The 576,716-nt window shown below is 43.8% G+C and overlaps 2 protein-coding genes across 4 annotated transcripts; one reads left to right on the top strand and one right to left on the bottom strand.

Annotated features, from left to right (window-relative positions):
* Nucleotides 1-12,128: 12,128 nt before the first annotated feature.
* On the top strand, nucleotides 12,129-276,439 carry LAMA1 (laminin subunit alpha 1). Its single transcript, XM_073679061.1, has 63 exons — nucleotides 12,129-12,454; nucleotides 76,978-77,148; nucleotides 80,715-80,827; nucleotides 102,489-102,731; nucleotides 105,501-105,680; nucleotides 105,899-105,988; nucleotides 109,949-110,066; nucleotides 110,183-110,361; nucleotides 127,339-127,438; nucleotides 128,652-128,812; nucleotides 129,842-129,982; nucleotides 131,592-131,765; nucleotides 132,491-132,592; nucleotides 133,846-134,057; nucleotides 135,487-135,598; nucleotides 136,836-136,946; nucleotides 137,174-137,301; nucleotides 137,535-137,621; nucleotides 139,231-139,442; nucleotides 154,890-154,996; nucleotides 155,135-155,315; nucleotides 156,709-156,845; nucleotides 162,350-162,586; nucleotides 164,614-164,757; nucleotides 165,651-165,830; nucleotides 166,023-166,208; nucleotides 181,921-182,048; nucleotides 184,855-184,975; nucleotides 185,068-185,205; nucleotides 194,637-194,758; nucleotides 195,116-195,202; nucleotides 195,690-195,883; nucleotides 199,587-199,729; nucleotides 204,086-204,184; nucleotides 204,941-205,052; nucleotides 206,147-206,309; nucleotides 207,370-207,580; nucleotides 208,162-208,278; nucleotides 208,705-208,868; nucleotides 209,855-209,993; nucleotides 218,173-218,275; nucleotides 226,921-227,037; nucleotides 229,050-229,232; nucleotides 229,570-229,724; nucleotides 233,438-233,581; nucleotides 235,465-235,598; nucleotides 236,375-236,525; nucleotides 237,298-237,422; nucleotides 242,040-242,190; nucleotides 243,624-243,768; nucleotides 247,662-247,803; nucleotides 248,013-248,127; nucleotides 251,694-251,864; nucleotides 254,797-254,948; nucleotides 256,002-256,190; nucleotides 256,275-256,464; nucleotides 257,830-257,945; nucleotides 258,317-258,506; nucleotides 261,018-261,176; nucleotides 262,814-262,967; nucleotides 266,232-266,365; nucleotides 268,076-268,298; nucleotides 274,892-276,439. Exons 1-63 carry the CDS (start codon nucleotides 12,394-12,396, stop codon nucleotides 275,050-275,052), a joined length of 9,309 nt encoding a protein of 3,102 aa, XP_073535162.1. The 5' UTR covers nucleotides 12,129-12,393; the 3' UTR covers nucleotides 275,053-276,439.
* Nucleotides 276,440-301,388: 24,949 nt separating this feature from the next.
* Nucleotides 301,389-505,139, bottom strand: ARHGAP28 (Rho GTPase activating protein 28). Of its 3 annotated transcripts, none has more exons than XM_073679062.1 (15): nucleotides 504,798-505,139; nucleotides 362,333-362,529; nucleotides 360,472-360,689; nucleotides 355,101-355,188; nucleotides 354,786-354,928; nucleotides 351,859-352,024; nucleotides 351,690-351,781; nucleotides 350,678-350,755; nucleotides 337,377-337,539; nucleotides 333,859-333,941; nucleotides 330,326-330,523; nucleotides 328,003-328,146; nucleotides 319,354-319,481; nucleotides 312,852-312,910; nucleotides 301,389-303,520 (listed from the first exon to the last, which is right to left on the bottom strand). In XM_073679062.1, the coding sequence occupies exons 1-15, from the start codon at nucleotides 504,926-504,928 to the stop codon at nucleotides 303,429-303,431; spliced, it is 1,980 nt and encodes a 659-aa protein (XP_073535163.1). In that variant the 5' UTR covers nucleotides 504,929-505,139; the 3' UTR covers nucleotides 301,389-303,428. The 3 variants fall into 3 exon arrangements, with proteins under 3 accessions (XP_073535163.1, XP_073535164.1, XP_073535165.1); XM_073679063.1 differs by lacking the exon at nucleotides 504,798-505,139 and adding an exon at nucleotides 390,294-390,443; XM_073679064.1 differs by lacking the exon at nucleotides 504,798-505,139 and adding an exon at nucleotides 385,326-385,383.
* Nucleotides 505,140-576,716: the final 71,577 nt, after the last annotated feature.

The raw sequence follows: 576,716 nt of genomic DNA on the forward strand, positions 1-576,716 counted from the left end.
TCTTGAATGCCTCTTTTTTGCTATTTAACGCCCCTTTTACGTTCTTGTTCAACCATATTGGTTTCCTCTTATTTCTGGCCCTTTTATTCCCATACGGTATATACCTCTCGCACTGAGTATTCAGAATTCTTTTGAAGGTTTCCCATTTACTATTCGTATTCCTTTGATTAAGAACTTTGTCCCAGTCAATAAGTTGAAGGCTTTCTTTCAGCTGATCAAACTTCGCCCTCCTAAAGTTTAATGTTTTTGTTGTTCCCTTATTGATAACCCTACTGAAGGGCATTTTGAAGTCGATAATATTATGGTCGCTATTACCTAGGTGCCCCCCTATCTGTACCTCAGTTATTCTATCAGGCCTATTAGTCAATATTAAGTCCAACACGGCCTTCCCTCTCGTTGGTTCCTGCACTAGTTGGGAGAGATAATTATCCTTAATATTTGTCAAGAACCTTTTTCCTTTCTGAGATCTACAGGTTTCTGTTTCCCAGTCAATATCCGGGTAGTTGAAATCCCCCATTACAATCACTTCATTATGTTTTGCTACTTTGTCTATTTGTCCTAATAGCAGATTCTCATTCTCCACTGTTATGTTTGGTGGCTTATAGCAGACCCCCAGTAATATTTTATTATTATTTTTAGTTCCCTCTATCTCTACCCACATGGACTCGACCCCCTCTTCTCCCTCTCCTATATCTTCCCTTAGTCTGGGTTTTAGACATGACTTTACATATAAGCAGACTCCTCCGCCTTTCCCCTGTTTCCGGTCCCTTCTAAATAAACTATAATCTAATAAATTTACCGCCCAGTCGTAGCTATCGTCTAGCCAAGTCTTTGTTATACCTACGATGTCATACCTCTCCTCCGATATAAGCGCCTGCAGCTCATCCGCCTTATTGGTCAGGCTTCTTGCGTTGGTCAGCATGCAAGATAAAACTTTGGGGTTATTTAGCATCCTATTCTTCTCTAACGATCTAACTGTACTATCCCCACCCCCCTCTCCACCCTCATTATATTCACTTCTCCCCTTCCCCCTTGCTTGCCTCACATCCCACCTATTTCCTTGGTTCCCCCCCCCCCCCGTCTCTAGTTTAAAAACTCCTCCAACCTATTAGCCATCTTCTTCCCCAGCACCGCTGCACCCTCCCCATTGAGGTGTTTTTTCACGCTGCGGAAACTGACTAAAAGGCCCAATATGTGTGAGCCAGATGTCAGTCTCTCTAGGTATCATATACAGGGATCACTATTTGATGCTTTTGCAAACATAGAACTAAAGACTAAAATGTGTATTTCTGTGTGGCATACTTCACATGTTTTGGACTGGAAATGCACAAGATTTCAGTGCCTGTCAAAATGGTGGCACTGAACTCTGAGTATGCTAAGATATATGGGAACACTGAATAAGTGAAGTTTAAATTGCAATACTGCTATATAGACCATACCTATCAATGTGAGGTTCTTAGTGGACATTTTGATCAAATTGTGTGAGCCCATCTGCCATCTGAACCTACATTAACAATCCTCCCAGCCTGTCCAAGAATGTTAGCGTTGGATCACACCTTCCCTTTAAATTTATAGACTTTAACAGATAGTTTTACACAGTTTTATCAAAACTTCAAATTTATAAATATAGTTTATATAACAGTAATATAATTCACACATTCAATATTCACATATACCGTAGCTTATTGTGTGATTGCATTTGTTTGGATGCTGTTGCAATGTAGTCACAGCAGCCGGAATCTATTTATTTCATTTTTTTAGAATAGTGTAACTGTTAATCAAGGCCAAAGTAAGGTATTAGTTAGAATTCCCACAATGTCTGTCCGCCATCTCATCTGTCTTCTCTGCCAGATTTCTAAAACTTAACATGGTAAAACAGAGTTCATCATCTTTCCTCTCATTCATATCCCCCATCTGACCTATCCATCAACGTCAATGGCTGTTCATTCTCCCCAGTCCCACAAGCTCGCTGCCTTGGGGTAACCCTGGACTCTGATCTCTCCTTTAAACCACAAGCCCTTTCCACTTCCTGCCGACTCCAACTCAAAAATATCTCCCAGATCCGTGCATTCCTCAGCAAAGACTCTGCAAAAACCCTAGTGCACGCCCTCATCATCTCCCGCCTTGACTACTGCAACCTCCTGCTCTGTGGCCTCCCTTCCATCACTCTCGCGCCCCTCCAATCTATCCTAAACTCTGCTGCTTGACTAATCCACCTGTCCCCCCGCTATTCCCTGGCCTCTCCCCTCTGTCAATCCCTTCACTGGCTCCCCATGGCCCAGAGACTCAAGTTAAAAAACCCTAACACTGGCATATAAAGCCATCCACAACCTGTCTCCTCCATACATCTGTGACCTAGTCTCCCGGTACTTACCTGCACGCAACCTCCGATCCTCACAAGATCTCCTTCTCTACTCCCCTCTTATCTCCTCTTCCCACAATCTCATACAAGATTTCTCCCGCGCATCCCCCCTACTCTGGAACTCTCTACCCCAACACATTAGACTTTCGCCTACCGTGGAAGCCTTCAAAAGAAACCTGAAGACCCACCTCTTCCGACAAGCCTACAACCTGCAGTAACCACCGCCCCACCACATTACTGCATGAACTCCTCTACCCTCACCTACTGTATCCTCACCTATCCCTTGTAGACTGTGAGCCCTTGCGGGCAGGGTTCGCTCTCCTCCTGTATCCGTCGCTGACTCGTTTTGTTAAGATTATGTAAATGTTTTTGCTATGTACATCCCTATCACATGTAAAGCGCCATGGAATAAATGGCGCTATAATAATAAATAATAATAATAATTCACAGAGGAGTGCAGAAGAATTTGCCGGACCTGAGATTGTCTGGTGTACTTCCAGCTCATTTGCAAAATGGAACAAAGATAATTTCCTCTACCATGATAAATTTATCTGCAGTCACAGAGATATGTTTGACCATGTCTAAAAGTCTTCTAGCATTGTTATTGGCTTGCTAGTCATACTCCTAAACCTACTGACAGACTCCCTTTAAAGAGCTTATATTCTACTTTCTCATGCATATAAACCCACACAGTCCCACAGATCCCTTTGTCCATTGTATAAATAAGTAAAAATTATAAAATAATATTCAAATTAGTATCAACAAGAAAAATGTATTATGCTATATACATTATGTTTGTGGGTAGGCATATTTTATTACTTTGTGTGGGAAGGAATTTCTGGCATTCATTTACAAAAATCCATCCTGTAAGATGGTTTCCGTGATACATTCTTATATGTAATTAAATAAAAGGGCATATGGGAATCCTGGGTACTCTTGCCAAGAATAAAGTGCTTTCGTCTATTGACTCTGGGTATTGTGTCTCATATAAGACAAATCCAAAGACAAAGACACCAGTGAGATCGTCCCTTGTAAATTCAACACTTTGGTAACAAAGGAGTATTGAACTTGTGTTTTATCTTTGAAGAAAATGAAGAGAGGAAATAATGTCTCAATAGTCATTAACTGCACTTCAACATCTGGTTTTGAAGCTGTTAAGCCCTTTGTTGGCTATGACCCTACAATATAATGAAGTAGACTGCTGAAATGGAAAATGTTTTAGCAGGATGTTTTCTGACCCACTAGTCTCAACAAAACCCAATGCAGATAAACAAGGAATGCAGACATCTAGCGGTAGCATGTACTGCAATGTAAAAAGAAAAGGAATCCAACAGATCAAGTCTGCAGATGTCAGACAGATATAAAATCATATCATCAGATATAAATCATATTAGATGAAACTCATTGTCATATGTAACACGGAAAAGTCACAAAGTGGGATCCTCATGTTTGACTATTACAATTGGCTCTAGTTTGTAACCTTTCAGGGGGAATTCGAGTAAAATGATTTTCTAATACAGATACGTGAGGAGATCATATTGACTAAGTCTGCGATTTTCAACCATAAATCATTTCCAGATGTACTAAGGGATCCACTGTTAGATAGCTCATTGAATCTGGAAACCAGTGTTTTTTTGGAGATCACAAACTTTACCAATATGATTTTTTTCACTTGTTTATAAGATAGTGATAACGACAACGATACCACCAAATTACTTCATTGTAAAGATGATTGCGCTCATGTGAAAAATACAGCCGTTTGAGGTGAAGAATATGAAAATGCCCTTTAAACCCTTTAAAATAAAGTGATCCTGTCAGGTTGGAAAAGCTGTGCAATCTATGTGTATCATCTTTTAGAGAAGGAGGTTAGTGTGAAAAGATTCTGTGTTACTAGAATGTTATTCACTGAAATTCTTGCTCATTGTGGGCTTAGCAGTGGATGAGGTGGTCTTAATCAGTAATTGTCAGCATTCCCAATCTAAGTGTGCATATGGATATCTGTCAATTACTGATTAGTACAACCCTTTTGACTGCAAATGAGCAAAGATTTAATTCACTAAAATACAATTTATACTGAATCTTTTCTTACAAATTATAACCTACTGTCCACAGATAAGACACAATGTTCAATTTGATAGGTTCCCTTTAATGCAATGTTCCGGTACGTAAAATGACTTTTCTAAATATCTATGCCTTAACCACTTTTGTGATTATCTATATTATAAAAATCATACACTTCTCCCTATCTAGCTAATCCCTAAATGTGTTTTTTTACTGCACTTTCTGTGACGTTTCATTTGAGATGAGTCTCAAACATAATGTCACAGGAGGGACTGCATTCACTTCCTTGCAGCATCTATCACCTTTCCAGGAACAGGACGTCATAAGAGGGTAGCCCTGCAGTACAGTGTCCATTTTAGGACATGATCAGATATCAAAATCAAACATCAGAATGATGTCAGTTTGAGGCTAAATACCCTGTCTGATTCTGAGTGATTCTGACAAGTGACTCTGACAAGTGATTTTGGTGATTCTGATAAGTGACTTTGATAAGTGATTTTACAACTGTAATAATAATAAAAAAGTCACTGTTCACTGATGGGACTTGAACCCAAAATTGTTTGTCCAAAAGCTAGTGCACTAACCACTAAGCTATAAACTCAGTTGATGAAACCTAGGAGTTCTATTTGGTTATATGATTTTCAGTGCAAACCTGTCTGAAACTGTTTGGGCTTTTAGAAATACCTCCCCCAAGCCAAATTCAAATGATGTTTGATTTTGATGTATGAGTCTGATGTGTGACTTTCTTCAAACATCAGAATCAAAATGACTTTTAGTCATCCTGAGTGTTTTCATGGTGAATCTCATAAGACAAGAAAAGCTGGCAGCTAGTATCACTTGACTGGATAGCTCAATGGTAAGGCATCAGCCTCTGAAGCTACATTGTCAGGGCCATCAGAAGGTAAGTATAATCGTTATTTTTTATTTTTTACCATTCTTATTCTTTTTTTTAAACTATTACTTGGTCACACTATATAAATCGATGCCGGTTGCATGGATTTATATTGTGTGACCAAGTTGTCAAGCACTTTACAAGTGATGCTAAAATCGCTTGGAAAAGTGCTTGATAAACCGCATGCAAAAATGCTTGACAAACGCTTCTACCTGACGGGAAAAATGCATGTAAAATCCGCATGTGTTTTTCCTGCCAGGGAGAAGTGGAAAAAATATGCAGCATTTCTGCATCGTGGGCACTTAACTTAACACTTTATACCTGCAGATTTGATGCGTTTCAATTAAAGCCAATGGCCGCAAATTCGCCGCAGAAACGTGGTGTGGGTGGTACACGGGTCAGAAGAGGAGGACTACTACTCCTCTCATCCGACCACCGCTCCCGCTGATAAAAGCAAGAGTGGTGCGGCTGGGGGGAGCAATAGTATAACCAGCCAAGCCGGCGTGTCCGCGGTACAAAAAAGTAAAAATGAAAAAAAACTCTATACTCACCTGTCCGGCGCCCCCTGATGTCCTCCTGGTCCTCGGCGGTACATTGCGGGGAGCGCGTTCGCTCCCAGCAGTATACTGTGCTTCCAGGACCTGCAGTCATGTGAGAGATCAGATGATCGCTCACATAACCTCACCATGGGAACACTCTGAAGAATGTTCCCATGGTGGTAAGCTCACCGGGGCTGATCAGCTGATCTTCAGCTGATGAACCCCAGTGACCTCCCGCAGCAAGTATACTGACAGGAGTGATTTTACACTCCTGTCAGTATACATTGCTGGCTTATACAGCAGTGACATCAGTGATTGCTGATGTCACTGCTGTAGAAGTGACACGGATCGCCGAGGGACAATCATGACGGAATCGTGGACTGCGTCATTGACGGAGAACAGGTAAGGGATATGGTTGTTTGTTTTTTTACTTTTTTTTTCAGAAGATCAAGGGTTTTGCTAGCATTTACTGCTACAATAAAAATAAAAAAACGTGTGTTTTTTATTTCATTAAAATACTTTATTCTAGCCTTGTCTTTTCTTGAAAAAGCGGCGACCATTTTACTATGCAGTTAGTAATGGGGGCGTCTTATAGACGCCCTCCATTGCTAACCTGGGCTTCACGTCAGCTGTCAATACAAGGCTGACGTGAACCCCAACCCCATTACCCCACTCGCCACCGCTACAGTGAAGTGGGAAGAGCGGAGGCTAAGCACCAGATTTGGCGCATCTTATGGATGTGCCATTTCTGGGACTGCTGACGGGTGATATTAATAGCCACTGAGGGGGCTAGTATTCATGGCCCCTTCCCTCGCTATTATTATCAGCCCGCAGCTGTCTGTTTAGCCTTTTCTGGTTAGATTTTATAGGGGGACCCCACGTCAATTTTTTCTGTGGTCCCCCTGTAATCTAGCCAGTAAAGGCTAAACAAACAGCTGTGGGCTGATATTAATAGTCAGGTAACATTGTTGGCTAATGGCCCCTTCCCAGGCTACTAATATCAGCCCCCAGTGGTCGGCTTTCCCTCTGCTGGTTATAAAAATGAAGCGGGAGCCCATGCCATTTTTTTTTTTAAATTTTAGGCTCTGTGCCCACGATCTGGACATAGCAGCGCTTTGTATGCAAATTTTTTGCTGCGTCAAAAATGCTACGTTCTATTGATCGCAGGTAAATCCATATGTGTTCACTGAACCATGCGGATTTACCGCATTCTATACTTTCTAGTGGTCAAATTTCTGTTGCGGAGACTAGCGACTCCACAAGAGAATTTGACATGCTGCGGTCATGAAAGACGCGCTGCATGTCAGTGTTCACGGGTGATCCGCAGCTTCTGATGCAAGCATAGTGGACATGGGATTTCTAGAGATTTCATCCATTATTCTGTAACATCCAGATGCCGCGGGTTTGACTCTGTATAAATACGCAGCTTCAAACCTGCAGCGGCTCCTGACCATGGCCACGTACCCAAACTCACCCACAGCATGTTAATTTCTGTAGCGGACACGCTAGTCTCCACTGCAGATTTTGACCGATTGAAGTGTCATTATATGCGGTGGATTCACATGTACCGATAGCAAAAGTGCGGCATTAGAACACCGCGTTTTGGAGAAAGCAAAAATACACTGCATCCCAAGCACTGCTGAGTGCTGCTCGGGGGATGTAGCGACTAATGAAACAGCTGTGAGCTGTTAATAATGGCCAGGGACCATGTTTGCAAATGGCACCTAGGCTTAAAATAGCAGCTCACAGCTGCCGCATAAATTACATGAATAGAAATGCTAATGAAGATTGGGTGTATGGGATTAGCTGACACCTAGCTCTTTTGTTTGGTGATGACAAGGTGTCAATCAGACCTTTTCATGACCAAACCTAATTAAAGTAGAGGGTTAAATAAACACGCAAACACAGAGCAAACATTTTATTTGAAATACAACAGACACATTCTTTAATCATTTAAATTAAAGAATATACTCACCCCAATTCTGAAGGTAATCCAAGGGTTTAAGCAATGTCCCACCAAATAACTTTATTTAACTCCAAAAAGCATTCATTGATGTACAAAAACGCATCAAAAAACGCATAAAAAAACACATAAAAAACGTGTCAAAACCGCACAGAATTTCGGCGCCATGTCTTTCCTGCCAAGGAGATGCAGAAACGCTCAGGAAAATTCAGCTTCAAATCCTGACTGGGCGCACATAGCCTTAGGAAAATAAACTTTTCTCACGACATGGAACATGTTTAAATTTGCTAATTTTTTAAAGAAATATGCCTTCTTGAAGAAGGTGGTAACTATGGCAAGGAGAATATATAGGCTTGTTAACCATTCTTACATGGCAAATCATATCCTCCAGCTTTGAAAAAACAGAATTGTGTTCCAGACCACTGCCTGGTTTTTGACATTGCAACATGATGGAGTTCAACACTGCATATGTTGTATAGTCTCTATAAGCAATATAAAGTGATTACTGTTTATATCATGCAGCAGGCAAACTGTAACTTTGATTACTTTGAAAGCTGTCTATTGAGGTTTTTTAAAGAGGCTACTACATTTGTATAAACAATTGAGGCATCAACTATGCCATCCACCTGATTATTATGTAGGAGAAAGGATGCATCAAGGGAATCAGGAAGAACAGCAACTTCTACACATTCATCGGTCAAAAAGGCATGGCTGACCTCTGTATACACCACATGTGTATAAGAACTATGCACTAGCACAGTAAGCATTGTCCTCCAAAAAGGGATACTTTTTGGAACATTCTTTTTATTTAAAAAGTATTCAAAAGTCCGTGAATGTAGTGTGTTGTCAAACAGGCTGTTGGTTACTACTATTTACAATTGGTATCTATTTCCATATATAGTGTATATAGGTCACTTTGACATTACTAAGCCTGAACTTGAGTTAAAAAACCTGAAAGGCGTTGGAAACAGTCCTAAGAGACCTCAGGGTGTTACACATGTCTTTTCAGGGCAATTCAAGGTTTTGCAGTACTTTCAGTTTGCATTTGATTGATTCACAGAAAATAATTTATTTAGAAAAGTTGGGCAAAGCTGGTGATTTTGAATTTAAAACAATTCTCTCATCTGTAGTAAGTATACCATTTTTTAAATATATGAAACACCTAGGATCATTAATAAGAGATTATTATGTATTGTACAACCCCTTTAACTCATGGGTTCCTATCTTTAGACCAACATTGTTTGTTGGCACATAAAAATGACACCATATTATATGTGTAACTTAAATTTCCTCCAAGTTATACCAATTATTGTAGCTTGATGATCCAGATGAAGATCATTGCCAAATGCCTCATATTAGGAGAACATTATTTTTTCTGGAGTTCAAATATGGCAAGCCTAATAAAATTAATTGCCTATCTCTTTCAATTTTCAATATTACCTGCTACAGAGTCAGCCCAAAAGGTGTCAGCAAAAGTGCCATATAGAAGTATAAATTCTTTATAACAGCTTCCTTATAACAGTATCATCCTCTATTCTCATTGTCACTTTCAGTCAAATTACTTTTCCCCCAGGGAATGCCATCCCAAGCACCCCACCAGTCATTCCTAAAAGCAATGTCCCTTATGCCTCATGTACACACCAATTCTGGGCACAGAAAACCTGTAATGTGATGCATAGCGTCCCTGTCCATATGTATTCAGAATTAGTGGGCAGCATGGTGGCTCAGAAATTAGTACTGCAGCCTTGTAGCACTGGGGTCCTGGGTTCAAATCCCATCAAGGACAACATCTGCAAGGAGTTTGTATGTTCTCCCCATGTTGGCATGGGTTTACTCCCACACTCCAAAGACATACTGCTTGGGAATGTAGATTGTGAGCCCCAATGGGGACAGTGCCCATAATGTCTGTAAATTGTCTGAATTGAAAAGCACTGCAAAATATTTTGGCGCTATATAAATAAAAAGATTATTATTATTATTATTAATCAGTGATTTACTTGTTACCTCTGTATGGTACTATAATATCTCCAGAAAGATTATTCCTAGTGGGGATAGAATACCTACATCATACTAGAATTTGATGGCACATGACCCTTTTTGGTGTATTTTGGTCAAATCAGACACATTAATGAAGAACAGGCCTACAATTCAAATGTGTATGATAGTGTTGTAGGAAAAGAGATGGGGTAGATTACACGTTCTCATGTGCTGATCAATGACTTCAAATGGATAAATGATTATACTTTCTCATAATCTGTGTATTCTAGCAGAAAGCGGTCTAATATTTTCACCCCATATAAACAAAAAAAATGAATATAGCCACTGTCCTTGCACCTCAAGATACAGCATACTGTATATAGACAGCAGAGGTTTCGTAAAGAACTCAAAGAGCAGAATGTAAGAAATGTTATACAGATATGCAGTGAGGGAGGACACTGACCTTCACATTACTGCAGCACTGCTGATACATCTGATGGGAGAATTACCAGCCTGTGTGATAAGACACAGATGAAACAGTTTATTGTTGGACACTTCTTGTATGTATCTAAACACAGAGTTCGTTTACTAACGCCCTTTGGTGCAGATAATGCAGAGAATGTGTAGATGCTGAACAGTTCAATAGCTATCTATGCGTATCACTAGGCAGGAATAGCTTAGAATACTGTAAAGTAATATATTGGCAATATGCAAGCAAGCATGGAAAATACACTTCTAAAATATAAAATTATTGGAAGATTTTCTAGTTTCATATTAAGTTCCTTGATCTGAAGGTTACTGTACATAGTATATGAAGAGTCACCAATTTGTGGATCCAAAGCTGTGGCAAAATTACAATTCCCAGTATGGTGGATGTTACTGGTCCACAAAAGATAGATATTATTAGGACTCAATTATTGCAATAAAATAAGACAGTGCTCTATAATGACAGTGCTCTCCATTTTTATTATTAGCAGGAATGCTTCAATTGTGTAGTTATTTCTACAAAGATGGAGGTGGACCTGCCTAAGGCAATTATGTAGATATTTAGGCTAGGTGCAGAAGAGCGTAGATTCTCTTATCCGAAAGAATCGGGTCTATAATGTAAATCACACTCTGATCAAACTCTGATCAGTGTGTGAGCACAGTATGAGAAGAGGATGTAGAAAAAAATGAATGTCTCTATGTTCTCCATTCTGTCAGTCAGTGGAAATCAGACTGTACTCAGATGTCATCCGAGTGCAGTCCAATGATTTCCATGGAATCATTGACTTGCATTGCAAAGTGTGATCCAAATATCGGCTCAAACTCGACATGCAGCAATTTTTTCCTTGAACCAGCTCAGACCGAGAAAAAAAATCTGACATGCGGACGGCCCCATAGCATAACATTGGTCCGAGTGCGATCCAATGCAGGGGCGGACATAAAATTGGTGCAACCGCACAGGGGCCCAATATGTAAGGGGGCCCACTTAAGTCTCCAAAGCAGCAAGCAGCTTCTATCATAGCAGAACTATAGGACTGCAAAGGGCCCATATACCGTTCTTGCACAGGGGCCCTCTTCGGTCTTTGTCCGCCAGTGATCCAATAGTTTGTCAGATCGCACTCGGATGGAAAATACAGCCATGTGCACAAGTCCTTAGACACTACATGGTTGCTGATTAGTGATCTGCCAGCTAAACGCCTTGTTGAACAACCATTTGAAATGGATAAAAATGTCATTAATCAGCATACTATATTAAACACTGAACTAAACCTGACAAATAATGTCCATTATATTCAATATGTTGTATTGTGAGCTAGCAACCAATAAAACATGAGCGATAGATACAATAATAATAACCTTTGGTTAGCACTGTTGCTTGGGGGTCCTGAGTTCAAATCCCACCAAGGACAACATCTGCAAGGAGTTTGTATGTTCTCCCTGTGTTTGCGTGGGTTTCCTCCAAGTTCTTAGATTTCTTCCCACATAGTAAAGACATACTGATAGGGAATGTAGATTGTGAGCCCCAATGAGGACAATGATAATAATGTCTGTAAAGTGCTGCAGAATATGATGGCGCTATATAAGTAGAGCATAATAAATAAATAATTACGGCCATGTAAAATTAAAATGTAGTGCTGTGCAAATATATTATGGAATTGCTATGTAACCTCATAGCAATTGAAACCCAAAATAATGATCCAACAAATGGGGTCTCCTCTGGGTGCTGGAGACTGTTGGATCACACCAAATCTCCCTGGAGGGAGGAGGGGATGAATATTTCTGCTAATACTTCATTCTCCATCTCAGGACACCACAGCTCACAGCCTGCCTTCCTCAGATCCTTACTATATAACAGGCTCCAGGTCACACAATGAGAATACACACAGATGGAGACACTGAGGCTGCTTGTTTGCTCTGCACACCCCCTTCTGTAACTACATGGTTCATCCCACTGCCCTCTTCCCCCCACTCAGGAGGACTTTGGATGGGAGAAGGTTGTGAATGAGAAGTAGTGATTTGCAGAGCTGCTGCCAGGGAGTGCACAGGACCCTGACCACGGATGACAGATAGATAAGTGGCTCCCTCCCCTGTCCTGCATCCAACTCCAGGAGCCATGTCCTGCCAGCTGCTGCTGGTTCTGATGCTGTGTGCTGGGGTCCAGTGCCAGCTGAGAGGTGAGCGCTGCCAATCGCTTCATGTACCTGTACTTCAATGCCTTGGACTTTTAACCCCCTCCTATGCCTGAGATGTAGGGACACCTATGGTAGGGAGTGCATGACTGGAATGAATGAATGAGGAAAGTTTACTCCATAGTGACTGCTCCTCCTGAATGAGCTGCTTCCCAGCCCCTCCATGGGGCACAATGCTGCTCACTTGTACTGCAGATCTCCAGGCATTGTCACCTCCACATCCTGCTGCACCAGGCTGCTGGCAGAGGGGACATGGACTTCTCCAGATGTTACTTATTGTCACCAACCATCACATTGCCGAATGGTCAGTGCCTGGAAAAGGACAAGTAATCAGGAAAGTCCATACACTGCAGTGGTCCATTGTGTGTAGTGCTGTATGCCTGCAGTATGTGATGGAGAGTACCCATAGGATGTATGAGTATTGTATCCTATAGTTATAGCATTCATTTTATGCATAAATATTTTATGACTTAAAAGAAAACAAGACAATCTAATTTGTATAATGTGTATCAATTCTCTCTCTCCCTCTCCCAATCTTTATATTTCCCTATCTATCTATCTATCTATCTATCTATCTATCTATCTATCTATCTATCTATCTATCATCCATCTATCTATCTATCATCCATCTATCTAGTATATGTCCAGACACTGGAAGCTTTAGCAGGAAGTTAGATCAGACCTGTTAGTGACAAACTTCTTTCCCAGTTGTATCACTCCATGTATATCTTTCATTGATCTACTTCTGGTGATCTAAAACCATATTAGTCTCTATCTCTATCTATATTTATCTATCTATAAAGAAAAGCAAGCAGTACTATACTTAAAGGGATTTTCCAGTGAAGATATGTTATCATCACCTATCCACTGGATAGGTGATAACGTATAGGTTGCTGGTGGTCTAACCTCTAGGACTTGCACCAGTTAGTAGAACAAGACACTGTTATCCCCATTAGAAAGGAGCAGTGGTGTGCATGCCCAACCGCCACCAGGGGGCTGCCAGAAAAAGCCGCTTAGGGAATGAATGGAGCATGTGCCCCACCGATCCATTCTACAAGGGGATAATGGGAAAAAAGTCCAATGTTCTGGCCATTGGTTTAGGTCCCAGCAGTCAGATGATCCCAACTAATCTATAAATTACCACCTATCCCATGGATTGTACAGCCACTTTTATGGAAAACCTCTTTAAAGTGTGAACAGGATGCAAGCGTTTGCTTAAGAAAAGCTCAGACATATTTGAGAGCCGAAACTAGATTCTATCTATCTATCTATCTATCTATCTATTTATCTATCTATCCATCTATATCTACCTGTCTTTCAATCTATCAATCTTGTCTTGTCTATCTATTCATACATTTATAAGTATATGTCATTAAATGATATAATACTAGAGACTTTAGCAGCAAATTAGACCTCTTTTAGAAATAACCTTTTTCAGTGATGTGGTGATAAAACTTTCATCAACTTAGAAAACTTCCCATAAAAAGTTAGATGCCATTGAAAGAGATTTCTAGGTGGATTCATTACTCAGTAGAATGCTTCCAGCCCTTATAAAGCTATAAAAATCTGGTAACTAATTGACACTTAATACAAATTATATGCTCCGCACGAAAGAAAATAGAAAACACATTACATACAGCTGGAATTAATATACTATGTACAGCTGTTTTATTTTTCCTTTTTAACTTCATTATTAAAGAAAAATCTTTCCGTGTTACTCAGTAGACACATCAGGCTTGCAAAAGTTTGCTAACTTTCTACTTAAAGGGGTTGTCCGGTCTTAGGCTACCAATATGCAGCTATTCTATGTGACTGCAGACTTGTGAATCCTCATATTGCGTGCACTGTGAGGATTCTCCGGTGCTGACTCCGTGAGTGGGCAGTCATGTGACTGCAAGTATGTGATCTGCATACTGCCAGCCACATTCCAACTAGACTGTATCCGGCCTCGCTCAGTACACTTGCATTGCACAAACACGCAGACTTGTAGCTTAAGACCGGACAACCCCCTTAATTGTCAACATGAGCATATGCATTGAAATTGGCGAATGATATGTAGGTCTAATGAGGCTATATAGAGATGTGTTAATAATGCCTGTGGCTGAGCGCACAAAAATCTGCAGCTTTTGTCAATTGTATGTTATTAGTCTCATTCACATGTCCGATTTTCTCGTATCAGTATCTGAAAACCATGAAAGCACTTGTACGAGAAAATTGGACATGTGCACAACCCCATAGAATATCTCTATCTGAAAACCACGGAGGGTAGAGATACTCCATGTGGTTGTGCACATATCCAAATTTTTCCTCGGACTGAGTGGTCCTCCGAAAATATGAGAGACATGTTCGATTTTTTTCCTTGGACCAAGTGGTCCGCCGAAAATATAGGAGATGTCCGATTTTGATCCAAGCATTCAATCAAAATCGGCAGTGCAAGTTGAGACTCCGTGAAAAAAATCGGACCTCTATCAGACAACATTTCAGTGTGGTCCAATTTTCACAGAACATCAGAAGGTGGAGAAACTTTTTTTTCTCCACTTACAAGAAAAACTGATTGTACTTGGACCACACTCTAATCAAACTCTGTTCGGTCCGTTTTTCTTATACGTGAGAGAAATAGCCATGTAAATAAACAATGAGCCCTTATAAGGGGTCATAATGGCTAATTCTTCATCAGTCATTGTACATATTACAATTGTAGATAATCAAATCTACTTTTCAATTGCCTGCTTCACAATCACACTAGCATGGTATGGAATTATTGCCGTAGAATAAATGGAAAAGTCAAGACCTCATTTTAAGCCTTCTTGCATATAGCTTCCAAATGCGATTCCAGGTTTGAGATGTTATCTCCCCCCTGCTGAGGAATGTATCTGAGAATGATAACGGATTATCTCGGCATTCCAGCATATGTTGCATAGAGTCTAGTGTTGTAGTATTGTAGGGCTTTTAGATATCATTTAAGTAACAATAATTCTAATTCTAAAAATAGATTATCTATACTTAAGCTATACCAGTAAAAAATTCATCATTTCTTCCTCTCACTGCCTACACAGTGAAAAAGTCTATGAAAACATGTAGCGAGGAAATTGAAACCCAATACTCCATGTTGTATATATTATGATATAATTAACATTTGTGGTTCAACATAATTTCATTCATTCCACAGTTCTCTATATTAAATAGACTCCATATGGTTTATATTATAAATCTATGTGAACGTCCCTTCAAAACAACAAAACTTCCTGATAATGGAAATTAAATCTTTATTTCTCGTTTGTATTCTTTTATTCTTAGTTTTAAAATATTGAAAATACTAACTCATATATTATTTATATGTATACACAGACATAGCAAGAAAATCATCACTACATATTGTGTTATCAGTAATGTAAACCAGCTGTGGATTAGCTGGTCTTTGTTCTCTATAGGAGATGACTCTTTAAAGAATAGCCTTGGGCTACATGTTTGGGGGAGGTGTGCACATTTTGTGAATGTCTCTGAACCTATTGGCCTCAGCTCATCCTTCCTGGTAGATTGCGGATAGTTAATGGCCCAGTAGCACTTAAGTTTTAGAGTTTGAAGCGCTCAAGCATTCAACACCTTGAGATACTTTGATGCAAGCTTTATGGGATCCTACAGGTTTCGCCGACATCTTCTCATGTAGAGGTGAAATATTCATTTTGTAATATATGTAACTAAACTCTCATTATGAAGACTACAAACAATCCCTTTCGCACTTCATTACATACTGTGGAATTAGTTCCCCCCCACCCTGAAGGCCATCAAGGCCTTGAGAGTGAGAGTAAATGACATGTAAATATTTCTAAGTTTAAACATTAATTCCACAAGTCAGCTTGGATCTGCTATAGACACTTAGGCCACGTGCACACGTTGAGTATTTGGTGAGTTTTTTACCTCAGTATTTGTGAGCCAATATAATAGAAACACGTCACCATTTGTGCATTATTCGCCCACTCCTCGTTTTGGCTTACAAATACTTAAGTAAAAAAACTCACCAAATACCCAACGTTGCCTTAGATTGTCTGAAGACCTAACTTTATTCTAGGATCACATAGGGTTGTTTAGGAGGACTTTGAAACGGATCTGCTCCAAATTCCTCTTTAATAACCCCTCCAAATACTCTATGAATACTCTTCCTATTCATTTCAAAGGAAAATCCATATTGATGTTCATATGAGGCAGGTTTTTAAACATTGTTACCAATGAGATTTTGAAAATATCACCTGTCTCGTTAAGACAGATTCCTTATGGAATCCACTCCAAACTTAAACACTTTTAAGTCAAAAGGTTTAAAAAAAAACAGTGTGGAATAATGCTTGAATGACCTGTTCAATTCAGCTTTAGGAAACACTTTAGAAAAAAAAAATATTCAAAAACAATTAAAAAAACGAGTTTCTTGAAGTGAATTCCTCTTGAAAAACCTGTTGGATTTTTTTGCCTTCAAAAACTTCTGTGTGAACTTAGCCTAAGGATATTTGTTATTTCGAAAAATTATTTACCAGGAAAATGTACAAAACTGCGATCCTAGAAGAATACCGAGCAAATTACTTATTACTTTAATGGTTTTCTGTGTTCTAGCGAAAGTAACAATGTGCTTTTAGAGGTGTAATCTTGGGAACATGGGATGATGATGTGGATCATTACAAACTCTGAAAGAAGATCTATGTATGACTGAATGAAACAAGCCTGTTCATAGCGGAGTCTGTAGTCAAGGTCAACCAAGCAGCCATGAGATATCTAGCCATCATTTCATGAAACACTGCTATGCTTGATCCTAGCTATATGCATGTCTGCATGTGAAGCATCACTTTTCTCCAAATTTCTACCAGAAAATGGACGTTCAGCGTCATTTCATCATAGTTCTTTTTACTTGTCTTCTTTTTACCCATCTAACTACTGAGAAAAGTTCCACATGTCGGCAACCATAGCAAACAGCTGACTTTGCTGAGTAAGGTAGCAGCCCGGGAGAGATTTCCTCAGCAGATGAATGAATATCCATATAATTCAAAAGCAGTAGATTCCACCAGAACTCTGGCACAAATGTTTTTGGTTGCACAACTTTTCAGAGAATTGCTGTTACACCATAAAGTCTCAGCCTAATAGTGTATGGACACCATATGTATGTAAATGTTAATATATCTGTTGTGTTCATGGGCTGCAATGTGAACTGAAGTTAAAGGAGTCACTCTGTATGACTGCAGACTTATGAATCCCCCCAGCGCAGGCACTGTGCACTGAGGGGATTCGCTGGACTCAGACCCGGCAATATCTATAACTCATACATACCCTGGGTCCTGGGTCTGAAACCAGCGAATCCCTGCAGCGCATAGTGCGTGCGCTGGGGGGATTCATAAGCAGGGCTGTGGAGTCGGAGTCGGTGTCCATTTTGGTAGAGTCTGAGTCAGAGTTGGAGTGGGTATAAAATGGACAGACTCTGACTCCTAAACTATATAATAAATTGGGTACAGTAATACAATGCAGGATGTGCTGTAAATGTTTTCAGAAGAATTTGGGAAAGTTACGAAATGTCCTATAAATGTCTGTTCTGTTCCTGATCTAAGGATTTGGGCTTTTAGTTGAGATAAATCTGTGCTGCACTTTATGTACACGCTCAGTAGTGAGGTCGGGCTGTTGAGTCGGAGTCGTGGAGTCGGAAGTCAGCGAAATTGAGAAGTTGTAGTTGGAGTCGGTGGTTTGGCTTACTGACACCACAAGTCTCCAGTCAAACAGAGTCACTGCAGACTTATCGGTTTGGACCGGACAACCCCTGTAGGCAAGTAACAGCAGACTCGCCATGCCACATTTTCATGGACCACCAATGTCAGTTTTCCCTTCCAATACATTGATACAATTTCTCATAATATATTACAAAGCTGATGCTGTCGGTTACATTACTATAGAGGTCATAAAGCCCCCGTCTCACATAGCGATATCGCTGCTGAGTCACGGTTTTGGTGACTCACCAGCGACCTCACCAGCGATGTCGCTGTGTGTGACACTTTGCAACGATCAGGCCCCTGCTGTGAGGTCGCTGATCGTTGCAAAGTGTCCTGGACCATTTTTTGGTCGTTGGCCTCCCGCTGGCCAGCACACATCGCTGTGTGTGACCAGCGGGACCAACGATCTGGCTGGTTACTATGGTAAACATCGGGTTACTAGGGGCACGCGCGCACTTAGTAACCCGCTGTTTACCATGGATACCACTCTGCTACGGTGCGCGGAGGCTCCCGCGCACCGTAGCAGAGTGGTATCCATGGTAAACAGCGGGTTACTAGGGGCACACGCGCACTTAGTAACCCGATGTTTACCATAGTTACCAGCCTGCTCCTGCTTGCAGCAGGCTGGTAACGGGAGCAGGACATCGTGGAACGATTCTTTCCACGATATCGCTGCTCCCCTGATCGCTGGTGAGCCTGCCTGTTTGACAGCTCACCAGCGATGTATTAGCGATGCAGCAACGATCCCTGACAGGTCGTATCGTTGTCGGGATCGCTGCTGCATCGCTTAGTGTGACGGGGCCCTTAGTCATGAATTGTTCTCAATTCTCCAGTTAATTGATCTGCTTATTAATGAGATACAGCGATAGTGACTTCAGATGATTATTTCTGGGCCACAGTGTTTGCTCAGTATGGTCACAGCTGTGACATCATTCTCTTTCTAATGGCCAGTGAAAGTGGATGGAGATAAGCCATGAGTTTGTTGACTGCTTGTTGCTGTTTGCTTTCACACTTGGGAAGCATCTTTGTTCCTGTCCACACGTATTATTTACCATACTAAACAGCTGCTCCTCTGTAGCATTCCTACAGCCATGCTGAGACGCTGTCAGCAACAGGACAATTCTCCATAGATCTAACAAGAATGGACAGTCCTGGAAACTGTTGCTTTCATCCGTTCCTAAACTTTGAGTAATACTGGGCTTTTATGTATTTTTCCACAGCCACTCATACATGACCCCCTCAGCTATTATCCTGCTTACAAATGAACCTATATGCTTTGATTATGGTTTAAAGGGCCAACAACATATTTTAAATGAAGGACCTTGAATATATTAGAGTTTTGTTAGTATTTAAAAACGGTGTGTGCAAACGTTCCCTGTACATTCATTGAGTCCACATTTATGATATAAATACATACATGATATTTTTGCTTTCCTCGTTACCTAGTGGGGAAGGTAAGGCGAAGGTCGCGTGTCACTAAAATTGCAGTATCGCATCTCATGGTTTCCTATGATGTTGCATTACGATCTGCAACACAGTGTTGCTAATGTTTCGATATGTGTTGGATTTTCTGTCTCAAATTGCACACAAGTCAGCAAGTCATATGCGAATATGAAGTTGCCCAAATGTTTTTGTTGTGCAACTTTTCTGGGGCGTACTGTTGTACGACACGTCATCACATAGTCTTTCCTTTAATCCTACAATATTATTTCCAGTTAGGTAATAATTTCCCTAATATTCCCTGCATTTTAAATATTCTAACCTTTAAATATGATTCTTAAGGTGCCCATACACATTAGATGAATGTTGGCTGAACCATAGATTTCAGTGAGACCAGCCAACCGTCTAATGTTTATGGTATGGTCCAGACTAGAGATGAGCGGTGTTCGACTGGAACTGTTCGCCAATCTCAAATTCGAGCTGTTTGGACGGTGTTCGAGTCTTTCGATGAATGCAAACGATTTGCAAAAAATTCGGCTGTTCGAGGTTATGTTCGATAACTGTTCGTGCACCAAAAGCGTAACTGGATTTTTTCACATCATGCAGGGATTGTCTGCCACTCACTGTAATGCCACAGCCATGGTGGTTGTGGCATTACAGTGGTTGCCCAATTCACTCAGCTCACCTCATGCACGTCACTGACAGCGTGGGAAAATTCTCCTGCGCTTGCCGTGAGCGCAGGAGAATTCTCTCACGCTCACCGCATGCGCAGGAGAATTCTCCCACGCTGTCAGTGACGTGCATGAGGTGAACCGAGTTCATTGGACATGAACTTGACTCATCTGGATGCCGTCACAGCCAGACACTGAGGAGCGCAAGCATGCCTGCGCTTCTCAGTGTCTGCGGCATGGCAAGCAGGATGGCAGCTTTCGGCTGCGACCCAGCCTGTCATGTGAATGTAGCAGAGCTGGAGCCATCCTGGGAACCATGGAAAGGTAAGGATGATGTTGGTTTATTATTTTATTTTTATTGCAGGAGATCGTTGGCTTCAGCTGGAATGGGCGTGATTGTAAGTATGGTTTAATTTAGAACAATAAAGAATTGTGTATTTATTTCAATTAAAGGACTTTATTCTGGGTGTTTGTGTTTTTTTTTGTAACTTTGACTATGGGGTTAGTAATGGGGGTGTCTTATAGACGCCTCTCCATTACTAACCTCGGCTTGATGTCAGCTGGCATTATAAGCTGACATCAACCCCAGCCCTATTACCCCACTGCCACCGCTACAGGGCAGTGGGAAGAGCGAGGCTAAGTGCCAGAATTGGCGCATCCTATGGATGTGCCATTTCTGGGGCGGCTGACGGCTGGTGTTTCTAGCCTGGGAGGGGGCCAATATTCATGGCACCCTTCCTGGGCTATTCATATCAGCCCCCAGCTGTCTGCCTAGCCTTTGCTAGCTATTAAAATAGGGGGGACCCCACGTCATTTTTTTTGGGGGGGTCCCCCATTTTAATAGCTAGTAAAGGCTAGGTATTCAGCTGGGGGCTGATATTAGTAGCCTGGGAAGCTCCGTGGGTATTACCCCCTTCCCAGGCTTAAAACATCTGCCCCAGCCGTCTGCTTAACCTCCGCTAGAGACTAAAATTACGGGGAACCCCACGCCAATTTTTTTTTTTATAAATACTTTATTTTAACACTAAATGACAAGTACAGTAATCAACACTATCACTGTACTTATTATATATGTGACTGACATGTTTCTATCTATCTAATCTATGTGTGATGCTCTATTCTTTCTATTCTAAATTGTCGGGTACCGATGCTGAATTGCCGGCCGGCTTTTTTATAGAGACGGTGCATGAAAACATCATTATTTTTTTAAATAAATCCTTTAACACTATATGACAAGTACAGTAACCAACACTGTCACTGTACTTCTTATATATGTGACTGACATGTTTCTATCTATCTAATCGATGTGTGATGCTCTATTCTTTCTGTTCTAAATTGTCAGGTACCGCTGCTGAATTGCCGGCCGGCTTTTTTAAAGAGAGTGTCTTCTGAGCAGTTTGTCAGCTTTTGGACACCTTTGAAGGTGTTTTCTATGTGTTTTTATTTGCCTGCCATTGGTTTTAACGGTGTTCGACAGTGTTCTAAGGTGTTTGACGAACAGTTCCACGAACATCCCGGTGTTCGACGAACCGAACCCGAACACTACGGGAGTGGCTCAACACTAGTCCAGACATTTAAATGCAGATGTCAGGAAAGAAATGTCAGGCATATTGAATTTCAACATGCCTGATCCTTTTATTCCTAAAAACAATAAACCTTTCCCAGAAGTACGAGCAGTGGTTTATTCTCCTCTCCCTATTGAGAACACGTGTGCTTGAATAAGCTGAATATGTATGTGTATGGGGGGCCTGGAGGAACAGCGGTATATCTCAAGCATATGACCAGCTTTATATGATGTGCTTGAAAGCGTAATCGGGTTTAGACAATCCTTTTTTTTTCTTTAGATCCCTTAATCAGAAGCCAGTAACTGAGTGTTCTGGTATTTGGCCCCCATCAGCTGCAAATTGTGACAGAAAGTGTTCAGTTTTCTTGAGGTGCCACTACTAAAAAATTCAGTCTTTACCCAGTGCTCCTTAACAGAAGTGAATCTAGGTTTTCTGCAAAAATTCAGTTTGGCGCCCCTTCTATACAAAACTTAAAGAGATATTCCCATCTCCAAGATCGTATCCCAATATGTAATAGGTATAATAATAATAATATTAGCAAATACCTACAATTATAAATAAAGTATAGTTCTTATGATTCATTATGTTGCTTTGCAATAGCTTAGGTATCCCCCTAGGTACACCTTTAAGCTTTAGTCAAGTTGGAACACTCATGTTAGAGTCTCTGTGCAGCCGTAAAACATTTTTTAATTGATTCATAGGCATGTGTGGCGGCCATGTTGCCATTTATTTACCACAGTATAGCCAGTGTGTTTTTTGCTGCAATTTTGAAAAAAAAATCATGCTAACAAAACCACCTATATCTGCAAGATTGACAATATCAGCAATAGAGACGGTACTGATAATACCATCTAAAACGACAAGACTGACAATATCCGCAATACACACAGTACTGACAATACTAGCTATACCGACAAGACTGACAATATCAGCAATACACACAGTACTGACAATACCAGCTATACCGACAAGACTGACAATATCAGCAATACACACAGTACTGACAATACTAGCTACACCGACAAGACTTACAATATCAGCAATACAGACAGTACTGACAATACTAGCTACACCGACAAGACTTACAATATCAGCAATACTGACAATACTGACAATACCAGCTATACCGGCAAGACTGACAATACCAGCTATACCGGCAAGACTGACAATATCAGCAATACACACAGTACTGACAATACCAGCTATACCGACAAGACTTACAATATCAGCAATACACACAGTACTGACAATACCAGCTATACCGACAAGACTTACAATATCAGCAATACACACAGTACTGACAATACCAGCTATACCGACAAGACTTACAATATCAGCAATACACACAGTACTGACAATACCAGCTATACCGACAAGACTTACAATATCAGCAATACACACAGTACTGACAATACCAGCTATACCGACAAGACTGACAATATCCGCAATACACACAGTACTGACAATACCAGCTATACCGACAAGACTTACAATATCCGCAATACACACAGTACTGACAATACCAGCTATATCGACAAGACTTACAATATCCGCAATACACACAGTACTGACAATACCAGCCATACCAACAAGACTGACAATATCAGCAATACACACAGTACTGACAATACCATCTATAGCAACAAGACTGACAATATCAGCAATACACACAGTACTGACAATACCAGCTATAGCAACAAGACTGACAATATCAGCAATACACACAGTACTGACAATACCAGCTATACCAATAAGACTGACAATATCAGCAATAGACACAGTACAGACAATACCAGCCATACCAACAAGACTGACAATATCAGCAATACACACAGTACTGACAATACCAGCTATACCAACAAGACTGACAATATCAGCAATACACACAGTACTGACAATGCCAGCTATACCGACAAGACTGACAATATCAGCAATACAGACAGTACTGACAATACTAGCTACACCGACAAGACTGACAATATCCGCAATACACACAGTACTGACAATCCAGCTATACCGACAAGACTGACAATATCCGCAATACAGACAGTACTGACAATACCTGCTATACCGACAAGACTGACAATATCAGCAATACAGACAGTACTGACAATACCAGCTATACCGACAAGACTGACAATATCCGCAATACACACAGTACTGACAATACCAGCTATACCGACAAGACTGACAATATTAGCAATACAGACAGTACTGACAATACCAGCTCTACTGACAAGACTGACAATATCCGCAATGCACACAGTACTGACAATACCAGCTATACCGACAAGACTGACAATATCCGCAATGCACACAGTACTGAAAATACCAGCTATACCAACAAGACTGACAATATCCGCAATGCACACAGTACTGATGTATCATCCCTGGCGGCGTGCTGGCATGGCTTACCACCTCCCACCATGTAAGACCGCCATCTTACCTATCAATCCAGGCTGCACACTTTGCTCCAGTACCTGTTGTGTCTCTTGTCTGATTGCTTAGGGCAGCGGCACGGTTACTGCCTGATTCTTGTAGTTACTGTGTGCGCACTCCTAATGCCTCCCCAGCCTATTGCTGTGAGTCACTGGATACTTAAACCCCCTCCACCCAGTAGGAGGTGCCTGAGCAACACTTTCTTACAGTGTGTTCTGTGCAACTGAGTTGCCAGGTCCTGTCCTGTATCTTGTCTGTTTCTGCCACCCTGGGGGCTGTATACCCAGGCCTGTTACCTGTATCTGTGACTTCTAGTCTGTTTCCGCCTCCCTGGGGGCTTAGTTCCCAGGCTCGTTTCTGTATCTTGTTCCTGTCTGAACTGTGTCCTAGCCCGTTACCTGTTTGTCTCTATGTCCGAACCTTCCCTTTTCCTGCAGTGTCTGAACCAGCACCTAAGTCCAACTCGTTGCCTCTGTACTTCTGTTTGTGAGTTTTGTGTCCACTCGCTACTTCATAGTAAGTACCTTGTGTGTATCTGGTTCTGCTTGTCCCGTTTCCTTGCCTCCGTATCTACCTCCTGTGTTCTAACTATCTTCCTGTATTTTCCAGTCTGTTCCATGTGAATTGAGCCCCGTCCTGTCTGCCTGCACCATCTGCTCTGTTCTGCTCTGCTTGTCCACTGCACCTGCGGTTTCGCTCTGCTCTGCTTGTTCACCGCATCTGCAGTTTCGCTCTGCTCTGCTTGTCCACCGCACCTGCGGTTTCGCTCTGCTCTGCCCCGCTTGTCCTCCGCACCTGCAGTTCTGCTCTGCTAGTCCACCGCACCCGCGGCTCTGTTCCTGTATCCCAGTCTGTACTGGTCCCTATCCAGCCTGCGTTCATACCTGCCAGTATCTGCCTGTCTGCATACCATCCAAGTCTGCCAGTACCCGCCTGTCTGCATACAAGCCGTGCCTGCCAGTACCCACTTGTCTGCATACCAGCCGTGCCTGCCAGTACCCATCTGTCTGCATACCAGCTGTGCCTGCCCGTTCCTGCATTCCCTGGTGTGAGTCAACAGCTGTGTCCAGGGTCTGACCTGGAGTAGCACCTGGTCCCTCTGCTCGGTTCCTCCCTGGTTCACGGAGTCGACTGAGCCGCCGTGCGACCTTGGTCGGACAGAGTTGATACTTAGTCACGCCCCTCCAGGCACTCCTCGGTTCATGGTCCAGTGGGATCACTAACCACACTCTCACGCCAGTCAGTCCTGGCGTGAGCGTAACTACTGACAATACCATCTATACCAAGAAGACTGTCAATATCCGCAATACACACAGTACTGACAATACCAGCTATACCAACAAGACTGATAATATCAGCAATACACACAGTACTGACAATACCAGCTATACCAATAAGACTGACAATATCAGCAATACACACAGTACTGACAATACCAGCTATACCAACAAGACTGACAATATCAGCAATACACACAGTACTGACAATACTAGCTACACCGACAAGACTGACAATATCCGCAATACACACAGTACTGACAATCCAGCTATACCGACAAGACTGACAATATCCGCAATACACACAGTACTGACAATTCCTGCTATACCGACAAAACTGACAATATCAGCAATACAGACAGTACTGACAATACCAGCTATACCGACAAGACTGACAATATCCGCAATACACACAGTACTGACAATACCAGCTATACCGACAAGACTGACAATATCCGCAATACAGACAGTACTGACAATACTAGCTACACCGACAAGACTTACAATATCAGCAATACAGACAGTACTGACAATACCAGCTATACTGACAAGACTTACAATATCAGCAATACAGACAGTACTGACAATACCAGCTATACCGACAAGACTGACAATATCCGCAAAACACACAGTACTGACAATACCAGCTATACCGACAAGACTGACAATATCCGCAATACAGACAGTACTGACAATACCAGCTATACCGACAAGACTGACAATATCCGCAATACAGACAGTACTGACAATACTAGCTACACCGACAAGACTTACAATATCAGCAATACAGACAGTACTGACAATACCAGCTATACTGACAAGACTTACAATATCAGCAACACAGACAGTACTCACAATACCAGCTATACCGGCAAGACTGACAATAGCCGCAAAACACACAGTACTGACAATACCAGCTATACCGACAAGACTGACAATATCAGCAATATCGACAGTACTGACATTACCAGCTATACCGGCAAGACTGACAATATCCGCAATACACACAGTACTGACAATACCAGCTATACCGACAAGACTGACAATATCCGCAATACAGACAGTACTGACAATACCAGCTATACCGACAAGACTGACAATATCAGCAATACTCACAGTACTGACAATACTAGCTACACCGACAAGACTTACAATATCAGCAATGCAGACAGTACTGACAATACTAGCTACACCGACAAGACTTACAATATCAGCAATACAGACACTACAGACTATACCAGCTATATCGACAAGACTGACAATATCCGCAATACAGACACTACTGACAATACGATACACCGATGCCTCTTCCCTTTGCCAGTCATTTCACTGGTTGCCTATCCGATACAGAGTTCAATATAAACTTATCGCTCTTACCCACAAAGCTCTCCATGATTCAGCACCACTGTACATTTCCTCCCTCGTCGCAATCTACCACCCTACCCGTGCCCTCCATTCTGCTAATGACTTAAAACTAAAATCCTCCATAATCCAAACCTCCCACTCCCGTCTTCAAAATTTCTCGCGTGCTGCGCCAATTCTTTGGAATGCACTACCCAGGACAATTCGATAAATTCCCAATACCCACAGTTTTAAGCGTGCCCTAAAAACCTATTTCTTTAGACTGGCCTATCGCCTTAACTGGACTGGACTGTACACATATTAGCTGGCGACCAGTTCATATAGTGTTAAGTACTTACCCTATTTAGCATATTATGGCTGTATTATACAATATATGTACATTTTACCTTTTGTGTCTCCCCTATTTCCTTATAGACTGTAAGCATGCGAGCAGGGCCCTCACCCCTTTTAATATCTGAGTTATGCTTATTCTGTAACGTTTTTTTGTCTGTACAAGCCCCCCTAAAATTGTAAAGTGCTGTTGAATACGTTGGCGCTATAAAAATAAAAATTATTATTATAATTTATTACTACCAGTTACACCAACAAGACTGACAATATCAGCAATACAGACAGTATTGACAATACCAGCTATACCGACAAGACTGACAATATCCGCAATACAATTAACAAAGTAGCACTCTGCAACGCTAAGTATGTAAATATGAAGTATGAAATATGAATAGCATTACTGCTGTAGAAAATAGAAATAAATGAGAAATCTTAGCGCATAAATTGGCCAATTCTTGTGTACCTGACTGCCGCGATAAGGTGTTTCTCGATGTCAGGACCCTACCAATGTGAATACCTCTCTAAGGGACATCCATCTGCTTATGTGTGGGAAAGTTAGATCCTACTGCAATTAAAAACACCTGCGGCATCAGGGTGGAGTACTCAGTCAAAGCTTAAACATAGAAACAGAAAAAACTGACGGCACTTCCAATACAAGAAATAGGTGTGAACAGGTGCTTACTAGGAGCTGCTATCTCCATATACAATTAACAAACAAAGTAGCACTCTGCAATGCTAAGTAGGTAAATATGAATAGCATTACTGTTGTAGAAAATAGAAATAAATGAGAAATTTTAGCGCATGTAAATATGAAGTATGACATATGACTAGCATTACTGCTGTAGAAAATAGAAATACATGAGAAATCTTAGCGCATAAATTGGCCAATACAGACAGTACTGACAATACCAGCTACACCGTCAAGACTGACATTACTGATAAAACCAAGTATCCCGACAGTACTGACAATTTCACCAATACAGACAGTACCGAGAATACCGACTATACGGACAATACCAGTAATACTAGCAAAACCAACGATACTAACATTTCCCACAAAACCAGACAATAATACAGAATATACTAACAGCAGACAGTATCAACAATTCAGACGTTTTTTTTTACAGGAGACAGGACTCCCAGCAGCATTAGTGATGCAGTGCCCTTTATAACAGTTTTCTGGAAGTTTTAAAGAGTAGCATAACTACAAGAGATGTGAAAAAAGCAGTACTCACCCATTAAATCCGCTGCTACTCCAGTGTCAATGCGCTGGTGGCCCCTTAGGTCTTTGTAAGGCACAAAACAGCTGAGGCCAGTGAATGTCAGCGGCAATCATGATGGAATTATCCAGAGACAAAGATTGTTGAGGAGTCGAAAACTACTGGAGCATTAGTGCTGGAGGAGGGATTCTAACAGGAGAGTAATGGTAATATTTTTCAGTTATCACATTTTCTATTGTTATGCTAGCTTGGTAAGCACTTATAAAGGAGTAGTTGCCATCCAAAAATATTTCTGCCCACAGTCTTAGTTACTTCTAGAAAACAAAGTAGGCTTTAATCAACAGCACTGCAGCCAATCAATGTCCTCCCATGCTTTTATACTGTCCCATGTTGTGTCAACCTGCCTGCACTCCCCCGCCCCATATTACTTCTTTGTATCTTCGGCTCCAAGGAGCACTAACCCTCCTATTGTCTTTGTACAGCAGTGATGTCAGCAGCGTGATCATGTGACCTCACACTGATGACATCACACTGGTGCACATCGCCCTGATCCTGAAAGTTCCAATGCTAAGCGCTTCAATTGTAACAATTGAATGCAGACAGCAGAGAGCCAGCCTTTTACTGGTTCCTGAGCCGGCTGTCAGTTTAACAACCAGTTTGGAGAATGGCTGAATCCCACTCCCGGCGAGTGTCAAAATGCTGTCCTCTGGAAGAGATCTTAGACCTATCTCGCCTAATGGCACAAGCATTAAGTCCTTCAGAGTGAAAGTCATTCTTTATAGCCGTTCTCCACTCTGCATAATACAATAGATAAGGACCTTTCTATAAAATCATATTTTCCTTATATGGTATTTGAAAATCTCATACCGGACTACCCCCCATTGGGTTAGCTACCTGTGCTTCTTAGTTTAAATGATTTTATACATTTTAAAAGCTATAATTTATAATCAAAACTAATGTTTTACCCCTTCCCTTGGTATATTACTTAAAAAATGCATAAGTAGCTGTCAGAAACAGGTTTGGAATTTTATGATCATGTATGATCTTGGATAACATTGCCCAACAATGGAATTTTGACTACTTTTTGAATGAGTGAGCTTTAATAGTTTTGTGGAGACATTTTAATCAGTCTTTCAAACTTCTTACATCTATTACCTTCTGTACTGTTGTGAATTGACCTTCTTTAGTGAATCAGGTTCCAGGAAGTCCATATGTGATTCACTACAGGAGAGGGCCGTTCCATGTTTTCTTAGAAATGTAAGGCTTCAAAATGAAAAACATGTCAGAGATAGTCTTCACCAAATGTAGTAAGTGCTCACATATGCTGCAAAGAAGTATGCTATTAAAAATAGTTGTGTTAAAAGTTTATTTTCATCAATTAAAATGCAAAGTGAATGAAGAAAAGAGAAATCTAAATCAGATCAATTTGATGTGACCTCCCTTTGCCTTCGAAACATCATCAACTCTTCAAGATACAGTTGCACACAGTTTGTTGGGTTTACATTATGATCACCTGCACACTATTTTATACATTTCTTTACAAAATGTGCGATGGAGGGTGTGGCGCCCCTGGGGGTTCGGTCGCCACAGGGATGCTGCACCTCTTCAATGGGGTGTGGTATCCCTCCTTCGAGGTAAGAACGGTGCAATGGTCAGGACCCCACCTCCACATCCAACACCACACTTCTCCCACCAGAGGGGGCTAATAGGCACTAGTGTGCTGCCCCTCCCGGAAAATGGGAGACTGGGGAACCAAAAGATAGGGGGAACCATGTAGAGGGTGAGGGTGGAGGACGCACATTTAGTTTACACTTAATATTTCTTATTTAATAAACAGCCATCTTGGGCTCATGGTCTTTTGATTGTGATCTTCATCCCTGAACGTGGCTTCTGGGTGAACCTGCAGTGGATGGAGACACGGTCCTCATACTCTGGCCTTGAGTCAAAGGGGCGGGTTGGAGTTAACTGATGTCTCAACCCGGTCAAGGTCCATACCCAAGAAGGCCTGGAGCTTGGGAATGTAGCTCCATCGCAAAAGGATCCCAGGGGGATGCAGACGGAGCGGTATACGCCACCTGTCCTCGCTTTCTGGCCTAGTCAGAGGGATTCCGGCTGCAAGAGGGGTACCGGCCCCCGACACCTGACTTTGCTACTTCATGTCCTAGTCAGGGAAGCACGGCAGGCCCAGAGGATCCCACCAGGTGACGGAAGGAGCGGAGTCGCCACCCGAACTCTTATTCTCAGCGTAGTCCAGAGGGAGACCCGGCCTATCTAAACACACACAGACAGGAGTGGACTCAGTCTGAAGTGTAGGAACACTCTGGTGCGGGGTCCTGATTTAAGCACTGGAATTACTCTGAGGTTGTCGGACTCCCGTCCCTGGTGACCGCAGAACTCCATGAGGAGCAGGGAGAAGCCTTGCAGCTGCACGTTCCACCGTGAGTAAAAAAAATTTTTAGAATATTATTGAAGCACAAGCTGTTTGTCCAGTTTAAGAGTTATACATACTAATACGTCCAGTTTTCATTTACATTATATCTTCATTATTCATATCACAAGACAGTGCTGCTGACAGTTACCAAACCTTTTTCTCTCACCTCAGAAACTATAGGAAAGATTCATGAAATACTCAGTGGAGTTTACGGAAGCTTTAGTGCCTTCAGATGTTCCTACAGTTAGTGGTACACAAAGCATTTTCGGGGATTTGCAGCTGTTAGCAGTCAGTGGTTCTCCTTTGTTTGAAGCTGTCTAGACAATTCATGAATAAGCCTAGTGTTATCCGAAACATCAAATGATGTGATCACTCTGCCTTACAGCCTACTTGCTTTTGGTTATTAACCTGAAAATTGTCAACTCGGGTTTCAACCTATAGGATATCTGTTAAAACTATAGTTAATAAGTTGTGTAGTTACTCTTTGTTCTTGTGATGAACTCTGTAAAATGCGGTTACATATGGGATATTGGATGCTTTCCAGAGGACAATATTGGATTTCTAAGTAGGATCCAAATTTCTTTACAAGCTGATGCACATGTTCTTCATAATGATGCTGATGATTATCACTACTATTACTGTCAATGATTTCAGGACTCTTATTTTCTACATATGTTACTCTTGAATAGATATCATTTATCTAGATACTAATTTGGGCTGAGTGATAACCCCACACATGGTATTATAGAGAAAATTGATTGGAAAAATAGCGGACAATATCCAATGTGTAAATCTGGGTAGCAACAAAGGCTATTACCTACAGGAGATAATTGTCACTGCTCCATGTTCAATTTTCACTTCACAGGTCTGAACTGCTTAAAGAAGCATTCCCATCTATATATTTTTTCCTATTAAATGTGTGTATATGTAACACTGGTACTTTAGATGCAGCAACACAGAAACACAGAGCAGCCAGTACAGGGGGGATTTATTGTAACAGGGTCAATCTCCACGCAGGGAGTAACAGGGGATATATGGGGACAACAAGGAGAGTAGCAGGTAACAGAATATAAATGACAATTCACAATTTGGCTAGATGTAGCACAGTCGACACGGTTGTAATCGGCAGTTTTACACTTAGCTGACTCTTGTTCCCCACAAGGCAGTTGCCGGCTGATGCCGGTGTTGTTTTCTTCTGGCTTCCCCGCCTAAACAATGCTTCATCTTCTGGCGGTAGCGGGTGGTCTCCGGTTTGACTTGCTGAGCCCCTAGTCCATAACACTGCTCCTCACTTGGTTGGCTCCACATCTTCTGGCGGCAGCGGGCAGTCTCTGGTTTGACCCACTGAGCCCCTAGTCCATAACACTGCACCTCACTTGCTTGGCTCCACGGACCCTGCGTCTCTTCTCCCTCTAGTGGGGCTTGACCCCAACTGTCAACTCCCTGCTTTCCCGCGCAAAACTCCTTTTTCTCCCTCTTCCTAGACATGCTTCCTGATCCCCGGCCACCTGACCCCTGAGCTCAGGCTCTGGACACTCCCCCAGCTTCCCGGTCACCTGACTCCTGTGCTTGCAGTCTCTTCCCCCTGCAACCAGAGGCACAGTCCCGGCAGTTCCGGATCCCTTGTTCTGAAAGTACTTACACCTTGGTCTTCCCCCCTTCCCCCTTACACCACTCCTGCTCTCCTTTAACTCGCCATTCCACGGGCAAAAGTTCCTTCACCAAACGTTCACATTCTTGGACTTCCTGGACAATACGTTGCCATATAAACTGATCTTGTTCGTAACGGTGATGAGGCACTCCTGCTGTTGTCCGTTCTGACCGGCGTAACTCAGTTTGACCGATGGGGGGTGCAGGGACCCTTGGATTCCAAATCTCCGCCTGCCCGGTGGCTTCAACCGATGGTGTTCCCTCACCGCCTGCACTGGGGACTGCAGGTAATCGAGTGCTGGGGCTCGGAGGTAGAATCAACAATTTTTCTTCATTCACATCATGGCTTGGGCAACTGTGACAGGACCCTCTCTAGAAGCAGGGGATCCTTCTTCATCTTCGTCATCTTTAGACAGCCAGGGCCGCAGCCTACTACGGTGAACCACTCTGGTAGGGGCTCCTTCAGCCCCCTCGGGTTGAACTTCATACACAGGTCCTTCAGCGCCAACCCTGCGCTTCACTCAGTGTGGGGTCCTTTCCTACCGCCTACTCAATTTGCCTCGGGGTCGCCTGTCTCGAACCAATACCTGCTCCCCGGGCTTCAGAGCTGTCCCTCGAAGAGGCAATGTCTCATGATGTTTGAGCTCCCGAAACTTTTGTTGCACCAACCGTCGGAGGGTCTGCAGTCGATGCTGGTGTTCCCGGACCCAGGAAGACATCCCCGTCCGTGGGTAGTCCTCCTCGGGGTCCAGCTCTAACTCTGTAATCTTTCGCCCCTTTCGCCCGAACAGTAAGGTATAAGGAGTGAACCCCGTCGTACTATTCACTCGGTTGTTGTAGACCCACACCAGCTCGGCCACAAACTCAGGCCATCGTACCTTCCGATTTTCCTCCAACGTGCGGAGCATTTGGATCAGTGTCCGATTAAAGCGTTCACAGGCCCCATTTTCTTGAGGGTGGTAAGGAGTAGTCCATGACTTCTCAGTCCTGTACAACTGGTGCAGCTCTTCCATCACCCGGCCCTGGAAGCAGGCACCTTGATCGGAATGGATCCTCTTTGGACAGCCATACACCTGAATGAAGTCTCGGCAGTTGGCCTGCGCAGCAGATTCAGGGGTCTGGTCGGGGTCACCACCGCAAACTTTGTGAAGGGGTCTGTCATCACTAGGCAATGTTCATACCCGAGATGCACCGGTCCAACAGTCAAATAGTCGATCATCAGCACCTCCAAGGGGGCAGAAGCCACAATGGTTTGTATGGGGACACGCTGCTCCGGGGGCTTAACCAGCTCACAGCTCCGACATCTTCGACAAGTGTCTTCTATTGTTGCTCGCAGTTGGGGGTGATACACCAGCCTCTGTAACCACTGAAATGTCTTCTCTGGTCCGAAGTGAGACCCTCGTTTATAAGCCTCCTTAGCCACTACTCTGACCAACTTCTCTGGGATCACCACTTGCCAATTGATCCCGAACTCTCGCAGTAGCTGTACCGTTCGGTACAGCAGCCCATCTCGCAAACAAAGTCTCTCCCATTGTCCCAGCATTTTCAGGGTCCCTGGGGACAGGGTACTCCTCTCCTTTCGACTTGGGACCTGTCTCAAAGCCACCCATTGACGTAATTGGGCGACTTCTTTGTCAGTCTGTTGAAGTCGGACCCAGTCGTCTCTTGCCTGCCCTAGCACTTGTTCTTCTGACGTCTCTCCGATCTGTCCTTGCGCTGTGACCAGTGGTCCCACGAAACTTCGGAAGCTAGGGACCTCATCCGCCTCCAAATCTTCACGGTCATGATCAGGCCGTTCATATGTCACTCTGGAGAGGGCGTCGGCGTGAGTATTCTCTGCCTTAGACCGGTAGGCGATCTTATACCGGTACCTGGCCATGCGGGCCACCGATCGCTGCTCCAGGGCCCCCAATTTTGCATTCTCCAGGTGAGCCAGCGGGTTGTTATCTGTTCTCACCAGTACTTCGGACCCGGACAAATACTCTGCGAACTTTTCGGTCATTGCCCAAACCAGAGCCAGCAACTCTAATTTGAAAGAGCTATAATTATCTGGGTTCCTCTCAGAGTCGTGAAGGGAGCGACTGGCATACACAATCATGCGCTCTTTCTCCTCCTGTACTTGGGATAACACGGCTCCCAGACCAAGTAGGCTCCCATCAGTGTGGAGTATGAAGTGTTGGGAGAAGTCTGCATAGGCAAGTATTGGGGCCTCGGTCAGGGCCATTTTTAGGGCACGGAAGGCCTCTTCCTGACTGCTTCCCCACCGAATCGCCTGATTCTTGGAGCCCCCCGGCACTCCATTAAGTAGCTCCAGCAATGCGGGTGAAGTTCTTCACGAATCTTCGGTAGTACCCAGCAAGTCCCAGGAAGTCCCGAACATCCTTCACTGTCTTGGGGGTAGGCCACTCCTGTACGGCGGCCACCTTTTCCCGGGTGGGCCTGACTCCTTCACCGGACACAGTCTGACCGAGATATTCTATCTGTTTGCGGAACAGGTGGCACTTCTGCGGCTTCACCTTTAGGCCATGACTCTGTAGGCGACTCAGTACTTGCTCCAGTCGCTGGAGGTGCTCCTCGAAGGTGGCGGCATAGACAATTATGTCGTAAAGATAAATCAGTGTCACCCAGGCACCTCTCCGTCAGACGCTGGAATGTCCCGGGGCATTAGTCAGGCCGAAGGGCATCCGATTGAACTCGAACAGTCCCATGGGTAATATGAATGCCGTCTTCGCACGGTCATGTTCAGCCACGGGCACTTGCCAATACCCGCTGGCCAGATCCAAGGAGGAGAAGTATCTTGCCTTCCCTAAGGCCGACAGGGACTCTTCGATTCGGGATAGTGGGTAAGAGTCTCGTACTGTACAGGCATTAAGTCGTCTATAGTCCACACAGAACCGCAGGGTCCTATCTTTCTTCCTGACCAGGACAATCGGGCTGCCCACGGACTCTGACTCTCCCGTATCACTCCATTCTGTAACATATGGGCTAGCATTTCCTTAACCTCTTTATACATCTGGGGAGGTATCTGCCGTTATCTCTCCCGCATTGGGGCAGCGCTCCTCGTGGGAATCTTGTGGGTAATGGCTTTGGTGCAACCAAAATCATCGTCATGGTGAGCAAAGACTTCCTGGTACCCCTCCAGTACCTCCTCAACCTGCTGCACCTGTTGAGGTGAAAGTCCCTTCAATTCAGCCCACATTTGTTCTAGGATTCTTCGTCCCCCCTTCGCACTAGCACGGTGGGATTCCGGCGGCACGGTGACCGCCAGAGTCCAGGGGTCTCCTCGTACAGAGGACATCTGTACCACATCAGGTCGCACCAACTTCTCTGGCATTCCTAGAATCTGGGCTATTTCCGCCCTGGGAGGGAGTGTGAGATCACCTTCGCCCAGATTAACGCACCGCGCTATAACATTGCCACCCTGGACAGTGGCCAGTGTCCAAGCCACCATGAGTCCAGGGGGTACTTTGTCCATCGATATTGGTTCTATCTGAACTTCGACCCCCTCAAGAGGTGTGCAGGCCCGTGTGGGTAACGTGAGTACAGTTTGTCCTGGGGGTAAGGTGAGCGCTGTAGCTGCTGGTACTATTATTTTCCCCAGGACCTTCCCTTCACTTAACGTCTCCTGAGCCTGGGCGGCTCGGATTAATTGTTGAAAAACCCTCCTTTGGGGGTTCGTGGGCCCCACCGGTCTAGAGGCATCTCCTTTGGCTCCCTAATCAGGATTTGCCCGATCTCTTTCAGCACATTCATTCCGGGGGTCCACTTCCGGTTTCCCCTGCGACCAAGACGACCCCTTTTTTTCCCACATCTTTTCCATACACTCGGATCTTCATCCATACAACCCCTGTGACCGGGATGGGTAATTGATTAGCTGCCGTGAGTCTAATCACTGGTCCCCATTCAGGCTGCGCTATCTCTGGAAATCGCTGTTGAAAGTAGGCTTCTGTCCTCGTAGTCACCTGGGATCCCGTGTCAATCAGGCAGTGAACAATCTGACCACTTATTTCGGCCCAGACAGTCGGGCTGGTGGAAACTAGGTCCTTGGGATTTCCTGTTTTTCTTTCCCCTTCCTTAGGCTCCGGGCTCTGTCCCCCAATCACGGAGCCCGTTAGTTTAACTACTGCTGTGACAGGGGCCGCCCTCGGCTTGCACAGCACCTGGTGTAATGTCCTGCGCCTCCGCACTTCCAGCAGGTTGTGTCTCTGTCTGTGTAGGGCTGCCTCACTTCTCTACGGAACTCTTCTGCAGGGCGGGGCCTGAATTAAATTTTTTTTCCTAACTGGGGCATTCGATCCGGGTATCTCTGGTGTCGGTGCAGGGGTCTTCTTGAGGCTGAACCATTCACCCCGCATCTCCTGTATCTCCTTTCGCATCTCTTGAGCCCATTCCGGTTCAGCTGCAGGCTGGGTGGGTACCTCATTACTCCGGACCATCCCTGCCAGGGCCGTCACCCACATCTCCTGCTCTCTCACACGTGCCTCCGCCCCCACTACTAGAAAAGTCATAGCAAGCAAGGAAGGCCTGCTTCAGCTGCACATCCCTGAGGCCTGCCACAAATTGGTCCCTTAAGATCACGTCAGGGGGGGCCCATTCCCAAATTCCCCATGTCGTCTTTCCTAGTGATATAGGCATGCACCATGCACCCTCAGTAATGCATTAACATACTGCGTCACAGTCTCTCCCTCCTGCTGCACTTGGTAAAACAGCCGTATCCTCAGCTCTCCTACATTGGTGGGTTCCCCATGCATCTCCTCCAATATCCGCACCACTTTTTGTATCCCGGTCATGAGGAGGGCGGTACATCACGGAGTTCCGGGCCTCTCCGTCCTGGGCCAGTAGGGCTATTTCGGCTTGTATAGCTGGGGTCATCGGATGCATACGTAACATACTCCTAACTCTCTTAACCCAGTCCCACAGCATCATATTGTCCCCGGTGAACTTTGGGAGATTACTGAGCATAGCCCCCAGCAGCAAGCTAGATCTAGGGGCTCCCAGGATGGACTGATCTGCAGTGTCTGTGTCTAAAGACTGCATCCTGCCGACTACGCCAAATGTAACACAGGTACTTTAGATGCAGTGACACAGAAACACAGAGCATTCAGTACAGGGTTAATAAACACTGGGGATTTATTGTAACAGGGTCAATCTCCACGCAGGGAGTAACAGGGGAAATATGCGGACAACAAGGGGAGTAGCAGGTAACAGAATATAAATGACAATTCACAATTTGGCTAGATGTAGCACAGTCGACACGGTTGTAATCGGCAGTTTTACACTTAGCTGACTCTTGTTCCCCACAAGGCAGTTGCCGGCTGATGCCGGTGTTGTTTTCTTCTGGCTTCCCCGCCTAAACAATGCTTCGTCTTCTGGCGGTAGCGGGCGGTCTCCGGTTTGACCCGCTGAGCCCCTAGTCCATAACACTGCACCTCACTTGCTCTGCTCCACGGATTCTGCGTCGCTTCTCCCTCTAGCGGGGCTTGACCCCAACTGTCAACTCCCTGCTTTCCCGCGCAAAACTCTTCCTAGACACGCTTCCAGCTCCCCGGTCACCTGACTCCTGTGCTCGCAGTCTGTCTTTCCCCTGCAAACAGAGGCACGGCCCCGGCAGATCCGGATCCCTTGTTCTGAAAGTACTTACACCCTGGTCTTCCCCCTTACATATACATACATGTAATGTACTGTGAGTGTATTAATATACTCTCCTATCGCTACTTTCTCCGCGATCCAGCACTCATCTGCTCCTCTTCTCAGTGACGTCACCACACTTTAGACTATGCGTGAGCCGGAAGTCTCTTTTACTATGTAAGTCAATGGGGTCTTGTTCTGAGCCTTTGTCTTAAACTCTATAGGCTTACATTATAAAAGCCACTTCTGGTCACACAGAGTGGAAGGTGACCCTGAGAATCTGTAGAGTGGTGACGTCACTGAGAAGAGGAGCAGAACAGGGCTGTATTCGGGAGAAGATAGCAGAAGGTAAATATATTAACACACTCATACTATACTACATCCACATATACATAGATTTAATGAAAAAAATATGCATGAGAGGGCTTCTTTAAACATTCTCAACTTAAATTGTCTTATTATCACATTCACACCATTTTAAAGCAGAGGAGATTTGAGACCAGGTCTGATGGAAATGTAAAATCTTAACAATTTACCTTATTATTAAAGTCAGCTGGTTGTGGCAGTCTGTATTCTCAATAAATTGTAGACACAAATTTTGAAAAATCTGTGTTCGAGTTCATATCCATTGAAGAAGTTGTCCCATCTGGACCAGTGGCATAACTTTAGATGCCATATTGAGCCCTTCGGGCACAAGCTTCTGACACTGGCCAGCGGTAGGACCTTATATGCAATGCTGCACGCAAGGTGTAGACCTCACTCTCCAGCAGCATGGAGCCCCTTCTCTGCTCCCCTATTACTGTGTCCTGTGCTGTCTTTGCACTAGGGATCTTACTTGTTTTACTCCAGCTGAGCAGCACCTGTAGTCGCCGATGTCTAGATGATTGCTTCTAATGGTGGAGAACATACCCTGTGTGTCATACCAGACTACTATACTGTCAGTCTGTTTTGACAGAAAGGGAGAAGGTAGGTAGTAAGGGTTAAAATTAAGGTTCATTGGTTTATTTAAAATGTTTAATAATTGCATTAAGCAACTTTCTAATATATTTTCCCTTGTAAGTGTAATGGTTCCCTTGCTATTTTGTAAAAACTTTGTTTCCTTTTTTCATGGCTTGGGGACACTTGGTATGGGGCCCTGCATTTTTAAATTATGCCCCTAAAATATCATCGCCTGTGCCGTTTCTCTCACCATGGCAATCACCATTAATCTCTGGCCAATCGTGATTGTGTTGGGTTCTCCAGAGACTGAGACACTTATAGGCATCTTCTTTTTGTACTCATAGAAGTCCCAAATGTGTAATCCCCTTTACACTTTCTAATAGGACATATGGATAGGACAGGAGCGGACACAGACAGATGAGGGCCCCTATGCAAGAACAATATATGGGCCCTTTGGAGTCCAATAGCTCATTATAATACACAATTTGAGGTTGCACCAATAGTATGTCCGCCCCTGAAACAGAAGTTGATGAAATAGGACAACACCTGGAACATTCTGATTTATATGAGTAATAGATAATACTGTGGGGTTTGCTGCTACTCCTACCAATTTCAACAATATGGATGAAATTATCACCAAAATCTATGTGAAACTGACAATAGATCTTGATATCCTGTGAGCGTCAAAATTCGGACAGATTTTTAGATTTTTCTCAATTGCATATAATTGGGACTATGGAAAACTTTTATTTCCACTTGCTCTTCACTTTATGTGGATGTTTTAGTGCAGATCAAAGGACCCACACCAAATACACTATATGTGAACATAGAGATATTGGTCTTTTATAATCTGAATAGCAATTTTGATCATTGTACTATGCTATGCGATTACTATCTAAGTAAAGAATAGTTTAGGTTTGCATATTAGGTGGTCACAATAACTTGTACCTGTTCACACTTTGCTTTTGTTAGTTTTTTAGCCAATTACTACTTATTTCAATTTTTAATACTCATTCAAAGGAGATTTATGATTAGATTTCACAATATCAACTTATAACAGTATTAAAGGCACTACTTTTTATGATTGCCCCAATCGATGTACCCTGTGCCCCTAAGTGTTTTTCTAATTACCTCCTGTTGTCCTTCTTGCTTGTGAGCGGCACTACCGCTAGCCATTCACAGGCATCACGTGACCCGCCGCTGATGTCATGTCAAGTGAGGCGTGACATTAGTGATGCAGTCCTCGTGGTGGACGCCAGGTGGAGCATCCACAGCACACTTTCTCAATGAATGGTGAGAGGGAGAGCGCGTGGCCCATAGCCCAGCATCCACCGTGGAATGCAGAAGTAAGTCACCCTCGGCTGCAGCCGGAACTTGATTTGACGTCAGTAGATGTCAGAGCCGGCTGCAGCCGGGGGTTACGTGATGCCTGTGAGCGGCCAGCGATAGCGCCGCTCGCAGGCAAGAAGGACAGCAGGAGGTAATTAGAAAAACACAGGGTGGCACAGGGTCCATCGATTGGGGCAATCATAAAAAGTAGTGGCCAACTTCTTTAACTCGATGTCTTAGGCATGATGAGTCTGAAGTACTTACTCTCCAATCTATCCTGAACTCAGCAGCTAGAGACATAAAGTATTTCTGTCCAACTGTTACATTGATGCCTCCACTCTGTGCCAGTCATTGCACTGGTTGCCCATCCATAATATACAGTTATATGAAAAAGTTTGGGCACCCCTATTAATCTTAAGCTTAATGTTTTATAAAAATTGGTGTTTTTGCAACAGCTATTTCAGTTTGATATATGTAATAACTGTTGGACACAGTAATGTTTCTGCCTTGAAATGAGGTTTATTGTACTAACAGAAAATGTGCAATCTGCATTCAAACAAAATTTGACAGGTGCATAAGTATGGGCACCCTTATCATTTTCTTGTTTTAAATACTCCTACCTACTTTTTACTGACTTACTAAAGCACTTTTTTTGGTTTTGTAACCTCATTGAGCTTTGAACTTCAGAGCCAGGTGTATGCAATCATGAGAAAAGCTACTTAAAGTGGCCACTTGCAAGTTGTTCTCCTGTTTGAATCTCCTCTGAAGAGTGGCATCATGGGCTCCTCAAAACAACTGTCAAATGATCTGAAAACAAAGATTATTCAACATAGTTGTTCAGGGGAAGGATACAAAAAGCTGTCTCAGAGATTTAACCTGTCAGTTTCCACTGTGAGGAACATAGTAAGGAAATGGAAGAACACAGGGACAGTTCTTGTTAAGGCTAGAAGTGGCAGGCCAAGAAAAACATCAGAAAGGCAGAGAAGAAGAATGGTGAGATAGGTCAAGGACAATCCTCAGCCCACCTCCAGAGAGCTGCAGCATCAACTTGCTGCAGATGGTGTCACTGTGCATTGGTCAACTATACAACGCACTTTGCACAAGGAGAAGCTGTATGGGAGAGTGATGCGAAAGAAGCCGTTTCTGCAAGCACGCCACAAACAGAGTCGACTGAGGTATACAAAAGCACATTTGGAGAAGCCAATTTCTTTTTGGAAGAAGGTCCTGTGGACTGATGAAACCAAGATTGAGTTGTTTGGTCATACAAAAAGGCGTTATGCATGGCGGCAAATAACACAGCATTCCAAGAAAAACACTTGCTACCCACAGTAAAATTTGGTGGAGGTTCCATCATGCTTTGGGGCTGTGTGGCCAATGCCGCCACCGGGAATCTTGTTAAAGTTGAGGGACGCATGGATTCCACTCAGTATCAGCAGATTCTTGACAATAATGTTCAAGAATCAGTGATAAAGTTGAAGTTACGCAGGGGATGGATCTTTCAGCAAGACAATGATCCAAAACACCGCTCCAAATCTACTCAGGCATTCATGCAGAGGAACAATTACAATATTCTGGAATGGCCATCCCAGTCCCCAGACCTGAATATCATTGAACATCTGTGGGATCATTTGAAGAGGGCTGTCCATGCTCGGCGACCATCAAACTTAACTGAACTGGAATTGTTTTGTAAAGAGAAATGGTGAAAAATACGTTCATCCAGGATCCAGGAACTCATTAAAAGCTACAGGAAGCGACTAGAGGCTGTTATTTTTGCAAAAGGAGGATCTACTAAATATTAATGTCACTTTTCTGGTGAGGTGCCCATACTTATGCACCTGTCAAATTTTGTTTGAATGCAGATTGCACATTTTCTGTTAGTACAATAAACCTCATTTCAAGGCAGAAACATTACTGTGTCCAACAGTTATTACATATATCAAACTGAAATAGCTGTTGCAAAAACACCAATTTTTATAAAACAATAAGCTTAAGATTAATAGGGGTGCCCAAACTTTTTCATATAACTGTATACTTAGTCTCACTCACAAAGCTCTCCACAGTTCTGCACCACCCTACCCACTTCTGCTCTCTCATCTCTATCTTCAACATTCTCTGTAATCCAAACCTCACACTCCCATCTCCAAGACTTCTCTTGTGCTGTACCAGTTCTCTAGAATGCAGTACCCCAGAAAATCTGGTTAATATCTAGTATCCACAGTTTTCAGTGTTTCTTTAGCCAAGCCTATCAACTCACCTCATTAATCTAAGTGTTCCCTGCTGTCCCTTCCTAACTTTTGCTTAAAATCTGGTCCCTTCTACCATGTAGTCCCATACCCACCATGCACTTAGTAGCACTTTGAATCTATATAACACGGTGGCTCAGTGGTTAGCACTGCAGCCTTGCACCGCTGGAGTACTGGGTTCAAATCCAATCAAGGACAGCATCTGCAAGGAGTTTGTATGTTCTCCCCATGTTTGCGTGGGTTTCTCCGGTTTCCTCCCACACTCTGAAGACATACTGATAGGGAATGTATATTGTGAGCCCCAATGGGGACAGTGCCCATAATGTCTGTAAAGTGCTGTGGAATTAATGGCGCAATATAAGTGAGTAAAATAAATAAATAGATATTTATGCAGATAATGACTGGTTCATTGGCGCGTTGAGGCCCCTGGTGGATGTCCTTTCTCTGCCCCTCTGTGCCCTACCTGTTTGCGTGAGCTACCAGTCAGTTCGGTGAGTGCCCCGACTTATTCTTTACTCCGACATTGCGGAACTATATGTAAGGGGCACCTTATCCCTTGTATCTGATTGTGACTGCATGCGCTCTTTGCGATTCCACCATCTTTTACATTTTCTTTTCTTATTTTTTTCCCCTGTTCTCTTCTCTCCCGCTTGACTCCTCCTTGTGTGGAATTTATTTGCACTTATGCAATTTGTAATACATTTTTATGGGAGACTTTGAGGCTCTCATGGGGGCTATTTTTTCCTTCTTTCCTTTTCCCTTTGGTTATCCAATACTCACCTAGTGTCTGTATAATTATATTTGTGTATATATTGACTAATAAACTTCAATGTTTTTATGCCATTTGTACTCAATCTCGCTGTTTTTCATACCATTCCTTGAGTAGGCAATGCTTTGCTCATGACTATGAGTGGTGAACTGGTTTGTGTCGTCACCACTGATTCGTGAGCTCTTTGATATGTTGGCCCAAGTGTTTTTTAATGACTGGTTCATGCAGCATTATTTATATACCCCTCTTTATTATAATGATGGCTTGACTATACATGACAAGCACTTTTTAAAATTTGTGTTCCCCCTATTTCCTCATACATTGTAAGCTTGCGAGCAGGGCCCTCATATATAGTTCATACATTTCCCCTCTGATTTGTTAAGTGCTGCGGAATATATTGGTGCTACAGAATTAAAATTATTAATATAATTATTATTATTTTTATTACTGGGAAAATCCACTTTGTGAATGCTTCCCTCCTGAGCTGGAATCACGAGATGCTTATTTTAATTCAAGGACAATGCAGCCATTTTGACTTGATTTTTTCATAGTAAGTACACCAGCCTCATCAAATGTAAGAGATCTATTTAAAGGAGCACTCCCTACATTTTTTTATTGCTCTGTCTGTTAACCAGCACTAGTATGTGTGTAGACAGTGTATTAAAATACTTACTTGTCGCCATCTCCATAAGCAGCACAGTGGCTCAGTGGTTACCACTGTCGCTTTGAAGCACTGAGGTCCTGGGTACAAATCCCATCAAGGGCAACATCTGTAAGGAGTTTGTATGTTCTCCCTGTGTTTGCGTGGGTTTCCTCCCACACTCCAGTTGGGACAGTGATGATGATGTCTGTACACGCTGTGGAATATACTAGTGCTATATTAGCAATGCATAATAATCTCTTGCTGTTTCAGTCTTGGCTTTGGTCCTCTCCTGGATCACGTGACTATATTTGTGACACTTGTCGGCTCTCACGGCATATTCTGTGTAGACCAGAAGTCATTTCTCAATGTAAGGCCACGGTCCCACTACCAGTATTCGGTCAGTATTATTTCTCAGGAGTGGGAGACAAAACCAGGAGTGGGTGATAAATGCAGAATTGGTGACTTGTTTCTATTATACCTTTTCTCTGATTGTTCCTCACCTGGTTTTGGCTCCCACTCCTGAGAAAAAATACTGACCAAATACTGATAGTGGAGCCATGGCCTAAGTCTATGAAACGCAGAATGAGGCTCTCATAGCTCCCTTCTGATTCTCAATGAGTCTCATAGACTTATATTGAAAAAGTGACCTCTGCTCCACACAGAAGATGCGGTGAGAGCTGCCAGGTCAAACATGTGGTCACAAGTTGCCAGAGGAGAGTGACATTTGTAATGGAAAAAAAGTAAATATTTTCATTCACTCTACACCCTCTATGCACATATTAATGATTGTTAATAGAGCAAAAAGAAATACCGGAGTTCTCCTTTAATAGTGTGTGTAGGTAGTTTGGTAGTTTGTGGGAAGTGATTAGGTAAATTGTATTGTGAATTCTGGTGCCAGATGTATTTAAATCGATGCCTACAGAAAAACTCAGGAAGGAAGGTATAAGAATAAATATGTTTAGATATGAAAAGTAAGGAATGTTTTAGGGAAATCTATAGGTAAACGAGCCATTGGCAGATTGTAATGTCACTATGATATACAGTATGTTTTATAACATATGACCTGCGTGAAGTCTGAGAAAATATTTGCCGTCTTGATGTTCAGGACCACTCGAAATGTTTAGTCTTTTTGCAGATATTTTAGCGATGATATCCAGTGTTGAGTCTTACAACCTGAATGTATTCTAGACTGTTCCAAAGAGATAAAGATGCAGACACAAAAAAATCTGAAATATTTGCTTTATATGTAGATATTTACATAAGGATAAGAAAGTTGTATTCACTGTCTAAGTATGATAGCATAGATTGTTCTTGATGTTTGGGAAATATATATATTAACCTTTCCTTATTTCCCTTATGCATTTCTACATATGTTATAATAATACCACAGTTATGCTTTCTTGTGATGGCTTCATTATAAATAAATAACCATATAAGATCAGACCAAGGTTAGTAGGTGTTACCATTAGTTTAATTCCGTATCAACTATATTGTTACGTTAGTTTTTGGCACATATAATTTTAAAGCAGTTTTCCTACTCTTTGCATTTATGACATGGTGAACATGTTGAATAATTGGGCGTTTTCTGATCATTTAGCTGAGGCAGCAAGCAGTGTCTTCATAAAGAAGTAGTTACATATCTCTAAGGTCTTGTGCAGACGACCATATATTTGGTCCGAGTGCGATCTGACAAAACATCAGATTGCACTCGGACCAATATAATTCTATGGGGCCGTGCGCATGTCTGATTTTTTCCTCGAACAGAGTCAGTCCAAAGAAGACATCGCAGCATGCACGATTTACATCCGATATTCAGAACGCACTCGGCCATGCAAGTCAGTGAGTACAGTCATGGCAAAAAGTTTTGAGAATGACACCAAAATTATATTTTCACATGATCTGCTGGCCTCTGGTTTTTATTAGTGTTTGTCTGATGTTTATATCACATACAGAAATATAATTGCAATCATATTATGAGTACCAATAGGTTATATTGACAGTTAGAATGAGTTAATGCATCAAGTCAATATTTGCAGTGTTGCCCCTTCTTCTTCAAGACCTCTGTAATTCTCCCTGGCATGCTCTCAATCAACTTTTGGACCAAATCCTGACTGATAGCAGTCCATTCTTGCATAATCAATGCTTGCATTTTGCCAGAATTTGTTGGTTTTTGTTTGTCCACCCGTCTCTTGATGATTGACCACAAGTTCTCAATGGGATTAAGATCTGGGGAGTTTCCAGGCCATGGACTCAAAATCTCTATGTTTTGTTCCATGAGCCATTTAGTTATCACCTTTGCTTTATGGCAAGGTGCTCCATCATGCTGGAAAAAGGCATTGTTGGGCGCCAAACTGCTCTTGGACGGTTGGGAAAAGTTGCTCTTGGAGGACATTCTGGTACCATTCTTTATTCATGGCTGTGTTTTTAGGCAAGACTGTGAGTGAGCCGATTCCCTTGGCTGAGAAGCAACCCCACACATGAATGGTTTCAGGATGCTTTACAGTTGGCATGAGACAAGACTGGTGGTAGCGCTCACCTCTTCTTCTCCGAATAAGCTGTTTTCCAGATGTCCCAAACAATCGAAAAGGGGATTCATCAGAGAAAATGACTTTGCCCCAGTCCTCAGCAGTCCACTCCCTGTACCTTTTGCAGAATATCAGTCGGTCCCTGATGTTTTTTCTGGAGAGAAGTGGCTTCTTTGCTGCCCTCCTTGAAACCAGCCCTTGCTCAAAGAGTCTCCGCCTCACAGTGCGTGAAGAAGCACTCACACCAGCCTGCTGCCATTCCTGAGCAAGCTCGGCACTGCTGGTAGTCCGATCCCGCAGCTGAAACAGTTTTAAGATACGGTCCTGGCGCTTGCTGGTCTTTCTTGGGCGCCCTGGAGCCTTTTTGACAACAATGGAAGCTCTCTCCTTGAAGTTCTTGATGATGCGATAGATTGTTGACTGAGGTGCAATTGACTCGCCCCCTGGGCCATGGGGCACTCGGATCCGGGCAATAGGGAGACGATGGGGGTAGTAGTGGCGACCCGGTTCCGTGGCTCAGGGTGGTCAGGCCAATAGTAGTCTGCTACGTTCTGCTGATAATGTCCGACTACGCCAGCCGTGGATTGCGGTTATTAGGAACCGCTGCTGCATGCAGACCGCTGGGGTTGATGAGGTGTGCAGCTAGGGTAGTATGACTCCCCACGGGAAGAGTGCGGCCCCAGGGCAGTATAATAGATGGTGGGAGTGATGGTAGTGAGAGTCCCGGTGCTGATAGTGCTGGAGGAGCAAGGAGCACACAGACAACAAGTTGCAGTCCAGGGTCTTTACTGAAACAGGTAAACTGACCCATAAACAGTCCCAGCTAGGAGGGGACCTGGATGTCTGAGAGCAACGGGGAAATTGGCCCTGGTCAGGGTGAGGGTGTAGGCCTACCGTGCTTTCTGCGCTCCTTCTGGCTATCTCCTCGTTATAGGGTAACAGCCCACATTTCCGAGCTTTCCGTGTATTCTCGCCTGTATGGCCTGCAACGTGGGTTCCTTTCTGCTCCCAGCCTTGTACGGCTTTACTGGTCCCTTCGGTTGTGGCAGGGCCTCCAGGCTTCTTAGGCCAAGGAATATACAGTCCCTTGCGAACTGGTTATCTGCTGGGGGATGTGGAATCCTCACAGCCTCAGACACCAAAGTCTGGTAAAGTAAGTCTTTTCTCTGCCAAGACAGGCTCACTGCGCCTCTTGTCTCTGGCTTGTGGCTCTCCTCCTGCCACACTTCCTCTTAGGTGCATTGCAACTTTCTGTCCCTGCTCTGGGACACCTCTCAGTGCTGAGGCAGGTCGTCCAGCTCTCCCTAACCCTGCCCTCAGTACCAGCTTTTATAGGGGCAGCCAGCTCCCCCTACTGGCCTGAGACAGGAGGCATTGCATGCTAATGTTCCCCTGACTAGAGAACCTCCCCCTTGCTCTCAGACACAGCTTTATTACACTTTGTGGCATCCAGGCCAGGGTGACACATTCCCCCCTAGTGAAATTTAGTACTCCGGGACTAAACAATAAACAAAGACAATATGCATAACAATAAAACATTAATAGACAGACGAAGCACAAATTGAGTTCTTAAGGTCACAGTGTGGCCTGTGACCGGGTGTCCATATCACCAATACAACGGGGAGCCTTAACCAGGTGGGGGTCTGTCCTACCCCAAGTCCTTCACAGTCTTAGTTCATTCCTTGGTTAGGCTCCGAACACAGTCCATACAAGGTCCCGGTTATAAAAAAGTCCATAACCTTTGAGTCCTTACGGTAGCTGCAAGAAACTGAAACAGAGTATTACCAAACATGCATGTAACTTTGGCAAACAATTCAACATTTGGCAACAGGGTTATTTACACTTTTAGTACACTCTATATTCTCCAGCGAGCGGGTATCTGCCCCTTTGTGCTCCTGGTTGACCTCCTTAACCCACTGTCTGGTGGTGGACCAGCCTGGCTTTCCCCACTAGCGTTAGGGGTACAGCTACCAGCTGGGTGTACAGGTAGGGCAGGCAGCTGTCTGTGGGTCCTTTGGCTTACCGCAGGCATGGCAGGCTCACTGTCAGCAGAGGGTTGACTCTCCTGGGCTGCTGGTACAGGCTCTTCTGCCTCTGGAACTGCTTGCTCCTCTTCACCTTCCGGCTCTGGTGTTGGTTGTTGCTGTGCCGGTTGCAGGAAATGCAGGACGGGTACCACTATGGCATCATTTATGCGAGTCCAGGACTGAGGGAACTCTCCGAGAACGGTGCTGATCATTTCTTCCTTGTCCTCTGTGGGATCAAGGTCACTCTGATCCTCTTCTGCACTACGGAGTTGCTCGGGGCACCTTTTGAGGTGGTCTCTGGAGACGACACTAGTGGTTTCTCCTCCGTCCTTGGTGATCACGCACACCTTCGGGTTGTCATGATCAGACTGCAGTACGGTGTAGGGTTCCCTTTCCCATTGGTCGTCCAACTTATGTAGCCTTCTTTTTCGCTTTAGGACTTGCTCACCAGGTTCTAGGGGACCAGCAGGGGCGTGTTGATTGAAGAGTTTTTCTTGCCTCTCTCTCACCTGGGCCAGGCTCTTCTCCACACTCTCCTGTACCTTCTTGTACTGCAGTTGCCTTTCCGTATCCCAGTCCGCATCCGGGGAGGTGTCCTCAGGTATTAGGACTCCCATCTCCAGGTCTACGGGCAGCTTACCTGGTCTAGCTCGCATCAGGTAAGCCGGGGTGCAGTTTGTAGAATTCACCGGGATATTGTTGTATAGGTCTATCAGGTCCGGCAGTTTTTCTGGCCACAGGCTGCGTTCCTCCAGGGGCAACGTCTTCAGGAGATCAATGACTATATTGTTCATCTTCTCACACATCCCGTTGGTTTGGGGGTGGTAAGGCGTTGTACGAATCTTCTTACAGCCATAGAGGTTGTAGAACTCCTGGAAGATTTCAGCCTCGAACGCTGGACCCTGGTCTGTCAGGACCTGTTCTGGATACCCGTGTGGACGGCAGAAGAATTGCTGGAAGGCTCTGGCCGCTGTTTGGGCTGTCAAGTCCTTTACCGGGACCACCACTAGAAAACGGGAATAGTGGTCCACGATTGTCAGGGCATAGATGTATCAGACCGGCTGGGAGCCAATTTGACGTGGTCCAGAGCTACCAGCTCAAGAGGCTGCGTGGTGACGATGGGCCTCAAGGGTGTCTTCTGGCTGGTGCGGTCCTTCCTCCTCAGGTGACAAGGGCCACAGTCTCTGCACCACTTTTCTACTGCTCCTCTCATGCCGACCCAAAAGAACCTTCCTCTTAGTAGGAACTCCAGTTTCTTCCAACCGAAGTGTCCCTCTCTGTCATGGTAAGCCCCCAGGACCATAGCTGCATCCCGCCTTGGGACCACGACTTGCCAGGTCAGCTCGTGCGTCCGGTGGTTGACAATCCTTCTGCACAACTTGCCTTCGTAGAGGAACAGCTTGCTCTTCTCCTTCCATAGCTGCTTGGCTTCCTCTGGGGCATCTGGATCTAGGCGGGCGTCTTCCTGGGTCAGCAGATCTTTCACCAGGCGGACTGCAGGGTCACTATCTTGGGTTTCGGCCCAGCTGTGGTGAGGTAGGGGATTCATCATCACAGTTGTTAGATCCTCCTCCTTCACGCGGTGAGAGTGTTGAGCGGCTCCATACCGGTGAAACGCGGGGAGTTCTACCTCCTCCAGCTCTTCTGGGTCTTCGTCACCTTCAGGTAAGTGAGGCATCCTCGATAGGGCGTCAGCGTTGGCATTGGTTTTGCATGCCCGGTACTTGATCACGAAGTCATAGTTGGAGAGACGGGCCATCCACCGCTGTTCTAGGGCACCCAGTCTTGCATTGTCCAGGTGTGTCAACGGGTTGTTGTCCGTGTACACGGTGAACTTTGCGGAGGCCAGGTAATGCTTGAAGCGTTCCGTCACGGCCCACACCACCGCCAAGAATTCTAGCTTGAAGGAGCTGTAATTCTCCGGGTTCCTCTCGGTGGGCCTCAGCTTCCGGCTGGCGTATGCGATCACCCTTTCTCTGCCCTGTAGGTTTTGGGACAGTACGGCTCCCAGTCCCACATTACTGGCGTCTGTGTGAAGGATAAAAGGCTGGCCATAATCAGGGTAGGCCAGGATCTCATCCCCCGTGAGGGCCATCTTCAACTGGCGGAAGGACTCCTCTTCCGGTTTATCCCACTTGAAGGGTGGCTTTTGACTCCTGGACTTAGACTGTCCGATCAGGAGGTCCTGCATAGGAGCTGCCATCTTAGTGAACCCGGGGATAAACCTTCGGTAGTAGCCTACCAACCCGAGAAACTGTCTCACCTCTTTGATGTTCGAGGGGCTTGGCCAGCTCTTGATTGCCGTGACCTTGTCAGGGTCGGGTGCCACTCCTTCCGCGCTTACCACGTGCCCTAGGTACTGGACCTTTGGTTTCAGCAGGTGACACTTCGATGGTTTTACCTTCAGGCCATAGCCTGCCAGGGCTTCGAACACCTCGGCCAGGTGCTTTAGATGGTCCTCGTAGGTTTTTGAATAGACGATCACGTCGTCCAGGTAAAGGAGGACCGTCTCGAAGTTTCGGTGCCCTAGACAGCATTCCATCAGCCGCTGGAAGGTCCCTGGTGCGTTGCAGAGCCCGAAAGGCATACAGTTGACCTCACTCAGTCCCATCGGGGTGGTGAAGGCGGTCTTCTCCTTGTCAGCCTCTGCCACAGGAACCTGCCAGTACCCGCTAGTAAGGTCCAAAGTAGAAAAGAAGTTAGCTGATTTTAGTGCGGCTAAAGACTCCTCTATTCTAGGCAGCGGATATGCGTCTTTATGAGTGATACGGTTGATTTGTCTATAGTCGACGCACATTCTCATGGTGCCGTCTTTCTTTTTGACCAGAACCAAGGGGGCTGCCCAGGGGCTACAGCTGTCTCTAATAACCCCAGCTTCTTTCATCTCTCTTAGCATGCCCTTTGCGTTCTGATAATGTGCAGGGGGTACAGGTCTGTGCCTCTCTTTTATTGGTGGGTGGCTCCCTGTGGGGATGTGGTGTTCTATCCCTTTTACTCTGCCGAAGTCTAGCGGGTGCTTACTAAAGACTCTCTCGTACTCCTGTACCACCCGGTAGACTCCTTGTTTTTGGTGCAGGGGAGTGGAGTCAGCACTCACATGGAGTTTCTGGCACCAGTCCTCCTTTTGTTTCTGGGAGCCATTACCCTCCGCCTGTGGAGATGGAGGCAAGGGTTCCACGGCCCTGATAGCTTTGTGTTCGACGACAAACAGTTTGGCGAGTGTAGCGTACCTGGGTAAGTGTACTTCCCTCTCCCCAATGTTGAGGATGCGGACGGGCACCCTCCCATGACGGACATCAACCACCCCCCGGGCTGTCAAAATGGTGGGCCTGCTGTCTGAGTACACGGGTTCTACCATGGCTTGGTAGTCTCTACCTCTCAACCCGATTGCAGTCCGACACCAGATCATCATTTCACTTTTGGGAGGCATGGAAATGGGGAATGGGTAACTCAGTCTTACGCTACCGATCTCACCACCAGACAGTTCTACCTGCTGCCGTCTCATCAGGGCTTTTATCTCCTTGTTGAGGACTCTCTGTTGGCTGGAACTAGCATTCACCGCCACCTGTTGTAAAATTGCAATTACCTCTGAAAGACAATTTTCAATTACATTAGTACCCACAGTTATTTTAGGGTGACTTTCACGACGGTCAATGTCCACAATAATTACTCCCCGTGCCGGCAATTCAACTTTACCAATTTTAATGGTCATCTCCTTGAACCCCATCTGCGGCACGGGTAAGCCATTACTGGCGATGATGCTCAAGTTACTGTCTGGATACCATGTGATATCAGCATCAGTCCAATACTGCTTAAAAAGTACATAAGGGATAGTGGTTACTTGCGACCCAGTATCCAGCAAGGCGCTCATGGGGATACCGTCCAGCACCACGGGTAAAACCGGGCGCCCCCCAACGTACTTATTACGCCAATTGTAAGGGCCTGGTGATCTTATGCCTGGGGGTTGGCCCTCTGCCCCAGGTTGGACCCGTTTAAATTACAGTACCTGGAAATGTGTCCGGGCTGGTTGCATCGACGGCAAATGGGCTGTCCATCCTCTGTGTAGCGGTCTGTGGGCCTCCCTCGGAACGACGGGATCCTCCTCTGTCGACGCCACGGGACATCCTCCGGACTTGAAGCCAGCTCGATGGGTCTTGACGGGTCCACTTGCAACGCCTGGACGGTCCTGGTCAACGCCGCGACGCTCCTGGTCAGCTCCTGGACTTGGTGGTGCAGGTCTTTCGACGGGGCTTGGTTCAGGGCCTGTGCATCAGCCCCCACGGGGTCCATAGAGGAGGGCGCCGCCTCCAGGTGGTAGGTGAGAGCAGGGTGCCGGGGGTTTATAGCGCCACTGGTTGCAGATTCACGGAGCACCCTTATGGCCCTGTCCTTAAATTGGGCAAAGGTCAGGTCGGGGTTCTGAAAGAACATGAGGCGCAGTTGGGCCCTGTGGGCGCTAGACAGCAGACCTTCTATGAATTGTTCTGTTAGCAGTTTATCCGTTTCCTGCACACTGCCAGGGTCAGTTTGTTGAATAGCCCTCAAGGCTTCCTGCAGATTTAGGGCATAGTCTCTGATGCTGTCCTGTGCCCGCTGCTTACATCCATAGAACCTCATTTTAATCTCAGCGGAGGTACGTGTGTCAAAGGTACCCCGCAGCCGGGCCAGAATACCCTTCACAGTCCTTTTCTCCTCAGTGGGCCATGATTTTACCTCCCTTTGGGCTGCGCCAGTTAACTGCCCTGTCAATATGCTGACCTTCTGCTCCTCTGTCAGGGGGTAAACCTGGAACAAACTGTACAGCCTTTCTTTAAAGTCAGTTAGGGCATGGGGCTCCCCTGAGTATTTGGGCAGCCAGGCCGCTCCAGGGATGTAGGGCAAGGAAAAGGGCATTACCGCTGCTGCAGCTGCGTTGGTGGTAGTGGGCGCCTCTGTGTCCGACATCTTCCTCCCCCCTAGTTAAGCGTGGCCTACCTTCCGACGATCCTCTTCTGTAGGCCGCGGCTCCGCTGCTGCTGCTATGGATGAGGACCTGGCGTCGCGTCCTGATGACGTCAGCGTCGCTCTCTCTCCCTTCCAGGACCTTGCGCAGCGTCGGTGCGTGGGGCGGAGCTTCGGATCTCGCGCGGTTTGGACGTCCACGCCCCTCTTCTTCCCGCGCGGCGTCCTGAAGATGGCGTCCGATGGCGGGAAACAGCTGCGGATGGCGGGAAGACGGCAGAAGACGGCGGGAAACGGTCCAAGATGGCGTCTGATGGCGGGAATCGGCTCCGGATGGCGGGAAACTTCGCCACAGGTAAGTTACAAAAGTCTATTTTCAGGCACGCAGTACCCGGTGGTTGCGGGCACGAAATCCTGCCGACTACTCCAAAGCTGACTCGCCCCCTGGGCCGTGGGGCACTCGGATCCGGGCAATAGGGAGACGATGGGGGTAGTAGTGGCGACCCGGTTCCGTGGCTCAGGGTGGTCAGGCCAATGGTAGTCTGCTACGTTCTGCTGATAATGTCCGACTACGCCACCCGTGGATTGCGGTTATTAGGAACCGCCGCTGCATGCAGACCGCTAGGGCTGATGAGGTGTGCAGCTAGGGTAGTATGACTCCCCACGGGAAGAGTGCGGCCCCAGGGCAGTATAATAGATGGTGGGAGTGATGGTAGTGAGAGTCCTGGTGCTGATAGTGCTGGAGGAGCAAGGAGCACACAGACAACAAGTTGCAGTCCAGGGTCTTTACTGAAACGGGTAAACTGACCCATAAACAGTCCCAGCTAGGAGGGGACCTGGATGTCTGAGAGCAACGGGGAAATTGGCCCTGGTCAGGGTGAGGGTGTAGGCCTACCGTGCTTTCTGCGCTCCTTCTGGCTATCTCCTCGTTATAGGGTAACAGCCCACGTTTCCGAGCTTTCCGTGTATTCTCGCCTGTATGGCCTGCGACGTGGGTTCCTTTCTGCTCCCAGCCTTGTACGGCTTTACTGGTCCCTTCGGTTGTGGCAGGGCTTCCAGGCTTCTTAGGCCAAGGAATATACAGTCCCTTGCGAACTGGTTATCTGCTGGGGGATGTGGAATCCTCACAGCCTCAGACACCAAAGTCTGGTAAAGTAAGTCTTTTCTCTGCCAAGACAGGCTCACTGCGCCTCTTGTCTCTGGCTTGTGGCTCTCCTCCTGCCACACTTCCTCTTAGGTGCAGTGCAACTTTCTGTCCCTGCTCTGGGACATCTCTCAGTGCTGAGGCAGGTCGTCCAGCTCTCCCTAACCCTGCCCTCAGTACCAGCTTTTATAGGGGCAGCCAGCTCCCCCTACTGGCCTGAGACAGGAGGCATTGCATGCTAATGTTCCCCTGACTAGAGAACCTCCCCCTTGCTCTCAGACACAGCTTTATTACACTTTGTGGCATCCAGGCCAGGGTGACACACAATCTTTGTAGCTGCGATACTCTTCCCTGTTAGGCCATTTTTGTGCAGTGCAATGATGGCTGCACGTGTTTCTTTAGAGATAACCATGGTTAACTGAAGAGAAACAATGATACCAAGAACCAGCCTCCTTTTAAAGTGTCCAGTGATGTCATTCTTACTTAATCATGACTGATTGATCGCCAGCCCTGTCCTCATCAACGCCCACACCTGTGTTAATGGATCAATCACTAAAACGATGTTAGCTGCTCCTTTTAAGGCAGGACTGCAATGATGTTGAAATGTGTTTTGGGGGTTAAAGTTCATTTTCTGGGCAAATATTGACTTTGCAAGTACAGTAATTGCTGTTAAGCTGATCACTCTTTGACATTCAGGAGTATATGCAAATTGCCATTACAAAAAATGAAGCAGTAAACTTTGGAAAAATTACTATTTGTCTCATTCTCAATTCTTTTGGTCATGACTGTACATAGATAAAATCAGACCGCACTCGGATGACATCCAAGTGTATGTAGTCTGATTTTCATGGACTGATATCCCAGAAAATCTGATCACGCTATGCTCACATTCTGATCAAACTCTGATCAGAGAATGACTAGTATAATTGGACCGATTTTCTCAGATGAGAGAAAATATGGTCTTGTGCCCCTAGCCTAAGTTAAAATAGTAAAGGCCCCCATACACATTAGATAAATGTCAGAGGAATGATCATTGTAAAGACAGCTATCTCCTCCAACTTTCACATACACAGCAGCTCTCGGCTAGACTTTATTTTAAAGGATATAGGGAGTTTAGAAAGTAAAAGATTTTCATAATTCTTTTCCACTGAAAAAAAAAAACATTCGTATTTAGTAGTGTATTGAATATAAAAATTTAAATATGGCTTCTTTTACATTAGAAAAGAGCAAAAAAAGCACTTGTATCTGTCAGGATAGAATATACTTCATATTTAAACGTGTTGAGTAACACACATGCATTTTCAGTTATATAACAGAGAAGTGTAATTCTGCTACTTTGTGCCAGATACTGTGAATACCAGACAAACATAGTGCAGACACTCTCTACATGTGTGGCCGAAAAGTAGAAGGAATATGTACATAATAGACCTAAAACAAATGCCTCTATGTTTATATGTCTACAGTCCCACTCGCTTTAGGATGACACACTATCTGAGACATGAATTGACTAAATAACATTTTATTCAGAGAAGATCATGTACAAAAGTTTCCTGAATTCTCCACATCCCTAAGTAAGGATCCATAAACTAGTTATAAACTAATTAATAATTGCACTATTATTTCAGTAGTGTCTATTGCACTGCAGTGGATCTGTCCCTGTATGCCTCCAAGTACTGTGTCTATAATTATCCCTGCCACTTCAATGTAGTTATTATCATAATAGCCAAGAAATATGCACTTAATATCTGTACTCCGGCGTCCATAGCTAAGAATTAGCTGTTTACCCAAGCCATAATGCACGGTTTGTTTCTGATTTACTTTCTCTCACATAACTTCAGAACTTAGTTCTATAATTCTTTCTGTATAGTTCATTGTATTACAGCATGATAGCTCCCGATCCCACATGCCAGTCCCAGTCTCGTCTGCAGCATACTAATGATTGACCCCTGGAGTCCTGAATAATCTGACCGCATATTGCATACTGTAGTGTAGTGATCGGCTCTGAGGCATAACCAGCTAACCCCTCTGGTATTCTGTACATTCTGGGAGAACAATGTTACTGTTCATTAACTTTTTATGTAAAGCATCATGATTCTGAATACTTTAGTTTGCTCTTTTTGTTTCTTTACTTTGTTGCTTAATTAATGTAGAGAGCAGGCATATGGGGAAGGACTTTGTGATATACCACAAGCTTATTTATTCACAAAGCCCTTATTTTAAAAAAGCCCTCCCATCAATATTTTTTTAATAAATCTGTGTATATGTGTATGTAAAGTAGTGTGAATGTGTTAATTTACTGGACGACAGCCGTCTTCTCCGGGATCCAGCTCTGTTCTGCTCTTCTTCTGAAGGACATTACCATTCTTAAGGCTTACTCTATAACTATTTGTGTTAGCTGGAAGTCTCTTTTACAGTTTAAGTCTATGGTACCTTGTTGTGACACTCCATAGGTGTCACGGGTATGTCAAATGTGACAGACAGTCGCCCTGCAGTTGGTTGCAGGAGATCTCTTCGTTTGGCATTACAGACACCTTCTTAGATCTGTGTCACTCTAGGATCCAGTGGCTTCCTTCCTGATTAATTAATTAACACTCTGGCCTGGGTGTATAAATACCTTCACTTTGCAATAGGGAGGAACCGGTGATATTCACATGACCCCTCGTGAAGGCTTGAAGCAAGTGCAGTTCTTACTTCCTCTCTGGTGCTAAGAGGACATGTGTGCAATCTCTCTGAAGTCGACTCAAGCTAAGCTACTTCCCCCCGTGTCTGTCTTCCCTTGCTATCTTTAATGTTAGTGGGGACTGACTAGCACTCATCTCCCTGTTCCCTTGCCAGACCCTAGCTCTAGGGAGAGACAAGGTTTTAGGTTCCTGCTCGGCGGTTGGTGAGCAACCAATATAGGGACAGTAGGGAAGACAGGGTGATATCAGATTAGCCTATGAGGTCTCCACCCCCTCTGTCCTTAATGTCTGGGCTCCCTTCCCCTCATACCTTCGTGTTGCACTTTGTCTTTCCTACACTGTGCGTGACAATAGGCTTACATGGCCCAGGCCACACAGAGTGCAGTGTGACCCGGAAAGTCTGAGGTGCAGTGATGTAACTGAGAAAAGGAGCAGAACGGCCCTGGATGCCAGAGAATATGGTGGTAGGTGAATATGGTGGTTTTGTGAATTAACACAAAAATACTAGACTACATGCACATATGCACAGCTTTATTAAAAAAAATCTTCATGGGAGTTCTTCTTTAATTCTGTAATATAATTAATAAAGATATCGTTATCCTCTTACTAATGTGCTCCATTGTGATGATCAGAAAAAGACAATACCGTATCATCTCCTGAAGCAGTGCCGCTCTTCTGCACACAGCGCTCTTCTGGTCTACTACGATAAATATCCGGTGGAGGTGTCACATGAGCTTTGCTGCCAATCAACAGTATTCACATTTCGTCTGTGCTGGAAGAAAACTATTTCTTCCTCTTGGATAAAATGTGAGTGCTGCAATTGATGAATGGCCACTGATTGGCTGCAGGGCACACGAGTCACAGCAGAGCGGCAGGGGACACAGCTCTAAGTACGCAGGAGCGGGGCCAGTTTGGTAGGTGAGTAGTGTTTTTTTTATTTTGTTTTTTACCTCTTGGCCGATTAAAGTCTAGTAGTGGACAACCCTTTTAATCACTGCTTGGTGGCAACCCCTTTCCATATGCCGTTTTGGACTATTTGGATGTCATAGAGGTCAATTCTCACGGGCTAATGTGTCGGCCTTTTTTAAAAAATGGGTTGTCAGGATGAGAATCTTGAAAAAGAGGTTTTCTAAGTTCAGTAGGTGAAATAGGAATGATAAAAAATGTTAAAAAACCTTTTACTCACCTAACAGTATTTGTTTACTATACTGCACCTATAATATCTCAGGCTATCCATGTGACCACTGCAGGCAATCATAGATCTCAGCTTTACTGTGAAAACATTGGTAAGCCCCTTTAAGAAGACACACGTATCAAATATAGCACATGGCAATTGGTGGCCACTAATACACATTGTGCATGGGGGTCCAGAACCGTAAAGTTACTGCTATAAGATTTTAGCTCATCGGATTTTTGCCAGAAGTTTTTTGATGCAACCAAAAATGCAAACACTTAAATCTTTATTTTCAATTTGTATCTGTTTTACTACAGATATCTAAGTAGCAAACTGATTGAGAAAAATTAATGCAAGACTCTATTCAAAAGATATGTAATTAATACTGCATATGTTAAAACTTAACGCAAATACCTGATTACGAGCAAAAGTACTTGTTTGAGCACTAGATTTAAAGGGCATTTACACTGGCCGATAATTCATCAGATTCTAACGATAGAGACTTATCATTCACAATAATCACATAATGTGAATTGATTGAGTGACTGAAATATGTGTCCAAAAACACTCATGCATTGTGCATGAAATCGTTCAGGTGAATGAAAAAATTCTCATTCAACTTCTAAAATTTGGGTAATGTAAAAGGAGATTGTATTCTTGCTCAATGATTAGATCTCAAAAATGTGGAGTTGAAATTAAATTCTTAAATAGGTATGCCTTTGGGCAGGGGCAAACGGCTGTATTTTCAGTCCGACTGCAATCCCACAAAACATCGGATCGCACTCGGCCATGCAAGTCAATGAGTTCATGGAAAACGTTGGACTGCACTCGAATTACATCTGAGTGCAGTCCGATTTCCACGGTCCGATTTGCCTACGGCCCAGACGCTGCAGAAGAGCCGCCGCCGGCTTCCGCTCGTCTATGCAAATGAGCGGCGGACATTTTTTTTTTCACGTGTGGAGTTTCCTCATAGAGGTTAGGTCTATGGGGAAAGCCCGCATGCGGACCCGCCAGAGAAATTGACATGCTGCAGTCTGGAAAGTTGCGCTGCATGTCAGTTTCTGTGGGTGAGCGGCAGACGCATAGTGGACATGGGATTTCTACAAATCCCATCCACTATGCTGTAACAACTGGCCGCTGCGGGTTTGACGATACATAAGTACGCAGCGTCAAATCCGCAGCGGCTCCTGACCGTGGGCACAAAGCCTTACTGTCCTTACTACTGAATGCCACCTGTCTGGTCCCCGCCACATCTTCTGATCCCTGCTGCTCATTCTGGAATCACCAGTTCTTTCATAATTAGCCAGGCCAGAATGATTCTACATATTCTGATGGAAGGTCATGGTGTACGTCGTGATGTCATGATACCATGACCTTCAACTCACTTTCGCATAACCCCCTCGGGGCTCATGAAAAGTGAGCAGCGGGGATCAAAAGATGTGGCTAGGACTGGATGGGTGGCGGTGAGTAGCAGAGGGGTAAGGTGAGTAACATTATAACTATATTGTATTACATATTATGTTTATCTGCTCTGAGGTCTTATAGAAATTAAATTCATGGAGTAAGCTTCTCCATGAATTGAATTTCTCAGGAAAAAATGCACAAACAGGCAAATTTGAATTTTGCCTAATCACTCATGCCTACTATTCAACAATTACATTCACAATTCTCACCCTCTATAAACACTTGTCTGACCTTGTTTGCCAGTCGTGAGTTACGATCCTTAAACTCTCCTTACCACTCATCTCTGCGGCCGCTTAGCTACTAAACAACACCCCGCTGCATCTTCTAATCTCGGTCTCTCGCGCTGGAGTTCCTGGGCCTCTCACGCTGATCCAGACTTTTTGGCTTTCATAAGGCCTGGAAGGTTCTGCGCAAGTGTGTGGAAGGTTACGGCACACGTCGTGACATCATGATGCCGTGCCCTTCCATTCAGCTAGGTCTTATGAAAGCTGGAAGTCCTAGCTGAATGTGAGAGGCCCGAAGATTCCAGTGCGAGCGATGGAAATCAGAACATGCGGCAAGGAACTGACGAGTGGAGGCGAGTGGGGCCGGACTGGTGAGCCGTGAGGTGAGTTTAAGGATTTATCCAATATTTTTTACATATTACGTTTATTCTGCTTTGGGGTCTTCTAGACATTCAATTAGTGGAGAAAGCCTCTCGGTGAATCCAATTTGCAAGGAAAAAACGTGCAAACAGGTCAATTCTAATTTTGTCTAATCCGCTCATCTCTACTATTTAACTATTTCAATCACAATTCTTGTCTTGTATAAACAAGTATTTGAACTACCCCAGACCTCTGACCAATCATACAGTATATTGAATAGAAGTTATTACCACCAACTGGGTTGGTGAGTTACCTCGAAATTTTAAATACCACAGTTGTTTGCATTATGTGTTAAGATGTGATGTTCCTTTATAGAGTAGTAATTAAGGTCAATGGATCCTCATCATACCAAGGGAATACAGGAAGAGGGTTGTTTGAAATGTAACTTTATTATTCCTCTGTCTGGTTGTATATGTTAGGACAGATAGTTAAGCTAATTTAGTAAATAATTATGCTGTAGCCTTTTTACCACTAACGACTAAGGGAACACTCCAGAAAAAAGCTGGCATGCTATGGCCCTAATTCATTAAAACTGGTATGCCAGTCTTAACTGAAGGTATGCTGGCTTAAAATTCATTAAGAGACTAGTGTACATTTCTAGTGCAATTTAAAGCCTAGCCGCTGCTGTGGCACAAATTGCAATGAATTTGATAGGTGGGCTTTGCCTATCAATGCCCCACCCCAGTCCCATCACTCCACCTCAGTTCCATCACTGTTTCAAAGCTGGTTATTATTATTATTTATTGTTATAGCGCCATATTCTATGGCGCTTTACATGAAGAAAGGGGGCCTTTATGTGTATGGCTACACACAGAGGAAAGTACATATAACATGCAGTTCAATATCTGCATTTACATACCTATTCACGTAGAATTAGTAGCATGCTACTTATGCCCATGGATTCTACAAAGAAAAGCCAATGGATATCAGGAAACCTTGTGCAGTAGGAATTTGAGTTGTCAGCCTTAGGCTATGTGCCCACGTAGCAGATTTGATGCAGAGCGTTTTTGCCTCTCTCTGCCAGAAAAAAACACATGCTGATTTACATGCGTTTTTTCTGCCAGAGAGAAGAGTTTTTTCAGCGTTTTTACATGCGTTTTCGCATGTGTTTTTTCAAGCAGTTTTCCAAGCGATTTTGAGCATCACTTGGAAAAGTGCTTGACAAGTTGGTCACACAATATAAATCCATGCAACCAGCATGGATTTATAATGTGTGAACAACTGATGCTTTAAATGCAGCATCTATAGTAAAAAAAAGAATTAAAATGTTAAAAATAAAAAAAAAACCTGTATACTCACCTCTCCGGTCTGCTCCCGGACCGCGTCCTCTCTCTTTGGCGTCCCGCGATGTACTGTCAGGACCTGTGGTGACTCCATTTAGTCAGCTGATGGTCATGCGACCATCACATGACCGCTGACGTCAGGTGACTAAATGACGTCACCACAGGTCCTGACAGTACATCGCGGGACGCCAAGGAGAGTGGGCCGCCGGAGAGGTGAATATACAGGTTTTGTTTATTTTTAACTTTTTTATTTCTTTTTTTCACCGTGTGGTAGCCGGGATGAAGAGGAGTTGTAGTCTCCTCTTCATCCCGGGTACCACACGCACCACGATTACGCTGCAAATTTGCGGCCATTGAATTTAATTGAAACGCAGCAAATCCACATATACCTGCGGGTTTGCTGCTTTTCAATGTTCCTCAATGGCCGCAAATTTACAGCGTAATCGCGGTAGAAATGGTCATGCTGCGTTTTGCAACGCAATGCGAATTCGGCGCGCAAATTAGCGCATCATGTGCACAGCACATCCGAATTCACATTGCTTTGCATGGCAGACTGTTTTACAAGCGTTTTCGCAGCCGCAAAAACGCTACGTGGGCACTTAACCTTAGATTTCTGTCTCAGATCCTGCAGTTAATTATGTGTCACATTTGCCATATGCAAGTCCAACAGGTGTGAACTTAGACTAAGTCTAGCACAGGGAAGGTACACAATTTCTCCCTCTGGTGTTCTTTAAATTTCTAAGGGTGGTTTCACATTGCATTCAGGCACCGGTTCTGTGGCCTCGTCGGGGCCTATGTCAGAACTCCGTGCAAAACGGGATTTGGACTTATGCTCCAACGGGGCCATAGACTATAATGGTGGCGGCAGAGCGAAAATGCGCTCTGCCGTGCATCATTTTTAAGCATTTATGCTTACTGGAGGCGGACACCTAGACCCAGTCTACAATGTCTGAGTGTCCACCTCCAGTAGGCATATACACTCGAAAATTATGCACGTCAGGTCGCACTTTCGCTCTGCCGCCACTATTATAGTCTATGGTTACGTTGGCATATAGGTCCAAATCCCGTTTTGCAGGGGGTTCTGGCATAAGCTTTGACGGAGCCAGCAAACGGGTGCCTGAACACAATGTGAAAGCACCCACACTAGGCATAACACATATCCTTTTTACTTAGTGTATTTAAATTGCTAAATGCCTATAACATTATCACTATCCATTGAAATTAACAATAGTTTGCCTTATTTCATAATTTATTTCATAATAGTTTATATCATTATGTCAGGATGTCACAGTTAAATACCTTCATTGCTTATACTCGAGTTGTCTCCTCTGCATATTATTCCTTCTCTTTGTTCTGTGCTATAATTGCTATGACGTTTACTTCAGTAGATGACCTTTTTAGATTAGGATTGAGGTCAGCCCTGTGATTTATAACAAAATAAGGCTGTTCTTTGAAATTTCAGAACATTCTACTTCTTCTCAGTGTTTTGCGCATCTTTGAAAGCTTTGAACTGAAGTCTTCAGACTGATGTGCTGAAAGAAAGCTATAAACACTAAATTAAAACATAGGAAGTCTTTTATTCCCAACAACCTCCTGTATACGCTAGATTTGGATCAAGTACAGGCTTATGTTTAATGTAGAAATCCTGTTTTTTTTGTTCTAGAAGTATTGAATAAAATGTTATTACCACAAATGGAATGATTCATAATACATGAATATTTGTAATATTATGGCCAAAAATTTCTATTTGTCATATTATGGTCACTATGCTTAAAATTGGTTGTCCCACGCACAACCACTTTCTAAAAATCCTATTGTGAAACTTGTAAGGGAGATCTTGTTTCTGTGCCTCCCTTTCCATGAGCAAGAATAGAAAGCCCCAGCTAAAAGTTGTTCCTCCTCTAATAGAGTCAATAAAACCTGATATGACACAGTTACTAATTTAATAGTGAATAAAATGTAAAACATTTTTTATATATTTTAGCCTTCTTTCAGTAGTATTAATTGGTACAGTCTGGGTTTTGAAGGCCCCCTACTTCCCGACTGCTCAGATCAAGAGGCAGAACTACTTTTCTTAGTCTAAAATAGTATAAGGACCCATAAACTTTCTATTGAGCCCATATACCAGTCTGCTTGTGTCCATAGATAATGTAAGTGCTTCTACTGCTTGGTTTGAGCAATAGATTAATGTGGCGATTCATCAAAAACTCTTTGAAAAGTCACAAGTTTTTTGCGCAACACAAGCATGTGAAAAATTTTTTGACTTCTGGTGTTTTCATGTCATTCTCATCCCAGCTCCGTGTCTCAGAGAGGCGGCGGGACAAGGACGTTGCGACCACCATTCGTCAAATCAAAGGGGTTGTCCACTACTTTGACATTGATGCCCTATCCTTTGGATAGGACATCAATGTATGATCGGCCCGGATCCCGCACGCGGCACCCCCGCCGATCAGCTGTTATCGGCCAGGCACCACAGGTAAGGACTTCTGGCCGGCGACCACTGCCGCCGGCACCGATAAAAGCTGATTGGCAGGGGTGCCAAGTGCGGGACCCCGGCCGATCATACATTGATGCCCTATCCTACGGATAGGGTATCAATGTCAAAGTAGTGGACAGCTTCTTTAATGACAAGCAGTGGTGTTCGCTAAAACACAAATCTTACTCCAGCAAAGGCTGGAGTAAGATTTGTGGTGAGGTGAACATAGCTGCACACTCACTATGCACCTCTTGATGAATCAGTAATGTCTGCTCCAAGTGCCTCTTCATCAAAACCGGTGAGAGAATCGCGGGTCTTGATGAATTATCCCCAGAGACTATAGGGATAGACTGGATGGACTTCCATCTATCAGATTCTAATAGTAATGACCCATTGTTCATGAAAATTGTATAATGTAGATGGGTTGAGTTGCTGAAAAATGTGTCCAAAAACACTTTCATCGTGCATGAAATCATTTAGGCAAGCAAAATGTTTGTCCAAAATGATGTAATGTAAATGGAGATTGTTCGCTCATTCTAAGATTTGACTGACAAAAAGGAAAGTATCACTTATGGGATTTGAACGTTGAACTCTCCTGCACTCCAGATTATCTATCTGTGTGAACACTGCACGATGCTCGATGTTACGATGTTGGGATCACTGTTCAACCATTTCATTCATGATTCTCATCCTGTATAGATACTTATCTGGCATTGTTTGCTTGTCATGAGTTACCATTGCTTAATCGATTATCTGCTTGCGTGAACGAACCCTTAGAAACATTATTATGGATTACCATTTTTGGCTTATTTGCACGGAAGAACTAGCCCAGTGGTTACCCTGCTTTTCTGTAAAATAATACAGAAAGGCAAACAGTATTATTTTTTTTTCATGTGGCTTATGTGACCAGTGCACAAATAGAAATAACTAATATAAGTCCCTGTGTCCAATGGAGCATGGTTCAATTTTTCTATTCAACAAAACATTTCACTAGCAATTTCATGGGAAACCAGTGTACCTGGTTTTCAGAGTGTGGGGGGATTAGGATTACAATTTGTTCATGTCAGAAAGCATTATTGTGAAAGTACTGAAGATTGCCCCATTGGCTAGCATTATATTTCTTTTTAGATAGTTAATTTAGAAAATTGTTAATTATTGCTCCCATTAGGCTGAATTCACTGATAGCTGCCAAGGTGAGTGCCGCTGTGGTCTGTGCACAGATTCCCTGCACAATCACTTAATCTTGCAGGGTAACAGCTATTTCACCCAGAAACCTGTGCAGTCGATCATAATTATTTTGCAGGTGAAACAGCTCTTTCCCTACATGATTAAGTGATTGCGCAGGGAAACAGTGGAAAAACTGCAGCGGCTCATGAGTGCTGTGGTTTAAAATCGTATGTGTGAATGCAGCCTTATTTTTTGTTGAATCCATCATTTGTTTTTGACCCTAATACTTAACTTTTCTGACTTGCCATAAATTAGAAGAGACACCTCATTCTTTTATTGTGGTTGCTCGGGTTTTCACAAATACCTTCTAATTAAGACAAATGTTTTTAGCCCTGAGCTGATTATTGATTTAACAGATAATTGGTAATACTTAAAGTTATTAGAACATTCCTTTAAACCAGCGGAGTGCTGCTAATATATTCCAGGACACATACACTTCTGTAAAGTTAACTGGAGATGATTCTCTTTCCTTCTTCCTTCCTTTCCTTCTTTCTTTCCTTTTTTCTTTCTTTTCTTTCTTTCCTTCTTTCTTTCCTCCTTTCTTTCCTTCCTTCTTACCCTCCTTTCTTTCCTTCCTTCTTTCCTTCTTTATTTCCTTTTTCCTTTCTTCCTTTCCTTCTTTCTTATACAGTGCATTAAAAAAATAATGGCAACAAATCTATCTATCTATATAGATATCTATATATACATATGTAAACAGTATATATATATATATATATATATATATATATATATATATATATATATATATAATGTGTGTGTGTGTGTTTTGCATAACACATTAGATGAATGGATTGGCTGACCAGTTATTTTGGTATTGGTTTTCATACAGCTGAGTTCTAAATGGCAGGGATAAATGAATGGATTCGGGCATGTTACATGGGACATTTGATACTAGGGAGGCCTATTGTGCTGTGATCTAAGAATGTTTACAGATTTCATGCATGAAGCTGAATGCAAACATTATAAAAGAAGTTAACTACTTGACATAACTTTCTAAGTCAAATTAAAACATCTTACAGGAAGACATAAATATAGAGACATGAAAAGTAAACATCCTCTGCCATTTTTCTTGGCAACCGAGCCATGGATGCCTCAAGGAGGTTCTCCCAGCTGTCTGCTGTGTGCTGTCTAATAGTGTCTCTGAATCCCACTCATTTCCTGTTCGGTAGGAGCTTCTTTTTCTTGGCCAGGTGTTTGCAGACATTGAGGCCACTATTTTAACACAACGCTTTAAACAAAAGAGGAGTCACCATTCTGAGCTTGTTGTTACAGTTGTTTTCTAATTGCTAATCTCTTACAAACACACAGGACAGATAATGACTGTTGGTTTTACTAGTTGGATCCCATATTGTGGGAAAGTGCAGAAAGTCTAAATACCAAAGAATCAAGCAGATGTCAATATATTTACATTGGAAGGCAAGTTGTGATGGGGGAAAAAAATCTACAATTGGGTTAATTGCCTTTCAGCGTCCACCACAGTCATTTGTAGATTATACTACTTGCAAGAGCTAAGGCACATGGCTATATTACAAGTCTATGAAGCCCATGATGTAGCTCATTATATAAGCTTCAGATTTCATACGGAGGCTGTGAAGACCCGGGATGTGTATTTCTAGTGGCTTAACAAATCTAATCGTCTGGCTGACTAAGATTATAAACTGTATCGTCACAGAAGCATCCTGATTTTTTTTTACTTATCTTTTTTAACAGAATTTAATGGAAACAAAAAATAGGCATGTCCTATCAAATTCCATATTATAGAAATAATCTCCACTAACTGCATTGATTGTAGGTGAAACCATCTCTGCAATAAAGAGCCATATGAGTGTACACCGGTTCCTTTCTGGCCCTGTGCACACGTTGAGTATTTGGTGAGTTTTTTATCTCAGTTTAAAACCAGGAATGGAGCAATCAGAGGAAAAGTATAATAGAAATGTAGCACCCTGAGGATTCGGCTGCTACAGGGGTATTGCACCTCAACCCAGAGGTGTGATATTCCACTCCCGGGTAAGGATGGAGTGTGGAACTGAGCTCAGTTAGCTGCATGCACTACACACATCCCATTTCCGAGGAACAGACCAACGGTACTCCCACTTAGAAATGTGCAGGTACGATCGAGTCTGTTCCTGGCTGGAGTGGGAGGGGGGTGGTACATCCCAGTAGTGTAGGGGCAGATAGGGGGAGCAGCCTGGGTAAAGTTAGGAGCTCATTGGGTGCTGGTCACCTGAGCTCACACATAGAGGGAGTATTTAAGGTGGGCACCATCTAAGATCAGGGTCAGTCAGTCTGTGAGAGGTCAGTCTGAGAGAAGTCAGCCTTTTGCAGAGAAGCCAGAGGAAGAGGAGCAGAGCAGCCCCAGGCCCAGAGAGAGTGAGAGAGGAGAGAAAGAAAGACCCAGAGGGGGAGACAGAAAGGAACTCTGAGAACCCAAGTACAACCCCAGGGTGAAGAGTTGACAATAGGGTACCGGATCCCAAACTGGTGGGGGCTAAAGCATACCTCAGCCAGAGACCGGAGGCCGTGGGCAGGATCTGCCACGGCCACCCACCACATCCACCCTGAAGGCAAACCACGTGTAGGGTCAGGGAACCCAAGGCCAAGGGTCTCCCAACAGAAGGCCCGAGGGAGCTGGACCTAGGTGGATCCCTGGTGGGGACGGCCAGAAGAAAGGACAAGAAGGAGGGCTCAGGGACACGCTCCGGACTTGCTTGGGGGTTGGCTGAATCCAGGACCTGGTGGACGCAGCACGGCTCGGGTGGTCACTGAAGGCCGGAGTGACCGGAATATCTGCAGTAAGTAAACACCCTGAACTGCACAACCCGACTCTGTCTTTAATTATCATCTACGCTGCACCACCACAACCCCCATCCTCTGCACCTGACCCCCTGAGGCCATACCCCTCCCGTTGGGGGTTATACTATCTAAAGCTGCACCAACACCATCAGCCTCAGCGGACCCTGCTGCAGCGGCGGCCGTAGTGACCGCAATCCAACGGGTGGCGTAGTCGACATAACGAACTTTGTAACATCTGTAGGACTGCCACATACTCTGAGCTTGACACCCTGGGCACGGACCGGGTCACAGCCACTCGGAGACTACAACCCCCATCTGATCCGGCTCCGGGTATTCCCCTAAAGAATATGGCCCAGGGGGCGCGTCAACTTTGGCGTAGTCGGCAGGATCTCGTGCCCGCAACACCCGGGTACTGCGTGCCTGAAGAAAAGAACAAGTTTACCTCAAAAAGAAGTCTCCTGCCGGTTCCGGAGGGTCCCCGCCATCGGACTCCATCACAGATCGTTTCCCGCCGGTTGTCCGCCATTAACAGCTTTTTCCCGCCATCTGCAGAGTTTCCCGCCACTGGGAGACGATTCCCGCCATTTCCGAAGATTTCCCGCCTTGGAAGAGCGGACGCCATTATGGGCGTGCCAGAGGGTGGCAAGAGGCCGCCTCCCATCGTGGGCCAGGACCGAAAATGGCGCCAAAAGTGGAAACCGCCCCCACCAACAGAGACTGTGATGCTAGAGGTGTCTGTCAGCGTGAAAGAACTGCCCCTGGAGCTGACAATCACCAAGTGGCCCCGGGACCGCCCTCGAAGTGGGAGGACTGAGAAGAAGAGAGCAAAGATGGGTGTCGCTTGGAGCAGTCTGGAGAGAGCGCACCCGGAGACAAGACGTCTGGAGGGAGAGTCAGGCAGCACCGACCCAGTGTTCAGGAGCCTGATGCGGGCCGCCACTCCAGGCAGCACCGACCCAGTGGTCAGGAGCCTGTTGCCGGTCGCCACTCCAGAAGGCCTGCTGGAGACAACGGAAGGAGAGCAGAGCAGCATCGACCCGTTGGTCAGGAGCCTGCTAGAAGCAACGACCCCACTAGGCTTAGTGGAGGTCTTGGCACAGCTCCCCCGAGATCGGGAGTGTGCACAGACCGCGCTGGAGGGCCTCGCACGGAGGATGGCCCGGGTGCAGCGAGAGACGTTGGCGGAGTGGAGCCGAGAGATGGCCCAGCAGACAAGAACTCGTCAGCGGAGCACGCCACCCGAAACGAGGAGACAGACCGCCTCTGAGGATGGCGCAGGAGGACTGAAGGCCGGAGACGGCGCCGAGAAGGGAGCCGAACGAATGGAGGCAGGTAAAGGGGACGTCTATACCCCAAACCGGGAAACCGCGCACCTGCCCCAGCTCCCCGTCGCAGAGCCCGAAGTACCCCCTGCCGTGCCCGTAACCGCAACGTCACCGCCACAGACTAGGCCTCAACCGGAAGCCGCAGCCGCGACCCCTGTGACGTCACACGCCTCGACCCCGAGCGTGACCAAGCAGGAAGTACCACCAGCCTGGTCGCAAGGCCTAGTACCCCCGGGCGCCGCAATACCAACAGCGCCCCCTACCTCCGCGGAGCCACCGGCCTGGTCGCAGGGCCAAGTAGCCCAGGGCGCCGCCGTCCTTACGGTGCCCTTCACTTTCCAGGTGCCCCAGGCCTGGCCGCAAGGCCTGGGCAACCCGGGCGCCACCACCACCGCGCCCATAAAACCAAGAGTGCCGCATCTGGGAGAAGATCTGTTCGCCCAACATACGTGCCCGGATGGGCAGCCCTTTATATGGCCACCGGAGTTTCACCATCCCCGACTCCGGAAAGAGAGACCCCTAGACGAACCCCTGATTCCGGTTCCAAAGCCCGTAAAAAGGACCTCGCCCCCGCTAGAGGAGGCACAGTTTGAGTGGGACCCCACCGGAGAAGATCTCATGGGGTTCACTCAGGAGACCCGGGCAGCTGCAGCGGAGCGTGCAGAGTGCTGCCGCCAGCAACTCGAGGTCTTCGAGAGGGAGCGGAGAGAGAGGCGGGTCCGGGAACAACAAGCCCAAATAAAGAGCGCGGAGCAGAAGAGCCGGGCCAGGAGGAGTCCCCGTGCAGCTCATGGTCCCCCTTCCACCGGGACTGTGATCAAGTTTAATATGCAGCACGGGTGGGGCTTCATCCGAGATCACCGCACCCCAGGCGACGTCTTCGTGACAAGAAGAGACGTTGAGTCCCACCTACCGGAGGGACACAGAGGACGTGACCTGTATATAGGGGACGAGGTCACCTTCACCCGGCACAAGTGTGCCAAAGGACCCTACGCCCTCCATGTGCATCGCCTGACGGAGGAGGAGTTGCGGTGTGAGGAGGAGCAAGAGGACCCGGACGGGTCTGAAGTTAAAGTGAATCACAAAGAAAGAGCAGGAGGACGTCGTCGTTGAGTACAGCGGAGTAGAAGCTGTATATAGTTGCCCGTCGGGGCACAGTGAACTGGTGTTGCTATTATAGTCCCCGTTGGGACCAGCAAATTGAACTGTTACCCGTATTTCCCTTAATCCCTCTGACCGAGGACTGAGAGCGGTCATCCCTTTCCTAATACCTGGCCGAGGACTGAGAGCGGCCATATCCCCTTGTAAATAGTTGCGCTTCCTAAAGCGCCCCCTACCGGTTTTATAGGAAGACCATTTTTCTAGAGAAACTGTTGCACTTTTCCCGGGCACACGTTGCACAGTGTCCGGAGGAGGAGCTAGAAGCAAGAAACGACTACGAGAAAGTTTTATATGAAAAGTTTTATGATGCTGCTAATATATGTTGTTTTATATGTTTTATTATGTTGTTTATGCAAAAGTTGTATGTTTTGGTGTTGTTTTATATCTTACAGCCCGAGGACGTGCTGTGATTTACCAGGGGGGAATGTAGCACCCTGAGGATTCGGCTGCTACAGGGGTATTGCACCTCAACCCAGAGGTGTGATATTCCACTCCCGGGTAAGGATGGAGTGTGGAACTGAGCTCAGTTAGCTGCATGCACTACACACATCCCATTTCCGAGGAACAGACCAACGGTACTCCCACTTAGAAATGTGCAGGTACGACCGAGTCTGTTCCTGGCTGGAGTGGGAGGGGGGTGGTACATCCCAGTAGTGTAGGGGCAGATAGGGGGAGCAGCCTGGGTAAAGTTAGGAGCTCATTGGGTGCTGGTCACCTGAGCTCACACATAGAGGGAGTATTTAAGGTGGGCACCATCTAAGATCAGGGTCAGTCAGTCTGTGAGAGGTCAGTCTGAGAGAAGTCAGCCTTTTGCAGAGAAGCCAGAGGAAGAGGAGCAGAGCAGCCCCAGGCCCAGAGAGAGTGAGAGAGGAGAGAAAGAAAGACCCAGAGGGGGAGACAGAAAGGAACTCTGAGAACCCAAGTACAACCCCAGGGTGAAGAGTTGGCAATAGGGTACCGGATCCCAAACTGGTGGGGGCTAAAGCATACCTCAGCCAGAGACCGGAGGCCGTGGGCAGGATCTGCCACGGCCACCCACCACATCCACCCTGAAGGCAAACCACGTGTAGGGTCAGGGAACCCAAGGCCAAGGGTCTCCCAACAGAAGGCCCGAGGGAGCTGGACCTAGGTGGATCCCTGGTGGGGACGGCCAGAAGAAAGGACAAGAAGGAGGGCTCAGGGACACGCTCCAGACTTGCTTGGGGGTTGGCTGAATCCAGGACCTGGTGGACGCAGCACGGCTCGGGTGGTCACTGAAGGCCGGAGTGACCGGAATATCTGCAGTAAGTAAACACCCTGAACTGCACAACCCGACTCTGTCTTTAATTATCATCTACGCTGCACCACCACAACCCCCATCCTCTGCACCTGACCCCCTGAGGCCATACCCCTCCCGTTGGGGGTTATACTATCTAAAGCTGCACCAACACCATCAGCCTCAGCGGACCCTGCTGCAGCGGCGGCCGTAGTGACCGCAATCCAACGGGTGGCGTAGTCGACATAACGAACTTTGTAACATCTGTAGGACTGCCACATACTCTGAGCTTGACACCCTGGGCACGGACCGGGTCACAGCCACTCGGAGACTACAACCCCCATCTGATCCGGCTCCGGGTATTCCCCTAAAGAATATGGCCCAGGGGGCGCGTCAGAAACACGTTACCACTTCTGCATTTTTCGCTCACTGTTCATTTTCTCGTTTTGGCTTACAAATATAGAGATGTAAAAAAATCACCAAATAATCAACGTGTGTACATGGCCTTACTCTTTCATAGTTACTGTGTTTATGGAATCCTCGTTCCTAAACACTGTACATACAGGTCCTTGGGTGTGTGCATGCAGTTGTGATACTGTTACTCACACCTTAAGGATATGTTCTGGCACGAATTGTGCAACACAGGGACCCTTTAGCTCCAAAATGAAGAAGACACACACGTTTATGAAAATAAAGTCTTGTTTACTGGGTTTAGAACATATGTACAAGGGGTAGCAGGAACATTGCTTAACTTTCTCTTCTGCACATTATGAAAGAGGTTCACACTTGATGGTTGTGGATTGCGGCACATTACTTGTGAAGAACGCTGCATAAGAATAACAGGCTATGCTGAAGGCCTCCATCTTCCCGGTACAGGGCCCCCCCAAGTCAATATGTTGCGCTGTCACTGCACTCAAACTGCACTCTTTGAAGCATGTTAGGGAGCTCTCAACAGCTACCACCTTACTGACATGCCCCAGCCTGGCTGATCCCGTATTTATTCACAAAGACCTTCAGGTCTGGCTAATGCTGAGACTTGCTTAATTATCCACTTCCAGTGGGTGCCCCAACTTGTCTGCTATGAAGAAAACCTTTGCCACTGTTGCTTGCATAACGTGCTACCTTGCAGATCTGCTTTTCACACACACCCAACGATAAACAGAACTTACTGAGGGTGTTCCTTCTCTCTTGCTCTCTCCAGCTTAACTATAAAAACAGGAACTTGTCACTAGTGCCCATCTACTCCTTGACAACTATGGGCTGGCCCTACAGTTAACCCTGTCAACCCCAACTAACAGGAAACTTGAGCCTACATAAGGATAAAACACAATAAAATGCAGTTCATACAAGATATAATGACAGGGGTCTTCACAGAAGGTGTTACGCCATCTTCTCCCCCTTTACAGTTATAGACTTCTGCAGCTTCAGTGGCCATGTGCTTTGCTCTTGGCATCATGTCTCCCATCAATGTAACTGACTTCTGAGACCATTGACTGGCTGCAGCAGTCACATGATGATGTTGTAATGTGTAGAATTCAGTGTATATGGAGTCTTGGCATGAGTGCAAAGGAAGTACAAGAAACACAGCTCTTGATAAAGTAATATTCTTGTATTACGTCATACAAGCAGATGCACAGTAATATACAGGTCTCTGCGCAAAAGAGAACACCTCCTGGTGTAACTGGATTAACCCCGGATTCCCCGGAGTTGCAAAAGTCACAACAACAAAAGACAGTCTTTAAGCAATAAGCAGAGTCTCTCTTACGGGTGCTGAGAAGTCCTTTGAGTAGAGCAGTAGTCCAGTGATCCAGCAGGTAAGAAGACTCAGATCCATAAAGGGGAACTTCAGACAGGCAGGTAAACAATGAGGATTCCTCAGAGAGTGAAGCTGACTTGAAGTGCAAATGGCAGAAAAACAGGGTGGAGACGTAGAGGCTGAAGACTCCATTACAACTGAGGGCAAAATGGATGCACAAAACAGAAAGCAAGATGGCTGCAGGGAAAAAACAAGATCTAAGCACAACATGAAAAAAACATGATAGAAAGTCTCAGAACCTCACAGATGTCTTGTAAACAAAGACATGGGAAGGATGCTGGTGTATCCTGCTATTAATCGTTGATAGAAAGAAGCTAGTTAGATTTATTTTGTTATTTATAAAAATTGTAGCTGTTGAATATTTTTTTTAAAATTGTTTAACACATTCTACATAGTAATGTAGTTTTAATAAAGACCTAGGTTCATAAAGTTCAACCTTCCTCCTGTTTCAGCTTTTTTGACACTGTGTACACTTGGATCCTTGGAAGGTGCAAACATCTGATTGTGTAGGGTATGGTTGTTAGACCTGCACCAATCTGATATTGATGACCTATCCTAAGGACAGGTTATCTATATCTAAGTCCTGAAAATTCTTTCTAAATTTAGGCTGTGTGCCCACTATGCGTTTTTTAAGCGTTTCTGCTGCGGCAATTCCGCTGCAGAAATGCTTACAAACGCTTTGTAGAAGGTCTGCCATGTTCCCCAATGATGATCTGTGCACATGCTGCGGAAATTTCCGCTGAGGATTATCATTGTGGAAAAATCCGCAGCACTACCAATTATTTTGGGCATCGCTGCGTTTTCGCCGCCATTGACTTGCATTGAACCACTTAATATCCGCATGACTACATGTGCACATGCGGATATTAAGCGATTCAGTGTGTGGATGGTACCCAGGTCTGGAGAAGAGGAGACTCTCATCCAGACCCGGGTACCATAGTACCTGTAATAAAAAAGAATTAAAATAAAAAAATACATTATACTTACCTTCTGATGGCCCCCGGTCATTTCTCCGCTGCGTTCCGTCTCTTGTATGGCTCGTGATGGTCTAAAAGGACCTGCCATGACGTCATTTAGTCCTGTGACGGGTCACGCGACCGCTGACGTCATGGAAGGTCCTTTCACACCACCGCGAGCCGTACAAGAGACCTGACGCAGCAGAGAAAAGACCGGGGGCCATCAGAAGGTAAGTATAATGGTTTTTTTTTATTATTTTTTACCATTTTTAATCTTTTTTTCAACTATTAACTTGGTCACACTATATAAATCCATGCCAGTTGCATGGATTTATATAGTGTGACCAAGTTGTCAAGCACTTTCCAAGTGATGCTAAAATCACTTGGAAAGTGCTTGACAACCCGCATGCGGAAATGCATGAACAAAACGCTTCACTTACGCTTGTCGCTGGCAGGAAAAACGCATGTACAATCCGCATGCGTTTTTTCTGCCAGGGAGATGCAGAAACGCTCAGGAAAAATCTGGAGCATTTCTGCATCTTGGGCACTTAGGCTTAGGTTTACTAAACGTGTATTCCTCTTGGGTGTGGTGAAAACCAGGTTCACTCAGGCGATCGGTAAGGTTGCCAAGTGCCAGACCTCTACTGATCTGATATTGATGACCTATCCTAAGTAGAGGGTATCAAAATCTAACTAATGGACTAATGGAAAACCCTTTTAACTGTAGACGTCCTAAACTTGTATTTTGCTTTGCAGTGGTAAAGACATACATAAAATAGGTTCACACAGGGAATATTTATGCAACACTGTATTTTTTTTTTTTGCCAGAGGAATAAATCCTAAACAAAGTTCTATAAAAGTATATGTAGTGCCAGCACATGAGAAAAAAAGAATTGCACAGTTAGCATTAAAATCAATGTAATATATAAGCAATGGGTGAAATACTCTTTGTAGAAATATTCTATTCTTGTTAATACATTCAAAGGAATTTCTCATGTTTGGAAATGCTATTTACCTGCAGATATAAGAGTAATCTGCAGTAAATAGGATTTATTTCCTATCTAAACGGCTTACTGGAGAAAGAGAGAAAATGAAGTTTTATTCTCCCTGCAGCTGCTCGCTTCCGGTCATTGGGGCGATGTAGCGAGCTGTTATACTATATATTGAGCGCGCTGTAATCACTCCCGAGAACTTTGACAGCCAGCTCTGCATACATAGGCTGCAGGGCAGTCTGTCAATTAATGGGAAGTGATAACAGCATACTCACTGTGTAGTGAGCAGTGACTATAACCGCTCCCTGACAAACCCCAATGACTGGAACTGAGCGGCTGCAGAGAGAATACAACTTAATTTTCTCCCTCTATTTTCTATTATAACCAGTGCTGATGATGGCAGTAGTGATGACTAATCACTAATTTGCTATTCTTATCTATACTACAGTCATGTCTCTGTACAGTGTATCTGTCTGTGTATCTCTTATCTCCATCTTTCCATGTATATACCAGTGTACTCCATTGTTTATTTTGCTCACACTGTCTGACCCCCGCCTGTCTGGTCTGTACTCTAGGTAAGGAGGCAATCATGCAGTTCAATTGCCAAAAAAAGCTTTTGGATTCTTCTATCTGTGTTCATGTTTCAAGAGGCCAGAAATTGCTAATCTTGCAAATTCCTTGTATTATTTTAGCTGCTGTGTCTACTGGGCAATGTCTGTTCTGTCCTGATAACTTATCTCTATGGTTTGTATTCATACTAAACAAATCCATTGTTGAGTTTGTGCAATGACCTTAACATATAATTCCCGAGGACCAATTTATTTTGTATTAATTTATCTATTTTGACTTCAGTGCACATTATGAAACTTAAAGGATATAGAATATACTGAATCACTAGCAAAATCTTTTGTTTCACAATACTGTTTTCTTCTTCTTTATTTTAGGCTTATTCCCTGCTATCTTAAACCTTGCTAGTAATGCAGACATCAACACCAATGCTACCTGTGGTGAAAACGGACCTGAGATGTTTTGCAAATTGGTTGAGCACGTGCCAGGAAGGATAGTGCGGAATCCACAATGTCGTATATGTGACCAGAACAGTGTTCATGCCAAAGGTGCTTTTTCCTATTTTATTGTATATCCTATAATTTTGGATATCACTTTGGGTTCACTTTATATTTAAATGGTATACTCATTGATTTATTTTTTTTACCAATTTGCTTACAATTATACCACTATCCTTTTAAAATTTAGAATTATTGGTTTGGCTAGATTGAGATATTATATAGTATTCTGAACTGTTTGGATTAGAATAGGAAATATGAAAATTAAGACAGACTTAACTTTTCAGGGAAATCTCAGACTCATAACTAGAGATGAATAGATCAATTTGCGCATCCAGGTCAGTGGTACTTGGCGGTAGATTGGAGGCCCTTAAATCTCTTACCTTCAGGCATCCTCAGGTCAGCTTTTGACTATCCAGGGCTGGTGAGGCATCATCTGTGAATCAATTCATACAGATGACATTGTGCCAGCACTGAGAAATCAAATTCTGTGCCAGAGACTAGGGATGAGCGGATCCATGGATATTCGGGTTCGTCGAGTTCCGCCGAACTCTAGAAAAAAGTTTGGTTCGGGTGCCAGAAGGGTATCCGAACTTGAAACCGAACCGCATTCAAGTCAATGCAGTCTCGAACAGCTGGCGGCTCCCACGCGGTCTCTGTGTGACTGCGTGGGAAGCATTGGCTCTGACCGGCACTTTTTTTATTTATTTATTTCTTAGTATTTTTCATTTATTTATTAGGAATAAAAAAATAGGCGTGGGGTACCCCTCTATTTTTAATAACCAGCGAAGGGAAGGCAGACAGCTGCGGGCTTATTTTAATAGGCTGGGAATGCCTAAGGGTTATAGGACAATTAACAACCTACAAATATCAGCCTGTAGCCGTCCCAGAAGTGGTGCATCATGTTTGATGCGTCAATTCTGGCATTTAGCCACAGCTCATCCTGATTGCCCTGGTGCGGTGGCAATCAGGGTAATTTTTGGGGGGTTGATGTAAGCAGCTGGCTGACACCAAACCCAGGGGTTAGTAATTGGGAGGTGTCAGTCAGGCACCCCCATTACTAACTCAGCAGTAAAAAGAAATCAAAACACACATACACACTCACACAGAAAAGTCTTTTATTTGTTAAAAACGCTCCCCAACAATTAGCCTTTTTCACCAATTAAAGATTAAAACTCCCATGCCGGTCTGCTGTAGTCCACATTGAGCTCCCACGACAAGCCCCTTCCAAAATTCCAGTGTATGGAGCCCCGTTCAGAGAATGGAGCTTCATAGGCACTAACTGCAGCAGACATTGCCGGATCTCACTGCGGTCCTCTATATCCGGCAGTGTCTGTGACCAGCGGAGACGTCAGTAAGGTTATCGCCGGTCAGAGCTGCTGTGTGACAGCGTGGGAAACGGTGGCTTTGACCGGCAGTAACCTTACTTACGTCACCACCGGCTACAGTCGCTAGTTCCCACGCTGTCCTCTGTGTGAAAGCATGGGAACCCGCAGAAAGGTTACCGCTGTTTTTCACGCTGTCACACAGCGCCTCTGACTGGCGGTGATGTCAGTCAGGTTACCTCTGGTCAGAGCTGATGTGTGATACCGTGCTGCAGCCTTTCAACAAGATTTATTTGGGTGCCAAACCCAAACAGTAACATGGACTTCGGTTTAGAAGTCCATGTTCGAGGTTCGGTGCCGGACACTAGGTGTCCTGTATGAACCCTGAACTTTACCGTTCGAGTTTGCTCATCGCGACCAGAGAGGTCGGAATAAGAGATATGAGGGTCTCCTGTCTCACCACCAGGCACCACTGACCTGGATGCAGGACAGGAGTCCCACAAATTGATCCTCAATTCTTTACTCAGAATTTGTTTTATTCAGGTTCTCTGATCATGAAAGTCTGTATAGATTTAAAAACGACTGAAGGCGTTGTCTACGTCATTAACTCATTACATCCTATCACTCTCTCATGTTCTTTATGGGCACAGTAAGCCACAGTAAGCAGCTTCTAATCGAGCTGTAGAACAAATGGATTCAGACTTCCAGATTCTCTGCTCCCCTATGTTATGTGTTATATGCATTTGATGCTTAGCTGAGCTCTCTGAAATTGCCAGATATGGACAACTATAATGGGCATGTAGACTTTTATATTTATTTTTTCCTCACATCGGATTTATTACTGGTACCTTCATTGAAAAATATTTTGTGCATTCATTAGGACTTTGTCATTTTCACCAAGAATTCTGTAATGCACTACTAACACGCATTGCACTAAACAAATTATATCACATAGTAGTATACCAATTCTTTTACCCACTCATGCTCTTTGTTAAGCCAATAAATTACTCATCTTTCCTCATTCCACATACTGGGATGCAGTACCTATGCCATCATGAACAAGAAAAAAATAAAACCAATACCAACACAATCTACAGCAATCAAAATGGTCCCAACAAAAATTACAGCACATTCCGTAAAAAAATTTACTTATACCACACAAAAAATGGCAAAAAAATCTATAAAGCAATGAAAGAATTGCTGTTTTTTGATGATTAAACCTCCCAAAAGTAAAATAAAAAGTGATTAAATTGTCATATGTATCTTCTAATGGTGCCAATAAAAATATAGGCAAGCCTGCAAAAATGAAGGTCTAATACAGCTATGTCTGCAGAATAATAAATTAGTTATGGCTCTCTTAAAGGTAATGGCTAAACCAGCTCCCCTCTCTGTACATTGTCTACATTGGCCATGACAAATAGGGGAGGGCTGTTTTAGTTGTTTAAATGAGCCACGCAGCCAGCCCCTCCATACACTGTACATTGTAAGCTCTCTTCTGTGCTTAACACAAGCCAAAAGTGGAGCTGCCGGGACCCAGGATCGGCACTGATATTTGGAGAACAGGACACCTTTTTCATATAAGCTAAACCCAAAATAGGTACTTGAGGACTTTAAGGGGTATTCCCATCTCCAAAATCCTATCCCAATATGCAGTAGGTGTAATAATAATAATATTAGAAAATACCTTTAGACAATACAATTAGAAATGTAGTATACTTCTCCCGATAACCTATGTTGGTTACCCCATGTGCAGGGCATTGCAGTAGCTCAGGTATCCATGTTTATGACCACTAGCAATTAACTAATTAGCAGTGTTGCTCGAGCATGCTCGGTTAACCGTTTCACCGAGCACGATCGGGTGCTGTTAGACAGCTGTGACACATGCCAGGGATTGCCTAACAAACAAGCAATCCCTGCATGTGTCACAGCATAGATGCCGAGCACGCCGAAAATACTCAGGCAGCACCCAAGCATGCTTGGTGAAAGAGTTAACCGAGCACGCTCATGCAACACTACTAACTAACTGTTACTATATGAGTGGTCATAACTATGGATACCTAAGCTACTGCAATGCCCTGCACATGGGGTAAGCAAAATAGGTTATCAGGAGAACTATACTACATTTCTAATTGGAAGTATTGCTAATATTTTTATTACACTTACTACATATTCAGGTAGGATCTTGGAGATAGGAATACCCCTTTAAGTATGCTGATGATCAGTATGTTACTATTTTGTTAATTTTTGTACCTATTATTTATTACATTTATCTTTGACTATTTTTCTTTACAGAACGGCATCCAATTACCAATGCAATTGATGGCACAAATGACTGGTGGCAGAGTCCCAGTATTCAGAATGGGCGAGAATATCATTGGGTCACCATAACATTGGATTTAAAACAAGTAATAATATCAATTATTTGTGGCTTCTGTTACTTTCCTGGGTATTGGGCTCATATAAAAGCTATATGAAAGACTATAATTTATGTAAAAGGGGAGCACAAGACAATGATATGTGCAGCTCCAACTTCAGTCTGCTGTAAGTCAGGCTAGTTGATAATATTTTTGGCTTTGAAACAAAACCAAGATCATGGCTCTAACCTGCAATGTAATGTGAACCAGGGCCTTTAGTAGCATGGATGTAACACAGACATCTTTGGCTACTGAAACGCTTCCTTGCTAGGACAGGTGAGTTTCTGTAAGGTTCTCACATGGACAACCCCATTTCATATGCCAGTGAGAATATCTGCTCTTAAGAAGTAGAACTGATAATATGTAGCTAGCTATTCTTCTGAATGGCCCATTTCAAATGGTCATTTTCAGTGCATCCTTCTTCAGTGATAATACTGTAGCGAATAACAGGGTGTTTCTAACAGCCAAATTTGAGATAATCATTTGATCCCCAGGCTTCATTCATTATAAATATGTGTTACCATCATGAGACAGTCCCAATGGTGGTCACTTGTAGGGGCTATTAAAAAAGCACTCCTCCCATCAACATTTTTATCCTCTTAATATAATGCAGTCATTATATTATATAGCACTGTGTACTTACAATTGCTCATTTTGCCTTTCTACCCAGCTAATTCTTCTCTTTTTCATTAGGTTTATGAAATCAAGTGATTAAAAATTGACTAGCTGAATCCTTCTAAGCTCTATGTAGAAACAGGTGGTCAATTTTCTCTGCAAAAGTCATGAGTCACTGCCTTCTGTCGGACTGGGATGCCAAGGGTCCACCAGTAACCAACTACAGGGCCCCACTTTTCAGCTACATGCAAATGTGACATTATCCTCAATCACAAATTGATATAACAATGAACTGGGTAGATTGTTACATGAATAAGATGCTGCCGTGTCTGTACATAGTGATTCAAGTATATACTGCCAAGTACTGCTCATATAAGAGGGTGCTGGCCCACTCCAGCACAGGGGCTCACCGGAGGATTCTCATATTCTCATGTGGGCCATTCCAAGCCTGATCATTGGTCACTAAAAAAGTCCCTGGCAGGGGGAGAAGGAGCAGCTGAATGGGAAGTTGAAGAGGAGAATGATAAAAATCAGGGACAAGATATTTCATGTTTCTACATATAGCAGAGAAAAGAGAATAATTAACTGGGTAGAGAAACAAAATTACCCATTGTAAGTACACAGTGTTAAATATTATGATGATGCCTTCTAAGTTTTGAGGGCATTATAAGAGATGACCTGCAGAGATATATTGCAGAGAATAATATAATAAATTACTCATGAAGAGTAAATCCTATCTAACATATTGGGTGTCTATGAGGAAGTAAGTGCAAATCTGGATGGTGGTAATGCGACTGATGTGATTTATCTGGACTTTGTAAAGGCATTTGATACTATACCACATAACAGCCTTATACTGAAGCTACAGAAGCAAGGTCTTGGGGGAACCATATGCAGATGGGTAAGGAATTGGCTAAAAGACAGGAAACAAAGAGTTGTCATAAATGGTACATTCTCTGAACGGGGATATAGTCAGCAGTGGGGTACCGCAGAGATCTGTGCTAGGACCAATTCTTTTTAACCTCTTTATTAAGGACCTAGAGAATGGGATTGAGAGTAAAGTGTCAGTCTTTGCTGACGACACCAAAATATGTAGGATATTATAATCTGATCTTGACATTACAATATTACAGAATGATCTGGATAAGATGACTGAATGGGCAAACTCTTGGCAGATGAGATTTAATGTAGATAAATGCAGAGTACTGCACCTAGGACGAAGTAATCCTATTGCTGCATATACGTTAAATGGGAGTATACTTGGGACTACAGAACAGGAGAAGGACTTGGGTATTCTGGTTACAAGTAAGCTGAGCAGCAGTACTCAATGTCAAGCAGCAGCCGCAGAAGCAAACAAGATTTTAGGGTCTATAAAAAGAGAAATAAAATCCTGTGATCCCAACATATTGATTGTTACCACTTTATAAATCACTTGTGAGGCCACATCTGGAATATGGGATCCAGTTTTGGGCTTCACATTTTAAAAGGATATTCAGAAGTTAGAGTCAGTTCAAAGGCGGGCAACTAGATTATTACAAGGGATACAAGACCTCTCATATGATGAGGGGTTGAAAAAGTTGGGCTTGTTTAGTTTTAAAAAAAGACATCTCAGAGGAAATATTTCAATGTTGTAGTAGATCGGCTCACTCAGCGGTACATGGAGGTAGACCCCATGTTTCTTTAAATTCCTGGTTGGTTTATTATTATGCGGCATAAACCAACATAGAGCCCATTAAAGTAAACACGGCCCTTTGGGCAAAACAGGAAAAACAAACAAAACAAAGTGGTCATGCAAAACACAGTCCTTGTGGTAGCGGGGATCCGCCTGCTCAGAGTTTAGCAACTCCACATGGTTCAGGATAGCTCAACACAAACATATCTGGAGATTGCCTCTCCAGATTTACTGAACGCTGAATATCTCAGAAGGCCGAGTATTTATATCTTAGACCACACCCCGGATTGGAGATATGGAGAACAACATCCTACCCGCTCTACAGCTGTTCACATAAAAACTGGCCCATTAAATGGCTGATTAACCCTCTCCGCACATAACATGCAGGAGAAGACTTCCAGGTTTCACATCACTGAAGCTAATAGCCTCAGTGAAACATATCTCCCCTCCAGCACTCTGCCAGTGAGTATATGTATAAACATATGTGTGGTCAATACAAAGGACTGGCACACGATCTACTCCTTCCAAAGACTGTACTAAAGACCAGTGGGCACTCATTACGGGTGGAAGAAAGGCGAAACACCGGCAGCTAAATAGGAAAGGGTTCTTTACAGTCAGAGCAGTTGGACTGTGGAATGCCGGACTACAAGAGGTAGTAATGGCAGACACTATAACAGCTTTCAAAAAACGGCTGGATGATTTCCTCAGTACAAATAACATTGTGGGTTACAGTTAAATTAGTGACAATATTGGGGGAGGAAGGTTGAACTTTATGGACCTAGGTCTTTTTTCAACCTATGTAACTATGTATTGCAATATATCAAGAGGATAAAAGCTTTGATGGGAGTGCTTCTTTAATGAGCCAATATGATGTGCACTAAAACAAATGTTGATCCTGTGGGAATCAGTGATTTGTCTAAAGGTCATTATTATACAAGTAAATGGCAGGTTGATAGAGGGCTGCAGTTTATGGGATGGATATATTAACAGTGAGATCATCTTGAAAAGAGATTTAAAAAAAAGATTTTGTTAAATAAATCACTGTAAGAAAAAGCATTGCAAGCGCTGAGTGACCTCAGATACTCTGGTTAGGACAACTTTGTATGGAGTCTGGATGGCTTCCTGCCAGAATTAGAGGCATTTGCCAGGTTTCAGGGAATTCATCTACCTTTGTTAGATCACATGTATATATTTTTTTAGGTGGATTGGATGGAAAAATGGGAAACAACTTTCCAGTCCAGGCAACTAACTTTTAAAAGAAGTTGGAATATACCGTAGTTACGAGATATCCATTAATGGAAACAGTAAATTACAGTACATTCATTCTCACTGGCATTCTAAAGTCAATGATTCCAGTAGGAGCCATCATTTTAGTTTGTTTCCACTCTTATCAACCTTATCAAATGCAGTATAATCTGATGGCTGCATGTTAAAGGGAACCTGTCACCAAAAAAAACGCTATTAACCTGCACATATGGGGTTAATCTGCAGGTTAATAGCGTTACTAACCTGCCCGGCGCCTGCACACATCCAAATGCTGCAGGGAGAAAATTAGCTTTATTCCCCCAGCAGCGTTCGTATTTCAGTTAAGGGGGCGGTGCCGGCACGGATTCAGTCACCGCTCTTAGTATGCAGAGCGGCAGCTGTAACTGCGCCCCCGGTACTGACTGACAGCCGGCCGCTATGCAGAGTGAGTGTGATTGACAGCCTTCCTTGTATGTGCACATATAGAGATAGCTGTCAATCACTGATTAGGACTGTTCTTGATGTCTAAGGCGAAAATGTGTAGGCATATCAATAAATAAAATGCAAGTTATTCCGAATCCTTTCCCACAAAACTATACATGTATATACATCTGCTCAGTTCCCCTTGCTCTATAACGTAATACCTGCAGATTGTATTTCATTTTCAATGTGTGATGTTCTAATTAACTTTTCAGTATGGACAGTTTATTAGTTTTGCTGTAATAATCTGGTAATATCATTTGTCAAACATTTCCTATTAATCTATCAGTTGTACATTTGTAAATAAACCTAGGAACGTCTGTGACTATTAGGGGATAAGAGCACTGTAGTCAGTAAGCAGGATCAGCAATGTGTTGTTGGAGCAGAAATACATTCTAATGGGTTTTTGGAGTGAAGCTATGAAACAGCTGAAATATGTGAAGACAGAACATACCTGATGGACATTTTATAGACCGGTAGCTATTGAGTATCTACTAGGAGCTTTGATCTACTATAATTACAGGCTGATGATTCACCTTTGAATGACTTCCGCATAGCTGAGGCACAGTATAGTGTAACATCCTTTAGCTGCAATGAAGGAAAATTAAATTCAAATAGTTAAAAAATAGGTTCATTTAATGTTAGGTTATTTCTAGGCATTATAAGGTTTAACAATCAGCAGGATGATAAACTGTATTCACATTTTATTGTGCAACATAATTAATCATAGGCCACAGCCCCACTAGCAGAATTTGGTCAGTATTTTTTCTCAGGAGTGGGAGCCAAAACCAGGAGTGGAACAATCAGAGAAAAGGTATAATAGAAACAAGTCACCAATTCTGCATTTATCACCCACTCCTGGTTTTGGCTCCCACTCCTGAGAAAAAATACTGACCAAATACTGATAGTGGGGCCGTGGCCTTAGTATCAGTATTTATTATTATAACCTGCATTTCTTTTTTAATTGTACCATACAGCCAGACAATGGACTTGGGTAATTTATATTTCGATCCACTGAGAATTTTTTGAGTCTCTGTCTTTATGAGAGCCTAACAGCGTAAATAACAAAAGTATATACAGTTGTGCTTAAAAGTTTACATACCCCGGCAGAATTTTTCCTTTCTTGGCCTTGTTTCAGAGAGTATGAATGATAACAAAAAAACTTTTTCTCGACTCATGGTTATTGGTTGGGTGAAGCCATTTATTGCCAAATTTCTGTGTTTTCTCTTTTTAAATCTTAATGACAATCAAAAACATCCAAATGACCCTGATCAAAAGGTCACATACCCCAGTTTTTAATGTTTGTATTGTCCCCTCTAACATCAATGACAGCGTGAAGTCTTTTGTTGTAGATGTGGATGAGGCTTTTCTTGGCAAAAAGCCTCCAGTTCCTGTAAATTCCTGGGCTGTCTAGCATGAACTGCGCGCTTCAGATCATCCCAGAATGGCTCAATGATATTGAGGTCAGGAGACTGAGATGACCACTCCAGAACCTTCACTTTGTTCTGCTGCAGCCAATGACAAGTCGACTTGGCCTTGTGTTTTGGATTGTTGTCTTATTGGAACGTCCAAGTAGGTCCCATTCGCAGCTTCCGGGCTGATGAGTGCAAATTTGCCTCCAGTATTTGCTGATAACGTGCTGCATTCATCTTTACTTCAACTTTTACCAAGTTTCCTGTGCATTTGTAGCTCACACATCCCCAAACTATCAGTGATCCACCTCCGTGGTTTACTGTAGGAATGGTGTTCCTTTCATCATAGGCCATGTTGACCTCTCTCCAAATGTAACATTTATGGTTGTGGCCAAAAAGTTCAATTTTGGTCTCATCACTCCAAATTACCTTGTCCCAGAAGTGTTGAGGCTTGCCCCTGTGCTGTTTGGCATATTGTAGGTGAGATACTTTGTGACATTTGCGCAGTAATGGCTTTCTTCTGGCGACTCGACCATGCAGCCCAATTTTCTTCAAGTGCCTCCTTATTGTGTATCTTGAAACAGCCACACCGCTAGTTTTCAGAGAGTCCTGAATTTCAGCTCATGTATTTGAATATTTTTTTGTATCCCTTTCCTGTATTATACAGTTCAACTACCTTTTCCCATAGATCCGTTGACAATTCTTTTTCTCTCCCCATGACTCACGTCAGTGGCTGGATGAAAGATGCAAGAGTCTGTCTTTATCCCAGAAACTCTCTCAGCTTTTATGCACACACACTGATTACAAGCAAACAGGTCACAGGTGAGGATATTATCTTTAGTAGCCATTTAAACCCATTTGTGTAAAATTTTGTGCATGTTATCAGGCCAAAATCACCAGGGTATGCGAACTTTTGATCAGAGTCATTTGGATGTTTTTGGTTGTCATTAAGATTTAAAATGAGAAAACACAGTCGTATGACAATAAATGGCTTCACCCAACCAATAACCATGAGTGGAGAAAAAGTTTTTTTGTTATCATTCATATTCTCTGAAACAAGGCCAAGAAAGGAAAAATTCTGCTGGAGTATGTAAACTTTTGAGCACAACTGTAACAAAAATGTGAATTTCTCAGGAAAAAGACATCAGATTGCAGATATCAAGGTATAATTTTATTCAGCTTCCTATCACCTACATGTCCTTATAGACGGCTTAGGTGGGTTGATCCTACTGTCAGATTCCCTTTAATACATATTCTTTTGTCTATCTTCTAACACTTTCTAAAAGTGTATGTATAGAAAGTCAACTTCACGAGAAATTTAGTAGTTTCATAAATACATTTTGAGTTGTAGAAGGTTATAACCTACATATAAATTCAATATTCTGCAAAGCTGAATTATCCCAGCATTCCTTTCTGGAGAAATTTCACAGCAGATGCTGTTCAGCAATCTGATCTACAGTAACAGCCAAACTGCTAGGCATGTATCGGTTGACAGGCTTGTTTCCAGTTTCTACTTAAAGCTAACACCAATGTAATGCTATGCATTACAAAGTTTTGAAGTAAAAATACATTTTTAAAAGGACTGATATATAAAAATAAAAAATGTAATACTCACCCTCATTGTTGCTCTTGATTAAAGGTTTACCCAATGCCAATTGTTTTTACTTCCTAGTCCCATTTTAAAGAGGTTATCAGGCATTTTAACATTGATGGCTTATCCTTAGGATAGGTCATTAATATCTGATCAGTGGTGGTGCAACACCCGGCACCCCCGCCAAACCGATATGGCCAATGACTATAATAACGCCTGCTCTATCATACAACATTTTCAGGCTTGTACACCTACTGGAGACGGACACTACATCTGAGTGCCTGCCTCCAGTAGGCATGCAAGCCTGAAAATGATGCACAACAGAGCACACGTTTACTCTGCCGGCACCATTTTAGTCTATGGCCACATCGGCGCATTTGCCTGAATCCCGTTTTGTGGGGAGGTTCGGATGTAAGCCCCTAACAAAAGGGTGCCAAAACGCAGTGTGACAATAAATAACTGCTGTTACCAGCAGAGTGGTATTTCTGGTGAGTTGAGATGGGACCTAGAAGTAGAGACCAGTGGGTAAGTCTCAGGACCGGAGCAGAGGGAAACACTAAGGGTATTACTTGTTATATTTATTCATTTTTTTATATCAGTCTGAGCACATTTTAAGTCCTTCCCGAGATCTGTTGTACATGGAGCGGGCAGACAGACTTAAATGCCGCTGTTAAAACCAAAAATAGAGAAAAATTCTAAATATCAAAATTGCAGATTTTTTTTTTTACCAAATAATGCAGTAAGAAACATTTTAAATGTCATACTTGTATAAATAAAAATGTTGACTTATCGTCCAAAAAAATAAGCCCTCATACATCTGCATCGACTAGAAATTGAAAATGTTAAGGATCTCGGAAAATGGTGACACAATAATTTTTTTTTTAATATATATATATTTCCGATTTTATTTTACCATTAAAGGGAATGTGTCACCCCTCTGGGCGATATCAGACCTCTACTATGGGCATACAGATGATAGAAAAGTAAATCTATACTTACCTGCATGGCCCATAGCAGAGGTCTGATTGCAGAGAAATCTGGTTTTATAAAGTCTGTTTTCCAGAGGCTTGGTGTCACCCGGACGCCAAGCAAACCCCTCCTATCTGCTTATTATTCCCCTAAATCGCCGCTTCTGTGCTAAATTACCATATCCCCCCCCTCCCCTGCACGTCACAGGGCCCTGTGACCGCCCTGCTCTGCCTCCCCTCCCTCGAATGCGCAGAGTGCCTCTCCCATGGAGCGCGCTTTGTTTCCCTCCGGCCCCGTTTGGCTGCGCACTGCCAGCGGAGCGGAAGTCTCAGTGACTCACCGTCGCTTGCACAATACAAGGCTGCGACACAGTACGCAGCCAAACGGGGCCGGAGGAAAACAAAGCGCGCTCCATGGGAGAGGCACTCTGCGCATTCGAGGGAGGGGAGGCAGAGCAGGGCGGTCACAGGGCCCTGTGACGTGCAGGGGAGGGGGGGGATATGGTAATTTAGCACAGAAGCGGCGATTTAGGGGAATAGTAAGCAGATAGGAGGGGTTTGCTTGGCGTCCCCCGGACGCCAAACCTCTGGAAAACAGACTTTATAAAACCAGATTTCTCTGCAATCAGACCTCTGCTATGGGCCATACAGGTAAGTATAGATTTACTTTTCTATCACCTGTATGGCCCATAGTAGAGGTCTGATATCGCCCAGGGGGGAGACTCATTCCCTTTAAAGTATTAAAAATCTGACCAAGTTTGGCATTGTTGTAATGGCAAGGTAAAATCATGATGCCAGGTCATTTTTACCTCACAATGTACATCGTAAAAACAATTCCCAAAAACAATGTCAGAATTGCATTTTTTTCCCCTGCAATTTAACGGAACTTGGAGTTTTCTCCTGTTTTCCAGTGCATGTTATATAGTAACATGGCTGAGATTATTCAAAAGTACAACTTGTTCCACAAAAAAGCAAACCCTCATACATCTACGTGCATGGAAAATTAAAAAAAAAAAGCTGTGGCCTTTAGAAAAATGGGATGAAAAATGAAAACGCAAAAGCGAAAATTGGCTATTTCGGGGAAGGGGATAAAATATTCATCTGTTGAAGACCCCCTTTAATTATAAACTGTAAAATTATCTTTAAAAGTAAACTTACACTTTCTTTGCGTGCAATCTCTTCTTATCATTTTTAGGGTTTCTAACAGTTGTCCTATGTTAAACAGATACTGTCTCCTAGACAGTCTTCATAAAGGTTGCATGTATTCCAATGCTCTACTGCTTATAAATAATTCATGCCTCACTTACAGGCCAAACATGCTTTTCTCTTAAACTTTAAATGTTAACCATACTTTTAATTATTTATCAAGTGCAGTAATAGTGTAGTGAATTATTTATCCACCTGGGGATTAATTACCTCTACTAATTTAAAGGTTAGTTAATATTTTACTGACCTCTACAAATTTACATTTTAATCCCAAAGGGACAATTTCCCTAACACAAATATTATCTTTGACCTGCAGTAAAGTGACATGACCTTGGAAAGTGGCCAGCTAGAACAACTATGCATCACATGTACAGGCACATATATAGCACAGTCACTGTATATACTGGTATGAGGTTGTATGATGTAATACTGTGTGATAAATAGAGAAAAAAATCTATTCTTCTACCTTCTTTCACTTACAAATTTTCAGTTTATTTAGGAAGTACCACAATTAATATTAGCAGTAGGTTTTTCAAGTAATTTTCTCTATGTACAGAAATGCTCCCAGACATTTAACATGGCAAACTTTTTTTATGGCGCTTCAGATGGAGTCTTAATGTGTAATGGAATTTTTGCATGCGTAGTACTCATAGTCAGGAAATGGGCCGAGATCAAAACAAGAATAACACAGGCAAAATGAGCAGGACAAAAGATGTAAGCTCCCAGCAGTAAGCTGGGAGTATTAGTAGGATTTAATGCTATCCATTTGGCCAAAGCAAGGATATGATTACTCAAGCTGGATAGCACACACACCCACACTGCCATCTGGATTGTGCAACAGGTCCCAACCATCCAAGTCTTAGTGGCTGGATAGAGCCAAGAGATTCTGGTCCCAATGTTTCCTTCAGCGCCGCCCACAGAATGAATATGGTGGTGGCGCCTGATACCAGAATCACACATAGACCAAACAGGAAAAGGAGTGGTGACTCCCGGTAGCTACCCAGAAGTACTGACAATGCATGTGCTTACCTTGGCTCTTTATTAATACAACGCATTTCTAGGTTGGGTTGACCTCGAAATGCGTTGCATGAATAAAGAGCCAAGGTACCCACATCCATTATCAGTACTTCTTGGCAGTGCCTGGGAACCACCGCTCTTTTTCCTGTTTCGTCTTTGTACGTCTCTTCCCACCTATAGGTCAGTGGCCGGAGCATCAGCCTTTCTATTTTCACGAGTACAGTGTTGTACGGAGTCACAGCCCAGGCAGGTGAGCGAATAATTTTTCTTTGCTCTCTGTGCCTATTGCTGGGGATAACACACTTGGAGCGCCTCTTTTCTCTCTCTTTTTTTCCACACGATTACAGAATCAGACATTGGAGGAGATGTGACAACTTGCATGTAGCATACAGCAGAGATGCAGACCTGCACTTTGCTAGTGTCCTGTTGAATTTCCTTCATATTCTTCTTATCTTCCTATTATCAGAAGTAAGTTTTTAAAATCCCAACATTTTGTATTCTTCTCTTTCAGTTTGCAATTTTTTTTTATCGTTGGTATACAGTTTGTTTTTCTTTACAGATCGCTCATTTCCAACCTTTTAGCGTTGACATGATTAATCAGCCTATACATATTATATTCTACATGGGAAATGAAATAGCCCAGGCAGAGCTTTCTTAGTGATTTCTTACACTTTCACTCTAGGATATAGAACAATTTGCGCATTTGCTTGTACAAACACATTTCACGGGATTTAGTTTACTGCGGACGTAAGCAACTTAAGTGTTTTATGCTCTTGGTGTAAAGAATGCTTATACTTCTCAGCTCAAGCATGACTCATTTCCAAATGCTTATGACACAGGCCTAAGAGGCTGAAATGCAGAGGATTGCAGAGCTTTGTTCTGAGAAAATTAGCAAGCGCATGGCTCATCCATTACATTGAATGGAGACATTTTTACTACAGGCGGCCCAGTCTCTCATTATGTGCTTTCACAGACATTCCTGCAGATCTCATCTCCTCGGTCACATGACTGTTTGTGCGGTGTCCACGGTTACTTTCGGGGCCTTTATTCTTCTTACTTTGCTTTCTCAATTGAGATGTGCAAGTCTTGGACAGTCAGGATGAATACACATTATTACTGAGCGGCAGAACACATTGCATTAGCCATCAGCCATTAGTACTAGATTTGAAGGAACATTCATGCAAGAAATTGCTTCTTTTTTACATTCACAAATACTGCATGGCTCATGGCATTATAGCAACTAAATAAATATGGGAAAAAATAGGGATCTAAAAGAGAATATTTCTCCTATTCACTTTGTGATCTGTCAGTGGTAAGAGCTATGAAGACCACTAAATCTAACATATTAGTGATCTTAAGCCCCCATAACTTTAGGTAGATGACTGCCAAATGATGATTCAGCCCATCGGTTGTCCTGCAGCCATCTCACCGACTCTTCCCAGCTGGTGCCTCATCTCTAAGGAAACAAAACAATTGGCACTCCGAAATTGGACATGTCGGATCCTTAATTTCAGACGAAGATGTCGGAGAACGTTGGTCGATTGTGTTCTTTACTCTTTTAAATCTATCTGGGTAACTTCATTAATATTAACCCAATCCACTCAAGATTACTGATACTGACTGCATTTAATAGTGTAATTTAAAATCATAGGTATGGATGACCCTGATATTTCTCATAATCAGTACTGCTCCCTAATCATAGGTACAATTAGTTCTAATGGTGAGGTCGAATATTGCCACTTTATAACAGGTTTATATGGTAGCAAGTAGGGATGAACAGACCCGTGGAAGTTTGAGTTTGTCAGGTTCAGTCGAACTTCGGTTTGGGTACCAGAACTTCATCCGAACTTGACCCCGAACTCCATCGAAGCCAATGGGGATCCGAACTTTGGTGCTGCAAAATGGTCGTAATAAGGGCTAGGGGATTGCAAAAGGAGGGGAAATGGGGGTAAGAGCAGGACAATTGCCCTGCAAACAAATGTGGATAGGGAAATTACTTAAAATATCATAGAATAAAAAAATATATAAAAAAAAATAATCTTGAACCAGGAGGCCGAGGTCCAAGTGGAGGAGTGGAGCAGTGCCTTGCATATATAGTTTACTGTATTTGTTAATAAATAAATAAATGAAGAAAACGACGTGGGGTCCCCCCTATTTTTAATAACCAGCCAAGGGAAAGCAGACAGCTGTAAGCTGGTCTTATTATGCTGGGAAAGGGCCAATATCCATTGACCTTCCCAGCCTATTAATATCAGCCCCCAGCTGTCTGCTTTGCCTTTGCTGGTTATTAAAAATGGGGGGACCCTTAAAAAAGGGACATGGGGCCCCACCTGTTTTTAATAACTAGCTTAGGCAAACCAGACAGTTGGGAGCTGATATTGATATCCTTGGATGGTCCATGGATGTTGTCCTCTTCACAGACTAATAAGACCAGCCCTCAGCCGCCCCAAAAATGGCACATCCATTTGCATCCATTCTGGTGCATATCCTCAGCTTTTCCTGATTGCCTTGGTGCAGTGGCAATCGGGGTAATAGTTTTTGAGGTTGATGTCAGTTGTGAAATGTCACCTGGCATCAAGCCCAGGAGTTAGTAATGGAGAGGCATCTATCAGACACCCCCATTACTAACCCCGTATTTAAAAATAAAAAGACACACACACAAAGTAAAAAAAAAGTTTATTTGAATAAAGACTCCCCCTCACATTCCCTGGCTTACCCATTTATTATTAAAAAAATAATCTCGGCAGCTCCGACGTAATCCATTGCGGTTCCTACAACGTCCAGCGATTTTCTCCTGCAAAATCTGAGAACGATAACCTGCTTCATAGGTTACTCGCGGTCATGTCTCATGAGCAATGACGTCCATAATGCCATCGCCCTTGAGACATGACCGCAAGTGACCTATGGATACCTTTACAGTTTGGGTTTGCCCATTCCTAGTAGTAAGAGACAAAGTGAGTTCACATCTTAGAGGTGGTCAGGTCATATTAAATATCTATTATGTAATAAACTGTGTTTAATATAAATGTTAAAACATAATATCAAGAAGGCCAAAAGCGTACAGGAGAAACACAGACCCCAAAGGGGAAATGTCGGAAGCTGTGTAGAAAACGACAACTCATACAATGATGTAGAACAAGAGAAACAGAGGTCAACTGGCGTAAAAATCACATTTTATTAGCAATATCCCATGACATATAGTGTCAAAATAAGAAATAAAAATATACAAAAGACAACAAAGTGCAGAGTGCCAGCAGTGTCAGGGGAATCAGAACAATCTGCCATTAATCAATGATATAAGTTGTCAGTAACCATGGGAAAGCAGCAGTGAGCGCCATAAATAGTGTTTAAACAAACATACCATAAGGTACTAGTACCTCCTCATATGAGGTTAATCCAGAGTAAAGGCGCACACAGGCTTCCCCAAAATGTCTGGCAGCGTCTGAGAAGAACCCTGTGAAGAAGGGAGTGACTCCTGAGTGACATCACCGCAATTGTGACTGGCCGGCTCACTCTATGCTTTATGCATGATCCGGAAGTCTCTTTTAAAATGAAAGCCTATGGAACTTCATTCTGACGCTCTATAGACTTACATTGTAAAGCCAGTTCCTGGTCACACAGAGCGCAGCATGACCTGGAGAGTCTGCAGAGTGGAGATATCACTGAGAAGAGGAGCAGAACGGCACTGAACACAAGAGAGAGCACTATATTACATGCACATATACACAGATTTTATAAAAAAAATACATGGGATGGCTTCCTTAAAGTGAGAATAATAACCAACATTTCAAAAAAAATACCAGTGACCAATATATCCACCGTTTTTTTCAATAACAGTCATAAACCTTCCATTCATGGAGTCTGTCAGTTTCTTAATCTCTTGACGATCATCTTTTTGGGCAGCACCAACCACAGCCTCCCAGACACTGTTCAGAGAGGTGTACTGATTTCCTTCGCTGTTATTCTCCAGTTTAAGAAGGGCCCTCAAGTTCTCAATAGGGATTAGGTCAGATGGCAATGCCATTATTCTTTAATCTTCAAGGCCTTTACTGGCTAGAATTTAGTGCATGCAATGGAGCATTGTCCTTCATAAATATCATCAATTTTCTTGAAAAATGCAGTCTTTTTTGTGTACCACAGTTTGAAGAAAGTGTCTTATTAAAACTGGCAGTAGGTTGGGGAGTTGATTTTGAGTCCATCTTCAACTCGAAAAGGTCCAACTAGCTCATCTTTATTAATACCAGCCCATAGCAGTACTCCACCTGCACCTTTTTGGCATCTGAGTCGAAATTGAGGTCTATGACACTTACTGATCCAGCCATGGGCCCATCTATCTGGTCCATCAAGAGTCAGTATCATTTCATCAGTCCATGAAACACTTGAAAAATCTGTCTTCAGATATTTTTTGGCCCAGTCTTGGCGTTTCAACCTATATATCTTGGACTGGAGAATATTGATTTCCTGGTCGCTTCATGTTTGATTCTTCTCAAACATTTGGTAGTTAATGTGCATCTTTATCATCAACACATTTTTTGCTACCCTGTTGACTATTTGCAGCAAAACCTTTGATGGTTCTGTGATCACACAATGATATTTGAGCAATTTCAAGTGTTCCGGGAATGTTGCTCACCATACTACTGTCATCTGGAAGAAGACATGACGTGCCCAGGGGATGGGGATGACTCGGTACCCGGGCCTTTGCCTGGTTTTGGGGATGTCGTGGTGGTCGGCTCCCGGGCCCGTACCCTGGGGTCACTCTTGAAAAAGGGGATTGGAACTTGGATAGAAAATAAAAATAAAGTAAATAGTTCGTGACGCCACCTGTGGTACCTGGTAAGGATTACCAGCGCTGCTTCAGACCTCCGGGGGTGTTGGGATGGCAGCTGAGGTGTTTCTGCTCCCCACAGGTGGAGCGGGCCCCCGGGGCAGGGATGGTGTGAAGGGATGCAGGAGAGAGGGGACCCAGCCGGGTCAGAGGAAGAACAGACACACACACCGGGGCTAGTTTCAGTACCTTTACTGCAGATGGTAGTCAAATACGGTCCGGGGTACTTGTAGGCGGTGTGCACTTCTGGTCTTGCTCCCCAGTGAGCGGGTGTAAGGCCTCCTTTCTGTATCTTCCTGTCTCTCTCCCTGGAGCTTCTGACCTGCCTGGAACAGGGTCTAGCTCCCTTGATGTTTCTCTCACCCGTCTTGCTTGGCGGCGAGGGCTTTCCCACTGGGGCCTTCGTGGTACCTAGTCCTCTGAATGTGCGGTATTCACGGGTGGACTGAGGGATATGAAATCGTCCTCAGTATGCTGGATTCCCTACTGGGCATAGAGATACCAATAGGCTCGGGCCCGGTGCCCGGCTTGCATCAGGGGACGAACCCTCTGTGGTTCCTCTGTCCCTCATGGCTCTTCTCTTCTCCTTGCCTTCTAGTCCCCTCTAGGCTCTCCACTAGCCAGACTAGCCCGCAGCTTGGGCCTAGCCTGGCTTTCAGCTACTCAGACTTCAGCTTGTCTGGTGCTGCAGCATCGTGTCACACTCACTGCTTCCCACTGACTGGCTTCCTGAACTCCACCCCCCAGTATATATATACCTGACAGGGCTCCATCTAGTGGACTTGGGTGGAGGTGTCTGCATGTATTGAGGCCACTGGGGAGAATCCATCTGTGCAACACCCAGGAGTTCTGTGACAGCCTGCAGCCGCAGGGCGTCACAGACACATCTACTTAAATCCTCTGTGTTCTTTCTGGTGTCTAGTGTACTAGCTCTCTTGCTAGCACTGCTATGCGTTACATGTACTATATGTATGAAGTTACACAAATTCTAATTTATATGAAGCCATACATATTTGAACAATGTTTGCCAAACCCACCAATTTCAGAGAGAGTAACTGGCTGTCTAATACACATTAGTTGTGCATTAGATGTTTGTTGGGCAGAGTTTATGGGAATAGAGGATTAGGTATAGGAGATGTCTGACAGAGGCATACATGTGCATGGTGAACCAGGCTTCCTTGAAGATGAATAGGCCAAAAGTAGAAGATGTTAGCTGACATCTTTTGAAGGTGCATGGCCACTATTTCAATAATGTTTGTTTTAAGTAGAAGTCTGGTTAGAAAGTTAGCATGAGAGGTAACATTATTGCATGCAACTTATTGCATATGTTAGAGACAGATGTAGACAATCCTTATGCAAGAATAGTATCATTGCCCATTCACTGCGGTGAAATAGCTCTTCATAGAATAACCACCTTTGGTCCAGGTTCATCCGACTGCACTAAAATGGATGGGTGTGTGAGCGAATATATTCCATTTTCTGTCTGTGGTATCCATCTTGCTTTATAAATCCGGTTTCGTGTAGATCAAATAACATTGCTGGGCAGATAGGCTTCACATTTCTGTTCACGCCCTTAAAATTCCTATTGGTTTCATCTGTCAGTGGGAAGTTTCCAGTCCAGACTATCACTTTGGCTTCTTTCCATATTGTCTGCTTTGCTCTTCTCTGTCTGCTTAGGGCAACGCCCGCTGAACTTCCTGTTTCTTGTAGCTGCTGCAGACACACCCCTGATGCTTCCTCAGCCTATTGCTGTCTGTCACCTGGTATTTAACCCAGCTCCTCCCTGGAATCCTTGCCTGAGCATCTTGTTCTGTCAGTTGGCTTCCGGTCACTGATGTGCCAGGTCCTGTCTGTTTCCTGCCTTGCGGTATCAGTTCCCGTGTCTGAACTGAGTCCTGTCTTTGTACTCTAGCCAGCTGCCTTTCCTGGAGGCTGTATTTCCAGGCCCATGTGAACACGCTCTTAGCCTATTCCTTCTGCCCTCTAGGGGCCGCATACCTAGATCTGTTGTCTGTGTCTTTTCCCAGTGTCTGTTCCTGCCCTAACTATCTTCCAGCCTGTTTCCCGTTTCTCTCTACGCCCATATCTCCCCTTTTTCTGCAGAGTCTGAACTCGTACCTACTCCTGCTCGTTGTCTCTGTACTTCCGTTTGTGAGTTTGTGGTCCACTCGCTACTTCACTGCAAGTACCCTGTGGGTATCTGGTTCTGCCTTTCCCTTCCTGTCTGTTCCGTGTGAACAGAGCCATGTCCCCTCTGACCTGCCTTGCTCGCCGCTCCAGCGGTTTCTACCTGCTCAGCCTTGCTCACCGCTCCAGCGGTTCTTGCCTGCTCTGCCTTGCTCACCGCTCCGGCGGTTCTTGCCTGCTCTGCCTTGCTCACCGCTCCGGCGGTTCTTGCCTGCTCTTCCTTTGCTCACCGCTCCAGGCTTTCTCGCTCTGCTCTGACCCTTTGCTCGCTGCTTCGGCAGTCTCGCTCTGCTCTGACCCTTTGCTCGCTGCTCCGGCAGTCTTGCTCTGCTCTGACCCTTTGCTCACCGCTCCACGCGGTCTCGCTCTGCTCTGACCCTTTGCTCGTTGCTTCGGCAGTCTCGCTCTGCTCTGACCCTTTGCTCGCAGCTCCGGCAGTCTCGCTCTGCTCTGCCCCTTTGCTCGCAGCTCCGGCAGTCTCGCTCTGCTCTGACCCTTTGCTCGCTGCTCCGGCAGTCTCGCTCTGCTCTGACCCTTTGCTCGCTGCTCCGGCAGTCTCGCTCTGCTCTGACCCTTTGCTCGCTGCTCCGGCAGTCTCGCTCTGCTCTGACCCTTTGCTCGCTGCTCCGGCAGTCTCCCTCTGCTCTGACCCTTTGCTCGCTGCTCCGGCAGTCTCGCTCAGCTCTGACCCTTTGCTCGCTGCTCCAGAAGTCTCGCTCTGCTCTGACCCTTTGCTCGCTGCTCCGGCAGTCTCGCTCTGCTCTGACCCTTTGCTCGCTGCTCCGGCAGTCTCGCTCTGCTCTGACCCTTTGCTCGTGGCTCCGGCAGTCTCGCTCTGCTCTGACCCTTTGCTCGCTGCTCCGGTAGTCTCACTCTGCTCTGACCCTTTGCTCGCTGCTCCGGCAGTCTTGTCCTGCTCTACTCTCGCTCACCTCTCCAGGCGGCCTCGTCTCGCTCTGCTCTTGCTCGCCGCTCCGGGCGGCCTCACTCTGCTGTGTTTGTCCACCGCATCTGCGGTTCTGTTCCTGAGTCCCTGTCTGTACTGGGACCTATCCACTCTGTGCTCCAACCTGTCGTACCTGCCAGTACCTCCCTGCCTGCATACCAGTCGTGCTTACCAACATCCACCTGCCTGCATACCGGCCGTACCTGCCAGTACCTCCCTGTTTGCATACCAGTCGTGCTTGCCAGCATCCACCTGTCTGCATACCAGCCGTGTCTGCCTGTACCCACCAGTCTGTGTGCCAGCCTAACCTGCCTGTTCCTGTATTCCCCGGTGTGGATCAACAGCCGTGTCCGGGGTCTGACCTGGAGTAGCACCTGGTCCCTCTGCTCGGTTCCTCCTTGGTGCACTGGCGTCGTATGCCGTCGTGCGACCTTGGTCGGATCGGGTGGATACTTAGTTACGCCCCTCCAGGCATTCACTCTCCGGTACGGTCCAGTGGAATCACTACATATACACGCACACGCCAGTCAGTCCGGGCGTGTGCGTTTCAGTGCCATTTGATTTCCCTAGTGATCGTAAACCATATCTTATTATTTGGAGGTCAAAAGGCATAGAAGAGAGTGGAGTTTGCTGACAAGTGCTAGAGTCGTGCATCCATAAAGTAGAACATAGAGCATGCTACTTTTTTTATTCATATGGCCAATTTTTGGGGATTGAATATGCTATCTATTGACCACATGGACAGCACACTGATGAGTTTTATGTCTAACAAACAGGGGGAAGTTGCTCTGAATTGAATAATATCTGGCATGTCTACTGCAACCTTGTTTGACATTACAGAGAGTATAAGACTCTGCCCACCAGTAAAAACAATGGCAGACACATTGATAAAGGTTCAATACAAGTGCCATATTGTACATTAACCTCAGGTGTATGAAGTACTGTAGATTAGCTGGAACAGATTGAAATATGGATTTGTATGCACAGATCCTGCTTTCTTTACATGTATTACATTAGCTGTACAATAGTACTCTATTTGTACTGTATTAAGCCCATCTATGAGTGGATTAACACTTTGCTGTATCAGCTTTAGCATTGTCTCCACTGGTAACTCCAGAGCCATTAAATAAAACCACATAATGAAAACTGCTTTATTCTTCAGCCACCCAGACAAAGATGGATCTCAAAAATGAAGTATCAGTGGGATCTCAAAAATATTTGTTTAATATCCAGAGTACTCATACAATAACTTGACCTGTGCACACATAATAGAGATGTCTACAGCAAACTTAATAAAACAGAAAGCATTGTTCACCTAGTGTAGAATCGTGACCTTGAATTGAAACTATATCAAATTAAATATCCTGATGCTTTAACAATATGAGAACTGTTAGGGCTCGCTCTATTTCGGACGAACGCTATCCGATGTTTCATCAGATAGCACTTGCTACAATGTTATGCTATGGAGCAAGTCTATGGGTGCGTTGAAGACATCGTGCATTGTGCAAAACATCAGACTGCACTCAGATGTTATCCAAATACAGTCCGATATATGCCGACTCACATAATAGAGAAGATGGAGAAATTAAGTTCTCCATCTTCTCTGCACCTATGATCCAATTCTCGCATGCCAGAGAATCGGATCACAGTAAAATGATACCCGGCTCACGCTCACAGCAGAGTTTGAACCGAGGGTCATTTGCATGTAGCATCCCATTCTCTCGCAAGTGTAAGCGAGCCCTTAGAGTAATATTCTGAGTAGCATATGAGTAGTATGAGTATTATAAGTAGTTGTAGCTTGTATCTGCTTTCCACTTTGTCACTTTAAGTTCCAGCAGTCATAGGGGTCACCGAGGCCATTTAAATCAAATAAGCTAGTCATGTCAAAGACATTTGTATTCTCGTGCAATCATGCAAAAACTTCTAACATTTTAGAGGTTACTCAAATCTAAGGTTTCTTCTTTTTTTTTTTAAATGAAAATGTGACCAGAATTCCATTGTTGAGTAATAAAACCATTTTATAAATAGCAAATGAAATTGGCTGGAGATGTGAATAAGTTTTGAGTGAGGTTATTGTTGTGAGGGGATGGAATGCATATATTGGTTATAGAATGGAATGCTTAAAGACTCCTCTGCTCAGGGACTATGTTCACATGTTGCATTTTTGCAGCATTTTTTGCAAGTGTTTTTTATGCAAATTAAAAGCTGCTTTTTACACCACCTTCAAAAGCTATGAGATTTCAGAAATCTCATGCACACATATGTTTTCTCTTCCTGACTGAATTGGAAAACTGTTGCATTTTTTTAAAATCTGCAGCATGTCAATTCTTTCAGCGTTTTTGCTGTGTTTTTCACCCATAGAAAGCAATGTGTAAGGCTATGTTCCCACCATGACTTATTGATGATTTTTTTTGCTTTGCGTATTTTGGAAGAAATGCAAGTAACCTATTTAACCTAATGGGTGCAGAAATGGTGCAGAAATTGTGGGAACATAGCCTAAGTGCAAAAATGTAGCAAAAAAAACAGTAAAAAAACAGCAAAAAAACACAGCAAAACCTGTGTTTTGGCTGCAGTCTTTTTTACTGCCAAGAGATGAGGTTTTGGCTGCAGAGAAAAATTCAGCAAAAATGCAACGTGTGAGCATAACCTAAGTGCCCATTTTGAGACACATTGTACAAGGACTCCCACTTTTAGATCTATTTCAAGTAGCCCAAAAAAGGACAACTGGGAATGCCATTAAATATTAGTTCATAACTTCAATCTCAAGAAAAATTAATTTATCATAATTTTCAGATTGCTGTTTGTCGTTTATTAATTTCATTCTATTCACTAATACAATATTGTATGCAAATTTCTTGATCTTTAGCTTAGTGAACTTAGTAAATTATTCTGTACAGCTTGTTAATCAATTGTCTAACTAATGATACAATGTTCATACTTTTGTGCAAATATATATATATATTTACAGTACAATAATTGGAGAATAATTGGATATATTTACTATAGATATATTTCATATTTTATTCATTGTATCATATACATGTTTTCAGACATATTGGGCTGTGTTTACATGTTGCAGAAAATCTCTGCTGTGGATTTGATTAAAAATCTGTGACGAATCCATAACTCTGTAACACATGTGGATTTTATTGCGGACTTGGCAGCAGATTTTTCCCTGCTATATTTGCTAATCATCGAATAGGGTGAAAAATGCATTGAAAATCCACAAAATAATGAGCATGCTGCGGATTTGAAGTCCGCACCATGTTTTCACTTTCGTGCAGATTTTTTTCCGTAATATATGACTCGGATTTTGAAGAACCCATTTACTGTACTTGTGTTGCTGCAAATTTGCGGAGAGGAATCTGCACTGCAAATCATCAACGTGTGAACTTGACCTAACTGTACAAAAATGTAACAATATTGAAAATGTATAAATGAACATATCATGTAAGACAATTAAGAAAATTAAAATGTATTTTCTTTAGGTCTTTCAAGTTGCTTATGTAATCATCAAAGCTGCAAATTCTCCAAGGCCTGGGAACTGGATCCTAGAGCGCTCCCTAGATGGAATTGAATTTATGCCCTGGCAATATTATGCAATTAGTGACACAGAGTGTCTGACTCGTTACAATGTGACGCCAAGACTTGGGCCACCAACATACAAGAGAGATAATGAAGTGATCTGCACGTCATATTATTCAAGACTCGTGCCACTGGAGCATGGAGAGGTAGGTTTTTAATGTATTTGTTATGGTGTATTTTTTTGTTTATTCCCAGAAATTCTGAAATTAGATTGTGTATGTGGTCAGTATTTTACATCAGTATTTGTAAGCCAAAATCAGGAGTAGAACAATCAGAGGAAAAGTATAATAGAAATATCTGCATTTTCACCCACTCCTGGTTTTGGCTTACAAATACTGAACAAATACTGAACGTGTGAAGGTGGCCTTCTTATAGTTGATTACTTGTTTCCCTGGAGAACCTCTTTAAGTGCATATTTGCTACTGTGTAATAGTCACAGGACAGGGAGGAGTTATATCACCACCACATTGTGACTGAATTAAAACACATACAAGGGACAAATACTGCCACATAATGACCAAACCACATATTACCACCACATAGTGACTGGATAATACTACAATAATAATAATGATCAATGATCATAATGAATAATGATCATAAATAAAAACCACAAAACTAATAACATTAATATTACCAAGGGAGACATTATACACAGGAGCTCTGTATATAAGGTCCTTGTACAGGTAATGCAGTAATCACCAGTGACATTTCATTATGTACAGAGCTCCTATGTATACTGTCACTGGTGATCACTACGTTACCTGTACACTAGAGATCATATTCAGAGCTCCTGTGTATAATGTCACCAGTGATCATTGTATTACCTGTACACTGACACCATATACAGAGCTTCTGTGTATATAGGTAACATAGTGATCACCAGTGACATTATACAAAGGAGCTCTGTATATAGTGACAGTGTACAGATAATACAGTGATCACCAGTGACATTATATAAAGGAGCTCTGTATGTAGTGTCAGTGTACAGGTAATACAGGGATCACAAGGGACATTACACACAGGAGCCAAGTATATAGTATCGGTGTACAGTTAACAGTGATCACCAGTGACATACACAGGAGCTCTGTATATAGTGTCAGTGTGCAGGTAATACAGGAATCACCTGTGATTTTATACACAGGAATTCTGTATATAGTGAAAATTCCATTTTGTTGAAATTCCGTCGGCCTAGCAAAGGCTCGTCCGGCACATATCAGTGACGTTCAATGACCGCCGCATGCTGGCACCACTGCAATGCGCCACGCAATTGCGAGGGCTCTGATAGGCCCGTGATCATTCTAACAAATGCGGTTACCAGTGGGCCTCTCCTATATCTAACACAGGGGCTTACCGAGGATTCGGGGCCCACCGGAGGATCGTCCAGTGCCCACCCGGTCCGGTCCGATGCTGGCCGTAAGTATCTCGTAAGATGCACCGAATCTATCACAAAGCTTGCACCCACCACTGCAGCAAATTAAGCACATTTTATGGCCATCTCTAAATTTATGCTGTCTTTTTATTAGAGACTTTTTATTAGAGATTAGTAAATTTTCCTCACTGTGTTGAAAGATTCCTGCTGAGGGGAAAGCAGAGAGCAATTATGGTGATAGTCATCGAGGTCATGTGTAGGTGTTATGGTATCCTTTCAAAATGTGAATGCTTGGCACTGATGCTCTCACAATTGTTCTTTATTTGTAATTGGCAACAACTCTGATTTTTATTTTGGAGGTGTAAGAATTGTCAAGGAATATTCTAAGTTTGCAGATTTGTTGCATTTGTTTTGCTGTGGATTTTAATTCAGAATCTTTGTAACAGGATTCTTAAGGATCTTAATCGTATGTCCTGGGTCTTGTCTATTTTCTTTAGCATGTTGTGTTCATTTAATCCTACAATTCTGAAAATACTATGCTACATCTTAAAATTATAACTGATGAATGCAAAAAAAAACTTGTATGCATTTTTATGCTTAAAGCATGGGTGGGCAATTTATTTCCTGAAGGGGTCACATGCGATACCATGACTGTTGTGGAGGGTCAAATCAATAGGCTAAAATTGTCTGCTCAATATTAATACCAATATATTAATTATAATTATTTTATATTAATATTAATTGTATAATTTAATATTGAGCAGAATTAGTCCCCTATATACTGAATGAGCCTCCACACACAACCCCCTATATACAGTATGAACTCCCACATAGCCTCCCTATATACAGAATGTGCCCCCACATATTCTCCCTATATACAATATGAGCCCCCACATAGCCTCTCCCAATATACAGTATGAGCCCAAACATAGACCCCCATATACAGTTTGAACCCCTACACAGTCCCTCCTTATACAGTGTGAGACCCCCACGGTCCCTTATGTACAGTGAGCCCTCACACAGATTCCCCCTATATACAGTATGAGCCCCCACACAAACCCCCTATATATAGGATGAGCCCCCACACCGTCTCCTTATATACAGTATGGTTCCCCATACAATTCCCCTATATACAGTATGAGACCCCCCCCACAACCCCCTATATACAGTATGAACCCCCACATAGTCCTCCTATATATGCATGGTGCAGCCCATGGGCCACTGTTTTCAGACTTTCAGCTGTCTTGGTCTGCTGGCCGAACTGGAACAGCTAGAGGGCCTGATGTGGCCTGCGGACCGCAGCTTGCCCAGGTCTGGCTTAAAGGGTCTCTATTTCTAGAATATGATCATTATTCTCCACGTAGCTCTTTTAGAGGAAGCACTGGCTTCCTATGTGGGGTATTATTGGTATGAGCTCCAATTCTAGACAGAGGCCATGGGGGTTTTGGGGTTAAAAAAGACTTCTCTCATCTCATAGAATCCACATCTAAACACTATTTGTCTTCACACTATAACCATAATGCTGTATTTTCCATCAACCTAGATCCACACTTCATTGATCAATGGAAGACCAAGTTCTGATGATCCTTCTCCGACTTTGCTGGACTTTACCTCTGCCAGATATATCCGTCTTCGCCTGCAACGTATTAGAACCCTAAATGCAGATCTTATGACCCTCAGCCATGGGAACTTGAGAGATGTGGATCCTATAGTAACCAGAAGAGTAAGCTTGTTGTTTGGTATTCACACATGTTCACATTTTCTGAAAGTGTAGATAAAACATGGAGTCTGGGGATAAATCACAGGGCTGCAAATAAATAAATATACTATGCAAAATTCAATAAAATACTTTTGTGGCCCATGTTTGTCTCTTACTGATCCAGGGCTTTTTTATCTTTTTATTTCTATAAATGATACATTTTGCTTTCTTTTTTCTTTCAGTACTATTACTCTGTCAAAGACATTTCGGTTGGAGGAATGTGTATTTGTTATGGGCACGCTCGTAGCTGCCCTTGGGATGAAGTTACAAAAGTAAGTTGTTGTTTGGAAGTGTGATATTATATATTAATATTCATTTTAAAGGGGTTGTCCACTATCTTAATATTGATAACATATATATATATATATATATATATATATATATATATATATATACATATACACTAGCTATTACACCCGTTCTACGCCCGGGTGGCGAGCATTTTTATTGGTATATGGTCTCCCAAGCTGGTATGTGCTGCCCCCCTCCTTGTATTTGTGCTGCCCCCATCCTGTCCCCACCATCCAATCCTGGTATGCGTGGTACCCCTCACCCCCAATCCTGGTATGCGTGACACCCCTCACCCCCAATCCTGGTTATGCGTGGCACCCCTCACCCCCAATCCTGGTATGCGTGGCACCCCTCACCCCCAATCCTGGTATAAGTGGCACCCCTCACCCCCAATCCTGGTTATGCGTGGCACCCCTCACCCCCAATCCTGGTATGCGTGGCACCCCTCACCCCCAATCCTGGTATAAGTGGCACCCCTCATCCCTATCCTGGTATGCGTGGCACCCCTCATCCCTATCCTGGTATGTATGGCACCCCTCATCACTATCCTGGTGTGTATGGTATCCCTCATCCTGGTATACATGGTACCCCATCCCTCATCCCGGTATGCGTGGCACCCCTCATCCCCAATCCCGGTATGCGTGGCACCCCTCACCCTCAATCCTGGTATGCATGGTCCCCTCACCCCCCAATCCCGGTACGCGTGGCACCCCTCACCCCCCAATCCTGGTATGCGTGGCACCCCTCACCCCCCAATCCTGGTATGCGTGGCACCCCTCATCCCCCAATCCTGGTATGCTTGGCACCCCTCATCCCCCAATCCTGGTATGCGTGTTACCCCTCACCCCCAATCCCGGTATGCGTGTTACCCCTCAGTCCTGGTATACGTGGCACCCCTCACCCCCCAATCCTGGTATGCGTGGCACCCCTCACCCCCTAATCCTGGTATGCGTGGCACCCCTCACCCCCCAATCCCGGTATGCATGGCACCCCTCACCCCCCAATCCCGGTATGCGTGGCACCCCTCATCCCCAATCCCGGTATGCGTGGCACCCCTCATCCCCAATCCCGGTATGCGTGGCACCCCTCATCCCCAATCCCGGTATGCGTGTTACCCCTCACCCCTCAATCCTGGTATACGTGGCACCCCTCACCCCCAATCCTGGTATGTATGGCACCCCTCATCACTATCCTGGTGTGTATGGTATCCCTCATCCTGGTATACATGGCACCCCATCCCTCATCCCGGTATGCGTGGCACCCCTCATCCCCAATCCCGGTATGCGTGGCACCCCTCACCCTCAATCCTGGTATGCATGGTCCCCTCACCCCCCAATACTGGTATGCGTGGCACCCCTCACCCCCCAATCCTGGTATGCGTGGCACCCCTCACCCCCCAATCCTGGTATGCGTGGCACCCCTCATCCCCCAATCCTGGTATGCTTGGCACCCCTCATCCCCCAATCCTGGTATGCTTGGCACCCCTCATCCCCCAATCCTGATATGCGTGGCACCCCTCATCCCCAATCCCGGTATGTGTGGTACCCCTCACCCTCAATCCTGGTATGCATGGTCCCCTCACCCCCCAATCCTGGTATGCGTGGCACCTCTCACCCCCCAATCCTGGTATGCATGGCACCACTCACCCCCCAATCCTGGTATGCGTGGCACCCCTCATCCCTCAATCCTGGTATGCGTGGCACCCCTCATCCCGCAATCCTGGTATGCGTGGCACCTCTCATCCCCCAATCCTGGTATGCGTGGCACCCCTTATCCCCCAATCCCGGTATGCGTGGCACCCCTCACCCCCCAATCCCGGTATGCGTGGCACCCCTCACCCCCCAATCCCGGTATGCGTGGCACCCCTCACCCCCCAATCCCGGTATGCGTGGCACCCCTCATCCCCAATCCCGGTATGCGTGGCACCCCTCACCCCCAATCCCGGTATGCGTGTTACCCCTCACCCCCAATCCCGGTATGCGTGTTACCCCTCAATCCTGGTATACGTGGCACCCCTCACCCCCCAATCCTGGTATGCGTGGTACCCCTCACCCCCAATCCTGGTATGCGTGGCACCCCTCACCCCCCAATCCTGGTATGTGTGGCACCCCTCACTGCCCAATCCTGGCATGCGTGGTACCCCTCACCCCCAATCGTGGTATGTGTGGTACCCCTCACCCCCCAATCCTGGTATGCTTGGTACCCCTCACCCCCAATCCTGGTATGCGTTGTACCCCTCACCCCCAATCCTGGTATGTGTGGTACCCCTCACCCCCAATCCTTGTATGTGTGGTACCCCTCACCCCCCAATCCTGGTATGTGTGGTACCCCTCACCCCCCAATCCTGATATATGCATGGTCCCCTCACCCCACAATCCTGTTATGTGTGGCCCCCTCATCCCTTTCACACTGTACACACATACAAAAAAAAAAAACAGTTATACTCACCTTTCTTCTCTGTACTCCAGCGCTGCTGCGTCCTCTTCTGCTGGAGGCCGGGGGAAGAGTGCGGCGCTGGAGCACCGCGCTGTCCAGTGCCATTTTGCTGAAGACACACTGTAAATGTGTCTTCAGTAAAATGGCGCCGGATAGCGCAATGCGCACTCGCCGGTCCGACGCCTTCACTCCGCCCCCGGTCTCCAGCGAAGAGAGGCGCCGCGGCAACGCTCCTCCTGGTCAGGTAAGTATGGCGCCGGAGATCGCGGGATGCGTTCAGTGTCTACGCATACCACGATCTCTGGCGCCATAACACTCCTCTTACCTGTAACGGCTGGATGCCTACTTCTGTCTGGAGCCAGACTGCGCGTCACGCATGTGCAGTCTATCGAGGCTTCAGACAGAGACACGCATGCCGCCTTATATTATAGATATTAATCAAAGGATTGTCAGGACCATTAGTATAGAAATTAGTCATGGAGAGGACTCCACAATGCATAAATCTCTTATATATTAGAAGAAGTCAACCAAACTTCAGAAGTTCAATAAAATACATATATTCTATTAATCACAAAAGTACACAAGTAAAAAAGAGTCAAAAAGCCATATATCAGGCATAAAGTTTCCAATACAATAATTAATGAGGTTTGTCGTAAAGCTCAAAGAGAGGAACAACACCCAGAATACAAGGAAAGTCATCCCAAAGAACTTATACATACATATACAGAGTTTTTTCAATGTGTCTCTATATGTGTGATACCTTGTAAACGATGCATCTATCAAATAATGTAAGTCAAGCGTGTAGTATAAAGTATAGGATGCAATTATAGCACAGAACCACTAGAGGCAGATTTTATAAAGTTCAGCTTGCAGTCATGTATCCTTGTACTTTATGGATAGTATATGACCAATGTCACAAGCATATGTATATAAATGTTTTTTGGATTACTTAATCCCTGTATTCTGGGTGTTGTTACTCTTTTTGAGTTTTGCTACGAACCTCATGGATTATTGTATTGGAAACTTTATGCCTGATATATTTAATTATTTTTATTTTACTCACTTCTATAGAGCCATTAATTCCACAGCACTTTACAGACATTATGGGCACTGTCCTCATCGGGGCTCATAATCTACATTCCCTATGATGTCAGTTTTTTACTTTTTTGTGTATTTTTGCGATTTATAAAATCTATGTATTTTTATTGAACTTTTGGAGTTTGGTTGACTTCTCCCTTGATAAGATATATATATACATACACACACACACACACACAAATGTTTGTATGTATATATAGTACACAGTGTATGGCAGTATTGTGGACCTGACATCATGGTGTTACGTGTCGCGCCTGTCACATTACATTCCTTCCCTGGTGACATGAGAAAGTTATTTCAATCTCAATAGAATTTAGCTAAAAAAAACTAGATTTCGTTTGCCGTGTGTGGAATGTGGGTCAGTATATAAAAGAGGCTTCATTTTTTAATTCCTTTTTTTTATGCAGAAACTCCAGTGTCAGTGTGAACGTAACACTTGTGGAGAGAGCTGTAACGAGTGTTGCCCTGGTTACCACCAGAATCCTTGGCGACCTGGCACCATTTCCATTGGCAATAAATGTGAGAGTAAGTTGAGTTTCTCTTCTACTGTACTCCCAGAGTTTGACCCTTATAACCACTGCCTTCATTGGAGATACCATAATGAGGTATGTACTTACGTTATATTTTACTCTTTTGTACAGAGTGTAACTGCCATAATAAAGCAGAAGATTGTTACTATGACCAGACTGTGGCTGATCGCAATATGAGCTTGAACGTTCATGACCAATATATTGGAGGAGGAGTTTGTATGAACTGTACTCAGTTTACAGCCGGAATCAATTGTGAAACTTGTATTGAAGGCTACTTTAGGCCTCACAAGGTAAGATCGCAACATAGACAATGTTTGACCTGCATTTACTTTAAATGTACTATCATTTGACCAACACTATACATAAAAGCATCAAATATGGTCAAGTGGTTCACTTCCTGTACTGATCAGCCACCTACAAGGATGTGACCCAAGTGACTTTTTCTTAACTCATCTGACTGCAGCATAATGTTGGAAAAGAGACCCCGATTCCAACGCTGTATCACTTAGTTTACTGGGTGCAGCAGTAGTGACACAATCAGAGTTTTTACATACAGCAGAGCTCAGAAAACTAACCCCACCCACACCATGCTCTCTATGTGCATTATCTATTGACAGTGAGCTGCTTATCAGAGGGGGTGTGGTCAGACCGGGGCTCACGTGCACTGTGGTCCTTAGATTACATAGCAAAAACCTGCTGATGGATTCTCTTTAAGGCCAGGGTCACATTAGCATATAGCATCAGATGCGAAAAACTCTGTTGCGAGTGTGAGCCGAGTCTCATGCTATTGTGATCCGATCCTCTCGCATGCGAGAATCGAATTACAGGTGAGGAGAAGAAAGAGATTAATTTCTCCATCTTCTCCATTGCCTGTCTTGGCGTATATCGGACTGCATTCGGATGACATCCGAGTGAAGTCCGGTGTTTTGCACGCACCCATTGACTTGAGTCGGTGCGCGGCGTGTGAGATAGGCTGCCAATTGCAGCATGCTACCATTTTTTTTCTCATGCCGAACCAACATTAGAAAAAATTTGCAGATCTGCTCTGCCTCATTAAATGACATTGGTCAGAGTGCAATGTGAGATTTCCTCGCATTGCACTCCTCCTTATTAAGCTCCAGTGTGAGCGAACCCTAACGGGTAGCACAGGATTAGAAAAAGAATGGCTGTTTTCTTCCATTGTGAAATAGGGGAGGCAGCCATTAGTAAATTTAAGGACTGTTCACAAAAAAACTTTTTTCTTCTCCCAAGTTGTGTCCAGTAGAAAGAAAAACGGCACCATGCTTTTTTGTTTATAAAGTTTGCATTGATTTGTGCCACATGTTCAGTGCAAATAAAGGACCATGGAGGGAAGGGAGGGAATCAATGCACAAAGCCAAAAACAAAGTGAGTGGGTGGTGATTCCAATTACCGCCTTCTTGTAAGTTTTCACACAGCTCAGGCCCACACATCACACAGATGCATTAGACTACAGCCAGGAGATGAATAGAACTTTGGATCTGCCACTTCCCTTTTCGTCACCATGAAGTACAGAAGTGGACATCAATTCATCTATCTGCAAATTTCCTCTGACTATGTCCACCATTATATAGCATCAGTGAACTTACCTTGTCGGTCAGCTGGTTTATAAGGTCATAACCATGGGCAGCATAAAGTAGGACCAAGCTCCTCCAAAAAAATCATTATATTTTACTTTAAAAACATTGAAATTTTTCAGACAATACAAATGGGGCCCGATTAGTGATGAGCGAGCGTGTTCTGTTAACCCTTTCGGCGAGCATGCTCGGGTGCTTGCCGAGTATTTGCGGCGTGCTCCAATGTTATGTTTGAGTCACTCCGTGTGCATGATTTGCGACTGTTTGACAGCTTTAATACATGTGAGGAAGGTCTAACAAACAGGCATTCCTCACATGTATTAAAGCTGTCAAACAGTCGCAAATCATGCACACGGAGTGACTCAAACATAACATTCAAGCACACCGAAGATACATGGAAACCACCCGAGCATGCTCGCAAATCTTGAGTAACGAGTATGCTCGCTGTTACGCTCACACCCGGACTGTTTGGCATGAGCGTGGTAAGTGGTTCCACTGGGCCACTAACCGAGGAGTGCCTGGAGGGGCGTGACTAGGGGCCTCGCCATATCCGACCATGGACGCACGGCGGCTTAGTCAACTCCGTGGTCTGAGGAGGGACGAGGGAGGTGGCCCAGGTGCTACTCTAGGTCAGACCCTGGTCACACAGCTGTTGACCTACACTGGAGAATGCAGGAATTGGCAGGCACGGCTGGTATACAGACAGGCGGGTATTGGCAGGTAGGTAAACAGGCTGGATAGGGACCAGTACAGACTGGGATACAGGAACAGAGCCACAGGTGCAGAGGGGAAGCGGAGCAGGGCGGGGCAGAGCAGAGCCGCAGGTGCGGACAGGAAGCGGAGCAGGGCGGGGCAGAGCAGAGCCGCAGGTGCGGACAGGAAGCGGAGCAGGGTGGGGCAGAGCAGAGCCGCAGGTGCGGATGGGAAGTGGAGCGGAGCAGAGCCGCAGGTGCGGACGGGAAGCGGGACGGAGCAGAGCAGAGCCGCAGGTGCGGACGGGAAGCGGGACGGAGCAGAGCAGAGCCGCAGGTGCGGACGGGAAGCGGGATGGAGCAGAGCAGAGCCGCAGGTGCGGACGGGAAGCGGGACGGAGCAGAGCAGAGCCGCAGGTGCAGACGGGAAGCGGGGCGGAGCAGAGCAGAGCCGCAGGTGCGGACGGGAAGCGGAACGGAGCAGAGCCGCAGGTGCGGACGGGAAGCGGAGCTGGGCAGAGCCGCAGGTGTGGATGGGAAGCGGAGCTGGGCAGAGCCGCAGGTGTGGACGGGAAGCGGAGCTGGGCAGAGCAGAGCCGCAGGTGTAGACGGGAAGCGGAGCGGGGCAGAGCAAAGCCGCAGGTGTGGATGGGAAGCGGAACAGGGCAGAGCAAAATGGAGCAGGGCAGAGCAGAGCCGCAGGTGTGGATGGGAAGCGGAGCAGGGCGGGGCAGAGCAGAGCCGCAGGTGTGAGCAGGAAACAGAGCAGAGCCGCGGGTGCAGACGGGAAGCGGGACAAGCAGAGCAGAGCCGCAGGTGTGAACGGGAAGTGGGGCGGGGCAAAGCAGAGCCGCAGGTGCGGACAAGAAGCGGGGAGGAGCAGAACAGAGCCGCAGGTGCGGACAGGAAGCGTGGCTGAGCAGAGCAGAGCCGCAGGTGCGGACAGGAAGCGGGGCGGAGCAGGGCGGGGCACAGCAGAGCCGCAGGTGCGGACAGGAAGCGGAGCAGGGCGGGGCAGAGCAGAGCCGCAGGTGCAGACAGGAAGCGGAGCGAAGCAGAGCAGAGCTGCAGGTGCGGACGGAAAGTGGAGTGGAGCAGAGCAGAGCTGCAGGTGCGGACGAGAAGCAGGGTGGAGCAGAGCAGAGCCACGGGTGCGGACGAGAAGCAGGGTGGAGCAGAGCAGAGCCACGGGTGCGGATGGGAAGCGGGGCAGAGCAGAGCTGCAGGTGCAGACGGTAAGCGGAGCAGGGCAGAGCCGCAGGTGTGGCCAGGCGGGAATGCCGCAGGAGCGGCCAGACAGGACAGGGCTCTGTTCACATGGAACAGACAGGGACGGGAAAACACAGGAAGATAGCTAGAACACAGGAGGTAGATACGGAGGCAGGGAAAGGGGAAAGCAGAGCCAGATACACACAAGGTACTTGCTATTAAGTAATTAGTGGACACAGAACTCACAAACAGAAGTACAGAGACAATGAGTAGGAGTTAGGTACTGGTTCAGACACTGCAGGAAAAGGGAAGGATCAGACATAGAGACCAACAGGTAACAGGCTAGGACAGCTCAGACAGGAACTGACACAGGAACGAGATACAGGAACGAGCCTGGGCATTCAGCCCCCAGGGTGGTGGAAATAGACTAGAAATCACAGATACAGTTAACGGGCCTGGGTACTCAGCCCCCAGGGTGGCAGAAATAGACAAGATTCAGGACAGGACCTGGCAACTCACAGTTGCACAGAACACACTGTAAGAAAGTGTTGCTCAGGCACCTCCCACTTGGTGAAGGAGGTTTAAGTATCCAGTGACTCACAGCAATAGGCTGGGGACGCATTAGGACTGCGCACACTGTAACTTTAAGAATCAGGAAGTTCCAGCGCCGCCGCCCTAAGCATCAGACAAGAGACATGCACACAGCATAGTGCACAGCCTGGACTGGTAGGTAAGTTGGCGGTCTTGCATGGTGGGAGATAGTAAGCCATGCCAGCACGCCGCCAGGGATGTTACACTCGCTCATCCCTAGGCCCATTATTGCATTTTGAGCATATTTGCAGATTTTTTATCTTGTTCGTGGTGCTATTTCTCCTGTTTTTCATTTGTGCCTAATTGTTCTTTTAACTTTGCTCCTTTTTTAAAGTCTACTTTATGTGTTCTCTTGTTTTGTTTTTTTTTACGTTCACTGTTGTGGGATTTCCAAATCGGTTGATTTATCAATTGTGACTTTTTTAAAAAGTCTCACAATTTTGAGCAATAGTATTCCAGTACCAGCCCCCCTCCTGGAGTGAATTTATGTACCCCAGATATTTTTGTTGCATTTTCTGCACCTTTTTGTGAAACATGCGACTTTTTGCACTAAAAAGCCGGAAAACAAGTCAAAGACAAAAATAAAGACCATATTTTTTTTAATTTGGACAAGATTCACGAATCACGTGCGCAAATTGGTAGAATTTGAAGCAAAAAACATCAACGAACGCCACCAGACAAAAAAGAAGAATGAGTTTAAAAACCCACAAATAATGAATCAGCGCCATAGTTTTAAAATACTATTGGGCTAGGTTAGAAGAGTCAACTGGGAAGCTGCTCTAAACTTTTGCCTATGGACAAGTAGGAACAGTTCTGCTAATAATGCTTAGCTGGGTGGAGTAAAGCTAGAGTGGAGCCACCCAGGGGACATCTTTGCATTCCTAGCTCTTTTTAGGGCTCACTCACATTGGCAAGTAGCATTTGGATCACAGGTGCGGAGAAGATGGAGGACTTAATTTCTCCATTTTCTCCAGTTTGCGAGTCGGTGTATATCGAACTGCACTCTGATGACATCTGAGTGCAGTCTGATGTTTTGTACGCACCCATAGACTTGTATGGAAGCTTCCTGTTTGATATACTCTGCCAATCGCAGCATGCAGCAATTATTTTTCTCATGCCGGCTTGGTATGAGTAAATAAACGCTAGTCGGTACTGTCCCATAGTATAACGTGAAACATTGGATAGGACTTGTCCAAGTTATACGCTGGATACTCGCCAGTGTGAGTGAGCTCTTAAAACTATAAGGGCATTTCATCAAGATTGGGGATTCTCTTGCCGGTCTTGATGAGGGGGCGTTTTGGAGCTGTGTAGTGGCATGCGACACTATATGCGCCTTGCCATAAATCTTACTCCAGCCTCTGCTGGAGTAAGATTTATTTTGTAGCGAACGCCGTCAATCATGAATTTCACGACTGGGGGTCACCATACCCTGTCACGCCCCAGTCCTAACCCATCTCCACACACTTTGTCGGAGCTGGGGCGAGAATGGTATGAATTCTTGGCAAAAATCAATGGATCACCCCCAATGTTCTCTCTGAAACTCTACAACAACTAAAACGTAACACACTGGGGACAGTATTTACATTACATGCTGCCCTAGACCCTAAAATTAACCCACTCCACTATAAGCCCATTTACATTATTTGGTCATTTTTGGGTGTCCTTCACAATAATTTTTCAGTGTTAATGAAAAGAAATGGGGAATTAGTAATAAAAATGTTCACCATAATTTATTTAGTGATCATCATCAATGAATGTTGTAAAAATAACTGTTTTTGGAAGCACTATCATAATGGCACCTTATAATAACTGAATAATACTACCATGCAACTAAATACTACAATACACTGAGTAAATATCACCACAGTAAAGTACTTGATTAACACCACCATACCATTACTGAACAGTGCCACTTTACAATGACAAGAACACAATAAAGTGACCAGATAACATAGCATGAATGAACAATACCATAAAACAGCAGAATAAAAAGACCAATTTTACCACCAGAGAAGCATCACAATGACAGCTGGCCAAATGGTTACATGCTGATTACATGGAGTCAGGCTGGAGTCCCCTGTAGCAGTTGGAATGCAACGATATGAGGCTGCAAAACCGCTGCTTCAGAAAAGTTTTAGTAACTTTCCACTGTTTTATTAGAAATTGCAAATGGCTGCATGGTTTTGTGGAAACTGCATGTCCATTAAAGGTATTTTTCACTTTTAGGCCTCATTCAAATGTAAGTTTTTCACGTACGTGTGCTGGTTTTCATGGATAGAACATGTATCCATGATAATCTATGAAGCTATTCACATGTTCGTGTTTGTTTGCGGACCGTGTGTCCTCAAAAGAATTATGGAGACATGTCCACATCACAGATCGAAATTACCAATACTGTGGGTCCATAAAAATCACAGACAGCAGATGGATGCCATCAGTGTGAAATCTGGGTGCTGTCTGTGATTAACACTGCAAAGGACAGCATAAGCTTTGTACAGGAAAATCACACATGAAATACTGATGGTAAAAACTGACGCACGGACCAAACAATGATGAACCTCAGATGCAAAACACTGATAACACTGGGCTCTGTAATTGTCTGCTGTAGTGACATCACCAATGTAGAAAGCGTGCCACTGGGCTCTGTAATTGGCTGCTGTGGTGACATCACCAATGTAGAAGGCGTGCCACTGGGCTCTGTAATTGGCTGCTGTGGTGACATCACCGATGTAGAAGGCGTGCCACTGGGCTCTGTAATTGGCTGCTGTGGTGACATCACCAATGTAGAAGGCGTGCCACTGGGCTCTGTAATTGGCTGCTGTGGTGACATCACCGATGTAGAAGGCGTGCCACTGGGCTCTGTAATTGGCTGCTGTGGTGACATCACGAATGTAGAAGGCATGCCACTTGGCTCTGTAATTGGCTGCTGTGGTGACATCATCGATGTAGAAGGCGTGCCGCTGAGCGCTGTAATTGGCTGCTGTGGTGACATCATGAATGTAGAAGGCGTGCCACTGGACTCTGTAATTGGCTGCTGTGGTGACATCACCGATGTAGAAAGCGTGCCACTTGGCTCTGTAATTGTCTGCTGTAGTGATATCACCGATGTAGAATGCGTGCTGATGGGCTCTGTAAATGTCTGCTGTGGTGACATCACTGATGTAGAAGGTGTGCCGCTGGGCTCTGTAATTGACTGCTGTGGTGACATCACCGATGTAGAAGGCGTGCCTCTGTTCTCTGTAATTGTCTGCTGTAGTGACATCACCGATGTATTATCGTGCCGCTGAGCTCTGCAATTGGCTGCTGTGGTGACATCACTGATGTAGAAGGCATGCCTCTGTGCTCTGTAATTGTCTGCTGTAGCAACATCACCGATGTAGAAGTAGAAGGCGTGCTGCTGAGCTCTGTAATTGGCTGTTGTAGTGACATCACCAATGTAGATAGAAGGCGTGCCGCTGGGCTCTGTAATTAGCTGCTATGCTGACATCACCGATGTAGAAAGTGTGCCGCTGAGCTCTGTAATTGGCTGCTGTAGTGACATCACCGATGTAGAAGGCGTGCCTCTCGGCTCTGTAATTGGCTGCTATGGTGACATCACCGATGTAGAAGGCGTGCCACTGGGCTCTGTAATTGGCTGATATGGTGACATCACCGATGTAGAAGGCGTGACGCTGAGCTTTGTAATTGGCTGCTGTAGTGACATCACCGATGTAGAAGGCGTGCCACTGAGCTCTGTAATTGGCTGCTGTAGTGACATCACCGATGTAGAAGGCGTGCCGCTGAGCTGTGTAATTGGCTTCTGTAGTGACATCACAGATGTAGAAGGCGTGCCGCTGGGCTCTGTAATTGGCTTCTGTATTGACATCACTGATGTAGAAGGCGTGCCACTGAGCTCTGTAATTGGCTGTTATGGTGACATCACTGATGTAGAAGGCGTGATGCTGAGCTCTGTAATTGGCTGTTATGGTGACATCACTGATGTAGAAGGCGTGCCTCTGGGCTCTGTAATTGGCTGCTGTAGTGACATCATCGATGTAGAAGGCGTGCCGCTGAGCTCTGTAATTGGCTGCTGTAGTGACATCACCGATGTAGAAGGCATGCCACTGGACTCTGTAATTTGCTGTTATGGTGACATCACTGATGTAGGAGGCGTGCCGCTGGGCTCTGTAATTGGCTGCTATGGTGACATCACCGATGTAGAAGGCGTGCCTCTGTGCTCTGCAATTGTCTGCTGTAGCAGCATCACCGATGTAGAAGTAGAAGGCGTGCCGCTGAGCTCTGTAATTGGCTGCTGTAGTGACATCACCGATGTAGAAGGCGTGCCGCTGGGCTCTGTAATTAGCTGATATGGTGACATCACTGATGTAGAAAGTGTGCCGCTGAGCTCTGTAATTGGCTGCTGTAGTGACATCACCGATGTAGAAGGCGTGCCTCTGGACTCAGTAATTGGCTGCTATGGTGACATCACCGATGTAGAAGGCGTGACACTGAGCTCTGTGATTGGCTGCTGTAGTGACATCACCGATGTAGAAGGCGTGCCACTGAGATTTGTAATTGGCTGCTGTAGTGACATCACCGATGTAGAAGGCGTGCCGCTGAGCTCTGTAATTGGCTTCTGTAGTGACATCACCGATGTAGAAGGAGTGCCGCTGGGCTCTGTAATTGGCTTCTGTAGTGACATCACTGATGTAGAAGGCGTGACGCTGAGCTCTGTAATTGGCTGTTACGGTGACTTCACTGATGTAGAAGGCATGCCACTGAGCTCTGTAATTGGCTGCTGTAGTGACATCACTGATGTAGAAAGAGTGCCACTGGGCTCTGTAATTGGCTGTTATGGTGACATCACTGATGTAGAAGGCGTGCCTCTGGGCTCTGTAATTGGCTTCTGTAGTGACATCGCTGATGTAGAAGGCGTGCCTCTGAGCTCTGTAATTGGCTTCTGTAGTGACATCACTGATGTAGAAGGCATGCCACTGAGCTCTGTAATTGGCTGCTGTAGTGACATCACTGATGTAGAAGGCGTGCCACTGGGCTCTGTAATTGGCTGTTATGGTGACATCACTGATGTAGAAGGCGTGCCTCTGGGCTCTGTAATTGGCTTCTGTAGTGACATCGCTGATGTAGAAGGCGTGCCTCTGAGCTCTGTAATTGGCTTCTGTAGTGACATCACTGATGTAGAAGGCATGCCACTGAGCTCTGTAATTGGCTGCTGTAGTGACATCACTGATGTAGAAGGCATGCCACTGGGCTCTGTAATTGGCTTCTGTAGTGACATCACTGATGTAGAAGGCGTGCCACTGGGCTCTGTAATTGGCTGTTATGGTGACATCACTAATGTAGAAGGCGTGCCACTGGGCTCTGTAATTGGCTGCTGTAGTGACATCACTGATGTAGAAGGCGTGCCTTTGGGCTCTGTAATTGGCTGTTATGGTGACATCACTGATGTAGAAGACGTGCCGCTGAGCTCTGTAATTGGCTGCTATGGTGACATCACCGATGTAGAAGGCGTGCCGCTGAGCTCTGTAATTGGCTGCTATGGTGACATCACCGATGTAGAAGGCATGCCGCTGGGCTCTGTAATTGGCTGCTGTGATGACCTCACCAATGTAGAATACGTGCCGCTGAGCTCTGTAATTGGCTGCTGTAGTGACATCACTGATGGAGAAGACGTGCCACTAGGCTCTGTAATTGTCTTCTGTAGTAACATCACTGATGTAGAAGGCGTGCCACTGGGCTCTGTAATTGGCTTCTGTAGTGACATCACTGATGTAGAAGGCGCGCCACTGGGCTCTGTAATTGGCTTCTGTAGTGACATCACTGATGTAGAAGGCGTGCCACTGGGCTCTGTAATTGGCTGTTATGGTGACATCACTGATGTAGAAGGCATGCCACTGGGCTCTGTAATTGGCTGCTGTAGTGACATCACTGATGTAGAAGGCGTGCCTCTGGGCTCTGTAATTGGCTGTTATGGTGACATCACTGATGTAGAAGGCGTGCCTCTGGGCTCTGTAATTGGCTGTTATGGTGACATCACCGATGTAGAAGGCGTGCCACTGGGCTCTGTAATTGGCTGCTGTGATGACATCACTGATGTAGAAGGCGTGCCGCTGGGCTCTGTAATTGGCTGTTATGGTGACATCACTGATGTAGAAGGCGTGCCTCTGGGCTCTGTAATTGGCTTCTGTAGTGACATCACTTATGCAGAAGGCGTGCCTCTGAGCTCTGTAATTGGCTTCTGTAGTGACATCACTGATGTAGAAGGCATGCCACTGAGCTCTGTAATTGGCTTCTGTAGTGACATCACTGATGTAGAAGGCGTGCCACTGGGCTCTGTAATTGGCTTCTGTAGTGACATCACTGATGTAGAAGGTGTGCCACTGGGCTCTGTAATTGGCTGTTATGGTGACATCACTAATGTAGAAGGCGTGCCACTGGGCTCTGTAATTGGCTGTTATGGTGACATCACTGATGTAGAAGGCGTGCCGCTGAGCTCTGTAATTGGCTGCTATGGTGACATCACCGATGTAGAAGGCGTGCCGCTGAGCTCTATAATTGGCTGCTATGGTGACATCACCGATGTAGAAGGCGTGCCGCTGGGCTCTGTAATTGGATGCTGTGATGACATCACCAATGTAGAAGGCGTGCCGCTGAGCTCTGTAATTGGCTGCTGTAGTGACATCATTGATGGAGAAGGCGCGCCACTAGGCTCTGTAATTGGCTTCTGTAGTGACATCACTGATGTAGAAGGCGTGCCGCTGGGCTCTGTAATTGGCTTCTGTAGTGACATCACTGATGTAGAAGGCGTGCCACTGGGCTCTGTAATTGGCTTCTGTAGTGACATCACTGATGTAGAAGGCGTGCCACTGGGCTCGGTAATTGGCTGTTATGGTGACATCACTGATGTAGAAGGCATGCCATTGGGCTCTGTAACTGGCTGCTGTAGTGACATCACTGATGTAGAAGGCGTGCCTCTGGGCTCTGTAATTGGCTGTTATGGTGACATCACTGATGTAGAAGGCGTGCCTCTGGGCTCTGTAATTAGCTGTTATGGTGACATCACCGATGTAGAAGGCGTGCCACTGGGCTCTGTAATTGGCTGCTGTGATGACATCACCGATGTAGAAGGCGTGCCACTGGGCTCTGTAATTGGCTGCTGTGATGACATCACTGATGTAGAAGGCATGCCACTGGGCTCTGTAATTGGCTTCTGTAGTGACATCTCTGATGTAGAAGGCGTGCCACTGGGCTCTGTAATTGGCTGTGATGGTGACATCACTGATGTAGAAGGCGTGCCGCTGGGCTCTGTAATTGGCTGCTGTATTGACATCACTGCTGTAGAAGGCGTGCCGCTGGGCTCTGTAATTGGCTGCTGTGATGACATCACCAATGTAGAAGGCGTGCCGCTGAGCTCTGTAATTGGCTTCTGTAGTGACATCACCGATGTAGAAGGCGTGCCTCTGGGCTCTGTAATTGGCTTCTGTAGTGACATCACTGATGTAGAAGGCATGCCACTGGGCTCTGTAATTGGCTTCTGTAGTGACATCACTGATGTAGAAGGCGTGCCACTGGGCTCTGTAATTGGCTGTTATGGTGACATCACTGATGTAGAAGGCGTGCCACTGGGCTCTGTAATTGGCTGCTGTAGTGACATCACTGATGTAGAAGGCGTGCCACTGGGCTCTGTAATTGGCTGTTATGGTGACATCACTGATATAGAAGGCGTGCCACTGGGCTCTGTAATTGGCTGTTATGGTGACATCACTGATGTAGAAGGCATGCCACTGGGCTCTGTAATTGGCTGCTGTAGTGACATCACTGATGTAGAAGGCGTGCCTCTGGGCTCTGTAATTGGCTGTTATGGTGACATCACTGATGTAGAAGGCGTGCCTCTGGGCTCTGTAATTGGCTGTTATGGTGACATCACCGATGTAGAAAGCGTGCCACTGGGCTCTGTAATTGGCTGCTGTGATGACATCACCAATGTAGAAGGCGTGCCGCTGAGCTCTGTAATTGGCTTCTGTAGTGACATCACTGATGTAGAAGGCGTGCCACTGGGCTCTGTAATTGGCTTCTGTAGTGACATCACTGATGTAGAAGGCGTGCCGCTGGGCTCTGTAGTTGGCTGTTATGGTGACATCACTAATGTAGAAGGCGTGCCACTGGGCTCTGTAATTGGCTGCTGTAGTGACATCACTGATGTAGAAGGCGTGCCGCTGGGCTCTGTAATTGGCTGTTATGGTGACATCACTGATGTAGAAGGCGTGCCACTGGGCTCTGTAATTGGCTGTTATGGTGACATCACTGATGTAGAAGGCGTGCCACTGGGCTCTGTAATTGGCTTCTGTAGTGACATCACTGATGTAGAAGGCGTGCCGCTGGGCTCTGTAATTGGCTGTTATGGTGACATCACTAATGTAGAAGGCGTGCCACTGGGCTCTGTAATTGGCTGCTGTAGTGACATCACTGATGTAGAAGGCGTGCCGCTGGGCTCTGTAATTGGCTGTTATGGTGACATCACTGATGTAGAAGGCGTGCCACTGGGCTCTGTAATTGGCTGTTATGGTGACATCACTGATGTAGAAGGCGTGCCGCTGGGCTCTGTAATTGGCTGCTGTGATGATATGCACTATAGTTGTGACAACAATGATGTAGAAGGCGTGCCACTGGGCTCTGTAATTGGCTGCTGTAGTGACATCACTAATGTAGAAGGCGTGCCACTGGGCTCTGTAATTGGCTGTTATGGTGACATCACTGATGTAGAAGGCGTGCCGCTGAGCTCTGTAATTGGCTGCTATGGTGACATCACCGATGTAGAAGGCGTGCTGCTGAGCTCTGTAATTGGCTGCTATGGTGACATCACCGATGTAGAAGGCGTGCCGCTGGGCTCTGTAATTGGATGCTGTGATGACATCACCAATGTAGAAGGCGTGCCGCTGAGCTCTGTAATTGGCTGCTGTAGTGACATCATTGATGGAGAAGGCGCGCCACTAGGCTCTGTAATTGGCTTCTGTAGTGACATCACTGATGTAGAAGGCGTGCCGCTGGGCTCTGTAATTGGCTTCTGTAGTGACATCACTGATGTAGAAGGCGTGCCACTGGGCTCTGTAATTGGCTTCTGTAGTGACATCACTGATGTAGAAGGCGTGCCACTGGGCTCGGTAATTGGCTGTTATGGTGACATCACTGATGTAGAAGGCATGCCATTGGGCTCTGTAACTGGCTGCTGTAGTGACATCACTGATGTAGAAGGCGTGCCTCTGGGCTCTGTAATTGGCTGTTATGGTGACATCACCGATGTAGAAGGCGTGCCACTGGGCTCTGTAATTGGCTGCTGTGATGACATCACCGATGTAGAAGGCGTGCCACTGGGCTCTGTAATTGGCTGCTGTGATGACATCACTGATGTAGAAGGCGTGCCACTGGGCTCTGTAATTGGCTTCTGTAGTGACATCTCTGATGTAGAAGGCGTGCCACTGGGCTCTGTAATTGGCTGTGATGGTGACATCACTGATGTAGAAGGCGTGCCACTGGGCTCTGTAATTGGCTGCTGTGATGATATGCACTATAGTTGTGACAACACTGCTGCTGCCAATACACAGAGAACACAGCAGCAACAAAGCTAGTACTGAACTAAAGGAAAACAGGTACTATCTGATTCTATTATTTTATCACAGGCCAATAGAGGCCAAAACCCTAAAACGGGAAAATCCCTTTATCAATAACTGAGTAATTTGTAATGAATTTGTGATTAGACAGCATGAGGCTGCTGTAACTTTTATGATGCATTTGTGTCAAGTAAACCCAACTTGTAAGAGCAAATAATCAACAGATAAATTCAGGAACTGGTAACATCTTCTCTGACTGGAGTTGTTCACTTTTCTTATCTTCTTTATTTGGCTGAGACTGCCATGGTGATTTCTTCCAGTTTGGGCCTGCCTATACTAAGTAAAGCTGTATGAAAAATAACTACAATGCCCTCAAATAATAGTGTAATACACTCAACGTTCCCTAAGTAAGTGGCACATACCTTACTTCTAAATATAGTGCACACATCTATCAGCACACCGTAAACCCAACAGTAAATACCCCATACAAATAGTGATGCATAATAAAACCACCATATAAATAGTGATCCATCGCCTATGCACATGATATACCCCAATTATCTGCAAGTTATTATCTATCTGCTCTGACTCCCATAAATGTCCCATTAGAATAAAGTTATAGCCATGAATGTGCCGCCACAACCTCATTCACTGTCTATAGGACTGACTGTCTATAGGACTGCCTGTGATAGATGTAAAGAGAGGAGAGAACAAGGCGCAATGGGTGACTCAGTATTGCAATTGTTAGAGGGGTGTGAGGATGGCTACTAACCTTATGAAGTTGTGCACCTCTGCACAACCCCAGTGTAAAGCTCCACAAGCTCCGCTCTGTTGGTGGCTGTCATCTATTTCCAGCGGCGTTCCCAGATCCTGATCTCTCGGTGGTGGATCACGTGGTCAGGTTAGTTGCATGTAACGCCGAGATGGACGCCCAGCTTCACCAACACCCCCGGCAGCGCTCCGGAGGGGTTAGGGCAGCACAGCTTGGAAAACCAGGGTAGTAATTCTAATTAAATTCCTCCCACAGGTGAAAGAACAATAAATTAAAGGCAGCTCTACCGCACCCCAACAGGGGGAAAGGGACAATCAGTGAATATGGATAGCGGTACCAGAGCGCCAATAACAGGGCAAAAATATTAAAAGGACTGATTTATTAATATACACACAACGCGTTTCGGTGGACACAGCCACCTTCATCAGGTGTGACAAGCAGCAAACAATTGATCCTTATATACATTTGACTAGGTATACAATTACTTCAAAGGGGCGGGGCCAGATACAGAGTAATACCTCTATATTAACCCCTTGAGTTCATATATGCTCAATAGAGTAAAAAGGATTGTTATAAATTAATACCCAATGAAGCATATAGGGTTCTTATAAAAAGGATTCGCAGTATAAAAACTTGTGAATCCTATAATCATAATACTTAATATGATATATTGTTATCTACCACCCTATATTTTATATTCTAAAAAAAAAATAATAATAATTTTTTACATAAAACATAAAACAATGTATAAATATAAAGTTATAAAATTACAATCAGTTTCTATCATTATAATTAGGGAAATATAGTAGACGAAGAAAGGAAAGAGAAGAAAAAAAAAATTAAAAACATTTTTTTTTTCTTCTCTTTCCTTTCTTCGTCTACTATATTTCCCTAATTATAATGATAGAAACTGATTGTAATTTTATAACTTTATATTTATACATTGTTTTATGTTGTATGTAAAAATTATTATTATTATTTTTTTTATAATATAAAATATAGGGTGGTAGATAACAATATATCCTATTAAATATTATGATTATAGGATTCACAAGTTTTTATACTGCGAATCCTTTTTATAAGAACCCTATATGCTTCATTGGGTATTAATTTATAACAATCCTTTTACTCTATTGAACATATATGAACTCAAGGGGTTAATATAGAGGTATTACTCTGTATCTGGGCCCGCCCCTTTGAAGTAATTGTATACCTAGTCAAATGTATATAAGGATCAATTGTTTGCTGCTTGTCACACCTGATGAAGGTGGCTGTGTCCACCGAAACGCGTTGTGTGTATTAATAAATCAGTCCTTTTAATATTTTTGCCCTGTTATTGGCACTCTGGTACCGCTATTCATATTCACTGATTGCCTGTGATAGATGAGCACAGGGCTCATTTATCTCCAGCAGTCCCATAGTCAATGAATGGTGCTCCATTTTAACAGGAATTTGACAATGCCTTTGGAGAATAAACATTGTTTCAATTTTTATTTAATAAATCAATAGTACAAATAGGAATAAGCAACTTTGTAATATGTCTTAATTAGATACATTTGCTTCCTTCTCCTCCTGGATTGATATTTTATTCTCCATTCATTGTTAAAATGCGTGAAATCTGTAATCCGTGAAGGCAGATTTTCAAAAATCTGGGATAAGAGATGACATTTCATTCTTCTAAAACTATGGAGGGGGCAGAGGCCGACAAAAAAATATTCTGCGGCAAGTTCTCCTGAAGCAAAAGTTCCAGTTATCCATAGAACTTTATAAGCACTAGCCGTCATCTATCTGAGTAAGGGAAAAATATGGTTCATTGCAGACAAATTTTACCCATGAATTGAGAATTTTGAGAGAGAATGATCAGTTCAGGAGAAGAAAAAAAAAAGATTTCTCTAATAAGGTATATTACACAGTTTTTTATTTTCACATATACTATTGATTTATGAAAAAAAAATAAATGATGGTTATTCTTTAAGTTATCTCATAGCTAAAATATAGTGTTACCCCCTAAGTGCATTATATAAATGTATGCCTGGATAGTGATCTTTATAGTTAGTGGCCCACAAAGTTCCCAAGATCAAATAATCTCATATACGTTGTAAAAGGTCCCATATACGAGTGTGCACATCCCCCAAGGATTGTGCATGACAGCCTGTACCCTCCACTCCCTCCTTCATAAATCTAATATCTCCTACTCACATTTCTGAAGGTTGTGCATGGTGGCCTGCACCTCCACACCCACTTTACCCCAACCACTATTCAAGTTGAGCATATAGTAATCATCACCTCTGCCTCCGGTACATCTCATATGGACCTCCAGTTGATTTCTGATGTTGAGTGTTGTCTCTTGTGCTCTCAGCAGGGAGTCGGGGGCTTCTCTTGATAAGAAGAGCTCATGCAATTGGCTAAGCCCCTCCTTAGCTTCTCCCACTGGCGCTTGCTGGTTATTCTAATTGGAGGAGCAACATGAAGAATCTACGAATCAGAGTTTTCTTGACTTTTTTTTTTACCTCCCTCCCTCTTTCTGCCATGCGGCCTTTGCATTCACCCCTCCCTCTTCCGGTCAGATGTCTTTCTTACTTGGATGTCCAGCAGCAGAGAATGGCTTATGGAAACAAAATCATAACCATATATAACCAGAAATATGTAGGCACCGAACCCAGTAGGGCTAAGTAAAGCAATTATGTAAATGATCATCAGAATACCATGTCAAAAAATCCAGACTTCAAAAAATTCCAGTCGGCAAGAAGACTTCAACGTCTATTTACACATATTCCTTTACGTTGTCAAATTGCCCCAACAGGTCTCACCTTACACAGATGATCCTTGCCATCCTTGCGAATGTGATCCCTTTGGATCAGTTAGTCCTAACTGTGTGGTTGATGATAAGCATGCCAAACCAGGTATGATATTACTATATGCCCATTTTTATATGTTCTTGTGCTGCAAACAAATGGACTTTGCCATATTTCATTAATTGGCCTGTGTCTTAATGTGTCATGTGAAATCCCCATACGTTGACTGTATTCACAATTTATCTTTGCTTTCTTAGAGAATTTATAGAGGTTCAGAAATATTTCAGTGTTAATCATAAGTGGGAACTTGATATTTTCATGGGAAAACATTAAGAAAGCCACTTCAAGTATGACAGACGGTGCAGAGCTGCGCCGAATATTAAGAGTGAAAGAGATGGTTAAATTCTCCAAGCTTGTGCTTCATCCGTATTGTGATTTGACGGTGATAGTAATAGTATTAGATCCCTGGTGCATCTAGTGCATATTAGTTAGCACCTGTAGCTGCTATCAGCTGGGGAACCATATACAGGGAACATTACGCTCCACTTAGGGGCTTTTTTTTTGCCCTGTGTAACCACGTTCAGCAAGAGAACGATCAGCGAAATTTTGCCATTTTATGAGGATTTAAAAATCGTCTTTGGTTGGGGATGTTCAGCCAGCAGTAACATAAGGCGAAGTTCCCACGATGAGTATTTGGTGCATTTTTAATGTTGCAGGTTTTCTGCAGCAATTCTGCACCAATAAGCGAAAATTTGGTTTCTTGTATTGTTGCATTGCGCTTTTGAGCGCGTTTTCTTAGCTTTGTTTCCTTTTGATATGTCGTGTTTTAAATAAAACTGTTTTGTTTTGGATACTCCCTGTTAACTAGCTTTGAAAATCTTTATTGATAAAGTCGTGTGTGGATTACATGCCTTCTTATTTTCTCAGATGAGGAGAAGATGGAAAAAAAATGTCTAAATCTTCTTCATTCTGTCAGTCCTTGGAAATCAAACTGCACTCAGATGTCATCTGAGTGAAGTCAAACTTTTTTCCACAGACTCATTGACTTGCATGGCTGAGTGCAAACTGAATATTGGATGCAAATTGTGCATGCTGCAATTTAGCAACAGAATCTATCCAAGGAAAAAAATTGCACATGTGCACGGCCCAATGCACTAACATTTGTTCGAGTGGGATCCGATGTTTTGTCAGATCGCAGGATCGCACTCGGACTGAAAATACGGTTGTCTGCACGAGCTATTAAAAAATAACGTTAATTTTATTCTTTAGATTAGTTAGTTACTGTCATGGTACTGTAATCCATGTGTTTTCCATTACAAAGGTGTTCTTCCAGGAAAGTGCCAGTGCAAAGTGGGATACACAGGCACAAAATGTGATTTGTGTGAGTTTGGATACAAGGGATACCCACACTGTGTGCGCTGCAACTGCAGTCTAATAGGAAGCGTGAATGATGATCCTTGTGCAGAACAGTGTATATGTAAGGTGAGTGTAAATGACAGACCCCTGCTTTTATAACAGGCCGTTTTCTACAATTCTGCTTATTCTCAGTTGGATTCTTTGGTCTATCTCTTAAGCTGTCATCAGTGACGTAACTAGAGTCCGATGGGCCCCTTTGTAAAATTTGGATGTGGCCCACTTCCCCCTCCCTGCATGATGGTCAGATGTATGGGCCCATTTAGCATTCTTAATCCCATAAGGACATACAAGTTGCACCCCCTCCTCCATTATATAGTAATATCCCCCATTTGAGCTCCTTCCTAGTATATATTTTCCCCATCCTGGGCCCAGCCTAGTATATATACCCTGGAATATATGTCCCTCATCCTGGCCTCATGCTGGTATATATGCCCTTCATCCGGGTATATATGTTCCCCGTCCTGGTATACATATCCCCCATCCTGGTATATATGTTTCCCATCCTGGTATATATGTTTCCCATCCTGGTATATATGTTCCCCATCCTGATATACATATACCCCATCCTGGTATATGTATCCCCCATCCTGGTACATAGGTCTCTTATCCTGGTATATATATCCGGCATATCCCCCATCCTGGTATATATGTCCCCCATGCTGCTGCTGTTCTTTAATGCATAGAAAAAAAAATGATTTACTCACCTTCCCTCTTCTCCCCTGCCGTGCAGCGTCCTTTTCTGAAGCTGGCCGCTGACTTCAGCGTGCAAGTGACAGGAGTGCATGACGTCATTGCTATGCGCCCCCAGTCATGTGCACGCCAGCGTCAGCTGCTGGCCTCTGATTGGCCGGCAGCGTGTATTGCAGCTCACAGACCTGGCGAGTCTTTGTGCTGTAATACACTTCAGCTTAATGTGTGTCCGAGGATGCACATCCAGTTGAAGTTTGTGCTGGTGTGAGCAAGGCACTTACCCGGACAGGCCCGGTCGCGAACTCTGTGTAGATATTTTCTTAAATGAATGAGACCTGATGTAATTATGCAGATTAGGATGAGCAGTAGTATTCATATTAATTATTATTGGGTCTCATATTTCAGGAACACGTGGAAGGGGAAAACTGTGATCGGTGTAAAGCCGGTTACTACAACTTACAGGCGCAGAATCCAGAAGGATGTACTGAATGCTTCTGCTTTGGTGTTTCCGGTGTCTGCGATGAACTCTTTTGGCACACTACCCAGGTATAGGAGCAGCTTACATTTATTTCCTGCCATGGTAGAGTATTCATCTATATGACTTCAATATAAACTTTTTTTGGAACAACCCAAAATGACTTTTCTAATTTAGGTAATAGATAACTGGTCTCATTAACTTGAAGTTTGCTTCTGGGAGTATTGGCTGCCTATGAAATTTATCATCATATTTTCATGCACTTTTGAAGTGAAATATCATTAGATTAATTCTGCCTGAAGCACGAATCGGAGCCTGGCTGCGTGATTGCAGCAAGATATATCTTAGGCTATGTTCACACTAGGCTTTTTTTCAGTGTTTTTTTATGCATTTTTATGCAAATTTTCAGCTGCGTTTTACAGTACCAGCAAAGTCTATTAGATTTCAGAAATCTCATGCACACACATTGGTTTTTGTGTCATCAGTATTTGTGCTTTGCATGTTTTTTTGCACAATAAAGTATGTCACTATTTTCAGCATTTTTTTCTGCATTTTTTCAGCGTTTTTCACCCATTGAAAGTAATGGGTGCTGAAAAAATGCCTAGTGTAAACATAGCTATCAGGTTTTGCTACCTTTTTAGTGAAAAAAAAAGTACAGCAGTACGTGAAACGCATTTATTTTTGTGATTTTACCATCTTATCTTGGTCATCTGAGATGGCAGTTTGGATTAGAACAGTTTAATTAAATTAGTTATGTGTACAGTTTTAAACATTGGCTGAGCCAGGTGTGAAAATGAACAATACCTGTGGCCCATGGACATGTGAAATTGAACAATCTCTGAGCAACTCAATGGCAGACCCTATAGTGTGAAAATAAATAGTGTCCTATAAACTCAATGTACTGCCAATGTCTTAGAAAAACTATTCCTGAACAATTCACCTTCCCCCACTGTTACATTTATAATTCTGGTTAATATGGTTTCACATATGTCTTGCATTGGTGACCTGTGTTCATGATTCTGTGGTGGAAGCAAAGCTGAACTTTGTGATCCTGAAAATCGCACCAAAACCTGTGTTTTTGATGCAGCTTCTTTCCTGCAGAAAAAAATGCTGAAAAAACGCCAAGTGTGAACATAGCCTTAGGGTACATGCACACTTTTAGGATTTTATCTAAGTGTTAGCCGCAGAAATTTCTGCACCATTTCTGCATCTCTTGGCAGGAAAAACGCAGAGTAAAATATTCTTGTTTTTGCCATGTTTTTTATGCGATTTTTACATGCGTTTTTGTTGCAAGTTTTAACCCACTCAATATGGGTGAAATCTGCAGCAATAACTCTGAAAGAATTGTCATGCTGCAGATTTAAATTTGCAAGTCAAAAATAAGCAATGTCTCAAAAATGAGACTTCAGGATTCGCATTCAGTTTGCCGGTATTAGGAAATCCTTCAGGTTTTGTGACAAATCTACACAGAAAAAAAGCATGACAAAACTGCAACATGTGCACACAGCCTAAATCTGAAATAAGGAGAGACAAGACTAGTCCAAGGCTGACTTCTCCCCACCGCGCTCGTTGTCCAGTTGATTCAGAGGTCTTTCTCTATGAAGCCTTTTAAACTATGTTTTCTCTGAAATGTGGCAGCATTTGTGTCCTTGCTGTAATACTTCTGTTTTCTTACTGTAGCTCTCTGATATAAGGGGTTGGCATGTCAGTGATTTACATGGGTCAGAAAGGATTCAGCCTCAGCAAGACCATTTTGATGGCCCACATCAAATAAGCATCAACAATACAGAAGCTCGGAAGACATTACAATCCGTGTATTATTGGGAGGCGCCACATATTTATCTCGGAAATAAGGTATGTTCCTCTTTAGATGAAGAAAAGCTCTTCATTCTTTCCAAATCTAGCCAGTGATCATCTGCAGCCCTAAAACAACTCTTGTCCGATCAGACTATGCTACCCTGAGCTTATTTCACTTAGGAGGACACTTCCTTTTGATGCGCAGTTATTCTCCTACAGTTCACAAATCAGACAGGACCCTTGAGCTTCAAGGGAATGTACTTTAAAAAATGACATATTGGTTAAATCAAATTTTTAATGTTAAACATATATTTTGCTATTTCCATTTTTCCATTTATGTAGAAAAAAAATCTTGAAACCTTCAATTTTCTCCTGACCGCTGAGACTCATAATTGACTGAATTCCTGTTCTCTATTACACTTCAATAGTCATCCCATTATCCTCCTATTACCATGCAAGGTGTCACCTATACACAGATTACACATGATTGCAGAATTCACAGTAGGTGATGGTCGCAACTTATTCCCTATCCCTCCCTGCACGGCAACCTCTGCACATATCACAGAGCATGCCTAGAACATTATCTCATAAAAGACAGTGAACATCCCCAACCTACAGGTTGCTATAGTAGTGTAGTTGCTGAATGCAGTTAAGAGCATCTCTGGCAGGATTGTAAACCCCATAATCATGTACAGAAAATAGAATTAAAAAGGATAAATCTGGTTTAAAATAGGTAAATATCTTTTATTCTGGTTTTACGGTTCGGTATTTTATGATTACAGTTGACATCTTATGGGGGATCCATGAGGTACACCGTATCTTATGATGTTCCAGTTGAGAGTTCAGATGGAGAGATCATCTCTAATGTGGATGCTGTTATTCAGGTAATCTATACAGCTGTTTTTAACTCCTTGCTTTCAATCCGATCACCCTGTAGAATTCTACATGAATACATTTTTTTAGGTTTTATACATAAGATCCACTGTCTCCCACTAAAATGTATTATTTAGCTACTTACCGACCACCCATAGGTATTAAATTATAGTGCACTGTGCTGCCATTGTTTATCATGGTGGGCTCTGCTGGCGCAGTTTACGATGGTGTACTCTGCTGGAATGTTAATCATGTTGCACTGCGCTATCACTGATTATGATGGTGTACTGTTTTGGCACTGTATATGGTGGTACTGTTCATGATGGTGCACTAGGCTGGCATTGTTTATGACCGTTCACTCTGCTGGCGCTGTTTATGGTGCACACTTTTGTTTTTGTAGGACACTTGGCCATTACTTTTTTTGTTGGTGCCAATCTTCTGGTACTATTAATGGAGCTTTTGATATGTGAAAGTGGCTCTTCAAAAAAAACAAGTATGACCTAAGGTGTCTGACAATGGAGCTCCTCTCAGGCCCTTGAGTTGGGGAGGCCTGGTGTCAAACATCTATCCTCTTCTTTGGACATTCGCTGTATATGTATGGCAGAAGTCGTGAGGAGCTAGACATTATTCACATGAATGTATAGCAGATATACTTCTTGTTAATAGTATTGGGGAACAGAGGACCATGGTTATACGTCCTGCCACTAGAAAACCTGACAATAGGTGAAAAAAGTGTTTGCTCCCCCTGGTGTGGTATACCCTCTCCTAAGACACTTCTAAGACTATAGGCAGCAGACCTGACCTCTATCAGGTCTTCCACATTTTTTTTCTTAATTTTTTTTCTCTTAGATGGCATAGATGTCCCCCACATTTTTCTTTTACCTCAGGGTGTATGCACTGTGCACTCCACAGTAGTGTACTTCCCTGTGGACGACACATCTCCCACACCTCCCTGTGGATGTCAAATCTCAGCCACTCACCCATTTCCCGAGGTTGTTGCCGCAGTAAATTGCCAGTGGCCCTCAATCATAAGAGGTCACCGAAGGGCTGAGAGGAAGCCATCCAAAGATATCTGAAGGGTAAATATAATTCTCTCCCTCCCTCGTCCCAGACTTATCTCTTGGTCCCTCCTCAGAGGGTCTAGTTCTGTGGCCCTCACTGAAGCAACGTGTAGCCATAACAAAGCCATATAAAAGCAACCGTAGGAATTGTACAATGTATAACTATTTACCAGTTTAATGATGTATATTATACTTTCATACAGGGCAATGGAATTACCATAGGTACAATGTCTGATGGATTATTGCTGCAGCCATATGAGGAATACACAGCTGAGCTCAAACTAATTCCGGAGACTTTCGTAGATTTCTATACAAAGAGGCCTGTGGACAAGGACAGGCTTATGACTATTCTCGCTGATGTAAATAGGATCTGGATAAGAGCGAGTTACCACACTGCCAAGAATTCAGTCAGCAGGTAATATACGGCATGTTAGGGGTAATTTGAAACAATGTTTTATTACAAAGTGTGTACATGAACTGTTAAGAACTACGGGCGGACCCTGATCTGCATGAAAATCTGCCTCCAGAGCTTATTTTGAATGACAGAGAGACATTACCAGCATGAGACATGTAATAACTGACAGTCTACTCTCCTGATCTACATGTCTCACATTGGTAACGTCCCTTTAATTTAAAATAAGGCAGATACTTTGTGAGATCTGTGTCTGGCTCATAGATCTTAACAGCTCATTTACATATTAAGAAAAACATGGATTTCTCGGGAATAAGACGTTGGATTGCAGATATTAAGGTTTCATTGTATTCAAATTTTATTATCAATTTTTAAACCTTTATAGATGGCTTAGAAGGGTTGATCCTACTGTCAGATTGCCTTTAAAGTCTGAAAGTTACCGCAAATTACATTGAAAATTTGTCATGGGGCTTTTATAAACATCGCAAATGTTATTAACTTATTAAAAGTACTGAAGTTTAAAAAAAATCTTACTATTTGTTCCCCTCTCTGAATGTATGACTTTTAGGGTATGTTCACACTAGGTGTTTTTTCAGTGTTTTTTTATGCATTTTTTATGAAAATTTTAAGCTGTGTTTTACAGTACCAGCAAAGTCTGAGATTTCAGAAATCTCATGCACACACATTGGTTTTTGTGTCATCAGTATTTTGTGCTTTGCATATTTTTTGCACAATAGAGCATGTCACTTCTTTCAGCATTTTTTCTGTGTCTTTTCAGCGTTTTTCACCCATTGAAAGTAAGGGCTAGTGTGAACATAGCTATCAGGTTTTGCTGTGTTTTTAGTGAAAAAAGCAAGTAGAGCAGTATGTGAAACTCATTTATGTTTGCTATTTTACCATCTTGGCTGGGTCACCTGAGATGGCAGTTTGGATTAAGACAGTTTAATTAAATTAGTGATGTGTACAATGTAAACATTGGCTGAGCTAAGTGTGAGATTGGACAATACCTGAGCAACTCAATGGCAGACCATAGTGTGAAAATAAATAGTGTCCTACAAATTCAATGCACTGCCAGTGTCTTAGGTAAACTATTCCTGAACAAATCACCCTGCACCCCCACTATTACAGTTGAAATTCTGGTTAATATGGTTTCACATATGTCTTGAATTGATGACCTGTGTTCATGCTTCTGTGGTGAAAGCGAAGCTGAACTTTGGGAACCTGAAAAACACACCAAAAATGCGCCAAAACCTGCATTTTTTTTGACTCAACTTCTTTCCTGCCAAGAGATTAGGTTTTGCTACAGAAAAAAACGCTGAAAAAACGGCTAGTGTGGACATACCCTTACACTTTCAGACTGTATAATATTTTCTAATCATCATCTGCCTTGCTGTAGTGCCCAAGTTTTACCATTCTCTCTTTCTATTTGTAGAATAAGCTCAGTAACTTTGGACACAGCTACCCCTAATGTAATAGACCTTTTGCCGGCCATACAAGTGGAAAATTGTGAATGTCCTCCTGGTTATGCAGGCACATCGTGTGAGGTAATGGAGACAATTGAAAAATATGGGGGTGCTTTATTGTTATTATTTAAATTGAAGGGTTTACATTTGTTATGCAAAACATTATATTTTACATCCAGCCTAAACTGAAAAAAAGGCCTAATGTGAATTTGCTGTAATTACATAATCCTAGATAACTATCTACATAGATTTCTACAATGTATTAGTGTGGGTAAAATGTAGCAGTTTAGAGTCTATGATGTATAGTTTACTTAAAAACCTAGGCATTAACTTTAGGGAATCTGTCACCAGGTTTTTGCCACCTAATCTGAGAGCAGCATAATGTAGAGACAGAGACCTTGATTCCAGTGATGTGTCACTTACTGGGCTGCTTAGTGTAATTTTTATAAAATCACTGTTTTATCAGCAGGAGATTATCACTAGAGGACTAGTAAACCTGCTGTCATATAGTCCAACCATGCCCCCACAACTGATTGGCGGCTTCCTGCCTATGCACAGTGTACCCAGAAATCTGTCAATCAGTGATATGGGCGTGGTAATACTCAGCATTCAGGAAACTGGTTGATCTGCAACAGATTAAAAAAAAACATTTTTTCAAAACTACAGTAAGCAACCCAGTATGTGATACATCACTGGAATAGGGTCTCTGCCCTTATATCAAGCTGCTCTCACATACAGTAGCAAAAACCCGGTGATAGATTCTAACCTCCAATAATAACATGTGATATTAAATACATGAGATTTATTTATTTGTAAATTTGTGTGCAGTCTGGCTTCCATTATGGTAATTGGATAGATGTTTAGTAAAGGAGAATATAAACACTCATCTTTAGTTATTGCTTTATTTCATGAAGGCCAAATTCCTTGGTAGTCCTTAAAAATAGAACCCTTTTATCACTTGTCTGTAAAATAAATTTGATGCGTTCGTGAATTTTTTTTAAGCTGTCAAAAAATTGTACAACTGTAATTATCATCATTTCACAGATCACAGTTTATGAAGAGAATGTTTTCAAATCCAAATTTTCTGCTGTAGACATAAATCACTCATAATCTGAATGATTTACTGTGGTTTTCCATTGTCGGTAAACAGATATTGACCGTCTGTGATTTTTTATAAATTTTCCAGAAAAAAATAAAAAATCAACTTGGCAACCCGCCATCATTCTTCTATGGTCCACCTCTTTTACATTAGCATAGTCTAGTAAAGTGTAATATGGTGTTCCAGAAATAACAATTTTATGGTGAATCTGTTTCCTAGTCTTGCATCCCGGGATACTACAGAGTCGGAGGGACCCTTTTTGGTGGCATTTGTCAGCCTTGTGAGTGTAACGGCCATGCAGCTGAATGCGACGTCCATGGCGCATGTTATGTAAGTAAGATATAAACACTCCATTGCTTGTGTCCAGACAATATGACCTCTACAAAGTGAGCGAGTCAGCAGATAACTACACCAGACACTGCACAGATTGCATAGAATGTGATGTTCTGATGTATTTCTTACGTATCTGTGCACATTCTAAATGTAATGACCTGTTTTCATGAGAAAGCTTGTTTTACTACACGTTTTAATACTATCTCATAATTTATATTCTTCAGGGCTGTAGGCACAACACTACAGGTCCTCACTGTGACCAGTGTCTGCCAGGCTTCTATGGCGCCCCCACTGATGGCACGCCCAATGACTGTCAGCCATGTGCCTGTCCTTTGACCATCTCATCCAATAAGTGAGAAATATAATTTTATTTTTATTACCAGATTTTATTTACCTTAGTCTTTTCATAAAGTTATAGATTTGTCTCATATGTTAGTATGGTCTTAGACACACTGAGGCCACCAATAGCGACAGACATTGCTGAACATCTGTGATTATGTATTATTGCTTAGAATGGAGAGAAAACTATGCTTCGCTTTTTCTTCTATTTTTTTTTTAATAATCAATATTTCCCATCATTTTCAGTTTCAGCCCAACTTGTTTTCTGTCCAATGGCGAAGAAATTATTTGTGACCAATGTGCACCTGGCTATACAGGGACCCGATGCGAGAAGTATGTATTTTCAGTTGTTCGAAATTTGTCTTTGTAACAATGTCAATGTTTTGTTTTTTTCGTAATAATTTAAGTGAAACCTGCCTGCCATGTTGATGTCATGGCCCTCTGATTGCTACTCTAATGTCATCGCTAATGTTTTTTTATTGTACATGCATTGTTGGTTTTGACTGATGTGACGTCACATTGCTGGGCTGGTGGGGTGATTGACTTCCCGCTCTTACAGCTCAGGAGTTAGCATTTGAAGTCTGTTTCTCAATCCAGGATAATTATTTTCTGATCATGTTCATGCTCATCCAGCTATATGTAGTATGTTTTTAGATTTGTTTGTAATCACTTTTCTGTGATTGGCTATCCATGCATTAAACTGCTGCCCATCATTTCCTCCAACCACCCATGATGAAGCATTTGTAAAACGTACATCGGGTGTGTTTGGTGAGTGAGCCATTTTAACATTGCGGCTAATATTGCTTGTACCTTACTTCACATTTTCTCAGGGCACTATGATTGTTTTTGGCGCTCCAGTCTTAATTGACTCACTTATAGGGATGAGCGAACCCGAACTGTAAAGTTCGGGGTTCGTACCGAACACCTAGTGTTCGGTGCTGAACTCTAAACATGGACTTCTCCTGGAAGTCCGTGAGAAGTCTGTGTTACTGTTCGGAGTTTGGCAGTGCAGCCAATCAACAAGCTTTTAGGCTGTGGGCACTTCCGCAGCCATCACAGCCACGTCAAGTATTGCTTCCTTTTGCAGCCCTGTAGCCCTTACTGCCACCATTTTACAGCCATTTTACAGCACCAAAGTTCGGTTTCCCAATGACATATATGGGTTTCGGGGTGAAGTTTGGATCAAGTTCAGGTACCGGAACCGAACTTTGGACTAAAGTTCGGCTGAACCTGAACTTCCCCGGGTCTGCTCATCCCTGCTCACTTGCTATGCGTACCTGACTTTACACACTGCAGTTTATCCTATGGATATTTGCATATAATTGATGTGTCTCTTCTATTTCTGTGCCAATCCCAATGTAGGAGTTATCCTGTCGGGAAAGTTTTTTGTATCCATTTGTAATTGCCTTGGGCTTGCACATTTTTGCTTCATCATATCATACTTTTTGCTCTTCAGTAAGTAGCAGACTTTTTTACATTATGTATTTAATACCTATAGGATACAAGCTGCATTAAACAAGTTAATCAGAAATGATAGAAAGCCATACAATATTCTAACACACCCTAATGCATCTTTCATACACTGTGCAGTAGACTACTGTCTTTATACTGTCAAATGGTATAATCCACCATTGTTTCCCAGGCTGACTGAAAGAGTGCTGACCCCATGCCCCCTATGTCATCTGACTCCGGACATTTATCAATGGAGTTAAATGATACATCATGGGCTGACCAAATCATGAGAACAATGCTTATTTCTAATCAGTGCTATGAATTCACGTGTGCTATGTCATATGTTTTTAATATTTTAGCTGCTTTGACAGATGAATGATGCTGCCATAAACAGGCGATATTGATCACCTGGACATTGGGAGATTTAGTATATTTTTGCAGGATCACTTGTCAATCTGATCAGGTCTGATGAACGCTGTATTTATTCTAGGTGTGCAAATGGCTACTTTGGAAGCCCATTAGTGCCTGGAGGATCCTGTGTCCCTTGTGACTGTAACGGCAATATTGACCCATTTGTAGATGGACATTGCGATTCATTGACCGGAGAATGTCTTAGATGCATTGGTAATACAGCAGGGCGCCATTGTGAGCGATGTGAAGATGGTTTTTATGGTGATGCCATCTTGGCAAAGAATTGCACTGGTAGGTATTTGTAGAACCATCTGTAAACATACTGTATGACTGAAAATAAGCTGAGTATTCATGGCCAGAAGCTTTTGGGTCAAAAAACTATGTTCATATTAATCAGGGGCAGACAATGACAACTTGGGGCTCCTGTTCAAGAAATGTGTTTGAGCCCCTATATCTTTTATGGCACTACATAGCCACATAGGGGCCACTCTCTTATTTATGGAACCAGAAATGCCACATTCAGTAGATGCCAGTCACACACTAGACATATGTCACATAGCCACAGTCACACAATAGACACATGCCACATAAAAGCAAGTCACACACTAGATACATGTTCTGAACTAGATAAATGCTTCCTAATTGCCAGTCGTGCACTAAACACAAGCCACATAAACTCAAGTCAAGTCACACACCACACACATACCACATAGACACCGTCATGCACTAGACACATACCACATAGACACCGTCACTCACTAGACACATACCACATAGACACCGTCACACACTAGACACATACCACATAGACACCGTCACTCACTAGACACATACCACATAGACACCGTCACACACTAGACACATACCACATAGACCGTCACGCACTAGACACATGCCACATAGACACCGTCATGCACTAGACACATACCACATAGACACCGTCACTCACTAGACACATACCACATAGACACCGTCACACACTAGACACATACCACATAGACCGTCACGCACTAGACACATGCCACATAGACACCGTCACGCACTGGATACATGCTACATAGACACCGTCACGCACTAGACACATACCACATAGACACCGTCACGCACTAGACACATACCACATAGACACCGTCACGCACTAGACACATACCACATAGACACCGTCACGCACTAGACACATACCACATAGAACGTCATGCACTAGACACATGCCACATAGACACCGTCACGCACTGGATACATGCTACATAGACACCGTCACGTACTAGACACATGCCACATAACACCATCACACACTAGACACATGCCACATAGACACAGTCACGCACTAGACACATGCCACATAGACACATTCACGCACTGGACTCATGCCACATAGACGCTAGTCCTAGTCATGCACTAGATGCATACCATATAGTTATGAGACACGCATTAGACCCATTCCACATACATGTCAGTCATGCACTAAACACATGCCGCAAACACAAGTCAAACACTAGTCAAATGCCACATAGACTTAGTCATGCACTAAACACATGCCACATAGACCTAGTCACGCAAGACAGACAGCACATAAAAGAGAAGCAGTCATGCATTAGACACGTGCCATTTAGACCCTATTCATGCGCTAGACACAAGCCACTTACATGCCAGTCATGCACTAGACACAAGCCACTTACATGCCAGTTACACACTAGACACAAGCCACTTACATGCCAGTCACGCACTAGACACAAGCCACTTACATGCCAGTTATACACTAGACACAAGCCACTTACATGCCAGTCACACACTAGACCCATGCCGCAAATATGCCAGTCACATTATAGACATATGCCACAAACATGCCAGTCACACACTAGACACATGCCACAAACATATCAGTCACACACTAGACACATGCCACAAATATGCCAGTCACACACTCGACACATGCCACAAACATGCCAGTCACACATTAGACACATGCCACTTACATGCCAATCACACACTAGACACATGCAACAAATATGCCAGTCACACACTAGACACTTGCCACAAACATGTCAGTCACACACTAGACACATTAGACATGCCAGTCACACACTCGACACGTGCCAAAAACATGCCAGTCACACACTCAACACAAATCACAAACATGCCAGTCACACACTCGACACATGCCCCAGACATGCCAGTCACACATTAGACACATGCCACAAACATGCCAGTCACACATTAGACACATGCCACAAACATGCCAGTCACACACTCTACATATGCCACAAATATGCCAGTCACACACTCGACACATGCCACAAACATGCCAGTCACACATTAGACACATGCCACTTACGTTCCAGTCACACACTAGACACATGGCACAAATATGCCAGTCACACAGTAGACACATGCCACAAATATGCCAGTCACACACTAGACACATGTCACTTACATGCCAATCACACACTAGACACATGCCACATGCATGCTAGCCAAACATTAGACACACATCACAAACATGCCAGTCAGGCATCAAGCACATGGCAAATACATGCCAATCACACACTACACAGATGTCACTTTTATACAAGTTACTCTCCACTCGCATATTTCAGTCACTCATACACTGGATATGTTAACACTAGCTAACTAGAGGACATAAATTCAAAAAACATCACAGAGGAAAAAAACAGCCTTACCAACACCAGGTCAGATTACCTATGCACTAGCAGGACGCCGCAGACCCCATGATAAAGGCGGGGGCCGCACAGGTGCAAAATACTGATGCAAACAGCCACTCACTGACCTACCAATTCATGACGGGGGTGGCTGTGTAGTATTAAACATGCACACAGATAAAGCTTGCATAGTACATCAGTCACACAGGTATGTGTGATGTACAGTGACTGGCTTTCAGCCTATTGATGACGCCTATACTATTAGATCAGGCGAGCTGTCCAGTACTATATAAGTGCAACCCACAAGACAGATGCCCCAATTTACCCAACCAACACTAAAGGGACTGGCTGCATCTTGCAAAATGGAAAAAAAAATTTAATAAAAAGATGAAAAATAATGTATAAGATAAATACATTACATGAGGTATTGGTGAATATTTTGGCCAAAATACGCAAGCTTGCAATCCAAGCCGAGGGTCCTCATACTTGCGAGTCCTAACACTAAAATTAAAAACGGCTAACGGACATGAATTCAAAAACATCACAGAAGAGAAAAACAGCTTTACCAATACCAGATCAGATTACCTATGCACTAGCAGGATGCAGCAGACCCTCATGATAAAGGCGGGGGCAGCACAGGTGCAAAAATACTGATGCAAACAGCCACTCACAGACCTACAAATTCATGGAAGGGGTGGCTGTGTAGTATTAAACATGCACACAGATGGAGCTTGCATAGGATGTCAGTCACACAGGTACGTGTGATGTACAGGGTCTGGCTTACAGCCTACTGATGACGTCTATACTATTAGATCAGGCGAGCTATCCAGTACTATATAAGTGCAACCCACAAGACAGATGCCCCAATTTACACAACCAAAACTAAAGGGTCAGGCTGCATCTTGCATAATGGAAAAAATATGTAAAAAAAAGATGAAAAACAACGGCAGCCCTGGCACACGATGCAAACACGCTTTCTTCAGCGTTGCTCAAGGTGTGCTGAGCGTCAGTGGAGAAAATCACTTTTAGCAGAGGATTTCATCCACTATAAATTCATGCTCAAAACCTATAACTCTGCCCTTCATGTAGCCAAACAATTTTATTTCGCCACCCTCATCACTTCACTGTCCAACAATCCAAAGCGACTTTTTGAAACCTTAAACTCCCTCCTGAAACCTAAAGCACAGGCCCCCATCACCAACCTCAGCAGTGAGGATCTGGCCACTTATTTCCTAGAAAAAAATCAACCACATCCATCAGGACATCTCAGTCCAATCTCCTCAGTGTCTGGATCCCCTTCCCTGCCGCACTTCAAGCTCACTAACCATCTTTGAGCCTGTGTAATGCAGGTGCCGGAATGCAACGCACAGAGACACAAGGCGAGAACAGTCAGAAATGTTTGTAAACAGTTTTATACAACAGGTATACTGAAACAAGGGATTAGCAACAAGGGTAATGAACAGTGGTTTGAAATATCAGGAAAATACGAAATTTCTCAAAATAAGGCGCAGTCTCTTAAAATAAGGCGCAGTCTCTTAAAATAAGGCGCAGTCTCTTAAAGTAAGGTGATGCCCTCAAGCATGAGAAGCACCACACAAGTTCTTTAACCGTGAATTTGGCCCTAGCGGGGGTCACCGGTTATTCCCGCTAGGCCGTGAGTCTCTTTCCAGATGAATTCAATTAAATCACGTTGTGCTACTTTAGCCCCAACCGTCCCCCTCCCAACCTGAGTACTTAAACCCAATTGTCCCCGGTACCGTGGGTGAGCAGTGGAAGTGACGGCCCTGCTCACGTATGCAGCTCCTCTCTGCTTGGCTGTTGGGGGCAGTCTCTCGAGCCTTGGATAGGGGGGTCCAGGCCTCGTCTGTCGGCGGCCGACGTCGGGTTCCGCGAACTCACTCAGCACAGCGATCAGGTTCCTAGTATCCTCAGCAGGCACAGCACTCGAGTCACAACTGTGAGGGATCCGGAGCTCTTTTACCGGTGCCCGGCTGGAGCACCTCTCAGGCCTCTGGATTTGGCCTCTCACACGGGGTTTCTCAGGACGCAGGGAGCACGTCTGCTCCTCTCTGCTGCTTGGCGCCAAAGACCCCTCAGGTTTGGCGCGCTGGCCTCTTATCTCTCTGAACTCCTTCCTGGAAGTCACCTGATCGGGTCCAGCCTCTGAATCTCCCCTGCCTGGAACTTCCTTTGTGTATTTTGGTTCCGCTTGACTGTCTCTGGCCAGTAGATGGCAGTCTCGCTCCATCCTTGAAACGTCATGTTGAAGTTCTGTTACAAGCTTTTTAGCTCGTTCTACATTCCTCCCTCCTTTTTGCTCGCCAGTCCTCGGGCGAGTGGACTCCTCGCAGAATTGATGTCTCCTTCCAGGCAGTGCAAGCTCAGACAGGAGTTGGGCACACTCCTGCGTTTTCTGTTGGATTCGAGACCAGATAAACTCTTCCTGAGCATACCGGTTAGGAGGAATTCCGGCATTAGCCCGCTCAGTTCTGCGGGGCTCTTCTTGCGGAGGAGACTCCGGGAGATCCGAGGAATCAACTACTGGGGATTGCAAATCATTTCCTGACTCATTCTGACTTCCACTCGGGAGTGGCACCAACGGTTCTGATGGGCCCAACTGCATTGTGGCCCACCCTTCTTCATCCCCCAAGGTTCCTGTATGTGGCACTTCAGCCAACACGTCTGAGGGCCCAGCCCTGTTACAGACTTCTGCTTCAGAGGAGCAAGGTCGCAACATATTACGGTGCAACACCCTGGATGTCGCGGTGTCATCCCCTTCGGGCCTAACCTCGTAGACGGGGTTGTCTGGGTGAACCTTCTTCACCACCCGATATGGTATTGCCTCCCAACGATGGTCCAGCTTACTCCCAAATCGTTTAGCCCTCACCAGCACTCGGTCTCCTGGCTGAAGCGATCCACCTGTGGTCGGGGGCCGAACTGCATGCTCTACTTCCTGAAACTTCTGAGCAACCAGTCTTCTCACGGTATGGAGTCGACGCTGGTGTTCTCGAATCCAGGTACTTGGGCTACTGCCCGGACCGGGGTCTTCTGAGTCTAGCTCCAGTTCGGTGATTTCTCGGCCACTTCTTCCAAACAGCAACATGTAGGGGGTGTAGCCGGTGGTTGCATGAACTCGATTATTATACACCCACACCAGCTCGGACACGAATTCGGGCCACTTCATCTTTTTGTCCGCTTCCAGTGTTCGCAACATTTGCAACAGGGTTCGGTTAAAGCGCTCGCAAGCCCCGTTCCCTTGCGGGTGGTAGGGTGTTGTCCGGGAACGGTCGATCCCATAGATGCGGTATAGCTCATCCATCACTCGTCCTTGGAAGCAGGCCCCCTGGTCAGAATGTATTCACTTCGGGCACCCATAAATCCGGATGAAATCTTGACAGATGGCCTTGGCTGCGGCTTCTGCCGTCTGATCTTTAGTGGGCGTCACTACTGCAAACTTGGTGAAGTGATCAGTCATGACTAAACAGTGTCCATAACCGTTGTATGAAGTTCCTACCATCAAGTAGTCAATCATCAAGACTTCCAAGGGGGCAGAAGTTCGGATGGTCTGAATGGGAGCTCTTTGCTCCGGGGACTTGTTCAACTCACACTGGCGACATGTTCGGCAGACCCCCTCGACTTCTTGTCGCAGTTGAGGCCAATACACCAGCCGTTGCAACCACCGGAAGGTCTTTTCTACTCCGAAGTGAGCACCTCTTCTATGAGCTTCTTGGGCTAGCTGTGTTACTAGTGCTCCTGGAACTACCACTTGCCAGGTAACATCAAACTCTCGAGGCAGCTGGATTCTTCGGCATAGCAAGCCATCCTTCAGGAGGAGCCTCTCCCACTGGCCTAGGATTTGTAGGGTAGTTGGAAGTGAAGCGGCTCTGGTTTCCTGGTCGGGTCTCTGATTAAGGGCGACCCATTCTCTCAACTTTGCTAGCTCCGGGTCGGATTGCTGCAGATGTATCCATTCGTCTCTTGAACGTCCCAGAATCTGAGTGGGCCTCGGCTCCCCTCTGGTCTCTTGGGCGTCGACCACAGCAGCGGCGAACTGGCTGAAATCCGGGATCTCGTCGCCTTCGAGCTCCTCATCTCTGTCCTTCTTCGGCCCCACCTGAGTGACCCGGGACAGGGCATCTGCATGTGTGTTCAGGGCCTTGGACCGATAGGCGATTTTATACTGGAATTTGGACATCCTTGCGACCCACCGCTGTTCTAACGCGCCCAGTTTGGCATTCTCCAAGTGGGCCAAAGGGTTGTTATCTGTCCGCACTTGCACTTCTGACCCTGACAGGTACTCAGCAAACTTCTCGGTCATGACCCACACCAGTGCTAGTAGCTCCAGCTTAAACGAACTGTAGTTGTCCGAATTCTTCTCCGTATCTCGGAGTGACCTGCTGGCATACGCGATCACTCGCTCTTTCCCTCCTTGTACTTGAGCCAGCACTGCTCCCAGCCCATGCAAGCTTCCATCAGTGTACAACATGAACGGCTGCGAAAAGTCAGCGTAGGCCAGAATCGGGGCATCTGTTAGCGCCATTTTCAATGCTCGGAATGCCTCTTCTTGTCGTGGGCCCCACTGAATGGGCTGCCGCTTGGCTCCCCCGGCTGTTCCTCTCAGCAATTCATTGAGCGGGTTCGCAATCTTAGCGAAGTCTTTAATGAATCTGCGGTAGTATCCAGCGAGCCCCAGGAATGCCCTTAGTTCCCTTAGATTGGCGGGCGTGGGCCACTTCTGCACGGCAGCTACTTTCTCCGCAGTGGGGTGCACCCCTGCACTGGACACAGTGTGCCCCAGATATTCAATTTCTCGTTTGAAGAGACGACACTTACGAGGCTTAATTTTCAGGCCGTGCCTTTGTAGCCGTTCTAACACTTGTTCCAATCGGCGGAGATGATCCTCAAACGTTGCGGAATAGATAATTATATCGTCCAGATATATTAAAGTGGCTTCAAAGTTGAGGTCCCCCAAGCATCTCTCCATCAGCCGTTGGAAGGTTCCTGGCACATTTGTTAGTCCGAACGGCATTCGATTGAACTCAAACAGGCCCATAGGGAGAACAAAAGCTGTCTTCGGACGATCCTTCTCAGCTACTGGGACCTGCCAATAGCCACTGGCCAGGTCGAGGGAGGAGAAGAATTTGGCGCTCCCTAGTGCAGATAGAGACTCTTCGATTCGGGGGAGTGGATAGGAGTCCCGTACTGTACAGGCATTCAGCTTCCGATAGTCTACGCAGAATCTCAGGGTACCGTCCTTCTTTCGGACCAGCACGATCGGAGCCGCCCAGGGGCTCTGGCTTTCACGGATCACACCGTTCCGCAACATGTGGGCCAATAGCTCTTTCACCTCCTGGTACATTTGAGGCGGGATCTGCCGATATCTCTCTCGGATGGGAGCAGTATTTCCGGTGGGTATTTCGTGCTGAATGTCCCGAGTGCACCCGAAATCATCTTCATGCTGTGCAAACACTCCCTGATATCGCTGTAGAAGTTGTTTGATCTGCCTCACTTGTCCAGCAGAAAACTCAGTCAGGTTAGCTTCCATTTCTTCCAGGAGGTGGCGTCCAGCCAACGGTTCTCTTCCATGTTCCTGGCTATTGAGGGACACCTCTAGGGTCCATGGTTTTCCTTCCACAGGTGCCAGCCCTATAGCGTCAGCTCTAGTAAGGGCCTCCGGCATTACGCACACTCGCGCCACCTCTTGTCGGGGCAACAACTGTAAACTGGTGCCACTTAAATTGATGCAGCGCACGGGTACTCGACCGTGCCGCACGGTGGCCAGAGTTCGAGCAATCAGGAGTCCAGAGGGCGCTTCTTCTCCCTCCATTGGTTCAACTTGAATGTCCACGCCCTCTAAGGACACATGTGCCAGCACCGGCAAAGTGAGTACAGTCTGTCCCACCGGCAGTGTTATTGTGGCTTCGGGCGGTATCGATACCTTACCAAGGTACTGGGAGGTAGTGGGCAACTTTTGAATCTGACTGACCCGCACGAGGTGCTGGAACACTCTCTTGTTAGCTGGGTCTCGAGTGGCGCGGGTCCAGTTGTTTTTGCTACAGCCCTCAGCCAGGAACTGTCCGACTTCTTTCAGCACATTCATGCCCAGGGTTACAATGGGCCCATCGCCTCCGGGCCCGGTGGTCAGTACAATCCCTTTTCGACCGAGGTCCTTTCCACATGCCCACACAGACATCCATACTACTCCTGCTACTGGGATAGGTAGTTGATTAGCCGCCACCAGTTTGACAGTGGGTTCCCGGCAGGAACGAGCGACTTCAGGAAAGTGACTTTGGAAGTACGTCTCAGGCATAGTGGTCACTTGAGACCCGGTGTCCATCAAACAACGGATCCGCTGCCCATTGAATTCAGCCCAGATAATGGGCCTCTCGGAGACAATGTCTTCAGAGCTCCCTCTTCTACTCTCTGAAGCTCGAGACCCCACGGTATGCTCCACAACCGTGGGGCATTTTAGTTTAACGGCTGTCCCCTCCTCCTCCTTTCTCAGTTGGGACAGTCTTTGGAGATATGCCCCCTACCTCCGCAGGTCCAGCACTCCGGTCCTCGTTCTGCCGATAGGTCGGGTACATGTCGTGCTGGGGCCGGATAGGAACGTCTTTCTCGTTCTGGTCTCCATCCGCGTTGAGCAGTACGGTCCGTCGGCAAGGGGGCAGTAGGAGTCTTCCTAATAGAATTCAGCTCACCCCGAATGTCTCGAATTTCCTGACGTATTTCCCGTACCCAATCAGGCTCTTGGTTGGTGAATCCAGGAGCAATTGCCTCATGACTTCTAACTGTGGCTTTGAGAACAGGAACTTCTCTCTCCAGGACTCTAGCTTCAGCCCCTACCTCCAGGAAGCCCATATCAGGGCTCAGTCGCAGCCGCTCCTTCAGGATCTGCCTCAGGGAAGGGTCTTTCAAGCCAGCAATCAGTTGGTCACGCAACACCTCATCCAATGGTCCCAGTCCTCGGTTACCATCTCGAGTTTTCTTAGTGATATGGGCCGTCACTTCCTGTAATGCATTAACATACTGATTTACTGTCTCATTTTCCCCTTGGACCCGCTGAAACAACCGTAAGCGCAAGTGTCCCAAATCTTTAGTGTCACCGTGCATGTCCTCTAGAATTTTTATCACTTTATCCACGGTGTCACGGTCCCCAGGTGGGCGGTACATCACAGTCTGTCGGGCCTCTCCATCAAGGGTTAGGAGGGCCAACTCCGCCTGGGCTAGAGGGTCAAGGGGATACATACGTAGCATACTTCTCAGTCTTTCTGCCCAGTCCCAAAGTGACATGCCATCCCCTGTAAACTTGGGAAGATGGCTGAGCATAGCCCCCAGGGGTATATGGCTCCGGCCGGACCCAGCCATAGACTGATCCGCCATCTCTGCGTCTGAATGTTGCATCCTGCCGACTACGCCAAATGTAATGCAGGTGCCGGAATGCAACGCACAGAGACACAAGGCGAGAACAGTCAGAAATGTTTGTAAACAGTTTTATACAACAGGTATACTGAAACAAGGGATTAGCAACAAGGGTAATGAACAGTGGTTTGAAATATCAGAAAAATACGAAATTTCTCAAAATAAGGCGCAGTCTCTTAAAATAAGGCGCAGTCTCTTAAAGTAAGGTGATGCCCTCAAGCATGAGAAGCACCACACAAGTTCTTTAACTGTGAATTTGGCCCTAGCGGGGGTCACCGGTTATTCCCGCTAGGCCGTGAGTCTCTTTCCGGATGAATTCAATTAAATCACGTTGTGCTACTTTAGCCCCAACCGTCCCCCTCCCAACCTGAGTACTTAAACCCAATTGTCCCCGGTACCGTGGGTGAGCAGTGGAAGTGACGGCCCTGCTCACGTATGCAGCTCCTCTCTGCTTGGCTGTTGGGGGCAGTCTCTCGAGCCTTGGATAGGGGGGTCCAGGCCTCGCCTGATCGCTGTGCTGAGTGAGTTCGCGGAACCCGACGTCGGCCGCCGTCGGGTTCCGCGAACTCACTCAGCACAGCGATCAGGTTCCTAGTATCCTCAGCAGGCACAGCACTCGAGTCACAACTGTGAGGGATCCGGAGCTCTTTTACCGGTGCCCGGCTGGAGCACCTCTCAGGCCTCTGGATTTGGCCTGTCACACGGGGTTTCTCAGGACGCAGGGAGCACGTCTGCTCCTCTCTGCTGCTTGGCGCCAAAGACCCCTTAGGTTTGGCGCGCTGGCCTCTTATCTCTCTGAACTCCTTCCTGGAAGTCACCTGATCGGGTCCAGCCTCTGAATCTCCCCTGCCTGGAACTTCCTTTGTGTATTTTGGTTCCGCTTGACTGTCTCTGGCCAGTAGATGGCAGTCTCACTCCATCCTTGAAACGTCATGTTGAAGTTCTGTTACAAGCTTTTTAGCTCGTTCTACACCTGTTACAGAAGAAGTTACCCAGCTCCTCACCTCTTCTCGGCCTACAACGTGCAACAGTGACCCCATTCCCTCACACCTTGTGCAGTCTCTCTCACCGGTGGTCACCACTCACCTGACTAAAATATTTAACCTTTCTCTTTCTTCAGGTATCTTTCCCTCCTCATTTAAACATGACATCATAACCCCTTTACTTAAAAAGCCATCCCTGGACCAGAACTGCACTGCTAACTACAGACCTGTCTCTAACCTTCCTTTCATCTCTAAACTCCTGGAACGCTTGGTCCACTCCCGTATGATCCGCTCTCTCTCAGATAACTCTCTCCTCGACCCTCTACAATCTGGTTTCCACTCTTCACACTCCACTGAAACTAATGAAAGTCTCTAATGATCTACTAACAGCTAAATCCAAAGGTCACTGCTCCCTGCTGATTCTCCTGGATCTCTCTTCAGCATTTGACACTGTGGATCACCAGCTCCTCCTCACTATGCTCCACTCTATAGGCCTCAAGGAAACCGTTCTCTCCTGGTTCTCCTCCTACCTCTCTGACCGCTCCTTCACTGTATCTTTTGCCGGCTCTTCTTCCTCTCCTCGTCCCCTTACTATCGGAGTTCTGCAGGGCTCAGTCCTAGGCCCCCTCCTCTTCTCTCTATACACTGCCCCTATTGGAAAAACAATCAGCAGATTTGGGTTCCAGTATCATCTCTATGCTGATGACACCCAATTATACACTTCTTCCCCTGGTATCACCCCTACCCTAATATAGAATACCAAGGATTGTTTGTCTGCTGTCTCTAACATCATGTCCTCCCTCTATCTTAAACTGAATCTCTCCAAAACTGAACTTCTTGTGTTTCTCCCCTCTATTAACCTAACTCTACCTAACATTGAAATTACCTTGGAGGGTTCAACCATAACCCCCAAGCTGCATGCCCGCTGCCTTGGGGTCATATTCGACACTAACCTTTCCTTTACTCCCTATATCCGATCACTCACTCGCTCTTGTCACCTGCATCTTAAAAACATCTCCAGAATCCGACCTTTTCTCACCTTTGAAACTGCTAAAACTCTTACTGTTGCTCTTATTCACTCTCTTCTGGACTACTGGAATAGCAAAAGAGGAAACAGAGAGACTAATTGCCAAGGAAAGTAAAACGAATCCCAAACTGTTCTTTAACTATATAAACAGTAAAAGGATTAAAACTGATGGAGTTGGCCCATTGAAAAATAACCTGGGTAAAATCATAGAGGGCGATGAGGGTAAAGCAAACCTACTCAATAGCTTCTTCTCCACTGTTTTCACAAAAGAAAACTATTTATCGGAGGAAATGCAGAGTGATAAAGTAAACCCTCCGCTAAATATCACCCACCTAACCCAGGAGGAAGTTCAGAAATGCCTAAATAATATCAAAATAGACAAGTCACCAGGCCCAGATGACATACACCCCCGGGTACTAAAAGAATTAAGTAATGTGATAGACAGACCGCTGTATCTTATATTCAAGCACTCTTTATGGACAGGGACTGTCCCACTAGACTGGCGCCAAGCAAATGTGGTACCAATATTCAAAAAGGGGTCTAAAAGTGACCCTGGGAACTATAGACCAGTCAGCTTAACGTCTGTTGTGGGTAAATTGTTTGAAGGATTTCTTAGAGATGCTATTGTAGAATATCTTAATGATAATAACTGTGTAACTCCATATCAACATGGATTCATGAGGGATCGCTCCTGCCAAACAAACCTGATCGCCTTCTACGAGGAGGTGAGCTCACAGCTGGACCGGGGAGAGTCAGTGGATGTTGTATACCTTGACTTCTCCAAAGCGTTTGATACCGTGCCACACAAAAGGTTGGTATATAAAATGAGAATGCTTGGTCTGGGGGATAATGTGTGCAAGTGGGTAAATAGCTGGCTGAGTGATAGAAAGCAGAGGGTGGTTATCAATGGAGTAAGCTCAGGGTGTGTCAGGGTTACTAGCGGGGTGCCTCAAGGGTCTGTCTTGGGCCCTATATTATTTAATATATTTATTAATGATCTAGTGGAAGGGTTGCATAGTAAAATAGCAATATTTGCAGATGATACTAAACTTTGTAAAGTAGTTAATACAGATGAGGATAGGGCACAGCTACAGGAGGATTTAGATAAATTGGGGAGTTGGGCCAAAAAATGGCAAATGGGGTTCAATGCCGATAAATGTAAGGTCATGCACATGGGAAAGAAAAACAGCAGTCACCCATACATATTAAATGGGAAACCGTTGGGGAAATCTGACATGGAGAAGGACCTGGGCGTCTTGGTTAATAGCAAATTAAATTGGAGTGCCCAGTGTCAGGCAGCAGCTGCGAAGGCAAATAGAATCATGGCATGCATCAGAAGAGGAATAGGGGCATATGATGAGAACATTGTTCTTCCTCTGTATAAAGCGCTGGTAAGGCCGCACTTAGAATATTGTGCACAGTTCTGGGCTCCGGTGCTCAGGAAAGACATATTGGAGCTAGAGATGGTACAAAGGAGGGTGACTAAGGTAATAAAGGGAATGGAGGGACTAGAATACCCAGAGAGGTTGTCAAAATTAGGCCTATTTACGTTGGAAAAGAGAAGGCTTAGGGGAGACCTCATAAACATGTACAAATACATCAGGGGGCAGTACAGAGATCTCTCCCATGACCTGTTTATACCAAGGATGGTGACAAAGACGAGGGAGCACACTATGCGTCTGGAGGAAAGGAGGTTCCTGCACCAGCATAGAAGGGGATTCTTTACGGTCAGAGCTGTGAGACTCTGGAACTCTCTGGAAGAAGTGGTGATGTCCAACTCACTTAATGAGTTCAAGAGAGGCCTGGACGCCTTTCTTGAGAACAATAAAATTACATCTTATGCTTAGTGATAGTTAATTAATCCAGGGATTTAATCTGACTGTCAGATTGGTGTCGGGAAGTGAATTTTTCCTCAATGATGTAAATTGGCCTATACCGCATGTTTTTTTTTTTTTTGCCTTCCCCTGGATCAACGCTGCGGAATAGCTGCAGTGCACAAGAAATAGGCTGAACTGGATGGACGCTTGTCTTTTTTCGGCCTTATAAACTATGTAACTATGTAACTCTCTTCTGATCGGTCTCCCTCTTACCAAACTTTCTCCTCTCCAATCTGTCCAGAATGTAGCAGCCAGGGTCGTATTTCTGTCCAACCACTTCACCGATGCCTCTGTCTTGTGCCAGTAATTACACTGGTTACCCATTTGCAACAGGGTCCAATATAAACTCATCGCTCTCACCCACAAAGCTCTCCACAGTTCTGCACCACCTTATATCTCCTCTCTCATCTCTGTCTATCGTCCTACACGTGCCCTCCGTTCCACTAATGACCTAACACTAACATCCCCCATAATCCGAACCTCGCACCTCCGTCTCCAAGACTTCTCTCGTGCTGCATCAGCTCTCTGGAATGTTCTACCCCAGAGAATCCGATTGATGCCTAGCCCCCACGTCTTCAAGTGTGCTTTAAAAACCCATCTCTTTAAACAAGCCTACCACCTCAACTTTCCCCTGTTCCCTCCTAAATATTATTCAGAATCTGCTCCCTACTGTTCATCTGTCTCTACATCCTCCATGCACACGATAACTGCACTTGATACTTGATTATTGCACTTAAACATACAGGCTGATGACCGGATCATGCAGCCTTATATGAAAATCCCTATTTATTATAATTGCCTGACCTCAAAGAACAAGCACTTTTCACCTTTTGTGTCCTCCCATTTCCTTGTAAAATGTAAGCTTGCGAGCAGGGACCTCACTCCTAATGTAACTGTTTAAACTTTCCTTAAATTGTATTGAATTTATTGTCTGTACATGTCCCCGCTTAATTGTAAAGTGCTGCGGAATATGTTGGCGCTATATAAATAAAAATGATTATTATTATTATAAGTGCACCCCACAAGACAGACGCCCCAATTTACCCAACCAACACTAAAGGGCCTGGCTGCATCTTGCAAAATGGAAAAAATGTGCAATAAAAAGATGAAAAATAATTTGTATAAGATAAATACATTACATGAGGTATCGGTTGATATTTTGGCCAAAATATGCAAGCTCACATCCCACGCCAAGGGTCCTCAGACTTGCGAGTCCTAACACTAAAATTAAAAATGGCTAACTAGATGACATGAATTCAAAAACATCACAGAAGAAAAAAACAGCCTTACCAACACTAGGTCACTAGTGCATGGATAATCTGACCTGGTGTTGGTAATGCAGTTTTTTTCCTCTGTGATGTTTTTTATATGTTAACACTAACATCATTTATTACAAGTATCACTCACAATGTTATAATTACCTTCTTCTGCAGGTAGGACAGAGGCAACTTCTTTTAGTTAATATCGCTCTTGGCTAAGCCCTGCCCATTTCCAAGTTAGCCCCGCCCATCAATACTTCTAAGCCACACCCACTCATAGTTTGACTATTTTACATAAATTGCCTATTCTTTCAGTCATCTGTACTACCCGCCTCTGAATGCCAGGCAGCACTGTACAGCTGTGTTGGGTGTCCGCCATCTCCCCCACTGTACAGGCGGTATGTTTGCCCCTCGTCATTTGTTAGATCACGGTTGGTGTGTAAAAATCACGTATATGAAGTCTATTTTACATATTTTGCATTCTGTAATGATTATATGTTTTATTTCAAGCATGTGGCTGCCACCCAAATAGCTCCGTCTCTGCAGTTTGCCACCATGAGACTGGCTTGTGTGCGTGCAAACCAAATGTATTTGGGAAGCAATGTGATCAGTGTGAGGTAAGAGACTAATTTTTGCATAGATATTAGCATTTTTTCTGTTCATTTTAAAATCAAATTTTATTGGACTTTCACCATTAATTTGTATGTATTGTCTGTCTCTGTGTTAATGGTTGTCTTGGTTTTCTGTCTCCCCAGCCTGGATTCTACAGATTGACATCTGGCCTCGGCTGTCTACCATGTAACTGTAGCCAATCAGGTTCAATCTCTGAAGTATGCAATGATGCTGGGCAGTGCCCGTGTGTCGCTGGCGTGGCAGGGGATAAATGTGACATCTGTGCTCATGGGTATTATGGATACAAGGATGGTGGCTGCACACGTACGTTATATTAGACATGTTTCCCCATGTGTCTATTAATTGGAATGTAGTAGTCATGATTGTATATTGCTAATCTGACCATTTCTATGTGTTAAAGGGGTTTGTTAGATCTGTGGGGGAGGTGGGGCTGACTCTCGGCATCCCTGCCATTTACCAGTTTCAAGGGGGTACAGAGCTTTTGGCGAGCACCACGTTCTCTTTACTCTTTACTCATTGTGTAATTGTGCAGTACAGAGCACTGAAGAAGCCCCAGTCTTGGCCACAGCGCTGCAGTGATTTGCAGGGATTCCGGCAGTTGGACTTCCATCAGTCCAAGGGCAAATTCACACATCTGTATAAATCAGTCTGAGATTGTATTGCAATGCACAGACTGGCCGCAGGTCTCCCAATACAAGTGTGACCACTGTATATAGTTCTATGAAGCTGTCACGCTCAGGTCAGGAGACCCGCGGCTAGTCCGTGCATTGCGGTCTGATCGTGGACCGATGTCTAAATGCGCCCTAATAGTGATGACTTATCTTAAGGATATGTAGAGAAGAGGTTAGAACAGCACAACATGTGAATCCAGGGTATCCAGGTGCATGTCTCATGGCGGCTCATGGGCCACTTGAGCCACCATTAAAAGTTCAGAAAACAAAAAAGGAAGAGGAGACAGCACTTCCACCTTGATCAAATGTATTGGCAATTCAATATGCAATGTTTCAGCTTACATCTCATCGTTTGTCAAGAATACATGAAAAAGGCTGTGATGTAAACCGTAACGTTGTATATTGGGCATATTAGACTGCAAATAAATTTGATCAAGGTGGAAGTTCTGTCTACTCCTCCTATTTTTTATCTTAAAGATAGGCTATCACTTTCAAAAGCCAGGATAACAATGTAATTTTATTCTGTGTATTTATTTAGTGTGCAGGGTTCGTTATAAGCTTTTTGTTTTATTACATGGTACTATACGTTATTCCGTCAAGGTAGCGGTGCCCGAGTAGGAATCCAGTCCATAAGGTATATAGAGAAAAACTCAGCATATACAACTATGGTCGCATTACCTTTGCGCTCCTCTTCCTGAACTGCTGCATCCACGACAATCCGTTACATTCTGATGAAGGTTCGGAACTTGGGACCGAAACGTCAATGTATTTTGTAATTAGATCTCTAAAATAAAACTGTCACTATTCTACTGCATACCTCCCGAGTTTTTCTCTATAGACACTTGTAGTTTTTGGTGCAGTTTCTTTAGCCAAAGCTATCCAAATCTTTACCCAAACGATTTGTCTGACCAGTTTAAAGGAATTATGTCACAGAGGGAAATTGGTCTTGTTTATTTCAATTTCAGATGGATACACCGGCATACTCCGTCTGATGCTTTGTGTAAACTATTTGTGTTTTTCTCCAGCTTGCAACTGTGCTCACACACAGAATAACTGCAACCCAAGAACTGGTGAATGCATTTGCCCCCCAAACACCCATGGACCCAAATGTGAATACTGTGATGCCAACTACTGGGGCCATGATCCTGAGCTTGGATGTTTGGTATGAAATCATTATGCTGATGTTTGGAGATGTGTTTTGAGATATAAAAATCCAAATCCATCAAATGGTAGAACCCAAACTGCTTAGTTACAAAGTCACATCTTTTATTGGTTAATTACCTGGGGTATGCTTTTGTTTTCTGTTGTTTATTATACCAAATGTAGGCTACTTGAAGCAAACAGCGGTTTTCTATTCCTTCGGTTATTGGATAAGTAAAGAGGTTGTCCCTCACTTTACGAAGTATTCTTAGGGTTCAGGGTCGTATAAGTGAATCCTAGTTATCCAGGGTCGTATAAGTGAAAAAAAAACTATATTCACCTCCTGGACCATCGCTGCTCCTCTACAGTCGCTTTTATGTCCTCTGTCGGTCTGCTGCTACCAACATCCAGCAGGGGACATTATGTGGCCACTGCAGTCAATCAAGGCCACTGATGGGCAGCAACCTTCTCATTCCATGGTGGGGGATACAGTACCCAGGAGTGGCGCTGGTTTGAGAAAGGAGAGCAGGTTTTTTTTTTAACTACATTGGGTTCATTAAGTACACTACAGACCAAAAGTTTGGACACACCTTCTCATTTAAAGATTTTTCTGTATTTTCATGACTATGAAAATTGTACATTCTCACTGAAGGCATCAAAACTATGAATTAACACATGTGGAATTATATACTTAACAAAAAAGTGTGAAACAACTGAAAATATGTCTTATATTCTAGGTTCTTCAAAGTAGCCACCTTTTGCTTTGATGACTGCTTTGCACACTCTTGGCATTCTCTTGATGAGCTTCAAGAGGTAGTCACTTGAAATGGTTTTCACTTCACAGGTGTGCCCTGTCAGGTTTAATAAGTGGGATTTCTTGCCTAGTAAATGGGGTTGTGACCATCAGTTGTGTTGTGCAGAAGTCTGGTGGATACACAGCTGATAGGACTGTTAGAATTTGTATTATGGCAAGAAAAAAGCAGCTAAGTAAAGAAAAACGAGTGGCCATCATTACTTTAAGAAATGAAGGTCAGTCAGTCCGAAAAATTGGGCAAACTTTGAAAGTGTCCCAAGTGCAGTTGCAAAAACCATCAAGCGCTACAAAGAAACTGGCTCACATGAGGACCGCCCCAGGAAAGGAAGACCAAGAATCACCTCTGCTTCTGAGGATAAGTTTATCCGAGTCACCAGCCTCAGAAATCACAGGTTAACAGCAGCTCATATTAGAGACCAGGTCAATGCCACACAGAGTTCTAGCAGCTGATACATCTCTACAACAACTGTTAAGAGGAGACTTTGTGCAGCAGGCCTTCATGGTAAAATAGCTGCTAGGAAACCACTGCTAAGGACAGGCAACAAGCAGAAGAGACTTATTTGGGCTAAAGAACACAAGGAATGGACATTAGACCAGTGGAAATCTGTGCTTTGGTCTGATGAGTCCAAATTTGAGATCTTTGGTTCCAACCACCGTGTCTTTGTGCGACGCAGAAAAGGTGAACGGATGGACTCTACATGCCTGGTTCCCACCATGAAGCATGGAGGAGGAGGTGTGATGGTGTGGGGGTGCTTTGCTGGTGACACTGTTGGGGATTTATTCAAAATTGAAGACATACTGAACCAGCATGGCATCTTGCAGCGGCATGCTATTCCATCCGGTTTGCGTTTAGTTGGACCATCATTTTTTTTTCAACAGGACAATGACCCCAAACACACCTCCAGGCTGTGTAAGGGCTATTTGACCAAGAAGGAGGTGATGGGGTGCTACGCCAGATGACTTGGCCTCCACAGTCACCAGACCTGAACCCAATCGAGATGGTTTGGGGTGAGCTGGACCGCAGAGTGAAGGCAAAAGGGCCAACAAGTGCTAAGCATCTCTGGGAACTCCTTCAAGATTGTTGGAAGACCATTTCCGGTGACTACCTCTTGAAGCTCATCAAGAGAATGCCAAGAGTGTGCAAAGCAGTCATCAAAGCAAAAGGTGGCTACTTGGAAGAACCTAGAATATAAGACATATTTTCAGTTGTTTCACACTTTTTTGTTAAGTATATAATTCCACATGTGTTAATTCATAGTTTTGATGCCTTCAGTGTGAATGTACAATTTACATAGTCATGAAAATACAGAAAAATCTTTAAATGAGAAGGTGTGTCCAAACTTTTGGTCTGTACTGTATATCTTGTAAAGTAATGGACAATTTACAAGAAAAAATAAACACTTGTGGGGTAGCTACCGTATATATTATAGGTATATATATTTCTTACTGTAGGGACTGTATAGTAAGAAATATATGTGTCTTATACTGCGACCACCTGTATAGATAATGTGGTTCTTTCATTTGACCTAATGGATGGATGGATAATGTATGAATTTTTTTACTCCCATAATTCAAACAGACTGCAATTTATAAAGTAACACAACTTTTTATTTGTTTCTTACTAACTTGACTCCTTGTATGAAATCTTCCCCTATAGACACCATCTTGCACACTACATATATGCAGGGCTGGACACAAATAGAGGAGGACTCCTATACAAAAACAATATATGGGCCCATTTCATTCAAAATAATGTGTTTGTGACCAAAGCTTTTAGCTGCTTTGGAGGTTGAAGTGGCCCCCTTACCTCTTGTAACTGCTCAGGTTACACTAATGTTATGTCTGCCTCTTCCTATATATTACTTTTAAATATTGAGCTAAGTAAATGTGTAGCGCCCCGAGGGTTCGGTCACTACAGAGGTATTGCATCTCACCCAGAGGTGTGATCTCTCACTTCCAGGTAAGGATGGAGTGTGGCTCAGGACCCTAACACCCACATGCACTACACCACATTTCCGGGGGGCAGGGTCACAATGCTACAATGCTCCCAAGAGTGAGCACAACTGCCCCTGTCCCTGGCTGGAGTGGGGGGAGGGAACACCTAGAAAGGGGGAACCCGGTAGTGTGTGGGTGGGGAGAGCAGATCCAGGGTGCACTGGAAAGGGGAGTATATAAGTTGGGCACCATCTTGGAGAAGGGGGGAAAAAAGAGAGAGAAGAAGACTGGGAGCAGGGGCTCTGTACGGGCTCTGCTCCGCAGGGCGGCCAAGTCTCTAGGCTTGAGCCTAGAGAAGAGAAGAGCTGCTGAGTTCAGTCAGAGAGGAGAGGAACGGAGGAGGCTCCAGGATTGGAGTAAAGGGACCCCAGGGGTGCGGACCGGCCAGTCGCCACCGTACGCCCGCCACTACCAGAGTAGGGGGGTCAGGCCAAGAAAGGGAACCGGATCCCTCATCTAGTGGAGGAGAGCAACTACCCTCAGCTAGTAACTGGAGGCCGTGGCATTGCACGTGTTACGGCCCCTCACTACACCCGTTAGGAAGGCACCATATAGGGCCCAGGGAAATGGAACATACGTTTGCCCGCCAAGGCCTGAGGCAGCTTGGTGAATTGTGGGGTACGACGGGCCAGAGAAAGGACACACGAAGGGGGTCCTGAAAAGCATTCCAAAGGTACCTGAGAGTTGGCCGAGCCCCTCACCTGCTGAGCACAGTACGACGTGGGCAGCCATTACCTGCAGAAGTGGCTTGGAGTGTAAAACTGTGAGTAAAGACCCTGGACTGCATCACTGGACTCTGAGTCATTACTGTTGCTCCCGCGCACCATCACCCCCACCATCTGCACTCACTGCCCTGAGGCTATACTCCTCCCGTGGGGAGTTATACTACCCTCTGCTGCGCACACAACATCAGCCTCAGCGGTCTGCCCGCAGCGACGGTTCTCAGTGACCGCAATCCACGGGTGGCGTAGTCGGACATTTCAACATTAAAAACCAAGTAAACAGATCCACCACTGGTTTGACCACCCTGAGCCATGGGACCGGGTCGCCGCCACGGAGACTACAACCCCTGACATTACCCAGAGACCCGGCTCCGGGTATTCCCCCACACACGGCCCAGGGGGCGTGTCAAATGCATTGAATTTCAGATCTTTAAAGAGGACCTTTCATCAAAATTTTCACATTGAGCTGGACACAGGATTTCACAGTAGCTGCAGAGTGGGATAAAACATTTTTTTTGTTAAATTTCACCTCTCTGTTGCAGAGATTTTTGCAATCAAAGTATTTGGCACCTAACGAGTTAACTTTTTTAAATCCAAGTGGGTGTTATCAGACAGTTTTCACTGGGGGCGTGTACTTCTTCTCCCTGTATGATGCTGACCAATCATAAGCAGACAGAAACACTCAAAGTAAAGAAGAACACTCCCCCACCACAGCTTAGAGCAGATTTCTTAGTGTGTTAGATGTACAGCAATGATACAGTCCTGATCTCCTGGTCTAACCTCCTGCATGATTATCGCATTCAGCGTGGCAGAACAGTCCTCAAACAACCATTAAAAACCTCATTGATAGCAGCCAAGGCATCTAAGTACGTGTATTTCTGCGCCTGACAAACGTACTAGATACTGAATAAATTGAGACGTAAGTTTTATTTCCATTTTTCATAATTTACATATCATGAACATATCTTTCGTCCCTGTGATTTCTGTAATTCGACAAGTTTTCCTTCTTGTTGCTGCAATTTCAGTGTTGAGTATTGTGAATTCTAAGAGATCTAATATTAAAAGTAGTTCATAAATTAATCATAAATTCAATAGGGATCAATGAAAGGCTCCAGCATCCTTGGTATCATTGAATACTGTATCCCTTATATTCCCTAATAGTGTGAGAGCTGAAATAGGTAGCGGTCTGGTTTAGTTCATTAGCTAAGCCAGGACCCTCATCTGTGGCTAATGTAGGGAGAGAAGGGGGTTGTCTTAGCTAATGACCAGAGCTGACAGCCATCCCCTTTCAAACACATGACAGTTGACATGCTGACGCAGGGAGGGGAGACGGCTCTTATTGTACTGTATCCCTTTCATTCTGTGATAGTGTGTGATGTTATAAAGGGGTGGGCTGTCAGGGTCAGTTCAGTAGCTAAGCCAGCCTCCTTTTTTCCTCCATATCTAACGTAGAGGCAGAGAACGACCCTGAGTGAGTTTTAATATATTGAACACAACCCATACATCCCCTTCAGTTACTATTTGCATGCTTTAATGTATACATAGTATAATAAATGTTAAGTTATAGTAAATTATTACTGAACAGACCTATTCAAATTACTATTGCTATTTGTTTAAAGGGATAGTACAGCCATGGAAGATGTTTTTGAAAACAGCTTTGAATGTTATAAAATAAAAGAAGTCTTGTTCACATTTCTGATGCTCCATTTTTCTGCTTCCTGATCCTCTACGGTCTCTGTAATTCCTGATCCGGCTATGATGTACCGATTAGGATGTAGGACCGCTGCAGCCAATCACTGGTTGTAGATGTTCACAACTACATCGGTCATATTTCTGAGTTGTGACATTACCGATGGTGCAGGAAGTACACAGACCAGCAGAGCACTGGAAAACATCCCACCTGAGCAGTGGAGGATCTTTATATAGTTTATAAGTAGGAAACTGTTACCATATGCACAGACACAAGGTTACTTATACTACTGTGAATAATTGCAGGATTGCAACTGCAGCAGGGAAGGGTCGAGCCGGCTCCAGTGTGACCTTACAACTGGTCAGTGCCCATGCAGAGAGGAGTTTGGTGGGCAGACCTGCAATGCTTGTCTATTTGGATACAGAAAATACCCCAGTTGTATTTCTTGTGACTGTGATGCCAAAGGAACCCAGTCTGCTTGGTGCGATGATAAGCAGAAAGTATGCAGCTGCGAAGAAGAATCTGGTGCCTGTGCTTGCAAGGTTAGAAACACAGTAATAAGTGTGGACCAGCCATCTCACTGGTCCTATGTGAGCAGCTGCTGCAATGACAGGCATAAAGAGAAATGCCTTGTCAAACACTGCCATCTACTGGACAAGTTCTGTAAACACTCATTTCTTCTGTATTTTATTATAGAAACAGTTGCTAACATCACTCACCATGAAAGTGTAAGATTAGGAGAACTTACTATAATGCCTAATGTGGATTGGTCTTCAAAATTTCACAATCCAAACGGCATCCATCATTATTTTGAAAATACATTTAGGAATGACTGTATAATTCTTTGTTAAAGTTTCCCTGCCTAATATTAAAATAACAATACACACAAATCCCTCAGACCTTGGTCATGGGGATAAAAGACCGCTGCACATTACCATGCCACTGTTAATAAAATAACTTATTATTTAGACATTTCTAAAACCAGAAATAACATACGGTACATAGATAAGGAGCAAGGTGACCTCAAGGATAAGCACTGGGTAATGAACCTATTTTTACAAGGATTGTAAGATCTATATATCATTTGGTAGCTAAATACAAAAAAAAAACAACAAATTAAACCAAACAATATATGAACGGAATTAATGATATTATTTTAACACAATTTAAAAATAATTCAAAGTATGTAAAATATGTTCCGCCAAAGAGACATTGGTATAATAACACATAGACGGGGTTTCTAATGTTATAAATTCATGAAATATAGAGTAATTCAGAGTGTGTCAGTGATAATTCCCCCAGATACGTGTTATCATAACTATGAATCTCATGCTAACCCCTATGCATACCAAAGCTGGCTACAATGGAATTGCTAATATACGTCCACATGGTATAAAATAAGCATTTAGGAGTCTAGTTCCAGTTGGACTCACTATATGGATTATATTAATTTGAGGATTATACCACCATTCTGAAAAGGATAATCAAAGTAAGTACACCAGTCTCCTTAGGACCCTAATGTATGCAGTTTGTATTGTGAAATCTGGGGACAGATCAGCTTTAGGGATGGGGGATTTACACACCGTCACTTAAGATAACAGCCCGTTCAATGATTTTGTATCATGGCACAGAAATTTTAATTTTACACCTCCTGGATAGTTCTCTGGGCTTCCTGACTCACGAAAGTAAGATTATATGATTACAATTAAACATCCTTGTTTTACATGACCAAACTGATCTGATTCTTTATACTCTTATCATTATATATTGATCTATGTACTAATAAGCCAGAGATGGTTAGGCTGTGTGCACACGTTGTGTTTTTGCTGCGTTTTTTCAGTGCAGATTTGTCACAAAACCTGAAGGGTTTCCTGATGGCAGCAAAGTGAATGAGAATCCTGAGGTCTCGTGCACACGCCGCTTATTTGTGACTTGCAGATTTAAATCTACATCATTTCTTTCAGCGTTTTTGCTGCAGATTTCACCCATAGTAATGAGCGAGGAAAAATCTGCAATAAAAACACATGTAAAAAAACACGACAAAAATACAGCATAAATGCACATTTTTGCCACTGAGTTTTTCCTTCCAAGAGATGCAAAAATTTCAGCACCAAATACTTAACGTGTTCACATACCCTAAGGGTTTTACAACATCTCATCTCCTGTGACCATTAAGGCAACACTCATTGTCAATATCTATACTTTCTCAGTCCTTGGCTCAATCTTCAGGGTTTATCAGTATATGGTTAAGGCCACGTTCGCACGTTCAGTATTTGCTCAGTATTTTACATCAGTATTTTTAAACCAAGACCAGGAGTGGGTGATAAATACAGAAGTGGTGACGTGTTTCTATTACACTTTCCCTCTGATTGTTCCTCTCTTGGTTTTGGCTTACAAATACTGATGTAAAATACTGACCAAATACTGATAGTGTGAATGCTGCCTTAGATTAGCTTTTTGGAGTTTTTATGACACCAAAGTTGACGTTGATTTATATCCAAATCTGCTATACATGTGCGATTCATATGTAATATGTATTTACTGTATGTAAAAATCTCTTCTGTTACAGGAAAATGTCTTTGGAAGCTATTGTAATGAATGTAAAAGCGGGACCTTTGCCCTCCGCACTGATAACCCTCTGGGCTGCTCTCCGTGCTTCTGCTCTGGGGTCTCCCAGCTGTGTGCAGAGATTGAGGACTATGTGCACATCCCAGTAAGTCTTTTATATATTATTTATTCAGAGTACAGAGATACAGTATTGATTAATAAATTAGTATATCAAATAGTCTCTAAATACATTCATAAAGGTAGTCGGACACTGGCATACTGTACACAACTTTTCAGGGCATTTTTTTTAAGGCTAAAAATCATCTTTACAGTTGGGCTTCATTACATTTTTTTGCAGCATTTGCTTTCTATTGCCTCTGGGCTGTACTGTCTATTGCTGGCTGCAGAATGAGTTAACTGAAAATCTGTCATTGGGCGGTGATAGTCTGAAGGGGAGTTTGATCTCTTTTATCCATCTTTTTCTGAGCTCCTCTTAGCTGATTTATGACCACAGACCTCATCAAAGCTGAATACTAAGAGCCTGTAAAAAACAAATAGCGCAAATTTTTTTAATGAAACCCAGTTGTAAAAATTATTTTAGCCCCATGTATTTAAATGGGTATTCCTATCTCCAAGATCTTATCCCAATATGCAGTAGGTGTAATAATAATATTAGCGAATACTGCCAATTAGAAATATAGTTTAGTTCTCCTGATGGCCTTTGTCACTTACCCCATGTGCAGGGCATTACAGTAGCGTAGGTATCCATGGTTAAAACCACTAGCAATTAACTAATTGTCACCAGTGAATGGTCTTAACCATAGATTCCTAAGCTACTGCAATGCCCTGCACATGGGCTAAGCACCATAGGTTATCAGGAGAACTATACTATATTTTTAATTGGAGGTATTTGCTAATTATTATTACTACTCCTACTACATATGGAATAGGACATTGGAGTTGGGTGTACCCCTTTAAGTAAATAGGAAAATCGTCCTCAAAGGTGAACAACCCTTTTAAGCCTTACATAATTGTAAGATGTTATTAAATGTGTTTTAGATCTCCCTGGTCCCGGCTCAGTCCGTTCTCCGTGTGGTATCTCTGGGTAACATGACTGGCACTACAGATGGAGTGTTTTCGGAGGAGGTTGATATGCTGCTCGATGCATCGGTCATACGACAGACCCTCTTATCAGATACGTTTTATTGGCGGTTACCAGAGCAGTTCCTTGGCGATAAGGTTAGTAAGATGCCTCATTAGGTGAATCCTCAAAAATGTGTCTTACTTCTATATTAAAATATATCATTTTAAGATTTTCTTTTTATTTTTGCATTATATGTTGATTTTCTCCTTTCTTTCTGATCTTGTAGTTGTGAAGGTTAGACATTTTATATAGATGTATTATTTCCATTCTGTTTTGCCTTGTGACAGCTGACGGCCTATGGAGGGTCAATGACGTATGTTATCACGTATTATGCCCTTGCTGACTCCGGTCCTTCAGATTTGGAGCCTCACATTATAATGAGCGGCGGACACCTCAGAAAGCTGACTATCTCTATGAATAAACCGAGTCCTCATATTGGTATTAGGAGTGAGATGACAATCCACATGCGGGAGGTAAGAGCTATGTACAATGTGAGTGCCGTCATTTATCAGGAGTATTTAAAGAAGCGTCACAGACACCTGATGTTAGACAGCACAGGCCGGTGACATGGCGTAGCTAGAAATCCCGAAATGTGATCTATATAGTGAAGCGTTATCATACAGTGCAGGTATTGAAGGGCTAGAATTATTTTTCAAGTTACATAGTGGTCATAGTTCATCAAGCTCAAAGCATAAACCCTTTTTATATAATATTGTTGCAAATCACCAAACAGTAGAAAATAATATTCCTTGCTTGCCTCATCCTTTCATTAAAGGGAACCTGCAAGCTGATTTATTCAGCCCAAACCACGGGCATCATGAATCAGAGCTGCACAATTTCTGCCAGGTGTATATCTTCTCTGAAACACTCCAGGATCTTAAAGAAAATATACTTTAAAGACCTGACCGGAGACGAGATTAGTCCAGCTTCATCCCCGGCCAAATTTTTCCAGCACGGCTGCAGGTGATTGACAGGTCTCTTTCACAGTCATCTTCTGTAGATTGGTGCTGGGAGAAGCTTGTCAGGGGCAAAACCAGACTAATCTTGTCTCCGGCTATGGTGGATTTTTAAACTATATTTTCTCTACAACACCGGAGCATTTCAGAGGAAACATACCTATCTGCAATTGTGCAGCCAGGCTCTGATTCTGGCTTCCCATAGTTGAGTAATATGATTCAGCTGACATGTTCCCTTTAAAACTTTACATTAATTCTAGTAATCAGTATATTGTGTTTTACAAAGAAGATGTCTAACCCTTTCATAAAGGGATATTCTAGCCTCAACAAGTTATTAAGTCTGCAGTGGATAGGTGATTACTAGTAAATCTGTAGGGGGTTGGCGGGTGAAGAAGACGCCGAGGCAACAAGGAGTTATTAAGTGTTTTATATTTGTTAGGTGCTTATGTTATTTATGATAAAGAAATGTTTGCTGTGTGTAATCGCTATGGCCGTTATTGTATGCCTAAGGCCGTCCATGGGATGCGGGAGGTCTGCCCAGAGGGGAAACCATACAATAGGTAGAGATTTAGTTATACTACACTGCTTAGACACTAGAGAGTTAATTAAGGGGTTGCATCATTAACTGGGAGGGGTTTAGAATACTTTTTACAGAAATCAATTCTGGGTTACAGACAGTCGATTGGAGAGTTAGTCAGAAAGACTTAGACAGTAAGGCTGCCAATAAAGGGGGTCTGTGGCAAGCCCACCCCAGTTCTGGGTTCATGACCTGAATGCACAGGACCGGTGTAGGTCCTGTTCCATAACAGAGGGAGAAAGAGTGGAGTTTTGGAGGAAGACTGAGCAGACAGGAAAACACTCAGATAGCAGATACAGCAGTAAAGAAAGTGTTTTAATGGTACAAGTTGTCAGAACAGAATGACGGCACATTTAATACTGAATTTGGATGCCAGCACAGTGTGAGGCTCACAGCCTGCTAGAGGTGCCCAAGGCGAGGCCTCCATATCCATAGAGGGGAGATTTTCAGCTGGGTCGCAGAAGAAGTGGATGATGTTGGGTCTCAGGACAGGACAAGAATAAACACTGGAAAGGCACATAACCAAGGGTACTTCACTAACTAAAGAACTTGTCTTCATGTGTATACTGCAGCCGTGTATGAAAGAATTGCACAGTAAAAGTGAGTCTCTTAACCCGGATCTATGATCTCCTGTCTTGTTTGAAGTCAGGTGCAGTATACAGATCAAGACAAGTTCTTTAGCTAGTGAAGTACCCTTAGTTATGTGCTATTCCAGTGTTTGTTCTCATCCTGTCCTGAGACCCAACATCGAGCAACGAGCCCAATGTAAGTCTATGGGAAACTCGAGCATTTTTCTGGCGGTCCCCCCCGGCGGTCTGCAGAAGGTCAAAAATTGCCCAAATTGATGGGAACAGTGCTCAATTAAACGTCAGGCAGGCAGAATATATTGGCAGACAGGCAGGCAGGGTATATAGGAGGGTACATCAAAAACATAGCAGGGCACTTGGAACACACTAGTGCCCTCCGATTTTCATGCACCCATCTCTTTAAAAAAGCCGACCGGCAATTCATCAGCGGCATACACCAGTACCCGACAATTTAGAACAGAAAGAATAGAGCATCATACATAGATTAGAGAGATAGAAACATGTCAGTCACATATATAATAAGTACAGTGACACTGTTGGTTACTGTACTTGTTATTTAGTGTTAAAATAAAGGATCTATTAAAAAAAAAATAATAGTGTTTTTGTCTCTTTAAAAAAGATGTCCGGCAACTCATCAGCGGCATAGATCGGTACCCAACAATTTAGAACAGAAAGAACATAAAGAATAGAGCATCACACATAGATTAGATAGATAGAAACATGTCAGTCACATATATAATAAGTACAGTGACAGTGTTGGTTACTGTATTTGTCATTTAGTGTTAAAATAAAGGATTTATTAAAAAAAAAAAATTGGCGTGGGGTTCCCCGTAATTTTAGTCTCTAGCGGAGGTTAAGCAGACGGCTGGGGCAGATGTTTGAAGCCTGGGAAGGGGGTAATACCCACGGAGCTTCCCAGGCTACTAATATCAGCCCCCAGCTGAATACCTAGCCTTTAATAGCTATTAAAATGGGGGGCCCAAAAAAAAATGACGTGGGGTCCCCCCTATTTTAATAGCTAGCAAAGGCTAGGCATACAGCTGGGGGCTGATATTAATAGCCCAGGAAGGGAGCCATGAATATTGGCCCCCTCCCAGGCTAGAAACACCAGCCGTCAGCCGCCCCAGAAATGGCGCATCCATAGGATGCGCCAATTCTGGCACTTAGCCTCACTCTTCCCACTGCCCTGTAGCGGTGGCAGTGGGGTAATAGGGCTGGGGTTGATGTCAGCTTATAATGCCAGCTGACATCAAGCCCAGGTTAGTAATGGAGAGGCGTCTATAAGACACCCCCATTACTAACCCCATAGTGAAAGTTAAAAAAAACACAAACACCCACACATTCCTTTAATTGAAATAAAGACACAATTCTTTAATGTTCTAAATTAAACTCTACTTACCGTCACGCCCATTCCAGCTGAAGCCAACGATCTCCTGCAATAAAAATAAATTAATAAACCAAGATCATCCTTACCTTTCCATGGTTCCCAGGACGGCTTCAGCTCTGCTACATTGACATGACAGGCTGGATCGCAGCAGAACACTGCCATCCAGCTTGCCATGCCGCAGACACCGAGAAGCGCAGGCTTTGCTTGCGCTCCTCAGTGTCTGGCTGTAATGGCATCCAGATGAGCCGAGTTCATGTCCAATGAACTCAGCTCACCTCATGCACGTCACTGACAGCGTGGGAGAATTCTCCTGCGTATGCGGTGCCGGAAAATGACGTCACCACTAGAGATGAGCGTTGTTCTACTCGAACTGTTCGCCAATCTCAAATTCGAGCTGTTTTGGGCGGTGTTCGAGCCGTTCGGCGAACACGAACGATTTGAGAAAAATTCGGCTGTTCGAGGTTATGTTCGATAACTGTTCGTGCACCAAAATCATAACTGGATTTTTTCTCAGTAATGATAAAAATTAATGTTAATACGCAGTTTGAGTGTACAGCGGGGTGGGGGGAGGGGCAGGGGATGGATCTCTGCAGGAATAATGAAGATCTCCATTTTTTTTTCTCTTTCCCGCATTTGCAGTGGGGAGGTGCAATCTGTCAGCCTATCAGCAGCGCACACACGGAGCGAACTGCTGTTTTTCACACAAGCAAGGGCATGTGTCATTGGCAGTGTATGTCACATGTCCTTGCCCTATAAGACCAAGTCATTTTCCCCGTCGCCACCATTTTCTCACTGCTGCAGCTGCGTGTTAGACGGCACCGCTGTTGCTGTGTGCGCTATACCTTGTTAATTTCAAGCCAATTTTCGCACAAATCTACAGATAGCTTGGGAGTAGGGAATAGTTGTGATTGCAGTCCTTTTAAGGACTAGGTTACTGCATTTCCTACGACTTTTATCAGGCAGGTCTGTGCTCTTAAATAGATAGATTGTGGGAGTAAAGACTAATTGTAATTGCAGTCCTTTTCAGGACTAAGTTACATCAGTTCCTATCAGTTTTTGCCAGGCAGGTCTGTGCCAGTGCTGTGCAAGTTTTTTTCACAGCATTTGGCTTAATCTAGCAAAGCTAATCCTTTTTGGCCTATTGCAGAGTGTGTTAGTCAGTGGAGTAGCCTATCTGTGTTGCAAGATATACCACCTGTGTATAGAATACCAATTTTTTTACTGCACCTAGTGAAGTAAAATCTTTTGGGCATAGCATCATTCTATTAGTCCATCTATACTGACCTCCATCAGGTTGCAAATTGAATATAATTTTTTTCTGCATCTAGCTCTGAAAAAATATTTGGGCTTCTAGCAGTGTGTGGGACTTGTTCTATTAGTCCATCTATACTGACCTCCATCAGGTTGCAAACTGAATATAATTTTTTTCTGCATCTAGCTCTGAAAAAATATTTGGCCTTCTAGCAGTGTGTGGGACTTTCTCTATTAGTCCATCTATACTGACCTCCATCAGGTTGCAAATTAAAAATAATTTTTATCTGCATCTAGATCTGAAAAAATATTTGGCCTTCTAGCAGTGTGTGGGACTTTCTCTATTAGTCCATCTATACTGACCTCCATCAGGTTGCAAATTAAAAATAATTTTTATCTGCATCTACCTCTGAAAAAATATTTAGGCTTCTAGCTGTGTGTGGGACTTGTTCTATTAGTCCATCTATACTGACCTCCATCAGGTTGCAAACTGAATATAATTTTTTTCTGCATCTAGCTCTGAAAAAATATTTGGCCTTCTAGCAGTGTGTGGGACTTTCTCTATTAGTCCATCTATACTGACCTCCATCAGGTTGCAAATTAAAAATAATTTTTATCTGCATCTAGATCTGAAAAAATATTTGGCCTTCTAGCAGTGTGTGGGACTTTCTCTATTAGTCCATCTATACTGACCTCCATCAGGTTGCAAATTAAAAATAATTTTTATCTGCATCTACCTCTGAAAAAATATTTGGGCTTCTAGCTGTGTGTGGGACTTGTTCTATTAGTCCATCTATACTGACCTCCATCAGGTTGCAAACTGAATATAATTTTTTTCTGCATCTAGCTCTGAAAAAATATTTGGCCTTCTAGCAGTGTGTGGGACTTTCTCTATTAGTCCATCTATACTGACCTCCATCAGGTTGCAAACTGAATATATATTTTTTCTGCATCTACCTCTGAAAAAATATTGGGCTTCTAGCTGTGTGCGGGACTTGTTCTATTAATCCATCTATACAGACCTCCATCAGGTTGCAAACTGAATATATTTTTTTTCTGCATCTACCTCTGAAAAAATATTGGGCTTCTAGCTGTGTGTGGGACTTGTTCTATTAATCCATCTATACAGACCTCCATCAGGTTGCAAACTGAATATAATTTTTTTCTGCATCTAGCTCTGAAAAAATATTTGGCCTTCTAGCAGTGTGTGGGACTTTCTCTATTAGTCCATCTATACTGACCTCCATCAGGTTGCAAATCGAATATAATTTTTTTCTCCATCTAACCCAGCCAATAGTTTTGGCCTAATACCACAGTTTGGCCACTCAGCTCTGCTCGGTTCCCATCCATTGTTTTTTTGTGCAAACAACTCCAGAGTTGTGAATTAGTTGACCACCAAAATGAGTGGAAAAAGGCCTGCTGCTGGTGGAAAGGGGAATAGGCGTGTTGGGAAGGGGAAAAAAGGTTGTGTCCGTGGGGTAGGTGTTAAAGCAACAGTAACATCTGTAGAAGAAAGACCATCTTCCAGCCAAACTAAAATGTCTACTTCTTTTAGCGGACAATGTGATAAGATCCCTTTCTTACGGCCACGCCAATCGCTGCAAATTCCAGATGAGGCACAAAAACAGCAGGTGCTTCAACGGATATCAAGTGCTCCTTTAAGTGGGCTCTCCTCCACATCAACTTCAACATCACAAATACTCCAGTCCTCAAAGGTGTCACCCCAATCGCACTTGCTTCCTCACAGCTCCCAAATCTCCAGCTGCCCGTCTGAGTATGAGGTAGAACAGATGGTTGAGTCTGCAGAGCGGTTTACTCATACTATAGCCTGGGAATCAGAGGTCGACTCCAGCGCTTCTGTGAATCCAGACGAGAAAATGATCTGCACTGATGCCCAGAATCTTTATGAGTCGGATCCAGGACCAGACGCAGAAGGTTCTGACCATAATGTAGACCCTCATTCCCAAACTGTAACTCCTGTTGGTGGAGACAATGAGGAAGACGATGATGAGACTCAAATACCTGATTGGAGCGACAACTTTAGTTTTTTGTCAGGGCAGGAACAGGTTGGCTCTGAGGACGACGGGTGTGATAACGCACAGGGTGATGATGATGAGGTTGGAGATCCCACTTACTGTCAACCCACAGTCAGCCAAGAGATGAGGTCAGCAGAGGAGGTGGAGGAAGATGCTAGTGACGACGAGGTCAGGTTGCGCCTTCCTGGACAGAGACGTAGTACTGGAAGCACGTCAGCAACTGCATCCTCAAACACAACTCTGCCTCTCACCACAAGTCGTGGTGGCTCTTCAGGTCGCATGGGTGCTAAGCCTTGCATAGCCTGGGCATTTTTTCAGATCGATAAAGATGACCCAACTCGTGTTATCTGTAACATTTGTCAGCAAAAGCTAAGTAGAGGCCAAAAAATACATAGTTTGAGTACTTCATGCATGAACCGGCACATGGACATGAAGCATAAGTTGCAGTGGGAAGCTCAGTGTGCTACAATGCGGCCTAGCCGGCCGGGCCAACCACCGTCTGCCATATCTTGTGCATCCGCGGCCTCTTCATCCTCTGTGACTGGGGGGACAGCAGTCACACCTGTTTTGGGGCGCAGACCTGCCACCTCTTTACCCGCAACAGCCAGCGTGATTGGCAGGTCATCATTTTCTTTGGAGGTGGTAACACCAGCTGGTGTTGAGCGCTGTCCGACATCGATAGCACCACCTTTGGATCAAGGCAACCTAACATGTCCGCCTGCATCTTCCTCACAGACCGGCAGTTTGCCGTGGACACCCTTATCAACCCCGTCTAAGCACAGTAGCCAGCCCTCGGTCCCTCAGATGTGGACAAGTAAAAGACCATTTCCTCCTAGCCATGAGAAAGCTAAGAGGTTGAATTTCACCATCTGCAAGCTTTTGGCTACAGAAATGCTGCCTTTCCGCCTGGTGGACACAGAGGATTTTCGAGACCTTATGTCCGTCGCAGTGCCCCAGTACCAGATGCCCAGTCGGCACTACTTCTCAAAGAAAGGTGTGCCTGCGCTCCACCAGCATGTCGCACACAACATCACCGCTTCTTTGAGAAACTCTGTGTGTGACAGGGTGCATTTCACCACAGACACTTGGACGAGTAGGCATGGACAGGGGCGTTACATGTCGCTGACTGGGAACTGGGTAACTATGGTGACAGCAGGACAAGGGGCTGCTGTCCAAGTCTTGCCGTCCCCACGAGTTGTGCGTCAATCCTCTTTATGTCAAAGTTCCTCCACTGCTTCTGCCTCCTCAACCTCCTCTCGGTCTTCCACCTGCACCCAAAGCCTGTCTGGTCATGCCACAAGCTTTCTAACTGCGCAGAAGGGATCCTGCACACCTCCTTACTATGCTGGCAGTAGGGCTCAACGTCATCAGGCGGTTTTTACTTTGAAATGTCTGGGAAATGTGAGTCACACAGCTGAGGAGTTGTGGTCAGCTCTGGAGAACCAATTTCATGAATGGTTGTCTCCACTGGACCTGAAACCAGGGAAGGCCGTGTGCGACAATGCTGCAAACCTGGGTGCGGCCCTTCGCCGGGGCAATGTCACACACGTGCCTTGTATGGCTCACGTGTTGAACCTGGTTGTCCAGCAATTTTTAGCCCACTATCCCAGACTAGATGGCCTTCTGCAGAGGGCACGGTCGCTGTGTGCTCACTTCCGCCGTTCGCATCCCGCAGCTCAGCGACTTACATCTCTACAGAAGTCGTTGGGCCTGCCACTTCACCGGCTAAAATGCGATGTGCCTACCCGGTGGAATTCAACTCTGCACATGTTGCAGCGACTGTGGCAGCACCGACAAGCCCTGGTGCATTACGTTCTGACGTATAGCCTGGGCCAACGAGATCCAGAGGTGGGGAAAATCACGCTGGAGGAGTGGTCTCAGATCAGGGACCTATGCACCCTTCTGCACAGTTTTGAAATGGCGACGAAGATGTTTAGTGCTGACGATGCCATTATCAGCATGACTATTCCGGTGATTTACATGCTGGAGCACATGTTAAACAGAATTCGGAGTCAGGTGGTGGCACAAGAGGAGGTGGAGGAAGTAGAGGAGGAGGAGTTGTATGCGGAAGGGCTAACATCTGCAAGGTCCAGACGGTCGGCAGCACCAAGGCGGCAGGCATGTGAGGGTGGGGGAGATGGTTTTACCAGGGCACATGGTAGCAGCCAAACTAGTGAGGAAGGTGCAGGAGCCCAGGAAGAAGTGGAGGACGAACTGATGGAAGACTCATCAGATGAGGGAGACCTTGATCACATTTCTGTTGTGCGAGGTTGGGGGGAGAGGACAGAGGAAGGAAGCATGATTGTTACCTCGCCACCAACACAACAGGGATTTGGTGCTCCTGGATGCGCAACACACATGAGTGCCTTCTTGCTGCACTACCTGCAACATGACCCTCGAATTGTGAGAATTAGAAATAATCCTGACTACTGGGTTGCCACACTGTTAGATCCCCGGTACAAAAGTAAATTTGCCGAAATTATTCCTGCCATAGAAAGGGATGCACGCATGCAGGAGTATCAGCAGAGACTGTTGCAGAATCTTACATGTGCTTTTCCACAAAACACCAGTGGTGCACGTAGTGAATCTCACAGTTCCAACTTGCCAACCGTGGGACCGTCAAGTGTTCAGCACTCAAACCGTAACAGAACCACAGTATCTGCTGGTAACATCAATTTTGCGGAATCATTTCACCACTTTTTTAGCCCATCCTTTGCAAGGCCACAGGAGACAAGAAGTCTGACACATAGTCAACGCCTAGAGACGATGGTACAGGAGTATCTCCAAGTAAACATTGAAGCCATGACTGTGTCACTGGACCCTTGCTCTTTTTGGGCTTCTAATCTGGATAAATGGCCGGAGCTAGCCACTTACGCCTTGGAGATCTTGTCATGCCCCGCAGCCAGCGTTCTGTCTGAACGTGTGTTCAGCGCTGCTGGTGGTGTGCTGACAGATAAGCGCACGCGGCTCTCCACTGATAATGTACACAGACTCACGTTCATAAAGATGAACAAATCATGGATCCGAAATGACTTTTCTACCCCTGTGTCATCCTGGGGAGAGTAAAAGCTTGATGATTGGTTAAAATCACCCTACCAACCGTTTTAAGCTTTCAAATTACTAATCATGTTTATCTGTATCTTGGCTGGAAAATAATTTGGGCTTTGCAGCAGTGTGCAGCACTGATTCTATTAGGCCATCTATAATAAGCTCCACCAGATTTAAAATTACTAATCATGTTTATCTGTATCTTGGCTGGAAAATAATTTGGGCTTTGTAGCAGTGTGCAGCACTGATCCTATTAGGCCATCTATACTAAGCTCCACCAGATTTAAAATTAATAATAATTTTTAGCTGCATCTAGCCCGGAAAATAATTTTGGGGCTCCGAGATGCGCAAGACACATAAGTGCCTTCTTGCTGCACTACCTGCAACATGACCCTCATATTGTCAGAATTCGAAGTAATCATGACTACTGGGTTGCCACACTCTTAGATCCCCCAAACTTTTCGATCAACCTTTTCATTTTAATAAAGACCAAAAAAATGGTCATTTTTGAAATCATAAGCATTAGCAGGTTATTAGAAACTGAAATCAAACAGTTTTCAACTCAAAACTTTATTCTAGGTGATGTTACATTTTCACATAGGACCCCTTGTTCGAAAGGAGCTTCTGAACTCTCTCGTCCATTGAATTTGTCAGGTTTTGGATGGTTTCTGCTTCAATTGTTTTGCATGAGGACAGAATACCCTCCCAGAGCTGTTGCTTAGATGTGAACTGCCTCCCGCCATCATAGACACTCCTTTTGATGATGCTCCAGAGGTTCTGAATGGGGTAGAGGTCAGGGGAGCATGGGGATCACACCATAAGTTTGTCCCCTTTTATGCCCATATCAGCCAGAGATGCAGATGTTTTATGTGCAGCATGAGATGGTGCATTATCATGCAAAAAAATGATCTTGCTGTGAAATACACGGTTCTTCTTCTTGAACCATGGCAGGAAGTGCTGTTTGAGAAAATCCACATACATTATGGAGTTCATCTTTAGCGCCTTCAGGGATCCTAAAGGGGCCGACAATCTCTCTCCCCATGATTCCAGCCCAAAACATTACTCCACCTCCTCCTTGTTGGCGCTGTAGCCGTGTTTGCGTGGGGTGTCCATCAACCAGCCATCCTCCACTCCATCCATCTGGACCATCGAGTGCTGCACGGCACTCATCCGTGAACAAAACAGTTTTGAAATCAGTCTTCATGTAATGTTTGGCCCACTGGAGCCGTTTCTCCTTGTGTGAAGTGGATAGAGGAGGTCGACAGGATGGCGTATGCACAGCTGCAAACCTCTGAAGGACCCTGCATCTTGTTGTTCGGGGGACGTTGGAGGCACCAGCAGCTTCAAAAACTTGTCTGCTGCTATGACAAGGCTTTTTTGCCGCTGCTCTTTTAACCTGACGTAATTGCCTGTAGGAAAGAGTCCTCAATTTGCCCTTATCAGCACGCACACGTGTGTACTGTGAATCAGCTACATACTTCTTGATTGCCAAGACACTTCATCCTGATCATCGCACAATGTTGATTGTAGTCATGCCTTGACCTAAACACTCCACAATTTGTTGCTTCTCAGCAGCCGACACATCCTTTTTCTTTCCCATTTTGGCAGAAAATGTAGGCTGCTTAATAATTTGAGACAGCCTTCTTAAGTAGTCTTGCCTTTCATTGGACACACCTGCCAAACTAATTAGCACAGGTGTCTGCAATTGCTTACAGTGATATAAAGAGCCCTGACACACATCACCATCAATGAGTTTAACTGACAAACAAACAAATTCTTCCCTTATCACTCCTAAACACTTTTTGCATAATAATTTGGAACACAGTGTACATGTGCTTTTCCACAAAACACCAGTGGTTCACGTAGTGAATCTTACAGTTCTAACTTGCCAACCGTGGTCTGTATGGAGTTGTTCAATAAAGGGCCAAAAATTAAGATAACATAGATGGGAGAGGTCTCTATGAATAGGAATTCCTAAGTATTTGATACCCTGTGAGGGCCAGGCAAAGGGAAAGTTGGACTGGATGGAATCCTATATGGATTTGGGGAGGGAGACATCGAGGGCCTCAGACTTCGCTGCATTGATTTTAAAATTTGACCATGTAACAAAGTGATCTATTTCAGCCATAAGAGCATGGATGGATATATGTGATTGAGTGATATATACTAGGACATCATCAGCAAATAGAGAGCACTTGTACTCGGTGCCTCCCACCTCAATCCACCTAATATTGGGGTTATGGCGAATTGATGAGAGCAGGTGCTCCGTCACTAGGATGTATAAGAGAGGGGACAGAGGACATCCCTGCCTTGTCCCATTGGTGATTGTGAAAGGTGATGAAAATGTTCTGATGCACCCCCTGGGCCTTGGGACACCGGGAGCCGGACCCTTTTTGGTGGATGCTGGTGGTTGTAGTCTTCGTGGCGGCGACCCGGTTCCGTGGCTCAGGGTGGTCAAACCAGTGGCGGAACTATTTATGTGGTTTTGATGTTTAAATGTCCGACTACGCCACCCGTGGATTGCGGTCAGAGTGAACCGCCGCTGCAGGGCAGACCGCTGAGGCTGGTGTTGTGGGAGGAGTATAGCCTCAGGGCAGTGTATGCGGAGGATGGGGGTGATGGTGCAGGGCAGCAGCAGTAACGACACGGAGTCAGTGATGCAGTCCAGGGCCTTTACTCACAGTTCTTATTATCCAGACCACGTCTGCAGGTAACGGCTGCCCACGTCGTACTGTGCTCACCAGGTGAGGGGCTCAGACAACTCCCAGATAACTTTGGAGCGCTTCACAGGACCCCCTTTGTGTGTCCTTTGTCTGGCCTTTCTTAGCAACCCTTCTGTCCGGCTGCCTCGGGCCTCCTCTTGGTAAACTTGGCGCCAGTTTCCCTGACCCTATGTGGTGCCTTCCTAGCGGGTGTAGCGAGGGGCTGCGCCACATAAAATGTCAAAGCCTCCGGTTTCTAGCTGAGGGTCGTTTCCTGCCTCCACTAGTTTCGGGGACCGGTCTCCCCCTTTGGCCTGACCCCTCCACGCAGGTGGATTCGGGCGTGCGGTGGCGACTCGCCCGTCCGCACCCCTGGGATCCCTTCATTCCTCGTTCCTGGAGCCTTCTCCGCTCCTCTTCCTTCCTTCTCCCTCTTCCAGGCCTGGGCCTCTGTTACTAGGCCCGCCTCCGGAGCAGAGCTCATGCAGAGCCCCTGCTCCCTGCCACTTCTGCTCAGACTTCTCTGCACTGAACTAAGATGGTGCCCACCTTTTATACTCCCTTATCAATGCACCCAGGAACTGCTTCCTCCCTGCTCCTGCACTACAGGGTTCCCCTTCCTCAGTGTTCCCTCCTCCCACTCCAGCCAGGGACAGGGACTGTCGTGCCCATCTCAGAGGCATATTGGTCGCCCTGCCCCACGGCAATGTGGTGTAATGCATGCAGGTGTCGGGTCCTGATCCACACTCCATCCTTACCTGAGAGTGAGATATCACACCTCTGGGTGAGGTGCAATACCTCTGTAGCAACCGAGCCCTCAGGCTGCTACAGTTCCATTTATCTTCAGCCTAGGTGACGTATTGTGATACAGGGCCGTGATTTTGGCTATAAAAGGGTCCCCTAGACCCCTACCCCAAGCTTTTTAAGAGAATCATATATGGCGTGCCAGGAGACTCTATGGAATGCTTTCTCAGCATCCAACGAGAGTATCTAATTACAAATTTTTAACTGCATCTAGCCCAGGAAATACTTTGTGCCTAGTAGCAGTGTCTGCTAGTCAGCGGATTATCCCGGCTGTTAAGCAAGCTACACCACCTGTAGTTTGGACACTTAATTTTTTCAAAGGAAATGCTTCGGGACCACGGGATACTCAGTGAAGAGCATCAGGAGGCACCCCAAGGCATAGGGGCTGGGACTGGCAGTAGGATGCCTTGCGGTGGACAGCCGAGCTCGATCCTTATAAAAGCTTTTTAACTGCAGCAGCTTTAGTGGACGCTACTGGAGCTGGAATTACGCGGCTGCTGGCATGAGACTTGCCCTCCAATAGATCCTTGTAAATGGATTTAAAGTGTATTCATTCAAATTAGAGAGACAATTTAAATTAAAAAGCTTAGAGCTGCCTCCACCACAGGGGGGCTCGCTCGACCCACCAGCGGACAGGCACCAGTATTGGGAGAGGGGGGCTGGCCGTCAGGGTTCACCGCGGCTCTGGCACAAACCCGGCGACACGGAGGTGGCAAGGGCAGGAGCGGACTGAACGTGTCGGCTTCTCACTTTTTGGATTTTAGAAGGGCATGACATGCCTATATCTGTGTCTCCCCCTCCTTTTACTCCTCCACCTCTTTTCTTTTCGCATGACTATATGTACTTGTCACTTTTCCATGTGTTAGTTGTGTCTTCTGAGCAGTTTGTCAGCTTTTGGACACCTTTGAAGGTGTTTTCTATGTGTTTCTATGTGTTTTTGTTTGCCTGCCATTGGTTTTAACGGTGTTCGAAGGTCGACGAACAGTTCGGCGAACACACGGGTGTTCGACGAACCGAACCGAACTCGAACACTACGGGGGTGGCTCAACACTAGTCACCACTTGAGCATGAGAATTCTCCCACGCTGGGACGGCATTGAGATGGCAGGCTGGATGGTAGCAGAACGCTGCCATCCAGCATGCCATCCTTCAGAGACACTGAGGAGCGCAAGCATCTTGAAAGTACTCGGTGAGCTCCGAGCATCTCGAGTACTGAGATGTTCGGGCGAGTACCGATCAGTGGCGAGCATGCTCGCTCATCACTAGTAAAGATATAATTCCCCCTGCAGCCTCCTCTCTTCTAGAATAAATTCATTTTGTTTTGATGACCTGTCTTCCACATCTCATATTAATTTACATGTCCTTCTTTGAACTCTCTCTAGCTCTCTACTCAAGATGCAGTTGAACTAGTGATTTTTTTTAAGGGGTAAAATCAAATTTTCTTCTTTAGAAGCCATGTCTTTCATAATACAGGACAGTATGTTGTTGACATTTGCATGTTATTCTATTAGTGAATACAGTATGCACCTGATATTATGTATTGGACATACAATATAAGGCTATATTCACACTAGGTGTTTTTTCAGTGTGTTTTTAATGCATTTTTTATGCAAATTTTCAGCTGCGTTATGCAAATTTTCAGCTGCGTTTTATAGTACCAGTAAAGTCTACGAGATTACATGCACAAACATTGTTTTTTCTGTCATCAGTATTTTGTGCTTTGCATGGCTTTATGCACAATAGAGCATGTCACTTCTGTCAGCGTTTTTCACCCATTGAAAGTAAAGGGTGGTGAAAAAATGCTGAGAAAACGCATAGTGTGAACATAGCTATCAGGTTTAGCTGCATTCTTAGTGAAAAAAAAACAAATACAGCCATATGTGAAACTCATTTATTTTTGTGATTTTATCATCTTGTCTTTGTCACCTGAGATGGCAGTTTAGCTAGTATGGTTTAATTAAATTAGAGATGCATATAAGTAAACATTGGCTGACCAAGGTGTGAGATTGAGCAATACCTGTGGCCCACGGAGGTGTGAAATTGAACAATCCCTGAGAAACTCAATGGCAGACCATAGTGTGAAAATAAATAGTGTCCTCAATGTACTGCCAATGACTTGGAAAAACTATTACAATTCACCTCCCCCCCACTGTTACATTTGTAATTCTGGTTAATATGGTTTCACATATGTCTTGCATTGGTGACCTGTGTTCATGATTCTGTGGTGGAAGAAAAGCTGAATTTTGGGATCTTGAAAAACACAACAAAACCTGCGTTTTTGACGCTGCTTCTTTCCTGCCAAGAGATCAGGCTTTGCTGCAGAAAAAAATGCTGAATAAATGCCTAGTGTGAACAGAGCCTAAGGCTAAAATAAGAAATTTTTGCGCCATTTCTGCATCTCTTGGCAGGATAAACGCAGCAGCAAAAATACTATTTTTTTTGCTGCATTTTTTACTTGCGTTTTTGGTGCAGATTTTTCCTCACTCTTTGGTGTGGGTGAAATCTGCAGCAAAAACGCTGAAAGAATTGACATGTTGCAGATTTAAATCTGCACCAAATCTGCAAGTCACAAATAAGCAACGTGTGCATGACACTTCAGGATTCTCATTCACTTTGTTGGCATCAGGAAATACTTGAGGTTTTGTAACAAATCTGCACTGAAAAAACGCAGCAGAAATGCAGCAAAAATGCGACGTGTGTACACAGCCTAAAACATCATAGCTGATGTTTGCTTTATTTCATCCCTGTAATAGTCTGGTGCTGCCTCTTTATTTTCAATTATGATCATCATAGAAGTCATAGATCATAACTGTTTCATTCTCACATACTTTACTGCAGGATAATTGGAAATATCATAACTCTGTGTCTGAAAATTCAGTTTCAAGAAAGGATTTCATGTCTGTTCTAAGCAACATTGATTATATTCTTATTAAGGCATCATATGGCTATGGAATACAACAGAGCAGGTAAGTCAGTGATACAGTATAGTGATAAACTGCTCTATATGCTGTCAGGCTTCATATAACCTTAGCACTACATGTGTGGCAAAATCTCCACGTTTTGAAAATTGTATTCCTGATGGTGTATTCTGTAGCTAATCCCAATGATTTGTGATACGTGTCAAGGATGAAAGCCATTTTTTCCTTACGTGGGTATTCTCACATTATTAAATAGTTTTAGTTAGTTAACCAGCGTGAAAATCAGCAAGTTTGTTATTGACTGACTTTCTCTATATGTTTTCATTCTCTTGAAATAATAGCTTTTATCTTACATGGTGTACAACTTGTTGCCAGGGAGCTAAGCCACCAGACCAGGGTGCACAGTAGTTATATTCCAGGAGAGAAGTGACTCCTGATATCCCAGTCAGCTCTCTCCAGCCCATTGATTTCTATACAGCCATTAGCACATATCTCCCCACCCCTCTTAGGTCCTGAAAAAGGTGTATTTATCAGGCTTGTAGATTTCAGTCTCCCAGCACCCACCATGGGCAGCTTCCAAGGCAGCTCTTCTAATCACAGCTCTCACTTTCCTCCGTTATATGTTTGTTCAAACACCCTGTTATCTTTATATGCAAATATAATGATAAAAGACTTCAGAACAATTTAGGCTTCAGAACAAACCACTGATAGACTATTAATGTGTTGTAGCAAAATGAAGCTCCTGACTAGAGTTGTCACTTAAGGAAAAGTTCTTTCCCCCCCAAGCAACAAGGTAGTGGGGATACTGGATTGCTCTGAGCTGCTCAAGAGACAACTTGAGTATATCCCCATAATGTGCTATTAATAGAAAATAATGCATTTAATGCAAATATAAGGTTATTAAAAATCTGGAGTTATTAGCACCTTCTATAAGTATGCATGTAAGTATCGCAGCCATGGGGCAAAACATACAATGCTAACCCTGTGCTTTATGGCTACTGGGTTTTAGGGTGTACCCACACATAGCAGATTTTCAGCAATTAACAATCTGTTCCATACAGTTGAACAGAGTAGTTTATGCAGCAAGATCATCTATTACTGATCCATTCAAATAAATAGGATAGTCAAAGAAGTTTCTACAAATCTGCTCCATGTGAATATACTGTTTTAGAATATTTATTTAAAAAATAGATAAAAATCATTTTAATCACATACTTAAAAGGGTTTTCCCTCGAACGAAAGTTGATTTTAATCAATAGATCTTGGAATAATAATAAGTTCCACAATTGGATGTGTTTAAATAAAATGTTCCTGTGCTGAGATAATCTTATACATGTGCCCCTGCTGAGTACTGTGTAATGGCTGTGTCTGACCATACAGGACATGGTCTGATCATACCACATCTCCTGGACAGGGGAAGAATCAAAAGAGTATACAGACATTACAGCAGTGGATCACGGCTGATTATTTCTGTGGGGTAAAGCATTTCTCTCCCTGTTTTTAAACAATGTTTTACTTCATTGAAATAATCATCTGTGATCCCATGCTGTAATGTCTGTATACTCTTTTTCTCCACCTCTGCCCAGGAGCTGTGGTATGATCAGACTATGTTCCTGCACGGTCAGACACAGCCATTACACAGCACACAGCAGGGGCACATTTATAAGATTATCTCAGCGCAGGAACATTTTATTTAAACACATCCAATTATGGAACTTATTATTATTCAAAGATCTATTGATTAAAATGAACTTTTGTTCATGGGAAAACCCCTTTAAAGATGATCTGTAACGTGACATAAATACATTTTTTTGTTGTTTTTTTTTTACCTGGAGGAAAGGCGCTGTCTTTATTTTACTCCTGCACCTCTCTATTCCTAAAATTTCATCACCTCTTCCTTGTTCCTTCCTAGTCTAGTCTTTTTATCCAAGTAGGCATGGTCCTTACTTTTTTATGGGAATCTTCTTGAGGACCATGCCCTGTTGGAAAACAAGTCTAGATTTACATATAGGGAAGAGATGGCCACATCTCAGGAGTGGTCAGGAAAACAGCATAATCTATAACAGATAAAAAAATTACATATCCATGGCAAGTGACAGGTCCTCATAAAGATTATGCTCACCTTCAAAAACAGTTCAAACATCTGCTATAGAGTTATAATCTACATATAATAAGCTAATTTTATACATTAGTGACATGGCTGAGCCTCTGTAGTACACATAGACATTATCTGTTTTATTTTTAATTAATGTACAATGTATAATGTAAATACTCCAATTTACAGAATAAGAATTTTCAGAACAAGCCGTTAAATCAAGTAATGTTAGATTTCAGCACTGAAATCGGAGCTATTGTTAATTTATCTCATAATGATAATAATAAATTATTAATAAAACACATTCTGCCATATATGATTTACAAAATATAAATAGTGTATTTGCAAATTTTCTATATTATTTTTGTGAACAGTAAGGCTATATTCGTACAGCAGCTTGAAATCTGAAGTGTATTTTCAGAGCGGAAATCCTACACTGTGTGTTTGCTGTGTGTGCAACAAATGCCCAGAAGGATTAGACTCATTATCATTTAGTGGGTTAATCCGAAAAAAGGAACATTCTAGTTATTTATATGGCATTTTTTATGCCGCACAAATAAAAATACTTGCGGAAATATTCTCATGTTTGCATGGGATGTAGATTGTCATTGGATTTGATATCGATTTCAAAACTAAATTCGTGTTGAAATCTATGTCAAGGTTAACATTTATGGAAAGGACCCGAAATGGTTGACTCTAATTTCAATTGCAAACAAGATTTATATAGTTACAAACTTTATTGTACTTCATTATTAATAGGATATCAAATATCTCCATGAACATTGCAGTAGAAGCAACAGAAATGCATTCTGACCGGGAAGCAGCTCAACTTATTGAGATCTGTGAATGTCCTCCTGGATATACCGGACTCTCGTGTCAGGTGACTTGAACAACATCCTTCATCACTTCTGGGTTCCCGTTGTGAGGAATGGATCTGCTCCATATAAGAACTTTTATCTCTTTAATCTTCAGGAGTGTGCGCCTGGCTACTACAGAGAGATAGTGACGGAAGTGAATGTGCTCAGCTCCCAGCCATATATTGCCCCCTGCGTACCCTGTCAGTGCAGTAACCACAGCGAGCTTTGTGATCCACATACTGGAGAGTGCATGGTAAGTTTCTTGTACTTACAGTAGTCCTGTATTTTAATGACCTGATATACTATAATCTGTTTAACATTACTTCACTGTTGTCTGCATTGAATCAGTCAGGATTAGGGATGAGTGGACCCATGGAAGTTCTGGTTCTGGTACCTGAACTTTATTCAAAACTTTGGTTCGGGTACGGGTACCAGAACCCGAACCCCATTGAAAAAAATGGGAGACATGGACTTCTGAATCGGAAACTCTCTCTATCTCTCTCTCACTCTCTTTCTCCAACAGACTTCCCCCGGAACTCCAGACATTGCAACGGACTTCCAAGGAAAGTCCGTGTTCATCGGTTAGCACTTGTGACTGTCCACTACGAACACCGAACTTTAAAATTCGGGTCCGCTCGTCCCTAGTATCTTGGACAAGGAGGTTTTTTATGCTCTGAGATTTTCACGGTGAAATGGATTGTAAACTTCTCACAATGCAAACCCATAAATCTCACCAGACATCAGTGATGGGGTTGATCCATCTAAAAGTGTTCAAAGATAGGCTAAAGTTAAAGGGGTAGTGCCACAATCACAAGTTATCACTAGTGTTGAGCGATACCTTCCGATATCGGGAAATATCGGATCGGATTGGATCGGACCGATACCGAAAAAGTATCGGATATCGCCGATTCCGATACCGGAAACCAATGCAAGTCAATGGGACAGAAATATCGGAATGAAAATAAACCCTTTCTTTCCTTGTAGGTTAATTCTACATGAAGGAAAACAACTAAGAATAATGTAGAATGTATTGGGGGAGGTGGGGGAGACAATAAAGGCATAGAGGTTTAGCCCAATCAAATGGAATAGGAGGAATTAATATTTTTTTTTAAGACGTTCTGAGTTACGGAAATATTGACTATGTTAAGTATTTTTATATTTTGTCAGATATTTATGTTTCACTACTTCCATGCTCTTCACCTTCTTTTTTACTTCTCCCACACTTTCTCCTTCATCATCCTCAGCATCTTTTTCATCCACTTCTTCTTCACCTTCTTCATCTTCTTCTTCTTCACCTTCTTCGTATTATTCTTTTTTTTTACATTCTTCATATTCTACTTCTTCATCTTCTTCTTCTTCTTCATCATATTCTTATTTGTGGCAGGCATTCCTGTAGTTGTTATCTATAAAAGGTTGGACATTACACCTTTCGTTCTGCCCATCACAAAAGATTTACAACAGGATTTGTCCGCGTTCAGTTTGGCCTGCAGCAGCAGGTCTTTTCCAGGGGCACCACGAGGAGGAACGGACTCACCCCCATACACTGCTTAGTCATCTTCTGCTTATAATTTAGATATTATCTTTTGCTCTGATTTTTAGTCTTATGCTTAATGTTCTTCCGCTTTTTGTTCTGCAGCTTCTTGTATTTCTGCTTCTTGGTTTTCTGTCTCTTGTTCTTCTGTATCTTGGTGCTTGTCTTCTCTTCTTTGTCCTCTTGGTCAACTTCTTCAGGGTCATCTTCTTGGTCTTCTTCGGGGTGGTCTTCAGGGTCGTCGTCTTCGGGGGTCCTCGTCTTCGGGGTCCTCGTCTTCTTCGGGTTGGTCTTCTGGGTCCTCGTCTTCGGGGTCCTCGTCTTCTTCGGGGTGGTCTTCAGGGTCCTTGTCTTCTTCGGGTTGGTCTTCAGGGTCCTCGTCTTCTTCGGGGTGGTCTTCAGGGTCCTCGTCTTCAGGGTCGTCGTCTTCGGGGTCCTCGTCTTCTTAGGGTTGGTCTTCAGGGTCCTCGTCTTCAGGGTCCTCGTCAGGGAGATCTAGAGTGATTACCAAGAACCATTTCAAAAAGCTTGAACTTGGAAATGTAGCAGAAGGTACAAGAAAGCTGAGGAACTACCGAGGACCAGCTGACGGTACTGGAACCCGGATGGGTAGCAGAAGGTACAAGAGCCAATGGAACTGCCGAAGACCAGCTGACGGTACTGGAACTCGGTTACTAAGCAGGAGGTACCTGTGCCAGAAAGCACTACCAAGGACCAGCAGACATTGGTGGAACTTGGATACCGAGAAGGAGGCACCTAATTCAAAGGCACTGCCGAGAACCAGCTGACGGTACTGGAACCCGGATGGGTAGCAGAAGGTACCCATGTAAAAAAAAGTTCAAGGCCGCGAGCCGGCCGCAGTTACCAAAACCCACAGTCCTACAGGGGGTGCTTGTCCTATTGGCACTATGGAACCAGCCTTCATTGCCAGATCCCGCAGCCCACATAGGAGTCACCTAAACTGCAGGCACCATAGAGTCGGCTAACCCGACCGCAACACGACAGGACAACGCATTGGAGGCAAAGTGACGTTGACACTACCCGGAAACAGCTGGCGTGCTGGAACCAGGCTGGGCAGGAGGGAGTACCCGTGCCAAAGTCACTGCCGAGAACCAGCTGACGGTACTGGAACCCGGATGGGTAGTAGAAGGTACAAGAGCAAATGGAACTACCGAGAACCAGCTGGCGGTGCTGGAACCCAGGGTAAATACTAAAAACAGAGTGGAGCCAGAGGTGTAATTGGAGCAAGTTTTAAATCTGTAGTCGTGAGAATGTGGACAGAGCAGGAGAAATTGCCGTCTGCACAGCAGGGGAACAGCTGACGTTACTGAACCCCAATAACACGGCAGTAAGTGTTGACTGTGCAGACGGCACTTCCGAGCGCCAACTGGCGGTGTTGGAGCTCAGGGATAATACTGAAAACAGAGGAGCCAGAGGTGTAATTGGAGCAACTTTAAAATCTGTAGTAGTGAGAATGTGGACAGAGCAGGAGAAATTGCCGTCCGCACAGCAGGAGAACCGCTGACGTTACTGAACCCCAATAACACGGCAGCAAGTGTTGACTGTGCAGACGGCACTTCCGAGCCCCAACTGGCGGTGTTGGAGCTCAGGGATAATACTGAAAACAGAGGAGCCAGAGGTGTAATTGGAGCAACTTTAAAATCTGTAGTAGTGAGAATGTGGACAGAGCAGGAGAAATTGCCGTCCGCACAGCAGGGGAACAGCTGACGTTACTGAACCCCAATAACACGGCAGCAAGTGTTGACTGTGCAGACGGCACTTCCGAGCGCCAACTGGCGGTGTTGGAGCTCAGGGATAATACTGAAAACAGAGGAGCCAGAGGTGTAATTGGAGCAACTTTAAAATCTGTAGTAGTGAGAATGTGGACAGAGCAGGAGAAATTGCCGTCTGCACAGCAGGGGAACAGCTGACGTTACTGAACCCCAATAACACGGCAGCAAGTGTTGACTGTGCAGACGGCACTTCCGAGCGCCAACTGGCGGTGTTGGAGCTCAGGGATAATACTGAAAACAGAGGAGCCAGAGGTGTAATTGGAGCAACTTTAAAATCTGTAGTAGTGAGAATGTGGACAGAGCAGGAGAAATTGCCGTCCGCACAGCAGGGGAACAGCTGACGTTACTGAACCCCAATAACACGGCAGCAAGTGTTGACTGTGCAGACGGCACTTCCGAGCGCCAACTGGCGGTGTTGGAGCTCAGGGATAATACTGAAAACAGAGGAGCCAGAGGTGTAATTGGAGCAACTTTAAAATCTGTAGTAGTGAGAATGTGGACAGAGCAGGAGAAATTGCCGTCCGCACAGCAGGGGAACAGCTGACGTTACTGAACCCCAATAACCGGGCAGCAAGTGTTGACTGTGCAGACGGCACTTCCGAGCCCCAACTGGCGGTGTTGGAGCTCAGGGATAATACTGAAAACAGAGGAGCCAGAGGTGTAATTGGAGCAACTTTAAAATCTGTAGTAGTGAGAATGTGGACAGAGCAGGAGAAATTGCCGTCCGCACAGCAGGGGAACAGCTGACGTTACTGAACCCCAATAACACGGCAGCAAGTGTTGACTGTGCAGACGGCACTTCCAAGCGCCAACTGGCGGTGTTGGAGCTCAGGGATTACAGTTCAGGTGGTAGAAACATGAACACAACAGGAGACCTGGATACTGTTGCCAACCAATTATTTATTCTGGAAGAGGACTGGCAAATTCATGAGAGATCCAGACCTTGTTCATTTTGAGAAAAGTAAGCCGGTCAACGTTATCGGAGGATAGTCGCATGCGACGGTCTGTTAGTACACCACTTGCGGCACTAAAGACGCGTTCCGATAATACACTAGCAGCAGGGCAAGCTAGCACCTCCAATGCATACTGACTAAGCTCTGGCCATGTATCCAGCTTACAGACCCAAAACTTGAAGGGAGAAGAGCCGTCTGGGAGTACACTAAGAGGGCAAGACATGTAGTCTGTCACCATCTGACGGAAACGTTGCCTCCTGCTGACTGGAGCCGTCTGTGATGGTGTAGACATTTGTGGCGGCGGGGACACAAAACTTTGCCACATTTCGGCCATACTGGTCTTGCCTTGTGCTGAGGCGCTGCTTCTGCTCCCTCTTTGTGCAGAGCTTCCTCCACTGCCTCGACGCACTGAGCTGCTTTGTAAAGCACTAGCAGCACTGCTCTCGGTTGGAATGGAGAACATGATGGAATGCACCAGTGCGTCTTGGTACTCCCGCATTTTACGCTCCCGGTTCAACGGTGTTATGAGGCTTTGTAAGTTGTCCCGGTAGCGAGGATCTAGGAGGGTGGACACCCAATAATCAGCCGTGTTGAGAATGTGGGCGATGCGGCGGTCGTTTCTCAGGCACTGCAGCATGAAATCAACCATGTAATGCAGACTGCCAACTGGCCAAGAAACGCTGTCCCCTGCTTGAGGCGTGATCTCTGCCTGCTCTGCATCACCCCACCCTCGCTCTAGATACTGACTACTAGAGCATTGTGTACCTCCCTCCTCTGGACAGATGTCTTCCTCATCCATTGACTCCTCCTCATCCTCCTCACAAAGTGTCCCCTGCCTAGGCCTTTGTGAGGAACCACGTTGTGCAGACTGTAGAGAAGCAGATGGCATTTGTGACTCCTCATCCTCCACCTCTTCCAAAACCTCGTCCCTTAGTGCTTGCAGTGTTTTTTCAAGCAGGCAGATAAGGAGGATAGTCATGCTGACTAGTGCATCATCTGCACTCGCCATCCGCGTGGAATAATCGAAGGCACGCAAAACGTGGCAAATGTCCTTCATAGAGGCCCACTCAGTGGTGGTGAAGTGTGAACGGCGCGCACTGCTACTTGTTTGCGCCTGCTGCAGCTGGTACTCCATTACTGCTGCCTGCTGCTCACACAACCTCTCCAACATATGTAACATTGAATTCCACCTGGTGGGTAGGTCACATATGATGCGATGTTCCGGAAGACGTAATCGGCGCTGCAGAGCTGCAATGCATGATCTTGCATTGGTGGAACGCCGCAAGTGAGCGCACTCTATGCGGACCTTGTGAAGCAGTGCATCAAGATCCGGATAGTCCCTCAAAAAACTCTGCACGACCAAGTTGAGCACATGTGCCAGACATGGGATGTGAGTGAGGTTGCCTAGGCCCAGAGCTGCCACCAGATTTCGGCCATTGTCACACACTACCATGCCTGGCTGGAGATTCGCTGGCACAAACCACACGTCGCTCTGCTGCTTGATGGCATTCCAGAGCTCCTGCGCTGTGTGGCTTCGATTCCCCAAAGAAATTAATTTTAATACGGCCTGTTGACGTTTGGCCACGGCTGTGCTCATATTGGTCACCATAACAGGTAACCGTTCACGGGTCGATGTGGAGGTAGACCGTGACGGCTCCTGCAGCGCTGATTCAGAGGAACTGGAGTATGAGGAGGAGTCATTGTGTACAGACTGGATTCCTGCAATCCTTGGAGTTGGCAGAACACGTACAGCGCCACTCTCAAGATCTGTACCCGGCTCCACAACATTTACCCAATGGGCAGTGAGGGAAAGGTATCGTCCCTGTCCATGCTTACTGGTCCACGCATCGGTGGTCAGGTGGACCTTGCTACTGACGGCATTTTGTAGCGCATGTTTAATTTTTCCCTCCACATGATGTTGCAGGGCAGGGACGGCTTGCCTGCTGAAATAAAATCGGCTGGGCACGTTGTATTGTGGGACTGCCAATGCCATAAAGTTACGGAATGTGTCAGTCTCCACCAGCCTGAATGATAGCATTTCAAGGGCCAGTAGTTTAGCAATGCCAGCATTCAGAGCCTGTGCTCGGGGGTGGTTTGCCGAGTATGGGCGCCTTTTCTCCCATGCCTGTGCTAACGATGGCTGTAGACTGGCCTGGGAGTGTGAGGATGACTGGGAAAGTGGTGCTGTGGGTGGAATTACACTGTGTCTCTGTACAACAGTGCCAGAGATTCTTCCATGGCGATCCTGTGAGGAAGCCGAACCAGCTGTGTGTGAGCTGGAGGAAGAGGCTACAACACGAGCTGAAGAGGTGGTAGGTGGCGCTGTAGGTTGGCCTAGGTCTTCAGTGTGTTTTTGTAACTCCACCACATGCTTGGTCTGCACATGTTTCCACATATTTGTGGTATTGAGGTTGCTGACACTTTTCCCTCTTTTCACCTTCTGATTACACAGCTTGCATTTGACAAAGCAAATGTCATCTGCAACTGTGTCAAAAAAGGACCAGGCACTGCAAGTCTTGGGAGCGCCCGCTTTGGATTTTGGAAGAGCCATGCTCCTAATGGGTGCCGAAGTGGAGGCTACAGGCAACCAAGTCTACCCCCTCCCTCTCCCTCCTTTTTGGGCTGTTCGGGGAATCTCTTCCTCAGAGCTGCTCCCACCACCTTCCTGTCCCTCACGCCATGATGGGTCAAGGACCTCATCATCTACACCACCCTCTCCAAACAACTGCTTCTCCTGGGTAGTCTCGACAGCACAGTACGCACCAGAAAGTGGCACCTGAGTCTCATCATCAGATGCGTACTGAGGTGTGCTGCTGACCATAGGCACTGGCCCACCCGCCTCTTCAGATTCAGAGAGACAAAACAGTTGCGCATCACTGCATACTACCTCTTCTTCAAATTCTCGAATTCTGCTTGGCTGGCCCCCTCTTTCCAAGCCAAGAGATTCAGAGAACAGAAGTAGAGATGGCTCCTGTCCAGGGCTCTCTGACTGCCTGGGCAATTTGGCAGGTGGTGAAGAGACAGATGGGTGCTCTTCAGTGCTCAGGACCTGAGAGGATCTGGAACTAATTGAAGTCGATGCGTTAGCTGCCATCCATCCGACAACGGCTTCAATTTGGTCCTCACGCAGCAGTGGGGTACGGCTAGCTCCTACAAAGCTGCGCATAAAGGACTGTTCCCTGGTAAAACTGGGGGATGCTGAGTCACTGGTGCCCGCAGCAGGCACAGAATCCCCACGTCCTCTCCCTGCAGAAACTCCACACCCAGGCCCACGACCACGCCCACGACCACATGCCTTACTCCCTGCCTTCTTCATCTTGGTAGACTGATAAAGATAGGCAGAAAAGTACTAAGGGCTTAGTGTGCTTATTCCTGAACAGCTGCTAACAGGTATAAGAAACACTATTTTTATAAAGTGTGGACTAGACTTTAATATGAGCTAATGTGGCCTACACAACTGTAAAGTGGAGTGTTTGGTGAACTTTATTTAGGTTTTTTTTGTCACAAAAAGACACTGGATGTGCCTAAAGATGTAATAACGATAGTATCACAAACTTTTTGTAGCTATTACAATGTAGGAAGGTAACCTACAATGCAATAGATGAGGCTGCAAAAAATAGGCTAATACTAATCTGGCTGGGGCTGCAGGGCCCAATGCTGCAGAAAGGCTCCTCTAACTACTCCTATATAGTGTGTTTGGAACCAATTTAGCTGAATACGGATGGAACCACCACACTAATAGGAGATATCAGGAAAAATTATGAATTGGCAAAAAAGGACAATGTATGAGGCAGTGACACACACTGAGTGCACTACAACCAGACGTGGCTGAAGCACACACTACAGGGTGAGCTGCACTCACACACCAGACCTTGCAGACAGCGGTGAACAGTACAGATGCAGAGCACTGTGCACTAGCGCTGCAAGACAAAAAAAAATTCTCTATCTAGTCCTATATAGTGTGTTTGGAACCAATTTAGCTGAATACGGATGGAACCACCACACTAATAGGAGATATCAGGAAAAATTATGAATTGGCAAAAAAGGACAATGTATGAGGCAGTGACACACACTGAGTGCACTACAACCAGACGTGGCTGAAGCACACACTACAGGGTGAGCTGCACTCACACACAGAGACCTTGCAGACAGCGGTGAACAGCACAGAGAACTGTGCACTAGCGCTGCAAGGCACAGCGATTTATAAAGTAGCTTGGGTAAAGCAGAATAGACCAAATAGGTAGCTAAAACTGTCCCTCAGAACAACAGCGTCCTATCCCTAACTGAATTCACAGCAGAGTGAGCTCAAAATGGCGGCGGCGGCTTTTATAGTGCATCATGACATCATTTCAGCAGCCAATCACAGCCATGCTATTAGTTAAGATGCCTACATGCCTAACAGGATGTGCCCACACTTCTTAGGATCCTCATTGGCTGAATAAAATGAAAATGGCTCATTGCATTATGGGAACTTCCGATTCCGGTATACGATATTGCAAAAGTATCGGAATTAAGTATCGGAATTCCGATACCGCGAATATCGGCCGATACCCGATATTTCAGTATCGGAATGCTCAACACTACTTATCACCTATTCAGGGGTATATATGATAAGTTGCTGATCATTGGGGATCTCATCGTTGGAGCCCCTCATCACGAGAAAGGGAGTTTTTAATTTCTTCTTCGGACCAAGTGGCTTGCACAAAAATGCGTAGATTTGTCCGATATTGATCAGATTATTGGATCAAACTTGCCAAGTCAAGTCTATGGATCCGCAAAAAAAAAAAATCGAACAGCGCTGTGATGCCATCTGTGTGCTGTTCATTTTAGACAGACTGTTTGATAGGAGAAGCGTGAGAAACCTTCAGCAGTTTTTTTTTTCTTCCAACAAAAACTGTCGAAAATTCTGACCCAACTCTTAAGGCCGGGAACACACGAGCGTAGATTCGGGTTGATTATGACACTCGGATTAAACTCTGAGTTTGATCAGAGTGCCAGCTTAGTGTGAGCCGATTCTCTCGCATGAAAGAATTGTAGCACAGGTGAGGAGAAGGTGGAGAATAAAATATCTCCATCTTTTCCATTCTGTGAGTCTGCAGAAATCTGACTGCACTCGGGTGTCATGCGAGTGCAGTCCAATGATTTCCACTCACCCACAGTATAAGAAAGAAAACTCTGATCAGCACTACCCCATAGAATAACATTGGTCTGGGATCTATCCGATAACACATGGATAAAAATGTCTAACACATTGTCAAAATGGCTAAAAAATAATGCAGATTTAATAATAATGTTAGATTATCTGTCTGTATAGCCATAGTTAGTAAATGGAAGCTTTTTAATATACTACCCATTTTCCATTGTTTTTCATTACCATAGTTATTTCATGTTCACTCCCACTTTGCAGGGCTGCAGAGACCATACTGCTGGGCATCATTGCCATATTTGTGCCCCTGGGTATTATGGAAAAGTAACTGGGTCAATCTCAGATTGCTCGCTGTGTGCTTGCCCTAGAGGCAACTCGAAGAGGTAAGGTAGAAGACTCCTACTATATAACGGGGTCTAATGTCTGTCTAGTATCATGTTACATTTATTATTTCACATAATCTTTTTTTATTATGTTTTATTTATATTTGTGAATTTATCATTCAGAATATATAACATTTTATTGGAATGTGCAAAGAGATTTCCCAGTACTAATAAATGTCTTGTCCATTATTTTATATCGGTTTGAAACAATATACACATTGAATCCGACCGAAAACTATCTCTGCCGTTAGCATTCATTGGGGATACTAGATACAGAAGTAAACTCTGCCATATTTGACTCTCTGAATTCCTTGTGTAAATGGTTCCATATTGCCATATTTTTTGCTGTTCTTTCAGTTTTAGTCCAACGTGTGTACTTGAAGGAATCAATGGTTTTCGTTGTGATGCCTGTCTGCCTGGATACGAGGGAAGACACTGTGAACAGTATGTATCATCTTATTTAAGTCATGCAGCGTTAGTTGGTCATATGTACAAAAAAATATATAAGACATTGCTGCAATACATCTAATTTCCTTGTGAAGGCTCATCAGATACCTGGATGCTACCTAAAAATGGAAAAGATCATTCATGAAGTGTATTTTACTTAAAAAAAATAAAATAAACTAGAGTAGTTATTTGACAAACTAAGACCTTGATTCATTAAGACCGGCGTTTTGGATGCCAGTCTTAATGAGGGGTGTACAAGAATAGGATGAGCCAAATTCATTAACAGGTGTATGCCACTTAATGAATTTGAGCATCTTATGAGTGGCATGTGCCTGACTGGAGTAATATTTCATTACTTTAATTTCTTTGCAATAATGTTATAATTTTGTTTATTAGTGTATGAGTTTTACATAGCCCCTTTAAACATAAGGATATATGATGGTCATTTGGTTCATTAACTTGGTTTTTGTCTTGTTACTCTTAGGTGTTCCCTGGGTTATTTTGGAAATCCCATGGAGCCTGATGGTAGCTGCCAGTTATGTGACTGCAATCCAGCAGGATCATTGAAGAATGATTGTGATAGAATAAGTGGCCAATGCTCCTGTAAGCCGGGCGTTACTGGACGGCTTTGTGATACTTGTGAAGTTAGGCACATTCTTTTGGAGCAACAGTGCATTTGTAAGTGTGTTCTTTCCTATTGCATAACAAGACAATTTAATTTTACACAATGGTAGATTCAAATTGTTTGACTTTTGGATTTTGTATAGGAATCTTAAGAAAGTATCGTAAAACATGATATTCCAGCATTTACATGAACAAGGAGAATAAAGAGCTAATATAAGTAACTTGGTTGATGCTATACATCTGTTTAAAAAAAAGACATTTGGGAGAGATTTATCAACCTAAATGTTCCAGAATTCTGTCACAATTTGCGCAATCCCCCCCAAGTTTCATAACTTAAATCAACTTTATCAAGTTTTAAATAAAATTGTAATTATTATTAAAGTTTTACATTTGCACTATCTAGCATTGATAAATATGCCCCTTTGTTTACAAGCACTTGTTTTAATGTTGTTTTTATAAATTATTCACAATATATATACTTTTTTATTATTATGTAATTATCCACAATATCAAATCTCTTTGGTATAGGATTAAAGGGGTTCTCCGGTCAAAATCAATAAGTCTGCAGTCACTCTTTCTGACTGCAGACTTATGAATCCCCCCCAGTGCACGCCAGTTTCTGAGCTAGGACCGGAGGGTATACAGTATATGTATTATACATACTCCGGGCCAGAGCCCATCTAGTAGGTGCAGTCTCACCCCATACACTTGTATGGAGCGAGGCCGCGCCTTGTAGTCTGCCACGCCCACTGGACAGCCACGTCACTAGTCATACAAGTGTATGGAGCAAGGCCGCGGCCACTGGACGGGCTCTAGCTGGGAGTATGTATAACTCATACTTACCCTCCAGTCCCAGCTCAGAAACCCGCAGTGCCTGCCCTGGGGGGATTCATAAATTTGTATTCACACAAAGTGACTGCAGACTTATTGATTTGGACCGGACCACCCCTTTAAGGAGCTGTGAAATTTTGACCTAAAGACTAGAAATTACCATATCTTCCGAAATTCGAATTAGCTCAAATTCAGCCCAGAAATTCAATTTCCATCAATTTTACTTAATGAAAATCAATATGCCCTGATTGCCATTAAAATGAACAGATTATTATGTTCTGAGGGCTTCAGACCCCCCAACGAATAATAAATAGATGCGCCAGTAACGGGTTCAACTGGGACAGGGTTCAGCTTCTTTGGACAAGTCATAAAGATTTCTAAATAAATGAGTTGGCGTAAATGATGACAGTACAATGCGCGTTGAGGACTAGTTGGTGTGAGACGCTTCTGTGAAGAGAATACTGGAGTCACAGGTGGAGTTCCGGCGGTAGGGACAGGTGAGAGGCGAGGTGGGTATGATTTTTTATTGAATAGAATTTCCTGAAATTCAGATTTTCTAGAATCCATGAATTGGTAAAATTCTGAACAAATTATTTTTGCTTAGAATCATTTGCTCATTGTTATTTCTGACTTGTTTAAAGAAACTGAACAAATAAATGATGCACAAAATGTTTTAGGTTTAGGGCTTGTGCACACAGCCATATTACAACGCTATTTTATACTTAGCTATGATAGGGCTGCTGTAGACGTCCATAAGGCCTCTCTTGTACTTCTTGGGGAAAATATCTCCGCAATTACTGAATCTGTTGGAACCTGTTATACAGCTCGATTTAAAAAGTGTTGTGGGTTCCATGAACTATCATACAGGCTTTTTCATGTACATAAATCCTTACATGTTAGTATTTGAGTTGTAAAATTTGACATCCATTTATAAGGATATTGCCTATGTGACTTACATACAGTGTGAATATATACAGTCAGACAGATTCCGCTTATTCAAATTCAACTAATTTTACCATGTGCAAGAATGTCATTCTATTGGAGATTTATTTTTTCTTTATCTTTTTTGTGTATATCCTTCTACAGAGTGAAATTGTTGTATATGGCAAGCCACATACAGTACATGTAAGAAAACCCAAAACAAGCTGAGTTGGGGCCAGTAAAAGTAAAAATGAAAACTACAGTTGTTGCCCATATAAAGCAGTCTCTTTTTAAATACATTTCTCAATGTTGAAATTGCAATGCTTAGAAGGAAAAGTTGAGGAAAATTGAACATCACATGATCAATAGACATATTAACAAAATACAAATGATGAAAACTCGGAAGCCAAATTTTCAAATATTTTGCTTTACTCGGTTTCAAGTGTAAGCGCAATGCACAGAAAATCAAATGCACCTACACACCTTGGCGTGCCATCAATTAGGTTATTAATGGTTATCTGAGGAATGTTCTGCAACCCTGTATACATTTTGGGCACACAAATCATCAAGATCCACTGCTGCCAGTTTGCAATTGCCGATTTATTCAGTATCGAGTATGAGTCCCACACATTGGAATATACTCATATATATGCTTGGCTCGCTATTAATGAGGTTAATAATGGTTGCATAAGGAATGCTCTGCCACGCTGATTGCGCTTGAGCACGCAAATCATCAAGATCTGCTTCTGGCAGCTCCCTTTGCAATTGCCAACCAATGACAGATTTGCTCAATGAGAGTCAAGTTCGGAGACACTGCAGGCAAAGGCCATTGTAGCACATTTAGACATCTGCTTACAGTTGCACAGGCAACTTGTGGCCTGGCGTTGTCTTGTTGGCTCCTAGTATACTTTCACATTCTCTCGTGAAGGCATCTTCATGGCTTTGCCCACGTGGTCTTTGGCTATCATTGCATCCAAGACAAAAGCGGGTCATCAATGAATAAGATAGACCTTCATTACCAGCCTTCATTGCTGTTCAGCTCTGCACCATGATAGCCTTTGAGAGCGGTGGCGTAAAGTCAGTGGAACATCTGTAGATGGGGGTTTGGTTGTAACCCAATGTCGTGCAAATTCCTTCTTATGTCTTTTGTAGACACTGCTTGGGCGCCTTAAATTTGGTATGTGATGTCCAGTTTCACTTGCAGCACAGAATAGATCACTACGCATCATTCTTAAACTCTAACTAGACTATGTGAGCAATGCCATGAAGAGGCCTTCATGAGGGATCGTCACACCGGTCCTACTCTCGGGATTATGGTGTGAGATGGCATAACATATACTAGCCGGACTTCTCTAGTCTTCATTCCAGGTACATTAACAGCTTGATGTTACATTGATTTGGCGGCAGAATCATTGGTACCGCCATTTCTCCAAAGTGTCTCGGAAGACATTTTTTTAGAAAAAAAAAAACAATGGCAAGCTTGTAGCTCATGCTCCAAGTGAGCTACTGTGAGCAGCTTGTATGACCTAAATGTGGAACTATGCCATGCAGCATTTCTGGGCTTGTTTCTGATTGAGCACATTTGGGACTTCAATGATCTGCAAATGCAAAGGGAGTTGCCTGCTGCACTTATTTATGATTTGCATGCCCAAGTCCATTCAACATGGCTGAACATTCCTCAGACAACCGTTAATAGCCTTATTGTTAGCAGCCAATGCGTTTAATCGTGACTTTTCCTTCTTGGTGTTGCAGTTTCAATGTTGAGGAGTGTACAAAGCAACAGACAGATTGGTTTCTAGAGTCCACAGCTCCAATGTTCCTTTACACCAGTTTCAATGGCACAAGGATAACACCAAACCAGCTGCTCATTTCATAGAAGAATTAGTAGATATCACCTGTATATAGCAGTAATGTTATGGTTAGACCCGAGATATAACTACATTAGCCCTGGATGTTACTTGCCAATACTGTTTTCCTCAGAGCTCATTTTTCACTGTTCCCCTAGCTTGTGATGATGACTGCACAGGGCCACTACTAGATGATTTGGATGACCTACATTGGGTTATTTTCACTTTAAACTTCACTGGAATCGTTGCGGTGCCCCATGGGTTCATGTCAAATATGGAAAACATGACTACATATCTCAAGGTACAGATTGCTTTCCTGTCTTATTCCTTCTTTTTAATGTGAATAATAAATGTGAGAATTTATAAAGGTTATTATTTTATGTTTTGTATAGCATACACTCCATTTAGCTGCTCAGTGCCAACCATCTATTGATGATCAGTGGGGCCAGTGGTCAGACCCCTGTAAGTGGGATCGCTCATGTAGTCAATATGTGGTAACACAGTTTAATGTATTAGAATTATACACTTACCCTTATGAACAGCAAATAACTAAACACATTTGTAGCTCAAGGGATATTATATAGTTCATTGATTTATCGGATCTGTATTGTACAATTTGTAGCGGCAATGACTTGGCCATGCGAGTGCAGCATCATTGAGGCCAGAAATTGGCTGCAGCCATCATATAGATTGTTGAGCACATCATCACCGCAGCACAAGAAACCATGACTGATAGGGAGCAATGGCACTGAAAAGATGGGGCATTTATTAAGTGTGTAATTGTCTTTTTCTGATATGAGAAGATTCCTTTAAAGGGAATCTGTCTCCAGATTTTTGCTACCCTATCTAAAACAGCATAATGTAGGGACAGAGACCATGATTCCAGCGATTTATCACTTATTTTGCTGGGTGTTGTATTTTTTTATGACATCCTTGTTTTGATGCAGATCTACCAGTTCTCTGAATGCTAAGCACTGTATAACCCCACTCACACCACTGAGTACACACTGCATAGGCAGAAAACTGCCAGTGGTGGGGATGTGGTTGGACTATATGGCAGCAGGTTTACTAGTCGTTTAGTTATAATCCCCTGGTGATAAAACAGTGATCTTATCAAAACTACAGCAAAGAGCCCAGTAAGGGACACTTTGATGGAATTAGGGTCTGTCTTTTAAATATGCTGCTCTCAGATTAGGTGGCAAAAAGCTGGGGACAGATTCACTATAAGTGTTTAGTAGTGGAAAATCACATAATAGAGCACCACATGGAAAAATCACAGGCCATTATAAACTTTCAGCCTATATAGGTTGAATAATTCAAAAGTTTTCACAGTCTGATACTTTCAAGCCAAACGAAAATAATTCTGTACCTAGATCTATATCTAAAGGGTTTATATACCTGTATCTATACGTAAATGGTTTTGGTTCTGGAGATACAGTAGTAATCATGTGAGGAGGTACCGGTATGCCTCTTTCCACACCATGTCCCTAACCTGAAATGTACAGGGGAACAATAGATAACATTTAGAATGGTCAATGTGCTTTAGTTCCAATATCCCTTTAAACAATACAAATTTTGTTGCTTTATTTTCTTACTCAGCTTTTGTTTTCTCTAATGACGTACACATAGAGGCATAATAGAAAGTTATCATTTCTGGTCAGTTTTTAGTTGCTCTAAATCACAGAAATATTGATATTCTCCTCAATCACTTTGTCAAGAAATGTAATTAAACCCCATAGATGTTCCGTGGATGATGATGTCCAGATGGAACTAACTATCAGAAATTTAATTTGTGATATTTATGATGGGAATGTCGCCTCTTAAATTGGATTTTCAAGAGGAAGCAGTTAAGAACTCTGTACTCTACGTTTTAATCAAGTCTTGTTTCTGAGAGTATACGCTCTACAACTGCCAAAGGCTGCGAGGAAATATCATTTTAATATATACTGCGATTTGCTGTTGGATAAAGCAGCATTCAAACTATCAACAGGGGAATGGAAATGTAGGAAGTATAATACACAAATATGCTCATGAGAAAGTAAAAATGTATCTAAAAGCTTCTTATTAGAATATACACTGACTTAAACAAGCCCCATTATTTCTCATGTACACTTTAAAGAATCACTTCCATCAAAGTTTTTATCCCGTTAATATATTGCAATCATCACATTATATAGCACTGTGTACTTACAATTGCTCAGTTTGCCCTTCTACCCAGCTAATTCTTCTTTTTTCCCTTAGGCCTATAACATCACATAAATAAAAACTGACTAGCTAAATCCTTCTAAACTGTATGTAGAAGCAGGAAGTCTCACTGCATGAATCATCATTAGAACTGCAATTCTACATCACTGCAAACTCCCTGGCAGCCCAGTTCTACTTTCTTTTCAACTCCTAACTCAGCTGCTCCACTCCTCCCAGTGAAGTAGAATTGTAGTTTCAATGATGACTCATGCAGGAAAAAGAGACTTTCTGTTTTTACATAGAGCTTAGAAGGATTCAGCTGGTCAGATTTAATCATGTGATGTTATAGACCTAATAGAATAGAGAAGAATTAACTGGGTAGAAATGCAAAAAGAGCAATTGTAAGTGCACAGTGCTATATAGTATGATGAATGCAATATATTTAGAAGATAAACATTTTGATGGGAGTTTTTCTTTAAGGCTAGAGTTCCACACTGTCACAGGATTGCTAACAATCTACGATAGGAGTTCTGTTTTCCTAAGCCTTTACATCCATGTAAAGGGTTTTTACAGTCATATATTGATGACCTATACTTAGGCCACTGCCGGGTACTGCAGATCAGCTCCTATTCTCATGAATAGGGGTTAATGTCCAGTATTCGGCAGTGGCCGCTACACATTGCTATGTATCGCTGCTCCATTCAGTGTTTACATCCAGCGACCAGCAGAGCAGATAATAGCGGACCAGTGGGATGGCTAGGTGTCTAACCTCCACTTGGAGGTTGGATTGGACAACCACTTTAAACATCCCATATCTTACCATTCTTCTATTCTTCATTTGACTTTATGCCACAAGTTGATATGTAGTTTTAGATCAGAAATCCAAGACTGACACTAATATTTTTGCCAGAGATGAGCTGTGGGTTTGCAGCAGATTCACATGTGGATTAGCTCCAATGTAATTCAGTGGAATAAATCCTTTTCTGTGCAGAACTATGGTAATTAGCAACATGCTACCTATATTTGCAGTGGAATTGTTTCAGCCATGCAACCAAAAATCTTCATGGTAGTTTTAATTGCAATTGAAAGCATTGTGAAAACTGCATTTAAAGTAATGAGATGTGAATTGTCATCAGATTTGATAGGGATTTCATTGCAATCTGTGCTACTGACGCGCCCCCAGGGCCGTGGGGTACTTGGCAGTCGGTCCTCTGATTGCTAGGGGATATCACGGTGGCTGGCCCGGTCCGTGACCCAGTAAAAAGGGGGGGATTAGTTATAGGGGATTTGGGAAAGTGTTCATGACGCCACCTGTGGTTTGGGGCTAGAGGGAGCCGCCGCTATGGCAGCAGGGATGGTGTGGCTCTCCACAGGTAGAGCAAGCTCCAGGGCAGTGTAGGTAAATGGTGGTTGCGCTGGGCGTTATAGTGCAGGGAGGGAATGATGGCGCGGACGAAATAATGAACAGAGGCGGTGCGGTGCAGTCATCCGAGTCTTTACTCACAGTTCTTTAGTTCCTCAGGGTGCACTGTCAGCTTACAGCCTCCCGCGTTGCGCTGCATTCACCAGGCAGGGGTTCAGTGCTTCCTCAGGTTGATCAGAGGTACCAGGCAGAACCCCACTTTCACGTGGGTCTTTCTCCCTCCTGCCCTGCGCTGCCCACTCTCAATCCTGCTCGGGTGCTCTGAAGTCCCTCCTGTCCGTCGGAGTTCACAGACCTGCTTGACCCTCACGGGGATTAGAATGCGGCTTACGATCCCTCTGTCTTCTGACAGATTCGGGGCGTACGGGTGCCGTCCTGCACTCGCCGTACTCCCTAGGATCCCTTCTTAGAATGGAGCCTACTCCCTGCTCCCCTCCTGGGCCTCTGTCACTAGGCCCTCGTGTGGAGCAGAGCTCCTACTGAGACTCTGTTCCCGGACTGTTCTTCTGAACTGTCCTGAGCTGTTCTTCTGAACTGCTCTCCTCTACTCGACTCCACCACCCTAAGATGGCTTCACTATATATACTCCTACCAAGGTGCTCCCCCTAACTACTTCCTCCACCCACACCCACTACTGGTTCCCCCTACCTTTGGGTTCCCTCCACTCCAGCCAGGGTCAGGGCTCAGCAGGAAACATACATTGCGTCTTGCCCTTCCAGCCGGCCTGGAGCAGTGTAGTGTTGGATGCAGGTGTTTGGGTTCCGGGCAGCACTCCCTCCTTACCTGAGAGAAGGAGACGCCACACCTCTGGGTGAGGTGCAGTACCTCTGTGGCGACTGAACCCTCAGGGGAGCCACACTATAACCGATGTTTCTGCTGATAGTGAACTTCCTGATTCATAAATTTAATGCCAGAAGCATTGTCACACTGACACAGACTTTGTAGTCCCACAATTATTGTATTTTACGGCATCTATGTAAAAGATAATAATTTTTTAATCAAAGAAAAGTTTACATTTATTTTGCAATTAATTGCTTTTTTTTTCTAAAGGAATCAGTCCACACAAACTCAGTTACTGCCCAGACCATGGAGAAAACATCAGAACAACTTTCCAAAGTATTTAAGGACACAGACAGACTGCATATGAGAGTGAGTATGTCTTTGCAAAGGTTTGCTTACAAATATCAGTAAAATTCATTTCATTAGTTCTCATTTGCTGGCATTTCATTATTGTGTTCCTTAGATTATTCTTAAAGTATAAAACAAGAATTTAACACGGATCAGAAACTTAAAGAGTTTTTTTTATTTTTGTTTTAGAAACCTTACAATTAGGGATGAGCGATCCTGTGGAAGTTCTGGTACCCGACCCGCACTTTATTCCAAACTTCGGTTCGGGTTCCTGAACTTGAACCAGAACCCAAACCCCATTAGAAAACAACGGGGACCCGAACTTTTGAGCTGAAAAAAAAAATTCTCTCCCTCTTGTCCCCGGACTTCCCTTGGAACTCCAAATATTAAAACGGACTTGTGGGAGAAGTTTGTGTTCAGAGTTTAGCACCGGACACTAAATGAACGGTACAAACCCTGAATTTTTAAGTTCAGGTCCGCTCATTTCTACTTACAATATTTTGTCTCCTTACAGGACAGTATAGCAGTACAAAGCTTTTATAAAGCTGACCTTACCAGTTCTTCCCCATCTCTCCCCACTGCTTGTCCACTATTTTCTTTGTCAATCCTTCTCTTCTCCTTCTTAATGACATGTCCCATATATTCCACTTGACTGTGTGTACTTTGGGTCTGAATGTCTATCTTTTGCATGTTAAAGTAATCATATTGCTTTTATAAGAAGTCCAAATTCAGATCAATGATCGGAACAGTGATTATTCATATTTTTCTTTTTCAAAGATGAGACAGGTAGTAGAAGATGGATACAACGTGCAGAATTCCACAGTCGGCAGTCTGAACAAGAGCAAAGAGCTGATGGGATTTATTGAAATAATGCAAACAACTGTTAAAGGTAACAATTTACAAATAATAGAATTTTATGTAGTTATCCGCTACTTATCCAATCAATGTGTGTGATGCTATTAGGAGCCTGGTGGTCAATAAACGTAGAGATTTGCCACTGGTAAAATCATTAGTGGCCAAATTTCAAATTTCTCCATTTTATGAAGCATTTTTTTCCCTTGTACAAAACAAGGTGGTTAAAATGGGGATCTTCATTAACATATTTCAGCCTCCATTGTCAAAAATGCAAGAAATACAGCCCCTTATAGTTAATTCACTTATTGATAATATACATACACAACACTCAAAAGAATTTCTATTCTATGTGTTTAATTTGATTGATTAATAAATTAACTATTTCATCACCTCGGGTGTATCAGGCCTCCATGTTCAGAGTAAAATGTCAGTAAAAGGGTATTGATTTTCCTCATAGCACATCAGTAAATGAGTCCTGATTCCTATTTTAAACTTGTTTGTGTCACACAGAATGTCTATGATTGCTGTGTGTAGGGTCACAGAGGGGTTCACTTCTTTGAGGTGAAGGGTTGTTTTTTTAACATTTTTTTTTTTTTTTACCATATATTTGTTTTCATTTTATTTTATTTTTATTCATATATATTTTTTTTTACTACGGATAGGTAGGGGACACATTACCCTACCAAAAATGCAAAACAAAAATGTGACAAAAATGCAAAACAATAAGAAATCGGGAAAGGGGGCAAACACTTTTTCACACCATTGTATATGCAGAGAAGACACACATTGCATATTCATTCTCTGCATGTCTCTGAGCCCCCTCTGCAGTGAATCTGAGCTCGGTGTGCATGGTTTTGTGTGACAGTACCCTGAGTATTTCCCTTCCATGTTAGAGTACAGGACTAGGCTGACAGAATGGGAACCTCAGCTTACAGATATCCCAACAGGAGCTCAAAGTTTCGTCAAACTCGGCATGAAAAGTAACAGGTTTTTGGCACAGGGGCTATGCCATTAGCTATTAATTATGTGGGGCGGTTAAAAGGGTTAAGAGCAACATATATCACAGGAGATTTTATGCTGTATGTGATAATACATAAATGCAATTTTTTTTTCTGGACTTTTTTTTAGTTCTTATAGAAGTAGCAAAAAGCTTGAATGAGACAATCGGCAGTGATATCCAGCTGTCTGACCGGGCACTGCGGGAATATCAGGAGGATGTCTCTTCTAAACTTGAATCAATGAGCATAGATGGCTTTAATGGTCATTACCAAAATGCTACCAAAAATCTTAAGTAAGTAGACACATTTATCCCAATCAGCTTGAAAACATCTCTGAAAAGTGTGAATATCTTTATGTTTAGCCCTGTTTTATATAGGAATTCTCAAAGACTAAAAAACTTTAAAAAAAAAATAGTTGTGTCCCAAAATGACCTACAGTAACATATAATAAATTTGTCCTCATTGATTGTCTATGGCCCGCTTGTGCCAGCCAGTGTAGAGACTTAAGTAGACCTTTCAAATTGCTATAAACGTTCCTTTCTGTTAGGATGCATTTGTGTCTTTTACATTAGATATAATGGGAGTGCAGTTTCAAATTGGGATTTTCAGGATTTCCAGTAGATGGCCTGTTCTTATAATAGGACATCCGTATATAATTCAGTAGAATCCCTCAGAACAAAAGTGCAGCAGCACGTTGAACGTTGTAGAGTGTAGTGTCAATCATAGCCGTACTCATGTGGACGGTATTGAGTTCATGCTGCAGTTCTACTGAACAGTGGGATTGCCGTCGATCAGACCATAGATCGTAAATAAATGGATGCGCCAACAGTTAAAACCAGAGTAAACACACAAATTTTAATGAATAGTTTAACATTAAACCCAATAAACTAATTCAGGATTTATGTTTTCACAATCTCTCTTAACCAAACTATCTCAACTATTTCTTTCCATCTTATGAGCATCCTTTTAGGTTTGAATAGATCTGCCCAGCCTTTTATTACATGAAGTCTTGCAGTGGTGTAACTTGAAGCTTGTGGACCCCAATGCAAAATTTCCAGCCCCAACTATCACAGTTCTTTGATAGTATTACTTTTCACATATGGGCCAGAAGGAACTTTTGCCACCTCAGCCCCACTAGGCTCCAGTGTTCAGGTTTGACTGCAATCCCTGCACCCACAGTAGTTATGCCCCTGGAGAGTTGGAGACTGTTGCCCCAATATGCTTGATGGGTGTTTGTTTGTGTATAGCTCAAAAATAACAAAATATTTGGTCACATTTTTTTATGGCTGAAGTGCTGGACACCTATTATTAATTAATTAGATTATATTGGTTGTTTTATTTTATGTCTAACAGAGACTGTGAAGATGTATTGTCCAGAGTGCAGAATGAGTATGAGAAGCCACATAAGGACTTGCTGAAATTGAAGAGGAGCCTCGAGAACTCCCTAGAACAACACAATAAAAGATTATTATCAGCAAAAGAGTTCATCCAAGAATCTGCATCAAACACCAATCATACTAAGAATCTGCTGATTCCAATCGAGAACAATCTCAATGATTTTAATGTAAGTTATTTCATTTTTATCTGTAAGTTTTGCTACTACTCAATTAAAGGGGTTATCTTAAGTTGTCTCATCTCACAGCTCTGCAGTCTTTTTGCTTCCTGGTCGCTGGTGGGGTGGGTGCTCATCCTCGAATAAGAGTTTTGATCCAAATGCTTCATCCTGCTTCTACACATTAATGGTCTGTCAGTGTTTGTTCTCAGTGTACACTGTTATCTTTTTATGCAATTATAGTGATAAAAAGGCATTTGAACAATCACACGACTCAGGAAAGTGAGAGCCGTGATTAAGAGAGCTGCTCTGGAAGCTGCCAATAATGTGGAGGATGGTGATTTTATAGGATTGATTAGAGTAGCTTGGTCCCGTGTGGAGAGGGAGATAGTGATCAGCTAACTGCTGCATAGAAATCAATGGCCTGGATAGAGCTGACTTGGATGTTAGGAGTTAACTCCTCTACTGAAATGTAGCTCTCACAGCAGGAAAAGAACAGTGGATAGAAAAAGCAAGCCAATTAAAAAAAACTACTTATTTTCATGACAATACCCCTTTGAAATAAAAATTGATTGTGTAATTTCCATCCCCAGGCTAAAAAGCTTACTCTCCAGGAGAACAAGAATCGTTCTGTGATGCTGATTGAAGAAGGACTTGGTCTGGTTGATGAGGCAGTTCTTCTTGCTCAAGACACCATAAATGCAACATCTGTATGTATCACATTAGAATTAGTGTTGGGCGAGTATGTTCTATTAACCCTTTCGCCGAGTATGCTCGGGCCGAGCTCTGAGTATTTATAGCTGCTCGGTGATCAGGTTAAATCGCTCCCATGATTTGCGACTGTTTGACAATTTTATTACATGGGAGGAATGTCAATTTCTTACACATTCCTCACATGTAATAAAACTGTCAAACAGTTGCAAATCATGCACACGGGAGCGATTTAACCTTATCACCGAGCAGCTGTAAATACTCGGAGCTCGGCCCGAGCATACTCGGACAGAACATACTCGCTCAACCCTAATTAGAATCCTTTAGAGTTGTATGGTAAGGCCATACACTATCATACATGTCCTTAAATTTGTGTTGCTGGAAACATATAATAGACATTCCACTATAATGTGTATTATTTTCAGGTTTTGGAGATGCACCAGGAAGAGTTAATTATGTGGAATACCAAACTAAGACACCATGTGGATGAACTTGTGATGGAAATGTCGAAAAGAGATGCCCTTGATTTAGTCTATCAAGCTGAAGACTATGCAATTGGTTTACAGAGCAAAGCTGATTCTCTAAACAGGTACTTCTAGATAGGTATTGAGATAAACTGGAAAAAAACTGTTCAAAAACTGAGAGCTTGGGTCCCGGCTCTACATAGTACTTTATAAATCAGGAAACTTAAGATGATTCAACTTTACTTAAAAATCTGCAAAACAGTTGAGGGAAGAATCTATGAAAGGCTTTACCAAGGGCACTAGATTACCAAGCATAAAGCATTAGAAAAAGGTAGAGTAATTCAGTACACACTGAAAAAAGGAACAATTAATATTCAGTGGTATGTAATTTAATGTTTTGGAGAATGGTAGTATACAGTTCTGGTGTGTGTTTCTGTACAGAGCTGTGGAACATGTTGGCGCTTTATAAATAAAGTGCAATGATTAAAGTAACATTTCCAATATAAGAATATATGTGAGTAGAATCTTAAATTAATAATTTTCACTGTGATATAAAAGATATTTAATGGATTTACAGGGAATCGTATTTTATAACCTAATAAGTAAGGTTATGATAGATCTGGACAACAGTTGTATCATCAGTTGTAAAACAATGCTTTTGTGTTAGTATAATAGATAATGCGGATAAACAGCATTGTTCTTAGTTTTGAAATAAAGATAAAAAATTAAAGAACAAAATCTAGAAAAAAATTATGTAAAAAACAGAAACTGACAGAAGAATCCCAGAATTGTGCCTTTTATTAATATTATGAACTTCATGCCCATATTGAGAAACACAAAAACCTCTCTTCAGGAATAATATTGCAGAAAATAAATACAATAATTGTTTGGTTGAAAACAAAAAATGGTAGAAAATGTTGACATTCTGTAAAATGTCATAGTCCATTGTAAAATGAGTTCAACCTGGGTGAATTTCTGTCTATTACATTGTGGTTTTCTCTATATAATTAATAATTTTATAATTTTTTCATTGTGTTATACTTTGATTTGTCAAATATCAATGCTTTCTAGATCATAATTCTCCCATTTATACCAAATCTCTCTGTTCTAGCTCTCTTTCAGATGTGAGAAATAATTCTTTAAATGCCACAAATGCTGTGCAAGCTCATTCAGCTATCAAAAGTATGATTGAAGAGGCTGAGGCAGTGGTGGGGCAGGCCAACTTCACAGCAACTGAGGCTCTGTCCATGGTAAGTACCACATCAGAATAAGGCGTTGTTCACACCTGAGATTTTCAGTTCCATTTCTCTACTCTCCTTCTCAGAACATAAAATTGGACCCGGTACATAAGGGATGCAAACGGCACTAGAAGAGACTATAGGGATCCTTTTAGTTTCCATTATGGTGTCATTTCATTGGAAAATAAAGCATTTTGTGCTCAATTTTCCCCTTCTCCCATGACAGCACCACCTGAGAGAGGGTATCCGCCCACCAAGGACAGGAACCTACTGAATAAAAAGGCGGTACCTCTCCTCCGCATCAGTTTTGGTTCCTGTCCCTGATGGGAGCCTCACCAGGTGGTACCTCACGTACCTGGATTATGGACGGTGCGGCCTGGAGGCCGTGGAAGCAGCAGATGGTCCCTGTTCCCAGCCCGTCTGGCTGCTGCCCGGGTCTGCGTGTGGGGAGGAGGTGCTGTTTCTGGATTCCTCCCCGCGTGCGCCGGGGCCTGCGGCCGGGTCTGCGCCTCGCAAAGATGAACTGAGCGCGCCGGCCGGCAGGTCTTCCGGGCTGCGCACGTGGGGGTCGCGTCGCACCCTGTGACGGAGCGCGCCGGAAGTCCGGGCTGCGCACGCGCTGGGTGCTGACGCGCCCTATCACGGAGTGCGCCGGAAACCGGGTCTGCGCATGCGCGGGTGGGAAGCTGTCATCCCGCTGCAAGCGTGCCGGGTGCCGCTGGGCTGCGCACGCGCAGAGGCAGGTGGATCTGCGGGTAGCGCGCCAGCTGGCTAAAATTAAAAAAAAAAGAGAGATGAGCACACTGCCGGAAAGGGAGGAGCCTAAAGGAGGTGGAGCCCTACTGCTTTTAAGGATGGGGAGCAATCAGGATGGCGGTGTCTGCATCCCCGCCATGATGGATGAGGAACCGCAGTCACCTGGGCAGCAGCTGTCACCGCCACAGGAAGTACAGCAGCAGCCACAGCCATCAAAGCAGCGCAAGCAGCTCAAACAAATGGAACGGGAATCTTCCCATCGACAAAGTCACAGCAGTGAGGGGCGTACGAGTTCCGACAAGACTGGTCAGAAAAGACTTCGTCAGTCCACCTCCGCCAGATGGGAGCCCTCATGTGAACGGCAACCACCGCCTCCGGTACCCTAGTCTGAACGGCAGTGTGGTGAGTGATCTTCGTGAAAGTCTCACCTTGAATAATGTGCTCTTCTCTCTCTCTCTTTTCCTCCTTCTTCTCCTTTTATTTCTTGGGGCAGGAGGCGAAGAAGTGTAGTGCTAAAAGTAAAAACAGGGAGTGTGCTTTATGCAAAATCGGTCTTCCCACCTCCTATGCCAAAAACCTATGCTCGGACTGTATTCAGAAAACCATTGCAGAGGAGTCCCCCAGGTTTTCTTTAGAATTAAAGGATCTAATCCAGACAGAGGTCAGAGAGTCCTTAAGAGGCTTAACCTCACTCAAAAAGAAGAAGCGAAAACTAGTTTCTTCAGAATCAGAGGAATCAGTGGAGTCCCGTTTTACGAGAGAACTGCCTTCCTCCTCTAATCACTCCTCATCGTCATCGGAGTCTTCGGATGATGATGGGGGGGGGCAGACCTTGTTTTTCGGTTGAGAATACTGAGAGACTAGTTAAAGCCGTCAGAGGGACTATGGGTATTACCGATACCAAAGTGCCCAGAACAGTCCAGGATGTTATGTTCGGGGGCTTAGACCAAAGGAGGAGACGCTCATTCCCGGTCAATGACAGGATTAAATCTCTGATAGAAAGGGAATGGAAGAAACCGGAGAGGAAGGGTCAGCTGCCGTCATCCTCCAAGCGGAGGTACCCCTTTGAGGATGAGGATGCGGCTAAATAGGACAAAACCCCTAAGATTGACGTGGCCATTTCAAAATCTTCAAAAAAAAAAAAAAATCCACTCTGCCCTTTGAGGATTTAGGAGCCTTAAAAGACCCGCTGGATAAAAAAGCGGAGTCCTTCCTTAAGCAAACCTGGGAGTCGTCAGCAGGGGCCCTTAAACCGGCAGTAGCAGCGACCTGCACTGCTAGATCTATGATGATCTGGCTTCAACAATTGGAAGACCAGATCAGGGGGAATGTGTCCAGGGAGAAAATTCTATCAGACCTTCCTCTTGTGCAGGGAGCGGCTGCATTCCTGGCAGATGCATCGGCAGATTCAGTTAGGCTGGCTGCCCGGTCTGCAAACCTCTCTAATGCAGCCCGTAGGGCGCTATGGCTCAAGAGCTGGCCAGAAGATGTGCAGTCAAAGTCTAAACTGTGCTCAATCCCTTGTGAGGGGGACTTCTTGTTTGGCAAAGGTCTAGATGACATCCTAGATAAAGCCGCAGACAGAAAACATGGATTTCCCACGGTGTCTGGTTCCCGATTTAACAGTTTCTTTCGGAAGAGAAAATACAGCCGCAGTAAAGCTCCCAGAGACCAAGGTAGCTGGAAAGACCGAAAGCCGTATAGCAGAGGCTTCATGTTTGGGGGTCCCTCCTCCGAGAATAAGAAAGCCCCTAAGTGACAGTTCCCCCCGGGTGGGAGGAAGATTGTCCCACTTCCTGCCTGCCTGGAAGGAAATTTCATCCAATTCTTGGATCTTAGGGATAATCAGGAGGGGGCTCACATTAGAGTTCAAAAGCAGGCCCAAGAACACTGTCAAAATATCAGCCCCAGAGGTTTAGCGGAACAGATAGCCTTACAGCAGGAAGTTCTCTCTCTGCTCATGAAAGGAGTTCTGGTGGAAACACCTGCACCCGAGCAAGGAAGAGGATTCTATTCGACTCTCTTCCTAATAAAGAAGCCGGACGGCTCCTTCAGGACCATTGCGAACTTAAAGAGACTGAACGACCATTTAATCTACAGGCCTTTCAAGATGGAAACAATAAAATCAGCCATAAAGATGTTATTTCCGGACTGTTTTATGTGCGTCCTCGATCTGAAGGACGCCTACTACCACGTCCCGATTTTGCCAGATCATCAACAGTTTCTAAGAGTAGCTGTACAATTCGGCAGGCACGTAAGGCATTTTCAGTTCGCAGCTCTTCCCTTTGGCATTTCCATGGCGCCGAGAGTCTTCACAAAAATCATTCTGGAGGTCACAGCGCACTTGAGGGAAAGAGACATTTTGGTCATCCCTTATCTGGACGACTTCTTAGTAGTGGGCAGATCAAGTCAACTCTGTGCTCTAGCCCTGGCGGACGTCATGGCCAGTCTAAGACGCCTAGGTTGGCTGTTAAATCTGGAGAAGTCAAGGCTGGAACCAAAGAGGGTTCAGTCTTTCCTGGGTCTCATTCTGGACTCAGAAAACAAACCTGTCTTCTGCCAGAGGAAAAGAAACTGAAGATCAGATCCCTAACATCTCAGGTTGTCAGCAATCCGACCATGACCCTGAGGAGTGCAATGTCTCTGTTGGGTACAATGACGTCTTGCATCCCGGCGGTTCAGTGGGCCCAGCACCATTCCAGATGTCTTCAACAGGAGATTCTGGCAGCGGACAGGCGGCTCAAAGGTCGCCTGAATGGGAAAATATCTCTTCCAGATGTTGTGATCAACTCCCTGGACTGGTGGACATCTCCGGTCAACCTATCTTTGGGGGTTCCTTGGACCTTCCAGGTGTCGGATATAATTACAACAGACGCAAGTGCGGAAGGTTGGGGAGCTCACCTAAGGGATCGTTCTGTACAAGGCCTCTGGTCGGACAGCGAGACAAGTCTCTCTTCCAACATGAAAGAGCTGTTGGCAGCCAGAAACGCGCTAAAAGAATTCAGTTCTGTTCTTCAGGGTCCTCACGTCAGGATAATGTCAGACAACAGATCAACAGTCGCCTACATCAATCATCAGGGGGGTACCAGATCTCTCCCTCTGATGTTAATAGCGGATCAGATCTTCAGGTTTGCAGAGAGTCGGCTGGTTACGCTCTCGGCACTGCATATAAAAGGGGAAGAGAACATAAAGGCCGATTTCTTGAGTCGTCACATCTTGAAACAAGGAGAGTGGGAGTTGAATCCAGCCGTTTTTCAGCAGATTATGGATCGGTGGGGACAGCCCCAGATAGATCTGTTTGCAAACAGACACAGTCGGAAGACCGAAACCTTTTGCTCCCTGAATCCAAAAGAGGGGGCGTTTGCGGTGGACGCGCTGCAGATTCAGTGGGATTTCACTCTAGCTTATGCCTTTCCCCCTTTAGTACTGATCCCTACTATCCTGAGGAAGATCCGAGAGGAACGGGCGAGGGTTATATTGATCGCCCCGTTCTGGCCCAAGAGACCATGGTTCACTTGGATGAAGAGAATGTCCCAAGCAGATCCATGGGTTCTTCCGGACATCCCGGATCTCCTCAGGCAGGGCCCAGTCTGTCATCCCCAAAGAGCGGGCCTGCATTTGACGGCTTGGATTTTGAGAGGTCGCTATTGATGCAAAGGGGGGCACTGTATAATTATGACTTGGCAGCAAATAGATGGATCATTAGATTTATTAAAGCCTGTCATAGATCCAGACCTATTCCTGTTCCAAGAATGCCTCCTTGGGACCTTAATTTAGTTCTGGAAGCATTAACCAAACCTCCCTTCGAGCCCTTAGAGAAGGTTTCAGAAAAAATCTTAACTTTAAAGACTGCGCTATTGGTGGCCCTGACATCAGCTCGTAGAGTCAGTGACTTACACGCACTATCCGTTAACCATCCATTCACTCAAGTATGTATGGATAGAGTAATCTTAAGACCAGACCCGGCCTATCTTCCAAAGGTAGCCTCCAAGTTCCATAGGACGCAAGTAATCACTCTCCCTTCCTTCTATCCTAATCCTAGGGATTCTGAGGAACATAAGCTTCACACCTTAGATGTTAAGAGGGTGTTAGTCCAGTATTTGGAAGTGACAAAAGCCTGGAGAAAGAGTGACGCTTTATTTATATCCTTTCAGGGGGCTAGGAAAGGACTTAAGGTTACAAGGGGGACCATAGCTAGATGGGTCAGGGATACTATTACCTTAGCCTACTCTTCTAAGCAATCTGCCGGTTCCTGAGAACCTGAAGGCCCATTCCACCAGAGCGGTAGCTGCTTCCTGGGCTGAGAAGGCGGATGTGCCCATCGACATTATATGTAAGGCGGCAACTTGGTCATCCCCTGCTACATTTTACAAACATTACCGTCTTGACCTTTCCTCTTCTACTGATCTGTCCTTTGGTAGAAGGGTGTTGCAAGCGGTGATCCCTCCCTCTGGTATTTGATCTCTATAAATCTCTCAGGTGGTGCTGTCATGGGAGAAGGGGAAAAGATCCTAGTTACTTACCGGTAACGGGATTTTACAGAGCCCATGACAGCACTCTATTAATTCCCTCCCCTTTATCACTGTGGTGTGCACTTTTTTTAAGGTGTTTAGTACATATGTTGAGGTGGTGGTTATGTATTAACCTTTCTTCGGAGGCCCTCTCATGCTCTGAAACAAAACTGATGCGGAGGAGAGGTACCGCCTTTTTATTCAGTAGGTTCCTGTCCTTGGTGGGCGGATACCCTCTCTCAGGTGGTGCTGTCATGGGCTCTGTAAAATCCCGTTACCGGTAAGTAACTAGGATCTTTTCCAGTAAAATGATGGACACCATAACAATAGCCATTTTACAAACCAGACAAACAACTTTAATAGTTGGATCCTTCAGATGCCGCTTGCATCTGTTATGTTTGGGATCCGTCCGCTGTGTGAATTTTGTTTCTTAAGCTACGGTCACATGTTCAGTATTTGGTCAGTATTTTACATCAGTATTTTTAAGCCAAAACCAGGAGTGGAACAATCAGAGGAAAAGTGTAATAGAAACAAGTCACCACTTCTGTATTTATCACCTACTCCTGGTTTTGGCTTACAAATACTGATGTAAAATACTGACCAAATACCGATAGTGTGACTGTAGCCTTAGAAGGGAACTGAGAAATAGAACTGAAAAAATCCACATGTGAACAGAGGGAACAAATAAGGAAGCAAATGCAGCAAATGATTTTAGATCTTGAAATGGTTCACACTTGTGATAGCGTTTTCTTTCAGGCACCAGTCGCTTTTTGAAGGCTAATAGTATAACAAACTGCTTTAAAGTCAATGAAGAGAAAAAATAACATTACTGATCATGATGGATCTCTCATGGCTCCTTTTAAAACAGAAATCATAATGCTAGAATGAACAGTGCCATATAGCCAAACCCTCTGCGCATGCCATACTGTCGAGCATTTTTCAAAAGCAGGCCCCCCACTTAGGACTAGTGTTCAGCGAATTTGTTCGGCATTTCAAATTCGTGTTCGGGGTTCCGAATTGTTTGCGCCAAAAAATCGGCTCTGCCCACGAACATCCCTGGTTTGCCACGATGTCCCGCAGATGTCATCTGTGTAGCAGTGTGGCAAATCAGGGATGTTCATGGATGGAGCCGTTTTTTTTGGCGAGAACAAGTCGGAGCCCCAAAGACGAATTTCAAAACGCCGAACAAATTCGCTCAACACTACTTAGGACCCCCTCTTTTGGGTAGTCTCTTCAGAGCTGACTCTCCAAAGTGAAAGCCACTGACTTGCTTTGTCTTTGGTTCATGGTGAAAATAAGGGAGTTCTTAGCAATTGGACCATTGTATGATGAACTAAAGGGATCTGCAGAAGAAGCCCCTGTGATCATAGCTGAAATTATACATTTGTGTTTTTGTTAACATACTTCACTTACCAAGAAAGAAAAAATCCAAAAGAATATCAGAATGTTGAATATCAGACTGACATTGAGAAAAAAATGCAATTATGTTTAAATACATCACAAAATAAAATAATGGACTTTTTTTCCCCTGCCTGGTTTATATGGCAAAACTAAAAAGAAAAATGTTTCTGTCGTGTCTATTTTCACCATAAAATGTTTGGAGACCAGAACGATGACTTCGTATCATGTTACAAAATGCAGGAAACATCTATTTTCCTCCTGACAGTCGTCCGCTTTTTAGGGTTATATTTAGAAGTAATTAAACCTGCATTTTAGATAAGTGTTTGTATCCATTTTCTCCTTTCAGTTCCAGCCAGCGGGAAGGTAATTAATCTTTTGTAAAGAGAACAACAACCTGAATATGCTGCACTGTTTTTGTTCTTCATTTTCCATGAAAAGAACATTTTTCGAAGCATTTCGCACATTATGAAACAATTGTTTATTCTTCCTTCATGGGGATTATCCTCAAAAAGACGTGGGAACACCATTTTATGGTTGAAATAGCTTAGTGTCACTACAAACCGTTTGATCCCGAACAATCTAGATGCGTTAGCAAATTCTAATTCCATGTTGTTTTCCTATGAATCCATTGGGCTGGAATTCTACTCATCATTCAGCTGGTGTTATATCTTATTACTTTTTTAATAAACTATATATTTGGTAATACAGCTGAATGTCTATACAAGAGTTGTGTATTTTGTGCCAAAAGCGGGATAGGAAATCGTCAGGACCAAATAGGGACAACTTTACAAAACAGTTAGTGAAGATGTATTATGTATTAATGGAGTTTGTCTCGCTAAGTCAGCACCTTTCTATGTGCTCCTTTACTACAAGTGGACATCAAGAAGGGTCAAATGACTCATGCCCTCTTTATGAGGCACTGTTCACTCTGCATTTCTGCATTAAGGGGTTTCATTTGAATCTCCCTAAAACAGGATGAGGTTCAGACAGACCACAGAATGACACATAGACTGAATGACACAAAATGAGTTCGAATGATCTCCATTTGTGTTTTTTTTCTGAACAATTCCATTTGTCCAGACAGGCAGAAAAACGTAGTCTGAACAGGGCCTTAGTCTAAAATAGACATTACGTAAAGTGACTCTTGCTCTGTGTCTGGTAAGGATGGTCACGTTATATGACAATATGTGAAATATGATCTGTCACTGGGCCTCTCCCTTTTATATTAACAGAGACAAATTATAAAAAAAACAGGTTTTTAATTTGATTATGTAAGAATTTGAAAAAAAATGTGATAAACCACCTGCAGTAAAATGACATCTCTCTTCAAATTTGGAATATTTATGCACTTGAGAGCTAGTATATCATTTCTCTCTTAAAGTTTGCAGAAAACTAGGATAACTGGAAATGTGTAATACGAAAATGATTACTAATTTAATGTTCTTTACGGCATTATGATTTTTTTTGTGTTTTTCCTATGCAGTACTAAGTTTTAACTAAAAATTCATTTTACTTTCCCAAAGGTATCTGGACCAGTGGAGTCATTGAGTTCTGCATCCAAAAATGCCCTAAATTTCAGCTCCAAACTTCTGGATGAATCGAAAAATTTAAGTAGAAACACACAAGGTAATCTAATTTGTATTATTGTGTTCTTGCTGGTGCTTGTACATCTAGGTCAGTGTTTCCCAAACCCCGTTATCATGGGCCCCCAACACATCATGTTTTTAGGATCTCCTTAGGTAAGCGAACCGGTGGCAATTTCTGATGCCTTGATGATAATTCCATCACCTGTGCAATACTAAGGAAATCCTGAAAACATGACCTGTTGGGGGCCATGAGGACTGGAGTTTGGGAAACACTGATCTAGGTGGAGGATTACTTGTCAGTGGCAGACACAGACAGAAGAGGGCCCAAGTGAAAGAAAAATATATTGACCCTTTGAAATTCAATAATGCTTGTGACTGAAGCTGTTTGCTGTTTTTGGAGGTGGAAGTGGGCCTCCTTGCTTTTCGGACCCCTGTGTAGCTGCACAGGTTGTAACAATGTACAACCCCTATAATTCTTAATTTATTGACGCCTTAACATCTTCATTATGAGTTGTTGCATTTGACCTGAACCAGGAGTGGATTTTAGAAAGAAGGAGTATAAAATAAAGCTTTGTCTCTTCTTGTTGAACAAAATACATTATTTTAACTAAAATGTATGTATGTTGTAACTTCACCAAAACTGTACATCTCCTCTGTGAGGAGAGGTGGCGTTAATTGTGTGTCTAAAGGCTGTACTGTACATGTTCTTATATGATCAGCCATATATGCTCGTGCAACTATTTCATCATTTTGATGGGCTTTCAGTTTTTTTTATACCAACCTAGTAGTAAAAGAACAATTGTCCATAATGGATTGTAACCAGTTACTATCTAGATAAACCTGGATCACATTTGTTGTTTACATATGAATTAAAATATATAAACTATTTTTTATCAAGTGGAATTGTAAATGTTTTGTGCATTGGATTCGTTTTATATATGTGATAGTAGAAGCATACAGTGCCTACAAGTAGTATTCAACCCCCTGCAGATTTAGCTGGTTTGATAAGATGCAAATAAGTTAGAGCCTTCAAACTGCAAACGAGACTAGGTTTTATGAACAGAAGCATAAATCTTACAAACCAAAAAGTTATGTTGCTCAGTTGAATTTTATTAAATTTTAAACATAAAAGTGTGGGTCAATTATTATACAACCCCTATGTTTAATATTTTGTGGAATAACCCTTGTTTGCAATTACAGCTAATAATTGTCTTTTATAAGACCTGATCAGGCCGACACAGGTCTGTGCAGTTATCTTGGCCCACTCCTCCATGCAGATCTTCTCCAAGTTATCTAGGTTCTTTGGGTGTCTCATGTGGACTTTATTCTTGAGCTCCTTCCACAAGTTTTCAATTGGGTTAAGGTCAGGAGACTGACTAGGCCACTCGAACACCTTGACTTTTTCCCTATTGAACCAGGCCTTGGTTTTCTTGGCTGTGTGCTTTGGGTCGTTGTCTTGTTGGAAGATGAAATTACGACCCATCTTAAGATCCTTGATGGAGGAGCGGAGGTTCTTGGCCAAAATCTCCAGGTAGGCCATGCTATCCATCTTCCCATGGATGTGGACCAGATGGCCAGGCCCCTTGGCAGAGAAACAGCCCCACAGCATGATGCTGCCACCACCATGCTTGACTGTAGGGATGGTATTCTTGGGGTCGTATGCAGTGCCATCCAGTCTCCAAACGTCACGTGTGTGGTTGGCACCAAAGATCTCGATCTTGGTCTCATCAGACCATAGAACCTTGAACCAGTCTGTCTCAGAGTCCTCCAAGTGATCATGAGCAAACTGTAGACAAGCCTTGACATGACGCTTTGAAAGTAAAAGTACCTTACGGGCTCGTCTGGAACGGAGACCATTGCGGTGGAGTACGTTACTTATGGTATTGACTGAAACCAATGTCCCCACTGCCATGAGATCTTCCCGGAGCTCCTTCCTTGTTGTCCTTGGGTTAGCCTTGACTCTTCGGACAAGCCTGGCCTCGGCACGGGAGGACACTTTCAAAGGCTGTCCTGGCCGTGGAAGGCTAACAGTAGTTCCATAAGCCTTCCACTTACGGATGATGCTCCCAACAGTGGAGACAGGTAGGCCCAACTCCTTGGAAAGGGTTTTGTACCCCTTGCCAGCCTTGTGACCCTCCACGATCTTGTCTCTGATGACCTTGGAATGCTCCTTTGTCTTTCCCATGTTGACCATGTCTGAGTGCTGTTCACAAGTTTGGGGAGGGTCTTAAATAGTCAGAAAAGGCTGGCAAAAGAGATCTTTAATCCACACATGTGAAGCTCATTATTCTTGGTGCCTGAACTACTTCTTACTTAATACTTTAGGGGGACCAAACAGAATTCTTGTGGTTTGAGGGGTTGAATAATAAATGACACTCTGAATTAACTTTTTACGTTTTTAAAAAAAAAAAAAAAAAAAAATTTGCTGCAGTGCATTTCCCACTTCCAAGCTGATCTACAGTACAAATGTCACAATGCCAAGTTAATTCCGCATGTGTCAACCAGCTAAATCTGCAGGGGGTTGAATACTACTTGTAGGCACTGTATAAGCAGTAGACTTGTATTGCCAGCGGTACCACACATACATTACCATTGTCACTTTTAACTGTCCAGTGCTAATTTGTCACAAAAGATCAATTTACAGTGGCCAATGAGCGCTCTTGATATACAACCCCTCTGCCCCCGATCAGTGACTTCTTTAAGCATGTCACCAACCAGTCAACGAAAGAGCAGACGCACTTTTGCTGCGATTGCTTCTTTGATATTGTTCTATGTAGACAAGGTATGTGTTGGCAAATATATGCCACCTATATGGGAGCCAAACCATTGTATTAATGATTGTTCTCCCTCATCTAGTTTGCATTGGATCCTGCTAAAGGACCTTTGAAAAAGAGTTCAACAACTTTGCATAAATCTATTGAATAAGGTGAATTTAAGAAACTTTGTGACATAGCTTGTTAGAGAAATCAGCTTCCTTTCCCACCTTTCAATCGCTTCTCCTCCCTGCTTCCTGAATTTGTTACCCACTTTGAGAAAAACTGCTGAAATCCATGCTCAGACATGAGTGACTGCTAATTCACTGTGGAATCATGTGACACCGTCCATTATATTCTATGGAGAGGGGAGAAGAGAGGAGGAAAGAAGAGCAGGGAGAGGAAACAGGCTGAAGGAAACCATAGAAAGATAGTGTTGAACATTCTAGAATCATAGAATCATAGAATGGTAGAGTTGGAAGGGACCTCCTGGGTCATCTGGTCCAACCCCCTGCTCAAAGCAGGATTCACTAGATCATCTCAGACAGATGTCTGTCCAGCCTCTGTTTGAAGACGTCCATTGAAGGGGAACTCACCACCTCTCGTGGCAGCCTGTTCCACTCATTAATCACCCTAACTGTCAAAAAGTTTTTTCTAATATCTAATCTGTGTCTCCTCCCATTTAGTTTCATCCCATTGCTTCTGGTCTTTCCTTGTGCAAATGAGAATAAAGATGATCCTTCTACAATGTGACAGCCCTTGACATATTTGTAGACAGCTATTAAGTCTCCTCTCAGTCTTCTTTTTTGCAAGCTAAACATTCCCAAATCCTGCAACCGTTCCTCATAGGACATGGTTTGCAGACCAGTCACCATTCTGGTCGCTCTTCTCTGAACTTGCTCCAGTTTGTCTATGTCTTTTTTAAAATGTGGTGCCCAAAACTGTACACAGTATTCCAGATGAGGTCTGACCAAAGAGGAGTAAAGACCGATAATGACTTCACGTGATCTAGACTGTATGCTTCTGTTAATACATCCCAGAATTGTATTTGCCTTTTTTGCTGCTGCATCACACTGTTGACTCATGTTCAGTCTATGATCTATTAGTATACCTAAGTCTTTTTCACATGTACTGTTGCTTAGCTCTATTCCTCCCATTCTGTATATGCTTTTTTCATTTTTATTGCCCAGATGTAGTACTTTGCATTTTTCCCTGTTAAAAACCATTCTGTTGGTTGCTGCCCACTGCTCCAGTTTATTTAGGTCTTTTTGAATCCTCTCTCTCTCTTCTCTAGTATTAGCTATCCCTCCTAGCTTTGTGTCATCAGCAAATTTAATCAGTTTACCCTCAATTCCTTCATCTAAATCATTGATAAAGATGTTGAACAATACAGGTCCCAGGACGGAGCCCTGTGGTACCCCACTTGAGACATTCATCCAGCTGGATGTGAAGCCATTTACAACCACCCTTTGAGTCCGATCACTAAGCCAGTTATGAATCCACCTAACAGTTGCCTGGTCCATTGCATACTTGGTCATTTTTTCAATAAGGATGGTGTGAGATACTTTGTCAAATGCTTTGCTGAAGTCAAGATATACTATATCTACAGCATTTCCCTGATCCACCCAGTCAGTGATTCTGTCATAGAAGGAAATTAAGTTAGTCTGACATGACTTGTTAGTTACAAACCCATGCTGACTCTGGTTAATCACTTCATTCTTATCCATGTACTTACATACATGTTGTTTAATAATTTGTTCAAAGATCTTTCCTGGTATAGAAGTCAGACTCACCGGCCTATAGTTCCCTGGGTCCACCTTCTTCCCCTTTTTGAAGATAGGAACAACATTTGCTCTTCTCCAGTCTTCTGGGACTTCTCCTGTTCTCCAAGAATTTTCAATGATTATGGAGAGTGGTTCTAAAATTTCTTCTACGATCTCCTTCAGTACTCTGGGGTGTAATTCATCTGGACCTGGAGACTTGAACTCATTTATGTTAGCTAAATATTCCCTCACAATCTTTCTGTTTACAGATAACTTGGATTCCTCTATTCCTTTAAAAGGACAGTGAAGATCAGTTGATGTTACATTTTCTTTCTGAGAGAAAACAGATGCAAAATAGGAATTAAAAAGTTCAGCCTTCTCAACATCCTCTCTTACCATTTCTCCATTTTCATCCTGTAAAAATCCTATAGCATCTTTGACTTTTCTTTTACTTTTGACATACCCCCAAAATCCTTTTTTATTGCTTTTGACATCTCTTGCAAGCCTTAATTCATTGTCAGCTTTAGCTAACCTGATACGTGCCCTGCAGGATCTGCAGACTGCATTATAATCTTCTTTAGATATGCCTCCCTCTTTCCATTTAATAAACATTTCTTTCTTTCTTTTTAGCATGTGTTTAAGTTCTGTGTTCATCCATCCTGGTTTCCTTAAATGCTTCCCATTCTTCCTACTTTTCGGGATTGTTAACGATTGTGCTTTGAGAATCTCATTTTTAAAAATTTCCCATCCTTCCTGGACATTTTTGTCCTTAAGGACATCCAGCCATTGGATCCCTCCTATTCTCTTTCTGAGTCTCTTAAAATCTGCCTTTCTAAAATCTAACCTTGAAGTCTGAGTCTTCACATGTCTTCCTCCTCTAGTTATCCAAAATTCTATAATAGCATGATCGCTGCCTCCTAGGGTCCCAGCCACCTTTACCTCCTCAACCATTTCCTCCCTGTTTATAAGGATTAGATCCAAAGTAGCAGATCCCCTTGTTTTCTCCCCTACCTTTTGGAAGATAAAGTTGTCAGCAAGAGAGGATAAGAATTTGCTTGACCTGTTAGTTTTACTTGAGAGAGATTCCCAACAAATGTCTGGATAGTTGAAATCTCCCATGACCACTACGTCATATTTTTTGGAGAACTTGGTCATTTGATACATAAAGAGTTCATCCATATCTTCAGCTTGCCCAGGTGGCCTGTAGTAAATGCCTACAATGGTGTCCTTTCCGTTGTTCTCTCCTTGTATTCTTACCCAAACAGTTTCCACAGAACTCCCAGTCTCTGAAGCTTCAATCTCTGTGCAGATATACGCTTTTCTAACATACAATGCAACACCTCCTCCTCGTTTATCAAGTCTGTTTCTTGCAAATAAGTTGTATCCTTTTAGCCTTTTATTCCAATCATGTGTATCGTCCCACCAAGTTTCAGTGATTCCAATGACATCATATTCCTTTTCCTGCATTAGTAGTTCCAATTCTCCTTGTTTGTTGCCCATGCTTTGTGCATTTGTATAAAAACATTTTAGTTTGTGATTGGTTTCTCTTCCTCCCATATTTTTATTATTTAAATTGTTTTGTCTTTGTTCTTCTTTTCCACTTCCAGTAGCAGAGATCTCAATAGTATTTGTCAGCTGTATGGCTTTTTCTGGCCTTTTGCTTCCCTTCCCACATTGTTCTAGTTTAAAGCTCTTCTGATGAGTGTAGCAAGGCGACTTCCAAATACATGTTTTCCAGTCTTCGTAAGGTGCACCCCATCTCTAGCAAGTAGTCCATCGTATAGGTAATTCATTCCGTGATCCAGAAATCCAAATCCTTGTTGACTGCACCATCGACGTAGCCAGTTGTTCACCTGTAGAATCTTATTCCATCTCATTGTTCCATGGCCATCCACTGGGAGGATGGATGAGAAGACCACCTGCGCTCCCAATTCTTTCACTTTCTTGCCTAAGTCTTCAAAGTCACTGCAGATGGTTTCCAGGTCCTTTCTTGCGGTGTCATTTGTCCCCACATGTATTAGCAGGAATGGGTAGTGATCTGTAGGTCTGAAGAGTCTTGATATCCTGTCAGACACATCTTTAATTTTTGCTCCTGGAAGACAGCACATTTCTCTTGAGGTTATGTCTGGTCTGCAGATAGCGGCCTCTGTTCCTCTTAACAGGGAATCCCCCATGACCACCACTCTCCGTTTTTTCTTCACAACATTCTTCTTTCTCCATCCAGGAGGATTCTGAGGGCTTACAAGGTTATTCATTGCTGGCAAAGTCTTATTTTGCTGTATTTCTTCATGGTTCTCCTGCGTGAGAGCCTGGTACTGGTTCCTGAGCAGTATGGGTGCTGACTGCCTCTCGATCCTCCTGCTTCTGTGGGTCACATGCTTCCATTCCTCTGTTTCGTCAGGTGCAGTTCGAATTTCTTCTCTTTCTGAATCATGAAGAGATAATTCTGCTCTGTCTAAGAACTCTTCACCTTCCTTAATGATTTTCAAGGTAGTTAACCTCTCTTCTAGATTTCGCAACTTTTCCTCCAACAGGGACACAAGCTTGTATTTCTGGCATGTGAAGTTTGGCTTTTCCACTGGCAAGTCTGTGAACATGTAGCAGGATATGCAGCTCACCAAATGGCTCCTGAACTCTTCCATGTTCTTATTGTTAATGTTCTGAAAACAGTGAAAAAAGCTTAAAAAAAAAGCTTCAAAATGCGCGCGCCGATGTCCTCTTTTCAGCTCCAACAGCCAAAATCCAGTGTTCTTTGAGCTCGCGGAGACTCTTCACTTACCCCAAAATGCAGTGGGAATATGCAAATTATCTCCTCAGGACTCCTCCCCTGGTTTACCGATGTCCTCTTTTCAGCTCCAACAGCCAAAATCCAGTGTTCTTTGAGCTCGCGGAGACTCTTCACTTACCCCAAAATGCAGTGGGAATATGCAAATTATCTCCTCAGGACTCCTCCCCTGGTTTACCGATGTCCTCTTTTCAGCTCCAACAGCCAAAATCCAGTGTTCTTTGAGCTCGCGGAGACTCTTCACTTACCCCAAAATGCAGTGGGAATATGCAAATTATCTCCTCAGGACTCCTCCCCTGGTTTACCGATGTCCTCTTTTCAGCTCCAACAGCCAAAATCCAGTGTTCTTTGAGCTCGCGGAGACTCTTCACTTACCCCAAAATGCAGTGGGAATATGCAAATTATCTCCTAATAATAATAATAATAATAATAATCTTCTAATAAGCCTTTTGCCTCACTCCAGAGCTTATTCACATCCAGGCAGCTCGGCATTGCTGTAATATCCTCGATGTTGATGTTACTTGTCTCCTTGTGCTAAAAAATGAATGAAGAGCAAGGATACCTCTCTGTGCCGTGCTGTGCTGTGCTGTGTATGGGAGATATAACAGGAGCTAGTCTCTTCCCTCCAGCTCCCTGTGGATTGCAAATTAGAGCTAGAGCAAACAGAGGGGAAAACATGGTGGAAATGCAGGATACAAGTCATGTATAGTGTTGTTCCTCAGGTTTGCATACTGGACTACTTATTCCTAAAATTTTATTGACGTTTTGGTGATTTTACATGATTAAAAGCAAAGCCACAAAAATAGGAATTAAAATTCCCCCCAAAATTCAAGAATTAATACAGCAAAAAAGGGTAACAGTATTCACCTGCCCAGATCTCAAAACTAATGCATCAGAATGCAGCAAACCCATATAATAAAAATGGCGGCAACACAGGTGCCAAATACTGATGAGACAATCACTCACAAGCTACCAGTTCATGGAGGGGGTGATTGCTTAGGTTGTTAGGTTGTGAGTAGTTGTCTCATCAGTATCTTGCACCTGTGTTGCCCCCATCTTTAGTTCTGATACCTAGGCCGGTAAATTATTTTGTCCTTTTTTTGCTGTGTTAATTTATTTTACATGATTGCCAATTTAATTACAATATCGTTGGCCAGCATTTGGCATGGGGAGAAATCTGCTCATGTAAAAAAACTCTAAGCCATTGAAAACACAGTGTACACTTTTCTAAAGTCTACTTGTGGTATGGTTCCATTTATTGCTGTGGGTTAGTAAGATTTTAAATCTAAATGATAATTTAGGTATTGAGTCGTTTTCTTTTTGTGGAGTCTTTTTATAGGGAGAATTCTAAAGGCTGGCATCATATGTTTTTTTTTTCTTGCAGGCCTCGTGTCTCACTTGAAAGGTTTAAAGACAAAAGTGGATAATATACAAAAGCGTACGCATGCATTTACCGGACAGATAAACGAGCAGCTGCGAGCTCTGAGAACCCTACCGAATGGTGAGAAACATATCATTCATCCTTTTACTTGTAGCGCTGTGATAAAATAGTAATAGAAAGGCATGTCTCCATGGACTGCAGACGGAGCGGAGAATATAGCCCTATTTATAACATGAAATGGACTTTTATCCTGAGGAGCTGTGTAGATATTCAGGTTCACTGTTTCCTTTCTGAAACCTTCAGTAAATGAGTAGAAAGTGACTGATATATTCAAATGATAAAAGTGTACACATCTGCCAAACTAAATAAAGCTTTGTCTAGTTTGGTGAAGATAGGTAAGTAGGAGCGCGTTCACACTCTCTACCAAAGTCGGGAACCATTTTATAGCAATATTCTAATTTTTTTTTCCATTCTAAATTTCACTTCCAGTTTACCTGGAAGTGAATTTATAACAAACAGTAGGTACAGTTATTTGCGAAAGTATTCACCCCCTTGGATTTTTACCTATATTATTACATTGCAGCCTGTGTTTAAATATTTTTGTAATCCAATTTGTGTGTGATGCATCAGCACTAAATAGTCTAAGTTAGTGAAGTGAAATGAGAAAAATATAGGCATAAATTAAATTTATGGAATCAAAAAACTAAAAATTTGCATGTTCATATGTATTCACCCCTTTTTGCTATGAAGCCCCTAAAAAATTCTGGCACGAACAATTACCTTCATAAGTCACATGCTTAGTGAAATGAAGTCCACCTGTGTGCAATCTAAGTGTCACATGGTCTGTCAGTATATACACACTTTTTCTGAAAGGCCACAGAGGCTGCAACACCATTAACCATGAGGCATCACTAACCAAACAACACCATGAAGACCAAGGCGTTCTCCAAACGAGTCAGGGACAAAGTTGTTGAGAAGTAAAAGTCAGGGTTGGATAATAAAAATATCTCAGTCTCTGATGATCCCCTGGAGCACTATCAAATCCATTATCATCAAATGGAAAGAACATGGTACCACAACAAACTTGTCAAGAGAAGGCCACCCACCAAAACTCTCAGCCCAGGCAAAGAGGGCGTTAATCAGAGAGGCAGCACAGGGACTAAATGTAACCCTGAAGGAGCTGCAGAGTTCCCAAGCAGAAACTGGAGTATCTGTCCATATGACCACAATAAGCCGTATACTCCATAGAGGTGGCCTTTATGAAACAGTGGGCAGAAAAAAGCCTTTCCTTATAGACAAAAATTGTAATGATCATTTTGAGTTTGCCGAAACACATGTGGGAGACTCCCCAAATGTATGGAAGAAGGTGCTGTGGTCAGATGAGACCAAAATGGAATCTTTTGGCCACCAAGGTTAACACTATGTCTGGCACCAAACACAGCTCATCACCCCAAGAACACCATCCCCACAGTGAAACATGGTGGTGGCAGCATTATGCTTTGAGGATGTTTTTTGTCAGCGGGGACAAAGAAAATGGTCTGAGTTGAGGGGAAGATGGATGGTGCGAGATACAGAAATATTCTTGAGCAAAACCTATTTCAGTCTGTTAGTGATTTGAGACTAGTACGTTGGTTCACCTTCCAACAAGACAATGACCCAAAGAATACTGTTAAAGCAACCATCGAGTGGTTTAAGGGGAAACGTGTAAATGTTTTGGAGTGGCCTATTCAAAGCCTAAACCTTAATCCAAGCGAGATTCTGTGGTCTGCCTTGAAGATTGCTGTTCACCATAGGAAAGCATCTAACTTAAAGGAGCTGGAGCAGTTTTTTCTTGAGGAATAGGCAAAAATCCCAGTGGCAAGATGTGGAAAGCTCATTGAGACTTATCCAAAGTGACTTGCAGCTGTAATTGCGCCAAAAGGAGACTCTACAAAGTATTGACTTCAGGGGGGTAAAATTGAGATTCTGGTTTTATCCTATGTGATATGGCAAGGCTTATTAAAGGGACAATATTGACTTTTAGGATTGCTACTTCCAATAGGTGGCACTGGAATTCAAGTCCTCTTCCTCTCTGAAGAGACAATTTGCATATTTGACCATTTTAAAGACTTTTTTATTCTTGTATTCATCAGATACAAGCTCTAAACTCCAGGATGCTAAGGAGCTGGCTCTTTCTGCCAATGCCTCTGCTGCCAGCACCTTGAGCCATATAACGAACTTCAGCCAGAAACTCACAAATGCTACTTCATTATTGTCAAGGGTTAATGACACATTGCAGAAAACAAAGGAACTTCTCATCCATTCGTCTAAAACAGGTATGGAGTCTACTATGTTATACAAATATTGGGATAGTCAATATTTGATATAATTTAGTATTTATTAATATTTAGTATTATTTATTTAGTATCAAACAACAAATCTTGACACATTTTTTTATGTGCAAACACATCAGTACATTCTGTTTTGCTATTTCTAAGAATCTGTTCACATTAGGATCATGGCTCTTCTTTATTACAGATATCAGATCCATACAGTGATCAATGAACACCATTGACTTAAATTAGGGTCCATCTAAGTGTCTACTCCTCAACATTGATGGACAATGCAATAATTTCCTATGTAATGTAATTTTGTGTGTTTTTTATTGTATAGCTGTAACAGCTGAGAGCAGGATAAAGGAAGTGGAGAAACAAGCTAACATTTTACTGGATAGATTAAAACCTTTCAAATTGCTTGAAGAAAATCTGAGCCGGAATCTTTCGGAAATAAAAGAGCTGATCAACCAGGCAAGGAAACAAGCTGCATCGGTAAGTGGGATCCAGGCCATTACTTTACTATTAACACAGCTATTATTCTGCATTTACAGTAATTGTGAGATGGAACTGGATATGCTTTGTACGTGGTAGAATAACCCTGCCTGTTTACATTTACTATAATTTAGCCAAGGATAGATTGCTTTATAAAGCTCATTGCGAAACATTAAATACAAATCAAATCAAATTATGAAATCTACTTACTAATTTATCTGCTAATGAGGAGGTTAAATACAATTTAACCTGTTAAGTGTCTCGTCTGGTACTGAAAGAGTAATCGTCATTTTAATCCTTATTTCATAAATTAATAATACACTTGAAAATAAGCAACTTTGTAATATATCTTATCAGAAAAATTGGCTTTTTTCTCCTACTTGATTGATCTTTCACTCTCAATTCACAGGTAAAATCTTTATTCACTGAAAACAGATTTTCCCATTACTGAGATAGGCATTGACAGTTGGTGCTTTTAAACCTCTATGGAAAGGGGAGGGGAAAGGAGGGAGGAGTTAGAAGCAGATACAGACATTCTGCTCCAGGTTCTCCTGAAATGCAGTTACTTTTCTCTATAGAACTTTGAGAGCGAACTGTTATCGCAGTAATGAGAAAGTCTGTACTCACTGTAGACAGATTTTTTTTCTGTGAATTGTGAATTTTAAGAATGATCGATCAGTCCAGGAGGAGAAAGGAAATATGCAGATTTCACTAATAAAGATATATTACAAAATTTCTTATTTTCACGTGTACTATTGATTGATGAAAAGAAAACAACAGTATGCAACGGGGTTATTTCTTGCTTCATCATCTCTGCAATAAGAAGCCATAACTTTTTAATTTTCCCATTTTTGCCTAATAGTAGACTGGACCTTTCACTTCACTCTTACATTGCTGTAGAATGTATTGTAATACTGACAGGTATGATATCCCAGTACACAGACCAGGAGATTTTTTTTTTACTCTACCTGCCACAACAACCCCACAGCAGCACACGGTCACATTGTGGGGGTGCTGATTGGCTTGCAAAACCCTCTTTCTATAAAACTGGTCAGCTACGACTGTTAGAACTGAAGTAACTTAGATCCGATGTGATGATTCAGGATGTTCGTTCTTTAATATATTGTGCTGGAATGGTGATATTATTATATAATACCAATGTTATTAGCTTACAATACATATAAATGATATATCACTGTATTATATTATCAATAAATTTGCCAGTGACAGCACCCAACATACACGTCAGGGCTTGGATAAGGTATTTTGGTGCCCTAGGCAGATGAAACCAACGGTGTCCTCCTCCAATGAACCCTCAACCCCCAAGCAAAGGAATGATTCAGAGACTAAGGTAGCAGGACCACTAATGCAACCCCCTCCCCTTCCGATTGGTCAGATAACAAGCTTTAACGACCACTTACACTAACATTGTTACCTTTTTCACCAATAAATGCAAGCAAAAGTAAAAAACTAGAGTCTGGTGACAAGTTCCTGTACTGATGGTGGTTCTGGTGACATTCATGTAGTGATGGTTGTTCTGGTGATGTATTCATGTAGTGATGCTTGTTCTGGTGTTGTATTCATCCTCAGAACCATAATCAGTATATGAATGCGAAACCAAAATCATCATCAGTACATAAATACCCAGAGCCTTCAATAGTACATAAATAAGGCACCAAAACCATGATTAGTAAATAAATAAGTCACTAGAACCACCATCAGTACATGAATATGACACCAGTACCTCCATCAGTACATGAATATGACACCAGAACCACCATCAGTACATGAATGCATCATGAGAACCACCGCCAGTAAATAAATACACCAGTACCATAATTAGTACATGGATACATCACCAGAACCATCAGTACATGAATGCATCACCAGAACCACCATAAGTACATGACTAATCATAAGTACAGCAATCAAATGTATTGTCGAGTCAGCCCCATATACATTTGTATCACTTGAACCTACAACTCCCATTATGTCCTTAACAATGGTAAGGAGGTGTCAGGGGTTTTTGTTATCAGTCATTATCAGATTGTAGACCATACAAAAACCACAGTAGTGCCCAATTTCATACTGCTCCCTCTCCATATCCATTCTGCCCCTTTCTCACACTATGCCCTCATACTGCCCATGACGTTGTCCTCTCCAAACTGTACCCCCTCCTCACACTGTTCTCCTACATGTTGTTATGATGGTCACTACAGCCGTCCCCATACAGTATAATATCCACAATCAACCCTCAATATACACCATGATGTTCACCACAGCCCCGCATATATAGTGTGATGACCCCTATGGCACCCCATATAGTATTATAACCCCCCAGTCACTGATACAATGTAATGGCCCCCACAGACCCTTATATACAGTATAGTACCCCACACAGTATGATATCCACCACAACCCTCAATATACAGTATGATGCTTCAGTATAATGTAATCAAAGCCAGTCCTCAGTATAATGTCCCCACAGCCAGCTTCCAGTATAATGTTTCCCACAGTGAGCCCCCAGTATAATTTTCCCCACAGCCACCACTAAGTATAATGTTCCCCCACAGCCAGCCCCCAATATAATGTACCCCACAGTGTGATAGGCCCTCTTTGTAATGTACCCCACAGTGTGATAGTCCCCCACAGCCAGCCCCCAGTATAATGTTCCCCTTAGCAAGACCCCAGTATAATCTAGGACCCCATAATGTGATAGACTGCCAGTATAATATTGCCCACAGCCAGCCTCCAATGTAATATGTACCCCACAATGTGATAGTCCCCCAAAGCCATCCCCCAGTATATGTACCCCTAACTGTGATAGGTCCCCAGTATATTGTACCCCACAGCTAGCCCCCAGTATAATGTTTCCCACAGTGTTATAGTCCCCCACAGCTAGCCCCCAGTATAATATGTAGCCCATAGTGTGATAGGCCCGCAGTATAATATTCCCCACAGCCAGCCTCTAGTGTAATATGCACCCCGTAGTGTGATGCATCCCCCCAGTATAAAATTCTCACAGCCCCTCTTGAGATGACCGACATTCATTAGTGAAATAATATCAGAAAAAAAAAAAAAGCTTATACTCACTTAATCCAGGATCTCTATACACTGAAGCCGCCGTCTCCTCTTCTATGTTGTACAGCAGTGAGCCCCGTATGGCGCGATGATGTCACTGTATCGCACCGTCCCCTGCGTGCGCCGTCTCCTTCAGTGCACAGGCTGGAAATGGCCTGCATTCTGATGGAGTCACCGGTGGAACAGGGACCTGATAACCGCTCCCTTACTCCTGTCCCGGGTGGCACTCATGAGTAATTATATTCGCATCTGTTAGATGCAAACACAATTGAGTGCAAGAAGGGAGCGACGGCTGGGGCACAGGCAGAGAGAGGGATGAGCAGTGTCAGTGACTGACACTGCTCCCCTGTGTGCCTGCGCCCCAGTCGTCACTGTGCTGAATGCCTTCGGCTGGGGAAAGGCAAGGTGATGACAGACATTCAGCAATATCAGATGGTAATTTTCCCCCAAAATGCACCCCCTTCGGGGAGGCAGGAGGTAGCTCCCTATGCAGGTGTCTACTCTGCCTACTCCCGGTCCTGCCCATGATACACGTTATATATTACATTTGTACATATGCTACTGTCTGTAGAATTTGATAGTTCGCATGTGTTTATCAGCTACTAATGTTGATTTATGGTTATGTGTTATAGATAAAAGTTGCTGTTTCAGCAGACAGGGATTGTGTCCGCTCCTACCACCCCGAAATCCGGTCTACAAATTTCAATACTCTTACACTAAATGTCAAAACTAATGAACCTGACAATCTTCTCTTTTACTTGGGGAGTAACACTGAGGTGAGTCTACAACTAAAACTCAACAGATATGTTTTATGACATAGTATCAATCAAGGATGAATGCAAAATCTTCCCCAGCCTACATATTTTAATCTCATTTTTGACCTGGTTTACTGGGTTATGCTATTAAACAAATTTGTATATGAAATATTGTTGTACAACTGAGTTGCAAAATGAATAGAAAATATAGTCCAGACACTGACAAGGTTAGAAATAATGATTTTTATTAGAAAGAATATATTTCTCCTTCACACTTTGCTTTCGTCAAAGAATGCTCCTTTGCAGCAATTCCAGCATTGCAGACCTTTGGCATTCTAGTTATTAATTTGCTGAGGTAATCTTGAGAAATTTCACCCCATGCTTCCTGAAGCCCCTCGCACAAGTTGGATTGGCTTGATGGGCACTTTTTGTGCACCATACGGTCAAACTGCTCCCACAACAGCTCAATGGGGTTGAGATCTGGTGATTGTGCTGGCCACTCCATTACAGATAGAATACCAGCTGCCTGCTTCTTCCCTAAATAGTTCATGCATAATTTGGAGGTGTGCTTTGGGTCATTGTCCTGTTGTAGGATGAAATTGGCTCCAATCAAGCGCTGTCCACAGGGTATGGCATGGCGTTGCAAAATGGAGTGATAGCCTTCCTGATTCAAAATCCCATTTACCTTGTACAAATCTCCCACTTTACCATCACCAAAGCAACCCCAGACCATCACATTACCTCCGCCATGCTTGACAGATGGCGTCAGGCACTCTTCAATAATCTTTTCAGTTGTTCTGCGTCTCACAAATGTTCTTCTGTGTGATCCAAACACCTCAAACTTTGATTCGTCTGTCCATAAAACTTTTTTCCAATCTTCCTCTGTCCAATGTCTGTGTTCTTTTGCCCATATTAATCTTTTCCTTTTATTAGGCAGTCTCAGATATGGCTTTTTCTTTGCCACTTTGCCCTGAAGGCCAGCATCCCGGAGTCGCTCTTCGCTGTAGACGTTGACACTGGCGTTTTGAGTGTACTATTTAATGAAGCTGCTAGTTGAGGAGCTGTGAGGCGTCGATTTCTCAAACTAGAGACTCTAATGTACTTGTCTTGTTGCTCAGTTGTACAGCGGGGCCTCCCTCTTCTCTTTCTACTCTGGTTAGAGCCTGTTTGTGCTCTCCTCTGAAGGGAGTAGTACACACCGTTGTAGGAAATCTTCAGTTTCTTGGCAACTTCTCGCATGGAATAGCCTTCATTTCTAAGAACAAGAATAGACTGTCGAATTTCACATGAAAGTTCTCTTTTTCTGGCCATTTTGAGAGTTTCATAGAACAAACAAATGTAATGCTCTAGATTCTCAACTAGCTCAAAGGAAGGTCAATTATATAGCTTCTCAAATCAGCCAAACCGTTTTCAGCTGGGCTAACATACTTGTGCAAGGGTTTTCTAGGGTTTTCGAAACATCCATTAGCCTTCTTACACAGTTAGCAAACACAATGTGCCATAAAAACACTGGAGTGGTGGTTGTTGGAAATGGGCCTCTATATACCTATGTAGACATTGCAATAAAATCAAGACGTTTGCAGCTAGAATAGTCATTTACCACATTAACAATGTATAGAGTGTATTTTTGCTTCATTTAATGTTAGCTTCATTGAAAAAAAATGTGCTTTTCTTTCAAAAATAATGAAATTTCTAAATGACCCCGAACTTTTGAACGGTAGTGTATATATATATATTTATATAATGTGTGTGTGGGTGGTTTTTTTGGTTAGCTTGTTGTGGATATCAAATGCATGTTCATATTCACTGAGCCTATCAAAAATATTTGTGTAATCATTTTCTAACTGGAATCTCCATAAAGTGCATGTATACATTCATTATCATCATTTTTTATTGCTGGATAGGCTGATTTCATGGCAGTTGAAATGAGGAAAGGTAAAGTTTCCTTCCTGTGGGACTTGGGCTCTGGAGCAACAAGAATCGAAGATCCTGATATCCAAATAAACAACAGCAAATGGCATAAAATCCATGCAACAAGGTACAGGTCATTTTTTTCTTATATACGTATATTAAATGTGTGTGTATATAGTCTAAAAACAGCAGCACTCCTATATTAAAGTGAATAGAAAATGAAATACCTTCATTATTGCATATACTAGTCCTATTTGGAAATGCACTAATAAAAGCATTTCACTTTAAAATGCTTTTAAAAACTTAAAAAAAAACTTTAATACTTTAACCCTTTTTGATCTAACATCCAACATTACAATATTTTTGCTCCACTTCGATATCGGAAGATATCCAACACGTTATTTTTTTTTGCATTTGTTTTGATTAGTACTGACTTTGGCCGGCAGATAGTAGTCTTTATTTTTATTGGCAGACCATGTGTTTTGAAAAATCGGATTGAATAGAGTTAATAGAGGAGTGCTGCCGTCTTTTAACTATGCCTATTGTGAACAATGTTGAGGTTTGGATTGGATTTGTACCCCACACTGTTACATTGCTGTTACGATTTATTTTTCAATACCCTATTAAGGCAATTCTGAATTAATAGTGGCTTCTTGTTTGGGGTCTTTGTCAGTTAACCATAGTGAAGAGCAGTTACAATTGGGCTCCATCACTCTGAGGGAATCTGTGCAGATAATTCATTGAGTTTGATGACGGGCATGTAATACTATTCTCCTATCCGATTTGTGAAACTGGATACTGTTTTACTGTTTTCTCCTTATAAATTTCTAAGAATTTAATTGTAAACCCTCAATTTTTTCTATCAAAAACATCACTTATCCGTACCACCATTCCTTTATGCAGGTTTGGTAGATCAGGAACACTGAGTGTAGAAGAAGTCCTCTCGTCTCAGAAAACTTCATCTAAAACGCTGTCTTCTCCAGGAACATCATCCATCCTCCATGTTGATAATTCTACTCAAGTGTTTGTTGGAGGCATTGGAAGCGGGATACAGGTATCTTTAACTCCTTAATGCAGCTATCACTATGAGAATGATAGACAGATTCTACAATCTGGTCTTCAGTAACAAAACATTGCCTTGAGGAGATCCAGCAACATCTGGATACCTTTACCATACTGGTAAGGAAGGGATTTCTTGTACTCACAAATCGCACATTGAGGATTTCCGTGACTAATTCACTATTGTTAAGTCATTGCAAAAACTTTCATCATGGGTGTAAATTCCTGCAGGAGTTTCAAGTTATATGATTATTTTTCCTCCTTTGATATATAAGGGTACGTTCACACAGTGCTTTTTTTGCAACATTTTTTGCCGCATGAAAAATGCAGTGTTAGCTGGAAAAAATGCTGCATACATTAAGCGTGTTTTTGATGCATTATTCAGATGTTTTGTTCATGTATTTTTTTTAATGCAGTTTTTATGCATTCACTTATTAAAATTAACTCAGCAAACATGCTGAAAGAATTGACATGCTCTGGATTTTAAATAAAAAAAAAGCTCCTCAGTTCATGAAACACAAAGCAGATAAAAGCACCGTGTGAACAAAAATTCAGCATGTGAACACGCCCTTAAATTCAGCATATTTCAAGAGTCTACTACACTGAGATATGTAAGATTTGCGCTGTCTAGATTTATTCTGATCTGAAATCATTCTAAATATCAGCGGATGTTTGGAGGAGGCAGAGGAGCTGGTTCTTTACGTATTATCAATATGTTATTACATATAATATTATTGTTATTTTATTATTGGTTGTTTCTCTTGTAGAAGTCAACAACAGTCCAAACATCAGACTTTAAGGGCTGCATGGGCGAAGCATTCCTGAATGGGAAATCTATTGGCTTATGGAACTACGTACAGAGACAGGGCAAGTGTGCCGGATGCTATGGAAGGTATTTACTAGATGTGATAGGAAGTAATATGTTTGCATTAATTTCCTTGTGAATTACAATTATCCATTTACGTAGAAGAATTGCTGGCACATAAGAAGGCATCATCTGTCAGGAAGAGTTGAGATCCCCCATGTACATTAGATGGGCAGCTAGTCCCGAATCTCAGGTTCAACCAACATATATCTATTGTGTATAGAGACCTTTATAATATATATATATTAGAGACAAACTCGAAAAGAGAACAAAGTGTTATTGAAATGTTTAGTACTTTATATAAAAAAAGATTAGATATGGAAACCTCTCATCTTATAGCCTTATACTCTGTAGGAGGCCACAGAGTCGTCTACTTCTTTTCCTTATATCCAGTATCTACTTTACTAAAATTAGGAAAAGCATTTCCACTACAGCATATGAGATGTAAAAAAGAAAGTCTCCAGGAAATGTCTGTCCCTGCTGCGCTGCCATTGCCTAATGTTCTCTAATGTGCTCCAGATGGTTGCAGGAACCACTAAACGATTGCATACACAAATGCCTTTTTCCTTTAGCTTTTTTTTTTGAGAATTGCTGGACCTCCTCGGGTAAAAACTTGAGGAAATTTGGTTTAAAATGGCTGTAAGAAGGCCCATTATAACTCTTATTACTGCCGAAAAAAACTGCTAAACAATAGTATGTATGAGCCTTACAAGTGAATCTCCATCCTTTTATAATCATACTGTTTTTAGGTTTACAATATTATGCTCATTAGTTTCTTAATCACTTGGCACTGTAGCCATTTTTAACAGTTTTGCAGTTTTTTTCATTTTTGCCTTAAAATGGATCTTTCTTCAGTTTGAGCATGTTAAACTGGTCACATCATGGATTAATGTCTGAAGAGCTGAGTTAAACATAGTTTTCATTTTTTAATTTCTCCTCTCCGTTGCAGAGATATTAGCTTGCAAAGTTTTTATGTTATAGTTCAACTAGGTATTATCAGAGATTTATCTCTTGGAGCGTCAACTTCTTCCCCTGTATGAGGTTGAACAATCATAAGCAGGCTGTGTCATACAAAGGAAGAAAGAACCCGTCCTCCTCTCCTCTCTGATCTCTGGAGTTACTGTGTAAAGATAAACCAGATATCACACAGTGCCTTGGGACTGTGGGCGCCAACCAGGTCCCTAGAACTAGGGGCGTCATCATCTATCCCTGTCTCCCGGATTACTCCTGAAGGTGGAGATGCCATGATCTTGTGCCTGCTATGCTCCTATAACAGCCCTTATCTGTCCCCTCCTCCTCCCAGGGAGGTGGGAAGCTGAACTGTACAGGATAACATTAACCAGACAAACAAGGGAAGACAGAACAGGGATATATGAAAATAACTATCATACAAAATACACTTACCAAAAAATAGAGTGGAACACAGGGGAGTTAAAGGAAGGAGAAACTAAATAGGAGAGGATGAGGATGTGCACACAAACAAAACTCCAAGCAACATTCTCCTGAACAAATCTCCAAACGCCAACTCCAACCATGAATTACACCTCCAACTCCTAACCAGGCAGTAAGAACTAACACTGGCAATTCCAGAGGCGAGCATATATAGCAGAGGGGACTGGCCAACACTGAGACAATCCAAGTAGGAAAGCTCCAGCAGCTTCAACTGAACAGACTTAACCTTGCACTGCCAGCAAGTAAAAAACTTGTACTGTTTAATAAGATGGTGAAGTGCTTCTAACCAGTGCAGGAGTTTGTGAAAACAGACGCCGCAATCTTCCAGCCCCTCTCTGTCATGGTATTCCCATGACACCAGAGCTTTGTTATTTATTATAAACACTTCCAGATCTCCTCTTACAGTGCTGTCAGTTTTCACCCTTCCCCCACAGTGATTGCCAAAAGATAAGATCTTTTTGTAATGATACATGACTCAACTGTACTGTATCTCTACACAGTAGCTGCAGAGATCAGTGATGAGAGGAAGGCGTGTTCTTTCTTCCATTGCATAAAGCTGACTGCTTATGATTGGCCAACCTCGTACAAGGGAAGAAATACACACCCCTGAGATAAATCTCTGGTAATGCCCAGCTGAACTATAACATAAATTAGAATCTAAACTTTGCAAGCTAATAAACAAGTATTTATTAAAAAATAAATACTATGTTTTACTCAGCTCTGCTTCCACTACCGTATCATGTAGCCAGTTTATAATGCTCAAACTTGTGAAGAATCCTCTTTCAAAGAAGTTTTATAGAATTCACTGGGCAGTACAAATGATGTTGACTTTTTTTTAAATAGATCAGTACAATGACACCAAATGTATATTTTTTTATGTTTTAGTACTAAAATACTAAATAAAAAGAAAACTTTTGATATGTTTTCTGTCAGTGAATCTGTTTTAGGGCAAACAATAACTTTAACCGGCATTTTTAAAAAGTAGCGCATGAAATGATAACCAAGCTCTAGTTAATAGGGTTGAGCGAGTATGTTCTGTCCGAGCTCCGAGTATTTACAGCTGCTCGGTGATAAGGTTAAATCGCTCCCGTGTGCATGATTTGCAACTGTTTGACCGCTTTATTACATGTGAGAAATGTGTAAGAAATAGACATTCTTCCCATGTAATAAAACTGTCAAACAGTTGCAAATCATGCACACGGGAGCGATTCAACCTTATCACCGAGCAGCTGTAAATACTCAGAGCTTGGCCCGAGCATACTCGGCGAAAGGGTTAATAGAACATACTCGCTCAACACTACTAGTTAGTTGTTATGGCACTTTGGTTGTTTGACACTTGATAAATAAGGTTACCTTCATTCATAGGGTCACTTGACAATATTTTCTCTCATCCGAGAGAATCGAGTCGATTATTCTATTAACACTCTAATCAAACTCTGAGCAGAGTGTGATCACAGAGTGATCTGATTTTCTTGGATGAAGATGAAGAGAAGATGGAAAAAAAAATTCTGCATCTTCTTCATTCTTTCAGTCCGTGAAAATCGGAGTGCACTCAGATGTCATTCAAGTGCAGTCAGATCATTTCCATGGACTCATTGACTAGCTTGACTGAGAACGATCTGATAATTGGATCCAACTCGGGCATGCTACGATTCTTTACTCGTACCATCTTGGTCCATAGAAAAAATAGAACATGTGCTCTATCCATAGAATAACATTGGTCTGAGGTCCATCCGATGCTTTGTTTGATTGAACTCAGACCAAAAATATGGTCATGTGCACCAGCCCATAGATTGTATAATTAAATTCACCATCTACTGCAGAACCTAATAGAATCTAAATCTGAAATGCCCCATTAATATCACACATAATGGTGGAAAGCAGGGAATTAAAGGGGTATTCCCATGTCCAATATCCTATCCCAATGGGTAGTAGGTGTAGTAATAATAATATTAGCAAATATCTCCAATTAGAAATGTAGTATAGTTTTTCTGATTCTCTATGTCTCTTTCCTCATGTGCAGGGCATTGCAGGACCTTAGGTATCCATGGTTACGACCACTAGCAACTAGCTATCACTATATAAGTTGTTGTAACCATGGATACCTAAGGTCCTGCAATGCGTGCACATGAGGAAAGAGACATAGCGAATCAGAAAAACTATACTACATTACTACGGTAATTGAAGGTATTTGCTAATATTATCATTATTACACGTACTACATAATAGGATAGGATCTTGGAGATGGGAATACCCCTTTAAGTCCCAAGGACTAAAGCACCCCCTCCTCTTTTCATACAGTGCACTTAAAATGATCATAGTAGAGGACTTGTGAATGGACTCATGGCAGCCAACAATATTGTACTGTCCTAATCCATTTGATAAAAGAAAACATCTAATTCTGTTTGCCTTTCAAGGATGCAGTAACCTTGAAAACTTCACAACGATTTTTAGTTCATAAACACTTTCATGAGCCAACCATAATAAAACAAGAAGCATAGGATTCCTGATGAATTATACCCATAATCTGGCTCCCAATGTAGAAGAAACTGAAGCCAACTCGCAAGTGAAATACTCTCAATAATCCTACTATTATCTACCTGGGCCATTATGTTCTGATGCTTTGCCAGAACTCTGTATATTTATAGTGCATATTTATAGTGGAAACTCAAGGACGACTTCTGCAATTAGCAGATTGGACCAGCAGAAGGCGCTGTATCACAACATACTGGAATAAGATTGTAAATTGTATTATATCACAGCGTGTAATCACCACTCCACACAACTTAGCTCATTTTCATGGTATATCGCAATAAATTGAGATGATTTTTAGCCTGCAACATTTAAAATAATTTCCCATTGACACATCACAGCTGTGCATATATATCTAAATGGATCGAGATGATGAGTAACCATGAATGGCTACTGAATACATTTAACCGTATTTCGCAATATTAATAGTCCTCTGTAATATAAATAATTAAAATAATAAATACACGTATGTGTGTGTATATGTGTATGTATGTGTATATATATATATATATGTATATTTATTTAAATGTATACAGATACGTCTTCTGTTTTCTTTTTTACACATTTGAAAATGAGGATCCATTAGTGGCTGTGCTAACTATTCCTACTCTTAATAAAGGTTTATGTTTTTTTGATTAAGGGCCTTATATTTTTTTCTAGCCCCCAGGATGAAGATACTTCATTTTATTTTGATGGCAGTGGGTATTCCATTGTGGAAAAGACCCTACGTTCTACCACGACTCAGATATTTATCCACTTCCGCACATTTTCACCAAATGGGCTTTTACTTTACCTTGCCTCTAATGGAACAGTAAGTCTCCTTAAACGTCAGATCGTAGTTTTATACAGAGATTGTGTTTTTTTGGCTGATGATTGTTGAGATAAATGCTTATGTGGTGAAGTTGAATTTGTCATTGTGTCCAATGCTAGTTCAGCGACTTAAAGGCCACTGATTATACAACCTGTATCTGTTCAAACTAAGTTTTATAAAAGAAAGATTGTTTTTTTGGGGGGTCTCAAACCCGGAGGTATGAAATTAAAGGGGTATTATCGTCACGGGCATTTCTGCATATACACAGGATTTGCCAATAAATGCCTAATAGGTATCACCTCTAGGATCGTCATCTATTAGAAGAACAGGAATCTGGCAACTCCCGCTCACTGATTCAGAACTGCTGATTTTCCCCTCTTGTCATCAAAGGAGAGGTGACCATACCTTCATGTACCTGCCCCAATTGAAGTCTATGGAAGTTGCTAAAAGAGTCAATTAGGGGACACTTGTCTCTGTAACTTCCATAGATTTCAGTGGAGAGATAGTTGAAGCTGTTTATGAAAAAAATATCCAACTATGTATTAAACAGATATAAATTCACAAGATCAAAAATACAAGACAACAAAGTATAGACAAAAAGAAAAATAACTAAGAACGTAAGCGACAGCAGAAAAGGGCAGACGTGGTGGAGCGCTTGGACTTTTTCTGCCGTCATGTTTCTATGAAACTCTCCAGTAATTGGTAATGTAAACATTTCTGTAACATTTGGTCCACATTTGTAGTTAATTTTATCTAGAGGCTAGTGTGGATTGTAATCTAAACCCCGGCATTCCACGGAGACCCCATCAGAGAAATCAGAGCTGACAAGTGAAATCCCCCCAGGCAAGTCACACCAGGCAGCTGCTGACTATAAAGAAGGTGGTCAGGAATAAACCAAGGCAGGGTCAAGTAACTCCGGCTAAATTTACATCTCCCAGAGCTCCCGTGAAATGTGGCAGACAATTCTACATGCAAATTGCAAACACACGGATTGTTGTCACATGTAAGAGATCAGAGCTGAAGAGTGAGAAGGAGCGGTGATCTATCATTGTGATCGCAGTGATGTAGTCATGTCCGAGTGCAATCTCACTATATAAATCACTCACATAATTAAGGGTTTGTGGCGCACATTTTACATCTAGTAATTATGCTGTATAATCACAGCAAAACCTATGATAATATAAAGATGAAAACATCTTGTGTTATACATATATGTATAGGAGAAGGAGCAGCGTGATGATCGTATATACAACCGGACACTAAACTAGAAAAATCCTCATTGTTTCCATCACAACATTAGTTGTACCTGTCTGATACAATGTTTGCAGTGTTTGTGTTTTCACCCCCCCCCCCGGGCTGAACATTTTCATGTCACTTGTTCATAGGATTGATAGGACTGTGCTCTTGAATGTGTTTTATATTTCCTTCTTCAGAGAGATTTCCTGTCTCTGGAAATTGTGGATGGAAAGCTTCGACTTTCAGTAGAGTTGGGTTCTGGTCCTCTGATACTGACAACGGATGGACGTTATAATGATGGAACTTGGTATAAAGTTGCTTTCCAGCGGAATAAGAAGCAAGGTATAATGATCATCCTTATAGAGTTATATAACCATTTCATTACAATCTTTAAGGGTAACTGATTTCTCCACATCTGAGAAAAAAGGTCCGATTATTCAGATCAGAGTTTGTTCAGAGTTTGATCAGTTTTTTCTTGGATGCGGAGAGAAAGCAAAAGTTACTCTACCTTCTCCATTCTGTCAGTCTGTGAAAATTGGACCCCACTCGGATGTCATCCGAGTGCAGTCTGATTTTCTTCACGAACCCATAGACTTGCATTGCCAATTTTGATTTGATTCTCGGATCAACATTGGACATGTCTGATTTTTTAAGCACACCACTCTGTCCAAGGAAAAAAATCGAACATGTGCCCAGCCCCATGGACTACCATAGGCATGAGCGCTATTCCTGAAAACCATAGATAGCAGTCATCCAAGAAAATCGGTCACATGCATGAGCCATCACAGGGTATAATGACATAATGATTACGGGTAGAGTTGGATTGTGGTTACTAAACTGTGAAATGTTGCTATTATTTAATACATTAAGAGTTTACTAAGGAATACACTGCATTCTGCAAAATCATTTCTGTACATTTTATTACTGTAGTTCTGGCACCAAGAGCAAACAGCTGACTTTACTGGCTTAGACTATGAACAGTCAGACATTTCCCCTGCGGCTGCTCCAGGAGAAATGTATGAATGGGGAATGTATCAACTGAAAATTACCTATTGTTTAAATCAGATTTTTGTGTTAAATGTATAACTTTTTTTAATTTTTGGCAATGTCTTTTTTTCCAAATCACAATCTGCATTAAAAATTAAAAATAGAAATCTTGCAGTTTACACACTTTCTACTTGGGTCATTTTAGATTACAGCCAATGAAAACACAAAAGTCATTATCTCAGTAAATTAGAATACTTTATAACAGCTTGAAAAATGTTTTTAAAATCCAAAATGTTGACCTACTGAAATGTATGTTCAGTAAATGCACTCAGTACTTGGTCGGGGCTCCTTTTGCATCAATTATAATAATAACAATCTTTGTATTTATATAGTGCCAACATATTCCGCAGCACTTTACAATTTACAGACATTATTGACACTGTCTCCATTGGAGCTCACAATCTACATTCCCTATTAGTATGTCTTTGGAGTGTGGGAAGAAACTGGAGAACCTGGAGGAAACCCACGCAAACAAGGGGAGAACATACAAACTCCTTGCAGATGTTGTCTTTGGTGGGATTTGAACCCAGGACCCCAGTGCTGCAAGGCTGCAGTGGTAACCACTGAGCCACCGTGCAATTACTGCATCAATGCGGCGTGGCATGGAGGTGATCAGCCTGTGGCACTGCTGAGGTGTTATGGAAGCCCAGGTTGCTTTGATAGCAGCCTTCAGCTCGTCTGCATTGTTGGGTCTGGTGTCTCTCATCTTCCTCTTTACAATACCCCATAGACTTTCTATGGGATTAAGGTCATGCGAGTTTGCTGGCCAATCAAACACAGTGATACTGTTGTTTTTAAACCAGGTATTGGTACTTTTGGCAGTGTGGACAGGGGCCAAGTCCTGCTGGGGAATAAATTTCCATCTCCAAAAAGCTTGTCGGCAGAGGGAAGCATGAAGTGCTCAACAATTTCCTGGTAGACAGCTGCGCTGACTTTGGTCTTGATAAAACACAGTGGACCTACACCAGCAGATGACATGGCTCCCCAAACCATCACTGATTGTGGAAACTTCACACTAGACCTCAAGCAGCTTGGATTGTGGCCTCTCTACTCTTCCTCCAGACTCTGGGACCTTGATTTCCAAATGAAATGCAAAATTTACTTTCATCTGAAAACAACACCTTGGCCCACTGAGCAACAGTCCACTTTTTCTCCTTGGCCCAGGTAAGACGCTTCTGGTGTTGTCTATTGGTCATGAGAGGCTTGACACAAGGAATGCGAAACATGTAGCCCATGTCCTGGATACGTCTGTGTGTGGTGGCTCTTGAAGCAATGACTCCAGTAGCAGTCCACTCCTTGTGAATCTCCCCCAAATTTTTGAATGGCCTTTTCTTAATAATCCTTTCAAGGCTGCGATTATCCCGGTTCATTGTGCACCTTTTTCTACCACACTTTTTTCTTCCACTCAACTTTCCATTAATATGCTTAGATACAGCACTCTGTGAACAGCCAGCTTCTTTAGCAATGACCTTTTGTGGCTTACCCTCCTTGTGGAGTGTGTCAATGACTGCCTTCTGAATAACTGTCAAGTCAGCAGTCTTCCCCATGATTGTGGAGCCTACTGACACAGATTAAGGCTATGTGCCCACAATGCAGAAATGCTCAGGATTTTTTCCTGAGCATTTCTGCATCTCCCTGGCAGAAAAAACGCCTGCGGATTGTACATGCGGATTGTACATGCGTTTTTCCTGCCAGGGACGTGCGGATGTTAAAGGGGTATTCCCATCTCCAAGATCCTCTCCCAATATGTAGTAGGTGTAGTAATAATATTATCAAATACCTACAATTAGAAATGTAGTATAGTATTTTAGATTCGCTATGTCTCTTTCCTCATGTGCCGGTATTGCTGGACCTTAGGTATCCATGGTTATGTCCACTGATAAAGTGAGTTAGCTAGCTGATAGTGGTCGTAACCGTGGATACCGAAGGTCCTGTATTGCCTGAACATGAGGTAAGTGGCATAGTGAATCAAAAATACTATACTACATTTCTAATTGGAGATATTTGCTATTATTATTATTACACCTACTACATATTGAGATAGGATCTTGGAGATGGGAATACCCCTTTAAGCGTTCTTCACATGCATTTCCGCATGGGGGTTGACAAGCGCTTTCCAAGCGATTTTAGCATCACTTGGAAAGTGCTTGACAACTTGGTCACACTATATAAATCCATGCAAATGGCATGGATTTATGTACTGTGACCTTAAAGAATGCTAAAAAATAAAAAAATAAATCTATACTTACCTTCCGATGGCCCCCGCAGCCTTTATTCGCTCTGTCCTGGCTTGCCGGCAGCTCGCGGTACACTGCACTGAAGGACCTGCCATGACTATGACGTCAGCGCAGGTCCTTCAGTCCACCGCGATCTGCCGGCAAGCGAAGACAAGGAGACCGTGGGACATCAGAAGGTAAATATAATATATATTTTTTATTTTATTCTTTTTTTTACAGGTTCTATGGTACCCGAGTCCGGAGGAGAGTCTCCTCTCCTCCACACCCGGATACCATCCGCACATTGAAACGCATGTAATCCGCATGTACACATCCAGTGATCCAGAATCCAAGCGTTCCAATGAAAGTCAATGGCGGCGAAAATGCAGCGCTTCTGCAAAATAATTGGTAGTGCTGCGTTTTTTTCTGCAATGATAACCCGCAGCGGAAACGCTTAAAAAACGCATAGTGGGCACACAGACTAAGTGACCTTATTAAACGCTTAGGAAGCCTTTACAGGTGTTGTTTGTTAATTATTTTAATTTACTGAGATAATGACTTTTGTGTTTTCATTGGCTGTAAGCCATAATCATCAACATTAACAGAAATAAACACTTGAAATAGAACACTCTGTCTGTAATGACTCTATATAATATATGAGTTTCACTTTTTGTATTGAAGAACTGAAATAAATTAACTTTTTGATGATATTCTAATTAAGTGAGAAGCACTTGTACATTATATGGTCATCTGGTTCCTCCAAAACCATTGAGTTCAACAGACATTCAATAGTTCAAGTCCATTAGAGTCGTAGTTGCTCTTGCAGAACCACTTTACATTCTGACAGTAGGGGGTCCTGAAGTCGACCCCTCATTATAAAGTCAATATTATGTACTGGACAACAGTTGCCCTCATGAGACAACCAATTTAATCACTTAAGGACACTAATTATACATGATTATTTCTGAAAAGGTATTTTGGCTGTTATGGATTCCTACAATTCTAGCCAGAAGGAGACAAAGCAAGGAGAAGCCCCTGGCACCGCATCAGACCTTAACAGATCAGATAAAGATCCGATATATATTGGTGGCCTTCCTAGGTCCAGAGTTATCAGGTATGTTTCATTATGTATTTCTATATTAATCCTGAAAACAAAAAGAAGGAATAACCTTTAAGTCATGGCCAGCCATGACCACGGTTGGTGGTAGAAATAAGACCTTTGTAGTTCTATTCAGTTTGAGATCATGCAATGATACGTATAGATTGGATTATTTGTATATCTACATTAGAAAATATCTAATACTTTTTAATTTCCATGCCTAGACGTCCGCTAAGCAGTAGATCCTATGTTGGTTGCATAAGAAATTTGGAGATTTCACGCTCAAACTTTGACTTACTGAGAAATGCATATGGCGTGAGAAAAGGCTGCAAATTAGAGGTGAGAGGCGCTTGGGTTTATTTACCAGTATTTAGTTATCTTTTCAGGAGGCTGTTTAGTAAAGAAAGTCTGTGCGTGGAATTATTCACATCTAGATTAAGATGTTTTGCTACATGCCGTAGGAATATTTTCAGAAAATGAAATGTATGCAGATAATGTGAACCATACTTATAATTAATCTGTTCCTTTAATCACCCATTGTCATGATTGGTGGGGTGCCAACAGTCAAACCACCAGAGATTATACATTTATCACCCTTGCCTTTGAGGCTAGAGCTACATGACGACTTTGGCTGCGACTCCTGTCGCTCGGCCAAAATTCTCTATGTGTTGCTCCTGCATCGCAGGGCAATATAAGTGAATGGTGTTGCATTGTAACCCTAAGGGCGCTGCAACCTTGACAAGCAAGTTGCAAAAAGTACAACTGTGTCAGATTTTTTGCGACTTTCTTGTTGCGGTGACATTACCTTTGGGGTCGCAATGAGACTCCATTTACTTGTATTGCGCTGCGATGTAATAGCGACACATAGCGACAGCAACACAATAATTTACCAGTGATTTTACTTTCTGAACCTGTACTCATTGAGAAGTACTTTATTACTTGGCTATGTACAATTGAATTTTGGGGAAAACTCCATAAAAAAAGTATTGTATGCAGCGTGAGCAAAATATATTATGTTTTAGACACTTTTTACCTTCTTTTTCCAGTTTTTAAAGGTAATCTTTCAGAAAGTTTTTGCTATGTAATCTGAAAGCAGCATGATGTAGAGGCAGAGGCTATGTGTTATTGTTTCATTAAAACAATTTTTTCAGCAGGAGATTATAAGAAGAGGACTAGTTGTATTGTGCCATGTAGTCCTCTTGCTCTGTGTAACCCCACTCCATCACTGATTGCCAGCTTTCTGCCAATGTAAAATGCATATACAGAGCTCAGCTTTCAGATAACTGCTAGATCTGCAGCAGAGAAATCAGTAATTTTATCAAACCTGCAGCAAGCAGCCCAGTAATTGACACATCGCTAGAATCAGGGTCTCTGCCCCTACATCAGGGGTGGGCAATTCATTTTCCCAAGGGGCCACTTGACATACTGTGTGTTGTGGAGGGCTGAACTAACCAGCCAAATTTAATTCTGCTTATTGTTTTATATGAATTTATATCACTTAATATTGAGCAGAATTAAGTCTCACTAGCAGCTACTGTTAATATATGTTACAATAGGACTTATTATAATTATTATAATTTGTGTTCTCACCTGTAGCAGCTCATCAAAACCATAGCCATATAATTTACTTCTTTCCATAAAGCAGTAATACTGCTCCTGTTATTCAGCCCATGTATTTTGATCAAGAGCTCCCCATACCCATAATATGATGCTACACAACTGAAGAGCCGCTACTGACACGCTGTGGGCCGGAACTGAGTTCTCTTTGCCCTGTGTCCCCTCTTCTATAAATGACTGAGAGTGGAGTGTGTAGTGTGATGGCGGATCTTCCTATCATCCATGGGACTGGAACCGACTTCAAACAAGATAGGAGATTTTAAATCCGGGTTAACAGACTCACTTTTATTGTGCAATTCTTGTACACACGGCTGCAGCATACAGATTAAAACATAGTCTTTAGTTAGTGAAGTACCCTTGGTTATGTGCCTTTCCAGTGTTTGTCCTCGTCCTGTCCTGAGACCGATCATCTTCCACTTCCTCTGCGATCCAGCTGAGAATCTCCCCATGAGGGATATAAAGGCCTGCTTCTCAGTACCTCTTGTAGGCTCTAACCTCAGGACTGTGTTGGCATCCAGATCGAGTATCAAATGTGTCCTCATTCTGCTCAGAAATCTTGCGCTGATAAAGCTCTTTCTTCACTGCTGTATCTGCTTTTGGAATCTGTCTCCCTGTCCATTCAGCCTTCCCCCTACACTCCACTCTCTCTCATTGTTTTCTATAAAAACAGTTTTAACCCCTCCCAGCTAATGATGCAACCCCTGAATTTAACTATCTAATATCTAAGTAATGTAATGTAAACTATATCCCTACCTATTGTATGGTTCCCCTAGTGGACAGATCTCTCGCATCCCATGGCCAGCCTTATGCAGAGCCTATAGGAGAACCAGTATACAATATTGGCCATAGGGATAAAACACTTTATCCAATCAACATAACGTATACATGTAACATAATGATTTAACTCAATCAAGCCCTGTTGACTTGGCATCTTCTCAGCCCGCCACCCTCCTACACAACCTCCACACATAGTATGATGTCAACACATAGCCCAGCAAACAGAATGATGTCCCCTCAAATGGTATGTCAATCCCACAAAGCCTCACTACATAGAATTTTGCCCCCCCATGCAAAATGATATTCCCATATAGCCCCCTTACAGAGTATTATGTCATCACACAGCCCCACATTCAGAATGATATCCCCACACATCCCCCTTACAGAGTATTATATCCGCACACAGCCCCTTTACACAGTATTATATCCCCACACAGCTCCCTTACATAATATTATATCCCCACACAGCTCCTTTACACAGTATTATATCACCACACATTCTCTTTACACAGTGTTGTCCCCACACAGTCCCCCATTCAGAAAGAAGTCCCCACACAGCCCCCTCATTCAGAAACATGTCCCCACACAGCCCCATTACCCAGTATTATGTCTCTACACAACTTCTATATAGAAAGATGTCCCCATACAGCCCTCAAGCGCAGTATTAAGTGCCCACTTAGCTACCCATTCAGAATGATGTCCCCACACAGCCCCCTTACACAGTATTATGTCAACCCATCCTGCAGAATGATGTAAAGAAAAAAATTACTAATCCAGCCCCGTTCCTCCACAGCTCTAGTCTGCGCTGTATACTGAGGCAAAGCTTGCGCACATATTGATCATCATCGTCCTTGCTGAGCTCTCAGACGCAGGCTCAATGATAGATCAGGGAGCTGAGGGCTTCCCATTACATCTGTGTATTTACTGGTAACTGCATGGGTGCAGATATCAATGAAAGCGAGATGCTGGGTGGAGGGTGGCTGCGTGGTGTGGGACGCCTCTGCATGAAGCCCTCTGGCAATCACAGTCCGCGGGCAGCACTGAAACAGCCAAAGGGCCGCATGTGGCATCGGGCTGCACTTTGCCCAGTTCTGACCTACATAATGCTGCTCTCAGATAACATGGCAAATACCTGGTAACAGATTCCCTTTAAAAGTTTCTAGATAAAGGGGTATAGCTAAGAAGAGACATAAAATCTACCAAATGTATTGCTGGTATCCATCATTATATGTCACAAAATATCATTATAAAAGATCCTTCTGAATTGTAAAGTGCAGTGGAATATGTTGGCGCTATAGAAATAAAAATTATTATTATTATTATTATTATTTCAGCCACAATGTGGAACCATCTGAAATATCAAGCATGTTGCTCCAAGTGAGCCACATTTTATTTATCTGTTAAATTGGCAATATTGATATTTTTTAAAAAATTGGTTAATAATCCAGTACATAGAGTTCTCATTAAAAGAGTTCAGTTGATGCTTCAGCATTTTCTTTTTTTCTTTTCAGCCTACTCGTAGCATAACAGTTCTCAATGATGGCTATGTAGAGATGTTACCTGTCTCCCTGCCACCAGAATCTGAGGTCATGGTGTCATTTTCCACATTCAATGAGACAGGAATTATCATGGCTGGTTTTGGCAAGCAAATAGAAAAACGAATGCGCAGACAAGCCCAACTGGTGAGTAATACATTTTATTCTAAAGGTCAATGTAATGCTTAAATCAAGTTTCCACTGTAAAATCGCGCATGAAAAGTAAGAGATTTTGCAACAGGATGTATAAATTATTTTAAAGTGCTTCCATATCTGTTACCCTGAAATAAATACAAATAGGTTGAAGGGCACTCGGCATTTGACTTCTTTAAAAGTAATCTCAGTTTTTGGCTACTATTGGCTATATAGTCAGCGAATATGAAATACAACATATTGAGCATACATTTCATTTCCAGTTTTGCTGTCTTTGCGAATCTTTAACCAAGGTTCTCCATGGTGCAATGCATAAAAATCTGTTGATGCTGTAAGATAAAATTCTGGTTTACTATATAGCAAATTGGGCCAAGCACAGATGTGACGGACATTATTTATTGCAGACTTAGCCACATACTTACAGGAAATTTTGCCTTGAACGTAGAAATGCAGTTTCTAGAGAATTTATTCTTTACATTTCAAATCCGCCACATTTTTAAAATATAATGCGGCAAATACTAGACTTATTGTTTTTCAGCTATATAACTGTGTGGATGGGGTTTTGAAATCTCCATGAACACGCATTAGGCTTTGTTCACACTGCTTTCTTTTTTGCTGCATTTTTTTCTGCTGAAAAGAAGCTGCATTTTAGAGTACCAGCAAAAGCTATGAGATCTCAGAAATCTCATGCACACAACTTTCTTTTTCCTGACTCAACTTAAGCACTTCAGCATGTTTGAAAATCTGCAGCATGCCAATTCTTTCAGCATTTTTGCAGCATTTTTTTCACCCCTATAAACCAATGATAAAATGTAAAAATTCTGCAAAAAACGCAACATAACATTTGTTACATTTTTGCAGCGTTTTTGGTGAATTAAACCAACTTTATTAACATGTAATGTGGACAAATCACACATGTAATCTGTTTGAAAAAATGCAGCATTTTTGCTGTATATTTTTTTTATGCATTTTTATTGCCAAAAGGGAAGGTTTGGCTGCTCCAACATAATAATAGTCCAAAAATGCCAGGTGAGAACATAGCCTTAGACTATGTTCATATGTTGCGTTTTGCAGCGTTTTTTTTGCTTTTTACAGTAACAGCAAAAAACTATACGATTTCAGAAATCTCATGCACACGATTGTTTATTTTTCCTGACTGAATTGGAAGTCTGCAGTGGTTTTTAAAATTGCAGCATGTCAAGTCTTTCAGCGTTTTTGCAGTGTTTTTTCACCTTCGAAAGCAATGAGAAAGTGCAAAAATGCAACCATGCATTTTTGCTGTGTTTTTTTGTAAATAAAACTAACTTTATTAAACATGTACTATAGTCAAATAACTCATATAATCCACACCAAAAACTGCAGCAAAATCACAACCATACCTGCTTTTTGTAAGCAGCTTCTTTACTACAAGAGAGCAGGTTTTGCCTGCAGGGAAAAAAAACAGCAAAAATGCAATGTGCGAACATAGCCTTATCCTCTAACTTGTTGCAAATTACATGTGGGCTGCTCTATAATCTGTACAGACATATGCAGCACTATACCTCCATCAGTCTCTTGAACATTAATTGGAGCATTAATGCACATGTGTGACCGATGCTCTATTCACATGTTTTTCATTCATGACTTGGACCCCCCAGTGATCATACATCTATCCTGTGGATAGGTAATAGATGTTGTTGTGGGCTTACCCATTTAATATGGTCAGTTAAAGGTGTTGTCCTGTCCAAATCAATAAATCTGCAGTCACTCTATGTGACTGCAGACTTATGAATGCCCCCAGTGCAGTCACTGTGCGCTGCGGGGATTCACCAGTTTCTGATCTGGAACTGGAGGGTATGTATGTGTTATACATGCTCCCGGCCAGAGTCCGTCCAGTGGGCACGGCCTTGCTTCCATAGACTTGTATTGAGTGGGGCCGCACCCCATCTAGTGACGCGGCCGCATACTGGCCCTCCGGTCCTGGGTCCGAAACCGGCGAATCCCCACAGAGCACAGTGACTGCAGACTTATCGATTTGGACCGAACAACCCCTTTAAGTCCACCATCGATCGATAGAAGGGACACACAAATGATACCATTAGAGGGGTCACTTTTATGTGGTGGGATTCCTACCCAGAAGAAGGAAGTTCATCACCCCTTGGGAAGCATTCTCCTAATATGAGTGTGATTTCTCAGGAAAGGCAGTGTTGTGTGAGAATTACCGCTGTTTGACAAAGCCTCAGGCAGTTTGTGAAATTAGATTTTCAGACTTCAATAACCTGAGGCAGTGCCTGGAGCCCAATCACTCTGTATAATAAGGTCACAAAGCCGTGAGCTTATTCTTTATTCAGGGTATCTATGGCGTATGTTTTGTGCTGCAAAAATCTTGAAATAGTAATTTCTACATGAATATTTTATTTAAAAAAAAAAAAGGGAATTGCTTCTTTTCTTGCTTCACCTGTATTATAAGAGCTTTACTTTCCAGCCTAGCAGAGCTAGAAATGCAAGATGAATATTATTCTACCTCATTTCAGATGCGGAAGAAATCGTTAATTAGTCGAATGGTTAATTTGTGTAATGGGTCTAGCTATGTAGAATACATTTTCCAAAGGTGCTTTAGAATGTACTACCGTCATAGTGATGTGAATATTGAGGCCTTCCATCAGCATTTGCATTTTACATATCATTAAGATTTTTAATGACAGAGATGGATGGCTCACTTTGGCAATAATGATTTTCTTTGTATATTGTTATAGGGATTGGACCTGAAATACTTCAAATAGTTTTTAAATTCTGGTTACTTCGAAAAATAGTAAAATAATCATTGTATTTTCATATGCCGTCCGCATATCCAATGGGCATTGCCAATAATGTTGTAAATAGTATGGTCACTGTTACTACGATGCCTTGTTAAGAGAGAGGTAGTTATTGCTTTGTTTTTCTTTAGCCATTCTTTGCTATAATGCTGGTGAATGGGCACATTGAATTGCATATCAATCCTATGGATGGAGCGAGCACAAGGAAGATGGTGGTCAAATCAATAACTGGAACATACAGTGATGGTCAAGAACATTCCCTCATTCTTCATCGTAACAAGAGGTACAGTATGGGATCTAATTACTAAATCTGTGGACCCTTACTGGTCTGGGTTCAGGTCTCTAGACATGCCAGTCCTTTATTTTTCCTACTCTACAAAGGACAAAACTGTTACACTAGATTATGTGCCAGACCCTTTTCACTTATTTACCCTTTCCCGGGATCATTTAGCAATGTCAACCATATATTAAGCATAGGAAGAATGGTCCATGAGGACTGGGCTCCAACACCAGTGGGAACATGTTAAGACCTAACTTTCACTGTACAGTAGAATTTATGTTTTGACATTTTCTCATTGGTGCTGGAGCCCAGTCCTCATGGACCCTTCTTCTATTTCTGACCCAGATACCAACCTTGGGTGTACCAACACTCCCTGCACCACACTCTGACCAAACAAAGTCTACCAGGTTTCCTATGTAAAAAGTGTTTTTCACACTGAATTGTCCTCCCTGGAAGGTGAGGCAATTACCTTTTTTCCCAGCAAATCACTTTTTAAAATAGCTAATTCTATGACAGAGTTCCATAATTCTTTAGCTTTCCTATATGCAATACCTCTTCTACTCCCGCTCCCCTTTATATCAGACCACACTACTCCACTTTTATGCCAGTCCACTCCTACTCCTTCTCTCATGTGCAAGGCTTCTCTTACTCCAGCTCTCCTATGTGCACGACCATGCCGACTCAAGCTATGTGTCAGATCAGCTATTCCAGCTCACCTATCTGCCAGACCATTCCTACTGTGACTTGCTTTTTCTGCCAGAACATTCTTCCTCCAAGCTCTTCTGTAAGCAAAACCAATCTTATTCCAGCTCATTATTTGTAAGACTATTCCTATTCCAGCTCCCCTTTATGCCACAACCTTGCTATGCCATCTCTTCTATAGGAAGACCACTAATAGTCCAGTTCCCCTGTATACCACACCACTCATTGTCCTGGTTTCTTATGTGCCAGGCCACTCTTGCAAAAGTTTTCTTATGCAACATAATTCCTTTTCCTGCTATTCTATAAGCCACAGCACAGCTTCTATAGAGCAATGTTATTATTTGTGTTTTCCAGGATGGTGAGTGTACAGGTTGATGAAGGAAAGCCAGTTGAAGCCAGGCTAAATGGTCCGTCTGTTGAATCAGTTCACATAAAAACATCTAACTTTTTCATTGGTGGAGTACCCGCAAAAATACCCGCCACAATGCTCAAAACAAGCCAGTCATTCTATGGATGTATCCAGAATTTAATTTTAAATATGGAGTAAGTTCAATAGGAAATGAAAAGCCATTGGGCATTGTATTAGAATGTATGAATTATGACTGTTTCCAATTTAATATTAATTAGACAAATGGATTTCACTACTGTTGTAAAGTATGAAAATGTGCAGATGGACAGCTGCATGCTGACAGAGAAGCTTATACCCATCATCAACAATGATGAGCAAGATCTGCCGCCTACTCCAGTACCATCTGGACCTGTAACGGAAATAAAACCGCAGATAACAACTTCTGTACAGAGGTCACATGTCGCAAAGGTAAGCAGATCAATTAGACTGCTTTTATATCATGGAGACAATGAAAGATATTTTCTATTAAAATAAATAAAAAAAAATTTTGTGTTTAAGGCAAAAACTTCTCCTACGCCAGTCTCGAGACTCTGTGCTTGTCTTTGAGTAGCTGTCCACCCAACCGCCAGTGCAATCCAGAATGAGGAAAATCCAAAGCACCAGAATTATTCCCAGCACACAAATCAAACAGGCATATAAAGTTGACATTTTGGCCACAGTCTTTGTAAAGATTGTTTTTCACGTTTTGGCTTGTGACTGTGGCCGAGACATTTCTTTATGTACCGCTTTGATGTTTCTGATCACATGAAAGATTTTCGTCTGCTGGGAATAACATTGGTGCCTCAGATTTTCCTAATTCTACGCCAAACACTTTGCCAGAATGAAAACCAGAATCACTATTGTGTTTTTTTCATAAGTGGGGGAAATCCAGCATAAACAGCGCTAAAGCCATTCTACAGTGACCATTCTACCATCCATATCCCAAGCTTCCTCTCTTCACATGCCCTCCGTCTCTCTTTCTTCTTTTTTTCTCCACTTCCAGTCCTTATGTTATATTTTATGCAAATATTTAATTAGTATATTAGTGTCTCAAGACACTTCTGGAATGAACTATAGTGATAATTCAATTTTAATGGTTGTGAAAGCAATTTACAGGAAGAGAACTCCATTTCTTATCTGGGCTTATGTAAGCCTAAAACATAATATTTGCATTGCGTGTATATACCATCTAATATTTCATTACAGCAAATATAGTACAACTTCTTTCAGCAATTCAGCTGCTTATGTGTTATGTAAATTGGTTCAAGTTATTAAAGGAGTTGTCCAGGACTACTTTCTACTTTTTTTGTATGGGCCTAAAAACCAACAGGCAGGTAGTTACTAACAGAGGCCAGTGATTCAGCTGCTCTGTCGACAAAGCAGCTCTTCTTCTGGGCTCCTCTGTTGACAGGATGTGACTGCTCACATCATGCTGATTGACAGCCGGCCCCCCGCAGTTAAACAGAAGCTGCTACTCTCTCAACGCGACATCAGCGATCTTTGACCACTCTGAGCCGTCAGAGGTCGGTGCTGGGCACAACAGGCAGGTAGTTAACAAGTATTGGCCTGTTAGTTCTTAGGCCCATAGTAAAAAATTAAATAGTCCTTGATAACCCCTTTAAGATTGCAACTGAAAAGGTAAGGTTAAAATGCAACAACAGTAACTCTGAGTCCGGATCTCCGTCCTGTTGTTGGAAGCTATACTGCTTTATTCTGATGATACTGCTGAATGTTTCCTAGCATTAGAACATCAAGGTTAATATTACTAATGTATTGTCTTTTGTGTTAATATAGCCTTTACCGTGTGCACAAGATATATTACCAGCTTATGTACCGGATGCCCACCAGTTTGGTCTTACTAGAGGAAGCCATATAATTTTGCCATTTGACCAATCTACCATCAGAAGACGGTAAGTTCAAAGCAATTTACTTTATTGTTTCAATATAAAAGGTTGTACGCTCCATGTATGCAGCCAATATGAATTCTGTTGGGTCAGTATACAGGAGGTGAAACTCTGTTAAGATTCCTCATGAGTGGTTTTAGAGGCCAAGTCTATTTTTACTAAACCGAAGCTCAATGTCCTACAAGGGATAATAATGGTGAGGTGTTAGGCCCAAGTATCTAATAATCATAGTCTGTGGTGTGACCCTTATTTTTTATTTTCATTAATCTAAATCTGTATACCTGGGTATAAGGAATCTTGAGGGTTCATTATGAGCAGTTACAATATAAACTCACATAAGGCTTCAGTACTCAGGGTGTTTGTCACTTTTCTTGTAGACTGTCTGTTCAGTTGTCTCTGAGGACATTCGCCACTAGTGGCCTCATATACTACATGGCTCACCAAAATCAGGTTGATTATGCTGCTCTTCAGCTTTACGAAGGGAAACTTCATTTCCTTTTCGACATGGGAAAAGGACGGACAGAAACGACTCATTCTGCTGTTATCAATGATGGAAAATGGCACACAGTATGTAAAAAATGATTTTTTTTTTTCAATTTGTGAGATACAAAATTCTCTGAACATTAATGGATCTTCTGGAATAATTTGCACTAACCCATTTCAATATTTAGATTATTCCAATTCTAAAACTTGTATTCCCATTAAGCTTTTGCTATTAAAGTTAATGAGCAGTTTTCATTGCATTAAGTGGTGGCACATATATTTAGTTCATCTCATTGCTTGATTTGTAGATCAATACATTATCACCCTCCTGAGCGAAACCGCTGTGTTAAAAGGGAAATAAATAGGAAATGCAAGTGTTAGGCATTAACACGATATTAAAACATGAATTAAAGGATGAATGTATATAGCTGCAGGGTAAAACATGTTTCTCACTTGGGCATACAGTTTCATTTTGAAGGAAAATAGCATTTCTTTTCAGTGACTAAATGCCAGGAGAGGGTGTGCACTCAAGCAGCACTGGCTTGTAGACTCTATCCATAGAGCTATATTTCTGTTGGAGGTGCTGGTGCAGATAGGCCACATAGAATATGCATCAGGTGAAATTAGTATTGAACATGTCACCAATTTTCTAAGTTGATATATTTCTAAAGGTGCAATTGACATGAAATTCTCACCTGATGTCGGTAGCAAACCATCCAATCCACACAGGCAAACAAATCAAACCATAGATGTCTATAAATTGTTATGTGTAATAATGAGAAATAACACCGGGAAAAAGTAATGAACACGCTTGCTGAAATTTAATTAATACTTGTAACAAAAGCCTTTGTTGGTGATGACAGCTTCAAGACACCTCCTTTTTGGAGAAACTAGTTGCATGCATTGCTCTGGTGTGATTTTGGCCCATTCTTCCACACAAACACTCTTCAAATCCTGAAGGTTCTGTGGGCTCCTTCAATTAACTATTTTATTTCTCTGAAATCAACTGAGAGTTTCCTTGGCTGGGTGTTTGGGATCATTGACTTGCTAGAATGTCCACCCTTGTTTCATCTTCATCATCCCGGTAGATGGCAGCAGATTTTTTTTCAAGAATATCTCAGTACATTTGTCCGTTCATCCTTCCTTTAATCATATGAAGTTTGTCAGTGCTCTATGCTGAAAAGCAGCTCCAAACCATGATGCTCCCACCTCTAAATGTCACTGTAGGTATGGTGTTTTGAGGTAATATGAAGTGCCTTTTGGCCTCAAAACATGATGTGTATTATGGCATTCGAAGAATTCAATTTGATCTCATCTGACGAGAATATATTCTCCCAGTATTTCACATGCCTGCCTAAATGTTGTTGAGCAAACTTTAAACACACTTGAACATGCTTTTTGCTCAGCAATGGATTCTTGCATGGTGAGTGTGCCAACAGGCCATGGATGTTGAGTACATTACTTATTGTTTTCTTTGAAACAATTGGACCTGCTGATTCCAGGTCTTTCTGTAGCTCTCCATAGGTGTCCTTTAGCTCTTCGATAACTCTTTTTTTCACTCCTCTCTCTGAATCTTGCAGGGAGCTCTTGGTCTTGGCCAGTTTATGGTGAAATGATGTTCTTCCACTTCTAGATTGTTGCCCCAACTGTGCTCACTGGAACCTTCAGTAGTTTAGAAATTCTTCTGTAACTAATGCCATCAGTATGTTTTGCAACAATAAGGTTGTGACGGTCTTGAGACTCACTGGTTTTACCCGTCGTGAGATGTTTCTTGTGTGGCACCTTGGTAATGAGACACCTTTTTATAGGCCATCGGTTGAACCAGCTGATACTATTTTTCACTAAGTGGCCGGATTGCTTTCTAATTACTGATAGATTTCAGCTGGTGTCATGAATTTACATGGCTTTTGCACCTCTTTTTTCATGTGTTCAATACTTTTTCCCTGTGTCATTTCTCATTATCCATGGGGTAATGTACCGGTCTGACGCCTCTCACCCATCCAACCATATCTTACACTTTGCACTAAAGAGGGGCTGTACCCCAAAACACAGTGTCTGTATATTCAAATTATGGCTCTGGATTTTTTCCTAAATCATGTGATAAGGCTCGTTAAAGGGTCGATATTGACTTTTAGGATTGCTACTTCCTATAGGTGGCACTAGAGTTCTAGTTGTCTTCCTCTCTGAAGAGACAATTTGCGCATTTCTCAATATTACACATAACTTAATTTATGGACATCTATGGTTTGATTTCTTTGCCTGTGTGGATTGGATGGGTTGTTATCAACATTTAGTGAAAATGTCATGTCATTAGCACCTTTAGAAATATATTTACTTAGAAAATTGATGAAGTGTTCAATACTTATTTCACCTGCTATATTTATATTACAATGAGGTATACTGAATAATTCACATTGAACAAAATCAGCATGCTTGCATTAAAACTAAGCCACCAATCAGCCGTCTCTCGTGCATATCTGAACATAATTACAGTAAATGATCCATATAGTGATTTTTCATATTTCTGTTTCTATATATTTGTATGTAAAATGCCAGGTTTCTCCGAGACATTGAAACTTGATCTAACTTTCACAGATAACAACTGAATACATTAAAAGAAAAAGTATCATTACTATTGACGCTCAAGAATCTGCTTCAGTCATCGCACCGGGAGAGAGCAACACTTTAGATGTGGAAGGCAAACTGTACCTGGGTGGCCTGCCACCAAGCTACACAGCTAAGAACATTGGAAATGTAAGGAAGGCTTTTTCTTAGTAATAATGACTATTTATGACCAGTTATAAGAGAAGGGGGCCTCTTGTTTCACCAGTAATAGCTTCAAAGCCTTAACGGAAATCTTCAGTTCCTCTGTAGCTAATAGCATTTGCCTGGGGCTTCCAACAGCAAGACCCCCCTTTCGAATAAATCTTCTCAAACTGTTTCTTAGCTATCATTACTTGTGACCTGTATGCATGTATAAACTATTTGTAATTATGACTGCATTGAAATTATTTAAAGGGGTTGTTATTTCTTTTTCCTTTGGCATAGTCGGCAAGTTTACCTACAAGCTGAATAAACTGAGAACACATTTACATTGGCATAAACATACAGGGCTCAATTCATCATTGCATTTCTGACAGGTTTTTAGCTTGAATACTTCTCAATTAGTGACTTTTTGATTTGCGAAAAATTCATCAAATGATTTGCACCTTTCTTCAAGTTGTCTTTTGTGGGTTGGTTAGAGTTTTGATTTTTTTTTTTTGTCAATGTGGCTTTTCAGATGTTTTAGACAGATTCATGAAAATTTGGCGCAACTTGAAGCGATTTTAGGTATGGTGCACCAGTTATTTTAGCACATATTTCATGGCATTTTGTGAAATGAGTACGTTTTTACGATAAAAAGTCTCGAAACCAGTTAAAGACAGAAAAATAGACAATTTGGGGCTTCATGCAAAATTCATGAAACGCATGCGCCTTTTGGTTAACTGTAGATAGAAAACCAGAGAAATAGTCAGCTCACCCTGGAAGCAAGGACGGCATGGCCAGTGGTAGGAGCTGCATAAGTCAAGAAAAGATTTTTGCCAGCGTCCAACATAAGATAAAAACATAGATTTTTAATTTGTTCTTCTTAAAAAAGTAATAGAAAAAGTGAACTGGAGAGATAAATAGCCATATAGGCTTGAAACGCATAATCGGAAGTTTTCTCTCTCTTCTCTTAATTTGGCGTGTTACTTTTTGGAAAAGAACAAATAAAGATTCTATGTTCTTATCTTTTCTTAGATGCTAGTGAAACCTTTATTTGGTTAAATGTGGAGCAAAAAACGCAAGCGAAAATAAAAGAAGGAAAGTGACTTAAAAAAAAATGCTAATGAAGAATTGAGCCCTCAGTATGTAAAGAGGACTAGTCACTTGCAATAAATATGTCATTCTTTTACATAGTATAAATGCCACTGTTCTATTGAATTGGGCATTGATTATTTTTTGCTCCTGCGCCTGTTTATGAGATATGGTCGCCTCCTGCCTGTGTATAAATCTAGTCTTTCTGACCAACTGGAGGTGGTCTGTAAGAAATCTGCCATGAAGTGTTGAGGACTTTGTCCACTTTGTGAAAAGATTATATTTTTTCTACAAAGAAGAGAAGGCCATAATTTAGAATATACTGGCACACGAATAAAAGAAAAGTAACACAAAACTCAGGAGAACGACCGCATTTATATCAGGCAAACAGTTATGTATTTGTGGCAAGTCCTCTTTCAGGAGGAATTTGTGAAGATACCCTTTTTCCCTTACACACTAACAAATCCCAGTCATGACAAGACTTTATTGCACCAGCTTCAAATGTTATGAAATGAATAATGTAATTATGCCTCAAGCTGATTTTTCTTTGTTAGGTGACACACAGTGTCCCAGCATGCATCAGCAATGTCACCATTAATAGCAAACAGCTGGATAAGGACGGGGCCATCTCCATACATGCAGTCAATAAATGTTATGCCTCTGCGCAGGAGGGAACCTACTTTGATGGATCCGGATTTGCTGCTTTAAGTAAATATTATTTATTATTTATAGTAAAGTGTAGATATGTAACATTGCCGCATGTACAAGACGTCTTAGAACAATGAGTAAATGATGAAGGATAATTGACTCTTCATGATATTCCACTCATCACTGACAAATATAACTACAGACATTCAGTGCTAGGGATTTACTTAGTTTGATAGAACTGTCTAAGAGATTCTTCTATATTCCCTCATTATATTTTGGAGGGGTTGAAAGGGAAAAGAAATTTTGTCTGTCCATGACCCACTGAATTCTAGAAACTAAGTATCATCCAACGAGTTTGAACTATTTCTAATCCTGACATGGAAAAAAGTAGGAATGGATCAGAATTTATCATTAAATGTAACTTTTTTTTGACCTTTGCTTCTACAGTATGTCTGTCGAAGTGTAATGTGTGTGTGTGTGTGTGTGTATATATATACACACACACACTCAAAAACATAAAGGGAACACTCAAATAACACATCCTAGATCTGAATGAATGAAATATTCTCATTGAATTCTTTGTTCTGTACGAAGTTGAATGTGCTGACAACAAAATCACACAAAAATCATCAATGGAAATCAAATTTATTAACCAATGGAGGCCTGGATTTGGAGTCCCCCCCAAAATTAAAGTGGAAAAACACACTACAGGATGATCCAACTTTGATGTAATGTCCTTAAAACAAGTCAAAATGAGGCTCAGTATTGTTGTGGCCTCCACGTGCCTGTATGACCTCCCTACAATGCCTGGGCATGCTCCTGATGAGGTTGCGGATGGTCTCCTGTGGGATCTCCTCCCAGACCTGGACTAAAGCATCCGCCAACTCCTGGACAGTTTGTGGTGCAGCGTGACGTTGGTGGATGGAGCGAGACATGGTGTCCCAAAATGTCCTCAATCGGATTCAGGTCTGGGGAACGGGCAGGCCAGTCCATAGCTTCAATGCCTTCATCTTGCAGGAACTGCTGACACACTCCAGCCACATGAGGTCTGGCATTGTCCTGCATTAGGAGGAACCCAGGGCCAACTGCACCAGCATATGGTCTCACAAGGGGTCTGAGGATCTCATCTCGGTACCTAATGGCAGTCAGGCTACCTCTGGCGAGCACATGGAGGGCTGTGCAGCCCTCCAAAGAAATGCCACCCAACACCATTACTGACCCACTGCCAAACCGGTCATGCTGAAGGATGTTGCAGGCAGCAGATCGCTCTCCACGGCGTCTCCAGATTCTATCATGTCTATTGACGCACCCCTGGGCCTGTGTCGCGCTGCATTGCGCACGCGGGAGCTTACCCGGAGCCGGATCTTTTGAGGGTTGTAGTCTCGTGGCGGTGACCCGGTCCGTGCCCAGGGAGTCAAACTAAGTGGCGGTCTATTAGCAGTGGATGTTGGATGACTACGCCACCCGTTGAATGCAGCTTTGGAGCTGCCGCTGCAGGGCAGACCGCTGAGGCCGGTGGAAGGATGGTGCAGCGGGGATGGTATAACCCCCAACGGGAGGGGTATGGCCTCAGGGCAGCCGACGTGGATGATGGGGGTAGCAGGAACCACTCGGAGACGGTACGGTGTAGTTCAGGGTCTTTACTGGTGACAACGATAGACCCTCCCGGAGTACTGGCTAGCGATCGGGGCCTGGTCAGTCCTTGAGCAGATGGGATCTCCCCTGGCCAGGCGGAGTTGTAGGCCTCCCAAACTAACGATACTCTTCTGGCTACCTTGCTAGAGGCGGGTATAAGTAGCCCACGTCCCTGAGTGTACCGTGTGGTGCTCACCCGTATGGCCGGTGACTCGGGGCCTTCTAGTAGCTTCCGCTCCACGACGGCGGTGCTGGTCCCATGCGTGTGACCGTGCCTTCGGGTTTCTTGGCCAGAGGACCTGAAATCCCCTGCCTGACGGATTCTGCTGCTGGATAGGAGTTAGTCCCCACAGCCTCAGACTCCGGGTCCGGTAAGAAATCTTCTCAGTCAGGGCGAGCTCTGCAGCTGCCAGCCCCTGACTCCTTGTAACACTGCTCCCACAGAGCTCCTGATGTTCTTTTCCTATATCTGCTTCTCTTCTCTGTCTCTACTTCTGGCATGGCCCAGGAGCTGGGCCCAGCCGGGGCCACAGCTCCCTGTCAGCCCTCCTGGCTGAACTCTCCCTCTGAACTCTCTAACCCTGCCTCAGCCCCAGGTTTATATAGGGGAAGTTCTTCCCCTCCCAGGACTGGGCAGGAGGTGTGGCATGCACAGGATCCCTGACCAAGAGACCCCCCACCTGCTCTCAGACATAACATTGCTGTTACTGTGGAAACCAGACCCCTGGGGTGCCACATTTATCACATGTGCTCAGTGTGAACCTGCTTTCATCTGTGAAGAGCACAGGGCGCCAATGGCGACTTTTCCAATCCTGGTGTTCTGTGGCAAATGCCAAGCATCCTGCACGGTGTTGGGCTGTGAGCACAACCCCCATCTGTGGACATCGGGCCCTCATACCACCCTCATGTAGTCGGTTTCTAACCATTTGTGCAGAAACATGCACATGTGTCTCCTGCTGGAGGTCATTTTGCAGGGCTCTGGCAGAGCTCCTCCTGTTCCTCCTTGCACAAAGGTGGAGGTAGCGGTCCTGTTGCTAGGTTGTTGCCCTCCTACGGCCCCCTCCATGTCTCCTGGTGTACTGGTCTGTCTCCTGGTAGCGCCTCTGGACACTACGCTAACAGACACAGCAAACCTTCTTGCCACAGCTCGCATTAATGTGCTATCCTGGATGAGCTGCACTACCTGAGCAACTTCTGTGGGTTGTAGAGTCCGTCTCATGCTACCACGAGTGAGAAAGCACAACCAACATTCAAAAGTGACCAAAACATCAGCCAGAAAGCATTGGTACTGAGATGTGGTCTGTGATCTGTGGTCCCCACCTGCAGAACCACTCCTTTATTGAGTGTGTCTTGATAATTGCCAATAATTTCCATCTATTGTCTATTCCATTTGCACAACAGCATGTGAAATTGATTGTCAATCAGTGTTGCTTCCTAAGTGGACAGTTTGATTTCACAGAAGTTTGATTTACTTGGAGTTATATTCTGTTGTTTAAGTGTTCCCTTTATTTTTTTGAGCAGTGTATATATATATATATATATACTTATATATATATATATATATATATATATATATATGCATACAGTATACAAAACTCCTCTTTGCACACTCCGTAAAGGAAATGTAAATGTTAAAGTTAGTAGAGTAATTAATGAGATAAATGTGTTTCCTGTTTCTTACTTTTGCAGTAAAGGAGGGTTACAAAGTGCGATCAGATGTGAACATATCACTAGAATTCCGTACCAGTGCAATGAATGGAGTCCTCTTAGGAATCAGTAGTGCTAAGGTTGATGCCATTGGCCTGGAAATTGTAAATGACAGAGTGAGTTTACATCTTTGTTGTAATGTGTTCTACTTATGTGTGTAATGAGAGCAGAAAGATGAATATAGGAGCAAGATTGAGGAGGAGACTGGGGGGAAGAAGAGGTTGCTTCACTTTGTTCTGACTGAAAAACAATTACAAGCGTTTCATGTTCTAAACTTGCTGCTGAAAGTGGTCATATGTAAGTACAGCCTCTTTACAAGTTTTACTATGTCGTCCTACTTAGAATGTCTCTGCTCTGACTTATTCCGTGTAATAAAATATAAAATTTTCTTGTTAACACATAGGATCATTCTTTTTATCACACTTTGAATATATAGCTAGATATGCTATATGGTAATAATCTGAATCTTCACAATCATGTGCATGTGTGTTCTTGGTCCTTATCCCTCAAAAAAAAGTGGTTACTATCCTTTAAAGAGTAACAGTCATTTTAATTTGTGTTGCATAAATCAATAGTTCACATGAAAAACAAGAAATGTTACAATATATCTTATCCGAGAAATCTGTTTCTTTCTCCTCTGGGACTGATCTTTCATTCTCAACATTCTCAATTTAATTGTAAAACCTATTGTAAGAAAGCACCTGGACAGGTCCAGGGTGGAAGGTTTGTGTCAATGAGGTGGTTAGTCTTGGTGATGTGAGTTTCAGCAATGATAGGTTGCTGTGAAGGTTTTTTTTAATGGGACTAGATTTTTGGGTCCGAGTTTTAGGAGCATCCAGAAGAGCTGGGTGGGTCTAGTCGCTCCCATATCTCCACTCCAGGATTTGAAGAGCCTATTTAAGGCAGCTATGCTGCCTCAGTTGTGTCTGTGGAGTTGGGGCTGGTGAGTAACCTGCAAATGTGACTCGATTAAGCTTGAAGCGAGATCTGAACTGCTGCCTGTTAAAGACTGTGGGATTGTTTTGCCTTCAATGTGGAAAAGGACTGTGTTTCTTCTGATATTTTCGCTTATGCCAAAGAAAGGCTATTTGTTTAATTTAAAGACTGTCTGGACCCACCAGCATCTACTAAAGAGCGTGAATCCCCACACCGTCTTCAGTGAAAGCGGAATGTTACATAGCTGAAATAGAAGATGACTGTTACTATTGAGTAGATTATAGAAGGGAGGAAGGTGAAGCTCTGCCTCTAGCTCCTCCTCTCTCTTCATACCTACCTTCTACATCTTATAAATTCCAACTGTCATCTCCTATCTCAGTAATGAAACATTCTGTTTCAGTGAACACAGTGTGAGGATACACACTCTGTGAAACTGTCATCACTGAATACAGATTTTACTCCTTCAATATAGAATTTTGAAAATAAAAGGTCAGTCTTGGAGGAGAAAGAAGAAGATTTTTCTGATAAGATATATTATAAAGTTTCTTATTTTTATGTGTACTAACAATTTATGATATTAAAATTAAAAGGACGATTGCTCTTTAAGAGAACACTGAATGCCTTTAGCTTGTTCCGCATCCCAAATTTTATTTTTGAGGATTACAACACCCATGTGCGATTTATCCACTGGGGACAGAGTGTCACTGTTCTCACAATGAGAAGAGGTCAAAATATGAAATGTGATTATTTACAAAACCAAAGTATAAAGATGTTAGAAAAGTATCAACTTACAATGTAATTAATTCAACTGTATTACTTAGTAAAATTATTACATAATGGAGCGGTAAAGAGCAGCTGATTTCATTCTGAGTGTGTTTCATGTGCGACAGGTTTTATTCCATGTAAACAATGGAGCTGGTAGAATAACAGCAGTTTACAAACGAGAAGACTCCGGCTCATTATGTGATGGAAAATGGCACCAAATTCAGGCCAATAAGGTTAAGCACAAAATCATCCTTACTGTTGATGGAAACACAGTGCAGGTCGAGAGTCCTCATGTGCAGTCAACCTCTGCAGACACAAACAATCCCATATACATTGGAGGTTACCCAGGTAAGATATTTACCGAACGGCTTTAACATTCACACAGATAATGTTTCCAGCTTTAAGTAAGCCGCTAGACTTCATATCTGTTCACAGATAGTAGCTTATCTTATGTTCTCTTAGTTATATGATCTCAGTCTGTTAACATAGCGTGCACCCTTCTTGTTATGCTTACATGCACAGATCAGATCTGGAATTTGCTGCAACCACAAGGGAGGGGAATGACTTACTAATGACACATCTTTTTAGAGCCTTGAGTCCCATCAGCCTCTCTACAGTTGAGTAGCCCATGACACTTATTTAACAGTAATCCTCGTTAAATTTAGTTCACTATGCTGGTCTCTGAAGTTTAAGCAAAGTTCACGTTGGGATATCTTTTTTGCAACTTGAGACTTTATCAATGCATTCATACTTTATGTACATATAAGCTGTTTTAGGAATATATAAACAAAGTACAGTAGAACATAAGCCTAACATTTAGAGATGATCAAATCTTTTCAAATTCAAATTTGCCAGCTTTGATTAATTTTTCAGAAAAATGTGATTTGCCGCAGATTGCAATACTGCAAAACCTCCAATTGCCTTGAAAAGATGTGTATGATTGTGAGGACTCCAAAGAATGTATTGAAAACCTTTCAAGCTCTTTTACACAGAGTTTTAGTAATGTTAAAGTGACTTCAATGGGTAAATGGATAGTAATAGGAAGTAACCAACAGCTTGGCAATATCACACTGTAGAAGCTGCACAGTACAGAATATGATCGGACTGGCAAAGAGTTGTCCAGCACTGGCAGGCCTGGCATAAGCAGTAGAGTATAGCTGCAGAACACAATGCTAGCGGCAGCAGACATTCAGTACAGAATTTTGGACAACAGGCAAGGAGATATTTGATTGTTTAGGGCCGTAACTAGAAGCCCCCGCAAACAGCAGTACAGTTTAGTTATTGAGCACATTGGATAGGCAGGAAATCTATGGCTTTCTTTTGGCAATGGCATAATATAGAATATGAAGGGACAGACAATGGGATGTCTGTCTGTGTAGGGCCAGCACTTGCAGCAGCAGCAGTAGCACAGTATAGATACAGTTAGGTCCAGAAATATTTGGACATTGACCTTATCTTCATGATTTGGGCTCTGCATGCCACTACTTTTGATTTAAAATTAAACAACTGATATGCAATTCAATTGTAGACTTTCTAGTTTAATTAAAGAGGTTGCACAAAAATATTCTGTGAAACATTTAGGAATTGCAATCATTTTTCTACAAAGCCTCCTTATTTTAGGAGCACAAAAGTAATTGGACAAATTATCTTTACCATAAATAAAATGTTCATTTTTAATACTTTGTAGAGAATCCTTTACATGCAATGACCGCCTGAAGTCTGGAAGCCATAGACGTCACCAAATGTGGGGTTTTGACCTTTGTGATGCTTTGCCAGGCATTTACTCCAGCTGACTTCTGTTTGTTTATGGGTCTTTCTGCCTAAAGATTTGTCATAAGCATGTGACATGCATGCTCGATGTGGTTGAGATCTGGCGATTGACTCGACCATTGCAGAATATTCCACTTCTTTGCCTTAAAAATCCCCTGGGCTGCTTTTGCAGTATGTTTTGGGTCACAGTCCATCTGTACTGTGAAGCACCGTCCAATCAATCTTGCTGCATTTGGTTGAATCTGAGCAGAGAGTATAGTCCTGTACACTTCAGAATTCATCCCGCTCCTTCTGTCTTCAGTCACATCATCAATAAACACTAGTAACCCAGTGCCATTGAAAGCCATGCATGCGCATGCCATAACACTGCCTCCACCATGTTTTACAGAGGATGTGGTGTGCTTTGGATCTTGAGCCTTTCCAAGTCTTCTCCACACTTTCTTCTTCCCATCATTCTGGTACAGGTTGATCTTAGTTTCATCTGTCCAAAAAATGCTTTACTAAACTGGGCTGGCTTTTTTAGATGTTTTTTTTTTATAACGTCTAATATGGCCTTTCTATTTATAAGACTGATTAATGGTTTGCACCTTGTGATGAACCCTTTATATTTGCTCTCATGAAGACATCTCTTTATGGTAGACTTACAGTACAGACCAAAAGTTTGGACACAACTTCTCATTTAAAGATTTTTCTGTATTTTCATGACTATGAAAATTCTACATTCACACTGAAGGCATCAAAACTATGAATTAACACATGTGGAATTATATACTTAACAGAAAAGTGTGAAGCAACTGAAAATATGTCTTATATTCTAGGTTCTTCAAAGTAGCCACCTTTTGGTTTGATGACTGCTTTGCACACTCTTGGCATTCTCTTGATGACCTTCAAGTGGTAGTCACCGGAAATGGTTTTCACTTCACAGGTGTGCCCTGCCAGGTTTAATAAGTGGGATTTCTTGCCTTATAAATGGGGTTGGGACAATCAATTGTGTTGTGCAGAAGTCTGGTGGATACACAGCTGATAGTCCTACTGAATAGACTGTTAGAATTTGTATTATGGCAAGAAAAAAGCAGCTAAGTAAAGAAAAATGAGTGGCCATCATTACTTTAAGAAATGAAGGTCAGTCAGTGCAAAAAATTGGGAAAACTTTGAAAGTGTCCCCAAGTGCAGTTGCAAAAACCATGAAGCGCTACAAAGAAACTGGCTCACATGAGGACCGCCCCAGGAAAGGAAGACCAAGAGTCACCTCTGCTTCTGAGGATAAGTTTATCCGAGTCACCAACCTCAGAAATCGCAGGTTAACAGCAGCTCAGATTAGAGACCAGGTCAATGCCACACAGAGTTCAAGCAGCAGACACATCTCAACAATTGTTGAAAAGAGGAGACTTTGTGCAGCAGACCTTCATGGTAAAATAGCTGCTAGGAAACCACTGCTAAGGACAGGCAACAAGCAGAAGAGACTTGTTTATGCTAAAGAACACAAGGAATGGACATTAGACCAGTGGAAATCTGTCCTTTGGTCTGATGAGTCCAAATTTGAGATCTTTGGTTCCAACCACCGGGTCTTTGTGCGACGCAGAAAAGATGAACGGATGGACTCTACATGCCTGGTTCCCACCGTGAAGCATGGAGGAGGAGGTGTGATGGTGTGGTTGTGCTTTGCTGGTGACACTGTTGGGGATTTATTCAAAATTGAAGGCATACTGAACCAGCATGGCTACCACAGCATCTTGCAGCGGCATGCTATTCCATCCGGTTTGCGTTTAGTTGGACCATCATTTATTTTTCAACAGGACAATGACCCCAAGCACACCTCCAGGCTGTGTAAGGGCTATTTGACCAAGAGGGAGAGTGATGGGGTGCTACGCCAGATGACCTGGCCTCCACAGCCACCAGACCTGAACCCAATCGAGATGGTTTGGGGTGAGCTGGACCGCAGAGTGAAGGCAAATGGGCCAACAAGTGCTAAGCATCTCTGGGAACTCCTTCAAGATTGTTGGAAGACCATTTCCGGTTACTACCACTTGAAACTCATCAAGAGAATGCCAAGAGTGTGCAAAACAGTCATCAAAGCAAAAGGTGGCTACTTTGAAGAACCTAGAATATAAGACATATTTTCAGTTGTTTCACACTTTTTTGTTAAGTATATAATTCCACATGTGTTAATTCATAGTTTTGATGCTTTCATTGTGAATGTACAATTTTCATAGTCATGAAAATACAGAAAAATCTGTAAATGAGAAGGTGTGTCCAAACTTTTGGTCTGTACGGTAGATACTGAAACACCTACTACCAGGACAGTATTTTTCACTTGGGTGGATGTAGTGAAAGGGTTTTCTTCACCATGGAAAGGATTTTGCGATCATCCACCACTGTTGTCTTCTGTGGATGTCCAGGCCTTTTGGAGTTCCCAAGCTCACCAGTGCCCTCTTTTTTGCAGAGTGTACCAAACCATTGATTTGGTACTCCTTAGATTCCTGCTATCTTCCTGATTGATTTCTTCATTTTTTCAGCCTTATGATGTTCTATTTTTCTTTTATTGAGAGTTCTTTTGACCACATGTTGTGGATTCACAGCATCATCTGCCAAATGCAGATACAACACCTAGAATCAGCTCTAGACATTTTACCTGCTTAATTGATGATGGATTAATGAGGGAATAACCCATGCAGCCCATTAAGGAGCTTTTGGGATTATTGTCCAATTACTTTTGGTCCTTTTAGAAAGAGGCAACTACACATTAAAAAGCTGTAATTCCTAAACCCTTTTCCCTCACTCCAATTAGGATGTGAATACCCTCAAATTAAAGTCTGTACTTTAAGCCCATTCTGATTATATAACTGTAACTTGAATACTTTTTGGTAAACAACTAAAATGCCAAAACTTGTGTCACTGTCCAAATATTTTTGGACCTAACTGTATAACATGATGGAATGTAAGAGATGACTGGCTGTTTGGGGGCATGAATACTGGTGGTAGCAGAGCAGTATAAAGCACAATAAATAGGCAGGCAGATGCAATGGCCAATCTAATAATTTGCATCAGTTTTAGGTGAATGAAAATGAGCGCTTATCCATACTTGAATAATTTTGACAAATGTAAGGTTTTCCACACTTGTGGAGGACAGTCTGATCTACTTTGGGGTCACAAAGCCACATGCTGTGCTGAATACCCTCTCTGACAGTATACTGGAGGATGGACAACGCAGTACATATGGCCAACTGGGACAATTCTTGTCACTGGTCCAATTCGCTGATACAGAAGTCCATTAGGTTGGGGCTCTAGGTATCTGCTGGAGATAAGACAGTGTCCAGGTATGACTGAACCTGTCTGTTCAGGCAGTGCATCACTGTTTGCTGATGTACATCAAGTTAGCACAGTGACTGATAAAAGTTTTGGTCTGCCGGTATAGGAGGTGGACCATTGGCTGTAGTGGTAGCAGAGAGGGGTATCTTGTTCAGATGTGCATCTGTTCTGTGAAAGCTTTACTAAACAGGGAACACAACTTTTCCTTGTAATGTGTCAATTTTGACTGCCTTTTAGAAGACAGAAAAAAATCCCTCATTTTGCTTTTAAAGCAGGGGTCTAAAAAGATCCAATAGTTATCTCTTTTCTTAATACTAATGATACACCTGCCTTACCACAAGCAGTTGAGCATGAAGCTTGCCATGTTCTCCAGATCGAAAGAGCGCCCAAATTGTTTATTTTCTGCACCCTGCTACAATAGTTAGTCTTATTGTTTAGCATAGTTGTTGTGATCATCAATTTTCCACTGACTGTCAGCCTCATTCCATGCCTATGCTTGGGATAACTCAATTTCCCCCTCCACCTCCACTTCCTGCCCTTTGTTCCACTACTTCCCAGACTGCAGCATGCAACATTGAACTTGACCTCGAGGGTCCCCAACAGCCTCAGGGCAATGATGAACATGTAGAAATTGCTGTTCTTTCTCCATTCCTTGTTGCGTCAATGTGAGTGTTTTTCCAATATAATTATAAGTGGAAAAACATCATTGATGCCACAGTTCTCTCTATTGACAAATTTAGTAGCTTCTTCAAAGGCCTTCAGTAGGTGACATGCATCGATCATCAGATACTGATGGAATATTCAAAAGTAACCTAAGCTCCAGTTTTCCCGCTGCGAAAAAACAGCGTAAAGCAGTGACTGACAGAAGCTCTAATATATGCAGCATTGAATTTCGTCACGCCACATGAAAATGGTTAAAATGCACAATTTCCTGGTCATGGCCACCACCTTCTTCAAGTGGTTATATTTGTTGAAGAAATGTTTCTACAATTAATTTCAGGACGTGCATCATGAGGGAAGCGTGAGTTACTTTGCCTGTACTTAGTTCAGCCAAAAAGTTCTAGGCATTGCCACTTACATTAATGACTAGTTGAAGTTGACGGGAAACCATCCAGCATGAGATTTGCTGCTTTATGCAGAGAAGCAACTCGTCAACTGTATGTTTTTTTTAGCCCATGTTCATAAGCTGTAAAGTAGCTTAGCACTTAACCTTACTAGAACAAAAAGACTGAAGAGGGAGTAGATGCGACATTGTGCCCTATTGCGCCATCACTTCAAGTGCTAATGGAGAGCCATAATTCCTAGTCTAAAGGAGCCCCTGTGCTCTACACAAGCGGCACAGGCGCTACATTTTGACTGATGGGGCTGAATCAACATTGATCAGAAAATGACTGCAAATCCAAGTTCACTTATTACAGTGTGAGGCTGCATGATGACAGTTGTAATACACCCCTATGAAGAAGCTGCGTATTCAGTGCCAGGAATAGCAATTGAACGCCATCAAAATAATTTCTTTAATGGGTTCCATATAGATTCTACCTATCAAAGTGAATCAATATTTGCAGTCAGCGATGTGTGACATATATCACAAAAATTATACAACTCCGGTAACTTCGGACTGGTTTTATCTGTTTAATATGATGATTTTTCATGTTTTGAAGTCAGGCTGTGCTGTATTATATTTCTTATTGACTTTATATTATAGTTCAGTTCTCAGTAAAAGTACAATGTTAGTTTTTACACAATCGCGCCATTGCCCCATTGTATTAATCAATGACGCAGGAAAGATCATATATAATAAGAGGGCATGGTCAGGCGCATAGATGCCATTGACGATTCATTGTTTCTTTTCTCACTTGCAGCTGATGTGAAGCAGAACTGTCTAACCAGCCAGACTTCATTCCGTGGTTGCATAAAGAACATGAAACTGGTGAAGGGCACACTGACTGAGGCCAACGACTTCAGCAAATCATTCGAAATGCGAGGAGTATTCCCTCATTCATGCCCAGGAACAGAATTATAGAAAAGATGTATTGTTGACTTTAGACCATATACACACAGGGCATATTAATCAAGCGAGCTATGTTATCTCATATGAAATCATGTGAGAATGTGCTATAAGTCAGGCTAAGAGATTGGTAACTGAGACAGAGGGTTGTGCTTGACTCTGAGATGCCACATAAAGTACTGGCGGATCATTATGTGATCGCATCTCACAAGCAGATACTGAAATTGGTGCTATGAAGACATTCCACGACCTCTACATCATATTTCCCACTCAGGAACAATGTTTTAGACAATTATCCAATTCTTGTGTAACTAAAATTTGTGTGCAACACAAATACCTCCAGTAGCATATTAATAGGATTAATGAATATTTTATTACTGTGTCTGTTCATATCTTTACTGCTGGATGATGATGCTACATTTTGCTGTTATTTCAGTCTTAATCATTATAAAACATTGCAAATCTGTCTTTTATATTTCAAAAATAAGTGGCTGATTTCTTTTCATCACGTAATTTATTTTATGGTTGGATACCACTGATTTAGGAATTTCTCATTTAATTAATAATAATAATAATAATAATTTTTATTTATATAGCGCCAACATATTCCGCAGCACTTTACAATTAAATTAGGCCCCAAAACTACATTTATTTGTACAACTATGACTGTAAGGCAACCTTCACACATCTATATGATACATTCGAGTTCTGACTTATTTTTTCTCGGATCCATAGAGTAGAATGAATTTATTCACACATGCGTTATAATCACGGATCTGCAGCTCACACTCGGCTATTTAATTGTATGTGTATCCATGAGATATGGATGCAAATTGGAAGGTTTCCAATTTACTTCTGTTTTACATCCATGTCTATTACTTAATGATAAACTTGAATGTAAACGCGACATTCTAAGGATTTTTTTATTGGCTTGGAAACAAGTACACTTCTTCATTGGAAGAAAGAAAAAACAAATAACCAGGATGAAACCAGGGTGATACCTGAGAGAACAACCGGCCCATTTCTCTCGGAGAGTAACTCTCACATGGATTTGTGAATCTAGTATTATTTTCGCTTTTTCAGTAATGGATACATCTAAAGATATTTTAGTTTTTTGGAGTTTTCTGTGTTTGCTCAGTCTCTGCAGAACATTTCTTTCCTCAGGATATCAGCACTGTCCAGTGAACAATGACAGCTTGGTAACGTTATCAGCTATGATGGGCTGATACCCATTGTGGGCCTCAAGTTTACCAAGGTTAGATGAAAAAGACCCATATTAAAACCATTTAGTGTATAAATATGACTATATTTTCTTGAAACATTTCTGCTGATTATTGTTATCATAGGGACACTGCATCTTATGCCAACAAAGTAGATCATCTGTCTTCTTACCTGTAGCATTAAAATGCTAAACACTAATAAAGTTGGTTTGTGGAGCATAACTGGCAACTGCTGAATGGGCGCTACTGGCCTTTGTGGCCAGACCACATGGGTCCTGCACTCCTGATTCCAGTCTTAGTGGCCACACTTACAGAAAGAGAAGTTGCACATGATACAAATACATCCCTTGTTCACTGGCAATGATATTCCCTGTGATGGTAATATTTGAACAACACAACATATGTGGGCACCAACAAACTTAATGTTGGTCGGTTCACTACGTTTTGCCGTACATAAGAAGAGAATTGAAGAGACCCAACTTATTTTCAAGGCAGTGCTCCCGCAAACTGAGTTGCATCTATCACATCTTATTAGGTATATATATATTTGTCATTTGTCCTATAGTATTTCTAGAAACACATATTTTGATCACTAATGAAATGATACTTTACAGAACTTAGAATACTTTTGAATAAATGTGCGTCATGCCTACTCTGTACATGGCCAGTCAAGGACATTTTTCCTGGATATCAGACAACTGTTCTATATCTGCTGAAGAATCCACAAATTATGGAAGCAGTGCATATCTGGTACATTCTTTATTTAAATCTCTACAATATCTAACAATCCATTAATATTCATGTATGGACAACATACCTAAATCTCACGATCTTAATCTGCTGTAAATAATTTTTATTTATTTATTTTACTCACTTGTATAGCACCATTAATTCCACAGCGCTTTACAGACATTATGTGCACTGTCCCCACTGGAGCTCACAATCTACATTCCCTATCAGTATGTCTTTAGAGTGTGGAAGGAAAGCTAAGACCCCGGAGGAAACCCACACAAACATGGGGAGAACATACAAACTCCTTGCAGATATTGTCCTTGGTGGGATTGAACCCAGGACCCCAGCGCTGCAAGGCTGCAGTGCTAACCACTGAGCCACAGTACTGATTTACGGATGTACAATGAATATTCCCAAGAAAAAAATGAACAGATGCACATCTGTCATACCAGAAACCTGTCTGTGAACAGCTTTGTTTTTTAACCTCTTATCTGTACTTGTTGATTGAATGAGATGACTTAGATGCAGATTAAGGGAAACATTAGCCTCTTTGAGGAGACCCAACTTATTTTCAAGGCAATGCTCCCGCAAACTGTCTTTATTGCCTGAGCTGCATCTATCACGTTATTCAGCCAACCGGTACCTTTCTCTGTACTGATGAGAGGCAAAAATCTCAAAACAGTGCACAGAGGGGTCTCTGATTTGTCTAGTATGAACTACTTTTCATGCTTCATTGGAGAAACAAACCTAGTATTTAACCCCATCAGTAGTAGTATACTAGAACACCTTAAAAGCATATTCTCAATTATCGAAGATCCCAAGCCCTGTGTAAATGGATCATTTGTCGATCATGTGCACTACTGCTCCATTCATTTTTAATACGACCACTGGAGATAGCTGAGCACCGCTCTTGACTGGTCTTCGGCACTCCCATAAAAATGAATAGAGCGGCAGTGCACATGATCGACCACTGCTCCATTCACACAGGGTTCAGAGCACCAGTTCTTGGGATAAGTTGAGGTTCCTGCAGTCGAACCCCCAGCCATAATTATCTTCTACAAAATGGATAGGGGGCAACTTCCAAACTTGAGAATACCCCTTAAAATATCTTTAGACTATACTGTATTCTAGAAATAGAAAAATCATACAAATATTGCATTCTATTATTTCAGATATTTTGTAGTTTCTAGGACTACTTTTATACTTGGAATTGGCGATCTCATATACACAGCACTGATCTATTTCATCAATAGCATATAATGAGACATACATAGTGTCATTTATAAAGACTTCTCATGTAGACACAATAAATTCTTTATCTATTCTCCGACACTGTAATGTGTATTAGGGCTCATGAATAGTAAATAGGTGCTTCTACCCACTCGCTCATCCTTTATTAGCCGAAACAAAATGATAAGCTAACAATGAGCGACTATCGCCCTTGCCTGTTCGTGTGCTGGTCATTTATTTGGATGACTGCCCCCTTTAGTGGTTTCACAAATTGGATACATGACAATCATCTTATTGCTGGGCTGGTTCAATCTGAATTGTGTTTTATTGGTTTCCCAAACTCAGCTCACGTATAAAAAAAATTACAGTAATAGCTAAACCATTAATGTCTAATGTTCTATAAAACAATAAAAATTACCATATAATCTGATCAAGGACCTTGATGGGTTTCTAAAGCCCCCGTCTCACATAGCGAGATCGCTAGCGAGATCGCTGCTGAGTCACGGTTTTGGTGACGCAACAGCGACCTCACCAGCGATGTCGCAATGTGTGACACTTTGCAGCGATCAGGCCCCTGCTGTGAGGTCGCTGATCGCTGCAGAATGTCTTGGACCTTTTTTTGGTCGTTGCCCTCCCGCTGGTCAGCACTAGTGTTGAGCGAACATGCTCGACACTGCTCGGTACTCGCCCGAGCATCACGCTACTCGGGATGTTCGGCGAGCACCGCGCATTTCCGGGTAACTCGGGCGGGAGCTCGGGTCTCCGCCCTGCATGTTTGGCGCTCTTTACAGAGCCAATGAACATGCAGGGATTGCCAGCCAGTCACTGTAATGCTGCAGCCATGTTGGTTGTGGGCATTACAGTGATTAGCTGGCCACACAGCGTCACCTCGAGTATTTAAAACGGGGCGCCGCCATCTTGGACACAGTCGCTCCGGATTAGACAGTGTAGGGACAGCGCTGCTGATTTAGGGAGAGATATAAACTGCGAAATAGTTAGTGTAGGGTCTGTAAAGGCTGCCAGAACAAACAAACAGTCCTTTTCAGGATTAATATCCATCCCAGATACCAGGCAGGCAGGCTGTATAGGAGACACAGTGGTTATACCAGCAAACGCTGCATTACAGTCCTGTGTGCTCCTGTTGCTGAAATTGCTGGACTTAGCACCAGGTGTCGGGGGCCAGGAAAAATCCTTTTTTTTTCATCTAAATCCTCCTTTTTTTTCCTCCTTCACACTGTACAAATGCCCGTCTTATTAACCTTTTGGCGTCCCCCCCCTTCCCCCTCCCCAAAAAAAAAGCGTGTCTCTGATTTTTCAGACACAAATATAACTGTTGAAAATAGTCTGGTGTAGGCTAGAGAAACAGAAGTGTTGTTTTGCACTTCCACGGTTCAAACCTCTGTATTATCCATTTTGGGCCATTTGTATCTAAAAAAAAAAGCAGTTTGAGTGTGTCGCTCACTGTTCAGCCACAAATATCTCTATTTAAAAAAGTGTGGTATACCCCAGTAAACAATAACTGTGGTTTTGCCATCCCACGGTAAAAAATCTCTATTATTCAGCTTTTGGTAGTTTTTTCCGTAAAGAAAAACAGTAGTGTCTCCTGACTGTTGTGACACAAAAATATATCTGTTGAAAATAGTCTTGTGTAGGCCCGACATCCCAGTGTAGTTTCGCAGTTCCACGGGTCAAATCGCTGTACTCTCCAGTTTTGGGCCTTTGGTATCTAAAAAAAAAAAGCAGTTTGAGTGTGTCGCTCACTGTTCAGCCGCAAATATCTCTATTTAAAAAAGTGTGGTATACCCCAGTAAACAATAACTGGTTTTGTCATCCCACGGTAAAAAATCTCTATTATTCAGCTTTTGGTAGTTTTTTCCGTAAAGAAAAACAGTAGTGTCTCCTGACTGTTGTGACACAAAAATATATCTGTTGAAAATAGTCTTGTGTAGGCCCGACATCCCAGTGTGGTTTTGCAGTTCCACTGGTCAAATCGCTGTACTATCCATTTTTGGGCCTTTGGTATCTAAAAAAAAAAGCAGTTTGAGTGTGTCGCTCACTGTTCAGCCGCAAATATCTCTATTTAAAAAAGTGTGGTATACCCCAGTAAATAATAACTGTGGTTTTGCCATCCCACGGTAAAAAATCTCTATTATTCAGCTTTTGGTAGTTTTTTCCATAAAGAAAAACAGTAGTGTCTCCTGACTGTTTTGACACAAAAATATATCTGTTGAAAATAGTCTTGTGTAGGCCCGACATCCCAGTGTGGTTTCGCAGTTCCACGGGTCAAATCGCTGTACTCTCCACTTTTGGGCCTTTGGTATCTATAAAAAAAGCAGTTTCAGTGTGTCGCTCACTGTTCAGCCGCAAATATCTCTATTTAAAAAAGTGTGGTATACCCCAGTAAACAATAACTGTGGTTTTCCTCTTCCACGGTTCTAATCTACTCTTTACTACCCTTTTTCCATTGATAGTGCAAGTGTAAGCTATTTTACTTCATTTACAATGGGCAAGGCGCGTGGCAAGGGACGTGGAAGTGGACGTTCTGGTGATGGTTCGTGCAGAGGACGGGGCCGTGGCCAAGGTGAAAATGTGCCACAACCAACAGCCACATCTTCTCGCTCCCACTTCTTGACCGAATTACTAGGGAAGCACAGAACAACACCAGTATTGAGAACTGATCAGTGTGAACAGGTTATTAATTGGATAGCAGAAAATACTTCCAGTTACCTGGGCACCACCACCTCCGGTCTGTCTTCCACACGGTCAACTCTTAGTAGCCGTGAGTCTCGACCGCATACTCCTCCTCACCCTGATGCTCCTTCCTCCCACCATGCCGAGTGTCGTCAGACAGCAAGTGATCCCACACTTGGACACTCTGAAGAGCTGTTCACTGGTCCATTTCCATATTTGGGCCCCTCGCCGGATACGCTTGAAGTGGTGGAAGAGGAGATCCCATGTTGCGATGCCCAAATATTTGAACAGCCACGGCCACAGGAAGTCGACGTTGGCAATCTGTCACAAGAGGTGGACGATGACGAGACACAATTGCCAGGAAGTGAGGAGGAGGATCGTGGTGCACAAGTGGAAGAGGAGAAGGTGGTGGATGATCTAGTAACTGACCCAACGTGGAAGAAGGACATGCAGAGTGAGGCCAGCAGCACACAGAGGGAGGGAGGCAGAGTACCCCAACAGGCAGGAAGAAGCAGTGTGGTTGCCGCAGACAGAAGGCAGGCAACCATTCCCCGTAACACCAACACGAGGGACGTTGCCAGTACAAGCGGTAGGTCTTCCAGAGTCTGGAATTTTTTTAAAGACTCTGCTGATAACCCCAAAAAGGCCATATGTTCCACCTGCCATGCCAGCATCAGCAGGCGTGACAAAACTACCAGCCTGACCACCACCAGCATGATCTGGCACATGGCAGCAAAGCACCCGACTTTGTGGGGCGAAACCCAGGGTCCACGACCAGTGTCAGCGGGTGTCACCACTGCTTCTTCCACTGTTGTGCGTGCAATAGAACCCCCTGTTGTGTGTGCAAGGCAATCCCCTGTCCATACTGCATGTAAAGATGCCCCCTCCTCTCAGTCTTCACTTATGGCAGTTTCTCAAGAAACAGCATCAACGTCCACGTCCACGTCCCACCGCAGCGTTCAATTGTCCATATCCCAGACCTTTGAACGAAAGTGGAAATTCGCAGCTAACGCCCCACAGGCCACAGTCCTAAATTCGCACATTTCACGACTGCTTGCATTGGAAATGCTGCCTTTTAGGCTGGTGGAGACGGAATCCTTCCGCAATCTTATGGCGGTGGTCGGTACTCGGTCCCCAGCCGACACTATTTTGCCCGGTGTGCCATCCCTGCACTACACAAGCACGTGTCCCAAAGCATCTGCCGTGCCCTCAACAACGCAGTTACTGGGAGAGTCCACCTGACAACGGACACCTGGACAAGTGCTTGTGGCCAGGGATGGTACATCTCTCTGACGGCACACTGGGTAAACATAGTGGAAGCCGGGACCCAGTCGGACCTTGGGACGGAACACATCCTCCCCACACCGAGGATTGTGGGCCCTATGTCAGTCAGAGTTGCCCCCACAGTGTACAGCTCCTGCGCATCCTCCTCCTCCTCCTCATGTTCAGCCTCCATCTCAGATATCACCACATCAGTTACAAGCTGGAAGCATTGCAGTACTGCCTCCGCCAGGCGGCAACAGGCTGTGCTGAAACTCATAAGCTTAGGTGATAAACCTCACACTGCTTGTGAGTTGTGGACAGCTGTGAAAGAGCAGTCAGATCTGTGGCTGAGACCGCTGGACCTACATCCCGGCATGGTCGTGTGTGACAATGGCCGTAACCAGGTGGCGGCTCTGAGGCGAGGTGAGATCACACACGTACCATGCCTGGCTCATGTGCTTAACCTCGTGGTTCAGCGGTTTCTTAAATCATACCCCGAGGTGCCAGATCTGCTCGTGAAAGTACGCCGCCTGTCAGCTCATTTTCGCAAGTCAGCTACAGCTTCCGCCGCCCTTGCTGTGTTGCAGCAGCGTTTGCAGCTTCCGGCACACCGACTGGTGTGTGATGTCCCCACACGTTGGAACTCTACCCTCCACATGTTGCAAAGGATTTGTGAGCTGAAAAGAGCAGTTGTGGAATACCAGCTGCAACAAGGCCGTCGATATTCAGGTAAGATTCCACACATAAGACCTCAGGAGTGGACCTGGATGTCTGACATATGTACCATCCTGACAAACTTTGAGGAGGCCACCAAGATGGTGAGTGGCGATGACGCCATCATTAGTGTCAGCATCCCACTTGTCTGTCTTTTGCAACGCTCTCTGCAGAGAATTAAAGAGGAGGCATTGCAGCCAGAGTATGATGAGATGGATCAAGAAGCCTTATCGGGCGATTACACACAGCCCAGCCTCATCTCATCCCAATGTGCATTGGGGGACAATGAGGGGGAGGGGGAGGAGGAAGAACAGGAGCTGCTATCATGCGTTGTAGACGGTAGTACCTGTACAAGTGTCATACCGTCGGTTCAGCGTGGGTGGCCTGAGGACAGGAGGGAGGAGGAAGAGGAGGAGGAGGAGAGCATGGTCAGTCGTCATCTTGGTGAGGAGACGGAAATCTTGCCCGTTACCAGTCTGGCACGCATGGCTGACTTTATGTTACGCTGCCTTAACCGTGACCCTCGCGTTGTCAAAATGTTGGGTGACAGTCATTACTGGTTGGTGACACTTGTAGACCCCCGCTACAAGGAGAACTTTCACTCTCTTATTCCTGAGGTGGAGAGGTCTACAAAAATGGGGCAATACCAGAAGGCCCTTGCTACAGAATTCTTAAAAAAATTCCCATCTGAACACGCTAGCGGCAGAGGTCACAGTTCGTTGCCCAACCAAGGCGTACAGGCGAGAGAGATGCAACTCCAATCCAGCAGAGGCAGGGGAACACTGTCAATGTTCTGGGACAGTTTTCTGACACCCGCCCAGCTTACAGGCCCTGAGGCGCGGGGTACTCTCACAAGGAGTGGAAAGTTTCTAAAGATGGTGAGGGAGTACCTTGCCGATCGTACCAGCGTCCTCCGTGATTCCTCTGTGCCTTTTAATTATTGGGAATCCAAGCTGGACACTTGGAATGAACTCGCTCTGTACGCCTTGGAGGTCCTGGCCTGCTCTGCCGCTAGCGTGTTATCGGACCGTGTTTTTAGTGCCGCTGGGGGAATTATAACTGATAAGCGCACTCGCCTGTCAACTGACAATGCTGACAAGCTGACCCTTATCAAAATGAACAAGGGCTGGATTGGGACAGACTTCTCATCACCACCAAATGACAGCAGAGTAACATAAAGTCAAATCCACTGTGTTATTTCGGGAGGTGTATTCACATGCACCGCTTCACACCCACACATGGGTATACGTTTCCTCGTTTCGGCTGTTTAATCTTCTTCTCCTTATCCTCAGCCTCCAACACCAATATACCACCAGGGTGCCAGCATTGCAAGTTCCTCCGTCCTTATTTTTGGCAGCTTTTGCTTGCAAGGCATAAGCTAATACTATGGGACACCCACTCCCCAATAATGGGACTTATGTTTGTAATATGCTGTACTGCATGGCTCTTGTAAGGGGCATTGCAAGTTACTCCGTCCTAATTTTTGGCAGCTTTTGCTGGGAAAGCATAAGCAAATACTATGGGACACCCACTCCCCAATAATGGGACTTATGTTTGTAATATGCTGTACTGCATGTGACGCGCCCCCTGGTCCGTGTGTACACGTGTGTGGGATACCCGGTGCCGGGTCTCTGGGGTCTGTAGTCTCCGTGGCGGTGACCCGGTCCCATGGCTCAGGCTGGTCAAACCAGTGGCAGTCTTTCTTAGGTTTTGAGGTTAATTGTCCGACTGCGCCACCCGTGGATTGCGGTCAGGGAGTACCACCGCTGCGAGGCAGACCGCTGAGGCTGGTGTTGTGTGCGCAGCATAGAATGGGATAACTCCCCTCGGGAGGAGTATAGCCTCAGGGCAGTGAGTGTGGATGATGGGGGTGATGGTGCACGAGCGCAGCAGGAATGACTCAGAGTCTTTGCAGTGCAGTTCAGGGTCTTTACTGATGATTATAAGGTAGACCCTCCCAGGAGTACTGGCTAGCATAAGAGGCCTGGTCAGTCTGTGAGCAAGCAGGAGTTCCCCTGGCCAGGTGGAGTTGTAGGCTTCCCTGTCTGTCTGCACTCTTCCTGGCTACCTTGCTGTAAGCGGGTAGAAGTAGCCCACGTCCCTGAGTGTACCGTGTAGTGCTCACCCGTATGGCTGGTGACTTGGGGCCTTCTGTTAGCCTCCGCTCCACGACGGCGGTGCTGGTCCCTTGCTTGTGACTGAGCCTCCGGGCTTCTATGGCCAGAGGACCTGAAATCCCCTGCTGGCTGGTGTCTGCTGCTGGATATATAAGTCCTCACAGCTTCGGACTCCTGTGTCCGGTTCCTATTGTCTTCTGCCAGGGCGAGCTCTGCTCAGCTTCCAGCCCCTGGTCTTTAGCTCCTAGCTCCTATAGAGCTCCTTGCTGTTACTTTCCCTTGCTCTCACTCTGACTCTGACTGTTCTCTGACTCACTCAACCCCGCCCCAGATCCAGTTTATAAGGGCAGAATTCTCCCCTCCCAGGATTGGGGCAGGAGGATGTTGCATGTTTAAGGGATCCTGACCAGGAAACCTCCCACTTGCTCTCCGACGTAATATCTCTGTTACTGTGGTGACCAGACCCCTGGGGTGCCACACATGGCTCTTGTAAGGGGCATTTCAGTTCCTCATAATTTTTGGAAAGCCTTCCATTCACTGCTTAGGCCAACAGTGAACGGGAGACCCAGTTGCTATAAATGGAAAAAAAGGTTTAGTTAATGCCCTCTGACCTCCATGTCATTTCCAAGGGGCATTGGAGTGGCTCGAAATTTTTGGTAGGCATTGCACTCACTGTATGCCCTATAACTGTGTAGCCGAACCGCTCCTTTTGTTACAGAAACATATCCTACAAGACATATCTGGTTGACTGGCCTGATATTAATGTGAATGGTCCCTGTTCCTCCTGCTCTTTCTCCTTTGCCACTACCTCATCCATCATTTATCACCTGAAGCTTTGTTTTAACGGGAGTCATAGAACTTGGATAGTAGCAGGAAAACATCCAGCAATCCTTGGAGGAGGTAGGATATGCGCCAAAACGCTGACCACCTCAGGCCTAGCCGCTACTACATACATGCGCTTGCATTACAACAAAACAAAGCAGATGCTAACTTCTATCATCCTCATCATGCTCCTCACCTTGGCACTCTAAACTCCCCTGATGGAGAAGCCAGGGCCCACCGGAGGAGTCTGATAATCCGGTGGGCTCGGCCAATGCTGCCCTAAAGCAGGCCAGGCTAAGAAAAGTGTGGGAAAGGTTACCGGGACAAATAGGGGTGGCTGCGGACCGAGTATGGACACCCGGCCACCCCCTGGAGGCTAGGGAGCAAGCGGGGACACCCGGCCACCAGGCGGCTGGGGACTGAGTATGGATACCAGGCCGCCGACACAGCCATGGCGTGGTGGCCAGATTCCGCCTCCACATGCCTAAAAGGCCCAATTTCAAGTTCAAGCAAGCAAGCAGTATGGTATTGCAGCCTGGGGGTGGGTGGGTGGCAGGCTGCATACTTGAGCTTGTATTGCAAGGAATGGGGGAGGTACAATTGAACACTGCCCTGGGACTAGAACTTGCATGGGAATAGTTGCAAGTCTGCATCTTCTGATGCGGTAAGGATCACTTATGATGGGCACACTTTTAGACCGTGACCTGGGAGTCAGAGATGCTTCCAGGGGTCTTCCCCATGCTGTTCCCTTGTCTTTTCAGCACTTTATGCATGTGTCACACAGCACATGGCCAGATAAGGTTGTAAAATGTTAAAATGACATTTCACGGTGAATGCATTTGTCATAGTTGAAAGCAATACAAAAGTGCGAAAACGCATAAAAAATGCTACTTGTGAACATAGCCGAAGGTGTGGAGGAGTATTTTTGTTTTTGGTCATTTATTTTAACTTATACACAAGTCTTTACCCTGGAAAGGATGTTCCTTAACATATTTCACAGGAAAAAAGTTTCACTTTCGTTTTTGAACGTTTTATTGTGAGCCTGTAAAAGTGGCTTAATACCTCTGACCACGTTGTTGACAGCAGTGACCTGGGGGTCAGAAATGCTTCCTGGGGCGATCCCCATGCTGTCCCCATGTCATTTGAGCACTGTCACTATCGATTTGGGCACTTGTTAGGCTTTTAAAAGACTGCCGGGGGTGCCACCGCAAAAATGCTCGAGTCTCCCATAGACTAACATTGGGCTCGTTGCTCGGGTCGAGCACCCGAGTATCACGGCGAGCTCGGCCCGAGCTTTGAGCACCCGAGCACTTTAGTGCTTGCTCAACACTAGTCAGCACACATCGCTGTGTGTGACCAGCGGGAGCAGCGATCAGGCTGGTAAGCATGATAAACAGCGGGTTACTAGGGGCGCACACGCACTTAGTAACAAGCTGTTTATCATGGTTACCACTCTGCTACGGTGAGCGGTAACCTCCTGCTCACCATAGCAGAGTGGTAACCATGATACACAGTGGGTTACTAGGTGCGCGTGTCCCCCTAGTAACCCGCTGTTTATCATGGTTACCAGCCTGCTCCTGCTTCAGCAGGCTGGTAACCAGGAGCAGGACATCGTGGAAAGATTCTTTCCACGATGTCGCTGCTCCCCTGATCGTTGGTGAGCCTGCCTGTTTGACATCTCACCAGCGATCACATAGTGACGCAGCAACGATCCCTGACAGGTCGTATCGTTGTCGGGATCGCTGTAGCGTCGCTAAGTGTGACGGGGCCTTAAGTTGCCAATGGATAAGTCTGCAGCCTGCACCGAGTTACACTGATAGTACAACTACACTGGGTACTATACTGAGATCTTATACTTCCTTTGTATCACTGTAGCCTCATTTACTTGCTAGCGCTTAGCATAGTAAAAAAAGAAGCTATAATCATCACATATTACGTGCTGTTTAGTAGAAAAAAACAATACAAAGTACATTACACGATGTACATGAGAGCTGAACAAGGCAGAATCACTGCTAAGCAAAAATACATATCAATCCAACAATAAAATACTACAAAACCAAAACACTTTCTTATCTATGACGTACAAAGATAAGTCACGTCTTCTGAGCGTTTTCCTTGGCTTTAGAGAGGTGATTATGATACAGACAGTATGGCTTCCCTATCTTTTCAAAGAAAGATAGCTTCTGTACAGTAACTTCAGATTCTCTTCTATGATCTATAGTACTGAAAGCAAAAAGGAAAGTTCATTAAAATTGAGACATCAAAGGCTGTTCAGTGATATCACGAGGCACAGATAACATGGAATTCAGTAAAAACAATCCTTAGATCACTAATTGTAACATGTCCTAAGGCTAAATCCAAGTACAGTCCTACAGTACTAGTGAGTATAGATTGGGAAGGGAAAAGAGGAAAAGATGTGAATGGAATATAAAATATAACATTTATTGAAAATTACTATTAAAATGAATAATAAATTTGTGCAAAACGTGCATTAATAAATGCATACACGGTCACCATCTATCAAATGGTGACCCACAAAGACCCGGTCCGTAGTAAGGTGGAAAAAATATATAATTAATTGAGATGCCTATCCCAGTCCCTTATTTTTTGGGTTATCGCTGTAAATTATGCACCTGAATTGGCCCAATGAAATTTCATTATAAGTTATCTATTAAACAATTAGCATGGATTGCTCATATAAATGTGAGCTATGTTCTGCACCCGACATCCAGTTCACATAGTCTGACACTGCCTGCTGTAATAATCAACTATGGATCATGCTTTATTATATGTATAACTGTGCTCACGATCCTCTCCCAGGTGCCGAGCTCCGCAAATGCCGGCAAATGCTTTGACAGTTTTACACCTACAAGCCGTAGATTTGTGTTAGTGCAGATCAAGGAGACAGATTAGTAGTGTAAAGAGTGGTCTCGGGATGGTATTCCCTAGCCACACTATTCATCTCCAGTCCTACTCCTGAGTTTGCAATCGGTACGCCCGACCGCACATGAATGGCCGGGCTGATGGCTGCACGTGCTTGCTCATAAATCTCCGGAGTGGCTCACACATGTGATAGCGGGGTCAGCATGCTGTATTGTGCCAGGACCACAGGACAATCGATCACTGTACAGGACTGCAATGATCGTAAGTAAACTAAATTCTGCAGTCTCTAAGGTACCGCACACATAAGACTGGGTCCCGAATGCTAACCACGCTAAGACCACAGAGCACCTGATCTTTACACATGTGCTATATGAATCACAGGCTGGCCAGACCTTCAATCAAAATTGCTTAAATGTTGCACTGTTATTCATTGGTATATTAAATTTCCCTATCCACCTATACTATCAGAACACGGGACTCAGTCCCTGACGCGTGTTTCGGCAGTATACCGGCTTTTTCGAAGGGCCTTAGAAAGCATTTGCTGGCATTTGCGGAGCTAGGCACCTGGGAGAGGATCGTGAGCACAGTTATACATATAATAAAGCATGATCCATAGTTGATTATTACAGCAGGCAGTGTCAGACTATGTGAGCTGGATGTCGGGTGCAGAACATAGCTCACATTTATATGAGCAATCCATGCTAATTGTTTAATAGATAACTTATAATGAAATTTCATTGGGCCAATTCAGCTGCATAATTTACAGCCATAACCCAAAAAATAAGGGACTGGGTTAGGCATCTCAATTAATTATATAATTTTTCCACCTTACTATGGACCGGGTCTTTGTGGGTCACCATTTGATAGATGGTGTCCGTGTATGCATTTATTAATGCACGTTTTGCACAAATTTATTATTTTAATAGTAATTTTCAATAAATGTTATATTTTATATTCCATTCACATCTTTTTCTCTTTTCCCTTCCCAATCTATACTCAATATACAGTGGCATGTAAAAGTTTGGACACCCCTGGTCCAAAATTACTGTTATTGTGAACAGTTAAGCAAGCTGAAGATGGAATGATCTCTAAAAGGCCTGAAGTTAAAGATGACACATTTCCTGTGTATTGTAGGCAAAAAATATATGTATATTTCTATCTTTTACATTTTATAAATTACAAAAAGGAAAATGGGTAGAAGCAAAAGTTTGGGCACCCTGCATGGTTAGTACCTTGTAGCCCCCCTTTTGAAAGTGTCACAGCTTATAAACGCTTTTTGTAGCCAGCCAAGAGTCTATCAATTTTTGTTTGAGGGATTTTCATCCATTCTTCCTTGGAAAATTCTTCCAGTTCTGTGAGATTACTGGGTCGCCTTGCATGCACTGCTATTTTGAGGTTGAGCCACAGATTTTCAGTGCTGTTTAGATCAGAGGACTGTGAGGGCCATTGTAAAACCTTCAGCTTGCGCCTTTTGAGGTAGTCTATTGTGGATTTTGACGTGTGTTTAGGATCATTATCCATTTGTAGAAGCCATACTCTTTTAAACTTCAGCTTTTTACAGATGGTGTTATGTTTGCATCAAGAATTTGTGGAAATTTAATTGAATCCATTCTTCCCTCTACCCGTGAAATGTTCCCCGTGCCATTGGTTGCAACACAACCCAAAAGAATTATTGACCCACCCCCATGCTTAATGGTTGGATAGATGTTCTTTCCTGAAATTCTGTGCCCTTTTTCTCTACATATACCTTTGATCATTGTGGCCAAAGAGTTCGATTTTAATCTCATTGGTCCACAAGACTTGTTTCCAAAATGCATCAGGCTTGTTTCGATGTTCTTTTGCATACTTCTGATGCTCAATTTTATGGTGAGGAAGCAGGAGAGGTTTTCTTCTGATAACTCTTCCATCAAGGCCATATTTGTGCAGGTGTCTCTGAACAGTAAAACAATGTACCACAACTCCAGAGTCTGCTAAATCTTTCTGAAGGTCTTTTGCAGTCAAGCGGAGGTTATGATTTGCCTCCCTGGTAATCCTACGAGCAGCTCTCACTGACATTTTGCCTGGTCTTCAAGACCTTATCTTGACCTCCACTGTTCCTGTTAACTGCCATTTCTAAATTACATTTAGAACTGAGGAAAGGGCAACTTGAAAACGCTTTGCTATCTTCTTATAGCCTTCTCCTGCTTTGAGGGCCTCCACCATTTTCATTTTCAGAGTGCAAGCCAGCAGCTTAGAAGAACCTATGGCTTCTGTGGCTTCTGTTCTTTGGCACAAGGTTAGAAAAAGCTGGGTTTTTTGCATCACCTGGCCTTTCCTAAAGATGATATTGATAGTGATGAAGTCATAACCCTAAAAGGCTAATTAAGGTCAGGAACCTTGGTCAAAGTTATCTGAGCACATAAATCTGCTAGGGTGCCCAAACTTTTGCATTGGCCGATTTACCTTTTTGTAATTTATAAAATATAAAAAATGACAATATAAATATATTTTTGCCTAAAATACAAAGGAAATGTGTCATATTTAATTTTAGGCCTTTTAGAGATCACTTAATCTAAAACTTGCTTAACTGTTCACAATAACAGTAATTTTGACTAGGGGTGCCCAAACTTTTACATGCCACTGTAATTATGGTGGTGCACACCAGTGAATGGCAGTCTAATGAGATGATTTCTATTTCTACAGTACTAGTGGTAGTATCGGATCTTTAAGATCTAAATACGATAAAGTCAACTGATTGTTGAACCTTCGATAGATTTCATTATCTTGCCACATTCATATTGTAGCATTTACAGATAGGATTTTGCTTAACCCTTCTCCTTGCAACTCAAAGTGCATCTGTCACAGTGGATTTATCAGAAGATTTCACAATGCAAATGCATTATTAAATAGATCTCTTAAACCTGAGGAGGCTGGTGTTTTCATTTTGAAAATCCATGCATGAGTGGCTGTGCTCTTTTACAAAGGTTTAAAGTCTAAGATGAAAACTCTATATTCAATTTATGCAACTATAGACTACCAAATTATGACAGTGTGCAGACTTTTCTTCTAGGGCCACGGCCCCACTATCAGTGTTCGGTCAGTATTTTTTCTCAGGAGTGGGAGCCAAAACCAGGTGAGGAACAATCAGAGAAAAGGTATAATAGAAACAAGTCACCAATTCTGCATTTATCACCCACTCCTGGTTTTGGTGCCCACTCCTGAGAAAAAATACTGACCGAATACTGACCAAATACTGATAGAGGGGCCGTGGCCTTAGTCTGGACAACTCCTTTCACTCAATCTCTGCCCACAGTGCCTGATTGACTGCTCCTCGGTCTCCTCCTCACACACTATATGAAATGGTCGCATAGGGGTTTACGATCAATGACGTATAGGTACATCAGGAGCATGGTCTAAGAGGCTTCTGTCAGTGTAACACTGACAGAGATAATGCATTGCGATGCTGGTGCATTGCAATGCATTATACCAGCAATCAGAGTAATAAAAGTTAATGTTTAAAAAAAATCACAAAATAACAAAAGAATTTTAAAAAATTATACCAATAAATAGGTATATTTATGTAAAGACAAAAATAAACAAAAAAAAGTACACGTATTTGGTATCGCCGCGTCCGCATGACCTGATCTATAAAACAGTCACACTAGTTAACCCCTTCCGTGAACACTGTAAAAAATTAGAAAAAAAAACATGGCAAAAAGTATGCTTTTTCATCATACCGCCGAACAAAAGGTGGAATAAAACGCGATCAAAACGTTAAATGTAAATAAAAATGAAAACATCATCTTGTCCCACAAAAAACAAGCGGCCATACAGCTCCATCAGCAGAGAAATAAAACAGCTATAGCTCTCAAAATTAAGCGATGCAAAAACATTTATTTTTTCTAGAAAATAATTTTTATTGTGTAAAAGCGGCAAATAATAAAAAAATTATATAAATGTGGTATCACTGTAATTGTACTGACTCAAAGAATAAAGCTGTCTTATCAGTTATACCACACACGAAACGGCATAAAAACCCCAATTCCTGAATTGCTGGAGTTTAATTCTGCCTCCCAAAAATCAGAATAGAAAGCGATCAAAAAATGTCATGGGCCCGAAAATTGTACCAATATAAACGTCAACCCTCATATGACTCTGTCTGCAGAAAGATAGAAAAATTGTAGCTTTCAGAATATGACAATGCAAAAACTAAACATAAAAAAGCTATAAATTTGGTATTTCTATAATCACACAACCCGAAGAATAAAGTTGTCTAATCACTTATACCGCACGAGGAACGGCGTAAAAAAAAAATAAAACCAATTCTTCACCTGCTGTTGATGTGTTCATTCTGCTTCCCAAAGATCGCATTAAGGTTCGGCTCACATTTATCCTCCACTCTGCACTGAGCGCTTACATTGGGATTTCCGTGTAAGTCTCTGAAATACGTGATTCAGACAGAACCCCTGGGGAAGATTCAGTATAATGAGACAGATGGAAACACTGTGAACTCTGTGTGGCCTATGATCTGGCAGTGTCCGTCTTTTAAGGCGTGCATAAAAGCTCGGTCGGCTACAGTTTTGGGCACCTCTGAAAAGAAGGAAACCACTGAACACAAGCTAGATGGAGTCCAGAGTTATTCTGCTGCCTCCTTATAGTGAATGGATCCCTCTGGGATTTCATCTGAATCATGTCATTCATAGACTTAGATGAAAACCCCGATGTAAGTGCTCAGCGTAGTGCACCTGATATATGTGATCCAAACTGTTATGTAAAATGTTCCAAATAAAAGCTTCAGTTCAAGTCCTCACTCAGGTCCCTCACCTGTCAATAGAAATATAAGGGGCCTTCACGCTACTGGTAGCACAATGGCTCTGGAAAAGTGCTATGGCAACTCGCCACCCTCCCCCAAATAAAAAATATAGCGAATCCAAATGACCCCCTCCCTTCTGAGCTCCACAGTGTGCCTAAACCACATCTAGCATCCACATGTTTGGAATTTCTGTAGCAATGAAAGCCCATCTAATTAACGGGGGCATGTCTCCAGAAGCATGAGCCGGGCATAATGAACTGGGCCCTACAATGGCAGATTTGCAATTTTCACTTAGCAACATCCATTGCTCCTCATTTCTGGAAAACACTCATGGAATCAAAATCTTCACTACACCTGTAGATAAATTCCCAAACGGGTGTAATTTCCAAAATGGAATCACTTGAGGGGGGATTCTGCCTTTTTGGCACTTAGGGTCTCTGTATATGGAAGCCGCAAACTATTCTAAGAAAATCTGTGCTCCAAGAGTCAAACTGCGCTCCTTCCCTCCCGAGTCTCTCCATGTGGCTATGCAGTACTTTACAGCCACATTTGGGGTATTGCCACATTTAGCAGAAATTGTGTGACAAATTTTGGTGCTATTTTTACCCATTTTCCCCTGTGAAGATGTAAAACCTAGGGCTAAAACAACATTTTTGTGGTAAAAATATATATTTTTTTTCTTCACTGCCCAATGGTATAAAATTCTGTGCGGCACATGTGTTAACATGCTCTCTCCGTCTCTAGATAAATTGATTGTATGGTGTAGTTTGTAAAATGGGGTCACTTATGGAGGGGTTCCGCTGTTTTGGCACCTCAGGGTCTCTTCCAATGTGACACGGCACCCTCAAGCCATTCCAAAAAAATCTGCACTCCAATACGGTGCTACTTCCCTGAGCTTTGCACTGTGCCTCAAAAGTAGTTTTCGACCACATGTGGAGTATTGGCGTTCTCAGGAGAAATTGTGTAACAAATTGTCCCATTCATTTTCTCCTATTATCCCTTTTGAAAATTGAAAACTTGGGGCCAAAGCAACATTTTAGTGAAAAAAATGGTAATTTTCCACTCAGCCCAATGTTATACAATTCTGTGAATCGCCTGAGGGTTAAAAATGCTCATTACATCCCTAGAAAAAAATCACCATGAGGTGTAGTTACCAAAATGGGGTCACTTGTGGGGATTTCTGCTGTTTTGCCATGTCAGGAGTTTTTTAAATGTGACAGGGCATCCACAATCTATTCCAGGCAAAACTGCACTCCAGAATTCAATTGGCACTTCTTCCCTTCTGAGCCATGCCGTGTGCCCAAACAGTAATTGTCCACCACATATGCAGTATCGGTGTACTCATGATAAATTGCACAAGAAATTGTAAGGTCCATTTTCTTCTGTTAGCCTTGTAAAAATGAAAAATTTGGGGCTGAAGAAACATTTTTGCGGAAAAAAATTATTTTTTGATGTCTACATGTCTCAAAATTATAAAATCCTGTGAAGCACCAGTGGGTTCAAGGTGTTCACCACACTTCTAGATAAGTTCCTTGAGGGGTTTAGTTTCCAAAATGTTGTCACTTGTGGGGGGTTTCCACTGTTTAGGCACCTCAGGGGCTCTGCAAATGCAACATAGTGTCTGCTATCTATTCCAGCCAATTTTGCACTCCAAAGTCTAATGGAGCTCTTTAAGTTCCTAGCCCTCCTTTGCGCCAAAACAATAGTTTTCCACTACATAAGGGGTATCTGTGTACTCAGGAGAAATTGCACAACAAATTGTATGGTCCATTTTCTCCTGTTACCCTTGTAAAAATGAATTTGGGGCAAAAACATTTTTGTGGGAAAAATGTATTTTTTCATTTTCACGACTCCACATTATAAAATTCTGTGAATGTGGTGTAATAACAAAGCACAAGCTTAGATTAAAGCGGGTTCCTGTGATCAGAATATTGATAACCTATCATTATGATAGTCCATTAGTATCAGATTAATGGTGTTCTGATTTTCATCAACATGACCTAACAGCTGTTTCAAGCTGCTGCAGCCTCTTTGGGTGTTACAGTGCTTCCTTTCATGCTATATACTTAGTAGTGGTGCTGAGGGGTATTGTAGCTCTCTCCCACTGAAGTGAGTTGGGTCATGTTGAATAGGCCATCAATACTCTTCATTCCTGAAATCCATTTTAATTTTCACCACCTGCAGCTCTAGATGCTGCACATATCTTAATAGAGAGAAGATAAGCTACTCATCAGTTACTGTTAGACTGATACGATCAGTAAATCATACATAGGCCAGCAGCATATCTCTTTACAACTATTTCTCTTTCATTTTATACATTTTGAGAACTTTGAAATGGGAAGCCTAAACATCATATAAATAAAGCTTAACATAACATTTGTTTTCTACCTTGAAAAAGCCGCCAGTCCGGTGCCAAAACGCGTTGGTGTCATAAAAACCTTAATTTTATACCATCGAGGATTCTTCATTTAAGAGCAGCTCAGATACTATCTGGAAGAATTTTTTCTCCAGCCACAGAGCTGCAGACGCAGATTCTAAGGCTCTTAAAGGTGTTGTGTCCCTGCACAACTATCCCAGGTGAGCACTACCGTCACGTTCACCCTCTCTTATTTATAAAGCGGTATTGCCCTGTTGTGCTCTTCTGTCCCAAGCAACATTATGTAAATATAACATAATGATCTTTAATGCAAATTTATAATATTTCCTGTGTGTGAATTCCTTACTACATTTAAGATCTTTGCCTGCTGTCAAAATATACTAGGCTTAAGGCCTGATATCCTGACCTAAAGATAAGTTCATGCACAGCTATAATGGTTCTTCAGTAGACCGACACATTAGTGCAAGATGGTTTTCTGCTTGGGTTTTCCTCTCTGCTGCAACATTACCACACATGTGAATGTGCCTTTATGCTGCTTACACAGCCGCAGGTTTTTTGTACAAGATAACAGTATAAGAATGACGAAGTCTGATGTATTGGACTCCTACAAGAGAATACAGTGCGTGTGTATAAAGGCACCTTACAACGGCACACAGTTATGCCTATGGTTCTGAAACAAGGCCATACAATAATACATTGAAAGAAACCCCGAGGTTTGTATGGCATTCTTACCAACAATTCTGGTAGAAAAATAGGGATGATTATGTGTCCCCTTCCCCAACCCCGCCATCAACCCTACTTGTAATGCTCACAGAATGCACACTTTGGGGCACGTTTAGAGAAACACAACCCCTTTTCAGTCCAGGAACCCACAAATTTGCTAGGATTGAGTTAAATTTTGGATAACCTCAGCAAATTTGGGACGGATGGCAGGTATGGCATGTGGAGATTGCATGTTTTCATTCACTAACAGCAAGCCGCTATTTTGACACTTCTAAGCAAGTAATAACTTAAAGGAATTCTATCACTAGATCCTGTAGCGGACAAAGACAAAAGAGGGCCTTTGTGCAAAGCTGTTGGTATACCTGGAATGAAGGCTAGAAGAGTACGGCTACCTTACGTTATAACAACCCAAAACATAATCCTGGGAGTAGAATTGCTGTGATGTTCCCTCATGACGGCTTCTTCATGGAATTGCCCATGTGGTCTCCAGATCAATCTCTGTCTATTACATCCAAGACAACAGCAGGACTCATCACTGAAGAGCATAGACCTCTATTCCAGCCTTCATTGACATCTTGCTTTGCACCACCATAGCCTTAGAGAGCGGCGGAGAGATGTCAATTGAAACACCTGTAGATGTACATCTGGCTCGCAGCCCAATGCCATGCAAGTGTCTTTTGATGGTTTGTGTAGACACTGACACCTTAGTCTTGGTATATGTCGTCCAATTTCATGTGCTGTGCAGAATGGATCACTACTTGCCATTCTTACCTTTCTGTGCAGAGGTTCGCTTTTGTGCACCTCTTGCTGTCATTTAAGTACATCATTGTTATCCCAACCACTGAGGCATATGACATTTAACAGTACTGACATCTCGGCCTACGCAAATTACGATTTGCAGGAGTGGTAATCCAAAGTGTTTCACATTGAACAAAGTACATTTTAATTAACAGATCTTAGAATACAAATAAGTTTCACAATTTGATTTGTTAAAAAAAATGTTCCTGTGCTGAGATAATCTTATAAATGTGCCCCTGCTGTGTACTGTGTAATGGCTGTGTCTGACCGTACAGGAACATGGTCTGATCATACCACATCTCCTGGGTAGAGGAGGAAGCAGGGAAGGAAGCAGAAAAATATAGACTTTACAGCAGGGAGATCACAGCTGATTCTTTCTGTAAGATAAAACAAGTTTTTAAACAGGCAGAGAAATGTTTTACTTACACAAACCAGCAGCTGTGATCCTATGCTGTTCTGTCTGTATATTCTCTTTTGCTTCCTCCCCTGCCCAGGAGATATGGTATGATCAGACCATGTTCCTGTATAGTCAGACACAGCCATTACACAGTACACAGCAGGGGCACATTTATAAGATTATCTCAGCACAGGAATATTTTTTCTACACATCCAATTGTGGAACTTGTTATTTTTCCAAGCTCTATTGATTAAAATGTGTTTTGTTTGTGGAATAACCCCTTTAAAGGATTCTGTTCCTGTCAGTTTGCGACAAGTGGCGGCTGGCACATCTAAAAACAGGAGGGATTGCACAATCATTTAACAAGACTTGATCCAAATGTTGAGATTTGATGTGGGTAAAAAAATTGCTTTCAATCTGGCTGATATGCCTCTCCCCAAATGACACAGAATTGGAGTCAGGTGCGTGAAAATGTAATCATTTTCAGATCTTAGCAAGACGTGCAACTTTCTCGATTTTCATAATTTTATGGCTTGTCCTTTTTGGTGATACAATTTCAATGTTGGGGACTATATATACAGTATGCACAATATTTTTTGGACTATAAGCAAGAACGACACTATTTAGCAAGAAAAACTGTTGCTAATACGTGTGTGTCTCTTATAGTCTCCTTCCCAATCAAAGAGAGAACTGCTCGCTCTCTCCTCCTGCCACACATGATCTATGTGATTGGTGCAGAGCAGGACAGGGAGCCACATGGAGCTGAACAGAGGCTGTATGTTCTGAGTGGCTGGAAGACCTTCCACCCGACTAGCTCCAGGGCCTTTCTGGCCATGTGATCAGTGACATGCCTGGAATAAACTGCAAGGTCTGGCAATGTCTAGTCTGTGTGTGTAAGTATGAATATAGCAGAGCTGTGTGAGTATTTAAATGTGCATGTAGCAGAACTGTATGAAGGTAAATAAGCATGTAAGAGTTGTGTGTGTTTCTATGTGTATATGTAGCATAGCTGTGTGTGTAAGAGGAACTAATGGTACCCCTGAAGTGACCCTGTGTGGTGTGACATTAGAGAGAAAAGATTGCCATCAACTGGAGGAGCAAAACCAGTTGGAACCAATTAGTACCAGAAGAATTGCGGAGTGAGCGAGTTCTTGTGTTGGACCTGGACAGGTGCTTTGCATGACAGAGTTCCTGGATATAAAAGTCTTGAGCGCCAAACCACAGGGGGATGTGGCACCAAGAAGGAGAGCGGAGCAGACACGGACCAGGGACGGCACTGAAGCCATCATGACAGGCCACAGCAGAATGCCTAAACCACCAAGGTGCCGGTCAATGCCAGACAAGTTTCAGACGACACCTGGTGAGACCCAAATACCTGACTGTGCCAGTCAAGACCCAGAGTCCCGAGCTGCGCCAGTCAAGACCCAGAGTTCAGACTGCGCCGGTCAAGATCAGAACCTGCGCTCTATGCCGATCAAGTCTCAGAGGCCAGGTGACACCCATTGAGAGTCGCGACCCAGTCCTTTCCGCCCCAGGACTAGGAGACATCCACCGACGGTCAAGCGTGAGGAGATGACAACCAGAGGAGCATGCTTGCGGCTACAGAGAGACAGCACGAGTGAGCAGGGCCGTCATTACCAGATACTGTGGGGAAAAAAAGTATTTAGTCAGCCACCAATTGTGCAAGTTCTCCCACTTAAAAAGATGAGAGAGGCCTGTAATTGACATCATAGGCAGACCTCAACTATGAGAGACAAAATGAGAAAATAAATCCTTAAAATCACATTGTCTGATTTGCAAAGAAATTTTTTAAAATTTTTGGTGTAAAATAAGTATTTGGTCAATTACAAAAGTTCATCTCAATACTTTGTTATATATCCTTTGTTGGCAATGACAGAGGTCAAACGTTTTCTGTAATTCTTCACAAGGTTGGCACACACTGTTGCTGGTATGTTGGCCCATTCCTCCATGCAGATCTCCTCTAGAGCAGTGATGTTTTGGGGCTGTCGCTGGGCAACACAGACTTTCAACTCCCTCCAAAAGATTTCTATAGGGTTTAGATCTGGAGACTGGCTAGGCCACTCGAGGACCTTGAAATGTTTCTTACGAAGCCACTCCTTCGTTGCCCTGATGGTGTGCTTAGGATTATTGTCATGGTGAAAGACCCAGCCATGTTTCATCTTCAATGCCCTTGCTAATGGAAGGAAATTTGCACTCAAAATCTCACGATACATGGCCCCATTCATTCTTTTATGTACACGGATCAGTCGCCCTGGTCCCTTGGCAGAGAAACAGCCCCAAAGCATGATGTTGCCACCCCCATGCTTCACAGTAGGTATGGTGTTCTTTGAATGCAACTCAGCATTCTTTCTCCTCCAAACACGACGAGTTGTGTTTCTACCAAACAGTTCTACTTTGGTTTCATCTGACCATATGTCATTCTCCCAATACTCTTCTAGATCATCCAAATGCTCTCTAACAAACTTCAGGCATGTAATGGCTTAAGCAGAGAGACACGTCTGGCACTGCAGGATCTAAGTCCCTGGCGGCGTAGTGTGTTACTGATGATAGCTTGTGTAACGTTGGTCCCAGGTCTCTGCAGGTCATGCACTAGGTTCCGCCGTGTGGTTCTGGGATTTTTGCTCACCGTTCTTCAGCTCATTTTGACCCCACGGAGTGAGATCTTGTATGGAGCCACAGATCAAGCGAGATTATCAGTGGTCTTGTATGTCTTCCATTTTCTAATTATTGCTCCCACAGTTGATTTCTTCACACCAAGCTGCTGGCCCATTGCAGATTCAGTCTTCCCAGCCTGGTGCAGTGCTACAATTTTGTTTCTGGTGTCCTTCGACAGCTCTTTGGTCTTCACCACAGTGGAGTTTGGAGTGTGACTGTTTGAGGTTGCGGACAGGAGTCTTTTATATAGATAACAAGTTCAAACAGGTGCCAGTACTACAGGTAATGAGTGGAAGACAGAGGAGCCTCTTAAAGAAGAAGTTACAGGTCTGAAAATTCAGCAGTGCAGTTTAAATCAGTTTTCCTTGTATCCATATATTTGCATATGTAGCAGAGCTGTGCATGTCTAAATGTGCAAATGTAGCAGAGCTGTGTGTGTCTATATGTGAAAATGTAGCAGACCTGTGTGGGTCTATACAGTATGTACATACGTAGCAAAGTTGTGTGTGTCTATATGTGCAAATGTAGCAGAGTTGTGTGTGTCTATACAGTATGTACATATGTAACAGAGCTGTGTATGTATGTACAGTGGGAAAAATAAGTATTTGATACACTGACGATTTTGTACGTTTTCCCACCTACAAAGAATGGAGAGGTCTGTAATTTTTATCTTAGGTACACTTCAACTGTGAGAGACAGAATTTAAAAATAAAAAATCACATTGCATGATTTTTACATAATTAATTTGCATTGACCCCTCTGCACCATGCATGCTTCTAATGTGCAGGCTAAGAGACCGGAAGTGCTCTGCTCCTGGGTTCATAGTGCTACTTTATTAGAAGATTTTTTCCCTGCAGCTTCACTATCATTGTCACACTGGTCTGTGCTCTAATTGGAGTGAAAAAGTATTAACAGCTTTTTCCTTAATGATTTTTTAATTACTTACAGTATATTTAGAAGTTGGTTTATTTTTTACCTATAACATATTAAAATAAAAAAAAAGAGAGGGACAATCTTTCACAAAAGGTACTCTTTAAATACTCACGGTAACAGCACGGAAACTAACCTGCAGTATGGATTTTAAATCTACATATAAAATATCAAGATTTTGCAGAAAACCTTCAACAGAGTGCAGATTACTTCCCATATGGATGAACCTCAAATGGGATGACCTGCTATGTCACAGATACATAGTTCAGAGAGAGTTGTTTTCACAATGAGCTTACATAACATTGTAGCCACATTTTAATGAATATGAACCAACCAACCTTTGGTTAGAAAGTGAAGTCAGATTTCCAGTAACAGAAATCTTAAAAATCTAAGTGACAAATTTATTTCAGTTCTCCGTGGTGCTCTATTGCACTAGAGAAGATCATCCCACATTTCATCAATGTGATTTTCTTTCATGTTTTTAGACATCTCAGTGGAGTTGTGTGGGACTAACACACTGATGACTCATCTGTCGGATGGATCATCAATATCAGATTGGTGGGAGTCTAACACCCGGCACCCCTACCGATCAACTGTTACAAGCTCCAGAGGAAGTTTAAAAGAAATCTGTCAGCGGGGTTATACAGATCAGCTGGACTGGCTTGCACGTGAGACCTAGTCCTCTAGTGATAATCTCCTCCTGATAAAACACTGATTCTAATGAAACTACAGCACATAACCTAGTAAGTGACACCTCACTGGAATCAGGGTCTCCGTCCCAACATTATGCTGCTCGCAGATTAAATAGCAAAAACCTGCTGACAGATGCCCTTTAACATAAACAATGTATGGAGGCAGAACAGAGTGACATTGCTTAGTGGCTGCTCCTGGATACTACACCTTCTCTGCCAATCACTTGATAACAGATAACAGCTGATCGGTGGAGCTGTTGGGTTTTGGACACCATCGGATCTGATATTGATAATCTACCCTACAAATTGGTCATCAATGTTAGTCCTGGACAAGACTTTATGGTCCCCTTTACTATGTCAGCTGTAAGAAAATTGACCCATGTCCGTTTCTAGAGTGGTATTTTTTTTCCCTTGAGAAATAAGTGTCTCTATGTATATTATGACAAAATGCAGAACCTTTCTATTGAACACTGAGTTTATATAAGTTATGCTTATACATGTGAACTCATTTTCATAGAAACCTGCAATAATAGAGCGTTCCACAATCAAAAATAAACAAGTCACGCCAGAATCATTTCAACACTAAAGTCTAAAACATACATGCCAGTTGGCAAAATGCCTGGATATTTATATGTACAACATATCCCCTGGCAGAAACACTCACGGCCTATGGAAGAGACATCCATTATTGTGTCTGTAAAGAACATATTATAAAAAGTGAATACTGAAGTAATGACAGATGGTTTACAAATGTTAAATATGCGCACAGAGGAAATGTTTAAAAAAATACAAAAACCATTACAGTATATCTACAAATAGATATAAAAATGTAACTGTACAAGCTTAGTGGTTCCTATACAAAAGGACAAACAACAGTTACGGTCAAGATTTCTTCTGAGATGCTGAGTAAAGCATTCACGTCACACTTCAAGGAGCTTCTGGAGGCAACAATGCCACCAATGAAAGGGTTCAATATCCGTCCAGCAGTAAAACGGCCAACATTACGTGTAAGCAATAATACTTGTAGAAAGAACAATCAATAACAGCCTAGGATCGGACACATTCCCAGCTTTCTGGTAGTGTTTTACTTATAAAAAGGAAAAAAAAAACTTTGTATAAATTATATTCCACCAAGAGCAAAAATAATATGCTCATTCAAGGTCCACAGGTTTTCTCCACAGATGTAGTGTTCACTTTCCAAAGTACCCATGTCTTCAGAGTCCATCATCTCAAGCAACGTCAGTAATAGTCCATAGCAGCTACACTGCCCTCGGTCCCATACATTCCATCAGTGCGACTTAAAGATGAAGGATTTGCTGCACAATCCATTGTTCTCAGCTGTTCTTGGGTTTTAATATCCATTCTGCATGAGGGTTAACATGATATACATCCAGCATATATGTATCAGGGTCTAAGCAGTGTTCTCCTAGAGAAAAGAGTAATGGAAGAAGTGTCAGATGGAAAAATACTGATGGCAATAGCCAACAGCAATGGCCACAATTCTGTAGCCATTACAGAAAACAAAATAATAAAATGTTCCACTTTAAAAACATTTATATGGAAACCAATTGTAATAAAGGAATTAAAGGAAACCTGTCAGAGGATTCCAAACCGTGGGCAAAGTGAATCTGAAAAAAATAGATGATCCATCAGCTGCTTTGTTAGAAAAAAGTTCTTGACGATGATTAAGAGCTTTTACTCAAAACACGTAGACCCCGTGTCCTGATATTTATTTTCATGTTTTTATTTACATCACAATTTTTCACTTTAAACCCATTAAGTGTGACATTTTAAAGATCTTTTCTCTAACATTAGCGGCTGCTAGTCATCTATTTTTTCTTTTACATATTCCACCAAGGAACCGGCCTGGAACTATCCGTGTACGGCACCCTATTTGGAATTCTTTTCTTTCCCCCTGTTCCGCATAATATGTTTTCTTGATCAGAGCCTGGCTGTACGTTTGCAGCCAAGTATATTTTTCTATGACGCGCTCTGGCTTTTCAGAGAAAATATAGATTGAAGATCCGCTCTGAGCCGACTTCTCTCAGCACAGCTCCAGGTGATTGACAGATCTTACCCTACGTGCATACATGAGTGAGACTTGTCAATCATCTAGAGCAGTGTGAGGAGAAGCCACCTGGGACAGAAGTGGACTAGTCTCATCTCCATCTTTGGTCCCCGGCTGGATCTTTAAAGCATATTTTCTCTGAAACAACAGAGCATTTCTAAGAAAAATATACCTGGTTGCATTCGTGCAGCCAAGCTCTGATTCATGCCGCCTGTGGTTTGGGCAGCATGAATGAACTGACAAGTCCCCTATAAAGTGTGACATATTTACCAAACATTGGACATTGCTCTCACAATTTTACATTTTTTGGTAAAAATCCTCTTAATATATATTCATACTACTTATATGATTTGTTAGCATAGCTGATTGCTTTAGGTCAATTTAACAATCTTGTCTTAATTGTAACTGTATAGCTGCATTTTCTATTTACTCTCTGAGTTAATTTTTTTTCATACTTTGGACTTACTAAAATACAAGCTTAAAAAGGTTGTCCACTACTTTATCACTGATGACCTATCCTTAAGATAGGTCATAAATGTCTGATCGGTTGTGGTCCGACACCCCCGCCGATCATCAGTTCTCGGTGTTGGCGGCCGGAACTGCTCAATTGCGGAGCTGCTCTGTCTTCTGATAGTGGCCACGGCCGGGTACTACACATCCGCCTCCTGTTGTTTTGAATAGGAGGAGGATGTGTAGTACCCGGCTGTGACAACTATCATTTAGATGGTCATCTCCGCGATTGAGCAATTCCGGCCACCTCTCATCACATGGGATCACTTCCATATTTCCCATGTGATTTATAAAAGAATATGATATAAATGTAAAGAATAAAGTATGTTATAGAAAAAGTAAATGGTTGGCATGGTTCACAGTGCTTCTTTTTAAATTATTTCCTTTGTATTTTTAGCTTTTCGCCCTTCCTACTATATGATACATGGCAAATGATCTCCAGCAATGGAGCATGTCATCAGAAGGTAACTTGAATATCCCAAGCACTTTACTCCTCATATGAGGTAGAAGCCATCTTGGCCCCCCTCAGGCACCAGCAGCCGGGTAACCACAACCTACATACTTTCCCTCTGCATAAGAGAACAGTGAGCACATTTATTTTTTATGCGTAAGAGTAAAGGGGAACACATGTTCCCTATATTGTTCTTTTTGTACAGAAGTTAGGGTGAGTCTCTGAAATTGATTTCTCTTCTGTTTTGACCAGATACAATTGATGCGTCGTCCGTTAATCTGTCTGGCCCTTTTAGGCTATTTTAGAATATTTATGCCTTTAACCCCTTTACCCCTGAGGGTGGTCTGCACCTTAATGAGCAGGCCAATTTTTACAATTCTGATCACTGTTACTTTATGAAGTAATAACTCTGGAACGCTTCAACAGATCCCACTGATTCTGATAATGCTTTTTCATGATATATTGTACTTTATGACAGTGGTAAAATTTCTTCAATATGACTTGCATTTATTTGTGAAAAAATCTGAAATTTGGTGAAAATTTAGAAAATTTTGCAATATTCAAAATTTGAATTTTCATGCCCTTAAGTCAGAGAGATATGTCCCACAAAATAGTTAATAAATAATATTTCCCACATGTCTACTTTACATCAGCACAATTTTGGAACCAAAACTTTTTTTGTTAGGAAGGTTTAAAAGTTGACCATTGATTTCTCATTTTTCCAACAAAATTTACAAAACCATTTTTTTAGGCACCACATCACATTTGAAGTGACTTTGAGGGGCTTTTATGACAGAAAACACCAAAAAGTGACACCATTCTAAAAACTGCATCCCTCAAGATACTCAAAACCACATTCAAGAAGTTTATTAACCCTTCGGGTGCCTCACAGAAATTTTTGGAATGTGGAAGAAAGAAATGAACATTTAACTTTTTTGACAAAAAATGTTACTTTAGACCCAATTTTTTTCATTTTTGTAACGGTAATAGGAAAAAATGACCCCAAAATTTGTTGTGCAAGTTCTCCTAAGCACACCAATACCCAATATGTGGGGGAAAACCACTGTTTGGGCAAACAGCACGGTTCGGAAGGGAAGACCTTCCCTTTGACTTCCATTTGACTTTTTGATTGTAAAATTTGCTTGAATAATTAGTGGACGCCATGTCACGTTTGGGGAGCCCCTGATGTGCCTAAACAGTGGAACCCCCCACAAGTGACACCATTTTGGAAACTAGACCCCTCAGGGAACTTATCTAGATGTGTGGTGAGCACCTTGAACCCCCAGGTGCTTCACAGAAGTTTATAACATTGAGCTGTAAAAATAACATTTTCACATTTTTCCTGCAAAAATGTTTTTCAGCCCCCAATTTTGCATTTACATAAGGGTAACAGAAAAAATTGCACCAAAATGAACATTTAACTTTTTTCACAAAAATGTTACTTTAGACCCACATTTTTTCATTTTTGCAACGGTAACAGGAAAAAATGACCCCAAAATTTGTTGTGCAATTTCTCCTGAGTAAGCCGATACCCCATATGTGGGCGAAAACTACTGTTTGGGCGCATGGCAAGGTTTGGAAGGGAAGGAGCACCATGTGACTTTTTGAATGTAAAATTTGCTTGAATTTTTAGAAGACGCCATGTCGTGTTTGGGGAGCCCCTGATGTGCCTAAACAGTGGAAACCCCCCACAAGTGACACCATTTTGGAAACTAGACCCCTCAAGATGTGTGGTGAGCACTCTGAACCCCCAGGTGCTTCACAGAAGTTTATAACGTAGAGCCATGAAAACAAAAAAATCTAACTTTTTCCACAAAAATGATCTTTTAGCCCCAAATTTTTTATTTTCACAAGGGTAAATGGAGAAAATGGACCCCAAAAACTGTTGAGCAATTTCTCCTGAGTACACAGATGCCTCATATGAAAAAACACTTTTTGGGCGCACGGCAGTGTTCAGAAGGGAAGGAGCACTGAGTGACTTTTTGAACGCAAAATTGGCTGGAATCGAGAATAGACGCCATGTCACGTTTGGAGAGCCCCTGATGTGCCTAAACAGTGAAAACCTCCCCCCACAAGTGACTTCATTTCAGAAGCTAGACCCTTCATGGATTTTATTCAAGGGGCATAGTAAACATTTTGAACCCAGAGGTACGACACAGAATTTGACAACATTAGGTCATCATATTGAATAAGTTGTCATTAGTCTTGAGCGCAAGTGCTTGCTAGTTGAGTTTGCATCTAGTACTCGGGTATGCAACAAGTATCGAAGGTGCTCGAGTGACAAGCTTGAGTCCCCGCCCTGCATGTTTCACGATTGTTTGATACTCAAAAAAAAAAACATGCGGGGATTGCCCGTGCATGGCAGGCAATTCCCGTGTCTTTTTTTGGCTGTATAACAGCCGTGAAACATATGGGGCAGAGACTCGAGCACCCACGATACTCGGTGCATACCCAAGCACCCCATGCAAACTCAAGTAGCGAGCACTTGCGCTCAACACTAGTCACCATATCACCATCATTTTTTTTTCTTTACTTTTGAAAAAATCCCAACCCCAACAAAACCCTAATACAACCCTAACCCCAACCCTAATACAACCCTAACCATAACCCTAACCATAGCATAACCCTAACCCTAGAACAACCATTACCCTAGCACAACCCTAACCCTAGCACAATGCTAACTCTAGCACAAACCTAACTCTAGCACAACCCTAACCCTTGCACAACCCTAACCCTAGCGCTTATTTTTACGCTGTTCCTTGTACGGTATAAGTGATTAGATGACTTTATTCTTCGGGTCGGTGCGATTACAGCAATTCCAGATTCATATTGGGTTTTTATGTTTGGCAGCAGTCACACACTAAAAGGCGCTTTTTTTTTGCAAAGACTAGTTTTTGCAATCATTTTTCCATATTTCGGCTGACAGAGTCATGTAAGGCCTTTTTTTTGCGGGAGAAGTTGACGTTTTTATTGGTACCATTTTCAGGCATATGACATTTTTTGATTGCTTTCTATTACGACTTTTGGGAGGCAGAATAAACAAAAACCAACAATTCAGGAATTTTTTTTTTTTATTATTATGTGTTCCACGTGTGGTAAAATTGATAAGGCAGCTTTATTCTTCGGGTCAGTACGTTTACAGCGATACTACATTTACATCTTTTTTTATGTTTTGGCGCATTTACACAATAAAAACTATTTCATAGAAAAAATATTTTTTTTGCATCACTTTATTCTGAGTGCTATAATTTTGTTATTTTTCGGCTGATGGAGTGGTATGATGGCTTGTTTTTTGTGAGACAAGATGACGTTTTCAGCGGTACGATTTTTATTTATATTCGTCCTTTTGATTGCGTTTTACTCCATTTTTTGTTTGGCGGTATGATGATAAAGCATCGTTTTTTTGCTTCGTTTTTTATTTTTTATCGTGTTCCCTGAAGGGGTTAACTAGTGGGACAGTTTTATGGGTCAGGTCGTTCCGGATGCGGCGATACCAAATATGTGTACTTTTATTGTTTTTTTTCATAATAATATTTATTTATGGGTAAAGTATATTTTTATATTTTTTGGATTTTTTTTTTATTTTTTTACACTTTGTACCACTATGGGACTGTCATTTTTTGCAGGCTGATCACTTGCATAGCATAGAGATGCAGCAGCATCCTTAAGCTATGCAGGCTGTCAGCTCTGCACTGGCACAAGTTAGATAGATCATGCACTGAGCACGATCTATCTAACTTCCTGATACCTGGTGACCCGCATGTCATCATGACAACATCGGGTCATAATGGCAACGATCAGGACCCCGCGCACATAGCACACATCGGTTGCGGACGCGATCATCAGGGCGTAATAATCCGTACCTGGTCATTAAGGCCCAGGGCGCAGGTAGGTATTATTATGCCCTGTGTCAGAAAGGGGTTAATTTTACATTGATAATTTTTTAGTAGATGTCTACTTGTTATTAGAGAGAACTGACATTTTAATCTAACCTCTCTACACTAGAAATCGTTTAGTCTGATGAATCAATTAGCAGACGCAGTAAGTAGTGCTGATGTTGCACTAAATTTCAACAAAGGTTTTAAAGTGAACCTGGTAATTACAGAATCATTTATCATCTCTGATTTACAGAGGCTCTGAGCATTGGAAAATGTAGCTCACTGTGGTTTGTTTGGTTAAAATCCAAAACCGTGGCTATTATTATACCGCAAAACAGGAAAAAAAGCATCAGATGGAAAAATAAGTGTAAAGACCTGGACAGAACATTAGAGCATCTCAGAGTGATGTTCTAATATAATAATGAATTTGATACTGTGGTCCTTAAAGTTATAATGGGCTCATGTTACATTATATCCAACGGTCAACTATATTGAATTTCCCGGCCTGATATAGTGCTTATCAGCAGCGCATGTGATTGCCAGTAAATCACTGCATTACATAGTGAACAAGGAGCAGTCAATGGCCGCTGCTGTTTGAGTGAAGTGCAGGTACTGATTAGTAGCAGTATAATACCGCTTCACTGTAGTACATTGCAGGACTAGGCGTTCTGTACTGTTATCTAACTTCACTGTCAAAGTGACTGACACCTTACAACAGTTATTCTTAACCATTTAAGCACATACTACTTATTTTTCCATAAAGGGAACTTGTGAAGATGATTTTATTTTCTACTAAAACTAGTGTTATGGCTGTATAGAGTCAATTTAAAAATAAAAACGGTACTTGTTTTTTAATCAATCAACATGCCAGTGCTGAGTAATCAAGCCTGGAAGTGGAATACTAGTACATGTGGCTTCAAGCTTAAGGCTATGTGCCCACGATGCAGAAATGCTCCGGATTTTTCCTGAGCGTTTCTGCATCTCCCTGGCAGAAAAAAACGCATGCGGATTGTACATGCGGATTGTACATGCGGATTGCACATGCGTTTTTCCTGCCAGGGACAAGCGGATGTGAAGCGTTCTTCACATGCATTTCCGCACGCGGGTTGACAAGCGCTTTCCAAGCGATTTTAGCATCACTTGGAAAGTGCTTGACAACTTGGTCACACTATATAAATACTGTACATGCAAATGGCATGGATTTATATTGTGTGACCTTAAAGAATGTTAAAAAATAAAAAATAAATATATACTTACCTTCCGGTGGCCCCCGGAGTCTTTATTCGCTCTGTCCTGGCTTGCCGGCAGCTCGCGGTACACTGAAGGACCTGCCGACGTCAGCATCGCGTGACCCGTCACATGACTAAATGACGTCAGCGCAGATCCTTCAGTCCACCACGATCTGCCGGCAAGCCAAGACAAGCACACTGGGGGCCATCAGAAGGTAAGTATAATGTTTATTTTTTACTTTATTCTTTTTTTACAGGTTCTATGGTACCCGGGTCCGGAGGAGAGTCTCCTCTTCTCCAAACCCGGGTACCATCCGCACATTGAAACGCATGGAATGCGCATCTACAGATGCAGTGATGCGTAATCCATGCGTTCCAATGCAAGTCAATGGCGGCGAAAACGCAGCACTTTCGCAAAATAATTGGTAGTGCTGCGTTTTTTTCCGCAATGACAATCCGCAGCAGAAATTTCCGCAGCATATGCGGATTATCATTGGGCAACATGGCAGGCCTTCTACCAAGTGTTTTTTAAGCATTTCTGCCGCTGCGGAAACGCTTAAAAAATGCATCGTGGGTACACAGCCTAAGTCCTCAGCACTGACAGATCAGATTTTTACAAGACAGGTATCAATATAATAGTCAGCTATTAAAAGGAGAGCTGTCTACAAATATATCAAGGGATGTCACAGTTTAGAGGGATCATCCTTATTCTCATTTGCACATGGAAACACGAGAAGCAATGGGATGAAACTGAAAGGGAGAAGATACAGATTAGATATTAGAAAAAACTTTTTGGCAGCGAGGGTGATTAACGAGTGGAACAGGCTACCACGTGGGGCAGCGAGTTCTCCTTCAATGGAAGCCTTCAAACAGAGGCTGGACAGACATCTGTCTGAGATGGTTTAGTGAATCCTGCATTGAGCAGAGGGTTAGGGTTGGACACGATGAACCTGGAGGTCCCTTCAAACTCAATATTCTATGATAAATATTGTTCTATTACCTATACAGCCAGACCATTTGCTTTAGTTGTAAAATCACGCTAACAAATTCCGTTTAATGTATTTTCTGTATTATTTTAGGATACCTGATACTGTGATACCAAAGCCTAAGAACGCTTGCCGTTCGAAAAGCGTCCGGTTGCGTACATTTTTTTCTGCCTCCGTCCCCACTCCACCTCTTGCCAGAGGTTTCACTGTCTGGTATTAATTTTGTCATATTTCCACAGAATTTTTAAAATGTTTATAATAAAGGACTATTGGTTTTAACACATCTTGGAAATATGAATCTGGGAGCTGGATCATATCCTTTTTTCCCCTTCATTGACTGATGCTCTACGGTAGTGTGGATCACGAGCTTCCCTGCAAGATTTTCAGCATCATACAAGGGTGAGCTGGTATATTTTTTTCTTTTTACTTATCCATTATTTAAGGATAATCTTTTGTGGTCTCAAGTTTCAATTGTTTTAAATTACATTAGTTTTCTTTATATGAACTATTAGTGCAATCTGAGGGACCCCTCTCCTACTATATGCAACTTTACACATTATTAGTTACTGGTAGCAGACATTTACAACTTTAAAGGGATTATCTGGTCTTCGGATAAAAGTCAGCAATCACGCTATGGGACTGCAGACTTCTGAATCCTTACAGTGTGTGCATCGCACACTGTCAGGATTCTCTAGTATTGTTGACGAGAGTGGGCAGTCATGTGGCTCCAAGTATGACATTTGCATACCTCCAGCCACATTACGTCTAGACATGCTTGGGCTCGCTCAATTCAATTGCATTTTAATTGCATACTTGCAGTCACTTGACAGCTCAATCTCACCAGCAATATCGGAAAATCCTGACAATGTGTGGAGTGCATGCTGTGAGGATTCAGAAGTTTGCAGTCACATATAGTGCACACTTTTATCAATAGACCGGTCAACCCCTTTAATCTGACTGTAAAATTTAGTACAGCAGAGGTTTTCATTAAAGGGAAGCCGATATGTCCCCATGCTGTCCAACCCACCAGCATTTGTATATTTTCTGCTAAATACCCTGCCTAACCAGCCCTTTATTGTGTTTGACTCCTAATCATATGTTTAAAAAAAGTCTTTATAAACTTTTTCATATGTAAATTAGCCTTTTCACTAGTCGATGGGGCGTTAGTTTCCCCAGATTTGTTGTCCCACTTAGCATGATTTGCAAGAGCCAGCATCATGGTCAGCTCTCTGCAAATCGAGCATGAGCACAGCTTTCTTCACCCATGTCATTGCAACTCTGGAGCTGGGTGTACACTTCCCGACTTCGGAGGCGTACTGCCCAAAAGTGAATAAGTCGTTTTGTTTAGGTGTCAAACACAATAAAGGGCTGGTTAGGCAGGGTATTTAGCAAGAGGTATACAAATGTTGGTGGGTTGGAGGGCATGGGGGGCCTGTCAGGTTCCCATAAACTATAGCTGCCAAATTACAGCATAGATAGCATTCTAAGATATGCAATACAATGGTTGGGACTATGCACTGTACCTTTTTAGGATAACAGCATCTAGCCAGGACTTGAATTGTAGATAACAATTATGGCTCGGTCAACCAAGCTATGGCATCATATTCTATAAAACCATCTGGAAATCATTCTTACCTATGTTTCCTCCAATTTCATATAAACTTTGGTTGAGTGATTTATCAGAAGTGCCATGACTGAAAAGTAAAAAAACAACATTTTAGGCATTTGATTTGAAACATCTTTATGTAGTTTTCTTTCATTCTAAATATGTAAAAATGCCTATTGTTTGAAATTTCTTGGTCCCAGCTGTTGTTCCTGGCATCTCTATGTTGTATTCTCTGGAGAGTACTACTAATTAGTTCCAGATTTCTAACCAGACATTCTGGCATAAAATTGTTGGTTCCCTTAATATTACTATAATGAATATGGCTTTCAAGAAAGATTCTCAGTTAATTAAATAAAAAGAAAAAGCCAGATGTCACCAACTATATCTGAACCAATTTTACGGGCAAATAGACAAAATACTAAATTAGTCTTTAGTAGAAAAGTACCAAATAAAACAGCACCAGCTGCAATGCAAATGTAATTTGGTCACTCAGTGGGGTATACCTATATAAGATTTCATAGTCTGCTAGTCAATATTGTTGGCCTTCTACATTGTAGTGCATGAACTAGGTAAGGTACGACACATGTATAAACAATTAAAACTTAGCACAAATACCAAAAGACACTGAAAACCATAAGCTACAGCAACAGGACCCCAAACATAAAAATAGTTGTGCAATAGCCAGTCACCATGGACGCTGCCAGTCCCATTGTGAACAGTCCTTAGAGAGTAGCTAAACATAGTATATAAATACTAGCTATTGAACCCGCTCTATGCACCGGTTGTGAGCATTTTTATTGGTATATGGTCCCCTATCTTGGTATATGCTCCCCAATCCTTGTCCCCCATCCTGGTATATGTACCCCATCCTAGTATATGCTCCCCCATATTGGTATATGCTCCCCTATCCTGGTATATGCTCCCCATCCTGCTCACCCATCCTGGTATATGCTCCCCCATCCTGGTATATACCCCCCATCCTGGTATATGCTCCCCCATCCTGGTATATGTCCCCCCATCATGGTCCCCTATCCTGGTCTCCCATCCTAGTATTTGTGCAACATCCTGGTATATTCTCCCCCATCCTGGTATATGCTCCCCCATCCTGGTATTTGTGCCCCCATCCTGGTCTCCCATCCTGGTATATGCTCCCCCATCATGGAAAATGCTCCCCCATCCTGGTCCCCCATCCTGGTGCATGCTTCCCCATCCTGGTATATGCTCCCCCATCCTGTTATATGCTCCCCCATCCTGGTATATGCTACCCCATCCTGGTATTTGCGCCTCCATCCTAGTCCCCAGTCCTGTTCCATGCTCCCCCGTCCTGGTCCCCTATCCTGGTATGTTCTCCCCCATCCTAGTATATGCTCCCCCCTCCTGGTCCCCCATCCTGGTATTTGTGCCCCCATCCTGGTATGTGCTCCCCCACCCTGGTCCCCTATCCTGGTATGTGCTCCCTCATCCTGGTATATGCTCCCCCATCCAGGTATTTGCACCTCCATCCTGGTCAATGCTCCCCCATCCTGGTATTTGATCCCACATCCTAGTCCCCCATCCTGGTATATGCTCACCCATCCTGGTATATGCTCCCCCATCCTGTAGTGTGCTCCCCCATCCTGGTATATGCTCCACCATCCTGCTCCCCCATCCTGGTATATGCTCCCCCATCCTGCTCCCCCATCCTGTTATGTTCTCCCCCATCCTGTTATGTGTTCCCCCATCCTGTTTTGTGCTCCCCCATCCTTGTTTATGCTCCCCCATCCTGGTATATTCTCCCTCACCCTGCTTCCCCATCCTGGTATATGCTCCCCCATCCTGGTATTTGTGCCCCTCATCCTGTTATGTGCTTCCCATCCTGGTATATGCTCCCCCATCCTGGTATTTGCACCCCCATCCTGGTCTCCCATCCTGGTATATGCTCCCCCATCCTGGTATATGCTGCCCCATCCAGGTATATGCTCCCCCATCCTGTTATGTGCTCCCCCATCCTGTTGTGTGTTCCCCCATCCTGGCATATGCTACCCCATCCGGCTCCCCCATCCTGGTATATGCTCCCCCATCCTTCTCCCCCATCCTGTTATGTGCTCCCCCATCCTGTTGTGTGCTCCCCCATCCTGGTATATGCTCCCCCATCCTGCTCCCCCATCCTGGTATATGCTCCCCCATCCTGCTCCCCCATCCTGTTATGTGCTCCCCCATCTTGTTTTGTGCTCCCCCATCCTGGTATATGCTCCCCCATCCTGGTATATGCTCCCCCACCCTGCTCCCCCATCCTGGTATATGCTCCCCCCATCCTGGTCTCTCATCCTGTTATATGCTCCCCATCCTGGTATATGCTCCCCCATCCTGGTATATGCTCCCCATCCTGGTCCCCCATCCTGGTATATGCTCCCCCATCCTGTTATATACTCCCCCATCCTGGTATATGCTGCCCTATCCTGGTATTTGCGCCTCCATCCTGGTCCCCCATCCTGTTCCATGCTCTCTCGTCTTGGTCCCCTATCCTTGTATGTTCTCCCCCATCCTAGTATATGCTCCCCCCTCCTGGTCCCCCATCCTGGTATTTGTGCCCCCATCCTGGTCCCCCATCCTGGTATATGCTCCCCCATCCTGGTATTTGTGCCCCTCATCCTGTTATGTGCTTCCCATCCTGGTATATGCTCCCCCATCCTGGTATTTGCGCCCCCATCCTGGTCTCCCATCCTGGTATATGCTCCCCCATCCTGGTATATGCTGCCCCATCCAGGTATATGCTCCCCCATCCTGTTATGTGCTCCCCCATCCTGTTGTGTGTTCCCCCATCCTGGCATATGCTCCCCCATCCGGCTCCCCCATCCTGGTATATGCTCCCCCATCCTTCTCCCCCATCCTGTTATGTGCTCCCCCATCCTGTTGTGTGCTCTCCCATCCTGGTATATGCTCCCCCATCCTGGTATATGCTCCCCCATCCTGCTCCCCCATCCTGTTATGTGCTCCCCCATCCTGTTTTGTGCTCCCCCATCCTGGTATATGCTCCCCCATCCTGGTATATGCTCCCCCACCCTGCTCCCCCATCCTGGTATATGCTCCCCCCATCCTGGTCTCTCATCCTGTTATATGCTCCCCATCCTGGTATATGCTCCCCCATCCTGGTATATGCTCCCCCATCCTGGTCCCCCATCCTGGTATATGCTCCCCCATCCTGTTATATACTCCCCCATCCTGGTATATGCTGCCCTATCCTGGTATTTGCGCCTCCATCCTGGTCCCCCATCCTGTTCCATGCTCCCTCGTCTTGGTCCCCTATCCTGTTATGTTCTCCCCCATCCTAGTATATGCTCCCCCCTCCTGGTCCCCCATCCTGGTATTTGTGCCCCCATCCTGGTCCCCCATCCTGGTATATGCTCCCCCATCCTGGTCCCCCATCCTGTTATGTGCTCCCCCATCCTGGTATATGCTCCCCCATCCTGGTATTTGCGCCTCCATCCTGGTCAATGCTCCCCCATCCTGGTATTTGCTCCCACATCCTAGTCCCTCATCGTGGTATATGCTCCCCCATCCTGGTATATGCTCCCCCATCCTGTTATGTGCTCCCCCATCCTGTTGTGTGCTCCCCCATCCTGGTATATGCTCCCCCATCCATCCATAAATAAAAAAAAACACTCCTACTCACCTTTCCATCGCTCCCCTGCAATGCGTTGCCTGGGTTATTTTACTAAAATGGAGCAGAATCAGCGCCTGCATAACACGATATCTGGCGCCATTTTATTGAAGACAAATGTGCAGAGTGTGTTCAATAAAATGGAGCTGGAGTACGCGCACGTGCATACCGCGCTGTCCGGCGCCGTTTTGTTGAAGACACTCTGCACATTTGTCTTCACTAAAATGGTGCCTGATATCGCGCTATGCGCAGGAACTGATTCCGGCGCCACACTCCTACCCCAGCCTCTGGCCTGAACAGACACGTCACACCCCTCCCCTAGCAGGTTTGTGCTTATGGCGCTGGAGATCTTGGTATAGGTTCAGTGCCTAAGCATACCATGATCTCCAGCGCCACACTCCTCATTCCTGTGTGTGATGTGAATGTGTCGTTCTGTCTGGGGCCAGACTGCACTGAAGCATTGCACATGCGCATTCTATAGAGGCTTCGGACAGAAGGACACATCCCTGATTATATTATAGATATATATATTTTTTGTCCATGGAAAGTTATGAAGCTTTGCAAATCACATTATTAGGAGATTCATCTTCACTCCTGTAAAAAATAAAAACACAAAGAACATTTATACAGTAAGTGGCTTTCAAGCCCCTGCTTTTTCCCAATTTATTTGCCTGCCTTCAGTTGCTGTGATATCAGAATAGTCATTTGGAGAACAGATGATTGCAGGGTCAGCTCAGCTCTGGAGATCAGCTGCTACAGGAGATTGTTCTCATAAGGACTTGCTCACACTGGCATATGTTCTCTTATGCCAGAGAATCAGGCCAAATTATGCTAATGACATTTGGCTCAAACTCTGTCAGAGATTGATCTGAGTGTGATCCGATTCTGTCGCATGAGAGAATGGCAGCACAGGTGCGGAGAAGATGGAGAACTTAATTTCTCCCTCTTCTCCATTGTTTCTGTGAGCATGCATCAGACTGCACTCACTTTCTCATGAGAAAATAATCACAGATCTGCTCTGCCCCATAGAATAACTCTGGGCCAAGTGCTATCTGATAAAATATTGGTAGCGGTAGTCGGCTGTGTTATATGCCAGCGTGAGCGAGCCCTAAGCACAACATTCAGAGGAGGTGACAGGTTCCGACCCTTTCACTGCCATTATCTGTACTCCAAATGCATATGTTCTGAAATCAATACAGATAAATGCAGGCAAATAGACTGATGAAAAGCAAAGGTTTGGAAGCCGCTGAAAAACTGGTTAATAAATTCTCTAATAAACTGATTAGCAAAGTTTCATATCTTTCCATGCTGTATAAAATTATGAAAAAAAGTGATTGTTTAGTTACTCTTTAAGATTAACATACTTTTGCCCTTTCTTTTGCACTAATTCATCCAGTTCTTGTGCAGAACTATTTGTCTTCATGGTTACAAACTCCATGTTTGAAGTGAATGTCTGTGGTATATGCAGAATAAACATCCTGATATATTTATGTAACATGGCCATAGACCTCCCGGTCTGCGACTGCCCATCTTATTCAATTAAAGAGTGGGCAGCTCCAGACTGGTGATTTTTATAAATGTAAGTTATTGTCAAAAGTGCTTAGAAGTAACTCTGAAGCCCCTTAAAAGGGAGCAAAAGTCAGGTCCAAACTTCTGGGTTGAGAAAAGTTTGCATAGAAACTGTAGACAGACTGGTCAAAGATTTTTACCAAGGCTTCTTTTGCAAGCTTGAAATGATTGACTACACAGATGATAATTTGGGCAGACATTGTGATGCAACTACTACCTCTGTAACCTCTATCACTACTTCACGTAGTAAGCTGTTTCTGGAAAAAATAAAACAATCCTTTTAGCTTTTCCTGACCAACCTCTGTAACTATATATGTAACTACATAATGCTACATGTGAAGTTTTGTCTAATCTTTAAAGGGGTTTTCCCACAAACAAAGTTCATTTTAATAAATAGATCTTGGAATAATAATAACTTCCACAATTGGATGTGTTTAAAAAAATGTTCCTGTGCGGAGATCTTATAAATGTGCCCCTGCTGTGTGCTGTGTAATGGCTGTGTCTGACCATGCAGGAACATGGTCTGATCATACCACATCTCCTGGGCAGGGGTGGAAGTAAAAAGGTATACATAAAACATTTTTTAAAAACAGGCAGGGAAATTATTTATCTCACAAAAAGAATAATTTGTGATCCCGTGCTGTAATGTCTGTATACTCTTTTGCGTCCTCCCCTGCACAGAGATGTGGTATGATCAGACCATGTCCTGTACGGTCAGACACAGCCATTACACAGTACACAGCAGGGGCACATTTATAAGATTATCTCAGCACAGGAGTATTTTTTTTTTTAAACAAATCCAATTGTGAAAATTATTATTATTCCAAGATGTATTGATTAAAATTAACTTTAAAATTAACCTTGTTCGTGGGAAAACCCCTTTAAGATCCTCAATATTATGTGATTCTGTAATAGGTCCTCTGTCTATAGCCACGGCCTCACTATCAGTATTTGGTCAGTATTCGGTCAGTATTTTTTCTCAGGAGTGGGAGCCAAAACCAGGAGTGGGTGATAAATGCAGAATTGGTGACTTGTTACTATTATACATTTTCTCTGATTGTTCCTCACCTGGTTTTGGCTCCCAGTCCTGAGAAAAAAATACTGACCGAATACTGACCGAATACTAATAGTGGGGCCATGGCCTAAGGCACTTTAAAGAATGAAAACAATGTCACATGAACCATCTACAGTCATAGTTTTTCACCAATTATATTCCACTAAAAAGATAACACATCATCATATGACATAAAAATGGTGAAACTATTGTGTAGTATAAAATAAACGTAAAAGGGAGGAAGCACAAGGACAGAACACCACTGCACCTGTTTTCACATTGAAAGCGTGCCAGGATGTCTTTGGCTTTTGTCCGACTGTTCAGCTGGATTGCCATGGAAACCTTTGAGTGCAATGGAGCATAGACTCTTATCACTCCTTCAGGTACATCACAGTGCTGAAATATAAAGGCAGAACAGAGCTGTGATAACCACAAAACAGGACGGCTTTTCTTTTTGGGCTTAGAGGTGATGATGGATGTAGCACAAATTAAACACCCAAACACTGGCTTCCTTAGATCCCCGGTTTACTATGGGGATGGTCGGACTTAAATGGAAATCAAAACACAGGTGACTAAAAAAGGCAAAATATGATCAAAGGTGGAAATATGCAAGATATATTATATTATCAATTTTAAAGCTTCTTTTAAAGGGAACCTGAGATGTGAAAAAACACTATTAACCTGCAGATATGGGGTTAATCTGCAGGTTAATAGTGTTTTGAACCTGATCGGCGCCCGCATTTAGACCCCCACTGAAGGAAATTAACTTTATTCCTCTTGGTTGTGTTCGGGTTACAGTCATGGGGGTGGCACCAACGCGGGTTCAGTCACCGCTCTGCGTATAGAGAGCGGCAGCTGTAACTGCGCCCCCGGCACTGACTGACAGCAGCTCAACATTGTTACATCCACCGCTCTCTATACACAGAGCGGTGACTAAAAGCTAATTTCATCCCGGCAGTGTGGGTCTGAGTGTTGGCAAAGGGCTGGTTCAGAACGCTATTAACTAGTAGATTAACCCCATAGCTGCAGGTTAATAGCGTTATTTCATGTGTTATGTTCCCTTTAAATTTTTCATTAAATATGCATGAGGAAAATGAATAAAAAATCACTTTCAGCACCGTGAAGAAGGACATACTTCTCAATGTACAATACATTGGTTGTCGCATCTTCTGTTTTCAGGAGCACACCTCTCTTCAGCCTCCTGACTTCCGGCTTGCCAGGGATTGGTACGCTCCTGATGATAAACAGTTCAGACTAGTCGGATGGCTGCACTGGTGGCAAAAACTATGCGCTGCCTGACGTTGCTAGCAGAGGAAGTTTTACCACTGCAACATCGGGGGAGTGCAGAGCCACTGAAGCTGGCCAGATCTACCAGCTTTAGAGCAGTATTTGAGAGCTCTGTATCAAAGAGGTTGCAAGTGATGCTCCTTGTCTAAGAAATCAGCCACTGCTGTATAGAATTAAATAAAAAATAAAAATCCCTATGTCCTTAAGGGAGAGCAATGTTAATAAGAGGCAAATTACAAAGTTACTTATTTTTATAAGCACTTTACAGTTTTACCCATTTTACGAACAGGAGGCAAGAGCCCTTTGAAATATTACATAATCTCTACAAAAGCTGAGCAAGTTCTATGTGTGGATACAATCACAATCAAAATGCACAGTGGTCACAGGGAATACGATTCATCTAGACTTTTAAATGAGCCAAAATGATAGGGTCAAGACAGGAAGGAATATAACCTATGGCTCATTATTCATTATTATAGATGCTGAAGGAATACAAAATAGCTGAGCCTATATAGTAAACCAAACCATTAGTGTGGAGAGGGGAGCAATTGTAAAGCTGGATAGTACAGCACCTCCTAACCTATCACCCTTTCAGTGATATACCGGACTACAAAGCCAACTAATATACTAGTGGATTATTAATAAATAGGAGTATTTGTATTGTAGCCCACATAGTGTTTCACTGACACCTGAAGCATTTCATTGCTAAATCAAGCCATGTAACATCCCAACACATTTCACAGCTGAAGTGACTCGTCATAACCCAAAACGGCTCATTATTCTCATAAGGATCGATAATGGCTTAGGCAATACTTATTAGTGTGTAATGGGAAAGTATCCTTGCAACATATCTCACATACCAAGTATGAGATTATATTAGGAGAGTTCTTAAAGGAAATACCATCCAATCTTGACATCTTGTGACCACATTAGTTAAATGACCGTTCCATACATTTACTAGCTGACATTATCAAACTTCCTGTTGTATTTTTCAGCTTAGTTACATAGACTCTTTTGTTTAGTCTGATGCATATTTTTATATAGATGGCTTCTGATCAAAGTCAGTACTGTAAACATTTACCTAGATATGTATACTTCCTTTAAACTAGCTCTTTGGTAATTCATACTCATACATGACTGAGATCTAACTGAAGGACCCCACGCATACTATGTTAGAGTGGACTCAACCCAATGTCTTTGGTAGGACTGGTCAACATGTCTTATGTGTAAGGGGGTCTCGACTCTTCCCTGATAGATAATGATGGGGTAGAGAATGAATAGACCCACCTCTTCCGACAAGCCTACAACCTGCTGTAACCACCGCTCCATCATACCGCTCCACAACCAGCTCTATCCTCACCCTACTGTATCCTCACCCATTCCTTGTAGATTGTGAGCCCTCGCAGGCAGGGTCCTCTCTCCTCCTGTACAAGTCGCCGTCACGTTTTGTTCAAGATTATTGTAATTGTTTTTGTACGTATACCCCTTTTTCACATGTAAAGAGCAATGGAATAAATGGCGCGATAACAATAAATAATAATAATAATAATACGCAGTTTAACCCAATTATTTTAGTCTAAGGGGAGATAAGCTGCCGTAAGAACTGTCTGGCAGCAGTTTACTTCTCTCTCCTCATTGAAAATGCAAACGCTCCGCTGAATCAAGTATTCACGATTATTGGGTGTGCCTGAAATACTATAAAAATGTAACTCATATGAGCTCAATAAAATGTCTTTTTTATTTTTTAATTTATCCTTTCAATTGCAGAGATCTTTTTGCAATAAGCTGAGAAGTTTGCAGAACTTTTCCCCCTGCATAATGTTGACCAATTATAAGTAGGAGGCATCATGCAGGGAAAAAAAGAACACGCCCCCAGAACATCAGAAGAACATGGCTTTCTTCTCTGAGATGTAATGATAGACAGATCTTCTTTAAGCCCTAATCTCTGCAGCTACTGTGCACTGAGTACACACCTGAGTTTGGTGTAATTACAAAAATCTCAGCTGCTGCATTTCTCCTCTCACAGTGCTGTTAGCTCTGCCCCTCACTCCACACTCACTGCCAGGAGAGGAGATCGGGAGGTGTTTATAATCACAGTCAGCTCTGTTGTTCTCTACACAATAGCTGCAGGGATCAGTGAAGAGAGCAGCGTTGTTTGTCATTACATGTCTCTCAATAGATAGCATGTTCTTTTGACCTTCTGGGGACATGTTCTTTTTTCCCTGCATGATGCTTCCTGCCTATAATTGGCTAATGTAATGCAGCGTTGTTTGTCATAATGTAGCACCCCGAGGACTCGGCTGCTACAGGGGCATTGCACCTCAAACCAGAGGTGTGGTATTCCACTCCCGGGTAAGGATGGAGTGTGGGACCGAGCTCAGTTAGCTGCATGCACTACACTCACCCCATTTCCGGGGGACAGAACAACGGTACTCCCACTAGGTAGATGTGCAGGTACGACAGCGTCTGTCCCTGGCTGGAGTGGGAGGGGGGGAGGAACATCCCAGTAGTGTAGGAGCAGACAGGGGAGGGACTCTGGGCATTGGTAGGAGCCCATTGGGTGCTAGTCACCTGGGCTCGGGTGTCAGAGGGAGTATAAGAGGTGGGCACCATCTTGAGACAGGAGGTTGAGTCTGAGGAGAAGCTGAGGGAGAGTTCATCCAGAGAGGGCTGACAGGGAGCTGTGGCTCCGGCTGGGCCCAGCTCCAGGGCCAGGCCTGAAGCGCAGAGAAAGAGGAAGAAGAGGAAAAACCCAGTGAAAGGCCCAGAGACACAATTAGAGGGAACCCTGAGATCCCACAAGTGAACTAAGACGGGTGAAGGGTTGGCAGAAGAGGGTACCAGATCCCAAACTGGTAGAGGCTAAACATCCTTAGCCAGGAACCGGAGGTCGTGGACAAGTTTTGGCGCGACCCCTCACCATATCCACCAGGAAGGCAAACCACGCATAGGGTCAGGGAAGCCGGGAAAGGTTTCGCCACCAAAAGACCCGAGGGAGCCGGACAAAGGTGGGTCCCTGGTGAGGACGGCCCGTAGGAAGGAATAGAGGGGAGCTTGGGACCACGCTCTGGAACTGCCTGGGGGTTGGCCGAGTCCCGCACCTGGTGGACGCAGCATGGCTCGGGTGGTCACTGCTGGCCAAAGTGACCGGAGCAACACCTGTGAGTAAAAGCCTTGAAACTGCACCACACGTCTCTGAGCTTCCTTGCTGCACCATCACTACCACAATCTTCCACATCTGCTGCCCTGAGGTCATACCCCTCCCGTTGGGGGTTCTACCAGCTACGCTGCACAACCTTACCACCGGCCTCAGCGGTCTGCCCTGCAGCGGCGGCTTCATAGCCGCATTCAACGGGTGGCGTAGTCGAACATTCTAACATCTACTGCTAAAGACTGCCGCTCAGTTTGACTCCCTGGGCACGGACCGGGTCACCGCCACGAGACTACTACCCCCATCTGATCCGGCTCCGGGTAAGCCCCCGTGCGCGCGATGCCGCACGACACAGCAGGCCCAGGGGCGCGTCAACTTTGGCGTAGTCGGCAGGATTACATGCCCGCAACCACCGGGTACTGCGTGCCTGAAGAAAAGTTCATATTTACCGTAAAAAGGAGTCTCCCGCCAATTCCAGAGGGTTCCCGCCATCGGACGCCATCTCGGGTCGTTTCCCGCCGTTTGCCCGCCATCTGCAGCCTTTTCCCGCCATCCACGGAGTTTCCCGCCATAAGGAGACGATTCCCGCCATCTGAGACGATTTCCCGCCCTGGCAGAGCGGACTCCATTATGGGCGTGCCAGAGGGTGGCAAGAGGCCACCTCCCATCGTGGGCCAGGTCCAGGAATGGCGCCAAAAGCGGAAACCGCCCCCACCAGCAGAGACTGCAATGATAGAAATGTCCATCAGTGTGAGAGGGCTGCCCCTGGAACTGACAATCACTAAGTTGCCCCGGGACCACCCTCAATGGGGGCGGATACAGAACAAAACCAAGAAGATGGGTGCGGCCTGGAGGAGTCTGGACAGATCGCACCCGGAGATGGAGGAAGAGTCAATCAGCACCGACCCTGTGGTCCGGAACCTGTTGCAGGCTGCCACCCCAGAAGGCCTGGTGGAGATCCTGGCACAGCTCCCCAGAAATCGGGAGCGTGCACAGACCGCGCTGGAGGCCTTGGCCCGGAAGATGGCCCGGGTACAGCAAGAAGCGCTGGCCGAGTGGAGGAGAGAGATGGTCCAGCAGGCTGGAACCCGCCAGCAGAGGATGCCACCCGCAACGTGGAGCGTGTCTGCCCCTGAGGATGGTGCAGGAGGAACGGAGGCCGGAGACGACGCCGTGGAGGGAGCCGCAGAGATGGAAGCAGGTAATGGGGACGTCATCACCCCGTGCCCAGTAGCCGCAAGCCTGCCCCAGCTCCCCGTCGCAGAGCCCGAAGTTCCACTTACCGCGCCCGTTGCCGCACCGCCGCTGCTTCCAACTAGGCCTCAAGCGGCAGGAGCCGCGGTCGTGCCCTCTGTTACGCCACGCCCCTTGACCCTGAGCGCGGCAAAAGAGGAAGTGCCCCCGGCCTGGTCGCAGGGCCGAGTACCCCCGGGCGCCGCAATCTCCACAGCGCCCTCTACCTCCACAGCGCCACCGGCCTGGTCGCAAGGCCTGGTGAATCCGGGCGCTGCTGCCCCTCCAGTGCCCTCAACTTCCACAATGCTGCCCCTGGGTGAAGATCTATTCGCACAGCACACTAGCCCGGACGGGCTGCCTTTCATTTGGCCACCGGAGTACGTCAACCCCCGACTCCGGAAGGAATGGCCTCTGTGTGAGCCTCTGATCCCGGCTCCGGCACCCGCCAAAATTGTTCCGCTCCCGCTGGAGGAGGCCCAATTTGCATGGGACCCCACCGGTGAAAACCTCATGGGGTTCACCCAAGAGACACGGGCGGCCGCAGCCCAACGTGAGGAGTGTTGCCGACAACAACTGGAAGTCTTTCAGAGGGAACGGCGAGAGAGGCGGATCCGCGAGGAACGGCTGCAGGTCCAAAGCGCGGAGCAGAAAAGCCGGACCCGACGAAACCGCCGTGCGGCCCACGGTCCCCGCGCCACCGGGACTGTCATAAAGTTTCAAATGGAGCACGGCTGGGGCTTTATCCGGGATCACAGAACCCCCAGCGACGTCTTTGTTACCCGCAGGGATGTTGAGAGCCACCTGCCGGAGGGACACCGAGGACGTGACCTCTACCCGGGTGATGAGGTTACCTTCACCCGGCACCAGTGTGCCAAAGGACCATACGCCCTTCACGTGCACCGGTTGACGGAGGAGGAGTTGCGGTATGAGGAAGATCAAGAGGACCCGGACGGGTCTGAAGACTATCCTCAGGAGGAGACAAGGAGAAGACACCGCTACTGAAGGGAAGTAGCCCAAATAAAGTACTGTAAATAGTTACCCGTAAGGGTACTTGACATGCTGCTAATCAGAGTATGGTCCCCGTTGGGACTAGTGTGGAACTGTTTAAAAGAACTGTTTCCTGTGTGCCCCTATCCCTTACCAGGCTGAGGACTGTGAGCAGCCATTCCCCTATCCCCACTGGCCGAGGACTGAGAGCGGCCATACCCTGTAAATAGTTGCGTTTCCTAAAGCGCCCCCTTCTGGTTTTGTGGAGAACTGTTTTTCTCTAGTGACTGTTGCACTTTGCCCGGTCATAAGTTGCACCGTGGCCGGAGGAACAAGAATGCTTTATATGGAAAAGTTTTATATCAAAAGTTTATGCTGCTAAGATAGTAATCTAAAAAGTTACCTGTAATGTTATATCTTCTGATAATGTTTTTTATAATGTTTTATATGTTAGTGTGTACTTTAAAAAATTTTGTATGTTTTGTTTTATTCTTTTACAGCCCGAGGACGTGCTGTGGTTTACCAGGGGGGAATGTAGCACCCCGAGGACTCGGCTGCTACAGGGGTATTGCACCTCAAACCAGAGGTGTGGTATTCCACTCCCGGGTAAGGATGGAGTGTGGGAACGAGCTCAGTTAGCTGCATGCACTACACTCACCCCATTTCCGGGGGACAGAACAACGGTACTCCCACTAGGTAGATGTGCAGGTACGACAGCGTCTGTCCCTGGCTGGAGTGGGAGGGGGGGAGGAACATCCCAGTAGTGTAGGAGCAGACAGGGGAGGGACTCTGGGCATTGGTAGGAGCCCATTGGGTGCTAGTCACCTGGGCTCGGGTGTCAGAGGGAGTATAAGAGGTGGGCACCATCTTGAGACAGGAGGTTGAGTCTGAGGAGAAGCTGAGGGAGAGTTCAGCCAGAGAGGGCTGACAGGGAGCTGTGGCTCCGGCTGGGCCCAGCTCCAGGGCCAGGCCTGAAGCGCAGAGAAAGAGGAAGAAGAGGAAAAACCCAGTGAAAGGCCCAGAGACACAATTAGAGGGAACCCTGAGATCCCACAAGTGAACTAAGACGGGTGAAGGGTTGGCAGAAGAGGGTACCGGATCCCAAACTGGTAGAGGCTAAACATCCTTAGCCAGGAACCGGAGGTCGTGGACAAGTTTTGGCGCGACCCCTCACCATATCCACCAGGAAGGCAAACCACGCATAGGGTCAGGGAAGCCGGGAAAGGTTTCGCCACCAAAAGACCCGAGGGAGCCGGACAAAGGTGGGTCCCTGGTGAGGACGGCCCGTAGGAAGGAATAGAGGGGAGCTTGGGACCACGCTCTGGAACTGCCTGGGGGTTGGCCGAGTCCCGCACCTGGTGGACGCAGCACGGCTCGGGTGGTCACTGCTGGCCAAAGTGACCGGAGCAACACCTGTGAGTAAAAGCCTTGAAACTGCACCACACGTCTCTGAGCTTCCTTGCTGCACCATCACTACCACAATCTTCCACATCTGCTGCCCTGAGGTCATACCCCTCCCGTTGGGGGTTCTACCAGCTACGCTGCACAACCTTACCACCGGCCTCAGCGGTCTGCCCTGCAGCGGCGGCTTCATAGCCGCATTCAACGGGTGGCGTAGTCGAACATTCTAACATCTACTGCTAAAGACTGCCGCTCAGTTTGACTCCCTGGGCACGGACCGGGTCACCGCCACGAGACTACTACCCCCATCTGATCCGGCTCCGGGTAAGCCCCCGTGCGCGCGATGCCGCACGACACAGCAGGCCCAGGGGCGCGTCAATTACATGTCTCTCAATAGATAGCAGGTTCTTTTGACCTTCTGGGGACATGTTCTATTTTCCCTGCATGATGCTTCCTGCCTATAATTGGCTAATGTAATGCAGCAAAATAAATATGCTCTGGTAATGCCCATTTGGGCTTATCATAAATTACAACCTAGAGTTTCAAGCTAATATCTTCACAATAAAGAGGAGAAATAAGAAAAATATGTTTTATTCACCTCTGCATTCACTACTCAAACTGGTAAAAGATCTGCTTTAAATGCACGTATTTTTGCCTAAAAGCTTGAGCTTGCATATTTTGGCCAAAATAGAACAAACACTTGTGCGCATTTATAATACTCAGTATCCTCCATCCTCATGGGTGATAGTTGTGTGAGTGACTATTCAGTATTTTGCATCTATGCAACTTCCTTTATATAAATGTGAATTCACTCAAATAGTAATATTCTCTCTAAGGTCAGAAGAGTCTCCCCACCTCTCTTCTTTCAGGTCTTTCACGCTCCATTGTTTTTCTTCTCAATAATTTCCTTACACTTTTATCAAAAATAAGCTGCTTTTTGTTATTGTTCAGCGCTGCCTCGTTCATTTTCCGCACTTGTGAAATAAGAAAGGCTGGAACCTATAAACACAGAAAGTAAACATTAAGACATCTTTAAAATAGATTGTATGGTATCAGTTTTTTACAGTCTTGCTGTAGTACATAAAAATAATAGGTTGCAGAGTTGCTCTATAATTTAGTAGAAAGATGTCCTCTGTTCAGATTTTGGATTTTTATACTTTTATAGCAGAAACTCAAGGGCACACTTGGTTTGCATTACAAATGTAGTTGCAGTTGTTGCCAAAAGGCATAGAGAGGTGAGATGAATCTTAATGGTTTATTCACAAAATCGCAAGTTATCCCCTATTCATAACTTGCTGATTACTGGGGGTCTGTCCACTGGCATACCCAGCTATCCCAAGAATAGGGTTCTGGAACTAAGGAACTGTGTTCATTCATTGTCTATGAGGCTATTGGAGAAAGCCAAGTACAGCAGTCTGCTATTTCTGGAAGTTACATAGATCGAGCATGCACACCTCCACTAAAGATGGGGATCTGCAGCCCCATTCTCGAGGTTTCAGAGCTTCATTCTTGGGATAGCATTAGGTTTCAAGTGATTAGACCTCCAGTTATCACCTATTTTATGGTTAGGTGATAATTTGGGATTTTGGGAATAACACGTTAAGTATTGCTGGAACACTATACACTTCCAGCGATACGTAACATACGTTTTTTTTGTTTCACTGTTGGAGTGGTATCACTAATGTAAGTTCCTTGCCCCTAGCAGTATACTTACCAGCCTGGTAATATACTTACCATTCGCCATCGTCTTCTGTTTTCTGCGTCGCTTCATTCGTCTTCTGCTGTTAGTAACTTGCTGGATGGTCTCAGTGTTTGCTGGGTGAGCCAAAGGTCCATTCTCAATTTAAGTCTATGAGATCCAGAACGAGGCTCTCAGACTTGAATTGAGGACTTGTGACCATTACCTCTGACTTCTGGTGAGTTAGAAGTTGCAGTCACAATATGGTGGAATGGGACTGGTGTGACGCCGGTAAGAGCAGAAGATGGCGGCTGGTAAGTTTATTATTAGAGGCAGGGAAAATGCATTATCAATATCACTCCAGTGGTGTAATAAAAAAACACTGGAGTGGTGCTTTAACAAAGTGTTGAATAACATAATTAAACTAAAGCCAACTTATAACATAAATAGATTACACATATCCTGACACCATTCAATACAAACTTTCCAATATCACCCTCCTGGTAAAACTATCTTTTGGAGTTTGCCCAACTTCCTGTATACAGATACATGCTCTGCTTGGCTAAGAGGACATGTGATGTTAGTATAGAGAGTGAAGCAGGTCACTGAAGGGCATTTTTGGGAGTAGCTTCCCTCCCATGATGAAAGTAAATTGGATGTGTAAATTCAATATGCCTGATTCTTATGTCTACTGATGTCTGGAGACCCCAATCCACAGGAAATTACAAGGTTTATCAACTTTAATGCAAAGTGAATGGCCACCTTGAAAGGGGCTTTCTCAAGAAGTCTATGGTGCCCTAGTGATTATCTCATCACGGCAAATTATTCTGAAACTTGGGGCAATAGTAGAGGCCACTGGCCCAGCCATTGAAAGGGATGTCTAGAGTAACTTGGTGCTTATGTGACTTTGTAATACGTGATGCTGTAATACGTGGTTGAGAAAAGTCCACCAAAAAACTTTGGACATATTTATGAATACTGTCTAATTTTTAGACAGTGCAAACTTAGACTAGGCAGTATTATAAAACTCATGCTATTTCCATCTATATGTAAGACTGTATAGAACGGTAGTCTAAGGGGCGGATTCATCAGAGCTTTTAAGCCATAAAAGTGGTGAAAAAGCTTTGAAAAGTTGATTTTTTTTAGCAACGTGGAGTTATGCAAAAAATATGTGATTTTTGGCCTTTTCACGCCTCTTTGGATCAACTCCGCCGCAATGGGAGGAGCTGCGGAGGAGTCGGGCCGGATGGGGTAAGGTCATGTCCGCACGGCTGATTTATGAAAAAAGTGGCAGCGTTTCTTATGCCAGAAATGCTACCCCAGTACCTGACAGACTGTTTTGATAAATAATGCCAAAGTAAAGATATAATTGGGTCTCAAACATTGCATTCGAGCAATGGAAAATAAATTGAGGTCATTGGCTTTAGAATGTGAAATTCATGTTATATTATATAAGAACCTCTTAGTTCTATAATCTTAACATGGAAATGTTTTTCTCACCGTCCATAAAATGTCCTGATACCTAATTAAAAGTCGAACAATGTGTGCCGTAGATGCTGCCGCCTTCATTTCTTCATGGTTGGCACTTTTACCTTTGGAAATAAACAGGTTTGGTGCAAGGATCATAGATACATTCCACAAACTCATTTTGTTTTTTTCTTCATTCGACACAACTTTTTTTAGGAAGTGAAGTAAAGCCTAATAGAAAAAAGAGGATATATATTTTTTTAATTATGTATCTTTATTGGAAAGTTTTCAGTTTAAGCAACAAAACATAGATACCCAGTATACCACGCACCATCCAACCAAAATTTCAAGTTACAAATGTGCATTTTGTTTACAATAATATAAATAGGTTCAATGTGACAGTTCATGTTCACTTATTAAAATGTAAAAGATAAGAAAATACATTCCTAAAAAAGAAAAGTTGTCTATTTCCCTACAAAATCAACAAATATGCACACTAATTACAATGGCTTAAACTTTTGAAAAGTCCTGTCGAGAACTTTTCAGGTTAGTAATCATCAAATAATATTTCAGTTACAAGTGCTGTGCTTGATTGGCCAGAAAACTCGCCTGACCTTAACCCCTTGGATAATCTATGGGGTATTGTCAAGAGGAAGATGAGAGACACCAGACCCAACAATGCAGACGAGCTGAAGGCTGCTATCAAAGCAACCTGGGCTTCCATAACACCTCAGCAGTGCCACAGGCTGATCGCCTCCATGCCACGCCGCATTGATGCAGTAATTGATGCAAAAGGAGCCCCGACCAAGTATTGAGTGCATTTACTGAACATACATTTCAGTAGGCCAACATTTTGGATTTTAAAAACATTTTTCAAGCTGTTGTTATAAAGTATTCTAATTTACTGAGATAATGACTTTTGTGTTTTCATTAACTGTAAGCCATAATCATCAACATTAACAGAAATAAACACTTGAAATAGATCACTCTGTAATGACTCTATATAATATATGAGTTTCACTTTTTGTATTGAAGAACTGAAATAAATTAACTTTTTGATGATATTCTAATTTAGCGAGAAGCACTTGTAGACTATAACAGATCTTCTCTATGTACAAATTACATATGTTGTGCTAGATGTTTATGAGCCACAGTGACTCTCTCTAAACTAAGGAGAGGTTGTAGCTTTTGGGTATTTTTATGAAACCAACTGATCACATATATTACAGTCCTTTCTGTAAAGGACAACTCCTGCTCAATCACTATGTTCCTCCCTGTAAAATAATAACTGCTATACACATTTCTGGTGTGTGCACCGTTCCAGTGGTGTTGACGCCGGCTCTCCCAGGGCTTGCTTGACATTATTATGTCTAGCTATCCCTGCGGCCAAACAGCAGCCTCTTCACTCTCCCCTCCAATGCACATAGCTAACGTCTGAAGGAGTTGAGAGAGCAGCTACATCTCTCACTTCCTCCGGATGTCTGATATGTCCATAGGAGGGGAGAGTGAAGTGGCCACTGATTGGCCACAAGCATTATGTGACATAACAAGGTCACATGAGCCCCGCGAGAACCGATGTCAAAAACCCTATACCACCGCCGGCATCAGAGGTGAGTATAACTTTATTTATAAGAGAGGAACACAATGATTGAAATGGAGTTGTTAGAGTAGTTGATAATCCTTTAAAAGATGCAATTGATTATGCTCAAACATATCCCAGAACAATTTGAAAAAAAAAAACACAGATCCACGGAACAATCGAACATATGCAAGAAAAGATTGTCCAATTATTTTGCTTGTGATGATGAAGAGATAGAAGAGAAGGAGATCCAGCTCCCATAAAAACAATTTATTTATTTAAATCCAAGATTAAAAAAGATTTGATGCAAAAAATACATGATTCTTCTGACAATATGAGAAGCCAGATCAGCGGTCCATTAGATGAAGGACATAAAGGCAACGCGTTTTGAATGCAACCAAGGCATTCTTTTTCAAAGCAGCCGCTGATCTGGCTGCTCATATTGTCGGATGACTCATGTATTTTTTGCATCACATCTTTTTTAATCTTGGATTGAAATAAATGTATTGTTTTTATGGTAGCTGGATCTCTTTCTCTTCTATCAACTTGATATATGTCTGGTTAGGACGCTTATCCATGCTCCACTGTTGTAACTGATAAAACGCTACAGGTGTGCTGGCAACATTTTCTTATATTTGATGATAAAGAGATGACTGCTGATAAGTGATATCTACAGAACAGGGAGCATCAGTCTATCTGAGGCTAAGTGAGCAATGTAAAAATTGTGAGTATGAAGACCGTAGGATTATTTTTTTGAACTCAGGTTAAACAATGGGTAATAATCTGATGTATCTCTTTAACCAGATCTTTATGGATCCTCCGTTTTTACACCAGTCTGGTTCCATATAAACTCCACATATTCATATCCTTAATAAGCCGTATAATAATGCTCGGGTTTTGAAAATGTAACTTTTGGAATGTGACTTACTTTTGTTTCTACAGAAATCTTTACATTCTGGAAACAGGAAATTCTAGTGATAATAGACTGTCCCACCAATATTTTTCAAAACAAAAGCAACTTGTGAGCCTTGGCAGTTTTCCTTTATTTTATTTATAATGTAGAGGTCCATGAAGTGGAATAACTTGAAGTTCTTAGGCCTCAATGCAAAATCTCCAATAAGGCCATTAATACTAATAATATTTATATTTTCATGTGAGCCAAATGAACCTTTTGGGAATTCCAAGCTCCAGGATCCAAGTGTGAATGCAACCCCTGCACCTATTATAGTTATGCCCCTGGGTCCACGTTAGATCTTGTGAAGGTTTACTACATTACATATGCACACAATGGATGGGGAACCTTTCTTATGGGTCTCATGGCACTTTGATTGGCTACCAATATGGTATAAACACCACTAAATTTGTCCATATCATCTTGGTAGCAGGCAACCTTCCCCTTCACATACTCCTACAACCAGCAGATGGAAGCTGAAGATGCCCTGTCTTTACTTAAATTTGACAGAAAGATATCTGAGAGCGAAGTGCATAATATTCAGAATTCATTTTATGATCACCTTACCTACATTTTTTAACAAAATATAATACAACCCAAAGTGTTTTTGTATTATTATATTAGTCATCTAGTATCATTTCTCAACCTTACTGAGGTAGGTCACAATGTGGACACACATCATTTTGCCCTTACGTAAAGCTATTAAGGCCATGAAAAAAGGAATTGGAATTGAACTTATTCTTCAACCCCGTCCTATCACATAGCTATTATTAGAATGACATTGATACCTGTTGGAAGGATTCATATTTCTCTTATCATTTTTTATAAGAAGCCATTATAAGATCTGCTTACACTGTAGCTTCTATGTACCAAGGATTTATTATCATGAGCTGCCAAGTGCAATATCTGACTTTTCTTTCTAGATAAACAATGCAAATATAATCAACATGTGAAATGATTGCAGTGAACTTACGTCTTACTCCTGGAAGGAAATGCATAGAAATATTTTGTGATACTGTTTCTAATTTAATTTACCTTGGCAGTATCTCTGTTGGCATCTGGCAGAAGCATGATTAATAGATGAAGAGCTTGCAGCTGCAATTTGATCTTGGAGATTTCTAAAGAAATGAAAATACCCGAAATAAGAATTCTTATATGAAAGTCTGATATTTGATTAGTTACTAAGAAGAGTCTTACTGTGTTCTCATGAGGATTTGTTTTATAAAACAACCCAGAGTTGAAAGATTACCCTGTCATAATCCTGCCTTTGACATCAGTCGATGACATAAATTACACATTATCTACAGAAAAGTATTGGCACAATGGACTTATTTACTGTATGAGTGACCTACAAAGCTGCCACCGCCGGAACAATATCGGCAAACAAACACTCACATGAAAAAGCTCAGAAACAAGCTCCCTGACTGCATTCTTTAAAGTTATAAATTATCTATTGTCTGAGCTGGTGGAAATTCTTATCTCACTAGGATGAAGTCTAGTGGTAGACAATCTAACAGAATTTGGTGGCTTTCTACAGAACGTGACTTCAACTTGTCCCAAATGGCGACAAAGTCTTATACCTCTATGCTTGCAAGGGAAAATTGACTTAAAAGAATGCACATTATCAGCTTCATATTGCGTTTTGCTTACACCTGTATTTTTGCACCCATAGATGTCTATTGGATCTTTGTATACCTCGGTTATCATACAAAGACATTGAGGGTATTTAAAGGGGTGGTCCAGCACCTAAAATGTCCTATCTAAATATCTATCTTTATTCCCTAACCACTTTTGTAATTAGATTTATTATGAAATATCCTTCACTTCTCCCTATTTGGCTAATCCGTAAATTTTTTTTTTGTTTTCACTCAAACTGTAGTAACTGCAGCGCTGGCCCCCTGATGATGTCCTGTTCCAGGAGGGATGATAGGCGCTGCAGGGAAATGAATGCAGCCCCAGCCTCCTGTGACATCCTGTTTGAGACTCCTCTCAAACGAAACATCACTGTAAGTGAAGTAAAAAAAGACACATTTAGGGATTAGATAGATAGGGAGAAATGTAGGATATTTTATAATAAAACTAATTACAAAAGTGGTTAGGATGTAGAGATAGATATATAGAAATGAGATTTTAAGTGCAGAACCACCCCATTAAGTCAGACAATATAAAAATGGCATCATGTTCTTTTGGATGCTGTATTCTAGAAGTATTTGTCTCCCAAAACATAGCTCCTAGAAGAAAATATTTAAATTATACCATACATTGTTGTGTAGGGACACCATACTTAGGAACCTGGATTGTGTTCAGCTCCTAAGGTACTTCCGGTGACATAATACAAGCACAAGGCCCTGCCAAGTGAATTACAATTTATACAGAAACGTGACAACGATCACAATTTATACAGTTCACGTGACGCCCGGCTGCAGCCGGCTCTGACATCCGCTGATTTCACATCAAGTTCCAGCTGCAGCCGGGATTGACTCACTGCTGCGTTCTACGGTGGATGCTGGGCTGTGGACGGGGTTACCCCAGGCGTCACACTCAGCATCCACCGCGCGCTCTCCCTCTCCCCATTCATTGGGAACGCGAGCGGTGGATGCTGGGTGTGACGCACAGGGTAACCCCGCCCAAAGCCCAGGATCCACCACGGGGACTGCGTCACTGATGTCAAGCCTCACTTGACGTGACATCAGCTTGGGGTCACGTCATGCCTGTGAGCGGCCATTGATAGCAACGCAAGGTATTTACAAAGATACTTCTTTTCACCATAAAAATTGATTTGACAATTATTAATAGTAGTGGACAACCCATTTAAATTATAACTAGTGATGAGCGAGTATGTTTTGTTAACCCTTTCACTGAGTATGCTCGGGCGAGCACCAAGTATTTACAGCTGCTCAGTGTTATGTTTGAATCGCTCCCGTGTGCATGATTTGCAACTGTTTGACAGCTTTAATACATGTGAGGAATGTGTAAGAAATAGACATTCCTCACATGTATTAAAGCTGTCAAACAGTCACAAATCATGCACATGGGATTGATTCAAACATAACACCGAGCAGCTATAAATACTCAGTGCTCGCCTGAGCATACTCGGCAAAAGGGTTAACAAAACATACTCGCTCATCACTAATTATAACTAATTCTAAAATACACTTCCTAAAATGAGGATGATAAAAGTGTTACTTTTTATAGCTTTTATTACTTTGTTCCTTATTAGAGATGAGTGAACCCGAACAGAAAGAGAGAGAGAGTTTTTTTTCTTCCAGTTCAGGTCTCCTTTATTATCAATTAGGTTTGGGTTCTGATTGAAGTACAAATACTGTTTTGGTACCCCAAACAAACTTTGGAATAAAGCTCGGGTCAGGTGTCAGAACTCGAACTTCCACGGGTCCGCTCATCCCTATTTCTTATATGTCCAAAATCTCAACTCTTTGCACTGACGAGGGGCAGTACCCCGAAACACAGTGTCAGCAAGTTGAGATTCTGGTTCTGGCTTTTATCTTAAGTCACGTGACAAGGCTCGTTACAGAGTCGATATTGACTTTTAGGATTGCTACTTCCTATAGGTGGCACTAGAAATCTAGCCCTCTTTCTCTCTGAAGAGACAATTTGCATATTTCCCAGAGGAGCATTGTGCCTTAAAAGTCTCCTCACCTTGACATGTTAGGCTTGACATGTCACTCTCTGCAAGGAGAAACGTTACTCCTTGGATCCCAGCTTTTAGATAGAAAGCAGAGTAAGAAAAATCTTTTGCTGCTCAGTGAACAGATAATAAATACCAACTAGTACAAAGAAAAAATATATATATGTTGGTCATAGAAACCTGTGAGTGACCACCTGCAAAGCCCAGCTATAATACCCATACACTGTACCATAAATGTAATCAGTCCTGCATCTGTGTGCCCATGACGTGATCAGGACAGATTAGTATCCACTTTAAAGAGGTTGTCCACTACTATAGAGAATGCCCCCTTCGATTTAAAAGTTGGAAATACGATTTTTTGTAAGTACCTTGCACTGTCATCGTTGCCTGTGAGCGGCGCTATTGCTGACCGCTCACCAGGCATCACGTGACCCCCGGCTGCAACTTCGGCTGACATTTGTGATGTCACGTCAAGTTACGTTCCGGCTGCAACCTGGCGTGACCCAGTGATGCGTTTACCCCTGATTGGTGGGCGGTGGGCTGGGTTTTACCGCACGTCACAGCCCAGCATCCACCGTGCACATTTCCTCTCCTCTGCATTCATTGGGAAAGCATGCGCTGGATGCTGGGCCGGGTCACGTGATGCCTTGTGAGCGGTCAGCAATAGCACCGCTCACGGGCAAGAATCACAACACAAGGTACTTACAAAAAAATCTTATTTTCATCTTTTAAATTGACGGGGGCATTCTCTATAGTAGTGAACAACCTCTTTAAGCACCCAATGAAGGTTACTATTAACAGCGGCTGAAAATTGATACATTATATAACTTTTCACTACACAAAGTATAACATTTATTTGATGAAACTGGATTATCACATTAATCCTTACAACATCATAGTTACTTACTTTCTACTAAAGAAGTGAAGGCAGGGAGATACTCCATTGTAAACAAAGGCGTAGGCAGTTCCCTTATGAACATCTTTAGAAGACCGGCAGCATCGTTATTTCGAACTTTCTTCCAGTCAAAAGTGTTATCATAAAATTTTAATTCCAATTCCTCACGGAGACTCTGTAAAAATGAAAAATCTACTGATTCAGCACTAGCTACTCACAATTTTGCACTAATGAATTCTTAATAGGGTTTTCCTCTTACAGAAAAATTCTCTCCCCATGCGCAGTTTGATGTAAAAAAAAAAAAACTGTTCTGTCTTTACTCACCCTCCTCAGGTCCATTGTTGAGTATTTGCTGCTACCCCGGTTTCTCTTGTTTGTCAGTAGCGCTTCAACATGATGTCAGCACTGCAGACAGAAAAACAGAAACTTGGGCAACTGCGGAGACTCAGCACTGGACCCGGGAAGAAAAGTGCCTGGGACAGAACTTACCGTAATCACTTTAATATTTTTACAGTGGTGGCAGCTCGGTTGTGATTAATAAGCACAGGGTTATGCCCACTGTGGATGGATGATTGACAGCAGCTAGAAATGTTGTATCTGGATTTAGTGCACAGAATTTGCTATGAATATTCTCACACACAGCTAGCTTAGAAGGGCAGTGTTTTCTAATTTTGTAACTATGTGTGTTCCAACAATCCCATATCTTAGACATCTCATAGCAGCTGTTACCCTGCTTTTCAGGGCCATGGAGTCTGTGAACCAAACTTCTGACTCCAACTCCTTCATGTTTCCACACTCTGACTCCTACGTCTTCATAAATGGCTCATATATTAATAACTAACAACTAGTAATAACAAATTGCATGAAGCAAAATGGCAACATCTGACTTTTCATCTCCATCATGTATTGTTAATAGTTGTTTTTTTTTTTAAGTCAATTTGGTACCCAGAACTGAATCTGACGCCACAACTGTGATTTCTCAGCTCCTACTAGTAGTAGGGATGGGCGGATCTAACATATTTTGAATTTGCAAAAATTGCGCATATTTTACCTAGAAATGCTATATACAGCTGCTAATCTATTCTCCCCAAATTGAACGTCCCTTACTATGCTCTAGAACATAATAAATGTAAAATGTAAAAAAATAAATAAATAAAAACAATTAAAACTCACCTCACCACTAGTGTTGAGCCACCCCCGTAGTGTTCGAGTTCAGTTCAGTTCGTCGAACACCCGTGTGTTCGCCGAACTGTTCGTCGAACTGTTCGTCGAACACCTTCGAACACCGTTAAAACCAATGGCAGGCAAACAAAAACACATAGAAACACATAGAAAACACCTTCAAAGGTGTCCAAAAGCTGACAAACTGCTCAGAAGACATAACTAACATATGGAAAAGTGACAAGTACATATAGTCATGCGAAAATAAAAGAGGTGGAGGAGTAAAAGGAGGGGGAGACACAGATATAGGCATGTCATGCTCTTCTAAAATCCAAAAAGTGAGAAGCCGACACGGCCAGTCCGCTCCTGCCCGTGCCACCTCCGTGTCGCCGGGTTTGTGCCAGAGCCGCGGTGAACCCTGACGGCCAGCCCCCCTCTCCCAATACTGGTGCCTGTCCGCTGGTGGGTCGAGCGAGCCCCCCTGTGGTGGAGGCAGCTCTAAGCTTTTTAATTTAAATTGTCTCTCTAATTTGAATGAATACACTTTAAATCCATTTACAAGGATCTATTGGAGGGCAAGTCTCATGCCAGCAGCCACGGTAATTCCAGCTCCAGTAGCGTCCACTAAAGCTGCTGCAGTTAAAAAGCTTTTATAAGGATCGAGCTCGGCTGTCCACCGCAAGGCATCCTACTGCCAGTCCCAGCCCCTATGCCTTGGGGTGCCTCCTGATGCTCTTCACTAAGTATCCCATGGTCCCGAAGCATTTCCTTTGAAAAAATTAAGTGTCTAAACTACAGGTGGTGCAGCTTGCTTAACAGCCGGGATAATCCGCTCACTAGCAGACACTGCTACTAGGCACAAAGTATTTCCTGGGCTAGATGCAGTTAAAAATTTGTAATTAGATACTCTCGTTGGATGCTGAGAAAGCATTCCATAGAGTCTCCTGGCACGCCATATATGATTCTCTTAAAAAGCTTGGGGTAGGGGTCTAGGGGACCCTTTTATAGCCAAAATCACGGCCCTGTATCGCAATACGTCACCTAGGCTGAAGATAAATGGAACTGTAGCACCCTGAGGGCTCGGTTGCTACAGACATATTGCACCTCACCCAGAGGTGTGATATCTCACTCTCAGGTAAGGATGGAGTGTGGATCAGGACCCGACACCTGCATGCATTACACCACATTGCCGTGGGGCAGGGCGACCAATATGCCCCTGAGATGGGCACGACAGTCCCTGTCCCTGGCTGGAGTGGGGGGAGGGAACACTGAGGAAGGGGAACCCTGTAGTGCAGGAGCAGGGAGGAAGCAGTTCCTGGGTGCATTGAGAAGGGAGTATAAAAGGTGGGCACCATCTTAGTTCAGTGCAGAGAAGTCTGAGCAGAAGTGGCAGGGAGCAGGGGCTCTGCATGAGCTCTGCTCCGGAGGCGGGCCTAGTAACAGAGGCCCAGGCCTGGAAGAGGGAGAAGGAAGGAAGAGGAGCGGAGAAGGCTCCAGGAACGAGGAATGAAGGGATCCCAGGGGTGCGGACGGGCGAGTCGCCACCGCACGCCCGAATCCACCTGCGTGGAGGGGTCAGGCCAAAGGGGGAGACCGGTCCCCGAACTAGTGGAGGCAGGAAACGACCCTCAGCTAGAAACCGGAGGCTCTGACATTTTATGTGGCGCAGCCCCTCGCTACACCCGCTAGGAAGGCACCACATAGGGTCAGGGAAACTGGCGCCAAGTTTACCAAGAGGAGGCCCGAGGCAGCCGGACAGAAGTGTTGGTAAGAAAGGCCAGACAAAGGACACACAAAGGGGGTCCTGTGAAGTGCTCCAAAGTTATCTGGGAGTTGTCTGAGCCCCTCACCTGGTGAGCACAGTACGACGTGGGCAGCCGTTACCTGCAGACGTGGTCTGGATAATAAGAACTGTGAGTAAAGGCCCTGAACTGCATCACTGACTCCGTGTCGTTACTGCTGCTGCCCTGCACCATCACCCCCATCCTCCGCATACACTGCCCTGAGGCTATACTCCTCCCGTGGGGAGTTATGCTACGCTCTGCTGCACCCACAACACCAGCCTCAGTGGTCTGCCCTGTAGCGGCGGTTCACTCTGACCGCAATCCACGGGTGGCGTAGTCGGACATTTAAACATGAAAACCACATAAATAGTTCCGCCACTGGTTTGACCGCCCTGAGCCACGGAACCGGGTCGCCGCCACGAAGACTACAACCACCAGCATCCACCAAAAAGGGTCCGGCTCCGGGTGTTCCAAGGCCCAGGGGGTGCGTCAGAACATTTTCATCACCTTTCACAATCACCAATGGGACAAGGCAGTGATGTCCTCTGTCCCCTCTATTATACATCCTAGTGACGGAGCACCTGCTCTCATCAATTCGCCATAACCCCAATATTAGGTGGATTGAGGTGGGAGGCACCGAGTACAAGTGCTCTCTATTTGCTGATGATGTCCTAGTATATATCACTCAATCACATATATCCATCCATGCTGTTATGGCTGAAATAGATCACTTTGTTACATGGTAAAATTTTAAAATCAATGCAGCGAAGTCTGAGGCCCTCGATGTCTCCCTCCCCAAATCCATATAGGATTCCATCCAGTCCAACTTTCCCTTTGCCTGGCCCTCACAGGGTATCAAATACTTAAGAATTCCTATTCATAGAGACCTCTCCCATCTATGTTATCTTAATTTTGGGCCCTTTATTGAACAACTCCATACAGACCACGGTTGGCAAGTTAGAACTGTAAGATTCACTACGTGAACCACTGGTGTTTTGTGGAAAAGCACATGTACACTGCGTTCCAAATTATTATACAAAAAGTGTTTAGGAGTGATAAGGGAAGAATTTGTTTGTTTGTCAGTTAAACTCATTGATGGTGATGTGTGTCAGGGCTCTTTATATCACTGTAAGCAATTGCAGACACCTGTGCTAATTAGTTTGGCAGGTGTGTCCAATGAAAGGCAAGACTACTTAAGAAGGCTCTCTCACATTATTAAGCAGCCTACATTTTCTGCCAAAATGGGAAAGAAAAAGGATGTGTCGGCTGCTGAGAAGCAACAAATTGTGGAGTGTTTAGGTCAAGGCATGACTACAATCAACATTGTGCGATGATCAGGATGAAGTGTCTTGGCAATCAAGAAGTATGTAGCTGATTCACAGTACACACGTGTGCGTGCTGATAAGGGCAAATTGAGGACTCTTTCCTACAGGCAATTACGTCAGGTTGAAAGAGCAGCGGCAAAAAAGCCTTGTCATAGCAGCAGACAAGTTTTTGAAGCTGCTTGTGCCTCCAACGTCCCCTGAACAACAAGATGCAGGGTCCTTCAGAGGTTTGCAGCTGTGCATGCGCCATCCTGTCGACCTCCTCTATCCACTTCACACAAGCAGAAACGGCTCCAGTGGGCCAAACATTACATGAAGACTGATTTCAAAACTGTTTTGTTCACGGATGAGTGCCGTGCAGCGCTCGATGGTCCAGATGGATGGAGTGGAGGATGGCTGGTTGATGGACACCCCACGCAAACACGGCTACAGCGCCAACAAGGAGGAGGTGGAGTAATGTTTTGGGCTGGAATCATGGGGAGAGAGATTGTCGGCCCCTTTAGGATCCCTGAAGGCGCTAAAGATGAACTCCATAATGTATGTGGATTTTCTCAAACAGCACTTCCTGCCATGGTTCAAGAAGAAGAACCGTGTATTTCACAGCAAGATCATTTTTCTGCATGATAATGCACCATCTCATGCTGCACATAAAACATCTGCATCTCTGGCTGATATGGGCATAAAAGGGGACAAACTTATGGTGTGACCCCCATGCTCCCCTGACCTCTACCCCATTCAGAACCTTTGGAGCATCATTAAAAGGAGTGTCTATGATGGCGGGAGGCAGTTCACATCTAAGCAACAGCTCTGGGAGGGTATTCTGTCCTCATGCAAAACAATTGAAGCAGAAACCATCCAAAACCTGACAAATTCAATGGACGAGAGAGTTCAGAAGCTCCTTTCGAACAAGGGGTCCTATGTGAAAATGTAACATCACCTAGAATAAAGTTTTGAGTTGAAAACTGTTTGATTTCAGTTTCTAACAACCTGCTAATGCTTATAATTTCAAAAATGACCATTTTTTTGGTCTTTATTAAAATGAAAAGGTTGATCGAAAAGTTTGGGGGATCTAAGAGTGTGGCAACCCAGTAGTCATGATTACTTCGAATTCTGACAATATGAGGGTCATGCTGCAGGTAGTGCAGCAAGAAGGCACTTATGTGCCTTGCGCATCTCGGAGCCCCAAAATTATTTTCCGGGCTAGATGCAGCTAAAAATTATTTTTAATTTTAAATCTGGTGAAGCTTTAGTATAGATGGCCTAATAGGATCAGTGCTGCACACTGCTACAAAGCCCAAATTATTTTCCAGTCAAGATACAGATAAACATGATTAGTAATTTGAAAGCTTAAAACGGTTGGTAGGGTGATTTTAACCAATCATCAAGCTTTTACTCTCCCCAGGATGACACAGGGGTAGAAAAGTCGTTTCGGATCCATGATTTGTTCATCTTTATGAACGTGAGTCTGTCTACATTATCAGTGGAGAGCCGCGTGCGCTTATCTGTCAGCACACCACCAGCAGCGCTGAACACACGTTCAGACAGAACGCTGGCTGCGGGGCATGACAAGATCTCCAAGGCGTAAGTGGTCCAGTGACACAGTCGTGGCTTCAATGTTTACTTGGAGATACTCCTGTACCATCGTCTCTAGGCGTTGACTATGTGTCAGACTTCTTGTCTCCTGTGGCCTTGCAAAGGATGGGCTAAAAAAGTGGTGAAATGATTCCGCAAAATTGATGTTACCAGCAGATACTGTGGTTCTGTTACGGTTTGAGTGCTGAACACTTGACGGTCCCACGGTTGGCAAGTTGGAACTGTGAGATTCACTACGTGCACCACTGGTATTTTGTGGAAAAGCACATGTAAGATTCTGCAACAGTCTCTGCTGATACTCCTGCATGCGTGCATCCCTTTCTATGGCAGGAATAATTTCTGCAAATTTACTTTTGTACCGGGGATCTAACAGTGTGGCAACCCAGTAGTCAGGATTATTTCTAATTCTCACAATTCGAGGGTCATGTTGCAGGTAGTGCAGCAAGAAGGCACTCATGTGTGTTGCGCATCCAGGAGCACCAAGTCCCTGTTGTGTTGGTGGCGAGGTAACAATCATGCTTCCTTCCTCTGTCCTCTCCCCCCAACCTCGCACAACAGAAATGTGATCAAGGTCTCCCTCATCTGATGAGTCTTCCATCAGTTCGTCCTCCACTTCTTCCTGGGCTCCTGCACCTTCCTCACTAGTTTGGCTGCTACCATGCGCCCTGGTAAAACCATCTCCCCCACCCTCACATGCCTGCCGCCTTGGTGCTGCCGACCGTCTGGACCTTGCAGATGTTAGCCCTTCCGCATACAACTCCTCCTCCTCTACTTCCTCCACCTCCTCTTGTGCCACCACCTGACTCCGAATTCTGTTTAACATGTGCTCCAGCATGTAAATCACCGGAATAGTCATGCTGATAATGGCATCGTCAGCACTAAACATCTTCGTCGCCATTTCAAAACTGTGCAGAAGGGTGCATAGGTCCCTGATCTGAGACCACTCCTCCAGCGTGATTTGCCCCAGCTCTGAATCTCGTTGGCCCAGGCTATACGTCAGAACGTATTGCACCAGGGCTTGTCGGTGCTGCCACAGTCGCTGCAACATGTGCAGAGTTGAATTCCACCGGGTAGGCACATCGCATTTTAGCCGGTGAAGTGGCAGGCCCAACGACTTCTGTAGAGATGTAAGTCGCTGAGCTGCGGGATGCGAACGGCGGAAGTGAGCACACAGCGACCGTGCCCTCTGCAGAAGGCCATCTAGTCTGGGATAGTGGGCTAAAAATTGCTGGACAACCAGGTTCAACACGTGAGCCATACAAGGCACGTGTGTGACATTGCCCCGGCGAAGGGCCGCACCCAGGTTTGCAGCATTGTCGCACACGGCCTTCACTGGTTTCAGGTCCAGTGGAGACAACCATTCATGAAATTGGTTCTCCAGAGCTGACCACAACTCCTCAGCTGTGTGACTCACATTTCCCAGACATTTCAATGTAAAAACCGCCTGATGACGTTGAGCCCTACTGCCAGCATAGTAAGGAGGTGTGCAGGATCCCTTCTGCGCAGTTAGAAAGCTTGTGGCATGACCAGACAGGCTTTGGGTGCAGGTGGAAGACCGAGAGGAGGTTGAGGAGGCAGAAGCAGTGGAGGAACTTTGACATAAAGAGGATTGACGCACAACTCGTGGGGACGGCAAGACTTGGACAGCAGCCCCTTGTCCTGCTGTCACCATAGTTACCCAGTGCCCAGTCAGCGACATGTAACGCCCCTGTCCATGCCTACTCGTCCAAGTGTCTGTGGTGAAATGCACCCTGTCACACACAGAGTTTCTCAAAGAAGCGGTGATGTTGTGTGCGACATGCTGGTGGAGCGCAGGCACACCTTTCTTTGAGAAGTAGTGCCGACTGGGCATCTGGTACTGGGGCACTGCGACGGACATAAGGTCTCGAAAATCCTCTGTGTCCACCAGGCGGAAAGGCAGCATTTCTGTAGCCAAGAGCTTGCAGATGGTGAAATTCAACCTCTTAGCTTTCTCATGGCTAGGAGGAAATGGTCTTTTACTTGTCCACATCTGAGGGACCGAGGGCTGGCTATTGTGCTTAGACGGGGTTGATAAGGGTGTCCCCGGCAAACTGCCGGTCTGTGAGGAAGATGCAGGCGGACATGTTAGGTTGCCTTGATCCAAAGGTGGTGCTATCGATGTCGGACAGCGCTCAACACCAGCTGGTGTTACCACCTCCAAAGAAAATGATGACCTGCCAATCACGCTGGCTGTTGCGGGTAAAGAGGTGGCAGGTCTGCGCCCCAAAACAGGTGTGACTGCTGTCCCCTCAGTCACAGAGGATGAAGAGGCCGCGGATGCACAAGATATGGCAGACGGTGATTGGCCCGGCCGGCTAGGCCGCATTGTAGCACACTGAGCTTCCCACTGCAACTTATGCTTCATGTCCATGTGCCGGTTCATGCATGAAGTACTCAAACTATGTATTTTTTGGCCTCTACTTAGCTTTTGCTGACAAATGTTACAGATAACACGAGTTGGGTCATCTTTATCGATCTGAAAAAATGCCCAGGCTATGCAAGGCTTAGCACCCATGCGACCTGAAGAGCCACCACGACTTGTGGTGAGAGGCAGAGTTGTGTTTGAGGATGCAGTTGTTGACGTGCTTCCAGTACTACGTCTCTGTCCAGGAAGGCGCAACCTGACCTCGTCGTCACTAGCATCTTCCTCCACCTCCTCTGCTGACCTCATCTCTTGGCTGACTGTGGGTTGACAGTAAGTGGGATCTCCGACCTCATCATCATCACCCTGTGCGTTATCACACCCGTCGTCCTCAGAGCCAACCTGTTCCTGCCCTGACAAAAAACTAAAGTTGTCGCTCCAATCAGGTATTTGAGTCTTATCATCGTCTTCCTCATTGTCTCCACCAACAGGAGTTACAGTTTGGGAATGAGGGTCTACATTATGGTCAGAACCTTCTGCGTCTGGTCCTGGATCCGACTCATAAAGATTCTGGGCATCAGTGCAGATCATTTCCTCGTCTGGATTCACAGAAGCGCTGGAGTCGACCTCTGATTCCCAGGCTATAGTATGAGTAAACAGCTCTGCAGACTCAACCATCTGTTCTACCTCATACTCAGACGGGCAGCTGGAGATTTGGGAGCTGTGAGGAAGCAAGTGCGATTTGGGTGACACCTTTGAGGACTGGAGTATTTGTGATGTTGAAGTTGATGTGGAGGAGAGCCCACTTAAAGGAGCACTTGATATCCGTTGAAGCACCTGCTGTTTTTGTGCCTCATCTGGAATTTGTAGCGATTGGCGTGGCCGTAAGAAAGGGATCTTATCACATTGTCCGCTAAAAGAAGTAGACATTTTAGTTTGGCTGGAAGATGGTCTTTCTTCTGCACCTACCCCACGGACACAACCTTTTTTCCCCTTCCCAACACGCCTATTCCCCTTTCCACCAGCAGCAGGCCTTTTTCCACTCATTTTGGTGGTTAACTAATTCACAACTCTGGAGTTGTTTGCACAAAAAAACAATGGATGGTAACCGAGCAGAGCTGAGTGGCCAAACTGTGGTATTAGACCAAAACTATTGGCTGGGCTAGATGCAGAAAAAAATAATTTTTAATTTGCAACCTGATGGAGGTCAGTATAGATGGACTAATAGACCAAGTCCCACACACTGCTAGAAGCCCAAATATTTTTTCAGAGCTAGATGCAGAAAAAAATTATATTCAATTTGCAACCTGCTGGAGGTCAGTATAGAAGGACTAATAGAACAAGTCCCACACACTGCTAGAAGCCCAAATATTTTTTCAGAGCTAAATGAAGAAAAAAATTATTTTTAATTTGCAACCTGATGGAGGTCAGTATAGATGGACTAATAGACCAAGTCCCACACACTGCTAGAAGCCCAAATATTTTTTCAGAGCTAGATGCAGAAAAAAATTATTTTTAATTTGCAACCTGATGGAGGTCAGTATAGATGGACTAATAGACCAAGTCCCACACACTGCTAGAAGCCCAAATATTTTTTCAGAGCTAGATGCAGAAAAAAATTATTTTTAATTTGCAACCTGATGGAGGTCAGTATAGATGGACTAATAGACCAAGTCCCACACACTGCTAGAAGCCCAAATATTTTTTCAGAGCTAGATGCAGAAAAAAATTATTTTTAATTTGCAACCTGATGGAGGTCAGTATAGATGGACTAATAGACCAAGTCCCACACACTGCTAGAAGCCCAAATATTTTTTCAGAGGTAGATGCAGAAAAAAATTATTTTTAATTTGCAACCTGATGGAGGTCAGTATAGATGGACTAATAGACCAAGTCCCACACACCGCTAGAAGCTCAACTATTTTTTCAGAGCTAGATGCAGAAAAAAATTATATTCAATTTGCAACCTGCTGGAGGTCAGTATAGAAGGACTAATAGAACAAGTCCCACACACTGCTAGAAGCCCAAATATTTTTTCAGAGCTAAATGAAGAAAAAAATTATTTTTAATTTGCAACCTGATGGAGGTCAGTATAGATGGACTAATAGACCAAGTCCCACACACTGCTAGAAGCCCAAATATTTTTTCAGAGCTAGATGCAGAAAAAAATTATTTTTAATTTGCAACCTGATGGAGGTCAGTATAGATGGACTAATAGACCAAGTCCCACACACTGCTAGAAGCCCAAATATTTTTTCAGAGCTAGATGCAGAAAAAAATTATTTTTAATTTGCAACCTGATGGAGGTCAGTATAGATGGACTAATAGACCAAGTCCCACACACTGCTAGAAGCCCAAATATTTTTTCAGAGCTAGATGCAGAAAAAAATTATTTTTAATTTGCAACCTGATGGAGGTCAGTATAGATGGACTAATAGACCAAGTCCCACACACCGCTAGAAGCCCAACTATTTTTTCAGAGCTAGATGCAGAAAAAAATTATATTCAATTTGCAACCTGCTGGAGGTCAGTATAGAAGGACTAATAGAACAAGTCCCACACACTGCTAGAAGCCCAAATATTTTTTCAGAGCTAAATGAAGAAAAAAATTATTTTTAATTTGCAACCTGATGGAGGTCAGTATAGATGGACTAATAGACCAAGTCCCACACACTGCTAGAAGCCCAAATATTTTTTCAGAGCTAGATGCAGAAAAAAATTATATTCAGTTTGCAACCTGCTGGAGGTCAGTATAGATGGACTAATAGAATGATGCTATGCCCAAAAGATTTTACTTCACTAGGTGCAGTAAAAAAATTGGTATTCTATACACAGGTGTTATATCTTGCAACACAGATAGGCTACTCCACTGACTAACACACTCTGCAATAGGCCAAAAAGGATTAGCTTTGCTAGATTCAGCCAAATGCTGTGAAAAAAACTTGCACAGCACTGGCACAGACCTGCCTGGCAAAAACTGATAGGAACTCATGTAACCTAGTCCTGAAAAGGACTCCAATTACAATTAGTCTTTACTCCCACAACCTATCTATTTAAGAGCACAGACCTCCCTGATAAAAGTCGTAGGAAATGCTGTAACCTAGTCCTTAAAAGGACTGCAATCACAACTATTCCCTACTCCCAAGCTATCTGTAGATTTGTGCGAAAATTGGCTTGAAATTAACAAGGTATAGCGCACACAGCAACAGCGGTGCCGTCTAACACGCAGCTGCAGCAGTGAGAAAATGGTGGCGACGGGGAAAATGGCTTGGTCTTATAGGGCAAGGACATGTGACATACACTGCCAATGACACATGCCCTTGCTTGTGTGAAAAAAAGCACTTCGCTCCGTGTGTGCGCTGCTGATAGGCTGACAGATTGCACCTCCCCACTGCAAATGCGGGAAAGAGAAAAAAAAATCGAGATCTTCATTGTTCCTGCAGAGATCCATCCCCTGCCCCTCCCCCCACCCCGCTGTACACTCAAACTGCGTATTAACATTAATTTTCATCATTACTGAGAAAAAATCCAGTTATGATTTTGGTGCACGAACAGTTATCGAACATAACCTCGAACAGCCGAATTTTTCTTAAATTGTTCGTGTTCGCCGAACGGCTCGAACACCGCCCAAAACAGCTCGAATTTGAGATTGGCGAACAGTTCGAGTAGAACAACGCTCATCTCTACTCACCACTAAACTTTGTTGCTTATTGTCCCCCATATGGATCTCAGTGCCTCTTCCTATCTCCGCCATGTGCTGAATCTTCATGCTAGGCTGAGATTACTGGGCGTGATTAGGCTCGGGACGCCCCTGCGCATGTGTAGGAACATCCGGGGCCTAGTTTTGGCCGGAAGTCCCAGCTTAGAGTGTGTGTCATAAGGTCGAAGCCTGGTCTGAAGAGGTCCAGGGTTTCAGCTCAGGAACAGTAGGAAAAGACACTCAGAACTATATGGAGGACAGAAAGTAGCAGAAATGGCTGGAGAAGTGAGCAGTGAGGCGAGTACGTTTTTTTTGTTTTAACCTTTTTGCCAGCCCCCAACTTTAGCTAGGTGCTATTTCACTGAATTTGCAGGAGGTGAATTACCTACTGTATTTTTCGGACTATAAGACGCATTTTTTAACAAGAAAAACTCTTGTTAAAAAGTGTGTGCGTCTTATACTCCGGAGGTAGCTTCCTGTGATGAAGGAGAATGCAGACACCCCGTCCTCCCCGATCACAGAGAGAGCTGCGGTCTCCGCTCCTACTCTGCACTTTTTTATGTGATCGGTGCAGAGCAGGAGAGGAAGCTTACCTACGGGAAAGGAGGCTGCAGGAGCTGAGCAGCGGCAGGACCTTCTGCAACAGTAATTGTAGGTCCTTTCAGGCCATATGACTGATCACATGACCTGAAAGGTGCTTAACTTAAGTGGAATTCTGCTGCAACCTCTGTACAGATCCCGATCAGGAACTGCAGGATGTGGTAATGTATAGTGTGTGTATGTGTATGTCTGTATGTGCATGTAGCAGATGTGTTTGTGTGTGTATACGTGCATATAGCAGAGCTGTTTGTGTGTCATTATCTGCATGTAGCAGAGCTGTTTGTGTGCATATAGCAGAGCTATGTGTGTGTGCATATGTGCATGTAGCAGAGCTGCTTGTGTGCATATGTGCATGTAGCAGAGCTGTTTGTGTGTATAACACTGCAGAGAGACATTAACAATAGATTTATTGCCTCCCTAATCTACCTCAGTACATTAAAATCAGTGATAATGGCCCCTCCACTTTACCCCACCAGGGAAGTTTTAATAATAGGAAAAAAGGTTTTCCTATTTTCTCGTGTCTAAACCTGGCAAGCGTCTCATGGTAAGGTGCGTTTTATAGTCCGAAAAATACAATAAATTTGTGGCATAAAGGCTGCTGTATTTTTTTCTGTTCACTTATTAATGCTTTATAAAATATAAAGAAATTGATCTTTTATATACGCACTAGAGAAGACAACATGACTTTTCCAATATACAATAATATTGTAAAATAATATAAATATTTTACACTTTAGATCATTAATCATATAAAATGGACTAATTACCTTAACCCGAGAGGCCGAGCCTGGGACTCGTAGTATTCCTTCAGTCTCTAAACCTGTTTCCTCAAGTTGCTGCAATAACTAATGAATAAAATGCATGCATCAGACAAAACAAATATTAGAGTTAAGGTAGATCTCACTAGTAGGGATGAGCGGACCGGAAGTAGTTCGGGTTCTGGTACCCGACCGAACTATAATGCAAAGTCTCTCTCTCGTCACTAGATTTCACAATACAAACTGTATATATTACTAAATAGATTTCTCAGACTTTGATGAGGCTGATGTATTTACTTTGAATATACATGTCAGACTAGCTATGTTATCCTATATAAAAGCTTAACTTAATCTCTGAATTTATTGACAGCTCTTTGGTGTCCCTTCTGCTGTTGAGATCTCACAATGCTCAGTACAAGTTGCAGCTGTCCGTCAGGCTGTGTGGGTGGAGAAAATACATATGGGCTCATGAGGCATTGTCTTAAAAAAGCTTGCTGTGATAAAATCATTGTTTTCTCTGCTGCAGATCAACCAGTTCTCTGATTGTTGAGTTCTGTATACCCTCCCCCCCCAGCACCACTGACTGGCAGCTTTCTGCCCATGTACAGTGTACACAGAAAGCTGCTAATGAATGTTAGGGGCGGGGTTACACAGAGCTCATGAATATGGAGAACTACCTGGTAGCAGGTTTAATAGTCATGTAATGATAATCTGCTGCTGAGAAAAGTGATTTTATCAAAACTACAGCAAGTAGCCAAGTAATTAATGCATGGCTGGAATCAGGGTCTCTGTCTCTACATTATGCGGCTCTCAGATTAGATGGCAAAAACCTGGTGATAGATTCCCTTTAAGCACACTATTACGTTATTGCTGTAAAAACCATACTCATTAAAGAGAAGGCAATTAAGTTATACTGACAAACAATGCAAAGTGTAATTTTTCACTATGAGAAACAAAATATTCTCTTTCCATTGGTGGCTATATAACATTCTACATTACATTGTATTTGCTGTATCCTTACTTTTTGAAAAATCAAGGGGACTTTTGTGCCAGGCACTTTCTTTTGATCAATTTCCAACAACGTTGTCAAAGGAACTCCAAAAAGGCCATTTTCTATGAAATAAAAAAATAATAATTAATACACTGAAACATTATATTTAATACAACAAGCTGATAATATCATATTTTACCTCTTCCTTTAACGCGTAGAACTCTATTCCTCTTTAATTCGATTCCCAAAGCATCATAAAATGCTGTTAATTCAATTAGTGACAGATAACGGATTTTTTTCATGTCTTCAAGTGATAAATCTTCAACTTCTGTAAGCCCAAATCTGCTTTTCCAAACAATGAATTTCTGAAACATAATGACAGGAATTTTCTGAATGGCTAAATTCCAACCTAAAATTGAACCTAGTAAATTGAAGCAGAAGTTTTAAAATTTCATGTATATCTAAGGGGGTTTGGAGTCGAAGGTGCCGAACATCAGAGTTCTGCAACACTTCCAAACAAATGTCGACATCTGCTGAGCAAGATGGAACCGGAAGTTGGAGGAAGCATTTCTGAGTGGATGAAGTTGAAACGAGCACCGGATCAGGTGATAGCTGTGGCACAGTTACCAAATATAAAAGAGGCAAGTCAAAACAGTTGATGAACGGTGGAACGCAGAGGCAGAGCGACCGGGGAGTGGCTTGGGACCAAGACCAGTGGCGCATTGTCGGTCAAGACCTGAAGCCCAGACTGCGCCAGTCAAGACCCGATGTCCGGACACCGCAGGTCAAGCACCGAAGATCGAAGTCTGAACATCATCCGGGGCCAGACGTCTCCCATGGTGACAAAGAAATGCGAGTGAAGCAGGCCGTTACTTCCAGCTTAGACGCACAGTACAGGGTGTGGGCCGGGGCAGTGAAACAGAAAGGACCACGGCCAGCCAGCATGAGGAGCACACATACAATATTAATTGTAAATGTTCCTGCTCTTATGACAGCTCACTTTGCCTTCAATGACCTGCCTCCTACAGTGGGAAAAAAAGTATTTAGTCAGCCACCAATTGTGCAAGTTCTCCCACTTAAAAAGATGAGAGAGGCCTGTAATTGACATCATATATAGACCTCAACTATGAGAAACAAAATGAGAAAACAAATCCTGAAAATCACATTGTCTGATTTGGAAAGAATTTTTTTTCAAATTTTTGTGGAAAGTAAGTATTTGGTCAATTACAAACAAGCAAGATTTCTGGCTCTCACAGACCTGTAACTTCTTCTTTAAGAGGCTCCTCTGTCCTCCACTCATTACCTGTAGTACTGGCACCTGGTTGAACTTGTTCTCAGTTTAAAAGACACCTGTCCGCAACCTCAAACAGTCACACTTCAAACTCCACTGTGGTGAAGACCAAAGAGCTGTCGAAGGACACCAGAAACAAAATTGTAGCACTGCACCAGGCTGGGAAGACTGAATCTGCAATAGGCCAGCAGCTTGGTGGGGGAACTTGCACAATTGGTGGCTGACTTAATACTTTTTTTCCCCACTGTTTGTTACATAATCCATCTAGTAGTGGGGGGCTAGGTAAAATAGGAGGAAGGTCAGTGAAGGCACAGTGAGCTGTCATAAGAGCAAACAGATGAATATGTAAGCAGAGCACTAGATAGAGTACCCTCCAAAGGCCACCCCGGAGCACGAGCATCTCATTATCTCCAAACTGAAAGTAAAGATTACACAAGAACCACAGGACGGATTTCATCAACCAAGGTATCATATTAATCAGTGTAATGTCACCCACCTGACAGTGTATTTAGTTTATTGAGCACAATACTGCTGACAGGTGCACGTTAAGAACTTTTTGTTGAAAAGCTACGTCAGCGGTCATGTGACCTGTCACATGACTAAATTATGTCATGGAAGGTCCTTTTACACCATCGCGAACCGGCGGGGAGCCAGGACGCATCGCTGAGGAGACCGGGGGCCATCGGAAGGTAAGTATAATGTTTTTTTTAATTTTAATTCTTTTTTTAACAGGTACTATGGTACCCGGGTCTGGAGGAGAGTCTCCTCTTCTTCGGACCCGGGTACCATCCGCACATTGAATCGCTTAATATCCGCATGTGTACATGTAGTCATGCGGATATTAAGCGATTCAATGCAAGTCAATGGCGGTGATTACGCCGCGTATCAGCAAAAATAATGGACATGCTGCGGATTTTTCCACAATGATAATCTGCAGCGGAAATTTCCGCAGCATGTGCACAGCACATGCGGATTATCATTGGGGACCATGGGGCACGTATTACCAACTGGAAACTGTCGTGGCAACATACTATGTGGGAAGTGAGCTGAGGGGGCCATCATACATTGCATGGGCATGTGGGGGTCTTTATACTGTGTGTTGTGCTGAGTGGACCATCATACTGTGTGGGAGGCTCTCGGGGGCCATCGTACTGTGTTTAGACCTGTGGGGTTCATCATACTGAATGGGATTCTGTCGGGGCATCCTACTGTGTGGAGGGGTCATTATGGGGACCTCATAATGTATGTGGGGGTATTGTGTGGATATCAAACTGTATTGGGGGCATCATGGCAGCATCATACAATGTTAGTGGCACTAAGCGGGCATTATATTTTTGGGGGTGCACTATGGGGTCATCATTTTGTTTATGTGGGTGTACTTAGTGAGCATTCACAGTGGGGATATCATACTGTGTATGGGGGGCATTAGACTCTATGATGACCAAGAAAGGGGTACTGTAGTGGATGAGAACAATAAGGGTTTCAATAAGGGAAAAATTACAGTATAAGTGACACAATATATGTTCCTCTACCTGTTTTTAAAAGTTGGGAGGTATGCATATCTGTTACTACACCTATGTGCTGTGTCCCTTCCTACTCCCCCGAATATTTCAATATTGCCCATTGTCTTACATGGGCAATAGAAAAAATGTTTGTACATTGTCTCCTGAACCCAATGATACATATATACTTACTTCATATTCATTCAAGCAGTGACATCACATGTTTCCTATACAAATATTTTATTAGTGGGTTAGAAATACACTATCCAATATCGGCATCACATCTGCTTTCAAAGAAATCTAGCAGATCATAACTATTCTATGGGCACTTACAGGTAAGATACAATCGTCCTTTTTGATTCTTTGGTTTAGCTGTTTCTCTTTATCATCTGTAACAATGGCTTCTGAAAAGGACACTTCAAAAGACAGTTCTTCTGCTACCGCAGGGTTAATTTTTTCTAAAGTGCAGCTGTTAGCTGAAACACAAAGAGACATTTTGAAAATTATACAGAATTATCACTCTTTGATGATAAAACTGATTGTGATGAGTAACTACATATACACCAATCTGATGGAGCATGCGAAGAAGCATCAAAGGAGTGCAATCTAATACTATACAGCAATCTAATACTATACAAGCAAACTTACGAGTGACAGGTTTCCTTAATGTTTTTTTCATCGGGATCGGAATCCCATTTGCTGCAAGAGGGGATACTGGTATGGGTTCAAATGTGGGCTGAAAAAAACACAAAAAACTATTATCATTTATAAGTTTAAAACATTGCAAGCACAAAGGCCCTGATGCATCAATGCCTGTGTTTTGTGCACCTCTATGAAAGGGAATTTGGACTAACGTGTGTGAAATTGCATACTCCTGATGAATTTGGTGCATCTTTCAGGTGGTGTGTGCCACCACAAAACATGTAAGCCAGACAGGACATAAATTATGACAAATTTTTAGATTGTGTTCGGCCATGCCCCTACTGGGAAAAGCTCTGATACTTTTTCAAAAGTTTTTGAAGCTGACTTGGACTGGAGCAAATATTCCAAAAGTGGCAAAATATGTGCACAACTTCCAATTTTATGCCAAATTTCTGACAACAACTGTGTGATGACTCGGGGTCTAAAACTTCTTCTCATATATAAAATTAACCCTATGGCTTATCTCAATTCTAATCTCTAAGGATTAATCCCTTGATGGGTAATAATGCAGTTTCACTGTAAATGGAATAGAACTAACTAGGGTTGGGCCCCCTCTCCACAAAAGACCCCAATAGCAGCTGGGGACAACAATTTTGAATTAAAATAACAATCAATATACATATTTCACTATGGTATTTGCTTTCTCATTCTTCTTGAATCTTATGCAGCTGATAGAATATGCAAAAAGATTTGGCTCAACCAAGCTTTCATGTGTCGCTGTGAAAGAGCCACATCTAGACCTCAAACAATAGGATCAGCTGTTGAAATTCAACAGTCTGACATCTATCCAACCTATATTGGGGAACTAACAGGTTGGATAGAAGTCAGACTGTTGAACGGCTGATCCTATTGTTCGGAGTCTAGATGTGGCTCTTTCACAATGACACATGAAAGATTGGTTGAGCCGAATCTTTTTGCATATATCAGAGTCAGGGGCGATGATTGGACCAACAGCCAATTAATGTGTATGGCCATCTTAAATGGGTTCTCAGGGAATAGGAACAAATAAAAACTTAAAAAAAATATTGTTATAAACTCCTAAATATATTTAATTAGAAAATCACACTCGTTTGTCTAGGGAGTTAATCGCTATAGAATTAAAATGCCCGCCATCCTGTTACACTGACAGAAGCCTGTCCTAGAATCTTAGTCCAGGAGCCTCTGAGCATGTGCAGTAGAAGCTCCTCACCTCTTCCTTCATATATAGCATGATGTGCTTCCCTTATACCACTGGAGATACCAGGGGTGCTGAGGTACGAAGAGGCCGATCGAATTTCTGAGCGTACTGTCTTTCTGAATGACTAAACATTGTACAGCTTATCTCGAGATCGCAGTAAAGGCACATGCTCACCGGCATCTGGCTTAACATTCTAGGACAGGTTTCTCTCAGTGTAACTTGTCAGCGGCCATTTGTACATTGATCACCTCCATAGACAAAGCTATTGTGATTTGCTAATTAAATATAATTAGAAATGTATTTATAATGACATTTCCATATGTTATTTCTTTTTTCTCTGTTCCTGGAACACCCCTGAAGTGTTTCTGAATGTACATAAATACTTATTTAGTATTGTTTAGTACATGAAAGTACAACAATTAAAGGTCCAAAACACAAATTAATTTTCCTCCTAAATCCCTATCTATTTAATGCCATAATCTAATCTATTTTGTAATATACTTTAATTAAAAATGTCCTAAAATTCCCTCACTACACTATCTAACTGCTTTATTTTATTTTTTTACTACTTCCTTTTTTGATGATGCTTCATTTGAGAACCCCAGTGCATCAGAGGGCAGAGGCTGCAATCACTGTCACAGCCTCTGCCCCCTCCCTGAAATGAAGCATCATCAGTGACACCCATTTGAGGGGCTGGGCTAGTCCCTGCTATACTGAGCATGTGTTGGTTATCAATTTTGATGGATGCTCAGTAGATTCTTGTCACTGTGAAATGTGCAAAGTGACAGTGTGCTCTGTCACTGGCTCTGATCAGAAGAAGTAACCAACTGGCAAGAGAGCACACTGTCAGTGAATGCTGTATGAAGAATACCCAGTGTGAAGACCAGCGCCGCACCCGCAAGTGACACTGGTAAGTAACGCTGGTCTCTACAGGTATTCTAACAACGCACACTGACAGTGAGCTCTCCTGCTGGTTGGTTACTTTTGATCAGAGCCGGCGAGAGAGCGCACTGTCACTGAGCATCCATCGGAATTGACAATCGGCGCAGGCTCAGTAGAGAAAGGACTAGTCCAGCCGTTGAAACGGGTGTCATTGATATCACTTTGTTTCAGGGAGGGGGCAGAGGCTGCGGCAGTGACCTAACCTCTGATGATGACTCGTTTGAGTATCCCAGCATGCACTGGGATTCCCAAACAAAACTTCATTAATGAGAAAGTAGTAAAAAAAATAAAGCAGTTAGTGTAGTGAGGGAATGGTAGGGAATTTTAAATTGAGTATATTAGAAAATAGATTAGATTATGGCACTAAAAAGATAGGCACTTAGGATGAAAATGTATTTCTGCTTCAGACCACCCCTTTAACATCCCTTATGCAGTTATTTAATACTGCTTACTCTGTTTATCAATTCCTCTCTATTTCTGACATTTCTGCTTGTTGACCGTCAATCTGTTCTCATCATGTGATGATCACCCATGTGCACAGCTCAAAAGAACAGGAGATCTGAGGAGTGTGCCGAGTCCATTTATGAGTCATGCATCTCTGTGATCATTACTGTGTGATCTTCAGGAATGAAGGTTAAATCTTTAATAGGAGGTTCCCATACAAGCAGAGGTGCTGAGCAAGCAATGGATTGAGGCAGAAAAAGTATATGACAAAATTGTATACATATTAAGTACACAAAAATCCAGTATTTTAATATAATCAATAGTCAATTTTTTAGATAAACCATGAAACTTTTATATGTAAAGCAATAAGGAAAATGTACAATTTTCCATTGTTTCTAACATGGTTCTATTGCAGTTCTATATGAAAACAGTTCCAATAGTAATAAAAATTGTGCAAATGAGGCAAAACATAAACAAATTGCATGCAAAGCACTAACGGAGTGGATTCCTCCCTAAAGTGGGCTATGTCGTGTCACATTTGCAGTTGCATGGAGATTTTAACCAAACTCAAGGTTACATCTGATTTTAGAGTTCCCTTCTCTGTCTGTTCTCCGACTAAAGAGACAAATGTTTCACTCTCAAGAGTCATTCCTCCAACTTCCTTTGCTTTATCAATCCTTCCTGTTGCATTCACAAATATTTTTCTAAAGGAATTCCTGAGTATTAGTGACCAAGTTAAGAAGAATGTGTAAGATAATTTAATGTATAATATGAAGTGGGGAGATATATTGCATCATTACTAAATATAAACTGCATGTTCAAACTATTACAAGTACTCGAATGATACTTCATTTCTAATTCACAATAATTTAATAACAGTAATAAGATTAAGATTTTCCATTCTGAAGCAGATGGTGCAAAATAAGAAATGCTTGCTAGTAAGTCATGGTTATAAGATTACATTTAGGAGATTTTGTTATCCCTTGATTAGGCTTTGATCACACTGTTGTAGGACAGCTAACAAATGAGTAAAAAAACTGATGCATATGGCTTAAAGGGAATCTATCACCAGTTTTTTGACACCTAATCTGACAGCAGGAAAATGTAAAGACAGAAACCCTGATTCTAGTGATGTGTCACTTACTGGGCTGCTTGCTGTAGTTTTGATAAAATCAATGATTTATCAGTAGGAGATTATCACTAGAGGACTAGTAAACCTGCTGCCATGTAGTCCTCCTTATTCAGGAGCTCTGTATAACCCCACCCCCAACACTGATTGGCAGCATTTTTCCTATACACAGAGAGTATGGGAAGTGATGAGGGTGGGGTTATACAGGGCTCAGCATTCAGAGAACTTAATAGATCTGCAGCAAATATAAAACTGATTTTATCAACACTGCAGCAAACAGTCAAGTAAGTGATACATCACTGGAATCAGGAGCTCTGCTCCTACATCAGATCTGATAGCTAAAACCTTCTGACAGATTCCCTTTAAATGAGCCAAATTAATTCAATGGAAAAATAGAAGAAAGAAAAAAGTCTACTTTTGGTTGGGACAATAGGCATTGTTTGCATCTGACAAGAAAATATGGCACGCAAAGCGTTCATGCCCATAATACTCAGCGGCCACCAGTATAGTCCCAAAAAAGTCTATTTTCTAAAAGGCAATATACTGTATATGCCGGGTTATTGATATAACAGTGCAGATAAATGTGTCTAAGGGCCCGTATTCACACTTCCTCCGGTATGCAGAAATACACATGTCACAGATACCTGAAGGTCGAGTAATGCAGGACGCATAGGCATGAGTCAGGGTCTTTTTCACGAACAGTATGATCTAAATGTCATACATTCAATGAACTAATTGAAAATTTGTAATAAATAGTCAAGACGTGCCTTACCCATATAGATCTTTAGTGCACTATCATTTCAATGATATATTTTCTAAACTGATTGTCATAGAAGAAACTTGCAAAAGAAAGTGAATCCTGAACAGTATCTCTATGAATTTGCACACTATTGAGGTCAGTCATAATAAAGAGAAAAATCTCAGCTATTTGACCCTGAAATCAGGGTGTATCAATGGCTTTTGGTGAGCACAGCTGTTTACAGAGATGTGAAAGTCCATATGCTATTAGAAGTACATTGGACAAAAGCTCTTATGTAAAAAAGAACCAGTCCATATGATCTCTGATCCCTACATATCTTATAGTCCCAATTCTCTTATTAGAGATTACAATTTAAAGGGGTTATCCAGGACTATTTTATTTTACTATGGGCTTAAAAATAAACAGGCAGGTAGTTGCTCTGGCACAGAACGGTCACTGACTGCTCCTGCCAGTGATTCTAGTGCTCCACATCAACAAAGCAGCTCTTCCTCTTCTGTTCTGCTCTGTTCATGGGGTGTGACTGCTGGCTCACCGCAGAAAGGCAGCGGTGAGCTGACTGTCAATCAGTATGATTGTGGCAGTAACACACCATGAACAGAGGAGATGTCAGCATAAGCAGTTGAATCACTGACAGGAGAGGTCTGTGACCATTTTGTGCAAGCAGAGATCGGAGCCGGGCACAACAGGCAGGTAGTAACTACCTGCCTATTAGTTTTATGCCCACAGTTAAAAAAATCCTTGTTAACTCCTTTAATAAATGTAACATTGTTTTAACATACAGTGTTACTAGCATAGATCAATAGACCAAGCCAAAAAGAAAAACATCCCCTTAGTACAAGGATAGGTAGCGTCTCATTGTACTTACTGAAGATTCATTAATCCCAAAGATATCGCGTACATCCCTTATTGAATGTTTGTTCTTTTTCCTCATAGTCTGGGTGTAAGAATTGTATCTTTTCTGGACAGCAGCCGCCTGAGTTCGAGTTAATGTGGACAGCAACGCCTGGCTGTCATGTTCCTGAGTACCAGAAATGAGGTTGGACAAGCCGGCTTCTTGGAGCCATTCTGCCTCCATCTCCCCATCTGAAAAACAAGACATAAGTAATAGTCTGGATGTAAGTGCAACTTATTAATAAATTATAAAACTAGAACAAAGTAAATGTAGACATATTGCTCTATATGTATACATGAAAAATAAGTGGTAACAAAACTGAATGAGATTTACCAAGCTAAATGCTGCAAAATTATGGAGAAATTTTGCACCAAAAAAAAAGTTTTTTTATGATTTTCACCATATATATTATTGGGTGGAATTTATCATGATGGGAATTCCTTCATGAATGCCACCGGCGAAACGCGCGTCAGGAAGCGTAGCACTGGTCTGAGGTATGCTATTACTCTCTGTACATATCATGTTCTTATATGGATATCATCTTCCAGCCACATATTTATCACTCTTTGTACTACTATACTCACTTGATTATTATTTGTTTCAGAAAAATGGCACTTTATGGATCTAATGGTACATTTTTGCTTCATACTCTCATGATATACTGTATTTTCATATACTGATGTCCTTTAAGGGTTTGGATGCATTTCATGATATACTAGATATTATATACTTTATTATTGATATCTGCATCCTATTGCACTGATGTACTTTTTCTAACTATTATAATAAGCTTTAACTATATAAAATAACAATATATATGGAACATGATGGTAATGTCTCTGCATAATGATCCCTATACCATTGATGTATGTTTTTAAATTATTTTTTGTGGTAATTTCTCCCGTCTTTTAATTGTATTGAATAAAGGTTATTTATTATATTTCAAAAATTTGGATTCTGTAACTCTCTATAGGTTTCTAAACTGTTATTGATATATTATCATATTATATGTATGTGTATTTAATGCTGCCATAGTAGTCTTATATTGGTACATCATATAGCACTGCATATCCTTACTTCTATATATGAGGACTATTTAGCATTGTCGATTCCAGCTGCCCAGTGAACATTCTACACGTCTGTATTGTCCTCTCCTGCTGCTTATGGCACTTTTCCTTATTGTTGAACCCATGTTTTACTGTGATCTACTTATATAATAACATTCATGTTTTTATAGACACTTTGTCTATTGTGGGCTTATCACTATTTTTTTATTTTCTCTCTCTGGGCCCGTACATCTAGAGCAGATTTCAGTTGTTCAGGGAGGTTATTGGATTTCCCATGGATAGGTCATATATAGTTCATGTATACCTGGATAACATGGAGCACTATTTTTTATAAATGGGTGTGGCTTAGCAGAAAGGGGTGTGGCTCATGAAATGCTGTTTGTCAAAGAATTTGCAGAAATTTGGGAGAAATTTCTGATGCAAATTAAGCCGACCAATAAGTGGCGTAAAATAAGATTAGACCTCCTTAATATGTGCCATATTTGTCAAACAGCATGAATCACTTTGATAAATCTGCCGTATTTTAAGACTATCCAGCCTAAATTTGCCCTGTCTATGAATTAAGACAGTACTGAGAAATATGTTACAGTGCCTCAGTTCTTACAATATGCTTATGGAGCAGTTTTAACTCTTTCCTTTCCAGATCGCTCAGCTTAGAGGATACACTGCTTACCACACATATTCTGGTCATTATGACTACTTTGAACATTTTGTGACATATCAATATGGCTGAAGTCTACTGATGAAAAAAGGACTAACACCCATACCATCCACAGGCTTTACATCCATTAGCAGACTGTCATCTGACCCATTCTCACTGTTCTCTTTGATGTTCTTGAGTTCACACCAGAAATCTTCCATTGATGAGTTGTCCATGGAAGTTTCGGAGACGGATCGGTTGAACACAGGGGTGTGTGCAGATTCATCAGAAAGCATCCTGTTGATTCTTCGGGAATTGCTTTTTCTGGAAGGCAAAATTGCGAATGAGGAATGCAGTAATTCTGCTTGAACAACTTAATGATATCCATCCATTTCCTCTGAATCATGAGAAAGAAGAACAAGTCATCAACACTGCAATTACATTACAAATATATATACATTTATATATATACACAAATATATGTGTAAATATATATATATATATCATGTTAGTGGTTTTCGTTTTATTTTTCTGATCACACAGCTACTTTTGTTGTACACATAGCGTAAAAGGGTTTTTTGGAATATAACAATTATTTTCAAATGTTAGCAATGATTAAAATAAACAGTAAGACATTTTGATATATTTATATTTCAGGACAGGAATTTCAGTAGTTCTTGTTCCTTGACACAAGAGGAAAGAGGTCCGTGTCAAGATGTCATTTGATCATGTGACTAAAGTGGTTTTGTCATCTTCTGTGCTGTGTTTCAAGTCACCCCCCTTCTTTCCTGAAATCTCAGCATGGTGAGTTTTTCCACAGCTTGCTTTTCCATCCCACTTCCTCTCCTCATACCTAGCGAACTGTCATTACAGTAGTAAGATCGTCCCCCTCTCATTATTTTGTAGCCTCCCCCTCTAACTATTCAATGTAACCACATGGCCACGGCATTCTACCTACACAGAAGAGAGCCCATTTATTCTGCGATGACAGCGCCCCCATCCTATTTGTGTTGAGTCATGACTTAGATACTAAGGAGGAACCAGCCACCTCTGAAATGAAAAGGCTATATCCTATGAGTCTTGAATGCTGCAAAAATGAGGTTACATGATGCACCTATGGGGTCGAAATCAAAAAATGTGGATGGCAGAAGGTGGTTCAAATCCATTAGAATTTTTACTGAACGTAAATTAGTAAAACACTCATTGCTACCATTTTGAAAAAAATAATCTTTAATAGAAAAGCTCTTTAATGCAGTGAACAGTTTACCAGACGTTTAGATGAACTCTTTTCTAACAATCCAAGAAAAAAAATCCAGGCCCGCGACAACTTCTGGGCAAATGAAATAATACCATAGTATTTAAGTTTTCTCATTACATCTAAGCATGCATAGAGGTTTGTCTGGAGAGTCTCAATGCCAGGAAACAACCACCGGGGGTCCCACTGCTCAGTATGTCTTCCATTCGGTTGTTTGCTCGAAAGATTATGTCTTCCATTCGGTTGTTTGCTCGAAAGAAACTGCAAAGCTAATGCTTATTTCCCTATAGCCCCCTATTTACATAGAATGTGTCTCTACAGCCCTCCTCCTAAAATCCTATACCAATTATGTTAAGCTTATGTACAGCTTGAAGATAATTAAGAAAGGCAGAATGTGGAGAACGAAATGTAACAAGAGATAACTTGTTTTCTAAACAAATGGAATTGTTTAGGATTCACTGAGCCAGAAAGAAAATGTGATACAAGAAATCTGGAACATTCATTATGAAACCCTTTCCATCATTGTATCATCCATATCCCTGCCCGGATAGCAGCATCTCCATGAAGGAATAGCTCTGCCTCTCATTTCCTTATCCACTTTCTTATTTCCTTGCATAATCAAGAAGGAATGTAACCTCCAGAGCTTTTAAATACTAGGTAGAGCTATTCAACCATCTGTTTCCCATTAGCTTTATGTCGACATTAGGAGAACTAAAAACATGAGCTTTGTGAAAAATTGAGCAGGCATAGAGGTATTTCAGCTGCATGTCATTTAAGAAAGGCACTGCTAATTGGCTATAGATGATAATGTGCCTCGGAATTAACAATACATGTACCAGAGAGTAGGGTCTACTCTATAACCTATCGGGTACCAAAACTCACTTTATATAACCACAGTTTTAAGCATTATTAAATATGGATCGGGCTAAGAACTGATTATTGGTTGTAGCAAAGCTAACTGCTTACACAGCATAATTTTTCAAACTATAACTGTCTAAAGTCTGATATTAAGACTTTCATATTACCCATATAAAGTCTAATATTTCAGTCCAATATCATAGTTAGTCAAATAATTAGTCCATTTATAATGTTATTGACAATTTTGATTATTTCTTGTCATTATGCGATATTTGCAGTTTGATTTGTGTATTGAAAAGATACACATCACTCCACAAGTAGGATACCACTCCTTAGGGCAGAGACAGACTGCCGTGTCTCTCATGTGAGGATCGCATCGTAAACCTCGGACGGGCTGCCTGCTCTCCTGACCTGAGCTTGACAGCTGCATAGAAACATGTCACGCTGTTATGTTCAGGTCAGGAGAGGTGCGGGCCTGTCTGTTCAGTGCGATGCGATTATCGCACGAGTTATACGGCAGTCTGTCTCTGCCCTTAAACCCCAAATCAAAAGACACCATGGTATGCCAAATAAATATGTTCATGAGCTCATATTTCTTTAATGTGAATGCTGGAAAATATATACATGTGGCGTTTTGGTCAGTAAGACCTTCATTAGACTAGAGCTGGCTTGGACTGGCCCACAGAAGAATCATCCGGTGGGCCCTTCTGCAAGAGTGAACCAGCACCCTATTATATGAGCAGTACTTGGGACAATATACATGAATCACTATGTACAGACAGCATCTCATTCATTTAACAATCTACCCAGTTCATTGTTATATAAATTTGTGATTGAGGATAATGTCACATTTGCATGTAGCTGAAAAGGGGGGTCCTGGAGTTGGTTACTGGTGGGCCCTTGGCATCTCAGTCCGACACTGGACCGAAGTGAAAATACACTGATTTCTTATCATTTAAATTTCATTTATATTTTCAATCTGGTTTGATGAAGGCACTGGCTGACACAGGCAGAAGAGGGTCCTTGTGCAAGAACAATATATGGGCCCTTTGCAGTCCAATAGTTCATCATAGCGCACAGTTCCACCTTCTTTGGAGGTGGAAATGAGCCACTTACCTCTTGGGCCCCTGTGTGGCTGCACTGGTTGCACCAATGATATGTCCACCACTGGATGAAAATCTTTTTGATCGAAATATCACTTGTATTTTTTGGACCGCATTCACATTAAAGGCATATTAGCCCTGATTCATCATTTGCATTTTTTTAAGTCACTTTCTTTTTTTTGTCTTCTGGTATTAGTTCCCGTTTTCTGTGCCAAGTTTTTCAAAATGGCACACGTGATTCATGAATTTTGCAAAAAGTAAAAAAGTGTGTTTGGTGACAAAAGTTGCACATTTTGCAAAAATGACATAAAAATTGCACCAAAATTCTGGCGTACTCAAAAATACACCAGTGGGGGACTTGACTAGAGTGGAATTGCACCAATTTTTAAAAAGTCACAATGGATGAATAAGGAAAAACATCTGGAATCGCTAATATCCGCCCACAAAGCGGAAAACAACAACAACCAAAAAAACAGGCGAGTGCATAAAAAATAGACTTAAAAAAAGGTGCAAATAGAATAATGAAATGGGTGCAAACAAAACAAACAAAACTAGACAAATAACAGGCGCAAAGACAATGATGAATCGGGGCCATATCAGCGTCTGAACATATTTATTTGGAGTGCCGTGAATTCTTCTGATTGTTGTCTATTAACTGGGAAATATTTAAACAATTATAAACGTGGAGACACCATAACATGTATGGCCCTATACCCAAAAATTGAAAAAGGGATGTTATTCCAAGAGCCACGCTTGACAATGTGCTGTTACTGCTGTTGGAGCTTAGCCCCATTTACTCGAATACGTGAGATGCAATACTGGACACACCCCATAGGCCATAGGGGCGCTGTTTTGGAAAATCTTGACTATTTCTTTAACTTTTATAAATCAATCAAAATTATTATTAGCTATTTTTTTACAAATTCCATGATTAATAGAGATACATGAATTGGAAAATATTTTATAAAATGTAAGTTTTTCTAGGGGATTCAATATTATTTTTCTAACTGATGTAAAAAACAAATGACTATTACGATGTGCAGTGGACACAATAAAAAAACTATTTGATTTGGTAATTTGGGAAAATCACTTGTAAAGGGAGGTGTAAATGTTTATCATGAAATAAATAATATTATTATTAATTATGTATGTATATAGAGATAGGCTGTTGATGCAAAAATGTGAGAAAAGATTTGGAGAAGAAATTTTTCATCTGCCTAATGAGGGTTTTTGCCTTTTTCTAGATCCACCTTACATAAGACTTTTCACTAGGTAAACCTGGGTCATTTTTTCAATCTTTCTATGCTACTGTGTTTACTTTTTTATGATTGTCGGTCACTATGGCCAAATCTCCATCTAATTCTCAAATAAGTAAATGGAGAAAGACCAGATTCATGAATACTAGAGCTGTTATGAACTATTTAGCTATGTATCACCCCCAAGAAGAACAGCAGTGGGTGGTCCCAAACATTAACCGCCTGCACATCCTGACTCAATTCTTGACATTAGGACCTTTATATGTATTTTGTTTCCCCTGTTGGTGTTCAAGAGAAATTAAGAACATGCAGTAAAGCTTGTGCCGCAATGTGCGTTTCATTATTTAATAAACCCCTTATGGAAAAAATTGCAGACTAACTGGGAATTCTTAGATAACTCAATGCACTTGAAGCTTCACAAGCAGAAAAATCTTGGACCTCTTAACACTTCATCTGACTCACTCAATCACCAAATATGGAAGAAAGTCTTTCATTTCTATGGCTTAGAAGCAAGATTTTTTTAAACTTTTCTATATTGCACACACTATATGCAGACATACAAACTGAAATGTGCATTTATATCACTTTGTTCTGTAGGGATACTGAACAACAATTGAAGTAAGAGACACATCTTCATTTATAGGGTGTTCCCAAAAAGACTGATCACAAGAATGCTCCCCTTAAAATGAGCTTATGGAACAAGCAAATCCACCATATATGTAAGTTCTCTTATACGCACATGCTTATGATATACAAGCCTTTGTGAATAATATTTTAAGCATGGCTTATGTGTGAGCTTTACGTCTGACTGATTACTACTCAGAGTTTAGCACAAGGCATAAATATGCTTTACGATACAAGAAAGAAAACAAACATGGTGACTTCATGGCTATGATTATGTTGAGCTCAGGAATCAGAAAGGCATTTCTGGAACTAATGAAGAAATGAATCATCAGTATAATTTGTATGCTTGTATAAAAATCTCTACCTGAAAAGTAAATATTAACAGTTCCATCATCAAGACATGCCACCCCAGAAATCATTACATCATATTTATATGTATTACTATTCAATGTCATGCTGTATACATTACATCAATAACAAGTAACTAAATATGTCCAACCATCCATCACCAAAATGGAAATAGATCACTGTTTCACTGCCTGACTGATTTTATTTGAGAATACAATGCTTATGCCGGTAACTTGGGCACACACTGCCAATGGATGGACAAAGCAGCCATTAAGTTATGTAACCTTATGTTGCTGTAGAACAGGGATGTCAACCTCAAACCCACAGAGGGTCAAAATGAAAAACTTGGACAAAGTTGTGGGCCAACCAGTATGCAGTATAATGGGCCCCACATGGTCCTCCATAGAGAATAATGGGTCCCACATAGTCCTCCATATGGAATAATAGGCCCCACATAGTTCTCCATACAGTATAATGAGCCCCACATAGTCCTCCATGCAGAATAGTAGGCCCCACATGGTCCTCTATACAATAAAATGGGCCCCACATAGTCCTCCATACAGAATAATAGGCTCCACATAGTCCTCCACACAGTAAAATGGGCCCCACATAGTCCTCCATAAAGAATAATGGCCCCACATAGTCCTCCATACAGAATAATAGGCCCCAGATATTCCTCCATACAGTTTAATAGACCCCACATAGTCCTTCATACAGTATAATGGACCCACATAGTCCTCCATATAGAATAATGGTCCCACATAGGAGTAGCGGTTCTAGTGTCATGGACCAAATATAACCACCCTGCAGGCCAGATTTGGCCCACGGGCCGGAGTTTGACATGTATGCTGTAGAATAATAGTAAAAGAACTATTCTTTTAATTACTGATGCATATGTCGGCCCCGTAAGTTCATTTCCAGGTGCTGAGCAGACACTGTCTTTTCACATTGTCAAAATGTATGTAAAAAGAAAAGGAGAGTCCACTGGCCTGAATACCTGACAACAGGCCTACAGAATGCAGTCAGAGTTACTGCGCCTACCCTGGATCTGTCCTGTAGACCTGAACAAAGATGCGAAGTGGGAGCTGCCACCCATGTGTGGTGATGCGCCCTACTGCAATCCTAAATGCACAAAAAAACACAGACTGATGTAAGCATGTTTGAATGATATATCAAAGAGAACGAGATCAAGCAGATATGAAAAATCCTCCGCAAAAAGACGCATGCAAATTGAGTGCAATCATAACTAAAAACACCAGTTAAGGAAAAAAACAAATAGAAGAGACATCAAAACTTCTTGCCTCAGGCTCATTGTCCACCACTTTGATATTGATGACCTCAGGTTAGGTCATTAATATGAGATTGGTGGATATCCAATCAAGTGAATAAGAGCTAAGATGCAATAGAAGCGGCCACTAAACAGTGTAGGGAGCAATGCAGTCCTAACTCCATATACTATGAGTGTCTATCAGCTGGAGCTGATCACAGCTGATTGGTGGGGTGGCTGTAAGACCCCTGCCAGTCTGATACTGATGACCTGTTCAGAGTATATGTAATCAATATGGAACTATTGGACAATTTCATTTAAACTGTCTCCTGGATGAAAAAAATACATAATCTTACTAATATTAGTACAATGCAAAATACACACATATACTGTATACAGTGGCATGTAAAAGTTTGTGCACCCCTGGTCAAAATTACTGTTATTGTGAACAATTTAGCAAGTTGAAGATGAAATGATCTCTAAAAGGCCTACAGTTAAAGATGACACATTTTCTTTGCATTTTAGGCAAAAAATATATATGTACCGTCATTTTTTTACATTTTAAAAATTACAAAAAGGAAAATGGGTGATGTAAAGTTTGGGCACCCTTGGACATTTGTGTGCTCAGATAACTTTGACCAAGGTTTCAGACCTTAATTAGTCTGTTAGGGTTATTGCTTGTTCACTATCATCGTTAGGAAAGGCCAGGTGATGCAAATTTCCAGCCTCCTCCAACCTTGTGCCAAAAACAAAATCAGCAGCCATGGGTTCTTCTAAGCAGCTGCCTAGCACTTTGAAAATGAAAATAGTAGAGGCCCACAAAGCAGGAAAAGGCTATAAGAAGACAGCAAAGTTGCCCTTTCCTCAGTTCGAAATGTAATTAAGAAATGGCAGTTAACAGGAACAGTGGAGGTCAAGATGAGGTCTGGAAGACCAAGCAATTTCAGTGAGAGCAGCTTGTAGGATTACTAGAGAGATAGATCATAACCTCCGCTTGACTACAAAAGACCTTCAGAAAGATTTAGCAGAGTTGTGGTACAATGTTCTACTGTTCAGAGACACCTACACATATATTGCCTTCATTGAAGAGTCATCAGAAGAAAACCCCCCCTGCATCATCATCATAAAATTCAGTGTCAGAAGTATGCAAAAGATCATTTAAACAAGCCTGATGCATTTTGGAAATCAGTCCTGTGGACCGATGAGGTTAAAATAGAAAACTCTTTGGCCACATGAGAAAAAAGGACACAGAATTTCAATCATGCTTTGGGATTGTGCTGGAGCCAATTCAACAGAGAACATTTGACAGTTAGAGGGAAGAATGAATTTAATAAAATTTTAACAAATTCTTGATGGAAACATAACATCATCTGTAAAAAAGCCGAAATTGAAAAGAGTATGGCTTTTACAAATGGATAATGATCCTAAACACACGTCAAAATCCACAATAGACTACCTCAAAATGTTTTTACACCTTCACAGTCCCCTGATCTGAACATCATTGAAAATCTGTGGCTAGACCTCAAAATAGAAGTGCAAGACGACCAAGGAATCTCACAGAACTGGAAGCATTTTCCAAAAAAAAATGGATGAAAATCCCTCAAACAAGAATTGAAAGACTCTGGGCTGGCTACAAAAAAGCATTTTTAGAAGCTGTGATACTTTCAAAAGGGGGTGCTACTAGGTTCTAACTATGCAGGGTGCCCAAAATTTTGCATCTACCCATTTTGCTTTTTTTAAAATGTAAAAGAGGACAAAAATATATATATTTGCCTAAAATACAAAGTAAATGTGCTATCTTTAACTTTAGGCCTTTTAGGGATCATTTCATTTTCAACTTGCTTAACTGTTCAACTGTTCACAATAACAGTAATTTTAACCAGGGATGTACAAACTTTTACATGCCAGTGTGATAATATATATATATCGCTGCTGTAAAAGGGACTGAGATTGTATACAACAACACTAAAACCTAATTCTTGGGTGTAAACCAAAAATGATTGTGTATAGAGTATGGTGTATAGTATAGTGTATTACAGAGCAATACTTATTTGCACATTAGTATTCCTCATATAGCTTGTTTTATGCAATTTAAAAAAATGACTGTCAAGTATTTCAGCATATATGAGTGATTAGGTTACTTTAAGATAACTTTTAATATTCTTGATTGGTCATTGTTATAACCACTCAATGTAGAAGCATTCATTAATGGAGCTCAATGACAAAGTGGTATATAATGGAAAATACAATTACTAACATGCAGTACCTTGTTCAAAGCATACTGCACATCATAGTTACAAAGCACCTAAATCTACCTATATGTAAGGAGGGTAAACTATGTGCTCCTCCTCCTATTGCTTAAAAAAGTGTTTTCTTTGCATTGCATGTTATTATTTACTTGTAAATATATTGACGATGTGCTGTTTATACTGTATTATATTGTGAAGAAGTATTGTGCCCCTTAAGATCACTGGTTTGATGGTATGGTAGGCCATGGCATACAGTGGCACCACCTTGTCCTGTCATTGAGGCTGGTGAGTGAGTACTGGTGTCCTGGACTTTAGCCGCTGCAAGAGGTGCTAGTCTCAGTGTGGGCCTAAATAGGGCTTAGTGCTAAAGGCCCTAAAGGCCCCATCACACTTAGCAACGCTGCAACGATCCCGACAACGATATGACCTGTCAGGGATCGTTGCTGCGTCGCTATGTGGTCGCTGGTGAGCTGTCAAACAGGCAGGCTCACCAACAATCAGGGGAGCAGCGACATCGTGGAAAGAATCTTTCCACGATGTCCTGCTCCCGGTTACCAGCCTGCTGCTGAAGCAGGAGCAGGCTGGTAACCATGGTAAACATCGGGTTACTAGGGGCACACACGCACCTAGTAACCCGATGTTTACCATGGTTACCACTCTGCTACAGTGAGCGGGAGATTACCGCTCACTTTAGCAGGCTCGTAACCATGATAAACAACGGGTTACTAGGTGCGCGTGTGGCCCTAGTAACCCGATGTTTATCATGGTTACCAGCCTTATCGCTGTTCCCACTGGTCACACACAGCGATGTGTGCTGACCAGCGGGAGGGCAACGACTAAAAAATGGTCCAGGACACTTTGCAGCGATTAGCGACCTCACAGCAGGGGCCTGATCGCTGCAAAGTGTCACACATAGCGACATCGCTGGTGAGGTCGCTGTTGCGTCACCAAAACCGTGACACAGCAGCGATCTCGCTAGCGATCTCGCTATGTGAGACGGGGGCTTTAGACAACTTAGAGCTCTGTCAGACAAACTGTGCTCAGTTGAGCAACCATCGATCAACTGATAACACAGCTATCTCTGCTGAACATCATGAGTTTTCAAAGGGAAATGCGGAGAAAGCTGAGGCCAGACAGTTTGGGGAAAGTAGAAGGCCCTTGTGCACATTAGACTGTCAGCTGATCATGGCCATATAAGCAAACTCAGACAACTTTAGTCTAATGTAAGTGGGGTTTTAATATTGGAAAGCTATACTCTGATGCTGATTAAAGCACGAGTAACCTGAAGGCTGAAGGGACTTTTTCATGAAAGAGATTTGGTAAGCTTATTTATCTTAAAAGAGAGGCAGAGGGCTGGAGGCCACAGTAAGTGACAAGAAAGTTGTGGAAATCCTAGATAATGGAACATGGATAACTGGTGTACTTTTTTGGGATCTATAAAATAGAGGTACCTTTGAGAAATCACCTAGCAAGGTCTAGTGCAGAAGGTGACCCAACTGAGAGAATTGTCGCAATTTAAAACATTGGGCTGGAATATTCTAGTCACAAGAAGGGATAACTTATAGGCCTATGTTAGGGATGTTGATGAAGCAGTGTAGGATTAATGTACTGTCTTGATCCAAACAATACTTCCCTATGCTGGAGGAATTACGGGCTACAAGGAAGCTTTCTACATATGTTTTGGGAATGCCCTAAACTCCAAAAACTATGGAAACAAATTTCTAAATTGATTAATAAATTGAACAGTAATCCAATAATTTTGTCACCTCAAATGGCACTCTTGTCATTAGGTATGGAGGATATAAACCCTTCAATAAAACCTCTCATCATACACGTGCTACTAGTGGTTAAAAATTCTATAGCATTTAATTGGAAATAAGAAGACCCTCCTCTTTATTCAGTAATAGAAGAAAGAATTAACTTCCATAAATCTTTCGAATTCAGGTTTGCAATTAATAATGACTGCCTGGTTAAATGTTCAAAAAAAAGGAACTGCTGGTCTAACCATTTTCCTGATATAACTTGATGGATATTGATGATCAAAACATTCCTCATTATAAGTAAATTAAACAATATTGGACTATTGTAGTTAATGATTTTGTATGCAGTTTCCTAATATAAGGATTTTGTTGTTCATTTGTGATTATTTTTTGTTAATTTTGTAATCCTACTACAATCAGAACTATTTACCAATTAGAGTACTTCTCCAAAAGTACCTTTTCTTTCCTGCACTTAACCCCTCCCTACCTTCCTTCCTCCCCTCTTCCATTCATGTATACCCATATGTTTTGTATTTAATGTTTAAAAGTTAATAAAAATCATTGGAAAAGGATTAATGTACTGTCAACCTTATTAGGGATTAATTTTGGAGATTCTTCTGGAAGATATGGGAAATTAGTCTAGAAGAGAGACTGGTTTGGGTTGTAGAAATGAACATGTTACCCCTAGTGAGATTACCACTGGATCCTAGTGGGATGTCAGCTTGAGAATGAATCGTGGCCATTGTGTAGCTGGAGATTGACTACCCTGAGGCAAGTAAAGTGACCTGGATAGTTCAGCCTGTTGTATAGTGGACTAAACAGGAGGAGTTGGAGGTGTCAGTTAAGAAATGGTTTTTAACAATAAGGCCTAAATAACCCTCCTACTTTATAAGTGTGTAAGTTAATATTGGCCTGCAGATTTATAGCATTGGTCAAGTTAAAATCTAGAACATTCCAGTACTTAGCTACTGCCAAGCACTTTAGTGTCATCTAGTATTACAACCATCCAGCTACTCTAGCCATAAGTGTGAACCATCAATTAGTTGAAAAATTACAAGAAATAAAGTAATGTCTTCTGTATAGCAACTCTGATCTGCAGTTGTATAGTTAAAGGGGAATCCTCAACCACAATTTTAAATATATCCTTCTGAACAAGATGGAACCTTACAGGAATTCATCAAACTCGGCATTGTTGTGTTATGTAAGACTTACCGTATTTTTCGGACTATTAGACGCTCTTTTTTCCTCCAAAATTTTGAAGGAAAGTGTGTGGGGGGGGTGTCTTATAGTCCGAATATATATGTTTACTATGGCTGTGGGTGGTGGGGCGTATGGGGGGAACGGCAGCGGGGAATGAGCAGGGCACAGGAGGCAAGAGCCGCCTGCTGCAGCCTACACTGTGCCAACTGCTTAAGAAAATGAATATTCACTGCTCCCCACGCCCATGGGCGTGGAGAGCAGTAAATAGTCCATTTTCTTAATAGCGCGCACACTTTACCCACAGCGCGGCTACTGCTGCGTTCGGCGGTCATGTGTGCCCACTATTGAAGACCATGAATATTCACTACAATCCACTCCCATGGGTTGTAGTGAATATTCACGCTTTTTAATAGTAGGCACACGAGACCGCAGAGCCACAGCAGGAGCCGCGCTGCGGATACAGTGTGCGAGCTATTAAGGAGACTGAATGGCCACTGCTCCCCACACACACAGTCCCGGCGTGGAGAGCAGTGACTATTCCGGCACAGCATCTCACAGTGTGAGGGTGCATGGCAGTGATGCCATGCGCGGCTCACACAGTGAGATCAGTGTCAGGAGTAGAGCGGGACGCAGCGCTGGAGCAGAGAAGGAGGTGAGTATAATTGTTTTGTTTTTTTGTGTGCAGCGTGATGGGGATCAGAGGGTGCCAAGCATACCAGGATGGAGGGGTGCCATGCATACCAGGAAGAGGGATGAGGGGTGCCATGCATACGAGGAAGAGGGATAAGGGGTGCCATACATACCAGGATTGGGATGAGGGGTGCCATACGTATCAGGATTAGTGATGAAGGATGCCATACATACCAGGAAGAGGGATGAGGGGGGCCATGCATATAAGGATGAGGGATAAGGGGTGCCATACATACCAGGAAGAGGAATGAAGGGTGCCATGCATACCAGGAAGAGGGTTGAGGGGGGCCATGCATACCAGGATGAGATGTTCTATGCATACCAAGATGAGGGGGGCCATGCATACCAAGATGAGGGGGGCCATGCATACCGGAATGAGGGGTGCCAGGCATACCGGGATGAGGGGGGCCATGCATACCGGGATGAGGGGGGGGACAATGCATACTGGGATGAGGGGTGCCACGCATACTGGGATGAGGGGTGCCATACATACCATGATGAGGGGTTCCATGCATACCAGGATGAGGGGTGTCATGCACACCAGGATGAGGGTGCCTTGCATACTAGGATGAGGATCAGGGGATGCCATGCATACTAGGATGGGGGATTGGGGTGCCATGGATACCAGGATGTGGGATAAGGGGTGCCATGCATATCAGGATGGGGATGAGGGCCACTTATAACAGGATGAGGGGGGCATATATAGGGCCATATATACCAGGATGCCAGGATGGGGGATATTAGTACAGAATTGGGGGGCATTACCCCAATAACAATGTCAGCAGCAGACTCCCTCCTCCTTAACAGTGCATCATGACCAAATTTTTTGCTTACATTTTTTTTTCAGTTTTCCTCCTCTAAAAAGTAGGTGAGTCTTATGGTCCTGTGTGTCTTATAGTCCAAAAAATACGGTACACTAATGGTACACAATCTTATGTAACCTTTAGCAGTAACTTGATTTGTTTTAGTAACCTAGATATAAGGATTTCCATATACATTGATAGAAAAGAACCCATAAAGTTTGACCCCAGCAGTATATTTATCTGTGTATTCATGAAATGGTTCTTAGGATCCAGACTCTCTTTATACACCTGCAAAGTTTGCACATTTAATTTTTTAAATAAACTAATTTTTTTTTGAGTTTTACAATATGCATGTGTAATATGGCAATGTAACAGTCATCTACATAAAAAGGTAATGTACTTAAATTTGAAAAAAAAGGATGGCAAATGCATGCAATATATGAAGATTGTATATTAAAATACCACAAACATTAAATTTCATACTCTTTCTACATGCATGTAGAACGAGTAAAAATGTTTGGGTCGACTACCTGGAAAGACCAGAATCTGGAAGATAGTTTTCAGATTTTGACCTTGAAAAGTTAACGTAAGTCACCAAAGCGGATCTACTACCCTTTTTCTACCATAAAACCAATGTTAAGAGCAGCCAACAAAGTTTGTTTAATGTAAACACACCAGATCTGATGCATCTCCTTTGTATATGTTTGTCATGTATATAATTTAGACAATAATGCTAATTACAGTATTTAAGCATTAAAGGAATGTTGTTCTGTCCTGCTTGGCTTTCTTGTTATATCTGAGCAGCCCACAAGGTCAAGTAGAGAAAGGGTTACATGTCTCTTTTCTAATTATTTTGCGTTCCCAAGCTTAGAGGTCCAAATAGCTGGTCTGGATTTCTCTTCTTGTTCTGAACTCATCATAGTTACAAGCTTTCATCAGTTTTCACTTACTCTGCTGAACGCAAGTATTGGAGATCTTAGGCTTCAATGACATATTTGTACTATTAAGAAATTCATTGCTGAGTGATTAGCTAAACTTGATCTGCAAATGTACAATGGTTTCGGCAATGTACAAAAAGTTCAGCAGAGACTAAAGCAATTGGTGCTGTCGAAAAAATAATCCAGTATTTATGCAAGGTTGGAAAACACATATAACCCATAACACAAGGCCTGCAATTAATTGTAATATTTGTATTATTGCATCAAGGAATATTGGAAATTATGGTTGATTTTTCATGAATAGACCAACATAATGGTAAACTTTCGTACAATTAGAAACCATTAAAATTAGCCCACTTAGATAGTACTAAACTTGGCAGGTGGTAATTGGGTAAAAGTGGCTTGTGCAAATAACTTTTCAAAAAACAAAACAAAAAACAATTCCAGGATATCCATTCTTCCAATGTCATACCAAGCCATTTTCCATTATAGTCTGGTATCCAAGGGGTAACAATTCTCCTTGCGGAGAGTGACATGTTAAGCATGTCACGGTGAGGAGACTTTTAAAGCAGCAATGCTCCTCTGGGACATATGCGAATTGTCTCTTCAGAGAGGAAGAGGACTAGAACTGAGATTCTGGTTTTGGCTTATATCTTAAGTCATGTGATAAGGCTCGTTAAAGGGTCACTATTGACTTTTAGGATTGCTACTTTCTGTAGGTGGCACTAGAGTTCTATTCCTCTTCCTCTCTTCCTCTCTGAAGAGACAATTTACATTATAAGAGCTGAGTGTGCTCACTAAAACCTATAATTAGAGTTCTTGTATACATGGAGGTCTTAGATGTTGAGATCCTTCAAATCAGATATTTATAGCATGTAATGTATGTATTTCATGAGGGTTTGTTTGCACACTACAGTATACCATGCATACATTTATAAATACTAGTGTTGGGTAAAAAAAAACTCAGAGTACCCTGGTCCAGTGGCCATGTTGGTGGTTCTCGGCTGCCGGTCCAAAGTACTGCAAACTTCCTATTACATGTGTTATCTCTGGCGCCTCTTCTGATTAGAAGGCCTCTCGATGGCACTTTGTTGCAGCGTGATGCACGCCGTCTAATTAGAAGAGGCGCCGGGAATGCTGCATGTAGTTGTAGGTTCACAGTACTCTGGTTGTCCATCGACTTTCAAAGTGGCCAATGGATTAAGGTCCTGCAAATCTTTTTCACTTTTTTTCTCAGCTCTAAACTCAACTCACCCTTAAAAGCATTTCATGAAGTATTTTAGGTCAAAACACTAATTTTAGTTGCAATGGCATCATAGTCATTGGCCTTTCCTGCTCAAGTACATTCCTGTAATTCATTCTGTCAAGGTGCCATTCACTGAAGAGTAGAGTGAACGCAAGTGCAAAAGTGCAAGAAGTCACATAATTTGCTTGGATCTTTTACTAATCAATTAAATATATAATGAAAGCTCTGCAGTTACCCTTGTGTAATTCAGTCTCTTGTATATCTGGACAAGTGACACAAAATCATATTGAAACAAAAATATACATTTTCCTGTAACACAGTGCCAAGCGGGTATTGTTTTCCGAAATGTCACCGGAGGGTAAGGAAACTTTTCCAAGATTACAACTAGATAACCTTTAAATGAAGAGCTAAGCACTCCTCTCCAAACAACAATAACATAATACTATAAAACAAAGCCTGTTCTGCTCCTGAACACACGACACAGACACATAAACCACACACTGTATATGCATGAAAGTAGACTCTATTCACTCACATTTTCACTATATCTACTGGGATGTCCATTTACTACAGTCTTATCCAGACTCCTTCACATGCATTAAGGCAATATTTATAAGGAGTCAATTCACTTAGGGTTAGTAAAATGTTCTACCAAGTTATTTTTTCTTGTACAAGAGAGGCTTTGTTTTTGGAAAAAAGCTGAACCATTTTAAAAAATTCCAAATAAACCTTTAAGGACAATTAGGACATTCAGGACTATTTTAGAAATATGTTTTTGACACAGCACAGATGAGCTTTGTCCAAAACGCGTGGGCACGTACCCTAAGAGTTAGGTGGCATTTCCACAATTTGCAAGGTACGCACGTTGAGAAAAATAAGCCTACGTGGATATTGTGAGTTTCTTTTTTATGTCATAATTCAGACTTTATTTGCGAATGCTTTAAGTGTAAAAATGTGCTTTCTTGTATTGCAGAATAGTTGCACATTTCAATTACATTCATGCATTTACCAATCTAAGCAACTCTAAAAAGAATATAAATATGCATATACAAGACTCCCGACTTTCTACACTATATGGAAATACATGTTGTCAGAGCTGACAGACACTGATAAATTAGAAAAATGTAGACAATCAAGAATCAAGAGATAAAGAATGTAAACATAAAGGTAAAACTAATCTCATGTGCTGAGAATAGATATGTCAGACAGCAGGTTTGTTGGGTGTTTTAGCAAATTGAAACAAAAGTCAAAAAGGTGGAAAATCTCACAAAATAAAAAAACTTTGCAGCATTGTCCATATTTTTTTTAACTCAGTTATGCCATTTGAGTCCCTATACAAGTGTAATGAGTTTTATGGATTTAGGCTCATGCATGGTTAAACCATACAATAAAACACAATGGGAGGTGTTAAAGGCAGGTCTTGGCTGTAGCTCACCTCAACCTGTAAGTCTGCTCCATACGCCCGCTAATGGGTGTATGTTGGTAAGAAGTTAAAGAGGACCTTTTACCAAATTTTCATTTTAAACTTGACACATGAAAAATAAAACATTTTCAGTTATTTTTTTTTTTAATTTTGACTATCTATGCAGTGATATTAGCTATCAAGGTATTTGGCACCTAAAGAGTTAATTTACTTTAAGGCTGTGTGCCCATGCTGTGGAAATTTCCGCTGCGGATTATCATTGCGGAAAAAAACGCAGCACTACAAATGATTTTGCGGAAGTGCTGCGTTTTTGCCGCCATTGACTTGCATTGGAACGCATGGAATCCGCATCACTGGATCTATACATGCGCATTCCATGCGTTTCAATGTGCGGATGGTACCCGGGTGTGGAGGACAGGAGACTCTCCTCCAGACCCAGATACCATAGAACTTATAAAATAAAGAATAAAATAAAAAATAAATATTATAAATACCTTCTGATGGCCCCCGGTGTGCTTGTCTTTGCTTGCCCGCAGATCGCGGTGGACTGAAGGACCTGCGCTGACGTCATTTAGCTATGTGACGGCAGGTCCTTTAGTGTACCGCAAACTGCCGGCAAGCCAGGACGGATCGAATAAAGATTGCGGGGGCCATCAGAAGGTAAGTATATATTTATTTTTTTATTTTTTACCATTCTTTACAGTCACACTATATAAATCCATGCCGTTTGCATGGATTTATATAGTGTGACCAAGTTGTCAAGCACTTTTCCAAGTGATGCTAAAATCGCTTGGAAAGCGCTTGTCAACCCACATGCGGAAATGCATGTGAAGAAAGCTTCACATCCGCATGTCCCTGGCAGGAAAACGTATGTACAATCCGCATGCATTTTTTCTGCAAGGGAGATGCAGAAACGCTCAGAAAAAATCCGGAGCATTTCTGCATTGTGGGCACATAGCCTTAGTCTAAGTGGGCATTATCAGAGACATTTCACTGGGGGGTGTACTTCTTCCTCTTTTTAATGCTGACAAATCATATGCCTGGGGAAAGAAGAACACACCCTCACAAGAGCATGGACAGTCTGCTCTCCTCAATGCAGAGTGAAGATGTGCTGGAGCACAGCAGACCTGAGTGTGATTAAATGACATCTTTCATCTCTGGCATTCTCATTGCAAACACTTCTAATAGCTCAATGCTATTGTGGGGGTGTGCTTTTCTTTGCATAGTGTGTTATGCACAGTAGGTACATTTTGAGAAAGCATAAAGCAACAACAGGTAGCTGTATTGGTGTGGCATGTACATGTGTCAAATTGGACTAGTAAAACAGTTGTGCAAAACCAGACACGCGCAGTTAAATGTCTAGATTTGAAAAAAAGAATCTTTTTTTTCTTTTTTTTAAAGGTAACTTCCCCTTCTAAAAAAGGATGAACAAGAAATGCTCGATACGTAAACATCCAAAAAGACAGCACCTGCAACATGGCGCTGTATTGGTGTGGCGTGTGTAGATGTAAAATTTTACTGGAAAAACAGATGTGCAACAGATAAAAACTGATTGTGACATGCACACTTTGTGAGGTAGACAGTGCAGTTAAATGTCTGGATTTTGTGGAATTTTCTTTTGCATTGAAAAAAACAATTATTCCCCTCTTAACTAAAAGTATTGCAAAAGAAATGTTCTTCTCTAACTAAAACAAATTTCAGATTTTGGTTTCTGTACATAATATTGTGCTGGCATGCTGCAACTTTCTAGTGCTTTAAAATGAAGAACAAAATACTTAACTCAAACGCAGCAGGACAAATGCCAAGTATACCATATCATACTGAGTCTGGCACTGCCACTGCTGGATCATCTCCTATCAGCCTCTCCCACTATTAATTGAATTTCTGTGTTATTCACAGACTACAACACTCATCTTATTTAGTGCTGAAGTTGTACAACACATTACTGTCTGGAGTATTTTTCCAGTATTTAGGGCTTTCTCTTCCTACTTCTTTTGCTAAGCTGTGAGTTTTGACGTCATCTCATTATCCTAAATCATCCTAAAATGTGGAGCGATGGCTGCAAGGCATTATGGGGAAGTCGGCATGTCTGCGCCTGAGGCCATGTGATCCTTTCTGCAGCTGATACAATCTTTTACAATGTGTACGATGTTGGGTGACATTTTTTTGTGATTCTCGAAAATTGAATCACTAATTGTTTGAACTCGCCAGGACCTGCAAATTTCCGAAAATGAGACATAAATTCGATTTGCATCAAAACGATTGGCTCATACCTGAAAAGGTGCTCTTTAAACACTCTCATCTTTAGCTTTTTTATTGTGCACACAAAATCTAGAGCTTTCAATATAGATTTCCTGTGAAATAGTTTAAAAATTTAAAGTGTACCGTATATTCAGGACTGTTTTGACCACCTCATTCTAAACCCTGCTCATGACCATTCTGACCTCAACCAAAAGGATGCATAGATATTCCACAATATAAGGGCACCTATCTTCCACAATTTCCTCCTGTTAATGCCAGATTATATAATTCCAGTTTATTTGAACAGGAAATAAAGATTCCATCAAACTGATTATTATCTCACCTGCATAAAAAATGTTTCCAATTGTGCTACTTTTATGGCTGTAGTCATTGTGTGTAGATAGTGATCTAACAAAAAACCTTCAGGACTCACAGGGATATATTGTGGCATTATGGAAACATTTTTCCTATTTCCATTTCATGGATTGCACAACAGCAGCAGAAATTGATTTGTCAAAGACTTATGCCACAGATAATGTAGTAATTACAACACATCTGTCAATTGCCATAATAAATCATTTATCACACGGTCTAATTGCTACTCCTGAATCTAGCATTGTTTATTTTTTTTGTTCCTATGCCTCTCCATTCCTGAGATATGGACCCCTCTTCCACAGAGAAGACTTGAGGACCATGTCATGTTAGCTATAAAGACTAGATTTACATGAAAGGAAGATGGGCCATATCTCATGAACAGAGAAGTACAGAAAATAAAAAGAAAGCGATGCTAAAATAAGACGTTCAACAGCATATAGAAACGTAATAAAATTACTAATTTATTGACAGATTCTCTTTAAGTGTCAGATGTGTAACATACAAGACAAATCCTGAATATATCCTGTTAACACACTTCAGCAGTCACTCTGAGGATGTAGCCAGACATTACGTACTTGTTGCAGAATTTTGATTTCTTCACTGAAAATGCTGAAAGAAGTCCAGTATAATGAACTATGTGGGGATGGCTAAATTCCACACTAAAGCAAAATATGCACATGCAGAGTTAATTGCAAATTTGATGCAGAAGTTTTATGCTGTGTGTACGCCTTCACTTAGGCCTAGTTCACACATCCATGTTTAAACACGTACATGAAAAAATGATACCGGTGTGATCAGTGTTTTGTTTCAGTGTTTTTGTATCATGAGTGTGTCATACATGTGTCTGTTTTTACTATCAGTGTCATCGGTCTTTTTCACGGATGGACAAAAAAATAAATGAAAGCTTCTCTTATACTTTTCAATGGTAAATACAGACGGCACACGGATGGCACACAGACGTGTTTTCACAGACGTATAAACTTGTATTTCCTGTTTTCATCTATGCTGCCGGAAAAAATAGAAATGTGAACAGCACCATAAATTATAGTTAGTGATGGATGAACTTGAACGGTAAAGTTGGGGGTCCGTACCGGACACCTAGTGTCCATGCACGGGCTCCGAACACGGACTTCTCCTGGAAGGCCCTTCCCAACCTATTAATATCAGCCCCCAGTTGTCTGCTTTGCCTTAGCTTGTTATTAAAAATAGGGTGGACCCCATGTCATTTTTTTAGTGTTCCCCCATTATTAATAACCAGCAAAGGCAAAGCAGACAGCTGGGGACTAATATTAATGAGTTGTGAAGGTCCATAGATGTTGGTCCCTTCCCAGAATAATAAGATGGGCTCACAGCTGACTGCTTTCCCTTCGCTGGTTGTTAAAAATAGGGTGAACCCCACGTAGTTTTTTCATTTATTTATTTCTTAGTAGGTCCCCCCTATTTTTATTAATCAGGTAAGGGAAGACAAACAGCTGCGAGCTGATATTAATAAGCTGGGAATGCTTATGGTTATTGGGCCATTCCTAACCTATAAATATCAGCCTGCAGCGACACAAGAAGTGGAGCTTAGCCTAAGCTCCTTCCGATTGCCCTGGTGCTGTGCAATCGGGGTCATTGTTTTTGGGGTTAGTAATGGAGAGGTGTCTGTCAGACACCCCCATTACTAACCCAGTAGTAAAAATAAACAAACACGCCCACAGAATAAAAAATTTCATTGAATAGAGACTCCCCCACACTATCCCTCATTCACTCATTTATTAATGAAATGATCACACAAAGTAATTCATGTCCATATTCTTCCTTGTCTTTGGCGCCTGTGGATAGCAGTAAAGCTAGCGCTATGCACAGGCGCTGGCTTATGAATATTCTCATCAGAGTTGCCTACCCTCCTCTTGCCGCTGTCAGCGAGAGCAGGCGATGATGATGACAGTAGTAGTCATCAGCCTGAGCCTGACCGGTGGTAACCTTGTCACCGCCGGTCACAGACGCTGGCTAACACACTGTCCACTGTGTAACAGCATGGAAACTGCAATACCCATCAGCTGTCATGGACGGTGACTTCAGTAAGGTTACCGCCAGTCGGAGCCACTGTTTACCATCCTGTCACACAGAGGACAGCATGGAAACTGCGGGTGTTCGGTCCCCCTTTCACTTGAATGGGTTTCGGGCTTTGCATCAAGTTCGGGTACTGTTCTGGTATCCGAACTGAAATGATATATAAAGTTCGGTCAAACCTGACAGACAAGAACATCCACAGGTCCGTCCATCCCTAATTATAATGGGCATGTATTGTATCTTTGGAAAAACGGATACAACATGTACATGCCACATGGACGTCTAAATGAGGCCTTAGGCTGAGTTTACACACGCATACAAAAAATTGTCCAATTTTCATCCAGAAAAAAACAAACACATTTTTCATTCGTATTGACATCTGTATTCAATCTGTATGTCTGTTTTTGACATCAGTATGACAACGGTGAGACATTAGTTTTTATACAACAATTATTCCAAATTATACAAGGCAAACTACTAAAAAACTATGTAAATAATTGCATTGGATCCGTTAAAAATGGTTATCATAGAGATGATGTCCGTATCACACTTGTTTTTTTTTGCTCACCCATTGAATTGTGTAGCCAAGTCTCTTCCAACAAAACAAATCAGCATGCTGTGATTTTATTCCGGCAGACTGTTTGTCCATATATAAAATCATTTATGTGACCAACAGTCGGCAAAAAAAAAAAACACACACATGGTATACCCATGAGTCTGATGTGTGAGAATTTACCATAACCATCCACAAAAAAAAACGCAACACTGCAAGGGGCTAAACCTTCAAAAGGTGAATTCAGAGCTTCTCAAACTTTTCCTGCTGCATTCTTGCCAGGCAGACCAAGTTGATGCCTACGCCTCACCATATATGGTGGAAGACCATGGCATAATTTAAAATATTGCTCAATTTACCTTTCCTTTGTCTCATAAACTCTGTATAGCATCAAAATTGGTAGAAAATGTAAACTCTGTAGATAAACCAGGGATTTCAGCAGCTACAGAAATGAAAGTGTTCTCTAAAAAGACTTCATAGCTGTGCCAACAACTAGGAGGCATCACATACTTTGAGAAGCACTGGTCTAATTCGTACATGGATACGGATAAAGGATACTACTTTACAATATTAGTCGTCTCTAAAATTATTAAGTAATATGTGAAAAATGTTCCGTGTTCTTCTCAGTGTGCCGGACCCATTTTTGGTCCTTAAGTCAGTCTTTACAATTCTTGTTGCATACAATTTTCTTGAATGAAAGAAAAAAGATTCTTAACTTCCGCGACCCACTAAACAGTAAAATACAGACAGCAAAGTAGAGAATGTCTCTTTTTTGTAGACTGTCAGTCCTCGAAAAAAAAAAAGGACAAACAAAAAGGCACATTGATTGTAATGGGTCCGTTAACTATCCTTAAGAATAATGAATGGCACACGTACCAAAAAAAGCTGAAGTGTGAAACCGGCGTTAGTAAGAATTTCCCTCAAAGATTCCACTGGAATTACAGATATCCTGTGAAAACGGAAGGCAGGTCAGCTCGACATACTATAAAGCATAGCAACTTGAGGACGTGATACAGTAAGCATACAACTGAGATAACACAAGTGTAAGTATTTACACTTATCTCTAGACGTATTCTGCCTACTATAAACAAATATACATTGTTTTATTTCCTTGACTAAAGGAAATAATGGCTTTTACGTTTTTTACAGAGACATTTTGACCCTATAGAGTCTCTATGTACTTAGAGAAAGCACCAATGGTCTCAGTGCACAGACACAGACAGATAACTGCTCTACACGGTGCGGATCATAGCACAAAACTCTTCCAAGTATCAGCTCTAGGCCTGTTTCCTGCCCAAAACAAATGTCAATCGACAATACATCAAGTCCATCGGTGCTCGTTTAACTCCACTTACACTGAGCCATCAATGACACTATGCAATATGTATGTACTGTATTGCTATGATAGTTCATACTATAAAGTTGGCAATATTATCAGCAGCACATTTCATTTACATTAGGGGATGTGCTACCAGCAATAAATGTTTTTTATGACCACATAAAAGATGCTACCAGGCAATTCTTGTTTGTCATCTGATCATTGTCATTGGCATGTTTACACGGGCAATGAATGGGAACAAGCATTCCAATGGACACCCATTCTGCTAATCATTGGCCTTATTATGTGCTTTAACTCTATTTTAGATAAACTTTATATGAAACATCAGAGAACTGCATGAACAGCAACTTTCTTTTGTTTTATATTTTTTATCTATTTCGTAATGGGGGAATTTACAAAAACTCGACAGATGCATCCCATTGTTTTATAAAACTATGCACAAGTGGCATCAAGAGTGATCTGAAAATACAGCACTGCAAATACAACTGAGAGGAGAGAACTTAAAGGGATTCTCTGGGAAAAGAAAGAAAGAAAAAAGAAAGGTAAGAGGAAAGAAAGAAAGGAAAAAGAAAGAAAGAAGAAAAAAAGAAAGAAAGAAAGAAGGAAAAAAAGAAAGAAAGAAGGACAAAAAAGAATGAAGGGAGGAAGGAAAGAAAGAAAAAAGGAAAAAAAGAAATACGGAAGGGAGTAAGGAAAGAAGGAAGGAAGGAAAGAAAGAAAGCGAAAGAAAGAAAAAAGAAAGGAAGAAGGAAGGAAAGAAAGATACGAGGAAAGAAAAAAGGGAAAATGAAAAAGAAAGAAAGAAAATGTCATTATAAATAAAGGGCAATCACCTTAGTTTATTAAAATAGCCGCCATCTTGTTGCACTGACACAAACCTGTCCTAGAGTGTTAATAGGTCAGGAGCCCGTGAGGATGTGCAGTAGGAAGATCTGCTGCTGTGACCTGCTGATAGCCTGACAGTACATGGTAATGGGTTATCTTCAGGTCACAGCAGCTACCTATTATTCCCAGTGAGTACAAAGCATTTATAGCAGAAATACACTTTATTTACTTGGCTTACATGTACAAATGTTTGGGATCTTCCAAATCTGCAGTGAGGTTATTATCAGCACAGGGACTTCCTGGTTTCCAGGACAATAAACAGAGCAGGTAGTGAGGTGTTGGTGTCTTAATGAGAACCCAGATAAAGCTGGCATGTAGTGAAGGGCAATGGAAATTCACAACAGAATTTGAAGGAGGATTCCCTTTAGTTTGCTTAATGCAGTAAGATGCATTATGTTTCCATTGAGCACATCTACAATCATGTAAAATAGTGCATTCGAAATTAAGTCAATAATATTTAAACAATAATGTTCTGTTAAAATATAAAAAGAGCATTCACTTAAAGAGAATATGTAGCCAGCTTTTTGCTACTGTATTTTAGGGCTGCATGATGTAAGGGCAGAGACCCTGATTCCAATGATGTGTCACTTACTGAGTTGCTTGCTGTAATTTTGATACAATCATTGTTTTCTCTGCTACAGATCTCGCAGTTCTCTGAATGCTGAGCTCTGTATAACCCTGCCCAACCAATGACTGACAGTCTTTTGCCCATGTGCTGTGTACATGGAAAACGGCCAATCAGAGGTGTGGGCGGGGTTATACAGAGCTCATGAATATGGAGGACTACATGGCAGCAGGTTTACTAGTCCTATAGTGATAATCTCCTACTGATGAAACAGTGATTTTATCAAAACTATGCTATGCAGCCCAGTAAGTGACACATCACTGGAATCAGGGTCTCTGCCCCTACATTATGCTGCTCTCAGATTAGGTGGCAAAAAACTGGTGACAGATTTCTTTAATAGGAATACACTATCTACCTGGTTGTCCATGAAAGCCTCTTACATGTGCATATCTGTACTTATATTAAGATATTTGGAAATGCAGAAGTGACCTATATGTGCAGGCAGGAAGTACTGACCTATCTTAAGACTCTTATGTAGTATGTAGTGTAGGCTGTGTATTTGAAGAAGTTCTATCATATTTACCAGAAAAATATAGCGCATCTGACAATTTCTTTGTCAAACATGATTGACAATTGTGGGCATGAACACAGAATTACCAATAGACGGGTTGCGGGACGCAGTAATAGGTGAACAGGTACAGTGGGTGGGTACGGAAAGTATTCAGACCCCTTTAAATTTTAACACTCGTTGTTTCATTGCATCCATTTGGTAAATTCTAAAAAGTTAATTTTTTTTCTCATTAAAGTACACTCTGCACCCCATCTTGACTGAAAAAAAAACAGAAATGTAGAAATTTTTACAAATTTATTAAAAAAGAAAAACTGAAATATCACATGGTCATAAGTATTCAGACCCTTTGCTCAGACACTCATATTTAAGTCACATGCTGTCCATTTCTTTGTGATCCTCCTTGAGATGGTTCTACTCCTTCATTGGAGTCCAGCTGTGTTTAATTAAACTGGTAGGACTTGATTTGGAAAGGCACACACCTGTCTATATAAGACCTCACAGCTCACAGTGCATGTCAGACCAAATGAGAATCATGAGCTCAAAGGAACTGCCCAAGGAGCTCAGAGACAGAATTGTGGCAAGGAACAGATGTGGCCAAGGTTACAAAAAAATTTCTGCATTACTCAAGGTTCCTAAGAGCACAGTGACCTCCAGAATCATTAAATGGAAGAAGTTTGGGACCACCAGAATTCTTCCTAGACCTGGCCGTCCAGCCTAACTGAGCAATCGTGGGAGAAGAGCCTTGGTGAGAGAGGTAAAGAAGAACCCCAAGATCACTGTGGCTGAGCTCCAGAGATGCAGTAGGGAGATATCACTGCAGCCCTCCACCAGTCGGGCCTTTATGGCAGAGTGGCCCGACAGAAGCCTCTCCTCAGTGCAAGACATATGAAAGCCCGCATAGAGTTTGCTCAAAAACACATAAAGGACTCCCAGACTATGAGAAATAAGATTCTCTGGTCTGATGAGACGAAGATAGAACTTTTTGGTGATAATTCTAAGCGGTATGTGTGGCGAAAACCAGGCACTGCTCATCACCTGCCCAATACAATCCCAACAGTGAAACATGATGATGGCGGCATCATGCTATGGGGGTGTTTTTCAGCTGCAGGGACAGGATGACTGGTTGCAATTGAAGGAAACATGGATGCGGCCAAGTACAGAGATATCTTGGATGAAAACCTCTTCGAGAGTGCTCTGGACCTCAGACTTGGCCGAAGGTTCACCTTCCAACAAGACAATGACCCTAAGCACACAGCTAAAATAACAAGGGAGTGGCTTCAGAACAACTCTGTGACCATTCTTGACTGGCCCAGCCAGAGCCCTGACCTAAACCCAATTGAGCATCTCTGGAGAGACCTGAAAATGGCTGTCCATCAATGTTCACCATCCAACCTGATGGAACTGGAGAGGATCTGCAAGGAAGAATGGCAGAGGATCACCAAATCCAGGTGTGAAAAACTTGTTGCATCATTCCCAAGAAGACTGATGACTGTGCTAGCTCAAAAGGGTGCTTCTACTCAATACTGAGCAAAGGGTCTGAATACTTATGACCATGTGATATTTCAGTTTTTCTTTTTTTATAAATTTGCAAAAATTTCTACATTTCTGTTTTTTTCAGTCAAGATGAGGTGCAGAGTGTACTTTAATGAGAAAAAAATTAACTTTTTAGAGTTTACCAAATGGCTGCAATGAAACAAAGAGTGAAAAATTTAAAGGGGTCTGAATACTTTCCGTACCCACTGTATTTATGATCAAACATTAAAATGACTTTTTTTTTAACCAAGGAGTTCTTGCAAAGCAAAAGTATTGTTGCAAAAGAAAAGGCAAGAATGGAAAACCAAGTAGAAAACTGTGCAATGTACAGACAGTGATACATATTGCTGTTGTAATCAACTTAACAATATTTTACTATGCATCTAATGCCAAAAATGCCTGCCCAAATGAATCATACCCAATTTTATATATTACACATAACATAATAGAAAAGTCAGTCAAACATTTTCTACATACAAGAATGGTCAATATTTTTTATGGGACAATGAAACACCCTACGGTATCTCCTAGTGATGGTGTACCCACCTGAAATCTTAGACCAGATCAGTTCATAATGTATCTTCATATAATCCAGGCAATAAGGGTATATAAATTAAATTTACCTTACCAGGTAAGGGTATATAAATTAAAGTCCAAAGGAACATAGGGTGGAAGTTCTGTACAGCATTACTCCTGCCTTGCAGAACAATGAGAACTTCACTGCCTGGGAAACAATGCTAATGTCAAGCCTCTACTATTTAAAGAGTTCCAGACAGTAACACAGCTGTAGTATTTTCCTGTTTGTGACAAAACTAAAGCTTTTATCCACTTCCTAAAAGTCTAATTAGCAAGTAACAGCCCATATTTTTCATCAGTGTCTAAAGAATAAAGAAAGAACAAGAAGCATATACATTCAGTCCATGAGAGCACAACAAAGGAACATATCACTACCTTCATACGCAGCGAAGTGTCCTAGCCTGCACTTGTCCGGGTCACAATCACTTTGTAGTAAGTGAAGGAGAATCTACTCTGCACAGTGACGATCCTGATCTGGCTGCAAAGCAATGGAGAACAACATCTCTGTACTTTTTTTTTTTGCTTTAGGGGAGTTTACGTGGATGGCAGCCAACAGAAAAGACATTTACAAAATTGCTTTACTCCAAAGTAAATTTGTGTAATGTAATACAACACCACAGCAATGCAAAATACCACAGTACAGGATGTATATCATTGGTTCTCAGAAACAAACGGGATAAATGTTGCTTACCAATTGTTAAAAGCACTTTCACATGTTGGTTTTTTGGTCAGAATGTTGCGTCAGTAGGTGTATGCTCAAACCAAGTGTGAGAACCTTCCTAGAGAAAAGCTATAGAATGACACTTACTAATGTAGGTTTATAGTCTTCTTTAGAGAAGCACTCGGACTAACTTTTTATTGATTAAATTTGTATGTATGTGCATGTAATGTAAGGTCTCCTGCTCTTGTGAATGACGTCAACGCAAATAAGACTAGCCGGTTCACTCTGTGCTTTATGTGTGAGCCGGATGTCTCTTTTATAATCTAGGCCTATAGAGTCCAGAGACCTACATTGTAAAAAGCCACTTCCGGGTCAGGCAGAGCTCAGCGTGATCCAGAGAGTCTGAAGAGCGGTGGCGTCACTGAGAAGAGAAGAATGGTGCTGAACACCGGAGAGAACAGTAGTAGGTGAGTATAGTAACACACTCACATTACATGAGATGCACATACACACATACAGGTGCATCTCACTAAATTAGAATATCATCAAAAAGTTAATTTATTTCAGTTCTTCAATACAAAAAGTGAAACTCATTATATAGAGTCATTACAAATGAGTGATCTATTTCAAGTGTTTATTTCTGTTAATGTTGATGATTATGGCTTACAGTCAATGAAAACACAAAAGTCATTATCTCAGTAAATTAGAATACTTTAAACCAACAGCTTGAAAAATGTTTTTAAAATCCAAAATGTTGGCCTACTGAAATGTATGTTCAGTAAATGCACTCAATACTTGGTTGGGGCTCCTTTTGCATCAATTGCTGCATCAATGCAGCGTTGCATGGAGGCGATCAGCCTGTGGCACTGCTGAGGTGTTATGGAAGCCCAGGTTGCTTTGATTGCAGCCTTCAGCTCGTCTGCATTGTTGGGTCTGGTGTCTCTCATCTTCCTCTTTACAATACCCCATAGATTCTCTATGGGGTTAAGGTCAGGTGAGTTTGCTGGCCAATCAAGCACAGTGATACTGTTGTTTGTAAACCAGGTATTGGTACTTTTGGCAGTGTGGACAGGTGCCAGGTCCTGCTGGAGAATGAAATTTCCATCTCCAAAAAGCTTGTCGGCAGAGGGAAGCATAGAGTGCTTTAAAATTTCCTGGTAGACGGCTGCGCTGACTTTGGTCTTGATAAAACACAGTGGACCTACACCAGCAGATGACATGGCTCCCCAAACCATCGCTGATTGTGGAAACTTCACACTAGACCTCAAGCAGCTTGGATTGTGTGCAACTCCACTCTTCCTCCAGACCCTGGGACCTTGATTTCCAAATGAAAATTGGAACTCTGGGACCTTGTGGAGTGTGTCAATGACTGCCTTCTGGACATCTGTCAAGTCAGCTGTCTTCCCCGTGATTGTGGATCTTACTGAAACAGACTAAGGGACCTTTTTAAACGCTTAGGAAGGCTTTGCAGGTGGTTTGTGCTAATTATTTTAATTTACTGAGATAATGACTTTTGTGTTTTCATTGGCTGCAAGCCATATTCATCAACATTAACAGAAATAAACACTTGAAATGGATCACTCTGTTTGTAATGACTCTATCTAATATAGGAGTTTCACTTTTTGTATTGAAGAACTGAAATAAATTAACTTTTTGATGATATTCTAATTAATGAGATGCACCTGTATATATAAATATAAGTATATGAATGTCCATATAAATAATCTTCAATCAAGCATGCCAAATAAATCCTATCAGACATATACATATAATGGTATATACCAAAGATTATGTTAGCAAAGACATGATCCCAAATAGTTAACAACTTCAATATTTACCCAAAAGACCATAAGGATGCATGTACGTTTTGCCTGTTGCTTTATCAAAAGCCATATTTGAGAGCTAAGGATTATTTCCAGGTCAAACCATGACATCACATAATGCCCATATGCATGCGTTCCAGCCTGGAGCTCAACCATGTGTGGGAAATTAATCACATCCAAGTCGGATGATGTAATAATGAGGTGCCAATAAGCTTTTCAGCCCGGAGTGTAATATTTCCCAAACATAAAGGATGGCTAAACCATATGTGAAGCGCCAAAAATGCCCCAACCAACACCAACATCCATATACAGTCAGACTGTTCATGCATCAAAAAACATCATGTTGCATCGGGGTGGCACAGAGTGACAGAGTGAATTTGAAACGCATCCAAGTGCAAGCCAGCGACACGGAACGCCACATACAGTGGTGGCCAAAAGTATTGGCACCCCTGCAATTCTGTCAGATAATACTCAGTTTCTTCCTGAAAGTGATTGCAATCACAAATTCTTTGGTATTATTATCTTCATTTAATTTGCTTGCAAGGAAAAAACACAAAAGAGAATGAAGCAAAAATCAAATCATTGATCATTTCACACAAAACTCCAAAAATGGGCCAGACAAAAGTATTGGCACCCTCAGCCTAATACTGGGTTGCACAACCTTTAGCCAAAATAACTGCGAACAACCACTTCCGGTAACCATCAATGAGTTTCTTACAATGCTCTGCTGGAATTGTAGACCATTCTTCTTTGGCAAACTGCTCCAGGTCCCTGATATTTGAAGGGTGCCTTCTCCAAACTGCCATTTTGAGATCTCTCCACAGGTGTTCTATGGGATTCAGGTCTGGACTCATTGCTGGCCACCTTAGAAGTCTCCAGTGCTTTCTCTAAAACCATTTTATAGTGCTTTAGGAAGTGTGTTTTGGGTCATTGTCCTGCTGGAAGACCCATGACCTCTGAGGTTAGACCCAGCTTTCTCACACTGGGCCCTACATTATGCTGCAAAATTTGTTGGTAGTCTTCAGACTTCATAATGCCATGCACACGGTCAAGCAGTCCAGTGCCAGAGGCAGCAAAGCAACCCCAAAACATCAGGGAACCTCCGCCATGTTTGACTGTAGGGACCGTGTTCTTTTCTTTGAATGCCTCTTTTTTTTCCCTGTACACTCTATGTTGATGCTTTTTCCCAAGAAGCTCTACTTTTGTCTCATCTGACGAGAGAACATTCTTCCAAAACGTTTTAGGCTTTCTCAGGTAAGTTTTGGCAAACTCCAGCCTGGCTTTTTTATGTCTCGGGGTAAGAAGTGGGGTCTTCCTGGGTATCCTACCATACAGTCTCTTTTCATTCAGACGCCGACGGATAGTACGGGTTGACATTGTTGTACCCTCGGACTGCAGGGCAGTTTGAACTTGTTTGGATGTTAGTCGAGGTTCTTTATCCACCATCCGCACAATCTTGCGTTGAAATCTCTCGTCAATTTTTCTTTTCCGTCCACATCTAGGGAGGTTAGCCACAGTGCCATGGGCTTTAAACTTCTTTATGACACTGCGCACGGAAGACACAGGAACATTCAGCTCTTTGGAGATGGACTTGTAGCCTTGAGATTGCTCATGCTTCCTCACAATTTAGTTTCTCAAGTCCTCAGACAGTTCTTTGGTCTTCTTTATTTTCTCCGTGCTCAATGTGGTACACACAAGGACACGGGACAGAGGTTGAGTCAACTTTAATCCATGTTAACTGGCTGCAAGTGTGATATAGTTATTGCCAACACCTGTTAGGTGCCACAGGTAAGTTACAGGTGCTGTTAATTACACGAATTAGAGAATCATCACATGATTTTTCAAACAGTGCCAATACTTTTGTCCACCCCCTTTTTTAGGTTTGGTGTGGAATTATATCCAATTTGGCTTTAGGACAATTCTTTTTGTGTTTTTTCATTGAAGACAAATTAAATGAAGATAATAATACCAAAGAATTTGTGATTGCAATCATTTTCAGGAAGAAACTGAGTATTATCTGACAGAATTGCAGGGGTGCCAATACTTTTGGCCACCACTGTAAATGAATGTGTCAGCGTTCTACATTGGAACACATAAAAGATGGTTGGTGGAATATGCGTCGCATAGTGCGTTCCTCAATGTAGCGCACATGTGATCACCATGGCAAAGGGAGGATAATGGGCGGAGCTCGTATGTACCACATAGTGCATCCCTCCATGGAACGCATATGTGATCACTCCGGCAAGGGGAGGAAAAGGGGAGGAGCACGTGTGTATCGCATAATGCGCTCCATGCCAGAACACACACCAGGGGCAAGTGACGACACAAAGAGGTGTTACTCTGATCATGTGTCTACTATAAAATGTCAGCATTTCTAACAAATTTTATATGTATTTTGAATATATCAAAAAGAAGAGCCATACTGTAGTGAAGATATTGCAAACATAATTGAAAAAGAGAATGAAAAAGTGGAAATTAGTGAGAATAAGTGATAAGTAATGAGTGAATAAGTATTAACTAATATATAAGGACATTCAGAAGAGATATGAATGTCTTTATATATGGACATTCATATACATATATACTTATGAACTACTATTAAAGAAGCCCTCCCATCAAAGTTTTTATCCTGCTAATACATTGCAGTCATCATAGTATATAGCACTGTGTACTTACAATTGCTCATTTTGCCTTTCTACCCAGCTAATTCTTCTCTTTTCTCTGCTCTATGTATAAACAGGAAGTCTCTTGTTCCTGCAGAAATCATTCCTTTCTTCAACTCCTGACCCAGCTGCTCCGCCCCTCCCTCCTGCCAGGGACTTTTACAGTGACTGATTAATCACTCATACAGGCAAAATTGATCACTTGTTTCTACACAGAGCTTAGAAGGATTCAGCTGGTCAGTTTTTAATCATATTATATAACAGACCTAATGGAAAAGAGAAGAATTAGCTGGGTAGAAGGGCAAAATGAGCAATTGTAAGTACACAGTGCTATATAATATAATGACTGTAATATATTTGGAGGATATAAACATTGATGGGAGTGTTTCTTTAAGTGAGGTTATGCTCTGAATCATTTTTATAGCCTCTTAAAATAGTACGTAATGCCAATGAGTGGATATAGATTATTGTAGGATGCACAGGACCATACAGAATTTGCTGGCACCCTTTGATTCATTATTTATTATACCCTAAACCAGAGGTCCCCAACCTTTTTTGCACCAGGGACCGGCTTTAAGCAAGACCAGTTTTCCATGGCCCGGTGGGGGTGGGGGCGGGGCTTTGGTCATATGGGGGTGGGGTTATGGAGGGGTGGAGCTTAGTGCATACTTATCATATAATTATGACATTTATAATGAGAATGTGATTCAACTTACCATAGGTTCAGAATGAGTGGGAGCACCAGGCTTGTTTCCCTGGATCAGTGGGAGCACTGGGCTTGTTTTCCTGCAACAAGACGGTCCCATCTAGGGGTGATGGGAGACAGTGAAACCCGAAGTGTGTTCCTTATGTCCAGTCTACTCCGTAATCTCGTTTTTGCTGTTGTCATGGCAGAAAACCCAGTTTCACAAAGATAGGATGTTGGAAAAGGAAGCAGAGTTTTCAGTGCTTTGGTGGCGATCCCAGGATATTCAGCCTGGACTTTAATCCAGAATGTTGGGAGATTTGAAGTCTCAAACATACTTTTAAGGCTACCATCATTTGCAATCTCAAGCAGTTGGTCTTCTTCAAGCACGGACAAGGTCGATTCACCTGGCTTGTTCACAAATGGGTTGCGAATCCATTCCTTCCTAGTTCGTGGGTCTTTTGTGGTCGGAAAATAGCGCTCAAACTCTTCTGAAAGCTGAGATAGGTGATCATGCACCAGCTGGGAGAATGAAGGCTCAGGCTCGGTCTCTTCCAAAATTCCTGCTAATGTTTGAAACATGTCAAATATCCCTGTTCTCACTCGCCGTCCCCACACTTCCAGTTTGGCTTTAAATGCAGCAACTTTATCTGCCAACTTGAAGGCAGTTGTCATTCTCCCCTGAAGTGACAGATTAAGTTCGTTCAAAAAGTTGAATATGTCACATAAGTAAGCAAGTTTTGTGACCCATTCCTTACTACTGAAATGTGCTGCAAGTGGCGATTCTTTTTCTAAAAGAAATCTATAAAGCGGGTCTCGTAACTCAAAAACTCTGGCCAGTGCTCTACCTTTAGAAAGCCATCTGACTTCTGTGTGTAGGAGAAGACGTTTGTGCTCCGCGTCCATCTCCTCACAGAGCTGCTCGAACAGACGTGAGTTAAGGGCATGTGCTTTTATGTGATTAATAACTTTAATCACATCTTGCAAAACGCTGTTAAGTTCAGGTGACATTTTTCGGCTTGCCAGCATTTCTCTATGGATGACACAGTGCGTAGAGTCGCATTCAGACGCAACCTCTTTGACCCGGGTAGTTAAACCAGAAAGCCGTCCAGTCATGGCAGCTGCTCCGTCTGTGCATATACCGACACAAAATGACCAGTTTAGGTTTCCTGATATGTAATCATCCAAAGACTTGAATAGTTCTGCACCTGTGGTGTTGGCTGGCAACAATAATGCACATAACATATCCTCATGCACATCCTCCTGAAAAATATATCGCACATAAACCAGCATCATTGCCTTGTTGTCAACGTCAGTAGACTCGTCAACCTGGATTGCGTACCATGGTGACGCATTAATCCTCTCCAACAATTGTACCTCGATGTCTTCTGCTATTTCATTAATTCGTCTACTGACAGTGCTCGCTGAAAGAGGAACCTGTGCCACTTTTTTAACCGCAGCCTCTCCTAAAAGTTCCTGGCAAATGTCCTTAGCGGCAGGCAGGATCAACTCTTCACCAATAGTGAAGGGCTTCTTAGCCTTGGCAATGCGGTTAGCCACTAAGAATGATGCTCTCAGAGCAGACACATTTGTTGATGTGGTGGCCTTCAATAATTGCTTCTGTCCTTCGTGTTCGCGTTTTTTTCTTTCAAAAAACTCCAAAGGCTTGTCTTTTGATGCAGGGTGCTTGGTCTGTAAGTGGCGAACCAGTTTTGAAGGCTTCATGGCCTCGTTGGATAGCCGGTCGCCACATATCAGACAGAGTGGGCTTGGGGCATGTGAATCGCCAGTTGCGATGAACCCATAATTTAAGTAGGACTCATTGTATTTTCTTTTAAATGCAGCTTTCTTTTTTTTAGCAGTCATGGAGTCTTCATCTGTCTCATTGGGTCTTTCTTCCTTTTCAAAGAAGCTCTTCAGTGATGTTTGTTTTTTACTCATTTTACAAGGGTTAGAGGTGAAGGCGTAGTGGGCCCCTAACACAGAAAGATGGCTATTGCTACTTATAGACGGGCACTGATGATGATGACCACCACTACTGCTGCTACTGGAGACGGGCACTGATGATGATGACCACTACTGCTTCTACTGGACACAGCCACTGCTGCTATGAATTTTCACTGTTATTTGCTTTTTTCACTTTAACCAGAAAATCTGCTGCTGGGCCGCACGACACCAGAACACAGCTACAGGAGTCATAAGGGTGGGACACCTGACGTCATATCTAGCTGCCCATTAGCATCCAGAGCCCCTCCCCCTCCAACTCGCAGCTAGCAGGAGGGGAAGGAGCGCTGGACACACATGACCTGCTTGTCCCTGCTCCTGCCTGAGCACATTCTGCGAGTAGCAGCACTGTACATTGAGTTTCAGTGTACAGCACTGCTACTAGCACTGCTATATGCACCAGACAGTGCTGTATGGGGAGGATGCTGGCGGGACCTCGGTGTACAGCGCTGCTAAGTAGCAGCATTGTACATTGAGCGTCAGTGTATACAGCGCTGCTGCTTAGCAGCGCTACACACTGAACACCGGTACCGGGAGCCGCGTCACTGAAACCAGTCTGCTGCCCCAGCACGCCCCACATAACATGTTCTGCCGGGGGCGTGTCAGTGAGGAGAGCCTGCCGCCCCACCCCGTCAGGAACACACCATGCTGTGCAGGAGGGCCGCGTCACTAAGACCCGCCCCGTGACGTACAACAGGTACCATGCTGTGCTGTGGAGGGCTGCGTCACTAAGACCCGCCCGACGCCCCACCCCGTCCTGCATAATGTTCTCTGCCGGGAGCTGCGAGCTGTCACGGCTATGGCAGAAAACATTATAAATCCACACAGAGCGAGCTCTGACCAGGCGCAGGGCCGCGGAGCTAGCTGTCAGCAGCGCCGCGGACCGGCTGAAAAACCCCAACGGCCCGGTCCTGGTCCGCGGACCGGCGGTTGGGGACCTCTGCCCTAAACCAATGGATGTCTGCCTTTCTTCTTGTTTTGAATGTCCCTGATTTTATATATATACATTTTACAATTACTCTGTTTTCTTATGTAACATTTAATAAAAATATTATATTTCATCAATTAAAATGTAACACATCTTTTCTGTAGGTTATATATGGTAAATTACAATGCTCAATAATTTAGTTTCCCTGGAAGATAACCCGCTACTGGAAGGGATTTACTCCCTTTGGCTCAATGAAAACACATGCACGCTGAGCAAAACTGAGCATGCATGTTCGGGGGTCAGGAGAGATAGTCGGCATTCTCTGTATAAAGTATCTTAAAGGTCATCTACAAGAAACCTAGTAAGTATGATTTCCAGATAAAATTGGAGCTACCCGGGAGTCTGTAGCTCTGATTTTGGTATAACGTGAGTTATAGGAAGCAATGATAGAAAAGATAATAAACATGGGACAAAACCATTCACTACAGGGACTTTATGGTACGTTCACAAAGAAATTTGAAAACTTTGCCAGATAACCTTGCTGGAATGACAGATCTGAAGTGGAAGATATTTACCATAAGTATACAAGGACTGTACGGTACAAACTGAACACTGCACTATACACAAAACACTCTCTATACCAGAAAGTCAGCATAGTTCTAAAATAGAGCATTTGACCAGACCTACGGTAGTTAGTATCAAACATTACAATCTCTTTTATGGCCCCTAGAATAGACCTATTTCTATAAACAACTTCACGCTTGTTTATAGCATTACCCAGAAAATACAATGACTTTATTGTTACGGTAGGATAACATTCACATGTATTGTGCGGTTTATCCAGTGATACGTGTTTATAATACACAAGATAATAAGACTTTAATTTCTACAAAATCAGACAAGCAATGGACATGAATCTGTATAAATAGAACCTGGATTTTACATTTACGGCAAACAATGGCACTTACGGTTTAGACTAAAAATGAGTAGTGCAATCTGCCAAATTACAACAAACAGATTATAAAGAAAGCAAATATTATGCCTAAGGCCAAGCATGGTGAAGGTCACATAAGCAGAAAAGTGAAATCTTCATGGAAAACACTAGGCTGCAAAGGGATTTCATACATTTATATATCGAGGGATGGCATGAAAGACAACATGTAGAGTTTCAACTTTGTAGTAAGGTTTAAAGAATGTTTTTGATTCCCTAAACCTGTCTAAATGTATTGCTAATGTAGCGTAAGTGCGTTAATATACTCACCAATAGCCATTTCCTCAGTTTTCAGCACCGTTTCAGTCCTCTTCTCAATCACGTATCTGAAGTTCTGACTTACCAGATTATACTGTGGTTTATATGTGAACCAGAAATTGCTTTTACAATGTATGTCTTGGAGCCACAGAATGAGGTTCCATAGACTTACATTGTAAACGCCACTTCCAGTTTACATATAAACTCAACAGTGAACTGGTGAGATAGAATTGCAGTCTTGTGAGTGAGAAGAGGACAGGGGCAGCGCTGTAAACTGCTGAAGACGGCGATTTGTAAGTATTTTGTTGCACGTAATCTACATTACATATACATTTAGATGGGTTTAGGGAATGAAATAATTCTTGGGAGTGCTTTTATAATCTTAAGAACCACAACTCCAAGAGAGGGGGCTGAACACAAACACTAAATAAAAAAAATAAGAAATTTAGCTTTTTATGTAAATTATCACAGCTACCTAGAGATGAGCGAACCCAAACTTAAAAGTTCGAGGTTTGTACCGGACAGCCAGCGTCCTGTGCTAAACGCCTCAAACATGGCTTTTTCACGGGAGTTCATTGCAATGTTCGGAGTTCCAGGGGAAGTCTGTTGCAGAGGGAGAGAAAATTGTCCAGCTCAAATGACGTAATTTAGTCATGTGACAGTCGGCGGTCGCGTGACCTGTCACATGACTGAATGACGTCATGGAAGGTCCTTTTACTCCATTGCGAGCCACTGGGGAGCCAACACGTACCGGATAGAAGACCAGGGGACATCAGAGGGTGAGTATAATGTGATTTTTTATTTTAAATTCTTTTTTTTTTACAGGTACTATGATACCCGGGTCTAGATGAGAGTCTCCTCTTCTCCAGACCCAGGTACCATCCACACATTGAATCGCTTAATATCCGCATGTGTACATGTAGTCATGCAGATATTAAGTGATTCAATGCAAGTCAATAACGATGGCGAAAACTCCGCGATTCCGCAAATTAATTGGTAGTGCTGTGGATCTTTCCGCAATGATAATCCGCAGCGGAAATTTCCGCAGCATGTGCACAGCACATGCGAATTATCATTGGGGAACATAGCAGACCTTCTACCAAGCATTTTTTAAGCGTTTCTGCGGTAGAATTGCCGCTACGGAAACGCATAAAAAAGGCATAGTGGGCACACAGCCTATGTGTAGATTTCCAGAAATAACAGTAAATTAGAGTATAAAATAATCACTGTGGTCAGTGTGAAAATCACAAGATTTAATTTTTTTTTTAATAAAGACTGTGATATGCAAAAAATACATTTCAATTAGGTTTTTAAGTTAAACAAGAAGTATTTTTCTGATGGTGCATCCATTTCAACTTTAGAGGTTTATACCATTTTCATCATACCTCTTAAAGAGCAACTAAACTTTTTTTAACATTATTGTGTCCAGCATTGAAAAGTATAAAAGTGCATTACTAACTTCATTTGATTATTTGGTTTCTTTCCTTTTCAAAAATATGATCAAAGTGGCCTTCAAAATCTTTAGCTTTCTCTAGGCTTTTCTTCTGAGATGCTGCCCCTCTGCAGAATCGGTATTCCAAGTACATAGATGGGAAGGACAAATATTGTAATACAATAATGAAAAAAGGATAAAGAAAAAATACAAATAACCTATGTAAGTCAATTAGAAACTTGCATAACTTCATATGCTGGAAACAACAATGAAGAAAAAGAAAATTAAAGTTTAGTTACTTTTTAACAGTAGTCTGAGGGCTAGTTAATTCTTGGCTATAATGTATAACCAATCACTAGTCAGCTAAGTAAATGATTATTCGGTCAAAAGAAATGGTTTTAAAGAATGTCTCTTTCAAAATGATGGAGCCCATAAATATCATCATATAATGAAAAGTTTTGTACAGAAACTTCTAAATCTAAACCGTATTTCAGACTTATGTTAGAGATAGCAGTTGTGAAGAAGGTATTGTACACATCATTGAGAGAGGAGAAAGTCAGAGAGAGTACAGAAAACAGGCCTTAGAAAAAAGAGGAAAGCAGGCGAAAATAAGTGCAGGATAGAAGCTGTACTGAAATATGAGGAATGAACTCAGCAGGACCCTGGATACACCCAGACTTTACATCCAGCCTATATTACTGGGAGAGGCACTCAAGTGAAGAAGCTGCAAACTGCATATCTGAGGGTTTGAAAATGTATGAAGGAATGAAGATTGCAGACTGAAACTTGGTGAATTGTGTTAACCAAAAATATATATTTTTTTCCATGTCAAAGGTGTCTAGAACCTTTATAGTCTTCAAATCTTCTCAATATAAAATAGTAGTCTATGGGGCTTGTAGAAAGGTTTTGATCACAATGTACATTATATTATACAATAATATATAATAATAAAATGTACTAATGCAAGGCAGAAGTTTAAAGGAAAGAGACTAGTTTTGTCTCTGGCTATGGCCATTTCTCTAAAGTATGTTCTCTCTGAAGTGCCAAAGCATTTAGATCAGTATGAATCAGATAACAGTTTCCCTTCTGCCCTGCATTAGTATATTGCATCATTGTGATCAAAACCTTTCAACAATGGTGGCCACATACACACAGGGTGACCCAAACGATTTTGCTTCTGTTGAAAAGTTTGTGTATGACAATCTTAAAAACAGTTTTTAAAATCTAATAGAATGTAGTTTTTTTTTTTAGGATAATATCATGCAAAATACTATATTCATATTACTGGAATTTGGTCCTGGGTGCTTGGGAACAATGATTTAGGGTGGAAACAGCAATATTTCACTATGTAAAAATGTTCGCCCAACAATTCCCACATAGAATTATTTCATGCTTGTAACATGCTCATCAACCTACGCCTTCTTTGCTTCGGGTAAAGCTAATGTTAAAATTTGAAGTGCATCATTATTTTGCTTTTCCAGGATTACAGGATCTGAGAGGTACGGTATGTCTTTTCACATAACACAATCCTGCATTCCCTATTTGTATCTAAAAATTAGGTTTAAAAAGAGGAATTTAGATGTATAAAACTAAAGTTATAAACATAGGGCAAGGATTTTGCCATTTAGAAATAGAAAATGTTTCTGAATAACTGTAAAGTATCCAAAGTAGATTTATAGATCATAATTAGTGTTGAGCATTCCGATACTGAAATATCGGGTATCGGCCGATATTCACTGTATCGGAATTCCGATACTTAATTCCGATACTTTTATAATATCGAATACCGGAATCGGAAGTTCCCATAATGCCTGCGCTCTGCAGTGTCTGTGAAGGATGACAAGCTGGATGGCAGCGCTCAGCTGCGATCCAGCTTGTCATCAGAATGCCATCCCAGCGTGGGAGAATTCTCCTGATTGTTTAAAAGCCGGCGGGCGGTAAAAAGCCGCCGGCTTTTAAACAATCACACAGCCCCATACTGCTTCCCCGCAGCCTCCCACCCCGATCCTCCGCTCCCCTCGCCACCTCCCATCCCAATCGTAAATTAGGACCGGGCGGGGAGCGCAGCACCAAGGAGCGAAGGACCCGGGCGGGGAAGCCGGCAGTGAAAAGACTTCACCGCCGGCTTTCCCGTTCTGTGCTGCGCTTTCCCGCCGGTTATTTCAAATGAACAGCTGAGGTATCAGGTGATGCCGATCAGCTGTTCATTTGAAGTAGCCGCGGTGCCCTCAGAGGGTTCATGTGAGTTCATGCTTGACTGCATGAACTCACATCAACTTTCCCACGGCCGCACAGGTCAGCCACACCTCCCAGACCCGTCATGATTAGTGTGTGCGGGGTGTGTGTGTGCGGGGTGTGTGTGCGCGGGGTGTGTGTGTGTGCGGGGTGTGTGTGTGTGCGGGGTGTGTGTGTGTGCGGGGTGTGTGTGCGGGGTGTGTGTGTGTGCGGGGTGTGTGTGTGTGCGGGGTGTGTGTGTGTGCGGGGTGTCTGTGCGTGCAGGCAGACATAGGCCGATGTGACACTACTACTCCCATCGGCCTATGTCTGTCCCCCGTCCACTCGTGCCAGCAGGATCAGCTTGATGGGAGCAGTAGTTCCCATCAGACTGATCTTGCTATATAAATTGCCCTACTGTGTCCCCAATAAATGTTAGATACATGTCATTGGTGGCCAGTGGTTACCTAAAAGAAATTAGTTCATACATTACCTGTCCCCGCCGATCGCCACCTAAAATAAAGTAAAAAATAAAAAACTACACCTATACTCACCTAGACACCTAATTCCCCGAAGCCATCGATCTCCTGTAATAAAATATAAAATAATAAACCACAACCTTATCCTTACCCCTCCGTAGCAGTCCACGAGTGTCCCACGAAGATCTCCAGTTCAGAGCAGCCACATAGAATGTGACCGCTCTGAACCGCTGCCGCCGCTAGAATGACGGGGCCGTAAGGGTTCACCGGAGTTCAGGCAGCGCTGCTCCGGTTAGCTCCTTTACGGCACTGCTGTATCGTGAGAAATTCCCACGGTACAGCACTGCCGTAAAGGAGGTCTCCGGAGCTGCGCTGCCTGAATGCACTCCGGTGACCTCAGTCAGTGGCTCCCGCTGCCGGGAGCGGACGTGTTCCCGGCAGCGTGAGCTTACAGCAGCCATGCACAGCTGTCACCATCTCCAGATGTGACAGCTGTGCATGGGAGATCAGCGCAGGAACGTGGACAGGTAACTATTTTTTTTTAGTAAACTAAGAATTAAATAAAATTGTGTGTTTTATTTCAAATAAATTATTTTTTTCTGGGTGTAGTGTGTTTTTTCTTTTTAACACTTTGTAGGTTAGTAATGGGGGTGTCTTATAGACGCCCATCATTACTAACCTGGGCTTCATGGCAGCTGGCGCTGACATGAACCCCACCACTATTACCCCCTGCCACCGCACCAGGGCAGCGTGGAAGAGCGAGGCTAAGTGCCAGAATTGGCGCAGCCTATGGATGCGCCATTTCTGGGGCGGCTGACGGCTGGTGTTTCTAGCCTGGGAGGGGGCCAATATTCATGGCACCCTTCCTGAGCTATTAATATCAGCCCCCAGCTGTCTGCCTAGCCTTTGCTAGCTATTAAAATAGGGGGGACCCCACGTTATTTTTTTGGGGGGGGTCCCCCATTTTAATAGCTAGTAAAGGCTAGGTATTCAGCTGGGGGCTGATATTAGTAGCCTGGGAAGCTCCGTGGGTTTTACCCCCTTCCCAGGCTTCAAACATCTGCCCCAGCCGTCTGCTTAACCTCCGCTAGAGACTAAAATTATGGGGGATCCCACGCCATTTTTTTTTTAAATAAATCCTTTATTTTAACACTAAATGACATTTGAGGACTTAATAAAGATGCAGTCCCTAAATTATTATTTATTTTTTAATAAATTTTTCCCAAAACTTTTGACGTGGGCTTCGCCATATTTTTGTATGCCAGCCAGGTACAGCATCCAGCTTCTATGAACGCGCCATTTTCCGGGGCGGCCGCGGACTGCAATTTTCAGCGGGGGGGGGGGGGGGCAGAAAGCTTGGGCCTCCCTGCGCTGCAGATTCCATCCCCCAGCTGCCTAGTTGTACCTGGCTGGACACAAAAATAGGGAGAAGCTCCACGTTTTTTTTTTTTAATTATTTCATGAAATTCATGGAATAATTAAGAAAAAAAGGGCTTCCCTATATTGTTGTGTCTGGCCAGGTACAAATAGGCAGCTGGTGGTTGGGGGCAGCCCGTTCCTGCCTGCTGTACCTGGCTGGACACAAATATAGTGTGAAGCCCCACGTCAATTTTTTTTTAATTATTTCAGGAAATTCATGAAATAATTAAAAAAAAATTATGTGGGGCTTCGCCCTATATTTGTGTCCAGTCAGGTACAGCAGGCAGGAACGGGCTGCCCCCAACCACCAGCTGCCTATTTGTACCTGGCCGGACACAACAATATAGGGAAGCCCTTTTTTTTTAAATTATTTCATGAAATAATTAAAAAAAAATTGACGTGGGGCTTCGCACTATATTTGTGTCCAGCCAGGTACAGCAGGCAGGAATGGGCTGCCCCCAACCACCAGCTGCCTATTTGTACCTGGTTGGACACAACAATATAGGGAAGCCCTTTTTTTCTTAATTATTCCATGAATTTCATGAAATAATTAAAAAAAAAAATGTGTGGGGCTTCGCCCTATTTTTGTGCCCAGCCAGATACAACTAGGCAGCTGGGGGCTGGAATCCGCAGCGCAGGGAGACCCAAGCTTTCTGGGCCACCCCCGCTGCAAATTGCAGTCCGCAGCCGCCCTGGAAAATGGCGCGTTCATTGAAGCGCCATCTTCTGGCGCTGTACCCAACTCATCCAGGGCCCTGGTGCGGTGGCTCACTGGGTAATAAAGGGGTTAAGGCCAGCTTGGCATTATCAGCTGGCCCTAAGCCCGAAATTCATGGGGTCACGCCAATATTAGACATGACCACCATGAATTTCTAGTAAAGTATTTAAAAAAACACAACACCCAGAAAAAAGTCCTTTAATTGAAATAAAGACACAATTCTTTATTGTTCTAAATTAAACCATACTTACCGTCACGCCCATTCCAGCTGAAGCCAACGATCTCCTGCAATAAAAGTAAAATAATAAAGCAACATCATCCTTACCTTTCCATGGCTCCCACGACAGCTTCAGCTCTGCTACATCGAGATGACAGGCTGGACCGCAGCAGAACGCTGCCATCCATCCTGTCATCCCGCAGACACTGAGAAGCGCAGGCATACTTCCACTCCTCAGTGTTTGGCTGTGACGGCATCCAGATGAGCCGAGGTCATGTCCAATGAACTCAGCTCACCTCATGTACGTCACTGACAGCGTGGGAAAATTCTCCTGCACTCAGCACTTCAGCGTGAGAATTTTCCCACACTGTCAGTGACGTGCATGAGGTGAGCTGAGTTCATTGGACATGACCTCACCTCATGTATGTCACTGACAGCGTGGGAGAATTCTCACGCTGAAGCGCTGAGTGCAGGAGAATTTTCCCACGCTGTCAGTGACGTGCATGAGGTGAGCTGAGTTCATTGGACATGAACTCGGCTCATCTGGATGACGTCACAGAGAGACACTGAGGAGCGCAAGCATGCCTGCGCTTCTCAGTGTCTGCGGGATGACAGGCTGGATGGCAGCTTTCTGCTGCGGTCCAGCCTGTCATCTCGATGTAGCAGAGCTGGAGCTGTCCTGGGAACCATGGAAAGGTAAGGATGAGGTTGCTTTATTATTTTACTTTTATTGCAGGAGATCGTTGGCTTCAGCTGGAATGGGCGTGATGGTAAGTATGGTTTAATTTAGAACAATAAAGAATTGTGTCTTTATTTCAATTAAAGGACTTTACTCTGGGTGTTTGTGTTTTCTTTTAACTTTGACTATGGGGTTAGTAATGGGGGTGTCTTATAGACGCCTCTCCATTACTAACCTGGGCTTGATGTCAGCTGGCATTATAAGCTGACATCAACCCCAACCCTATTACCCCCTGCCACCGCACCAGGGCAGCGTGGAAGAGCGAGGCTAAGTGCCAGAATTGGCGCATCCTATGGATGCGCCATTTCTGGGGCGGCTGACGGCTGGTGTTTCTAGCCTGGGAGGGGGCCAATATTCATGGCACCCTTCCTGGGCTATTAATATCAGCCCCCAGCTGTCTGCCTAGCCTGTGCTAGCTATTAAATTAGAGGGGACCCCACGTTATTTTTTTGGGGGGGTTCCCCCATTTTAATAGCTAGTAAAGGCTAGGTATTCAGCTGGGGGCTGATATTAGTAGCCTGGGAAGCTCCGTGGGTATTACCCCCTTCCCAGGCTTCAAACATCTGCCCCAGCTGTCTGCTTAACCTCCGCTAGAGCCTAAAATTAAGGGGAACCCCACGCCAATTTTTTTTTAAATAAATCCTTTATTTTAACACTAAATGACAAGTACAGTAATCAACACTGTCACTGTACTTCATATATATGTGACTGACATGTTTCTATCTATCTAATCTATGTGTGATTCTCTATTCTTTCTGTTCTAAATTGTCGGGTACAGATGCTGAATTGCCGGCCGGCTTTCTTAAAGAGACGGTGCATGAAAACACTATTATTTTTTTAAATAAATCCTTTACACTAAATGACAAGTACAGTAATCAACACTGTCACTGTACTTCATATATATGTGACTGACATGTTTCTATCTATTTAATCTATGTGTGAAGCTCTATTCTTTCTGTTCTAAATTGTCGGGTACAGATGCTGAATTGCCAGAAGGCTTTTTTAAAGAGACGGTGCATGAAAACACTATTATTTTTTTAAATAAATCCTTTACACTAAATGACAAGTACAGTAATCAACACTATCACTGTACTTCATATATATGTGACTGACATGTTTCTATCTATTTAATCTATGTGTGAAGCTCTATTCTTTCTGTTATAAATTGTCGGGTACCGCTGCTGAATTGCCGGCCGGCTTTTTTAAAGAGACGGTGCACGAAAACACTAATATTTTTTTTAATAAATCCTTTACACTAAATGACAAGTACAGTAAGCAACACTGTCACTGTACTTCATATATATGTGACTGACATGTTTCTATCTATCTAATCTATGTGTGAAGCTCTATTCTTTCTGTTGTAAATTGTCGGGTACCGGTGTATGCCGCTGATGAATTGCCGGCTTTTCATGTCATTCTACATTATTCTTAGTTGTTTTACTTCATGTAGAATTAACCTACAAGGAAAGAAAGGGTTTATTTTCATTCCGATATTTGTGTCCCATTGACTTGCATTGGTTTCCGGTATCGGAATCGGCGATATCCGATACTTTTTGGGTATCGGCCCGATCCAATCCGATACGATATTTCCTGATATCGGAAGGTATCGCTCAACACTAATCATAATGTTTTCAACGACATACAGTACAATGCCAATCTGCTGCTTGTAAAGCCAGCAAGACAGTGTCTACCATAAAAAAGCAAAATGTCGAATATTCAGTATTAACAAAATTATTTTTTGAGTAAGAACTTTGCAGAACACACAAAACCTCCTCTTACAATTCGAAGACAAGTTCCTCAGCAAATAATGAGATTCTTCACAAGGGAAACAGTGAATTATATATATACAAAAGTTAGTAATGGTTGACACTAGAGCTCTATTCAAGAAATAGCCAAGGGCAAATCTGAGGGACTGGTAAGGTATGTGCCATGATTCTTAATAGGACACTCCCTTCACTAATAGCTCTTTGAGATAGGTTTTAGGTTAGGGGGCAACAACCTTAGGCCTCATACAGATGTCAATATTTTTCACGTATGCAAAAAAAAAAAAAAAATGGTGCATGTGTTATTAGTGTTTTGGATCAGTGTGTCATCAGTGTATCTGTTTTTCCCATCAGTATTATCACTGTTTTTTTTACAAGTGGATAAATAAATTGCGAAACTTCTCCTATCCTTTGCAATATAAAATACAGACACGGGGGTCAGATAAAAGATCATCGCAGGCCATAAATGGTCCGCGGACCTGAGGTTCCCCATCCCTGTCCTAGATGAAGAAAAGTCTAGCTCCCACTCTCAGAATACCTTATAGACTTAATTTATCATACCATGAAAATGGTGTAAAAATGTAATAATTAGAAAATGGCTCTAAAAAGTCAAACATGATCCCGTAACCTGGTTTACTATATAAACTAGGCCATTACAACTATAAAAAAAAATAAAATTACTGAAAGTAGACATATGGGCTGATTAAGAAGTAGAATTTTCTGATTTGATCTGTGTCAATTCATAGAAATCTGATCTAGACTAACGGTAAACTATAAAAATATCAAATACTACACAAAGAAATAAAAGAAATGACAGGCAAATGAGGATTTATACTGTTCTATTTTTTGCTTCATTGTCATATTAGGCCAAAGAATCAGGGCATGTATGTGTATAATTAGTTTTAGCTATTTTCTGCAATCGTACTGTATAAGTGCAATATAATGGTGAAAGAATAGGCAGCCCAAAAAGAATTTAACTGGTTGTTCATCCCATCAAGTTCTTAAACAATTGCAAAAATTAAGGCATTTTGAAACAATTTTTAATAACATTTCATTAGCAATTACAAAATGCCATGCATTAGATGACATTTGTAAAATTGTCACATTCAGTGGTATGAAGACACCTTGGATTCTTCAATGGCTGGTTAAATATTAACTAACATCAGCTATTTGTAGTACAATGTGATAAGAATAGAAATTAGCAGTTGTTAACCTATTACATTCATAAATCTGCTAAACTATGAAAATCAGCATACTTCTGTAGATCGGAAATCAGATTAAGTTTAGTTTCTAACCATTTTCTGGATGAAACATTAGCCAGAGAAATGGTGAAAGGGCAATATTTAAAGCAGATTTGTCACCGGATTTCATAAGACAAACTGAATACATTACTTAACAGATCTCTGAGACCTGATAAGGATGCTGTATTTACTTTTAACATATATGTCAGAGTGGTTGTATAATTCTTTAGGAAACTGAATCTCTGCACATCTAGCCTGATTGACAGCTCCTCAGTGTCTCTCCTCTTTGGTGCTGCTGAGATCTCCCACTGCTCAGAACAAGGTGCAGATGTCAGGCAGGGTGGATGGAGACTGAATACACTTACTCATTAGGTATTTTATTCAATAGCTGGACTCATAACATGCTCATCATCATATCTGAATTTCACAGCCATTCTGATTTTCAAAGGAACATCTGCAAGGAGTTTGTATGTTCTCCCCGTGTTTGTGTGGATTTCCTCCGGATTCTCCGCTTTCCTCCCACAACTCATAGTGATAGGGAATGTAGATTGTGAACCCCAATGGGGACAGTGATGAAGATTTTTGTAAAGCGCTGTGGAATTAATGGCGCTATATAAGTGAGCTTAATAATAATAAGATACGCTTTTAGTGGTAAATGGTGTTTTACATGACTAAAATTTAACCACTAGAGACTGGAGAATCGATTAGTGTGATGTCATCATTGCGGTTTGATGCACAAGTGATGTCAGGCCAGCCCAGCTAATCAAAAGAGGAGCTGCAGTTGCTGTCAGGTAAGTGGCAATTCACATGGCTCCCATAGCCACTATAAATAAGAAAAGTTCTACCACTTTATAATATACTTTGGGGGTAATATTTTAAGACAGTTTTTCCTGTAACTTCTTTGCCTTTATTTGCATCAATTAAGGTGTTTCAAAATGTTTCATATCTTTACAATCTTTATTTGTAATGTGGCACCCCAGGGGTCTGGTTTCCACAGTAACGGCAATGTTATGTCTGAGAGCAGGTGGGAGGTCTCTTGGTCAGGAATCCTATGCATGCCACACCTCCTGCCCAGTCCTGGGAGGGGAAGAACTTCCCCTAGATAAACCTGGGGCTGAGGCAGGGTTAGAGAGTTCAGAGGGAGAGTGCAGCCAGGAGGGCTGACAGGGAGCTGTGGCTCCGGCTGGGCCCAGCTCCTGGGCCATGCCAGAAGTAGAGAAGAGAAGCAGCATAGGAAGAAACAACAGGAGCTCTGTGGGAGCAGTGCTACAAGGAGTCAGGGGCTGGCAGCTGCAGAGCTCGCCCTGACTGAGAAGATTTCTTACCGGACCCGGAGTCCGAGGCTGTGGGGACTAACTCCTACCCAGCAGCAGAATCCGTCAGGCAGGGGATTTCAGGTCCTCTGGCCAAGAAACCCGAAGGCACGGTCACACGCATGGGACCAGCACCGCCGTCATGGAGCGGAAGCTACTAGAAGGCCCCGAGTCACCGGCCATAGGGGTGAGCACCACACGGTACACTCAGGGACGTGGGCTACTTATACCCGCCTCTAGCAAGGTAGCCAGAAGAGTACAGTCAGTTTGGGAGGCCTACAACTCCGCCTGGCCAGGGGAGATCCCATCTGCTCAAGGACTGACCAGGCCCCGATCGCTAGCCAGTACTCCGGGAGGGTCTATCTTTGTCACCAGTAAAGACCCTGAATCATACCGCATCGTCTCTGAGTGATTCCTGCTACCCCCATCATCCACGTCGGCTGCCCTGAGGCCATACCCCTCCCGTTGGGGGTTATACCATCTACGCTGCACTATCCTACCACCGGCCTCAGCGGTCTGCCCTGCAGCGGCAGCTCCATAGCTGCATTCAACGGGTGGCGTAGTCGTCCTACATCTACCGCTGATACGGCGCCACTTAGTCTGACTCCCTGGGCACGGACCGGGTCACCGCCACGAGACTACAACCCTCAACAGATCCGGCTCCGGGTAAGCTCCCGCCTGCGCAACGCAGCGCGACACAGGCCCAGGGGCGCGTCAGTAACACTGGAGTTTTCTACGTTTTATGCCATGTTCTGCTAACTGGAGAAAGTATGTCAACTTTTTTAAAAAGGTACAATTCATAAACCTGACATGACCTTATTTCCATAGCTAACCACATCCACTTTCCCACCCACTTTTTAAGAGCGGCAAAAAGTGATATAAAATCTCAAAAAGTCTCAAAAAATGGTGGTATAACCATGATAAGTCCCATTTTTTGTGTTTACACTGTTTTAAAGATTTTTTTTGGGTGTCAATGAATGAGTACACTCTTTACATTCACTGTCCGCAAACCTGTAGATAGCCAGTCCTGCTGGGGTAGAAATACAATTATATTCTGTCCTACCAATGCTCCTTGAACTAAGTATACTGGGCTCCAGACTGACACATCATCCCGACTTAATGAAAACTAAGAAAAAGACTAAAAATGTACCAGTTTCCTGTACTTGCATGTAAGCAATTGTTCTCATTCCCTGACAGCAAACAAGCAACCTTGAATTTGGTGTGGTATTGGATCATAAAATAAATTGATGAAATGGACTGTGATATTATAAAAACACACTGACCTTAATACATTAAAGAAGCACTCCGCCTCCCATCAAAGTTTTTTTCATCTTAATATATAGCAATCATATTATATAGCACTGTGTACTTACAACTGCTAATTTTGCCTTTCTACCCAGTTAATTCTTCTCTTTTCCATTAAGTCTATGACATCATGTGATTAAAATCTGACTAGCTGAATCCTTCTAAGCACTTTTAAGATTCAGCTAGTCTGTTTCCAATCATGTGATGTCATAGACCTAAGGAAAAGAGAAGAGTTAACTGGGTAGAAGAAAGGTAAACTGAACAATTGTAAGTACACAGTGCCATATAATATGATGACTGCAATATATTAAGAGGATAAAAACTTTGATGGGAGGAGTGCTTCTTTAAATGAGGCTATGCTCTGAAACATTTTGATGGCCTCTAAAAATAGTAAATAATGCCAATGGGCGGATAGGGATTACTATAGGATGCACAGGAACATATAGAATTTAGAATTTGAAAAATTAAGAAAATTTGGTATTGTATTGGTTAATTTTATTATATTCCTGAAATTTCATTGTGATGTTACTGCCGACTACTGGCTAAATAAAAGCACTAACCACAGCAGTAAATCTACTACTCGCAAAGCAGTCATAACTGCAATGGCTCTTATTAACACCTGTAAAAAGCTTTGATGTGGTGCATTCAAGGATATACATGTTTCTCACAGAAAGCAACAATACTTCATTATTCTCTCTTACGTGGAACTAAATGACCCATTGAAACTGTGGCAGAATATACACAGGTCTGACATTACATTAAAACCACACACAGGAGACGAGAGTAACATTGATTATCTTTTAATAATGGCACTTGTCAAGACAACAAAAGAGCTCCTGTACCGCAAAAGGGATTCAGTATGACTTGTAACTTCTTCATTCTAACTCGTAGAAATTCTGGGCGGTGGGTGGTTCTACTAGCAGCTATATATGTATGCTCACTTATACAAACAATAGTGGGCAAATGTATCAATACTATCTAATTCTAAGACACTACAAACTTGGCAGTATTAGGCCACGGCCCCACTATCAGTATTTGGTCAGTATTCAGTCAGTATTTTTTCTCAGGAGTGGGAGCCAAAACCAGGAGTGGGTGATAAATGCAGAAGTGGTGACTTGTTTCTATTATACCTTTTCTCTGATTGATCCTCACCTGGTTTTGGCTTGCACTCCTGAGAAAAAATACTGACTGAATACTGACCAAATACTGATAGTGGGGCTGTGGCTTTAAGAGGCGTCAGTCAAAATGATCTTAGATGTTCATGCTGCTGGATAAATCCTGTGCATCTTTAGACTGTCTAGTCTAAGTTTACACTGTCTATTAGTCTCCTTAATTTTGCGCTGAGCCTATGGGGCTTATTTTGGCTCATTTTGGTGTGTATTAGCCACGTCTCTTTTTTAGCAAAGCCAAACCTCTTTGTCAGACAAGGAGCAGTAAATTCCTTAAATGCATAAGAAACATGGTGCAATTACTAAAGACAATATTTTGCTGCAAATTACAAGAGAATTCCGGAACATTTTACATTGATAAATCTTCCCCACTGTCACTTAGAAGAACTGCCCACTTGACTATTAAACCCAGAAGTTTTGTGTAATTAGGATGATAAACCTCCACCACTGTCAGTCAATGATTCGGATCACCTATTTGACTGTCAAAGGCCCCCGTCCACATCAGAGTAAAGTTGGCCAAAACCAATCGCCCAGCCGTCTAATGTTTATGGGGGTCTTCCGACTCTTCCACAACAGATTATTTCAGGGGAGAAAATAATTTGGCACATTGAATTTCCAACAGTTGATCCTTTTGTTCTCTGCGGGAGGAGTCTCTTTCATAGAGCACACAGGAGCGTGCAGCCAAGCCTATGTATGGAGGAGTCAGGGGAGATCTACTGGAGAGCTTTATACCTGAATGAGCTGAAATTTAAAAAAATAAAATACAAGTTGTATTGAAATACTTTCACAGTAAACTATATATCAACTAAATCAACGCTTTCTGCACTATAACAAGATGTCCAGAAATCTGTCTGACTATTCAACATGAAAAGTTCTCTTTGAAAACAGTGACAGTCAGGTATGTTTAGACATTTTTCAGGAAATGTAAAAGATATCGTGCCAACAATAAAGTTTTAAAGTGCATTTATACTGCGGGATTATCAGGAAGGAGACTTCCTAGAAACACTCTTTTCCCAATAATTGCAGGTTGCAGATCACCCGACAGATAAATAAAATGCTCTTCATTGGGTGAATTGATTTTTTGGCCGGCAGCACATCATCACTGGCAAATATGTGGATTGCATTGTGTAACAGGACCCTTGGTGTCAACAGCTAATCTTATTCTTGTCTTCAAAAATGGTCCAAAAAGCACCTATATATTTTCACCAGACCCCATCATTTATGATACCATCTGCTTTCAATCAAATATGTATGAGGTCATTATTTTGTTTCCTTGATCCTCTTTAATTCCCCCCTTGAATGGCCTGTGCTGCTGAAAGTATGCTGAGGTTAAATACCCTTTTCCCTTCCTCTGAAACATACCTTGACACAAATAGGTATTTCTTGGGTCATCAGTCCTGAGACTTAACTAGTGAAGATGATAAAATCCTTTAAAATTCGAGTTTGCCAGGTTCGGCAAATTTTTCCCCAAAATTTGATTTTCAGCAATTAATTTTGCCATGAATTGCAGGTGCTCCAATTGCCTTGAAAAAAATGTGTACAACATTCTGAGGTCTATTATGACTGTATCCAACCCCTTTCAATCCCATTAACACAAATATTGCTTAATAATGTCAAAGTGACCTCATCATAGAAACAGATAGTAACCCGGTAGTAACCAACAGCCCACTTAATAATACATTGAACAGATAGACTTTTCATGTTTGTTTTTTTTTAAATAAAAAAATATCCCTCATAATTATTTATGATCAGGCAGACCATTCTTTGCAGAACACTAATTCAAACTGACAGTGTCGCTGTCAGTGGTAACATCATCCTGCTGTGACTGAGATTAGTAATGTGCCATTTATTTCGGAAGCAAAGGAGGTAAACGCAGGCTTCTATTTGGTAGTACTATCCCCCGGACAGCTGATGCCAGTAGTGGTGCTTCTGCTGCTACAAATGTCTCCCACATTCTTAGCTATGCTATGTTGTTGTTTTTTTTATTTTTGCACTACCATTGCCACTTTTTCTTTAACCATACATTTTGTACAATACTATAACTTTTAATAATCTTTTCAACCTAAATGATTCAACCCTTGCAAAAAAGGATGTAAAAAGTAATGCATGATCTTCATCTTACACCTCTGAGTTCATGTACCAATCATCAAAAAAATATATCCAAATTGAAAAAAAATTTTTTTTAAAGGAAACCTGTCACCTGATGCATGATGCCCAAGCCACAGGCAGCATGAATCAGAGCCTGGCTGCACGATTGCAGCCAAATATACTTTTCTCTGATTTATTTGAAGATCTGGCTGAGTGTCATAGGGACCTGACTAGCCCGGCATCATCCCTGGCTGGCTTTTCCCAGTGTGGATCCAGGAGAATGAAAGGTCTCTTCTGATGTACTTACATGAAAGAGACCTGTCAATCAACTAGAGCAATGCTGGAAGAATCCAGCTTAGGGTGGCACCAGACTAGCTTGGTCGCTTTCTATGGTCCCTGTCCGGATCTTCAAACTATATTTCATTTGAAATGTTAGAGTATTTCAGAAAAAAACATACATGGCACTGATTCAAGCTGTCCATGGTTTGGGCAGCCGAATATGGGCAGCATGGTAACTCAGTGCTTAGCACTGCAGGCTTGCTGCATTGGAGTCCTGGGTTCAAATCCCACCAAGGACAACATCTGCAATGAGTTTGTATGTTCTCCCCATGTCTGTGTGGGTTTCCTCTGGATACTCAGGGTTTCTCCCACATAGTAAAGACATACTGATAGGGAATCTAGATTGTGAGCCCCAATGGGGACAGTGCCAATAATGTCTGTAAAGTGCCATGGAATTAATGGTGCTATATAAGTGATTAAAATAAAAACTATCAGGTTCCCAAAAAATTGTAATGATGCTACATTTTAGGTTCACATTGTACCCAGACATTTTGCACAGTAGTCTAGATCTTCCCTCCAGTCAAATATACGAGACATTTGTGAAATACAGGTTTATAGTTGTGATAGATTCTGATTTCAGGAAAACCGTATTGATAAAAGACTAAAACAGTATATTCATAGACAGACTATGTATAATAAATACACAACAGATGCATACTATACATTGCTGTGTCTCTTCTGTTATATTTTTCCTTCAGAAGATGTTCACATGTTGTTTTTTTAATAATTATTTCTCATGAAGTCACGAGTATACTTTGGAAAGAAACGTGTGAACAGAAATTCTACCGGTCATTAGTTCTTGAGCGATTTTGGTATTTAACACAAACCGGTCTAAGGACTCTTATAGTCCCTGATTTACTTTCAGATGTTATTTACTATAAGACTTACTGTATCTAGACATTCTGAACCACACTGGTATTAAAATGGAAGTATACCACAACTATTGACATGTGAAGATGAACGCCAAAGTTATCCGAATTTGCAGCACATCCAACTTATTTTAATAGAAATATTCCTTATTGGATTAAATCTGTTCTCTGCTTTTCGCTGCTATTTCACATTGTAATAAGTAACTAAATATCCAAGAGTAAATTAGTGCATCAAAATCGGAAAACCTAGTGGGAATTGGCTTGATTTCCAGCGTATACCTTCAAAACTCCAATCTGAATTAACTGCTATTCGAACTAATAATAAGGTTGTTGTAGATTCTAGCATGTAATGAGAATTATTATAATATGAGTTATTTCATAAAGTGCTGGCTCCCTGTAATAGATTAGAATTTATGCTGTATGGTTTTAATGTCCTACATGTTTTCCATCATTTATTTTAAAAATATACTTTTACATTTGTATTTGTACTTTGTTCTATTTAATGTTTTGATTATTTATATTAAAAAAATGTTTCTTATTTATATTTTTTACACTTGTATAATTATTTATATAAGAAAAATCGCATGTAGTTAATTAGAAGTCGTAATCATGATACTAGTATGGCACGCAGTCCATTCCATGTTTTTGGCAGTATTGTTTGACTATGTATAAAAAAAACGCATTTCACAAAAGCTACTGAAGAAGGAGCACAGGTAGCTCCAAAAAGTGTAGATTCTAGCGAAAGGAATAGGTGCAACATACACAAGGAATCATTCAATACCAGTGTTACATTTGTGCCACTATCGAGCAAATTTGAACATGTTTCTCATGGGTACAGGAGGCCACACCTGCGCTTGGCACCACAATCTATTTTATGATGTTTAATGAGTTATCCAACATTGCCTGCATATATTAAAGGAGTTGTTCAGGACTAACATATTGATGACCAATCCTCAGCACAAGTCATCAATGTGAGATTGATGGAGGTCCAACACAGCGGCAGCTCGATTAAGGCAACGTATGGAGCCCCATACATTGCTTAGCAGTCACATCTGAGTCCTTCAGTTTATCTCCCTTTTCACTTGAATTCATTTGAATGGGAGATAAACTGTATTACCCATCAGTGGTGGCTGAACTATGTACAGAACTATGGTGTACCACTCCATACATTGCCTACATCTGGCGGCAGCCAGAGCAAATCAGTTGATTGATGTGTCATCACTAGGGATGAGCGGACCCCTGGAAGATTTGGGTGCAGGTACTCAACTCAAACTTTATTTCAAAGTTCAGTTCAGGTACCAGAATTATACCCGAACTTAAACCAAAACCTGAACCCCATTAACCCCTTTTGGCTTCCACTCCTGAGAAAAAATACTGACCGAATACTGACCAAATACTGATAGTGGGGCCGTGACCTTAGACTGGGTTCACACCATGTATGGTGCATTTATCCAGCGGGGCAATTTAATACATTTGATATGTAGGTATACACGTTTGTGCTGTATACATTTTTTCCTGCAAATAGTTATGTTAAAAAATGTTGTAGCTTGAAGTTTTCAAGGCAATATCCTGATATATAGCGGTCAAGCAAATTCCAAAGCGACATTTTTTTGGCATACTGTGTGTCTGGCAATCAAAATCTATGTGCACGCTAGAGATGTATGTTTGGAGATTTCTTAAGCATATATAGCAAAGATTTAAAAGAAATGTGGAATGAGACGAGCCTTATCTCCGTCTATGTCTTTTTGCCACATAAACAGCTTTGTTAATACATATGTACAATTCATAAGGTTAATAATATGAAATTATTCTGAAATTAAATTTTGGAGAGACACAAGTTATATGAACTCACAAGATTGGAAATGTGCATGTTTTTTATTTACTCTTCTATAGACCACCATGAATAATTGTCAAATTTTAATGATAAATCCTGAGCGCTGGATTCTAATTTTCTATGTAGTTAGGGTGTACTTTTTTCACAATGTGTTTTTTTTAATTCATGAAAATGGTACACTCGATGCTAGAAGTCCCTTTAGACTTGATTTACATATGCACTTTTTGGCCTTTTAGACAATTGTTTGAATATTGAGAAACATATGCCTAATATGGCTGACGGATAGGGGTTGTCCCCACAAGAAAAGAACAAAGATAAATCGCTAAAAGGCTAGGTTCACAAGAAGGTATAAAAAATCATTCAGAGTTTCATCCAGAAAAGTGGGATGATTTTTTTCCTCACTTATCCGTATCCAATCCATTCTTTTACAGCAGCAGCAATTAATCATCAGGACCATTTACAGTTTCCTATGTTACAGAATTACAAAGTTCGTTCATTACTGTGTCTCCGATTTGTTTACGCACTCGTAGACTTGAATGGGTGATTATCATCTGATTTTCGGAAGAAACTAGCACATGCTGCAATTTTTTTTGCATATACAGATTCAAAAAATATACTACATTATTATATTACATACACAATAAACATATTAAAACATAAAACATGAGTCAATGCTGTGAAAGAATACCATATGCTCAAGTGCAAAGAAAACTATGAAAGTATCCATAACCTACAAACAAGCAAAGTGGGCATAACAAAATAAATAGTAGAGTGCCGCGATTTTGTAAAAAACACTATACATAGAGTTATGGCGCACATCCACATATGAAAAGAACAATACTTTATTCCATCACGATTAAAAAAAACACCAAAAAGAAAAATAAAAGGTTAAAACATTTAAAGAACCTACACTAATCATAAAGTTAATATATTGGTTCAATATAAACTACACCAATAAATGAAATTTTGAAATAAAATGCATACATTTAGTCCCCTATGATAACCATATAATAATATCAGGGGTTAAATCAAATACAAAGTACTCACAAAAGTTTTTTAGATGACTAAATAATCCATATGTACAGTATAATAGGATAACAAAGCTATTAATAGTGACATCCAAAAGCCGTATACTGGTACTTAGTGCCGTGGCAGGGCGGACGGTGAAGATCTCTGGGCTTGTTGGCTTGTGTCCCCACACATATCACTGCCATATGGCAGACTCCTCAGGATCCATAGCCTTGACATTTATGATGGTCACATTTGGGCACTCTTGGCTTTCAGGTTTTAATTTAATAAATGCGTGCGAGCTACATCCTTGTGACTACATCACGTGTACAGATTGCCCATTCTTGGCTTGTTTTAGGATTAACTCGGGCAGTTTATTGAATTGTGGCCCAGGCCTACAAAATATCGTCAATCCCATTAATACTGTCAAGCATATTCCCCCAAGGAGCAGCAGGCAGCAAGACACAAGCAGTTTATGTAGACAGAAGAAACATAGTATAATGCACACATTACCCCGGGGACACTAAATGCTTCCTCAATCAATAAACGCTAATTGGTTGCACATACTTTAGTATTTTAGCAAAGCAAACAGCACTGCGGCAGCAGGTTAGTAAAGGAAGAGGAACGGGGAAATCAGTGACCAGAGCTTGTCCTTAAGTTATTTATAAAGCAGAATACAGATGCTTCCTTATCACTCACTTCCTTGTTTTTCTTCTTCCTTTGAATTATTCTTTTGTGACCTAGACAAACATTATCGCGGCAAGCACAGTTATTTGCTGCAATAAACATTATTAAAAAGAAGCATCAGCTGGATCTGACTGTGCAGAACTGGCTGAGAACTAAAAATTCTGCTGTTCTAGCTTTTTTCCCACTGAAAAGTATCAGCACCATTGATTTAGGCTATGTTCACACTCTGCGTTTTTTTCTGAAGCCAAAACCTGCTCTCTTGGCTGTAAAAAAACACTGTGTTTAAAACACCAGTTTTTCAGCGTTTTTTGTTGTGTATTTTTGCATCGTTTTTCGGGTGCGGATTACATGTGTGCTTTGTCTGCAGTACATTTTTAATAAGGTTAGTTTTATTCACCAATAACACTTATGCGGTGAAATTGTGAAAAAAAGTGCAATTCTCAAATTGTTTTTTAGGAATTGTTGTTTCGGCATACATTTTGTGGTAAAAATGATGTTGCAGTATAATTCTGCTCATCAGTACGGTTGTGGCACTATCATACAGCCCATTTTTTATTATTTTAGTGGTGAAAAAAATCTGAAGTTTGAAAAAAACATTTTGGATTCTGTCCCCATTTTCCCATAACATTTTCATTTTTCAGTTGATGGAGCTGCGCGACAGCTTATTTTTTGTGAGGCGAGACAACATTTTTATTGATACCATTTTGGGATAAATTTGAAATTTTGATCGCTTTCAGCATTTTTTCTGGTATTTCAGCAACCCAAAAATAATTAATTTTGGCGTTCCTGAAGTTTTTCTTATACTGTGTTTACCAATCGGGTTAATTGTTTTTATATTTTGATAGGTCAGACTATTATGAACACGGCGATACCATATACAGTGCTGGCCAAAAATATTGGCACCCCTGCAATTCTGTCAGATAATACTCAGTTTCTTCCTGAAAATGATTGCAATCACAAATTCTTTGGTATTATTCTCTTCATTTAATTTGTCTTCAATGAAAAAAACACAAAAAGAATTGTCCTAAAGCCAAATTGGATATAATTCCACACCAAACCTAAAAAAGGGGGTGGATAAAAGTATTGGCACCCTTTGAAAAATCATGTGATGCTTCTCTAATTTGTGTAATTAACAGCACTTGTAACTTACCTGTGGCACCTAACAGGTGTTGGCAATAACTAAATCACACTTGCAGCCAGTTAACATGGATTAAAGTTGACTCAACCTCTGTCCTGTGTCCTTGTGTGTACCACATTGAGCATGGAGATAAGAAAGAAGACCAAAGGACTGTCTGAGGACTTGAGAAACCAAATTGTGAGGAAGCATGAGCAATCTCAAGGCTACAAGTCCATCTCCAAAGACCTGAATGTTCCTGTGTCTTCCGTGCGCAGTGTCATCAAGAAGTTTAAAGCCCATGGCACTGTGGCTAACCTCCCTAGATGTGGACGGAAAAGAAAAATTGACGAGAGATTTGAACGCAAGATTGTGCGGATGGTGGATAAAGAACCTCGACTAACATCCAAACAAGTTCAAGCTGCCCTGCAGGCCGAGGGTACAACAGTGTCAACCCGTACTATCCGTCGGCGTCTGAATGAAAAGGGACTGTATGGTAGGATACCCAGGAAGACCCCACTTCTTACCCCGAGACATAAAAAAGGCAGGCTGGAGTTTGCCAAAACTTACCTGAGAAAGCCTAAAACGTTTTGGAAGAATGTTCTCTGGTCAGATGAGACAAAAGTAGAGCTTTTAGGGAAAAAACATCAACATAGAGTATATAGAGGAAAAAAAAAGAGGCATTCAAAGAAAAGAACACGGTCCCTACAGTCAAACATGGCGGAGGTTCCTTGATGTTTTGGGGTTGCTTTGCTGCCTCTGGCACTGGACTGCTTGACCGTGTGCATGGCATTATAAAGTCTGAAGACTACCAACAAATTTTGCAGCATAATGTAGGGCCCTGTGTGAGAAAGCTGGGTCTCCCTCAGAGGTCATGGGTCTTCCAGCAGGACAATGACCCAAAACACACTTCCAAAAGCACTATAAAATGGTTTTAGAGAAAGCACTGGAGACTTCTAAGGTGGCCAGCAATGAGTCCAGACCTGAATCCCATAGAACACCTGTGGAGAGATCTCAAAATGGCAGTTTGGAGAAGGCACCCTTCAAATATCAGGGACCTGGAGCAGTTTGCCAAAGAAGAATGGTCTACAATTCCAGCAGAGCATTGTAAGAAACTCATTGATGGTTACCGGAAGCGGTTGTTCGCAGTTATTTTGGCTAAAGGTTGTGCAACCAAGTATTAGGCTGAGGGTGCCAATACTTTTGTCCGGCCCTTTTTTGGAGTTTTGTGTGAAATGATCAATGATTTGATTTTTGCTTCATTCTCTTTTGTGTTTTTTCCTTGCAAGCAAATTAAATGAAGAGAATAATACCAAAGAATTTGTGATTGCAATCATTTTCAGGAAGAAACTGAGTATTATCTGACAGAATTGCAGGGGTGCCAATACTTTTGGCCAGTACTGTATGTGCGTTTTTTATTTCTTTATTATCTTTATTTTTAATGGGGGAAAAGAAGGTCGATTTGAACTTATGTTTTTTAATTTTTTTCATATATTTTAAAACTTATTTTTTTACTTCTCAATGCACTTGTTAGTCCCTTTAGGGGACTTGAAGCTACAATTGTCTGATCGCTTGTGCTATTGCATATAGTAAAAATCACGATCATCTATGAACACAAGTGATTCTGACAAGTGACTTTTACAACTGTAATAATAATAAAAAAAAAGTCACTGTTTGCTGATGGGACTTGAACCCAAACATTTAATCCTTTCAAACCAAAACTATGTGACACAGATGCCTTACCATTAAACTATAGGTTCATTATTTGATTATTTAGGTAGTGATATATAATAATAATTACATAGCAAAAGTAAATTGGGAGTTTGCAGCCAGTTGTTGGGTGGATGGAAAGAAAAATTGACAATAAAGAAATTTTATCATTAGACTCCTTTTAGAAATTATGCAAATGTACAGTCACTTGGAAAGAGATATGTAGTAAATTAGTGCCTCCCAACTTACTTTGACTATGTAATTTACCATGCATATAGACAGCGTGTCTGAAACTCTTAACACGTCAGGATGACAATCAGAATGTCAGATATTAAAAGTAAAACACCCCTGTAGTTTATGTGCTAAACAGGCATAATTTTTAAAATAATAATAATAATATTCCTAATAGGATTTGAACTGAGACAATGTAGTTTCAGAGGCTGATGCCTTACCATTGAGCTATCTATTCAAGTGATAGTAATGGGCAGCTTTTCTTGTCTTATGAGATCAACTATGAAAATACTCAGGGTGACTAAAAGTCATTGTGATTCTGATTCTGATGTTTGAAGAAAGTCACACATCAGACTCACAAATCAAAATCAAACATCAATTGAATTTGGCTTGCTTGCAGTCTGTGCATAAGTCCCAATGAGTTTCAATCAGATTTGCACTGAAAATCATATAACCAAATAGAACTCCTAGGTTTCTTCAACTGAGTTGAAAGCTCAGTGGTTAGTGCACTGGTTTCTGGGCATAGAAAAAAAAATGTTGAGCGTTGCATAAAATAATAAAAAAAAAACACAAATTTTTGTGCAGAACAGGCATTCTATAAAATGTGTCTATTTCTACCTGAAAATAACTAATTGTAGTAGATGAGGAGCATGCAGAGATCTCAAGTTGGATGGTTTCACACGCGACTTTCTTTCTCATACTTGAAAAATCATCTTTGTTTTTTGCAATGTTCTAGATCTATTTTTCTTCCTTGCGTCAAGTTTTATAATCTTTGTTCCTTCCGTTTTTCCTGTATGAAAAAAAAAATCAGTAGTTTCTCCTACCCAATAACAGTGAAATAAGGCCAGCACACAAATGACATACATGTGCACTTTGTTCTTTTTTTTGGGCCATTGACATGCATTGGCGAATTTGATCCGCAATATGCATTAAATTAAGATGTGTCTCTGTTATTTTTTTTTGTGTCTGTAAAAATCAGGGATAGCACTCGTACCAAAAAAACTGATGTGTGAAACCAGGCCTTAGACCATACTCTAAGGAGAGGCTACTCAACTATACTACATATCAGAGTGAAAAGTGACTTACAAAGGGTAGAGTTAACAGAACTTCTCACACCATACAAACACTTCATGTCTATTAAAACTAGACCTTCAATTTAGAAAAAGGTGTGCCAACCTGGTCGCCATTGTCACTGCTTGTGAGCTTATACGATCTTCTGACATACAATTTGACTGTAAAGCAAACAAGTAACAACCCTTAAATGATAAAGTATTATTATAGCCAGCTCTTAAAACAACATATAGCACGTACGGTATAGTGATTATCTGGAACAAGGGAAAAAAATGGTTTTCTTTGCAAATACTGCAATGTGTAATATTCGAAAAAAGGCATCTTAACTTGAAACAGCAGTCATAAAGCCAATAGATTTCTTTGGAAACAACACATATGGCTAATTAACACGTCTGACATAAATTATTCTGGTTTCTATCTAGTTTAAGGTGCTAAATAACAAAGCCAGCTGTTCTATTGTTTATCTCTAGACATTGGAAATCGGATGGCACTTTTTTTTACTGAATTAATTGAGCAGACAGATCAAATCATATAACATCCATCGCAGTCAAGTAGATCTGGTGGAGGAGAAAAAAAGAGACATAACTAAGCTTTACGCCTTCTTCACAAGTCTTTTTTTTTCTGCATTTGTCAGTGTTTCTTTAGTATTTTTAAGCCAAAACCAGCAATCGCCCAAAACACCGAAAAGGTATAAATTGTTTGACTATATATTTTCTATCTGTAGATTCCACTTCTAATTTTAACTTTCAAACACTATTAAAACACTGATCAAGAAAAAAAAAAAATGTGATTAGACCTAACAGGTTAAAAATGAAGGGGAAGGCACTGGTCTGTTGGACTAATCCAACAGACTGACTACTGATATCAGAGCACATTTCACAACCTATAGTCATAGATTTAATCAGGAATGTCCATATAGTAAGAAGGAGGAGAAAGGGAGAGTGACTGCCAGGAGATCGGTCATTCTATGCTACTTATGATGACACATCCATTTAACTGCACAAATTAACTGTTTTGCTGTACTATTAGCTCAAATGGCACACAATCATGGCACCAATTGAATAATAGTGCCTGACCAGGAATACAGTGGATCCATATTGCTGAATCATGAGTGGATTTCTCTTCCTGCTTTCTTTTGTCCCATTCACCATGACCAATGACAATCATTTATCTACATATATACCTGGCAGCCATCAATCTCTGGTGACAACAGAGTGAAGAAGACACATACAGTGTTTTAGGAAACGGGTCAGAATGTGGTGACATAATGTCACACACAGTGTGGGAAAGACTAAGTGCAACACGAAGGGATGAGGGGGAGGGAGCCCAGACACTAGGGAAAGGGGGAGTGGAGACCCCTAGGCAGATCTAATAACACCCTGACTCCCCTACAGTCCCTATATTGGTTCCACACCAATCACCGAGCAGGAAACCAAAACCCTGTATATCCCTAGACCTAGGCCCTGAATAGGGAGAGGGAGGGGGTGAGCACTGGTCAGTCCCCACTATAAACTAAAGACAACAAGGGAGACAAACAAAGGGGGAGAAACTTAGCTTGAGCAGACTCCAGAGAGATAACACCATACGTCCTCCATGCACACCAGAGAGGAAGTAAGCAGACTGCTATAGCTCCAAGTCTTCACAAGGGAACATGTGAATATCACCAGCGATCTCCTGCAGCAAACTGACTGTTTTTAACTCCCATGCAAGAGTGTGTCAATTAACAACAGGAGGGAGGTAGCCGCTGGGTCCCAAAGGTAGAAAGGTTAAGAAAGCGTCTGCAATGCCAGGTGCAGCGACCCTCTACAAACAGATCCAGAGCGACAGTCTGTTACACCTGACACACCCGTGACACATACCTGCTGTAATATAATCATAGGCGGATTATAATGAGGGCAATCCGGGCGACCGCCCGGGGCCCCGAGCCGGCAGGGGGCCCGCGGCTCCAGGCGGGGTGTCTAATGCCGGATTGCCCTCATTATATGTGCGGGCCGCCGTGGCACATAGCGGTAGCAGTGGCGGGAGGGGGGGCCCGGACCGCTCCCCCAGCAGCGGCCGCCGCTACTTCTTCATCGGCCGGGCCAGCACTGCAGCAGTTAACTTCCCTGTGCTGGCCCGGCCGCGTCACTGCTAGGAGACACGGCCCTGTGCGCGGCTGTGTCTCCTAGCTGTGACGTCACGCAGTGCGCCCCGGCCTGCAGTGCTGCACCGAAAAAGAGACCGAGCAGGCAGGAGGAATGGAGCCGGGGGATGGTGAGTGTGTGTGTATATGTGTGTGTGGGCAGATGTGTGTGTGTGTTTGTGGGCAGGTGTCTGTGTGGGCAGGTGTGTGTGTGTGTGGGCAGGTGTGTGTGTGTGTGTATATGTGTGTGTGCGGGCAGGTGTGTGTGTGTTTGTGGGCAGGTGTGTGTGTGTGTGTGGGCAGGTGTGTGTGTGTATATGGGTGTGTATATGTGTGTGTGTGTGGGCAGGTGTGTATATGTGTGTGTGTGTATATGTGTGTGTGTGCGTGGGCAGGTGTGTGTGTGTTTGTGGGCAGGTGTGTGTGTGTATATGTGTGTGGGGGGGCAGGTGTGTGTGTGTTTGTGGGCAGGTGTGTGTGTGGGCAGGTGTGTGTGTGTGGGCAGGTGTGTGTGGGCAGGTGTGTGTGTGTGTGTGTGGGCAGGTGTGTGTGTGTGGGCAGGTGTGTGTGTGTGTGTGGGCAGGTGTGTGTGTGGGCAGGTGTGTGTGTGTGGGCAGGTGTGTGTGTGGGCAGGTGTGTGTGTATATGTGTGTGTGTGTGTGTGGGCAGGTGTGCGTGTGTGTATATGTGTGTGTGTGTGTGTGGGCAGGTGTGTGTGTGTGTTTGTGGGCAGGTGTGTGTGTGTGTATATGTGTGTGTGTGTATATGTGTGTGGGCAGGTGTGTGTGTGTGTGTGTTTGTGGGCAGGTGTGTATATGTGTGTGTGGGCAGGTGTGTGTGTGTTTGTGGGCAGGTGTGTGTGTGTATATGTGTGTGTGTGTGTGTGGGCAGGTGTGTGTGTTTGTGGGCAGGTGTCTGTGTGGGCAGGTGTGTGTGTGTGTGGGCAGGTGTATGTGTATGTGTGTGGGCAGGTGTGTGTATGTGGGCAGGTGTGTGTGTGTGGGCAGGTGTGTGTGTGGGCAGGTGTGTGTGTGTGGGCAGGTGTGTGTGTGTGTGTGGGCAGGTGTGTGTGTGTGTGGGCAGGTGTGTGTGTGGGCAGGTGTGTGTGTGTTTGTGGGCAGGTGTCTGTGTGGGCAGGTGTGTGTGTGTGTGTGTGGGCAGGTGTGTGTGTGTGTGTGTGTGTGTGGGCAGGTGTGTGTGTGTGTGGGCAGGTGTGTGTGTGGGCAGGTGTGTGTGTGTGTGGGCAGGTGTGTGTGTGTGGGCAGGTGTGTGTGTGGGCAGGTGTGTGTGTGTGTGGGCAGGTGTGTGTGTGTGTGGGCAGGTGTGTGTGTATGTGTGTGCAGGCAGGTGTGTGTGTATATGTGTGTGTGTGGGCAGGTGTGTGTGTGTGTGTGGGCAGGTGTGTGTGTGTGTGTGTGGGCAGGTGTGTGTATATGTGTGTGTGTGTGTGGGCAGGTGTGTGTGTGTGTGTGGGCAGGTGAATGTGTGTGTGTGTGGGCAGATGTGTATGTGTAGGCAGGTGTGTGTGTATATGCGGGTGTGTGTGTGTGTGTGTGGGCAGGTTAGAAAGTCTTGCCCTGTTGAACACTACACCTGACTTGAGGCCACCACCTCTTGGTTGTCCAATGTTCTTGCTTCTCTAGGGCTCTTCTCAGATATTCATTATACCAGATCCCCAGAATACCAAAGCTAGGGTGGGTGACCGCGAGCCCTGGTGGTGGTCATAACTGCGGCCACCCAGGGGCAATACTCCATAACAACAATCCCCTGAGGTGGTGTAGGATGTAAGGACCTATTCACACTACATTCAGCGCTGCATTCAGGTCTTTACACAAGGCTTACAACTGAATCCCTGAAATTCAGGATTGTGCTGTCTGAAATGAGACATCTGAAAGCAGAGCAAATGGAGCCTAAAGATTCAGACTTTAGCCTCGGTTTGCCTTTGTTCAAATCAATGGCTATGTCAAGGCCCATCTGAATGCCATTTTTCAGGGATTTAGATAGAAGCCTGGAAAGAGGAGATTAATGCATTGCAAAATTCAGTGTGAATAGGCCCTTATATCTGGAGTCTTGATATTGATGCCACATGCATTTTACTTGTTTTTAACTTAAAAAAAAAATACACACACACAAATTATACACACACACACACACTATACATACACACACACTATACATACACACTATACATACACACACACTATACATACACACACATTATACACACACACTATACATACACACACTATACATACACACATTATACACACACACACACTATACATACACACACACAGATGTGTGTGTGGGCAGGTGTGTGTGTGTGGGCAGGTGTGTGTGTGTGATGTCTGTCTGTTTGTGTGTGTGTGGGCAGATGTCATTGTGTGATGTCTGTTTGTATGTATTTTTGTGTTTCAAATGTGTTTATGCGTGTCTGTATATGTTTGTGTGTGTATGACTGCATGCGGCCACCTGCTGAGTATAGTTGGCGCCGTGCAGCCTCCTGATGTCTCTGGGGGGGCGCCGTGCGGCCTCCCGCTGTGTATAGATGGCTACGTGCAGCCCCCCGCTGTGTATAGATGGCTACGTGCGGCCCCCCCGCTGTATATAGACGACGCCGTGCGGCCCCCCGCTGTGTATAGATGGCTACATGCGGCCTCCCGCTGTGTATAGATGGCTACGTGCGGCCTCCCGCTGTGTAAAGATGGCACCGTGCGGCCCCCCGCTGTGTATAGATGGCTACATGCGGCCTCCCGCTGTGTATAGATGGCTACGTGCGGCCTTCCGCTGTGTATAAATGGCACTGTGCGGCCTCCCCCTGTGTATAGATGGCTATGTGCGGCCTCCCGCTGTGTATAGATGGCTACGTGCGCCCCTCGCTGTGTATAGATGGCCACGTGCGGCCCCCGCTGAGTATAGATGTCGCCGTGTGGCCTCCTGCTGTGTATAGATGGCTACGTGCGGTCTCCCGCTGAGTATAGATGGCGCTGTGCGGCCTCCTGCTGTCTCTGGGGGGAGCGCCTTGCGGCATCTATACTCAGCAGGAGGCTGCACGTAGCCATCTATACACGTATACTCAGCAGGAGGCCGCACGTAGCCATCTATACGGCGACATCTATACACAGCGGGAGGCCGCACGGCGCCATCTATACACAGCGGGAGGCCGCACGGCGCCATCTATACACTGCGGGAGTCTCAGTGCTTTGCAACAGCAGTCAATAAATTCTGCTTGACTAATTCTGAGCACCATAAAGTCTGGTTTGCTTCTAACCTGCTGTCTTCATTTTCAGCTTGCTGAATTCTAACTCATTTACTGTCATTCGAGACGATGCCTTTGCTGGTCTCTTTCACCTTGAATACCTGTAAGTGCTCCACTTAATGTCATATTTTTGATTCTGTTCTTCTTCATCTTATGTCATGTGCAATTGTATGAGCAAGTATTCATATGAATTTATGACCTACTTAAACCTTGGAGGACCTTAAATTTTATTCAATCAAATTTTTTTCCAGTTTAAAACTATGGGACATATATGTGCCTTGGTCCTCAAAGGGTTTTTAAAGGGGCTGCAAACATAAATACGAAAAAAATAATTCAATTAGTGCTTTTTGTGTTCATTTAATTTTTATTTGAAGTCCATTTTTTTATATACCTTGAAATTAAGCCCTACCCCATGGAATGAAGCCCTACCTACATGACATCTGAGAGCTACATGGATCCCGCTTGTGAGGTGCCTGTCCGTCTCTACTATTCAGTTTTAGGGTCCACTCACTAAGCCATATATTCTCTCATGCAAGAGAATAGGGCCAATTATGCTAATGACACTCGGCTCAAACTCTGTCAGAGCTTCAACTGAGTGTGATCCGATTCTCTCGCAGCACAGATATGGAGAAGATGGAGAACTTAATTTCTCCATCTTCTCCATAGTCTCTGTGAGTGTTCATCGGACTGCACTTGGATGACATCCGAGTGCAGTCCAATGTTTTACGTGCACCCGTAGACTTGTATGGGTGCACATGGTCCGAATATCGAATGAGATTATTTTCTCATGCCAATAATCGCAGATCTGCACTGTCCCATAGTATAACATAGGGCCGAGTCCTATCCGATAAAACATCACATAGCATTCGGCCGTGTTATACGACAGTGTGAGCGAGCCCTTAGAGTCAAGGAATATTTACATGCAGATGATGATATTACTCTCCAAGTGTATATTTTTTTAGGCGAGTTCATAGTAAATGCTTTGCCTTTTTGACATGTGATCAACTAAAGAACAAGAAAGATTTAGGACCTCCCCTATAGAGAAACGGAAAATAGTTTGGAGGACTTGCATGTTCTTTTTTATTTATTATGAGAAAATCATAAAAGATCCCGTTTTTTAACCATGCTGTGACTTTCTGCTGAGGGAGAGGGAGAGAGCTGCCCTATTCAGAGTCTGTAATAAGACCTTCTGACAAAAGTGTTGAAGATACAGTCTAATGTGAATTAACAATGAAAAAAAGTTAATTTCACAAATGGCTTGTATTTTTTTTAATACAAACTTTTTTGTCTTTACAGCTCCTTTAAAGGGAATCTGTCATCAGGTTTTTGCCACCTAATCTGAGAGCAGCATAATGTGGGGTTAGAGGCACTGATTCCAGTAATGTGTCACTTACTGGGCTGCTTAGTGTTGTTTTGATAAAATCATTGATTTGTCAGAAGGTAATTGACTAGTAAGTTCTGTAGGACCCCACCCCCATCACTGATCAGTAGATTTCTGTGTACACTGAGCATGGGCAGAAAGCTGCCAATCAGTGGTGTGGGCGGGGCTATACAGAGCGCAGCATTCAGAGAACTGCTAGATCTGCAGCAGATAAAACGGTGATTTTCTCAAAATGACAACAAGCAGCTGAAAAAGTGACACATCGCTGGAATCAGGGTATCTGCCCCTATATTGTGCTGCTCTCAGATGGGGCAGCACAATTAATATTGTGCCAAATTAATTTCCCGTGAACTATCACATGATCTATCACAGGGGATCATGTGACATGTCACGTGATAAATCAGGTGTGTGGGGGGGGGCCCGCGCCTTCTAAACTGCCCGGGGCCCTTACTACTCTTAATCCACCCCTGAATATAATTATTATTAGTAGTTTTCTGGGTACTACTTGGTTACTCTAAAAAAAATAAAGATAGGAGAAGGCTGCAGTTTTGTCATGTAGCAGCAAAAAAGGCAGACACAGTTCTGGGATGTATTAAGAGAAACATAGAGTCTGGATCACAAAAAGTAACTTCATCTGGAATACTGTGTCCAGTTCTGGGCACCACATTTAAAAAAAAAAAACATTGAAAAACTGGAACAAGTTCAGAGAAAAGCTACCAGGATCGTGAGCGGACTGCAAACTATGTCCTATGTGGAACGGTTAAAGGATCTGGAAATGTTTAGCTTGCAAAAAAGAAGGCTAAGAGGAGACTTAATAGCTGTCTACAAATATCTGAATGGATCTCGCAGTGTAGAGGGATCATCCTTATTCTCATTTGCACATGGAAACATAAGAAGCAATGGAATGAAACTGAAAGAGAGAAGATACAGATTAGATATTAGAAAAAACTTTTTGACAGTTAGGCTGAGTTCACACGATGCGTTTTTCATGCGTTTCCGCGGCGTTTTTGCAGTTGCGGAAACGCCGCGGAAACGCATGAAAAACGCATGGTAGAAGGGCAGCAATGTTCCCCAATGGAAATCCGCATGTGCTGTGCCCATGATGCGGATTTTTCCGCAGCGTAAACGCTGCGGTCAAAAATCCGCAGCATGTCAATTAATTTTGCGGAAACGCTGCTCTTTTGCCGCCATTGACTTGCATTAGACCGCATGGAATCCGCATCACTGTATATGTTGATGCGCATTCCGTGCGGTCTAATGTGCGGATGGTACCCGGGTGTGGAGGAGAGGACTCTCATCCAGACCCAGGTACCATTAAAAAAAAAAGAATAAAATAAAAAATATATATATTCTCACCTTCTGACGGCCCGCGCTGCGTCCTGCCGGCTTCCCGCGCACTTCGCGGTTGAATAAAGGACCTTCGCTGACGTCAGAGTCATGTGACGGGTCACGTGACGCTGACGTCGGAAGGTCCTACAGTCTTCACTGCCGGCAGCCGGGACCGATGAAGCAGGACACCGGGGGCCATCAGATGGTAACGTATAGATTTATTTTTTATTTTTTGACATCACACACTATATAAATCCATGCCGGTTGCATGGATTTATATAGTGTGAAGTTGACAAGCACTTTCCAAGTGATGCTAAAATCGCTTGGGAAGCGCTTGTCAACCCGCATGCGGAAATGAAAGTGAAGACCGCTTCATTTCCGCATGTCCCTGGCAGGAAACCGCATGTACAATCCGCATGCGTTTTTTCCTGCCAGAGAGATGCAGAAACGCTCAGGAAAAAATCCTGAGCATTTCTGCATCGTGTGCACATACCCTTAGGGTGATTAATGAGTGGAACAGGCTGCCATGAGAGGTGGTGAGTTCTCCTTCAATGGAAGCCTTCAAACAGAGGCTGGACAGACATCTGTCTGAGATGGTTTAGTGAATCCTGCATTGAGCAGAAGGTTGGACACGATATAATAATAATAATAATAATAATTTTTATTTTTATAGCGCCAACATATTCCGCAGCACTTTACAATTTTAGGGGGCACTTATACAAACAATACAGAATAAGCATTTCTCAAATCAAAAGGAGTGAGGGCCCTGCTCGCAAGCTTACAGTCTAAGAGGAAATGGGGGAGACACAAAAGGTAAAGTGTACATATATTGTATAATGCAGCCTTGATATACTAAATAGGATAAATAATACATGGACTGGTCGCCAGCCAGTATGTGTACAGTCCTGACCGAGGCCATTAAGTACATGGATGGTAAGAACCTGAAATTGAAGATTTTAATATGAGGGAAAACTGGGACGGACAGATAGTGTGTTAAGGCAATACGCCAGTCTAAAGAAATGGGTTTTTAGGGTCCGCTTGAAACTGTGGGTATTGGAAATTAATCGAACTGTCCTGGGTAGTGCATTCCAAAGAATTGGTGCTGACGATGATCCCGGAGGTCCCTTCCAACTCTTCCTTTCTATGTTTCAATGTTTCTATGTTAGTAATAATTCCATCACCTGTGCAATACTAAGGAAATCCTGAAAACATGATCTGTTGGTGGTTCTTAAAGGGGTTGTCCGGTACTTTTAAAAAAATGCCAGTGTGTTTTAATAATAAATACAAGCTTCTTTCTAATTACCTTGCGCTGCTGATACTGCCTGTCTAATTATATTAGACTTGATAGAAAAAGAATTGGGGCTATAGACCAATGCTGAGCTGAGCTGAATAGAAAATGACTTTGGAAAACGGATTTTCTTTTAAACAGTGTAAATATATAAATATGGTAAATTAGTTAACAGCTAAGGAAAAACTCTATAAAAGTAATATGTATTTTAATGATATTACCACATGTGGCTCAGAGATCCCTGGAGAACCACCCAACTGTGAACTTCAGGGTTTGAGACACATCCTAATAAATCACTACACAGGGATTGGGGACAGTTTACAAACTGCAGAATGTGTTTCTACAGCATGACATATGGTTGCACTTACATGTTTTCCTCTGACTTCATCTCTATGAAATACTAATTACATAAAAACATTCCGTGATAAACTATCGCACAAAGCAGATTCGTGATCAAATTGCTTGTCTTGTAATCATTCTTCTTGCTGGCAGCACAAGACTTTAATCTGATCCATATTGAAAGTATGGGGCCAGCTCTTTCCCTGTCTCTGAAGTGTAGCAGAATAGGCATACAAAGCTGGAAGACTGCCAGCTAGAACCTATGTCAGGGCTCTTGCTTTTGTTCCAGTTGAGTATTTTATCTAAAAAAGCCATGCAAACAAGAAAGGAATATATCTAATAGTTGCATAGATTACATACTGTACATATTGGTTTACAATGACTCACGCATTCTTGAGCTCCTCATACAAATTATTGTGCTCCTTTATCAATAGCTACAGCTTAGCGCTGCATGCTGTATTAATAACACTAATAGTGGTAATTGACCTCCTCTAGTGAAAAAAATGGTCATTATGGCCTCCTATAATGACAATTGCTGTTTATGTCAGATCACATGTGGCCTGTGTAGATTTCATGCACTTTATACTTAACCATGCAATGTGGTTCTTCTACTTTCTACAAATAGGTTGAACACCTTCTTCGAGTTGAGTAGAGAGGTGCCCATTGAAAACGCTTGTTCCCTTTTGTTGCTTTCCACTTGAGCTGTAACTATGTGATTATTGGTCTTTCAGAATAGAAATGAGTCACAACAACATGAATAATTAGTGTAAGCATTACAATATTATTGGTCAATATGGAAAATGGGTGAGCAATTCCATTGGGCTCTAGGAAAATGTACTTAATGAAGGTGTTTGTGCAGTTAGAAAGCACATACAGGTCAGTACAAGACCTTCTTCTTTGCTGTTCACACAACCTGTGCAGTCCTCATAGTTAGGCTCTCATTACCCCAACCAATCAGACTCTCTTCCACTTTTGAAACCTTCAAAGGAAACCTAAACATTTAGAAAATTCTACAAACTACGAACACCCTGAGGCAACCATGTGGCAAAAGTTGTAATGATGCTGCAACCATGTGGCAAAAAAAAGTTGTAATGATGTTTTGGGTATCAAATTTTGGTGAAAAACACTCTATAGAAAAAGAATTTATTTCATAGTTTACACTAGATTTACTAGATTTCAAAACCAAAGTAAGAATAATAGCACAAAGCTATTGTGGAGAGTTCTAATATATAAGCTTACCCCCTTTTGGCAAGGCTTAGCTTCTTTTTCGTGCCAAGTCAAATATTCAGTTCCTGCTCTTCTAGCTTATTAACATAGTGCTCTACTAAGTGTCTAACTCTCAGATGATTTTATTCATAAAACCATTATTATTAAGTTGTTTGACATAACGGCCACTAAAGCAGACACCAATAATGAGCTAAAAAACGTGCACCAAGAACACTTTATAAGGCAGTAATACAAGAATCTCTAGCAAAAAGAATGCTCTTCTTCTGTATCTTTTCAGTGTTAGTACTGTATGATTAGCATTGATCAGTACAGAAGTGGTAACCAAATGCTGCAGCACAAAAGATATTCAAGGTCTTACATTAGGTGCGTTGCGTTGGCGGTATTGCTGGAAAACATTATAGCTGCAGCCACAATGAGGGTCAATAGGTGAACTATGTAGTCAGAATACACAGATGAAAACATGCAAGTAATTTTAGAGAAAAAACAAGTCATTCTACTCTCAATGTAAACACATAAAAGAAGGCACATGTGTAACAAACATAAACATGTTATTTAGTCATGGATGAATAAGGCTCAGAACAATCTAATTTTTAACCATTTACAATATTTTTGCTTACACTTGGTGGATTGAATATTCTTCTTTTCATCAAAGAGATAAACATCCATCCTCACATGGGCTGGCTTTTCATATTTCGTTTTGAATGCATTTTTTAAACCAAAATCAAGAGTAGATTCAAACATGGAGACATGCGCATATCTGGTATCAAATGCACTAAAAAATAAAATTTTTATGTCTGGAGAAAATTATAGTAAATTTGATCACAAGCCTCTATGCCCACTTCCTCTATGAGCCACTGACTTTTTAGGAAAGTGGCATAAACAGCAGGAAAAGTAAAGAAGTTGCAAATTGTTGCACAAATAAGGCCTACATTATAATTTGCACCTTATCTATGCAACAAAACTGATGTAGGTGGAATAGTAAATTCCTCTTTTAGTCTTGGTTTTACAGAAGTCTTCTGTTTATGGAACTTTGCCTTCAAAAACAACATTAATAGACCTGAATAGAGAAACCTAGTCTAAGGGGTTCACATGGGTATGTGCACATGGAGTTATTTTTACTAACTTTTAGGAGCAGAAACACAAAGTTTTTGAGGAGTTTTGAGATTTGGAGGAAGATTCAAAGAGTTTTGACTCACTTTCTTCTCCTAAAATTCCTCAAAACTCAGTGTGCACATACCGTAAAGATATGTGTGACGCGCCCCCTGGGACATACTCCTTTTTGAGGGGAATACCCGGCACCGGATCAGATGGGGGGTTGTAGTCTCCGAGCGGCTGTGACCCGGCCCGTGCCCAGGGCGTCAAGCTCAGTGTTATGTGGCAGTCCTACAGATGTTATTAAGAGTTCTTTTGTGTCGACTACGCCACCCGTTGTGATGCGGTCACTGTGGCCGCCGCTGCAGCAGGGTCCGCTGAGGCTGATGGTGGGTGCGCAGCTTGGTAGGATAACCCCCAACGGGAGGGGTATAGCCTCAGAGGGGACAGGCGCAGAGGATGGGGGTTGTGGTGGTGTAGTGCAGACGGCAGTGAAGACAGAGTCGGGTTGTGCAGTTAAGGGTGTTTACTTACTGCAGATGTTGTGCTGGTCACTCCAGCTTCGAGTGACCACCCGAGCCGTGCTGCGTCCACCAGGTCCTGGATCCAGCCAACCCCCAAACAAGTCCGGAGCGTGGCCCTGAGCTCTCTTTCTGTCCCGTTCTCTGGCCGTCCCCACCAGTAATCCACCTAGGTCCAGCTCCCTCGGGCCTTCTGTTGGGGACACCCTTGGCCCTGGGTTCCCTGACCCTTCATGTGGTGTGCCTTCGGGGTGGATGTGATGGGTGACCGTGGCAAACGCTGCCCACGGTCTCCGGTCTCTGGCTGGGGAATGTTTTTACCCCCACCAGCTTGGGTTCCGGTACCCTGATGCCGACTCTTCACCAGGTGTTTTTAGTTGGGATCTCAGAGTCCTTCTCTTCTGTGCTCTGGGTCTCTCTCTTTTCTCCTCTCTCACTCTGGGTCTTTCTCTTGCTGCAGGCTGACTTCCTCTCTGCTTGCTGTCTGCTCCTCTGCAGCTGTCTTGTTCTCTGCATCTGACTTGTTCTCTGCATCTGACCCTGATCTTAGTTGGTGCCCACCTTATATACACCCTCTATGTGTGAGCTCAGGTGACCAGCACCCAATGAGCTCCTATCTTTACCCAGGCTGCTCCCCCTATCTGCCCCTACACTACTTGGGATGTACCACCCCCCCTCCCACTCCAGCCAGGAACAGACTCGGTCGTACCTGCACATTTCTAAGTGGGAGTACCGTCGGTCTGCTCCTCGGAAATGGGATGTGTGTAGTGCATGCAGCCTACCGAGCTCAGTTCCACTCTCCATCCTTACCCGGGAGTGGAATATCACACCTCTGGGTTGAGGTGCAATACCCCTGTAGCAGCCGAATCCTCAGGGTGCTACATTCCCCCCTGGTAAATCACAGCACGTCCTCGGGCTGTAAGACATAAATAACACCAAAACATACATTTTTTTTTTTTTTTTCATAAACATATAAAACATATAAAATATTATATATATAAAACTTTTTATATAAACATTCTCGTCGTCTCTTGTTTCAGGTTCCTCCTCCGGACACTGTGCAACGTGTGTCCGGGAAAAGTGCGACAGTCTCTTAGAAAAACTGGTTTTCCTATAAAACCGGTAGGGGGCGCTTTAGGAAGCGCAACTATATACAGGGGAAGTTGGCCGCTCTCAGTCCTCGGCCAGGTAGAGGGAAGGGAATGGCTGCTCACAGTCCTCAGCCTGTGGGATGAAGGGGTTAACGGGTAAACAGTTCACTCAGCTGGTCCCAACGGGGACTATATATATGTATCAACAGTTTCTTTATACCCCGGTCGGGTAACTATTTACATCACTTCTCTGCCGCACTCAACGGCGTCTTCCTCCTGCTCTTTGCTTATAGCTGGTTGTTACTTCAGACCCGTCCGGGTCCTCTTGCTCCTCCTCCCCGCACTGCAACTCCTCCTCCGTCAGGCGGTGTACGTGGAGGGCGTAAGGTCCTTTGGCACACTTGTGCCGGGTAAAGGTGACCTCGTCTCCGACGTAGAGGTCACGACCTCTGTGCCCCTCCGGCAGATGGGACTCCACGTCTCTGCGCGTGACAAAGACGTCGCCGGGGGTGTTGTTGTCTCTGATGAAGCCCCACCCGTGCTGCTGGTTAAACTTTATTACAGTCCCGGTGGTACGGGGACTGTGCGCTGCACGGGGGTCCCTCCTGGTCCGGCTCTTCTGCTCGGCGCTCCTTATTTGGGCCTGTTGTTCCCGGACCCGCCTCTCTCTCCGCTCCCTCGCAAACTCTTCGAGCTGCTGTCGGCAACACTCAGCGCGCTCTGCAGCAGCTGCCCTAGTTTCCTGAGTGAACCCCATTAGATCTTCTCCGGTGGGGTCCCACTCAAACTGTGCTTCCTCTAGCGGGGGCGAGATCCTTCTTACGGGCTTCGGAGCCGGAATCAGGGGTGCACACATGGCCCCAACCCTCCTCTGATGCTCCAGTTCGTAATACTTCTGGGGCCAGATGAAAGGCTGCCCGTCCGGCCACGTGTGCTGGGCAAACAAGTCCTCTCCCAGACGCGGCACCCTTGGTTTTACGGGTGCGGGCGCGGTGGTGGTGGCGCCCGGGTTGCCCAGGCCTTGCGGCCAGGCCTGGGGCACCTGGAAGGTAAAGGGCACCGTTAATACGGCGGCGCCCTGGGCTACCTGGCCTTGCGACCAGGCCGGAGGCTCCGCGGAGGTAGGGGGCGCTGTTGGTGTTACGGCGCCCGGGAATTCTAGGCCCTGCGACCAGGCTGGTGGTACTTCCTGCTTGGTCACGCTCGGGGTCGAGGCGTGTGACATCACAGGGGTCGCGGCGGCTGCTTCCGGTTGGGGCCTAGTCTGCGTCGGTGACATGGCGTTTTCGGGCACAGCAGGGGGACTTTCGGGCTCTGCGACGGGGAGCTGGGGCAGGTAAGCGGTGTCACGGCTTGGGGTATAGGCGTCCCCTTTACCTGCCTCCATGCGTTCGGCTCCCTCCTCGGCGCCGTCTCCGGCCTTGGGTCCTCCCGCGCCATCCTCAGAGGCGGTCTCCTTCCTCATCTCGGCTGGCGTGCTCCGGGTCTTGGTTTGCTGGGCCATCTCCCGGCTCCACTCCGCCAATATCTCGCGCTGTACCCGGGCCATCCTCCGTGCGAGGCCCTCCAGGGCAGTCTGTGCACACTCCCGGTCTCGGGGGAGCTGTGCAAGGACCTCCACTAGGCCTAGTGGGGTCGTGGTGTCCAGCAGGCTCCTGACCAACGGGTCGGTGCTGCTCTGCTCTTCTTCCAGCAGGCTCCTGGCCAGCGGGCCGGTGCTGCTCTGCTCTCTGGACATCTCCGGGTGAGCTTCTCTGCTACTCCTCTCCAGACTTCTTGTCTCCGGGTGCGCTCGCTCCAGACTGCTCCAGGCGGCACCCATCTTCGCTCTTTTCTTTCGTCTCCTCCCACTTAGAGGGCGGTCCCAGGGCAACTCGGTGACTGTCAGCTCCAGGGGTAGTTCTTTCACGCTGACGGACACCTCCAGCATCACAGTCTCTGTTGGTGGGGGCGGTTTCCACTTTTGGCGCCATTTTCTGTCCTGGCCCACGATGGGAGGCGGCCTCCTGCCCTCCTTTGGCACGCCCATAATGGCGTCCGCTGCTCTTCCAAGGCGGGAAATCCGCGGTTTTGGCGGGAAGCGTCGCCCAGTGGCGGGAAACTCTGCAGATGGCGGGAACAAGCTGGAAATGGCGGACAATCGGCGGGAAACGACTGGTGATGGAGTCCGATGGCGTGGACCCTCCGGAACCGGCAGGAGACTTCTTTCTGAGGTAAACTTGCACTTTTCTTCAGGCACGCAGTACCCGGGTGTTGCGGGCACGTAATCCTGCCGACTACGCCAAAGTTGACGCGCCCCCTGGGACATACTCCTTTTTGAGGGGAATACCCGGCACCGGATCAGATGGGGGGTTGTAGTCTCCGAGCGGCTGTGACCCGGCCCGTGCCCAGGGCGTCAAGCTCAGTGTTATGTGGCAGTCCTACAGATGTTATTAAGAGTTCTTTTGTGTCGACTACGCCACCCGTTGTGATGCGGTCACTGTGGCCGCCGCTGCAGCAGGGTCCGCTGAGGCTGATGGTGGGTGCGCAGCTTGGTAGGATAACCCCCAACGGGAGGGGTATAGCCTCAGAGGGGACAGGCGCAGAGGATGGGGGTTGTGGTGGTGTAGTGCAGACGGCAGTGAAGACAGAGTCGGGTTGTGCAGTTAAGGGTGTTTACTTACTGCAGATGTTGTGCTGGTCACTCCAGCTTCGAGTGACCACCCGAGCCGTGCTGCGTCCACCAGGTCCTGGATCCAGCCAACCCCCAAACAAGTCCGGAGCGTGGCCCTGAGCTCTCTTTCTGTCCCGTTCTCTGGCTGTCCCCACCAGTAATCCACCTAGGTCCAGCTCCCTCGGGCCTTCTGTTGGGGACACCCTTGGCCCTGGGTTCCCTGACCCTTCATGTGGTGTGCCTTCGGGGTGGATGTGATGGGTGACCGTGGCAAACGCTGCCCACGGTCTCCGGTCTCTGGCTGGGGAATGTTTTTACCCCCACCAGCTTGGGTTCCGGTACCCTGATGCCGACTCTTCACCCGGTGTTTTTAGTTGGGATCTCAGAGTCCTTCTCTTCTGTGCTCTGGGTCTCTCTCTTTTCTCCTCTCTCACTCTGGGTCTTTCTCTTGCTGCAGGCTGACTTCCTCTCTGCTTGCTGTCTGCTCCTCTGCAGCTGTCTTGTTCTCTGCATCTGACTTGTTCTCTGCATCTGACCCTGATCTTAGTTGGTGCCCACCTTATATACACCCTCTATGTGTGAGCTCAGGTGACCAGCACCCAATGAGCTCCTATCTTTACCCAGGCTGCTCCCCCTATCTGCCCCTACACTACTTGGGATGTACCACCCCCCCTCCCACTCCAGCCAGGAACAGACTCGGTCGTACCTGCACATTTCTAAGTGGGAGTACCGTCGGTCTGCTCCTCGGAAATGGGATGTGTGTAGTGCATGCAGCCTACCGAGCTCAGTTCCACTCTCCATCCTTACCCGGGAGTGGAATATCACACCTCTGGGTTGAGGTGCAATACCCCTGTAGCAGCCGAATCCTCAGGGTGCTACATGTGCACATGGCATCTTATAGATGCCAGCATACCCACATAGGTTTTGAACAGAAAATGATTCAAACAAAAAAATTGAAAAAGTTTGAACATATACACAGCAAGTCATTTTGATATGGCAGAGAAAATGTTCATTATTTTTAACACTTGTTGAGCGCTTCACTTGAAAAATACACCATGTTCATATATCCTTATACTCATTCAGATATTTATTGTCTACTATGGCCATATTTTTTTGCTAATCGAATGTCTGCCAAAACACAAAGGAGAGACGAACAAAATGATGCATTCAAGTCAAAAACTTGGACTGCAATATAAGACACATTCCCACAAACGTTCAAGAATGGGGACTGTTAAGACATAAGGTAATGTTTCTGTTCACTGATGGTAAGCAGCTATTTTACAAAAGATAAAAGTATAACACACAAATGTAATAAAAAAAAGTCAATGTTGGTCATAACAACCATCAAATCACTTATAAGTTGTAGATGACTTGTTATTATTCAATTTTCATTGTACAAAGAAAGAACCGGAGTGTTTTAGGGGGGAAGGAGATGGTAGGACAATTGTAAAAGGAATCTGTCAGCAGATTTTGACATTAAACTAACATCATTCATGGAAAGCATCTGAAATGATAACGATCTCTATAACTTTGTATTTTAAGTCAGGTTTTTCTAGAAATCCATTGGCAGATGTGTATACAAATGAAATCCCAAGTGCAGCTGTACTTACAGCTTTCTGGCCTCTCTCCCTCTTTCTCCTACTGGTGTTGGCTTCCTATCAGTGACTGACGGGTCACTCTTCTCTGTGACCTGCTCCCCCGCTCATGATCTCGCACCAGGGTTGTCATTCCCGAGGATGGCGTGTGCACAGTGAGGTTCTGATAATGTTGCGAGAACCGGTTTCTCAATCGGCAGATTAGCTGCCCCCACAAATGACGATGCCTGCGCGAGATGTCGGGTCAAGGGGAACGTTACAGAGAAAAGTGACCTATCAGTCACTGACAGAAGGCTGGTGGAGGGAGGAGAAATGAGGAAAGAAGCAGGAGAACTGTAAGTGCAGCTCTTGTGAGCTCATTGGCATACATTTTTGCTAATGGATTTCTAGAAAACAAACAAAAGGATTTCTAATACAAAGGTATAGACTTAATCAACATCTCAGATGCTTTACATAGGTGATGTTAGTTTAGGGCCTAAAAACCTACTGACAGGTTCCCTTTACAGAAATTACATATGCTTATTGGATAATATACTAGCAGTTTGCAACTCCATCTAGCGCAACTTTCTACCCATCACGCTACTAACATTCATCAACTTCTTGTAATATGTTTGGATCTATATACAAATGAACTTAAAATATATTTTGCAGGCTATAAAATTTGTATTTTGTTAGGTTCTATCCAAGCAAGCATAATGTTATTATATCTTGTAAATTGCTGAGATTCTTTAACGCAGGGCAGAGGCCACTTTTCTTAATGTGTGCATTTTTGTGGGTAACTCCAACCTTCATTTAATCAGAAATAGCTGAGTCTGTTATGATAGACAAGGCAGCTGGCCAATTATTCACTGACAAAAGGGATCAAAGAATATACTGACATTTTCCATCATCCCTGCATGTGTGTGTATCACGAAGATCAGGAGAGAAATGGGAGAACCCACCTCCGGTTTCTACGAAAACACAGATGACTACATGTTTAACTAGCATAAAATTCCCAGCATAGATTCCATGTGTGCACCAGGACTGTGGAAAAATGATAACACAAATCTTGCTAAAAAGTTCTGCAAAGAGTTTAGAGGGATACTCATTTGCATTTGTACAGACCCATTACAAAGAAGGCTGGATCTACACACATTTTTTAAAAAAAAATACATGTGAAAATCCAGTCGAAGGGTATGTCCACACAACCTGTTTTTTAAGTTGATTCCACCTAGAACTCGTCTGAAAAAGTGCCTCAAAACTGCCACAAAACATCAACATAATGTACAGCAATGTAAAAATGTCTACGCTGTGCAGATGTTCAGTCTTTTGTTACTTCTAACAGATTCAGAGTTCTGAAACTGTGAATGGGTTAAAAGTAGTAACGTTCATTCTTTGGGTGGCTTCAAGACATCATGTGCACATACTGTTAGGGTAAGTGCCCACGATGCAGATTTGATGCAGAGCGTTTTTGCCTCTCCCTGGCAGAAAAAAAGCATGCTGATTTACATGCATTTTTTTTCTGCCAGGGAAAATCGTTTTTTCTGAGTTTTTACATGTGTTTTAGCATGTGTTTTTCAAAGCGCTTTTCCAAGCGATTTGAGCATCACTTGGAAAAGTGCTTGACAAGTTGGTCACACAATATAAATCCATGCAACTGGCATGGATTTATAGTGTGTGACCAACTTAGATGCTTTAAATGCTGCATCTGTAGTAAAAAAAAAAAAAGAATTAAAAAGTTAAAAATAAAAAAAACCTGTATACCCACCTCTCCGGCGGCCCGTGGTCTCCTCCCTGTCGCGTCCTCTCTCCTCGGCATCCCGCGGTGTACTGGCAGGACCTGCGGTGACGTCATTTAGTCAGCTGATGGTCACGCGGCCATCACCTGACCGCGTATGAACTTAGCCTGAGGAAGATAGATTAATATACCTAAAGAAGATAGACTATAATCATTAGTGTAGCTGCATAATTTTTCAAGTATCAGCTACAGTTGTCTTTACAGAATGTTATATTTGAGGGCCCTCCGTCATTTTTTGCACACATATCTAGCTATGTACTGAAAAAAAGAGAGCAAAGCTTCACTGTTACAACAAAAGATTTTAGAACATTTTCCAATAAAAGTGTCAGAAAACAATAACAGGTCTGATCTGGTGTTGTTTTATGATACTGGCAGATTCATTAACAGCCATGATCCTATTGATTTGTACATTGCCCTGGAGTACAGAACAGTACATAATATCCGCTTTGCACAAGTAATAACACTAATATATTTCCTCCAATATTTTTCTTGCCATATAAATATAGGAGAAGTGGTTTGTATTATTAGCTCTTAACAAGTATGTCAGCTCTTATTTAGGCATCCCCCCTACCTTATTGTAAGGGTGAATTCACAAATGGGCCATTTTCATCAATGTATTTATCTGCAGAGAAGTCCCCATTATTTGGATTCATAGATGTCCCAAACATGTTGCAAATTTCACCTTCTGCAATAGATGTATCCATGGTGAAAATATGAGACACATTTGATTTGTTGCAGAAATTTCTCCAACTAAAAATCAAATCAATCTTTTTCATTTATCTAAATGGAATTGTTTTTGTGAGTCCGTTTTTACCATCAGTGTCATCATTGATTTTCACAGATGTATAAAGAAATAAATAAATGACAAAGCTTCTCCTATACTTTGTAATGTTAAACACGAATGGTACATGGATGTCTTCCATGTACTGTGTGTGTTTTTTCCCGACACATAGACTTATACTGGCCCGTGTCATCCGTACTGCCAAAAAAAATGGACATGTCTCCATGTGTTTTGTATGGATACACGGTCTGTGTGAAAAACAAGGGCTTCATAGATTATAATGGGTACTTGTTGTATCCATGAAAAGAAATGAATACAACATGTACAGTGAAAGAAATAATTTATGATTCCTTGCTGTTTTTGTCAGTTTGCCCACTGACAAAGACGCGAACAGTCTATAGTTTTAAGGGTAGGTTAATTTTAACATAGACAGATAGAATATCCAAAAAAAATCAAGAAAATCACATTGTATAAATTAGATACATTTTTTGCATTTTGCAGTGAGAAATAAGTATTTGATTCCTCTGGCAAACAACACTTAATACTGGGTGGCAAAACCCTTGTTGGTAAGCACAGCAGTCAGACGTTGTATGTAGTTGATGATGAGGTTTGTGCACATGTCAGGAGGAATTTTGGTCCACTCCTCTTTGCAGATCATCTCTAAATCATTACGATTTTGAGGCTGCTGCTTGGCAACTCGGAGCTTCAACTCCCTCCATAAGTTTTCTATGGGATTAAGGTCTGGAGACTGGCTAGGCCACTCCATGACCTTTCTTTTTTTTCATTTTGAGCCACTCCTTTGTTGCTTTGGCTGTATGTTTTGGGTCATTGTCTTGCTGGAAGACCCAGCCACGACCCATCTTCAATGCTCTTACTGAGGGAAGGAGGTTGTTGGCCAAAATCTCGCGATACATGACCCCATCCATCTTCCCTTCAGTACGGTGCAGTCGTCATGTCCCCTTTGCAGAAAAGCACCCCCAATGTAAAATGTTTCCCCCATCATGCTTCACGGTTGGGATAATATTCTTAGGGTTGTACTCATCCTTCTTCTTCTTCCGAACAAGGAGAGTTGAGTTAATGCCAAAGAGCTCAATTTTTGTCTCATCTGACCACATCACCTTCTCCCAATAACTCACAGTATAATCCAGGTGTTCATTGGCAAACTTCAGATGGGCCTGCACATGTGCCTTCTTGAGCAGGGGGACCTTGCGGGCACTGCAGGATTTTAAACCTTTAAGGCATAATGTGTTACCAATGGTTTTCTTGGTGACTGTGGTCCCAGCTGCCTTGAAATCATTAACAAGTTCCCCTCGTGTAGTTTTAGGCTGATCTCTCACCTTCCTCATGATCAAGGATACCCCACGAGGTGAGATTTTGCATGGTGCCCCAGATCGATGTCGATTGACAGTCATTTTGTATTTCTTCCATTTTCTTACTATTGCACCAACAGTTATCTCCTTCTCACCCAGCGTCTTACTTATGGTTTTGTGCAGGTCTATGATCTTGTCCCTGACATCCTTTGGAAGCTCTTTGGTCTTGCCCATGTTGTAGAATGTTATAGAGGTTAGAGTCTGTCTGATTAATTGAGTCTATGAACAGGAGTCTTTTATACAGGTGATTATGTCAAGTGGATATTATACCTGATGAAGGCCGTTGCTGGCACAAACACGTTGTTTGTTCTTAGAAAAATGTTCGAATAAATCTGATATTGAGAAAAACAATTCATCTTTAACCATCCTTATCCTCCGGGAAGCGCTGAAAAAGGGAAACCTTCTTTCCACTATACAGCTGACTATGTAAGACAGCTGTCTTCAAGGCAGGTAACGTGTTGATTAGGAGCATCTAACTGGTCTGTAGGAGCCAGAACTCATAATGGTTTGTAGGGGATCAAATACTTATTTCACACTGCAAAATGCAAAAAAAATTATCTAATTTATACAATGTGATTTTCATGATTTATATAGACTGTTCATGTCTTTGTCAGTGAGCAAACTTACAAAAACAGCAAGGGATCAAATTATTATTTTCTTCACTGTATGTGCAACATGGACGTCTAAAAGAGACCTTAGTAATGTTCAAATTACCTCAACATTAGGAGAAAAGGATAGGATAAGAAAGCTAGGTAGGGTCGTGTCCCAAAAACCAGCATTTGCAACAGGCCGCAGTTTTTGGCTGTTGTGCACAGGTCTCATATTGGACTATTACAAGCAAGTATGCAAAAAAGTTACATTTTTTTACATAGATGCACACATAGTGAGGTAAATAGGTTGCAGTTAAATTTCTCAAATGTGCAGATTCTTCTTTTATGTTTTCATTTATTTATTCGTTTTAAAACCTTTACAAAAAACAAGGTAAAAGAAATGCAAAAAAATATTGCTTATGTTCGTCTCATAATCTGGGAAGCACACTTTCTCTGACACACAAGAGTTTGTTCAGTATTTTCAGGAGTAGCAAAATTAGGACATGGGTATTAAGCTGCCCTCCTTGTTTGTAGAAAGTCTAGAATAAAAAAAAATGGGGTTATTAAGGTGCTGTACTGCAGTATACCATAAATCAATCAATTTACAATCACACAGACTCTGCAGGTCCATCACCTGCCGATCAATAAAATTGTTGTATTATTATTCACAAACTCAGACTGCCACTCTCATTTTCAATGTTCCTCAGCACTGCAGTAAATTTAGGTCTTTCTATCCTTATTTCTAATAATCAGCTTATCGCTCGGACCTCCTACACCTAGACTGAAATATCCTAAAATGGTGGCGGATTTCTCTGCCCTCATTTTCTGGACACTGTTGAGCTAGGCCATGTGATAGCTGCGAGGCATTATGGAGAAGCCCACATGGACGAGCCTCTGGCTGATGCAATCTTCTGCAATGTATGAAATGGTGCCTTACATAATTTTTGCCATCGAATGGCAAACTCTTTGAATTTGCTATCACCTGCGAATTTCAGGAAATGTGCCTCAAAGTTGATTCATAGTGGATTGATCCGTTCATCTCTAGTCTATTGCATTCTGCTGCATATTCTGTTGCCTTAACAGAAAAAAAATTGTGCCATATTAAAAAGAACAGAATCTGGAGCAGAACCTTTACTCAGATGTGAACATAGCCTAAGACTGAATTCTCATAACCGTGTGTTACCATCCAAGAGAAATTAACAGATTTTTTTTTAACCTAGTTGCTTCCTAGTTGATTCATTTTTTTTCTCATCCTATGTTAAAAACGGAAGAAGGTAGTGAGAACTATTATTTATCAATTGACCCTTAACAGTGGATCAGTGAAAAATTGATGAAACACAAATAGAATTCTGAACTACAAATTATGTTTTCAGTTTGTCATTCATGTCCAACAGATCTCCATAGACGTTAATGGGCCAAGCATTATACGCAAACTGGATGAGAATTGGACATGTTCTGAGTCTCATAGAACGGAGACACAGATCATTTTTTAAACCAGGTGAATGCATGGATTATTGAAACTTTATGGCTCGTGTGCTGTCAGAGAAAAAAATGGATGTGTGAATGCAGTCTAAGTTGTGCCTCAGGGTAGAATTTTTTCTCTGGTCTCAGCCTTAATATGGAGGAAGCAGCATTATATCATAAAATAGTGCTGCAACAAGTCAAACTGTACTGTATTTGGTCCTGAAATGACCTCTGAAAATATCATTCAGATATTTGCTCCTACTTATTTCAGTTTCAGTGAGCACAAAATTATATTGCTTGATTTATCAAAATACCCATCTGTTAACACATAGGACATAATAAATACTTAGATTAAGAGTTTCATTAGACGCAATCCTGGACATTGAACCATATAATTGTTAGATTACCAAATGTTTACAGCCAGGGTAATGGTATGTTAATTTATTTATCTTTGCCACCTAACAATCCCTGTAACAGATAACATGATTCAATAAATGTATAAATGACAGGACATAATAATTATTACCATTCTCTACTAAGAAGTATGGCCAGACGTCATCAGGGGACCTTAAAGTGGTCCCACTCAAGGCCATGTAAAGAGACATTTGTAAATGGTTGTTTGTCCCTGTTAGTACGCCATAATTTGCAAAATGCACTGGCGCATTGGGAATGCCCTATTATTGACAAAGACTTCACTTGCCTTTCGTCACATGCTGGTCTCAATTTGGAGAAGAGTAATGAAAAGCTGCACTCACCGATCTGGTAAAATCAAATATGCTTTATTCCATACCTCGGATAAAAAACAGTGGCAAGCAGGGAGAGTGTGGAAAGAATATGGACAACAGCTGTTTCGCGCTTGCAAGAGCGCTTCTGCGGGTCCACTCCAGTCCAGTCCTGGACCCACAGAAGCGCTCTTGCAAACGCAAAATGGCTGCTGTCAGTCTTCTTTCCCCGCTCTCCCTGCTTGCCACTGTTTTTTATCCGAGGTATGGAATAAAGGATATTTGATTTTACCGGAACAGTGAGTGCAGGTTTTCATTACTCTTCTTACTGCATCAAATTGTCTTTTGATTTTGAAGCGAAGCACCACAAGTTCCGTATTAGCTGGTTCTGTGCTTAATGAACAGGTTGTGTTCCGATTCTGTCTAACAGGTGGTGCAGGTGTAGCACCCCGAGGACTCGGCTGCTACAGGGGTATTGCACCTCGATCCAGAGGTGTGGTATTCCACTCCCGGGTAAGGATGGAGTGTGGGACTGAGCTCAGCTAGCTGCATGCACTACACTCATCCCATTTCCGGGGGACAGAACAACGGTACTCCCACCAGATAGATGTGCAGGTACGACAGCGTCTGTCCCTGGCTGGAGTGGGAGGGGGGGAGGAACATCCCAGTAGTGTAGGGGCAGATAGGGGAGGGACTCTGGGCATAGAGGTAGGAGCCCATTGGGTGCTAGTCACCTGGGCTCACACATAGAGGGAGTATATATGGTGGGCACCATCTAGAGACAGGGAGAGCAGAGCTGAGAGAGTCAGAGGGAGAGTTCAGCCAGGAGGGCTGACAGGGAGCTGTGGCTCCGGCTGGGCCCAGCTCCAGGGCCAGGCCTGCAGTGGAGAGGAGGAGGAAGAGAGGCCCAGAGACGCAGGACAAGAGGGAGCCCTGAGATCCCAGAAGTAAACCAAAAGGGTGAAGGGTTGGCAGAAAAGAGTACCGGAACCCAAACTGGTGGAGGCTAATGATCCTCAGCCAGGAACCGGAGGTCGTGGTCAAGTTTTGGCGCGACCCTCACCACATCCACCAGGAAGGCACACCACGAATAGGGTCAGGAAAGCCAGAGAAGGTTTTACCACCAAGAGGCCCGAGGGAGCCGGACAAAGGTGGATCCCTGGTGAGAACGGCCAGTAGGAAGGAAGAGAGGGGAGCTCAGGACCACGCTCTGGACTGCCTGGGAGTTGGCCGAGTCCCACACCTGGTGGACGCAGCACGGCTCGGGTGGTCACTCAAGGCCGGAGTGACCGGAACAACACCAGTGAGTAAAAACCCTGAAACTGCATCGCATGTCTCTGAGCTTCCTTGCTGCACCATCACAACCACCATCTTCCACATCTGCTGCCCTGAGGCCATACCCCTCCCGTTGGGGGTTATACCATCCTTGCTGCACAATCCTACCACCGGCCTCAGCGGTCTGCTCTGCAGCGGCGGCCTCCTAGCCGCAATCAACGGGTGGCGTAGTCGACACTTAAACAACATCTACAAAAGACTGCCACACACTTAGTTTGACCACCCTGGGCACGGACCGGGTCACCGCCACACGGACTACTACCCCTATCCAGATCCGGCTCCGGGTGTCCCTTGAACATGGCCCAGGGGGCGCGTCAACTTTGGCGTAGTCGGCAGGATTACGTGCCCGCAACCACCGGGTACTGCGTGCCTGAAGAAAAGTTCATATTTACCGTAAAAAGGAGTCTCCCGCCAATTCCGGAGGGTCCCCGCCATCGGACGCCTTCTCGGATCGTTTCCCGCCGTTTGCCCGCCATCTGCAGCCTTTTCCCGCCATCCACGGAGTTTCCCGCCATTAGGAGACGATTCCCGCCATCTGAGACGATTTCCCGCCCTGGCAGAGCGGACGCCATTATGGGCGTGCCAGAGGGTGGCAAGAGACCACCTCCCATCGTGGGCCTGGTCCCAGAAGAGCGCCAAAAGCGGAGACCGCCCCCACCAGCAGAGACTGCAATGATAGAGATGTCCATCAGAGCGAGGGGTCTGCCCCTGAAACTGACAATCACCAAGTTGCCCCAGGACCGCCCTCAGTATGGGCGGATCAAGAACAAAGGTGAGAGGATGGGTGCAGCCTGGAGGAGTCTGGAGAGATCGCACCCGGAGATGGAGGGAGAGTCAGGCAGCACCGACCCTCTGGTCAGGAGCCTGTTGCAGGCCGCCACCCCAGAAGGCCTGGTGGAGATCCTGGCACAGCTCCCCAAAGATCGGGAGCATGCACAGACCGCGCTGGAGGGCTTGGCTCGGAAGATGGCCCGAGTGCAGCAAGAAGTGCTGACAGAGTGGAGCAGAGAAATGGCCCTGCAGGCTGGAACCCGCCAGCAAAAGACGTCACCCGGGACGAGGAGTCTGTCTGCCTCTGAGGATGGTGCAGGAGGGACGAAGGCCGGAGACGACGCCGTGGAAGGAGCTGAAGAGATGGAAGCAGGTAAAGGGGACGTTACTACCCCAAGCCTAGAAGCCGTAAGCCTGCCCCAGCTCCCCGTCGCAGAGCCCGAAATCCCACCGACCGTGCCCGTTGCTGCACCGCCACCGCTCCGAACTAGGCCTCAAGCGGCAGGAGCCGCGGCCACGCCCCCTGTGACGTCACGCGCCTTAACTCTGAGCGCGGCCAAGCAGGAAACGCCACCGGGCTGGTCGCAAGGCCGAGTGCCCCCGGGCGCCGCCGTCTCCACAGTACCCTTCACCTTTAAAGTGCCACCGGCCTGGTCGCAAGGCCTGGTGAATCCGGGCGCCGCTACCACCACCGCACCCTCGACCTCCACAGTGCTGCCCCTAGGCGAAGACCTACTTGCGCAACATACTTGCCCGGATGGGCAGCCCTTTGAGTGGCCACCGGAATACCTCAATCCCCGATTCCGGAAGGAATGGCCCCTGTGTGAGCCCCTGATCCCGGCTCCGGCACCCGCCAAGATCACCCCACTCCCGTTGGAGGAGGCGCAGTTCGCATGGGACCCCACCGGTGAAAACCTCATGGGGTTCACCCAAGAGACCCGGGCGGCCGCAGCCCAGCGTGCGGAGTGCTGCCGACAACAACTGGAGGTCTTCAACAAAGAACGGCGAGAGAGGCGGATCCGCGAGGAGCGGCTGCAGGTCCAGAGCGCGGAGCAGAAAAGCCGGACCCGGAGAAACCCCCGTGCAGCCCACGGTCCCCGCGCCACCGGGACTGTAATCAAGTTCCAACTGGAGCACGGCTGGGGCTTTATCAGGGATCACAAAACCCCCGGCGACGTCTTTGTCACCCGCAGGGATGTCGAATCTCACCTGCCGGAGGGACACCGCGGACGTGACCTTTACCTGGGTGACGAGGTCACCTTCACCCGGCATCAGTGTGCCAAAGGACCGTACGCCCTTCATGTGCACCGGCTGACGGAGGAAGAGCTGCGGTATGAGGAGGAACAAAAGGACCCGGACGGGTTTGAAGATTACCCTAAGGAGGAGATAAGGAGAGGACACCGCTGCTGAAGGGAAGTAGCATAGACTGAAACTGTAGATAGTTACCCGTAGGGGTACTTGATATGATGCAAATCAGAGTGTGGTCCCCGTTGGGACTAGTGTGAACTGTTTGCTGTGTGTCCCTATCCCTGAACAGGCTGAGGACTGTGAGCAGCCATCCCTTTTCCCCACAGGCTGAGGACTGTGAGCAGCCATCCCTCTTCCCCACAGGCTGAGGACAGTGAGCAGCCATTCCTTTTCCCCACTGGCCGAGGACTGAGAGCGGCCATACCCTGTAAATAGTTGCGCTTCCTAAAGCGCCCCCTACCGGTTTTATAGGAAGAACTGATTTTCTTCTAGTGACTGTTGCACTTTACCCGGTCATAAGTTGCACCGTGACCGGAGGAACAAGAACGTTTTATATGAAAAAGTTTATATTGCTAGAATAATATATAAGTTACCTGTCATATTATATTCTGATAATGTTTTATAATGTTTTATATGTTAGTGTGTACTTTAAAAATTTTGTATGTTTTGGTATGTTTTATTCTTTTACAGCCCGAGGACGTGCTGTGATTTACCAGGGGGGAATGTAGCACCCCGAGGACTCGGCTGCTACAGGGGTATTGCACCTCGATCCAGAGGTGTGGTATTCCACTCCCGGGTAAGGATGGAGTGTGGGACTGAGCTCAGCTAGCTGCATGCACTACACTCATCCCATTTCCGGGGGACAGAACAACGGTACTCCCACCAGATAGATGTGCAGGTACGACAGCGTCTGTCCCTGGCTGGAGTGGGAGGGGGGGAGGAACATCCCAGTAGTGTAGGGGCAGATAGGGGAGGGACTCTGGGCATAGAGGTAGGAGCCCATTGGGTGCTAGTCACCTGGGCTCACACATAGAGGGAGTATATATGGTGGGCACCATCTAGAGACAGGGAGAGCAGAGCTGAGAGAGTCAGAGGGAGAGTTCAGCCAGGAGGGCTGACAGGGAGCTGTGGCTCCGGCTGGGCCCAGCTCCAGGGCCAGGCCTGCAGTGGAGAGGAGGAGGAAGAGAGGCCCAGAGACGCAGGACAAGAGGGAACCCTGAGATCCCAGAAGTAAACCAAAAGGGTGAAGGGTTGGCAGAAAAGGGTACCGGAACCCAAACTGGTGGAGGCTAATGATCCTCAGCCAGGAACCGGAGGTCGTGGTCAAGTTTTGGCGCGACCCTCACCACATCCACCAGGAAGGCACACCACGAATAGGGTCAGGAAAGCCAGAGAAGGTTTTACCACCAAGAGGCCCGAGGGAGCCGGACAAAGGTGGATCCCTGGTGGGAACGGCCAGTAGGAAGGAAGAGAGGGGAGCTCAGGACCACGCTCTGGACTGCCTGGGAGTTGGCCGAGTCCCACACCTGGTGGACGCAGCACGGTTCGGGTGGTCACTCAAGGCCGGAGTGACCGGAACAACACCAGTGAGTAAAAACCCTGAAACTGCATCGCATGTCTCTGAGCTTCCTTGCTGCACCATCACAACCACCATCTTCCACATCTGCTGCCCTGAGGCCATACCCCTCCCGTTGGGGGTTATACCATCCTTGCTGCACAATCCTACCACCGGCCTCAGCGGTCTGCTCTGCAGCGGCGGCCTCCTAGCCGCAATCAACGGGTGGCATAGTCGACACTTAAACAACATCTACAAAAGACTGCCACACACTTAGTTTGACCACCCTGGGCACGGACCGGGTCACCGCCACACGGACTACTACCCCTATCAAGATCCGGCTCCGGGTGTCCCTTGAACATGGCCCAGGGGGCGCGTCACAGGCATTCCTTGCATTTTTCAATTTGGAGAAGACTGTGGCTGAGACATCATCTACTCCAGGAGTGGGGAACCTCAGGCCCTAGGGCCATTTACGGCCCTTGATGACCTTTTATCTGGCCCTCGGGCAGATTCCCGGGGATCGCAGTGTTTGGGCCGGCAGCCATGTTTTGATGGCCGCAGCCCCAATAATTTCTTCTTGATCTGTGAGCATGCGCACGCAGTGTTCACTACTGAATGGTGAAGCACGTGCACTGAAAGACTATGTCCTGACCCCAGTGCCAGCGTCAGGATGTACTGGGCGAAGATAACGTGGAATTTGTTAGACCCCGAAGGATGGTATAAATATCCAAATGGCCCTCAGCAGAAAAAACATTCCCCGCCCCTGATGTAGTCAATAAAGGAAAGGTGCGATGAATTAAATGCTGGATAATTCCAAGCAGTGTATATGGCCACCAGACACTTTAGCTCTCATTTACAAACCACATGGCATATTTTAGAACTTCTCTTTCTAAATTATGCTGCTCAAAAAAGGACAAACAGGCATTGATTTAGAAAGGTCTTTACAAGGCCTAGAGTGTGGTGGGCCAATGTTAGGGGTAGAACCCAATGACAGGTATCCTTTAATGCAAATTTTGTTTTGACATGTCAAAAAAAGAATAAAAGGTTATGACCTATCAATCAAAAATTAGTGCACTCAGAGGTTTTAGTATCTCGACTTTTGCGTACATATCAAGTGACAGTTTTTAACGCAGAAAGACAAATGGGACCACATAGAAAGACAAGTGTGAATGCTACACCTGGTCGATTAATGGGTCGATTAATGGGTCATTCATCTATATATGCGAATTAGCTGTCCTAACTCCCACTGAAGTGAATGAGAGTTACTGAAACAGCTTAATATAGCCTTCTTGTCTATGTAATCTCAGTCACTTCTGCTCGCTGCTCTTAGACAAATATCTAAATAGAAATATTCATGTAAAAATTAAGGCTGGACGGTAGTCTAGTTGACATTTCATAAGCTTGATATTTTTATTGACCTTACTATTAAATAAAGAGCTTAATCATCAAGTGAGGAAATACTTCCGCTATGTGAAAAGAAAGCTACAATTTATAAATATGTTAAAGTCTGAAATCCTGTAAATTTAGGTTACTTTAAAGATTATTCTTCCTTCCTTATTTTTTCCCTTGACATATCCTCATATTGGTAGCATGAGATGACCAGCTTTGAAAAAACAACAACACAATTTTGAGAAATTCTATCAGGAGATGTTTATATTATATGTCAATATGTCACCAAATGCATCAAATTAATGGAGAATTTAGGGTGGGCAAGCAAAACATAACTCCACCCTTTCGGATGTTGGTCCTGTATGGGAAGTTAAGTAATATGCTGCTTTATTTTACCTGGATGACATCAGAGGGTTATTTCACCAGTATGATGATAGTTAAATGAATATGGGCTATACAGGTGGACCATTCAACAAATCTGGGTCTACTGATTCTCCCATTTATTAAACTATTTTACATTCTTCTCAAGGGTTGGCTTTTATATCATGCCTTCTCACCTTAGAGAGAGATAAGCAAAAGCAAAAGTAAAAACAAATCATAGTGTAGTAGTCTAGGATATCCTAGTTGTTTTTTTCTTGTTACTAAGGTCCCTGGCTATGACACACTTAGACCACTACAAAAATATAGAATTTATAAGAAAACTACTTACTTTATAACAAAAAGAACCTACACACTTTATAGCGGTATACACGCACATTTATGGCACCTATGTTACAATAACTCACACACCCGCTCTGTGTATCATACTTTAGATATGTTCTGTACCCAAATTACAACCACAATGTAAAATTCATCTTTTGCGCTGCCACAACAATACATTCCCATAAACTTAATTTACTACAGTTTTGGAGTATGGGAATGGGATATCAAAGGAAAACAGTGAGATGTCGCTGCCTCCAACCACATTTCTAGTCACTTCTTTAAGAAAAAATGACAATGTATGTAGGCTAGGTCTTGGAAAGCCTTGTTCTCACACCCAGACAAACCTCACAACCATAGTTCTGTTTCAAGCCCTCTGATCTGTAACATCTCATACTGTATAAATAAGATATGTAGACTCAGAGATAATATTAATATAATATGATTAACTACACTAATAATGTGTACCTTTATATCAGGGAATTGTGCAAAAATAAATTTCCTATTATGTATCTCTTGTGATGTAGCAGACATCCCTTTAATGGTTCAGTGTAGTTTGAACGACCATGTACCTTCCCCTTTAACTGACTGGTCACATGACCGTGACATCACACAGGTCCTTATGCACACAGTTAAGGTCCTATCTGCAGGTGTGTGTGTGTGCTGCAAGATATATAAACCCTGTGTGTTCCTGTGTGGGTGTGTTCCGGTGTGTAGGAGTTCCTGTGTGTTGGGAGCTCCTGTGTGTTGGGAGCTCCTGTGTGGGCACCGTGGGAGAGGCACGAGGCTGTTCCCTGTGTGTGGTGGGAACACCGCTCGTGTGAGGCCTGGAGTGGCCTGGTGGACTCCGGTGGAGGTGAAGCCTGGATCCCTGTATGAGAGTGTGAGGGATGCCAGTAAGCCTCGGAGTGCCACACCAGCGTCCTGGAGGGTGAAGCCTGGATCTGGTGACTAGATGCCAGTAAGCCTTGGACGGGAGGACGGCTAGAGACTAGTGTTGAGCATTCCGATACTGAAATATCGGGTATCGGCCGATATTCGCGGTATCGGAATTCCGATACTTAATTCCGATACTATTGCAATATCGTATACCGGAATCGGAAGTTCCCATAATGCAATGAGACATTTTCATTTTATTCAGCCAATGAGGATCCTAAGAAGTGTGGGCACATCCTGTTAGGCATGTAGGCATCTTAACTAATGGCATGGCTGTGATTGGCTGCTGAAATGATGTCATGATGCACTATAAAAGCCACCGCCGCCATTTTGAGCTCACTCTGCTGTGAATTCAGTTAGGGATAGGACGCTGTTGTTCTGAGGGACAGTTTTAGCTACCTATTTGCTCTATACTGCTTTACCCAAGCTACTTTCTAAATCACTGTGCCTTGCAGTGCTAGTGCACAGTTCCCTGTGCTGTTCACCGCTATCTGCAAGGTCTGTGTGTGTGAGTGCAGCTCACCCTGTAGTGTGTGCTTCAGCCAAGTCTGGTTGTAGTGCACTCAGTGTGTGTCACTGCCTCATACATTGTCCTTTTTTGCCAATTCATAATTTTTCCTGATATCTCCTATTAGTGTGGTGGTTCCATCTGTATTCAGCTAAATTGGTTCCAAACACACTATATAGGAGTAGATAGAGAAATTTTTTTCCGTCTTGCAGCACTAGTGCACAGTGCTCTGCATCTGTACTGTTCACCGCTGTCTGCAAGGTCTGGTGTGTGAGTGCAGCTCACCCTGTAGTGTGTGCTTCAACCCCGTCTGGTTGTAGTGCACTCAGTGTGTGTCACTGCCTCATACATTGTCCTTTATTGCCAATTCATAATTTTTCCTGATATCTCCTATTAGTGTGGTGGTTCCATCTGTATTCAGCTAAATTGGTTCCAAACACACTATATAGGAGTAGATAGAGAATTTTTTTCCGTCTTGCAGCACTAGTGCACAGTGCTCTGCATCTGTACTGTTCACCGCTGTCTGCAAGGTCTGGTGTGTGAGTGCAGCTCACCCTGTAGTGTGTGCTTCAACCCCGTCTGGTTGTAGTGCACTCAGTGTGTGTCACTGCCTCATACATTGTCCTTTATTGCCAATTCATAATTTTTCCTGATATCTCCTATTAGTGTGGTGGTTCCATCCATATTCAGCTAAATTGATTCCAAACACACTATATAGGAGTAGATAGAGGAGCCTTTCTGCAGCATTGGGCCCTGCAGCCCCAGCCAGATTAGTATTAGCCTATTTTTTGCAGCCTCATCTATTGCATTGTAGGTTACCTTCCTACATTGTAATAGCTACAAAAAGTTTGTGATACTATCGTTATTACATCTTTAGGCACATCCAGTGTCTTTTTGTGACAAAAAAAACCTAAATAAAGTTCACCAAACACTCCACTTTACAGTTGTGTAGGCCACATTAGCTCATATTAAAGTCTAGTCCACACTTTATAAAATTAGTGTTTCTTATACCTGTTAGCAGCTGTTCAGGAATAAGCACACTAAGCCCTTAGTACTTTTCTGCCTATCTTTATCAGTCTACCAAGATGAAGAAGGCAGGGAGTAAGGCATGTGGTCGTGGTCGTGGGCGTGGGCGTGGAGTTTCTGCAGGGAGAGGACGTGAGGATTCTGTGCCTGCAGGGAGAGGACGTGGGGATTCTGTGCCTGCTGCGGGCACCAGTGACTCAGCATCCCCCAGTTTTACCAGGGAACAGTCCTTTATGCGCAGCTTTGTAGGAGCTAGCCGTACCCCACTGCTGCGCGAGGACCAAATTGAAGCCGTTGTCGGATGGATGGCAGCTAACGCATCGACTTCAATTAGTTCCAGATCCTCTCAGGTCCTGAGCACTGAAGAGCACCCATCTGTCTCTTCACCACCTGCCAAATTGCCCAGGCAGTCAGAGAGCCCTGGACAGGAGCCATCTCTACTTCTGTTCTCTGAATCTCTTGGCTTGGAAAGAGGGGGCCAGCCAAGCAGAATTCGAGAATTTGAAGAAGAGGTAGTATGCAGTGATGCGCAACCGTTTTGTCTCTCTGAATCTGAAGAGGCGGGTGGGCCAGTGCCTATGGTCAGCAGCACACCTCAGTACGCATCTGATGATGAGACTCAGGTGCCACTTTCTGGTGCGTACTGTGCTGTCGAGACTACCCAGGAGAAGCAGTTGTTTGAAGAGGGTGGTGTAGATGATGAGGTCCTTGACCCATCATGGCGTGAGGGACAGGAAGGTGGTGGGAGCAGCTCTGAGGAAGAGATTCCCCGAACGGCCCAAAAAGGAGGGAGAGGGAGGGGGCAGACTTGGTTGCCTGTAGCCTCCACTTCGGCACCCATTAGGAGCATGGCTCTTCCAAAATCCAAAGCGGGCGCTCCCAAGACTTGCAGTGCCTGGTCCTTTTTTGACACAGTTGCAGATGACATTTGCTTTGTCAAATGCAAGCTGTGTAATCAGAAGGTGAAAAGAGGGAAAAGTGTCAGCAACCTCAATACCACAAATATGTGGAAACATGTGCGGACCAAGCACGTGGTGGAGTTACACAAACACACTGAAGACCTAGGCCAACCTACAGCGCCACCTACCACCTCTTCAGCTCGTGTTGTAGCCTCTTCCTCCAGCTCACACACAGCTGGTTCGGCTTCCTCACAGGATCGCCATGGAAGAATCTCTGGCACTGTTGTACAGAGACACAGTGTAATTCCACCCACAGCACCACTTTCCCAGTCATCCTCACACTCCCAGGCCAGTCTACAGCCATCGTTAGCACAGGCATGGGAGAAAAGGCGCCCATACTCGGCAAACCACCCCCGAGCACAGGCTCTGAATGCTGGCATTGCTAAACTACTGGCCCTTGAAATGCTATCATTCAGGCTGGTGGAGACTGACACATTCCGTAACTTTATGGCATTGGCAGTCCCACAATACAACGTGCCCAGCCGCTTTTATTTCAGCAGGCAAGCCGTCCCTGCCCTGCAACATCATGTGGAGGGAAAAATTAAACATGCGCTACAAAACGCCGTCAGTAGCAAGGTCCACCTGACCACTGATGCGTGGACCAGTAAGCATGGACAGGGACGATACCTTTCCCTCACTGCCCATTGGGTAAATGTTGTGGAGCCGGGTACAGATCTTGAGAGTGGCGCTGTACGTGTTCTGCCAACTCCAATGATTGCAGGAATCCAGTCTGTACACATTGACTCCTCCTCATACTCCAGTTCCTCTGAATCAGCGCTGCAGGAGCCGTCACGGTCTACCTCCACATCGACCCGTGAACGGTTACCTGTTATGATGACCGATATGAGCACAGCCGTGGCCAAACGTCAACAGGCCGTATTAAAATTAATTTCTTTGGGGAATCGAAGCCACACAGCGCAGGAGCTCTGGAATGCCATCAAGCAGCAGAGTGACGTGTGGTTTGTGCCAGCGAATCTCCAGCCAGGCATGGTAGTGTGTGACAATGGCCGAAATCTGGTGGCAGCTCTGGGCCTAGGCAACCTCACTCACATCCCATGTCTGGCACATGTGCTCAACTTGGTCGTGCAGAGTTTTTTGAGGGACTATCCGGATCTTGATGCACTGCTTCACAAGGTCCGCATAGAGTGCGCTCACTTGCGGCGTTCCAGCAATGCAAGATCACGCATTGCAGCTCTGCAGCGCCGATTATGTCTTCCGGAACATCGCATCATATGTGACCTACCCACCAGGTGGAATTCAACGTTACATATGTTGGAGAGGTTGTGTGAGCAGCAGGCAGCAGTAATGGAGTACCAGCTGCAGCAGGCGCAAACAAGTCGCAGTGCGCGCCGTTCACACTTCACCACCACTGAGTGGGCCTCTATGAAGGACATTTGCCACGTTTTGCGTGCCTTCGATTATTCCACGCGGATGGCGAGTGCAGATGATGCACTAGTCAGCATGACTATCCCCCTTATCTGCCTGCTTGAAAAAACACTGCAAGCACTAAGGGACGAGGTTTTGGAAGAGGTGGAGGATGAGGAGTCACAAATGCCATCTGCTTCTCTACAGTCTGCGCAACGTGGTTCCTCACAAAGGCCTAGGCAGGGGACACTTTGTGAGGAGGATGAGGAGGAGTCAATGGATGAGGAAGACATCTGTCCAGAGGAGGGAGGTACACAATGCTCTAGTAGTCAGTATCTAGAGCGAGGGTGGGGTGATGCAGAGCAGGCAGAGATCACGCCTCAAGCAGGGGACAGCGTTTCTTGGCCAGTTGGCAGTCTGCAGCACATGGTTGATTTCATGCTGCAGTGCCTCAGAAACGACCGCCGCATCGCCCACATTCTCAACACGGCTGATTATTGGGTGTCCACCCTCCTAGATCCTCGCTACCGGGACAACTTACAAAGCCTCATAACACCATTGAACCGGGAGCGTAAAATGCGGGAGTACCAAGACGCACTGGTGCATTCCATCATGTTCTCCATTCCAACCGAGAGCAGTGCTGCTAGTGCTTTACAAAGCAGCTCAGTGCGTCGAGGCAGTGGAGGAAGCTCTGCACAAAGAGGGAGCAGAAGCAGCGCCTCAGCACAAGGCAAGACCAGTATGGCCGAAATGTGGCAAAGTTTTGTGTCCCCGCCGCCACAAATGTCTACACCATCACAGACAGCTCCAGTCAGCAGGAGGCAACGTTTCCGTCAGATGGTGACAGACTACATGTCTTGCCCTCTTAGTGTACTCCCAGACGGCTCTTCTCCCTTCAAGTTTTGGGTCTGTAAGCTGGATACATGGCCAGAGCTTAGTCAGTATGCACTGGAGGTGCTAGCTTGCCCTGCTGCTAGTGTATTATCGGAACGCGTCTTTAGTGCCGCAGGTGGTGTACTAACAGACCGTCGCATGCGACTATCCTCCGATAACGTTGACCGGCTTACTTTTCTCAAAATGAACAAGGCCTGGATCTCTCATGAATTTGCCAGTCCTCTTCCAGAATAAATAATTGGTTGGCAACAGTATCCAGGTCTCCTGTTCTGTTCATGTTTCTACCACCTGAACTGTAATCCCTGAGCTCCAACACCGCCAGTTGGCGCTCGGAAGTGCCGTCTGCACAGTCAACACTTGCTGCCGTGTTATTGGGGTTCAGTAACGTCAGCTGTTCTCCTGCTGTGCGGACGGCAATTTCTCCTGCTTTGTCCACATCCACTGTACTACACATTTTAAAGTTGCTCCAATTACTCCTCTGGCTCCTCTGTTTTCATTCTTATCCCTGGGCTCCAGCACCGCCAGTTGGCGCTCGGAAGTGCTGTCTGCACAGTCAACACTTGCTACCATGTTATTGGGGTTCAGTAACGTCAGCTGTTCCCCTGCTGTGCGGACGGCAATTTCTCCTGCTCTGTCCACATTCTCACTACTACAGATTTTAAAGTTGCTCCAATTACACCTCTGGCTCCTCTGTTTTCATTCTTATCCCTGGGCTCCAGCACCGCCAGTTGGCGCTCGGAAGTGCCGTCTGCACAGTCAACACTTGCTGCGGTGTTATTGGGGTTCGGTAACGTCAGCTGTTCCCCTGCTGTGTTCACGGCAATTTCTCCTGCTCTGTCCATATTCACTGTGCTACTTATTTAAAACTTGCTCCAATTACACCTCTGGCTCCTCCGTTTTTAGTATTTACCCTGGGCTCCAACACCGCCAGTTGGCGCTCGGAAGTGCTGTCTGCACAGTCAACACTTGCTGCCGTGTTATTGGGGTTCAGTAACGTCAGCTGTTCTCCTGCTGTGCGGACGGCAATTTCTCCTGCTTTGTCCACATCCACTGTACTACACATTTTAAAGTTGCTCGAATTACACCTCTGGCTCCTCTGTTTTCATTCTTATCCCTGGGCTCCAGCACCGCCAGTTGGCGCTCGGAAGTGCCGTCTGCACAGTCAACACTTGCTGCCGTGTTATTGGGGTTCAGTAACGTCAGCTGTTCTCCTGCTGTGCGGACGGCAATTTCTCCTGCTTTGTCCACATCCACTGTACTACACATTTTAAAGTTGCTCGAATTACACCTCTGGCTCCTCTGTTTTCATTCTTATCCCTGGGCTCCAGCACCGCCAGTTGGCGCTCGGAAGTGCCGTCTGCACAGTCAACACTTGCTACCATGTTATTGGGGTTCAGTAACGTCAGCTGTTCCCCTGCTGTGTTCACGGCAATTTCTCCTGCTCTGTCCATATTCACTGTGCTACTTATTTAAAACTTGCTCCAATTACACCTCTGGCTCCTCCGTTTTTAGTATTTACCCTGGGCTCCAACACCGCCAGTTGGCGCTCGGAAGTGCTGTCTGCACAGTCAACACTTGCTGCCGTGTTATTGGGGTTCAGTAACGTCAGCTGTTCCCCTGCTGTGCGGACGGCAATTTCTCCTGCTCTGTCCACATTCTCACTACTACAGATTTTAAAGTTGCTCCAATTACACCTCTGGCTCCTCTGTTTTCATTCTTATCCCTGGGCTCCAGCACCGCCAGTTGGCGCTCGGAAGTGCTGTCTGCACAGTCAACACTTGCTACCATGTTATTGGGGTTCAGTAACGTCAGCTGTTCCCCTGCTGTGCGGACGGCAATTTCTCCTGATTTGTCCACATCCACTGTACTACACATTTTAAAGTTGCTCCAATTACTCCTCTGGCTCCTCTGTTTTCATTCTTATCCCTGGGCTCCAGCACCGCCAGTTGGCGCTCGGAAGTGCTGTCTGCACAGTCAACACTTGCTACCATGTTATTGGGGTTCAGTAACGTCAGCTGTTCCCCTGCTGTGCGGACGGCAATTTCTCCTGCTCTGTCCACATTCTCACTACTACAGATTTTAAAGTTGCTCCAATTACACCTCTGGCTCCTCTGTTTTCATTCTTATCCCTGGGCTCCAGCACCGCCAGTTGGCGCTCGGAAGTGCCGTCTGCACAGTCAACACTTGCTGCGGTGTTATTGGGGTTCGGTAACGTCAGCTGTTCCCCTGCTGTGTTCACGGCAATTTCTCCTGCTCTGTCCATATTCACTGTGCTACTTATTTAAAACTTGCTCCAATTACACCTCTGGCTCCTCCGTTTTTAGTATTTACCCTGGGCTCCAATACCGCTAGTTGCTGCTCAGAAGTGCCGTCTGCACAGTCAACGCTTGCTCCAGTGTTATTGGGATTCAGTAACGTCAGCTGATCCCCAGCTGTGTGTCCGGCAAATTCTCCTGCTTTGTCCACATCCACTGTAGTACGGATTTAAAACCTCCTCCAAATACACCTCTGGCTCTTCTGTTTTTAGTATTTACCCTGGGCTCCAGCACCGCCAGCTGGTTCTCGGCAGTTCCATTGGCTCTTGTACCTTCTGCTACCCATCCGGGTTCCAGTACCGTCAGCTGGTTCTCGGCAGTGTCTTTGGCACGGGTACTCCCTCCTGCCCAGCCTGGTTCCAGCACGCCAGCTGTTTCCGGGTAGTGTCAACGTCACTTTGCCTCCAATGCGTTGTCCTGTCGTGTTGCGGTCGGGTTAGCCGACTCTATGGTGCCTGCAGTTTAGGTGACTCCTATGTGGGCTGCGGGATCTGGCAATGAAGGCTGGTTCCATAGTGCCAATAGGACAAGCACCCTCTGTAGGACTGTGGGTTTTGGTAACTGCGGCCGGCTCGCGGCCTTGAACTTTTTTTTTACATGGGTACCTTCTGCTACCCATCCGGGTTCCAGTACCGTCAGCTGGTTCTCGGCAGTGCCTTTGGATTAGGTGCCTCCTTCTCGGTATCCAAGTTCCACCAACGTCTGCTGGTCCTTGGTAGTGCTTTCTGGCACAGGTACCTCCTGCTTAGTAACCGAGTTCCAGTAACATCAGCTGGTCCTCGGTAGTTCCATTGGCTCTTGTACCTTCTGCTACCCATCCGGGTTCCAGTACCGTCAGCTGGTCCTCGGTAGTTCCATTTGCTCTTGTATCTTCTGCTACCCATCCGGGTTCCAGTACCGTCAGCTGGTTCTCGGCAGTGTCTTTGGCACGGGTACTCCCTCCTGCCCAGCCTGGTTCCAGCACGCCAGCTGTTTCCGGGTAGTGTCAACGTCACTTTGCCTCCAATGCGTTGTCCTGTCGTGTTGCGGTCGGGTTAGCCGACTCTATGGTGCCTGCAGTTTAGGTGACTCCTATGTGGGCTGCGGGATCTGGCAATGAAGGCTGGTTCCATAGTGCCAATAGGACAAGCACCCTCTGTAGGACTGTGGGTTTTGGTAACTGCGGCCGGCTCGCGGCCTTGAACTTTTTTTTTACATGGGTACCTTCTGCTACCCATCCGGGTTCCAGTACCGTCAGCTGGTTCTCGGCAGTGCCTTTGGATTAGGTGCCTCCTTCTCGGTATCCAAGTTCCACCAACGTCTGCTGGTCCTTGGTAGTGCTTTTTGGCACAGGTACCTCCTGCTTAGTAACCGAGTTCCAGTAACATCAGCTGGTCCTCGGTAGTTCCATTGGCTCTTGTACCTTCTGCTACCCATCCGGGTTCCAGTAACATCAGCTGGTCCTCGGTAGTTCCATTTGCTCTTGTATCTTCTGCTACCCATCCGGGTTCCAGTACCGTCAGCTGGTTCTCGGCAGTGTCTTTGGCACGGGTACTCCCTCCTGCCCAGCCTGGTTCCAGCACGCCAGCTGTTTCCGGGTAGTGTCAACGTCACTTTGCCTCCAATGCGTTGTCCTGTCGTGTTGCGGTCGGGTTAGCCGACTCTATGGTGCCTGCAGTTTAGGTGACTCCTATGTGGGCTGCGGGATCTGGCAATGAAGGCTGGTTCCATAGTGCCAATAGGACAAGCACCCTCTGTAGGACTGTGGGTTTTGGTAACTGCGGCCGGCTCGCGGCCTTGAACTTTTTTTTTACATGGGTACCTTCTGCTACCCATCCGGGTTCCAGTACCGTCAGCTGGTTCTCGGCAGTGCCTTTGGATTAGGTGCCTCCTTCTCGGTATCCAAGTTCCACCAACGTCTGCTGGTCCTTGGTAGTGCTTTCTGGCACAGGTACCTCCTGCTTAGTAACCGAGTTCCAGTAACATCAGCTGGTCCTCGGTAGTTCCATTGGCTCTTGTACCTTCTGCTACCCATCCGGGTTCCAGTAACATCAGCTGGTCCTCGGTAGTTCCATTGGCTCTTGTACCTTCTGCTACCCATCCGGGTTCCAGTACCGTCAGCTGGTTCTCGGCAGTGCCTTTGGATTAGGTGCCTCCTTCTCGGTATCCAAGTTCCACCAACGTCTGCTGGTCCTTGGTAGTGCTTTCTGGCACAGGTACCTCCTGCTTAGTAACCGAGTTCCAGTAACATCAGCTGGTCCTCGGTAGTTCCATTGGCTCTTGTACCTTCTGCTATCCATCCGGGTTCCAGTACCGTCAGCTGGTCCTCGGTAGTTCCTCAGCTTTCTTGTACCTTCTGCTACATTTCCAAGTTCAAGCTTTTTGAAATGGTTCTTGGTAATCACTCTGGATCTCCCTGACGAGGACCCTGAAGACGAGGACCCTGAAGACCAACCCTAAGAAGACGAGGACCCCGAAGACAATGACCCTGAAGACGAGGACCCTGAAGACCACCCCGAAGAAGACGAGGACCCTGAAGACCACCCCGAAGAAGACGAGGACCCTGAAGACCACCCCGAAGAAGACGAGGACCCCGAAGACGAGGACCCAGAAGACCAACCCGAAGAAGACGAGGACCCCGAAGACGAGGACCCCCGAAGACGACGACCCTGAAGACCACCCCGAAGAAGACCAAGAAGATGACCCTGAAGAAGTTGACCAAGAAGACAAAGAAGAGAAGACAAGCACCAAGATACAGAAAAACAAGAGACAGAAAACCAAGAAGCAGAAATACAAGAAGCTGCAGAACAAAAAGCGGAAGAACATTAAGCATAAGACTAAAAATCAGAGCAAAAGATAATATCTAAATTATAAGCAGAAGATGACTAAGCAGTGTATGGGGGTGAGTCCGTTCCTCCTCGTGGTGCCCCTGGAAAAGACCTGCTGCTGCAGGCCAAACTGAACGCGGACAAATCCTGTTGTAAATCTTTTGTGACGGGCAGAACGAAAGGTGTAATGTCCAACCTTTTATAGATAACAACTACAGGAATGCCTGTCACAAATAAGAATATGATGAAGAAGAAGAATATGAAGAAGATGAAGAAGTAGAATATGAAGAATGTAAAAAAAAGAATAATACGAAGAAGGTGAAGAAGAAGAAGGTGAAGAAGAAGTGGATGAATAAGATGCTGAGGATGATGAAGGAGAAAGTGTGGGAGAAGTAAAAAAGAAGGTGAAGAGCATGGAAGTAGTGAAACATAAATATCTGACAAAATATAAAAATACTTAACATAGTTAATATTTCCGTAACTCAGAACATAATAAAAAAATATTAATTCCTGCTATTCCATTTGACTGGGCTAAACCTCTATGCCTTTATTGTCTCCCCCACCTCCCCCAATACATTCTACATTATTCTTAGTTGTTTTCCTTCATGTAGAAATAACCTACAAGGAAAGAAAGGGTTTATTTTAATTCCGATATTTATGTCCCATTGACTTGCATTGGTTTCCGGTATCGGAATCGGCGATATCCGATACTTTTTCGGTATCGGTCCGATCCAATCCGATCCGATATTTCCCGATATCGGAAGGTATCGCTCAACACTACTAGAGACCCATATCTGGGAAGCCGTAATGCTACAGGGGTGGCGTATGAAACAAATGGACTAAAAGCAGCTGAAAGCTGATAAAGGTAATACTCTTTATGTTATGGACATTTATATGGACATTGTTTTAGTATTACCTTGCGAAGGCTGTAATTAGAGCCAAGGGGGCCGGTTTGCCACTTGGACTTGTTTGACATTATGTGTGTGAAATGCGGTTTATGATGAGACAATAAACTGTGGATTGTGAAACACGGCAAAGTAGTTGCTGGTGTGCATTGATTGACGCAGCAAAGCGAGTATCCCCCAGGAGAATAAGTAGCGCTGCCTTACATGTGGTGGAGAATGCGTGCAGCTGGTTGCCAGGGGCACTCTGCAGTCTGGTTGCTGGGAGCAATTGCAGTCTGGTTGCTAGGGGCAATTGCAGTCTGGTTGCTGGGAGCAACTGTACAGGACGACGAGTGTGGATAAAGCATCTGGCTGCAACTCGGCAGGGTTGTGAAGATCGTCGTCGCACTCAAACCTGGTTTGCTGTGGCTCGGCAGGGCTCACGAAAGTCAAAGCATCTTGCTGCAACTCGGCGGGGTTGCGAAGGTTGTCGTCGAACTCAAACCTGGTTTGCTGTGGCTCGGCGGGGCTCACGAAGTTCAAAGCATCTTGCTGCAACTCGGCGGGGTTGCGAAGATTGACATCGCACTCAAGTCCTGTTTTGCGGTGGCTCGGTGGGGCCACGAAAATTTTTTCGGGGAGAGCGGTGAAGGTCAAGTGTGAACAGTGGACCGTGATGGCTGTGAGCAAAGCAACAGAGGTGTCTGGAGCTATTGAGCGTTTGAAGGGCCGGTTGGGACCGGAGCAGGTATTTGAGAAACTCTTACAGGACATGGTGCGGGAACAGCAGGAGCTGTGTGCACCATATAGAATGGCGGCAGTGGACCATTCTATGGACTCTCCGGGGGCGCCCATGTTGTCCCAGAGTGCCCGGGGAGGTGGTAAGAGATCTTGTGAACTGAGTCCTAAGACTGTCGCTGATGTTTTTTGTAAAAATTCCCTTACAGGTGTGGTTGTTAAAAAGGGGACGGAGTCTAAAAAAGGGGCGGATTTTCACAAGAGCGTAGAGTGTGGAAAACTGAAAATTGTTGCTGATTGTGGGATGGTACCTCCTAGAAGTGACAATTTGACCGTTGAGAATGGGGTAGCTCCAGTGGAAGGGGGTGAAGTCAAAGTGAGAGGTGACCTGGTAGTCCACAACATCATGGGGAGTGACACAGACCCCATAGCTGACGATGACACTACGGAAGTAGGAGAGGTCAGTCAGGAGGGGCTAGATGAGGGGAGAGAGTCCACCTCTCGTCGTAGACGGCGCAGGGGCCACAAAAAGGTTGCTACTGTACTCTTTGCTGAAAGTGAAAGTAAAGAAAATGTAATGGTGTGTGCCATTGTGTCAAGTGTGGATCCTCCTTCAGAGGCAGAAGAGGAGGAGACGGACCTGGAGAACGTGTCCTCAGACCAGCGGAGCCTGGAGTCTGAACGGCAGAGGGTATACCAGGTTGTGAAGAACTTACAGCAAGATCTAAAGGGAAGCAAAGAGGAAGTTGTCCAGTGTAAGGAGATGTTCCACGCAATTAAGGAGGACCGCCGCAAAATCAAGGAGGAGGTTTTGCAGTTGAAACTTGAGAAGGAGACGTGGCAGGATGGAGTTTCTGGACGTGATCAGGAACTAGAACGACTGCGCAAACAGTTCAACCAGGAGCTGTGTAAATCTAAAAAGGAGTATGATGAACTCATGAGGGAGCTGCAGCAGTTCCAGGACCAAGTAAAGCCTCTAATGCAGGAGAAGGAGCGGCTGGAGGACTCTCTGTACCAGCGAGACCAGGAGCTATCCACCCTGAAAGAGGCAATAAAAGTTGAAGTGTCTGCTCATGACCATGAGGCAGAAAAGAGGTATGGAAAGTTCAGTGAGGAACTGCAACAGAGTAAGAGAGATTATGAGGATCTCCTGAAGGTGAAAGAAAAACTAGAGGAGGATAAGGCGGGTGCAGAGCAAGTGCGCCAAGTGGTTGAGACCACTCTGCAAGATATCCGTGAGGAGAATGATGATCTCCGGGGAAAGACCCTAGATCTGGAAGCTCAGGTGAAGGAGCTACAGATGTCCTGGGATGCTCTCCAGGAGGTGGAGACGTACCTTAAGGAAACAGTCAGCAAGATGGAAGCTGAGCGAGAGAAGATGGAGGAGTCCATCGGAAAAGCCACAGACCAGGGCCAGGAGTTGACCGCTGGTGATGGGAGGTATGAAGCAGAGACCTCCTCGAGTGATGTGGGCTCGGAGGGTTCGGTGGATGTCGGAGCCGAGATCAAGCAGCTCAAGGAGTTGCTACAAGCCCAGTGGACGCAAGAGAAGCGTGAGAGACTGGCTATTGAGAGCCGAGTGGGCGCATTGGAGACGGAGAGGTCTGAGAGAGCTCTGCTGCTGGAAGAGCAGTTGAAGCAGGAAGAGCTTCAGAGATGGACTGCGGACTGCTGAGAGGCGAGTAACTGAGCTGGAAGGAGAAGTTTTAGAGCTCAAAGGTCGCCTAGCAAAGTGTCACATGGTGAACGAGGTCTCCTTGGAGGAGGGAAAAGGCAAACAAGTTGCACTTACTCCCTTAGAACATGAGAAGGTGGACCTGAGGAGAGCTAAGAGTATGGTGTTGGAAGATAAAGGTGAAATGGAGGTGGTCAAGACGAAAAGTTGTGAAGTTGTAGCTGTGAGTCAGCTCAGGGGAAGCATCCAGGGTGAAGAAGCTGGAAGTCAGTTGTCCCTGAAACCTGAGTTGGTTGATCGTCTGGGAACCACTGGTGAGACCGAAACGTCTCGTTACAAGTGCCTCGTAGATGTACCCGAGGACTTGAGGGAAGAATGCACCCGTGAGTTCGTGGATGAGGAGTTTAAGAGGGCCGTGGGAGCCTGTAAGGTGTACTCGACCTCAGAAGCTAAACAGCTGGTGGTCCTGTCCACGACTGAAGTCACGGTGAAGAGGGTGGCGAGCCTGAGTGACATACATTGGCGATGTATTCGCACGAAGCGGTTTCTCCAGTTGAAGACGGAGCAAGTCGCTAGACAACTGGAACTGATGAGAAAGGCTCACAGTCTGCGAGAAGAGGTCATCCGGGTGCCTCGTGTTCTGGTGAGAGAGCTCATTGGGAGAAATGGCCGAGCCATGCAGATGATGGTGAAGAAGTCTGGTGTGGTAAAAGTAAGCAGTCCACGTGATCGTCGTGACTGGATGCCGGATGAAGACGGCATGGTGTCGTTCTACGCTGTAGGAACGAAAGAAAGTCTTGCAGATATGAGCATGCTGGTGGAGTACCGAGTGACCTACCTGCGAGAGGTGGAACAATTGAATCTCGCTAGACTGCGAGTAGATGGACAGCATCATCTGAGCAGTAGAGGATGGCAGCCGTCTGGAAATGGTGGGACCCGACAGAGAAGGGGGCCCCTAGATAACAGAACACCTGAAGTTAGGGACCCTTCAAGATGTCCTGAGAGTAGTGGGCGTGGGTTTAGAGGTAGTGAGACCTCCAGTAACTCAGGTTTGGGTGGCCCATACAAACGACCCAATAGAGGACTGAACAATATGGAGTCGAACCGGACCTTAGGTACAAGGACATGTGAGTCGCACTGCCGTATTGACCGCTGGGAGCGGGGGAGACCTGACAGGGTTTCGGCTGACCGCTGGGAGCGGGGGAGACCTGACAGGGTTTCGACTGACCGCTGGGAGCGCGGGAGACCTGACAAGGTTATGACCCGGAAAGGTGACCTGACGAAGTCAGTGACACTGACAGATGGGAGGTTCCTAAGGAATGGGCTAATGTCAATGAATAATGTTCCAGGGGCTGGACAACGTAAGGGTCAAGTGCATGGTCTCTGTGTGAACTGTGGGTTATAAACTGTTGTGTATATTATGTGTTCAACCCCACAGGTTTGAACAGAGGGGGGGAATATGTGATGTAGCAGACATCCCTTTAATGGTTCAGTGTAGTTTGAATGACCATGTACCTTCCCCTTTAACTGACTGGTCACATGACCGTGACATCACACAGGTCCTTTTGCACACAGTTAAGGTCCTATCTGCAGGTGTGTGTGTGTGCTGCAAGATATATAAACCCTGTGTGTTCCTGTGTGGGTATGTTCCGGTGTGTAGGAGTTCCTGTGTGTTGGGAGCTCCTGTGTGGGCACCATGGGAGAGGCACGAGGCTGTTCCCTGTGTGTGGTGGGAACACCGCTCGTGTGAGGCCTGGAGTGGCCTGGTGGACTCCGGTGGAGGTGAAGCCTGGATCCCTCTGTGAGAGTGTGGGGGATGCCAGTAAGCCTCGGAGTGCCACACAAGAGGCCTGGTGGACTCCGGTGGAGGTGAAGCCTGGATCCCTGTATGAGAGTGTGAGGGATGCCAGTAAGCCTCGGAGTGCCACACCAGCGTCCTGGAGGGTGAAGCCTGGATCTGGTGACTAGATGCCAGTAAGCCTTGGACGGGAGGACGGCTAGAGACCCATATCTGGGAAGCCGTAATGCTACAGGGGTGGCGTATGAAACAAATGGACTAAAAGCAGCTGAAAGCCGATAAAGGTAATACTCTTTATGTTATGGACATTTATATGGACATTGTTTTAGTATTACCTTGCGAAGGCTGTAATTAGAGCCAAGGGGGCCGGTTTGCCACTTGGGCTTGTTTGACATTATTTGTGTGAAATGCGGTTTATGATGAGGCAATAAACTGTGGATTGTGAAACACGGCAAAGTAGTTGCTGGTGTGCATTGATTGATGCAGCAAAGCGAGTATCCCCCAGGAGAATAAGTAGCGCTGCCTTACACTCTATTTAGACACGTACTACTTAATGTGCATTTAGATGAGCCGACAATCAGCCAACGGTCGTACCCAATTACCGGCTAATGTATACATACCAGCCATGACCTGACAACAGAGCAAAAAGCTTGTTTGTCGGATGATTGTATATTTTATGACGGTGTAAAAATTATAGTTATTGTCAGCATATCACACTTTGTGAACGCGGGATATCCTGCCAATAACTTGACACTGTAAGAGGATAAAACGATCGTATTTGTGATTATTCTATTCCCATCGGTATTTGCCGTCCTGCGTAAACAGGTGAATCTTTCTGTACTCTTTAATGGACCGAAGTCATTCTATCTAAGTAGACCCTTACAATCTAGACTGATGCCAAAAATTGGGGAAATCTCAAATATGTACTTTTTCCTGCAGATTTCTACTGTCCCATCAGCAGATATGGCCTATTTTTACAAGTACAATATAAGAATTAAGATGTTACTGTAACTGAAAATGGAATTGACGCGCCACTGGGCCTGTGTCGCGCTGCGTTGCACATGCGGGAGCTTACCCGGAGCCGGATCTCTTGAGGGTTGTAGTCTCGTGGCGGTGATCCGGTCCGTGCCCAGGGAGTCAGACTAAGTGGCGCTGTATTAGCGGTAGATGTTGGACGACTACGCCACCCGTTGAGTACAGCTAAGGAGCTGCTGCTGCAGGGCAGACCGCTGAGGCCGGTGGTAGGATTGTGCAGCGTGATAGTATAACCCCCAACGGGAGGGGTATGGCCTCAGGGCAGCCGACGTGGAAGATGGGGGTAGCAGGAACCACTCAGAGACGGTACGGTGTAGTTCAGGGTCTTTACTGGTGACAACGATAGACCCTCCCGGAGTACTGGCTAGCGATTGGGGCCTGGTCAGTCCTTGAGCAGATGGGATCTCCCCTGGCCAGGCGGAGTTGTAGGCCTCCCAAACTAACGATACTCTTCTGGCTACCTTGCTAGAAGCGGGTATAAGTAGCCAACGTCCCTGAGTGTACCGTGTGGTGCTCACCCGTATAGCCGGTGACTCGGGGCCTTCTAGTAGCTTCCGCTCCACGACGGCGGTGCTGGTCCCACGCGTGTGACCGTGCCTTCGGGTTTCTGGGCCAGAGGACCTGCAATCCCCTGCCGGTCAGTTTCTGCTGCTGGATTTAGTTAGTCCCCACAGCCTCGGACTCCGGGTCCGGTGATAACTTCTCAGTCAGGGCGAGCTCTGCAGCTGCCAGCCCCTGACTCCTTGTAGCACTGCTCCCACAGAGCTCCTGATGTTCTTTCCTATATCTGCTTCTCTTCTCTGTCTCTACTTCTTCTCTACTCACTAACCCTGCCTCAGCCCTAGGTTTATATAGGGGAAGTTCTTCCCCTCCCAGGACTGGGCAGGAGGTGTGGCAAGCACAGGATCCCTGACCAAGAGACCTCCCACCTGCTCTCAGACATAACATTGCCGTTACTGTGGAAACCAGACCCCTGGGGTGCCACATTCCCCCCTAGTGAAATTTAGTACTCCGGGACTAAACATATTTTTAGAAAAACATAACAAGGTATAAACAATAATAATACAATAAGAAAAACACATAAAGATGGTTACGGCGTGTCCGCAACCGGGTGCAGTCTTTGAAGAAAAGCAAGGTGTCCATTTCACCAAAACAGGGAGACGTAACCAGGTAGGGGTCTGTCCTGCCCCGAGTCCTTAACAGTCTTTAGTCCGTCCTGGGTTACGCTCCAACTATACACAAAGGATTCCCGGTAAATCCACCAAGGACTCCTATAAATAACTAGAAACACATAATTATACACAAGCAACAAGAAAAACAGGTAACCACAAATAAAACAATTTATACACTTCAAATCCTCCAACGTGCGGGTAACTGGCCTCTAGTGGCCCTAATGGACCTACGGAGCTGACTGTCTAGCCCTGAACTACAGGGTGTAGGAGCTGTCAAGGGTAAACTGGGCAGCTGTCTACCGGCTCTTTGACTCACTAGGGGTACGGCAGGCTCACTATAAGCAGAGGGTTGATCCTCCTGTTCTGCTTGTGTGGAGTCTTCTGCCTCCTGGACCGGCTGCTCTTCCAGCTCTACCTGTTGCTCCGTAGGCACTTGGGATGCTGGTTGGAGGAACGTGAGGACGGGTACCACAACTGCACCATTGACTTGAGTCCAGGACCGAGGGAAGTCTCCGAGCACAGTACTAACCATATCTTCCCTTTCCTCTACGGGTCGATGGTCTTCTTGTTCCTCTTCAGGGTTCCGTAGCTGTTCAGGACACTTCTTCAGGTGATCCCGGGATACAATGGCTATGGTCTCCCCTCCGTCTTTACTGATGGTACAGACTTTCGGGTTCTCGTGGCTTGAGGGCAGTACGGTGTACGGGTCCTTCTCCCACTGGTCGTCCAACTTGTGGAGCCGTCTTTTCCTCTTCAAGACCTGCTCTCCGGGTACCAGGGGAACAGCGGGAGCATACTGGTTGTAAGTTTTCTCTTGTCTTTCCCTAGCCTGACAGAGACTTCGCTCCACGCTCTCCTGTACTTTCCGGTACTGCTGCTGCCTCTCTGTGTCCCAGTCTGCTTCTGGTGAAGTGTCCTCGGGTGTCAGGACTCCCATTTCCAGGTCAACAGGTAACTTACCAGGTCTCGCCCTCATTAGGTAAGCCTGGGTACAGTTGGTGGAACCTACCGGGATGTGGTTGTATAGGTCCACTAGATCGGGCAGCTTCTCAGGCCACAGACTGCGTTCTTCCAGGGGCAACGTTTTCAGGAGATCCATTACCACCTGGTTCATTTTCTCACAAAGTCCATTAGTTTGCGGATGATAGGGTGTCGTCCTTATCTTCCGGCAGCCATACAGATTGCAGAATTCCCGGAAGACCTCCGCTTCAAAGGCAGGTCCCTGGTCCGTCAGCACTTGGTCCGGGTACCCGTGTGGACGGCAGAAGTGCTGCTGGAAGGCTCTAGCTGCTGTTTGAGCCGTTAAGTCCTTAACGGGGACGACAACCAAGAACCGGGAGTAATGATCCACAATGGTTAACGCATAGACGTAGCCACTTCTGCTTGGGGTCAGTTTTACATGATCCAAGGCTACCAGTTCCAACGGCTGCCGGGTGACGATGGACTGCAGGGGAGTCTTCTGGCTGGCACGGTCCTTCCTTCTTAGGTTGCACGGGCCACAGTCTCTGCACCACCTCTCGATGGTTCCCCTCATGCCTACCCAGTGGAACCGCCCACGCAGCAGGAACTCCAGCTTCTTCCATCCGAAGTGTCCATCCCCGTCGTGGTATGCTTCCATCACCATGGCTGCGTCTCTCCGTGGCACCACTACTTGCCAGATTAGTTCATGCGTCCGGGAGTTAACCATTCTGCGGCACAACTTCCCCTTGTAAAGGAACAGTCGACTCTTCTCAGCCCACAGTTGCTTGGCTTCCTCCGGAGCGTCTGGGTCAAGGCGAGCCTCTGGCCGAGTCAGCATCTCCTTCACCAGCCGGACGGCAGGGTCACTGTCTTGCGTTTCCTCCCAGTTGTAGTGAGGCAAGGGGTTAAACGTAGCAGCTTGCTTACTCCTTACCCGATGGGAATACTGGATGGTCCCATGACGGTGGAACGCGGGGAGTTCGACTTCTTCCAGTCCCTCTGGATCTTCTCCTACGTCCGGTAGGTTTGGCATCCTGGACAGGGCGTCCGCGTTGGTATTGGAGCGTCCTGCCCGGTATTTGATTGTGAACTCGTAGTTGGACAGACGGGCCATCCATCTCTGCTCTAGGGCACCGAGTCTTGCAGTGTCCAGGTGTGTCAACGGGTTGTTATCCGTGTACACGGTGAACCGGGAAGAAGCGAGGTAGTGCTTAAAGCGTTCGGTGACTGCCCACACCACTGCCAGGAACTCTAGCTTAAATGAGCTATAATTCTCAGGGTTTCTTTCGGTGGGTCGCAGTTTTCGGCTGGCGTAAGCGATTACTCGTTCTTTCCCCTGCTGGATCTGGGACAGCACGGCTCGTAGCCCGATGTTACTTGCGTCGGTGTAGAGGATAAAGAGCTGGCTGTAATCAGGGTACGCCAGGATTTCATCCCCCGTGAGGGCCATCTTCAGCTGGCGGAAGGACTCTTCTTCTAACTTCTCCCATCTGAAGGGTGGCTTCTGGTTCTTGGCCTTCCGGGACTGGCCTATCAGGAGGTCCTGCATAGGAGCTGCCTTTTTGGTGAAACCGGGGATGAATCTGCGGTAATAGCCTACCAACCCGAGGAACTGCCGCACTTCCTTTACACTGGAGGGACTTGGCCATTCCTTAATTGCGGTGATCTTATCAGGGTCGGGAGCCACTCCATCAGCGCTCACCACGTGTCCCAGGTACTGCACCTTTGGTTTCAGGAGGTGACACTTGGAGGGTTTCACCTTTAGGCCGTAGCTTGCCAGAGCTTCGAACACTTCCACCAGGTGTTTCAGGTGGTCCTCATACGTCTTGGAATATACGATGACATCGTCCAGGTACAACAGGACCGTCTCAAAGTTTTTGTGGCCCAGACAACACTCCATTAATCGTTGGAAGGTTTCTGGTGCATTGCAGAGTCCGAACGGCATGCAGGTAAACTCGCTAAGTCCCATCGGGGTGGTGAATGCGGTCTTCTCCCGGTCTGCCTCTGCTACAGGAACCTGCCAGTACCCACTAGTGAGATCCAAGGTAGAGAAGAAGTTAGCAGATCTTAAAGCAGCCAAAGACTCCTCTATCCTTGGTAAGGGGTACGCATCCTTGTGTGTGATACGGTTGATTTTCCGGTAATCTACACACATCCTCATGGTGTTGTCTTTCTTTTTGACTAAGACTAGTGGAGCTGCCCAGGGGCTACAGCTATCCCTGATCACCCCAGCCTCCTTCATGTCTCTAAGCATCCCCTTGGCGTGTTGGTAGTGTGCAGGGGGTACGGGTCGATACCTCTCTTTTATGGGAGGATGGTCTCCCGTGGGGATGTGGTGTTCTACCCCCTTGACTCGCCCGAAGTCTAACGGGTGTTTACTAAACACTCTCTCGTACTCTTGCACCACCCGATAGACTCCCTGTTTCTGGTGTGAGGGAGTGGAGTCAGTACCCAAATGTAGTTGCTGACACCAGTCCTCCATTGTTTTCTGAGAGCCGTTACCTTCCTCCGGTGAAGATGGAGGCAAGGGTTCTACGGACTGTATGGAATCTTGATTGATGGTATACAATTTGGCTAGCGTGGCATACCGGGGCAGGTACACTTCCCTCTTCCCGATATTTATTATGCGAACGGGCACCCTCCCATGGCGTACATTGACCACCCCCCGTGCTGTCAAAATGGTGGGCCTACTGTCTGAGTAAACTGGTTCTACCATTGCCTGGTAATCTCTACCTCTCAGACCAATAGCTGCCCGGCACCAAATCATCATTTCACTTTTCGGGGGCATGGCAATAGGGAAAGGGTCACACATTCGCACGCTACCAATCTCACCACCGGAGAGTTCTAGCTGTTGCCGTCGCATCAGTGCCCGGATCTCTTTCTGGAGCACTCGCTGCTGGCCGGAGCTGGCGTTCTTGGCAACCTGCTGTAAAAGGAAAATCACCTCTGCAAGACAATTTTCAATTACATTAGTTCCTAGAGTTATCTTTGGGTGACTCTCGTGTTTGTCAATGTCTACAATGATCAGTCCCTGTGCTGCCAGTTCGACTCTACCGATTTTAATGGTCACCTCTTTAAATCCAATCTGTGGCACGGGCTGACCATTGCTGGCGATGATACTCAAGTCGTCGTCAGGGTAGCGGGTGATATCCGAGTCATTCCAGTACTGCTTGAAGAGCATGTACGGGATGGTGGTGACCTGTGACCCGGTGTCCAGTAGGGCACGCATAGGAATGCCATCCAGTACCACGGGTAAGACTGGACGTCCTCCCACATATTTGTCGCGCCAGTTCGATGGGCCTGGTGATCTTTTTCCTGGGGGTTGGCCCTCTACCCCAGGTTGTGCCAGTTTAAAGGACAGTACCTTGCCATATGTCCGGGTTGATTGCAGCGGCGGCAGATGGGTCGTCCGTCCTCGTTGTATCGGTCGCTGGGTCTTCCTCTGGCCGGTGGGGTCCTCCTTGGTCGACGCCACGGGATGTCCTCCGGTCCGGATGCCAGCTGGATCTTCCCTGGAGTGGAAACCTGTAAAGACTGCACAGTTCGGGTTAGCGCAGCAACGCTTTTAGCTAGCTCTTGGACCTGATGGTGCAGGTCTGGAGCCGGGTCATTGTTCAAAGCCTGCGCATCAGCTCCCACAGGCCCTGCCGACAAGGGCGCCGCCTCCTGGTGGTAAGTGGTAGTGGGGCGTCTGGGGGTCACAACGCCACCTGGTGCCGGTTCTCGAAGCACCCGGATGGCTCTGTCCTTGAACTTTGCAAATCCCAGATGAGGGTCCTGTAAGGCCATTGCCCGCAACTAGGTTCGGTGGGCATTGCAATATAAACCCTCTATAAATTGTTCAGTCAACAGCCTGTCCTCGTCTCCCACGCCGTCAGGGTCGGTCTGCTTAATGGCTCTCAGGGCCTCTTGTAGGTTCAGGGCATAGTCCCTTATACTCTCATGTGCCCGCTGTTTGCACCCGTAGAATCTAAGCTTGATCTCGGCTGAGGTGCGGGTATCAAAGGTGTCCCTCAGCCGGGTTAGTATCCCTGCGACAGTCCTCCCCCCAGGTGGCCAGGACTTTACCTCCCTTTGGGCTGCTCCGGTTAATTGGGCCACCAGGATGCTCACTTTTTGCTCCTCTGTGAGGGGGTACACCTGGAAGAGGCTATCCAGCTTTTCTCTAAAGTCATGCAGGGTATGTGACTCCCCTGAGTACTGGGGTAGCCAGGCTGCCCCCGGGATATAGGGCATGGTGAAAGGCATGACCGCAACAGCGGTGGCGCTGGCGGGGATTGAAGCGGTGAAGCTCTCCTCCGTATCCGACATCCTTCTCCCCCCTAGTGGACCGTGGCCTACCTTGCGATGATCTTCTTCCGTAGGCCGCGGCTCCGCAGTGGATCGTCAGGGTTGAGGACCTTCCGTCGCGCTCCTGTGACGTCGGCGTCTGCTGGGCTCCTTCCAGGACCTTACGCAACGTCCGGACGTGAGGCGGGGCTTCAGTTCTCGCGCGCTTTCGGAGTCCACGCCCCTCTTCCCGCGCGGCGTCCTCAAGATGGCGTCCAATGGCGGGAAAACTCCACGTATGGCGGGAAGAAGGCCGAAGATGGCGCCGGATGGCGGGAAAATTCCACCGATGGCGGGAAGGAAGCGGAAGATGGCGCCGGATGGCGGGAATCTTCACCACAGGTAAGTTTGAACAGTCTTTTTCAGGCACGCAGTACCCGGTGGTTGCGGGCACGAAATCCTGCCGACTACGCCAAAAAGTTGACGCGCCCCTGGGCCTGTGTCGCGCTGCGTTGCGCATGCGGGAGCTTACCCGGAGCCGGATCTCTTGAGGGTTGTAGTCTCGTGGCGGTGATCCGGTCCGTGCCCAGGGAGTCAGACTAAGTGGCGCTGTATTAGCGGTAGATGTTGGACGACTACGCCACCCGTTGAGTACAGCTAAGGAGCTGCTGCTGCAGGGCAGACCGCTGAGGCCGGTGGTAGGATTGTGCAGCGTGATAGTATAACCCCCAACGGGAGGGGTATGGCCTCAGGGCAGCCGACGTGGATGATGGGGGTAGCAGGAACCACTCAGAGACGGTACGGTGTAGTTCAGGGTCTTTACTGGTGACAACGATAGACCCTCCCGGAGTACTGGCTAGCGATTGGGGCCTGGTCAGTCCTTGAGCAGATGGGATCTCCCCTGGCCAGGCGGAGTTGTAGGCCTCCCAAACTAACGATACTCTTCTGGCTACCTTGCTAGAAGCGGGTATAAGTAGCCCACGTCCCTGAGTATACCGTGTGGTGCTCACCCGTATGGCCGGTGACTCGGGGCCTTCTAGTAGCTTCCGCTCCACGACGGCGGTGCTGGTCCCACGCGTGTGACCGTGCCTTCGGGTTTCTGGGCCAGAGGACCTGCAATCCCCTGCCGGTCGGTTTCTGCTGCTGGATAGGAGTTAGTCCCCACAGCCTCGGACTCCGGGTCCGGTGATAACTTCTCAGTCAGGGCGAGCTCTGCAGCTGCCAGCCCCTGACTCCTTGTAGCACTGCTCCCACAGAGCTCCTGATGTTCTTTCCTATATCTGCTTCTCTTCTCTGTCTCTACTTCTTCTCTACTCACTAACCCTGCCTCAGCCCTAGGTTTATATAGGGGAAGTTCTTCCCCTCCCAGGACTGGGCAGGAGGTGTGGCATGCACAGGATCCCTGACCAAGAGACCTCCCACCTGCTCTCAGACATAACATTGCCGTTACTGTGGAAACGAAGACCCCTGGGGTACCACAGAATCTTAGGGAATTCCGAAACACATTTAGCCATATGCAGCTGCCCCAAGCATTGAATTAAACCTGTCCTTTCACATCCTATTTTCAATTTGCCAGGCCATCCCCTGTCATATAGAAGTAAAAACATCCCTAAAACGGGGATCTATATTCTTCCTCTATAAAGATCAGCTGATGCTTAATATCAGCATGAAAATACTAAGGAAGAGAGAAAAGCGCAATAGGGTCTTATTCAGTTAAAATTTGATAAACAAATAAAGGTAATGCTAACCTGATTTTGATGTGAATACACAACATTTAAGAAGGCAAATAATCCCAGTTGCAGCAGGTCCATGGGTCCAAGGACCAAACAAAATTATGTGGAAAGGAAAAAGTGGAAAAATCTGCGCTGCTGGTGGATGACAGTAAATCCAGTTCCACACTAAGGTAATGTGCATTTTTTTATTTTGTCTATGTTTTTCCAAATACCAAAATTCTTCCTCAGGACAAAAAAACATAACTGATATGTTTTTTTGTCCCGATGAAGAAGTATGGTATTTTGAAACGCATAGACAAAATAAAAAATTGCATATTACCTTAGTGAGGACCTGGATTTACTGTCATCTACCAGCACCGCAGATTTTTCCACTTTTTCCTTTCCACATAATATCAGCATGGACAGATCTCTAGTCATACCCCACCCCATCATATACAACCTGGTATGATCAAAGACAAGCAAAGCCTAAGACAATTGATTGGCCAACACACCGAACAACATGTGTAACAGCACAGTTGGAGAGCAGTGGAATCATTGGAGAGGTGAAAGGCACATATTCTGCAAACAATTTGAATTATTAAAGACCAGTGTTTTGGATAGATTGGTAATTGAGATTTCCAAAAAGGGGAGGCCTTACAAATACTACATAACAGGGATCAATGACTCAAAATAGACAAATACCAACTAAACCACTACATAATCCTAATCCTAAAATGAGACATTATCCAATTATATCACAACGCAAATCATATATAACCACAAACAATTTCCTTGAATAAGGACATAGTTTGGATTTAAACATGGACCTAAGTTGCAATACTAGAAATATACAATCGTGGCTAAAAGTTTTGAGACTGGCACACATTTTGGTTTTCCAAAGGTTTGATGCTTAACTCTATGTAGTAGCAATTTGCATTAACTGATGAATTGCAAAGTTATTCCTTGCCATGACAATTAAGTTAATCACAAAAAAATCATTTTCCACTGCATTTCTACTTTGCCACAAAATGAACTTTTAACATAATTTCAGTGATCTTTTGTTAGCTTAGGTGGGAGTCTTAATGAGGAGAAGGAAGTGAATAACACTATGTCATGCTGATTGAATTATAAAAGCAGACTGGTTGCATTAAAAGGGGGCTGGTGCTTGTCATATTTTGCTAACATGATAATCTCCAAGGAAACATGCAGTAATTATTACTTTGCATCAAAGGGTTTTACAAGCAAGGACATTACTGCTTTTAATATTCCCCCTAAATCAACTATTTATCGGATCATCAAGAATTTCAAAGACAGCTTCAATTGCTGTGAAGAATGTTTCAGGGTGCCCAAGAATTTCTGGTAAGTGCCAAGAACATTTCCTAAAGAGAACTCAGCTATGGAATTTGGTTCAACACAATAGTGCAGAGCTTGCTCATGAATAGCAGCTGGCCTTCTGTCAAGAAAGGCAGCAAAGAAGACTCTTCTTTAAAAGAAAAATATCAAGGACAGAATGACATTCTGCACAAAGTATAGAGACTGGACTGAAGAGGAGTGGGGCAAAGTTATTTTCTATGATAAACCCTGTGCAGACTGTTTGGGACATCTGATTGTTCAGGGAAGAAATGGGGAGCACGACCATAAGTCAAGTGTCTTGCCAACAGTACATCATCCTGAGATCATTCATGTGTGGGGTTGCTTTTTATCCAAAGGAGTAACATCACTCCAAATTTTGTCCAAGAACACTACATGAATAGAGAATTGGATTCTCCAAGAACAATTTCTCCCAACAATCTATAAGCAATTTGATGAGGAACAATGCTTTTACCAGCATGATGGAGCACTATGTCACAAGACAAAAGTGATAACTAATTTGTTTGGTGAACAAAACAATGACATTTTTGGTCCATAGCCAAGAAAGTCCCCAAAGCTCAATCCCATTGAGAACCTGTAGTCAATCCTCAAAAAGCAGGTGGATAGAGATGAGCAAACCTGAACTTAAATGTTCAGGGTTCATACCGGACAGTTGCTGTCCGGAGCTAATTGCCGAACACGGACTTCTTCCGGAAGCCCGTTGCAATGTTCGGAGTTCCGGGAAAGTCCGGAAGGAGAGAATAAATATTTTCCAGATCAAAAGTTCGGGTCTGCATTGTTTTCAATGTGGTTCGGGTTCTGGTTCAGCTCTGGGAACAGTTGTGGTACCTGTACCTAACTTTGAAATAAAGCTCAGGTTGGTTACCAGAACCTGAATTTCCACAGTTCCGCTCATCCCTACAGGTGGACAAACAAAAAACAGAAATTGTGATAAACTTCAAGCACTAAGTAGACAAGAATGTGTTGCCATCAGTCAGGATTTGGCCAAAAGGCTGATATCCAGCTGCCAGGGCATTTGCAGAAGTCTTGAAAAATAAGGGTCAGCACTTTAATTATTGAATCTTTGCATAAACTTGATGTATTTGTCAATAAAAGTTTAAAACTTATGAAACACTAATAACTGTATATCAACAACATTAGAAACATCTGACTAAAAGATGTAAAAAAACCTGAAGCAGCAAACTTTGTAAAGATAAAAATTTGTGTCAGTCCCAAAACTTTTGGTCATGATTAGAGATGAGCGGTGTTCAACTAGAACTGTTCGCCAATCTCAAATTCGAGCTGTTTTGGGCGGTGTTCGAGTTGTTCGACGAACGCGAACGATTTGCAAAAAATTCGGTTGTTCGAGGTTATGTTCGATAACTGTTCGTGCACCAAAAGCGTGTCCTGCATGTCTGGCGCTATTTTGAGCACCAATCATGCAGGGATTGTCTGCCACTCACTGTAATGCCACAGCCATGGTGGTTGTGGCATTACAGTGGTTGCCCAAATCGATGGGAACAGTGCTCACAGTGAAACATGAAAAGCCGGCAATTCAGCAGCGGCATACACCGGTACCCGACAATTTAGAACAGAAAGAATAGAGTATCACACATAGATTAGATAGAAACATGTCAGTCACTTATATAAGAAGTACAGTGACAGTGTTGGTTACTGTACTTGTCATTTAGTGTTAAAGGATTTATTAAAAAAAATATTAGTGTTTTCATGCACCTGTCTCTTTAAAAAAGCCGGCCGGCAATTCAGCATCGGTACCCGACAATTTATAACAGAAAGAATAGAGCATCGCACATAGATTAGATAGATAGAAACATGTCAGTCACATATATAAGAAGTACAGTGATAGTGTTGATTACTGTACTTGTCATTTAGTGTTCGACGAACAGTTCCACGAACATCCCGGTGTTCGACGAACCGAACCGAACCCGAACACTACGGGGGTGGCTCAACACTAGTCATGATGACTAGAGTGTATTGATTAGGCTCAAATATAGGAAACGTGCATTTTTACATATGTGAGGGTTCCACGAGTCAACTGTTAAATCTCCTGGTGAATTTCGATTTCTTAATAGTATTCTATAGTTCTTACTGTAAGTAATTTTAAATACTGCAATAGAGTGGTCACTTTTTAGGTTTTTTTTTGTATTCTTATATATATATATATTTGATTCTATTTAAATAAATAGCTATTATTTAAAGAAAAGAGTTGGGTTTCTCAAGAGCTAATGTATAGAGTTTTATGGCAATATAGGAATCTACTTACATTCTGCAGATATTTCACATATTTACAGGATGACATTGCTTTCCATTTCACTGACCTGCTCTTATCAGTTTGACTCGATTGCAATCATAGGTACATATGAGGCATTTGTCATGCACTGATATAGGTTCTGTGAATCAACACTGCAATTGTGTAAAAAGTAAAATAATATAGATTACATTAAAAAGATAAACATACACTCACAAAGGAAACTATTTTAGCCATGATAGTAGGGACAATTACAGCCAGCATCATAAGGGACAGTCTGCATTAACTCTACGATTCATTCACATTGGATTCATGCAACAGAGGTTATTGATCTTGGACATGTAAAAGCTTCTGTCGTAAACGCTAATTATTTTCAGTCATCAGCTTTGTGATTCATCAAGGTCTCTTCTTGACAACTGCTTTACTATAGATTTTCTTGCCACATACGTCTCTCATGAGCGCATTACATTGGCTTTTCTATTTAGTGCAGTATCACGAGTAAGAGTCGTCTAATAATAAAGCAGGACAGCTGTGAGGAAGTCGTATTTTATAACAGTCTGGGTCTCCTGTACCAAACACTGCACCCCTGCAGGGCAATCATGGGGAATTTTTTTTTCTATCCTCTGTATGCACACCACTATAATAAGACCATTCTTATTTGTGAGCTACAGTTGGGAGATAATGAATGGCTACTTATATAAATCTGTAGTAAAGAGGTTCTGTGTTTTTCAGTGCTGATGATATACAGTACGTCTATGATGAGTAAGGACCTCGCCAATGAGAAGAAAACAGCAGAATGAGGCTGGGCTGCGATATAGGATGCTAGGAAGAGAGCATCTCTGTGTCTGGTTGAAGTAGGTAGAGTACCATGTCTACTTTGTTCTTGTGATCAGTGAGGTTTCAAGTGATCAAACCTTGATGGAATATCCCAGTAATATGCTAAAAAAGAGAATGTTCGCCCCTAACTTAAATTTTTTTAAAGAATGCTGTAAAATAATAAAATGGAGTATACTCACCTTACTGTTCCTCTGCCTTTCCTCTTCTAAGACTGCCCTGATCAACACTGCATGCAGTGATTGGCTGCAGCAGTGACAAGTCCATCCTGAACAAACAGGAAGTATGGAGACTGGTGGGGTACTTGGGAGGCATTAGAAGAAGAGGGGCAGAAGATCAGTAAAATGAGTATACTTTATTTTTATTATTTTACAGCATACTTAATGTTTTTTCATTTTTTTTTTAATTTGTGGGTGGAGAAACCCTTAAATGTCTTAACCGGCCATTACACAACTGCCAAACAGTTTTCATGTAGCTGATCGGTAGTTATTTAATGGCCACTCAAAGTTAATAATTGGTCTGCACTCAAAATAAAATGGAGATGCTGGAGGAGTGGGTCGTAGTTCTGGTGTATAGGAAAGAATATCCACTGCACTCTGATGGCCACTGTTGGCCTGTCTAAATGGGGCCTTAAGAAAAAAAAGTGGACTCCATATCCATAGTGCATCCAGAGTAGGAATTGAGGAGGCAATTAACAGGGAAGGCATATGAGAAAGACAATACAATACAGACTTTTCTTTGTTATTCTCAGAACTATATATTCTGAGATTTCTAAAGCGGAGCTCACAAGTATTGATTTTCACACTGATCTAACCAAGTACCACAGCAATAATCACTAGGTGTAAATGGTTGTAATGACGAGACTGGTCAGACCTTATCATTGACTCCAACTCACTGATAGTGGTTCATTACAGAGTTTTAGGTCTTTATTTTGCTAGGATGAGCATAATTTTCACAGTTCCCGTCATAACAAAATAGCTTTTATTTGTAGAACCAAGTTAGATAATGATGTGTCCATCCATTGCACTTGGGCATAATTGAAGGGAATTCAATCTGACATCATGCACATATCCTGTAAGTATTGTGTTCCGTTACCTGCTATGCTAGGTATTTAACCATGGAAACAGACATAAAATGTCCAATAAATGTACAAAGAAAATGTTTAGAGAGAATGTTTGAAGGGCATTTTATAAATAACTTCTTGAAATGATAAAGTCTCAATACTAGAGATGTCCCTAGGTCTTCAGATAGTGGGACAAATTGCCTCTTCAGAGAGGAAGAGGACCAGAACTCTAGTGCCACAGTGTCTGTAAACTGAGATTCTTGTTTGGCTTTCATCCTAAATCATGTGACAAGGCTCATTAAAGGGTCAATAGTGATTTTTAGGATTGCTACTTCCAATAAGTGGCATTAGAGTTCTAGTCCTTTTCCTCTCTGAAACGGCAATTTGCATATTTAATTGCCAAGAGGATCATTGATGGCGTAGAAGTCTCCTCACTCTGACATGCCAGTCACTCAGCCAGATCCAAAGCACAGAGTACAAAGATTTCCTGTCTGTGCTTTGAAAGGCTCAGCCAGCAGCTCTGCAGTGTGTGCTGAATGGAGATGTTGTGGGGGACTTTAGCTGATGTACACAAGGAGACAGAGAAAGAAAGGATAGCACATTGCAGGTTCCATGCAGAACAAGCAGTTTTTTCATTGGTGCTACACTACATTAAAATACAATAAATGACTACATCATATGACTTATTGCTCCCCACAATAGACTGAGCCAGACAGTGTTAGCAACTGTAACATTACTGACTGAGGGAGAGTATGAAAGACAGTGCAAACTAGGTGAAGAGGAAGAAATGTTAAGGAGAAACTGTACTCAGCCAATTATCCATCTGGAGACTATATCAGAGTCTCTAGTTGGTGCTTTGTAGCTGTGGGAAAAAAATTTGTTTTGGACGTGGTTACACGAGTATATAACACAGCCGAGTGCGATGCAATAAAACATCACATAGCACCCGGCCCAGTGTTATACTATGGGCAGCTCACATCTGTGATTATTTTCTCATGCTGATTCGGCATGAGAAAATAACTGCAGCATGCTGTGATTGGCAGTGAAACTCGGCTCACACGCACCCATACAAGTCTATGGGTGCATGTGAAACATCGGACTGCACTCGGATGTCATCCCAGTGAAGTCAGATATACACCGAGACAGGCGATGGAAGAGCTGAAGAAATTACTATCCCATCTCCTCTGTACCTGAGCTGCGATTCCCTCATGGGAGAGAACTGAAGCACATTGAACTGACACTCAGCTCACGTTCGCAGCAGAGCTGGAGCGGAGCGTCATTAACATATCGCATCTGATGCTCTTGTTAAAAATAAAATATCAGGGTGGTTTGGAACTCATTACATAGACGGTCACATCACTTTTTATTGTTTTGTTGTTTTTTTTGTGCCCAGAAAAAAACCTTCAAAACCTTAAAAGTTCTGTTGACAATGACTTTTTTGCCTCAAATAGTTAAGGCAACTATTATTTTCATAAAGTTTTTTTATTTCTTATAGGGGCTGCTACATACTGCTGATCAGAGGGTTTCTTGGTCCCACCGATCAGTCAAAATAGTGTATTGCACCATTTTCACCAAAGAATGATGTATTGATTGGACAATGTTCTGTACATGCATCTCATGTGGTAGCTACACACTTCAGAGCAGTGTTTTGTCTACTCCGTGGGGGTCTCAGGAGCTGATCCACACCAATTAACTGCACAAATCAAACACTGTAAAATATAAAAGACATTTATAAAATTACTAGATGGTTGCTCGATTCTAACGCATTGGGTATTCTAGAATATGCCCCATGCAGGATGTGACCCCCCCCCCATATAATGCGCCATGCAGGATGTCACATCCCCCGTCCGTTATAATGCCCCATGCTGGATGTGACATCCCCCCCTCCCTTATAATACCCCATGCAGGATGTGACATCCCCCCCATAGTGCCCCATGCAGGATGTGACATCTCCCCCTCCCTTATAATGCCCCATGCAGGATGTCACATCCCCCCTATATAATACCCCATGCAGGATGTCACATCCCCCCCATAGTGCCCCATGGAGGATGTCACATCCCCCTTCCCTTATAATGGCCCCTCCACGATGTCACACTTCCCCACCCCACCATTTAATGCCCTATGGCCCCATACAATAAAAAAAAAAAAAATCCAATACTCATCTCACTTGTCAGTTGCTCCTCTGGACTCCAGTGTAGCCGGCATGTTGACGCTGTGCGCCGTGACCGGTCAGGAGACAGCGCGGTGTAAAGACATCACCACGCCCTCTGACCTGACACGTCACACAGCAGCAGCAGAAGACACAGGAGCTGCTGCGCAGGCACGGGGAGGGGTAAGTATAGCGTTGGGTGCCGGGGTCCTGAGCGAGCGGGGGGGGAGAGGAGGAGAGGGGAGGGGAGAGGAGGAGAGGGGAGGGGTAAGTATGGCGCCGGGTGCCGTGGTCCTGAGCGAGCGGGGGGAGGGACAGGAGGAGAGGGGAGAAGAGGAGGGGAGGAGAGAGTAGAGGAGGAGAGGAGATGGGCGTCACTTTTACCGTCAGGAGATAAGCGGCCGTAGCCGCTGATCTCCCGACAGTAGCCGCATGGGGGCCAGCGGCGCCTCCAGTCGGGGGACCTATGCTGCGAGCAGCTGGCTTCATCTCCCGGCTGCATCGCCGCTCACCTCCGTGCGGCAGATCAACCGCTAACGGCCGCCATCTTTTTGTGAAATGCCGCATCGCTGATTGGCCGCGGCCGGACCAATCAGCGACGCGGGATTTCCTGGACAGACAGACAGACAGAAAGACAGACGGGATAAGACAATTCTATAGATAGATAATGACCTAGAAATGAGAAGTGATATCGCATAGACGTGATCTGCGGCATTATTTTTATCATAAACACCTAATTATCAATGGTATCTGCTAGGATTCCTTGGGATCTGTTCATAATGAGTTTGTCAAAGTTCCAATGACTCTATTAAGAATTTGTTACATCTATTAAATCCAAAGAATCTAAATTACTTCCAGTTATTACATTAACACATAATAGACGAGCATTTATTTAGAAAAATTAGGATGGGGATACTGAGGTCGTATTTAACATAATTCTGCAATGGAAGTGTTAATGACAAGGACTCCTCCTTACTAAAAAGAATTATAATAATTGTGGTGCCGAGTGTACTGGAAGCTTTCTGTACCCACAAAAGCCCACACAATCATGTCAATGACCAGCTCTCTACTCACTTCTAGTCACTAGGACCAATATCCATTAATGTAAATGATACATTCATTCTCAACTAAAATTAGAATGCCTGCTTTTATTTATATCTCTATAACCTCATGAGTTATTGGTTCAACATAAATAAATAAATAAATAAAATATCCAGCAGCTACAACAAAACAAATCTCAAAACTTTTGAAATCGCATTATGTAAAATCGTATCAAATAATGTGTACAGTCCTGGTGCTGGATGTCTACTCAGAACCACATATCAGAATATCTTACATTATCCACTGATTTACGTTGTTAAATGCTGCACCACAAGTAAAGACATTCTTAGGTCTCCTGGGATTGAAGGGTACAAACAACAACATAGTAATGGGAATAAGGGAGCGAAATGTTTGCAAATCTAATGGAAACAATGTAATATTTGATTGTTCTTTTTTTAAAGTGCTCAAAAACACAAAATGTGAACATTGTCCTAAACCTGGGTGAACAAAATAATAAGTACAGAATATTTAGGCCTTTAGGTGCTATGTTGTGACTTTTGCTAGATGTCAGTTTGACTTTTGCAAATTGTTATGCATTAGTTTGTTTGCTTATATTCTTAGGTTGCATTTACATTGGCCGATAATCAGGAATGAGCGCTTCTGGGAATACTCATTTCCTGATTATCAGCCTATCAAAATCAATCGACACTAATTCGGCAAGTAAAATGATATTTATTGAAGCTTAAATATCATGATTCTTAGTAGCTAGTGATAAGCAAATGTGCTCGGTTAATCCTTTAACCGAGCACGCTCGGGTCCTAACCAAGTATTTTTGGCATGCTCGAATACTGTGTTTGAGTCGCCGCGCCTGCATGTCTTGTGGCTGTTAGACAGCCAAGACACATGCAGGCATTGGCTGATTGTTAGGTGGGGCCGGAAAGGATAATAGTGACATTTCTATGAGCCAATTCTGATGAAGGGGTAGGATGTAAATGCAGTGTAATAATCAACACATAACATAAAAGTGCTATATACACACGTGGTCAAAATTGTTGTTACCCCTCGTTTATTGAAAGAAAAACCCACAATGGTCACAGAAATAACTTGAATCTGACAAAAGTAATAATAAATTAAAAATCTATAAAAATGAACAAATGAAAGTCAGTCATTGCTTTTCAACCCTGCTTCCACAGATTTAAAAAAAAATAATTAAACTCATGAAATAAGCTTGGACAGAAATGATGGTACCCCTCAAAAAAAATGTGACAAAAGGGACACGTTAAATCAAGTTGTGTCCACTAATTAGCATCACAGGTGTCTACAATCTTGTAATCAGTAATCAGTCAGTGAGCCTGTATATAGGGCTACAGATACTCACTGTGCTGTTTGGTGACATGGTGTCTACCACACTCAACATGGACCAGAGGAAGCAAAGGAAAGAGTTGTCTCAGGAGATTAGAAAGAAAATTATAGCCAAGCATGTTAAAGGTAAAGGTTATAAGACCATCTCCAAGCAGCTTGATGTTCCTGTGACTACAGTTGCACATATTATTCAGAAGTGTAAGATCCATGGGACTATAGCCAACCTCCCTGGACGAGGCCGCAGGAGGAAAATTGATGACAAATCAAAGAGACGGATAATACAAATGGTAACAAAAGAGCCCAGGAAAACTTCTAAAGAGATTAAAGGTGAACTTCAAGCTCAAGGAACATCAGTGTCAGATCGCACCATCCGTCGTTGTTTGATCCAAAGTGGACTTCATGGGAGACGACCAAAGAGAACACCATTGTTGAAAAAAAATCATAAAGAAGCCAGACTGGAATTTGCCAAACTACATGTTGACAAGCCACAAAGCTTCTGGGAGAATGTCCTATGGACCGATGAGACAAAAATGGAAGTTTTTGGCAAGGCACATCAGCTCTATAAAGGTGAAAGGTTCACCAGCTCACCTGAGAGTTAGCGCTTCGGGGCACGGAGCACGAGGAACCACTTCGGAGTCCATGCAGGAAGAGAAAGGAAAAGCTACTGCCACAGATAAATCCCAAAAATATAGTTGTCTTTATTGAATTAAGATACAGATGCCATAGCACATGTCCATAAAAAACAAGCAACGCGTTTCGAACACGAGTACTGTGTTCTTTATCCCAGCTATAACTGGGATAAAGAACACAATACTTGTGTTCGAAACGCGTTGCTTGTTTTTTATGGACATGTGCTATGGCATCTGTATCTTAATTCAATAAAGACAACTATATTTTTGGGATTTATCTGTGGCTGGAGCTTTTCCTTTCTCTTCCTACATCAGCTCTATGTTCACAGACGGAAAAATTAAGCATATCAAGAAAAGAACACTATCCCTACTGAGAAACATGGAGGAGGCTCTGTTATGTTCTGGGGCTGCTTTGCTGCATCTTGCACAGGGTGTCTTGAATATGTGCAGGGTACAATGAAATCTCAAGACTATCAAGGGATTCTAGAGAGAAATGTGCTGCCCAGTGTCAGAAAGCTTGGTCTCAGTCGCAGGTCATGGGTCTTGCAACAGGATAATGACCCAAAACACACAGCTAAAAACACCCAAGAATGGCTAAGAGGAAAACATTGGACTATTCTGAAGTGGCCTTCTATGAGCCCTGACCTAAATCCTATTGAGCATCTTTGTAAAGAGCTGAAACATGACGTCTGGAAAAGGCAACCTTCAAACATGAGACAACTGGAGCAGTTTTCTCATGAGGAGTGGGCCAAAATAGCTGTCGAGAGGTGCAGAAGTCTCATTGACAGTTACAGGAATCATTTGATTGCAATGATTGCCTCAAAAGGTTGTTCAACAAAATATTAAGTTAAGAAGAGTACCATCATTTCTGTACAGGTATATTTCATGAGTTTAATTTTTTTAAAATTCTGTGGAAGCAGGGTTGAAAAGCAATGTCTGACTTTCATTTGTTCATTTTCATAGATTTTAATTTATTATTACTTTTGTCAGATTCAAGTTATTTCTGTGACCATTGTGGGTTTTTCTTTCATTAAACGAGGGGTACCAACAATTTTGACCACGTGTGTAAATGTAAAGGTGTCTATTAAACTCATCCTACTCTGTGTCCAAAGTCTGGTAGTGAGAATTAGCTTCTATTGACACAGGCATGAAAATGTTACACTTAAAGAAGCTCAGCTCATCTTAGGGTATGTTCACACGCGGCAGACTTTGAACCCTGTAAAAATCTGCTGTAAAACCAGGAGTAAATTTGCTGAAAAATCACAAAAAAATCTGCAGTAGAATATAACATTTCTTTTATTCTTCAGCAACGTATCACTAAATCTGCACAAATTTCTCTACTGTCTGCGAATGGGATTTTCTATAGGTTGTTGGTATAGAATATTGTATCCAAAATATGCACCAAATATGCCATTTGTGAATATGGCCTAATAATTAAAATCAAGCTGTTAACTCCTTCAGCCCTGCAGAATTTCAACTGTTTTCCAACTAAGTTCTTCTTAAATGAAATCTGTGCACCCCATGGTGTAGAATGTCCTGACAGCTGCTTCTTTCTCCTAACGTTTCCAAGTCATATCTGCAATTTAGTGAATAGAGGATATTATGCTCTGGAAAAGGCTTAAAGTTTACTGAAAATGTTTTGTTCCAATCGTAGAATTTACACTTCACTATTACCGTACTTACTGTTTTCATAAACCCCTTAGTTTTCTGCTACAGTGCTGGAGTCCTCAAATTCATGAAGTGTAGCTCCCCTCACCCACTCGGGGTTGATTGACAGATTTTTATACTGTGCAAGGGGGGGTTGCAGCTCATGAATGACAGACTAACATGTAAGATGGCCGATATAGATGAACTGTATCATGAACCTAACAAACAACTGAATACAAAATTTCATTGTCTCGTACTGCTGAAGAAATTTAGCTTAAAGTGGTTGTCCACTATTTTTGTATTGATGGTCATCAATATTTGATCGGTGGGAGTGCAACACTCGGCATCTCTGCTGATCAGCTATTACTAGCAATGGCCGGAAATTCTCTTATGCTGCTGGAACACAGCAGCTCTGTCAAAACTGCTTGAATAGGGGGTGGATCTGCAGTACCAAGCTGTGGCCACTATAGAAATGGTGGCGCTGTGGTGTTCTGGTGGCATCCAAGAACGTCCTCCGCAGGTAACAGCTGATTGGTGGCTGGGGTGCCAGGCATTGGTCCTATCACGTCAGATAATGCATATTGATCTGCACATATAGAGTTAATCCGCAGATTAATAGCATTAGGAAGGTGTCCAGCTGCCTTACTGAAAGTGTAGTGCACCAGTACTCTGCAGTACGTGAGTGCAATGCCAGCTGTCAAAGTGTCGGGCGTGCTTATAGCAGCAGTCACTCAACGTGCTGCGAGCGGTGACTGTGGCCGCTCCGGCATGACTGTATGACTGAAAGCCGGCAGCTCCCAGGAGGAATATGATTCATTTTCTCCCAGTTGCTGCACTTTCAGTATGATTGCCGGGTACCTTCCTAACACTATTACCCTGCAGATTAAACCCATATCTGGGGGTTAATAGCATTATCTAATATGAGAGGTACCTTTTAATAAGATTCTCCCATGAATTATAGCATTGGGAACAAAGCATTAAACATAGAATTGGGGAAAAGGATTTGCAGAAACTTGGTCCATGTGCCAAGGGGACACTTCATGGCCGCTGGACCAGAGCACTAACCTCATACTACCTGACACAATCCTGGTGCTTCTACTGATTCGTAGGCTGCAGCAATCTCAGGCATGCACGGTACAGCAATGTAATTACTTCACAGGGCCTTCTAATCATAAGGATTCAGGGAATTTGGTAGGTAGTAGTGGGTTTGCAGTGCTCTGCTGCTGAACCAGAGTAGAATATTTTTGATTAACTCTAATTGGGCATATTAACGTTCAACATGCCCAACCACTCTTTCAACTGACATCTGTGGTTGGCAAAAGTTGGGAGGGTCGCCAGCTAATCTCACCGACAAAGGCAGGTCAGCACTACAAGGGAGTCCACTAGTCTGCTGCATTAGTGTTAGCCTATTGTGATGAAGGGGATATAACATATGTCAAATGTAGAAAAATAACCAAGTAAATAGGTATTTCAGCTTAGCCATTAATTGCATGTATTATACTATCCCTCATACCACACACTATGGATATGCTATTGTAGCACCCTGAGGATTCGGCTGCTACAGGGGTATTGCACCTCAACCCAGAGGTGTGATATTCCACTCCCGGGTAAGGAAGGAGTGTGGAACTGAGCTCGGTAGGCTGCATGCACTACATACATCCCATTTCCGAGGAACAGGCCGACGGTACTCCCACTTAGAAATGTGCAGGTACGACCGAGTCTGTTCCTGGCTGGAGTGGGAGGGGGGTGGTACATCCCATGTAGTGTAGGGGCAGATAGGGGGTGCAGTCTGGGTAGTGATAGGAGCTCATTGGGTGCTGGTCACCTGAGCTCACACATAGAGGGATATATAAGGTGGGCACCAACTAGAATCAGGGTCAGACGCAGAGGACAAGTCAGATGCAGAGGATCAGATGCAGGAAGTGAGTCAGCTGCAGAGAACAAGTCAGGAGAGGAGAGAAGAAAGACCAAGACCCAGAGTGAGAGAGGAGAAGAAAGAGAAAGACCCAGAGGGGGGAAGACTGAAGGGACCCAAGAACCCAAATTAGAGCACCGGGTGAGGAGTCAGCAAAAGGGTACCGGAACCCAAACTGGTGGGGGTAAAAACAATCCCCAGCCAGAGACCGGAGACCGTGGGCAGCGTCTGTCACGGTCACCCACCACATTCACCCCGAAGGCACACCACATGAAGGGTCAGGGAACCCAGGGCCAAGGGTGTCCCAACAGAAGGCCCGAGGGAGCTGGACCTAGGTGGATCACTGGTGGGGACGGCTGAAGAAAGGACAGAGGGAGAGCTCAGGGCCACGCTCCGGACTTGTTTGGGGGTTGGCTGGATCCAGGACCTGGTGGACGCAGCACGGCTCGGGTGGTCACTAGCAGCTGGAGTGACCAGTACAACATCTGCAGTAAGTAAACACCCTTAACTGCACAACCCGACTCTGTCTTCACTGCCGTCTGCACTACACCACCACAACCCCCATCCTCTGCGCCTGTCCCCTCTGAGGCTATACCCCTCCCGTTGGGGGTTATCCCACCAAGCTGCGCATCCACCATCAGCCTCAGCGGAACCTGCTGCAGCGGCGGCCACAGTGACCGCATCACAACGGGTGGCGTAGTCGACACAAAAGAACTTTAGTAACATCTGTAGAACTGCCACATCACACTGAGCTTGACGCCCTGGGCACGGGGCCGGGTCACAGCCGCTCGGAGACTACAACCCCCCATCTGATCCGGTGCCGGGTATTCCCCTCAAAAAGGAATATGTCCCAGGGGGCGCGTCAACTTTGGCGTAGTCGGCAGGATTACGTGCCCGCAACACCCGGGTACTGCGTGCCTGAAGAAAAGTGCAAGTTTACCTCAGAAAGAAGTCTCCCGCCGGTTCCGGAGGGTCCCCGCCATCGGACCCCATCACCAGTCGTTTCCCGCCGATTGTCCGCCATTTCCAGCTTGTTCCCGCCATCTGCAGAGTTTCCCGCCACTGGGCGACGCTTCCCGCCAAAACCGCAGATTTCCCGCCTTGGAAGAGCAGCGGACGCCATTATGGGCGTGCCAAAGGAGGGTAGGAGGCCACCTCCCATCGTGGGCCGGGACAGAAAATGGTGCCAAAAGTGGAAACCGCCCCCACCAACAGAGACTGTGATGCTAGAGGTGTCTGTCAGCGTGAAAGAACTACCCCTGGAGCTGACAGTCACCCAGTTGCCCCGGGACCGCCCTCGAAGTGGGAGGAGACGAAAGAGAAGAGAAAAGATGGGTGTCGCTTGGAGCAGTCTGGAGCGAGCGCACCCGGAGGCAAGAAGTCTAACGAGGAGTAGCGGAGAAGCTTACCCGGATATGGAGAGAAAGCAGAACAGCACCGGCCCGCTGGCCAGGAGTCTGCTAGAGACCGAGGAAGGAGGGCAGAGCAGCACCGGCCCGCTGGCCAGGAGCCTGCCGGAAGAAGAGCAGAGCAGCACCGACCCGATGGTCAGGAGCCTGCTAGAGTCCACAACCCCGCTAGGCCTAGTGGAGGTCCTTGCACAGCTCCCCCGAGACCGGGAGTGTGCACAAACTGCCCTGGAGGGCCTCGCAAGGAGGATGGCCCGGGTACAGCGTGAGATACTGGCGGAGTGGAGCCGGGAGATGACCCAGCAAGCTGAGACCAGTCAACGGAGCACGCTACCCTGGAAGAGGAAGCAGACCGCCTCTGAGGATGGCGCGGGAGGACCCAAGGCCGGAGACGGCGCCGAGGAGGGAGCCGAACGCATGGAGGCAGGTAAAGGGGATGCCTATACCCCAAGCCGTGACACCGCTTACCTGCCCCAGCTCCCCGTCGCAGAGCCCGAAAGTCCCCCTGCTGTGCCCGTAGCCGCCATGTCACCGCTATGGACTAGGCCCCGACCAGAAGCCGCCGCAGCGACCCCTGTGACGTCACGCGCCTCGATCCGGAGCGTGACAAAGCAGGAATTACCACCAGCCTGGTCGCAAGGCCTAGTACCCCCGGGCGCCGCACCACCAACAGCGCCCCCTACCTCCGCGGAGCCTCCGGCCTGGCCGCAAGGCCAGGTAGCCCAGGGCGCCGCCGTCCTAACGGTGCCCTTCACCTTCCAGGTGCCCCAGGCCTGGCCGCAAGGCCTGGGCAACCCGGGCGCCACCACCACCGCGCCCGCGCCCGTAATACCAAGGGTGCCACACCTGGGGGAGGACCTCTTCAGCCAGCTCACATGGCCGGACGGGCGGCCCTTCATCTGGCCCGAAGGATACCATGAGCTGGAGCGTCAACAAAGACTAGGGCCCTTGTGTGAGCCCCTGATCCCGGCTCCGAAGCCCGTGACTCGGGTCTCGCCTCCTTTAGAAGAAGCCCAATTCGTGTGGGACCCCACGGGAGAAGATCTAATGGGGTTCACTCAGGAAACTCGGGCATGCGCCGCTGAGCGTACTGAGTGTTGTCGTCAGCAGCTAGCGGAGTTTGCGAGAGAACGGAAGGAGAGGCGGGTCAGAGAACAACAGGCCCAAATCCGGAGCGCGGAGCAGAAGAGCCGGACTAGGAGGAACCCCCGTGCAGCGCACTGTCCCCGCACCATCGGGACGGTGATAAAGTTCAACCCGCAGCATGGGTGGGGCTTTATTCGGGACCGTAACAACCGCGGTGACGTTTTTGTGACCCGCAGAGACGTCGAGTCCCACCTGCCGGAAGGTCACAAAGGCCGTGACCTCTACGTCGGAGACGAGGTCACTTTCACCCGGCACAAGTGTGCCAAAGGACCTTATGCCCTCCACGTACACCGCTTGACGGAGGAGGAGTTGCGGTACGGGGAGGAGGAGCCAGAGGACCCGGACGGGTCTGAAGCAACACCGTATCACTAAGAAAAAGCAGGAGGGAGCCGTCGTTGAGGACGGGAGTAGAGACTGTATATAGTTGCCTGTCGGGGCACAGTGAACCGTTGCTGCTAAAATAGTCCCCGTTGGGACCAGTGAACTGTTTACCCGTTAACCCCTTCATCCTACAGGCTGAGGACTGTGAGCAGCCATTCCCTTCCCTCTACCTGGCCGAGGACTGAGAGCGGCCAACTTCCCCCGTATATAGTTGCGCTTCCTAAAGCGCCCCCTACCGGTTTTATAGAAAACCAGATTTTCTAAGAGACTGTCGCACTTTTCCCGGACACACGGTGCACAGCGTCCGGAGGAGGAACCAGAAACAAGAGACGACGAGAAAGTTTTATTTGCTAAGATATGTTATTTATATAGTGTTTTATATGTTTATTATGTTTATATGAAAATTTTGTATGTTTTTGGTGTTATTTATGTCTTACAGCCCGAGGACGTGCTGTGGTTTACCAGGGGGGAATGTAGCACCCTGAGGATTCGGCTGCTACAGGGGTATTGCACCTCAACCCAGAGGTGTGATATTCCACTCCCGGGTAAGGAAGGAGTGTGGAACTGAGCTCGGTAGGCTGCATGCACTACATACATCCCATTTCCGAGGAACAGGCCGACGGTACTCCCACTTAGAAATGTGCAGGTACGACCGAGTCTGTTCCTGGCTGGAGTGGGAGGGGGGTGGTACATCCCATGTAGTGTAGGGGCAGATAGGGGGTGCAGTCTGGGTAGTGATAGGAGCTCATTGGGTGCTGGTCACCTGAGCTCACACATAGAGGGATATATAAGGTGGGCACCAACTAGAATCAGGGTCAGACGCAGAGGACAAGTCAGATGCAGAGGATCAGATGCAGGAAGTGAGTCAGCTGCAGAGAACAAGTCAGGAGAGGAGAGAAGAAAGACCAAGACCCAGAGTGAGAGAGGAGAAGAAACAGAAAGACCCAGAGGGGGGAAGACTGAAGGGACCCAAGAACCCAAATTAGAGCACCGGGTGAGGAGTCAGCAAAAGGGTACCGGAACCCAAACTGGTGGGGGTAAAAACAATCCCCAGCCAGAGACCGGAGACCGTGGGCAGCGTCTGTCACGGTCACCCACCACATTCACCCCGAAGGCACACCACATGAAGGGTCAGGGAACCCAGGGCCAAGGGTGTCCCAACAGAAGGCCCGAGGGAGCTGGACCTAGGTGGATCACTGGTGGGGACGGCTGAAGAAAGGACAGAGGGAGAGCTCAGGGCCACGCTCCGGACTTGTTTGGGGGTTGGCTGGATCCAGGACCTGGTGGACGCAGCACGGCTCGGGTGGTCACTAGCAGCTGGAGTGACCAGTACAACATCTGCAGTAAGTAAACACCCTTAACTGCACAACCCGACTCTGTCTTCACTGCCGTCTGCACTACACCACCACAACCCCCATCCTCTGCGCCTGTCCCCTCTGAGGCTATACCCCTCCCGTTGGGGGTTATCCCACCAAGCTGCGCATCCACCATCAGCCTCAGCGGAACCTGCTGCAGCGGCGGCCACAGTGACCGCATCACAACGGGTGGCGTAGTCGACACAAAAGAACTTTAGTAACATCTGTAGAACTGCCACATCACACTGAGCTTGACGCCCTGGGCACGGGGCCGGGTCACAGCCGCTCGGAGACTACAACCCCCCATCTGATCCGGTGCCGGGTATTCCCCTCAAAAAGGAATATGTCCCAGGGGGCGCGTCACTATAGATAAATTGGTACACTTTAGCATCATTAGAAGTAAAACAAGTTCATTCTAATCTCATGACCCAAAAACGTATTCACTTAGGGTCCTTCAAGAAGGAGATCTTTGCTGTTATTTGGTACTTTGTACAGAGAAATGCCTTTACAGCAGCTAGCATAAAATGTCATATTTGTCTACATACATTGGATTACAAAGAGGGCGGCAAATCTATTCTACAGCTAAAAACCGAGTTTTGTTCCTTCAGTGGCATACCCTACATGACAACCTTTGAATAATATCTCAAATGCCTACCGGTAGTCCCCAAAAACTGAAGTTTCATACAAATTATTTTTCGAGCCATTATTACTAACATGTCTTAGTTCATGTATTTCTTAGATTACAGTTATATGTACCTAACCTTTTCCAGCCAGTCTTACTTGGTCTTCCTTACCCATTTGTATTTCATTTCAAGGTCCAAAAAATAAAACTTCATCTGGAGCCAATGGATCAAAGCCTTAGGTTTCCTTTAGTGTATTTCTAAGAACATTTGATGAAATATAGTGTAATTCCCTTTGTATGTTTCACATTCCAGGAGGCCACAAGCTGAGCTAATAAACCCTCTATGGAACATGGATGCTGATCCCTAGCAGCACATATGGCAAGTTCCAGCCATGACTTCAGGACAGCTGTTAAGTGTTAAGATTAGAAATTGGAGACAGTTTTGTGGTCACTCCTCAATAGTCATCTTTTTTTTTCTTTTTTTAAACTAATGTCAAAAGCTTCCTAAATATGTTCTTCATCAAAGCATCAATATGCCAGTCCTCTGACTCACAATTACATTTTTTTTCAGAACCAAAAATAAGTCTCTATATATACTGTATGTATATATATTTATGTACCAGTACATTCTCAAATCAAAATATGTACCAGTAGAAACTTACTGGCATATTACAAACAAATCCTTTAGTCAGAGGAGAACAAAGTCACGACTTCTATCCTGTAAACAGAAGTCAAAAGAGGGGGCTTTGTGTTCCTCAGACAGTCACTCACTTAGGTTTCCTGTTTGAAACTATGGTAATTGTCCGCCTGGATCATGTTGTGCCAGGATACATATGTACAGTATATATACTGTATGTGTGTAAACATATATACATATGTGTGGGTGTTAAGGGACTTTACCTGCAATAGTTATGCTACCAAAAATCATTCTACATTATTATTTATTATTATGCTTTGCTTACAGACATTATCAGCCCCGTTCCCACTAGGGCTCACGATCTAGATTCCCTATCAGTATGTTTTTAGAATATGGGAGGAAACTGGAAAAAAAACACACAAACATGGGGAGAACATACAAACTGGTGGGATCTGAACCCAGGACCACAGAGCTGCAAGGCTGCAGTGCTAACCACTGAGCCACCATGCTGTCCTACGTTGCATCATAATGCAAATAAATGGGATCATATTGTGATCCCTAGGGCAACATGACTATGACAGGCAAGTCCAATACTGTTCAACTGGCTATGATTTTTTTCGACTTGGTTGGCCTGGTTTTGGTTGCCTAGAGGTCGGGGTAGCGGTACCCTAGAAGGTCTCAATGCAACCCTATTCACTTGCATTATGCTGTGATGTAGCAGCTGCACAGAGCAATCTTTGGCTGCGCAATTTGTGTTGTAGCAAAAGTCACTATGTAGGCCAAATATAAAAGTAGATCTATGTATTATATCGCATTGCATACATGTAGGTCGAAATATTTGCATATGAATTTGGTGAAAGAAAATACCCCTTCTTCTTCCTTCATTGACCGTGGATAGCTGAATTATTATTTCTCTTATAATTATATATCTTATATATTTATTTTATTCAATTATCTAGCACCATTAATTCCACAGCGCTTTACAGACATCAATATCACTGTCCCCATTGGGGCTCACAATCTACATTCCCTACCAGTATGTCTTTGGAGTGTGGGAGGAAACCGGAGAACCCGGAGGAAACCCACGCAAACACGGGGAGAACATACAAACTCATTGCAGATGTTGCCCTTGGTGGGGTTTGAACCCAGAACCCCAGTGCTGTAAGGCCACAGTACAGTGTATATACAGGACAGACCAAAAGTTTGGACACACCTACTCATTTAAAGATTTTTCTGTATTTTCATGACTTTGAAAATTGTACATTCACACTGAAGGCATCAAAACTATGAATTAACATATGTGTAATTATATACTTAACAAAAAAGTGTGAAGCAACTGAAAATATCTCTTATATTCTAGGTTCTTCAAAGTAGCCACCTTTTGCTTTGATGACTGCTTTGCACACTCTTGGCATTCTCTTGATGAGCTTCAAGAGATAGTCACCGGAACTGGTTTTCACTTCACAGGTGTGCCCCGTCAGGTTTAATAAGTGGAATTTCTTGCCTTATAAATGGGGTTGGGACCATCAGTTGTGTTGTGCAGAAGTCTGGTGGATACACAGCCGATAGTCCTACTGAATAGACTGTTAGAATTTGTATTATGGCAAGAAAAAAGCAGCTAAGTAAAGAAAAACGAGTGGCCATCATTACTTTAAGAAATGAAGGTCAGTTAGTCTGAAAAATTGGGCAAACTTTGAATGTGTCCCCAAGTGCAGTTGCAAAATCCATCAAGCGCTACAAAGAAACTGGCTCACATGAGGACCGCCCCAGGAAAGGAAGACCAAGAGTCACCTCTGCTTCTGAGGATAAGTTTATCTGAGTCACCAGCCTCAGAAATCGCAGGTTAACAGCAGCTCAGATTAGAGACCAGGTCAATGCCACACAGAGTTCTAGCAGCAGACACATCTCTACAACAACTGTTAAGAGGAGACTGTGCAGCAGGCCTTCATGGTAAAATAGCTGCTAGGAAATCACTGCTAAGGACAGGCAACAAGCAGAAGAGACTTGTTTGGGCTAAAGAACACAAGGAATGGACATTAGACCAGTGGAAATCTGCGCTTTGGTCTGATGAGTCCAAATTTGAGATCTTTGGTTCCAACCACCATGTCTTTGTGCGACACAGAAAAGGTGAACGGATGGACTCTACATGCCTGGTTCCCACTGTGAAGCATGGAGGAGGAGGTGTGATGGTGTGGGGATGCTTTGCTGGTGACAGTGTTGGGGATTTATTCAAAATTGAAGGCTAACTGAACCAGCATGGCTACCACAGCATCTTGCAGCGGCATGCTATTCCATCCGGTTTGCGTTTAGTTGGACCATCATTTATTTTTCAACAGGACAATGACCCCAAACACACCTCCAGGCTGTGTAAGGGCTATTTGACCAAGAAGGAGAGTGATGGGGTGCTACACCAGATGACCTGGCCTCCACAATCACCAGACCTGAACCCAATCGAGATGGTTTGGGGTGAGCTGGACCGCAGAGTGAAGGCAAAAGGGCCAACAAGTGCTAAGCATCTCTGGGAACTCCTTCAATTGTTGGAAGACCATTTCCGGTGACTACCTCTTGAAGCTCATCAAGAGAATGTCAAGAGTGTGCAAAGCAGTCATCAAAGCAAAAGGTGGCTACTTTGAAGAACCTAGAATATAAGACATATTTTCAGTTCTTTCACACTTTTTTGTTCAGTATATAATTCCACATGTGTTAATTCATAGTTTTGATGCCTTCAGTGTGAATGTACAATTTTCAAAGTAATGAAAATACAGAAAAATCTTTAAACGAGAAGGTGTGTCCAAACTTTTGGTCTGTATTGTATATATATATATATTTAGATATATATATATATACACATATTGTGTGTATGTGTGTATATATATATATATATATATATATATATATATATATATATAGCCACATATGTTGCTAGGTAGATGAGAAGCTATAAGATAGAAGGATAACAAGCTAAACACTGCAGATGTTTAGACAAATCAATTGCTTTCTGCATCATTATGAATCAATAATAAATTCTTCAACAGTCTGTGTCCAAAATGTTACAAAACGTTTCCAATTCTACATGACTTGTTCCCCAAACAAAACATTTGTAACAATACCAGCTCCAAGCTACCTTCCTTACTGAAGACCCACGCCAGCATAATAATGGTGACATACACCTCACCAGGATAAACACTGGTAGAAAATGTCCAAAAACTAAAAGTTCAATGTAAAATACTTGTACCTACGAATCAATGTGTGATCTCCCCTAGCTAAAGTACATGGTGGTGACAGTTCTTCAGTCCAGGCTGCAGGAAAGTTTTCTGTAGAGGAGGGATCAGTAAATCACTGAGGGTTATATACACTGCAGATCAATGTGTCACATTCCAGGAGCAAATCCCAATGGTATCGTACGATCTGATTGCATTATTTAGTAAATAAGAAGTGCTGATTACCTGATGGTGAGAGGGGACCGGCTGGCCGGCATTGCTCCCGGCACTGGGCTTTCCTCCGCTCTCGGTGTCCTGGATGTGGTATAAGAATGGTATCCTGTCAGGACCACACTGCCAGAGTCCTTTATCTCCATTATAGGGGCAGATGCATGTCCTCCCTGCTGTACCCTAGTGACTGGTGCCTGTCACAGACACATGGCAGCCCTCCCCTGCAGCCCTGGGTGCCCTCTGCCTGCCTTTGTCATGAGAGAGCCAGAGAATGGGGTGAGGGCAGGACAGGACTCTGCTGCCTAGTGCCAGACCAAGACTTGCTGCTGTTCAAAAACACCGCCCCCACTGCTAGGAAGTGCTGTGTCTAGGAAACAGCCCGCAGCCCTTTGTGTTCTCCATGATACTGTGCTGTGGCCTCACCATTATTGTGCTGTCACCCACTGGTGATGAGAATGCACTACACTGCGAACATGGGACACCAGGAGAAAACTTTCTCATCACTTCTCAACTTAGTATCTTATTCATTACAAACTACAGTGGAGTTATCTGCAGATGTCAGTGAGATTGCTGAGAACTGGGCACCTGGCAGAAAAGAAACATTTTACCAGTTTGACAAGTACTGGAGGAAAACATCATTATGGGCATTCAACCACCATTTCTAAATGTTATATTAGAACTACTGATTTTATGGATGGATTACAAAGAGATCCACAAACAATTACTAGTTATTTTATTGTGTAAACTGAAGTCTTCAGAAGGTAAAAGAAAAGGTCTCATACCACTGATTTTACTCATCTTCACATAGTGGGCAGAGGCACATGATGGATGACTAATAGAATTTGTTAAAGAAAGAGTTAAAGATCTTATCCACTGATATTTCACTTGATTTACACAAAAAAGGGTAGCTTTAGGCTACCAGCATGTATTCTCTCATCCGAGAGAATCGGGTCTGATTATGCTAATCACACTTTCATCAGAGTTTGAGGATAGTGTGATCCGATTTTATCAGATGAAGAGTAGATGGAGAAAAAAAATTCTCCATCTTCTTCATTCTGTTAGTCTGTGAAAATATGACTGCACTCAGATATCATCCGAGTGCAGTCCGATGTTTTCCACGGGCTCATTGACTTGCATGGCCGAGTGTGATCCGATAATCAAACATGTGCGCGGCCCCAGAGAATAACATTGGTTTACAATAAATATAATATTAATATAGAAGTCTATGGGTTGCTGAGAGATGGCATTCATAAGAGACATTTGTCATAATCTTTCAGTAAAGTATATATTAATGAATATCATACCATTTTAACATGGAAGCCTATAGGAGGCAGATGTCATCTGTGACTGATGACTGATTTACTGTATAGCTGAAGTTGGCAGAAGATGGGCCGCCACAAAATGAATGCGGAATGTAGTCTGGTCCAGTGTCTTCCCTTTTTTAATTATTATTTTAATTTTACTTATTAGTTTTACTTATTACAATGAATAGTAATATATGAACATGTAAAAACATACTGTATACTTGCATAAATTGGATTGAAACAATTCAAATGATAAAAATTCACTTTGGCCACCAAATGTGTCTGCTAATTGTAAAAATCTGGTAGCAGAGTAATTTTTCATACCACTGATTTGGTTGCAAGAATAGAGATTTTACAATTAGCAATTTCTTGCCCACACTACAATATCCAGGTCTGTAAACTGGAGAAAATTCATTGAGAAGCATGTGAGATTTAATTCTTCATTGGGTATGTATACTTTCTTCTACATTTTATATATGTTTGCTTTTTTATCTATTTCAACAGAACTTTCTATGGTGCTTGCCAGCTTAGTGATTATTCGCTTTTATCGCCTTTGGAGTTGTTAATGCAATGAACAGACCAGTAAAGCTGAATATTCATTTCCGTAGCCAGAGGGCACCATCATCGGACTTTGAGTTAGAAGAACAATGAACTATCAGGGGATATAGTGCCCTTGTGATTTCTCTTATACGCTATGAAAAAAAAACTTATGCGCATTTGATTCCCCTCTTTGGTTATCAGTTATTCTCAGGCAACTGAAAAGAACTCCAGCTGCAAAATGAATACCACATTTTTTTATATTTTTTCAGGACTGCTGCCATATATGTTCTCATACTTTATGTAAATCCCCAGCTCGTTGGCTCATCTGTCAAATCTAACACTATTTTGACAGTTCAGAGCGTCCTGACACTAATTGTATCTATCAATTCTAAAATACAAAAAATAAATAGAAACCTTACCTCTAGAATGGAAAAAATCAATACTAGTTGATCCAGTAAGCCATAAAAGCCATTTTTGGCTGTTGACTTTTTTTTCTTTTTTTTTTTTTTTACACATTTTTATGTTTATCTAATTATTATTTATGCAATCATTGCCAAAAATGATTCACTATACATAATTGTCAGATTATTTTAAGTTCTCTTGGGCCTAGTTCCCACTCCTCTGTACAAGTTTGTCACACATTTAATTATGTTTATTGTATTAGTTTTTTCTTTTCTTATATTATAGATAGTGATGATTGAAACTGCCAAAATTTTAATTCTGTAAATTCATCACTGCGTGATGTGCTATAATATGGGATAGCTGTGCTATACTATGTGATGTGCTATAATATGGGATAGCTGTGCTATACTATGTGATATGCTATAATATGGGATAGCTGTGCTATACTATGTGATGTGCTATAATATGGGATAGCTGTGCTATACTATGTGATGTGCTATAATATGGGATAGCTGTGCTATACTATGTGATGTGCTATAATATGCGATAGCTGTGCTATACTATGTGATGTGCTATAATATGGGATAGCTGTGCTATACTATGTGATGTGCTATAATATGGGATAGCTGTGCTATACTATGTGATGTGCTATAATATGGGATAGCTGTGCTATACTATGTGATGTGCTGTAATATGCGATAGCTGTGTTATACTATGTGATGTGCTATAATATGGGATAGCTGTGCTATACTATGTGATGTGCTATAATATGGGATAGCTGTGCTATACTATGTGATGTGCTATAATATGGGATAGCTGTGCTATACTATGTGATGTGCTATAATATGCGATAGCTGTGCTATACTATGTGATGTGCTATAATATGCGATAGCTGTGCTATACTATGTGATGTGCTATAATATGGGATAGCTGTGCTATACTATGTGATGTGCTATAATATGCGATAGCTGTGCTATACTATGTGATGTGCTGTAATATGCGATAGCTGTGCTATACTATGTGATGTGCTATAATATGGGATAGCTGTGCTATACTATGTGATGTGCTATAATATGCGATAGCTGTGCTATACTATGTGATGTGCTATAATATGCGATAGCTGTGCTATACTATGTGATGTGCTATAATATGGGATAGCTGTGCTATACTATGTGATGTGCTATACTATGCGATAGCTGTGCTATACTATGTGATGTGCTGTAATATGCGATAGCTGTGCTATACTATGTGATGTGCTATAATATGGGATGGCTGTGCTATACTATGTGATGTGCTATAATATGCGATAGCTGTGCTATACTATGTGATGTGCTATAATATGCGATAGCTGTGCTATACTATGTGATGTGCTATAATATGGGATAGCTGTGCTATACTATGTGATGTGCTATAATATGGGATAGCTGTGCTATACTATGTGATGTGCTATAATATGCGATAGCTGTGCTATACTATGTGATGTGCTATAATATGGGATAGCTGTGCTATACTATGTGATGTGCTATAATATGGGATAGCTGTGCTATACTATGTGATGTGCTATACTATGCGATAGCTGTGCTATACTATGTCATGTGCTGTAATATGCGATAGCTGTGCTATACTATGTGATGTGCTATAATATGGGATAGCTGTGCTATACTATGTGATGTGCTATAATATGCGATAGCTGTGCTATACTATGTGATGTGCTATAATATGGGATAGCTGTGCTATACTATGTGATGTGCTATAATATGGGATAGCTGTGCTATACTATGTGATGTGCTATAATATGGGATAGCTGTTCTATACTATGTGATGGATGTGCTATACTATGCGATAGCTGTGCTATACTATGTGATGTGCTATAATATGGGATAGCTGTGCTATACTATGTGATGTGCTATAATATGGGATAGCTGTGCTATACTATGTGATGTGCTATAATATGCGATAGCTGTGCTATACTTTGTGATGTGCTGTAATATGGGATAGCTGTGCTATACTATGTGATGTGCTATAATATGGGATAGCTGTGCTATACTATGTGATGTGCTATGATATGTGTGGCGCCCCTGAGGGTTCAGTTTCCACAGGGGTACTGCACCTCAGATTGAGGTGTGGTATCTCCTCTTCAAGGTAAGGATGGAGCATCACTCAGGACCCCACTTCACCACTCAACACTACACCACTCCTGTCCTGTAGGGGGACTAAATGCACCAGGGTGCTGCCCCGGCCCGGGATAGAGGAGATGGGGGGAACCAAAGATAGGGGGAACCAAGTAGTGGGTGAGGGTGGAGGAAACACTTACAGGAAGCACTTAGAGAATCATATATAATATACGGCCATCTTATGTTTAGGGTCTTTGATTGTGGGTCTTCTGTCAGGGTCCAGCAAGAGTCTGTAGCTGGCTGAAGATTCGCGGTCCTCGCTCTCTGGCCTTGAGACGAGGAGCGGGTCAGAGTTAACAAGTGTCTCTGCCCGGTCAGGGTCCTGTTCTAAGAAGGCCTTGGAGGGGAGCAGAGGAGATAGGCTCCACAGGCAAAAGGATCCCAGGGGGATATGGATGGAGCGGAGTCGCCACCTGTATTCTTCACTCTGGCCTAGCCAGAGGGACTCCTGCTGCAAAAGGGGTAACCAGCCCCCGATATCTGACTTTGTCACTTCACGTCTCAGTCAGAAAAGCCCGGAGGCTTAGTGGATCCCAGGGGCATACGGACGGAGCGGAGTCGCCACCTGTATCTCTCAACCTGCGTTTACCCGGTGGGACCCGGCCTTACACCACATTCATACCACACACAGTCAGGAGAAGACTCAGTGGGAGAACTTACTAAGGAGAGGAACATACCAGCAGGGTCCTGACAGGTGCTCCTGGTCTACCTTGGGAGTGCTGAATCCCTTCCTGGTGGCCGCAGCGCACCACGAGAAGCAGAGAGAAGCTTTGCAGCTGCTACTTCAACAGAGTGAGTAAAGCTTGGATGACTTCATCTACTGCCTCCGTTTGTTCATTCCTGCGCGGCACTGCACCCACCACAACTCTCCAGATCTCACTCACTGCCCTGAGGCCTACTCCGCCTGTGGGGAGTAGTACCAACCAAGCTGCCAGAACATCAGCCTCAGAGGACTATTGCAGCGCTGGTGGCCTTCACCAGAAACCACAGGTGGCGTAGTCGAACAACCACTCATACAAAAGCCCATTTTTCATGTGACAGCCCTGGGCACGGAACGGGTCAAGGCCACGACTGCATTCCCCGCAACATCTGCAAGGCCCGGCTCCTAGTATCCCCCCCCATCTGCTCAGGGAGGGCGTCACAAACGCGATAGCTGTGCTATACTATGTGATGTGCTGTAATATGGGATAGCTGTGCTATACTATGTGATGTGCTGTAATATGGGATAGCTGTGCTGTACTATGTGATGTGCTGTAATATGGAATAGCTGTGCTATACTATGTGATGTGCTATGATATGCGATAGCTGTGCTATACTATGTGATGTTCTATATACTATGTGATGTTCTATACTATGTGATGGATGTGCTATACTTTGTGATGTGATCGCTGCAAGGCATTATTGAAAAGCCTGCTTGGTTGTGTCTGATGTCATGTGAGCCTTCTCTGGCTGAAGTAATCTTCTGCATTGTGTAAAATAATGGTGGGAATTTTTGACAAATTGTGCAAATCAATTCGCAAATTGTTCAAATTCACCAGGTCCTGAGAAGTTTTTAAAAATTTGACATGAATTTGATTTGCATCAAATCGATTTGCTCATTTCTATACAGCACTTAACGACAATTTAAAATAAATGATAAAAATGATTTTATCTTGAAAGAACAGAGCAAATGACAATGTTACTAAAGTCCTTCTGAAAACCGTGGTCCTTCATTCTGCTTCTGCCTTGGCACAATATTTACAATTAATGGAAAAAAACTGAGAGCTATGTTAGACTCTGAAGATATTGGGACGGAAAAAGATCAAAATGACCCAGTGAAGTGCTCTCAGACATTACTTTAGCCATACTGCCCAACAATATTGCTTTTTGCTGTATTATCCCATCAAATGAACTCCAAAGAGGCAGAGCTGATGGAAATATACCCAAACACAAGTGTTTCAGAGACATTTGTTAGCATTTAGAAATAGATTCAGGGCAGAGCTTTAAAGAGCAACTGTAAGAAGGATCATTCCCCCTAAGCCATCTATATGGGCATGCAGGTCATACAAAGTTGAATAAAATGATACCTTGATATCTGCGATCCGATGTCTTATTCCAGAGAAATCCATGTTTTTCTTAATATGTAAATGAGCTGTTAAGATCTATAGGCCTGACATAGATCTCCCTGAGAATCTGCTTCCACAGCTTATTGTAAATGAAAGGAGCGTTACCAGTGTGAGACATGTACAGTGGTGGCCAAAAGTATTGGCACCCCTGCAATTCTGTCAGATAATACTCAGTTTCTTCCTGAAAATGATTGCAACCAAAATTCTTTGGTCTTATTCTCTTCATTTAATTTGCTTGCAAGGAAAAAACACAAAAGAGAATGAAGCAAAAGTCAAATCATTGATCATTTCACACAAAACTCCAAAAATGGGCCAGACAAAAGTATTGGCACCCTCAGCCTAATACTTGGTTGCACAACCTTTAGCCAAAATAACTGCGAACAACCGCTTCCGGTAACCATCAATGAGTTTCTTACAATGCTCTGCTGGAATTGTAGACCATTCTTCTTTGGCAAACTGCTCCAGGTCTCTGATATTTGAAGGGTGCCTTCTCCAAACTGCCATTTTGAGATCTCTCCACAGGTGTTCTATGGGATTCAGGTCTGGACTCATTGCTGGCCACCTTAGAAGTCTCCTGTGCTTTCTCTCAAACCATTTTATAGTGCTTTTGGAAGTGTGTTTTGGGTCATTGTCCTGCTGGAAGACCCATGACTAGTGTTGAGCATTCCGATACTGAAATATCGGGTATCGGCCGATATTCGCGGTATCGGAATTCCGATACTTAATTCCGATACTTTTGCAATATCGTATACCGGAATCGGAAGTTCCCATAATGCAATGAGCCAGTTTCATTTTATTCAGCCAATGAGGATCCTAAGAAGTGTGGGCACATCCTGTTAGGCATGTAGGCATCTTAACTAATGGCATGGCTGTGATTGGCAGCTGAAATTATGTCATGATGCACTATAAAAGCCGCCGCGGCCATTTTCAGCTCACTCTGCTGTGAATTCAGTTAGGGATAGGACGCTGTTGTTCTGAGGGACAGTTTTAGCTACCTATTTGGTCTATTCTGCTTTACCCAAGTTACTTTATAAATCGCTGTGATTGCAGCGCTAGTGCACAGTTCTCTGTGCTGTTCACCGCTGTCTGCAAGGTCTGTGTGTGTGAGTGCAGCTCACCCTGTAGTGTGTGCTTCAACCACGTCTGGTTGTAGTGTGCTCAGTGTGTGTCACTGCCTCATACATTGTCCTTTTTTGCCAATTCATAATTTTTCCTGATATCTCCTATTAGTGTGGTGGTTCCATCCGTATTCAGCTAAATTGGTTCCAAACACACTATATAGGAGTAGATAGAGAATTTTTTTTGGTCTTGCAGCGCTAGTGCACAGTGCTCTGCATCTGCACTGTTCACCGCTGTCTGCAAGGTCTGTGTGTGTGAGTGCAGCTCACCCTGTAGTGTGTGCTTCAGCCACGTCTGGTTGTAGTGCATTCAGTGTGTGTCACTGCCTCATACATTGTCCTTTTTTGCCAATTCATAATTTTTCCTGATTTCTCCTATTAGTGTGGTGGTTCCATCCTTATTCAGCTAAATTGGTTCCAAACACACTATATAGGAGTAGTTAGAGGAGACTTTCTGCAGCATTGTGCCCTGCAGCCCCAGCCAGATTAGTGTTAGCCTATTTTTTGTAGCCTCATCTATTGCATTGTAGGTTACCTTCCTACATTGTAATAGCTACAAAAAGTTTGTGATACTATCGGTATTACATCTTTGGGCACATCCAGTGTCTTTTTGTGACCTAAATAAAGTTCACCAAACACTCCACTTTACAGTTGTGTAGGCCACATTAGCTCATATTAAAGTCTAGTCCACACTTTATAAAATTAGTGTTTCTTATACCTGTTAGCAGCTGTTCAGGAATAAGCACACTAAGCCCTTAGTACTTTTCTGCCTATCTTTATCAGTCTACCAAGATGAAGAAGGCAGGGAGTAAGGCATGTGGTCGTGGTCGTGGGCGTGGAGTTTCTGCAGGGAGAGGATGTGAGGATTCTGTGCCTGCAGGGAGAGGACGTGGGGATTCTGTGCCTGCTGCGGGCACCAGTGACTCAGCTTCCCCCAGTTTTACCAGGGAACAGTCCTTTATGCGCAGCTTTGTAGGAGCTAGCCGTATGCCACTGCTGCGGGAGGACCAAATTGAAGCCGTTGTCGGATGGATGGCAGCTAACGCATCGATTTCAATTAGTTCCTGAGCACTGAAGAGCACCCATCTGTCTCTTCACCACCTGCCAAATTAGCCAGGCAGTCAGAGAGCCCTGGACTGGAGCCATCTCTACTTCTGTTCTCTGAATCTCTTGGCTTCGAAAGAGAATTCGAGAATTTGAAGAAGAGGTAGTATGCAGTGATGCGCAACCGTTTTGTCTCTCTGAATCTGAAGAGGCGGGTGGGCCAGTGCCTATGGTCAGCACCACAACTCAGTACGCATCTGATGATGAGACTCAGGTGCCACTTTCTGGTGCATACTGTGCTGTCGAGACTACCCAGGAGAAGCAGTTGTTTGAAGAGGGTGGTGTAGATGATGAGGTCCTTGACCCATGATGGCGTGAGGGACAGGAAGGTGGTGGGAGCAGCTCTGAGGAAGAGATTCCCCGAACGGCCCAAAAAGGAGGGAGAGGGAGGGGGCAGACTTGGTTGCCTGTAGCCTCCACTTCGGCACCCATTAGGAGCATGGCTCTTCCAAAATCCAAAGCGGGCGCTCCCAAGACTTGCAGTGCCTGGTCCTTTTTTGACACAGTTGCAGATGACATTTGCTTTGTCAAATGCAAGCTGTGTAATCAGAAGGTGAAAAGAGGGAAAAGTGTCAGCAACCTCAATACCACAAATATGTGGAAACATGTGCGGACCAAGCACGTGGACTTACAAAAACACACTGAAGACCTAGGCCAACCTACAGCGCCACCTACCACCTCTTCAGCTCGTGTTGTAGCCTCTTCCTCCAGCTCACACACAGCTGGTTCGGCTTCCTCACAGGATCGCCATGGAAGAATCTCTGGCACTGTTGTACAGAGACACAGTGTAATTACACCCACAGCACCACTTTCCCTGTCATCCTCATACTCCCAGGCCAGTCTACAGCCATCGTTAGCACAGGCATGGGAGAAAAGGCGCCCATACTCGGCAAACCACCCCCGAGCACAGGCTTTGAATGCTGGCATTGCTAAACTACTGGCCCTTGAAATGCTATCATTCAGGCTGGTGGAGACTGACACCTTCCGTAACTTTATGGCATTGGCAGTCCCACAATACAACGTGCCCAGCCGCTTTTATTTCAGCAGGCAAGCCGTCCCTGCCCTGCAACAGCATGTGGAGGGAAAAATTAAACATGCGCTACAAAACGCCGTCAGTAGCAAGGTCCACCTGACCACCGATACGTGGACCAGTAAGCATGGACAGGGACGATACCTTTCCCTCACTGCCCATTGGGTAAATGTTGTGGAGCCGGGTACAGATCTTGAGAGTGGCGCTGTACGTGTTCTGCCAACTCCAAGGATTGCAGGAATCCAGTCTGTACACATTGACTCCTCCTCATACTCCAGTTCCTCTGAATCAGCGCTGCAGGAGCCGTCACGGTCTACCTCCACATCGACCTGTGAACGGTTGGTTACCTGTTATGATGGCCGATATGAGCACAGCCGTGGCCAAACGTCAATAGGCCGTATTAAAATTAATTTTTGGGGGGAATCGAAGCCACACAGCGCAGGAGCTCTGGAATGCCATCAAGCAGCAGAGCGACGTGTGGTTTGTGCCAGCGAATCTCCAGCCAGGCATGGTAGTGTGTGACAATGGCCGAAATCTGGTGGCAGCTCTGGGCCTAGGCAACCTCACTCACATCCCATGTCTGGCACATGTGCTCAACTTGGTCGTGCAGAGTTTTTTGAGGGACTATCCGGATCTTGATGCACTGCTTCACAAGGTCCGCATAGAGTGCGCTCACTTGCGGCGTTCCAGCAACGCAAGATCACGCATTGCAGCTCTGCAGCGCCGATTACGTCTTCCGGAACATCGCATCATATGTGACCTACCCACCAGGTGGAATTCAACGTTACATATGTTGGAGAGGTTGTGTGAGCAGCAGGCAGCAGTAATGGAGTACCAGCTGCAGCAGGCGCAAACAAGTCGCAGTGCGCGCCGTTCACACTTCACCACCACTGAGTGGGCCTCTATGAAGGACATTTGCCACGTTTTGCGTGCCTTCGATTATTCCACGCGGATGGCGAGTGCAGATGATGCACTAGTCAGCATGACTATCCCCCTTATCTGCCTGCTTGAAAAAACACTGCAAGCACTAAGGGACGAGGTTTTGGAAGAGGTGGAGGATGAGGAGTCACAAATGCCATCTGCTTCTCTACAGTCTGCACAACGTGGTTCCTCACAAAGGCCTAGGCAGGGGACACTTTGTGAGGAGGATGAGGAGGAGTCAATGGATGAGGAAGACATCTGTCCAGAGGAGGGAGGTACACAATGCTCTAGTAGTCAGTATCTAGAGCGAGGGTGGGGTGATGCAGAGCAGGCAGAGATCATGCCTCAAGCAGGGGACAGCGTTTCTTGGCCAGTTGGCAGTCTGCAGCACATGGTTGGTTTCATGCTGCAGTGCCTGAGAAACGACCGCCGCATCGCCCACATTCTCAACACGGCTGATTATTGGGTGTCCACCCTCCTAGATCCTCGCTACCGGGACAACTTACAAAGCCTCATAACACGATTGAGCCGGGAACGTAAAATGCGGGAGTACCAAGACGCACTGGTGCATTCCATCATGTTCTCCATTCCAACCGAGAGCAGTGCTGCTAGTGCTTTACAAAGCAGCTCAGTGCTTCGAGGCAGTGGAGGAAGCTCTGCACAAAGAGGGAGCAGAAGCAGTGCCTCAGCACAAGGCAAGACCAGTATGGCCGAAATGTGGCAAAGTTTTGTGTCCCCGCCGCCACAAATGTCTACACCATCACAGACGGCTCCAGTCAGCAGGAGGCAACGTTTCCGTCAGATGGTGACAGACTACATGTCTTGCCCTCTCAGTGTACTCCCAGACGGCTCTTCTCTCTTCAAGTTTTGGGTCTGTAAGCTGGATACATGGCCAGAGCTTAGTCAGTATTAATTGGAGGTGCTAGCTTGCCCTGCTGCTAGTGTATTATCGGAACGCGTCTTTAGTGCCGCAGGTGGTGTACTAACAGACCGTCGCATGCGACTATCCTCCGATAACGTTGACCGGCTTACTTTTCTCAAAATGAACGAGGCCTGGATCTCTCATGAATTTGCCAGTCCTCTTCCAGAATAAATAATTGTGGGCAACAGTATCCAGGTCTCCTGTTGTGTTCATGTTTCTACCACCTGAACTGTAATCCCTGAGCTCCAACACCGCCGGTTGGCGCTCGGAAATGCTGTCTGCACAGTCAACACTTGCTGCCGTGTTATTGGGGTTCAGTAACGTCAGCTGTTCCCTTGCTGTGCGGACGGTAATTTCTCCTGCTCTGTCCTCATTCACACTTCTACAGATTTTAAAGTTGCTCCAATTACACCTCTGGCACCTCTGTTTTCAGTATTATCCCTGAGCTCCAACACCGCCAGTTGGCGCTCGGAAGTGCTGTCTGCACAGTCAACACTTGCTGCCATGTTATTGGGGTTCAGTAACGTCAGCTGTTCCCCTGCTGCGCGGACGGCAATTTCTCCTGCTCTGTCCACAGTCTCACTACTACAGATTTTAAAGTTGCTCCAATTACACCTCTTGCTCCTCTGTTTTTAGTATTATCCCTGAGCTCCAACACCGCCAGTTGGCGCTCGGAAGTGCTGTCTGCACAGTCAACACTTGCTGTCGTGTTATTGGGGTTCAGTAACGTCAGCTGTTCCCCTGCTGTGCGAACGGCAATTTCTCCTGCTCTGTCCTCATTCACACTACTACAGATTTTAAAGTTGCTCCAATTACACCTCTGGCTCCTCTGTTTTCAGTATTATCCCTGAGCTCCAACACCGCCAGTTGGCGCTCGGAAGTGCTGTCTGAACAGTCAACACTTGCTGTCGTGTTATTGGGGTTCAGTAACGTCAGCTGTTCCCCTGCTGTGCGGACGGCAATTTCTCCTGCTCTGCCCACATTCACACTACTACAGATTTTAAAGTTGCTCCAATTACTCCTCTGGCTCCTCTGTTTTCAGTATTATCCCTGAGCTCCAACACCGCCAGTTGGCGCTCAGAAGTGCTGTCTGCACAGTCAACACTTGCTGCCGTGTTATTGGGGTTCAGTAACGTCAGCTGTTCCCCTGCTGTGCGGACGGCAATTTCTCCTGCTCTGCCCACATTCACACTACTACAGATTTTAAAGTTGCTCCAATTACTCCTCTGGCTCCTCTGTTTTCAGTATTATCCCTGAGCTCCAACACCGCCAGTTGGCGCTCAGAAGTGCTGTCTGCACAGTCAACACTTGCTGCCGTGTTATTGGGGTTCAGTAACGTCAGCTGTTCCCCTGCTGTGCGGACGGCAATTTCTCCTGCTCTGTCCACATTCACACTACTACAGATTTTAAAGTTGCTCCAATTACACCTCTGGCTCCTCTGTTTTTAGTATTTACCCTGGGCTCCAATACCGCTAGCAGCTGCTCAGAAGTGCCGTCTGCACAGTCAACGCTTGCTCCAGTGGTATTGGGGTTCAGTAACGTCAGCTGATCCCCAGATGTGTGTCCGGCAATTTCTCCTGTTCTGTCCACATTCACACTACTACAGATTTTAAAGTTGCTCCAATTACGCCTCTGGCTCCACTCTGTTTTTAGTATTTACCCTGGGTTCCAGCACCGCCAGCTGTTTCCCAGCCGTGTCATTGGCACGGGTACTCCCTCCTGCCCAGCCTGGTTCCAGCACGCCAGCTGTTTCCGGGTAGTGTCAACGTCACTTTGCCTCCAATGCGTTGTCCTGTCGTGTTGCGGTCGAGTTAGCCGACTCTATGGTGCCTGCAGTTTAGGTGACTCCTATGTGGGCTGCGGGATCTGGCAATGAAGGCTGGTTCCATAGTGCCAATAGGACAAGCACCCCCTGTAGGACTGTGGGTTTTGGTTACTGCGGCCGGCTCGCGGCCTTGCAACTTTTTTTTACATGGGTACCTTCTGCTACCCATCCGGGTTCCAGTACCGTCAGCTGGTTCTCGGCAGTGCCTTTGGCTTAGGTGCCTCCTTCTCGGTATCCAAGTTCCACCAACGTCTGCTGGTCCTTGGTAGTGCTTTCTGGCACAGGTACCTCCTGCTTAGTAACCGAGTTCCAGTACCGTCAGCTGGTCTTCGGTAGTTCCATTGGCTCTTGTACCTTCTGCTACCCATCCGGGTTCCAGTACAGTCAGCTGGTCCTCGGTAGTTCCATTTGCTCTTGTAACTTCTACTACCCATCCGGGTTCCAGTACCGTCAGCTGGTTCTCGGTAGTTCCATTTGCTCTTGTACCTTCTGCTACCCATCCGGGTTCCAGTACCGTCAGCTGGTTCTCGGCAGTGTCTTTGGCTTAGGTGCCTCCTTCTCGGTATCCAAGTTCCACCAACGTCTGCTGGTCCTTGGTAGTGCTTTCTGGCACAGGTACTTCCTGCTTAGTAACCGAGTTCCAGTACCTTCAGCTGGTCCTCGGTAGTTCCATTGGCTCTTGTACCTTCTGCTACCCATCCGGGTTCCAGTACCATCAGCTGGTTCTCGGCAGTTCCTCAGCCTTCTTGTACCTTCTGCTACATTTCCAAGTTCAAGCTTTTTGAAATGGTTCTTGGTAATCAGTCTGGATCTCCCTGACGAGGACCCTGACGACGAGGACCCTGATGACCACCCCGAAGAAGACGAGGACCCCGAAGACGAGGACCCTGAAGACGAGGACCCTGAAGACCAACCCGAAGAAGACGAGGACCCCGAAGACGACGACCCTGAAGACCACCCCGAAGAAGACCAAGAAGATGACCCTGAAGAAGTTGACCAAGAGGACAAAGAAGAAGAAGACAACCACCAAGATACAGAAGAACAAGAGACAGAAAACCAAGAAGCAGAAGTACAAGAAGCTGCAGAACAAAAAGCGGAAGAACATTAAGCATAAGACTAAAAATCAGAGCAAAAGATAATATCTAAATTATAAGCAGAAGATGACTAAGCAGTGTATGGGGGTGAGTCCGTTCCTCCTCGTGGTGCCCCTGGAAAAGACCTGCTGCTGCAGGCCAAACTGAACGCGGACAAATCCTGTTGTAAATCTTTTGTGACGGGCAGAACAAAAGGTGAAATGTTCAAACTTTTATAGATAACAACTACAGGAATGCCTGTCACAAATAAGAATATGAAGAAGATGAAGTAGAATATGAAGAAGAATAATAGTTGAATAAGAAGAATATGAAGAATGTAAAAAAAAAGAATAATACGAAGAAGGTGAAGAAGAAGAAGATGAAGAAGGTGAAGAAGAAGAAGATGAAGAAGGTGAAGAAGAAGTTGATGAAAAAGATGCTGATGCTGAGGATCATGAAGGAGAAAGAGTGGGAGAAGTAAAAAAGAAGATGAAGAGCATGGAAGTAGTGAAACATAAATATCTGACAAAATATAAAAATACTTAACATAGTCAATATTTCCGTAACTCCGAACGTCTTAAAAAAATATTAATTCCTGCTATTCCATTTGATTGGGCTAAACCTCTATGCCTTTATTGTCTCCCCCCACCTCCCCCAATACATTCTACATTATTCTTAGTTGTTTTCCTTCATGTAGAATTAACCTACAAGGAAAGAAAGGGTTTATTTTCATTCCGATATTTCTGTCCCATTGACTTGCATTGGTTTCCGGTATCGGAATCGGCGGTATCCGATACTTTTTGGGTATCGGTCCGATCCAATTCGATCTGATATTTCCCTATATCGGAAGGTATCACTCAACACTACCCATTACCTCTGAGGGAGACCCAGCTTTCTCACACTGGGCCCTACATTATGCTGCAAAATTTGTTGGTAGTCTTCAGACTTCATAATGCCATGCACACGGTCAAGTTGTCCAGGGCCAGAGGCAGCAAAGCAACCCCAAAACATCAGGGAACCTCCGCCATGTTTGACTGTAGGGACAGTGTTCTTTTCTTTGTATGCCTCTTTTTTTTTCGTGTATACTCTATGTTGATGCTTTTTCCCAAAAAGCTCTACTTTTGTCTCATCTGACCAGAGAACATTCTTCCAAAATGTTTTAGGCTTTCTCAGGTAAGTTTTGGCAAACTCCAGCCTGGCTTTTTTATGTCTCGGGGTAAGAAGTGGGATCTTCCTGGGTATCCTACCATACAGTCCCTTTTCATTCATACGACGACCGATAGTACGGGTTGACACTGTTGTACCCTCGGACTGCAGGCCAGCTTGAACTTGTTTGGATGTTATTCGAGGTTCTTTATCCACAATCCGCACATTCTTGCGTTGAAATCTCTCATCAATTTTTCTTTTCCGTCCACATCTAGGGAGGTTAGCCACAGTTCCATGTGCTTTAAACTTCTTGATGACACTGCGCACGGAAGACACAGGAACATTCAGGTCTTTGGAGATGGACTTGTAGCCTTGAGATTGCTCATGCTTCCTCACAATTTGGTTTCTCAAGTCCTCAGACAGTTCTTTGGTCTTCTTTCTTTTCTCCATGCTCAATGTGGTACACACAAGGACACAGGACAGAGGTTGAGTCAACTTTAATCCATGTTAACTGGCTGCAAGTGTGATTTAGTTATTGCCAACACCTGTTAGCTGCCACAGGTAAGTTACAGGTGCTGTTAATTACACGAATTAGAGAAGCATCACATGATTTTTCAAACAGTGCCAATACTTTTGTCCACCCCCTTTTTTAGGGTTGGTGTGGAATTATATCCAATTTGGCTTTAGGACAATTCTTTTTGTGTTTTTTCATTGAAGACAAATTAAATGAAGATAATAATACCAAAGAATTTGTGATTGCAATCATTTTCAGGAAGAAACAGAGTATTATCTGCCACAACTGCAGGGGTGCCAATACTTTTGGCCACCACTGTAACTCAGGAGAGCAAACTGTCAGTCATTACATGTCTCACACGTGCAATGCCCCCTTTCATTTTTTAATCAGCTCTGGAGGCAGATTCTCAGGGAGATCTATGTCCAGCCGATAGATCTTAACAGCTCATTTACATATTAAGAAAAATGTGGATTTATCAGGAATAAAACATTGGATCGCAGATATCAAGGTATCATTTTATTTAACCTGCATGCTCATATAGACAGTTTAGGAGTGAGTGTTGATCCTACAGACGGATTGCATTTAAGCTGCATTTATAGTAAAAGATTATTATGAATGAACATTCTTAATAATGCTTGTTTCATCATAATTTTTCAGTGTAAACAGGCTACTGATCACCCGATCAACAGCAAAAGACTCGTTAATCAGGTGAAATTATTTTTATGCAGCGCAAAAGATCATCGTTCTCAGCAATGCTGACTTGTGTAAACAAGACCCAAACTGCCGAGAACCATAGCAGCCTAGCCTACGTGCATTAAATGATCTTTCACAGATTGCGCAATGTGTTTAGTGAGTTCTGCCTGTGTAAACTGTCTATTAAACAACTGCCGATCAGCAAGAGGGGGTGCACCTTATATCTGTGGCTAGAGTTGATGCGAATTGATTCCCAGGACCCGGTTCATCGGCCACGTCAGTAATCTGTGGCACATAGATTGGAGCCATGAGAACCTCCTACCTGCATGAATGCACGACTTTCCTTTTGATTAGTCGGCAGGATGTCACAATATTTTCACCATATTTTATTCTCTTCTTTGTCTTTTACTGGTCACACGTGTGTCACGCTACAATGATGACATTGCGCACCTCCCTTCCAGTGGCCACAGACAGGGCCTGCTTTATACTGAATGGTGTCCTGTTCGAATTTGCCCTTTGGTGCCCCCTCCCCATGGTTTGTTTACTCAGAACACATGAGCAGACATGTTTATACATGATCTGTACATGGTCTGCTTCACTTTTGGCTGAGCCAGGACCTGTGCACAGCTGAGGGTGGTGGGTGACAGGTGTCAGACCCCAAAGCAGTCTGATACTAATGACCTATCTAAAGAATAAGGAAACACCATCAATATCTAAGTACTGGACAATCCCTTTAAGATCATTAGTACCTGTGACTATTGATGAGAACATGCAAATACAGCCCTGCTGATGCGAATAACAGCTAGGTGTCTACCCTAATTTCAGTGCGATACTGTTAGCTGAGCCTGTCTTGTGTGAAACTGCCTGCGGAGCTGTTGTATACACACACTATCAGTATCGAAACTTTGGACCTTTAGGCTATGTGCCCACGATGCAGAAATGCTCCGGATTTTTTCCTGAGCATTTCTGCATCTCCCTGGCAGAAAAAACGCATGTGGATTGTACATGCGGATTGTACATGCGGATTGTACATGCGGATTGTACATGCGGATTGTACATACGTTTTCCTGCCAGAGACAAGCGGATGCGAAGCGTTATTCACTGGCATTTCCGCATGCGGGTATGAAGCGTTCTTCCGATGCATTTCCGCATGCGGGTTGACAAGCGCTTTCCAAGCGATTTTAGCATCACTTGGAAAGTGCTTGACAACTTGGTCACACTATGTAAATCCATGCAAACGGCATGGATTTATATAGTGTGACCTTGAAGAATGGTAAAAAATAAAAAAATAAATCTATACTTACCTTCTGATGGCCCCCGCAGTCTTGCTCCACTCCGTCCTGGCTTGCCGGCAGCTCGCGGTACATGACTAAGTGACGTCAGCGCAGGTCCTTCAGTCCACTGCGAGCTGCCGGCAAGTGAAGAGAAGCGCACCGCGGGCCATCAGAAGGTAAATATAATATATATATATTTTTTTTTATTCTTTTTTTTACAGGTTCTATGGTACCCGGGTCCGGAGGAGAGTCTCCTGTCCTCCACACCCGGGTACCATCCGCACATTGAAACGCATGTAATTCGCATGTACAGACCAGTGAAGCAGATTACATGCGTTCCAATGCAAGTCAATGGCGGTGAAAATACAGCGTTTCCGCAAAATAATTGGTAGTGCTGCGTTTTTTTCCGCAATGATAACCCGCAGAGGAAATTTCCTCAGCATGTGCACAGCACATGCGGATTATCATTGGGGAACATGGCAGGCCTTCTACCATGCGTTTTTTAAGCGTTTCTGCAGTGTTTTTGCCGCTGTGGAAACGCTTAAAAAATGCATCGTGGGCACACAGCCTAACTGGGCTATTTTCATCTCATACATTGATGGAGTCATTGTAAAGTGGCCTAGAGCAGTAGTCGTGACCAAGCTGCTGTCCGGTTGCACTCTGGCACTTTACAAACAAGAGGTGTCCCAGTCCCAGTGTGCTATAGGGTGTTGGGTGCATCACACTCATTTGTAGGCCGTAGGTCTGCGCTGCCTCTAGGCTTCCGTCCTCAGGAGCTTCCGCACACAATGCATGGGGCAACAGGTTCTTTGCAACAGTCCAACTTTTACTAAACAGTCCAAGTTCATCAGGTGGATACAGGTGGAATAGGACACAGCTATTCAGACTTCCTTCCTGCTTAGTGCAACTCCTCTTCTGTTCTTCCACCCCTTTATTCAGGACTACCCAGAAGCCCACTGACTCCATCAGCCTCAGGGATTCGCCAACTCCAGCAGTGCACCTGGGACCGGCCACCTGTCTCCCATATAACTCCATGCCCACCAAACTCGTGATGTCGGCCATGGTACCTGGCCCTAGGCTCCAGACGCTGTTGGAATGTCCACCAGGGAACTCCATTTGGTCTCCCACTGCTTTGAATGTCTGGCCCATGCTGCCCCTAACAACCCACCATACCTGAACTTGAACTCCACTATCCACTTCACTCGATAACACTGAACTCTCTCTAACCAGGAAGTGCCCCCCTTCCTATCAGCACCAGTGCCCCCCACTGGGTTAATCCTAACCTTAACCATTTTCAATCTTACATGCTAAACCTATTATCCTTATGCTATATTCTATGCTGTCCTAAGCTTACCCTTATGCTATATTCACATTATGCATTAACACCTTATACTGTACATCACCATAATACATTAATAATAATAATCTTTATTTTTATATAGCGCCAACATATTCCACAGCGCTTTACATACATTATCATGGCTGTCCCCATTATCATGGCTCACAATCAAGATTCCCTATCAGGGATCTGGAGTGTGGGAGGAAACCGGAGAACCCGGAGGAAACCCACACAAACACGAGGAGAACATACAGTACAGACCAAAAGTTTGGACACACCTTCTTATTTAAATTTTTTTCTGTATTTTCATGACTCTGAAAATTGTACATTCACACTGAAGGGATCAAAACTATGAATTAACACATGTGGAATTATATACTTGACAAAAAGTGTGAAACAGGTTCTTCAAAGTAGCCACCTTTTGCTTCGATGACTGCTTTGCACACTCTTGGCATTCTCTTGATGAACTTCAAGAGGTAGTCACCGGAAATGGTTTTCACTTCACAGGTGTGCCCTGTCAGGTTTAATAAGTGGGATTTCTTGCCTTATAAATGGGGCTGGGACCATCAGTTGTGTTGTGCAGAAATCAGATGGATACACAGCTGATAGTCCTACTGAATAGACTTTTAGAATTTGTATTATGGCAAGAAAAAAGCAGCTAAGTAAAGAGAAAAGAGTGTCCATCATTACTTTAAGAAATGAAGGTCAGTCAGTGCGAAAAATTGGGAAAACTTTGAAAGTGTCCCCAAGTGCAGTTGCAAAAATCATCAAGCGCTACAAATAAACTGGCTCACATGAGGACCGCCCCAGGAAAGGAAGACCAAGAGTCACCTCTGCTTCTGACGATACGTTTATCCGAGTCACCAGCCTCAGAAATCGCAGGTTAACAGCAGCTCAGATTAGAGACCAGGTCAATGCCACACAGAGTTCTAGTAGCAGACACATCTCTTCAACAACTGTTAAGAGGAGACTTTGTGCAGCAGGCCTTCATGGTAAAATAGCTGCTAGGAAACCACTGCTAAGGACAGGCAACAAGCAGAAGATACTTGTTTGGGCTAAAGAACACAGGAATGGACATTAGACCAGTGGAATTCTGTCCTTTGGTCTGATGAATCCAAATTTGAGATCTTTGGTTCCAACCACCGTGTCTTTGTGCGACGCAGAAAAGGTGAACGGATGGACTCTACATGCCTGGTTCCCACCGTGAAGCATGGAGGAGGAGGTGTGATGGTGTGGGGGTGCTTTGCTGGTGACACTGTTGGGGATTTATTCAAAATTGAAGGCATACTGAACCAGCATGGCTACCACAGCATCTTGCAGCGGCATGCTATTCCATCCGGTTTGCGTTTAGTTGGACCATCATTTATTTTTCAACAGGACAATGACCCCAAACACACCTCCAGGCTGTGTAAAGGCTATTTGACCAAGAAGGAGAGTGATGGGGTGGTACGCGAGATGACCTGGCCTCCACAGTCACCAGACCTGAACCCAATCGAGATGGTTTGGGGTGACCTGGACCGCAGAGTGAAGGCAAAAGGGCCAACAAGTGCTAAGCATCTCTGGGAACTCATTCAAGATTGTTGGAAGACCATTTCCGGTGACTACCTCTTGAAGCTCATCAAGAGAATGCAAAGCAGTCATCAAAGCAAAAGGTGGCTACTTTGAAGAACCTAGAATATAAGACATATTTTCAGTTGTTTCACACTTTTTTGTTAAGTATATAATTCCACATGTGTTAATTCATAGTTTTGATGCCTTCAGTGTGAATGTACAATTTTCATAGTCATAAAAATGCATAAAAATCTTTAAATGAGAAGGTGTGTCCAAACTTTTGGTCTGTACTGTACAAACTCCTTGCAGATGTTTTCCTTGTTGGGATTTGAATCCAGGACCCCAAAGCTGCAAGGCTGCAGTGCTAACCACTGAGCCACCGTGCTACCCTACATTACATTAGATTACATTAGACACACTTTACTTTTACATATAAACACTACACATTGTGTGTCTGTTGTCTTCAGGGGCAGGAACAGGGTAAGACAGTCCACATCCCTACAGCATAGCCACCGGAAATGTCATAAATATATAATAAATGTGGTCCCACATCCATTTATTTACCCCCTTATATAGTGCCATTAATTCCACAGCGCTCTTCAGACATTTTCATCACTGTCCCCATTGGGGCTCACAATCTAAATTCCCTATTAGTGTGTCTTTGGAGTCTGGGAGGAAAGCGGAAAACCTGGAGGAAACTTGCACAATTACAGGGAGGACATACAAACTACTTGCAGATATACTTGGTGGGATATGAACACAGGATCCCAGTGCAACAGTGCTAGCCACAGAGCCTACGTGATGCCATCAATCTCAAGAACAGGGTCCTTTGGCGTGCTTCTGTCAGTGAGGAGGTGGATGGAATTCCCATAGAAATGAATAGGAATTCTGACCAGATTTACACTGATACAGGCTCATATCAGGACCCTATTTTTGTAGAGTGATGCTGATCCCATTCCTAGGACCGCATTTATTAAACAATTATTCTCTATCATGTGGCTACACTAAAAATGTATGAAGTGGGAATACCCCTTTAGGCTCCCTGGTTATGATATTAGGACACTGACACTGACACAGAAGTGATTACACTCCTGTCAGTGTATAGCGTGCTGTCCTCCAGAACAGTCACATCAGTGATTGCTGATGGGACTGCTCTAGAAGTGACCCAGATCTTCGTGGGACATTCTGGATTATGTCATCAAGTTGGACAGGTGAGGGACATGGTTGTTTAATATTTTCTGTTTTGAACAGGTGAGAATGGCTTCAGTGGATTAGGCGTTAGGTGAGTATACTGTGTTTTTTATTTTTAATTAAATTATTAAAACCATGTGGATTTATATTTCAAATAAAAGTTTTTTTTCAGGCCGTGTGTTCATTTAAAAACCTTTACTATAGGGTTAGTAATGGGGGTGTCTTATAGACCCCTTCCCTGGCTATTAATATCAGCTCACAACTGTCTGTTTAGCCTTTGCTGGTTAGATTTTATAGGGGGACCCTACATAATTTTTTTTCAGGGGTCCTCCTATAATCTAGCCAGTAAACACTAAGAAAACAGCGCTGGGCTGTTATTAATAGTGTTGAGCCACCCCCGTAGTGTTCGAGTTCGGTTCGGTTCGTCGAACACCCGTGTGTTCGCCGAACTGTTCGTCGAACTGTTCGTCGAACACCTTCGAACACCGTTAAAACCAATGGCAGGCAAACAAAAACACATAGAAACACATAGAAAACACCTTCAAAGGTGTCCAAAAGCTGACAAACTGCTCAGAAGACATAACTAACACATGGAAAAGTGACAAGTACATATAGTCATGCGAAAATAAAAGAGGTGGAGGAGTAAAAGGAGGGGGAGACACAGATATAGGCATGTCATGCCCTTCTAAAATCCAAAAAGTGAGAAGCCGACACGGCCAGTCCGCTCCTGCCCGTGCCACCTCCGTGTCGCTGGGTTTGTGCCAGAGCCGCGGTGAACCCTGATGGCCAGCCCCCCTCTCCCAATACTGGTGCCTGTCCGCTGGTGGGTCGAGCGAGCCCCCCTGTGGTGGAGGCAGCTCTAAGCTTTTTAATTTAAATTGTCTCTCTAATTTGAATGAATACACTTTAAATCCATTTACAAGGATCTATTGGAGGGCAAGTCTCATGCCAGCAGCCGCGTAATTCCAGCTCCAGTAGCGTCCACTAAAGCTGCTGCAGTTAAAAAGCTTTTATAAGGATCGAGCTCGGCTGTCCACCGCAAGGCATCCTACTGCCAGTCCCAGCCCCTATGCCTTGGGGTGCCTCCTGATGCTCTTCACTGAGTATCCCATGGTCCCGAAGCATTTCCTTTGAAAAAATTAAGTGTCTAAACTACAGGTGGTGTAGCTTGCTTAACAGCCGGGATAATCCGCTGACTAGCAGACACTGCTACTAGGCACAAAGTATTTACTGGGCTAGATGCAGTTAAAAATTTGTAATTAGATACTCTCGTTGGATGCTGAGAAAGCGTTCCATAGAGTCTCCTGGCACGCCATATATGATTCTCTTAAAAAGCTTGGGGTAGGGGTCTAGGGGACCCTTTTATAGCCAAAATCACGGCCCTGTATCACAATACGTCACCTAGGCTGAAGATAAATGGAACTGTAGCACCCTGAGGGCTCGGTTGCTACAGAGGTATTGCACCTCACCCAGAGGTGTGATATCTCACTCTCAGGTAAGGATGGAGTGTGGATCAGGACCCGACACCTGCATGCATTACACCACATTGCCGTGGGGCAGGGCGACCAATATGCCTCTGAGATGGGCACAACAGTCCCTGTCCCTGGCTGGAGTGGGGGGAGGGAACACTGAGGAAGGGGAACCCTGTAGTGCAGGAGCAGGGAGGAAGCAGTTCCTGGGTGCATTGAGAAGGGAGTATAAAAGGTGGGCACCATCTTAGTTCAGTGCAGAGAAGTCTGAGCAGAAGTGGCAGGGAGCAGGGGCTCTGCATGAGCTCTGCTCCGGAGGCGGGCCTAGTAACAGAGGCCCAGGCCTGGAAGAGGGAGAAGGAAGGAAGAGGAGCGGAGAAGGCTCCAGGAACGAGGAATGAAGGGATCCCAGGGGTGCGGACGGGCGAGTCGCCACCACACGCCCGAATCCACCTGTGTGGAGGGGTCAGGCCAAAGGGGGAGACCGGTCCCCGAAACTAGTGGAGGCAGGAAACGACCCTCAGCTAGAAACCGGAGGCTGTGACATTTTATGTGGCGCAGCCCCTCGCTACACCCGCTAGGAAGGCACCACATAGGGTCAGGGAAACTGGCGCCAAGTTTACCAAGAGGAGGCCCGAGGCAGCCGGACAGAAGGGTTGGTAAGAAAGGCCAGACAAAGGACACACAAAGGGGGTCCTGTGAAGCGCTCCAAAGTTATCTGGGAGTTGTCTGAGCCCCTCACCTGGTGAGCACAGTACGACGTGGGCAGCCGTTACCTGCAGACGTGGTCTGGATAATAAGAACTGTGAGTAAAGGCCCTGGACTGCATCACTGACTCCGTGTCGTTACTGCTGCTGCCCTGCACCATCACCCCCATGCTCCGCATACACTGCCCTGAGGCTATACTCCTCCCGTGGGGAGTTATGCTACGCTCTGCTGCACCCACAACACCAGCCTCAGCGGTCTGCCCTGCAGCGGCGGTTCACTCTGACCGCAATCCACGGGTGGCGTAGTCGGACATTTAAACATCAAAACCACATAAATAGTTCCGCCACTGGTTTGACCACCCTGAGCCACGGAACCGGGTCGCCGCCACGAAGACTACAACCACCAGCATCCACCAAAAAGGGTCCGGCACCGGGTGTCCCAAGGCCCAGGGGGTGCATCAGAACATTTTCATCACCTTTCACAATCACCAATGGGACAAGGCAGGGATGTCCTCTGTCCCCTCTCTTATACATCCTAGTGACGGAGCACCTGCTCTCATCAATTCGCCATAACCCCAATATTAGGTGGATTGAGGTGGGAGGCACCGAGTACAAGTGCTCTCTATTTGCTGATGATGTCCTAGTATATATCACTCAATCACATATATCCATCCATGCTGTTATGGCTGAATTAGATCACTTTGTTACATGGTTAAATTTTAAAATCAATGCAGCGAAGTCTGAGGCCCTCGATGTCTCCCTCCCCAAATCCATATAGGATTCCATCCAGTCCAACTTTCCCTTTGCCTGGCCCTCACAGGGTATCAAATACTTAGGAATTCCTATTCATAGAGACCTCTCCCATCTATGTTATCTTAATTTTGGGCCCTTTATTGAACAACTCCATACAGACCACGGTTGGCAAGTTAGAACTGTAAGATTCACTACGTGAACCACTGGTGTTTTGTGGAAAAGCACATGTACACTGCGTTCCAAATTATTATGCAAAAAGTGTTTAGGAGTGATAAGGGAAGAATTTGTTTGTTTGTCAGTTAAACTCATTGATGGTGATGTGTGTCAGGGCTCTTTATATCACTGTAAGCAATTGCAGACACCTGTGCTAATTAGTTTGGCAGGTGTGTCCAATGAAAGGCAAGACTACTTAAGAAGGCTGTCTCACATTATTAAGCAGCCTACATTTTCTGCCAAAATGGGAAAGAAAAAGGATGTGTCGGCTGCTGAGAAGCAACAAATTGTGGAGTGTTTAGGTCAAGGCATGACTACAATCAACATTGTGCGATGATCAGGATGAAGTGTCCTGGCAATCAAGAAGTATGTAGCTGATTCACAGTACACACGTGTGCGTGCTGATAAGGGCAAATTGAGGACTCTTTCCTACAGGCAATTACGTCAGGTTGAAAGAGCAGCGGCAAAAAAGCCTTGTCATAGCAGCAGACAAGGTTTTGAAGCTGCTTTTGCCTCCAACGTCCTCCGAACAACAAGATGCAGGGTCCTTCAGAGGTTTGCAGCTGTGCATACGCCATCCTGTCGACCTCCTCTATCCACTTCACACAAGCAGAAACGGCTCCAGTGGGCCAAACATTACATGAAGACTGATTTCAAAACTGTTTTGTTCACGGATGAGTGCCGTGCAGCGCTTGATGGTCCAGATGGATGGAGTGGAGGATGGCTGGTTGATGGACACCCCACGCAAACACGGCTACAGCGCCAACAAGGAGGAGGTGGAGTAATGTTTTGAGCTGGAATCATGGGGAGAGAGATTGTCGGCCCCTTTAGGATCCCTGAAGGCGCTAAAGATGAACTCCATAATGTATGTGGATTTTCTCAAACAGCACTTCCTGCCATGGTTCAAGAAGAAGAACCGTGTATTTCACAGCAAGATCATTTTTCTGCATGATAATGCACCATCTCATGCTGCACATAAAACATCTGCATCTCTGGCTGATATGGGCATAAAAGGGGACAAACTTATGGTGTGACCCCCATGCTCCCCTGACCTGTACCCCATTCAGAACCTTTGGAGCATCATTAAAAGGAGTGTCTATGATGGCGGGAGGCAGTTCACATCTAAGCAACAGCTCTGGGAGGGTATTCTGTCCTCATGCAAAACAATTGAAGCAGAAACCATCCAAAACCTGACAAGTTCAATGGACGAGAGAGTTCAGAAGCTCCTTTCGAACAAGGGGTCCTATGTGAAAATGTAACATCACCTAGAATAAAGTTTTGAGTTGAAAACTGTTTGATTTCAGTTTCTAACAACCTGCTAATGCTTATAATTTCAAAAATGACCATTTTTTTGGTCTTTATTAAAATGAAAAGGTTGATCGAAAAGTTTGGGGGATCTAAGAGTGTGGCAACCAAGTAGTCATGATTACTTCGAATTCTGACAATATGAGGGTCATGCTGCAGGTAGTGCAGCAAGAAGGCACTTATGTGTCTTGCGCATCTCGGAGCCCCAAAATTATTTTCCGGGCTAGATGCAGCTAAAAATTATTATTAATTTTAAATCTGGTGAAGCTTTAGTATAGATGGCCTAATAGGATCAGTGCTGCACACTGCTACAAAGCCCAAATTATTTTCCAGTCAAGATACAGATAAACATGATTAGTAATTTGAAAGCTTAAAACGGTTGGTAGGGTGATTTTAACCAATCATCAAGCTTTTACTCTCCCCAGGATGACACAGGGGTAGAAAAGTCGTTTCGGATCCATGATTTGTTCATCTTTATGAACGTGAGTCTGTCTACATTATCAGTGGAGAGCCGCGTGCGCTTATCTGTCAGCACACCACCAGCAGCGCTGAACACACGTTCAGACAGAACGCTGGCTGCGGGGCATGACAAGATCTCCAAGGCGTAAGTGGCTAGCTCCGGCCATTTATCCAGATTGGAAGCCCAAAAAGAGCAAGGGTCCAGTGACACAGTCGTGGCTTCAATGTTTACTTGGAGATACTCCTGTACCATCGTCTCTAGGCGTTGACTATGTGTCAGACTTCTTGTCTCCTGTGGCCTTGCAAAGGATGGGCTAAAAAAGTGGTGAAATGATTCCGCAAAATTGATGTTACCAGCAGATACTGTGGTTCTGTTACGGTTTGAGTGCTGAACACTTGACGGTCCCACGGTTGGCAAGTTGGAACTGTGAGATTCACTACGTGCACCACTGGTATTTTGTGGAAAAGCACATGTAAGATTCTGCAACAGTCTCTGCTGATACTCCTGCATGCGTGCATCCCTTTCTATGGCAGGAATAATTTCTGCAAATTTACTTTTGTACCGGGGATCTAACAGTGTGGCAACCCAGTAGTCAGGATTATTTCTAATTCTCACAATTCGAGGGTCATGTTGCAGGTAGTGCAGCAAGAAGGCACTCATGTGTGTTGCGCATCCAGGAGCACCAAGTCCCTGTTGTGTTGGTGGCGAGGTAACAATCATGCTTCCTTCCTCTGTCCTCTCCCCCCAACCTCGCACAACAGAAATGTGATCAAGGTCTCCCTCATCTGATGAGTCTTCCATCAGTTCGTCCTCCACTTCTTCCTGGGCTCCTGCACCTTCCTCACTAGTTTGGCTGCTACCATGCGCCCTGGTAAAACCATCTCCCCCACCCTCACATGCCTGCCGCCTTGGTGCTGCCGACCGTCTGGACCTTGCAGATGTTAGCCCTTCCGCATACAACTCCTCCTCCTCTACTTCCTCCACCTCCTCTTGTGCCACCACCTGACTCCGAATTCTGTTTAACATGTGCTCCAGCATGTAAATCACCGGAATAGTCATGCTGATAATGGCATCGTCAGCACTAAACATCTTCGTCGCCATTTCAAAACTGTGCAGAAGGGTGCATAGGTCCCTGATCTGAGACCACTCCTCCAGCGTGATTTGCCCCACCTCTGAATCTCGTTGGCCCAGGCTATACGTCAGAACGTATTGCACCAGGGCTTGTCGGTGCTGCCACAGTCGCTGCAACATGTGCAGAGTTGAATTCCACCGGGTAGGCACATCGCATTTTAGCCGGTGAAGTGGCAGGCCCAACGACGTCTGTAGAGATGTAAGTCGCTGAGCTGCGGGATGCGAACGGCGGAAGTGAGCACACAGCGACCGTGCCCTCTGCAGAAGGCCATCTAGTCTGGGATAGTGGGCTAAAAATTGCTGGACAACCAGGTTCAACACGTGAGCCATACAAGGCACGTGTGAGACATTGCCCCGGCGAAGGGCCGCACCCAGGTTTGCAGCATTGTCGCACACGGCCTTCCCTGGTTTCAGGTCCAGTGGAGACAACCATTCATGAAATTGGTTCTCCAGAGCGGACCACAACTCCTCAGCTGTGTGACTCACATTTCAATGTAAAAACCGCCTGATGACGTTGAGCCCTACTGCCAGCATAGTAAGGAGGTGTGCAGGATCCCTTCTGCGCAGTTAGAAAGCTTGTGGCATGACCAGACAGGCTTTGGGTGCAGGTGGAAGACCGAGAGGAGGTTGAGGAGGCAGAAGCAGTGGAGGAACTTTGACATAAAGAGGATTGACGCACAACTCGTGGGGACGGCAAGACTTGGACAGCAGCCCCTTGTCCTGCTGTCACCATAGTTACCCAGTGCCCAGTCAGCGACATGTAACGCCCCTGTCCATGCCTACTCGTCCAAGTGTCTGTGGTGAAATGCACCCTGTCACACACAGAGTTTCTCAAAGAAGCGGTGATGTTGTGTGCGACATGCTGGTGGAGCGCAGGCACACCTTTCTTTGAGAAGTAGTGCCGACTGGGCATCTGGTACTGGGGCACTGCGACGGACATAAGGTCTCGAAAATCCTCTGTGTCCACCAGGCGGAAAGGCAGCATTTCTGTAGCCAAGAGCTTGCAGATGGTGAAATTCAACCTCTTAGCTTTCTCATGGCTAGGAGGAAATGGTCTTTTACTTGTCCACATCTGAGGGACCGAGGGCTGGCTATTGTGCTTAGACGGGGTTGATAAGGGTGTCCCCGGCAAACTGCCGGTCTGTGAGGAAGATGCAGGCGGACATGTTAGGTTGCCTTGATCCAAAGGTGGTGCTATCGATGTCGGACAGCGCTCAACACCAGCTGGTGTTACCACCTCCAAAAAAAATGATGACCTGCCAATCACGCTGGCTGTTGCGGGTAAAGAGGTGGCAGGTCTGCGCCCCAAAACAGGTGTGACTGCTGTCCCCCCAGTCACAGAGGATGAAGAGGCCGCGGATGCACAAGATATGGCAGACGGTGGTTGGCCCGGCCGACTAGGCCGCATTGTAGCACACTGAGCTTCCCACTGCAACTTATGCTTCATGTCCATGTGCCGGTTCATGCATGAAGTACTCAAACTATGTATTTTTTGGCCTCTACTTAGCTTTTGCTGACAAATGTTACAGATAACACGAGTTGGGTCATCTTTATCGATCTGAAAAAATGCCCAGGCTATGCAAGGCTTAGCACCCATGCGACCTGAAGAGCCACCACGACTTGTGGTGAGAGGCAGAGTTGTGTTTGAGGATGCAGTTGTTGACGTGCTTCCAGTACTACGTCTCTGTCCAGGAAGGCGCAACCTGACCTCGTCGTCACTAGCATCTTCCTCCACCTCCTCTGCTGACCTCATCTCTTGGCTGACTGTGGGTTGACAGTAAGTGGGATCTCCAACCTCATCATCATCACCCTGTGCGTTATCACACCCGTCGTCCTCAGAGCCAACCTGTTCCTGCCCTGACAAAAAACTAAAGTTGTCGCTCCAATCAGGTATTTGAGTCTTATCATCGTCTTCCTCATTGTCTCCACCAACAGGAGTTACAGTTTGGGAATGAGGGTCTACATTATGGTCAGAACCTTCTGCGTCTGGTCCTGGATCCGACTCATAAAGATTCTGGGCATCAGTGCAGATCATTTCCTCGTCTGGATTCACAGAAGCGCTGGAGTCGACCTCTGATTCCCAGGCTATAGTATGAGTAAACAGCTCTGCAGACTCAACCATCTGTTCTACCTCATACTCAGACGGGCAGCTGGAGATTTGGGAGCTGTGAGGAAGCAAGTGCGATTGGGGTGACACCTTTGAGGACTGGAGTTTTTGTGATGTTGAAGTTGATGTGGAGGAGAGCCCACTTAAAGGAGCACTTGATATCCGTTGAAGCACCTGCTGTTTTTGTGCCTCATCTGGAATTTGTAGCGATTGGCGTGGCCGTAAGAAAGGGATCTTATCACATTGTCCGCTAAAAGAAGTAGACATTTTAGTTTGGCTGGAAGATGGTCTTTCTTCTGCAGATGTTACTGTTGCTTTAACACCTACCCCACGGACACAACCTTTTTTCCCCTTCCCAACACGCCTATTCCCCTTTCCACCAGCAGCAGGCCTTTTTCCACTCATTTTGGTGGTTAACTAATTCACAACTCTGGAGTTGTTTGCACAAAAAAACAATGGATGGGAACCGAGCAGAGCTGAGTGGCCAAACTGTGGTATTAGGCCAAAACTATTGGCTGGGTTAGATGCAGAAAAAAATTATATTCAATTTGCAACCTGATGGAGGTCTGTATAGATGGATTAATAGAACAAGTCCCACACACAGCTAGAAGCCCAATATTTTTTCAGAGCTAGATGCAGAAAAAAATATATTCAGTTTGCAACCTGATGGAGGTCTGTATAGATGGATTAATAGAACAAGTCCCACACACAGCTAGAAGCCCAATATTTTTTCAGAGGTAGATGCAGAAAAAAATATATTCAGTTTGCAACCTGATGGAGGTCAGTATAGATGAACTAATACAACAAGTCCTACACACAGCTATTAGCCCAATATTTTTTCAGAGGTAGATGCAGAAAAAAATATATTCAGTTTGCAACCTGATGGAGGTCAGTATAGATGGACTAATACAACAAGTCCTACACACAGCTATTAGCCCAATATTTTTTCAGAGGTAGATGCAGAAAAAAATATATTCAGTTTGCAACCTGATGGAGGTCTGTATAGATGGATTAATAGAACAAGTCCCACACACAGCTAGAAGCCCAATATTTTTTCAGAGGTAGATGCAGAAAAAAATATATTCAGTTTGCAACCTGATGGAGGTCAGTATAGATGGACTAATACAACAAGTCCCACACACAGCTAGAAGCCCAATATTTTTTCAGAGGTAGATGCAGAAAAAAATATATTCAGTTTGCAACCTGATGGAGGTCAGTATAGATGGACTAATACAACAAGTCCCACACACAGCTAGAAGCCCAATATTTTTTCAGAGGTAGATGCAGAAAAAAATATATTCAGTTTGCAACCTGATGGAGGTCTGTATAGATGGATTAATAGAACAAGTCCCACACACAGCTAGAAGCCCAATATTTTTTCAGAGGTAGATGCAGAAAAAAATATATTCAGTTTGCAACCTGATGGAGGTCTGTATAGATGGATTAATAGAACAAGTCCCACACACAGCTAGAAGCCCAATATTTTTTCAGAGGTAGATGCAGAAAAAAATATATTCAGTTTGCAACCTGATGGAGGTCTGTATAGATGGATTAATAGAACAAGTCCCACACACAGCTAGAAGCCCAATATTTTTTCAGAGCTAGATGCAGAAAAAAATTATATTCAATTTGCAACCTGATGGAGGTCAGTATAGATGGACTAATAGAATGATGCTATGCCCAAAAGATTTTACTTCACTAGGTGCAGTAAAAAAATTGGTATTCTATACACAGGTGGTATATCTTGCAACACAGATAGGCTACTCCACTGACTAACACACTCTGCAATAGGCCAAAAAGGATTAGCTTTGCTAGATTCAGCCAAATGCTGTGAAAAAAACTTGCACAGCACTGGCACAGACCTGCCTGGCAAAAACTGATAGGAACTGATGTAACCTAGTCCTGAAAAGGACTCCAATTACAATTAGTCTTTACTCCCACAATCTATCTATTTAAGAGCACAGACCTGCCTGATAAAAGTCGTAGGAAATGCTGTAACCTAGTCCTTAAAAGGACTGCAATCACAACTATTCCCTACTCCCAAGCTATCTGTAGATTTGTGCGAAAATTGGCTTGAAATTAACAAGGTATAGCGCACACAGCAACAGCGGTGCCGTCTAACACGCAGCTGCAGCAGTGAGAAAATGGTGGCGACGGGGAAAATGGCTTGGTCTTATAGGGCAAGGACATGTGACATACACTGCCAATGACACATGCCCTTGCTTGTGTGAAAAAAAGCACTTCGCTCCGTGTGTGCGCTGCTGATAGGCTGACAGATTGCACCTCCCCACTGCAAATGCGGGAAAGAGAAAAAAAAAATGGAGATCTTCATTGTTCCTGCAGAGATCCATCCCATGCCCCTCCCCCCACCCCGCTGTACACTCAAACTGCGTATTAACATTAATTTTCATCATTACTGAGAAAAAATCCAGTTATGATTTTGGTGCACGAACAGTTATCGAACATAACCTCGAACAGCCGAATTTTTCTCAAATTGTTCGTGTTCGCCGAACGGCTCGAACACCGCCCAAAACAGCTCGAATTTGAGATTGGCGAACAGTTCGAGTAGAACAACGCTCATCTCTAGTTATTAATAGCCAGGGAATATTTTGGCTAATGGCCCCTTCGCAAGCTATTAATATCAGCCCCCACTGGTTGGCTTTCCCTCTGCTGGTTATGAAAAGGACACGGGAGCCCACACCATTTTTTTTATGTAAACCTTCATTTCATTTCATAAACTCACCCACAGCATGTCAATTTCTGTAGCAGAGACGCTAGTCTCCACTGCAGATTTTGATTGACTGAAATGTCATTACATGCAGTAGATCTACATGTACTGACAAAACAAGTGCAGAATTAGGAGTAATGGGATTAGAGGTAATGGGATTAGGTGTTGCTGACACCAAGCCCTAACTTTAGCAATGAAGAGGTGTCAGCTAGACATCGGGGACAGGTGAGTATTATGTTGCTTTATTATTTTAATTTTGTTACAGGAGACATGGGCTTCAATGGAATGGGCATACAGAAAAGTATAAGTGGTTCTTTTATTTTTAAATAAAGGAGTCTGTGTCATTATTTAAAATAAAGTACTTTATTCTGGGTGTTTTTTTAACAATTTGACTATGACCTTAGTAATGGGGATGTCTTATAGACTCTTCTCTCCATTATTAACCTGGGCTTCATGTCAGCTGCCAGAATCTTTTGGATGCACCATTTCTGGGGCAGCAGAGAGCTGATATTTTTAGCCTCGAAGGGGGCTAATATCCATGGCCCCTTCCTAGGCTATTAATATCAGCCCGCAGCTATCTGCCCCATGTCAATTTTTTTGGGGGGTCCCCCATTTTAATAACCAGTGAAGGCTAAGTATACAGTTGTGAGATGATATTAATAGCCTGGGAAGCTCCATGGGTATTACCCTCTTCTCAGGCTATAAACATCAGCACCAGTCATCCGTTTTCCCTTTCCTGGTTAATAAAATTATGGGGGATACCACGTAATTTTTTTCTGAAATGTAATCATTTATTAATAAATTACATGTAGAGTAAGTTATAAACACAAAGCACTGATTATATATTTCACTCACATATTTCTTTCTCTCCATCCTTATATCTATCTATCCATCCGTATATCTATCTATCCATCCATATATCCATACATCCATCTATCTATATAGATACAGATTAGATAGATAGATAGATAGATGAATGGATGAATGGATAGATATATGGATACACAGTTAGATAGAAAAATAGATATATTGATAGATAGATTGATAGATTGATAGATAGATATATTGATAGATAGATGGATAGATAGAGGGATAGACAGAGGGATAGACAGAGGGATAGACAGAGGGATAGAACTATGAGTGCTAGTATTCGTGAAAAAAGGGAAAAGAGGTGTGCTATGAAGCAGTGATCACCCAGCAATACTTCAATAAATTATCAAACGTTATAATAAGTGACAATAAATTTTATTCATTACAAATATAAATACATACAAACAACGTCAAAAAACCCAAATAGCTAAAACACAAGTAAAATCAATATAGTGGGGTTACCCACTAATTTGAAGATCACCTGCTCCAAAAAAACATCCCTAGTTACAACAGAACAAGCAGTACCATAATACAACAAGTGCCAGTATTATCCCTGGTGATCAATATCGTACACATGCAAATTAGTTATGACTGCCTGACATTAGTATTCAAGGAGGTGTACTATAGTCCAGAAAGATGAAGAGGAAAATATGTGCCTACTACAGCAGAGTATATATTGAAAAATACAAAGAGTCCCAAACATAAATGAAGCCCATATAGAATATCTGAGCTGACAAATACTATATACTCACATACCACAAAAAGTACTATTCAGGGTATAAATAAATACAAAACCCTTTCATGCTGTAAGTATCCCTCCTGCACATAATAGCGCTACGATCAATCACCTCCCTGAGCACAAAATCCTATGCTGGGATGAAGCAGGCGGGCATTCAGTGCCCAACGCGTGTCGCCACTACCCGTGGCTTCATCAGGGGTCTATAGGGCACAGGTAAGATGACGCTGTTATATATAATCAAGAACCTAATTACCATTTCAGCAGCTGATATGCGGCCACTCCAAACCATACATTGCAGGAACATGGCGTGACCCCCAACCTGGAAGTGCTATGCATTGCACATGTGCTGGAGAGCATACAGGAAGTGAGGGGGAGGATCGCATCCTCCCCATGGTAACCCAGACGATGCAGCTGGTAACCCAAACGCTGCAGCTTGTGCATAGATGCACATTGCACAAAGCAGACAAAGCCATGATGAGCAGGGTGATGCCCGCATCCCAAAGGCTAAAGGTCACATCATATATGTTGGAAAGTTATGCATTATGCGCAAGGAAAGAGCACGATCATAGTGAGAATATTTTGTCTTTCATAGGTGTAATGCCATATGCTGGGCATCCTGCCACAGGCTATCCCAAGTCCTAATAAATCCTGTCTGACCCTAAAGGTCATCAAATTAATCTAGTTATTTATAACATACCCCCATAACAGCTTGGCACACAGGAGAGTTGGCCAGAGGCAAACAAAGTATACCTGAATCAGAGAGAGCACAATCTAAGGCCTATTTTAATTGCAGATCCCGTAATCTGGTCTACGCTCTGGTCTGTGGCTGCCCGAAAATCTATGTGGGGCAGACGACGCAGGAACTAAGAAAGAGGATACAGCAACATCTCTCGAATATCTCAATGGCAAAGAGAGACCGGGACAAAGACAAACCTATTACATCAGTGGCTGCACATTTCCTGGAGGTCCATAGGAGCAGAATAGTGGGACTGCAGGTAATTGGATTGGAGCGTGTTCGCACAAACATAAGGGGGGGTGACCTGACAAAGGCACTTTTGAGATGCGAATCGAAATGGATCTATAATTTGCACAGCCTGGCTCCTAAGGGACTAAATGGAGAGTTATTATTCACAGGGTTTTATAAACTGCTGTGAATTATTTGTAATAATGCCCCTGTCTCCAACTTTCCTGGCCCAGGTCTGGACATTATGGAAATGGTACTGGAAGGACTGTGAGGATGACCCCGGTACAAAACAATATAGGAGGACAAGATGGAATATCACCTGGATGTGGGATACACAGAACACCATGAAGATTATGGAGGACCTAGGCTCCATCGCCTGTTTGGACCTCACATATGGAATAGTGCAACCATCTGGAAACATCTGGACTGGATTAATGGAACGAGCATTGGTGGCTATTGCTATTGTTTTGATGACTCTGTTTCTGGACTCTCCATGGCAATTGCCTGGTATATCATGAACTATAAAATAACTAATTGTCTTTTGATGATCTGAGATATGGGTCTGTTTTTATGGAGACTTTTCCTCTGTTGTGTTCCAGGTGGTTTGACATTTTGTCCGTTCTTTGTCTCCCTGATGATCAATATTGCATATATGGGGGGGTTTCCCTCATCTTTAGACGTAAAGCCTGACATATTTATAATAACTTTTACTTTGACTTTATATACAGTACAGACCAAAAGTTTGGACACACTTTCTCATTTAAAGATTTTTCTGTATTTTCATGACTATGAAAATTGTACATTCACACTGAAGGCATCAAGACTATGAATTAACACATGTGGAATTATATACTTAACAAAACAGTGTGAAACAACTGAAAATATGTCTTATATTCTAGGTTCTTCAAAGTAGCCACCTTTTGCTTTGATGACTGCTTTGCACACTCTTGGCATTCTCTTGATGAGCTTCAAGAGGTAGTCACCAGAAACAGTCTTCCAACAATCTTGAAGGAGTTCCCAGAGATGCTTAGCACTTGTTGGCCCTTTTGCCTTCACTGTGCGGTCCAGCTCACCCCAAACCATCTCGATTGGGTTCAGGTCTTGTGACTGTGGAGGCCAGGTCATCTGGCGTAGCACCCCATCACTATCTTTCTTGGTCAAATAGCCATTGCACAGCCTGGAGATGTGTTTGGAGTCATTGTCCTGTTGAAAAATAAATGATGGTTCAACTAAATGCAAACCGGATGGAATAGCATGCCGCTGCAAGATGCTGTGGTAGCCATGCTGGTTCAGTATGCCTTCAATTTTGAATAAATCCCCAATAGTGTCACCAGTAAAGCACCCCCACACCATCACACCTCCTCCTCCATGCTTCACGGTGGGAACTAGGCATATAGAGTCCATCCGTTCACCTTTGCTGCGTCGCACAAAGACACGGTGGTTGGAACCAAAGATCTCAAATTTGGACTCATAAGACCAAAGCATAGATTTCCACTGGTCTAATGTCCATTCCTTGTGTTCTTGAGCCCAAACAAGTCTCTTCTGCTTGTTGCATGTCCTTAAGGCCTGCTGCACAAAGTCTCCTCTTAACAGTTGTTGTAGAGGTGTGTCTGCTGCTAGAACTCTGTGTGGCATTGACCTGGTCTCTAATCTGAGCTGCTGTTAACCTGCGATTTCTGAGGTTGGTGACTCGGATAAACTTATTCTCAGAAGCAGAGGTGACTCTTGGTGTTCCGTTCCTGGGGCGGTTCTCATGTGAGCCAGTTTCTTTGTAGCGCTTGATGGTTTTTGCAACTTCACTTGGGGACACTTCCAAAGTTTTCCCAATTTTTTGCACTGACTGACCTTCATTTTTTAAAGTAATGATGGCCACTCGTTTTTCTTTACTTAGTTGCTTTTTTCTTGCCATAATACAAATTCTAACAGTCTATTCAGTAGGACTATCAGCTGTGTATCCACCAGACTTCTGCACAACACAACTGATGTTCCCAGCTCCATTTATAAGGCAAGAAATCACACTTGTTAAACCTGACAGGGCACACCTGTGAAGTGAAAACCATTTCCAGTGACTACCTCTTGAAGCTCATCAACAGAATGCCAAGAGTGTGCAAAGCAGTCATCAAAGCAAAAGGTGGCTACTTTGATGAACCTAGAATATAAGACATATTTTCAGGTGTTTCACACTTTTTTGTTAAGTATATAATTCCACATGTGTTAATTCATAGTTTTGATGCCTTCAGTGTGAATGTACAATTTTCATAGTCATGAAAATACAGAAAAATCTTTAAATGAGAAGGTGTGTCCAAACTTTTGGTCTGTACTGTATACCAACAACTCATTTGAGGTTTGGGTCTTTCCAAAGGGGGTAAAAGGTATGCGTAGTGGCTGTATCAGCTATATGTCAAACTTGGATATCGCATAAGATACTCAAATATGAGGGTCTCGTCTCTCTTTGAATGGCACCTTGTCCTCATAAACCCGAGTGAATATATTTGTTTAACATCAATCTTGTGGCAGATAATTACACTTGGATACCTAACATACATGCAAGCACTTGGGTCTGTCCTGCGGTGTTGTTATGGGCATCTTGATTGTTTGTGGAGACTAAAAGTACCCCTTATTCACCATCAGTATTTCATATAGAATTTTACTTGCCTTGCAGACCTGATTGGCCCCCCACTGAGATATAATTAAACCAACCGCATCACAGTGTTATACAGCAGTTTTTTTGGGGGAGCTTTGGGATGATGAGAAGCCCTCTATATAATGGGGTTCTTGGGATCGACTGAAATCCAATTTGGTCATATTTATCCATAATAAAATCGTATATATATTTTTTTGTCTCTGACTTATGTGTACGTTTATCTATAGCTGTGCGGGTGCTACGCCGGGTCGTATACCATGTTTGAATGAGCAGTGCGCACTGTATATTGGAGAATGCTTGTGATACTGTCAGTGTGTATCGGCATAATATTATTTATAAAAATATAAGAAAAATTTTTTTTTTTCCTTCACAAAAAAGGAAAAAAAAAAAAAGGGAAAAAAAAAGTTGTTTTTAAAAGCGCTTTTTTTTTTTTTTGCTAACTATCCATAATTGTGCTCTCTCTGATTCAGGTATACTTTGTTTGCCTCTGGCCAACTCTCCTGTGTGCCAAGCTGTTATGGGGGTATGTTATAAATAACTAGATTAATTTGATGACCTTTAGGGTCAGACAGGATTTATTAGGACTTGGGATAGCCTGTGGCAGGATGCCCAGCATATGGCATTACACCTATGAAAGACAAAATATTCTCACTATGATCGTGCTCTTTCCTTGCGCATAATGCATAACTTTCCAACATAAATGATGTGACCTTTAGCCTTTGGGATGCGGGCATCACCCTGCTCATCATGGCTTTGTCTGCTTTGTGCAATGTGCATCTATGCACAAGCTGCAGCATTTGGGTTACCAGCTGCATCGTCTGGGTTACCATGGGGAGGATGCGATCCTCCCCCTCACTTCCTGTATGCTCTCCAGCACATGTGCAATGCATAGCATTTCCAGGTTGGGGGTCACGCCATGTTCCTGCAATGTATGGTTTGGAGTGGCCGCATATCAGCTGCTGAAATGGTAATTAGGTTCTTGATTATATATAACAGCGTCATCTTACCTGTGCCCTATAGACCCCTGATGAAGCCACGTGTAGTGGCGACACGCGTTGGGCACTGAATGCCCGCCTGCTTCATCCCAGCATAGGATTTTGTGCTCAGGGAGGTGATTGATCGTAGCGCTATTATGTGCAGGAGGGATACTTACAGCATGAAAGGGTTTTGTATTTATTTATACCCTGAATAGTACTTTTTGTGGTATGTGAGTATATAGTATTTGTCAGCTCAGATATTCTATATGGGCTTCATTTATGTTTGGGACTCTTTGTATTTTTCAATATATACTCTGCTGTAGTAGGCACATATTTCCCTCTTCATCTTTCTGGACTATAGTACACCTCCTTGAATACTAATGTCAGGCAGTCATAACTAATTTGCATGTGTACGATATTGATCACCAGGGATAATACTGGCACTTGTTGTATTATGGTACTGCTTGTTCTGTTGTAACTAGGGATGTTTTTTTGGAGCAGGTGGGCTTCAAATTAGTGGGTAACCCCACTATATTGATTTTACTTGTGTTTTAGCTATTTGGGTTTTTTGACGTTGTTTGTATGTATTTATATTTGTAATGAATAAAATTTATTGTCACTTATTATAACGTTTGATAATTTATTGAAGTATTGCTGGGTGATCACTGCTTCATAGCACACCTCTTTTCCCTTTTTTCACGTGTATTTGTGGTGTGCAGCATGTTGATCCCCTTTTTGATTCGGATGGTGCCCTCCATAGTTTAGTGTTTAATGAGTGCTAGTATTATGACACATTATGTATACACTATGTACTGTATCACCAATGATGGACACTAAATTGTTTGTTTGATTATAATGTATTTTTCTACTAATGAGATTATAATTTGTAATCATGAAATCTGTCAACATATACCACATGCTTGTACCTATGCACTGCTTGACAAAGGTTGGTAACAACCGAAACGTTGGCACACAATATGGGCTAATAAAGTTTTTTTCACTTAAATTCCTTTGGAATACTGCCTGCCTTTTTCTTGCTTCTAGATGGATAGATGGATAGATGGATAGATGGATAGATGGATAGATGGATAGATGGATAGATGGATAGATAGATAGATAGATAGATATGCATAGATGGATATGACGCGCCCCCTGGGCCATGTGCAAGGGATACCCGGAGCCGGATCTCGATGGGGGTAGTAGTCCTAGTGGCGGTGACCCGGTCCGTGCCCAGGGTGTCAAACTAAGTGGCAGTCTATGGCAGTAGATGTTAACTTGGATGTCGACTACGCCACCCGTTGAGTGCGGCTTTGCAGCCGCCGCTGCAGAACAGTCCACTGAGGCCGGTGGTATGGGTGCAGCGATGATGGTATAACCCCCAACGGGAGGGGTATGGCCTCAGGGCAGCAGGTGAAGATGATGGGGGTTGTGACGGTGCAGTAAGAAGAGTCAGAGTCAGGAGATGCAGTTTCAGGGTTTTTACTCACGGGTGTTCTCTCAGTCACTCTGGCCTTGAGTGACCACCCGAGCCGTGCTGCGTCCACCAGGTCCTGGACTCGGCTAACCCCCAGGCAGTTCCGGAGCGTGGTCCTGAGCTCCCTTCTCACTCTCTTTCTCCTGGCCGTTCCCACCAGGGATCCACCTTTGGCCGGCTCCCTCGGGTCTCTTGGTGGTCAAACCTCCTCTGGGTTCCCTGACCCTATACTTGGTGTGCCTTTCTGGTGGATTTGGTGAGGGTCGTGGCAAATCTTGACCACGACCTCCGGTTCCTGGCTGAGGATAAGTGGCCTCCACCAGTTCGGGTTCCAGTACCCGTGTCCGCCAACCCTTCACCCTTTCTGGTTTGTTTCTGGGTTCTTGGGGTTCCCTCTGTCTTTCTCTCTGGGTCCTTCTTACTCCTCTCTCTGCAGGCCTTGCTCTGGAGCTGGGCCCAGCCAGAGCCACAGCTCCCTGTCAGCCCTCCTGGCTGAGCTCCTCTGCTCTGCTTCTCCTCAGGCTCTCTGACAAAAGACCCTGTCCTAAGATGGTGCCCACCTTATATACTCCCTCTATGTGTGAACCCAGGTGACCAGCACCCAATGGGCTCCTAGCTTTACCCAGACTACTCCCCCTATCTGCCCCTACACTACTGGGATGTTCCACCCCCCCTCCCACTCCAGCCAGGGACAGACGCTGTCGTACCTGCACATATACTGGTGGGAGTACCGTTGTTCTGTCCCCCGGAAATGGGATGTATGTAGTGCATGCAGCCTACTAAGCTCAGTTCCACACTCCATCCTTACCCGGGAGTGGAATACCACACCTCTGGCTTGAGGTGTAATACCCCTGTAGCAGCCGAATCCTCAGGGTGCTACATTCCCCCCTGGTAAATCACAGCACGTCCTCGGGCTGTAAAAGAGCAAAAACATAAAACATGCAAGCTTTTTAAAGTGCACTACATATAAAATATATAAACAGTAACCTTCAATCATCCCTTTATGGGAGGTACTTCTCTTTTAAAATGTTACGGACACATCAGAAAATAATATTAACTCTTTCATCATAATAAAACTTTTCATATAAAACATTTTTGACCTCTGGCCACTTGTGCAAATTGTGACCAGGTAAGTGCCACAGTCTCTGGTAGAAAAAACAGTTTCCTATAAAACCAGTAGGGGGCGCTTTAAGAAGCGCAACTATTTACAAGGGATATGGCCGCTCTCAGTCCTCGGCCAGTGGGGAAAAGGAATGGCTGTTCACAGTCCTCAGCCTGTGGGGAGATGGGACACACTGGAACAGTTCACTGGTCCCAACGGGGACTATATCTTACTGGCAACAGTTATTGTACCTTCACGGGTAACTATTTACAGTGCTCCTACTGTACATCAGTGGCGACGTCCTCCTGCTCCTGCCTGAGGGTAATCTTCAGACCCGTCCGGGTCCTCTTGTTCCTCCTCACACCGCAGCTCCTCCTCAGTCAGGCGATGTACATGAAGGGCATAGGGTCCTTTGGCACACTGGTGCCGGGTGAAGGTGACCTCATCTCCCAGGTAAAGGTCACGACCTCTGTGTCCCTCCGGCAGATGGCTTTCTACGTCTCTGCGGGTGACAAAGACATCGCCGGGGGTTCTGTGGTCCCGTATAAAACCCCACCCGTGCTCCATTTGGAATTTTATTACAGTCCCGCTGGCACGGGGACCATGGGCAGTACAGGGGTTTCTGCGGGCCCGGCGCTTTTGCTCGGCGCTCTGGACTTGGAGCCGCTCCTCGCGGACCCGCCTCTCTCGTCGCTCCTTAGCAAAAACCTCCAATTGTTGCCGGCAGCACTCCGTACGCTGGGCTGCGGCTGCCCGGGTCTCCTCGGTGAATCCCATCAGGTCCTCACCGGTAGGGTCCCACTCAAATTGGGCGTCCTCCAACGGAAGCGGATCGAGTTTGGCGGGCGCAGGAGCCGGAATTAGAGGCTCATCCAGAGGCCGTTCCCTCCGGAATCGAGGATGAATATATTCAGGTGGCCACACGAAGAGCAGCCCGTCCTGGGTGGTGTTTTGTGCGGAGCGGTCTTCGCCCAGACGGCGTGCTGTGGAGGCAGAGGGCGCTGTGGTGTTTGCGGCGCCCAGGGGCTCCTGGCCTTGCGTCCAGGCCGAAGGTAGTCTGAATACAAAGGGCGCTTTAAAGGCTGCGGCGCCCGGGTCTACCAGGCCTTGCGACCAGACCGGTGGCATGATGGAGGTAGAGGGCGCTGTGAAGATGGCGGCGCCTGGGGGTACTTGGCCTTGCGACCAGGCCGGGGGCGCTTCTTGCTTGGCCGCGCTCTGAGTCGAGGCGCATGACGTAGCAGGGGGCGTGGCCGCGGCTCCTGCCGCTTGAGGCCTAGCTCGGAGCGGTGACGATGCAGCAACGTGAGTGGTGAGTGGGGTCTCGGGCTCTGCGACGGGGAGCTGGGGCAGGCTTGCGACCCTCGGGCACGGGGTGTTGTCGTCCCCATTACCTGCTCCCTTTCCTTCAACTCCCTCCGCGGCATCGTCTCCGGCCGTCGTCCCTCCTGCACCTTCCTCAGAGGCGGACATGCTCCTTGTCGTGGGTGGCGTGCTTCGCTGGCGGGTTCCAGCCTGCTGGGCCATCTCCTTGCTCCACTCCGCCAGCGCTTCCTGCTGTACCCGGGCCATCTTCCGTGCGAGGCCCTCCAGCGCGGTCTGTGCACGCTCCCGATCTCCGGGGAGCTGCGCCAGAATCTCCAGCAGGCCTTCTGGAGTGGCGGCCTGCAACAGGCTCCTGACCACAGGGTCGGTGCTGCCTGACTCTCCCTCCATCTCCGGGTGTGTTCTCTCTAGACTCCTCCAAGCTGCTCCCATTTTCTCTCTTTTGTTCTCTCTCCGCCCCCATTCAGGGTGGTTCCTGGGCAACTTGGTGATTTTCAGCTCCAGGGGCAGTTCTCTCACACTGATGGACATCTCAATCATTGCAGTCTCTGCTGGTGGGGGCGGTCTCCGCTTTTGGCGCCATTCTTCGACCTGGCCCACGATGGGAGGTGGTCTCTTGCCACCCTCTGGCACGCCCATAATGGCGTCCGCTCTGCCAGGGCGGGAAATCTTCTTAGATGGCGGGAATCGCTTCCCAGTGGCGGGAAACACTGCAGATGGCGGGAAAAGACTGCAGATGAAGGGCAAATGGCGGGAACCGATCCGAGATGGCGTCCGATGGCGGGGACCCTCCGGAACCGGCGGGAGACTTCTTTTTGAGGTAAATGCGAACTTTTCTTCAGGCACGCAGTACCCGGTGTTTGCGGGCACGTAATCCTGCCGACTACGCCAAAGTTGACGCGCCCCCTGGGCCATGTGCAAGGGATACCCGGAGCCGGATCTCGATGGGGGTAGTAGTCCTAGTGGCGGTGACCCGGTCCGTGCCCAGGGTGTCAAACTAAGTGGCAGTCTATGGCAGTAGATGTTAACTTGGATGTCGACTACGCCACCCGTTGAGTGCGGCTTTGCAGCCGCCGCTGCAGAACAGTCCGCTGAGGCCGGTGGTATGGGTGCAGCGATGATGGTATAACCCCCAACGGGAGGGGTATGGCCTCAGGGCAGCAGGTGAAGATGATGGGGGTTGTGACGGTGCAGTAAGAAGAGTCAGAGTCAGGAGATGCAGTTTCAGGGTTTTTACTCACGGGTGTTCTCTCAGTCACTCTGGCCTTGAGTGACCACCCGAGCCGTGCTGCGTCCACCAGGTCCTGGACTCGGCTAACCCCCAGGCAGTTCCGGAGCGTGGTCCTGAGCTCCCTTCTCACTCTCTTTCTCCTGGCCGTTCCCACCAGGGATCCACCTTTGGCCGGCTCCCTCGGGTCTCTTGGTGGTCAAACCTCCTCTGGGTTCCCTGACCCTATACTTGGTGTGCCTTTCTGGTGGATTTGGTGAGGGTCGTGGCAAATCTTGACCACGACCTCCGGTTCCTGGCTGAGGATAAGTGGCCTCCACCAGTTCGGGTTCCAGTACCCGTGTCCGCCAACCCTTCACCCTTTCTGGTTTGTTTCTGGGTTCTTGGGGTTCCCTCTGTCTTTCTCTCTGGGTCCTTCTTACTCCTCTCTCTGCAGGCCTTGCTCTGGAGCTGGGCCCAGCCGGAGCCACAGCTCCCTGTCAGCCCTCCTGGCTGAGCTCCTCTGCTCTGCTTCTCCTCAGGCTCTCTGACAAAAGACCCTGTCCTAAGATGGTGCCCACCTTATATACTCCCTCTATGTGTGAACCCAGGTGACCAGCACCCAATGGGCTCCTAGCTTTACCCAGACTACTCCCCCTATCTGCCCCTACACTACTGGGATGTTCCACCCCCCTCCCACTCCAGCCAGGGACAGACGCTGTCGTACCTGCACATATACTGGTGGGAGTACCGTTGTTCTGTCCCCCGGAAATGGGATGTATGTAGTGCATGCAGCCTACTAAGCTCAGTTCCACACTCCATCCTTACCCGGGAGTGGAATACCACACCTCTGGCTTGAGGTGTAATACCCCTGTAGCAGCCGAATCCTCAGGGTGCTACAGATATATATAGGTATATATGTATTTATGGATAGACAGATAGATATATGGATAGATAGTTAGATATGCATAGTTGATAGTAAGATGGAGAGATATATGGATAGATATGCATGGATAGATAGATAGAAATATGCGAGTGAGATATATAATCGGTGCTTTGTGTTTTTAGCTTACTGTACATATAATTTATTAATAAATGGTTACATTTCAGAAAAAATGGCATTGGATCCCCCTTAATTTTATTAACTAGCAGAGGGAAAGCGGACAGCTGGGGCTGATGTTTATAGCCTGGGAAGAGGGTAACACCTATGCCCCAGAAATGGCGCATCAACAAGATTCCGCTCTTCCTACTTGCTCTGATGCAGTGGCAAGTGGGGTAATAGGGTTGGGGTTCATGTCAGTCTTGTATTGGTAGCTGACATGAAGTCCAGGTTAGTAATGGAGAGGCGTATATAATACGCCCCCATTACTAACCCCATAGTAAAATTGTAAGAAAAAAACCAAACACCCAGAATAATGTACATTATTTGAAGTAGTGACACAGACTCCTTTATTTATGATTCTTAATTTACCAAAAACAATTATAGTTACCTAACGCCTAATCCACTGAAGCCCAATGTCACGCAAGGTGTGGGAAAGACTCAATGCATGAAGGGAAGAGGGGAAGGAAGCCCAAACACTAGGGAAAGAGGAAGTGAAGACCCCTAGTCAGATCTAATAACACGCTGCCTACCCTACTATCCCTATATCGGTTCCACACCAATCGCCGAGCTGGAAACCTAAGCCCCGTATATCCCTAGAGCTAGGCCCTAGATAGTGAGGGGCAGGGGTGAGCACCGGTCAAGCCCCATTACAAAATAATGACAACAAGGAAGACAAACAAAGGGGATAACTTAACTTGAGCAGACATGAGAGGGGAAAGGCCAACTGTCCTTCAAGGGCACCAGAGAAGAAGCCAGCCGACTTCCAGCACTCCAAGCCAGAGCCAAGGAACATAGAAATATCACCAGCAGTTCCCTGCAGCAAACTGAGGATTTTTAACTCCCCTGCAAGGGTGTGTCAATTGACAGGAGGAGGGAGGTCGCCCCTATGTCTTAAAGTGAGAAGGATTTAGAATGTGTCTGCAATGACAAACGCAGTGACCTTCTACAGCCAGAACTATAGCTCATGCAGTGTATAGAACTGAGCTGCCATGAGAAAGTCACTTGAGTTCATCAGCTGATGAACTCCTGTGACTTCACTTACTGCACCACCGCTGCGTGGGAACTCAGCTGATGAACTCATGTGACCTCACTCCTGTCAGTTTATAGAGTGCTGCCGGGTGAACTGATTGCCGTAGAACACTCGCGATTCAGGCGGATAGGTGAGTGTAATGTGTTTTTATTTTAATATCAATTTATTTTAGCTTTTTTTTTTTACAGTGTGAGCACAGATGCCGGCTGATGAGACTACTTCTCCCATCAGCGACACCTCAGCTCACTGTTAATAGTGAAATCAGGCGCTGGCTGATTGGAGAAGTAGTCTCATCAGCCAGCACCTGTCACCCATGTTAAAATTTTTACCGCGGGTCACTGTCACAGCTGACATCCGACAGTGTGATCCTGCAGAGCTCTGACCAGCCGTAACTATTAGTGATGAGTGAGCACTAAAATGCTCAGGTACTCAATGTTCGGGTCAAGCAAATTGGAATGCTCGAGTGCTCGGACCGACTAACGAGCCCAATGTAAGTCTATGGGAAACTCGAGCATTTTTCTGGCGGCTCCCCCCGGTGGTCTGCAGAGGGCCTAAAAATTGCCCAAGTTGATGGGAACAGTGCTCAAATGACATGGTGTCAGCATGGGGAAGACCCCTGGAAGCATTTTGAATGCCCAGGTCACTGCTTTCAACAATGTTGTCAGAGGTATTATGCCACTTTTAAGGACACACAATAAAACATGCAAAAACGAAACCAAAATGGATTTTCCTGGGAAAAATTTTAAGGATATCCTTTTCAGGGTAATGACTTGTATATAAGTCAAAATAAATAACCAAGCACAACAACATTCCTCCACACCTTGGGCTATGTTCACACGTAGCGTTTTTGATTCGTTTTTGCACTTTTGCATTGCTTTCAACCAAGACAAATGAATTCACTGGGAAATGTCATTTTAACATTTTACAACCTTATCTGGCTATGTGGTGTGTGAGATATCATCAGATACATGCATACAGTGCTGCAAAGACATGGGAACAGCAGGGGGAAGACCCCTGGAAGCATCTCTAACTCCCAGGTCAGTGTGCTCATAAGTGATCATTGGCGCATGCGAAGATGCCTCCTGCCATGCACCTGTCATTGCAGATTTGCAACAATCAGCATCCACGTCCTTGTCCCAGCGCAGCGTTTAGTTGTCCCTACCCCATTCCTTAGAATGCAAGCGCAAGTATGCAGCCAGCCACCCACCCACAGGCTGCAATACTATACTGCCAAATTTTTGACAGCTGCTTGCACTTGAAATGTGTCCTTTTAGGCTCGTGGAGGTGGAAGCTGTCCACAACCTTATGGCGGCGGCCGGGTGTCCATACTCGGTCCCCAGCCGCCACTATTTGTCCTGGTGTCGTCTACGCCTTCCACAAGCATGGTTCCTACAACATTATCCATGCCCTCCCCAGTGCACTTACTGGGAAGGACCGCTTAACCACAAACACGTGGACAAGTGAATGTGGCCAGGGACGGTGCGGAGCCAGTCCACACAGCTTGTCGTGAGAGTTGCATTAAACCACAGCCATATTTTTTAACTTGATGAAAGGACTTGGGAAACTGTATCTACTCCAGCTGACATTTCTCTCAGGAAGTCCTCTAATGCAGCTTAGCGCATAAGCAGTGGCAGCCTGTCCAACATCAGCTCGCACTTGTCAGTGGTGCTTCGACACACAAATATCTTTCTTTGCGGCTTTAATTTCATGACTACAGAGTTGGGCAATGGCCTGATCTGCAATGTGGTTTCAGAAATAACATGCATAAGCACGTCCATTCCACATTAAAAAAGCAGCCATAGAGTGTCCGGGAACCTTCCCACACCCACACACTTTTCTTAGCCAGGGCTGCTTCTCGGCCTGCGTTGGATGGACCAAAGAACCGGAGAATCCTCCAATGGGCCCTGGCTTCTCCTTCAGGAGAGTTCATAGTGCCTAGGTGAGGCCATGATGATGATAGAGGCCATTTGCTTAGTTTTCTGTTACTTGGAATGCAAGTGCAATTATGCAGCCAGCCACCCACCCACAGGCCGCAATAATAAAATGCCAGATTTCTGGACAGCTGCTTGCACTTGAAATGTGACCTTTAAGACTCGCGGAGGCGGAAGATTTTCACAACCTCATGGCGGTGCACGGGTGTCCATACTCGGTCCCCAGCCGCCACTATTTCTCCCGGTATCGACTCTGCCTTACACAAGCAAGGATCCCTGAACATTACTGCTGGTACTTTTCTGTGGGAATCTGCTTGCCTCCTACCAACCTGTAATATTTCCAGTGAACTATGGTACGATGTCATGGTATTAGCACTGCCCCCAGTACCAGTAGCGAAGCCATCCCCAATTTCCTTCTCAGGAATTCTATTTGGAAGACTGAGTGGCTGCCCAAATACATTAGTTTCTCACAAAGGAGCTGAAGATAGAGTGGCAGTAGGTGTAAGTTTCTCCAGCCTGTTAGATATCAGAGAGTGAACGGCAGCACATTGGCTCAGTGGTTAGCACTGAAGCCTTCCAGTGCTGGGATCCTGGGTTCAAATCTCAGCAAGGACAACATCTGCAAGGATTTTGTATGTTCTCCCCGTGTTTGCGTGGGTTTCCACCTCAGTAAAAAAAAAAGCCATAGAGTGTCCGGGAACCTTCCCACACACTTTTCTTAGCCAGGACTGCTTCTCGGCAGGGTTGGACGGTCCCACCAGAGAATCCTTGGGTGGGCACTGGCTTCTCCATCAGGAGAGTTCATGATAGCGCAAACTTTGCAGCAGCTATGGGGCTCTTGAGCGGGGGAGAAAGGTGAGCCCTCAGAATCAAATCCTCTGGTGGGCCCAATGTTTTTCAGTCTGACACTACTTCTCAGTTAGAGTTGTATTTCACCACAGCCATATTCTTTAGCTTGGTGAAAGGACTGGCATATAGAGAAACCGTATCTACTCCGGCTGTCATTTCTCCGCCACCACGTTCCGCCCATTGTCACACACGTCCATGCCTGGCTGTATGTTCAGCGGTGAGAGCCACAGATCAGGCTGCTGTGTTACAGCTTTCAACAACTCTGTAGCGGTGGGCGGTTTGTCACCTAAGCATTAAGCATATTATCTTCAGCACATCCTGTTGCCGCTTGACCAAGGCAGTGCTACAGTGCTTTCAGCTTGTGACTGATATGGTCATTTCGGAGATAGAGGCTGAACTGGATGAGGAGATGAAGGAGCTGAACAATGTGATTACATTGAGGATACATTGGAGAGTCTGATTTTTATACTAAACAAATATCCTACTGTGTTTCCCTTTCTTTTTTTTTTTGTTTTACGTTATTTTTTTAAGACAAATGCATTCACCGGGAAATGTTATTTTAACATTTTACAACCTTATCTGGCCATGTGGTGTGTGACACATCATTAGACACATCCTGTTTCATTTATGATGGAGGGATTCTGAAAGTCACAAAGCCTATTTTTATAGGGTCATCAGGTGGCCCTTACTATTGTTAGAGAGCCATCAGCTGGCTATGCTTTGTTTTTCCCATTACCGAGTGGGTCTCCTATACTGTTATTGCGTATGCAGTGACTGCAAGGGCTGCTAAAAATTTGGACTCAACCCAATACCCCTTTGAAGAGACATAGAAAAGGGTCTCAATAAAAAAAATGTTCCCATTGTAAAAGAGTGGGTCTTCTATAGTGGTAATGCCCACCCCACTAAGAATTTAAAGACACATACAGCTGGGTCACAGTAGCGACATGTTCCCTTTAGAAAGGAGAGGGTCTGATATATAGTTACACGGTATGCAGTGAGTCTGACGGCTGCCAAAATTTAGGAAAAACCCCAATAACAATTTAAAGTCACGTACAGCAGGGCCACATTAAAGAGTACATAGAGAACGAAGGCTGTGCTCAACCGATAAGATAGGTGCTCAGGAAAAAATAGTCTATATATAATAAAGGTATGTTTATTGATATGACAGATCCTCAAAAAATCCGACGATCGTTTCAATCAGTTTGATTTTCATCAGGGACTGGGATCTCAAATCAAATATATTGAATAGGATGCCAGTGTCGTGGCTCAGTAACCCGCAACCCGGGTCCTAATGGTATATAGAGAAATAGAATCACCCAGTAGTATGCATAGAAGGATCTTCTTCCCAAAGGGATGTTTGCACAGGGAGAACCCAATAAGAGGAAGAGGGGAGGAAGATCAATACCACACACATGGGATCCGTAATGCAAGGACTTTGGAATTATAAGTGAAAGGTAAGTGCAGGGCATAGGATGACAACTTAGGTGCTGCACCAGGTGATTCTGCCGTCGGAAAAATTTAGGAAAAACCCCACTAACAATTTAAAGACACATAGAGGTGGGCCTCAGTAACGACATATTCTCATTAGAAAGGAGACGGTCTCCCATACTGTTTGCCTATGTAGTGAAGCAACGGCTGCCAAAAATTTGGAGGAACTCCAATGCCCCTTGCAAGAGGTGTAGAGGTCGGAGGGCCTCCTGAAAACAATGTTCCCATTATTAGGAAGTGTGTCTCCCATACTGTTTGCCTATGCAGTGAAGCATTGACTGCTAAAAATTTGGAGGAACTCTAATGCCTCTTGCAAGAGACGTAGAGGTCGGAGGGCCTCCTGAAAACAATGTTGCCATTATTAGGAAGTGGGTCTCCCATACTGTTTGCCTATGCAGTGAAGCAACGGCTGCCAAAAATTTGGAGGAACTCCAATGTCCCTTGCAAGAGACGTAGATATGTTGATATGGTACATATAGTGTTGGAGGATGAGGATGCGGAGAAGAACGCAAACCGGATGGAATTGCATGTCGCTGCAAGATGCTGTGGTAGCCATGCTGGTTCAGTATGCCTTCAATTTTGAATAAATCCCCAACAGTGTCACCAGCAAAGTACCCCCACACCATCACACCTCCTCCTCCATGCTTCACGGTGGGAACCAGGCATGTAGAGTCCATCCGTTCACCTTTTTTGCGTCGCACAAAGACACGGTGGTTGGAACCAAAGATCTCAAATTTGGACTCATCAGACCAAAGCACAGATTTCCACTGGTCTAATGTCCATTCCTTGTGTTCTTTAGCCCAAACAAGTCTCTTCTGCTTGTTGCCTGTCCTTAGCAGTGGTTTCCTAGCACCTATTTTACCATGAAGGCCTGCTGCACAAAGTCTCCTCTTAGCAATTGTTGTAGAGATGTGTCTGCTGCTAGAGCTCTGTGTGGCATTGACCTGGTCTCTAATCTGAGCTGCTGTTAACCTGCGATTTCTGAGGCTGGTGACTCGGATAAACTTATACTCACAAGCAAAGGTGACTCTTGGTCTTCCTTTCCTGGGGCGGTCCTCATGTGAGCCAGATTCTTTGTAGCGCTTGATGGTTTTTGCAACTGCACTTGGGGACACTTTCAAAGTTTTCCCAATTTTTCGGACTGACTGACCTTCATTTCTTAAAGTAATGATGGGCACTCGTTTTTCTGTACTTAGCTGCTTTTTTCTTGCCATAATACAAATTCTAACAGTCTATTCAGTAGGACTATCAGCTGTGTATCCATCAGACTTCTGCACAACACAACTGATGGTCCCAACCCCATTTATAAGGCAAGAAATCCCACTTATTAAACCTGACAGGGCACACCTGTGAAGTGAAAACCATTTCCGGTGACTACCTCTTGAAGCTCATCAAGAGAATGCCAAGAGTGTGCAAAGCAGTCATCAAAGCAAAAGGTGGCTACTTTGAAGAACCTAGAATATAAGACATATTTTCAGTTGTTTCACTCTTTTTTGTTAAGTATATAATTCCACATGTGTTAATTCATAGTTTTGATGCCTTCAGTGTGAATGTACAATTTTCATAGTCATGAAAATACAGAAAAATCTTTAAATATGAAGGTGTGTCCAAACTTTTGGGCTGTACTATATATATATATATATATATATATATATATATATATATATATATATATATATATATGTTGTGGAATACCTATACTAACTATGAAAAGCAAATCTCTCTCTGACGCAGCAGCACCTCTCCCTACTCTGCCTCATTCCGGGGCACACTGTGATGAGCATAGCGGCGCCAGGTCTTATATAGACCTGATGACGCTGTGCGGCCAGCCAGTGACTGTAATGCCCACAACCAACATGGCTACGGCATTACAGTGCATGGCAGGCAATAGCTGCATGTTCTTTGGCTCTCTAAAGAGCGACAAACATGCAGGGAGGGGACCCGAGTTCCCGCCCAAGCAACCCGGAAATACTCCCCGAGCTTGTCAAGCACAGTGATGCTCGGGCGAGTACCGAGCAGTGGTGAGCACGTTCGCTTATCACTAAGGATCAAGTCAACTAATGGGACCTCAAAATACACTAAGTTTGAATTACCAACTTTGCCCCCATTTAACCCTTTACCAACATATGACGTACTGGTATGTTAAACTGTTAAATGCCGCTGTCAATCTGTGACAGCGGCATTTAATGCGCGCTGGCAGTGGGGCACATCATTATATGCACCCATCAGCATGCCCACGACGTGATTGCAAGGTGCTGATGTGTTTCCATGACAGCCGGGAGTCTGCCTGGCATGACAGTACTACTGTGAAAGCCAAACTGTGGCACGTGAGCATACGAGACTGTGATTTTTTTCTATACATAGCAATACTATGGCATTGCTCTGCATAGTACATGCAATCAGATGATCACAGGTTCAAGACTAACAAATGCTGTAGAAAGTGAAAAAAATTGTTTTTAGAAATATGAAAAAACAGAGAAAAATCTAAAAGTCCAAATCACACCCTATTCACCCATTAAAAAAAATAAGTAATAAAAAAATGCACATATTTGGTATTCATTTATTTTACTCACTTATATAGCACCATTAATTCCTATTCCCTATCAATATGTTTTTGAAGTGTGGGAGGAAATCAGAGAACCCGGAGGAAACCCACGCAAACATGTGGAGAATATACAAACTCCTTGCAGATGTTGTCCTTGGTGGGATTTAAACCCACAACCCTAGAACGGCAATGCTGCAGTGCTAACCACTGTGTCACTGTGCTGCCCTTATCCCTGTATTCGTAAAACTCAGATCTATCAAAATATAAAACAAATTAACCCAAACGGTAAATGACGTAATGAGAAAAAAAAAAGAAATGAAAGTTACATTTTTTCGTTTGCCTCAACACTACAATAATATGCAATAAGAGGCGATCCAAACATCATATCTGCCTCACAATTGTATCAGTAAAAACGTCAGTTCACGGTGGAAAAAAAAGCCCTCACACAGCCCCATCGACCAAAAATGTAAAACATTACAGGTCTTGAAAAATGCCGACACACATGAAAATTTTTTTTTCACAAATCTCCTGACCTGGAGAATTATATTCCCAGGTCAGTTTTACTGTAAAGTGAACATGGTAAATAAAAAAGCAAAAAAAAAACAATTGCAGAATTGCACTCTTTTCACTATTTCACTGTACTTGGAATTTGTTTCTTGCTCTACGGGACATCACATGATAAAATGAATGGTGTTATTCAAAAATTAAATAGAAAAAAGATGTCAGATCACCATTTGTGTAGCTCAGGTGCACAGAACTCTGTTCTGATCCAATGTCTACATGTATTCAAAAAAAGTAAATTCAGTTGCAAAATTTTATTATAACAAGCTAAAATAGCATAACACTAGGCTGAAAAAAATGATGTTGACAGGCTAAGAAAGCAACGTGTTTCGAATTGTCACCATTATTTTCAGCCTAGTGCCATGCTATTCTAGCTTGTTCTAATAAAATTTTGCAATTTACTTTTTTGAATGTCATTCAAAAATACAAGTCGTCTTGCAAAAAAACAAGTCCTCATATGACTATATGGCATTCGTTTTTATACATCAGCAGTTATTACAATTTACAAGGACAAATTCAGTTTCCAAGGTTAATGAAGGCAGTATATCCATAAAAATCAGATGATTTATAGATGATCTTCATGGTATTCAAATGTTTTGGAGGAACACTTTGTAAAAGTATTATACTGAGATCTTGAGATGGATTTTCAAATTAATTACACCAGCCAGCCTCATCAGGTATAAGAGATTTATTTACTAATTCATGCAGCTTGTATAATAAAATTTGGTGCCAAATTCTGTTTAAAGGGGAATCACATATTTTTGGCATATAATATAGAGGTTTCTGTTGCTATGACACATCTGTGGGCATAGGCGGATTATAATGAGGGCAATCTGGGCTACCGCCCGGGGCCCGAGGCTCCGGGGGCCATGGCCAGATTGCCCTCATTATAATATGTGCGGTGCCGGCGCCAAGGCAGCACATACCGGCAGGCAGAGGCGGGAGGGCCCCGGACCGCTCACCCAGCAGCTGCGCAGGGCCGCTGCTTCTTCTTCGGCCCTGTGCGCGGCCGTGTTTGCCAGCATGACGTCACGCAGTGTGCGCTCTGCACTGCTGCACCGGAGAGGAGCTGGACGACTGGAGCCAAGCCGGGGGATGGTGAGTGAGTGTGTGTGTGAGTGAGTGTGTGTGTGAGTGAGTGTGTGTGTGTGAGTGAGTGTGTGCAGGCAGATATCATTGTGTGATGTCTGTTTATATGTATTTTTGTGTTTCAAATGTGCGCGTATGTATTTGTCTGTATATGTTTATGTGTGTGCGTGACTGTGTGCGGCCTCCCGCTGTCTCTGGTGGGGCGCCGTGCGGCCCTCCGCTGTATCTGTGGGGCGCCTTGCAGCTTCCTGCTGTGTATACATGGCTATGTGCGGCCTCCCGCTGTCTCTGGGGGGCGGCTTGTGCGGTCTCCTGCTGTATCTGGGGGGCGCCGTGCGGCCTCCTGCTGTTTATAGATGGTGCCGTGCGGCCTCCTGCTGTCTATAGATGGCGCCGTGCTGCCTCCTGCTGTGTATAGATGGCTACGTGCGGCCTCCCGCTGTGCATAGATGGCAACGTGCGGCCTCCTGGCACTGACTGACAGCAGGATCAGTATTAGAGCTAGCTGTTAGTCAGTGCCAGGGGCACGGTTACAGCCATCGCTCTCTATACATAGAGCAGTGACTGAACCCGTGCTGGTGCTACCTCTGTGACTGAAACCAGAATGCTGCCTGGAGGGATAAAGTTAATTTCCTCCCAACAGCGTGTTTCTAACAAATAAATGTAAGCACACCGAGAATTTTGATTAACTCCTTTCTGACCCAGGGCGTATTAGTACGTATCTGTGCCCTGGGCCTAATGGGTGTGATACGTATTAATACGCCCTGGCGATTTCGCCCGCACACAAGCGGTGCGGGCGAGATCACCGTCGGGTGTCAGCTGATTGTCACAGCTGACACCTTGTGCTATGTGCAGGGAGCGGTCCCGCACTGCTCCCGGCACATTAACCCCCGAAATGCTGCGATCTAAATCGATCGCAGCATTCCGGTGGCAAGAGGAGGTAAGCGCGATACTTACCTTCTCTGCCGGCGTCCAGCGGCGTCTGAATCCGGTCCCGGATGTTGCCATGGTGACCCGATGTCATCATGACAACATCCGGGTTACCAGGAGGCAGGAAGTTGCTTTGGTCATGCGCAGTGCATGACCAAAGTAACTTTTTCCCTGTGCAGTGCTGACCGGCTGCATGGCATAGGGAGCTGCTGCTCTCTATGCCATGCAGGCGATCAGGCTGCAAAAAGTGAAAGTCCCATAGTGGGACATAGTGTAAAAGTCATAAAAATGTCAGAAAGTGGAAAAAAAAAAAAAATTGTAAAAATATTTTTTTAAAAAGTGAAAAAACTAATAATAAAAAAATATATATATTGTACCCATAAATAAATAATCTTATGAAAAAAAAATAAACCAATAAAAGTACACATATTTGGTATCGCCGAGTCTGGAATGACCTGACCTATAAAACTGTCCCACTAGTTAACCCCTTTAGTGAACACGGTGAAAAAAAAAAAAAATGAAACATAAAACGATGTTTTGTCATCATACCGCCAAACAAAAAATGGAATAAAACGCGATCAAAAAGACGAATGTAAATAAAAATTGTACCGCTGAAAATGTCATCTTGCCCCACAAAAAACAAGCCACAATACAGCTCCAACAACAGAAAAATAAAAAAGTTATAGCTCTCAGAATAAAGCGAAAAAACAATTCTTTTTTCTATAAAATAGTTTTTATTGTGTAAAAGCGCCAAAATATAAAAAAAAATGTGGTACCGCTGTAAACATACTGACCTGAAGAATAAAGCTACCTTATCAATTTTACCACACACAGAACGGCATTAAAAAAAAAAAAAAAAAAAATTCTTGAATTGTTGGCTTTTGTTTATTCTGCCTCCCAAAAATCGGAATAGAAAGCGATCAAAAAATGTCATTTGCCCGAAAATGATAGCGATAAAAACGTCAACTTGTCCCACAAAAAACAAGCCGTCACATGACTCTGTCGGCCGAAATATGGAAAAATTATAGCTCTCAAAATATGGCATTGCAAAAACTAGTCTTTGCAAAAAAATGCGTCTTTTAGTGTGTGACAGCTGTCAATCATAAAAACCTGATATGAATCTGGCATCGCTGTAATTGCACCGACCCGAAGAATAACGTCGTCTAATCACTTATACCACACGAGGAACGGCATAAAAAATAAACTTTAGGGTTAGGGTTGTGCTATGGTTAGGGTTGTGCTAGGGTTGTGCTGGGGTTTGGGTTGGGGTTGGGGTTAGGGTTGGGCTAGGGTTAGGGTTGGACTAGGGTTAGGGTTGGGCTAGGGTTAGGGTTAGGGTTAGGCTAGGGTTAGACTAAGGTTAGGGATAGGCTAGAGTTAGGGTTGGGCTAAGGTTCGGGTTGGGATTGTTTCAGAAGTAAAGAAAAAATGACGTCGATATGTACTCGCTACTTGAGTTTGCATCGGGTGCTTGGGTATTCACCGAGTATGGCGGGTGCTCAAGTGACATGCTCGAGTCTCCTCCCCAAATGTTTTGCAGCTGTTATACAGCCAAAAAAACCTTGCGGGGATTGCCTGCCATGCACGAGCGATCCCCGCATGGTTTTTTTTTGGGTGTCTAATAAAAAAAACATGCGGGGCAGGAACTCGATGATGTCACTTGAGCACCCGCGATACTTGGTGCATACCCTAGTACCTGATGCTGACGCGCCCCCTGGGCCTGTGTTGTGCAGGGGAACCCGGAACCGGGCCTGTTTAGAATGCTGGGGGTTGTAGTCTCCGTGTGGCGGTGACCCGGTCCGTGCCCAGGGTGGTCAAACCAGTGTCAGTCTTAATGTATAGCAAATGTCCGACTACGCCACCCGTGGATTGCGGTCAGTGGGGACCGCCGCTGCGCTGCCGACCGCTGAGGCTGATGTTGTTTGCGCAGCCGAGTATGGGATAACTCCCCACGGGAGAAGTATTGCCTCAGGGCAGCTAATGTGAGAGATGATGGGAGTGATGGTGTGAGGGTCCCAGTGCTAATGGTGCTGGTGCGGCAAGGAATCACAGAGACGTGAGGTGCAGTTCAGGGTCTTTACTGATGGTACAAGGCAGACCCTCCCGGGAGTACTGGCTAGTATAAGGGGCCTGGTCAGTCTGCGAGCAAGCAGGAGTTCCCCTGGCCAGGTGGAGTTGTAGGCCTCCCCGTTTATCTGCACTCTTCCTGGCTACCTTGCTGTCAGCGGTTACAAGTAGCCCACGTCCCTGAGTATACCGTGTGGTGCTCACCCGTATGGCTGTGACTTGGGGCCTTCTGTTAGCCTCCGCTCCTGGATGGCGGCGCTGGTCCCTTCTTTGTGACTGAGCCTCCGGGCTTCTATGGCCAGAGGACCTGGAATCCCCTGCCGGTTGGTTTCTGCTGCTGGGTATATATCAGTCCCCACAGCCTCGGACTCCTGTATCCGGTTTTAGTAACTTCAGCCAGGGCGAGCTATATCTCTGCTCACAGCCCCTGGCCTTCTGCCTCTGCTCCTACAGAGCTCCTGATCTATCTTTTCCTGTGTCTGCAGCTTCACTCTAGGCTCTGACTGCTCTGCTTGTTCTGCAGGCTCTGTCTAACCTAATCCCGGCCCAGACCCAGTTTATAAGGGCAGATTCCTCCCCTCCCAGGTCTGGGAGGGCAGTGTTGCATGCTTAGGGCTCCTGACCAGAGAAACCTCCCACTTGCTCTCAGACATAATATCTCTATTACTGTGGCAACCAGACCCCTGGGGTGTCACAATGCAAACTCAAATAGCGAGCACTTGCACTCAAGACTAATGACAACTTATTAAATATGATAACCTAATGTTATCAAATTCTGTGTCGTACCTCTGGGTTCAAAATGTTCACTATACCCCTTGATAAAATCCTGGAGGGGTGTAGCTTCCAAAATGGAGTCACTGGGGGGAGGGTGGGGTGGTTTCCACTATTTAGGCACATCAGGGACTCCCCAAACGCAACCCTTTACCCTTGTGAAAATGCAAAATTGGGGGATGAAAAACATTTTTGTTGAAAAAATGTGAAAATGTTATTTTTACGGTTCAATGTTATAAACTTCTGTGAAGCACCTGGGGGTTCAGGGTGCTGACCACACATCTAGATAAGTTCCCTAAGGGGTCTAGTTTCCCAAATGGTTTCACTTGTTGGGGGGTTTCCACTGTTTAGGCACATCAGGGGCACATCCGCTAATTATTCAAGCAAATTTTACATTCAAAAAGTCAAATGGTGCTCCTACCCTTCCGAACTCTGCCGTGCGTCCAAACAGTGGTTTTCCCCCACATATGGGGTATTGGCTTACTCAGGAGAAATTTCACAACAAATTGAATGGTGCAATTTCTCCTGTTACCCTTATGAAAATGCAAAATTGGGGGCTGAAAAACATTTTTGTTGGAAAAATGTGAAAATTGTATTTTTACGGCTCAATGTTATAAACTTCTGTGAAGCACCTGGGGGTTCAATGTGCTCACCACACATATAGATAAGTTTCCTAAGGGGTCTAGTTTCCTAAATGGGGTCACTTGTGGGGGGTTTCCACTTTTTAGGCACATCAGGGGCTCCCCAAACGCAACATGGTGTCCGCTAATTATTCAAGCAAATTTTACATTCAAAACTCAAATGGCGCTCCTTCCCTTCCAAACCCTGCCGTGCGCCCAAACAGTGGTTTTCCCCCACATATGGAGCATCGGCTTACTCAGGAAAAATTGCACAATAAATTTCATGGTGGAATTTTGCCTGTTACCCTTATGAAAATGCAAAATTGGGGGCTGAAAAACATTTTTGTTGGAAAAATGTGAAAATTTTATTTTTACTGCTCAATGTTATAAACTTTTGTGAAGCACCTGGGGGTTCAAGGTGCTCACCACACATCTAGATAAGTTCCCTAAGGGGTCTAGTTTCCTAAATGGGGTCACTTGTGGGTGGTTTCCACTGTTTAGGCACATCAGGGGCTCCCCAAACGCAACATGGTGTCCGCTAATTATTCAAGCAAATTTAACATTCAAAAAGTCAAATGGCGCTCCTTCCCTTCCAAACCCTGCCATGCGCCCAAACAGTGGTTTTCCTCACATATAGTGTATCTGCGTGCTCAGGGGAAATTGCACAACAAATTTTAGGATCCATTTTTTCCTGTTACCCCTGCGAAAATAAAAAAATTTGGGTCTAAAGTAACATTTTTGTGAAAAAAGTTAAATGTTCATTTTTTTCTTCCACATTACAAAAATTCCTGTGAAACACCTGAAGGGTTAATAAACTTCTTGAATGTGGTTTTGAGCACCTTGAGGGGTACAGTTTTTAGAATGGTGTCACTTTTGGGTATTTCTGTCATAAAGGCCCCTCAAAGTCACATCAAATGTGATGTGGTCCCTAAAAAAATGGTTTTATAAATTTTGTTTTTAAAATGAGAAATCGCTTATCAACTTTTAACCCTTATAGCTCCCTACTAAAAAAAAATTTTTGTTCCAAAATTGTGCTGATGTAAAGTAGACATGTGGGAAATGTTATTTATTAACTATTTTGTGTGACATATCTCTTTGATTTAAGGGCATAAAATGTAAATTTTGAAAATTGCAAAATTTTCAAAATTTTCACCAAATTTCTGATTTTTTCACAAATAAACGCAAGTGATATTGAAGAAATTTTACCACTATCATGAAGTACAATAGGTCTTGAAAAAACAGAATCAGGGGGATCCGTTGAAGCGTTCCAGAGTAATTACCTCATAAAATGACAGTGGTCAGAATTGTAAAAATTGGCCTGGTCATTAACGTGCAAACCACCCTCGGGGGTAAAGGAGTTAATATGTGCTTAAAATTTGTCGTGTCACATCTTATCCACTATCATTTAATACCGGGACAGAAGGGAGTGTGCACAGTTTCTACTTTCAATTTTTCTATTTTCAAATCAATATTATTTTAATCTAGTGTGTGTATGTATATATGTGCGGGATGGGATAAAGGGAGTCAGTGGAAAGAGCTCTCGTTACACGATGTATTCCCATATGTCAAAGCCATGCCTCACAGTACACTTTTGCTGTGGTTCAATGTACATGAAAGTGCAGTAAACTCCGCTTTTCTATACAGTTTTAAATAAGGTGTATTCATGCATAAAAGCCATTATGATAATCGATATAATGGGGACCTGTGGATACGACGACCAGAAAAGTTCTCAGTGAAACAATCTCCAAAATAAGAATAGGAAACAAAAGAACTGCTTTCCATTGTTCTGACTGCTTGGAGCTGTTTAGCAATAAACTCAGTAAGATGTCCTAGCATGAACTCAGCTTCAACTTTTTATAAATAGATAAAGCTACTATAGAGATTCTCCAATACTGCTTACTAAAACTGTATTACATCAAGTAAAGCAAATGTGACATATCAAATTTGGACCTAATGTGGATTTAATGCTTGCAGTATAATCTAATAACATGTTAACCAAAGCCAAGTAAAATATCTCATTCATGCCAAATACCATTGTCATCTATGTGGATTATTATCCCCATAACCAAAGCTTAACCTATATAAACTGAATCATTCAGATCATGAAATCTGACGTGTTCTGTTTGTTTCCTTTTTATGACTATCTTCGAATTCACAACCTCTTAGGCTGGTTTCACACGTCTGACATTCATGGTCTGAGTATGGACTGGCTGTGGGTCTCCAGACCCGAATTCAAGAGCCTCACAGGCAGGGGCGGATTAAGGCTGTGTGCCCACTATGCATTTTTTAAGTGTTTCCGCAGCGGCAATTCCGCTTGGTAGAAGGTCTGCCATGTTCCCCAATGATAATCCGCATGTGCTGTGCACATGCTGCAGAAATTTCCGCTGCGGATTATCATTGCGGAAAAATCCACAGCACTACCAATTATTTTGTGCAAGCGCAGCATTTTCGCCGCCATTGACTTGCATTGGAACGCATGTCATCCACATCACTGAATCTGTACATGTGGATTCCATCCGTTTCAATGTGCGGATGGTACCCGGGTTTGGAGAAGAGGAGACTCTCCTCCAGACCTGGGTACCATAGTACCTGTAAAAAAAAGAATAAAATAAAAAATAAATATTCTATTTACCTTCTGATGGCCCCCGGTGTCCTTGTCTCGGCTTGCCGGCAGCTCGCGGTAGACTAAAGGACCTGCAGTGATGTCATTTAGTCATGTGACAGGTCACGCAACCGCTGACATCGGCAGGTCCTTTAGTCTATCGCGAGCTGCCGGCAAGCCAAGACAAGGACACCGGGGGTCATCAGAAGGTAAGTATATATTTATTTTTTTTTTTTTACCATTCTTTCGGTCACACTATATAAATTCATGCTGGTTGCATGGATTTATACAGTGTGACCAAGTTGACAAGCACTTTCCAAGTGATGCTAAAATCGCTTGGAAAGCGCTTGACAAACCGCATGCGGAAATGCATGTGAAGAGCGCTTCACTTCCGCTTGTCCGTGGCAGGAAAAACGCATGTACAATCCGCATGTGTTTTTTCTGCCAGGGAGATGCAGAAACGTTCAGGAAAAATCCGGAGCATTTCTGCATCGTGGGCACATAGCCTAAGGGTAACTAGAGGCCCCAATTCCAGTCACTCTCCAATGTCCTCAACCCTCTCCCCCAAAATCATTATACTTTCATGCCCTCTTGTACTTTCATAACATCATCACGCCAGATAAGTCTTAGAGAAAGTTTTTGACAATGACACAAGTCATTTACTTTTCACAGTTAGTGCCGGACCCTACAGGAGGTGGGAACTTCTAGACCTAATTTTAGCCAACAGGTCAGACAAAATATAAGATGGTCGGGATGAGGGTCACTTAGATAAAAGTGATCTTAACATAATAAGTTTTCACTTATCCTTTAATAAGATAGTGGTGCAAAAAAATAAACTTCTAGAAGGTTAGTTTCTATCGACTTAACAGATGATCATAAACTCTGACAATATTATTGAAAATAAAAGTACACATAAGAAGTAGGAAACTTTTATAAGCATCCAGATTCGGTCATGTGCACAATATACAGTTAGGTCCATATATATTTGGACAGAGACAACATTTTTCTAATTTTGGTTCTTGACATTACCACAATGAATTTTAAACAAAACAATTCAGATGCAGTTGAAGTTCAGACTTTCAGCTTTAATTTGAGGGTATCCACATTAAAATTGGATGAAGGGTTTAGGAGTTTCAGCTCCTTAATATGTGCCACCCTGTTTTTAAAGGGACCAAAAGTAATTGGACAGATTAAATAATTGTAAATAAAATGTTAATTTCTAGTACTTGGTTGAAAATCCTTTGTTGGCAATGACTGCCTGAAGTCTTGCACTCATGGACATCACCAGACGCTGTGTTTCCTCCTTTTTGATGCTCTGCCAGGCCTTCACTGCGGTGGTTTTCAGTTGCTGTTTGTTTGTGGGCCTTTCTGTCTGAAGTTTAGTCTTTAACAAGTGAAATGCATGCTCAATTGGGTTGAGATCAGGTGACTGACTTGGCCATTCAAGAATATTCCACTTCTTTGCTTTAATAAACTCCTGGGTTGCTTTGGCTTTATGTTTTGGTTAATTGTCCATCTGTAGTATGAAACGACGACCAATCAGTTTGGCTGCATTTGGCTGGATCTGAGCTCACAGTATGGCTCTGAATACATCAGAATTCATTCGGCTGCTTCTGTCCTGTGTCACATCATCAATAAACACTAGTGACCCAGTGCCACTGGCAGCCATGCATGCCCAAGCCATCACACTGCCTCCGCCGTGTTTTACAGATGATGTGGTATGCTTTGGATCATGATCTGTGCCACGCCTTTGCCATAATTTTCTCTTTCCATCATTCTGGTAGAGGTTGATCTTGGTTTCATCTGTCCAAAGAATGTTCTTCCAGAACTGTGCTGGCTTTTTTAGATGTTTTTTAGCAAAGTCCAGTCTAGCCTTTTTATTCTTGATGCTTATGAGTGGCTTGCACTGTGCAGTGAACCCTCTGTATTTACTTTCATGCAGTCTTCTCTTTATGGTTGTAGCATCGGCGTCTCTGCTCCCTGCCAGGCAGAGACGCCATCCCTCTCACCTCCTCGCTCCCCGCGCGGCGTCTTCCAGCGCTCCTCTTCCTGCTGCTGTTGTCGGCGCACGCTGCTTCCCGGGCACTGTGCTTAGGGCACGCGCTCCCTCTCTCTTAAAGGGGCCATGCGCGCCATCCTAAGGAGTCCCCGGCCTATAGCCGGAGTACCTCCCATATATAAGGCACCTCCTCCAAAAGTTGTTGCACAGTATAATTACCTCTGCTTCAGCCCTCAGGTCCAGTTGCCAGCCTGACTACTGTTCCAGTCCGCCAGCCTGACTACTCTCCAGCCCAACAGTCTGTCTTCCGTTCAACCCGCCAGTCTGTCTATGGGCAAGTCTTACCAGGGAGCACCTGCCAGTTACCTGCCTGCTACCTGCTGTGCCAGCTAGCCTGCTCACCTGGGAGCACTCGCCTGTTACCTGCTTGTTACCTGCTAGCCTAACTGGAGGCTCGGCCGTCACTTGTCGTGACCACCTGTCTGCTAACCTAGAGACTTCTGCCTGCTCTGCCGTCACGTGCTGTGACCACCTGTCAGCTAACCTAGAGACTTCTGCCTGCTCTGCCGTCACGTGCCGTGACCACCTGTCAGCTAACCCAGAGACTTCTGCCTGCTTGTTGTGCCCATCCGCTATACTGGTCAGTCCCAGTCATCTGACCCGTGGGAGCCGCCTGCTCTCTTACAAGGTCATCTCCAGAGTAGCACCTGGTCCCTCTGCTCGGCCCCTCCCTGGTCACGGAGTCGTTAGCCTCCGTACGACCAGGGTCGATCTGAGTTGATACTTAGTTACGCCCCTCTGGGTCCCTCCTCGCACCGCGGCACAGAGGTTCCACCCCCCGATCCGTAACAGTTTGCTCAGGCCATGGAACCCGGTGGCACCCAAGCTCCCTCGCTCTCTGACCTACACCAGGAGGTGTCCCGTCAGAGATCCCAACAGGAAACTATCCTGAACTTCCTGCGGAGTGTCAACTCCCACCTGTACACACTGCCTGTTCCTCCTGCGTCCACCTCAAGTCGTATGACTCCCGCTCTGGCAGCTCCGCTGCCCACCAATACTATGGCATCCAGCCCCGGTCCCCGGCTTTCTGCACCTCCTCGTTTTGGTGGCAACACCGCCTTAGCTCGAGGTTTCATAAACCAGTGCACCCTGTGCTTTGAACTCCTGGCACATCTGTTCATCTCCGATCGGGCCAAAGTGGCATTCATCATGTCCCATCTCACTGGGGAGGCACTGGCATGGCTAAGTCCCCTGTGGGAGAGAGGGGATCCCCTGGTGTCCGACCTGTCATCTTTCCTCGCTGCTTTCCGGAAAGTCTTCGATGAACCAGGATGAAAAACCTCCTCAGCCTCCTCTCTGCTGCGTCTCCGCCAAGAGAATCTCACCGTGAGCCAATATGCCATACGGTTCCGTACCCTCGCTTCTGAGCTTGCCTGGGATAATGAGGCTCTGGTGTCCATCTTCTGGGAGGGCCTTTCTGGTCAAATTAAGGACGAGCTAGCTGGTCGGGACATTCCTACCACCCTGGATGACCTGGTGTCACTAGCCACCCGGATTGACATCCGGTTCCAGGAAAGCACCAAAGAGACCACCCTGGAGAGAAAGTTTCCCCGTCTTGCTCCCACTTTCCAGAGACCTGCCTCTCAACCAGTCACTCCCCGGGCACACTCGCCCGAACCCATGCAGATCGACCAGACCAAGATGGTCAAATCTCGCCAAGAGTTACGCCGAGCCGAAGGGAGCTGTTTCTATTGTGGCAGTAAGGAGCACCTAATCCGTTCCTGCCTGGAGAAACCGGGAAACTCCAGTGTCTAGGACCGCTCGGAGAGGTCGTCCTAGGCAAAAGTAAGCGCTCTCCATCCCTGACTTTGTCCGTCTCTATCTCCTGGGGTGAAAACTTTGAAATTGCTCACCTGGATTCTGGAGCTGCTGGAAACCTCATTTCCCAGTCCCTGGTAGAGAGATACCGGATTCCCACCAAACCTCTGGCTGAACCATTGTCCGTCGCCTCCATGGCTGGAAGACTCCTTTCGGTGACCATCCTGCTCGTCACTGAACCCATAACTCTGCAGGTGGGAATGCTGCACTCTGAGAAAATCTCCTTCCATGTGCTACCCGGACTCTCCCACTCCATATTGCTAGGTGTACCCTGGCTCCAGACACATGAACCCGTGCTGAACTGGCAATCCGGTGAAGTACTCTGGTGGGGTCAGGACTGCCACAGGACTTGCCTGGTTCCGGTTCGCCCGGCTCATCCACCACCTACCCCAGCTAATTTACCCGGTCTTCCCGCTCCTTACTGGTCCTATGCGGATGTCAACGGTAAAAAGGAAGCAGAGACACTGCCACCCCATAGGCCATATGATTGCCCGATCGACCTGGTACCTGGCGCCACTCCACCCCGTGGGCATATTTATCCGTTGTCGGTGGCCGAAACCTGGGCCATGTCCGAATACATTGAGGAGAATCTGGCTAGGAGATTCATCCGGAAATCTACCTCCCCGGCTGGAGCCGGATTCTTCTTTGTCAAGAAGAAGGATGGCTCGCTATGCCCCTGTATTGATTATAGAGGACTCAATCAGATCACGGTAAAAAACAAATACCCCCTGCCGCTCATCTCCGAGTTGTTTGATCGCCTTAAGGACGCCAGGATCTTTTCCAAGTTGGATCTACATGGAGCATATAACCTGGTCCGTATCCGTCAGGGAGACGAGTGGAAGACGGCATTCAATACCCGGGACGGTCACTATGAATACCGTGTGAAGACCTTCGGCCTCTGCAATGCTCCCGCTGTCTTCCAAGAATTGGTCAATGACATCTTCCGTGATCTTCTCTACTCCTGCGAGGTGGTATACCTGGATGATATCTTGGTCTTCTCTCCGGATCTTCCCACACACCGGAGGGATGTTCGTCAGGTCCTGCTTAGGCTCAGGCAGAACCACCTCTATGCTAAATACGAGAAGTGCCTCTTCGAGCAGACCTCTCTTCCATTTCTGGGCTATGTCATCTCTCATACAGGCTTACGAATGGATCCTGAGAAGCTCTCTACTGTCCTAAAGTGGCCCCGTCCGGAGGAGTTGAAGGCGATTCAGCGATTCCTGGGCTTCGCCAACTACTATCGTCTCTTCATTCTGCACTTCTCTTCCCGGACTGCTCCCATATCTGCGCTCACCTGTAAGGGAGCGAATCCCAAGGTATGGTTGCCCGAAGCTGAGGAGGCCCTCCTTTCCTTAAAGCAAGCCTTCTCCTCTGCCCCAGTACTGCACCGTCCGGACTGCAACAAACAGTTCTTCCTGGAGGTTGATGCTTCCTCCTCCGGAGCCGGAGCGGTGCTCACCCAAAAATCTTCATCCGGGAGAATGGTAACCTGCGGCTTCTTCTCCAAACTCTTCTCCTCGTCTGAGCGCAACTACTCCATTGGAGACCGAGAATTGTTAGCCATCAAGTTGGCACTGGAGGAGTGGCATTACCTGCTTGAAGGGGCTCTATACCCGGTGATCATCTATACAGATCACAAGAATCTGGCATATCTCCAAAATGCCAAAAGACTCAATCCGCGTCAGGCTCGGTGGTCTTTGTTCTTTGCCCGCTTCGACTTCGTCCTACCTTTCCGCCCGGCGGTCAAGAATGTTAAAGCCGACGCCTTCTCCTGATCCTTCCTGTCCTCCGACCAAGAGGAGGAGCCTATGCACATCATCGATCCCTCGAAGCTTATGAATGTGGCCCCCTTGGATCTGACTCGTCTTCTACCCGGCAAGACGTTTGTAGCAGTACCAGATCGGAAGAAGGTTCTTCACTGGGGTCATTCATCTAAACTAGCCGGCCATCCTGGCCAGAAAAAGACCTTCCTGCTCATTACCTGACATTACTGGTGGCCTACCCTGCGCAAGGATGTGGTAGACTTCGTCTCAGCCTGTTCGTCTTGTGCCCGCAACAAAATTCCCAGACATCTGCCAGCCGGTCATCTCCTACCTCTTCCCGTACCTGATGCCCTGTGGCAACACATTGCTATGGACTTTATTACAGATCTCCCTGTCTCTGCCGGTTGTACAGTCATTTGGGTGGTCGCCGACCGCTTTTCTAAGATGGCCCACTTCATCCCTCTGCCTGGTCTCCCGTCTGCATCAGAGCTAGCTAAGGACTTCTTCCTTCATATCTTCCGTCTCCATGGTCTACCCCTCCACATCGTGTCGGATCGAGGGGTTCAGTTCACTAGTGTTGAGCCACCCCCGTAGTGTTCGGGTTCGGTTCGTCGAACACCGGGATGTTCGAGGAACTGTTCGTCGAACTGTTCGTCGAACACCTTAGAACACCGTCGAACACCGTTAAAACCAATGGCAGGCAAACAAAAACACATAGAAACACATAGAAAACACCTGCAAAGGTGTCCAAAAGCTGACAAACTGCTCAGAAGACACTCTCTTTAAAAAAGCCGGCCGACAAATTCAGCAGCGGCATACACCGGTACCCGACAATTTAGACAAGAAGGAATAGAGCATCACACATAGATTAGATAGATAGAAACATGTCAGTCACACATATAAGAAGCACAGTGACAGTGTTGCTTACTGTACTTGTCATTTAGTGTAAAGGATTTATCAAAAAAAATAATAGTGTTTTCATGCACCGTCTCTTTAAAAAAGCCGGCCGGCAATTCAGCATCTGTACCCGACAATTTAGAACAGAAAGAATAGAGCTTCACACATAGATTAGATAGATAGAAACATGTCAGTCACATATATAATAAGTACAGTGATAGTGTTGCTTACTGTACTTGTCATTTAGTGTAAAGGATTTATTTAAAAAAATAATAGTGTTTTCATGCACTGTCTCTTTAAAAAAGCCGGCCGGCAATTCAGCAGCGGTACCCGACAATTTAGAACAGAAAGATAGAGCATCACACATAGATTAGATAGATAGAAACATGTCAGTCACATATATATGAAGTACAGTGATAGTGTTGGTTACTGTACTTGTCATTTAGTATTAAAATAAAGGATTTATTATTAAAAAAATTGGCGTGGGGTTCCCCTTAATTTTAGGCTCTAGCGGAGGTTAAGCAGACGGCTGGGGCAGATGTTTGAAGCCTGGGAAGGGGGTAATACCCACGGAGCTTCCCAGGCTACTAATATCAGCCCCCAGCTGAATACATAGCCTTTACTAGCTATTAAAATGGGGGACCCCCCCAAAAAAATGACGTGGGGTCCCCCCTAATTTAATAGCTAGCAAAGGCTAGGCAGACAGCTGGGGGCTGATATTAATAGCCCAGGAAGGGAGCCATGAATATTGGCCCCCTCCCAGGCTAGAAACACCAGCCGTCAGCCGCCCCAGAAATGGCGCATTCATAGGATGCGCCAATTCTGGCACTTAGCCTCGCTCTTCCACGCTGCCCTGGTGCGGTGGCAGGGGGTAATAGGGTTGGGGTTGATGTCAGCTTATAATGCCAGCTGACATCAAGCCCAGGTTAGTAATGGAGAGGCGTCTATAAGACACCCCCATTACTAACCCCATAGTCAAAGTTAAAAAAAACACAAACACCCAGAATAAAGTCCTTTAATTGAAATAAAGACACAATCCTTTATTGTTCTAAATTAAACCATACTTACCATCACGCCCATTCCAGCTGAAGCCAACGATCTCCTGCAATAAAAGAAAAATAATAAAGCAACCTCATCCTTACCTTTCCATGGTTCCCACGACAGCTTCAGCTCTGCTACATCGAGATGACAGGCTGGACCGCAGCAGAACGCTGCCATCCAGCCTGTCATCCCGCAGACACTGAGAAGCGCAGGCTTGCTTGCGCTGCTCAGCGTCTCTCTGTGACGACATCCAGATGAGCCGAGTTCATGTCCAATGAACTCGGCTCACCTCATGCACGTCACTGACAGCGTGGGAAAATTCTCACGCTGAAGCGCTGATTGCAGGAGAATTTTCCCACGCTGTCAGTGACGTGCAGGAGGTGAGCTGAGTTCATTGGACATGAGCTCACCTCATGCACATCACTGACAGCGTGGGAGAATTCTCCTGCACTCAGCACTTCAGCGTGAGAATTTTCCCACGCTGTCAGTGACGTGCATGAGGTGAGCCGAGTTCATTGGACATGACCTCGACTCATCTGGATGCCGTCACAGCGAGACAGTGAGGAGCGCAAGCATGCCTGCGCTTCTCAGTGTCTGCGGGATGACAGACTGGATGGCAGCGTTCTGCTGCGGTCCAGCCAGTCATCTCGATGTAGCAGAGCTGAAGCTGTCGTGGGAACCATGGAAAGGTAAGGATGAGGTTGGTTTATTATTTTTCTTTTATTGCAGAAGATCGTTGGCTTCAGCTGGAATGGGTGTGATGGTAAGTATGGTTTAATTTAGAACAATAAAGAATTGTGTCTTTATTTCAATTAAAGGACTTTATTCTGGGTGTTGTGTTTTTTTTAAATACTTTACTAGAAATTCATGGCGGTCATGTCTAATACTGGCGTGACCCCATGAATTTTGGGCTTGGGGCCAGCTGATAATACCAAGCTGGCCCTAACCCCTTTATTACCCAGTGAGCCACCGCACCAGGGCCCTGGATGAGTTGGGTACAGCGCCAGAAGATGGCGCTTCTATGAACGCGCCATTTTCCGGGGTGGCTGCGGACTGCAATTTGTAGCGGGGGGGGGCCCAGAAAGCTTGGGCCTCCCTGCGCTGCAGATTCCAGCCCCCAGCTGCCTAGTTGTACCTGGCTGGACACAAAAATAGGGCGAAGCCCCACGTACTTTTTTTTTAATTATTTCATGAAATTCATGAAATAATTAAGAAAAAAAGGCCTTCCCTATATTGTTGTGTCCGGCCAGGTACAGATAGGCAGCTGGTGGATGGGGGCAGCCCGTTCCTGCCTGCTGTACCTGGCTGGACACAAATATAGTGCGAAGCCCCACTTCAATTTTTTTTAATTATTTCATGAAATTCATGAAATAATTAAGAAAAAAAGGGCTTCCCTATATTGTTGTGTCCGGCCAGGTACAAATAGGCAGCTGGTGGATGGGGGCAGCCCGTTCCTGCCTGCTGTACCTGGCTGGACACAAATATAGTGCGAAGCCCCACTTCAATTTTTTTAAATTATTTCAGGAAATTCATGAAATAATTTAAAAAAAATTGACGTGGGGCTTCGCACTATATTTGTGTCCAGCCAGGTACAGCAGGCAGGAACGGGCTGCCCCCAACCACCAGCTGCCTATTTGTACCTGGCCGGACACAACAATATAGGGAAGCCCTTTTTTTCTTAATTATTTCCTGAAATAATTTAAAGAAAATTGACGTGGGGCTTCGCCCTGTTTTTGTGTCCAGCCAGGTACAACTAGGCAGCTGGGGGCTGGAATCCGCAGCGCAGGGAGGCCCAAGCTTTCTGGGCCACCCCCGCTGCAAATTGCAGTCCGCAGCCACCCCAGAAAATGGCGCGTTCATAGAAGCGCCATCTTCTGGCGCTGTACCCAACTCATCCAGGGCCCTGATGCGGTGGCTCACTGGGTAATAAAGGGGTTAGGGCCAGCTTGGCATTATCAGCTGGCCCTAAGCCCGAAATTCATGGGGTCACGCCAATATTAGACATGACCACCATGAATTTCTAGTAAAGTATTTAAAAAAAACACAACACCCAGAAAAAAAGTCCTTTAATTGAAATAAACACACAATTCTTTATTGTTCTAAATTAAACCATACTTACCATCACGCCCATTCCAGCTGAAGCCAACGATCTCCTGAAATAGAAAAATAATAAAGCAACATCATCCTTACCTTTCCATGGTTCCCATGACAGCTTCAGCTCTGCTACATCGAGATGACAGGCTGGACCGCAGCAGAATGCTGCCATCCAGCCTGTCATCCCGCAGACACTGAGAAGCGCAGGCTTGCTTGCGCTCCACAGTGTCTCTCTGTGAGGGCATCCAGATGAGCCGAGTTAATGTCCAATGAAC

The sequence above is a fragment of the Phyllobates terribilis genome, unplaced genomic scaffold, assembly GCF_046119375.1.
Source record: "Phyllobates terribilis strain yellow unplaced genomic scaffold, ASM4611937v1 Scaffold_4__5_contigs__length_816908805, whole genome shotgun sequence".
NCBI classification, from domain to species: Eukaryota; Metazoa; Chordata; class Amphibia; order Anura; family Dendrobatidae; genus Phyllobates; species Phyllobates terribilis.

Coding starts and splice junctions, on each gene's coding strand:
- LAMA1 (XM_073679061.1), top strand. CDS start 12,394: ATGTCCTGCCAGCTGCTGCTGGTTCTGATGCTGTGTGCTGGGGTCCAG. Junction 77,149..80,714: donor GAACAGTGTTCATGCCAAAG/GTGCTTTTTCCT, acceptor TTTTCTTTACAG/AACGGCATCCAATTACCAAT. Junction 242,191..243,623: donor ACCTTGCCTCTAATGGAACA/GTAAGTCTCCTT, acceptor TTCCTTCTTCAG/AGAGATTTCCTGTCTCTGGA.
- ARHGAP28 (XM_073679062.1), bottom strand. CDS start 504,928: ATGGAGATAAAGGACTCTGGCAGTGTGGTCCTGACAGGATACCATTCT. Junction 354,929..355,100: donor ATTAAGGAAACCTGTCACTC/GTAAGTTTGCTT, acceptor TTTGTGTTTCAG/CTAACAGCTGCACTTTAGAA. Junction 330,524..333,858: donor CCAACAGAGATACTGCCAAG/GTAAATTAAATT, acceptor TTTTTCTATTAG/GCTTTACTTCACTTCCTAAA.